This window comes from Tenrec ecaudatus, chromosome 9 (genome assembly GCF_050624435.1).
Source record: "Tenrec ecaudatus isolate mTenEca1 chromosome 9, mTenEca1.hap1, whole genome shotgun sequence".
Lineage (NCBI taxonomy): Eukaryota > Metazoa > Chordata > Mammalia > Afrosoricida > Tenrecidae > Tenrec > Tenrec ecaudatus.
Genome location: NC_134538.1, coordinates 151,631,506 through 152,035,547, shown reverse-complemented (window position 1 = coordinate 152,035,547; position 404,042 = coordinate 151,631,506). Strand labels below are relative to the sequence as shown.

Below are 404,042 nucleotides of genomic sequence, written 5' to 3'. Positions count from 1 at the left end.
TCAACAACAAAAAGCTAAACAACTCACTTTTTTAAATGGGCCAAACTCAGAGGACAGCACTGAAGCTACAGCTCAGGGAGAGGGACAGTTCTGACCAGAGCACATGGAATCTAATGAAAGGGGAGGAAGAGAGAATGGAGCACATCCTGGCCCACCATGCCTGGAGGATGATATCCCCACTCAGAACAGCCAGTGCACAGAGAAGACCATATGGCAGGCCCCTCTATGATACACAACATCACTCACTGACTCAGGGCCCTGCAGGGGACAACATTGGAGACACGTGTGGGAATTGCACCCAATCTGACCCCACCACACCGAGGCAAAACACTAAGGGCTTGCAACAGAACAGCAAGGGGAGCAGAGCAAGGAAGTCCCAAGGGAATGCCAAAAATAGACTTTGGGGCCAGGGTGTGGCCCCCCATCAGACTCCACCAGAAAACACTCCTAAAAGCCAGTAAACAAACCTTGAACTATAAAATAAATAATAATGTAAAATAAAAATTTAATGGGCCAAAGAATTGAATAGACTTTTTACACACACACACACACACACACACACACACACACACACACACAATCGACAGTTTCTGGATTCCCAAAGAGTTCCATTCCTGAGCCTGTCTTTAAATAAAATATCTATCAAAGTTGAACGAGTCCAATTCAGCTCATCTTTAACATTAAGCAAATGGTTGACTTAGCATATAGCATGTGGCGTACCTTTGTATGCATGGAAAACATTAAAGGAACTTGTCCAGATGTAAGAAAACTTCTTCAATGTAGCAATATATTAATGATAGTAATATAATAATGTTTTAAGGTGCACTACAAAGTGATGCCTATTTGTTATTAAGAACCATTGTATTTAGTTAAAAACTTTAGTGCTCTGGGATTTACAGGGGCGAGAGGGTTGGTTTGAAAGTACACTACTCAGTCCAGTCATCTGTAGCCCAGGAGTTGCCTCTATACCGTTGGTTAGGAAGCACATTTAAAAAGGAAATCACAGGGAGATCCCAGCTCTCTCTCCCAGAATAGCTGGTATTTGAAAAAAGAATCAAGAAACCAGGAACTGCTGACCAGGATAAGGGGAATCGGGGTCCTCACTCATCCTTTGCTGAGGAGACTGTAAAATGGTGTCGCCACCGGGGACAGACAATGCAAGGGTCCGTTACAAAGTGTTGCTACAAGGTCATGGAAACCTTTAGTAAACAAACAATAAATGAAAATTTAAAGCTAATGTTTTTCGATATTCCTCCATCCATGTCTGCACGCTTCTGAAGGGAGTGTTTCCATCTCCCCATCCCTTCCTGAAGGGAGAGCCTATGCTTTGGCTGTGTTCGCAAGGTCACCGGTTTGAAACCACCAGCAGCTTCTCGGGAGAAAAGGGGGGCTTTCTACACCTGGAACCTCTCAGGGGGCAGTTCTACCCCGTCCTACAAGGATGCTATGGGAGGGCAGTGAGAGGGCAGTGAGTTTGGGGGTTAGGATCCCTTTCTGAAGAATGTTGAACTCTACATCTCGCCAAAACATCGATTTTGTTCTCCTGGAGGCATTCAGTTCATGTTCCTCTTTGAGTCTGGGCATAATCGGAAACTGAAGGACTAGGAGGAGCTGATACCAAGGGCTCAAGTAGAAGGCAAATGTTTCAGAATGATGACGGCAACCAATGTGCAAATGCGCTGGACACAATGGATGTATGGAATGTTGTAAGACCTGTAAGAGCCCCCAATGAAATGAATTTTTTTAAAAGCATCTATGTAAAATGGAGTTCAAAGATCATACATTTCCCCCACCAACTCTTTAAAGTCCCCTCAAAGATATTGGGTTGGGGTCCAGACACATGCACACCCCCGCGCCCCCGAGCCATGAAGCAGGGCTCACCATAAAGAGCGGTGCAGGCTTTTGCTACTGTGGTTCCTTCCCGGTGTCCAAGTGGAGATGAAAGTTACTCTGATGATGGACTGCGGCCTAGGAAGTGTCTGATCACGTCAGCGAGCGGTCTGGACAATCGATCGCAGGAATGACCCAGCAGCGACAGACTGGGGTGAACGCGTGCTCCACAGCGCAGAGAGAGCTGCTGGACTCAAGGTGGACACAACCCTTCCACTTTCATAGAAGGCTGTTTCTGCAACGCGCAGCAAAGTGAAGTGTAATAAGATGAGTTAGTCTTGTGTGTGTGTGTGTGTGTATATAAAATGCATGTGTGTGTATAATGTGTGTGTGTGGGGGGGTGAGTATAAAATCCCCCACTAACACTGGGAAGTGTCACTCCCAGAGGAAAGTCACTAGAGGCGGACGTGTGCCTTTGGAGCCTAGCTGGCCTGGGACTTTGTAGGCACTTAAATGTTGCGGCTGTTTTTAGAAGCAACATTTCTGTAAGGACAGATCAAGAACTGAGCCATGCAACTGTTGTAGCATGCGTCTGAATGCGATTGCGTTGTGGAGAGAAGGCAAAAGAAAGCCCGGGCAGCGATTGGTCTTCCCAAAGAGAGTGCACTATTTGATCAGGAAACACCACCCGGGATTTCAAAGGACAAAAAGAAACGAAAGGATAAGGGGACTTAAAAAAAAAAAAACCGGACTTCTTGGAAAGCTATACTTAAAATAGCATGTGCGTATTCCAACTTTCAGCTGGCCAGCGTCGCAGTGCCTGTACATAGCGGTGTTAAGGTTGTTTCTGAACAGCTCCCTTAAAGCAGTGCTAAGTCCAAGCGACACCCACACGCCCCGGCTGGCTGCCTGTTGCTGAGCTACCCCTGCACCAGACACCAGAGCAGGAGGAGGTAACCCTGACCCAGGAGGGCGCTCTCTTACCTCAACGCCAGCGCCCTGCTGAGCTGCACAGGCGTACGCTTTGTTTGCATTTTCCGGAGGCTTGTATTGTTGTTTGGTGCTACCAAGTCGGTTCCGGCCCAGGAAGCACTGCCCGGTCCTGCGCCATCCTCACACCTGTCCCTGTCCTACATTCTAATTCCACTTCAAGAAGCATTCCTTTGCTGTTCAAACTCCATTTGGATCATTCCAGCTAGCAGGAGCAGAGAGCTCTGAACCAACTTCTTATGACTTTGCATCTCTGATTGTACCCTTCCTGCCCCACTCCAGGATCTTGGGATCCACACAGGTACAAGGACACAGGTACAAGGATCTTGGGATCCGCACAGGTACAAGGCTACCTGCCTGCCCCTTCTACAGTGGTGGCTCTTTGCTGGTGCACAGGTAGTGTTGGAAACGTCAGTGGGTCTTTGACTAGCACTGCTGGTTTTTCAAAGACCAGCACAGCTGCCCACCATGGATCGACCTTGGCAGAGCTTCGAGACTCAGCAGACTAGACCCGCCTGGGCATCTAGAGGTGGAAAATGGCCAGTGAGGACCTCCTGGCTCACCGTAAGAATGGCTCAGGATGGGGCAATACCTCCTTGCGTGATTCACAAGGTCACCATGAATTGGCACCTACTCAGCAGCTAATGTCAATAACAGCTCTGCCTCGAGTTACACATGGATGGCTCAAGGGATCCCTCCAGGGTCAAAGTCAAGCTAAGGTGCATCATGTCCTGTTCTGAGGTTACTGGTGCCCACATTTACATTACCGACGTCTGTCAAGACTGGCTGCAGACCACAGCTCTCCTCTTTCAAGGTCACCAACTCCCCGCGACCCAAGCCAGCTGCTTTTAAATCAAGCCCAGAACTGTCAAGGAGAGTTGTGAGAACTTGTCAGTTATTCTATACGACAATAGCCCCACATCTGGCTAAACAAGTAAGAGCGCACATCTATGGATAAGCCACAGCCATGGAACCACTTGTGACTCGCAGGGCTTCGGAGACTGCAGGTCTTTACGGGAGCGGGCAGCCGCAACTTTCTTCCTCGGAGCAGCTCGTGGTTTTAAGATGCCGACCTTGCAGTCAGTAACCCAACAAATGAGCACAGGGCACGGGGGCCCCTGGTGCTGTCGCTCGGTCCTCTCAAGTCAGTTCCCGCTCGTAGTGCCCCAGGGCAATAGAACAAGTCCAGTCCTCCGCCCACCCCCCATAGGTGTTGTTATGTCGGAACCCACTGTTCCAGCCACTGGGTAATCCATCTGGTCGGTTCATCCTCTTTTTTGCTGGCCTACATTCTGCAGGGACTGGTCTCTACTGATCATCTGTCCAAGTCTGTGAGATGAAGTCCTGCCATGCTCCTGTCTAAAGAGCAATCAAACGGTACTTCTTCCAAGACAGGCCTGCTTGTTCTTGTGGCGGCCTCTGGTACTTTCAACATTCCTCCCCAGCACCATAGTTCAAATGCATCGATTCTTCTCCGATCTTCCCGTTTCAATGTCTAATTTTCACATGCGTATGAGGTGATTGAAAACACCGTGGCCTGAGTCAGGAACACCAGGTGTTTAAAGTCTTCTCCTAGCTCATCAACACATTGAAAGGGTTTTGCGCAGCAGATTTGCCCAATGCAATGCATTGTTGGGGCTCCTAACTGCTACTTCCATGAATGTTGATTGTAGATTCAAACAAGATGAGACTTCGACAATTTCAGCCTTTTCTGTTTATCCGGATGCTACCTACGGGTCCAGGCGTGAGGATTCTGGTTTTCTTTACATCACGCTGTAATCAGTACTGGAGCCTGCAATCCCTGATCTTCATCGGCCAGGGCTGCAAGTCCTGCTGATTTTCAACAAGCAAGGGAGTGTCATTTACATTTCAGAAGTTTTATTAATAAGCCTTCCTCCAATCCTGATGTCACATTCTCCTTCATATTTGCTCAGTATACAGATTGAATAAGTATGGTGAAATATGCATCCTGTCTCTGAGTTTAAATCATGCAGTATTGCCTTATTCTTTCAAATGACTGCTTCTTGATCTGTGTACAGGTTCCACAAGAGAACAATGAGGTGTTCTAGATTTCCCATTCTTCTCACTGCTTTCCAAAATTGGTTATGATCCATACAGATGAATACCTTTACACAGTTCATAAAACACAAGTAAAGTTTTTCCTAGTACTCTCTGCTTTGAGCCGAGATCTATCTGACATCAGCCATGATAGTTCTTGTTCACTTTCCTCTTCTGAGTCTGGCCTGAACCTCTGGCAGCTCCCTGACAATGTACTACTGCAACCATTGTTGGATGATCTTCAGCAACATTTTACTTGCATGTGATATTAATAATATTATTCAATAATTCTCACATGTATTGAGTCACCTTTCTTGGAAATGGGTACGAGTGTAGATCAGTTGGCCAGGCAGTTGTCCTGCACATTTCTTGGCATAGCTGAGTGAGGGGTACTGGTACTCATCAGCTGGTTGAAGCATTTCAATGGCCATTCCATCAAGTCCTGGAGCCTCATTTTTTGCTAACACCCCAGTGAAGTTTGAGCATCTTCTTTCAGGACCATTAGTTCTTGATCATATGCTCTCTCTTGAAATGGTCGAACGTTGACTAGTCCTTTCTGGAAGAGTGACTCTCCGTATTCTTACCATCTTCTTTTGATACCTCCTGAATCACTCCATATTTTGTCCATAGAATCTTTCAATATTGCAACTCGAGGCTTGAGTTTCTTGTGTTTTTCCCTTGAGCTCTTTCCACTTGAGATACGCAGGACATGTCCTTCCTTTTTTGGCTTTGTAACTCCAGGGTTCCTGGTGGCATTGTTTAAAAGCTTTGTCCTTTGAAAACAATTTAAAGCATTAAAAAAGGCTTCCTCCTCACATTCAAAAGAAAGTAGTATCATTTGGGGTACCATTTTCATAGGGATCTCAGGAGGCTACTGTACTGCTTAGAATTGGTATAGTCAATAATCTTTAGAACTGATCACAAGTATGGTGGTGCCGGGATGGAAACAACCCGGCCTGCCACTCATGAGCACGGGCAGGAAGGTCTGAGGAGAGCCTCTCTGCGGCCATTCTTCCCTCCGACATCCGGACAGGGGCCGGAGGCCCAGCCTCAGGCCAGGGAGGTTGCTGTCCCTTCACCTGGAAGCTGGGAGAGGGACCCTTTCACTCATGCCTTGGCTTGTTTGGGATTTTTCAGAAATGATAAATCATGCAGATTCACATTAGTTAAAAAAAAAAACGCATGCCTTGTAGAGGAAAAAAATTGAATGAAAGTCCCCCATTCTTCACCGCCTATCTTATTTCTCTTGAAAAGAACCAACAGACTCATTCTACTTTCACACAGTTTGTTCCCCGGCACAATTGCCTGTGTGGCAGCATCTCAGAAGTCATCCCGTGTCGCCTGCTGCCTCCGTGAAGTTATCACAAAGTCCCAGTCAGGTTCAAATGCTGTTGCCGTTGAATCGATCCCACCTCATGGCCACCCCACAGGACTGAATGGGACTACCTCCCAGGGTTCCCGGGCGGTACGTCTTTACGGGATGGGATAGCCACATATTTCTCCCGTGGAGCCGCTGGCAGGTCCCAAATGTCAACCTGCCAGTTAGCAGCTGTGTTAGTCTCAGTACTTTAGAGAAACAATCCACAGAAACTCATATATAAAAGAGTTTTATATAAAGGTTAAGTATACTTCAAGAAAACATCCCAACCCAGTGCTGCCCAAGCCCACCAGTCCAACATTAACCCATATGTCTGACACCAATCCACAAAGTCCTCCTCTATCTCACAAAACACACACAATGATGGCAACTGCAGGAGGAAAGCCAAATCAGTGAGCGTGTAAGCATCTCAGGGCTGGCAGGGGTCTCCACACGGTTGCTCCAGCACCCAGGGCTGCATCGGGGGAGGTCCATGTGCCTTCCCCTGAGGGGTGTCTTGCAAGAAATGAGCCTTGCCAGCTGAAGCAGGCAACTGGCTAAGGCAGCTGCACCCTGGTCCAACCATCAGAAAGCAAGAGACTGAGAACTAGAAAGGTGAGGCTCACTGAGCCATTGATCCCTCCTCCGCCCTTCAATTAACCCCACTTGTGTTTATCGGCCGGGTGGCACAATAAGCTAACGGCCTCAGCAGCCAAATGCTTAGCCACGATATCATCAAGGCTCCTTAACCAGGTTTCAGAGGCACCGGAAACAGAAGCCTCCACTTCCTTCTAGGGAGTGGTGCAGTTTGGGGAAAGCACCAGGTCTGGAAATAGTGTGTGGTCATCTCGCCACTGTCGTAGTAAAAAATCAGGACTGTGGCACTTGGTATCATTTCTCTCCCAATCAAGTGGACTCTCGTTCTGGAGCCCACTGGAACCTAGGAGTGAGGGGGACAAAAACCCGAAAATCCTCACTGCCTTCAAGTCAACTCCAGTTCATAGCGACCCTATAAGTCAGGGTAGAACTGCCCAGGTGAATTTCTGAGACTGAAATTCTTTATGGGAGTAGAAAGTCTCATGTTTCTCCTGAGAAGTGGCTGGTGGTTTTGAACTGCTGACCTTGCAGCCCAATGAGTAACCACTACACCACCAGAGAGAAGGACCTTTAATTCTTGTGGAATTCAGATTTCTGGGGTCTGTGGAGGTAGAGTCATCCATCTAGACATTTGTCCTGAGATGTCCTTTTGAACCTTAAGTATTGGGGGGCAGGGGGAGGGGCTTCCTAAAGTCACCATTGAGTAAAGCGGTGATGGAGAGAGATTAGTAAAGACCATTTTGCCTTGGGCTCTTTGGAAAAGTACTTGTGGGCGGTCAGTTTCCGGGATCTCTGTTGGTGCCGTGGCTGAACGCCAGGCAGGTAACACACTAGCTGCTCTGTTGGAGAAGGATGTGACAGTCTGCGTCCGTAAAGATGACAGCCGTGCAAACAACACGGGCAGTTCTGCTATTTCCCATAATGTCTCCAGGAGATGAAGCGACTGGATGGGAATGAGAAGAGTTGTCAGAGTCTCCGAAGCTATGTTTAGGGAGGCGGTTCTCAACCTGGGGGTCGTGACCCCTTTGAGGGGTGTCGAATAACCCTTTCAGAGGAGTCACCTGATTCATAACAGCAGCAAAATGACAGTTATGAAGTAGCAATGAAAATTTTATTGTTGGTGGGGGGGGTCACACAACATGAGGAATTGTATTAATTGTATTTAGGGTCACGGCATGAGGACGGTTGAGAACCGCCGCTTTAGGGTAAATGAGTAATTATGTCCATTGTTCTTTAAGACAATACTAGAAGAAATTTTTCCTGACCACATTTTTAATTTTAATCAGTTCTGGCCTGGCCCCTTTCTGGATAGATTGATTTATAAGAATCTTTGGGAAATCCTTTTTCTAATAGTGTAACTGGCATCTCACTCACATATCGTTCCATTCAATAGTTGAATCATATTCCAAAGAGTTGTACAATGGAAATCCTTTACTCTTGGAAATATGTTCTAGTTGAAATGTTACCCTAATTTGCAAATCACCCGTCAATGACTTCCAGCCCTATAAATTGACGGCCTGGCTTAGCATGATTTTTGCTTGTGCAGAAGGGACCGTGACCAGAGAAGGAATGGGGAGTGGGGGAGGGGGGAAGGATGTCATCCCTTTTCAGACTCCGCCTTTGAGAGGCTGCGGAGCGCAGAGCCCAGGACGTGAAGTGAGGGGGCCGCACCCCCACAGGACACCTCTCAATTCTGATGGGAGAGGCTGCCATTGGCTGCTGCAGGATCTCTGCTTACACTTGACCCCCTCTGCCCAGACCCACAGGCAGCCCCGTCAGAGAGATGGTGCCAATGGCTAGATTGATATGAAACCTCTTCGCTCAAAATGAACTATAAATTCCTCGTGTGTTCAGTCACACACATCTCCACTTCCCAGCAGCCCAAGACGAGCGAAGCGGAGATGCTGCCCACGTGAAATGAGCCATCGCCTTCACGGACTCACCTTGGGTTTTGTAGCCTGACCTGAGGACCTGTAGCCCTCGCCGGAGGTTAACTGATGGTGTGTGTCTTTCAGGGATCGTTAAAAGTGATTTGTGGCCCACAAGGCTTGTGTTTTGCATGCTCACGATTCAGTTACAGCCTGTCGCTCAGGAAGGGATGTGTGGCAGAGTGTTTCCAGTTCCAGGACGTCTTCTAGCCAGGGAACTCAAAGAGGGCTTCAACCGGCCACTGGCAATCGCTGATGCGAGGCCTGAGTAGAGGGGGTGGCTTCCCGGGAATCGGGGTGAGGACACAGGAGGCTGCTGGCTGACCCCTTCTGTCAGGCTGAGCCAGTGAAGAGGATGTGGGGAACACGTACTGCTGAGTGGGCTGTATTCGTGGGCCCCAGAGACGTCAGCTAATGGTGCGTGCGGGCAACTTCGGCCACCAATGATGACCACAGCTGCACCCAAAGAAAGCATTTTGCACAATTCCTTGTTCTTCTCTGACTCCCATCCGCTTGCTTCCCCGTGTCTCCGCTGACCCCCCTCCCCTCTTAGGAGGGGCTTCTATTTACAAATGAGTAGGACGCTTAGATTTGGCTGCTGGATGGATTTAAAAAATTACTAGGAGTTGTGTCATGGATGAAATCACATCGCCTCAGAATGTGTACTGTAAATCCTAAACCCATACCCCATGGTTATAATCCCATTTGCAGTGGGGTTTGTTATGTTTCTAGGGCCACATGAGTATGACCTGTGGTTTAAGTCCATCTCTTTGGAGAAACCAAAATTGCCTATTGGATAAGTCACCAAGCAAGTAAGTGGAGTGGGGAGGGATTGATTTAATCTACAGTGAGTCTCCAAGGAGTCGAGAACCGGAGCTGAAAATAGACAAGAACCTCCGGAGGGGAGGGCCTTCCCATGGAGCTGGTCCCCTGAACTCAGACTGTGGGTAATACTTCTGGTGGTTACAGCCACCACTTAGGAATGCAGATGGAATTGGGTTAAAATTTAACACCTTATTTGGTTTTCCCTTTTGACCCATTTAAAATTTGTTTTAGTTTTTTATTATTTTCTCCTTTCTTTGGAATTGAGGGTTTTCTGTTTTGCTTCATTGTGATTGGGGTTGTTTTGTTCTATTTTGATATGATTTTCGTTATATGAAATCCTGGATGGGTAAATCTGTTTTTAGAAACAGTATCTAGATGAATAGTGTTTTTGGGGTCATCACAGGGGAGGTTGTAGGGAAATGGGGAGCTAATAAAATAATAGTGAGTACAAGAATGAAGAAAGTGTTCTTAAATGGGCGGTGCAATGATTACACAACTCATTTTAATATATTTAAACCACTGAATTGTACCATATATGAATTATACATCCCAAAACTGTTAACATTAAAAATAAATAAAGTCACCCTCTTGTGACAATTTTGTTGTAGCAGCAGGAGATAAGGAAGACAGAGAGGCCTTATACAAGCAAAAAACTAACCAATGAAAGAAGACGGGAAAAGATACATTTTAATTGTGAGATGGTAACGCATAAGGAAGCCCAGAGGAATGGACAAATCAGATGGTTCCTTAGAGGAAAGGAACTTTGTCTTCTTTATTCTGGACACGTTCTCAGGAAAGACCAATAGCCAGGAAACAAAGACAAACAACACAATTGGTAAAGGGTCAGAGAAAATGAGGGACGTCCCCCATAAGTTGGAACGACTTGATGTGACAGGTTTATCATGCCAACTAGGCTCCCAAAGGAACATGTGGGCGGAGTTTCATCAGGCTGCAGCTTGATTGGAGGGCAACCGAGATAGATGGCTTTTCAAGGCTGGCCCCTTCCTTCTTTCTCTCTGGTGATCAGACCAGTGCTCTGCTACTTGAGCTAGTCCTTTGCCTCAACTGTGTGCTGCACTACTGTGGGCCGAGCCAACTCATGAATTGTGTCACCTTGCGGTGCATCAGAAGAGCTTGAGGTTCCATCGAGACCTGCTTCACCAAGTTGCTTGAGCATCTTCACTAAGCTCCCGAGCTCCTGGCCTCTGCTGTGCCTCAACTTCTCATCTTCCTGCTGTTACAGCCCTGCCCCACCATGTTCTCTTCTATTATGTAAAGGTCCCAGTGACTTGGCGATGATGCAACAGCAACAACATGAATGGAAATGGGCATAGCCAGTATCCAGGTGCTATCTCCACAAAAACGTCCCTCTCTTGGAACAGCTGTCTGTCCTGGGATGTACACATTCAGCTTGCCCAACCTCGGAGGCATGACCCCTTTCCAAGGAGTCTGTCCAAGGGCCAACCCAACTGCCCATCTGCCCCGCTACTTTCTCTTCCTTCTCTCACCTACAAGTACACTTAGCAAAAAGTCTTGGTATGGCACCTCCTTTGTCCACTCATTGGCCTTGGTGTCTATGTTTGTATGTGTGGGGCTATATATGTTTGTTAACAGGAATTAATCACATTGCTGTATGCTCCAGTCTCAGAGCAGGGTCTCACAGAGAGAAGCAGTCTAGGAACCACAATCCCAAGCAGGTCCGGTCTATTCTGATATGGTGGCCAGTACGATGGGTCAACTAGGCTATGCTGCCATGCCCAGTTATTCAACCAGACACCAATACAGGGAGGAGCTTTGGGGGGTGTTGTTAACTTCCACTATCAATTGACTTTCAGTCATGGAAACTACTCTCCACCAGTGGATATAGGCTTCAACCAATCAGCTGAAAGATCTTAAAAGCCAACTAAGGTTTTGGAGGAGCAGCAGGAGCAGGAAGGAAAAATCCTGCCTCAAGACTGCATGGTCAGATCCTATTTGGGACACTCCAGCCTGCCATTCTACCCTACAGTTTGTGGACTTGCCACCCCCTAAAGTTTCATAAATAACCTGAGGATCCAAGCAATGCCTAGAACCACTGATGAGGAAGGACCCTCCCCCCCCCCCAGAGGACGCCCTGACTCGAGCTTCTAGCCTCCCAAAGTGGGGGGACAAGAAAGGTTGTTCTTGAAAGCCAACCACGTGTAGCGTTTATGTCACAGCCACGCTGGGTGCCTGAGACAAATGTGGGCAGGAAATCAAGGATTAGAAAAATTAAAAGAGATTCGAGTTCTGTTTTAAACCGATGTCGTCAAGTCAATCCTGACCTGTAGCAACCTTGTAGGATGGAGCAGAACTGCCCTTAAAGGGTTTCCAAGACTGCCATCTGTCCCCGAGTCCCTCTCTACCCCACAGAGCAGCCAGTGGGGCCAAGCCCCGTACCTGTCAGCTAGCAGTGGAGTGTTTTAGCCCCCAGGTCCCCAGGGCTCGGGAAGTTCTTCGCAGGTCCCACATTTTCTAAGAATGAAGGTGGAGGTGGGAGCTAAATTTTCAGACATGACTGCAGGAAACTGGCTCTTTATAAAAGAAGACACCCTTGGTTCACATTGATGGATTCATTTCAGTGGCCAATATGGACTGAATGGAAATGTGAGGAAGCCAGACCTCGCATTCAAGGAGCTCAGGGTACTAAGCAAGGAGTGTGGGTGCTCTGCAGGAGTGTGATGTCCTCTGGTTCCTCACCATGGTCGGGAGAGAGGCAATTTGTGGGGGGCCCTTTCCAGAGTATGATCGGTTGCCTGCCTCTCCCTCCCTCTTGATGCGGAGTCTTGGCAGCGCTTCCCCCCAGTGCACGGGCTGTCTGTGTCCGGGTGCCATCTACTTGCTCAGACACGATTCTCCATGACAGGCGAGGGTTAGAGCCGGTGAAGGTAATGCAGTTCCTTCATAAACGCAAGAAACAGCCACTGGTCAGCGGGAGGGCGGCTCTGTGAGTCTCCCAGGAGATGGAGAACAAGTCTCAGAGAGGAAGTGAGTTACGTACTTAGCCGGGCAGTGAATTACATTGCTTGGGCCTTCTAAGCGTTGCCTTTGTCATTCCCACCAGAAAATCGGGCAAAGTGATGGAAGGTGCGTGTAGAACACCCAGGGGATCGGGTAGCTTGCTAAGAATGTAAATAGGTACATGGCTCCCCTTTGGGGTGGGACCATGCTAATAAGCTGTATGAAACTTTAACAAGGAGATAGGTTCGTCATCCCAGAAGTAGAAAGGGAGATCTCACCACCATCAAGGTAAAAAGAGCTGGAAGTGGAATGTAGTCTTTGGACTCAGGGTCCCTGTACTGAGCCTCCTCACTTTAGGAGACAGAGAGATGTGAAACTGGCGACAGTGAGAGAAGGTGGGAAGTCTTGACAGACAGACCAGGAGACCGACAGGCCAGGGTGCTGGGACCTTCTTGGTCCGTGGAGCGAGAAGATGAGTACCTTTGGGAGAACACTCACTAGTGGAGTCAGACAGCTCCTTGGTGAGCTAGCTGAGCGTCTCAGGCAGAGGCTTCCTGCAGGGTGGGTGCCCCTGAGCGCTGATCGGCAGAGCTAAATGAGTTTGTAACACTTGCCAGCAAAGCCCGACCAAGGGGTTAAAGAGCATTGAGAAACATGTCTGCCGACACCGTCTTGATTGGAGAACTGTGTCCTGAGTGTAGCTGAACCTGATTTATAACCCTCCCTAGTAGACGCCATTGACTGTGAGCATTGCCTGTGAGTTCTGCGTGGCCTTGCAACGCAGTATGGAACGCACCAGTGAAGCGGGGAGTGCCATGGGAGGGACAGTGGGCATCAGACTTGGTAAAAAGGCTGGAGGGTGTGGGCACGTCTGACTTCCACCTCCTAGAAATCAGCCTTGGGATCCTGGTGCTGGTGATAGTGATCCCCCACCCCCTCTTTCTCAGCCCCATCCTCTCGTGAAGGTGGAGAAAGTCAGACGCCCCTTACCCCCCATGACATTTCTACTGAAAGATCAGAAGAGTGAGCTCATGGGCTGCCGGGAAAGCAGCTTCCAATGCACTGAGAGTCCTGGATTCTCCGTCGGTCTCTCCCCGACTATTGATCGTCTCACACTTCTTCCTATGACTTTTGAAATATTTCACTTATTTTGGGCTTTTTAGACATATTCCCTAGTTCCCAGGTTTCTACATGGGCAATCCAGTGATGTTCGTTCCTCCTTTTGCTTTTCAAATCTTGAAGACCATCACTGAAAGCAGAGAAAATGATTTTCAAGAGAAATAAGGAGGGGCTAAACAGGAGGATTGTATAAGACTATGGAATGGTTGCAACAAAGATTTTTAAAGCCTCAAATTAGTGAACACAATCACTTTAAACAAGAAGAACAAACTTAAAAGAGTACCAATCAAAAAATAGGTACAAAATGGTATAAGGCAAAAAAAAAAGGATGCTTAATTGTATAAAACAAAATGATAATGTTCCAATTATACAATTAGGTCTAATTTTGAAAAATGGATCATTTAAAAGTAGAGTCAACTAATATCAAGTAACTATTTGTAACTGATTCAAGCAATCATTTAGAAGATGTGTGTGTGGGGTTGGGGAGATAAGCACCTAGCCACAGAAATGGACAAAGGACACAGATTCATATAGGAAGAAATACAAGTGGTCATATGTCCTGGGAAAATCCCAATGTCTTTTCATTCCATTTTTGCATGAACGTTTGGAAGCCCCATGGTATGCGGAGTCGGCTCAATCTCCCCAGTAATAAAAGAAATGCAAATTAAAACTCCCAACTATTGCTTTTCACCCATCCCAAAGTTAGCAATGTTTTGAAAAATGATGATATTCAGTGTAGTCAAGGATACAGGAAACAACCGCCTTTTGTCCCATGGGTAGAACTGAAAATTCTTTCAGCAGACAGAGGTTGGGAGGTACGTGAAGTTCTCGACGATGTACACAATCGTCAGCTTGATTTTAATGAGATGAACACAATATGTACAACGGTTGACCTACAAGAATCTACATCACAACATTTTAAAAAATCACTTAATATTAGAAAACATTTCTAAACCCATAATATAAAAATATGAAAAATAAACTAGATATGTTATGTCTTCGATCAGATATATGAATGTATCTGTTGTTCTTCTCTCTGGGTCAGGCGGTTTTCTCTTGGGATTAAAAAAGCTCCATGCTTCTTCCCATGCAGTGAGTCTATTCTCGTGGCTGACTTTCGAATCAGGGCCTTTAACCATTATCAAGAGAAAACAATCTCTCCTAGAAGCGCCTGTAAAGTGACCTTGGCTGCGCTACAGAAAACAAGTGTGGTGTATTCTGACTCATTTTTTTGTTCACATTTTATTAGGGACTCATACAACTCTTTCGATTCTGACTCATGTGTCAGAGAAAAACTGTGTTCCAAAGGGTTTGATGTTCCTCCTCCCCACTCCACCCATTTCCCCCCTCCCCACCGCCCCCCCCCCACACACACATAGGTAGCTCACCAGGCCTTTCTTCTGAGATGGCTCTGGGTTGACTTGGATGATCGATGTTTCAGTTAGCAGATCAGCAGTTTAACCCTTGGCACCACCCAGGGATCCCCTGGGTCTACTACCAGCCTGAAGCCACTCTGGAACCTCTCTGTCACCTCTTCCAGGATGGGGACAATCTCATTTGAATCTGGGAGTGGAGAATGAGAGCAGTAAACTCTTGAATGTCGGAAGGGAGAGAAGCCGAGTTAGGGGACAACACAGCAAGCATCCCCCTCAATGATGCCATCTGCCTTAGGAAGCTGGAGAAGGTGTTGTTGTAAAGGTGGTGTTGAGCTGGGGCATTAAGGAAGGCTTCCTAGGTAGAGGTGAGACCAAAGGCCAGACTAGAAACCATCCAGTCCATTCCAACGATCCTGTGTGCTTCCAATGGTCCTGTTGCTTCAGAGTAGACCTCTGCCCCTTGGAGTTCTCAGGTGATTCTCAGGAAATAGTTTCTCAGGTCTCCCCCCCCCCAAGTTGGCTCTGCATGGACCCGAACCACCAACCCTTAAGTTAATTGCCCAGCACTTAACTATTTGTACCAGCCAGGGACTTCTAGATGGGAGAAGCGGTGCATTAAATAGCTCAGAGCTGTGAAATATATTGGACTATTGACAAATGGCGAAGAGATCATTGAAATGATCATTGCAGGCACGTGGGAGGAAGAACTTGGCTGGGACCAGATCCTCCTGGTGAGTAACCAAACAACAGATATATTTCATCTGCACATACTCTCAGAAGACAGGAGAAGAATTGATTATTGGAATTATGGTGTTGACGAAGACTCTTGAACGTACCATGGACTGTCAGGAGGACAAACAAATGTCTTAGAAGTACACCCAGAATGCTCCTTATCAGCATCATCGGATGGGCTTTGGACTCATCAATAGGGACCCGTCCCTGGAAAAGGACAGCATACTTGGTGGAGGGTCATTGAGAAAGAGGAAGGTCTTCGTTGAGAAGGATTGATACAGTGGCTGCAATGATGGCCTCTGACATGGGCACTGGTGTGAGGATGGCACAGAGCCAGGCAGTGTTCTGTTCGGCTATACACAGCGTCGCTAGGAATCAGCCCCGACTCAGCGGCAACATAACAACAACAACAAAACTCTCAGACACTTGTCCCTGGAGTCCTGATGGAGCACACCAACCCAGGTTGACACCGTTTAAATTCAGCGATGTGCTGGCAAAGGTTCAACAAGAAGCTGACGGGGGCGGGGGGGGGGCAGGAGGTCATGGTTAGCAACGGTTGCCTTCCGTGATGGCGTGGTTTCAAGCCATCAACTTGATGCCACTGTGTGTAGCACTGAGGCGTCACCTAATGTGAACTGGCATGGCTCTGACTGCCACACACCCCACTACCTCCTATGGTGTCTTCCTGAATTTGAGACTGCTGCCTTGGACATATCTGTCTCACTGCCTCCCCTGCTTTCCATCTTTTTATTTTTCTCAGCTCCTTGCTATTCAGAGAAGTCTGAATAGACTCGGAATACTCTCTCGTTCATTATCAAGTATCCTGGATCCCAGCTTTCCAGCAGTGTAATCACGTCTCCCTGAAGACTGATTCAATCAAGCAAATGAATCTCTCTTTCCCTCTCTCTCTCTCTCTTTCGCTCACTCGCTTGTTGAGGTTTTATTTACTGTTTGCATACAGTTCAAGTACACACAGCTTGGCGAGCTTTTACAAACGCCTGTGCATTTGTATAATCCGGTGGGTGATACCGACGACATGCACTGAGTTGGGCAGACATTCTCATCTTCCTTTTCTGCTTCCTTCCTCCCCAAGACCATAAAGCCACTGCCCCCTAAGCTTCCTAGCTGATTGTCCCAGTGGCCGCTGTGACTTTGACCCTGGATAGATAGTGCTTACAAGAGCAGAATGGTCAAGGTGGATGTATTTCACTAGTTACACCCTGTCTTTAAGGAGACTTCAAGGGATCGGGTTCGTAACCACCCATCCATCACCTACCCACTGCCACCCAACTGAATCCAACTCACAGTGACCTGACACAATGGGGTAGAACTGCTCCTCAGATTCGAGGAGACTACATCTTTATGGGAGGAGACAGCCTCCTCTTTCTCCCTTGTTACAAGTAACTGATGGACTTGGCCCCGTGACCTTGAGGTTCGCAGCTCGGTGCTTAGCCCACTGTGCCACCAGGTCTGCCTTTTGCATCGGCACCGGTCCGGTATGTATCGCTGTGGATTTGCTTCATCTCTTCTTGAGCATCATGCGAATGGACCCATGCCGTCTCTGCTCTCGTGGGCCCGCCTTCGTGGCTCATCCAGCATCACGCCTGCTCCATTCACGCCACTGCGTAAACCAGTAGCCTATCCTTCCTGCTGTCCTGTCGCGGCGGCTCGTGTGCACATACCGCAATGGATGGGTTCCTTTGAAAACCTGCAGACATCTGGGTTGTTTCCCATTAGGGCCGTTGGGGCCCAATGCTGCAATGAACTTTGCTGTGCTCCCCTTTCGGTGGACATCAGGAGCCGCGTCTCCTGCATTGATCCCAAGTAGTGGAGCTTTGCTGGGTCCCTAGCCACAACAACAACAAAACCCAACTCACTGCCATCGAGTCAGTGCTGACTCACAGCCACACCCTTGTGGGCTTCTGAGACTAGAATTATTTCCAGGAGTAGAAAACCCTTTTTTTTTTCTCCCATAGAGCTGCTGGTGGTTTCAAACTGTCGACCTTTCAGATCTCAGCCCACAGAGGCACCCCGAGGACTCCTTGGGTCATTAGCTAAGGCGTGATTCACTAATTAAATGACGCCTCCAAGGTTCCCCTGGGGGAGGTCTATACACTCACAGCAGGCTTGTGTCACCTCCGTGCCTGAGGCCTGCATCTCACCTCAGAGCTGTGTCCTGTCCATCCTGAGGTCTCTTAACAACCACGTTTGCCGTGGCACCAGCGGCAGCTCCTGGGTCTTGTGTCTGGGCCCTGCTCCTGGGTCTTGTGTCGGAGCCCTGAGCCCTGGAGCGCTCGCACGTGAGTAAAGTCTCCCAGGAGAGAGGGCCGTGACGTGGTAGCAAAAGTCCTGGGCTGAACATCAGGCGGTGTGGATTCTTGTTGGACTCTGCTGTAAGCAGGCTGTGCGGCCTTGGGTGAGCCCCTCCACCTCTCTGAGGTTCAGCTCCTTCCATCTGAGATGAAGAGGAAGAGCAGGTGGCTGTCAAGGTGGCTTGACTCCCGAAGAAAGCCTTGCCTTGTGTGCATTGTCCAGACTCTTGGTCCAGGCCGAGGGTTGGAAGCCGCTGTGCTTTGGAATAGGTGAGTGAAGAGCAGGCACTCGCTGGGGCTGAGATGGCCACGGAGGAGGCCTCCGTGGTGGGTGCCCCTCTCCATCAGGACAGATGCGGAACCCAATGGGGCAGCAGGCTTGGGGGAGGACCCGGCGCGTAGACGCGGACACGATGAGCATCCATCACCAGGCCTTGCTCTTCCTGTCCAGCGCCTCGGCAGGCGAGCTCCTGCAACCTTGACGCATTTCAAGCTTTTCGTATTTGGAAGTTAAGAGGCGAACCGCCTGCGTCTCAGAAATCGTTCAAACTCTTTGACAGGTAGAGATTGTTCAAGGGTTAGGAGCAGGACCCTCCACTCTCAAATAAAAATGGCTCGGAAATTCATCAAGGACACAGGAGCCATTCAGAGACGGTGACAGATGGGACGTTGGCGCCTGTTTAAGGGACGGAGATGAGAAACGAGCCTCTTCTGGCTTGGGCTTTGTTCAGGTGGATGGGGGTGGGGGGGGAGAGCTTGACAATCCCAACACGGAGGCCTTGCGAGCCTTACGAGGCTGGAGTCTGGATGAGAGAGGCACTGGATTGGGGTTCTCTCTTACCCTCTGGGGGCCACGCCTGCTCCCACATCTTCCTCAACCCCTTTTTTGATGAACATGGGACGAGGGGGAAAGACATGAGGTGTCAGGGGGAGCAAACTCATACAAATGGGGGGAAACGTCAAAAACGAAAACTCTCCTGGAAATGGCTGCGAGCAGCCTTTTAGAAATCATCTATAAATCTGCGTTGGTAAAAATGCACAGCCTCGGACGTCCTCCGGGGCGGCCCCACTCTGCTTCTAGTTGGCATCGACTCCAAGGCAACGGATTTTGCAGCTGCTCTAGGGTCATCCTTAGGAAGGAGGTACCAGGAACTCTTCTTGGTGCGCTGCCAAGTTACAAGGCGAGCGTAGCGTCTATATGAGCGCTACAGGTCTAAGTGATCTTTGTCAGGCAGAGTGATCGCTGCCCAGCCCGACCTTCCCCGGCCCCCACCATGACACACAGCAGCAGATTCGATATGAGCAACAGAACCCTCAACAAGGGTCAGCCAGAGCTGAAAAGAGATGGTGTGAGGAATTGAATTATGCTCCCTTCCCCCCACAAAAAAAGCCGCGTTGAAGTCTTAACCCTCGTATCTGTGAACGAGTTCGCTAGAGAAACAAATTCAGAGACGCTCATATGTGTGTAAAAGAGAGCTCTATGTCCAAGTACAATTGAATATGGAGAAAACAGGCTAACCCAGTTCATAGCAAGTCCATAAGTCTGATATTAGCCCATATGCCTGATACCAGTCCATAAATTTCTCTTGAGACTCACGCACCACATGCAATGATGCTTAATGCAGGAAGGTAACAGGTTGGTGAGTGAAAAGTCTTGTGGATCCAGTGCTGGTGGAAGCATCTCCAGGGCTCTGGCTGCCATCAGCATGGCTCCACGTGGTTTGTCAATAGGAGGGTAAAACAGAGAGAGAGAGAGAGAGAGAGAGAGAGAGAGAGAGAGAGAGAGAGAGAGAGAGAGAGAGAAAGAGAGAGAATGGCCCATCTCCAGGGAGAAAGAGAGGAAGTTCCCAGAATCCTCATGAGAAGGTCACGCCCACAAGGAGGCCTCATCAGGCCTGTGTGACAGGCTAGACTCCACTGCTTCACTCTTAATATCATCCGGTTGACACTCGATTATGTAATTCCCACACTGACTGCTGGGAAATAAGGTTTTTGAAGATGTGATCAGTAATCATGAGAGTCTAATGATGGGTCCTAATCCAAATGGTCTGTCTTAGAACAAACAGATCTGTTCTGTAGCAGTACAGCCAGCATGCTCCTTAGAAGCCAGGGGGACGAGGTTTGATCTCATGTGCTTAGACACATTATCAGCAGAGACTAGTCCCTGGAGAAGGACATCATGCTTGGTGAGGTAGAGGGGCTGTGAGAAAGAGGAAGGCCTTTCACAAGAAGGATCGACACAGTGGCTGCAACAGCGGGCTCAAACATAGCAGTGGGGAGGGAGGCTGGCGCAGGACCGGGCAGTGTTTTGTTCTGTTGTACATTGGGTCACTAAGAGTCAGAACTCACTCGATGGCACCTAAGAACAACAGGAACCTGGACAGAGGCATGGCACTCATGACGCTACTGGTCTGTCCCTGATATGCTGGGAGGAGGGGTATAAAGAGCGGTGGATGAGAGGAGGGGACAACAGAGCGGACATGACACGAAGGAGGAGCTGTCAGGGAGCAGACAGGGAAGGGGATCCTGCAAAGACAGACAGAGACTGAAGAAGGCAGAGCTCCAAGTGAAGGACCACTGACCGGCTGTTGGAGTAGCTAGGACCGGGGCACGTGAGATCCTGCTTCCTCAGAACCCCCTGAATTACTCAACCTGGCCGATCCCTCGCATTCCAGGTGGGTGAGACGTGAAATTCTGTTCTTGGCAGTCACCCACTTTGTGGTGCTTTAGGATGGCAGGCCCAGGACCTTGATGCAGAGGGTAGGGTTGCTGGGAGCAGGTCTGCTTGGTCATGGTGGGTGAGCAGGCAGCGATTGCTGATGGGGAGGCCAGGGTGCCTCCTGCCACTCGTGTGGGTGTTTATACAGGCGCTATGAATATCCCATTTACATACAGCTCATGATTATGAAGCAGCCCCCTAAAGCCATAAAGCCTCCTACAATAAAGTGTCGATGTACCTGCGATGATTCTTAATAATCAGCAGGTGCTCCTTCGCAACGTGCATCAAAATATTAATGATTATTACATTAGAGATGTCTGAGTGTCTCTGGAAGTGGTTCTTTAATGCTTATTTTTATTTCTGGGCTAATATTTATTCAGTCATAATATTTTATCGTGAACACGGACAACTTTTAAAGGGCCTAGACATAGCAGCACATAGCTACTTGTTTCATGGTAGGTTTTAGGGTTTTTTGTTGCTGTTTTTAATTTTAAATAATTTTATTGACTTCCATAATTCACCTACCATATGATTCCACGGCGTGAACATATTTATGAGTTGTGCAATCATCACGACATTCCGTCTTTAATGCTTGTTACGCAGGGAAACATACACTGCATAGTGCTAAGGCCAACACTTGAGCTAGAGTTGGAGCATAACTAATTGTCACCATTTACAGACAAATTCGACATGAAAACATGTAGAAGCGGCTTGAGCATAATTCAAGGACTGCCTGGACGGTGGCTGGGATCGCCTTGTAATTACTGCTGACTGGTAACATGGTAGGATCCCTGGTGGTATAGTGGTTACACATTGGGCTGCGATCTGCATGGTTGGAAGTTTGGAACCACCAGCAGCTGTGAGGGAGAAAGACTGGGCTTTCTGCTCCCATAACCATTTTCAGTCTTGGAAACCCACAGGTGGTCTCTATGAGTCAGCAGTGAAGCCAGCAGTTCAAAACCACTAGCTGCTTCCTGGGAAAAGACAAGGCTTTCTATTCCTATAAAGAGTTACAGCCTTGGCAACGCACAGAACTTCAGCTCTGTCCGTTGGAAACACTATGTGTTGGAATTGACTTGATGGCAGTGAGTTTGTTTTTCCATCCTTGCTATTTTGAGTCTGTTAATCTCTCCAAATGTGCTGCCCCAAGCCCTTGTGTTCAGAACGTGTCACGCAAGTGGGCACTCCCACGTGTCCAACCACACTGAGAATGAGCCCTGAAGTAGTTACATAATTTCATGTCAACTTGATAAATAAAACGTAGCTGTGGAGTCGAGTCTGCCGATCAGGTCACAGCCTGATGGTGCCTTCTCATGGGCATGACCTTCTCATAAGGAGGGTCTTGGGAACCTCCCCTCTCTCTGCCTTCACCTTCCTGTTGTGGAGTCACTTGGAGACCTGCATGAACTCTGCGATGCGGCCACCGCCACTGGATCCACACAACGCTGCACCCATCGGCCTGTGGTCTTCCTGCCTTCTGCATGCTGCCTTCCGTGACGGTGTGAGTCTGAAGAGGGACTTACGGACTAGGATGGTACTTATGAACTTGAGTTGGACAGGGCTGGGATGTTTTCCTGATATATGATGACTTCTTGATAGAAAGCTCTCTTACACATATGAGTGTCATGGGATTTGTTTCTCTAGTCAACCTGGTCTAACACAAACCCTTCAGGTCTCTGTTGTTTGCTTTAAAAGTCATGGGCCATCACCGTGTCAGACGTTGGTCGGAAGACCCACCTTGTGCAAGGGCTGTGGAGTAAGCCTCTGTCTTTTCAGCGTCTCTTTCGACTGCTGCTCCACCCTCCCATTGAAGTGCTTTTTGGTGGTTTTCATTGGCTTGCTATAACTATGGCAACTATATGTCCTGGATTTTTCTAGGATAACCCTGATTTCAAGGTCTGGCTCAATTGGCATCATTAGCACACAAATAATAGTTGGAGCAGGTGCCCCAGTTTTTGTTCAGAAAACATGATCACTGTATCGATATTCTATCTCAGCCAAGGACCCAAATGCTCTTAGTTGGGCAGTGCTGCCTAAGAGAAATCCACAAGCGATTGGCTTCAACAGACACGATTTTCACACAGCTCAGGAGGCTAGGAGAGCACCCTAGTGGTGCAGAGGATAAAACACTGGGCTACTAACAGCAAAACCAGTGGTTCAAACCCACCAGCTGCTCCAAGGGAGAAAGATAGGGCTGCCTGCTCCTGGGAAGATCGGTGGTGGTTGTGGGAGGTTGCCGATGCAGCGGTTCTGACCCATGATGAACAGAATACTTCTCGGTCCTGCGCCGGCCCGGCCAAATGGTTATGCCTGAGCCCTTTGTTGCGGCCACTGTGCCAGTCCGTTTCCACAGAGATCTTCCTCTGTTTTGCTCACCAAGCATGAGGTCCTTTCCAGGGACTGGTCTCTCCGATACCTCGAAGTTCATGAGACAAAGCTTTGGAAAGACCATGCTCAACTCACTGCCATTAAGTCAGTCCTGACTCACAGGGACCCTGCTAGACCAGGGGGGAACTGCTTCTGTAGGTTTCCAGGCCCCATCTTTCTCCCAAGGAGTGACTGGTAGTTTTGAACTGCTGACTTTGTGGCTAGCAGCCCAACTCGTAACCTCTATGCCATTAGGTCTCCTGTGGAAACACTATAGAGTATTTGTACTCTGTCCTGTACGGCTCTGAGAATGGACTTGGTGGCAGTGGGTTTAGCTTTGGTTTGGTAGGGCTCTGGAAGTCTACCTTCAGGGTGCTCACTCTCCCTTGTCGCTCTTCCTTTTGCATCCTTGTTCCTTGGGGGTCTCCATGTGCCTTGGCATCCAACCCCAAACCAAACTCCCTGCCACCAAGTCGCGGCTGACTCAGAGCCACCCTCTTGCGAGTGTCCGAGACTGTAACTGTTTCTGGGCGTAGAACGCGCCATCTTGTCCCCAAGGAGCTCCTGGTGACTTAGAACTGTTGACTTTGTGGATCACAGCACAACGTGTAACCATTACGTCAGTCTCCTCCCACCCACCCATCCCAGTCTCTGCTTCTTTCTTTGCTTCTTTCTTTTTCACGAAAGAAAAGCTTGTAGTTAGTTCAAGGATCGTTTTTTGGCCTTTAGGAGTGTTTTCCAGTCCAGTATGTGGGGGCACCACGCGCTGGCCCCAAAGTCCACTTTCAGCATTCCCTGGGGACCTTGCCGCTCCATTCCCTTGCTGTTCCGCTGCACTCCCCCAGTGCTTGGCCTCGGTGTGGTGGGATCAGGTCAGGTGCAATTCCCACACTGTGTCTCCGGTGCTGTCCCCTGTATCGCCCTTAGCCACTGAGGGGCATCATGTCTCATAGTGGAGCCAGCCATGTTGTTCTCTCTGTGGACTAGCTGCTCTACTCAGGAACATCATCCTTACGGCCTGGTGGGCCAGGCTGTGCTCCACTCTCTCCTCCTGCCCCTTCATCTGCTCCTGTGTGCTCTGATCAGATATGTTCATCTCCCGGAGCTGAGAATCAATGTCGTCCTTTGGAACAAATTCTTCTCGGGGGAGGGGCAGGAATCCACTTAATTTATGGTGCTGGGGCCAGCCTCCCAGACCTCTCCACTGGTTCCCTACTCCACGCCGGGATATTGCATTCACACCTCGCGGCACTGGGTTGAAGTTTGGTCCCTCTTTCCCTGTGGAGATATAAACAATACCCTCCCCTTGGGTGGGTTAGTGCCCCATGCCCCCACTACCCTTTTCTTCCTTATAGTCATCCTTTTGTTTTCCTTTGCCCACCTCTTCCCCAGTTGTCTACCATGTGCATCCCTGGTTTTGATCTGGTCTCTGCCATACTATACAGTCTTCACCCCAAAAATGTTCGTAAACAGTAGAAATTCTTTTCTATCTCACAAGAGATTAAGTTACGGCCCACCCTCCACACCTCTTGTCTCATCAGCAGAACAGGGACAACTCTGTTCCCAGAGGGTTAATAACCACAGGTAAGAGTTGAGAACCCAAACCAAACCCCTGCCCATGAAATCACACCTCAATCGCCGGGGCTGCTCGGCAGGCTTATGCCCAGAAATAAACTCAGGAGCCTGACTCACAGAGACTGTGAGTAAAACTGTCCCTCTGGGTATCTGAGATTGTCGCTCTTTGTGGAAGTACAAAGCCCGCTCTTCTCCCACGAGTGGCTGGTGGTTACAGCTGCTGACCTTTCAGAGCGTCAGTAGGCATAGCGGTGAGGATTTGCAATGCTTATTGAGAGACATGATTCCACCCGGGACATCATGCCTATACCCCTCTTTCTCTTCGTCTCTTCCTACACTCTCCCCAGTATCCCAGGGACAGCCCAGGGGGGTGTGAAGAAGCGGGGGAGCGGGGGGGACACCCCTAGGGTTTTGTGTTGTGCCACCGTTTTAAGTCAGAAGATTCCACCTGGAGACTTCCAGAATTTGGGTTCGAAGCGATTAAAGGTTGTGAACAACAAAGGTGTTACTTTGAGGACTAGAATGTGCCTGACACGCGTCATGGTTTTTCAGCATCAAAAGTTCCATGGACTGCCTAGAGGACCGACAAATCTGTCTGGGAAGAGGTACAGCCAAAACACGCTCCTCAGAAGCGAGGAAGAGGTGAGTTGGACTAGTCCCCTGGAGAAGGACGTCTTTATTGACAAGAGTGGAGGGGCAAGGAAGAGAGGAAGACCCTGCACCAGGTGGATTGACACAGTGGCTGCAGTGAGGGGCTCAGACATAAGCACGGCTGTGAGGACTGGGTAGTGTGTCTTTCTGTTGTGCGTGGGATCGCTATGGGTCAGAACTGACGAGATGGCACCTAACAACGACAACAACAACACAACAGTAATTCATGAAACAGACGTTGACATCCTAACCTTTGTGGCCACGAAAGGGATCCTGTTTGGAAATGACGTTTTCCTTTTGTTGTGCTCATAAGGCCATGTGGAGTAGGGTGGGTCTTGCTCCTAATCCCTTTGGTAGTTGCTTTAAAAGTTGTTTTGTAGATAAAGGAAACTTGGGGGCAGGTTCATGTGCAAGTTCCCAAACACCAAGGATTGTAGGCAGATACCAGAAGCTGAAAGAAATGAAGGAGTTGGAACTTCTAGACTCAATGCTATGAGGAAATAAAATTTCTGCTCTTTAAATTCACTCACATTGTGGAATTGTGTCATGACGACCTTCACTCACAGATATCGTTGATCCCGAATGACAGCAACTCTACAGGACAGAGTAGAACTGCCCCTGTGGGTTTCTGAGTCTGTAGAAAGCCCCGCCTTTCTCCTAATTAGCTGCTTGTGGTTTTGAACTGCTGACCTTATGGTTAGAAGTTCCACATGTAATCCAACCCTAGGAAACTAAAATTGAAGTCTATTTTTTGTTGTTAATTTGTTTTGTTTCTTTGGTAGGTATAAACGTTAGGACTAATTGAAATGTTGACAACAAAAACAAATATTTAGTTGCAGTCTTAAGTCCAAAAGTTTAATATATGGAAAATCAAGGTATCGAACAAGATAAAGGGTGCTGGCAGCTAATTCTTGCTTAATGGCAAAACTAAGATTTCAGAAGAAACTAATTGCTATTCAGTTAGCTTTCTACTCTCTATCAAAAGAAAACGTTGACACCCAATATTTTTATTCAGAAGGCTTTTTTGCTCAGGTCGATGCTGGAGGGAATATCATGCTGAGAGATTGTAGCTACCTGAGTAGGTCTCATTTGATTAAGAAGATTCATTAGTAAGACTCTATGTCCTAGAAAAATGGGACATCTGGGCTGTTTCTTGAGAGAGCTGGCTGCTCTGAAGGCTACAGGAAAAAGGTATTTCCGAATTCTAGGCTACTTTAGAAACTTCTGGAATCAGAACTTTATTATTTGCGGAAGTAAGCTGATTTTGAGGGTCTGCTTTATTCTGTTAGATGCTACCAAGTTGTCTCTCACTGGAATAATGAGCTGATGCACACAGAAGAGAGCACTACACAGTCCTGTACCATCCTCACAATTGTTGTTCAGTTTGAGCCCACGGTGTAGCCATGGTGCCCCTGTCTTGGTGATGGTCTTCCTCTTTTCCACTGCCCTGGTACTTTTACAGGCACGACGCCGTTTTTCAGGGATGGGTCTCTCTGATACCATGTTCAGAAAAAGTGAGATGAAATCTCTCCCTCCTTACTTCCAGTGAGCACGCTGGCTGTGCTTCCAAGGCAGTGTTGTCCGTTTGTCAGTTGTTTACTAACATCATAATTCAAATGCACCAATTTCTCCCTGTCTTCCTCATTCATCACCCAACTCTCACATGCAGATGAGTTGACTGAAATATCAGGGCTTGAGGGATGCTCACCTTGGTTCTCAAAGTGAGACCTTTGTTCTTTTAACTATTTAAAGAGGTCTTAGGCAACAGATTTTCCCAATGGAACATGTTTGATTGTGGATCAAGTCAAACAGGTATTTAATAACTTCACCCCCTCACCCCCGCTAGATGGTCGATGGGTCCAGTTGGGAGCATTTTTGGTTCCTTTACATACAGTTACCGTCACACTGAAGGCTTTAGTCTTTACTCTTCCTCACTAAGCACTTCAAGTCCCCATCCTTTCTTCGAGCAATGTTGCGTCATCTACACATCTTACGTTGTTGATGAGTTGTGATAGGTAGGGTTATTGTGACAACCTGGTCAATAGGAACATGTGGGATTAATCAGGTCGAAGTCTGATTGAAGGGCAAAGAGATAAATGGCTTGGCCTCCCCATTCTCTCTTGCTCTGTTGATTGGACCAGTTTGCAGCTGCTTTAGCTAGTTCTCTGCCTCAGCTTGTGAGCTACACTACCTGTGGGATGGCCAACCCGTGGATCTTGTTGCTAGAGATTGAGGTTCCTTTGAGCCCTGCTTTGCCACGCTGCTGGTATATACATCACTTGAGCTTGAGGCTTGTGAATCCTGTTGTCTTGCATTGCTTGAGTTTGATATCTCATCCAGGCCTGCTTCGTTAAACTCCTGAGCTGTTGTTGGTGACACACCCTGCTGTTTGCTGGCGGTGGCCAGACTGCCTGCATTGACCTAGAGAAGACTCAGCTGTCTGCTTCCTTGACCTTGGACCCGCAGTCCTCTTGAGTTGAAGGATTTCTAGTATATTCATTGTTCCACGTAAGTTGAACTGAGCCCTCTATACTGCTGTGTGGACTAATTAGCTGTTATATTCCTCCGTGCTCTATCTATCTATCTATCTAATCATAAGTGTCCTGGTTTTATTTCTCTAGAGAACTCTAACACATACATCTTCCCCCAATTCTGATGTCATGTTCTCATTCATACAGTTTTGCTTCTCTGATTACCTGTTCAACATACATATTAAATACACATGGCGACACAGTACAGACCTGACAGCTTTCCTGATTTTAAACCAGCCAGCATTCCCTTATTTTGTTTCAATAACTATGTACAGCTTCCAGAATTCATTTGCATAGTCAATAAAACACAAGGAAACATCATTCTGGTGTTCTCTGCTCTCAGGCACCATCCATCTGACTTAAGCAATGATAACCCTCGCCTTATAGCCTCTTCTGAAATTGGTTAGAATGTCCAGCAGCTCCTGATCACTGTAGTACTGCAAGGTTTAATTATCTTCACCAAAATTTTATTAATATCTGATATTAATGATATTATTAGATAATTTCCAGTCTGCTGGGTCACCTTTCTTTGGAAGGGGCACAAATATGAATGTCTTTAATTGGTTAGGCAGGTAGTTGTCTTCCAACTTTCTTGGCATAGACCAGTGGGTGCTTCCAGCACTTCAGCCACTCGTTGAAACTGATACAATTGGTAGTATTTTAATTCCTGGATCCTCATTTTTAACTATTGCTTTCGGTGCAGTTGGACTTCTTTTATACCATTGGTTCTTGATCACATGCTGCCATTGAAATGGTTGAATGTGGCTGAATTGTTTTTGGTATAGTGACTGTGCATTTCTTCCAACATTTGTTTTTCTTCCATCATTTTTGGGTGCTTCCTGCATCATTCAATATTTGGCCCCTAGAATCCTTCAGTATTACAACTCGAGACTTGAATTTTTCTTTTATGTTTTTCTTGAACGTTTCTTCTCTTGGCTTGAAATATACCAAGTATGTTCTTCCTTTTCAGTTAGTTTTCTAACTCTTGGTCTTTGCATATTTCATGATCATATTATTTATGCTAGGTTCCTTTTTAATTAGCTTATTTTCACTATATTTTCCAGCTATTGTTCCTTCCTCTTTGTTTCAACTTTTGCATTCTAATGGCCAATAATTACCAATGCATCTTGAGCACACGTTTTATAAATTGCAGATGGAAAAACACTAGTGAAATCCTTAAATATATTCATCACTAGGGCTTTTGGTTGGTGCATAAAGTTGAATAGTAGTTGTATTGATTGGATTTCCTTGCACGGGGAGAGACATTATCCTGTCATAGACAGCGTTGTACTTCTAGATAGATCTAGAAACATCCCCTTGATAATATTTTGGTATTGTTTTTGATGGTGTCACTCCTGGCATTGTAAACCATGTGATTTTCTGATTCACAATGGCCAAGACCAGTCCATTTCAGTGCACTAATGCCTAGAATATTGATTTTTACATGTTCCATTTTATTTTTAATGACTTCTAACTTTCGTAGGCTCATACTCCATACTTCTTCATTCTGATATTTAATCAATATTGGCAGCTGTTTCTTCTCATTTTCAGTCATGTCCTGTGTTAATCTGGGTTGGCTAGAGCAACAAATCCATTCATATATGTGTAAGAGAGAACTTTATAGCAGTGAGTAATTTTATATTAAGAAAACATTCCAGCCCAGTCCAGATCAAGTCCATAAGTCTGATATTAGCCCATATGTCTGATATCAGTCTATATAAATTCCTCCTGTGACTCATGCAACACATGCAATGATGCCAAATGCAGGAAGATCACAGGCCCATGGGTGGAAAGTCTTATGAATCCAGTGGTGGTGGAAGCATCTCAATGCTGGTGTGGGGCTCCATGTGGCTCCTCCATCTCTAAGGCTCTGGCTGCCATCAGCATAGCTCCATCTGGCTTGTCAATAGAAATGTGAAGCAGAAAGTGTGTGCCGAATTTCTAGGGAGGGAGACAGGAGGTCACAGAATCCTGAGGAGACCATGCCCACACAAAGGCATTATTGGCTATGACCTGATTGACAGGCTACACTTCACCTATTCACTCAAGTTGACAGGAGATTATGTAACTGCCACATGCCCCATAAGTAAATGAAGGTTCTTAGGGCTTCATTCATTATGCTTGAGTACTTTGAGAAGGCAGCTCTTCCTCAGTCATGTGTTGAGTGCCTTCCAAGTATTCACCATCCGGCACTTCTTTTGGTGACAATGTTCTGCTCCTGTTCCTTGGGCTTTTCAGCATCTGACAATGTTTTGAAACTCTGAATAAGGTTTTCAGCGACTAATGCATTGGAAATTGTGTTAGTCTGGGTAGACTAGAGAAACAAATCCATGGACACACCTATGTGTATAAGAAAGAGATTTATATACACGAGCAACCGAATATTGAGAAAACATCCCATCCCAGTCCAGATCATGTCCATAAGTCTGATATTAGGCCATATGTCTGATACCAATCTATAAAGACCTCTTCAGACTCACGAAACACATGCAATGAAGCCACATGAAGGACAATCACAAGCCAGTGGGTAGAAAGTCTTTGGGTCCTGTGGCGCTGTCAACTTCTCAGTGCTGGCAGGGGTCTCTCTGTGGTTTCTATGGCTTCCAAGGTCTGGCTGCGTCCATGTGGCATGCCTTCTGCAATGTCTCCCAGGGAGTAGCAGAGAGAGAGAGAGAGAGAGAGAGAGAGAGAGAGAGAGAGAGAGAGAGAGAGAGAGAGAGAGAGATATGTCTTCTGCCTCCAAGGAGGAAACACCAGAATTCTCAGGAGAAGGCCATGCCCACCCAGAAGTCTCATTGGCTATTTCCAGATTGATAGCCTAGACTCCACCTCTATACTCTTAATCCTTAAATTGACACCAGATTAGGTGACTACCACAGAAGTGAACAGCTTATTCCTCCTTCATAATCTGGTTTTAGTCTGGAAGCTCTGCTGAGACCTGTCCAGTTTGGGTGACCCTGCTGGCATTGACATACCAGTGACATAGCTTCCAGCATCACAGCAACACACAAGCTACCACAGTACGACAAACTGACGACAAATGGTGACATGAATCAGGAATTCTAAATATTTTCAGATGGTTGAAAATTCATTAGACTTTTCTGTTTTAGAAAAAGCGAAAGTACCATACTTCGTACTGCTTTCCGATCTTTGTGATCTTTAGTAGTTTCGGTTGAGAGAGCTCATTTAATATTCTAAGACTATGACAATCTTCAAAACAATAAACGATTCATTCCTTAATCTCTCCCAAGAAACACTTCGTTTGTCATTGGTTATTTCGGTGAGCACATGGGATCTGTTTGATGATGAACTTTCAATGTGTTGCCTCCATTCCGGTAATAAATGAGGGTGTGTAGATGGAGGGGCGGGCCCCAATGGAAGGAAAGAGATCGTTCCTAGGCCTTTCAATTACCTGTAGAGGAAATGTTGAAACATTTTACTCTTTGAGAATGAACTACAAAGTAACAAGCAGTCTCAAGTTCGAAAGTAACAGTATAATTTGGAGGACAACACAGTGAGATGCAATCAACTCAACATGTTTCTGACAAGTGATAACCACGGTCATTGAGTTGATTCTGATGCCTAGCAGCCCCGATAGGATCGATCATGCTGCCCATTGGATTTCCAAGTTTATAATCTCTACAGAAGTAGATTGCCACCTTTTCCTCCCGTGACATGGTGAGTGGACCACTGACTACTTAACTACTGTGCCACGAAGGCTCTGAACAAGGACACAAAGATTGAAAAATGCACACTCTCCCCCTAAAACTTCTTATAGAAATAGGTATATAAGCATAGAATCGAAGCTCACAAATGTTTCTGAGCTTCTTCAGGCACCTTTGGCATAAGAATACCGTCACAGTGTGTGTCCCGCTGCGTTTAATGTTGGCAAGCAGCTGACCCAAGCACCATCATTAACCTGACTCCTAAGGAGGATCCATTTGCCCCTGAAAGACTCTGGACACCTGCCTAAACTGATGCATCACATAGTGCTTGGCATAATATCAACTGTAAATATGGATAACTAAAAAATCCCGGAAAAACCACATACACCAAACCTCTCTCGCCCCTGCCAAAACACAAAATGACTTACTGGTTTTCTAGAGCTAGAATACTGACTTGGAAACTTTCAAAAATAGATGGTCTCCATTTTGTCAGAGGTAATTTTAATCTCTCCAGTCAATTACACAACAGGCTCACCCATGCCACCAATTGTGAGGATAGCACAGGACTGGGGAGTGTTTTATCCCGTTGGACTTAGACTAGATGGCTGCGAGTCTAAACTGACCGGATGGCACCTAACAACAACAACAACAACAAGAACAGTTTTGGTCACCATTGGTGAGCATTATTTAAAGTTTCTCTGCCTGGCTGCAGCAGGGCCTAACTGACTAGCTTAGGCAACTGAAGTGGAAGGAGACCTAAGGGTGAGAAATAAATGATTGGAATGCTTGGCGCAAATCATTTCTTTCTCTGTCTTCTCATATACAGAGTTAGATGCTATCTGTTTGGGCCAGGTCTGGTCCCTGCAGCACCTTCCCTCAGCTCTCTGGGAAGATAGCCTGCCAGACTGTGGGGCCCCTCCCCCGCCTCCCAAGGTCAGAGCTGGACTGGGCAGCCTCTTGTCCCATATTCCAAGAAGCTGGGCTGTCAAAGACTCAAGACTCTGCAGTTGCAGCACCAGGAAGCCTCCCTTCTCTTTATCAGCTCAAGCACCATCAGCTTTCTTCACCTCATTTGCATATTTCCCTGACCCAAATCCTATGAATATCCCCCCACCCCGCTGACAGGCAAGATTTCCCTGACTTAACTGGTTGGGTTGGGGAACCCGCCAGGGAGCTCAAGATGTTCTTGTCCCTTTCTCTACACTCCCTTCCCTCCTGGGAGCTCTTTCCCTACCCTAATAAAGTTACTCTTAACCTCATCTTCCTTGTCTTAATTCTACCTTCGTTCTGTGTCTCAGTTTTTACCTCTTACTATCGTGTTTTAATTTCCTTTTAATAAAAATAAGACGTACATAGTTTATGCGACAAGGTCCTTGGCTAAATACAGCCCATTTATTTTACTTCTTTTTAAAAGTCATTATATTGAGGGCTCTTACAGCTCTTATCACAATCCATCCATCCATCCATTGTGTCAAGCACATTTGTAGATATGTTGCCATCATCATTTTCAAAACACTTTCTTTCTACTTGAGCCCCTGGTATCAGCTCCCATCCCCCCCCCCACACACACACTATTTAATTCTTATATTGGAGACTAGAAGGAAATGTTAAGTTTTGCCTGGGGGATTTACTCACAGCAACCCAAGAATAGTTCCTTTAAGAGAATGTATTTACTACACTAAACAGTGCATTGCTTGCTGTAGGACAGAAATTGTCTTTTAACTCCCACCCATAAGTTTCTAGAATTTCTGACAGACAGCTGCAGCTGGCTTTTGAATCAAGTCTGCATATGAGCATCTTCAATTCATTGACGGTTCCAAAGACTACAAGTCCCAGCATACCATACCATTTGCGATGTAAGCGGTAAGGCGAGAAAGTCCCAGTGCCCAACGCGTTAGAGCAAGACTACAATTCCCATTATGCTCTGCGGCCCCCGGAAGCCTTGCTAAACACTACCTGTTGCCATAGCATCCGGGTTCGGGCTAACCAACCCGGGAGACTGAGCAGAGTGGAGGTGGGCCTTTCACAGTTCTGACCAACCGGAGGCAGCTCAGTCGTGGCACGTGCCCGGAAGGGGCGGGAGCGCGTGGCCGGCGCCTTCTCCTTGCTCCTAGGGGTCGTGGCCTTGCTCCCGCCGTGCACGGGGAACGTCCGGTCCCCTGTACACGCGTGTGCACACGCGGGCCGAGCAGTGCTCGCGAGTCCACGCCAGGCCGCCGCGGGAGCAGACGCGGGAGCCATGGGGGGCACGGCCAGCACCCGGCGGGTCACCTTCGAGGCGGACGAGAATGAGAACATCACGGTGGTGAAGGGCATCCGGGTGAGTGAGCCGGCCGGGCGGAGCGCCAGCACTCGGTCGGTGACCCCCAAACCCAAACTTCCCGGGGCCCGCAGCCTGTGTCCATGCCCAGCACCCCGAGCTGCCCAGGAGGAAGAGCTGAGCCCCACGACCTGGGACCAGCGTGGGCATGATAGGTTCTGGGTGCAGGCAGTGCTGGGCGCCGTGCTGGCCGGCATGGGGCCGCACAGTCTCGGCCTGAGCGGACTGCTCACTAGTTGTGGGACTTTGCGTGCCAGCCCAGCCTCACTGGACCCAGCTGTGAAATGGGTCTTTTCTTACGTTTTACAGGTCTCAGGACCCAGACCCTACCTTGCTGGCGCCCATCGCCGCTGTCAGGTCGAATTGGTGTTTTAAGGAGCCGTCTGTGCGCCCTTTATAATGTAGGGGTGTTCTCCAGGACAGATCTCTCTCCTTCCCTTTCACCCGCTGTCTACCTTTCCCAGGCGCCCTCACCCAGTGACCTGCTGCGCCCGAGGCTTGGCTTAGGGCCCAGGGCTTCAGCACTAGGGACTGCCAGCCTGGCTCGCTGGCTGGCGGTGGAGGTAGATTTGTAGCGTTCCAGACCAGGTCTAGACGGAGACAGTGGACCTCGTGTTGTTCGTTCTTATGTTCTATGCCTCCTGAACGTGCTTGACTCTTAAAACTTCCAACTTGCTTTTCCTCTAGGGTGTCAGTGCCCCCCAGCACTAACTGCGCTTAACACTCTGCTCGCTGCACCTGCCTCTGGGACGTCACAGGTTGGGAAGTCTGATGCCTGAACCTAGTCAATAAAGCCACATTCTGACCCCAGGAGGTTTTTTTCTTCTTCTTCTTTAAAAAAAAAAAATATTTTCACCGCCTCTTGCTCTCTGTTTACACAGCCAGCCTCAGTGAATGTGCACGTTATTTTCGGCAGTTGCTATTAGGAAGTTAAAAGCCGACTAGGTGTTTAAAGTGCTTCGGAACTCTCTCCTCCGAAAAGGTGAACCCGGAAAAGGATTTATTAAAGCGTGCTTCATAGACTCAAGACTGTTGACCTCTGCTTGGGGCCTGTTGTAGACACCTGACGGCAGTACCACGTTCCGTAATAAACGGTCTGGAGCTGTGCCTTCACGTCAGTGTGGTGGCCCTGCTCTTTGGAGTCCAATAAAAACGACTGTAAACCCCACGTTTATGTAGAGTTTGTTTCATCTTATCGTCCACTCTGGTGTGGAAAAGGAAAGTATGGGGTGGGGAAAGGGGAACAGAAATAACAACAAAGTAACCCCAGTAAGTTTGGGTAACAAGACATCGATTTAGACAGATCTGTAAATCCCTCATGTTCTCGGGCCATGCACAGACAGTCCTGTGAAATATTAGATAAAGCTGACCAGGACACATCTGACCAGAGGGATATGCATGTATTAGATAAAAATAGGAAGACTTTAAAACATTAAAAATAAATTTTTTTCAATTTAAAAAGCTATGCCTTTGGACTCCCACACTGACAGCTCAACAGCCTTTGTTGTCTGCCTCATGACGTTCCGGGGTCTGCAGTGAAGCAGCACAGACCCCTTACATTTTGACCTCTGCTAACTCTCAGGCCCCCCCTTTCCCCAAATGCCCTTGCACTGCTCTCTGCTGCCTTCACACCTCTTTTTAGTTACTTGCAGCCTCAGCCTCTGTGTTCTTGCCCACTCTCTCATCTTCTCTGCTTGTGACTGCGAGTCTAGGTGCGCTGGGATTTCCAGCAGCTGTGCCCAACCCATCGCTGTGCCCCTGAGGCTGCCAGGCTGGTGAACTAACCGAGTACTCCAAGGCCATTCTGCCCTCCTGAAGGTCATCGTAAGAAGAACATGACCGTGGAGTTAAGCAAACCTGGTGTAATCTCAGATGAGGCATGTACTAGCCTGGCAGCTGCCTCTGCTCATATTTCCTTATCTATGAGAGGAAGACACCCCCCACCTCCGCCACTTACCCTGATAACAGGTCAAGACCAGAGGGATCAGTGAAAGCACACAGCACATGATAGATAGACAGCCAATCAGAAACCAGCTGAGATGGCTTCCCTCCCACATCTGAAGTTGTAAGGCCCCTCTGGGGAGGGCAGTGAAGTACAGTGGTATAGTGTGGTGGAACTAACTGGGTGCTGGGGTCTGGCAGACCAGATGAGGGTCCTAGCTCTGTTTCTCTCACCGTTGGCTCTGGACAGGTCACTTCAGTCCGCATGTCTGTAGCCAGTGCTAGTGAGGGCAGTCTCCCTGCCAGCATTCACACCCTGCAGGTAAGCAGTGAGTACAATGCCTTCTCTGTGAGCAGTGCCGGTTGTGTCTACGCATCTGACCTTGTAGTGAAGTGAAGAGCATGTTGTGCCCCTCAAGGGGCGTGGCCTGAAAGATGGGAGCCCTGGGTGAGTTTCGCCCAGGTCTTGTAGACTTTCAGCTGTTCATGTTCTTCCAGGCCCGAAACAAGTCCCTTTGTTTCTTTTGTTTTTTTAAAGCAGGCTTCCAAGGCCTGCAGGAGCGTCAGGAACCATGTTCTCAGGATGGTGGGTTGGACGTACTTGGTTAAGACATGGTGCCGATGAAGCCCAAACTTTAGTTTCTGAGCCACAGGTGGATGAGGTCAGTTTGGGCCCCTGGTGGCTCAGTGGCTAAGCGGCCATGGGTTCAAACTCTCCACTTGGCACGAGGAGGCTGTGCCATCTGCTTCTGCCTGGGTGGCATCCTCGGAACCTGTGTGGGGCAGTCCCTCTGCCCTGTCCTCTGCTGCCTGTCCTGCTCTGCCCTGTCCTGTAGAGTCGCTTGGAGTGGAAATTGCCTTGATAGCCATGGGCTTGGGCTTGGCACACCAGCTTGGCTGGAGGAGACTTTCCTACTTGGCTTCATGGGAAGGAGCCCGGCTGGCACTGGTGGGGGCCAGTTGTTGGGTTGCTCAGTACAGCGGCTGGTGGTTCCTGCTCACCGGCTGCTCCTAGGGAGGAAGGCAAGGCTCTCCGCTTCCATGAAGATTTTCAGGCCCGGAAACCCTGTACAGGGCTGCTGTGAGATGGAATCGACTCACAGCAACTGTTGTTAGGTCGCCTAATTTAGGGCTGAAGGAGCCCTCGTGGTGGTGGGGCTGCGCATTGGGCTGCCATCCCCATGGTCCGCAGTTCCAAACCACCAGCCGCTCTGCGAGAGACCGGGCCATGCTCTGTAAACAGTCTCGGAAACCTGCAGGGCGGTTGCTGTGAGTCAGCATGGACTCGAGGGCAGTGAGTTTGGTTTGGAATTGAGAGCCGAGACGAGGCTGTTGTGGAACAAGAGCCCACCAGTGATTCAGCAGAGCCAGTGTTGGCCGGAGACCAGCGTGCGGCCGGCTCTGTGGACGAGGGGAGTCGGTTCGTCCTCATTGAGGTGAATCAAGTTCGTTGAAGAACATAAGCAGCGAGGCTGTGCTTGTTCACAAATCCCTTGCCTCCGGATTTTCCTTGCTCAAAAGCTGCAGTGGAGAGGAGGACCCATTTAATGTCACACTCGCACAGAGCACGTGTAATTTTTCACACCAGCTGTGGGGCCTTCCTCGCCCCTCCCATTATTCTTAGCAGCTGGGGGAGAGATGAGGTTTCCACTCCCGTGAAGAGTTGCCGTCTTAACTTTCACAGGGGCAGCCTTACCCTCTCCTACAGGATCACTGTGAGTTGGCATCAACTCGGCAGTTTGGTGAGACTCTTAGCAATGTATAATCCCCTTCTCTGCCTTATATAAGATAACCTGGGTTCTTAAACCTGATTTAAGTTCAATGTCTTATGGGCATGATCTATACATTTGAACCGACACGTATGGGTGGGAGGGAAAGTCATCCCGTTGCCTTGTCTTCCCATACTCTAAAATACGTCCATAGTGCAAGAGTCCCCTGGTGGTGCAGTGGTTCCTCATCGGATTGCCAACCACATGGCCAGCGGTTCTGAACCGCCAGCCGCTCTGGCAGAGAAAGATGAGGTTTTCTGCTCATATTTGAAAACCCGCAAGGGAAGTTCTGAGTCAGAACCAACTCGGCGGCTGTGAGTTCAGTGAGCTGCTTAGTAATGCACTGCCCCTCCATCCAGTTCCGCAGTACACTGTGCATTCTTAAATCGGTTTGCATTGAGAATTGGAACCCATGAGCGCAGGTTGGAAGGGAGATCATTCCTTTGCCTTGTTGTGTCCCCTTACTCTAAAATCCCTGATACCAGAGTTCCCGGGCCCCTTCCGTGCTCGCTCCATGTGCTTAGGAGCGTGATGAGTGCCTGCTGGGCCCGTGTTGCGAGTCCTGCCTACGACATGCTATCTTCACCAGTCACCGAGGGTTGGGGTTTCCCCTGTGCAGGTGAATACAGCTTAAAATGGGAATTGAAAAGCAGACCAGTACCCTTGCAGGCCCTGCCCTGTGCTGCGGGGGCAGGTGGGAGGTGTGGGAGACCTAGAGAAAAGTGGGTTCGTTTCCTGAAATCACTCTGATCAAACCCTCTGGAAAGGTGGGGGGGAGGGGTGTGTGTGTGTTTACCTGGTACCTAAAGAGGGCAATTTTAAAAGGAACCCCACTGCTGTGTCCCCAGAAGTAGAAGCCTTGTCCATCTTCCCCAGGCTCCTCCTCTGAGAACATTCCAGGTCTGGATTGGTGGGTGGTGTGTCTGGGTTCACTGGGTGGGAAGAGTAAGGCAGATGCCCTGCGCTGCCCCTCGAATGCTTGTTGGCATGCCGGGTAACACAACCTGTGCTTATGGGCTGCTGATAGCAAGGTCAGCAGTTCAAGGCCCCAGCTGCTCCTCGGGAGAGAAGAAGCTTCTACTCCTGTAAAGCGTTACTCTGGGAAACCCACAGGGGCAGGTCTGCCTGGGCTGGATCCACTCCGGGGCAGCCGTTCGCTCTGCTCGCTCAAGGAGGGATGCCTTGCAGAGAGCTGGGGGAGCTTGGGGACTTTTTTTGGTATTACTGTGAAAGCACAAGGGGGCTTCACAAATTCTGTGGGAAAGTTCCATTTCTCTTTGAATTCCATTTTTCCCAGGAACTTTTTGAATCTCCCTGGTACTGTAGACAATGGGAAAGTGTGAATTCTGACAGGAAGTAGATGAAGTGGTATTTAGAAGAAAGGGTGACTCTGCCCTGCCGGCTGAAGATTGATCGCCAAGACGGAACTTTAGCGGGCACTTGCTTTTTGATTTGTTAGACTGTATTTGCAGTGTAGTTGCCCTTTTAGTTTGGCCGGGAATTTAGAATAAAATTAAAATAATTGTATATAAATAGCATGAATTAACTTCATACTTATAAATGGTAGTGATACATACATAGTATGTAGGCTATGCCACATAATCACAAAGAGTCTATAATAGTATAAAATGTATAATCAAGCCAAACAACCCATGCTCACTGCCATCGAGTGTACTCCATCTCTTCGAGACCCTGTGAGACAGAGGCGAGCTGCCCCTGTGGGTTTTGGAGACTGTAAATCTCTAGGGTCATAGAAAACCTCATCTTTGTCCTGAAGAGCAGCTGGTGGTTTCAAACCTCCGATCTTCTGGTTAGCAGCCTACTACATTACCAGGGTTCTGTATGTATGTAAGCATCATCATAAACTCCATGTTGACTCATGACCCTAAAGGACAGACAGGGTAGAACTGCCCCTGTGATTTTCCTAGACTCTAGAAGTAGAAAGGCCCCATCTTCCTCTGGGGAGCGGCTGGCGGTGTCGAACTGCTGGCCTTGCAGTCAGCAGCCCAACGCGTAACCACGACACCACCAGACCTTCTTGCGTATGTAACAGGATAGCACTTACATTATAACCTGCTATACTGAATAGCCGATTGCCCATAGGAATCCTGGTGTCGGTGATTCAGGGATTGGCTGCTAACCAAAAGGTTGGTGGTTTGACTACCAGCCACTCCGCAGGGCAGCATTCCACTCCCACACACGGGGTCAGAGCCTACTTCACGGCAGGCAGCAGCATGTTCTGTATAAATTGCACAAACTGTATTTAGATGATATATATCAATTGAAGTAGCTAAATATTCTAAGTATTAATAAGGCCCATGTATCGCCTCGAGAGGACGTGCTGTGTTTTTGTTTTATTGCACGGGGTTGGAGGAGATTGGGGATTACTGGAGTTGATGCTGCTGATAATTGGATGTCCTCCCAGGCCTCCAAGGTCTGCAGTTTGAAACCACCAGCCACGTCTCGGGAGGAAAAGGACTTTCCACTCCCGTGATGAGTTCCAGACGAGGTTTCTGGGAGGGAGGTGCTGGTGACCGTCGGTGCTGCTGTGCGAGCTGCCGGCGGGCCAGTGTGGACACATGGATGCAGCGAGCCTGTGTACAGCCGAACGGCGCACTGCTGCCATTCCCATCTCGTGTCCACTCGCCGGGCGCCCTTCTCTGGACTCTACGAAGCCAGCTTCAAAGCTCAGGACGCCTCTGCTCACCGGCGTGCCCACACACTCCGCCGCGACCTGAAGGGAAATAAGCGTGTGCCCCTGTGTTAGGCGGCTCAGCATTCGCAAGCGGTGGGAGTGACGAGCCATGTCCAGACGAGTGACTGGGCACTTACAGCACAGGCTCCGGAATGGATGTGGCCCACCAGCAGCCCCGTGGGAGAACGTCGGGACAGTCTACTCCCGTAGCGTCCCTGTCTCGGAAACCCACGGGCAGCGCTCTCCTGGCTTGAAGGGGGCTGTGAGTTGGAACAGGCTCAGTGGCAGTGGGGTTGGCTTGCTGTTCCCCTCCTCCCGCTGCCCCTGGGTGCTGTGCTCTCCCTGTAGCGCCTGGAGAGGCACTCACGTGCTGACCCAGCTCGGTGCTCTTCTGTAGGTGGGGCTCATCTGTGGAGTCCTGAGCTCTCGGCTCAACCCCACCAGTTGCTCCGTGGGACAAAGGCATGGCAGTTGGCTTCTGGGAAGCGCAGAGGCTGCCTGGTTCCTGACTTGTAGGTCTGACTCGGGGAGCCCTTAGCTGTACGCCAGAGGAAGTGCAGGCCCACCTCCATTTGACTCGCTCCTAGCTGTTTCGGGAGCTCCGGCGGAGTGGTTGCACGTTGGGCTGTCATCCACAAGGTCGGCAGTTCAGAACCAGCAGCCTCTCCGAGGGAGACAGACGGCCTCAGAAACTCTCAGGGGAAGTGCTGCCCTGCCCTCCACCGTCGCTGTCGTCGGAGCCTGCTGGCTGGCAGTGAGTTTGCGGTTAGCGTGGTGGCTAGCAGGCTCTGCCTCAGTGCCCTAGGCCATCCGTGGTGCATCCTGGTACCGTGACAGAGTTCCCTGCGTGTGATCGACAGGTTTCTATTTATTTCTCCCTGCTCCTGGTCATTGGTTTCCTTCTGCTGTTGCTCTTTCAGCTCTCGGAGAACGTGATCGATCGCATGAAGGAATCCTCCGGCAGCGGGTCCAAGTCTCCGCGCCACCCTGGTGCTTACGGCGCCTCCGGTAAGTCACAGTCTCAGGCTTTGGGGGGCGGGCTAGCAGGAAATGACCCGCCGTAAGAGCCCCCTCGTTTGTCAGGTTTTGCTGCAGACTCAGCCTTTGTGACTGGGATGTTGGGCTCTTCCTGGGGCTGCTGGTAAAAGAAAGAAAGAGGGCCCTCCCGGAGATGGACGGACACAGCGGTTGCAACAATGGGCACCACCAGCAGCACTGGTGCGGGCGGTGCAGGACGGGGCAGGCCCAGCTGGCACCACCTCCTCCACACATAGCAACAATGCTTGCAAACGGTCTCTTTGAGATTTGCTTTTCGGGCTCTTGAATCCTGCAGCGGGCTGTGGTGGGCGCTTACGTCACCTCTGCCTGTGTGCAGGGGATTGCTGATAGGCATGCTGTACCTGCAGGAGCAAATATTGACTGAAAAAACCCCATTGAACTTAGGAAGTATTGATCGACTACTTCCGAATTGCGAAATATCTCTGGTGATTTTATTTTCTAATTGATTTCCTGTAAACCTAGACAAGATTTTTTTTTTACCCCCTTACAGTCAGTCTTAATTATTGACAGAAATCGGGCTAAATGAAACTTCCAGAGAAAAGGCCACTTTTATCTGTAGATACTGCTGGTTAAGAGCTAAGAGAGCAAGTACCCTTCCCTCTCCCCATCTCGTCCCGTCTGTCCGTCCGTCTATCCATCTGTCCGTCCATCCATCCATCCCTTCACCAAATATCTATTGAGCACCTGTTCTGTGCCAAGCACGGAGCTTATTCTCACTCGTGAAATGGCAGGGGGAAAATAATCTGCAGGATTAATCTGGGTCTAATAAAGCTTCTTGTCACTTTATTAGAAGGAAGTATCGGGCGGGAAAGCTGGCCACAGTCCCTGGGAAACATTGCAAGCGAGGAGACGCTGCCCAGCGCCCTTCTCTGGGGGTAGCCGTGACCTCTTACTCATTGCTAAGCAGGCATCATGAGTTGAGTAGAGAGCAACTTTGTTCCATTATATCTTCTGGTTCCGTGGAGAGTCCGGAATGGCGCACGGCTAGTGGACACTCGATGGGGAGGGCAGCCCTTCATTCGGCTGTACACAGGCTCATTGTCAACAAGCGTCAGAACTGGCCCGATGTCACCAAGTGCAGCAGGAACAGACCAGTACCTCCTTCTCAGAAACACTGCCCCCTCCCCCTCCTTTTTTTCCTTGCTTCAAATCCAGTCTGCCTTGCTGATGATCCTCAGGAAGTGATCTCTTCCATTCGCATGGCTTCTCCCTAATTATCTATGGGCCTCTGACTCCACCACGTTGTACCTCCAGCCTTGACTTCATCCTGAAACTCCAGATTCTAATAGACAATGGTCTCCATGAACTCCATTTAGAGATCTCAGCCATATCATGCCCAAAACATGGAAAAAAAATCCCCACACCGGCTTGGTCCTACCCATCTTTCCCAGGAACTGTCAGCTGGTCAAGCCCCACCCCTGGTCTCCAGCCTTGTTTTTCGTCCCTCTGCCCCCCACCACTTCCACAAGTGGCTTTGTCAAGTCCATCTGTAAACGATGCCACCTTGGCTCCTTTTGGGTCCATCTCTGCTGCCACAGCTCCAGTCCAGGTCTTAGCTACCGCAGAAGGCTCTTCACGGACTATCTGCGCCCACTCCTGCCCCCTCAAGTCCCTCCATATCACATCCCACTGGTGGCTCTCCAGGGAATGTCCAATGGAATGTCATCTGAACTGCTTCCTTTGGTGACCAAGCCTCCGTGTGACGGGCCCCTCTTGACCTTTGCAACTCCATGTCCTCATGCTCTGCCTTCCACCATCCTGCCACCTGGTCCCCCTGGAGGATAAGCTCCGGGGACTTGCCCTGCTCGTTCACAGCCGAGTCTCTGACTCCGAGGCCAGTGCCCGGTTCCCAGTGAGTCCTCCCTGAGCATCTGTCGAGCAGCTTACCATTAGACTCCATTACCCATTTTAAAGTAGCCTTGAGCATTTGGAATATAATTTATAAATATAATTCCAGTAACATTATGAAATGTCTATTTTGTGCAGGTGATTAGGTATTTTAGAGGAGGGCACAAGTATCGGGGGGAAAAAAAAACCTTTCAGAGCATTCAGAATTTTCTGGTAGACAAAACTCAGGAGTGTATTTTTCCTCCTATAATGCACCCATACAGATAACACGTGGCATAGCACGCATAGAAAACTAAAGGGGCAGGGGAGGGCTTCCGGTTTGCTCACCCCCAAAATCCTCCCACTTATAAAGTGCACATTGTGTGCATAGAAGTGCTACCAGCCTGTAAGAGGCAGAAACCCAGAATAGTTTGAAGTGAGATAAGTCATTTGGCTTTGATGAGTAGATTTAAAAAAATGAAAATTAGGATTTGGTCCAACATGGCGTTGGTTTGGTGTGGGTGTAGCTGGTCATGCGACAGTGACCATGAGCACTCACACAGCGTGTGTTGTGCCCCTTGCCCTCTGCCATTTAATCCCGACGGCCCTCTGAAGAAGACACCGTTTTTGTAACCTGCTGTACACAGCAGCAGACGGAGGCTGCAGGGGACACTTGCTTCACCTGCTTCAGGAGCTGCTTGGAGGGGAAGAGCTGCCTTCCAGGGGTGGCTGCCTCGGGCCTGTGCTCGGAGAGAGGCTGCCTCTTCCAGCTTTGTCTCTTGTTGCCGCTCTCTTACTAGTGAGGCCGGAGGAGAAGCTGGGAGCCTCCCGGGCTGGGTTCTTCCACTGATGCCTCTGAGAGAGAGTGGTGGGACAGGGCTCTCGGGCAGCATTCACGGCGTGGGCTGCCGTAAGCACTCAGCTGCGGTTCAAACTCTGCAGCTGCACCATGGGAGACAGGTGAGGCTGCCAGCTTAGAGAGCTGACCGACATGACACCTGAGGGGCAGTTCTGCTCCGTCCTGTGTGTTTGCTCTGAGGCAGAATTGACACGTGGGCAGCGTTTTGTTTCAAGCTGCGGACACCTTCCTTCCCCATTTTCAGTCTGACATGGCAGTCGAACTCTGACCAGGCCCAGCAAGGGCACTGCCAACGCCTAGGGAGCTGCTTTGTGTGACGCCGTCCAGCCAGGACCAGGCTCTCCAAAGCAGTAGCCACTAGCCACAAGTGACGATTTAAAGGTAAACTTAATGAAATTCCAATGAGATAGAAAATTCAGTCCTGTAATTGGTGACATGTGGTCATTGTCCACCACCTCGGGCAGCATGTGTCGAACATTTCCCTCATTGCCTACGTCCCTCTTGGATGGATAGTCCTGGTCTGGATTGTTCCAGTGCAGGCTACCAGTGGGTTTGGTGATCTCATGGTGGAGATCTCTGCGTGTTGTTGGTTCCCGGCCCTTTCAACAGCCCTCCTCTCCCAGGACCCCTGGTACCTGGAAAGTTCCGGAACTGTCCTCTGGGATCCACCGACTTCACCTCAGCTTCTCTACCTGTGTCTTTGGGTTGTGCTAACGACGCGGAGCCCCTCAGACTTGGGGGGGGGGGGTCATCTCCAGAACCCTGTGTGTCTTACAGACAGAGGTGAGGGTCTTGCAGAAGTTTGTCAGAAAATGTGTACGTTTTGAAGCCCCCTCAGACCATGTTGTGAAAAAGCCCCTTGAGGCCCTGCGGGGGGCTCCCAGCCTAGGCGGGTCCTCTCCCAGTCCCACTGGGCCGAGCCCAGAACAGCCATGGCTGCGCGCGCATCCCGACACCCCTCTGCCTGCCGGCTTCGAATGCTGTGAGTCTCTGCCGGGCCAGCCAGCCAAGACACACCACACTCTTCGTAGACGTTAACAACCTGCTTTCAAAAGTAGAGGACCTCCCAGTTGTGCTGTCTTCTTGCGTTGTTTTCGTGTGGAGGTTTGGGTAAGTATGCGGGCATAGATTGTTTGGGTTTTATAATTTAGGTGTGTTAGGAACTAATTTCTCAAGCCTTTGGAGCAATATTGATAAAAATGTCACCAGCTTTTTCTCCACATTTTTCAGTCAAGTAAATTATGTATTAAATGTGAGCGGAATGTTTAATATTTATTGAAATGCTTTCTTCCTCAGAGGACTCTGACTCCTTGGATCCTTAGGCGATTCACCTGTGTGAATAGAGGACAGCGCTGGGGTGTGATGGGCTGAGAGCGAGCCCTGGGGAACATGGGAACTAAGTTTTGTCATATATGTATGTATATATATATCTAATATCATAATTTATACTGTAAGAAAGTGACTTTTTCTGAAGTCTTTGCTGAAAAACTTTTCTTCCCCCCAAACCTTGAACCGGATCAATGACTCGTTGCAATAAGTATTTGCATGTAGAGCTGTTCAGGCAAAATAATATCCTGTATGACACCGAGCAGATTGTAATGCCGTTGTAATAAATGAATGTGCTCTAAGGAACTTAACCGTGTCCTTCCCGCCCGGAGCCCTGCTGCCTCCCCCCTCCGTTGCATTGCTTTATACTAGAGTGAGGTTTCGTTTGTTAGAGTGGGGTTTCGTTTGTTAGAGTGGGGTTTCGTTTGTTAGAGTGGGGTTTCGTTTGTTAGAGTGGGGTTTCGTTTGTTAGAGTGGGGTTTCGTTTGTTAGAGTGGGGTTTCGTTTGTTTCTTTTCTTTCTTTCTCCAAGACGGACACAAGGAGATAGCATTGTGCACGCGGCTAGAAACTTAGCTATTCATTCCCACCTTGGGTCTTCGATTTAAGAGGAAATAGTCTAGGGTATTGACATTTCTCCGATCTTCTCAGTTGTCCTGCCTCCCAGTGCGGTCAGGCTTCTCACGTGGGCTCCTTCCCGGCACTGAGGAAGTTCTGTCCCCCGGTCAATACGGAAAACCAGGCAGGCAGATGTCAGGGGCTTCGTCCTGGGTTTGGTAAGCTGCCAACAACCAGATGAGACCGATGAAGCTGGGGGAGGGGTAGAAAAGACAAATGAGCTCACTTTTATTATTATCCCCACTGTGCAAATTTCTCTGTAAATTTCTCATCATTGTGAAAAATAAGAAAGATTTGCCAGTTTGCTGTAAGTATATCACTGAGATCACTAAGCATTTGGCAACCTTAACAAATTGCGGGAAACCAATTTGAGCAGGAAATAGTACAGCCCCAACTGAACAGCCAATTTAGGGAGACAGATTCAGCTATATGTTCTCCCGTGTTTTTCTCCCAGAATCTGGTCTTCCTTGTTATTTCTAAATAGCTCTTTACGGCTCGTTTAGCCGTAGCACTGTCGGGAGAGGTCAAGGCAAACAAGCTCTGCTCCGTGTTGGGCTGGTGCTGCAGGATTCGCAGGGAGGTGCAGTGCCGAGGGCCCCAACTTCTTCCCGCCTGGAACTTGGCTGCGGCCCGTTTCAACGCTGCTGCACACAGGCGTGTTTTTTTTTCTTCCTGTATGTGCTGTTATGGATAATTTGTCCGGCATGTCCTAAAAGCCCGAGATGTCTGCACTGTGAATTTAAAGGGATCAGATTCTCTAGTCACCACCCTCTCGACTTAAAAAAAAAAATCCGCAACCAGTCTCTGAACGAAGTTGGGGTGGGCGATGGTGGAAGCACTCATCCTGTGGGCTCCTTCAGTCAGCAGCAGGGCAGTGATCGTTCATGATGGGGACCTTAGGCCCAGCCGTTTAGGAGCAAGCCTCGTTAACGTTGTAGGTTTGTAGATAAGTGCTTGTTCAGGGCCCTTTAAGGAGCCCTGGTGGCGCAGTGGTTCAGCGCACAGCTGTGAGCTGAAAAGTCAGTATTTCAAACCCACCAGCTTCCCTGAGGGAGAGGAGTGGCAGTCGGTGTCCCTGAAGATGACAACCTGAGGAATCCTAGTGGGCAGCAATCTGTCCTTTAGGATCCCCACGGATGGGGATGGGGGTGAGTTTGCTGTAGAACTGCTTCCGGAATTGTTTGGAGTAAGTGGATGGATGTGTAAATAGGGTAGACTATACCAGACGGAGTGGAACTTGCCCTTGGACCTGAGAGTGGGAGGGTCTGCAGGTTGGGTCGCAGGGTCAGTGGGATGGGCTGGATGCAAGCCTGAGAAGAAAGGAGCGGGTAGAGGATGTGTGTGCCATTGCCCAGGCCAGCCTCGTTCACACACAGGGTCCCTGGTGGCGTCCAGTGGGTGGGAAGGCTGGGGAGCGGAGTTTATTACTCGTGTCTTACAGGGCCCAGGCCGCTGCCGAGCAGCTCCTGTTACTTTGGGTATGCAAGATCAGCAAGTTGTGATATTTGCTACTGTTCACATATACCCCGATGATTGAAAATAATATTCACATATACCCCGATGATAATAATGTTCACATGTACCCCGATGATGATAATGTTCACACGTACCCCGATGATGATAATGTTCACATGTACCCCGATGATAATAATACTTTTGTGGCTGAAGAATCAGTGTTGATCTTCACATTGGTAGTCTTGTATTTAACACACAAGTCTAAATAGTAAGATTATCTATTTCCTGCCATACTACTAAATAAGGCCATTTTCATTTTTAATGAAAAAAAATGCAACCCACATTGATTGGCCCGACTGCCAAGAAAAAACAATAATGAAAAAATTGCTCTCAGCTGCTCGTGGCAGCACAGGGGCTGATGGAAGGTTACAACGGGTTCTTGGAAGATGGTGGATGGATTGAAGGCTGGGGAGGGGGACAAACAGCTGCTGCGAGGTCTGGTGGGGGTGGTAGGGAAAGACGGAGGGGCTTGGTGACTGGTGATGAGGCTGTGTCCGGGTAGCCCTGGACTATCTCTCTCGCCCTCTCCTTCCAGCCAGGGCACTGCCCTTGCTGGTCATTCTTCACTCTTGGGAATGTTTTCATGTTTGAGAAACCAACAAAAATGGACACAAATTTGACTTCAAAACTGAGACAGGGCACCGGAAACAAATGACCAACAAATGACTGATAGTAGACCTTGAGCCTCAGGATATATTTGGGGGTTAGAGGAAAGGAGGCCTGATGGTGTGTTATGGTTTGCCTCGGTCTTTGGTCTGCATGGGGTCTGCAGTTGGAGGCAGCCAGCAACTCCTTGGGAGAAAGACTGGGCGGTCTTCCTTCTCCCGGGAGCAGTCAGTTACAGTTACAGACCCAGACCCACATCGGTCCCCCTGGAGCCAGCCTTGGCTCCGTGGCAGGGAGTTTGGTGTTGGAGTGAGTGGAAAGGGAGTCACTCAGAAAAGAAAGGGCTACAGGATCTCTGTTTTGGGACCCACTTCATAGCAGTGGGCTATTATTATTATTACTTCATTATTTAAAATAATAGTTTTATTTGTAGCCCAGGTCCAGAGGAGACTCAAAGAAGAAAAATGTAACTAGACAGATACAGAAATACAGATAATAATAAGCATATCATGGAATGCTCTCCTAAGAGTTATATGTATATGCTTTTGAGCATTTTATTGTGTGTTAAGTGAAAGTTGATATAGTAAATTCATTTTCCAGCAAGTAATTCCTAAAGACATTGTTCCAGATGATTCTGAAACATTAGTTGCTGTCCCTGCAGTGCAGTCCCTGTTTGGTTTCCTGCTTTTGGGACAATGCTGTCCTTTGTTCTGTGTCCATCTATTATCTGTTTGAGAGGTAAGCTTTAGGGGTTTAAGATAGAAGGCTGAGGCAATCAATAGTTTAGAGGACTCCTCCGGTCTCAGATCAGTAAATCTGTCCCCCCCCCTTTAATTAGAATTTTGTTGTACAATTTTACTCATTCAAACTGGGACCTTCTGTTGTGTTACCCTGGTACCTGGGTACCACTGAGCTCTTCTGGTCTCAGGCCAGAGGAGACTATGGCTCTGTTAGCCCTTTGGCCTGATTGCTTCCTTGCGTCTTTGTTTCTCATTGTTGTTTGCTGCAAGCAGGAAGAGACCAGGGTTGCTTCTAGGATGGCTGTTCATTAGTTTTAAGACCCCAGATGCTAGGTACCAGACTAGGAGGTAGAACATCATCTTCCTGAAGCATGTTTTGCCAGTTGACTTAGTCATTGCTGGAGGCAATGAGCCTTCAGGTCCCAGTTTATGTACGTGTATGCCTGCAACATTTACAATATGCATGTAGGTAGAAATACCCACGGACGTTCCTGTGTATATACACGGGTGTGACACCTCTCACCTACTTAGCATGCATATTTACCTGCGTATCTACCCGCAGGTTATTGCTTGCCTTGTTGTGGCTGCACGATTGCTTTGATAGAGCTTTTGCCGTAGTGGCCCTTCTGTCTTGTGTGCCTCTCAGTGTCGTCCTGGTCACATTGTGCCGTCGTTCCCCATAGCCGGTATTGCCTTGCTCTCCATAATGAACTCGGCGCACTGTCTGAGTGGTTCTCACCCTCTCCCTTGCCGACCCTTCCCAGGTAACCATCAAGGAGCATTTCTTGGCTTTTCATAATAGTAGTCTCATATAACATTTATCCATTTGTGATTGATTCATTTCACTCAGCATACTACCTTCCATAGTCCATGTTGTGAGGTATCCCACGGATTCATCATTATTCCTTGTCATTGTGTGGTTTTCCATTGTGCGTTTGTCTACTGGTGGACATTGAGGTTGTCTGCACCTTTTAAACTGTGCATAATGCTGCAGTCAACGGGAGTGTGCTTGCATCTCTGTACCCCAGCTCCTGCTTCTCTGGGACCCACAGCTAGGAGTGGCATTGCTGGATGGGATGGTTTTTCTGTTTTTAACTGTTAAAGAAAACGCTGTGCCGTTTTCTGAAATGGCCCCAGTTTGTAGGCCTGCCAGCAGTGAATAAGAATTCCAGTCTCTCCACAGTCTCTTCAGCATTTGTTGTTTTCTGATCATTGGATGTTATTGTACTCTTGATGTCCTTCTCCCTAATGGCTTGATTGTGATCTCTTCCTGTGTTTGTTAGCTATTGGAAGGTCTTTGATACAGTCTATTTATGTTTTTTTTGCCCAATTTTTAATAAGATTGCCTACTTGTTGAGGTGTTGAAGTCTTCTATACCATTTGGAAATGAGACTGTCAGACAGGCCGTTGCCGAACATCTCCCCAGCTATCGGCTCTCTTTCTAGCTTGGTGAGGTCTCTGGATGGCATCAGTATTTAATGTTTAGCAGTGTAGGTTAAGTGTGCATTCTGGTGTTAGTGACTATCTGGATGCATTCCATCGTATATTTCTTCCATAAACAGGGCCCTGTGTTCTCACATGCCATGCATTTGTTTTTTATTTTAGGCTTATCAGCGAGCTTTGATCCACTTTGAGTTCGTTTTGGGTATGGTGGGAAGAGTGGTTCTTATTTCATGTCTTCTTCAAATGTCATCCAGCTCTGCCAGCAGCACTTACTGAAGACACGACGTCATCCCTATTGAATGAGCTTTGACCGCTTGCCGAAGATCAGCTGTCCCCTGGGAGATGCTTTTACTTCTGGGGTTTCGATTTCATCCCTTGGGTCTTTGTGTGTGTTGCGGCGTGCAGGAGCAGGGGATGTCTGAGTGTGGCTCTTCTTCTAGCCAAAGGCGCTGCAACCTGCAAACCCCCCCCCCCCAAATGACCTTTCCCTGCCCGGGTCTGGAGAAGAAGTTGGGGAAGACACCGACGGCACTCACCTGCGAGTCACTCTTAACAGGACTCCTTCGAGCCACATTCTGCGTGGTATAAAGGAGCCCTCTGAGGAGCAGGAGGGAGGGACTCAGGAGCCTCGAGAGCCAGGAGTGGAGCTCTTCTCTGGATTCGAGCTTCCCTGTGCAGTGATCGCCCTCGATCCAGAAGACGGCCGTGACATCAGAAGAGCAGCAGCAGCCGAGCCAGGAGCGAGAGCATGAGACAGTGGTGGACTCCCCAGCCCAAGGAGCAAGTGAGCAAGCCGGGTGCTTTTGGGCAGGAGGCTGGCTTGTGGAATGAGGGGTCTTTGTGCACTTAATTGAGGGAACTGGACTTGCTGACCCATGGAAGTGGAGCTCAGTGCTTTTGGGTTGTGACTTACTGGAGTCGGGGGGCCTCTGGACACTTAATTTGGGTAGTTGGGTTCACTCACCCTACGGTGCTTGAGCTGCATGTTCCGGTTTGAAACTTACAGGGGAGTGGCATGCCCTTTGGGCACTTACTAGCATCCCTGAGAGAACTTGGTCACATGTCCTGATTGGACATCTGGACCCTGAGCATCTCTCACCTGCATTGCAACCTGCTAACTTCCTCAATAAACCCTATAATCCTAAACCTTTTTTTTTTTTTTTTGGTGTGTGTGTGAACTCTGTGTGGCTATTGCGATGACTCTTAGAACTCGCCGTAAAAGATAGAGACTGCTGTTAGGGATAGAACACAAGGCGCCAGTACCAGGCTGTTTCTACCGCTGGGTCGGTCTAAGGTTCTGAGACGAAGTGTGAGAGCTCCCACTTTGCTTCTCCCGTCTCTTTCCTTGCCATATAAACTTGGTGATTAATTTTTCCATTTCATTATGTAATATAGTTGGAATTTGGATCAGGATTACGATATATATATAAAATTCACTTTGGGCAGTACTGGCATTTTCAGTGTTAAGTCTATTGATGAGCATGGTATGTGTTTCCATTATACATGAGTCTTTCTTGGTTTCTTGCTAGTGTTTTGTAGCGGTCTTTGTATGAGTTCTTTTATGCCTCTAGTTAAACTTTGTTTCTAACCATTTTATCTTATTTAGAGTGTTTGTAACTTGTTATTGTTCCTAGATTTCTCTGTCAGACCTCTTATCTGTAGTATACAGAAATCGGATTGATTTTTCAACATTGATCTTGCACCCTCCCATGTCACCACACTTTTAATTAGTTCCAACACTTTTTTCTTTTTTTGCCAAGTCTTTGGGGGTTTCTGCGTTTGGAATCTGTAAATAGAAGTTTTCCTCGTTGTCAGTTGGGATGTCTTTGATTTCTTAGTTGTGTCTTCTGCTCTGGCAAAGAAGTCGAACCCAGCACTGAATAAGATTGGCTGCCAAGGGCCCCTTGTCTGGCTCCCGCTAGCGGGGGTGGGGAGTTGGTGGGGGGGGCTTTCCCTCTCCCTGTTGAGTGAGATGTTGGCCCTTGGTGTGGTGTAGATGACCTTCATCGGCTTGAGGAATGTCCCTTCTGTTCTCGTTTTGTTGCGTGCTTTTTATGAGAAATGGGTGTCGGAGTTTGCCTAATACTGATTCTACATAATGGATGTAATCAGGTGATTCTTTTCCTTTGAATTACCTTGATTGTTCTTCCAATATAGAACCATCCTTGAATAGCTGGTGCGATGTATTATTTTTTGATGTTATTGAATCCTATAGGCTAAAATTTTTGTTGGATTTTCTTTACATCTAAATTTATGAGAGGTAATTATCTATAATTTTCTTTTCTTTTTTGTTATTTACTGTCCCTCCACTTCTACCCAGAGTAGCCATCTAAGAATATTTCTACTACTGTGAAAACCGCACTTTCCTTTTCTGGTCTTATCTGTGCCCAGCTGGTACCAGGGTGATGCTGGCATCCTAGAATATGCTTGGGAGGATTCCATCCATTTCTGTACCGTTCTTCAGACCCGAGATGCAGGTCTGTGCTTTGGAATAGGTTCAGCAGAATTGGTATGAGCTCTTCTCTGAGGGTCTGGTAGAATTCTCCAGCCCAGGAGCTGTCTGGTGGGGCTGCTCTCTACTGGGAGAGCTTTGCTGATGAGCTCTGCAATTTCTTCTTTCATTAGAGGGCTATTCCAATGTCCTGTCCCCGCTTGGGCTCGTTTGGATGGTCATTTGACAGCAGCTTATTTCTGTGGAGGAGGCTCCTGGAGAGGGTCCTGAAGTGTGAGTGAGGCAGCCCTTCCAGCTACTGTATCTAGCACTTCTTTTTGCGTTTCCTCTCACCAGACTGCTCGCTCGCCTCAGCTGTGGCAGCATTGGCCTCAGGCGCTGCTGCCCTGGCCACTTGGTAGGACGAGGGATGGTTGACTCTGACGTAGTGCTTCTAGGTGGTATGGGATCACGTGGTCTCCCTGGACCCTGAGCCCCTAGAAAGGGCCAGGTGTTGTGGCCTGCATTGCATACTACACACCTGAGATGCCATGCTGCCCGAGCTTAGTGGTGCCCGCGAGCTTCGAGGAAGCAGCTCCCACGATCCTCTTGTATTTCAGAAAAACTGCCGCAGTTTTGGATACTGACTTCAAAGTGACTAGCGGGTCCGTGGATTGCCCTCTCCCAAAACCAGCGTTCTCGTGCATCCCAGTCAACTAAGACAGAGCCGTCGTAGACCTGGCAGCTTGAACTCTCCCAGCGACCTGCAGGAGAAAGTGCTGGCGGTCTCCTTCCGGAAGGATCACAGCCATGACAAGCCCAGGGGCCGGGCTGTTCTGCCCTGTCACACACAGGGACAGCATGGACGTAGTAACATACCTCTGTAGTTGTGCTCTCAGTTTACACCAGGAAGTGTCACACAGTGGTGATAGGGGACCTGTTCCCAGAGAGATTCCCATTGCTGTCAACAGGAATTGCTTTGGACTCCTAGCAACGCTGTAGCAAGCATAGAACCTGCCACACAGGGTGTCCTGCACTTTTTTTTTTTTAAATGGAAGCCCCCTGTCAAATAGCTTTCTTCCAGGGAGCATCTGGTGACTTTGAAATGCTACCCTCTTGGTCTTGGTCTTGGTCTGTGAGCACCTAACTACACTGCCACTGGGGGTCTTTGAGTAAAGATTAAGCCAGAAAACCCAAACTCACTGCCACTGAATTGATTCTGACTCATAGCCATCCCGTAGGACAAGGCAGAACTTAACCTGTGTGTTTCTGACACTGTGTCTCCTTAGGAATAGAAAGCCCGTCTTTCTCCTAGGGATTGGCTGGTGGTTTCAAATCGCCGACCTTGGACTTAGCAGCCCAACGCGTTTGCCCTGCGCCCCCCTCCAGGTCTTCTTCAGTGAGGACGGCAGCCTAGGAAAGCCTCTGGAGCAAGTCTGCTCCGTTACCTCAGGTCACTACCAGTCAGGATTGACTCCAGGACAAACAGCAATTAGACAACGCATTGTAAAGCACAGAACTTGCCGTACATAAAGTTGTTTTTTTTAAAAAAAATCTAGACTTAATCTGCCAGTCTAAAATAAACATTTAATTATTTTTTGTCTGTCTTGGAATTGGAAAGGCTTTGAGGACACTATCGGATGGCCCAGATCTTAAGACTAAACGGCCCCAGGGAGTTTCAGGTGCACGTTTTCTTACTGTTGGCAGAGGTGTTCAAAATGAATCCATTAACCTTCCAGCTGTCCAGCAAATAGTAGGTTATTGTTGATGATGAAGTTTTCCCTTGCAGAGAAGCATTTAAAAAAGGAAGGTCTGACCCAGCATTTCTTTTCTTCGCCCTGCCCAGGCCTGCCTCCCTGGTTTATTTTGAGTTACAAGTACAGTGTTGTAAGATTTCACTGCCACCGAGTCTGTAGGACAGGGGAGAACTACCTTTCTGGGTTTCCGAGACTAACTCTTCACGAGAGTAGAAGGCAGCATCCTTTCTTGGGGAGTAACTGGTGGGTTTGATGGCTGACCTTCAGGTTAGCGGCTCAGTGTGAAGCCCACTACCCCACCCGGTCCCTGAGCTGTGTCTTAGGGCCCTGTCAATGTGGCCTGGAACAGGAAGTGCCTTTAAGCCCACCTTTTACCTGTTCTGGCCCCAGGGTGACCGGACACTGGGCTCACAGCGCTCAGGGTACTGGAGGTTTTCCTGGGGAGCCCATGGAGATCGTCATGGCGGACTTTCTGGTGAAGGTCTCCAGAACTTCTGCTGCAGACTTCTGGCTCTGCGTGCCGTGGTCCCTTTGTCTGGGTTAATTGGAATAAGGATTTGAAGGAGCAACATTGATAATAGTTAGAAGTTGAAAAACTTCCCTTACTGAAAAGACGTAAGATGGTTAAGCTCTCTCTTACTTTTCTAGTCCTGCTGTGACAGAGATACCACAGGTGGATGACTTTAGCAAACACGTTTATTTGCTGACCGTCTAGGAGCCTGAAAGTCCACATTCTGGGCACCAGCTCTGGAGGAAGGCTTTCTGTCTCTGTTGGCTTTGGGGGAAGGTACTCGGTGAAAGGCATTTGTGGCCCTGGCGTTTCTTGGCTAGTCTGGTGTGTCTTGGCTAGTCTGGCGTTTCTTAGCTAGTCTGGCATTTCTTGGCTTCAATCTTCCCCTGGGTCTGGAAGGCTCCCAGCGCGGGGAACCCTGCGTCCAAAGGATGCGCTCCACTCCTGTCTCTTCTTTCTTGGTAGTAGCTCCCTCTCTGCTGAGTTGTGTATCTCAAAGGAGATTGACTTCATGTACAACCAAGTCCTGTAGATTCATTCTGCCTCATTAACATAATTGCCACGAATCCTGCCTCAGTTAACATCATAGAAGTTAGAATTTATAACACCCAGGCCAATTACATCAGATCACAATATGGTGGGTAATTACATCATACCGAGACTCATGGCCTGGCCAAGTTGACACATGTTTTTGGGAAACACTGTTCAAACCGTAGCAATCTCCTTATGTCAAGTGTTAAAGTGTTAGAACGCTTGACTGTGTGGTCCCTTTCTGTCTGAATACTGGTTCTCCAAATGTTATCCCAGCTCCACCCCACCTCCTACCTGTTTCCTGCTGCCTAACTCCTGTTCATTGTTCATCTCTCTGCCTCTGGAAACCACTCACTCTTGGAAGCTCTTCCAGTTGCCAGGCCTGGATTAGACACACTGCGGGTGGACCACAGCACCGTCTGTGCGTTTCCCCAGAAGAGCACGGAGGACTTGAATCGCCTGTCTCCTCGCGCCGCTCTGTCGGGCGCCACAGCTTGTGCTTACCTGTTACCTCAGGGTCTGCTCTGATGGTGCTTCCTTGGACACTCTCTTTGCCTGGGTGTTGAGAGGTGAAAAGGCACAGTGACTCTTGGTTTACTCTAGGCCAGATTCTCAACCTGTGGGTCGTGACCCCTTTGGGGGGCGGGTGTCGCACGAGCCTTTCACAAGGGTCACCCGATTCATAATAGAAGCAAAATTACAGTTATGGAGCAGCAACAAAAACAATTTTATGGTGGGGGTGGGGTTACCACAACATGAGGTTTTAAAGGGTCTGGCATCAGGAAGGTTGAGAGCCACTGCTCTAGGTCAACACTGATGTATAGAGGCAAGATGTCTCAGCCACGTGGGAGAGCCAGAAGGAAGTCTTCGAGGACCCCTGGATAGTAGCAGAGCGCGACACATTGGGGTGCGTGCCACAGACAAGTCCAAGAGGGTTGAGGTGGCGTCTCTCCCCTCGAGAGCCGTTTCACCATCTTCTCCTTGAAGCCTCCCCCCACAAAGCGTCTTTTGGAAGGGTCCCTTCTCTTTGTCGAAGCCTCTCCTCTCTGATTCCGTCCTGCTCTTTCTTACAGCGTGTGTGCCAGTGTATTATGCTGACAGGTTTGCTTTCCACGAGATTATAGTCTTCGAGGACAAGGAATGTGTGTTAAGTCTGGGGAAACCAGGGAAACAAATCCACAGACACTCATGTGTAAGAGACGGTTTTATATAAAGGGTAAGTGTACATTAAAAAAGCATCCCAACCCAGTACCGCCCAAGCCCATGAATCCAGCATTAGTTCATATGTCCGACACCGATCTAGAGTCCTCCTCCAGCTCACAAAAGATACACAATGACTCCGACTGCAGGAGGAAAGCCGAATCAGTGAGGGTGTAAGCATCTGAGCGCTGGCAGGGGTCTCCACACGGCTGCTCCAGCACCCAGGGCTGCATCGGGGTAGGTCCATGGGGCTTCTCGGGGATGTCTTGCAGGAAGTGAGCCTTGCCAGCTGAAGCAGGGAACTGGTTAAGACAGCTGCACCCTGGTCTGACCATCAGACCCAAGCAAGAGACCCGAGAACTAGAAAGGCGAGGCTCATTTATCTCTCCCCCCCTTCAGTTAACCTCACATGTGGGTGTGTTTGCAAAGCGGCTGTGGTCTCCTCCTTGCCACGCCCCTCAGTAGCCACCGGGCAGCTGCAAGGGGATTAGATTGGCCAGTGATCCGCAGTTTTTCACATGGCATGTCTGTGATAGTTGGCTGCTGACATAATGGACATCTCAGGACTTTAAAAACCAGGGTAGAATATTGATTGCTGCAAGTAAGTTTGAGAGAAGACCTGAGGGATGATATGAAAATCAATTATTATAGTCAGGATGGATTTGGTTAAATCAAGACTGTGATAATCAAGCAGTATTTAAGATCAACAGCTCTCAGACAATATTTTATGCTGATGTTCACTGCAGCCAGCCAGGTGAAGGATTCTGAATACCATCCTTCTCTGTCACTGTTACAGTATTATTATAGTAATTTAAACAAAACACCCTGCAGAGCTTCAACGTGCCACTCTTTTAAAAACTGTGCATTTAGTTTGTTGACATTGCTTTAATTCTGTGTATGAATGCTTGCAGCTGTCACGAGGCTGACCAGTGCTGTCTTGTTTTTCTCTAGTAGGAAAAAGGAGACTAGCTACGTGGCTTTTGCCGAATTTGGGGGGTCAGCAGAGATACCTGTTGGGCCGAGCGCTGTCCTTTAATTTTTCTGTTTTATTGGAAGTTCATCTGATGGGGGACTCTTACAACTCTTGTCACAATCCACACGTCGCTTGCATTAAGCGAATTTGTACGGACGTCGCCTTCATTCTTTACTAGACACTTACTTTCTATTGAGCCCTTGGGATCGGCTCCCCATAACCCCTTGATAGAGTGCACATTGTTATTTCATATCTCACACCGACCTCCCCCCATGTTTTCCGTCCTTCTCCCTGGAGAGAGGGGTCCATGGTTATGTGCCGATCATTGCGATCCTTGCCCCCCTTTCTCCCTTCCGCCTACCCCTCTGGCATCACCCTCCCCACCCCCGTTCCTGGACTCCGTGTGTCGTGGGCCCGTCTCTTATCTGTACTGGCTTGTTGCCTTGTAGCATCCCATGGGATGGAGCCCATAACTGCCTTTGCGACCCTTGTCGCAGGACTTCCCTGAAAGTTGCTTTGTATTCCATTGCAGACTTTGTAGAATGATTATTGCAAGGGCATAGAAATTATTATAACCCTCTTTTCCTGAGTGTTTGTTGATCATTGGTAGAGTTCTGTATATTTAAACACAGAAGCTGAAAACAGCGTGCCCTGTGTAATTAGAAATGCATTGTTTCAAGCTTGGTGCACACAGACACATGGTAAATTACTTCCCCTGGTTGTTTTTCCTGGTCCTGTTAAACGTCATACTTCTTCGGAAGAGCCGTTCTCTCCTAACCTTCGGTTCTCTCGGAAAGGGTTGCAAAAACGACACTGTCAAAGTTTAAAGGCATTGATGTGTCTTTTATTGAGCCTGGTGGCATAGTGAGTTACAGTGGGCTAGCGTTGGTCTGCTCACTGCAAGGTCAGCAGTTCGAAACCACCAACCGCTCCTTGGGAGAAAGATAGGACTTTCTGCTTCTTCTGTAATGAGTTACAGAAACCCTCTGTACCCTCTCTGAAACCCACCAGGGCAATGCTACCCTGCCCTGTAGGATCGCTCTGAGTCAGAATCCACTTGCTGACAAGGAGCTTGTTGTTTTTTTAATGAGTCAAAATTGACTTGATGGCAGTGGGTTTAGTTTTGTTGTTGTTGTGTAGGGCTTGGGGGTGGGTTTGGGAATTAGTGGTGGCAAGAATACCAAGTGATTGTTTACTGATGTTTCCCAACACTGCAAGAATTCCCAAAACACCGGCATTGTATACTTTAGATTTGTGAATTTTATGGTGTGTATATTTTATCTCAGTAAAGCTGTTAAATTGTGCCCCGTTTTAAAGAACTATCTTCCAATGCATATCTTTTACTGTCCTTGTGCTTCGGGTCTGTGTGGAGGGACTCAGATGATGGCATGCCTTGCCGGGTTTAGAAGCGCTGACTCGGGCTGGGCAGGGTGATGGTGGAGAACTGCTGGGGACTGGGAGGGGCGCACTCTGCCAGGCCTGGGCGGTGACCTCCTTCTCTGTCCAAGGGGAGTGCGGAGGAAGTTATTTCAGTCTCAGCAGAATGGTGCTGCTGCGGCATTTACTTAAGAAGCATATTTTTGTTTTCGCGGCTTTTGCAGAGGACTCCTGTCTGTAGGGAGCCCTGGGTTGCCCTGTCTTCATGAAATGAAACCTGAGACAGGCAGGAGTCGAAGGGACGGTACTGTTTTCCATCACCTTCAGAACACGTGGTGGACAGTTTGTTCCTTTCTTCAGTCGGTGGCTCTTGTATTCCTCAGGAGCAGGCACTTGATTTTTCAAAGTCTATTTCATACCAAAGCGTTTCCGAAGCCCTACATAATTAATAAAACATGTGCCCGTAGAGAAATCATTTAATGTGGTTTTCTTCTCTCCCCAATCCCAGAGTGTGCGGTGTCTGTGCTGGGGAAGCAGCAGGGAGCCCCCATTCTGGTGGGCTCGTTATTGAAAAATGGAGCCCCTCTTGACAAATGAACACAGATCAGAGCCCCCAGGTGTCCATCATGCTCTCGACCCACAAGAAAGCTGCGTGAGCTCGTCATCCAGTCATTCAAACAAACGACGATTTCCTGACACTGTCACCAGATTGAATCCTTTACTGCACTTTCCATGATAATGTGTGTGGTCGTCTTTTCCCTTTATTATCAACAACATGAAACACCACTGCCAAAGGGGTGGGCTGCTTCTGCTGAATGTTTTGGGGAGGACGATAAGACCAAGTTGACCCTCATGGGGCGGGAACCACGCCGGGTGGGGCCTCACCACCGATGAGGCTGTCCTCGTTCTGGTCCCCTGAACGCCTGCTACAGCGGAAGTGCTGTGTGTGATTTCTGCAACGTGTAGGACTTTCACCCGGTGCTTCAGCCCGGAGCCGGAGCAGTAGATCTTCCAGGTGTTCAGGGAAAGGCTTACTACTGTGGTTCTCAATCTTCCTAATGCCTTGACCCTTTGATATACTTCCTCATGTGGTAGTGACCCCCAGCCATAAAATTCTTTTCGTTGCTACTTCATAACTGTAATTTTGCTACTCTTATGAATCGGGCAACCCTTGTGAAAGGGTCGTTCAACTCCAAAGGGGTCATGACTGCGACCCACAGGTTGAGAACCGCTGGCTTACTACATCAGGATTTGGTGGACAGTAGTTTGGCTGTCTTCGGTTTTGGGCCCCTTCCTACACAATCCCAGAGGCTGCTTGGGGACACCTATTAAGTACCCAGCAGTAGGGTTTGGTAGAAGGAACATGGTCCAGACAGGATGGAGGCCGGACCACAGGTCTTGTACCCTCTCTGAACCTAATTCGTGGTGCTCAAAACTGCCATTCTCTCTCTTGGTCAGTCGTCACTGTACAGAGCCTGAGGCGACATTTATTTTCCTTCTAGGCTGGGTGTAGCCGAAATACTGTTCTTACAAACAACTCTTCTGCTGCCTCGCGAGGGTGGAGTTAGAGGTGCAAAACCCCTTTCATTTTCTAATACTGAGTTATTACACATGAGCGTTGGTCTCAGCGAAGTGTTGGCTCCTTCTCGTTAGTCACAGCCAGCCTTGGTTCCGCTCTTCCTGAAAGGGCTGGGCTTCCTAACTGGGATTCCAGCCTTCCGGCTCAGACATTGTCTCCAGGTATTTTGGGTGGAAACACACAAAGAGACCTGCATACACATGTGTAGACAGGTGCCTGCGTATCCATCACCAGAAAGCAGCAGGTATACCAGGCATGTACGCGGGAGCTTCAGAAAGGGCATGGAAATACTGTATTATTATCTTTTAGTTCCATTTTTTACCAGATTTTTGAAACCCCTTGGAATTAGTTGGTTTGGGTTCCCAGCAACTTGGGCTAAAGTTAGAGGCCCCCTGGTTGATGTGTGCCCAGGACTGGGTGGGGCAGTGAGCAAAAACCAGGATCACTGCCTCTTAGTCAAGTCTGACTCAGGGATCTTATGAGACAGTGTAGAACTGATCCTGTGGGCATCTGAGACTGTGACTCTGTGTCGGGGTAGAAAGCCTCATCTTTCTCCCTCAGAGTAGTTATTGGGCTTGAACTTCTGACCTGTGGTTAGCAGCCCAGTGCACAGCCCACCATGCCACCAGGGCTCAGGGAGTATAATAGTGTGCTTTGGTCCTTTCTTATCTCACCTTTGGCTTTTATTTATCCTAGGAGACCTGGTGGTGTCGTGGTTCAGCGCTCTGCTGCTTACCAGTAGGTCAGCGGTTCTAACCCGCTGGTTTTTCCATGGGAGGAAAATGGAATGGCTGTGTCTGTAGAGAGATACAGCCTTGGAAATCCACTCTGTCCTATTAGGGCCACTATGAGGCCGGATTGACCAGTGCACTTGTTTCTGGATTTTTGTGTATCCAATTTTCCAAGTGTGATAGTGGTTTCTTGTTCTGTTTTTAATTCTCCCCCCTCCCCACTTTATTTTAAGATTGCTTACTATTGCATTCCGCTACTCCCCTCATTGAACTTGTTAAGTAGGAGGGAAGATCTGGCACCTGGATATGAGCCGATTTCTAGTGGTGGGAGGTTGCTTTTCAGGAGGTGTCAGGGGCTGTGACTGGCTCTTGTTACCCAGCTGGTGGTCCAGGGCAGGGAGGAGAGCTTGACCCCGAGTCACCCTCGCCCAGTCACACCTGCCTCTGGGTTCTTAGCCTCTTCTGTACGATTAGGTAACGGTGACTTCAGGGCTGACCTAGTGCCGACAACCCAAACCAGATCCAACCCAGTGCTCCGGAGCTGATCCTGACTCATGGCACCCCTGCAGGACAGAGCAGCCTTGCTCCCTGAGTTTCCAAGGCTTCGTCTTGATGGAAGCAGATAGCCTCATTTTTCTCCTTGGGAGTGGCTGGTGATTCAGAAACCCCTGGCTTTCCAGTTAGCAGGTGAGTGCTTTCACCCATTGCACCAGGGCTTTTCTCTAAAGATTGACCACCACTGAGCGACCCAGTAGGACAGAGCAGAAACCCATAGGGTTTTCAAATGGAACAGTCAGCCTCATCTTTCATCCGCACTAAACAGATGCTATGCAAATTACTGAGCTGTAGGACCGCTGGTTGTACACAAGAAGGTCCGACTGCATCGCAGAGTATTACTAACTAGCTGTCGCTGTGGATAAGTTTCTTCATTTCCCTGGACCTCAGGGTTCTTGCTGGCCAAATAGTGGGATGGACTTTGAACTAAGTTTCCTTCAGTTCAGAAATGTTGTTTCTATGGGCCGTCATGAAGCCCTGATGGCACAGTGGCTGGGTGCTTGCTGCCAACCCTGTGAGGTCATTAGTTCGAAAGCAGCTGCTCCAAGGGAAAAAGAAGGGGCTTTTTACTCCCTTAAAGAGCTACGGTCTCACACTTACAGAGGTGGCCCTACCCTGTCCTGTAGGGTTGCAGTGAGTTGGAATCGATTTGATGGCGATGAACTTGGTTTTGGTTTTAGATGGACCATCGTAGGGCTCCCCGGTAGTTTAGTGGGTTCCGCAGTGGGCTGCATTGGCTTGAACTCACCATCCTCCTGCTCCTAGAAAGAGATACGGTTCTGGAAACCCACAGCAGCGGTCCCGCCCTGCCCTGGAGGGTGGCTGGGAGTTGGAATCAACTTATGCAGTTAATTTGGTTGTTGAATTTATAGGCCATCCTAGGCTGTAAGCTTTTTACACAACACCATTGTCATTCATCTGTCTCCCAGCACTGCTGTCAGGCAGAACATCTTTTGAACCATAGCTCAGCTTGGAGCTCAGCTATGGATAGGTTCCGCCTAAATATCCGCAGAGTCACATATAGTTATATGGTAGATAGGAGTTTGTTTCTGTATGTCTTTGAGCATTTATGAGTAGGTGTAAACACCTCCTTCCCTTTTGGCATTTGCCCCCAGTCTGCAGTAGACCTTTGTCTGTAAAGTATCCATTCTTATGTATCCATACGTGCATGTCTGTATCTAAGGTGCTCGGTTTAAAAATTACTTTAAGAAAGACCAGGATGTAAGAGTGTGCATTTTAAAAGATCTGTTGCTTTAAGATTAACATTTGCTTAATTATTCGGGTAGGATGCCTAGAATTCCGTGCCAAACAGAAGAACGCTGTTGGTGGTTAAAGAAATTGCTGCGAAGAGTTGGGGAGGAGGGACCGTAATTAAAAGCGCACTGTCCAGGCTGGTGGGTCTGACTTGACCCCCAGCCCCCCGCTGTGTTTCCGTGTGCCGGGTGTGTGTCATGCCCCCTTCCCTCACCGTTTGTCCGCCTGCTTCTTTCCAGCCAGCTGAGGGTGGCTTGTAGATAGATGGAGAAGCTGCCTCTGACTGCAGCCCCCAGAGGTGGAGGCTGGAACGCCTGGCGGGCCCTGCTGGCTGGCGAGAGCCCTCTAAGTGCTGGAGACAGCTAAAGTGGGCAGGTGCAGTGCCGTTAGGCGTTCTAGCAGGGCACCAGACCCCTTTGAGCTGGCTCAGCCAAGCTCAACTTCGTAAAATTGGAACAGACCTGAATTTTTGTCAAATGTGGGTGAAGCAGAACAACTGGAATGGGGAAAATGATGGATTGGAGTCCTGGAATGGGAGACGCCACAGAAGCAGAGCAAGCCATTTTGGGGGCTGGATGCAGGGAGAGAAAGAGAAAGAGCGAGAGAGAGAGACATTCAAGGCGGCATGGGAGCTGCCACCTTGGAGCTGGACTTGGAGTTGTTTCGGAGTCTGGTGGTCAGGAGACTTGGCTGTTCTGTATGCGCTGCTTGGTCTCTCCCAGGGAGATGAGGTCTCCAGCAGGGCGTGGGCCATGATTTTTATTTCTTGTTCCCTCCACTCACATTTTCCAAATCCAGGGCCTGTGTGGTGTCACTTGGTCAGCCATGATGAAACCAGGAAGTGGTTTGAAGCTCCACTTTTTCCCGTCCGTGGCCACAGTCTGCTTCTCAGGGGACGCCTCCAGAACGCAGCCCAGCTCTCCCTGTGCTGGGGATGGCGTGTTTACAACGTCGGAGTGCCAGCAGTGAGAACGCGTGCCCCACCAAGAGGAGCCTCGACAGTTCCATTATGGGGTCATCCTTTCTGTCCCTCGGCATGTTCATTTCAGACAGTTATAAGTATGAGGACATAGAGGAAAAGGAAAATTTAAATGAAATGCGTCAGTGGCGATGCTTTTGAAACTCATTCACATTCAGAGCCCTGGTCTTCTGAGCCACTTTTGACTCCTAGCTGCCATGCCTGGCTTCCCATGGAGCAGCGGTTCTCAGCCTGTGGGTTGGGACCTCTTTGGGGGGGGGGGTCAAATGACTCTTTCACAGGGTTGCCTGATTCATAACAGTAGCAAAATGACAGTGATGAAGTAGCAATGAACAGAATGTTCTGGTTGGAGGTCACCACAGCATGAGGACCTGTATTAGAGGGTCATGGCATGAGGAGGTTGAGAACCACTGCCATAGAATATCACCCTCTATGGAGCCCTTATGGGTTGGCATAGACTTGGTGGCAGAGAGTTCGGTTCTCGGTTTTTATGACATAGGGTAGTGCATACAATTAAGTGCACAACTCCAAATCCAAAGATTTGCAGGGCTGCGGTGACCCATTGACCTTGGAAGCCAAGCCAGGCGATGATCACAACCTAGTGATCACAGCCCATGAAAACAACTGGTCCTGAAGGGGACATCTGTCCTGGATTCCCTGTTTCTAGTTCCTATCTGGACCAGTGTACATCCTCTGGTCTAGCCAGATTTGTAGAGTAGAATTGGGATCATGATAATGGGGGAGGGGTGGAGGAAGCATTTAAGACTAGAGCAAAGTTGTATGTTTCATCATTGCTACTCTGCACCCCTGACTGCCTCATCTCCTCCCCGCAACCCTTCTGTAAGGGGGTGTCCAGTTGCCTACAGATGGGCTTTGAGTCTCCACTGTGCACTCACCTTCATTTACAATGATAGGATTTTTTGTTCTTTGATGCCTGATACCTGATCTCTTCGACACATTGTGGTCACACAGGCTGGTGTGCTTCTTCCATGTGGGCTTTGTTGCTTCTGAGCTAGATGGCCACTTGTTTACCTTCAAGCTTTTAAGACCCTAGATGCTATATCTTTTGATAGCTGGGCACCATCAGCTTTCTTCACCACATTTGCTTATGTTCACATATGTCTTCAGTGATCATATTGGGAAGTTGGGTACCCACTTATATGATTTTTTGTTCTTTGATGTCTTATACCTGATTCCTTCTGTACCTCGTGGTCACATAGGCTGGTGTGCTTCTTCCATGTGGGTTTTGATGCTTCTGAGCTAGATCGCTATGCCTTGTTTTTTGGTGCATATTATCTCTACAGGTCTCTCTACATACAATAGGTTGGATGAACAGTCTGGAGGAGAAAACCAACAGGACACATGGTTCCGGGGGGACATGGGAGAGGGCGAGGCGGGGGTGAGGAGGTGGTGTTGGCCAACCCAGGGACAGGGGAGCAACAAGTGAGAGACCCTGTAGGGATTCAGCAAGGGCAATGTAATGGAGAGAAATTACTGAAACCCCAATGAAGGCTGAGCGTGATAGTGGGACAAGAGGAAAGTAAAAGGAAATAGAGGAAAGAACTAGGAGACAAAGGGCATTTATAGAGGCTAAAATACAGGCATGTACATATGTGAATATATTTATATAGGATGGTGGGGAAATAGATCTATATACATATATTTATAGGGTTAGTATGAAGACATTGAACCTCCATTCAAGCACTAACTCAATGCAAGAACACTTTGTTCTATTAAACTAGCATTCCATGCTGCTCACCTTCCCGACATGATCGCTGAAGACTAATGGGTGCATAAGCAAATGTGGTGAATAAGCTGATGGTACCCGGCTATCAAAAGATACAGCATCTAGGGTCTTAAAGGCTTGCAGATAAACAAAGATGAAGAAAATTTTAGCCTAGTAGTACTTCTTCATCAGACCTAGTATTGGATGTAGTAAGTCCTGTCTCTTAAACATTACAATGCATGCGAATATTTCGAAACCTCTGCAACAGCTGTGGTGTGTTCTGAGAGGATCTGATTTCTGTCAGTGACAGAACCACAGCGACTCAAAGGCTCCGCTTTGGGGTAGTGTGTTTACTTGGCGAGTGCTGTTCAGTTTCGGCCATCAGAACTGAAGGACACTCCCATTTTTGTTTAGAAGTTAGGGAAATCAAGGTGCCCTGCTTCCTTCCGGAAGTCCCAGGTTATGCACTCCTGGCTTGATGAGCTCCATTTATACCACAGCCTGGCCTTGGCACATGCTAGGCACCTTAAGAAGATTGAGTCAGCAGGTTGCAAAGCCCAAATTACATCAAGGCCGAATGGACTCAACAAGAGAGAGGGATGAAGACATGGACAGGGGACTCACAGGGTGAAAATTAAAGTTCACTTTTTAAAAAATGACTAGAACTGGTAGTTTTAAATTATTTGTGTTTCTTAGGATCTTGGCAAATTCTCTGCTCTTCTTTCTCCTGACGGTAAAAACGATTAAATTGGAGTTTGGTATTTTCTTCATTAAAAAGGCTTAGCTTTGTGTCTTTCAGCTCCTTATGGGCAATTTGTTTTAATGAGGTTGACGGACTGTCATAGAGAATTTTGCTCTTCCACCATTGATGGGCTGGGAGAGAGGCACAGATGGAGCCTGTGGTGTGATGTTATATAGCTTTGGGGGGTTAAGGGTGGGGTGGGGTGGGGAAGGGGGGGGCTGGCCCTGTGCAGTGTGGGAGTCTGAAAAGATGTGCTTTATTGCCGTGCGATGGGTAACTCTGTATCTCTTCATCATTTTTTAGACCTGACAGCTGAAGTGTTTGTAGTTGTTTCTGCCCTTACCTAAAGTCTACTTTGACTCCTTCTTTGGTTGGTTAAGTAAGAAGTAACCACTTAGACATATTTTATTTCCTTAGAAAAGTAGAATGTTTCCTTTAAGCTGCTGACACCCCCCACCCCCCTTCAGCCATTGGTCTGGAGATGTAAATAACCGGGGTACATGTGACAGGAAAAGCCTGAGGTGGAGGGGTTAAAACCACTTAGCACATTGACACCCAAGTATGGGAGTCTGTGATGGGGCAAAGGTTTGAGTGCCTGACGTCCAGCAGATAGGTCACTGGTTCGAGGTACCCCAGATGGTGGGGCTGGTCTCCTGCTTCCGGCAGGTGCAGCCTTGGCAACCCCGTGGCACACTTGTACTCGGCTCACAATCGAGTCCTTGGTAACTGACAGGGCCAGGAATTGCCCCGCTCCCTTCCAAGCCTAGAGGCCACTCATGGTTCTGTGGTCGAGATTTTGCCTTTTGTTTGGGAGGCTCTGGTTCAGTTCCCAGGCAGTGCCTCTCCTGCGCAGGCACCAACCACCCAGCCGCTCGAGGAGGCTCGCGTGTCGCTGCTGTGCTTTGTGGGGTGTCCAGCCTGCGATGAGCTAGGACAAAAGTGAATTGCAGCGGCTCGATGCTGTTGGCTATGGATGGGGTCATTGAGGTGGGGTGGACTGATGGTAGCCAACCACCACAACACCCAAGCATACAAGAAGTTTGTGGCTTTGCCTTTACCTGGCTGGCTTTCATGGGGAGGAGCATGGGGGAGGACCGCCCATCTGCTCCTGCCGAGCTGGGCTAAGCCTCGTCCTCAGCTTTGCAAACCATTGACTGCACCCCTTTCCAGCCCCGACGTGGTCAACTTTTTTGACCCATCAGTTTTACCACCGGCTTTCTGTTTTTGGTAGAAGTAACTTGCAAAAGTCTTTGGCCGAAATACTCATCCAAATGTGAATATCATCACAACTTTTTACTTTCTTCCTTTCAGTGAGAATACCAGAGCGGAACAGCCCTCCTACTTCCTGATTATCTGGAAGCAAATATATTTTAAATTTGGCGTGTAGATTGGCTTGTACTCTGCATTGCCTCTTTTCAGTACCGCATCTTTTATAATAATCTTTGATAACTCCCCTCCTTACCCCTTCCCAAGGTCAGTTTTATTTGGCGGGCACCCATTAGCCAACTTTTGAGCCTGAGAAACGCGATCGTTCCCACGGCTGCGGGAGATGTTTGAAAGCCTGTCTGCCCAGGTTGGTCTTTTGCACCATACACAGTAGTGTTTTCCAGCCGGGGCCTTAAATGGCTGTTTGCCAGAGCACATGCCATGAAAAGCCCCAACGGAGGATATTTTAATGCCTGTGAACAAATCAACCAATAAAAGAGTTATTTAATATATATATTTTTATGGCATTTTTAGTGAGTGTTGTGATTTTTTGTGGGGGTCAGTCTGTCGGTGTGTCGAGCGGCTTATTGCACAGGGGAATGCCGCTACCCTGCACTGGCAATGTGCCCTTTCTTTAGCATTGTTCTGAGTCCTCTAGGGTTCCCCTGTGTCTGCGACGTGTTCCCGGTTAAAGCCCAGAAGCACAGGGACACTGGCGATGGAAAGCAGGTTAAAGGAGCACCATCAAAATGGTGTCCTTCTGGAAGCTGTGTGCCTGCGATGAGAATTCCCCTCCAGTACGTTGATGCGCCCCCGATGCTTAATGCTTAAAGGAAGAAAAAAAAATCTGCTGATTGTTATATTGTTGGCTTTTCCACTTCTTGGGAAAAATGATCTTGCTCCAAATGTATTTGAATTTTCAAACAGCACCCTGAAATGGCTTCTCTCATCCTGCCGTTTAGAAAGAAGGCACACAAGTTCTAAAAATAAACTGGCTCATTTACTTACGTACGAACATGGATGAATTCTGAACTTCAGGTCATGAAAGTGACCTTGTCCTTTTTTTGTTTTGTTTTTGTGAGCGAGGGGGATACCTTGAGAGTAAATCTCAACCAACACTCTCCAAAGCAAACATAGTATGATGCCATTTTGAATTTTTGCATCATTAAATTCTGGTCCTGAGTAACAACAACAAAAGCAGTTTATCTTAGTCAATGAGGCATGCCTACCCTGAGCATTGTGCCCAGGTAAGGACTTACCTATGTGAGCTCAAACTGACCACACTAACTTGAAAGGGTCCACGAGAAGCCGGCAGTGGGTCCAAGCCCGCAGTAGTGGAGCAGGTCTCAGAAAGGTGGGGGTGTTTCCCCAACGGAATGGCATAGATTCCAGATCAGTGAGCTGTACACGCAGTTAGTGTTGAGCTGCTATGATGGTATATTGCCACCTCCCACACAAAACACCACACCGCAGTACATCACCCCTCCTCCACACACAGTAGGACTACGTTGAATTTCACCTTGATACCTTGCAGTTGTTGTAAAAGAATTAGCACACGCAACGTTGTCCTGATCTTAATAATAGCAATTGTAAAAGCCTTATAAGTTATAGGACGCAGACGGGCTTGTGTGATGGCGAGAAGGCTTAAATTCTGAGGGTTCACACCTGCACCTGTCTTTTGGTCCCTGTGGTGGGGATACGAGTGGCAGGGAGGAAATGACACCTCTTCCAGGCTTGTGGACAAGCTGATGACTGCCTGGAAATGTGTGCCTCTCGGCAGAGTCCCAAGCCCGCTCTAAAAGTTCTCAACAGCTGGCTGTTCTGTTTAGCCCTCTGGGTTCTTAGAGTAGGTTGTAACAGCGAGTATCACCAACAGAGACCCCAGCAGCCCTTCTCTCCTCAGGTGGGGCGGCTGTAAGGCAGAGAGGAGGCGATTGTTTGGCCCTGGTTGTCGGTTGGTCAGGTGCAACGTGCAGTATGACCTTCTCCTAGAATTCCCCTGGTGGGAAGTCTTTCGGAGGTCTGGCCTGTTGGGACAGGAAGGCTTACAGCCACAGTAATTTTGGGCAACAATAGCGAAACCTAAGTTTGAAAGAATCTTAAGGCAACGAGGAAATTTTACCACCATGTGATTGAAGGGACCATTGTCAAGATTGTAAAAGGACAAGCATTACTCACTTAAAAAATGTGTTTCAGTCCAGTTTGCTGTTAAGCTAATATGCTTAAGTGGATTATAGTTCTCCACTTCGGTTTTATAAAATTGGATCTGCTCTATTTGAAAAGAAGGGCCTCTGGATAAAATTTTCATTAAAAAAAAATGCAGCGACTCTGCCACTGCATGCTTCAAACCCTGGTTTTCTTACGGTTGTCATCGGGCGGTAGGTCTAAAAACATAACCAGCAGCTCTGACGCACTGCTGAAAAGGAATCTCATTACCTTAATAGTGACCATGCATGTGGACCTTGCCAGAAGGAACACCTGGAAATCAAGTGGACAACATCTGCGGGAAGAGTCGATGGAGATGTTCCATGTCATAGGTCACAGTAAGGTCAGGGGAAGATGGCAAATTCAAGGCGAAGCTGAAGAAAGCGAGAAAACAAGTCAAGGAAGCCGAAGTATGACCTTGAGTACCTCCCACCCGAGTTTAGAGACCATCTCAAGAGCAGATGGGATGCACTGACCACTAATCACTCAAGCCCCAATGAGCTGTGGGATGCATTAAGGACATCATACAATGAAGAAAGCGAGATGTCATTCAGAAGATAAAAATGGATAAAATTGCTCCGGAACCTGTGGTACAGCCAAGATGAATGAAAGAAGTGATATGAAAGAGCGGCAGGGTGATTTTAAGAAGACAAAGCAAAATACAATAGAATGTACACAGACCTGTGTAAGATTTGGCAAAATATTAATCATTTGTAAATTATCAAGGGCTCATGAGGGAGCGGGGAGGGAGAGGGAGTGGGGAGGGAGAGGAGCTGATACCAAGGGCTCAAGCAGAAAGCAAATGTTTTGAGAGTGATGATGGCAACAAATGTACTTGACATAATGGTTGGATGTATGGATTGTAATAAGAGTTGTACGAGCCCCCAATAAAATGATTAAACAACACAAAAGGGAAGGACACCCTCCATGTATCTCAAGCTAAACAAACTGAAGAAGAAAATCCAAGCTTCAACCTGCGCTATTGAAGGATTCTATGGACAGGATGTAGATCGTTTGATAGAAGGCCGTGACAGTGGACTCCCACAGCAAGCGATGGTGAGGTTGGTGCAGGACCCTGAGTGTCTCACTCTGTTGTCCCTAGGGCCCCGTCAGGCAAAACCGACTCCACCGCGCCAAGCAACAGCCCCAAGGCAGGAAGATGGAAGCCATAGTGTCTGCACTCTAAAAAGCACTTCCTGATGCTCAGCTCAAACCAGCGGTGCTGGAGGAAGACATAAGGCATCAGTCAAAAACAAAGCTGCAGAAAGTAATGAGATGCCAGTGAAGGTGTTTCAACAAATGGGTACAGTACTGGAAGGGCTCACTCTTCTATGCCCCAAAGTTGGGAGTTAGCGGCCTGGCCGACCAACTGGAACAGAGCCATCATTGTGCCCATGCCAAAGAAAGATGATCCCACAATGCAGAAATCAGCAAATGATGTTTTTATGGCCACATACAAGTACAATTTTGCTGAAGAGGGTGCGCTGTCGTCGCAGTGCACTGACAGGGAACGGCCAGAAAACCAAGCGGATCTAGAAGAAGACGTGGAACGAGAGATGTGCTTGCTGATGTCAGATGGATTTGGACGGAAAGGAGAGTGAGTATGCCATAAGGATGTTAAACCTGGATTTTGTGCCTGCAAAGGCATTCAATTGTAGATTATAACAAACTATGGATAACACTTAGGAAATTGGGAATGCCCAAACACGTAATTGTGCTCATACAGAGTCTGTGCATAGACCAAGAGGCGGTCGGGGTTACTAGTTCATTTAAAATCTGGAAAGTTATATATCAGGGTTGTATCATCGCACCCTACCTGCTCGGTCTGTATGCCCAGCAAATTATCCGAAGAGCTGGCTGTATGAAGAGCACACGTCAGCACTGAGGAAGGCCTCCTGTTCACAGTCTGCAATATGCACATGATGCAACGCGGGGTGGTGAAAGCAAAGAGGACGTGAAGCACTTATTTGCTGATGAAGATCAAAGACTGCAGTCTTCAGTGTGGATTACTAGGTGGAAAGAGAACAGAACTCACAACTCGACCACTGGATAACATCCCGATAAATCGAGGAAAGATTGAAGTTGTTAAGGGTTTCACTGCCCTTGGATCCACAGTCAACATCCATGGAAGCAGCCGTCAAGAAATCAAATGACATGTTGCACTGCATCTTTCGTGTTACAAGAAAGCTCTTTGAAGTCTTAAAAGCTCTTTAAAGTCTTTGAGGACAAAGGTGGGCCCGACCCAAGCACATTTCCCATGACCTCATACACACACATGCAAAAACTGGGCAGTGGATCGGGAAGACCTGAGCAGAATGGATGCCTTTGAACCATGGTGTTGGTGAAGAATTAAAAAAAAAAAAATAGCATCGACTGACAAAACCGCCTTAGAAGAATTACAGCTGGATAGCCAGAGTTCCCCTTAGCAGTGAGGATGGTGAAACTGGGTCTTTACTTTGGTCATGTTATTGGGAGAGAACAGGGCATGTTATTAGCTGGTCAGTGAGACCCAGGAAGAGCTCTCTGTGTTGTCAGGCAGCTGCCACACTTTGCAGAACCCTATCAAGGCTGGGGCAGGACAGGGCAGTGTTTTCTTCTGTTGTACTCGGGTTCCTATGTGTCGGAAGCGACTTGTTGTCAGTGACAACGATGACATGTTACAGTGACAGGGACATGTCCAAGCCCACTGCTTTAGACCGTAGCTGATGTTTACTTCCTAGCAGATAGTTGAAGTCCTCCTAGGCATGCTTAGCAGGTTGAGGACCCTAAGACGTTCTGAAATGGTGGCAGGAGAACCTCATAGTGGCCCTGGTATATATAACCAGGGCCGCGTGGTTCTAAACCACCTTCTAGGCTTGTTTGTGTGAAGGGAGAAGAATGTAGTTGTGGTACAACCAGTCCTTTCACAGTTATTAGAGAATTTGCAGTGCAAGAGAACCTGTAAACAGAAAGGCGCAGGCCGATGTGTTTGGGAAAGTTGTTGATAGTGTATGGAAACCCCCGAGCATTGCCCAAGCTGGCTAGGTGTTCAGCTAACTGGGGGGCAGTGGAAACCTCTCAGCTCCACCAGATGATGGCGCCTGAATAGATGCCAGGAGACACGATAATGTGCGATTTGTACCTTATTGGTGATTGGAAATGCGAAGATCACCTGCAGAGGGTTTTAGGTGGCGCCTGGGAGCCAGAAGGCCATCTGATTAGAAAGTAGTCTCTATCGGCGCCTGATACAATTCTCACCACGCTCCTATGATACATATTGACTATACTCATCTCACAGGTGAGGAGACTGTCGCAGGGGTGCTAGGGAACCTGTCCAAAGATGCGTACAGCCAGCCAATGGCAAGTGGAATATTGGATCCAGGCCGTCTAATTTCCAGGGTCAGCATGCTTGGTGCCGCTGCTGGGCTGTCCTGGGTCTCAGTTTCAGAAGTATTTGAACTGGAAGAGATGTTGGAGGTGATCCAGTTCGTGTCTCTTGTAGGAAAAAGAAACAGATGCTCTAATGTAGAGATTGGATCCCAAATCGAACCAAACTCAACAACCAAGGCGATGCTATAATAGCTGCCCTTTAGGACAGGATAGAACAGCCCCTCTGGGTGCCTGAGTCCGGGACTCTTTACAGGAGTAGGAAGCCTCATCTTTCTCCCAAGGAGAGGCTAGTTGCTTTGAACTGCTGACCTTTTGATTAGCAGCCCAGTGTGTAAACAGCCGCTCTGGCAGGGTTAAATGGCGTACTTTCCCCAGTGTCGACGAGGCATCTTGGCCTTGCCCTGTGTCCTCTCGCTCTGTGAGCCTGGGTCGAGTGATGACAGACTTGCGGGGGCGGCGGGGTCTCTGCCCTCCCTGCAAACTCTTCCAGCTCTTTCAAGCACTCTTCATCTTCAGAAGCCTGGGAGCTTTTGAGGCTGTCTTTGAGTCTGAGAAAAGGTCGATTCCAGGCTCAAACCCATGGCCATCAGGTCCTTTCTGACCCTTACCCTATAGGACAGAGTAGACACTTTCCCTTTTGTGCATCTCCACGGTCGCCGACAGCCTCCTCTCTCTCCCCTGGAGGGCTTGGACTGCTGGTGTTGCAGTGGGCGGCCCTGCCACCCCTCCTACCCGAGTAGATCAGGGTCCCTGGAGGTGGAATAGGACTTGGGACTTGGGCCATGTTTTATCAAGTTGTGTTGGATTCGGCCTTTCTAAAGGAGAGGCTAAGTGACAGTGGGTGGAAAAGTTAGAATTTTTCTTTTTCTCCCTTGTAACATTTTACCTCCCCCCTTTTCTTCCAAGAGTTCTATTTGCATACAACTCTCATATCATATCAAGATCCCTTGTAATACTTAGTTGTGAAACTGGTCATCGTCGGCGTGGGAGTCCTGGTTCCTCTGGGTCCACGGCTCTTCTCCTCGGGGGTTCTCATCCGGATAGCCCCACAGGACGCGCAGCCAGACCCGAGGCTGTGCTGAGGGAGTGACTTGGAAGCTGGACTCCCCGTTTCCTCTCAGATCTTATTAGTCACAGCCGCACCTCAAGAAAGGCGGGGAGAGGTCTTTATTCTGATCTGTCATTTGACACAGTAAAAATGGTTGTTGGTCAGCTCCAACTCCGGCCAACTCCATGCGCAGCTGCGAGAAACGTTGCCTGGTCCAGCGCCATCTTCATTGGTAGGTTACCCTCCTCTGTTGCAGACACGAGAACTTTGAATGCCTTCCGGCCTAGGAGGCTCACCTTCCAGCCCCGTGCCGGACAGCATGGTTTCCTTGGCTGATGTTCAGAAGTACATTGCCAGGCCTACCTTGCTAATTTGTCTGCATCTGGAAGCTCTGTGGAAATCTGCCCTCCGTGGGTGGCTCTCCTGGTATTTCAGCGCCGATGGCGTGGCCTCCAGCTTCGGAGCAACATGCAAGCCCCACAGTCTGGCGTTGTAACTGACTGGGGTAGAACCAAGAGTTACAGTTCTGTCACCAGACAGAAGTGAGAGTGGAGATGGAGCCAGCTAGTTGACGAGCTTGGGCTGCGTTCTGGACATTCGTCATTTTCTTTGGGCACCAGGATGAGCGTGGAAACTGCTTTGTCAGTGCTGAAAAGGGCCCCCCTGAGAGCCGTGTTCTTACCCCAGAGGAATTCCCAGGCTCACGGGTCTGTATTCCCCATTGGATCGGAGTTATTCCCGAGCTACCAGCACCCACGGACCCTGGAAAGACTCAGTACTCTTCATCTATATCCAGTCCATCGAAACAGGATCTGAGGATTCCTCTGCTCCTGGACGAGGTGACCAATTTAGTTAGAGTTTTCTCTCTCTCTCTCTTTTTTTTTTGGTTTAATGTATTTTTAAAAATCATTTTATTGAGGGCTCATACAACTCTTATCACAATGCATACATACATCAATTGTGTCAAGCACATTTGTACATTTGTTGTTCTCTCTCTTTCTTTTCTTCCCGAGTTCTCTTTAAATCCAAATAAATACGTGAAGATTGAACTTGAGATGAAACCGTAGCCCTTTCTTGTTGTGGTCTGTCATTCTTCCCACTGCCCTGTCTTGAAAGCTTTGTGAAAGGGGTGGTTCTGATATTTGTCACTGAGCTGCAGCGCCCACACGTAGGTGAGTACAAACGTTTTGTCTTAGCCAGTGGTGGCGGCGGCGTGTGCATGTAGGAAGCCCCGACAAAGCTGAGAATTCGGCCTGTTGGGTAATGGCTTTCACAAGAGCTGCTTCAGGCCACGAAAACCCCGGTGAGCAGTTGTCAGATTCCATTGTAAGGAAGCAAAGCTAAATTTTGATATGTATTTCCTACCAAGTGTACATCAAATCAGCAGGCAAAGAGCATTAAGTGGTTTATTTTGCTAGTGGCAGCAAAGCCTATAATGATGGCTGTATTATAGTTTAAATTTACAGTTGAAGTTATGATTTCTTTTGGGCGGTGCCTGTAAGGAATAGAATCAGTAGGTCTCCATGTGTATTTCACAGCCCAAACAGACAATTTGTACAGAATGTAGTGGCGCTGCATTATGGCAACTGCTTGCTGTAGGGTCAGCCTCCCATCAAGTGATGCTGTCGTTACGTTGGGGAGGGTGGTTCTGGCACGCAGGGAACGTGACCAGTGGTGATCGTTCATTCAGCTGATGACCGAAGTCAGTGTCACAGAATTTTTCACCAGCTTTGTTTGATGACATCGCTGTTTAGCATACCAGGGAACCCTGGGTGTCAGCAGTGGAAAACTCAAAATGGAATGCCAAAAAATTAGATGCCTCATGAAAAACTGGGGTGAAAAGAGAATGTTTTTTCCCTACAGGATCTCCCCCACCCCCATTTCCCACTGGGATTCAATAAGCCCATTGGCTCTGCCTTTGAAGATTGGGTCTCCTCAAGCTCCAGGATGGGATTTTGATGGAGAGTGCAGCCAGCTGGTCCCGTGGGATGGGTATGCCTCCAGGTAGCATAAACCCGAAACTGCCCATTCAGACAGTAAATTCTGTAACACCCCGCCCCCCAGACCCAGCTTGCTTCCATCATGTCGATTCTGACGCACAGTGACCTCATAGGACAGAGTAGAACTGCCCCCGTGGGTTTCTGAGGTTATAACTCTTCATGGGAGTAGAAAGCCTCATCTTTTCCCCATGAAAAGGGCTGTTGATTTTGAATTGCTGACCTTGCTGTTAGCAACCCAGCTTGTACCCCACTACACCACCAGGGCTCCTCCCCTGCATGTGATTATCAGAAGAGGCTGTGATTGTACTTTGAGTCATTTACCTCTGGAAGACACCATCCTAGGTGTGCGTGGGCTGGCTGTGGGGTAAAAGGAGAAAAAAACACCCATAAAATGAACAGTTTCCCTATATCCACTGATGCCGTCTTTGAGATGCTTTGATCGCAGCTATCTTGTCTTTTGGTTGGCGTAAGAGGAGGTTTGGGCCCTGCTAACTGGAAAGGATGTAATTTAGGCGTGTGGTAGTCATGGTTGATAAAGTAAGATTCATTCAAAACAGATTCATGGCAGTTTTATTTATGTCTGGTTTTATTTTTTATTTTTAAGCAAAAGGGAAGAAATTTATTGGCGCCCATATGGGAAACCCTAGGGGGGCCCAGCATACTCTACTGTGTAGGCATGCCCAGCAAAGAGTCATACCATTCACTGTACCCCCATGTCCCAGAGGGACTCCCCTTGAGCCAAGCCCCAAAACCCCAGGACTGGCTTGGGGTGGGGACGTCATGTCTGGTTTTGAAAAGAACTTTTTAATAATTATGAAGGCAAATGATGTTTTTATTTTAAAAAGAAAAACAAACTGGCCTTAAGCATAGAGAATGAAAAATGATCTATTCTTCCCAAATGCAAAGATCATTCTGGAATAAAAAAAATTAATTTTGTTGGGGCTCATGCAATTCTTAATACAATCCATACATATACATCAATTGTGTCAAGCACATTTGTACATTCGTTGCCCTCATCATTCTCAAAATTTTTGCTTTCCACTTAAGCCCTTGGTATCAGCTCTTCATTTACCCCTTCCCTCTCCCCTCCCCCTCCCTCATTAACCCTTGATGATTTATGAATTATTATTATTCTGTCATGTCTTACACTGTCTGACATCTCCCTTTACTCACTTTTCTGTTGTTTGTCCCCCAGAGAGGAGGTTATATGTACATCCTTATAATCGGTTCCCCCTTTCTACTCTACCTTCCCTCCACTCTCTGGTATGGCTACTCTCAGCACTGGTCCTGAAAGGATCATCTATCCTGGATTCCGTGTTTCTGGTTCCTATCTGTACCAGTGTACAGCTGGATTTGTAAGGTAGAATTGGGAAAGTTGTATGTTTCATTCTTGCTACACTGCACACTGACTGGCTGGTCTCTTCCACGCGACCCTTCTGTAAGGGGGTGTCCCGTTACCTATCAATGGGCTTTGGGTCATCACTCTGCACTCCCCCTCATTTACAATGATATGATTTTTTTTGTTCTTTGATACCTGATACCTGAACCTCCTGGTCACACAAGTTGGTGTGCTTCTTCCATGTGGGCTTTGTTGCTTTTCAGTTAGATGGATGCTTGTTTATCTTCAAGCCTTTAAGACCCCAGATGCTATATCTTTTGATAGCCAGGCACCATCAGCTTTCTTCACCACATTTACTTATGCACACATTTGTCTTTAGCAGTCGATTGTGCGGAGAAGGTATGCATCATGGAATGCCAGTTTAATAGAACAAAGTGTTCTTGCATTGAGGGAGTACTTGAGTGGAGGCTCAATGTCCATCTGCTGCCTTAATACTAAACCTGTAACTATATGCACATAGATCTATTTCCCCATCATCCTTTATAAATCTATTTGCATATGTACATGCCTGTATTTAGACCTCTATAAATGCCCTTTGTCTCCTAGTTCTTTCCTCTATTTCCTTTGACTTTCCTGTTGCTCCACTATCATGCTCAGCCTTCATTTGGGTTTGAGTAATTCCTCTTGGAATTACATTGCCCTTGATCAAGCCCTACCAGGCCTCTCACACCCTCCTTGCCACTAATTTCGCATCACTTGTTGTTCCCTTGTTCTTGGGTTGGTCAATACCACCTCCTTTCCCCCACTTCCCCTCTCCCATGTCCCCCCGGAATCATCTATCTAATTAGACCTGCAGAGATAATAATTTGCACAAAAAAACAAGGCATATTAAGACAAAGTGAAAAAAGAGAATGACAACAACAACGAAAACCAATCACCAAAAATTAAAAAGAAATTACTTTAAAAAAATTAAAGAAGAAAAAAAAGGAAACACCTGTAAATATTTCAAGGTCTGTTTGCTGACCTCTAGAGGAGTGTCCTCCAGTCGAGTCGGATGGGGTGCCATGCTCTGGCCCCAAAGTCTATCCTTGGCACTCCCTCGAGACCTCCCTGCTCTGCTCTCCCTGTTGCTCTGCCTCACGCCCTTAGAGTTTTATCTCCGTGTGGTGGGTCAGACCGGGCCAATCCCTTCACTGAGTCTCCAGCGTTGTTCCCCACAGGGCCCTGGGTCAGTGAGGGATGTTGTGTATCATAGAGGGGCCTGCCATATGGTCTCTGTGCACTGGCTGTTCTGAGTGGGGATATCGTCCTCCAGGCATGGTGGGCCAGGATGTGCTCCACTCTCTCTTCCTCCCCCTTCATTAGCTCCCATGTGCTCTGATTAGACATGTCCCTCTCCCCAGTTTTTTATTCCAGGTCACATATATACAAGGGGGTTTCAAGAAGTTCATGAAAACACGGAATGAAAAGACAATGGACTTTTCTCATGAACGTCTTGAAGCTCCCTCGTATTTATTGTCCGTATGCAGGGTCTCTGTGCTGGGCGGATAGTGCGCGCGCATGCGTGAGGTCTTGCAGCTTGCTTCCTTGAATGCCTGTCTTTTTCAACGACCCTGAGACCGGTCTCATGGCATGGCTGCTGTTTTAGGTGCACTTCTCCCATGGGGTAATGTTTCACTCTGGCTGCTTATTTTCACACTTGACCAAATCACTCCCTGTTAGATCTTCAATTTGCGTCGGCCTCATCACTGTTTATGTTATAAAATATGTCTAGCGCCCCTCCTTGTCTAGGTCTTTCTCTTTGCCACTGGCCTTCATTTTTCTAGAGGAAGATTTAATAGTCATTTAAACTGGCCACAAAAGTGAATTTCCAGACACCCCCTGAGCTGCATCCTTTTTGCTTTGCTCCTTGGTTTCCTCGTCATTCATCATAGGCTATGATTTGAGCAGTGTTCAGAGACAGTGAAAGATTCAGATGAATTCTTGTTACTCTCCCATCAAATGCATGGACAATAAATACGTGAACCTTGGAGATCGGAAGCTAAACTCCTCTTGTTTTTGGACCTGCACCTCCAGCCAGTACCTATACCCTCATGTAAGATACTTTGCCATTTTGAGGGTGTTGGAGGGGGAGGGGTTGGGAAGAGGAAAGGGCTAGTTATGTAATCTGGCAAATATTCTAGCATGTGACATTCTGTAGAATGTGTAGTTTTAAAACAATTGCTTGCAAAATATCACACCGCCTCAGTGAAATTGTTGCCAGTACTAGGACTCTCGCTAAGGACTCCGACAGCTTTTCAGTTGCTCAGTATATTCTGTATGTGTCCTGGCCTTTGTACTCATCCTGAAAACCCCGCCTCTGTCCACTTCCTCTTTCAGAGAAACCCCAGCTGAGCTATTTGTAAATCCTCTTATTGGAAGTAACAGAGACCACAGGGCTCTTTACATCAGAATCTGCTATTAAAATAACCATGTCCTGTCTGTCTTGGGAAACGTACCGCCAGAATGCTCTGTAGAAGGGAGGATGGAAGGACTTCATTTCAACTCCTTTGGATTTAGGAGCAGGAGAGAATAATCCTGGAGAAGCCCATCATGCTTGGTACAGAGTCGACAAGACGGATTGACACCGTGGCTGCAACTGTGGGCTCAGGCCTGACAACCATTGTGAGGCTGGTGCAGGACCGGCGGTGTTGGGTTCTATTGTACAAAGATAGCTGCTGCTTGTTTCCAACTCAGCTACCGAACACCACCACCGCCGCTGCCACACCACCACTACCACACCACCACAACACCGTACTACCACCACCACCACACCACAATACCATACCACCACCACACCACCAACGCTGCCACACCACCACCACAACACCATATTACCACCACAACGCCACAACACCATACTACCACCACACCACCACCACTGCTGCCACACCACCACCACCACACCACCACAATACCATACTACCACCACCACAACACCATACTACCACCACCACCACACCACCACACCATACTACCACCACCATACCACAATACCATACCACCACCATACCACCACCGCCACTGCCACACCACCACTACCACACCACCACAACACCATACTACCACCACCACCACACCACAATACCATACCACCACCACACCACCACCAACGCTGCCACACCACCACCACCACACCACCGCAACACCATACGACCACCACCACACCATAATACCATACCACCACCACACCACCACCACTGCTGCCACACCACCACCACAATACCACAACACCATCCTACCACCACCACACCACAATACCATACCACCACCACACCACCACCACTGCTGCCACACCACCACCACCACAATACCACAACACCATCCTACCACCACCACACCACAATATCATACCACCACCACACCACCACCACTGCTGCCACACCACCACCACACCACCACAACACCATCCTACCACCACCACACCACAATTCCATACCACCACCACACCACCACACCACCACAACACTATACTACCACCACCACCACACCACAATACCATACCACCACCACACCACCACCACTGCTGCCACACCACCACCACACCACCACCACACCATCCCACCACCACCACACCATCCTACCACCACCACACCACAATACCATACCACCACCGCACCACCACCACACCACCACCCCCACACCACCACAACACTATACTACCACCACCACTGCCACACCACCACCACCCCTGCCACTACCACCATCATACCACCACCACACCACCACCACACCACCACACCCCACCACCACCACCACACCACCACACCCCACCACCACCACCACACCACCACACCCCACCACCACCACCACACCACCACACCCCACCACCACCACCACACCACCACACCCCACCACCACCACCACACCACCACACCCCACCACCACCACCACACCACCACACCCCACCACCACCACCATACCACCACACCACCACCACACCACCACCACACCACCACACCACTACCACACCACCACACCACCACTCTGGTCCTCAACCCCCAAGCCCCCAGCATCACACCATTGCTCGTCGCAGAGCCCTCCTCTGTTCGTTGAAGAAAAGGCAAACTTGCAGGCACGCAAAGAGACCGTGATTGTGACTATAAAGTGGAAGCATTTCTGGGTGGCCCTTCGCATCTCCAGGCACGCGTCAGATTAGAACTAGAATATGCGGTGCTTTCTCGCCTGTTCACTTGCAGGGGGGTTGTAGTATGTTTGTCACGCTCCCTGTAGTGACCTGAGAGAGCAACTATGTTAAAATTATTTACATGTGTTCAACATGCAGTTCGAACATTATTAATTTGGCCTCAATTATTTTCCACTGTTCCAGGAAATTGGAGAAGCTTTGCACTTCCTGGTAACTCTGGGCTAGAGGGGGTGATGGTGCTGTGGGGGTCTTGGGAGAGTGTGACAGGATATTCCTGGAGAGGAAATTTCAGATTACTTAGCACATTACTTTATGGCCTCATTATGCATGTTGCAAGTTACAGTTTTCCAAAAATAAGTTGGAGTTCTAATTATTAATTTCATTAAAGCAATTCCCCTAAGGCACTTGGCTTGACAGTCCTTTTGTTAGACTGGATCCAATTGCTGACGGTACTTGAAAACAGTACAGTGGCATTTCTGTTTAAGTACCATACAGCCTTCAAGCACACATCCTTGCGGCCTTCCTACCATGTATTCTGGAGACTCACAGTGAAGGCTCATTTATGGTATTAGGAGGGAAATAATTCCTATTTAAGCCCTTTCCTTAATTTTGGAAATGAATCTGAATTAAGGCAAGCTAATTTAGAGTGGGGAACTCTACATTCTTTGCTAATTTTTCTTATCAAAATGGTGCGCCCCCCTCCTCCCCTCCGAAAAATGGCATGGCCATTGTGAACCGTTTGTTCAGTGAGAGGTCAGTATTCGGTGTACCTTTGAGGCATTTACGAAATTGGTGGGGGAATAGGCATCGAAAGAATTTCCCCATGAACTTTTTGAAGCCCTCTTGTCATTTAATTGGCCCAAGCACTATCTCATTAAGATTCTTTTGATGACAAATATGTTGGCATAAAATAAATTCAGATTGGAGAAATTGTTCTCTTAAAGGCACTAACATGTAACTGCATAGGAATGTGCTTAATAGTGGAAAGGTTGGAATTGTGTGTAGGTAAAGATTCTTTAGTCTCTGTCTCTCTGTGCTTATCAAGGAGTGTGTGTGTGTGTGTGTGTGTGTGTGTGTGAGACTACATTTCCACCCTCAACCCTGTTTCCTCTCCGTTGGGTTATTGATGAGTATATTTCTGCAAGGGTACGCACTGAAGCACCAGGAAAACAAAACAAAAGACAATTTGATGCTTGGCAGAGAGTGGTTGTGGGTGCCCTAAGGAGATTCATCACTACTGGTTTGCCTTTGGTTGGGCTGTGGTTGACTTTTGTGTTGCCACGAAGCTGGAAGTTTTCCCACCAGGATTTGAAATAAACCAGCAGAGTACGGCAAGGTGGACAGGTTTCAGCGATCCTCTTCTGAAAACCCAGCAATGAAGCGATATTGTCCGGCCTCATGCCCAGAGGTAAATCCAAGTCCAGTGTCTGCACCAGTGGGCGGGAGCATGCACAATGGAGTGGGGTGGGGTCACCAGGAATTGGCTAACTCAAGGCAATGGGCAGCAGTGCCCTGGAGAAGCAGGACCATCCAAAGACGGAATGCACCCCCAACTTGTTCCATTGGTCTTCAGGAGACTTGGGGAACATTAGGAATGCAATTAATATCACTGGTTTTATAGTTCTTGCTGGCCAACCGAGTCTTAGTGTGGGTGACTTACTTTATTTATTTAAAATCACTTTATTAGGGGCTCGTACAACTCTTATCACAATCCATCCATCCATCCATCCATCCATTGTGTCAAGCACATTTGTACATTTGTTACCATCATCGTTCTTAAAACCTTTCTTTCTGCTTGAGCCCTTGGTATCAGCTCCTCATTTTTTCTCCTTCCCTCTGACTCTCCCTCCCTCCCGAACCCTTGATAATTTATAAATTATTATTTTTTTCATGTCTTACACTGTCCGATGTCTCCCTTCACCCACTTTCCTGTTGTCCATTCTTCAGGGTGTGGGTTCTATTGTAGATCACTGTGATTGGTTCCCCCTTTCTCCCCCATCTTCCCCTTCTCCTCCTGGTATTGCTACTCTCATTGGTCCTGAGGGGTTTATCTGTCCTGGATTCCCTGTGTTTCCAGGTCTTTCTGTACCAGGGTAAATGAACGACTTATTTTACTTTCAGAAAATGGGGAAGCACATTCTCGACTTTACACGAGCGAGTGGAGGAAGCTTTTGGCCGGGAGATCGTTGTGTGGGGCCTCCTCGTGCGTTCAGGACCAGCGGTTGACGCGCTCTGCTTCCCCCGGACCCCACAGAGCATTGTTTTTGCCTTATTAGAGGTCACAGCCGCTTGTGAATTCACTGAAGTGGTGTTCTTTGAACAATAAGTAGAGATTTGTTACTTTAGATGAAGGAGAAGTAACAGGGCGCTGGGTATTACCACCGGACTTGGAAATCGGCTGATCTAATTATCACCAAGTGAATTAAAACAAACAAACAAAAAAACCCCCATGTGAAGCCCAGGATCTTGCGCCACTGCGGCATGAAAACCATCATATCAATATGTATTTTGTGGTCTCTCAGTTTCAATGTGTTTGAGCTACCATAAATAAAATATGAACTGAGCGTGGGAGTGAAATCTGAATTGCGTTATTTAAAACTGCCCAGGAGAGGCCATTGCTCTGCCAGGGTTAGCTTCCGTGTTAAACAGGCCCCCGCTGGCGGCTCACCCTTCATGGGCTGTGAGATCTGCCTGCTTGGGATCTCACCTCTGTCTCTAAAACCCCACTGCCACCCAGTTGACTCCTGGCTCCTGGCCCCCCTGCAGTACAGAGTAGAACTACTGTTTCCTAAGGTTTCGGGGCATAAGTCTTCCCGAGAGCAGGCTGGTGGGTTTGAACAGCCAGTCTTGTAGTTGGCAGCCAGTGCCTCGCCCACAGAGCCTCCAGGGCTCCTTCACTCTCGTGGTGTTGGGCCAGCTTGGAGGAAGAGGGCTCCAGTTTGCTCCCTCCTGCGTGGAGCTGCTCTCCCGGCTCCCAGGTTTTGCCTTCCTCCGAAAGACGGAACAGCTCGAAAGGGGGCTTTCGTGGCTTTCTCCAGGGTTGAGCACCGTTCGATGGGTTACAGGAGCTACATGCTTCCTTCTCAGACCCTTGAGTCGTGGTCTGTCTCCGGACTTTGCCTACCATGCAAAGATAATGTGAAGACCCCCCTGGGAAACGGGGCTGTTGAGGACTGAAAGCACCGTCGTAGTTGAGGACTGAAAGCACCTGTTAGTCCTGATTAAGGTTTGGACAAGGTGCCGCTCACTTCACTGAGAGCACGCCTGCTTTCCTAACAGTAGGAAGAGGGAGACGTTGGCGGAATCTATTGATTAGGATGGGATTTGGCTGCCTGTTTACCAAAGCAGATTATTGGGACAGGGCAGTGTTGGCTGGGCATTGGGCTGGTTACCACCACCCGCTCCGAGATACAAGAGATGAGGCTGCCGGCTCCCTACGGAGATGGACAGTTTCAGAAATCCTAATAGAGTTGCTGACTGAGTCAGAAGCCTCAGCGGCAGTGGATGTTCTTCTTACTTCCGGAGCCTTGTTGGTACGGTCAAGGAGCAGCCTGACTGCTAACCAGAAGGTCAGTGGCTTGAACTCACCAGTCACTCGGCGGGAGTCGGCTTCTGTAAGGGTTTCTCAACTGAAAACCCTCTGGGGCAGTTCCACTGGCTGTGACTCAGAACCATAGCCTTGAGCTTTGTTTGGGTGGGTGGATGGTCCTAAAGATTTTTTAGCGCATGACAGTTGACTTGTCTGCTCCTTTTCACTGTTATGAAATACACTTAAAACTCTGTGCTATGAAGCCTGCATCAGAGCGGTTATTTGGAAAATGGATCAGAGGATACGTGTGAATTGGCCTACTGCGCCCGTACACTCGGTGGCTGGATCTTTATGAGGAATGTTTATGTTGTACTAGCTTCTCTGAGTTCATGTTGAGATATAACTTATGCTTGTCAGTTTACATTCTCATTTGTTGTTGTTGTTAGGTGCCATTGAGTTGGTTTTGATTCATGGTGATCCTACGTACAACAGAACAAGCCACTGCCCGTCACTCACAATTCTTGTTATGGTTGAGCCCATTGTTGCAGCCACTGTGTCAGCCCGTCTTGTCAAGAGTGTTCCTCTCTTTCACTGCCCTTCTACTCTGCCATGTAAGCTGCCCTGCACGGGAGATGAAAGTCATCCTCCTCGATTCCTAAAGAGCATTCTGGCTGTGCTTCTTCCGAGGCAGATTGGCCTGTTCTTTGGCAGGCTCTGGTACTTTGAGTAGTCTTCGCCAACCCCATCATTCAACTGCAGCAGTTCTTCTTTGGTCTTTCTTCTTTGTTGTCCAACTTCCGCATGCATATGAGGTGATTGGAAATGCCCTGGCTTGGCCCAGGCACACGTTAATCTTCACAGTGAACTTTTCCATAATTTGCCCAAACACATTATGTTGTTTGGTTTCTTGACTGCTGCTGCTTCTGGAAGTGTTGATTATAGATGCAAGTAACGCGAAATCCTTGGCAACGTCAGTTTTTATCACGTTGTTGTCTGTTGGTCCAGTTGTGAGTTTTCGTTTGCTGCGCACTGAGTTGCAGTCCGCACTGGAGACGGTGGTCTTGGAGCTGCATCAAGTGCCTCTAGTTTTCTTGGCTTTTACTGAGACAGGCCGTGTCGTCGTCATATCACAGGTGGTTAATGAGCCTTCCCCGGAGCCTGATGCTTCGTTCTTCTTCATAAAGTCTAGCTTCTCAGATGATTTGCTCAGTATTTTACTTTATCTGTGAATTATTGATGGCGAGGACCCTTTAATCAAGATCAGACTTCCACTATTAGAGAAGATAATCTCAGCCATAACTTGCTGCCTCTCTCCTTCTTGTTTTATCTGTAAACTTGTTGAAGAGAGTCAGTAATTGCTGCCTTCTGTTTCTCGCCTCCCTCTGCTCTTCACATGCTCCAAGGTTACTCCAGGGACCTTCATGGGCATTGTTTCTCCGGCACCTGGGTCCACCTTGAACTTCCTCCTCTTTCCTCTCTCAGGGCCACTTTTGCTCATGGAAGACCTTTCTGGTAGGTTGTATCTTCACGTCACCGTCTCTGCTTAGGGTCTTAGCATCCAGATTGCGGGCCCTGAGACTCTTTCTAAGAAGGGATGTTCTTCCTTAGAGCGCCACACTGAGAACTGCCCTTCAAGTTCTGTCTGCACACTTTTGCCATTTGACGATTTCTCTGTCACCCTGTTGTCATTGCCGGGTTGCGTTGTTTTCCAGTGGATCTTGCTGCCCTTTTCTTAGCATCCCTCACCCACACCCCTCCCGCGTTTTCAGGGCTCCCCTCATTTGAGCGTCATTTGCACATCTATTTTTGCCTTTGGTGGTGCCTCCACAAAGTCAGTGGTTCAAACCCAGCAGCTGCGCTGAGGGAGGAGGATGCACCCGTGTCCTTCTGCAAAGATCTACAGCCTCGGAAGCCCGTGGGGCAGTTCTGCCCCGGACTAGACGCTCACTGTGAGTTGGAAGTACCTCATTGGCAGTCGGGTTGCTTTGCGTGTGACCCTCACCTCTTACAAAGCAGCTTTGGCCAGATGCAGTTTCTTTAAGCTCACCAGAAATCTGCTGCTGACGCTTCTTTTCTTTCTCAGATGAACTCCGGTTGATGTCCTTTTAATGTGTTTACTGTAGAAGACCGGTGCTCAAGCCCCACCTTCATGGAAGACCCCCGTGACAGCTTGCTAACCTCATCGTGAGGGGATGCCAAGTTGGTAGGGTCCGACTCAGAGCACCCTCGTGCCCACAGCACCGAACACTGCTCGATCCTGCCCCGCTCTCAGTGACGTTTGAGCCCACTGTTGCAGCCACTGGGTCAGTCCATGTCATCAGGGCCCTGCTTTCTTTCTGACCCACCACTTGACCAAGCATGACGACCTTGTTAAGTTTCCCTCCTTGACACCGAGCTCTGTGCCCTCTTGTACTGACTTGGACCACGATCCCCTCTCTGGTGGGGACCTGTCTGTGAGACTTTGGCTCCGAGGGTCTGCTCCCATGGCACCCAGTCCTGTGGATGCACTTCCTAGTCACTCAGATGGCTTCCTTTGTTTAGGAAAAGGAAGAATTAACAAGTACATACAAATAGCTTCACAAATAAATGGACCTGAATCTTTATGTTAGCCACCCAGCTAGCTACCGTGCGCACCACACCCCGGCCCATCAAAGCAGCCACCCAAGCTCCCTGCCCTTGAATATACTCCCGCTCCGCGTTACCTGATTCCAGCTCCTGGGATCTGAACTGGAATCCTGTGGATTCCCTCCAGCAATACGAAGCTCCGACTGTCCCGCACGGTGAGGCTGGTTGGTGTTTTTGTGTGGTTAGCAGCTCGACTCCGAACCACCGATGTTCATGCCTGAAACCTGGCCTTGGCCTTGAAGTCCTCCTGCTCACAGCGTCCCAGGAGGCCGGACACCTTGAAGCTGAAATTGAACAGGCAGCACAATCAGTTTGTGACACACACCCCTTCTTCCCTCTTTGTAAACAAAGCAGGGCGGGGGGGGGGGAGGTGCTGGAGGTAGGAGCTCCACTTGGAGCTCTTTCTTGAGGAGCAAGTGCACTTTGTTTACTTAGCTTGTGTGTGATTTTCTCCCATGGGGATGTTCCCGCCATCTCCCAGCTAGCTCAGGCTTTCCTGGACCCGAGACTGCATGCACAAACATCTCAGCTGGTTTTTATTGGAAATGCTCCCCTCTGATTCACAAAGCCTGCACCTTATCGTGCCGCTCCCCGCCCCCCCCGCCCCTCCCCCGGTCAGACCCATTTGAATGGAATGGAAACAGATTTGGGCCCCTTTTTGCTTTTGTTTTTCCTCTCCATGCACGTCGGGCTGGATGCTTAATGTGGCTTAATGTGTGCCCCTCTGCCCCGTGAACAAAACATGGACGCTCTGGAAACAAAGAAACAAAAATTAGACGATGCATCAAAAAGCAATCTCCAGCGGTAATTATTATTTTTTAATTTAAATTATAGATCTTCTTTTCCTGGAGGCTCTCTGAGGGTCTGGCCACTATTACTCAGGACGCGCGACACTGTCTAGATCAGCCTCTGCGTCCCGCTGTTAGGAACCGTCTGCGCAAAGCCGGGAGCCCGCCCGCCCGCCGGGTGTCCATGTCTTGCGGCCCCGCCCCGGTGCTTATTTGGACACGGGCTGGCTTAGGCAGACAAGTGCCGTAACACAGACGGTAAACCGGGCTTTACTTGCGGCTGAGGCTGCTCTGATGAAAACTTGGCGGCGCTAGCGCAAGCCCGACGGCGCAGTCATGGCACAGAGTGAGCCATCAGCGGGTGCTCTGTTTCTGTTGTGGGCAAACCCTCCGTGACACCGAATGCTCTGTGGAAGATCCTGAGTGTGCAGTCACGGGTCTCTGTTGGAGCATCGACGCCAACCTGTCAGGTAAACTGACAGATGCTATAGCTTTGAAGGGATCCCTGAAGGAAATGATCCTTGGGAGAGAGTGAGCGTTTCTGCCAGCCGCACACCCCCGCCCCTGTGTGTGTGCGTGCAATGTCTCAGGCAGGCGTAGCTACGTGCCCCACGTAGGTAACTGCCGTTTCTTCCTCACCCCTGAGTCCTCTTGACTCTTTCCCTGCCCCAGCCTGTAGCTCTCCTAAGGGAGCGGCAGGGGACAGGCTTCGTCCTGCCACCCCGGCACGGGCTGCGCGTCATTTAGCTCGAGTGGAAATGTACCGTGTGGTTCTTTCATTGCATGGATGATGCCATTATTATTTTTGAACAGCAAGTGCGCTTTCGTGTTAATGAATTTATTGAAATGCTAAGATGAATGGCTATTTCTATGGAGCTGAAAATTTAATTTGGCTCTAGCTGATGGTATACATTTTTGCTTCGCTGTTTCAATCCTGAGCCAGGCAGCATCTGTATTTTTCACCTGCTGCAGGGATGATGCAGCTACACACCTGTATTTCTTCCATGGCAGGTCTTCATAGCCTCTCCTCGGTGCCTTTGGACGTACTGCTAGGTGGTGTCGAGCTGGTCCCAGCTGCTGGAGACCAGTGTACAACAGCGTGAAACACCACCCTTACTTACCCGTGTCCTTCTGTTGCAGCCGCCGTGTCAGTCCATCTTGCCGAGGGTCTTCCTCTTTTCCGCGGCCCCATCTACTTCATATCAAGCATGAAGTCTTTTTTCCAGAGACTGGTCTCTGGACAACATGCCCAAAGTATGTGAGACCAAGCCTTAGAGAAGGAGCATGCTGGCTTTTTGTCTTCCAAGACAGATCTCTGCTCTTTTGGCAGTCCACGGAACTTTCCATGTTCTGCACCAGTACCACGAGTCAAACACATCCATTCTTTTTGCTGTCTTCTGTATTCAGTGCCCAGCTTTCACATGCATTTGAGGCAAATGACAATCCCATGGCTTGGGCCGGGATTTTAAACTAGCCTGTGAAGATCGTGCTGCTGCTGCTGCGGTGTGTTGTGTTGTGTTGTGTAGGCCTGGAGCTTCCTGGAAGCACAGGACAGAGTAGAACCTCTCCACAGGGTCCACGAGCCCTTAAGCTTCATGGGAGCACAATGCTCCTCTCCCAGAAACAGAAGCTCACCGCCCCCTAGAGTACCTGTTGCTCCCCCCGCCCCTCCCAGTTGCTGTTGATAATTTGCAGGCCGTGGGGTCTTTTCCCTTGTGGAGCTGCTGGGCAGATTTGATCTGCTGACCTTTCGCTGAGCAGCCAAGTGCTTAACTATATTACACTACCACAGCTCCTTATGAATATCACAGGCTGTACAAAGTTGAACTTGACATGACATCTATCAGTGAAACAAGAAAGAGAAGTGGAATGGGGGTGGGGTGGGCAGTGGGGAGAGGAATCCTGAAGGCACTGGCATTTCCCTAAGAGACAAGCTGTAATTTTTGTGATTAAAAACGGACTGAGATTATTTCAGAAGTACTGTGATGGGACTGGGGCTTGGAGCCAAAGGAGTAGGTGAGGAATAGGAAGGGGAGGGAGCTGTCAGCCGGAAGCTGGCTGTGTTTCTTGGAGTCCGTGGGAACCGGAAGTCTCGTGGTGATTGCATTTCTAGTCTTTCTGTGTTTTCGTGAGAGTAGGGGGAGGGGTCTGCTAATTCATCCTGTCCATCAGTCATTTCTACCCAAAGATTGACGTTTCAGTGTATTCTAGCACCTCCCTCCCATCCCTCCTTAGTTTAAGCGGTGCTTGAAAACAGAAAGTTGAAGATACATTTTCCAGTGTACAAGCCAGGTGAGGTGGGGGGCCTTTACGCTGTGCTTTCTCTTGAGGATTAAGACCTAAGCCGACCCGCTGATGCTGAATTGGTGTGGACTCGTGCTCAGAGAGAGTGGAACTGCTCCTTGCGGTCCCCGAGACTTGGGTCTTTATGAGAGCGGAAGCCTGCTCTTTCCCCAGCGGCATGGCTGCTGAGTTTGAACTGCTGACCTTGCAGTTAGCAGCCAACACTTATCCTTCTGTGCCACGAGGGCTCCTTTCTGAGAAGTTAGACCGTGGAATTCACCGTTCCTAAGCCAATGCTTTCATTCAGTGGAAACCGTCAGCAATCATGTCCTCGATTGCAGCTGCCAGGAAATCCTGTGACGTCTTTAGTGGGAAAACGAGCGGCTAGAGACCCCTGTAAAGGTTGTTAAAGGAAAGGTGTTCCTTTGACTAGGGTCTAGTCGGCCCCAGGCCATGGCCTTTTCAGATTGGCTCCAATGCCTGGGGAAGTTATAGAAACATAAAACGAAAGTAATTTGGATGCATTTGTACCGAGGCGTTGGCAACGAACCCGGAATATTCCGCACACGGCCAGAAAGAACCCCGTAGTCTTGAAAGAGACTCACACCCTGTTTCTTTGAAGCTGCGGCTTTGCCTCACTTTGGGCACTTCTTGGAGCGAGGCCTCATCGCTGGACCAGTGCGTCGCGTCTGGTCCAGCGACACCGGGTGAAAAGGAGACACGTCCTTTTAGGTGAGATGGTGTGACACACAGTGACAACAGTGGGTCCATGCATGCCACCTCCCACCACGATGGAGCAGGGCAGCACCACCGAGAGCCCCACGAGCTGGGCGGACTTCTGCCGCCGTAGTCCACGTAGGAGTCCTGGAGTTACTCCTTTCATCCTGAATTCAGCTTGTTAGCTGTAGACATTTAGAGGTTGTGTGTGTGTGTGGGGGGGGGGGTGTTGGGGAGCGCTAAGGCAATCAGATGATTCCCGGGGCATCAGAAAAGTCATCTTTGGACTAGACACAGTATCTGTTTAGACGATTGTTTATTTGAAACCAAGAGAGGAGGGAGGAAGGGGGCTCATGGTGATGAGTTTCAGAACAAAGAAAAGTTTCCAGCTGGATTGTGGTGGTGGTCGCACAACTAACCCCCTTGATGTGGTGAAACCACTGAAGTCGACAGTATGGGAATGCTACGTCAGCAACACCGAACGGCAGGCAAGCAAACGCAAACAGAACCAATCACGAGCTTCTGTCAAGCAGAGGCGTTTGCTATTCTTTATCATAGTGTGGATAAAGGTTCACACCTGCCGTCACCCGGCAATGGCGATGCCTGCCTTTTCTCCTGGGGCAGATGGGCATCGCAGTGTCAGCTGTACGTCTTTGACAGCGTGCGTGCGTGCATTGAGAGATGTTTGTCATCGAGAAAGAAAATACTTTCTGCGAGACTTGGTTTAAAGCACAGGACCAAGTATGTGAAGAAAGCATCCTTTCTGGTCTTACAAACATTTGAAAAGAAATGGCGTGCCCGTGCTGGAAAGCCACGGAGCCATTCTTCCTGGGCTTGACGGAGAGGGCTTGCACGCACACCGCTTTCTCGCTTTCCCATGTCACAGACGCCACCCGCCTCCGAAGATCTGCTGGCCAACGCCCCGGGCTAGCGGGCACCGCTGGCCTTTGCTGTACCGCGCTCTGGGTAGCCCGTCCTGAAACACTGACCTTTTAGTTTAATCTCAGTTTTATTTGAGAGAACGTTCTGCTCGTGAGAGCCGCAAAGAGTGTTTTCCGAAAGGCCATTTTACACCGCCATCTCCACATGGTGTGCCTGTCCTCTCTGCTTCGGAGCAGGTCTATCGGAAGAAACGTATTGTTGCTTTCATGTATTCTATTGATTGAAAAACAAATAACAGGAAGCTTACATTTGCTCAGAGCCCATTACCACCCTGGTTTATTTTCCTGCCTACGCGGTGATTTGCTCTTTGGGATTTTTTTAAAGCCCTTCGTGCTTGGTCATGTTTTATCTTTTGTTGTTTTAAATTCTCCTTTGCAGCTAAGGTAATTACTTTCTCATCTGTGACCTTGGACTTAAGAGACCCGAGAGTTCAGATGTTTTTTCCTCCCCCCTCCTACTTTTTCTGGAAATTGTTGAGACATTAGAAAGTCAGCCTGGCTCTGGTCCCTCGGACTGGTATATAGGTCGTGGTGAGGGTCGCCTGCTTGACCTGCCAGCCGGTGGGCACAGATAGGTTCTAGGAGCTGTTGGAAGTATACCTGCTCTGTCCATTCCTAGTGCCTTCTTCCTGCCCTCGCTCAGCACCTGTCATGGCTCATCAGAGTGGTACCCAGTTCTCTGCATCACCTCATCCTAGCAGGTTTCCCCCTGAGCCGGAGCCCTCGATGGGTTGTGAAGGTGCCGGTTGCTTCATCAGCTGGCTCCGTGCTTCCCACCTAGACCCGCTGCAGGAGCCCAGCACCAAGATAACCAAGGCCAGTGCCATCAAACGATGCCGGCTCCTGTTGACTCACTCCCGCGTTCGACAGAGTGGAAGTGCCCCTTGGGGCTCGCTCTCTTGGCTGTCATCTTCACGAAGTACATCACCAGGCCTTTTTGCTGGGTGGGTGTGAACTGGCAACCTCTCAAGTACAAGCCATTTACAGCACCAGGGGCTTCTGAGTTTCCAGATAGGGCTGGGTTTTTTTTGTCTGAGTGAGTTTGCTGTGTTGGTTGGAAACCATCTAGGGCAGTGGTTCTCAACCTTCCTAACTCCGCGACCCTTAACACAGTTCATGTTATGGTGACCCCTAACCATAAAATTATTTTCGTTGCTACTTCATAACTGTCATTTTGCTACTGTGATGAATGGGGCGACCCCTTTGAAAAGGTTGTTGGACCCCCAAAGGGATCACGGCCCACAGGTTGAGAACCACTCATATAGAGGACTCCGTGTGGTTCTAGTTATGCGATTGACCGTGTGTCTGTTCAGCGGTTAAAGCTGTGATGCCACGCTCACTTCAGTTGGGGTGTTCGTCTAGACTTTGCCGCCTAAGGAGCTGCAGGCTGCATGCCACTTAAAGACACGGATTGCCGCCTGGGCTCTCTTAACCTGCGAGGCGGTAGAGGGAGACTTGACGCTGGCCATCTCCTTGGTGCTCACCGGCCAGCCTGTCACCCTCTGCAGAAATGCCAGCTCACGTCTCCTGGCCACTGTTCAGTTGTGTCATTGCCTTCTGTGGTTGAGTTGTGAAAGTTCTTTACAAGTCCCCTGTTCATCCAAGGGACTATACGCTTGACTTAATATTTATTTTGTCACAGTTTTTGAATGAGGGAGCCACAGCTTGGGCGGTGAATGGATGTAGGGGAAGTCTGTGCAGCCTGCAGCTGTGAGCCATTCACTCTTTTCAAGCTTGATCCATGCTATGCCATGAATCCGCTTCGTGTGTGTGTGCGTGTGTGTGTGAGTGAGAGAGAGAGAGAGAGAGAGAGAGAGAGAGAGAGAGAGAGAGAGAGAGAGAGAAAGGAGAGAGAAGAGAGGAGAGCGAAGGGTGGGAGGAGATTGGGAAACAATACTCCATGGTCGGACTGCATCATATTTTGTTCATTCTTTCATCCATCAGTTGGACATTGAACTTGTCTTCACTTGTAGGATATTATGAGCAGTGCTGATATCAACGTTCTGGTACAGGTTCTTCTAGAGGGAGAGGTTTCAGGCTCCTGAGTGCCTCTATCTCCTGTACCCAGGCGTGACAATGCTGCACCAGATGCTAACTATGTTTAGGATCCAAGTAACTGCCAAGCCATTTTATAGTGTCAACAACGACTCACGTATCCCTCTTGTAGTGCGTGGGAAGTGGCCCCTTACCATGGCTTGACTTTGCCTTTCCCCAATGACTAGTGATGGTGAGCAACTTCTCTTGTACTTAATGCCATTCCCAGGCCAATTCCGCCCTTGTTTAATTGTTGGCATTTGCCTTTTTATTGTTATAAGAGTTCGTTACAAACCTGGATCCAAGTCCCCTGGGAACCATAAGAGATTCGATGGTGGGCTTCGTAAAGTTCATGGAAAAACTCCAGTATCTTTTAATTCCATCCCCCCCGCCCCTTCCCCTCTCCTGCCCCACGTTTTGCAGTTCCTTCATATGCCGTGCTACGTAGGCGTCCTCCTACTCTCCTCTTTCAACAGTTGCATTGGCATGGCGTTCGTGTAGCATACAATTCATTAGTTCAATCACATTAAGAAGAGTTGTATAACCATCATTACAGTCAGTTTTAGAGCATTTTCTTCCATCTTATCCTTATGATTATGAGCTCCCCATTTCCCCTCAACCTCCTCTGCACAACCCCCAAGGAGCCATGGATCCAGTGACTGTCTCTCTGGTTACCTATCCTGGATTTCATGCGCAGAAAAATATGAAAAGAAGATAACCAGCAACAAAAACTAACACGAATAAAAAGGAAAACAGATAAAAACCTCAATGGACAAGAAATCAGAGAGTGTTAAAAACTAGAACAAAGTTAAAGGGGTCACAAAGGAGCTAAGATGACTGAATACCAACCCCCCCCCCCCTTCTTGGATTGCCTTTTCTGTGGGTTGATGACATCTGTCTGCGGCTATCTGTGGAGATGCCCATAAGGCACGCCCCCTCAAAACCTCTCATTTATCTCCCTTGCCGTTGCCCACTGGCTGCTAAATATTTAAAGAGGTTTCTGTACTCGGCATGGGAGTCTTCCTGAAGCAAGGTGCTTAAAATTGGGGGGGGGGGTGTGTGTCATTCAGTAACGTGTTCCCAGGCAGAGAGCGCCATGTAATCTCAACCAGGTGAAAGAGCAGCGAGGGACCAGAGATTCTGGGGCTGTCTTTGCCCTTGCCCTCTTGGGCATTAAAGAGGAAATCTTGTCTGCTTGTTTCTCATGGAGATCTTCAGGAAGTCTATGAAACGTGTCTGTTTTGCCACACTGTATCCGTAAGGCTGTTTACACACCATACCACACGGAATCTTCCCATCGGAAACACCAGATGCTTCCAATCAAAGTCCCCGGTAACTTACTACCGTCCAGTTTGCCCTCAGCTCTGGTCTGGGTCTCTCTGTAGTTACGGACACTGGAGTCTGAATTACAGGTATCCATCCCCTACCCCTTACCCCCCAAACTTAAAGTTTTGAAATTACTGCCTTCTCTTTTCTCATAAGTTATGGGCAATACAGATGGGTCTCTCTGGGTGCCTATTGAATGCTTAGCTATCAAAGTGGTAAGAGTCGGGCATCATTTTCCCTCCTCAAGTCCCTCCCTTTATTAAAGCCTCTCCTGCCCTTCCTGGCCCTTGTCACATACTAACGATGGGACATCATTTTAAAGGATCTGGACCGAATGACTGACTCAGTCCCCACCAGGCAGTAAGCAGCTTCCTGAGTTTATGATACATTTTGGCAGGTGTAGAAATTTCTAGGTCACCAGGGAGCTCTTGATTAAATTATTCTTGAAGGACACTAATTGGCCTTTGCCACAGTGCTTAGGTAGGTCCCAGGAGCCCTGGTGGCACAGTGGCTAAGCAGGCAGCGGCTAACTGAAAAGCCAGCGCTTCCAGGCGGCCCACCAACAGCTGCTCTGTGGGAGGAAGGGGTGGCAGTCTGTTTCTGGCAAGATGGCTCGCCTGAGAAGCCCTCTTGGAGGGCAGGTCTGCCCTGTCCTGCGCACTGGGATGGGTCGGAATTGGTTCTTGGCAGGTCCTACCTCGGAAAGACTGTCTACTACGATCAAGCCTTGGGTTCACTTTCTGATTCTTTGGTTTGTTAGCTTTTGGAAGACACCTCATTCTCTCCCCTCTCCCTCTTTGTTAATCCTAGTTTCTGAAGAAGACTTGAAAAGAAGAGTGGCCGAGGAGCTGGCACTGGAGCAAGCGAGGAAAGAATCGGAAAGGCAAAAGCGGTGAGCTTTGTGGTTCCTCCGGGCATGTTGGCGGACCTGCCAGTTACCACATCTCTGTAGGGAAGAACGGTGCTAATCAGAATCATGATTTGTCTGTGGCTGAACTTTGGGCTGCCTTAAATACAAGTGGATAGCCTGGCTGTTTTACGGTTTGTATTATACTAGTAAAGCCGCTAAGGAACCTTGGTTGGTGGTGCAGTGGTTATGCATTGGGCTGTTAACTGCAAGATCAGTAGTTTGAAACCACCAGCCACTCTGTGGGAGAAAGAGGAGGCTTTCAGCTCCTGTAAAGAGTTTGTTTCAAAGACCCACAGGGGCAGGTCTACCCTGTCCCATAGGGTCCTTAGGCATTCAGAATCAACTTGATAGTGGTGAGCTTTTTGTTTTGTTTTTTGTTTGTAAAGGCCCCATGTTGCCCTCTTCCTATAGTGGAACTTAGTTGACCAGGCAGACCTTGGGTTGGCTTCCAGACTACCACAATAGGAGCCAGTATTGTGTTTTGGGTTTCCCAGTCCATATAGAATTTATGTCAGCTTTGTACTCTAGGCCCTTAAGTGCACAGTAGCACACTGGAAGAGTTGGAAACACTGGGAGAATGACCACATGGGACACAGAGGTGTGCAGTGAGTGCCTGCCATTTCACAGAGATGTGAACAATGGCCCCGGTAGGTTGTCCCAGACCTTGAACTTGCACGGCGTCTGTGCAGAGCACTGGAGGGGAGCGCCGTAAAATGAGGCCTGCCCGACTGTCCTGTCTGTAGGTCTCAGTAGTGTAACTATACAGTGGGCGACAGGTGGGCTGCTCACCACAAGGTCAGCAGTTCAAACCTGCAGGAGAAAGGTCAGCTTTCTACATCGTGAAGATTTACAGCCGTGAAAACCCCAAGGGACAGCTCCACTCTGCCCTGTAGGAGAGCTCTGAGTCATCGTTGGGAGGGTGGCAGTGAGTTTGGTTTTGGAGTGTGGTTTTCTCGACAGGTGATAAGGAGCTCTTTGAGGGACCTCTAAGCCATAGGTTCTCACACTTAGGTTGCCTACTGCCCCCTTTTGAAAAAAATGAAAAAAATACATAGCATTCCCTTGGCAATGGAATCGTACTGTAGCCCTCAATCCTGGGTCGGTTGTAGGTCTCTGATTCTGCGGCAGCCCTGTCCCCCTCCGCCATTTCCTCCATGCCCCACCAGCAGTATTGGGCCTACATTGGGCCAAAAGGCTCTAGGCATTTCTCAGGGTCCTTCCTGTAAATGAGTGTTTATGATGGAAACGGGGCAGTCTGGTAAACAATATTGTAATTAATGATGAATGTCCTGCCGCATACAATGCCTGGATTAACAAATAGCAGTCATTAATAAAATCTACTTACTTAAGAAAATTGGCCTGACAGAGTGTCTAACGTCAAATCAAAGCCCTCTATAATATCTTTCGGAAGAATCCCCCTTTAAACAAAAACAGCCGGCCCAGCACCAGACCCACCGCCATGGAGGCGATTCTGAGCTGACCCTGTCCTGCGGAGCAGAACTCTGCGAGGGCAGCGGAGGCGGACACTCTTCGTGGGAGCGGAGAGTCTTGCCTTCCTCTCCAGCGGCTGGCAGGTGTGAGCCTCCCGTGCTGCAGTCAGCAGCCTACCTCTCCCCCTCCCTCGACGCCTGCGGAGACACTTGTGTGGACTGCCGCGTTTCGGCTTCCCTCTTCCACTCTGCCCGGGGAAGGCCCCGGGTGTATGTGTGTGTGTGTGTGTGCAGGCGTGGGAGACTGGGCGCATTCAAACGACCTCCGCGGGGCCCGGAGGAGTCTACTGTGGCAACCGCTTATCTTGGCATGCTCGGCAGGCACGCGCATCCTTATGTGCTGGCGTACAAAGTCCACTTGTAAAAAAAGTTTTTGTTTTTTTAAATGGGAGAGAGGTGAAAAGTCGGACTTTTTAAAGGGTTTTCCAGTCTATACTTATTCATAAAAGTATGTATGTATTGTTCCAACGCGTCCCATCTGTGCTTTTTCTGAAGTGTGCTTCTAACACAGCGCATTCCAGTGCCACCAGTGTATGCGGATCATTTCTGCTCTGCATGGCACATACGCGCCCACTGCCCAGGAGGAGAGGCTCTAGCCGTGCCCATGTGGATCCTGGGTTGCCTCACTCTTGCCAGCGAATGCTGTGTGAACCAGGTGTACACCTCGCCTCTCAACCTCCTGGTCCCAGGGCTGTGAGCATAAACGGAACCTTCTTGGGCCTTATATTGTACATCTCTTGAATGGAAGCCTTTGTTGGAACAGTATTCTGCTTAGACAAATGCCCCAGTGGGTTGGTTACATGATGAGCTGTTAGCTGAAAGGCCAGCTGTTCGAACCCACCAGCCGCTCTGTGGAAGAAAGATGAGGCCATGTTGGAAAGTCAGGGGGTGGGGGTGGGGAGTTCTATTCTGTCCCACAGGGTGGTTATAGTGGGGGTGGATTCGATGGTAGAGGGTAAGATTATGTCGATTTGCATGAAACCTGTGGGACAGAACATGAAATTCAGGATGGGACATGGGATTCTTGGGGACACTCTGTGTGTGTGTGTGTGTGTGTGTGTGTCTGTCTGTCCGTCCTGAGGTTTGAAAGTCAAAATGTGATTAGTGCAGGGAAAGATGTCTCAGTGCAATTTCAGTGGTTTCCCATGCAATCCTGTACAGTTGTTTAGGCGGGAGAGGTTGGGGGATCGTATACTTAGATAGTGACCTTTAACTCTCCCCCACCCCGAAGAAATTCAAATTACCACTTTGATTACCAAGCAATCAGAAGCCATGCATTCTGGCAGAATTAAAAAATATCATTTTATTGGGGGCTCGTACAATTCTTTTCACAATCCATAATACATCCATTGTGTCAAGAACAAAGGTACATTTGTTGCCATCATCAGATTTTTTTGTGTGTTTGAGATTTTATTATTACTTCTGTGTGGTTTTATTTTAATCAAGGCTTTTGGGTGGTTCTTGCAGATTGATTGGGCTTATTACGTATCACACAGGAATAATATGTTTTCCTTTTCGATTTTGGTCATCCTTTCTTCCCAAATGATGCAGTGTGTTCCACAAGAACTTTTGCCGCCCCCCCCTTTTGTTATTCAACTGCAGTTTGCTCTGTGTCCATCTCTAGAAGGTAAAGGACAGGTGAGGTGAAGAGAAGGTGCGAGTGAGAGCCACCTTCCTGTCTCCGGGGACTTGGGGCTGGCAGCCTCACTGTGATGAGACAAATGTGTATCGTTAAAGGATTTGTTGTCTGTCACCTTGAAGGAGGGCAGAGGCAGGTGGTGGGCAGCCTTTTTATTATCCCCCCCGCCCCCCCCCCCAAAAAAAAGGCTTCAAGCCTTCCTTATGAAAACTTCCCGTTGTCAGATCCCGGTAAGAAAGCGTGTGTTCATCTATATCATAGTTCTTAAAACGAATCAATAGCTATCTTTTTTTCTCTACCAGAAAAGAAGCCTGCAGGAAAAGCCTTGGGGACATTGTATGTGCATTTGAAGCACCTCTTTGAGAATCACGGAGCCCATGGTGCTGGGCTGTAGCTGTTGAGTGAATGAGAGAAAGCCTCGTCAGCAGTTTAGAGAAGTGGTTTTGGTACTTGTAGGGGTGTGCTTACCAGATCACCTGGTCTCCCCTCGGAGGCTCCTGTGCCGGCACGCAGCTCTGAGCATCCCAGACTGGGCTCCTGTAGGTGGAAGGAACCCACCTGTTCATAAAGAACTTTGGACATACGCTTGATTTGATAATTTTCAAATGTTTTTCAAGTATAGTCATTTTATCATATAATCTTTATTATTCTCTCACTACTATTGACTCAATTCTGACTTACAGTGATGTGTGTGTGTGTGTGTGTGTGTGTGTGTGTGTGCAAGCGCGCACAAATCCTTACTTGAGCAGATAGCCTCGTTTTCTCCAATAGAGCTGCCGGTGGGTTTGAACCACTGACCCTACAGTTAGTCCAACGCCTGCCTGGCAGCACCATGATTTTTATTATAAGCCCATTGGATTTCCAGGGCTGTACATCTCTACAGAAGCTGACTGCCACAGAGCAGCTGGGGGTTTGAAACCACTAACCTCTAAGTTGTTAGCCAGGCTTTCACCCCTTGTTCCACCCGGGCTCTGTTTACAAAGTCTCACATAGAACAGTAGCGATTTGACGGGCAGCCCTGTGTAAACGTGTGCCACAGCCTGTGGCTTCATTGGGGGCAGTGAGCAGCTTGTTGGCAAAGCAAAACTCTAATCTCATTGTCATCCAGTTCATTTGACTGATAGCGACCCTATAGGACAGAGCAGAAATGGCCCTGTAGGTAGGTTTCTAAGAGTGTTAATCCTTACAAGAATCGGAAGCCTCTTCTTTCTCCTGCTGGTAGTTTTGAACTGCTGACCTTGAGATTAGCCACCCAAGGAGTAACCCACTATGCCACCAGCATGATCTGCAAATTATTAAGAGAGTCTTCCTCAGTATAGACACCCAGGTATTTGTTTCCTATTAACCCCATTTCCTCCCTGCCTTTCCCCCTTGCCCTTGCTTTACGCTCAGGACTGCGTTCCTGACCGCATCTGGTGCTCTTCAGTCAGCAGTTCCACGTCCACTTCATTTTGCTGTCGTTCAAGCCGGCCTTATCCATTTCACGGGGCAGCTCCTTCCTGTGACTGACCATTAGAGCGGGTTGGATCGTCCAGTCACATCTTCTCACTTGTTGGTTTTCCTCTAACTCAGTTTCCTCTCTGTTTGGTTCCATGGCACTGCATTGGCTCCCTACCCCTGATTGTGTCTGATAAGCTGACTGGAAGAAAACCCAGCAACAGCTATGTCTGCCGGGGAAATAGGGCACAGTGGCTACACACTGGCCTGCTAACTGCAAGGTCAGCAGTTCGAAACCACCAGCTACTGTGCAGGAGCAGTCAGAGGCAGTCTCAGAAACCCAAGGGGCAGTTCTACCTGACTACAGGGTTGTTTTGAGTCGGAATTGACCCGATGCCAGTGAGTGAGTGTGAGAGAGTCAGAGACCATGGAGATGCCCAGGGGCTTAGTCAGGCGCTCTTCCTGACGGCATGGCCGTAGCTGCTCTCCCAGGGCGCAGGGCTGGAGTCCTTGGGACTGGTTTCTGAGCTCTTGGGTAGTGGTGGAGAGTCCTTATTGACACTTTCCCCCTCAGAACAATCCAGCCTTTTCGGGTGTGTGTGTGTGTATGTGTGTGTGTGTGTCCTCCACAAGTTGCTAAGTAACTTTTCCACAGACTGTTATTGCCAGTCACCTGCTTTGTCTACCCATTCCTGTTGAGTGTAGGTCAGTGACTGAGAAAGGGGCCCTGGGAAAGCTTGAGTGGGTAGCACAACCAGGAGCCGACAAGGGTCTCCCCCGCAGAGCCCCGCCCAGCCATGCCGCTCATGGTCCTGCAAAGAGGCCTGCCGCTCTCAGGCTTAGCTGAGCTCCCTTCTGCCTGTTGCAAGGGCTGGGCACCCTGAGCCGTCGGCCTTTGATTTTGTCTCTGTTCTATGGGCTGGGAGCCAGCCCTGCAGCCCTTGTGCGAGTGTAGGAAACCTTTGAGCATCCTTCCCACGCATGAGCCTCTGGACGAGAGCCTCCGCTTCTCCATTTGTTGCGTAGACTTTGTTCTGTGTCTGCGACGGAAGGTAGGTAGCCAGTGGCCTAAGGGTCAGTGCCTGAGTTCCGATGTCCAGATTTAAAGGCAGTGGCTGTGAGGGTGGCTCTCGGCCTGGCAGACTCCTTAGCCCTGGGCCTACTGGCAGCCATCTGTTCAGTGGGGTGCCCACGCAGGGAGCCCAGCACACCCTCCCTACCTTCCCAGTGTTGCCCAGAGAGCCCTCAACTGAAAGGCGCGTAGGCACCATGGGTCCTAGGGAGATGTCCGTTTGCTCCCAGGATGAAGATGTGGCATTCTGCTTGCGTAAACATGTCCCTTTGGAAACTCAGTGGGGCAGTTCTGCTCCATCCTCTAGGCTTGCTAGGCGCCGGGATTGACTGGGTGGCAGTAGCTTTATTGTTACTACGTATCTTTTGTATCATGGTCGAAGTGTGTTTATAAACCATCACAATCAGGCCACACAATTCAATGTTTCGAATTGATTAAGAAACGTGAGCCGCTGGGACTTCTGCCCTTGGCACTGGCCCTGGGATTCCTGCACCGGGCCGATAGGACAAGCGGAGAGCGTTTTCGTAGCCCCGCTGCCGCGCTGTTTCCAGCTCCGTCCCTTCGCCTGCACCGTCTACCTTCTCCAGACGAAAACCGCTTCGTTAGGAACATTTTTCCTGCTGCCCCATTACAATTTTTCATGTGATCTTTGTGTCAGGATGAAGCATAACAATAGAGGGTAACTATTCCAAATGTTTCCATTAATGCTGTGAGAAACAAGCGGCTTCACACCTTCTCGGATCAGCTCATCTTCCTACCTTACCTCCCTGATTCGATTAGAACCAAAATCTTTGAACAATCGTAAATCCCAGTTGCCTTTTGCTTTCCTGATGGGTTGATGGATTAAAACCAAACCAAGTCAAAACAAAACCAGAAGAGTCAATTGCAGTCACTAATTGAACGTGGAAAATGTCTGTTCATTAAAAAGCCATTATGCAACAGTTTTCTGGAAATCTTCTATTATTCCTGCTGCGCCAGGTCGGTTTACTTAGACAGGTCATTCCTCAAGCTACAGCGATAGGGAGAGTGCTGGGTTGTTTAAAACGAAGGGGATGTGGTTGGGTCCTGTCGAGTCTGTTCTGATTGCCGCTGACACAGGAGCAAGAGGAGGTGTCCGTCCTGTGGTTGCAGCCACGCTCTCTTGTGGAGGGTCTCTCGCCCTCTTTACTCCGAGTCTCGCTGCTTGACCTTCCCCAGGGACCGGTCCTTCTTGGTATCATGTCCAAAGTCAGCCTAGCGAAGACCTTGCGATTACACAGAAGCATAAACAAAACACATCCTCTCCCACTCCTTTCCCCTCTAAGAGCCAATCACACCTTCACCGCCCAAACAGAGCCCTGTCCACTGCCTCGGGGTTGGCTTTTGACCAGGACGGGATGGACAGCACAGGCGAGGTTTCCCCTAGGGTTTCCGTGGCTGTATGTCTTTACAGAAGCAGACGGCTCGTCTTTGTCCGGAGGGGTGAGTGGTGAGTTCAGCCCTCCAGCCTTGTGTGAGCGGGTGAACACAGCCACCGATTCACCCTGTGGAAGCATGTTCGTAGCGTTGCGTATCATTTTTTTAATGACAGTATCAACGACGATGAACACGCAGTTACACTCGATGCCCCTTTTTTTTCCCAGTCAGTGTTTATAGGTCTCAGATAGGCCCTTGAGTAGACTTTACCCAAGACAAGGAACACAAGGGGACTCCTCGTAGTCGGAGCCAACAGTTGTTAACCCCCTGCTTTGTCCCCAGGCCTGGTTCAAGCACTTTGCACATACTGTTGAAACTCCGGTTGGCTGAGCCCTGCTGGTGCCCGCCTGTCGTAGCTGAGGGGCAGAGGGCAGCTGCTCCGGTCACAGAGCCAGAAAGTGGAAGCGTTAGGGCTGGAGCCCAGGCAGAAAGACACGCTCACCATCACTGGACGAGGCCACAAAACAAGACACCCAAACCCGCTGCCCTCGAGCCCATTCTGTCCGACTCACGGTGAACTGAGTTAGGATTTCAGAGGCTGTAGATCTTTATAGGAGCAGTAGCCTCATCTGTCTCCCTTGGAGCGGCTGGTGGGTTAGAACTGTTGACCTTGTGGTTAACGATCTACCACTCACCGGACAGCACCACCAGGAATCCCTGTATGAGGCTGCCACTCTGGCTCTGGAACTCTGCGTCTTAATGGAGATGCTGCCTAGCCTCTGCCTGTCTGCATGTCCCAGTGAAACGGTTTCCAGGGGCCATTGAAAGCTGGTGTGGTCTGGATTCTTGCAAAGTCAGCCTGGTCCCGGGAGTGGAACTCATTAAACCAGAAGTTTAGTTTTACAAAGAATTTGCAAATCCAAGGCCTCTCTTTCGGTGTTTAAAATTTTTAAAAAGTTTTAATTCACTTGATGATATTTTTGAAATAAAACTGTCATAATACTGTCAAATAGTGGGTGAAGATACTATCTCTGTAGACATTGTGTACTTCTTTATGAGTACATCTGCCCACTCTGCCACTGAAGTTTTATAGAGCGACCGAAACGGAAAAAAAAACCTTTAGCCACCTTTCGGTCACCTTTATCATGTGCCCAGTTCAGGTTGGTAGGACTTAAAACTTACCTCAAACGACCAAAAGAGAAGGTCGCAGGAGGTTGGCTTTGTGAAAGCCGAGAGTACCTCAGAAGTTTGATCCCGGGGCATCCTCTCTCTCGTCCCTCCCGTTAACTCACACTGGTGGCACAGCAGTTAAAGCATTCAATTGCCAACCCAAAGGTTAGTGGTTCGAACCCACCGCCTTTTCTATGGGAAAAAGAAGTGTTCTTCCACGAAGGTGACAGCTTTGGGGACCCTGTGGGGCGGCGCTGCTCTGTCTTCCAGGTTCTCTGTGAGTTGGATCGGACTCAGCAGCAGTGGGTGGGGCTCCGGTGCCTCTGCTTGCATCTTCTATTACAACTCCAGGCCTGTAGCTCAGCATCTTCACCCATATCCAGGCTCAGCTAGGAGCGATGTTCACCCCGCAGAACAGTGTCTGAAGACGTTTTGAGGGGAGGGGTCCACAAGTTGGGGATCCTGTTGCCATCTTGGGTGTGGAGGTCAGGATGCTGTGCACTCATCACCCCCCACCGAGAATCCTCCTCTCCAACGGGTCAGTAGCACTGGGCTTGAGAGAGCAGCCTCAGACGTTACCAACTCTCCCCTTGTACAGAGCCCCTGCAGGGAGGTCCCCTTGGTGCCTCCGGCCCTCAGCGTCTCAAGGCAGTGTGACTGTGTGTTGACGAGTGTGCGCTGTGGTGACCTTCCACTCTCACCCCCCATCTCTTGACACACCTGCACAGAACATCCCGGTCCTTGGGCTGTCTGACCCGTTGGCACCCAGTGCTCTTTGCTGACAGCCCTTGTACCCAGGTCGTGTGTGACCAGCTCCCTCTCACCATTCCCCGGCTGCTCGAGTAGCCCCCTCGTGAGGCTGTCTCCCAGACCGCTGGTACAGACCAGCAAGCCTCTGCTCACCTCCAAGCACCCCGTCAGAGGGCTTAGGGCTTTTCCTGTGGGTTGTTGGTGCGTTGGGTTCAAGAGGTGCCCTGAGCAGCGTGCATTTATGGTCCTGGACACGTGTGGGTCCTGCACCCGTAAGATCATCTCTTTCCCTCGAGCAGTCTGGGCCCACTGTGGCCCCAGCGGTGGCCAAGCCCAGCTCATGCCCCCCCTGGTGCCACCTGTGCCACGTTCCAGGGGGCTCCTGCAGATTTATTGAGCTAAAGATTGTCTTGTACGTAGTGCCCTCTTGTATCTGTCTTCCCACTACCTTGAAACATGTTTTTTTTCAAGCGCTGTGCACGCCTGTCTTTTCCCCATTTCCCAGCCGTGTGAGCAGAAATGACACGTACTCAGTAAACCCCACTCCGTGCTCTGCAGACACGAACAATGCAGCTACCAGCCAGGGAGCAAAGTGAGAGAGAAATGAAGACCAATATTAGAAAAAGAACCCTTTGGGAAGCCGTGCACAGCAACACGTTATATTAAAATCGATGCTGGGGCTCGACCCTCTGTGCTCCTGTATATTTTAGAGTTGGCTATCGATTCTCCTTCAATAACATGTTTATTCTAGCTTACTGACATCAGCCTAGGGAGGCTAGAAAAAGCAAAGCTCAGGCCATTTGAATGTGTCCACAGTGTGTCTGATGGCCCACTGGTCGTGTGTGTGTGTGTGTGTGTGTGTGTGTGTGTGTGTGTAGCAGGCATCGTCCTCAATCAACTTCAGGCTCGGAGAGGTGACGCAGGCAGCAAAGTGAGTTTCATGTGCTTCCCCCTTTTATTGACACTATTTCTGGTTTGAGTGTCCTCCGGCTCCCTATATGTGCAGGAGACCGAAAAGCCTCAATTTGATTGATTCCCCGCCCCACCCCTCCCCAGCCCCTTCCAGTTCTGTAACCCACCAGGGACATTTGATGACATTTCTATGCATGAAGACAGGTGTCTTTTACTGTTGAACTTAATGGAAACATGTAGATGAATCAAAAATCCCCTTCCCTGCGGGGTAGCCCCCCTCCCCATTCCTCCTTCTGTCACCTCAGAGACTGGTAGTCATTGCTTGTCATCGCCTGGAGCCAGGTGAGCATCATTGGGGGGCTCGGGCCTCCAGGAATCTCCTGCCCTGTGCACTCCTCGCTTCCAGAATTTTCCATTAGGGAAACGCAGGGTTCATTTCCTCATCTCATTCAGACGATTTCCCCGACAGCACAGATACTAAGAGGTTTCTGGAGCCACAGGAAGAGCTTGGGTGGTACACCTGGAAAGGTTAGGCTGCAAATGGCAAATTAAATGAGATCCAACCTGTAGAACATCAAGCTAATAGGCTGGGAGAGATATGGGATGCTTGCTTCTAATTCAGTTTTAATATTGTTTGTGGGACATCTGATATCGAGTGTTGAGAAGCCAGACAGCAATTCCAGGAAGGCTGTAATGAATTAGAGGACATTTTTGAAAGGGTGAGTAAATTAATCAAGAAGCTAAAAGAATCTAGAAGATTGGGAGACCTGCATTGTAGCAACGGGGGTCCGGGTGGAAGCCACTCAGTGAAGACAGCCTGGGCTCCCCAAGGAGGCCCACAAATTAAAGCTGCTCCCAGTCCCTGGCGTCTTTCAGTGTTGGCGAGGCGCTATATTGCTGGTTTTATTTAAAAATTAAAACGAAGAGAAGAGGTCATAGCTTTGTCCTTCAAGCCTTCTCCATTCTCCCTCTGAGTCACGGTCCATTGCCATGGCTACAGAGTCCCATTGCTTACCCCACCTCCTCCCCATGTTTCCTTCCCAACCTCTGAATTTTGTCTCGGGACCACTGTTGCTCTTCTGATCGTAAGTGGTTGATTAATGTTGGGTGAGCTCACTTCTAGACACAAAGGGTTAGGGGCGTAGTTTTGAAGGCCCCCCACCAGTCTTTATCCTACCAGTAAATTTAGCAACTTAGGGTTTGGTGTTCTCGTCTACCGGGAGTGGTAGCCGACCACTGTCTAGCCTTCTGGCCTTAGGACTGTGCAGACGGGTCCTCTCACGGTCCTTGAGTTTGAGGGACTCGTTGTTTCCATGTGCCTTTCGATTGTGTGTGTGCACATGCCTTTTAGATGGCCCCTCACGGTTTCATGATGCAGCTGCCGTTTCTGCCTACATCCGGTGACCATCAGTTCCTAGACAGTCTGTAGTCACTTCTTGGTGGGCCCTGGTCTGCTTTCCTTAGCTCGCCCATTGAATCTTCCCCGTCCCTAGGAACACCCCAAGATAAAAGCCAAACCTTTAAGGAGTGTTCCCAGAACACGGAGTAGTTTCTTTTTGAAGCCCCAAGGAACAGAAGTGATACTGCTATGTCCTTAGTGTCTTCTGATGAGCTCCTCGATTTCTGCTCTTAAGGTGGATGGTGAACATACTTTACCACGAGCGAGGCCTCTCCTTGGCGCTTCTCGATCACATATTTGCGCTTCCACAGAAATGGTTCGGGATCTTTCTCTGCTGTGAGCTCCCTCCATTGTGGAATCGCCACGTATCTGGATTAATACGACGGGGTGACTTCTAAGAAGCAGCATCTGGTGCCCAGAGGTTAAACAAAATGCTACAGCTGCCGATTACCGTCGACAAACCAAGCCGGTTAGCTGAGCGCCGCCGTGAGCCCCTATCTTTCTCTCCTCCCCCTCCAGGACCATGGCTGTCTCATATCTGCTCATCGTGGCTGGTAGTTCCATTTGTCTCGGATGGGTGGTTGGTGCGGATGGGTTGTTCTCGTCTCTGAACAAACAGCACCAAGGGTGAGACGCCTAGGACGTTCTTGCCGGGACATTTGTCTTCTTTAGGAAGTCAGCATTGCTAAAAGGAAAATGGCATCTCCGCTGCCGCAGTCCAGAGTCACAGGCGCTCTGCCGAGACCTGCCCACGGCCGCAGAGGTGCAGTGTGATCGTTGCCTGTTTCTGGAATTCTCACGATGGCTCTCTGCTCCAGGCAATCCGTTACTGAATTGCCACAATTCTGTATTGTGTCGGAAGTGCAGCGTTTGTCCTTAAAAGAAGGTAAACCATTTCCAGATATTTCCAGCCTTGAGGCCAACCAAGGCCGGCCAGGTTGCTCATACTACTTAAGTGTGTCCATAGTAGTATCAGGCCACTCATCCACCTCTGTAAAGATAGTATGACTTGCCTTAAGTCTGCTACGCCCACTCTCCCCCCTCACCCCCCCCCCCCAAAAAAAAAAGGGAGAAAAAGGATAGAGGTTGAGGTGACAGATCTTTTTTTGAAACATTTTATTAGGGGCTCATACAACTCTTATCACAAGCCATGCATATACATACATCAATTGTATAAAGCACATCTGTACATTCTTTGCCCTAATCATTTTCTTTCTTTTTTTATATTTTATTAGGGGCTCATACAAATCTTATCACAATCCACACATATACATACATCAATTGTATAAAGGACATCCGTACATTCTTTGCCCTAATCACTCTCAAAGCATTTGCTCTCCACTTAAGCCCTCTGCATCAGGTCCTCTTTTTTTCCCCCTCCCTCCCTGCTCCCCAGTCCCTCATGAGCCCCTGATAATCCACAGATTGTTATTTTATCATATCTTGCCCTATCCGGAGTCTCCCTTCCCCCCCTTCTCTGCCGTCCGTCTCCCAGGGAGGAGGTCTCATGTGGATCCTTGTAATCAGTTCCCCCTTTCCAACCCACTCACCCTCCACTCTCCCAGCCTCGCCCCTCACACCCCTGGTCATGAAGGTATCGTCCCCCCTGGATTCTCTGTGCCTCCAGCTCCCATATGCACCAGTGTACAACCTCTGCCCTATCCAGTCCTGCAAGGTAGAATTCGGATCATGGTAGTTGGGGGAAGGAAGCATCTATGATCTGGGGGAAAGCTGTGTTCTTCGTCGGTACTACATCGCACCCTGACTGACCCATCTCCTCTCCTAAACCCCTCTATGAGGGGATCTCCAGCGGTCGACACTTGGGCCTCGGGTGAGATGACAGATCTTTTGCAAAGTGAAATGGGTGGCTGAACTCGGGACTGAAAAATATTCCACTGCAGACACTTTCTTAAACCTGTGTTTTATTTGTTTCTTTGCACTCTGTACGTATCTAATTTTGACAGTTCTTTTTATTATTAACAGGAAGCTTGGTGGTGAAGTGATAATGCATTGGGTTGCTAACCATAAGGTCAGCAGTTCAACACCACCAACCGCTTAGTGGGAAAAAGACGAGGCTTTCTGCTCCCATAAAGAGAGCAGAATCCACAGGGGCCGTTCTGCCCTGTCCCGTAGGGTCCTATGAATGGGAATCGACTTGATGACAGTGATTTTTTGGTTTGTAATTAACACCCTCATTGCTTGTACTGTTAGGGTTGGCTTTTCCCCTTGTTTATTCCGCACTGGTGGGAACTTGGTGTTTGTGGCAGCTAGCAGATGCTCAGGTCCAGTTTAGTGCAGGGGCTCACCCTTGAGTGAACATGGTCATGTCTAGGGTGAGTGTGTGCATGTCACCCTCAAGCTGAGCGATGCATTGCGCAGCGATGGCATTGAGAAATGCAAGTTTCAGTTTGGTTATGCATTGGGCCATTAACTGCAAGGTCAGCAGTTCGAAACCCCAGCCAGGTCCTCTGGAGAAAGACGAGGCTTTCTCCTTTTGTTACGAGTTAACCTTGGAAACCAACGGGAGCAGTTCTATCCTGGATTTCTGTAATAATAAAGCTTTAACTATATTTTCCACGCCCACTTCTTCTCAACATGCAGACTGAATAAGGACGGTGAAAGAATGTAGCTCTGCCACTGCCGTCCCTGATTTCAGGTAACATGGTGGACACTCGCTCTGTTTGGACAGCCTCTGTATCTATGTATAGGTTTTGCATGTGCACAAGTACGTGTTCTGGCATTTTCATTCTTCACAGTGTTAGCCATAGTTTGTGTTGATTCACTCGGTTGAATGCCTGTGCCTCATGAGTCAAGCACAGGTGAACATTTTCCAGGTATTCTCTGATTTCAGCCAAGATCCATGGGGGTGTCAGCAATGGTAACCCTTGATCTTAACATTCTTTTTTGAGTCTGGCTTGAGTTTCCAGCAATATCCTGTCAATTTATTGCTGGCACTGGTTTTTGAATGATTTTCAGCAAAATTTTATTTGTGATCTGACCGATACTTTAAAAAAAAAATTTCCGCATTCTGTTAGGTCACCATTCTTTGAAATGATCACAGATAGGGATCTCTGCCAGGCAGTTGGCCAACTAGCTGTCTTCCAAATGTCTTGACATAAATAAGTGAGTACGTCATCAGTATGTTGAAACATTTTAATCGTTACTATCAATTCCTGGAGCCTCGATTTTTGGCTAATGCCTTCACTGCGTCCTGGACTTCCTCATCACACGCTACCTCCTGAAATGGGCCCATGTTCACCAGCTCTTTTGGTCCAGTGACTGTGTGTTCCTTCCACCTTCATTTGATGTGTGCTCTTGTCATTCAGTCTGTTGCCGCCGAATCTGTCAGTCAGACAGCTCAAAGCTTATTTGTTTGACTTGCACTTCTTCCAGCTTGAGAAATTCCCAACCCGTTTCTCCCTTTTGGTTTTCTGACTCCTCATCTCCGCCCGCTTTGTTGTAATTGTGATCGATGATGTTGTTAATAAGTGCCGTCCAGGCCTTAAAGTGATCCTGTGTACCACAGACTAAAACTGCTGGCTGCTGTGCCAGTCTCCAAGTTGGCACGGCTTGGGTCAGGTGCTCCCTAGTCTTCATTCAGATGGATGGATGGATTGTGTGTGTGTGTGCATATATAAATGAATATGAGTTTGTTTTGCTTTTATTTAGTAGCAAATTCTCATACTAATTTTAAAGGCAACTTTCAGATCTAAAACTCTTCTAATGAAAGTCATTTTCGTTAGGATTAGCCAAAGATGATAAAGGGTCTCCGTGTGTGGGAATTGACTTGATGGCGATGGTCTTTGCCTGTGCTTTATCCTGTGGGTTTGGAGTTTCAAAGGGTTCGAAGTTAAATGGCTTTGTTGAGAGCAAGTCTTAGGTCCCCATCTCATCGGTCTTTAAGCAGTAATGTGTGAGCTTCAGGTTCAGGGGTGGGAGGCATCAGGTAATGGTCAGGTTGCAAGTTCCCGAGTGGAAGGCCCGTGTCTCCAGAAGTGTGAACCAGAATAAACGTGACCCTGACCGCTGTGAGCTGGCATTGGAATGCATCCTCTCTGCGAGGAGCGAGGTAAAATTGGAGTCTGCAGCAGCCCCGTGGTACTGTTCCAGCGTCACTTGGGAAGTACAGTGCTGGAATCATCATTCTGTCCATTTTGGCCAGCGTGTCGCTCACAGATGAACACAAAAGCGCAATGTGGTTGGTGCTCGCTATTGTTGACTTTGCTTTCAAGAAACAGTGGTGTCTGCCCTGTCTTCCTGCGGGACAGGCCCAAACCCAGAGAGGTTCATTTACCATCCGTAGCCCATTTGAAAAGCAAACAGGCCCCTCCCTGAAGGGCATGTTTGCCAATTCCTTACTTTTCAGCCTTGTAAATACGAGCCCCGGGGGGATCTGTAAGACTGTGATAGGCGCCTTCACGGTCCACCAGCCGTCTTCTGCAGGCCGTGGCACACATTGTCGTGGACCCACTGGTCTTGCCCGGACAGCGGCTCCTGAGGTTCATCTTGATTAGTTCCATCATGTAATACTCCTTTCATGTTTCTCAGGTTGGTTTTGTTTTATAAACTGATGTGTATCGGTGCCACATGTTGCCTGCCATCTCTGCGCACCTTGTGTCTGTGCCTCCCGACACATGCTTGGGGATCAGGTCCGGGCTGCATTTCCCCCGAGGCCCTGGCATTGCGTTTCACCCGGAAGAGGAAATGAAAGTGTAGTAACAGCGTCCCATTTCCTTTCCCATTCTTTGCTCAGTCGCTCTTGGCAAGTTAATGTCACGGCAGCATTTCCCACCCGTGCGAGCCTCTCGCATACGCAGCTTTCGGGAGGCAGTCCTTAGTCTGTGACAGTAAATGGAAGAGCAATTTTAGTTATGGTTCTATAGGTATTTGAAAAGAAAAAGAATTTGTGAATGTGTCGTTCCTATTTAAATAGTACTCCTATTCTGAGCTAATTCTATTAAGGCAAGCTAAATATGAGTTAGAAATTGAAGCAAGTGTCGTGGCTTCTAATAGACGCATGAATGGTGTTTAATTCCCCCCCACCCCCATTCGCCTGCCCAGTGCGGCTCCAGACTACCTCCGTATGAAGAATGCTCTTTGTGAAATACTGTGTACTACAAATAGTTTTTTTCCCTCCTGTTTTGATTGTTGATAGGAGGAAACCCAAATTGTAGATTTCTCTTCCTGTGGGCAGGAGCCCCAGTGGTGCAGCTTGTCAAGCTCTCGGCAGCCGAGAGGAAGGACCGGCAGTCTGCTTCCACGCAGGTGGAAAGCCCTGGAGACCCTCTGGAGCAGTCCTGCAGGGCTGCTGGGATTTGGAATTGAGTCGATGGCAACAAATGTCATTAGAGTTGGTTCCGATTCTACTCTGGGACAGAGTAGAATTTACTGCCCCTTTGGGTTTATGAGGTTGTAAATCTTTATCGGAGTGGAACACCTTGTCTTTCTCCTAAGAAGCGATGGGTGGGCTTGAACTGCTGACCTTGGGGTTAACAGACCAATGCGTAACCCACATGCCAACTATAGTCAGATCACATCCATTTACATCAGCAAAGGGAGAAGCAGGGGTGGCCAAAAAAGATTAGGTAGAGCTGACTTGAATTTCAACTTTGTGTTTTTGTGATTTGTGGCCTTGAACAATCATCATCGAGCCTCCGTTTCCTCAACTACAAATTGGGTTAGTAATACTTCTACTTGGCAAGTTTGTTTTCAAATGGAGATGAGATAAGGTAATGCGAAGTATCAGGCTCATATTAAAGTTTCAGCCCAAAACATGTGTGCTTTCAGAGAACCCTTTTCTACCCTTGGTCCGAAGAGGCCATGGAAGTGATGGTTAAGAATTTGCCTCAGCTTCCCTGGGATTGAATTCCTGGGTTACTAGCTCTAAGACGGAGTCCTGGTGGCCTAGTGGTTTGTGTGTTGGTCCGAAAAATCCAAGGCGAGCAGTTGAAAGCCACTCGTAGCCAGCTCCATGGGAGAAAGAGCAAGCTTTCTGCTCCTGCAGTGAGTTACTGTGTCAGTTGGACACTGCCCTATGGCGTCACTGCTATTTATAACCGACTCCTTGCGGGGAGTTTATTTGGAGTCTGAGGCACAGAACCTTGGTGGGTTGTGGGTTAAGCATTGAGCTGATACCGCAAGTCAGAGGTTCAAACACACCTGTTGCTCCTCAGGAGAAGGACGAGTGTCTTTGAGCCTGAAGATTTAAGGTCTTGCTTACCCCAAGGGGCGTCTCTGCTCTGTCATGAAGAGTGGCTTGGAGTGAGGCGTGACTGGTGGCAGTGATTTAGTCCTGAGCCCATAGAACAAATGAATGTCGGGGGGCGGGGGCAGTGTCCCCGTCTGTCAGGCAGAGCCCAGCAGTAACGTTTTCCTGGGTTGTGGACACAGACTTGCCTGGTGCATTCTCGAGCCCCACTGTGGGACTCACCCGGAATCTGGCAAGCGCCCTGAAAAGGTGGCTATCCACCCACCTTCCCCAGCAGCCCACCCAGCCATTGCCAGCAGGTCATTTTGCCTGATTGTACGGGCTGACCCTTCTGCAGGCTGCCTCTTCTCGTTTCGTTTCCACGTTCTCGCTCATAGGAGGGGAGCCCACTCTCCGGGGGTGGGACTGTAGGGAGGCGGAGAAGCCCCATTCCAGGTGACCAGTCGAGCTCAGGAGTGATGGACGAACTGGCCTGGGCGTCACTGATTGCCTCTCTCCACGGGCCTGTCTGTGTCGCCTTCCATAAGCACCGTGTGAAAGAATGGAGATTTATATTTTTCCTTATCAGAGAAACAGGCAAATGTTGTTTTTAATTCCAGGGCTGGCCCAGGCTTACCAATGAGGCTTTTGTTCAGACTCTTAAGTCCACTTTGTATGTAAGGTGTAACCATTGGATACGGTTCACATTTCAGGTCAGCTCAGCTGTTAGTGCCTTTCTTCATATGTGGTGTATCGTGTAGCTCGTGCGTAAAGCACAGAAAGAGACACTGCCAATACGAGGGAGGACGTGGTGGGAGTGGAGACCTGAAGCCCATCTGTAGACAGTTGGACATCCTCTCACAGAAGGGTCACAAGGAAGGGACAGCCAGGGTGCAGTGTAGCACGGATGGAACAACATTCCTCTAGTTCTTTAATGCTTCCTCCTCCCTCCTATCATGACCCCAGTTCTGCCTTACAAATCTGGCTGGACCAGAGCATGTACACGGGTACAGATAAGAGCTCTTGACACACAGAATCCAGGATAGAAAAGCCCTCAGGACCAATAATGAGAGCGGCGATTCCATGAGGGTTGGAGGAAGGTGGGGGGAGAGAGGAGAATCTGATCGCAATAATTGTGGTTTAAGTTCCCCTCCTTATTCCCAGGGGGGCAAACACAGAAAAGTGGATGAAGGGAGACAGCGGATGGTGTAAAATATGGAAAAATAATTTATAAGTTACCAAGGGTTCATGAGGGTGGGAGGGCAGGGGTGGGAAAGAGGAGCTGATAACAAGGGCTCAAGCAGAAAGAAAATGTTTTGGAAGTGATGATGGCAACATATGTACAAATATGCTTGGTACAATGGATGCATGGGTTGTTATAAGAGCAGTAAGAGCCCCCAATAAAATGATTTATTGAAAACAAAAATATTGCCAGATATTCAAAAGAACATAATAACAGGGTAATCCTAATGCTGGGCACCCGGTTGTGGATCGGGCTGCCGTGTGAAGCCACCAGCCGCTCTGAGGCGGTCTCCTCCAATAGAGTTGAGGTCCAGCTCCACCCTGTCCTACTGAGTCACTGTGAGTTTTGGAAATTGTAGTTTGTGTCTGTTTAATTCCCAGTATCATAGGCTTTCCTGGGGGTGCTTGTAGCTGGGTGGCAGACGCTTGTTACCTGAGAATCGCCAGTATGTATAAACTTGACTTCTAGCTCGTACAATGTTTCTCTTTGTTAATACAAGTTTTAAAACGGATGTTGATGCTAAGTGGTCGGTTCCTGTGGAGCGGAGCCCCCAGCCCCCTTCTTTCTTTGCTCACTGATAAAATCAGTTTTCAGGGCCAAGAGGCTCATTGTCAAGTCCCAGAGTCTCTGCTGCTGGCTCCTCTGCTGGCATACTGCACCGTGACAGCGAGGTGGCGATTGAATTAATAAAGAACAGGATGAAGTTGCATTTAGCTCTTTCTCAAAAAGCTGTTCTGAAAGCAAGCTCCAGATGCTCCGTGGAAGCCCGCTCTGCTCCTGTGGTCCAAGTTCTGAAAGGAAGCCGTGGCCCCCGCCCACGGAGTGACGAAGAGCATCCGTTTCAAGAACTCCCCTTTCCTTCCACCAGAAGATACCGCACTTGCAAAGATGAAGGCGGCCAACAGCAGGCCAAATGCAGTCCCTCGCTGCGGGCAGGCTAGTCAGTCTTTGGTGAGAAAGATGCCATCTGACGCTAAACCGAGATTGCTAGAGAACTTAGCCGGAGATCAACACTGAGGCGTGGCAGCAGGCCAGGCTCGGAGAACCAACGCAAGGGGGCTTTTACTGAGCACGCTTCACTGTCTTGAAATTCAAGCACCAATGGCGCTCCCACCTCCCCCAAACAAACCCAAACCGGACTAGCTGATGCCCAGCTAGACCTGGGAGACTTCGCCTGACCCGGTGCTGGACTTGAAGGAAAACGTGGTGGACTTGAAGATGCACATGTCCTCCAGGTCTTGGACACACAGATTTCAGAGCCTCACTATGAACAAAAAAAGAGAAGGCACCGCAGTCAAAATTTGCATTGGGTTTTATTTTGATTGCATGTTGAAGCGATAATACTTTGGATACAGTGGGCCCAGTAAAAATACGTGGTAGAAATGAATTTAATCATCCACCCAATTCTTATTGCTTTGGCTTGTAGAAAATTTCAAATTACCTATGTAGTTTGCCTTATATTTCTCTTAGTGCTGCACCAACATTTTTTCCCCCTTGAACTTAGACAGTCACGTACAAATGGAAGCGTCATGGGAGAGACACTGGAGAGAGAGCTCGGTGTCAACCTGGCTCCCGAGTCGTGACCTTTGCTAACACTGCCTTGCGTATCTTGCAGGCATCTCTGTAAGCATGTCGGTCTCAGAGCATTGTAAGTTAGCAGAGGGCCAGAGCAATGACTGTGGCACACATTGACGTTTGGGTTTGCAGTCTCATTGCAGAGTGTGCACCCCCATCCCTAAAGGGGAGCCCTGTGACCTCGTGGGTGCAACAGGCCTGGTGCTTGGGAGAAACAATCCGGGTTTCATTGCAATGGTTTTAATAGAACAAGTTGCCCTTCCCAGACCATAGCGGAATGGAGCTTATGACCCATGACTGGCCAACTTCCCTAGTTTTTTGTAGTAAAATGTTTTACACAGTTTTCTTCGTCTGTGATAACTGTCCCTAGCATTCCTTACCTAGTAAATGTTGGGTAGCATGACCTCAATAGCTTTGTGTAAATATCATGATACAAAGCGTGGTTCTCAACCTTTCTAATGCTGCGACCATTTAATACAGTTCCTCGTGTGGTAGTGACCCCAAGCCATAACGTTGTTTTTGTTGCTACTTCATAACTGTACTTGTGCTACTGTTATGAATCGGGCGGCCCGGTGAAAGGGTTGACCCGTTCAACCCCCAAAGGGGTTGTGACCAGCTGATATAAAGGAAGGACTTGGTACACTCAGTCAGATCTGTTTTTAAACATCATGTTTGTGCACTGTTCTAATCACATGGTACATCCTCAAGCAAGTACTTCAAAGATTAAAAAGACATTACACCAAATTGAGTAGTTCAGCATGGAGTATTGAGGGATTTTTTTCCAAATTAAAAAGATACTTTGTAAGCGTTCAGATCATGATGGCAGGGAGTTTTGAAGAGGGGAATGGCCCCACCATCTTGTGCTCAGTGGTGCCTGACAGGTAGGTAGGCACTCACTCTGTGTCAGCCATCCACAGGAGATCAGCGGGCAGTGTTGGCCCCAGTGATACGGCTGGGGCGGCTGCTGCTGCTGCTCTGGCTGGGGGTCCAGAAGCAGGAGGAAGGGGTGCATGGAAATGGGGGAGAGAGGCGGGGCAAGAGGGTTACATGGTAGGAACCGCATCAACGTCACGAATAAGGTGTGTTTGAGTGGTTCAAGGGAAAACCCAATTGCTCTGTAAACTTTGACCCAAATCATAACGAAAAGTTACAGGAAAATAAAAAGAAGAAAATACTTCGCTCCCATCTGGCCATTGTGCGCAGCTTCCTGGGACAGCATTTTAGCGCTCCCTCCCCCACCTTCACGTTACAGCAGCCACAGTGATAACGCAGACAAAGGGTTATGGCAGAGCCTTTTTGGGCCCGGTTGGTGCTCATTAAACTTGAAATCGTGTTTTGTTTACTCCCCCTGTTAGAGTGCTTTGTTTCCACCCTTTCTTGTGGAACATTCCTTACTTTGAATTCGAAATCCTGTGCTGTAGCAGGATCCCACTGCCATCCTCGCACTCGTGGGAGGAAACCACAGACACGGAGAAGGTACAGACTGATAAATCCAGTGGGCGGCACACCGAGCTGGTGTTTGTGGACTCTGCATGCAGACGAATACTGGCCCTTGTTCCCAACCCTGGGCAGAGTGGTCTCGTTCTGCCTTACAGACCTTTCTCCCGAGCTCTGTGGCTTGGGGTATTGCTTCATCCTACTCCGGTACCCATTCCTGAGCTTACCTGTAAGACGTAAGATCGTTGACATCGAAGGCAAATGCAACCACAGGCGCAGATCGCCTGCTCTGTGGGTTGAACCGCAATGTTTCACTCCCCACAGCGGCAACGGGGAAGAAGACCCATGTGCACGCGGGCCACGCGGTTCAAACCCGCTCTGTAAGTCAGGCGTGGATTTCTGACTCTGGGACAGGCCGGTGCCCCTAACCCCACGTTGCTTAAAGGTCCCGCCCCAAGCCCTCATTAGAAGATGTGGAAACAAGTCATTATTCGACTTGAACTTGCCGTTTCATAAGCTCCATACTTTCTTTAAAAGAGGAAACTGCATTTCGATGCAAATTGGCAAGTTGATGAAACTGGCGACTTGATTCCTAATGCCTTACAGTGTAAACTTCCCGACCTTATATTTTGTGCTAACCGTCTTCCTCTTCCTCTCTCCACCCCAGCTCCTTCCTTCATCCCCTGGCGCAGACATCCGAGCCCCTGTCACTTAAAAATTCTGATGAGCGCCACTTGATAAAATGACGAGTGAGCCAGTGAATACAGACGAGATTAGAAGTTTTCTTGCCCGGAACTCAATTTCACACCTGAGACCCCAGCTCAGAGTTTGGGTTCAAGGTGTGTCTGGAGCCATGGTCTTTTTCCCAGGTTCTTCAGGAGTGCGGCGACCCCCCCAGGCCTGCCTGCCTTCACCATCAAATCCAGGCAGCAGTCAAGATCATGAAATATTAAACCTGCTATTCAGGAGCATTATTCACTCATTAATATTGCATCGCAGCCTAAACTGCGTTGTTCAGAACATTTGAGGATGTTATGCAAGTCTGTCAAAATAAATTAACAAAGTTGGCTGGGTTGAACTGAGCGAACCAGAACGTACCGCATCAACAAACATGTTGCCGTTGGGTTTTGTGTGTGGGGTGTGTGTGTGTGTGTGGCGGGGGTTGTTTACTATCAGCATTTGAAGCGGGCTATTTGGAAATCACGGTTGAGATAAAATGGACTGTCATGGAAGGCAGATGGAATGAGTGTTCTCCACCTAACATCTGCCATACATCTTAATGAACGTGACAGCCATCCCTGGAACTTTTCTTCCTGGACGCTATTTATTTACATTTGAGCAGTTCTTTCCGTCCAGTGTCAGGTGCGAGTTCATGTCGTGGGAGTGGCTGGGCGGCCTGCCCGTCCCTAACTGGGACCAGCTTTCCATCCTCCATGGCCAGCGGCCTTCTCCATGAAACAGAGGCAGGCCTGTCCTCCTGAGAACTCCTCGCTCCTGGGAAGCGTCAGATTGCCCTGCAGCCTGTGGGAGGGCGAGGGGGTCCAGCCTCAGTCTCAGGGACCAAAGTGCTTCCAAGACGGCTGCCACGTGCTGCTTTCCGCACCCCCTTGGCCGTTCCCCCCACAAAGTTCTTCGTGTGATGGAAAACAATAGGCCCATTTTTTTGCGCCAGAAAGTACTCCTTCTTGTCCAAAAGAACATGCTTTCTTTCCCTTTACTCTGGGGCAAGGAGGGATATTCAAATCGCAGCTAGCTTGCAAATGTACCCTCAGTAAGGACAGGCGGCTCAGGAGTCGGTCAGGGTGTGGTGATTTCCAGCATGCCTGACTCTGGATTGTTTGGGGGGAGGGGGAGGCGGATGGAGGCCTGACCCTGTCTCCTGTGATGTGCTGGTAGCCGTGGGCTCCTCCTGGTAAGGGAGGCCTGTGGCGTCTTGGTTCTTGAAGGTGGTGTCATGCCTTCCCGCCGGCTGGGCGGTAAATTATTCATGGTGTGAGTTTAGCTAACATGGCTCGTGCTGTGTGGGATTTGAGCGTTATGTCAGTGACTAATATTGCATAATTAAAAAGCCTCGGGTTCTCAGGCCCAGAATGTAGTTGGAATTTCGCGATGGTTGGTAACATGGTGGAAATGCAGTTGTTGTTGGTTGTTTTCTCTTTTCATTTTGATGTAAGCGGGTGCTGCTTTCCCTCGTCCGGTTGAAGTTCTTAGGCCGTTCGACGTTTGCACCACTCATGGGCCGTGTGCCCGGGGGTCTTAACTGTGGTTCATCTCCCACATTGAGCACCTAGAGGTGCTCACCACTCTGGTGGGGCTCTTCCTGAGGGGATGCTCCCCATGCCCTGCGCACCCCACGCCCGTGCTGCTGGTGACAGAGGGCCGGTGTAAGCCCCACCTCCTGTCCCAAGACGCGTCCCTGCAGCATAAGGCATTGGAGCCTCAACTCAGCGTGTTCTTTTCCGTTCAGCGCACTGCCCTCAAGTCCATCCTGACTCGGCAGACCCGATAGGACAGGGGAGAACTGCCCCTGTGGGTTTCCAAGACTGGAACTCTTCCCAGGAGTAGAAGGCCTCCTCTTTCTCCCGAGCAGCAGCTGGTGGCTTTGACCATGAAGTTAGCAGCCCAACGTGCCACCCTGCCCCACTATCTTGTTAACCCCGAAGGGCAGAGGTCCTCCCTGTACTGTTTGGCAGGCACAGTGGTGCCCTGACCTATGTGACCAATGCATTAGGCTTGTTCGCGTTATATCCGCCTGAGAGTGGCCTTTATGCCTCTTAGATGAGCTCTGTAGCAGCATTTTCAACCCCAGGGGGCTGTGGGCACAACCAAGAAAGAATGGAAGGAAGCCCCCCGTGGGCCGCCCGCAGCCACTTGCTGCCTTGAGCCACCAGTAGCTGTGTTGGCTCTTGTGGTTTACATTGGTGCCAAGTGAGCGGGCCTGTTTGCCCAGCAGTGCCCTGCACCAGTGATGGCCGAGTGGGGTCGTTTATCAGTGTTTGAACACAGCGTTTTGCTCTAGCTGTCTGTAAGCATGTGTTGCTGGCTCTGAGCATCTCAGGTGCTCCCAGATTTGGGATCTTTGGCCGTCACAAAGGCTCTGTGGGACGTTTTTGAGGATTAAATAAAATAATGCACGTGAAACACCGGACACGGAGGGTGGGGTGGAGGGGATGCCCGGTAGGAGGAGCCACTCCATACATGGACGCTATGATGATGAGTGGTAGTAGAATAGTACGTGGGTACCTTATCATCTGAGTGACACAAGTCGTAGGGTACAGCCTTGTATTGTACAAATAATGAAATAAATGGGTCGGAACGTGAAGGGACCACATGGGGCTGGAACCTGCTCTTGGGATGGGCTGTGCTGGTGGTCAGGGGAGCCCCGCCAGGACGCGGCCTAGATGCTGTGCCTCTATGTGGTGTGTGGGCCCACTCCTTGTCTTCGTCGTGTGGTCCCCGTCTTAGATGGGCAGAAAGCACACACACTTCGGTGTCAGTGACCTTATTGGCTTGCTTTGTGCTTTGTCTTTGCTGTGCTTCCCGAGCGGCAGTTTTTCGTTCCTGAAGTGGGTCGGTCACTTCACTTTGTTCATGAGGGTTTTCCATTGAGGTCTTTGGGCCCATCTTGGATTTTGTTTTTGCACACGGTGTGAGCCATGAGCCCTGTTTAATTCCCCTGCAAATGGAAATCCAGTTTTGCCAGCGCCACTTGTTAAAGAAACGATTCCTTCCTTAGTGAATTAGTTCCGACTCTTGGTCCAAGACAAGCTGCCCATAGGTGGAAATCCACAGGCGGTTCATCTTTTCTTGGAATGGCCTTCAAATTGTTTTACAAGGAAAGAAGAATTTGTGGCATGTACTCTTTTATTTGGGGGGTGGCAGGGAAGGCGGGGTGCGCTGCGCTTCTGTTTTTACATACCATATATACTCAAGTACAAGACAAGTTTCTCAGCACATTTTCCATGCAGTTTTTGTGGTAAACTTTGGTGCCTCGGCTGATATTGGGTCAGCTTATACTCGAGTATGTACGGTAGATCTTCTTGAGGCTCTCTGGCTTTCCAGGGAGGATGCCGGCTTCCTGACCTTTGTAGGAGTTGGGTACGAACTGCCTGTGCTGGAGAGGCGGTGCTTGCAGTGGGGTTGGATCGGATCACAGACCCCCTGCTGTGCAATCCAGGCAGAGTTCTGCATGTTGAATGCTCTCTCAGTTCCCCGAGTCCCTAAGGCCTGTCCTTCAATTACGCCCGATTATCATCAGCGAGCTGCAAAATTGGACCACATTGTTTCATCCCCGTGTAAACTTGCTCAGGTGTTCTTATGTTTTCATTCTTACGCAAGGACTCCATGCTGCTTGTGGTAGGGGGTAGCTGTGCTTACAGTGAAAAGGCTATAGGCCCCCCAGAACCATTGCCATCAAGTGGAGTCCCACTCAGCTAGGGACTCGGAGGGTTTCCAAAGCCACACAGATGAAGCAAGGGACACAGCAGAAGAGACCCCAGGAACGGGCTCCTCGCCGGAACTGCTGGATGATTTCATCGGGGCCTCTGATGTCGGCAGCATGGGCCACTTTTGTCACTTGTAATCAACTCCATTTTTAAGATTCATTTTAATATTTCACAGACATTGAAGTGTGTGTGTGTGTGTGTGTGTGTGTGTGTGTGAGAGAGAGAGAGAGAGAGAGAGAGAGAGAGAGAGACAGACAGACAGACACCCAGGTACATTTTATTTCATCAATAGACAAAATTTGTGTACATACACACATGCATGTGAAAAGAAACAGAGGAGGCAATAATTAATGATAGAAACACATCTCACTGAACTGGAAGCTGCAAGTCAGAAGGATTCTCTTTATCCTAGGCTTGATTGGTGAGAAAGGTTAGTTCTGACCTCTTAGGTATCGTGAGAGCACCCCAAAAAGTTCTAGACAGACAGAACAATACTGAAAAAGGACATGGGGTCAGATTCGATTCCCTCAGCCACACTGGCATGCAATCCATAGCTGACCGAGAAGATAGGACACCCAAGTCCTGGATTGAGCTCTCCATTGACCTGTGTGTGAGTTAGGTTTTGTGTCATCTTAGCTGGGCCAGGATTCTCCCGTGATACAATCTAACAGTGAAACTAGTTCCTTGATGATGGGGTCTTCTGTGAGCAGGCAAACATTTTTGGGGAGGAAGAGGATGGAGTTTCACCTTCTTCATCTGGTCACAGCTTTGATAATAATCTAAAGGACGTTTCATGGGAGGTGTGACATGCTCTTGTAGAAGCTTGCTCACTGCTTCTTGTCACTCTGGCCCCTGCCTCTGCTTCCACCAGCCTGCTTGCGCTTTGTCAGCCCGGCAGTTAGGAGAGTCAGGAAACATCTTCCTGCCCCAAACCCCGAGCTTCAACATCTGACCCATGGTCTTGAACCGATCTATACGTCACTGCTTCTACAGCTGTGTGAGCCCCTTCATTCTCTAGGGAACCCAGCCCAGCCCATGTCAGTAGAAACAAGAGCGAGAGACTGCAGCTATGTGAGGATTTAGAAAACTAGCCCGTTAAGGAGACACAACCCACACAGTTATTTTAATGGAGAGAATTTAGTGTAAGAATCCAAGAACTGAAAGGCAAGCAGATGATAACTGTTCATTGGAAATATAATGTCAACTATCTGTGGCATTTACAGACCTTCACCAGCTATGCCAAAAAGAAATGGGTGGAAATGATGTCAGCATAGTTTCTGTTTCCTAATATGGAGTCATTATTCGATACACCAGGACAGGCTGCCAGGACTCCCGTTGACGCTGGCAAATGTGTGATGGACCAGTGGAGGCGGCAGACACGTTCTCTCAGGGATGCCCTTGCCTTAGCTCCTTGGGGCTCCTTTAAAAGCACGTGGCTTCCCCGGCAATCTACTGGGTCAGTTATACTCAAGGCAGAGAGGTCAGCTCATGATGTGTTGTGACTTTAAAATTAAAAAAAAAAAAAGAGTTTTCTTGAAGGACACAGACAATCGCAGGGGCTTCTTAGGAAGAAACTAAAAAAATTTTTTTATTCAAAGATAATTGTATTGGAGGCTCTTAGAACTCTTGTTACAATCCATGCATCAATTGCATCAGGCATGTTTGTACAGATGTTGCCATCATTCTTTTTTTTTGAGTCCTTGGTATCACCCCCCCACCCCCCCACACACACGGCCTCTTGATAGATTATAAATTATTATTATTTTCATATCTCACACCGACTGCTGTCTCCCTTCCCCTGTTTTCTGTTGTTCACCCTGGAGGGAGTGTCGGTTATGTGTCCATCATTGTGATTGGTTCCCCCTTTCTCCCAGCCTCTCCCTCCCTTCCCCCTATCCTCTCCCCACTTCCTCCTACCCTTCTGGTATCACTATTCCCACGCCTGTTCCTGGATTCCGTGTGTTGTGCACCCCCATCTCCTATCTGTACATCTGTGTACATGCTCCGTCTAGTCTGCATTGAGAAGCAATGCTGGGGTCATGAGAGTGGGGGTGAGGAAGCCTCAAGGAACCAGAGGAGTAGTGTGTGTTTCATCGATGCTTTACTGCACCCAGATTGACTCATCCCTTCCCTGTGGCCCCTCTGTGGGGGAGTGTTCTGTTGTCTACACATGGGCTTTGGGTCTCTGCTCCGACCCCCTCATTCTCAATGATATGTTTTTGTTTACTTGTTTGCTATGTGTCTTCTGATGCCTGGTACCCAGTCCTGATGGCTCCTCATGATCGCACAGGCTGGTGTGCTTCTTCCAAGTGGGCTTTGTTGCTTCTGAGCTAGATGGCCGCTTGTTTACCTTCAAGCCTTTGAGACCCCTGACGCTATATCTTTTAACAGCCGGGCACCATCCGCCTCATAGGAAGAAATGTTAAGAAAATGGTACTAGTGAGAACAAGGCTGGGAGAGCGGCCTGGAGGGAATTCTCCCCATCACAGTAATACCTGATTCTTCTCCAAGGATAGCAAGCATGTCCTCTGACGGTTGTCTTTGGGAACCTTATCCCATTTGCCCCCCACCCTGATCTTATGCCTTCTCGCTTTTTGTTCCCCAAACTCAGAGAGCACGGTCAAGGATGGCAACTTGGGTCCCTTGGGGATGCCTAAGCTGCGGCTTTGAGGCGGCGTAAGTGAAAGAGCTTCATTTCTAGTCCATTCCAGCACGGCGACCCCATAGGACGGAGTGGGTGTTCAGAAGCTGTCGGTGTTCCTGGAAGCAGGATGGGCTCATCTTTCTCCCATGGAGTGGCTGATGGGTTTGAACTGCCGACCATTTGAGTAGCAGCTTAGCCCACTGTGCCACCGGAGCTCCCGGGGAAGGGGTAGAGAGGTGGAAACACCGTTTCCAGAACTGGAGGGACTATGTTGAGAAGCAGTAGCTTCACGTGGAGAGTTTGTTTTAATGAAGTCTCTCGTTTTGTAGCAACGCCCTTTGAGTTACCCTCATGGTGCCCTTGGAACACACCGTTCTCACACGTTTTGTTAGTGAGCTCCCTTCGCCTTCATCGCAGTCCCGCTTGTTTCATAGCAGGGCATTGCCTCAGTCCCCCCTCGCCGTGTTCTGTGGACTCACATGCTCCCGGTAGCTGGTGGGCACTCCAGTGGACAGGAGAGGCGCTACACTGACCTTAACATTCACTACACGTGAGCATGAGGACGCTGGGATAGAGGTAGGTAGGTAGGTGTTGAAACGCCACTGCTTAGCGGGAGGACCCGTTGGACTGCAAACCTGCCCTCTGAGCAGAGGCCCTCCCCCGGCTGATGTTGGTGTCCCTGAGCTGGCAGTCCCCTGGGTCTGGGACTCAGGGTTTTGAGGAAGGTGCTGGTGGGAAGGGCTGGTCGGTCCAGCACTGGGGGCAGTGGGGTGGGTATTGCAAAAAGTCTGGACATGCCCCAACTGATGTGAAGCTCTGAGGCCAAGGTGATGCCCACAGGAATGGGAAGCCATCGGATGGAGTTCCTGTTCTTCCTCCTGGATTGCAGTCACCTGCTGATACCACTTGTTGACAAAGGCTGGCAGGGACCCAGCTGCAGAGCAAGAAGTGTCTCAGCCACAATGTGGATAAATGGAGAGTGTAACAGGGTTACAAATTAAGTAGGGGGGGGGTCCTCGATATGGGCAACCTTGCAGAGAGAGGAGGGGCAGCCTGTGAGCGTCAATAACCTGCGTGGAGGAGGATAGCTGGGACTCGTGAGCGTGAGTGCCCATAAGATCCCAGGGATGGCAGAGACAGCCTGGAGGAGACACCCGGAGACATCCAGGCGTTTCAAAGCACACGACTCCTAGCTCTTGCTAGAGCTGGGCTGGGAGAAAGCCAAACCATTTAAACTCTTTCATCTTACTGGGTTTGCAGGGTCGTTGAGGAAAAGTACAGGTGAGTGCTGAGAAAAGGAGCGACACCTGTGGGCTGAACAAACACCTTGGGCCTCGTCAATAATATCACAGCATAGACTACCTGACAGCCAGGACAACAGGTACCAACAAAGTGGAACCAGTAAACACCATGAAATGTGGGACAAGTGAGATCCAGTGCATTTGTTGTTAACTCAGCACCATCAAGTCGATTCCGACTCATAGTGACCCTCTGGGACCAGTTGAACTGCCCCCGTGGCTTTCCAAGACCATCACTCGTCCCGGGAGTAGAAAGCCTCTGTTTCTCCCTTGAGGACGCTGGTGGTTTCGAACTGAGGCCCAGCAGGTAACCACTGAGCCCCCAGGGCTATCTGCCTGTCATTCTCCTGTTAATAATTGTGAGTGGGCAGAACTACCCGTTTAATGATCAGGGCTGTCAGATGTTGATAACACACACCCACAAACACACAAAGGGCCATATCTTATTTTTGTGAAAAACACTGAAAACAACATAATTTACTTTACCCTTCATAGAAAGGTTACAAAGCAATGGACCGGCAAAGCTGTACAAAAATATAAAATAAATTTCAGGAAAGGTGCAATATAAGATTCTATGTACTGAGGAGAATAAAGCAGCACCATTATCTAATGAGACACACAGTTTGTGATGACAGCAGTCATTAACCTTTCTGCATCAATCAAATTAGCAGCTCAACATATGAATCCCAAAGAAGTGAAATTCCAAGAGTATCTGGTTGGAGGAAGAAAGGCGGGTGGTGGGATCACCCTGTCGCTCAGCGTGTGCCTCCTGGCCTGCCGGGGAGGAACCCACTGGGCTAGAATGGGAATGCATTGCACCCCCCGGGAGGAGGGGAGGCACGAGTTAGGTGTGTGTGTGTGCGCGTGTGCGTGCGCGAGTGTCTGCGGGGCACACACTGGCCACCCACACCCCTTCTGTCAGCCTCACGGACGTCTGAGCGACTAAACGCAGATGGGTGGCAGTTTGGTCCAAACCTGAAGGTCCCTCTTGGGAAAGTAAGTGTTGATGTCTTTCTTCCTGTCACACGTCTTAGCCCGGAAGGAGAAGGAATGTCTGTGATCTCTCTGGCCAGAGTCTTTCAAGGACTCCTTGTCCCCTTTTAGGAAAACCAAACAAAAACGAGTGTCTGTCCCAATGTCAAGAGCAAGCCCACATGCTGTGTGCCGTACGGACACAGCTTCGAGTCCTCCCGGGAGAACTCCCGTTTCCCTCAGGTTGCGGGGCCAGGAGCATTTCCTCAGCTTCCTGTCTGCCTGTAGGAAAGCCTTTTGTTACGATGGAGTGAAGTGAGTCCTCCCTCAGCCATGTTGTGGCCCCTTCCCTACCTCTGGCTGTGGCCCCACGTGGGGACAGGTCTGATGCGTCGTGTCCGTGGCCAGTGTTGGTATGGTTGTGCTCAGAGGGCTTCTCTGGAGAGGGAAGGGAGCAGATGAAAGAAGGAAGTGAAGAGGCATCGCTGGGCGGAGGTCGATGCCATGCCACTTGAAGAACCCAGCGATAGATGCTGCAGACAGGCCCACGGACTTTCTGTCAGAGTGGACAAAGGGAGCCAGAGCCAGAGCCACCACCCTGCATGTGAACGAACGCCTGGCCTCCTCCTCGGGGAGAAAATGAACGTGTGTTTGTCAAGGCTGTGGAGGGCCCCGCCTCACCTCACCCCTGTGCAGGGCTCACGCCGCCCCTGCACGTGCCGGAAGGGCTTCTGGTTTCCTCAGTGGGCCCTTGAGAGGGACTTGCCGCGAGAAGCCTGCCTTTGACCGGCAGTGCTATCGGCCTCCGACACCTTCATGGTGGACCCCCCTCGGCGTTTTTACAGTCTCGCCTTCGGCCCCCAGGCTGGGCATGCCCGCAAGTAGAGGAGGGTGGGTGGCCCTTTCCCTTCCACTACCTCCAGGACTCGGTTCATTGCTGCCACCCTCTTCAGCTCCAGCTCCCCGCCCCCACTATTCAGCGGTGTTGGGGCGTCTTCCCAGTGCTCAGGTCAAGCTAGATACAGCAGCAGGCGAGTGGAGTGGAGCAGACTCCCTCGGGCTATGGGGCCCCTTCCCAGGGAGTTTCCTTCTCAGCTCTGAAGGGTGCCAGGCCAAGACTGTGATGATGGCATTCACCCGGGGAAAAGACTCTTTTAGGATAAATTAACGTTTTTCAGTACAGAAACCAAAAACCTGAACTCGCTGCCGTGAAGCTGAATCCGAGTCATGGTGGCCTCCTGCGGCTAGAGTCGAACTAACTGCCCCCGGGTTTCTGCACCTGCAAATCCCGAGGGGCAGAAAGCCTCCTCCTCTCCCGTGGAGTGACCCGTGGTTTCCAGCCGCGGATCTTTGGTTGCCGCCCCGCTCGGCCCCCACTTTGCCTCCAGGGCTCGTTTTCAATTGAGCAGGAAGCAATACTTGATGGAATGATTTCAGGAAATCTAGGCCTGGCCGGGCTCTTTGTCAGAGGGGAGCTGATACTGTCAGGGGTCATCCAGTTGGTTCCAACTCATAGCAGCCCTGTGCAAAAGGTCACTTTGAGTCCGCATTGACTGGATGGCAGTGAGTTTGGTTTGCGATGGCCCATAATGCTTATGAAGATGTGCTCATGCGGTGCGTGTCTTCTTGTAAAAACACCCACGTTCTTGCCCCCTTGGATCTTCTCTTCCCGTGGCGTTCTTGTGTAGCTGTGCTTCAGCTTCACTGGCTTTGCCACCTCCAGCGGATCACTGATGGCTTCTCCAGGTGTTGGCTTGCTTTCGACTCCCTTAGAGCACTGTCCCTTTCAGCACGGGAAGCCTGGGTCTGGTTCCCAGACAGTTTGCTGCACACGCAGCCACTCCTTAGTGCTGCGATGTTGAACGTGTACGTTTCAGCAGGCTTCCAAGCACAGGCTCGGAAGAAAGTCCTGGCAGTGCTCTTCTGAAAGGCAGCCTGTGGACACTCCAAGCATCACGAGGGTCTGATCGGTGGTCTACTGGGGATGGCACAGAACTGGGCAGTGTTTTGTTCCACGGCGCCAGGGTTCATGGGTGCCCGACCCCATGGCACCAAACAACAAGAGCTGAACTTGCTTTTGCTGTGCCTCCCTCCACTCCCTCCCCTGAAGTGAGTTCCTGTCCGACCCTTGCTCAGGGCGGTGCCGACCAGCCAGCATTAGTAGTTGACCTCTCTGTTGCACATGCAGGTCGTGTATTTGAATAAGGTGTGGCCACTGAATGAATTGATGCTCATGTGTTTATTTTGGACTCTCAAATCCTGTACATTTTCTTCCAGCCTTTGAAAAGAAGTTAATTATTCATTTTATTGGGGGGTTCTTACAGCTCTTTCCACAATCCATCCATCCACTGTGTCAAGCACATTTGTACATATGTTGCCATCATCATTTTCAAAACATTTTCTTTCTACTTGAGCCCCTGGTATCAGTTCATTTCCTCCCTCCCTCATGAACCCTTGATAATTTATAAATTATTATTTTTTCATGTCTTGCACCATCCACTGTCTCCTTTCACCCACTTTTTCTGTTGTTCATCCCCCTGGGAGGGGGTTATATGTAGATCATTGTGATTGGTTCTCTCTCTCACCACCCCCTCCGTACCTTCCCCTTTCCCTCCTGGTGTCACTACTCTCATTATTGGTCCTGAGGGGGTTATCTCTACTGGATGCCCTCCCTGTGTTGTGAGCTCTTATGTGTACTAGTGTACATGCTCAGGTCTAGTCAGATTTGTAAGGTAGAATTGGGGTCATGCTAGTGGAAGGGGTTGGGGGGCATTAAAGAACTAGAGGGCAACTGTATGTTTAGTCAGTGCTATTCTGCACCCTGACTGGCTCATCTCTTCCTTGTGACCTTTATGTACAGGGAAGTCCCATTGTCTACAGATAGGTTTTGGGTCTCCACTCTACCCTCCCCCTCATTCACCTTGATAGGATTTTTTGTTCTGGGTCTTTGATGCCTAATCTCTGATCCCATTGACACCTCATGAGCACACAGGCTGGTGTGCTTCTTCCATGTGGGTTTTGTTGCTTCTCAGCTAGATGGCCCCTTGTTTATCTTCAGGCCTTTAAGACCCTATATCTTTTGATAAAAACGCCCACCTTCAGCTTTCTTCACATTTGCTTATGCACCTATTTTGTCTTCAGCAATCATGTTGGGAAGGTGAGCATCACAGAATGCCAGGTTATTAGAACAAAGAGTTCTTGGGTTGAAGGAGTACTTGAGTAGAGGCCCAGTGTCCGTCTGCTACTATAATACTAAACCTATAAAAATATGTACATAGACCTATTTCCCTATTGTTATATATAAACATATTTACACATGTACCTGTCTGTCTTTAGACCTCTATACATGCAATTGCTTCCTAGTTCTTCCCTCCATTTCCTTGGAAAGAAATTTGAACTTCAGAAGTGTTCAGCTTGCTTTGATTTTTTAAAAATATCTTTATCAATAGAAAGGCCCGCACTTCTTCTGTCATTATTTTTATTAGCCAACTAATTAGTTGAATTACCCAGCTCAGCCTTTTGTTGTTGCTGAGAAATGACTAGTCAACAATATTTTGAGTACTAGTTCAGCATGTTTTGACAAAGGACGGCGCATTAAAATGAAATCCATCATTAGCATTAAGGCTGACTGGCCCCCTGGGGTCGCCGTCCCTCCCTTGTCTTTTCCGCCGTGCCAGTCGGGCCTCTCTGATTCCCGTGCATTGCCGTAGTTGGCAGATCATGTGTGTGTTCAGCGGTCATAGTTCAATTTTAGATAAATCATGCTGTCCAGTCGCTTAATCTTGAACAATCGTCGTTCCCCATTTATTCTTCCCCATTATCTGAGTTTCTTATCAACTTTCCCTTCAAGGCTGTAATAGCCTTATATATTAAATTATAAAGTGATTTTCCAAGCCAGAATTGTATAGAATTACCTGCATGTCAGCCTACATGAAGATAAATCTGAATGTTTGTGAATGGCCAAATGAGCAGTAACCCAAGTTCAGAGCAATGTTTAGGGCCACGAGAAGCAAAGCACCCTGGGCAAGAGCTCGCAGTGATTGAGACTGCGGTGAGCTTTGACTCCAGGTGGTGAGAACCAGAAAGAGCCCCGCTCATTTGAACATGATTGTGAATAATGGAGGATTTACAAGCGACCGTTTTCTGACCATAAAGGTGATTCATGTAATGGAAGTGAATTCCCATAGGCAGGCTGGCTGTCTAGGCAGTTTCGGGAACTTACTTTTCAGAAATCAGTCTCGGGTGTTCCCTGTCTTGGCCTTACTTCTCCACATCTCGGGTTTTCTCCTCTAATAAAAGACTAACAGAAATAGGAGTCCTTCCCTCCTGGAGGATAACTCACTCACCCACTGCCATCGAGCTGATCCCGACGGCCCTCTACAGTGACCCTCTGCAGCAGGGACGCAACTGCCCCCACGGGTGCCCGAGACCGTAACTCTTCATGGGAGGATAATAAGATTGAGTCGATAAACGACGCCTCGCTAAAGGTGCCTGTAAAATGCCCCTCTCAATCCTGTAAAACCATTTGGAGTCAGATAATATTGACTGGTGCTCGCAGGGGACGGCAGTAGGAGATTTTTATATGAGTAGTTGGTGTTTTTCCCCTTTAAAAGGACATGTTGTAATAATAGCCGTTATAGGAGATTTGCCTGGTTTCCCCAAACGGATTGTACTGGTCTGCCTTAAGTCTCTCATCTGACTGAGCCTGTGCTGCGGCAAAAGAGCCAAGTTGCTCGGGCGCGAGGTGTAAGGGCAGAGCTGGCTGGCATTTGTTTCATTAAGCTTAGGCAAGCTATCCAATTACTTAATGCAAATAAGAAAAGTTTACACTAAACTCCCCCTTCTTTGCTTAAAACTCTAGAGAATTTAAATGAGGAAAGATATGTATTTAAAAGAAGGAAATTTAAATGAAACTTAAATCAAGGGCTTAATGTGGAATAATATTAGACCAGGAGGTTTGGAATTATAAGTGGGAAATGCCACTAAATGAAGAAGGGACTGCCGTCTTTCAGTTACTTGGTGCATTTCACTTTGTTGTCGGGTGGGATGTGATTCTCAAGTCGTTGGGGACCCGAGTTCATTATAAAAGATGTATTTATCGTATACCTCTGGCAGTGGTGTGGGTTATACATTGAACTGCTAACCACAAGGTTAGAGGTTTGAACCCACCAGCTGCTCTGCGGGAGAAAGATGAGGCTGTCTGTGACTGTGAAGGCTTAGTCTAGGAAAACCCACAGGCGTGCTCTTCCCATAAGGGCCCATGAGTTGGAATCGGCTCGATGGCAGTGAGTTGTTTTTTTCTTCTCCCAAGTGTTACCTTTAGTCCTTTTCAAGGATCTTCTGCAAGTGAAATGTGGTCAGTGAGAGTGAGGTGAATTTGGTGCACATTGTTCATGGCTGTAAAGCAGCTCTTACTCGGAATCTTACTTCTCTTTTACCCCTCCCATTGAAAGCCTCACTCCTACTTCTAGGGGGCATCTGGTACTGTGTGGAGGGGTTCTTCTCTCAAAGCAGGAGAGGCCATCAGAAGATCTCTGTCCACGAGTTTGGACAAGAGTGCACCCCAAAGGCTGTCTCTGCCTGGCACAATGGTCACATTGGGACCCTCCCTAGTTTCCCTCCATCATGCACAGTGAGGAGGAGCTTGAATGGGTTTAACTAGAGGACCGAATTCTGCGATGGGCTTACTGATCAACCTAATGCCGTTTTAGGCTTTATTAAGATGCTGATTCAAGTGTTTGCTGCTGTGGGCGGTAACGTTCTGGGTCTTCCTCTTAGGCCACGCCTGGGGCCTTGTTTCCGTTGTGGGGTCTCTGGAGTTGCTCTAGAAGGGAGGGGCCATGCTGCTGGAAGGTCCGTCCGTTTTTGCATAAGAGGGGTATTGGCAATGGGAACAAGATGTCTTAATCGTGTAATTAATTCTTTGCCTTCATGTAAGGCCTGAGAGGTCGGGAGCCCACCAATCTTTTCACCACAAGCCTGGTGTGTGCTCCATAAATATTTGGGTTGAGTCCATTTTGCCAGGAAGATGATGGTGACCAGCAAATACCTGTCGGGCAGATGGCTTGTTAATTAGAGTTGTTCCTTGTCTCTCAGGGGGCTGGCCCGAGTCCCAGGGAGAACCTTGTTAGGTGGCTGCGTTTCAGCTCCACTGAAGAACTTTTGTACCAGTTAGATGTGCTTAGCAGGCAGGTCGTCGAGTTTCTTGGAGGTTTCATTCTGTTCTTGCACATCCTTGGGGAGAGGCTGCGGGTGGAATGACGCTGTGGGCGATTAGCCCTCACCGCCAGGTCTGCGTGTCATCTGGCCGGAACATTCCGCTCCCCAAGCCTCCTCTCTGAACGAGACCTTGCTTGTCTTTGCAGATTGAAGCACAGCAAGGAGCTGGACCGGGAGCAGGCCAACGAGCAGCTGACCCGGGCGATTCTCCGAGAGAGGGTCAGCAGCGAGGAGGAGAGGTCCAAGGCGAAGCACCTGGTGAGTGTGAGTGTGAGTGCGCGGCCAGCGGCTCGCCGGCTGGGGAGAGCGCATGCTCCCTGCACCCATGGCTCGTCTGCACCCAGGTTTTCTTGCTCTTGCTTTTCATACGTTGCTGGCAATCCGTTAAGATGAACCAACCAGGAGCTTGAGCGGGATTGATGGCAAGCTCCGCACGGAGATGCCACCTGCATCTTGCCGGCAGGGGTGCCTGTGTGTACAAACCACCCCTTACGCTCATTTCCTGTCTCTGAAACCCTGGGGCCAGTAGACTAGCCAAGCCTAGCCAGATGTTAGTGTGGGAAGATTCCAGCCAAGACGGTGAAATTGGAGCCACCATTTTCAGGGCTCCAGAAATGGGGTCGGGGGAGTTGAGAAGCAGCTTTGAGAAATAATCCCACCCCCGCTTCTCACATCTTTTATATTTTTAAAATTTATTGATTTTATTTATTGCAGAATTCGTGTTTTTAAAAAAATTGGTTTTGGGTGAATAGGTAAAGGGTTCCCAAGGTCACTTTCCCACTCAACAGTCCGCACACCTCTTGTTCCCGGTCCCTGAGTTCAACCCCCACAAGGTGCCATTGCGTATCCCACTCTCCCGTGGTTCCCTGCTGCCCCTTCTTTGCTGGCCCTGGGCAAACGCTGCCCTGTTGATCTCAGATGCTGGCCGTGCCGTATCACCAGTTGGCCTGCAGGGCTCCTGAGGCAAAGGCTGTGAGTGTATAATGGAGCCATGTCTTCGGTGACTTGTCGGGACTCAGGTCGGGTGGGGAAGACGGTGCCTGGGCTGAGGGGATCAAGGCGCCTAGTGTGAAGGCCCGAAAGGGGAGTGATGTATTCAGAATTAAGGGCATTGAGCAATTCAAACAGTTACTTCAGCTCTGCGCCTCAGCTGAAGGGAGTTTTTGATGAAGAGGGTGAATTGGGCGGGAGGTTAGTCTCAGTTTTAGTACTGGTCTGTGTGTGTGGTGGTGGTAGGGGGTGTTTGTGGGCAGTCTAGTCTCAGCGTCCGGGGACAGAAGAATCCTTGGGGACTTTGTCCAAAGACCACAAGCTTTCTTCCTACAGCTGCTTGTCCTCAGAGCACTCTTCCCTCAACCTCACTTAATTGTCCGTATAGCCTGGTCTCCATAGTCATGGGGATGACCCAGACTGCAGTGGAAACGCCCCAAACAGGCAACCGCTGACGCACGGACACCCGACGAGGCATTGCAGGAAGAGAGGCCAGTGTGGAAGAAGTCCAGGTGTCAGCAGACTTCCCGCCTGGTTTTCGGTCAGCAGGTTGGGCATAAGAAACCGGCTTCATACATACCAGCCCTAGAATTGGATGGTGGCAGCGGCAGCCCTCTGCCCTGAGTGTAGCCTCTCTGAATAGTGTGCTCCCAGAGTAGGTAAGTGTGCAAATGGATTTGGCCGGCTGCCCCTTCCCAGAATAAAAGGACTCAGCAGCCCAAGGAAAGGGAGAACCTTCGTGCTCTAGATGGAGGAAAGATCGTCTAGACACCCCCACCCCGCCCCAACCGCCCCGGGGAAGATGTGAGGTCCATCACCCACTCACCTTGGGAGACACTGACTTTAGCCCAGCCGTAGACTTGGGTGCCTGCAGGTGCTTTGTCCCTGGAGGGCAAAGTGGAAGTGTTCCCCTGGTCTCCAAGGCAGCCAGTCTGTATGAAGGCCTCTCTTTTTCTGAGGAGTGGCCGGTAGGCGTAAATTGCCCGGCACTTCACCCATGGTGCCACTTGGGCTCCTTCAAATCATCACTGCCCAGAGATGGTAGAATCCTGGCTTCTTCACTTTCCAAGGAAGTCTGCTGTCACATGCCCACCCCCCTCCCCAAGAAAACAGAAAACAAACCCACTGCTATGGATCCATTCTCACTCCCAGTGCCCCTGTAGGGCAGGCTAGAACTGCCCCGGTGGGTTCCGGAGACTATCTTTTTTGTTTGTTTTCTTTCAATCTTTTTATAGGCAGCTCATATAACTCTTATCACAATCCATCCATCCATCCATCCATCCATCCATCCATCCATCCATCCATCCATCCATCCATCGATCCATTGTGTCAAGCACATTTATACATTTGTTGCCCTCATTGTTCTCAAAACATTTGCTTTCTACTTGAGCCCTTGGTATCAGCTCCTGATTTCCCCCCCTCCCTCACAAACCCATGATAATTTATAAATTATTTTTTCATGTCTGACACCGTCCGATGTTTCCCTTCACCAACTTTTCTGTTGTCCGTCGCCCAGGGAGGGGGTTCTATGCAGATCACTGTGATTGGTTCCCCCTTTCTCCCCGTCCCCCCCCCCCCCAACCCTTCCCCTCCTGGTCCTGAGACTATCTTTACAGAAACAAAGCGTCAGCTCTCTTCCAAGGAGCTGCTGGTGGGTTTTCACCATAGACCCTGCCTTTAGCAGCCGCATGGGGACCGGCTCCACCACCTGGGCTCCTGGGAAGTCTGTGTGCCACGTCTTTATACATGTAAATATATTCCTCCAAACACGAGTAGTAGTAAGCAGACACTTGTCTCACTCTTAAAACCATCTTCACATGAAAATGGTCTTCTATACCAATACGTATTTATTTGCATAATCATTTATTCAATGTGGAATACAGTTCAGGGAATTTCCCCCTAATTATCAGAACAGTATGTGGCTATTAGAGAAAATCTGGAAAGTCAACAATTACTAAGAAAGTAAGCATCGTTAGAGTTCATTTAGGGACATATTGTTCTCGTACTTCATATATGTATTCCACGGAGCCTTTTGTGTTTACATTTCCCACTCCCCTGTAAGACAGTTGTGTCTGCAAGCTGGCTGTCGGACTGTTGAAGCCCCCCGGAAGGTTTGGGCCTCCCCAGAACCCGTGATCATGGGTCAGCCACCCCAAGGAGGTAGCGCTGTGCTGTGGGCACTGGGCCCCCACGGTTGTCACTCAGAGCCTCGATCTGTGGGACGCTGAGTGACAGCCCGGCATCGATTGGCTCCTTTCTGTTGAGAACCCAAACGTGGCAGCCAGCAAGTTCGTCGGGGTGGGGCTCCACTCTACGAGTAATTGGAAAGCTGTCTTTCTTTCGAGAAGCGGGGACGGAAAAAGCCGATGCGGCGCTGGCACTGTGGAACAGGCCTCCCGCCCACGGCCAGCTGACATTTCGAGCGCTGCCTCCGCAGACGGCCCCCAGCCCCGGGGCCCCAGCTGGAGGCGCCAGCCGGAGGGCACGGTTGCTCTGCAGAGTTGCTGCAGTCCTCTTGCAGTTTTAAAATAGGATCTCATCGGAATGGTCCACGCTGCACGGGTCCCTCAGCAGGGGGAGGCGGCTAACTTCTCTGGGTTCCAGAATCCCTCGCCCTGCCCTGGCGGTTCAGCCCGCGGCCTTTATCCAGGGGGCCTGGCCCAGTGGCGCCCTCACATCTCCCCCTCACTACATGTCCAGGGAAAACGCAAGAATGAAGCTTTCAAAAGCGGATCACCTCCAGGGACCGGTGATGTCAGTGTGCCTGGAGACTGTGTCTCTAAATTAATCTAGTGTCAGAGTTGTTCTCAGTTGTCAAGTTGATTCCCGACTCCTAGGACCTAGCACCTCCCATGCGACAGAGGAGCCCTCCCCTACCTCCCACAGAGTTTTCTTAGCTGCCTTCTTCCCCAGCGCCCACTGCCTGCTCTTTGTCCCAAGAAGCCGCCGGCTGGAGTTGAACCGCCAACCTTCCCGGTCTTGAGCAGGACACCCACCAGGAGGAGAGTTGTAAATTTCATTTTCTCCTGGCAATTTCTGTGTTCTTGTCTTAGTATACCAATTAAAACTTGGATGCATTTCTGTCTTTTCCCTGCCTCATTAGCTCATGCTCGTTCCCATTAGTCATTTCCTGTTATCATCTCAGAACTGTAGCCTTCCCGCCTCCCATCTCAACTGATAAACGAGAGACCTCTGCCTGGAGAGACAGGCCGTATGTAGAAGCTCAGGGGTAGATTAGGTCGAGAGGGCTTCAAAAAGTTTGCAAGAAAATTCCCTTATCGTTTCTTGCCCCCTCCCTAACTTCTTAAAGCCCGCGGAGCATCTACAGGTAAACAGTGGGATTGTTTTCCTCCACATCTGGGCAGCTGGTCTATGGAGGGCTTGCTGGGGAGCCGTGGTGGCGCGGAGGCCTGCGCATTGGGCGGAACTGTCAGGTCCTCACTTGGAAGGCCCCAGTTGCTCTGTGGGAGAGAGATGAGGCTTTCTGCTCTTGTGAAGAGTCGCAAGCCCAGAACCCCACCAGCTGGTCCTGCTTTGCCCTCTGGGGTTGCGAGGAGCCAGAATTGACTCGGTGGTGGCAGTGAGTAAGGTTGGTGTTTTGCTGTAGGACAGTCATTTTGCCAGCTAGTGGGGTCACGTAAATGCACACGAGGCTGTCTTGTCGTTACAGTGTCCCCAGTATTCTTAGGGTGGGGAGACAGATGCGTTCGAAGTAACAGTTAAGAGTCCTGGGTCAGATAGAGAGCCAGCTGCTGTATTCTTGTGTGAACTCCCGCTCTGTAGGCTTGCCTTTGCTTTTCCCCACTGCCACGCCAGCACTCGTGCCCTTGGCACCATCAGTGCCAATAAGTCCTTGCTGACTGAGTGAATAAACCAGTGAATCTGCCAGGCTCTGGAGCTGGGGAGGAATTAGCCTGCAAGGTTAGAAGAATTCCCCCTGACCTCCAGCCTCGGAGGTTTCAGACAGAGACAAAGCAGTGTGAGGACGTTGTGGGGAACTGTCGGGAGTGGCTCAGTGGGAAGGACAGGGCAGAGCATTGCTGGGGGCTAAGGGCCATGTGTGTCACAGAAAGACCCCCTGACTGTACCCAGGGCTGGGTATTGGGGAAAGGGCCTTTTGCTAGCTCTCCTCCACCAGGTGTGAAAGCTGGAATCGCAGAGCAAGTCAATGGAAGCAGTGACCAGCTAGGAAGTTTGGCAGTAACACAGCTGAGAACAGGCTAGTCCTGAAGCAGGCCATTGATGGCAAGGGAGGAAGGAGTCCTGGTGGCGTCGTTGTTAAGCACTTGACTGCTGGCTAGAAGGTTGGAGTTTCGGACCCACCATCTATCTGCTCCTCCGTGGAAAGATGTGGTCATGCGTTTCCATAAAGCTTATTGCCTTGAAAATATGAGGCAATCCAAGTTCTATATTCAGGGCCTCTCTGAATCGGAATCGACTCGATGGCAACAGGTTTCAGCTGTCACCAAAAGTTAGGTTAGACTTTCAAGTCCGCTCAACGGCAGCTGCGAAGAAAGGCCTGTTGATCTCTTTTCTGAAGACCAGGGAGCACAATTCTCTGGCGCTCTGGACGCTCTAGTCCGGGCAGTGACTGCCCTGCATCTGTTTTTGTTTGGGTGGCTGGGAACTTAGGTTTGGGGGAAGGGGTGGGGGCATCATTTTAAATGGAACAGGTGGCACCTGTGCCTGGGTCCAGGGTACATTGTGAAGCAGGGTTCATCACTGAGATACTAGGGAAGGCCTTGTCATGGACTTGGTGACAATTATCCTATAATTAGGCATTTTGGCTTCTGTCCACACTCCTGACCCTGAACATTTTTTTAAGACACCTTGCTGTGGGCTGCAAGGAGCCCTACTGGGGCAGGATGGTGCTCTGCGGGGAAAGGTGTGGCAGCCTCGGAAACCCTGACCGCACCGCAGTTGGTGTTCTGGCTGACCCTCGGGAGACATACCTGGTTGCGCGGGGAGGAGAGCTGACCAGGATCTGGTTACTTTGTCTGATTGTTGAACAAGTGGGGGACATGGGGCTGCCCATCCTTCCCTTGGATTTCTCCCCCCACCTTGGCTTTCCTCTCCCGCCCTCATTGTCCGAGAGGGCCACTGGAGCTGTCCGGAGAATTGATGGGCTTTGTGCTGTGTGCTGTGTGCTGTGTGCTGTGTGCTGTGTGGGGTCGGTTGTGCTTCCAATGGCTCCCGCAGGCATTTTGCAGAGAAAGGGCAAAGGGCTTTAAACACTGGGAACGGAGGGAACGGACTAAATGAAGGGAACTTTGCTGCCTGAACACCAGCGAGGTTCTGCCCCAGATCAGTGCAGGCCCAGAGTAAAGCTCTGTGATCCCCTTTCCTACACCCAGCACAGCCAGGTGCATGAGGTGGCACCGACCACAGCTGTTACCCTGGGTTCTGCGATTGGGCATGTCAAGATAACTGTTATTCAACGTTGCATTTTCCTGTGTAGCTAGCTGACTTCCTGGATTTTAGCCTCTATTAAGGCCCTCCCTCTGGTGACATGGGCCATGTGGTTTTTGTTTTGGCCTTTGACCCCAGGCTCCACTTCTTGGATATGCACAGAGCACCGTTTTGCTTTGCCTGCCCAAAATGAGTGTCATGGTTTTGAACTCGCCCTTTCTGATGACAATAGTCAAATTGAACTTAGCAATCTTAAAGTGATCTAGGAGGAAGGTATTCTCTTGAATATTACTGGGGAGCCTGGAGCCCGGTATCCACATGTATGTCTCGGCTCCTCCCTGAACTCTTGTTGCATTAAAGACACACCAGGAAACAGAGAGGGAAGCATTCCCAGGACCAGAGCACAAACACTAGGGGCACCCTGCTGTGCCTGCACCCCTGGTGACGGCAGGTTGTCGTGGTGCCCAGGGCCCAGCCTGCCTGTCTCACTTTCTCCCTCTGCGCTCCTTGTCACCACAGGCGGGCCCCACGTCTGTGTGTGTTGGGGCAGCAACATCGCTGTCAGCTGGAATGCATACAGCCCTTGAAGAGACAGCTCATTAAATACAGCACCCAGTGGCCGGCGGCCTCAGGGGCGTGTATTTTGCATCTGCTGCAGGGAAGGAGAAATAGGTTTTATTTCTCTCCACCAGCCTGGGCTTTGTGGCTTTAACTGTGCCTTCAGAGCATCTGCCCGCACTTGGAAAGCCTCTCCAGATGCTGGACGTTTCCAAACGGTCCTTGTTGCACCCAGTGGCCTTCGAGAAGCATGATGTCCTAGTGGCCAGGTGTGGAGGGAGCCGGAGGAGCAAGGTGGAGCACTCTGGAAGCTTTGGACTGCTAACTGCAGGATTGGTGGTTCAAACCCAACAGCCGCTCCTCAGGAGAAAGATTACAAAGCCTCTGAAACTCTATACAGGGCCACTGTGTATCAGAAACACTTTGATGCCCATTGGTTTGGAATTCCTGTGATGTTGTTGAGATTGATGAGTTTGGCCAGTGGATACTACACAAAGGCGGCTGCCGTTCTCTCACGTTGTCTTTCTGCAAGGAACCCGGCCAGACCCTGATGGGGTTTGGGGGTGGGGGGGGGCGTGGCGAGAGGGCTTGCTGACACAGGAGTCCGAAAAGACACCACCATATAGTTGAAACTATTGCCATCGATGTTTCTAGGACAATTTGGTTTTTTTTTTTTTAGAGACAGGTGTGAGGAGGGAGTCTACCTAACAGTTGTCATACTTCCTTTCCAGAAAGCCCTTAAAAAAAATTCATCCAGTTGCTTGCAGACCAGTTGGCTCAGGCCAACTCTTGTTGAGTGTTGTCCTCTGCGGTAGCCTGGCCACAAATAGCTTATTGACATCTCATCACTCGGGTCATTATGAGTGTCAAGGTGAGCGTTGGGGAGCACCCGGTGAAAGAGTCCATAGAAAACGAGGGCGCAGAGGGCTGGCTCTATTCCGTCTCTGGATAATGACCTGACATTTATTGTTCACACGTGTGCTTCTCTACCTGGGCCACAATGAGCTGTTGTCAAGGCCTTGAAGTTTTATTGAGCTCACATCATCTAGTTTCCTCCTGGAGAGGCAGAGAAATACAGCTTTGTGGGTCTGCTCTCTCCCAGGCCAGCCAGGTCCCCAAGCAGGGGTCGCACATCCCTCTGGAATGAGTCTGTTTGACAGGACAGCTTCCTGTTGTTTCTGTCCGCTTTTCCCCGATCGTCTTCTCAGTGAGACTCACCTGTTGGTTGTGCTAAAGCCTCCGCTGACGACTTTCCACTTCTGGTGGGTGGCCCGACGGCTCCGAGAGCCCAGTGGTGAATTGAATCCTCCCAGTGTTTACTCTGTGACGTCCCGCAGCGTGAGATGAGATGGGCTTCCCTTCTGTCATGCAGCTGGCATGGGCTCCTTCTGTGTTTCTTGGCATTCTGAGCTGTGCTCTGCCTGTGGATGGCTGGTTAGCCTCCTGTACCCTGGGGTTATCCCCTGAGCCATCCAGCCTGGCGCCATTTTGGTCTCTTTGTTCACTCACACTGTGTTTCAGGAATGACTTCTGAACACACCAAGGGACAGCACTGCCAAACGAAGTCAGGCCTCCATTCTGTTTATAAACCTGCAGTATGCATTACACCCCTCATTTAGCCCATTCATCATTTTAATAGAAAAATGAGCCCTTTTCCCATGATTCTGAAATAACTCGAGGTGTAAGCTACGTAGCCCCAGGCAGAGTGTGCTGTACTCAGACAGCCCCGAGTTCTTCACCTGCCCCCCCACCCCCAACATAATAGAGCGATCAGCACCAATAATTTCTGATTACTTGTGGCAAGCTTCTCAGATGTCTTCATTGCCACAGACATTTGTTGATTAGATTCAACGTGTGAAAGAACATTCTCGGTGTGCCATCCCCATCGCCCATCGTCAGTGACAAATAGCTCAGTGCTGTTATCTAGTCTTGCATCTCAGTGTCCCCTGCCTGTTTCAAACACCGGCTGTCAGTGCGATTCCAGACGTGGGTTTCATAGTCTCTGGATAAGATCTAGCCCCACTCAGTGGCACGTGCCAGTGGTACCTGGCATTCTGAGACCAACTTGCGTACATTTTTCTGTTGAGAAATCACATCTCCATCACTTCACAGTTCTCTTAGAGTGATGTGCCTGTTTTAAATTCCACATTACGTACACAGGCTTCTCACATCCAACTCTTGGAGGCCACCCCCCCCCCCCCGCCCCCCGGCCTCCAAACACCATAGAAATACTACCTGGTGGCCTTGAACCGTCCACTTTGCAGTTGACAGCCCCGAGCTTAAGCCACCACACTACCAGGGCTCCCTAGGGTTTCTCAGCAGAACTGTGAAGCTCCAGGTTCACCGCAGAAGCACGTGGTAGTGGTTGTCGCTTAGGAGTTGACCGGTCCTGTCTCTCGTCTGCAGCTGATCAAGGCTCACTGTGGATAGATGTTCCCTGTGTGTTTTCTGACAAGTGTCCAGCGATTGTGAATTTAAAGGCTGTTTGGTGTGCATGCGGGGCCGTAATTTGACTCTCTGTTGCCTATGCAACCTTGCTTTGGGATGCAAGTTAGCACATTTAGTTGTTTCCTTTTTTCACCTTTCATTTGAAAAAGGAGGCCTGGAGGCCTATAGTGGTTACCCGTTGGGCCACTTGCAGCAAGGTTGGCCGTGCGAAAGTACCAGTTGCTCTGCAGTCTCAGGCAGGGCTTTCTACTCCCGTGAAGCGTAGCTGTCGCAGAAAGTCACGGGGCAGCTCTAACCTGTGCTTTAGGGTCGCTGTCCGTGAGTGCACGTAGCGTGTTCCTTTGAAACCTGGGGTGGCATGGAGCCCTCGTCTTCGGAAGGGTCTGAAGAACTGTTGGGGTTGGCACCCGACAAAGCAGAACTGTCTGCAAACGTGAGCAGGCCCTGAAACGAAAGCCGTCTAGCTTATGGGGTGTCCGCAGCGTTGGGCCTGGCAGCTCTCAGGAGCTCGCTGGCTGGCTCTGAGGGCTACCAGGGAAGTGAGGGATGCATCCACCAGCCTAGCTCCGTCCCGAGTTATGAAAAGCTCATGCGTCTATATTAGAACTGCAGCCCCCCCCCCCAGGAATTTAAAAGTGCCGGGCGCACCCCCTGCTGTAGATTCAACATCTCTTCAGCATCTCCAACCATTCACTCTGAGCCGCCCTCTGCCCGCCATCGCGAAGCGTATTGGCAAATGGCTCAGTGCTGTACACGCCCATAACGCCAGCTGCAGGAGCGCTCCCATCAAAGGGAATGATCGTTCTGGCTGGCCGTGCTTTGGAAGAGGTAGTTGATACCAGTCAAAGGCAATTGCCACCCCGCCCTCCGCAGAACCCTGTGCAGGAGGAGTTTGCGAGAGGGATCCACTGTTTTTTTCCACTTGTGGTAATAAAGATGCCTGTGTCCGGCAGGGTGCTCAGTTGAGAAGAATGGGACTCAATTTGCTTCAGTAGATTATTTTTTAAGGGTAAATGTAATAGATGTCAGCCGAGCCCACTTGAATCTCATAGGAGATTCAGTTTTGCACATTGCATTTTCATTGAGTTTTACGAGAAATTTAAAGAGAAGCTACTCCACCGATCTGTCTTGAGGAGTCAAAGCTCTAAATAGAGTTTGGAAAATGACCTCACCGGCCACTTGGGTGTGTGTTAACAAGAACAGACGTGGAACAGAACTTCCAGGACGTTGTTGCTGTTGATTGCTGTCTGTCTGGTCGATTCCGACGGGCAACCCCAACGGTGCGGAGTCAAACCGAGTCCTGTGGGGCTATGGGGTGCCGTAGTTACAATGGTTGATGCATTTATCCCTGCCCACTCTGATCTTAAGCATCATCCTTATCGACAGCAGGCTCATTAACATATTAGATAATTTGTCTGTTTCCCCAAAGCATGCTGCTCTTGTAGAGTTCAGGTAGAATGGTTGGCAGGAGCCGGAGGTTGGGGTGGGGTGATTTTTACTGTAAGTCCACCACCGCAATAAAATGAGAGGCTGAGGAGGTGGCGTAGTGGGTTATGCAGCAGGCTGCCAATCTAAAAGGTGAGCAGTTCAGTCCCACCAGTGGATCTCAGGGAGGAAAATGAGGCTGTCTCCTCCCGAAAAGATTCCCAGCCTCATCCCCTCTGAGGGCCGTTCTGCCCTGTCCTGCGGGTTGCTGAGTGGGCTTGGACTTGGTGGCACGTGGCTGGCCTGTGTAGAATTGTCGCACCATGTGGTGAAGTCACGCTTTACAGAACACACCCAAACTGTCAGAAACTAGGCTTCTAAATCGATCTAAGTGTTTTTATTTGGAAATGATTTCCCATCTCTAAAGCTGTAAGTGTGGCAGATAATATCGTAAAAGCCAAACTCATGCTGTACTTTCTCTGTTTGCTTGCCACGCCCATACTAAATGCTAGGCTTTTAATTGTTGACATCTCTGACATTTGCGCGTGGGCTGCATGAGTTGTGCCCATGCACGTACCCCGTACGACTGTCCCTCTCAAGAGTCCGTGTGTCTTTCTTACATAACGACCTTACTGTTGTAAAAAATCAGGAGATTTAACGTGGATTCAGTACTTTCATCCTCAGCCCTCCTCACTCCCTGCTTCCATCGGGTTGATTCCAAAGCATTGCCAGCAGTCCTGCAGGAGAGAGTGCAGCTGCCTTTGTGGGTTTCCGAGACGAAATCTTTCCGGGCACCGGCAGCCTCCTCTTTGCCCTGTGATGGGGTGGGGTGGGGGGGTTCAAGCCAGTGACCGTGTGGTTAGCAGCTTGATGTGTTGCCATATCAGGGCCCTTATCTTCAGTTCAGATCCCACTGTTGTCAGTTGCCCCAACAGTGTGTGTTTCTTTATTTGTATGTTCTCACGCAGCAGGATCTTATCTTAGAGCCACTTCTGTTCTTGAGCCCCTGCTGCCCCTGCTAGGGGTGAAGAACGTGGAATGGAGAACGTGGATCTGACAAAAGTGAGGAGCGGTGCGATAGATTCTCTTCCTGCTTATAGAGTGATAGTTGGTATTGTGGGTGAGGTAATGAAAAAGGGCTTCTATTTTTTTTAATCCTTTTATTAGGGGCTCATACAAATCTTATCATACCCCATACATCCATCAATTGTGTAAAGCACATTTGTACATTCATTGCCTTCATCATTCTCAAAATGTTTGGTCTCCACTTAAGCCCCTGGCATCAGATCCTCATTTTCCCTCTCCCTCCCCACTCCCTCCTCATGAACCCTAGATAACTTATAAATTATTGTTTTGTCATATCGTGCACTGAAGGACTTCTTTTGGAACTGCCTTTCCATTACAACCAGAACTAAAGTAACAGGAACACATCTGTGTAAACCCCAGGCCTCTGAAATACCGCAGGCCATCCCAGTTGCAGCCTAAGAAAATGACAGGGAGTCAACTTTCTTCTGTCTTATTACAGAGTTTTTTTGAACAATGGCCTCATCCAAAATGGCCTTCTTCTCATCCCCGCCCCTCCAGGTACTGCTCCATAATTGTAAGCAAATGGCTTGTTTTTCTTCATGCCCTTTGTTTCCATCAAAACGAGGACAAGGCCGTCAGTGCCCTTGTCTTTCTCAAGTCCTTGATGAACAAATATGTAAACACAGGCATTTGTAGAGAATGATAAGTTCTATATGTTTATAAATTGACTTTTCTTAGAGTAATTTTGTTTATGAGCAGGCGACCAGTTCCCAGAGTTGCATTTCTTTTCTTTTTGGTTATTAGAGAAAACATTAAGAAATACTTAAAGTTAAAGGGCTCTATTTTCTGGGTTAAATTGGATTTTTGTTATTGAAAACATATTTTGACTACTGGAAACCTTTCGTCACAGCTGAGCTGGGGTTAAAGGGTCAAATGAGCTGAGTCTTGTTTCGGAGAGAGAGATAGGAGGGTAGCATTTTCCTGCTTTCGAAGGTGAGTGGTTCAAACCTACCAGCCCCACAAGGAAGAAAGGAGGCTTCGTGCCCTCGTAAAGATTTACTGTCTTGAACCCAACCCCCCCCCCCATGTAGGGTCTTGGAATTGACTTGTTGGCCATGGGTTTTGGTGTTGGCTGGAATGTGCTTGTTGGCTTAGAACAAGAACTTTTGAGTATGAATAGCAAAATAAACTTGATTCTGTTGCATCTAACGCTACCCACAATGAAATTGAGAACCACAACTTCCATCTGTTTTAGATCTCGCCAAATCGCTTTCCCACGTGGTGGTGTGCTTCTTCTAGAAGACCACCAGCAGTGCATGAGAGTTCCCATTTCACCACACCCCCCCAACATTTGTTGCTTTCTGATTTCTTGAATTGGGCTATCGTTGAGGGTGTCAGGTGGTGTCTCACAGTCGTTTTAATTTGCATTTCCCAGATGGCTAATGGTTGGGAACATTTTCTCATATGTTCATTTCCCATTCGGGTCTCCTCCCTCGTGCATCTTCTGTTCAAGTCTATTTGCCCACCCTCGGGGGCCAGTTCCTTGTTTTCCTCGTCGTGAGCTTGCAGAATTCTCTAGATATTAGTAATAAGCTCTTTGTCTGATATGCCATTGCTAAATATCTCTTCCCGGTCTTATTACGCTCTTGATGCAATCTTTTGATGTACACAAGTTTTATCCTTAGTGTGTCCCATCGTCCATTTTAACTTCCTCTGAGTGTGTATCCATCCATCCATCCATCCATCCATCCATCCATCCATCCATCCATCCATCCATCCATCCATCCCTTCTTCCTTATTTCTGATAGCCTGTATATTCCCTGCACTAAGGTTCTTAGATTTGTCCCAATTCTCTCATCAGTGAGCCTGATTGTTTGGGGTTTTACCTTGAATGCGGTGAAGAAAGCTGATAGTGCCTGGCTATTTCAAAGATATAGCGGCTGGGGTCTTAAAGGCTTGAAATTAAACAAGCAACCACCTATCAGGGAAGCAACAAAGCCCACATGGAAGAAGCGAAGCGCACTAGCCTATGTGATCATGAGGTGTCCACAGGAGCAGGTATCAAAAGTTCAAACACAAATGAGGAGCTGATGCCAGGGGCTTAAGTGGAGAGCAAATGTTTTGAGAATGATGAGGGCAATGAATGTACAAATGTGCTTCACACAATTGATGTATGGATTGTGATAAGAATTGTATGAGCCCCTAATAAAATGATTAAAAATAAAAAATTTTTAAAAGTTCAAAAACAAAACACGAAAATTGATGTAGGAGCGCGGACACAGTGGAGACCCAAAACCCACCTGTAAGATAATTGGACAGTCCCTCGCAGAAGGGCCCCAGCAGGGTATGGAATAGCACCGATGAAATACTTAACCATCCTCTAGTTCCTCAATATTTCCTCCCCTTACCATTACAATCTTTGGTTTACCTCATTAATCTTGTTATATATATGTGGGTCCATTTGCACAGTTAAGATCGTTTTATGAATGAAAGCCAGCATACTCCTTCAGAAACAGTAATGAGAGCAATGATTCCCTGAGGGCCCGAGAAGAGGGGGGCGGGGCGGGGCGGAGCTGATAGCAATGATGACTCTTTAACCCCACTTGAGGGCAGCGAACAACAGTTGCAGATGAATGTGGATACAGTGGAGATGTAAGATACAGCAAAAAATAAAAATAATATATAATAATAATGCTTACTGGAGTATAGGGGGTAGGAGGGAGGGGGTAAAGAGGAGCTGATATCAAGGAGTTCAAGAAGCAAGAAAATGTTTTGAAATTTGATGGTGGTAGCAATTGCACAATTATGCTTGATCTAACTGGATTGTGAATTGTAATATCTGAGCCCCTAATAAAATTAATAGAAAAAGAAAGATAGAAATTGAAAAACTGCAATATTCTGCTAATTCGCATCTTTAAGAATGGACTCAAACACGCCTACACTGGTCCTGGCGGTGAGGTCCTGTTGTTTGAGGTCACCGTGGGTGCTGTCTCCAGCGCTGGAGTCCTGTCAGCAGCGAGGAGCAGCACAGCCGTGGAACGTGGCCCTCAAGCGTAGCGCCCAGGATCTTGGCCTCCGTGTGGATTCGGCTCTTTGGCAACCTCTTCACTCCCCGTGGAGACCTGCCCTTCTGAATGTCGGACCTTCTTTTCCATGGGTCTTTTCCGCTCCGCGAGCCTCGCTCACTCAGTTTGAATGTGACCATGGCGGCTCTACCTTGCCCCCTTCTGACATAGTTTCTCCTTTTTCCCCCTCCCCTCTCAACCCCACCCCTCCCATGTCATGTGTGCAGCGTCACCTGTCAGGCACTGCTGTGGGGAGAATACGGTGGTGTGTCACACTTAGGAACTCAAACCTATGAGCAAGCCATCCAGAAGAGCAAGTGTCGACCACACCCCCCTGAAGGGGCAGTGCACTCCGCTGTACATCTGTCTGCTCCCCGTAGCTCCTCATTGCACTGCACAGCCGTAGCAGGACATGGGTTCCCTGCATGCCGCTGCCTCCTCTCCCCACCCTCCCCAGAGAGTTCCAGGAGCTCTGGGAGCAAGGGCGCCCCTTGTGCAGGGTGACACACAGCCAAGGCCGACTCTTGATGTCCTCAGGCGTTGTCCTTGTACCTGCCATGTAATAAATGTATCCAGTGGATGAAAACATGGCCATGCTGACAGAAATCTCCTTGAAGTGACAGCGCCACCCCCCGCGGGGTCCAACCGTCACCAAGGGAGCGCTCCTGCGCGTGAGGGCCCTCCCTCGCCGAGACGGCGGCGTCCCAGCAATTGAGAGTCGATTGCGTTCTTGTCTTGCTGGCCTGTGCTTCCAGCATGCATCGGTTTCCGTGCGTCTTTGGCTTTCCCCCAAGACTTATGTAAGGCAGGTGTGCCCAAGTGTTTTGACTGGTGAGCAGCAAAGCCAGTCTGGGTTTCCTGGTCGATAATTGCCAAATCGCTGGAAATCGGACCCCTGGCAGCAGTAAACCCACCGCTGCATTTCCCTCCTCGGAGCTGTGCCGAGGACAGTGCTGGCCTGGCGTGACTGGGGGCAGGCCCAGGGACAGGGGTGCGGTGTCCGTCCCGGTGCTCGTGGTGTGCCGTGAGGTGTGCGTGCTGTCTCGCGGGCAGCGGGCACGGGCTAGTGCTCCGCATCGGTGGCGTCAGGACGAAGCTGCTGCTCCTGCTCAGTGAGTCTCCCCGCGGATACACTTTCCCTCACTTGGCACGGGCTCACCCTCTTCCCTGTTTGGCCTGCAGTTGTCCTTCTTTCCATCTCCCTCAAGATAGAACACTGGGGGAAGAGCTCCGGGGTGTTTGCTTTGGCCGGTGTTGTGCACATATGCTGCCTGGGAAAGGAGGATGCTCGTTGATATTTGAGCAAGAGGAGGACGCCGCTGCCTCTTCCAATTGTCACAGCACGCCATTCGTTTGTTACGTTGGCACCCTGCCCCTGCAGAGACTCCGTGCAGCCCGAAGGAGCGAACCACACAGGGAAGCTTCGTTTTGAGAGGTTGTAACTGTGCTTGGAGGAGCCCTGGTCGTGTTGTGGGTAAGGTATTGGGCTGCTAACCGCAAGGTCAGCAGTTCGAACACTCCAGCCGCTCTGCAGGAGAAAAGTGAGGCGTCCTGCTTCTGGAAAGATTCGCAGCCCCGGAAACCCACGGGCGAGTTCTCCTTTGTCCTGCAGGGTCGAGATGAGTTGAAATCGACTAGATGGCAGTGGGTGGTCTGTTTTGACTGTGCTTGGGGTCCTTGGGTGGCGCAGCCAGGGAAACCGCTAATAACCCAAGTCTTCGAGGTGGGAGCCCACCCAGAGGTGCCTTGACAGAAAGGCCTGGCTATCTCCTGGATTCACATGGGGCATCTGTGCCCAAAGGCACAGTCAGATGTCTGGTCCACAAGGGACAAAGGGGGCAGTAGCTGTCTCAGGATAAAACTGAATCTCCGTGTCGGAAGCTTCTTGTAAGCCGACCGTCACAAGTTTCTTTTGAGAAGCAGCTGGTGGTTTTGAACCACCGACGTTCCGGCAACCAAGTGCTCAACCACTGTGCCACCAGAGGTCCTGCCTGGAAAGACTCTAAAACCCAGATCATTTCCTCCTCTGCCATGGAGACCGTCCTAGCTCAAAAGGACTCTGCCCCGCTCCACGAAGTCCTGTGGGGCGGTTCCAGTCTCTCAGGGCGCGTTGGCATGAGTTTAGAATGGATTTATTGGCACCTAACAATAACATCATGCCTATTTACTTCCTTGTAACCTGGGAGAGAGAGGAAGAGGAGCCTCAGAGAGGCGAGTGATGGCATGGTGGGCCATTCCCGCACTGGCCAAGGCCTGACCTGGAGCCTGGCGGGTGGCTGCCTCAGCGGAGAGGATCGGGACGAGCTGTCTTGGCCCCCTGCCATCAGACTTCCAATCGTCCTGTGCCCCCAGCAGCCCTCTGGGTGTGATCTGAGCCTGCAGCAGCAACAGCAGCAGCAGCAGCAGCATCTTTTGGCTGCAGGTCCTCCGTGCCTGTCGTTCTGGGCAGATGCCCTTGATGTTTCGAAGCGGTCATTTGACCTTTTAGTTGAACCGTGTGCTGCCTCGAGTCTCCTCGAACTTCCAACACTGTTGACAAGCCAGGCTTCTAAATGTGCCACACCAAAGCTGGCCAAAGCCACCAGTCTCCCCCTGGGGCCTTGTGGCAGCTGTTGCCAGTAACAAAACAGCCCCCCTGTCCCATCCCAAACACACATCATTGTCTCAATTCCGAGTCTTTGCGACCATATAGGATAGAGTAGACCTATGCCCTGGGGTTTCCGAGACTCCATTTTGGGGGAAATGGGCTATCTCGTCGTTTTCCCAAGTAGTTGCTGGTGGACCTGAACAACTGACCTTGCAGTTGGTAAGCTTAACCCTGGTACCATCAGGACTCTTCATCAACCCTTTGTGCTGGGTGCCACATGGGCCTACATTAGAGGGCAGGCCCAGGGGTGCTTCATATACCGTCCAGAATCCACTGTTTTGGGGGTATCAGCTCCTTCCCCCAGTTTCTTGGACGCCCACCAGTCGTGGAGTGGGTAGAGCAAAATCATCTTGCATGATGTGTTCTTTTTTACCAAAGAGACTGTAGACACCACCCGTTCTAACCTCATTTTACTTGTGAAGAAATGGGCCCCAGTTTCTAGGGGTGGGGTGGAGTGGGGGGGTGGAGGGAGTGATGCAGCAGGACCTGCACCCAGAACGTGAGTCTTCTCCATGTCCTTTCCTGACAGGCTGCTTGGCTACAGGCATCGTACTACGCAGGGGATGGAGACATATGCTCTGCAGTGACCGCTGCTACCCTGCGCTCCCCTCAGCAGGGCTGTGCAGGGTGTGAGTGCCTGTGCCTATGAGCACTTGGACCCACAGCCAAACCTCCGCTTGGCCTTTTTTATTGACATGCTGCAGGTAGCACCGGGGAGTGTCACTTGCTCTCATCTCTTTGTCTTTGGGTGGTTGTCCCAGCGTAACCTCTTTCCCAGCTCCCTGCTACTGTTCCTCCTCCATGTGGGGCCACCAGCATGCTCATGATGACTGTATCCCACCCTCACCCCCAGTAAAGAGCAGAACTGTGGAGTGGGACTCGGCAGACATGGTGCGGCCCGACCCTGCATCACTGGCTTCAAGCTTGGAGCACCTCCTGTGGGCCCCGTGCGGTGGAGCTAGATCCTCCCGACTGTTCTGGAGAAGCCTGGAGTCTCTACCACATGCCACCACTGTGTCAGGAAGAAGGCAGCCTGGGCAGGAAGTCCAGACCACCATCAGGCCGCCCCTTCCCGGCCTCCTCATGCTGGCCCCTCTGCTGGAATGGCCTCATCTCTCTGCCCCCCACTCCCCAGCCCCTGATTTAAAACAATCTTTCTTTCAAAGTCCTGCAGACATGCCTCCTCCTTTGTAAAGCCTTCCCGATTCCCTACTTCAGGAATGATCACAGTCTTCCCTCATCTCCTAAGTCATCTGAGTCACAGCTTTTATGACACGGGCGACCCGATGGTTTGTCACCCAAACGAGGCTTGATTAATGAAGGCCATTCGCGCAACACATGAACTGCACTGCCCAGGCCGACCACAGCATATGGCCACCCTCATTCTGGCTTGCTCACATGCCTGGTAGCCGCTCAAGTATGCACTCAACTCCAGCGAGGCTGTGCATTCCGTTGAGCCACGAGAGCAAGCCGAAAAGGACCTGCGTGCTTATGCAAGACAGGGGCCCACCGCTGTTGGCTGGCTGGGATTCATGCTCCCCGACTGACATCCTGGGCTGAGCAGTTCTAGATCCCGAGGGTTGGAAAGTGGGCAGAGAGAAGCGCAGCCTGCAGGGCCAGAGCTGGGACCCGGGGGCCTCAGGGATACAGGGGTAGTGTGGCCCTGTTCTGGGCTGCTGTGGCCAGCCACAGGTTGGGCCCGGTGTGGGAGATGAAGTCAGTAAGATGTGGGACCTGTGGCTCTTGTGCACTCTGTCCATGGACACCGGAGCCCAGGAGGGACTGGGATGTAGCCTCGTCAGAAGGGGCTGTCGCCTCCTCCATCAGAGGCAGGCCAGAGATGGCCAGTGACGGCATCCTGCTTCCACCTGTTCCCTGTGCTAGCTTCAGCTTCCGGCCTGAACACCTGGGGCAAGAGGCTAAAGACGCACTTTAAGGCTCTTTAATAGACCAGGGTCACTGAGGAATTTTCTCGATGGAGAGTTTAGATGGCGTTAGTTCCTGGGCTGTGCCATGTAAATGAAGCACTTGCCATTTGCCTGACCTTCTCACTGCCTGGCGTGCTCAGCCACTGGCCTAATGCAGAGCGGTACTGGAGATGATATTGGTCTTTGGTTACATGGCAGCTCTAAGGACAGTCAGTAATGGGCACTGACTTGGACTTTTACCGAGGCTGTGAGAGACTCTTCACAGGTCTCCGGGATGTGCAGGCTGCTACTGCCACTCTGCCACTGCTGCCATTAGTGGCCGGTGCCCAGGAGCCAAGTTCCCCCGCAGAGACAGAGGAGAGGTGGGTCTTCCCATGTGTGGGGGAGAAGCAGCCGCATTTGGCTGTACTGCAGCCACTGCTTGGGCTTGGCCTGGCAATGGTGAGTACAAACCCCGGAGCCCCGAGGAGCCTACAGCGGCGCGTTCTGTCGCAGACCCACTCTGCCAGCTCTGCGTGCCAGAGGTGCACGTGCCACGGCGCTCTGGAAGTGAACATCGTCTCCAGCGTTCCAAGCCCCACAGCGTGATGCTCGTGCAACCGCTGCTCGTCCAGCCAGCGCTGACCCCGAGCCACCTTGCGCACAGCGGGATGAAGCAGGGCCGGCCTACCGCCAGCCTCGCAGCCCTTGCATGCGGGAGCTCCCTGTGTGGTCACTGTGTCTGTTTACTGTCTCATCGAGGGTCTTCCTCTCTTTTGCTGGTCCTCTTCTGTCCAGCGCATGCTGTCCTTCTCCAGGGGCTGGTCCCCTCTATTCAGATGTCCAGACTAGTGGAGGCAAGTCTGCCATCCTTGCAACCAAGGTGCCCCCCCTCCAAATTGGACAGCTCCCCATTTCCTGACGAGCAGGGCTGATTGGGCTGGGAATTCTGCATCAGCCACTGTGGGCACAGGTGCAAAAGGGAGCGCTGCGTCTCCAGCCGGAGGTTCCGAGTCTGGCTGGGCGCTCCTCGGCTGCTGTGAGGTGCCGTCCAGTCGGTTCCAACTCACAGCGACCCGATGTACACCAGGGAAAAGCACTGCCCACTCTGTGCCAACCTCACAGTTGTTCTTCCCTGTGAGCCCCACAGTACAGCCACTGTGTCCAAGTACCTTCTTCACCACCCTCCACTTTGACCAAGCCTCATGTCCCCCGCAGGGGCTGGTCTCCTGACAACACGTCCGAAGTCCATCAGAAGAAGTCTCCGTATCCTAGCCTCCCAGGAGCATCCTGGCTGTACGCCCCATCCTCCCAGTTGGATTTGCCTGTTCTTCTGGCACTCCGTGATGCTTCCGGTCATTCAAATTAGGTGCTAATCAAACCCCCCTGGCCAGGTGTGCTTTTGAAACACCCGGTTTTCTTCTTCGACCCTTGTTGAGAACAAGCGAGCCTGAGCAAGGGCTGCAGAGAGGCCAGACATCACACTCGTCTCTCTGCTGCTCGGAGCCCAGCCGTCCACACAGCTCGGAGCTCCGTGTGACCACTTGCTGGCCCGCCAAGGCTTGGAGGCCCCGATTATACTCTCAGGCCACCTCCCTACAGGCACGCTTCTCGCCCCTTCTAGAATGTGGTCGGAGAGGAAAGCGTTGGCCCTGGAGAGAGAAGGCCTGACTCCTGGGCTCTTTGGCGCATTAGCCTTCTCACCCCTTCAGTCACTTCCCTTGGCCAAGCTTCGGGTTCGCCAAGGAGAAACTGTCCTGAGAACTTTGGGTCCCGTGGACTCACGGGCAGGCAAACAAACACTCTGTGCAAGTGTCTGCTGTTGAGGCCTGAGAGCCCCTGGGTGGGACAGGTGCTTACTGTGACCATCTGCTAGCAGAAGGTTGGAAGTTGTGTCCCCCACCCCACCCCCAAGAGAAGGCCTGGCGACAGACTCCCCGCACCAGTCCTTGTCAGCTCCTGGCCTGGAAGGAGGCGATGACTCACTGGGGACTGCTGTGTGCCCATAGAAGCAGCACTGGGTCTATAATCCTGTGGCTACCAGCTCCCTGTTCTTCATGAGACTCCGTGAGTGCTGTAGGAAGGAAGAGGCTCCCCACTCCCTCATTCCAAATTCCCCCCCCCTGCCCCCCCGCATAGACCCCCGGGGAGCTAGGGACGGTGCCTTGGTTCATTCTCAGGAAACTTGCCCTCTTGGTCTGGTGAGCCTGGGAGCTTCCTCCTTGCCCCTATCAACAATATCATTCCAACCATGTCATTAAAACCATATTTCATGACTTCTGATTCCCCTAATTACCATGCAGATAAACAGTGGGGATCATGGCATTAGAATAAGTGAATGGCTTAGAATTTTTGCCTGGGAAAGCGAAAAACTTGCTGTTCCATACCCCCCCCCACCCCCCCGGCACCACTGCAGTAATAAATGAGCAAGTCCGGAGCACTTTATGATAGATGGTTAATGTGCTGTGCCTCCGCCAACAGGCCTGTTTCCACTGCATCTGTCACAATTCAGAGTCATTAGCATACCTTTAATGGTTTCTTTTCAAAATAATTTCTACGGGGGCATTTAGAATGCATCAAGGAAAAATATTGAGTTGTAGAGATGAGGAGTTTTAAATGTAGACAAATGCTTTCCATCCCCTCAGATGTAATCTTGATAAAGTTGAGAAGCCACATAGCAGTGCTCTAGAGAGAGTAGTGCCTCACGTGGCGGCATCTCACGGGCCATCTGGGCAGCTCTCTCTCAGTCCTTCTAAGAAAAGAAAAAAGGAAGCAAACAGGACATTTAATTTTTTATCATAAAATTTAATTTATAAAATGGGGGATAAACCCAACACCCAAAATGACACGCGCGCCCCATTCCCGTGGCCACCCCACAGCCTTCCATGTGCTGGCGGGCATTTGGGCTGCCATTGACCGCCCTCCCCATTCTGTGTGTGGTCACTCGGGGGACCAAGGTCATTCTCTTCTCACCGGGCAGAACCTCTTGGGTAGAACACACACCATTTGTATGTAATACCAGTGAGGGTGTGGCCCACCCTGGGTTGGGAGCAGAGGGACTCTCCGGGGAAGAAAGGCAACCAAGGGCAGGGGGAGAAGATCTTCCCTAGACCTTGAAGGACAGACACCTTCACCACGACATCTCTCTGAAAGACAGAAGGCTTCCTCTCCTCTTTGAAAACCCAGGGCCCGTGTGTACCTTGGGCACGTGTGTGCAGCAACTTCAGCAGTGTTTCCTTCTGTTTGTGAAAGATGGTCTTGGTACCTGCCATCCCTCTGTGAGGTAGGCGGAGCTCCTGGGTGAGGGTCCTGCACCCCTGCTACTCACCAAGGGGTGGGTGATGGGGACCTGTCTGTAGAGGGAAAAAACAAACAAACAGTGAGATGGGTCGGCCCCAGGTCACTGTGATGTGCGGACGGAGTTGAGAACGGTTTTGTCTGTCTCACCATTTTTAAGACTGTCAACTTGAGGAGCTCCTCCCGGAAGCAAGCTGACTAGCTCAAGTGTCTATCCATCTGTAGCTGGCAGGGCCCGGGCTTCTCATTCCTGTTTGTGTTCTGAATCCCTTCTATCAAGTACTGTTTTCAGCAAGAATATACCCATCCAGAATGCCTTTAAAAAAAATCGTGGTGACGTAGACACAATGTTATAACCATTTTCAGCAGCACAATCCAGCAGCCATCACTATTTTTGTTGTGAACAGTTTGTTCGACACCTTACAGGAGGCAAGCTGTAGCTCTGAATGACAACCCCCCCCCCCGGCCCCCCATTAATCCCTGTCACTAACGATCACACTAGCCTTTCTCTCGTGCAGTTGTCTGTCTGGGGGATTTCCTATAAGTGGGGTCATACAATGTTTGTCTTTTTGTGTCTGGCTTATGGTACGTAGTGTCATCCCTGCAGGTTCGTCCTTGCACGTGGGAGCACACACAGGAACAGCATCATTCCCTCTTTATGGCTGCATAGTATTCCACCCAGCCTGCACACCACAGTTTGTTGGTCGATTTTCTGTTGGTGCACACTTGGCTTCTTTTCACCTGGAATGAGTTTTATTACCTCATCAGTGTGGCTCCACACTATGCATAGCACCTTTCTGGAGAGAATATATTTTTTCATATGCTTGGGGCTAGGGAGGCAAGGCAGACAATTTTTCAAAGGTCATAAGATGTGTTTGATTAGCTCTAGGATTGGAATATTGCACTTTCTCATTCTTTTGAAAAGTGGACACTGAATGAGGTCACTTATTCTTTGATGTCTGCCTTTGCTTTTCTTTGAAGTGGTGTAGTACCGTTTAGAATCAGTCCATTTCCTGGGGGAAATGAAAAGCATTTCACCCACCTACTGGTTAAAATCTTGTTATTGTTGCCTTCCGGAATAGTTACTGCGATATTCCGCACGTAAGTAAATCCGGCATCCTTAGAAGATGGACCTTGAGCCTGCGATGGTGGCCTGCCCTGCTCCCCAGGGTACAAGAAGGCTCAGTATTTCTGTCTGTGTTCAGACCCCAACATGGGGTAGGAGGGGAAAAGAGCATAGGGGAGTGGCCTTTAGGACAAGTCCTGATGTGTGCACACACCACGTTTTCTGACGTCCTCTCTCTGGCCACAGCTTGCCTACCTGCTCACATATAATAGCAAAGGATGCCAGGGAAATTCATTTCTTTCTTTTCCCCAAGGACGGTTATTGGCATAACTGAGTGGCTCAAATGGATAAACTCTCAACTACCAGCTGAAAAGTTGATTTGTTCAAATCCACCAAGAAGTCCCAGACTTGAAGACTCTGCAGAGCATGTCTTCTTTACATACCTGGAGTCACCATTAGTGGGAATCAACTCAGTGGTCACCAGCAGGAATTAGGTGGTCATGACCTGTGCTAAGTCAGTCCCTATGATAGCTTAGATGACAGGAGCCACAGTGGTGCAGTGAGTAAGCTTCCTGCTGCTACCAGTGGCTGGAACACACTAGCCATTTCACAGAGGAAGTCGATGGCAATCTTTCTGTAAACTGCTTTGCCCGTTGGCATAACCAAGCCCACAAAGATAATGTTCTAGCGCCCACCTTGGTGAACTGCAACTGGGCTCTTAAAAGTTCATGAGTGGCCACCTAAGGTACGATGGTTAACTTCTCTCTGTCCAAAAGAAAAAAAATAGTAATGAAAATTGAAAGACACATGGAAGCAAGTAGTCCAGTGGACTTTTTGGACCACACAGCATCAGTCCCCACGGCAGTGAGACCAGCAGAACTAGATGCTGCCCAATGACTACACCAACTATTCTGAAAGAAGCAGATCAGATTGGTTCTGTATTGAATGGGAGAAAAGTCTTGAACAGAACTCACAACCACGAAGGAGACCAGGCTTTATTGGGCAAGTAAAGCTGGCGGAATCCCTTCAGGGCTGGACCTGAACCCACCTCCTGGCTCTCTTTATTTTCCCAGTCAAATAACAGACACACCAGGAAGGGGACATCACACTAATGAGAGACACACACTTAGTGTCAACACCTCCTGGGGACTGCAATCAGTGATATGAAACAAGATGCGTATGAGTTGTTGAGTGGGAACCCGTCCTGCTCTGTACACTTTCACCCAAGTGACAGCAAACAGTTTAACAACAACAAAGTCCTGTGCAGACCCTTTTCCATCTATGCTTGGGGGAAGAACGAAGCTAGCGGCCTTGGGAACCCTTGGGGCAGGTCTCCTCTGGCTCAGTAGGTCTCGGAATCGGACGGACTTGATGGCAGTGAGTGAGGTTTGTGTAGATGAAGGAAGGATGGGGATCAGGCAGGATGGGGATCGGGAGCCAACAGTGAACATACTTCTCGGTCTTCAAAACTGCTATTTGACCTTTCTGATGCAAAGCCAATTTTGAGAAGTGTTTGGGCATTTAACATTTCCTGACAATTCCTTTGCGATGATAAGTCATATTGACTTTTTGATTATATTTATTCACTTGAAAACACCAAATACTATTATTTTCATAGAGAGTGTGGTACTAAAAAGTTGTGAGTAAGGCGTAGAATCTTTAAATCACTTTTGAAAAGGGATGATGGACCAAATGGAGTTCTGATTACTTGACTTCCACATGTTTCTCTTTCATTGGAATCTTTCAAGAGAAAAGTGTAAAGCAATAATATCGTTGAGAAATTCTTTCTCTGCATCTCAGCAGCCGTTTTTAATTACCGAAAACGTCTTTAAAAGTCTGCCATTTGAAAGTTTTGGCTGTGAGAAAGCCAATTGTTCGTTGAGCACTAGAGAAAGAAATTTTCAACTGGAACCAAAAAGTGCCATTTGTGTATTGTGCTGAGTTCGACACGTGTTACATCAACGCGGAGTGGCTGCTTTTCTGTAGAACAGTTCCCTCCTCGCATTGGGCTTTCAGACAGGCACAAAAGAGACTCCTGTCACCCAGGTCTTGCCCAGAGAAGCAGAGTGGTCTCAGATAGACAACCGAACACATTTTGTGTTCTTCCTGCCGAGGGAGGCTTGGGGGCAGCTGTGAGAATTCTCTCTCTGAAGGAGCGAGCACAGAGGCCTGGCTGTTGAGTAAGCTCCGGACTGTGCCGACCACGTGGGTCAGGGTAGAGCTGTGCGCGCTGATCTTCATTGGCTGTGTTCTCAGAACCATGTCGCTGGACCTTTTCCCCAGGGGAGCCCACCACCCCCTTTAGGCTAGCAGGCAAGTGCTGCTTATCCAAGGAGAGCTGGTGGTGCTCAAGGCACCCTGCCTGCCCACCTGCCCTCCTGCCTGCCTGCCTGCTCTTCTGGCTTTTCAAGAGAGCACCTTCTTTTGAATATCCCCAGAGGTGATTAAACTCCATCTGCTGAGAATAGATTCCATTTGGGGGAGCAGCCAGAAGTCATGTGGTGTTGAGCCTGGCAGGAGATGCAGCTGCAGCACCATTTTTAGGTAGATTTGAGGAGGAGACTGCAAAGTCAGGAGACCGGTTTTCCTGAGTTCTTGGAAGGCTGACTCAGAAGGAAACCAAAACAGAAACGCACAGAAAACTAGTTCAATTGTTTGGTGAGGTCATGATAAGTTCAGTTTATTATTTATTCACTTGTTTTTGTGTTTGTACCTGCCTCTTTCTACTACTCAGTGACTGTGCATTTACCACTCCCGTAAAGAGTTACAGTCCCGGAAACCCACAGGCGCAGAGGTCCCCAGCCCTTAGGGCCCCTGTGAGTTGGACTTGAGTTGACAGTGACAGCTGTAAGTCATGTTTGAAATACACTAATTAGGGTGACAGGATACAGAAGAAATCAGATTGCACTCTGTCTGATTATATAAATTGGCTATCTGATAACTTGTGGGTTTTGTTTTCCCTTTCAGAGTTAGTTTAACATTTGAAAATTGGCCGCATGGTTTTAAATGCTTAAACATTTGTCATGTAGATCCAGATTAGCCCCGCAGCGATATTACTATAGCACCGTCACATAAGTGCCACCGTCCCTCATTGCTTCAGAAGGACAGCTTTCACACATGCTGAGATGGTCCTCAATTGGAGGAAACATTCGAGTTTTTCTCGCTGTTTGATGTACAGCTTCATGATTTTCATTGAAGGAGAATTTGAATCTGCGGGCTGTCTCTCGCTCATATTTCTTTAGAACTTGAGTGGCATCTCCTTTTGTTTATGGTTATAGTTGAGTAACAGAAAAATTAGCGAGATACAACTTTATTGCTGGCCAAGATAGTGGATCTCTGTGGTGGAATAATGTAAACTTTTAATATTGCATTCTCACATAGACATACAGTTCTGAAGGCGTGAATGCTAACAGGCGTTATATTCTGAGTGTTCATGGCAGTACCTATTTAGTGCCATTACCCAACTGGCTTTCTTGGTGAGAAGCCAGATCAGTACTGTGACACACATCCTATTGTTGGCCACGTTCATACCGTCTTTCTCTGGAACCAGAGAAGCTCAGGTTTAACAGAGAAGGAGCTGAGTACATGAGAACGCTTGCTTTCAGCTTCATCTCCCATTTCGGATAAGAACGCAGTGGCCTTCACTGTTGTTAGGTGTCCTTGAGTCGGTTCTGACCCGCAGCCCCACTGCACAAGGACCGCAGCACTGCTGTTCCCGCACCGTACTTACGACCCTCACTGTGTCCGAGCCCGTTGTTGCAGCCGCTCGGTCAGCCCATCACGGCGAGTCTTCCTCGACCAGGCATGATGCCCTTCCCCACGGACTGGTCCTGCTTGATGCCATTCCCGAAGGGCATGAGGTGAAGTCGTGCACCCTCGAATCCAAGGAGCATTCTGGTTTCTGACTCTAACGGCATTTCTTCCAGGACATATTTGTTTGCTTTTCTGGCAGTCCGTGGTGTACTCGTTATTCTGAACAGCATAATTCAAATGCATTAGGTTTTCTTAGGGTTACTGTATTCTTTACCCGGCCTTTGCATGCATCTGAGGCCCTTGGACATGCCATGGGTCCGGCCAAGCCGGTCTTCAGTTCCTCAAAGTGAAACCTCTGATTTTTGAACCCTTTAGACAGAGTTCTTTTACGACAGAGTTTCTTGATGCGACCTGTCGTTTAATTTCGTCTTTCTCGCTCTGGTTTTGCATTTGTGAATTCAGCGAGGGTTTTCAGGAAGCATCAATTGTTCATTGAAGTCATGCACATTTTATCTCATCGATTGCAATCCCCCCGTGTTTCCCTTTCCACCGTGCATTCTTTCCTAGCACGCGGAATTCTATCGTTGGGTAAGTACTGCTCTTCTGACCATAAATGGCTGCTTAGTTTAGTGCCGGTGTACCTCGTTAACATTGTCTCCCTTACTCGTGTCTGTTATTTAGCCAAAAGTGGACTTGCCAGGAAGAGGGTTCACTTGCAGACCTGAAGGATGACGAAAGGCCATTGTAGTCTCTGGGGTTCTGACCAGTAATCCTGGTCTCTTCCATGATTTTGACTGTAGTTCCCCAATTTTCATTCACTCCAGCGAGGACCTCCTAATGGAGTTCCTTTCAGAGGAATGGACGAGGGTAGCGGGCACCATCCCGTTCTCCTGGTCCTCAGACCAGGTAGAGACCGGTGTTTCCGTGGTCTGTTGCCCCTTGGACTGGTTGTTTCCACACGTCGATTGAATTTCATCCCCTTTCTTTACCTGGACTGGAGAGAGACCAGTAGCTGCACCGTGGTTGGACGCTCGTGAGTTCTTAAGACCCCAGTCACTAGTCAGCAAAGCTGGCTCTAGAACATCGTCTTTGTGGACTAGGTTATGCTACTTGACGGCAGTGTCCATCACGGTCACGGTCAAGTTAGACACTTTTAATTTTGGATGTTCACTGGTCATCCAGGTCCCTCCCAAACCCCAATGTGTGTGTAGTTTCTCAATAAGGATGCTGTCCGATTTGCCTTGGAAAGGAGGCCAGAGGAAGGTTAGGGAAGAGAGCTTGCGAATTAGGTACCAAAGCCAAATAAGTTTTACTTGTATTTAGTTCCTCATTGGGAGCCCTGCTGACATAGTAGTTACACTTTGGGCTGCTAACCACAGGGTTAGCAGCTCGATACCACCCACTACGTGGGGGAAAAAATGAAGATAAAGAGTTACAGTCTTGGAGGCGTACAGGGGCAGTTCTACCCTGTCATTGTGAGTCGGAATCAACTCAATGGCAGTGAGGTTTGAGCGTATTTTCAGAGAGCCTGTGATAAAGTACTTGTTTTCCCTTAATCGTGCCGGCTTATTTCTCTTAGATTTTTATCAGCCACAGTTTGTCTTCAATTACAACAGTACATAAGTTTAAAATATGGATAATAGCAATCAGTTACACATGTAGGAAAATTGTTCAGTTAAGATTTCCTTTTGTCTACTTGCGTTCAAAAGGCATATTTTATTTTGTATCAAACACAGCCGGCTTCCTTCGATTGGCTAGCCCTTGAACAGAAGTGTGTCTTATAAATAAACGCTCGTTAGTTCAGGTCTCAAGGATGAGCGATTTCTGCTTGTCTGGTAAAGAAGAGACTGCCAATTCATGCAGTGTTCGGCACGTACACTGACTGATACGACAGACAACAGGGAAACTCGATGGCCTGGTGCGCTTTTCAGGATGGTCAAAAATTGCTGTGAATTTGAACATTAAAAACACGAAAAATGCAATGACATGTCTTCCTTATTAAAAACATGGGCATATTATAGTGTTAATTAAAAAAAATTATTCCTCAATTCATTTGCTGAAATCCTGGAGATGAAGGGGCTTCACAAAGTTTGTGGAAATTTTCCGTGATCTTTTCATGGGATTTTTCCTGTGGTCTACATTTCACTTGTCATATAAATATACATCTCTTACCCTGAACTCACAGCATCTCGCAGGCTGTAAGTTCAGGCTTAGAGCTGTGAATTTGTAGGAAAAGCGGCTCCTGCCCTTTGGAGCTCCATGTGATCTTTACTCATTTCCACTGGCCTCTTTCGAAGATTGGAATACGAGGCTCTTTGGTGTGGGAAGACGTCAGACATGTAACAATAAAAGTTGCTGTTTTGCCATGAAGCACACATCACCTGGGAGTCCAGTTTTGACTCAGCCAATCAGCCAGATGGAGCAGGGGACCCAAGAATGAGATCTAAACCCACCCATTTTTATGCAGCAACCATCTATTGAGTGCCTACTCTCTGCCCGTCACTATAATGTCATTATTTTCACCAAACCCGACATGCTCCAAATGCGCTGAATTGCATTTGAATTTCTCATGGTTTTCTTAAAATAAAACAAACAAAAAAAAACACCCCAAACTCAAACACTTTTTTTTTTAAAACGGATGACCAACTAAACTTGTTACAAGGAATGCGTCCCAATGGTTAACTGAGCATATCTGATCAAGAGCCACATGATGTGTGTTTTAATTCTTGAGTGTCCTAAGAAGGTGCTTAATTAGTTTTATCCAGTTTGCAATGATCAGATGGTCATTTGGATAGTGCATGCATCCAGACGGCAATGCATATCATTGCAGGAAAACATGTTTGCATGACCCTTCCTTTGCGGGTCTGCCTTCCGAAGGTTGTGCCCCACTGACTCTGCAGGGGGCTTCTTTGTGTGGATTGTGCCGAGCCATCTCAGGAGAAGATAAAATGAGGCTACCCTTTTGTTTTTGTTTTGCTTCAATTCATAGGATCTCCTGACCTCACCTCTGGCCTGCACTGTGCCCTTTTTACATTTTCCTTGGCCTTCAGCCTGTAGCTCAGTGGCTTAGTTTCTTCCTTGAAAGAATTCTTTTAATGTGTATCCAGTTTGTCATCATTAAATCTCGCTTGGACACAGTGTATGCAGGCAGACTGGTTTCTCACCTTCAGGAAACATTAAGAGAAGTGAAATTGGATAACTGCTAGCAGAGACTTATTAATGAGCGGTGGGCTGTAAGTGCTGCTGCTTCCCGTTCAGGTCACCTTTCCAAGGGCCTCCTGTGTGGGTTGCCTGGAACCTCTGGGTCTTGGCGAACGTGCATCACTAATTAGGGGAGGTTTGCAGTTAGTCACATGCAAGGTCTCTCAACTTTTCATAGAGAGTAGAACGTCATTTTGCAGCTTGCCACCCCGCCCCCACCTTCCCCCCCCCCCCCGTATTAAAAGGAAGGCTTCCAGGAGCCCTGGTGACACATTGGTTAAGCGCTCTGCTGCTATTCAGGATGTGTCCAAGCTGGCACCCACGCGCCAGTCTGGGGAAGATTGATGTGGCAGACGATGTGCCAGACAGCTTTGGAGACCCAGTGGGGTGCTGTGTGTCTCTGTCTAGGGTCGCGGTTTGCCTGACACCAGGGTTTCTCAACCTTCCCCAGGCCGCGACCCTTTAGTACAGTTCCTCATGTTGTCATGACCCCCCAACCATAAAATTACTTTCGCTACTTCATCACTGTCATTTTGCTACTGTTATGAGTCATCATGTAAATAGCTGATATGCAGGATGTATTTTCATTGTTACAAATTGAATATGATTAAAGCATAGTGATGAATCACAACAATATGTCATTATATATTGTGAAGTATTTATTTCTAATGACAAATAGATGATAACATGTTGTCTTGAAGCATGGTGTAGCATGGGTAACAGTCTTCACGCCGGGTACTCATCGGTGGGCGTATCTGCATGTGGGCGGACCCGCCTAGAGACAGATAGAGGAGCGGTGTCTCGGGGAAATATGTGTTTTCCGATGGTCTTAGGTGACCCCTGTGAAAGGGTCCTCCCCCCACAGGTTGAGAACTCATGTGTCACACTCATTTTTCACAAGCAGCAGAGTTCTGCAGGCCCGGGCTTATTTGAAAAGTATTATTTTAGAACGTTTTTACATTCTTTGCACACATTTAATTAATCTTCGTGGTTTCAGGTGCTGTCTTCAGAGAGGAGACTTTTGAAAGTTGACTCTTTTTAGTCAGTTTAAACCCAGAAACCTCCCTGCTACGTCATGGCCGTTTAAAGAAGTGTTCCCAGGGACAAGCCCAGGGACAAGCCCAGGGCCTGCGTCTCGGTTTGCATCGCCGGAGAGGTCCTTGCCGATGCAGTAGCTCAAAGAAAACCAGGGTAGCAGGGAAAGGGAAATTCCCAGTCATCCCAGATGATAGGATGATGTGCCTGGAAAGCGAAGAAAATCCACGGGCAAACTCGGAGCTCTGAGTTCTGTAGCGAGGTGTGCAGCCAGAGTGCAGAAGCTCTGCGTGGCTGATCACGGACGAGGGCAGCTAAGAATGTGTAGGGTAGACTTTCATTTTGAAGTCAACAATTATATAGACACACATTAAGATAAAAGCAAATGGTTAGATTAGAAAAAAATTTAAGAGTAGATTTGAAGTAACTGAGCATCCATCCTACCCCTTTGTACTGACAGTGCATTTTATTCTGAGTTCTGCGTTTTGCACACAAAGACAGGCTTTCGGGTCTGCACCAGTAGGGTGGGGAGAGTATCACTTGGGGCTAATAGTACTGTTACTTCTCCATCTCTGTAACTCAACAATTTATTAAAACAGTGCCCCCATTGTTAACGTTCTTCTGTAGCCTTTCTGTGGCTGTGTAGTTTGGATATTTGACATTTCACTGGTTTGGGATGTTTGTGCTCTTCCCCATTTTTCAACATTTTAAACAAGGCAAAGGGCATCCTCTTGGTTAACTTATATTCTCTGTTTTTAGATAGAAGTCTGAAGCAACTGCATTATTGAAAGGTTATGCATATAAAATGATTATCTTTTATTTAAATAATGTGCTTGTGATACAAACACATACATAGATTCCGTTTTCTCCCACCAATATTATATTAGCATGCACAGTGTTTTCCTCACTTTTTACGGTTGAACATTCTAATTGTCTTTGATTATTTATCAGTTTGATTTTTGTGTTGGAGAGTGAGAGATTGGCAATCTGAATTACTCATTCACACTCTTTCTCATTTCAGTATTGCTTTTTAAATACTTAAAAGAGCGGCCCATGTTTTATTATATTTTTACGTTTTAATTTGATGAATAATGAAATCTACCAGTCATTGACTTTTATAATAATTGTCTGTGTAGAAAATGGTATTCCTCCCTGTAGAATTTACTCCAGGAGCCCTCATGGTGTGGTGAGCGTGCCTTGGCTGCTAGCCGAGAGACGAGCAGCAGTTCAAAACCGCCAGTGGCTCTGTGGGAGAAAGCCGAGGCTCTCAGCCCCTGTGAAGAGTTACGGCCTCGGACGCCCACAGGATCAGGGCTGCCTGTCCTGTAGGGTCCCTGTGAGTATGAAACAACTCGGTGGCGGGGAGCTATAGAGGATTTTATTTAAACAGGCAGAGTGGCAGTTTTACTCCCGTGCTTTCACATCTTTTTCACAATCAATTTTTTCTCCAATATTGTCTGGGTTTTTTTTGACATATGGTGTCTCAATGGGTATTTCTAGACAGTTTTCCAGTATCGTTGTTCTTTTTAAGAAATAATGGATCCGTTCTCCACACAAGTGTCATTTTTATTGGCTGTCACCTTCCAAAGCAGAATTAAATGGTTCCTGGTCTTTGAATTCTGTCCACTTGCTATACTTATGAATTCCTGAAGCAGCCTAAAACTTTTAATAATCGTCAGTTTACAGTTTTAAAAATAATCTGTTAGGGGAATTTCCCATTAGTGAGTGACCTTTATGAAAATTCTTCACTCAAAATTTCTCTGCTAGTATGGCTTATTTCTTCTCCAAGATGAACAATTGTCGTTTTTTCCCTTTAATGATTGTAATATTCAAGTTCTCATCTAAATTCTTTATTTTTGTGGTGTAGGTGGTTGGTGGGGGTGGGGTATGTGGGTGACTCACTCGGTGCTCTGGGATCAGGTCCTGTTCGGAGCAAACCTGTGGACAATAGAAGGAGTTACTACCTGGTCCTGCTCCTTTTTAAAAAATACAATTACTGCTGTGCTTGAGCCCATTATTGCAGCCACCGTGCATGTCCATTTAATTGAGGGTCTTCCTCTTTTTCATTCACCCTCTTCTTTTCCTCCAAAGCCTTATTTATTGTGAATTAGGTGAAGGTTTTCAGAGCATGTCATCATTTTTTTTACATTCAAAAATCCACACACATATATTTCCATCCATTCCAGTCCCTTCGGTGTGTCATCCCTTATCCCACTTCCTCTCTGTAGTTTCCATTTTTATTCTTTTTTTTCCTAACCCTCTTGACTTTGTCCTTAGATCAGCACCACCCCTTTGATGTTAAATGGTCGGTTATTCTAAAGCGGCGGTGGGTGGTGGGTTCAGTTCCAAACCAGAAGGGTCACTGAGGACGGACAATAGCCTGGGAGGCTCTACCAGTCTCTCTCCAGCAGGAAGCCTGGTTTCCGGTTACACCCCCCCCCCACACACACACACACACACTCCATCCAGGACCTTCTAATGCGATGCTTTTACCAAACATGGTGTCCTTCTCCAGGGATCGCGCCCTCCTGGCCCCATGTCCAAGGTCCTTGAGATGAAGTCTCACCACCCCCCTTCAGAGGAGCACTCTGGCGTTTGCTCTTCCGGCACTCCGTGGAACGCTCACTGTGCTTCGGCAGTAGGGCCGTCGTCCAAATGCATCCTTTCTGCAGTCCGGTTTTCTCCCTAGTCTTCACAGTGACACTTCTGCTGTTGAATGTTTAGAGAGGTCTTTTACAGCAGATTTTCCCAGTGAAATACGCCCTTGCGTTCTTGACTGCTTCTTCCATAGTGGTTGATTGTGCATCTAGGGTCAGATGAAATCCTTGGTGCTGCCAAGCTCTCTGTTCACTATGATGATGCTTATTGCTCCGATGGTGAATGTTTTTGTTTCCTTCATGTTAAGATGTAACCTGTACTGAAAACTACAGTCTTTGATCTTCATGAGTAAGTGCTTCACGCCTTCTTTCCTTTCCCCAAGTAACATTTCGTCATCTGCATAGTTTAGGTTGTTTCTGGGGCATCCTTCCGTCTAGGTGCTAGACTCTTCTTTCTAGTTCAACTCTTCAGATTCTGTGTTCACACATACTGAAGACTGATGGTAGAAAGAGACCACCCCGATGCACATCTGGCAGGCATTTAAACCACACCATATTCCCTTGTTTTGTTCAAACAACCCACCGCCTTCTTGGTCTTTCATGAACTGAGACACCTCTCTGTAGTATCCAAAACTTAATCATGTCTAGGTAAATGCAGATTCTTTTATTTGTATAATTGCCTTAGCTGCCCCATGTCATTTATTCCATGTAGTAACGGATCCTCTCATGCCGCAGTGACCTTTTCTCTTCTGCCCTTGTTCTGCTTGACCCCCGTTCTCTCTGTTTAGTTCTGCACCCCTTGAGTCCACATGCATGGTTGCATGCTTTGGAATCAGTAGCGACCCAGGCAACTAAGCACATGACTAGTGCTAGAGAGCTCATCGTGTGGCGTGGCTTTTTCTTTTAGTAAATAACATCGGTTTGTTCACCTGTGATCCTCCATTAATTAGCCAACTCTTCTTGTCCTTTTGATGAACAATGGAGATGACGCATCCATTTCTCCAGACCACTTTGACGTCCTCCATTCTTCTCTCTCCGTGGTTTACGCTCTTGCCCCGACCGCGTTCTCACATCTGGAACAGGCCCGCCTGGAGCCCCTCCCAGCTTCTCCAGCTCCACCACGTATTCCATCTGTGCACCGTCCTGCACGATGACACCACGCAGCCAAGCCTGTCACACGGCTCTGATGTCAAGCCAACGCCGAGTCAACACGGCGCAGTGACAGTGGGTTCTTTCGTTATCTTCAGAGAATTGCAATGATTAATTCTGGGAGTAATTTTCTCTCTTTCCTAACTGGTAGTTGTTAGAGAACAATTTAGAAAATTGATGCTTCTGTCAAAAGTCTGGGTGGGCAGGGTACACGCTCAGTTGGAAAATGACAACGTAAAGAACCCCACAACTTTTACTAAATGTGAAAAAGGGAATCTATTTTATACTCCATTAAACAGTCACACATCATACATAATTTATGTCAACCTTTGTTCTTGTCTGTATCAAGGATGATAAACCAGTCTCTTTAAAGTTTTTAAAAAATTTAAATGAATGTAATAGTATCTCTCCCCTACCCCCTTCCTGCCTTGTGTTACTTTCTCCTCCCCACCCTCCAATCTCTGTGGAGCATCAGAGAGAGGGGGATCAGTCTCCCAGATGCCCAAAGATTGGCTTAGGATTGTCCAGGACTCAGGCAGGGCAGCTCAGTGCGTCTGATGACCTGGGCGCTTTGCTCGGGCCGGTGCTGCTCAGTAAATGTCTGTATCACTTGTGGCCTTGTGTCTTCATCTTTCAAACGAGCACACCTTGGTTTGACGTGTCCACAGAACTATGTATGTGAAACGTGCTTTATAAACTGACCGCAGTGCCACCACTCGCCATCATGCCGTTTCTGACACCCCATTCTTCCCATCACTGCCAATGGCAAACTCTGTGGAAGTAAATTGCAGACCTTTCTTCCAAAGTACCTCTGGCGGACTTGAACCTCTGGTCTTTCAGTGAGCCGCAGAGCCCATTAACCGCACCACTCGCGAACTCACGGTTTGATGTGGGAAGGCAACAGTTGTGAGCAGGTCACTGGACCTTTTTAGAAAGGGCCCCATCGGTGCCTCTGACTACATTGCTGCTCTCACTCGGCGACCACATGCATGTCGCTTACCCGCTTGCTTGGAGGAGGGGCTGCTGGAGAAGGGGGGACGATGGCGTCAGAAAGGACCATAGCAGACTCCTAGTTTGTGGGTAAGGAGCTCCGGTGGCCTAGTGGGCTTCACAGTGAGCTGCTAGCCCCAAGATTGGTGAAACCACCAGCCCTCCACCCTGAGAGAGCCAGACAGGGCTCTCTATTCCCATAAAGAGTGACAGTCCAGTTCTACCCTGTCCTATAGCTTCAGCGTGCATCGAATTTGACTCGATGGTAGTGAGTTTGACTGAAAGGGGCTGATCTAAGTGGGATGTCCCTAATCCTAGGACCCGCTGATGCCCGGACGATAGAGAGGCAGGGGCATCCAAACATGGCAAAACTTCAAGGTCATTAAATTTCATTTCTCCGTGAACATTTTGAAAAGCGCCCCTTGTCTATGTCTTAACCAGGTTGACTATCTCTCTTTCCCCCACCCAGTTTTGGGGAGATGTTACAGCCTCTTAGAGCAGTGGAGTTTGACTAGTAGGAGACAACGATACAGGCATTTTAGGGGGGGGGGTCTGTGTGGGCAGGAGAGACATGATGTAGCAGGAACACAGGGACTGCAGCAACGTACCGTGGTGTTGCATCTGCCGGTGATGGCCTTGGCTTGTCCTGAAAGCCCCAGAGAGGGCCCGGACACACTTCTTCCCTGCTCTTATCCAGCTGCCTGGGAGGAGGATGCCCGCAAAGTGCTCCCTGGCACGTGGCTGTGCCCTGAACCACAGGGCCAGGGAGAGGACGGAGGGGGAAGTGGAAACTGAGCACTTGATTTCCCAGGGACGGCAGGTAATTGAGTTACACCTAAAACCCGAGCAGTCTGCCTCGCACACAGGCAAACACGTCTACCTTCCCTGCGCGGAGAGGTGCTAAATGGTTCGAACACTGTAATTAGCTGAAATTGTACTGCAAACCCACCATAAACGTTGCCTCATGTAGCATTTCCGTGTTAAGTGCTAGAATTTAATCTGAGTAGCTGTGACTAATCTAGTCTTTATTTGTAACACATTCAAATTAGGAGGTGTATGTTCTTGCTCATGTACTTTCTCATTAGCACTAATATTGCTAATGGGAGTGACAAATGTATGATGTTTTTTGCCTCCTATCACTCACACCTTCTAGATAGCGAGCGTCTTCATGGAGGTAATTTTCCACGTGATACGTTTCTGGAGCTGCGGGCCTGAGAGTTTCACTCCCCAGGAAATAGGCCCATAGGAACTGCTGATTGGTTGCTGGGCGCTAGGGAAAAGAAGTTTGGATTAATCCGTTTGAACCAAGGAAGATAGCGTGATGGCAATCACTGTAAACGGTGCCACCACGTCCTCCATTGTTCTCTGCATCTGTAAGGCTTTTGGGGGCCCTTCCCTCCCCCATTGATGATGCATATGCGATCGCAAGGTTCTTACCAGGCTCTTGACATTTGTGCCCAGTGCACCTTCTTGCTTCCTTTCTTCACGTCTACCTCTTTACAGGAGTCTTTAATAAGTAGGTGCCCTCAATAGCTCCTAGGACTGAAACAGTGCAAATTCACTGACTGCTTGGCCTTTGAGCCAGTGAAGGGCCAGGCTGTTGGGTTTTCTCTCCCTCCTTCTCTCTCTCTCTCTCTCTCTCTCTCTCTCTCTCTCTCTCTCTCTCTCTCTCTCTCTCTCTCTCTCTCTCTCTCTCTCTTTCACACAGTTACACATTTGCACGTAGTCACATATAATGATGCTCACAATCACCTGCCTACTTCCACACACATATACATATTCTCACACACATGGTCACTCTCATGTACGCATACTCACAGAATCACTTACCTGTATACTCTCAGATACCTGCAGTCACTCACACTCACAAAATCACTTCCCTCACACAAAACAGATGTGTGCACACACAATCACTTACACTTGTGCATGCATGCATGCATGCATTCACTCACACACACATGTGCTTATTCACTCTCATGTCCCCTCACTCTCTCACTTAAACACATGCTCAGGCACTCTGTGCACGCACACCATACACTCCCAGCCCCAGTCTCGGGCTCACAGGCACACAGGGTGCATACACACCGTCCTCTCCTCTGAGCCCAGTGCGGCTCCCCCCTCCCTGCCCCCCACGTTGTCCTGAGGTCTCACAGCTGCGACTCCTCATTGGGACATTCCTGCCGTCCTCTCTGCTAGGCTCTGATCGCACCCTCCTCCTCGGGCACGAGAGGACAGCGGGCGAGCGGCTCCCTTCCTGCTTCCATCCTATGTCATCACCCCCCTCCCCCGGGGAGCTCTCCCCTAAGAAATGACAGGACAGAGTTCACTGTGTCTCCATGAGATTGTCCGGATCTTACTCTGACCACGTTCAGCTGTCGTATGAATCGGCTAAGAACCTGTTGAGGTTGCCTGGGCGTGGAAGCCCCCTTCTATCAGAAAACACACAGACTCCCAGGACCCACATGACAAACTTCCTTCAGGAACAAAACCCACTTCCAGACTGGGCATGCTCACTTCCTGATGAGTTGCTTGGATTTTTTACCTGGGTTTGGAAACAGGTGAATCTTGCTTACCACCTATCAGAGAGGAAAGAATGCTGGCTTTAGAATCAAGCAACTCGGCGTGTATTCCTGTTCTCATGAGCTTTATGTCCTCGATAAGTCATGTGACATCCTTGACATAGTATCCTTCTGTGAAGTGGAGGTGATTGATACCTACTTCACAGAACGATCATGAACACCAACCATGGGAGCATGGGAGATGGCGTACACAAAAGTGCTTCTCAAGGACAAATGTTGTTTGAATCTAGCATTGTAAAAATAAAAGGAAAGGGCTGCACATGGGTAGAAAAGATGCTTTGATGATTACAAAGGCGTGAGTATGGAGCAGGGACAATCACTAGATAATAGACTTGAGTTCATAAAGCGTGGAGGCAACCAACGTTCTGTCGCCAAGGCAAAGGAAGACTCAGGTACGAACAGCAAGAGTCGTCCTATCGCATATCCTCCTGCGTTATCAGAAATAGAGACCAGTCTACAGGTGGAAATGTGGGCAAGCAGGTGTGAGGAGGCAAAGGGGGTAATGGTTTAGCAGCCAGTATTTCTATAAGCATGTGTGCCTGCTGCGAACAATCCCATGTGGATGATAAAGCAAACAGAGGCACAGGCAGGCAGAATTCTTAGCCATAACCAAACACCCCGTGGGAATGAGTTCCTGAGCCTGGAGGCTCTGGCCCATTGTCTGCTGGAGACATCTGGGCCACTTGACTCATAGTAGTTCACCCACGGCCGTGTTCTCTGTTCTACTTTTGGGAGTAGCGACTAGGATCTTAAAATCTTGCCTTCTAAGTTGCTACTTTTGGTCTCTCTCTGGAGTAAAAAAGAAAATTTTAAATGCACAGAAACCATTAGTTCCCAGGACTAATGGACTACCTGAACTTCAGGCTATAACCCCCTGAGACCAGCAGAACTTGATGGTGTCCAGTTACCGCTGCTGACTACTCAGAGAGGACTAGACGGTTATGGATGGAGTGAGAGAAAAACCCGGAATACAATGCAAACTAACAAAAAAACAAGCAATCAAACACACAGATCCTCGTAAGACTGGCCCTGGGTCACTCTGCAGGCCTGGAACTAAACATTTTCCCACTGGCTGAACTCTCAGCCAAACTGTAGACAGGCTGTTCTGTGAGCAGCAACACCAGAGAGCCACCTACTCCGCAGCACAACCAACTGAGGGAGATCAGAAAAGGGCAGCATTTGCCCGGGCCAAAAAAAGCTCAGAGCAGAGGGATGGACAGGAAAGAAGGACAAACGGAAAGCAGACAGGAAGTGGAAAGAGCGCTGTTCTTTGTGGTGCGTGCCATCCACGCTACAAAAAACGTGCAGAGACCCGTTGTCCAATGTGAAACCAGCCTGCTTGGGAAGCCTTCACGCACAGCACAACAACGTTGTTGTTTTCAGGGCCTTTTAAGTTGTCAGGAAGGATGCACATGAAAACGACAGCGAATTCTCGTGTGAGCATTGGAGAGACCAGTAACCATGCCCTGCATGTCTCCAAAGTATTGGCTCCCGTCCCCTCCCATCGCTGAAGGCATGTGCTGAGAATTTTGAGCCCGCCTTTTTATAGAAGGCCGGCCTGTGCCTTACTGTGAGGTCATAGAGATTTTTTTTATGAGCTGCCTTCTAAGTTTTGGTTTTGTTATTGTTGAGAACATACACAACAAACCATTTCACCTCTTCAGCTGTTCCTGCTTTTCCATATCTGATGAGATGCCCGGGATGGTGTTCTTTGAGATGTGTACCCATTGTCACCCTCCTTCCCGAGTTGTCCCGCCCCATGAACAGCACCGCACTGCCACTGAGTCGATGCTGACTCACAGTGACTGCCCAGGACAGGGTAGTAGACCTACCCTGAGTTTCTGAGACCGTAAACCCCTTTCGGGAATAGAAAGCCGCTGTGCAGCAGGTGGTTCCAAACCCCCGACTTTGCCGTTAGCAGCCCCGACTCGTACGCCTCAGCCGCCCCTCACGGTTCCTGTGACCTCTTTCCTCTGCTCTTGCCACTTTGATCCTGTGTAAAACACAGGATCTCTGTAAAACGCACAGTTCAGTACTGCTTTACGAGGGCCCCCCAGTAAGTTTGGGGGAGAAATGGAGCCAAACAATGGTAGAATTTCCCCCATGAACAATTTGAAGTCCCATTGGCTCACCTTTGTCAATCGCTTTTCCTGGGCGTGGCTCGTGGGAATTGTGTTCAGCGGACTTCAGCCTCTTGGGCGTGCCCTCTTCGTGTGTGTGCGCACACGTGTGTGCATGTGTGCGCGCCATTGTTTCGGGAGCAGCTCCCTTTGGGACACCACGAGGGCCCTCAGGCTCCTCTCCACTGCCCGACCGCAGTCCTCAGCCCAGCCATTCCTCCCACAAGCCTGGCTTCCTCCCTGCAGAATCCTAGTGGGACTTGGGTGCGGGCTTGCTCATCGGCACTGGTGTTGAGTGGATTTCTCTCCTGGTAATATATTCGGAAGTAAAACACCTTTGGGTCCGAAGATGCTCGGAGAGGCGGTGCCCTTTGACAAGCCAGAAATCATTCCGTCTGTTTTTGTCTCACAGGGTAGAAGTACCAGCCACCACATTAAATCTTAATCAGTAACAGTGTTTTACTAATTACATGAGTCGGTTTATAGCTCGGGTAAATGGCTGTTTGTGAATGCTGGCTTGTCTTAACTAACACAGCTAATTGCCAGCCGGGGCACCAGCACATGAGGTTTGCTAACAGGGGCGCTCGGTCGCTTCGAATAGGCACCGCTGCCTAATATTTCCGTCGGTGTGGAAAGAAAGGTAATGACATTATGAATACATTTATAATTCAGACCAATTTCTTCTAAAATGCATGTAAGTATTACTACTTTACCAGGAGTCTGTGAAATATGATTTATTTAATGCATTTCAGCCCCCATAATATTAAGATATAATTGAGATGCGAAGCACAAAGAAAAAATTGCATGCAGTCAGTATGGTACATGAATCATAGTCTAAATTGCTTGTAATTTTAAAGGCACTTAGGGGAATTGTGAAATTTATATAATGCATTCTTCGGTTTGGAAAAGGTTATAAGAACAATAGTCCGGTTATTTTAGTACTTCGGGCCTTAAAATGGGACATTTTGAGTTGTTATTAAACCAAAGATAGCCATGCACACGAGAGGACCCAGCCGCCCTAGGTCCACTTCTTGCCCCAGACTTTTCCAGGGCCCAGGTTTCTCCTCCAGACTTCTCTCGCGCGAAGCCGCCGAGCAGCATCTAATTTCTATAAAGGCCATAATCGAGTATTTTATAAACAGCACAACTGGATGAGCGACAACAACATCAACGTTGCCAGCGTGTTGAGAAGGAACGCGGTTAAATGGCACTTGGAATTCTGATGGTTGTTGCTGTGAAAAGCCTGGGAAAATCACAGGTCTTGGCTCCATCATTTAATTACTTGCTGTAACAATTGCTCGTGATTCACGAAATCACAAGGCTTCCAGACACACAGCGTCAGGAACTGCCGTCGTGCCTGAGCAACGGCAGTCTCCTTGGCAGTGGCGACCGAGCTGGAACTGGCCTACTGCGTACAGACCGTGCACTCAGCTGCGAAGCGGTCGGCGCTTCCAGTGGGCCATGGTCAAGGGCCCGGCACACTGCCCCTGCCCCAGCGGTGACACCCGTGTCAGGGTTGACTCCAGCCTGTTTACTCAGGGCCCCCGGAGAAGCAAACACAGTTTTTACCCACATCCCTCTGGACGTTGGATTTCATCATCGCAGGCGCTGCCCAGCTTTCCAAGGGTGTCCAGCTGGCAGCTCCTCGCAGCGTGATTGAGGCTGGGCATCAGGGCAGGTTTCAGGCCCTCCGTAGGTCAGTGGGTGTTGAAAGGATGGGCAGGTTGGCCCGTAGGGGAGAGGTGTGCCGCCATGACCGGCCAGTGGGCCGACCTCTCTGCCCCCACCTTGGCGTCACTTTGTGGCATTTCTCTTTCATCTCGTTCCTTTGCACCCCTCAACCCGCGACGTCTCGTGGAGTCTTCCAGAAAGAGATGAGGCTGTCTGCTTTGACTGCTCTAGCTGCCCTGGTTTTTTGCTCACCAGAGACTCGAGCTTTCTCTCCTTCAGTATTTTACCTCCAAAGTAGTGGGTGGTCAGCATGTCCGCCCCGCATGCGAAGAGGTGATGCCATGAATACCTGGTGCGTGCTGAGTGCTCACTTCATGCATGGCACCATGCCAAGAACCCCTGGTACGCATTGTCAAATTGTCCCCACGGGAGTGGCTTCCTTTTCCATTTATAACTTACTATTTGTTGTTAGTTATCAGTCTGGTAGGACTATCAGAAGTTTAGAGAGGTGAACTGATCCATCCAGGGTCACACAGGCACCGTGTCTGCGTTCCCATGCCATGTCACCTCCTCAGTATAACTGTTCTCCAAGCTTAGCTGTGAAGGTCACGTACCCAGGTATAGACCCTACCCGAAGGATGGATACGAACAGTTTGGCGGAGGGAAGACTCCCTAAAATTTTATTTCGTGTGTTTAGCTCTCTGGTGGCGGAAAGGGGTTTGATTTGCTTTGAGTTTAAAACTCCCCCCGTCCCTCCTCGCTCCAGCCACCAGTAATCCCTCACCTTCTGTTGTCACCCTAAGCTTGCTTCTTCCAGAGTTTTACACTATCTTCCCTTTTGTGCCCGGCTTCCTTCCGCTTGGCACCGTGCCTTCACGGCTTAGGCGCGGGCATGTGTGCAGCAGAGCCTCATCTTGTTCACCTGATCATCTCTTGATGAATACCTGGCTTGTCTCCCTCCCCAACATGCGTTTTTAAGTGACTTTCCGCTATAAGAAACAGACACTCGGATGCCATTGTAGGCCTATATGGTCATGGGAGTCTCTGCAGGTCACAGGGGGCCGTCTTGGTGACTCTGAGCTGGCGGGGGGGGAGGGGGGTGGCTCACACGCGGCTCCTTGAGACCCAGGTGCCACCACCTTTCCTCTGTTGCGGTCCCAGGAACGTGCATTTGTAATTGTGTTCCTTTTCTAATTTTGCGAGACCTTGGGGAGCTTTGCCAGCGGGCCTTGGCGAGTGATTGGGTTCTGAGGATGGGTTAGTACCTCGCCCAAGGCTGCTGGAGTTTCTCCTTCGCTGTTTCATCGAGGTCTTCTGGGGCCTGGCGGAGTTTCCATTGCACGGCCAGGCTCAGACTGGCTCTCCGGAGGTGACTCCTCCCTCTCTCTGAGGGGCTCCCACACCAGGAAGGTTCAGCATGGCACTTGAAGGAAGCAGAAAAATATTCTCTTTTCCATTGTGTGTGTGTGACACACACACACATACATATATGCACACGCACACATATATATTGTGGGCATAGTACACTAAATGTCTCAAATAAAATCGACAAGGTGCTGAGTATTGCCTGTTCTCTATCATCTTGGGCCCTTGGCAGGAATTCTAGGCTCCTCGCCTTTGTCTGGGAGGAGGCTCTGGCCTGGGACGGGCGGACCGGCACCCATTTTCCACGGCGCATGCTCTCCTTCCCTTAGTCCAGTGGTTCTCATCCTTCCCAATGCTGCGACACTTCCATACAGTGCCTCATGTTGTCGGCACCCCCAACCAGAACATTGTTTTCATTGCTACTTCATAACTGTCATTTTGCTGCTGTTATCGAGATGTAAATATCTGCTATGCAGGATGTATTTTCATTGTTACGAATGGAACCTAATTGCAACTTAGTGATTAATCACAAAACAATATGTAATTATATAATGTGAAATATTTATTTCTAATGACAAGTAAATTAAGTTTTTTCTTTTTTTCCCACCTGTTCCTAGTGTTTTATTGGTCACCTTAGGCCCGTACCCCGGTGGGGGGACATCAGGAAAGGGGGTGGGGTCACATTCATTAGCTCCCAGGGGCATGAGGAGACCTTATCCCAGTCCTCCAAGGTCCCAGATGAGGGAGTTTGTCAAGGGGGCAGGCTGGCCTTTCCTGGGAAGAGAAGACCCAAACTTGTCCAGTCGCGTCCGTAGGTCTAGTTGTGCCTGGAGAAGTATTCCTTGCTGTCATCCACATTGGGCTTGATTGTGTCTCTGCCTGGCTTCCAGCCGGCGGGACACACTTCCCCGTGCTCATCCGTGTACTGGAAAGCCTGGACCAGCCTCAGGGCCTCTCGTCCACGGAGCGCCCCACAGGCAAGTCATTGACCGTGATCTGACGAAGGACACCCTTGCCATCAATGATAAAGAGGCCCCTGTAAGCAATGCCTTCATCTTCCTTCAGCACACCATAGTCATGGGACAAACTTCTGGTCACATCAGCCAGCAGGAGGATGTTCAGGGGACCCCAGCCTCCCTCCTTCTGGGGAGTGTTGATCCAAGCCAGGTGGGTGAACTGAGAGTCCATGGAGACCCCCAGCACCTCGCAACTTTTGGAAGTCATCGGCGTGCTCGCTGAAAGCAGTGATCTCTGTGGGGCACATGAAGGTGAAGTCCAGAGGGTAGAAAAAGAGCTCCACGTGCTTCCCTCTGTAGTCCGAAAGCTTCACCTCCTTGAAGGCGTCGTCCACCACGGCCGTGGCCTGGAAGTTGGGGGCCGGCTTTCCGATGTGTGTGTTGCCAGAGGCCATCACAAAAAGCTGAGACACCCTGCGTGGGCTAGGGCCAGACTTACGGACAGGCAGAAGCGCAGACTCACGTTCTCTGCGCCCGAAGTTTTGTCTTAAAGCATAGTGTAGCATGGGTAACGGTCTTCACGCCCGGTACTCACATGTGGGCGTATCTGCACGTGGGTGGACCTGCCTGGACACGGATAGTGGAGCGGTGTCACGGTTCCTAAGACCATCGGGAATATGTGTTTTCTGATCACCGTAGGTGACCCCTGTGGAAGGGTCATTCGGCCCCCAAAGGGGTCGAGGTCACAGGCTGAGAACCATTGCTTTAGTCCTTCTTTGGGTCAGCGCTCCTCGTCCAGTGTCCACTCTGGCCAGGCCCTGTCTCAGGATCCAGGGTGACGATGGTGAGCATGACCCAGAGGCTGCCACTCTGACAGTGGGTGCTGCGGCTGCAGTGCGGCAGCCGGAGAATAAATAAGGCATCCAGAAGACCAGTAAGGAGCTCATTTAGTTTCAAGCAGTGGTCGCTCTCCCTGCAGACCAACATTGCTGGGGCTGTGATGGAGTTTGTAATCTGTGCCCCCAACCTATCATCACTCAAGAGGGCGTGGGTAGTGCCAAGGGCAGGGCCCAGTGTGGCTCTTACGGGAGCCCTGGTGGCACAGTGGCTTCCTGAAGTGCTGCTGCTAGCTGCATGTCCGTGGTTAGAAACCACCGTGAGAGAAAGACGGGGCTTTCTACCAGTATGAAAAGTTACTGTTAGATGCCCACAGGGCAGTTCGGACATGCCCTACAGGGCTGCTCTGAGTCAGAATCGACTGGTTGACAGGGAGATTTTTCTTGTTGTTGATCCCCAGCATTGGCATTATCAAAACACTTTGGAAAAGTGAAGACTCCTTAGCCTGCCCTTAATCGCTTGGAGCCGAATCTCTGTTTTCACCGGACCCTGTGTGTGGAAGTGTGGGAAGAAGGCTCCCCGGGCCTGGTGGCCATCGGCATGGCGGTCATAGAGTTGGGTACCACAAGTTACTACCTTCTAAGTGGCATTTGGCCAACGTGACACATGTCTGTTTGCCAGGTGGAAACTGCCACGAGCCTCACCTGGGGAAAGCAACTGCCCTCTCCCTGTGACACCCTCATTCTTGGCTCCCGCCTAAAGGAGCCCCACAGTGAGTCTACTCCCTGTTTTCCTCACAGATCCTGTGGGAGCACTCCAGTCCCGACTGTCCTCAGACCAGCTTCCCTCTGCCTGGACAGGAGAGCCCGTTAGCCATATATTGGCCTGGAGTCCTTCCATGCCACAAGATCTAAATGATAGCCACCCAAATTTATTTGGTCTACTCCCCCCTTTTCAGAAAAAATTATTACTCAGGGCTCACTCCCAGCCCCCAATAAAATTTTTTTTTGTACTGTAGCCCACCATCGTGGTTAAAGTGTAGGCATCTGCTGCATTGCTCCAGCACCCACCCACCCCCAAGGATGTGCCGCTTGCTTCAGGAACCACTGATACTAACACTCTTCAGAGGATGGGTCTGAGGGGTGAATGCAGGGCCCCGGGGCCTGAGCTCTTGTGAGGTTGGCTGAGTCAGGCTGCGGGCCCTGTTCTGGGGGAGGCGCTGTGAGAAAGTCACAAGGAGGTCCCTAAAATTGCACAGGCTGTACAGAAAGAGAAGGGTTGTGATGGAGAAGGTTTGCATGGCAACAGTGAGCCCAGTTTGGGAGACTATCCTCCTGGCACTTTGTCTCTGATGGGGGACCGCCTTTGCTGTGAAGGCCCCTATGACCAGATTAACGTCTATATCCCAACTAGAGGGGCGCAGCTGGGGCCCGCAGCAGCAGTGGTCCCGGGCAGCAGCGATTGGGCCCCGAGGTCTGTCAGCCCCCGAGCAGCTCCTGCCAGGGCAGAGTGGTGGGTAGTGCCTGGCTTTTAAAAGCCTGTCTTCATGCGTGTATGGCGCTGACAAGCCCACAGCACAGTGTGCCATTTGATTCCAGACTGCCAGGCCACTCTCCTGTGTCCCTCTTTCAATCTGTCTCTCTTTGGCTCACCCCTGCCTTGTCACAGGAGGTGTGTCACCTCTCCCTTCCGGCCCTCATTGGCCGCTCTCACCCAGGATGTGCTCTCATTGGCAAAGCTGTAGCCTGGGAGCAGCACTTGGCTCTTCATCGGTGTCAGAGTTGCTAGTGGCCCCCCATGTTGGAGGGACAGCTGGAACGGCCTCTGTGACTGGCTGGCAGCTCTGGTGACTTTAGAAACTCAAAATAAAAGTGTGAAGTCTTCCCCACAGTGTATCCAGTGGGCCTGATCCCGTTCCATGTGATCCAAAGGCCCTGGGCTTGCAGCTTAGACAGTTCTGTTTCTAGCTCCCAGCTGGCTGTTGTTCTGCCTTGCTCATGCAGTGCGAGGCAGCCTTCCACCCACTCCTCACTTACTGACATGGCTAGACTCCAAAGGCTAGTTCATGTGAAAAAGTGATGTTATGCTTGGAGGAGGAGGAAGAGGAAGAGGGATCCTAGGAGCTCCAACACTCAGCACTGCTGACCCCCTGGTTTCCAAGGCCCTACCATCGGGGCCGGCCCCTGAGTGAACCTGGAGCCCGGGGGCTGGACTAGAAGCAAGTGAGTGGCCCAGTGCTTGAGTAAGTGGCAGGGCCAGGTCAAGACAGTCCGTGAGGGTTTGCTGCCATGCTCGTACGCTCTTTAGCCACCTACTGCTGTCCTGTATGCTACTGCTGGTCTTGGAGAACTTGGCTGTACCTCAAGGGAGGAGGGCTGTCCAGCTTCTGCATCTCCCAGCCCCAAACTCCTTCCCCCGACAGCTTGTGGCCCACCAGGGGACCATCAGCAGCCACTTCCCCCACCCCAGCCTCTCTTGGATCCAGTCACTCCTGGGTCCTTCACAGAAGGGCTCCCTGAAAGCCCACCTCAGTCGCTGCAACCCGGGCCTTCTGAGGCGGCCCTGGGATCACCAAGAGCCTTCTGCAGAGTTGCTGCTTCATCAGCAGCCTGACAATGTGGCGGGTGCCTCAGCCTGGATCCGGATGCAGGGCGGAGACCCTGGTTAATGGCACAGAGCAATCAGTGGTTCTCAACCTTCTTCCTGCCGTACCCCTTTCATACAGTTCCTCATGCTGTGGTGACCCCCAACCATAAAATGATTTTCATTGCTACTTCATAACTGTAATTTTGCTACTGTTATAAATCGGGCGACCCCTATGAAAGGGTTGTTTGACGCACCCCCCCCCCCCCACAAGAGGTTGCGACCCACAGTTTGAGAACCACCATGATAGTCGATCTTTCATTATCGTGTTAGGGGACATGGTGGGTCATGGGGTAGCCATGAAGTAGGGAGTAGGTGTGTATCCCTTACTGCCTGCTGCTTTTCAGAAGTAATGCAGACACTGTGTGTGTGCATGTGTGTGTGTATGTACAAGACATGGTTCTTCATGACCTCGAAATTTGAAAGCTCATTCATAGTTGGGCAGTGGGAATGAATGTTACTGTGTTAGTGGCAAGTCACAAGAAAGATTGCATGTTCTACACCAGCTGTTTCATGTCATTGGCATGTGTGTGTAGTATAATGATCCGTTTATGCAAATTAGAGCCTGGCTTACACAAATTAGGGTCAGAGCAGAATGCAGTCAAGGCCTAGTTGTAGTCCTTTGGTCGGCACATCCTCCTCCCGCGTGCTGAAGCCATGGCGGGACCTAAAGAGATCAATTCTTGGGCTTTTGTCTTCAGGCGCCTGTAGCAAAGACCTCCTCCTTTACCAGCAGCCTTGCCTTTGTAGAAAGACGATCGGGGTTCCCCTTCCCCAATAAGCAGTGCACAAAGTATTCCAGTCATCGCGCTATTTTATGTGCTTGCAACTTGCAACTTCTCTAAAGCATTTTCCTACAGATTGCTTCTTAATAACCCAAATTTAAGAAGTCTGGTTTACATTTTTTTTGACTTGAGGGACCAGGAGCAAACAGGCAATCCGTCGAGATCATGACTGCCACGTGACTTCACACACAGCCATAAAGCAGCTCAGGTGACGCCAGGTCTTGAATTACCCACTCTGCTGCCCTAGCCTCCAGCGGCAGCGTGCTGCTCCAGTGCGCTGTGGGTTACAAGGGTGAGTGACACTCTCTTGGATCTTGAAATTCCCCCTAGAACAGCGGTTCTCAACCTGTGAGTCACGAATGACCTTTGAGGGTCGAACGAGCCTTTCACAGGGGGTCGCCCGTTTCATAACTGTAGCAAAATTACAGTTATGAAGTAGCAACGAAAATCATGTTATGATTGGGGGTGGGGGTCACCACAGCATGAGGAACTGTAGGAAAGGGTTGCAGCCTTAGGAAGGTGAGAGCCACCGCTCTAGAAGGTTGACACGTCTACAGATGGAAACCTGGTGCGAAGGTGTGCAGCTCTGGAGATGGGGCATGGCCTTCGGGGCAAATGAGAGGAAACCCAGCAAGATTTCTGAGCAGGAGGACGGTAGAGAGGTTCTGTGGTTTTCTTAAGAGTGTTCGGTGTCCAGACTGAGAATGACAGGGACCAGGAAGGCTGTGGAGCTGAGAGCAGGCTCTGCAGGGTGTAGAGTGAGGAGTTACAGCATCCTAGGTGCCCAGCTGAGGGAGGGCTTGGAGTGCTGGCTAGGCCTGGGAGGCAGCGTGCAGCCAGATGGCCTGCCTGGCCGGGGCGGAGCGTCGGGTGAAGGGTCAGTCTGAAGTGTAGGAGGCTGTTCACCGGGTCTCGTGAATGTTGGGCCTTGCCGAGATGAGAGGGAGACTGTCCGTGTCGTTCATAAAGCAGGCACGGACCAGGCCAGGCCAGGAGGGCTGATCCAGCTTTGAAGACTCCTAAGACTTACATTTCGGTTTCATGGGCTGCTACTGAGTCATCAAACAAGACTTCAGAGGATGTACATGAGCCCGGGATGCGGGGCTGGGTGTAACTTCCCCCCGCCTTAGCCACCGTAGCTCCCACAGCTGCCAGGTCCGAGGAGTCAGAACCGTGGGCCCGCTGGCTTACATGCCCTGCGCTGAGGACGGGCCTCCCAGCTCTCAAGCTCTGCCCTCTTCCCACGAGAAGAACCCCTTTCTGGGCCAGTGCTTGACTTTAGGGTAAATTATGATATTTCTTTCAAAACACGGGGCCCTGGAAAGAAAATTGGAGTGAAGTCTTAAAGTAGGTGACAGGTATGTTTTTTATCATACCTGTTTGTTTGTTTGTTTGTTTTCATGCAGAAACGCACTTCCGAGACCTCGAGTTTAGTTCTTTCAGGACTCCTGACATTGATTCTGGTTTCCTGACAGTAGACACGGACACCCCATTCCCAGAATAGCCTTAAATTAAAGAGTGTCCACGGGAAACAGTTTAATAGACACGTAAGTGCTTGTACAATTTTAGCAATTTATCTTTCAGTGTTTGAAAAATAGCCCTTGCTTTAGAAAGTCAAGCTATGCTCGGCCCGTTTGCGGCTCCCTTCCAGCTTAGACACAGCTGTTAGACAGCATTGCCCAGGTAGGGGGCAGAGTTGTTAACATGGAAGGTCCGAGGCCTGTTACATGTTTATCGAGACACCTGTCCAGATATGTGGAGATTGGATTCTTGTCTGCCCACGGGATGAGGCAAACGCCTTACTGATGTCTGTTGAGAACCGTTGGTGGGATGCTCAGCTTTCAGAGACTGGGATGCATCGTCTTCAGCCACTCTGATCTCGACAGGCCGCTGAGGATAGGACCAGAAGCGTCCTTTTTTTGGGTTTTTTTGCAGGAAATTGATGCTTCTCAGGAGACCCCCTTCTTACCCTTTGTTTTGGGGAGCGGGCCAACGTCTGTTTCACAGGCTTGGGTAAAGAAGGCTTTCACTGACTGCGGTTCTAGTTCAAGGGCATGGGCTGCACTGCATCTGTATTGTGAGGTGCCAGTGAGTCCGTTCCGATGCCCAACAGAGTGAGACGGTGCCTGGTCCTGTGCCACCTGCAGGGTCGTTGCTCTGGGAGCCCACGGTGTGGCCCCGTGTCATTGAGTGTCTTGCTCATTTCTGCTGACTTTGACTTACCAAGCGCCATGACGTCCTTCTTCTCCAGGACTGGCCTCTTCCTGAGGATGTGCCCAAAGAACGTGAGGCCCACTTTGGCCACAGTCCCTGCTAAGAAATATTCTGAATGTGCTTTTTCCAAGACAGATGTCTTTACCCTTCAGGCGGTCCACAATCTAGTCACTCACACTCAAACCACGGCACCACAGTTCCAGCCCATCCTTTCTTGTCCCACCTCCCTCCCTCTTTGTCCCGCTGTTTCGTGTAGATGCAGCGGTGGAAAATACCTTCACATGGCTCAAGCGCACCCCAGTCCTCCAAGTGCCATCTTTGCTTTTTAGTAATCTATGTGCAGACATGTTTTAATAACCTGTGTCCCCGAAAGCCCTAGTCATTGCGCCCACACCCGTTACCATATAGGCCTGCTCATAAGAAGATGAAGCCGGGAGATTCTCGATAAGCAGGGTAGGCAGGGATGTTTCATCAAAGCAAAATACAGTGCAGCCGAGGTCCAGCTTACAGAATGCATCCTCACGCATCATCTCCCTTCTGCACCCCCGTGAAATCGGCACCCCCCCCACTCCTCTTTCCGGGACCCTCCTTGTACCGTCTCGTCCGTGCTCTAGGCTTTGGCTGCCCGTCCGAAACTGACTCCACACGCTTAGTTCCTTATCGTTCACAGCAGGCCGAGGAGCAGCCTTCTCTTCCGCACCTGCCAGCCTCTGTCTACATGAGAAACCCGGCCCTTTCTTTGATGCCTACACACTGCTGATGGGCATCAGATGGCCTTCTGAACGTGTGGCCTGCACCACGCCAGATGTCTTTGCCCTGTGCCATGTGGGTTTGCTTACAGGGGACCTCGGCGAGCCACAGTCAGCCCGGGCATCCTACAGTGACTCGCTCGCCATCGCCTGCAGGAAGAGCCCCGATTTCAGGGGGCACACAAGGGCCACCTCCCTTGGCCTGCCCCCTGCTGGCCTTTGCCGCCTTACCTCTGGCCAGGTTTTGCAGGCAGCTCAGGTGCCTTTTGCCTGTGAACTCTTGCATCTTGCCCACCAGAACGTGGCTCCGCCCTTGCATTGAGACACTTTTGTTAACATTCGCTGCTCTACACGAAACCTGTAGCGTTTCCAATCCTGTAAGCAGTTACGGTCCTATGAGTCGGCATCAACCCCACGGCAGCGAGACGTGGTTATGATTGTTACTGCTTTTGTGTATGCACCCGTAATTGTTGTTGTTGTTAAAATTGCCGTTCAGTGGACCAAACCTTTGCTTTTACTGAGTTATTGTCCTTAGTCACACACACACACACACACACACACACACACACACACACACACACACACACACACACACACCTATCTCTCTCTCTCTCTTTTCTCTCTTTTAAGAGTCCCAGCTTAATAGGCCCGTGCTGGTAGGTTGCGTCACACGTGGAAAATATCAGCCACAAATCTAATAAAAATTCCTAGAAATCACATAAACTAAATGAGAACTTCACATTACTCTTCTGATGGTCTAAGTTGAGCCAGGTCCCCAGTGAATAATGCATTTAATTAAGTTCCATTTGAACGTTGAAAGGCAGCACATAGACACCTTTATGACTCCCAATATTTACGTCTTTGAAAGGAGGAAGGAAGTTGTTGCTTGAAAGCAGGCCTGAGATCCAGCCGGTGAGCTCCAGAGTCCCAGCTGGGCCTGCTGCATGCCTGGCGCCCTAGTGCTTTGGGCCACGAACCAGCATTGGAATAGGACCTCTTAGCATTTGTCTGATTTAAATGAGAAACCAGCTCCCTCTGAGCTTGTAGAAAATGAGAATCTTCTCCTTTTTCTACTTGCCTGTGAGGTTTTTACGCCCTCCTTTTCCTCTGATCCCTCCCACTGCCCCCGCCCCGCCCCCCTCCATCCCTGGTCCTACCATTACCTTGTAAAGGTGTTTGGGGATTTTGAGAGTATATTATTTTTTTCTCTCAGGACTTCCCCCCGACCCCCCTTCTCCTCTCCTCCCACTTCGACCCACCCCCTCCCCCATCCCAAGAGCTAGAATTCAAAGAGAGACTAGCCCTCCTGTCATCCATTAGAAATGATTTTTCATTTGAGCATGTCATTTCCCTTTTGTGTTCCGAGGGAGATCACAGGGATACCGGTTCACCACCCGCGCTTGGCAGGCCTTTTCAGCTCTGGACCTTAAAGAAACGGGATCTAGTTTAATTTGGGGCTGCCTTAGATCTCTCTCAAGGCATGTGGCACTCAGATGGCCGGGAACTTCGGGGCCCGGGCGTCATCGTGTGTGTGTGCGCGTGTGTGTGTGTGTGTGTGTGTGTGTGTTTTAAGAAAGCGAGAGCTGATAATTTGGTGTCTCGTATGTTTTGCGGTGCACAGTCCAAAGACACACATGTTGTGTTGCTTTCTCTTTTTCAGTGTGATGTGGGTGCAAGCTCACAGAGCAAACTCGCTCGGTTGGCGCTCGTTTCAAGACGACAGCTGCAAGCCCCTCACTGGAACGTTACTCTTTCCACTTCCTGCCTGACTTCTTCTCCACTGAGTCCCCTTCCTTCCCACCCCTTCTTTGGGGACAAATGCCGTGTCCTTGGGATCACGTGATTGCCTGCTCAGAGCACAGTCTTCAGTGTGCTGGGCCCCCCCTTACAGGCTTGTCCATTATTGGGCTGGACGGTGATCCCCATGGCCAGGCTCAGCTCCAGGGTGGAAGGGAGTCGAAGGGCCATGCTCTCCGGGGAAGACCAATGTCAGCGGAACATCTGTATGCCGAAGCACTTCTTGCGCCTGTTTAAACCCAGGGAAAGGTCCTCTCAAGAACTCTCATTTCAAATACCCACCAATGGGTTAGACAGTGGTTTTATAAGATTCTTGACTATATATTCCATGGATATTTTTTTAAGAGTTGGAAAGGTATGGGTGTGTATGTATGTACATATTTATACATGCGTGTACACATGTATCCTTTCACTTCTTAAAAAAATAAACAAAAACAAGTTAGTGTGTATACATGTGTATGTATACATATATTCATACATACATATGTGTTTGTGGGGTCAGCTTTGACTATAGTGGATACTTCACAAGCACAGAACAATTTTTCTTATGTATGTATGTACAAAACCAGAACCCCTAAGAATCTCTCAAATCATGAGCACTGCATGCTCATAGGTGGGAAGAGGTCACTCATTATCTAGATTTGAAACCCAAAACAAAGGGCTGCACTTCAATAAGTAAAACATTGACAGATTTAAACACACAAACAAGAAAAGTGTATTTTTACATGCTTTATGCCTGTGTTTCACCTGTCCATGTCGCATTAGGATTATGAGAACCTAACACCAAAACGTTCACCGTCTGACCATTCCTGGTCTTCAGATGTCCCATATGATGTAGTCCATATCCCATTGAAAATGGGCCTCGCTTGTGCCAGCCTCATCCCCCATCCTTGGCACCGAATCTCATGCTTGTCACCGAGCAAAAAGCCAAAGTTTCTTTCGCACATTTATTTTCAAACCAGATCAAATTCCCATGATTCTTCCCATTGCATTGGATGTCTCTGCCAAGATTTATAAGGTGAACACCGCTTATAGGCTTCTGATCAATCACACAGAATCAATCAACGCTCTTTACAAAGTTTGGGGTATCTTCAGAATTCTTTCGTTGTTTTTTGTTTTTTTTTAAGCAAAAGGGAAGAAATTTATTGTAGCCCACACGGGAAACCCTAGAGGAGCCCAGCTTACCCTACTGTGTAGGCATGCCCAGCAAAGGGTCACACCACTCACTGTACCCCCATGTCTCAGCGGGACTCCCCTTGAGCCAAGCCCCAAAGCCCCAGGACTGCCTGGGGGTGGGGATTCTTCAGAATTCTTGTATTCCTCCATTCTTGTATGAATTGCGCTAAAAATATTTAAACGTTTTACCTATGGATTAATATACACACACATGGTTTTGTTTAGCCTTCACTGCCCCTTCCTTAAATCAAATGGAACTCCCTCTGTTTCTGTTCCTTTTGTTTAACTTCTGGGTGCCAAAGTTCCCCAGGGGCTACAACGTCACATGCTTTCTGATTGTGGAGTGGATTCTGTCTTTGTTCTAGCTGCTATTGAGAAGACTTATTTCATTGAAAAAGTATGTTTATTGGTTGTGTGTTATTTTATGTATGTTTTCTGGGTGAGGATCCCAAGGTACCCCCAACCTCTCATGATAAACCTGATATACAGAGTCTGACACCTCTGTTTATAAGGAAGTTTTGTACATTGTTTTCAAAGTGAATACTTCATTCCAGCGGGTCCTGCTTACCAGAAATCTTACCACTGTAGAAATGGAATAATTTTCTGTTCCCCACACCCCCTCCAGTCTCTGGATATTTTCCATATTTATTTCTATCGATCTCTGTTTAATCTGATCTAGCTATCCTCTGTCCATATGGAAAAGGAGGAAGGGAAGTGTCCATTCACACCCAAATCTATCTATAAACCGATAGATGGAATCTGTCCATATGTTGAGACCATTCAGCATCTGAAACCCCGAAAATAACAACCCAGCGTTGAAGTAGAACGTGTGTGTGTGTGTGTGTGTGTGAGAGAGAGAGAGAGAGAGAGAGAGAGAGAGAGAGAGAGAGAGAGGAAGCCAAGAACTCACTCACTTAATAGACAGTACTTGTGGTGCATGTGAACCTTGATTGGATGCTTGTTGCGGTTTCTAAAGGCATATGTTTTGTTCCTATTTGCGCAAGACAACAATCTGATTATCTTGAGTTCCTGTTCTAAATAGCTCTTTAATTCTGCGCGCTCTCTCTCTCTGTCTCTGTGTGTATGTGTGTTCTGCTTGGCCGTTGTCAGACTCTGCCTGTGTGGGAGTCAATCGGTCTCACACGTGAATTCCACTCGGAGCTTCCCGTAGTCCCGTGTCTCCAGTAACACTCAGCTCCAGTTTGGATGGGAAGGGAGAGGAAGCAGTGCCATCGGAATGATGATGGATGATGCCTTGTAATTGGCCAAGGGAAATGATGGTTGGCTAAGTAAAGGCACTTGATTTGGTGGTAGATTGTGGCTGAAACCTTCAATGTGAAAAAAATGTCCTTATAAAGAGGGGTGGGGTGGGGTGTCAAGCTTTTTGGAATGTGACCTCAAAATCATCTGGAAATTTCCTTGCTCAGGTGGAAACTGGGATGCTTGTCTTTTCCAGCCATGCAAACATTTGGTCATCGTCCAGCTATATCTGAAATGAAAGCCCATTGCCCTTAGTGGCTTCCAGTTCGTAATGACCCAGTGTTTTGAACAGAGTGGAAATGCCCATTGATGGCCAAGGCTGCACTCCTCATGGAAACAAGAAGGCTTCTCTCTTTTCGGCCGTACCTCCACCTACCAAACATGCTGTCGTTCTCCATCCAGGGGCTGGTGTCTCCTGACAATATGTCCAAAGTATATAAGAGGGAGTTTTGACATCCTTGCCTCGAAGAAGCGCTCTGCCCTTACTTCCTCCAAAACAGGTCGGTTTGTCCTTTAGCAGTCCACGGTATTTTCAGTATACTTCTCCAGCACCACAATTCAAATGGATCGATTCTTCTACAGTCTTACGTATTCAGTGTCCAACTTCCATGTGCATGTAAGGAGGTGGAGAAGACCATGGCTTGGGTCAGGCGCCCCTACACCCTCAAAGTGGCGTCCCTGCTTTTCAGTCCTCTAAAGAGGTCTGTGCAGCCGGTTTACCTAACGCAGTGCATCTTTGGATCTCTTGATGGTTGCTTCCATGAGCATTGATTTTGGGTCCATGGAAGACAAAATGCACTGCTGCAGAATTTATCAGTTGTACCTAATAAGTTTGGCTTTTTTGTTGTTTACTATTGAAAGGAAGGCAAACAGTCACCACTGAAGCACAGTATAGGGACTTCCCTTAATAAGGCAGCAGAGCTTGGGAGGTGGGCCTGGCATGACTGAGCAGTGAGGTTGAAATGCCATTTTCTTTGGTGCCGGAGATAGTGAGCACTGACTACTGCTGATGAATGAACAGAGGCACTTGGGGGTGGTGACATTGGTAGTTTGGCGCGGGAGAAATTTGCCTGTAGACAGATTTTTGAGGTAAGTCAGGGGAGAGCTGGCCAATCCCCTCCCCTTTCTTAAGGATCCACTTGCCCACACCAGATCCCACTTTGATTGTAGTGGTTACTGTTGGTCAGGTCTTCACAGCTTAGGCAGAGCCATGAGATGCTCCCTTTGAACCTTTCTCCTTCCCCTCCTCCAGCTGACAGCGCTGGCTTCCTTTCCTCTGTGCAGCCCCTGTGGGCTTCCAGAACACCATGCCAGCCTAGCACAGTGCCTCTGCCCACGGAGAGGACGAGATGGGGCAGCGAGCGCCACGCTCATCCAGCCGTGGCTGTCAGTAGCCCTTTGTGCTCAGTGGCCCTCTGTTGCCTCTGCGAGCACAGCCTGCTCAGGGGGAGTCCCTGCGGGCTTTGCACGCTGCCTTCAGATGCTGTTTGTTTGCACTCCCCAGAGAAACAAAGCCAGTGACGCTCGCATGTGTTATATATATAGAAAGAGATTTACATGAAGAAATGGTTTATACAGTGGTAGAAACCGGTGTAAGTCCAGTCCGCCTTAAGTCAGGCTTCTGCTGACACCTGGAACTGATGAGCAGGAAGTAACAGGAAACTGAGGAACCAGACCAGGATAATAAAGCAGTCAGCAGGGGGCACAGGCTGGTGGATGCAGAGGTCCAAAGTCGGCCAAATGAATCCACCTTTAATAATCCACGGATGGCTCTTGAAAGAGCAGATGATGCCACAGGAAATGGAGGAAACATAAAATCCTGAGTCAGCAGAAGGTCAAGGTCCAAAGAGAATTCCCTCTCTTTGGTCTCTCTTGGTCTTACATTAAAGGTTTATGATAGCAAGGAGGTGTCATTAGGCTGCAACTTTGTTGCCAGGCCAGGAGTGAGTATTTAATCGAAATCATCCCTAACCATCACACTTGCTTTCCTCGTGGAAAACTACATTCAGGATATTAACCAACTGCCTTAGAGTACAGTCTTCAGTGAGATACCTTCTGTCAGTCTTTCTTGGTGCTGAGAGAAGCCTATCTGTTTTGTATTTAGTAACGATCTCAAACTCTTTGCTATTCCAGTTTATTTATGTAGCAGTTGAGATTTGGGGGCACTGTGGCCGAGGACCCCTAGTAACACTGTTGGGTAAGCGTTGGGTGACTAAGTGCAAGAGGAGAGGCTCGTTCCCAGCAACCGCTCTGAGGGAGAGACTATTGGGGCTACCTCCTCCCATTAAGATTTACAAGCTCCGAGACCCAAATAGGGTGACCGTGTCATTGACTTTGTGTCAGTGGGTTTCCTGTAGTTTTGGGTGGGTTGGGTGTTAGGCTGCTAACCACAAGGTCTGCGGTTTGAACCCAACAGCTGTTCTTTGGGGGAAAGATGGGACTGTCTTCTCCCGTACAGATTTACAGCCTTGGAACCCCAAAGGGGCAGTTCTACTCTGTCCTATAGGATTGCTTTGAGTCTGGATTTACTTGATGGGCTTGGGTTTGGTTTGGGTGGGTTTATTTAAAGTTTACTTTTCCAAGCAGCCTAATATGTACAGACTTGGTTTATTAATCTTAGTACTTTGGAAAAGGACAGTTTCAGGGGGTGTTGTGGGGGTACATACTGAGACCTGCCCTAGTAGTTGGGATTTACTTGCTCTTATTGCATTTCCTAAATGAAATTTCAGAGCCTGCAGGAAAGCAGTGGTGGAAGTATATTTCAGGAATATATAATTGGCCGAATCCTTTGGTAGAGAAGAATTTTATAAAATTAGACATCATTATGAGTGTAGTTTTGCCTTTTTACTTGTGCATCTACAGACCCTTGAATCTTTTTAAAATTGGAGTCATAATTCACTCAGATCTAATAACAATGCAGTCAAAATTGTGTTCCGTTTACATTTTACACATGTGACTGCCCCTCCTGTGCTTCTACGTTTCCTGGCATTGGGCGGAGGTGGTGTGGCGCAGGAGAGCTGGCCTGGGGGTGGGAAACACTGCCTGTTGCCATATTCTTCTGCAGTCAAATCAGCTCGGGCTCGGGCAGGAGGCAGAGCGGCAGCGATGTTGGGAATGGTCTGTCCTAAAAGCATTCCGCAGGGAGCCGGGCCATCTTCAGCCAGCTGCTTTGAAAGGCTGTTCTCATTATCAACCAAAATGACCTGCATTTTTTCAAAAGGTGATCTTTGCCGTTTGTTTCTCGACACCCCCCCCCCCAACCCAGAGTACGCTTTAAAAATTGCCGATGATTATAGACAATACTGCAATGAATTGAGTCCTGATTCGGATTATCTTCTCATTTTGGCGCATCTCAGGTCTGTGGTTCTGTAAAGGCCCAGCCAGCTGAACTGGTCTGCCAGGCCATTGGGAGCAGCGGTGTTGAACCCAGACAGCTGCCTCTGACTGTGCCCACCCATGCCCAGGAGCGCCCGGATGATTCCTGCTTCTCTTCTTTATGGCCACAAGCAAGATGGATTTGCATTGTGGTGCTGGCGAACATTGGCAGTACCGTGGACTGCTAGCAGGACATACTGATCCGTATGGGAAGAAGTAAGGCCAGAGCCCTCCATTGAGGCAAGGAGAGAAAGACTGCCTCTTACACATTTTGCAGCCGTCGGAATGATTGTGTGGACAGCCCAGGGTCGAGCAGTGCTTTGTTCTGTCGTGTGTGGGGTCACTATGTGTCAGAGCTGACTCGATGGCACCTAACAGCCCCACCACGCCGTAAACCTAAGTAAAGAAGTAAACAGAGGCCACTCAAGTGAGGCGCAGTTCTGGTAGGAGGGGAGTCTGCTGGTTGGTCCTCTCTCTGTAGAGAAGAGGTTTCCGTTGTGTTCAGATCCAGAACAATAAGCAGCCTTGACCCAGTGCAGAGTCCTCCGGCTGTATAGGGTGATTGGACCTAACTTCTAAGTTTTTGATGTGCTCGGAATGAGCTATGAACTTGGACGTTTTCGTGCATAACTTACCAGCAGCTGGTTCTCACTCTGGGGGAAAGAAAGAGTGGGGAGATGAAGCAGTGTCGGAAGGGGCTTCTTAATGAGGTTTCCTTTATATATCAGTTTCTGTACTTCCCTACTGAGTGATGTGGGGGGTATCATTTCTAATTCTCTCGAGGAGCTCCTTAATGGTGGATCCATACAACAGTAAACATGCGAAAATGAAAGGTGGAAAATAGAGCATAGAAGGAAAAGTTAGAAGTGAGAACTTAAAAAAAAATAGAGGTAATCAGGATTAAGAACTATATCTGTGGGAGGAGGGTTAGTAATTCACCCTACTCTCGTTTGTATATGTTAATTCTGTACTATGAGATCCCAGTAGTACATTGTTAAATTTTATTTACCATAGTCCAACATTTTACCTTTTTTGGGGGGGTGGGTGTGTTAGAGAATGATGTCTTCTTTTAAAGCACAATTTTACATGTACCAACTCTGACCATGTCTTTATTGTCTGTTGTCCTCTGAGCATATAGTATTAACAATTGGAGAAATAGCTTAGAGACTGACAAGGCAAAGATGAGAACAGTGAGGAATGCATTCGCTCATCTCTCTGCTAAAATGCTATTATTTACCTGAAAATGCAGGGTAAGGCTCTCTCTCTCTCTCTCTCTCTCTCTGAACTCTGGAAGAAGGCCATTTCCTTTTCCAGAGACTGGTCTCTTCTGAGAACATGTCCAAAGTATGTGAGGTGAAGCCTCACCATCCTCTCGTCCAAAGACCGTCTGACTGCATTTCTCTCAAGACAGTCCGTGCACTTTCACTGTTCTCCACCGAGACTCCTTGGGCAGTCCTCCTAACATTGTCCAGCTTACTCCCACCGATGAGGTGGTTGATTGCACGTGCTTTGGCTTGGATCAGGTGAACCTTAGCCCTTCACGGCGACCTCCTTGCTGTTCAGGTTTCCGAAGAGATCCTGTGCAGCAGATTTGCTTGCTGTGAGTCGGAGTTGGTTTGATGGCAGTAAGCTTGGCTTTGTCTTTGTGTTAGTTTGAGTAGACACGAGAAACAAATTCATAGACATATGTGTATAAGAAAGAGCTTATATAAAGAGTAATTGTACATTAAGAAAACATCCCATATATCTGATCCCAATCTATAAAGTCTTTTTCAGGCTCATGAAACACGTGCATTGACACGGAATGCAGGAAGATCACAGGCCAGTGGGTGGGAAGTCTTGTGGATCCAGTTGGAAAAGCCATAATTAATGGTGGATGGATTGAGACTAAATGTAAAGAAAACCAAAATCCTCACAACCCTGAAGGGTGCAATCCTTGATCTTCTTCATTAGCAATTGCTTTTGAGTTCTCCTTGCTTCAGCCTGCGAGTTGTGATATCTGCATATGGAGGGTTGGTAGTAAGCCTTCCACTCCTGACACGGCAGTCTTCTTTGTCATAGTCCAACGGTGTCCCAGATGATTTGCTCAGCATACAGATTGAACAAAGATGCTGGAAGATACAACCCCAGTGCACACCTTTTCCTGATTTAAATACGAGCCATTCCCCTGTGCTTTTCGTATGACTGCTTCTTAGCCTGTGCACGGGTTGTACATGGGCATGACGAAGTATTCTGGAATTCCCTTTCTTCAAAATACACACACTTCCCCCCCATAGTTTGTTAGGCTTCTGCTATTGGGGACCTTAATATTCTTCCAGCCTCTCACCTTGCTCGTCCTCACTGCCTCCACATTGCAGGTAACTGCGAGAGCATCCTTCTTTTCCTCCAGCAGTAGACTGCTGCTGCTGGGACAGCGATACCACTGAAGGGTGGCTGTAAGGGGCAGAATTTTATTTTCTCACAACTTAGGGGACTGGGAGTCAGGGTCTAGAGAATGGAAGGGCTTCCTTGGGGGACTCAGGAACTGGTCCCTCTCTCCCTTGACCTTCTGTCTTGGGTTGATCTCTGTGGCCCGGCACCTCCCTTCCCCACTTTTGCCTCTGGTCTACTTGTTTAACCTCTCTTCTGTTTCAAAGGACATGGGCTCAAGACCCATCCTACTCCTATCTTGTCTCATCAACAAATCAAAGATAACACATTCCCCAGTGGGATTAAACTCGTACTTTAGGGGGACATAGTTCAGCCCACAGCAACGTTTGCTCAGAAGCACCCAGTGGGCCTGCACTACTACTCCCCCCTAGGGACCTGACCCAGCATTGGCTATCCAGCAGGCCCCAGGGCATGCTGCCTGGCTCCCAGTCCTGGTCAGGCCATCTTCAAAGCTTTTTCTGTGGCCCTCTGCTCCTGGCCTTCCAGGACTCTGTCATGAGGCAGAGCCTGCTGTCCTTTGTCTTCACACTTGTCTCACATGAGATGAGGGCCACTAAAGCATTGCCTGAGTAACAACCCACCTCCCTGTTCAGGGACCTTGTGCATTTATTGCGTTTTCCCTCCCCAGCCCAGACAGTGTCAGTCAAACTGTTCAGGTTCTCATGCGTGTTGCCAGCCCCGGAACATGGCCTTGTCTGCTGTTAGGATTAAGTTCCCTAAGACTAGAAGACTCCGTCCCTGGCCAGGTTTATAACTCCTCTCTGTGCTGAGATGTCTGTTAATTTTCCTTTCTTCTGGACTCAATCTTCTTTCCGTCCGCACAGCGTCTGAGAGCCTGGATGGCACATTGCCTGCTGGCTCCACCCGATGGTCAGGGGAGTTGAGACTCAGTGGGTGCAGGCTGTGCTGGATCGGCTGCCTCCCTGGGGCCCTGTCTTGGAAGCCTATGATTGGTAGCCCTTTGCTGGCCCACAGCCCACACTTGTGCTCAGTGTGATAGAGAGAGAGCAGGAACTGACCTGCGGAAATGCATGGGTTTATGCCCAGAGGCAGACCGACGAAAGTGAACATTCCGATGCTGTTGTCTTGCATTTCTCTGTGTTCTAACAATTCTTCACATCCCAATAGTTAATAAGAATCAGAAAAACTAGCCATCTAACCAAGGAGTGAACTAAGTTCACACAGAAGAAGCCCACCAGCTTATGTGATCCAAAGATGGCAATAACACAATTCAAATATGATGGGGAAAGCATCGGCGCTAAAATATGAGCACCCAATTGGTCGAAACCTATGGGAGACACAGAGGGAGCCCCAAACCCGTCTGCAGAGGACCTATTTAGATTAAGTTGCTGGCAGACCCCACCAGCCTGGGGTCTTGAGCAGCCTGACTGCGCGACAGAGATGCTTGCGATCTTGATGGTGCTGGATCAAACCGGATACTTGGTTAGCTGATCTCCCGAATGACCCAACCTGAATGTGTTCTCGGTGCATGTGTATCTCTTGCGTGTTCCACGACCACAGTTTCTTCCCTGACTTTTTAAATATCGAGGGTGGTCTTTTCTTTCTCGCTCATTATTTGTATTTTTTTAAATCTTCATACTAGTATTTGTTATTCATACAATTTTATTTCAGTTTTGTTTTTTTATTGCTCCTGTTGGGTTTCCCATATTGTGGAGCACAGAAGGGGAGTGGATGCGTAGAGATCATAACCGATGTGAGGGTTTGTAGGGGTGGGGGGTGAGAGATAGGGAGGGTGAGGGGATTTCGGGTGTAAACAGGAGAAGGGAGGGAGCACTAGAAGTTATTGTGGTTACACAACTGGCTTTAAAGGTGATTGATTGTGGTAATGATTGTACATTTCTTCTTGATATGATTTAATGATTGAGCTATTGAATTGTATGATATGTGGGTTAGGTGCCAATAAAAATGTAAAGATTAAAGAATAGATCGTCAAGCCTGTCTTCTGAGGCCCCTGTGGGTGGATCCAAGCTCCCATTTTTTCAAGCATTTAACTGTTTGAGTCAATTGGGGTTGCCATGAACTGGAATCGTACCGAAGCTATGCCGAGAACTTCATATACGTTAGCTCATTTGATGCAGAAAGGACCATGTGGTGTCATGCCAGCTTAAGAGATTAACAGGTGTAAGTATCAGAGAGGATGTAAGTAGCAGAGCTAGAATTTGATGCGGAGTCTTCCACTGTGGGTCTGAGCCCTTAACCTGCATGTCGTCTCCTCTTTTCTTTAAAGCGAGCTTCTCAGATGACTGCAGTAGGGTTCACTGGGAAGCCTGTGGGAGATGTGGGCAAGGTGAAAAGAGAATCAGAAAGACGAGGTGTGGAGTGTATGCGCGGAGAGCGCCATCTCCCCATCATCCGTTGAGTGCGTCCACATCCTCGTGCACTTGCCAGGTACCGGGTCAGGCCTGGGTCTTGTGAGGTGTCCTCAGGCTGTCTCGGACGCACAGTGCCCTGTGTACAGCCTGGTCCTGGGCCACCCTCGCAGTTGTTACATTTGAGCCCATTGTTACGGCCGCTGTGTCCAGTCCATCACGTGTGACGGGTTTCCCTCGTTTTCATCGACCCTCTGCGTAACCCAGCGTGATGCTTTTTGCAGACTGATCTCTACTGAGAACATGTCCCAAGTCCAATGTACTTCACTAGATTGTTCCTCTGGGGGCTGGTGGTCGCCTCCCTCACTGTTCTTCCCCAGCACCACTGTCCACGTGCGTCAATGCTCTTGTTGTCCTCCGTATTGAGAGTCCAGCTTTCCTGGGCAGAGGTCGTTGTTCAGCTCCAGCCCCTAGTTTCCCCGTGGCCAGCAGAGCACAGCCGTGCACAGTCCTGTGCCGCTCTCGCAGGTGTTCCGTGCCCAAGGCCGTTGATGCAGCCACTGTGTGCCTCCACCTCATTGAGCGCTGCCTTCTTTTGGGCCGGCCCTCTACTGTACAGAGCGTGGGCTTTCCCTCCGGGGCCACGTGCTTGTGAAGCCACTGAAAATGCCGTGGCTTGGCACAGTTGCCCCTTGGTCTTCAAAATGACACCCTTGCTCTTGAACACTTTAAAGGGGTCCCACGCAGCAGCTTGGCCCAGTGCAAATATGCAAATCTTAAAACGGGCCTATTTGTAAAAGTGTGCCAATAGCTGCCGCTGTTTTCCTAAGGATGAGGGTCTCACAATGACCTTTGGGGTAGCATCAGGCAGAATCCCCTTTCAGACTGAGGGAAGTCTGGACTGTTGTGCCGGGCAGGTGGGCCTCGTGGTGACTACCTGTGTCGGGGCAAGCCCCCCTCTCCCCCCATTCCTGATCCCCGCGGGCTGGCAGCCTCCTCCTCTTCAACTCCAGATCTCCCACCCGTGGCAGTGGCGGCGGCCACGGTGTTGGCAGAGAACATTTTCTCCTTCCTATGACGTTGTGCCGTGTCCCTTCTCCTTCAGTTTTCCTCGTGTGTGGGTTTTACTTTAGAACAAGGTGTTTGGCGGTGCCATTCAGCCGTGTTTTCCCCCTGGGGACGTGGCGCGGCTCCTGGATGCACTGTGGGCCCTCTGGCACCTTTCCCCTGGGTGCTGGGGCTGAGTCTGTTTCTGGGTTTTTCAGCGCACCGCCCTCTCACTGGAATCCATGCACTTCCTGCAGGTGCTATTTGGGAAGCGTTAGTGGGGACGTCGCATGCAATTAGCACCTGTTCAAAACAAAGGAAAACATCAAACCAGACCCTCTACTGTTGAGTCACTGCCAACTCCCACCGTGCTGGCCTGGGTTCCCAGGGCTGCACGTCTTCACAGCAGCAGCTGCACACATCTCCCTCGGTGTGGCTGGTGCATCCGAACCTCTTACCTTTGGGTTACCAACCTAGTGTGTTAACCAGGCCCCTCAGCATATTATTTCGCACCTGAGTCCTTTTCCAGAACCCCTTTAATGGTTTCTCTTGTGACTTCCTTCCCTCTTTCTAATCCATCCCATGTCCCCAAATCCGGCTTTCCTGCTGCTCGGGAGCGTTAGAAGCCCTTCGAGGCTTACTGGGTCAAGCCCAGACCTGTTTTTGCCTGCAGGTGAGGGCTCTGCAGCCCAGTCCCTGTCCCTTCCAGTCCCTCTCCTGTGACTCTGTCTTAGGCTTCTCTTCTGTTCTCTTCTGGACTCCCCTCTTTTTCCCTGCCCTTGGTCTTTCTCTCTGTCCATCTAACTCCCAGTCATCCAACTTTTTTTTTTGTGAGTGAATGAGTGAGAGAGTGAGTGAGTGAATGAGTGAGTGAATGAGTGAGAGAGTGAGTGAGTGAGTGTGTGAGTGAGTGAGTGAGAGAGTGAGTAAGAGAGTGAGTGAGTGAGTGAGTAGTGAGTGAGTGAGTGAGTAGTGAGTGAGTAAGAGAGTGAGTGAGTGAGTGAGTAGTGAGTGAGTAGTGAGTGAGTGAGAGAGTGAGTGAGTGAGTAAGTAGTGAGTAGTGAGTGAGTGAGTGAGTGAGTAGTGAGTGAGTGAGTGAGAGTGAGTGAGTAGTGAGTGAGTATTGAGTGAGTGAGAGAGTGAGAGAGTGAGTGAGAGAGTGAGTCGTCATCCAACTTTTAAGTGCACCTCTAGACAGAGCTTATGAGCCTTGCATGAGTTGTGGTGGGGTGGCTATTTAGTGAGGTCCTAGGGTCTTGCACGGCATGAGTGGTCATTGCCATGGACCATGGCTGTAGTTCTGATTGTGTGCCCTCCAAGTCCATCCCAACTCATGGCCACTGCAGGGAACAGAGTCAGGCTGTCCCCTGGCATTTCCCAGGCCGCGATTGTTCCAGAAGCAGGTGGCCACGTCTTCCTCTTACAGAGTCACTGGTGGGTTTGAACCATCAAACGTTTGGTTAGCAGCCAAGCGCTCAACCATTGAGCTCAGTTGACAAAGAACATGAAAGCGACTACATATACTCGGTCCTTTAGATCGCTTCAGTTATTTTAGCTTAAATTAAAAAAAAATTGTGACAAATATGTACGTGTAACAAAACTGTGGACACCAGCAAGCTTCACTGTACAGTTCAGGGACATTGATTATGTGCATGCTCCTGTCCACCCATCACCCTTACCCAGCCCCATGTGGTAGCCCCGCCCCAACAGAAGCACCGAGGCAGCCGTCCTCCCACCCCCATTTTCATGTGTGAGTGTGTGCATGGGCCTCGTTGTTTCTGTGGGGCAGGAAGCACGCGTGGGGAACATCCCGGACTGCTTCCTGGGCTAGCGTGTCGAGCGTGCCGGCCTCTGAGATGAGGGCTGTGGGCTTCGTTCAGGCCACGGGAGTTGGTGGCCCTTGCATGCCACCAACCAAATTGGGCAAGCTCTGTATGGCAAGACAGGAGCCACTGGCAGGCTGGAGTAATGAATCGGGGTGGGGGTTGCTTCATTTCATCCCCGGGGGATGCAGGCTGCATCAGGTGACAGAGGGCTGTAGTCGGACAAAAGCGAGCATGTCGCTGAGACCGGCTCCAGCGAAGCTGCCCTTGATCATGCCATCATTACTGCGGCATTCATCTGACACCAGACACAAAGGCAAAGGAAGAAGACGCTGGCCGGGCGCGGACTCCTCCAGTGCTCCAGCCAGCCCGCTCCGCCACAGGAAGACGGCGTCCGGCGTGCTGTATGCCATGTGTTAGAATAAAGAATAAACCTGCGCTCTTTTTAAAAGTGGATTTAAAAAAACATTAAGAAACCCCTCTTTGCTCTCCTTTAAGGAACCACGTCGAGAAGGGCCTATCAATTTGGTAGACACACCACCCAGTTTGTTTTCAGATCCGGCTTCCCCGCAGGCGGTTACCGTTTCCCAAAGCCAACAGGCTATCTTTTTGGTGCCCCAAGAAAAAGCACCGAATCTTCACCGCGGCCTGGCTCACTTCTGTGCATGGGGCCACATGATGAGGATCAGACGCCGTTCGACCTTTTACAATAAGTAGCCGGCTAAGCCTTCTGCCCTGGCATTTATGTTGTCTCAGGGGCATCGCCGTTCCTTTCCGTGAGCCTGTACCCAGGCAGCTATTCCCATTCGTTGTCTGCAACACCGCAGCCCACTCACTTCTCAGGGCTGGTCTCAGAGTGCCCACCTCCGAGGGGGATGGCGCCAGGACGGTTTCTCATCTAAGAGGCGTGTCAGCCCATCAGCCAGTTTAACTGAGCCCCGAATCATTGGTGTTGTAAGCGCTGCCAGGTCCAGAAGAATACATTAACTTTATTCACAACAAAACAAAAACTTATTTTCAGATCCTTTACCTTATGGACAGGCAGGCTTTCGAGAATGCCTAAGATTGTTTAATATGCCCCCTTTAAAAAGCAAATCAGGATAGCCGGCGCTCTATTCTTAACTCAACAACGAACTCGCCGTAGTCGACCTGAGACTCTTTGCTCCTCAGGACTCTGGTTTCCAAGGTGTGGTCCTGCTCCAGATGTCTCTGACCCTCTTTCCTTTTGTCCGCGCTTTTCTGAGTCATCTGACAGGAGTCAGCTTCACTGTAGCACCATCACATCACGTGCCATAGACCTGACCTTGGCTTAAGAGACTTGAGAGGTAGGGCGATGTCCCCTAGACAACCATCTGCTCACTTACCGCCTTCATCTGCGCTTCCTCCATCCAGTCAAATGATGGGTGATACCATGCTCACAGACGCGTGGTTTGTAAGCCAGGACGACAGTGTGCAATTAAATTAGAATGAAAGCCAGAGCGCAGAGGGCTGCGCATGCCAGGTACATCTTTCTGTCCTCAGGCCCCGGCAGGGAGACGAGGTCGAGGTTTTTCCTGGGGCCCACACACCCTGGGAAGGGTCTGCCGCTGGGCTGCCCTGAGAAGAGCCCAGGGTCCTGGCCTCACCCAGCACACGGCCCAGACGAGGGCTTTTAACTTGTCTGTGAGAACAGTGCAAATGCGTACGGCGGGTGGAGAATTGTACTAATCCCACAGTGCCGGGTCATGCGGCTTTCCAATCGATCCTATGACTTTGAGTCTGCGAAGGCGATCAGGAATGTCCAAAGGTAGATAGATATTGGCATTTTAAGGCTACCCCTATTTCTGGGCTTCAGACTGCCCATGATAGCCCCTCTCTGTGCGCCTTGGCTGCCAGATTCTCTGCTTGGGGGCAGTTCCTCCACACCACGGCTGAGGACAAAGTGAAGTGTGAGCTAGCCAGAACCCCAGAATGAGTGTCAGGGGCCTTGCTCGTTTGAGCCTCTTATGAAGTGGCCCCTCCCCATAGGCTTCTCCATTAGATGGAGAACGGCAGTCTTCTTACCCAGCTTAGTCCAGCAACCAAGGTGGATGGATCTGAATCTTCTCTGCTCTTGGTTTCCATCCTGATGGTTCGATCCTGTTTGGGGTGCACCGTCACCTCTCCATCCCTCCCTCGGAAGACTTCTTTCCCTTCTTGCTAGGTTACTACCATTGGCGCCTGAGGTCACCACTTGGTGTTCCCACGCTCTCACCTCTTACTGTTCCTGATCAAGGCAAGCTGGAGGATTGGTGTGGAGGCTAAAGGTGTGCCAGTGTCTCCTCACCTGTGAGTTTGGAGAAAGATGGAATGCCGCCGGGAGTCCGGGGGGCTCTCCCTGATACTTTCCTTCCCCCAGGGCATTTTTGAAGATTTTTTTTTAAACAGACAGCTTATGCTTCAAAGACATTTGCAAATGAAGGGTTTTTAGGCTACAGCGGAGACATGTACTTCAGGGCTAAGTTTTACAGCCACCACGGCTGACAGACATTTCTTGTTACAAATTTAATACCGCGGGCTTTTCTAGCGCTCCAGGGTCAGGAGCTTGTTCCTGTTGACGCTGGATGAAGCACTGGCTTTCATGGAAGGGCTTGTGAATGGAAGGCTGCATCTCTGATCCCAAGAACCCATTCACCTTGAAGGACCATTCACTCTCTGAGACTTGCAGGGAACAAGATGTGGAGTAAAGCTGAATTCTCTCTCTCTCTCTCTCTCTCTCTCTCTCTCTCTCTCTCTCTCTCTCTCTCACATGCGCACACACACACATGCACGGACGCAGGTAGAATCCTGAGAGTCACTGGAATTCTGTTACGTACAGCCCCCAGGGTGATGGCGAGTCCAGTTCCAGGCCAGTGCAGTAACACAAACAGCCCAATAAAGTGAGCCGGGGGCAGGCTGGTGTTCCTCTGCAAGTAAAAGTTATGTGTCCCTTGTACTGTCCTCCCGGCAGGGAGCCCTGGCGGTGGAGCAGTTGGGCTGCTAACCAGCTGCTCCATGGGGGAAAGATAAAGCCTTCTGCTCCCGTACAGAGTTGGACTTGGGAACCTACAGGGTCACGCTGAGTCGGCATTGACTTGATGGCAGTGAGGTTTTGTTTTGTTTTGCTTTGTTGGTGTAGTGATTGGACCACTAACCCCAAGTTTAGCAGTTCCAAACGACCAGCCACCCTGAGGGAGGAAGATGAGGCTTTTTCTGTTCGCGTAGAGTGGAAGCTGCAGAAACCCCATCTGCGAGGGCGGCTGCGAGCTGGGGTCGAGGCCGTGGCCGTGAGTGTGGTCTTGGAATAGTCCAAATAAATGCACAGTCGCATCACGCACAGGTGAGAACCGTCCTGAGCGTGACTGAGATGTGACACGGAGACTCAGCGAGTGTGTGCTGTGGGAAAAATGGCGCCGACAGACTTGCTCAATGCAGGGCTGCCACAGACCGTGAGTGGGTCAACAACACAGTCTCAAGTACAGTCAAACACGGGATTGCCCCTGTTCCCTCTCCCGTGCAGACCTGTGTGAATGTGCAGACAGTGCACCTTGTGGCTGCCCTCGGCCAGTCTTAGGAGAGAACCTGAGTTCTTCTTCTGTTCCTACCGTTTTTACGTAGAAAACGGAAACTGGTGTGATTGGGTTAGCAGCCTTGAGTTCAGTGCCTTTTAGAAAAACAGGTCCTTCTAGCCTGATCCGACAGTTAGAGTGTGTCTGGATGTGTTTGCACACTTGCACATGCACACCACCCCTTCTTACTGAGATACGTGCACACCTGAAACCTTGTCATGCCTCAGGTCATTGCAACCCCACCACCACGGCCAGGTCAGACAGGGGAGCATCGCTGGCACCATGCAGAGTGTGGTGGCCCTGGCAGCCAGGTATCGCACACATGGCTGTTTCTGAACCTTGTTTCCTGGGCGCTTGTAGCATCCTAGCCATTGGGCAGCAGGACACACACCTTCTCTGCAATACTACGGGCCACGCTGTGGTGTGGATTCAAGATGAGGCATCATAGGGGGAAGGTTGGGAATTGCCACGCAGAAAGTGTGCACGTTGGAGGGGATCTTAGGTGTTACCCAGCCCACCCCCTAATTTTGCCACTCAAAAAACAGACCACCAAAATGGCCAGTAGCTTTGCCTTGATCCTTGGCTGATGGCCCTGCTGGAGCCCCAGCTTTAGATGTCTGTTTTGTAGAAATTCGCAATCCACCTGTCCCCCGCAGATCCAGCCATCCTGGGAACTGCTAGATACAAACAGATGGAGCCTCACTCTTGGCCTGCTGCTTTCTTCTCTCTCTCTCTCTGAGCTGAATGTTGCACTTCAAGGCCTGCTCATAGCTTGTTGGCATTGCTGCTTTGTCTTGTGGGAATTAGGAAATCAGCTGGCATGGCAGCCGTAGGAGTGTGCCCTTTTTCAACCAGGAAGGGTGCTGGTTGCTTAGAGCCTCAAGCTGCTGCATTGCTGGGATCTGTGCTGGGTTTACTCCAGGTGACCGTGAACGTGGAGGCACTAGGTTAGACCCAACCTAGGGCTCCTTCGGGCACCCTGGGCTCTGGGGCTGCCAGTAACCTGCTTCCTACTGCACCCCCATCACAGGTGTTAGACTGCAGCCCAGTCCTGGGCTCCTCGTGCTCCCCCTCTCCTTTGTCCGCCCCAGACTGTCCCCCAAAACATTTCCCTCACTTGTGGAAGACTGTCCAGCATCTGCTTCACGAAGGGCCACAACGAACATAGGTTATGTTGTCGTTTTCCAGATATCTTTAGACATCCTTCATTCACAATTGCAGAAAAGCTTGAACTCATTAAATGCAAAGATTTGATGTGTCCTTTTTATGTTGCCTTCCCTTAAGACCAAGCCAGAATAAAAAATAAACGGAAATCAGGGAGGACTGGATCTGCGGTCAAGAGGCAGCAGGGGTCCCTCTGCACACACCCCTTCCAGCTAACTTGGAGAGGTCCCTTAGCCAGTAGGGGGGTTGGTGCTTCAAAGGGAATGGGTGCCCTCTGGGTGCTTCTTCCCAGCCCTGCGGGCAGAGCTGATGGCGAGAGGAGAGGCAGGCTCTGGCCAGTGGGTGCTAAGCGTGTGAACATTCCATCTAAATTTAAATGGAGCAGACACGGGTTAACACAATGAACAGGAGTGTAGCCGTTGTTCGGTAATTTTCTCCGTGGGGTTGTCCAATTTATTCGTCAGATCAGTGACACCAGCTTCCTTGCTTGGCACAGGCAGCAGCGGTTAGCTCGCCTCTCCCTCCCTCTCTCTGCTGGAGTGCTCCTGCGATTTTTAACGTCCGTGGTGAAACAAGATTGCATGTAAGTGCCTGGAAATGGAAGCAGTGTTCCCCGCAATATGGAGGAAGGAGATACAGTTGCGTATAATTGCATCTAAGCCCTCCCCGCCTCAGAGCGCACACAGCCCACCTTGTGCACCACAGCGGGGGTGGTGTGCGCCGAGGCCCCCCTTCTTAGACAGCCGCTTACCATGCGGGTCTCCCCTGCAGCTGGGTTGACCAGGAAAAACCCCCCTGCTCTCACCCAACCCAGTTGGCTCTTACCGTCACAGATGGACCCACCCTTCACTTCTGCCTATCTGGGGTGAGTCTTGTCACCAAGGGTTCTTTGCTTACCAATGAGTCCGTGGCTCTTTAGCTCATGGCCCTAATTGTCTTCAACTTTGTTTCTGCTTTCTTTCTGTTCACTTGCAGAGTTTGGTTACACATAGATTTTTCACTGAGCCCCGGCACCTGCTGGCTTTGGCTTCCTGGCTCTCCAGAGCAGGATTGTAGACACGGGCAGTGTCGTGAGAGAAGACAGTGCTAACCGCTCATGGGAGAAATCCTACCAGGTCACGTGACTGCTTTTATCCTTTTGAAACAAAATCTATTTCACTTGCACATCAGCTTTTTCTTCCCGACTCTCTCTCATGTGCTGGGCAACGTGACGCAGGCTCTTGTGCTAAGTGTACTTGGAGAGAAGAGCATAGCAGCACTGTCCCTGCTGACATATGATGTTGTTCTCTACTGTAACCACTAAACAACACCTACACACACTGCCACCAGGTCAATTTGGATTCGTAGTGACCTTTATATGGGGTTTCTGACCCCGTCAGTCTTTACGGGAACAGACAGCCTCATCTTTTTCCCCCGGGAGCAGACAATGAGCTTGAACCACCAACCCAGTAGCCCAGTCCTACCTCCTGGAGCCACGAGGGCTCTTTACTCTGTAACACAGAACTTGTGAGTCATTCTGCGACATTTAGCACCATATGATGGAGTAGGTTGCTAACCACAAAGTCAGCAGTTTGAAACCACCAGTCACTTCGAGTGAGAACAGGGAGGCTTTCTACTCGTAAGGAGTTAGTCTTGGATACTCACAGGGGGCAGAGCTCTACTCTGCCCTATCGGGCGTGATGAGTCGGAATCGACGGGATGGCGGTGAATTAAGTGTATTAAGGCGATTTGGCAAAGCACCCTCTAGGAAGTGACATTCCAGAGGGCTTGGGGGATGCGGGCAGCGTGCTGGCCTAGGCAGCACTCGGTCACGGGGTGTTTGCCTAGCCCGGGATGGACACCAGTCTCTCCTCTCCACAGGGCGGACGTTCTTGGGTTGTGCTGGTGAATGAGGAAAGAGTAGTGCTGTGTTGTCAGATCTTTCCTCTGGAGCCCTCTAAGCCTGTGCATTCTGATGTCACCCAGCACGCACGTTGGCGGGGCTTTTGCTGATGTTCTTTATCCAGTCCGAGGAACTGCACGCACGTGACGTGAGCTCCTGGGAAAATGTAACGCCACGCATCACCAGGAGGATTTTGACGTTGGCTCCCAAGTACTGCGCTCCCTTCCCAGCAAGCTTTGCGTTTTCATCGCCCAGCCATGTATCTGTGAGCCTGCGTTCTCATTTCTAGACACTAAGCTCATGTGCCAGCAAGTGGAAGAGGGCACATCCGGGCTGTTTTCTGTGGGGTCTCCGCACGAAGAGGCTGAAGCGTAGACCGGGGGGCGTTCTCAAGACTGTTGGAGGGAAACAGACAAAACTCCCATTGCCTCCTTCCCGTCCGCGCAGGGTCTCAAGATGTGCGAATTATCTCCTCCCTCCTCTCTCGGGTCTCTGCTCCATCCCGTCGCACAGTGGTTGTGGTTGTGGTGCTGAACCCCACTGGGTTATCAGTTCCAGGCAGGCTGTGCTCACAGCTTGTGTTGGTAGCTGGTTGCTAATCGGCTGGGCATCACTGAAGTTTGGAAGGTGGCCTTCTGGGGTGCTTTGGAACACAGCGTTTTAAGAAGAGCCTCTTAATTAGTGCCACTTGGTAAAGGCTGAGTGAACCCGCGTGCTTTCTCGTTTATAACCACACTCGCCTCCTCGGCGGTTTTTAATTATTTTGTTACAGCTAATTGGTATTCGCAGTGATCACGTTCCAGCTTCTGAACGTAATGTTACATCACACATTCTGGTTCAGCCCCTTGGATAGTTCAGTTCTTTCTCTCTGTTTGACACCGAATATCATTTTATTTGCTTCCTGTACATTGCTTCTCTTAGATCCTTCTGAAACGCTTTTCTCACACACACACACACACACACACACACACACACACACACACACACACACACACACACCAGCTAAACCATCCAGCTGATTCCGACTCGGGTACTCTCTAGAACAAAATAGAATGGTTCACAGGATTCCCCAGGCTGTAATTTTTACTGGAATAGCAGAAAACCATCCTGCTGGTGGTTTGAACCAGCATCCTTTGAGTTGCAACCGAGCGCTTTATGCCCTGTTCCACCCGGGCTCCTCCCAGGTAGCCGGATCATACACATGCTGTGCCTGCCACCCTCTATCATGTGTGTCTCGGGTTGATTACACAACTGGGTGTGGAGGGAAGTGCAGCCATTGGCATTTCCTGTTTAACTTGTAGGTCATCGCTGGCTTCAGAGTTTCAGCCCCTGGAAAGCCCAGTGTGCACTTGCTTTGTTGCCCACCTCGAGCTGTGAAAATGGAGGGTGGATATCCCAAGGCACCATGTCACCTGAAATGGGGCACCCTTTCTCCTAGCACGGAAGCTTTGCTGACCAGGTCTCACACGCTCTGCATGCAGTAACAATGTGACCTATGAGCTAGCTACGTGACTGTGATGTCACTGGGTTCCCCTGCCTTAGCCCATCCCCAGGAGCCAGGAGGGCTCATAAAAGCCGAGCCACCATGCCGGGGACTCTGCACTATAGCGACCTCCCTAGAGCTGCAAGTGGGAAGGTAAAGTGCCTCTTAGTCTCTGGTGGGGCCTCTTGGTCCCCATTGTTGCCAGGGCCTTCAAGTGTTTTCTGGAAGGAGTCATGTTATTGAGAACATCAACACCGAGACCATTCTGTTAAAAAATATATATTTTCTTGTGAATTAGATGATGACTTAGAGAGCAGATCATCAAATATACGTTCAGCAGTTCATACATAGTTTTGTTTCATTGTATCCGTTGCTGGATTTGATTGATGGTGCCCGTGAGCGAGGAATAGCCAGAGCACCGTGGACGGCCAAAAGAACAAGCCAGTCTGTCTGAGAAGAAATCCAGCCAGAATGCTCCTTAGAGGCAAACAACGTGAGACCGTCTCAGGTCCTGTGGACCTGTCGGGAGAGACCAATCCCTGGAGGAGCCTGGGCAGCATGTGCGGCAAAATAGAGGGGCAGTGAAAAGAGGGAAGGTGAGATGGATCGACACGGCGGCAGTGACAGTGGCTCCCGCGTAAGGACAGTGGTGAGGATGGTGCAGGACCAGACAGTGCTTTGTTCTGTTGTACACACGGGTTGCTGAGTTGGATTTGATTTGATGGCACCTAACAACAACAGCGTCCACTGCAGTCCCCCACAGTGTCTATCACTTATCCTTCTGTTTCCGTCTCCATCCCCACTCCTCTCCATTCCCTGCCCGTTTGAACTCATGGTCCATTATTTTAACATGGGGATGAGTTTGGTCCCAGACCTGAAGGGTGACTAAGGACCATGGTCTTGGGGGGGGGGGGGGATTCTGTCCTACCTGCCTCTTTGTGACTGGTAAGCCTGGCCTCTTTTATAGTTCCTCCCCATTTCATTTTTTAATTCTAACTCGGACCACCCGGCGTGAGAGCATCGGTGTCTTTGTGTTGGATTCCTTCGAACTGGATCTCCCTCTTCTCTTCATTTCTCTTGCTCCTGAGATGCTCTAGCTCGCCACCTGTGGATCGTGACCCCTCGGGGGGGGGTCGAACGACCCTTTCACGGGGTTTGCCAGATTCAGAAGAGTAGCAATATGACAGTTATGAAGTAGCAACAAAAATAATTTTATGGTTGGGGGGGGGTCACCTCACGAGGAACTGTATCAAAGGTTTGTGGCACTAGAAACGTTGAGAAGCAATGATCTAGCTTTTCAGCGTGATCATGGAAACAAAAGATGTCGCATCTTCAAGCCCACTCGTGTGACTAAACCAACAGGCCCTAACAGCCAAGCAGTGCCTGCTTCAATAACCCTTGTGTTTCCCCTTTTCTGTCAACAAAGGTGTCACCTTTGTCCCGAGTCTCTTTGTTTGCACTTGTCCAGTTCCTGTGCTGCTTGGTCTGTTGGAGAAGCGCGGTCCAGCAAGTCTTGCTGCCTTACCCTTCATGTGCTGCCTCCTCTTCGGGGAGTGTGACTGTCCTCTAGCAGCGGCCATTAGCACAGGCAGGGTCTTCCAGGCCTATTTCAGGAGGGCCTTCGGGCTGTGTGCCTTTGCCGCCAAGCAGCCCATTAAGTGTTCCCAAACACTGTGCCTTCACAGTGGTGCGGCCCCGGGTCTTGCTTCAGTGACTTGCCGGTGGATCTGAAGTTATTGATTCTGGCCGCCGTCTGGGGAGAGATTGTGACGCCAGGCCTGCAGTGTGGTGTTAGCGGGTCCTTAGTCCCCCCCCACCCCCATCCCAAGGTCTGGACCTGTGCTCACTCTTGTGTTAGAATGATTGCTCAAGATCAGAAAGGCAGCATTGACCCAAAAGCAGAGGGTTGAGAAATGCGGCGGGCATGGATGGCGACGGGATGCACAGAGAGGAAGTTGGCTCAGAGATGTACATGGCCGTGGACCAGCTGGAACAGCACGTACATGCACTGATGGTGTGTGCACAACGGATGGTGTGTGCACAATGGATGGCCTGCTCTGTGGGCGTCACCTCCCTGGCTTCTCAGACTTGGTGGCCGCCTCTTTGGAATGGGGCTTGGAAAACTGTTTGCTCTTGAGTGCATGCTGTTGCTCGTTTCTTTGCTTCCATTGAAATCCACCGGTCCCAGTAAAGTGTGTGGGCTGGTGGAGCCTCACCAGACTCCAGGAAGATAACTGGCGGCGTTGACTTCTTGCACTTCAGGTTTCTAGGCAGCCATTGCATTTTCTCCTCGCACATTTTCATTTCACTGCGTAACACTGGGATAGAAGAAGCATTCCTTGGTGCCACTGTTTAAGGGCCACTGATGGGCAGAGGGAGCTGGACCATTGAGGCTTGAGTGGGCAACTGTGTAAGTTAAAGCCAAGTCTCTTGGGATTGCAGTAGAGTAAAGGGATAATCTGCTCCGGGTTTGATTCTGCCTCATGCCATAGTGAAGAATACTCAGCTATCCAAAGATATAGTGTCTGGGGTCTGAAAGATAAACAAATGGCCATGGAGCTGAGAAGCAATTAAGCCCGCATGGAAGAAGCACACCAGCCTGTGTGATCATGAGGTGTCGGTGGGAACAGGTGTCAGACATCAAAGACCCAGAGCAAAAAATCTTAATGTGAATGAGGTGGGGGAGTGCGGAGTGGAGGCCCAAAGCCAATCTGTAAGCAATTGGACATCCCCTTACAGAAGGGTCATGGGGAGAAGACGGGCTAGTCAGGGTGCAGTATTACACCAATGAAACATACAGCTTTCCTCTAGTTCTTTAATGCTCCCCCCCCCCCCCGCCCACTATCATGACCCTAACTCTACCTTTCAAATCTGACTAGACCAGAGCATGTACATGGGTACAGATAAGAGCTGGACACACAGAGCATACAGGACAGATAGACTCCTCAGGACCAACATTGAGAGTAGCTATACCAGGAGGGTAAGGACAAGGTGGGGGAGAAAGGGGGAACCGATCACAATGACCTATTATAACCCCCTCCCAGGGGAATAGACAACAGACAAGGGGGTAAAGGAAGACATCGGACACTGCAAGACATGAAATGATCATAACATAAATTGTCAAGGGTTTATGAGGGAGGGGAAGAGAAGGGAAAAAATGAGCTGATACCAAGGGCTCAAGTAGAAAAAAATGCTTTGAAAGTGATGATGGCAACAGTACAAATGTGCTTGAGACAATGGATAGATGTATGGATTGTGATGTGAGTTGTACAAGCCCCCAATAAAATGATTTAATAAAAACCAAATACTCATTTGATAATAAAAAAAGAATAAAAGATATGTAATACTAACATTTCTAAAAAAATTCTGATTATGAGAGTTTATTGCAAAAAGAAACAATAGAGGGAGCGGGCGCACAGTGGCTGGCCTGGCCGGCTGGCACAGTGGCTGGGGGCTCTGCAGCTAGGCACCACGCCTGCTGTGGTAGGGAGTCTCCAGCTGGAGACCTGGAAAGCTGTGGCCTGGGCTCCCAGCAGGACAGCCTGGGAAACCCTATTGGGCCCTTTCTCTCGGCCCCCAGGGGGCAGTGTTACCCACTTTGAGATCCAGTGCGGTAGAGGCACGATGGAACCACTGAAGGCTTTTTAAATTTCAATTAAAATATCATTTTATTGGGGGCTCCTACAACTCTTTTTGCAATCCGTGCATCCATTGTGTCAGGCATGTTTGTACATATGTTGCCATTCAGACAGTGACTCTGTTGAGCCCTTGGTATCAGCTTCTCCCCACTATGGCCACTTGTGACTTCCTACACAGCCACGCACCCAGCCATCCCTCCCTTCTCCCCTCCGCCTCCATTCCAAAGGAGCAGCGATTCAACGCGGTGCTATTTTTGAACTCCCCCCCACACACACACTGCTTATTTTAGTGTGTTCATATCATTAATTATTAATGCATCAATTTGTCTACGTAATTTTAAATGTTTTCAGTGAAGGTGTACATGATGGCCTCAGCACACTGTGTTCAGTGGCATTCATTCATTCTTCAAAGGTGGGGGGCGGGCGGGTTCCACATTTTCGTTTTGGTGATCTCAATCCCACTCTTCCAGTTTCTCCCCTGCCCTCCCCCTGTTCCCTTTCGGTTCTCATCATCTTTGTTCCAAAGTAACTATGGCCCACTCCGTCTCTTAGCCCTGTTTTTAAAAGAGCAGAGTGCTCACAGGTGGTCCTTGTGTTCTTCACAGTGCATTGCGTGAATAACTTATTTTTGTTGTATTTGAGGATCTGTGCGGGGGGGGGGGGATGCCCCCACTTCAGCAGTCACAGCGCCATGGCATTGATTCCGTTCTTCAGCCTTGCTCACCTTTCCTCAATGGCTTCTCCAGTAACGCAAACCTGCTGCCGTGGAAGGTTCCCGTTACTGTTGCATCTTTGATCCCCTCAATGTGATTTCTTGATCCTCCCTATTGTTACATTCCATGAGCACAGCACAATTGCTATTGTTGGGCCACACCTTATTCCCCAGCCCTCTCTGGTTTCTAGGTTTGTTGGTGTTGCTTTAAATAGCACTGTTTACATTGTTAGATCTAAGTCATTGTGCACACTTCTTAATAAATATGCTAGGATTAATTTAAACTCTTGGAAGTAAAATTAGTCCAAGTTATAATGAAATTAACGGATAGGTACACAACCCATCATTATGTTATTATATAATTATTTTCATAAATTTCAGAATGTTTACCTTGTATTCACTTCTGGAAGCCTATGTCCAGTTCAGTCCCCACTTTGCAGTGTGCCACTCTGTGAACCTAGACGGACAGTTGGAACTGTGTCAGCACCTTCACAACAGACAGACTGCTCTCCCACCCCCTCCCCACTTCCCTCTTTGCTCCTGCAACAAAGATGCCCACTGCCATGTAGGACCTCAGTCTTCTCTGGTAAATTTGCTGGTCATCCGTCTCTCACTGTTTCCCTGCTCTCCTCCCCACCCCCACCCCCAAAATAAGAAGCTATCATAATATTCTCTTTACTATTTATATTATACTGTTTTACCTAGTATATTTTGTTCCAGTCATAAGGACTGTTTTATTGCATATTCATCCAACCATTGGGCTGGGTTTTGTTTTTGCTTCTTGTAATTCCAAACAACCCTGTAGTAGACAGCTTTGCATATTTCCATAATTCTTTAGGGAAAGTTTCTGAATCTCAGAGCTTGTGCATCGTTTTAAGTCAGAGACCATTTTATTTAAGTGATTTACTAAATGTCTAATACGTATCAACCAGCGGTGTACAGAAGGACCTGTTTTCGTGTTATTCTTGCCAGTATGATACTCTAATTATATATGTTTGTCATAGATGAATTCTAGAATATTAAGATTTAATTGACACTTATATTTTCTTATGCATTTCCCCCATATGTTTGACCTCTTGTCAAAATTGTAATCCTTCTGGAGCCAGCGGCCACATCTTTGAGCAGCTGTTGCAGTCAGTGCTCCATCCAGGGCTCCTTTCCACTTATACAGCCGCCACCTGTTCTTCAGGTGTGTCTATCCTACACTTTGGCTTCTTTCATTTCCTCTTTCTTATTCCTCACAAATTAGTGAGGCTTTTACTGGATTTGACCCAGAAGCCATGCTTTTCAACTTGTGCATCCATATATTTCTTATCGGATCTGGACATTGAACTTGTTATGTGTTTGTGTGATTTCAAAGAGCCTGAAGTGTCTGTTGAAATCTTCTGTTTAAACAATAAGTAGCCTGGTGGCACTGTCATGTAAGCGTTAGACTGCGAGCCAACCCATGCTTGCCAGTTGGACAGTAACCAACCACAAGGTTGGCAGTTCAAACCCACCAGGCTCTCTTCAGCAGAAAAATGAGGCTGGCTGTTCCCCCAGAGATGTACAGTGGAGAAGTTCTCCTCTGCCTACACAGGGTTGCTGTGAGCCGAATCAGCTCCATGAGGGGGTGGCTTTGAGTTTGGGTTTATGCAAACGATAACAGCACAGTGGCTTTTCCGTGTGTCCCAGGCGAAGCAGCTCCTCTAGCTTTTGACCTATTGCCCTTTGGGGAGTGCATGTTAGAGGGGTGTTATCCGCATAGTTTCCCTGGAGCGTTTGGAAGAAGTGGTGGGTGTGTTGTTTCACTAACTGTGTATTTGCTTTTCAACATGCTGCAGGAGATCGAATCCAAAGTAAGTAGCATAACAGTCCCTTGCTAATAGAGTAGGGGGGCTGCTGAAGGGAATGAGGAGATGGCTGAGCATGCAGACCCCTGGCACAAGCGGAGCCAGGCAGGCCTGCATTGGGTTTCAGAGTGTGGTCCATGGCATAGGGTGGCAATAATTTCATGCTGGCTGTTTCCTTCCCGCTCCTAGGCTGGCGCGGGTTCACCACTCGCCAAACGAAAGTGACAAGGAGAAGGGCCTTTCTAACGGGGTGATAGGCGCCCCCTGCCCTCAGAGAGGAGGGCCACACGGACAGAATGCTGCAGAGGCAAACCCTAGCATGTGAAAGGCCTGGTTGTACTCAGCTTGAGGGGAATTCATAGATAACCATCAGTATTATATATTTAAAGAACCAGAATTGTTTATTAACTTGTTTTAAAATTGATTTAAAACATATTTAAAGCCTTGTAAATTACAAGTGGGATAACTAATTTTTAAAAAAATTCTTCACATTAAAATTTTATAGTGGTCTTTACACTCCTTTCCCTCTCCCAAGACAACTTCGTCTTCATTAAACAAGGACATTTTGCAATATGTGTCTTTGTAGGCAGGCTTGACTGGGTAATTCCAAGGTTCCCAAAGAATAAGGTTTATGTAGAAAATCTTACAGAGCCCATGCTTGTTCCAGAAGGGCGGTTGCTAATTGCGTGTTCTTGGGCATCAGCAAAGGTATGAAAGGCCAGTTTGTGCAAAAAATCTTCATCTTTTGGAATTACTCTTCGAAAGAGATGTTACATGAAGCCGTCTGTGGAGCGCTGCCTTCTGAAACTCCCAAGTATATTTAGACAAACTAGGACACAGCTGTTACAGTAATTTTGTGAGGGGAAAAATCCACACCAAAACAACAGAGACTCGGTTCTGTACCGTTGGCTACAGCAATCATCTTCTTATTAATGCATTTCTATGGCAGAGACCTAATAGCTGGTGAGAGCCGTGGGCTTGGTACTCCGCTTCCTGATGCACTGTGCACTTGACTTTGCTGCTGCTGCGTTTGCTCCATACAGTATTTGTGCCTTTCTTTTTTTAGGCCAAGCAGCTGGAAGAGAAAGATCGGGTGATCAAGAAGCAGGATGCCTTCTATAAAGAGCAGCTGGCTAGACTGGAGGAGAGGGTAAGGCTCTTTCTTGTAGTCGACTTCTTCCTGGGACCCAGCGTCTCAGTGCCCTGTCTACTTTTTTAGGGACCAGTCAGTTAGTTCGACCGTGGCCCACAAGTGAAGACGCCCAGCATGTCACTTGCCCCGCAGCAAGTGGGGTTCGGTTCGGTTGTGCCGTGGGTTCCCTCATTCATTTCTCAGCTTGGGAACTCGCCACCCAGTGTTTCCCGAGATGGTCTGATGCCGCTGCCTAGCGCGGGGGGGTAGGGTTGGGGGGGAACTTCAGGAGAGTGCTGACTTGACAGACCTTGGTTAGCCTGGAGTTTTGTGGGCGGGGACGGCCGGATGTTAGAGGACGCAGTGCTTTGTGGGAGCTCCAGCTCCCTGCATTTGTGGCTAGGAAAAGCCGGTCACTTTCAAGAGGGGTCGGCGTGGTCCAGGAATGGAGACAGTGAACGTGGGGATTTCCCGGCGTTTCTGGCTCGCATGCCTGGGTCACTGGGCAGACTGGACTGGATGATGGTGTGTGTAGAAGTCCATTAAAGATGGGAAACTGCTGAACCAACAGGAGCTGTTGCCTTCAAAGGCTATCTTCGTACCTTCCAGTCGCGCACAAGATAGTGAGGCTCCAAATGAGTCGACCTGGTAGCTTCTTTCATTCCCAGAGAGTTGCAGTCATTCCTGCCATTCCTCATGTGCCAGAATTTTGTCCGGTTGATGTTCATCCAGGAACTAATACTTGAATTATATTCATATGTCTAATGATAAAGCATTTTCAAAGCTTAATTAAAAAAAACGTGTAAAAGGCTTTTCCCTTGTATTGTGAAGGTAGCAAAACGTGTAATATCTAGCTGTTTCTCTTAGGAATTGTGCTCACACTTTGTATTAGACGATGTGGAAGTGTTGACACCAGTAATGTCTAATGTAAGAAAAAACAATGCCTATAAGGCAATATTATGATAACTTGAAGAATCACCTAGCATTCTGTGAAGTCTAGACGTCCTGTGATTTAAGTGGGGATACAAACACATCTCTCCCTCTGTTTCAACCAAAAGAAATGGAGGAACCATAATATGGTCACAGGTAGCTTGTCAGCCGTGGAGGTGGGGGGTGGGGGGGGGGATCAGCAAATCTTCTAGAATCGTTTCAAGAGTGCTGTGCTAGGCTGGATTCTCTAGAGAAGCAAAACCAGAGACGCGAATGTCTGTAAAGACAGACATTAAATGCAGGCAATGGCTTTCACAGTTGTAGAATGGGAGCGAATCCCATGGCCTGGCGGCTTAAGACGAGGAGGAACCCAAGGTCTGCAGGCCAGGCTTGCGACCGCAGAGACTGATGAAGCCAGGGTGGGCAGGTTAGCTGTCCGGCCAATGATGGCACCCAGGATTGGCAGGCAAGATGGCAGGCTGTAGGCCCAAGTCCAACCAGTTGCAGGATCCAGACCCAGTGAACTGCAAGCGAGCTTTTCCACGACATCCACAACCCCAAAGAAACTTTATTTTCTCTTCTCAATTTTATCCAAACTAGGCTCTGAATAGGGGAGCTGCATTCCACCCTAATGATTTTCCAACTGATTGGCTGTTCATGGCAGATCCAGCTATAGAGTTGATTACATTGTGTCAGGTCAGATCCCAGGAGATTAGTAGGCAATAACTGCCAAACCACTGAGAATCCTTGTCCAGCACCGTTGATACCACCCCTAACAATCACAGCCGTCTCTAAGAGACCTTACACCTGCCCCCCAACGAACTCATATACATGACTTGCTTTTCAATGGCTCCTAGTCTTACCCGGGCTGCTCATTTTCACGGGCTTGACGCACATCTCCTTGAGACCAGGAATCAAAGTCCACACATCATGTAAAGCACACTCAGTTCCCAAACACGGCTTGGTTTGCCTCTTGGATCCATGTCAAACCGCGCTTCCCCAGGGAGGTTATTCCAGCCCGTATGGCCTGGCCCACCAGCACCGGAGCTCATTTCTACTCTCGCTGACTGAGGAGGAGCAGCGAGCGCGATGTATCTGAGAACCATGATTCAGAAGTAGAAACTCTGTGCCATAGTTGGTCAGATGCTGCCATGCTAGCCTGTCAAACAACTGTGACCCAGAAGTGAAGGTCTCGCTTCCTAAGAACAGTCTGGGTGCCACATTGAGGTGCGTGGCCTAATGGAGAGCGCCTTGGGGAATCGCCAGCCTTACATGTGGGTGTGGTGAGACAGGCCAGGGCAGCTTGCAAAGAGAAGGTTCCAGAACGTCTTATAGGCTCCGCCTCATGCCCCCATAGGCACCTGCAGGGCGGCTTCGACCCTCCTTGCAATGCCCACGTGCATCCTGTGCTAAGCAGGAATGGTCATCCGCCTTCATCTAGTCACCTGCATGGAGACACGGGTCGCTCCTCTTATTCCCATGTCTGCCACGGCCCATCCAGAGTCGCCCCACTGCGGGCCAGGCACAGGTGGTCTGAACTGGCCCCATAATGCTGTCGGAACAACTCTTGCATACTTTTTAAACCTACACCGCACTCCTGAATCATTTCACCCTATCATGGATGGAGATGTGGCATTGATAATTTCAGAAGGTGGCACACTGCCTCGCCATGCTGCGTGGCTTCTCTCCCTTCCTCCCCACGCTAGCCCTCGGTGGAGCCTGTCCACTCCGTGGTCGGGTGGAGTCCACAGTCACTCAGCCAAGAGCCCAGGGAGCCAGGCACGAGCGGGTTAGGACTCTGAGCTTTCAGCCACCCCACGGGCTTTCATAAAGCTTGAGAGCCACCTTGGACTTGGCAGTGAGTTTGGTTGGAGTTTGGGTGCTTGGGACGCACAGTCCTGCTGGTCATCTGGACGGTTCTCTGGGGCGGTAAGTGAGCTCGTCCTGGCCCCTCATGTTGTAACCCTTCATGCCCTGGTGTGATCACTTGATTAAACCCAGACCCCAAACCCTTGCGAATTCAAGATGTATCATTTTCTCCCCGGGATTTGGCGCATCCTGGAATAATCCGACCAAAAGGAAATCAATAAGGTCTATTTCCTAGCAACTAGAGCATGACAACCCTACGAGTTCATTCGCTACCTCGCCAAGTACAAAGGCAATCTCGGGACGGTCCGGAGGTGTTCATCATTTACGCACGCTTCCTCTGGCTGCCACTGGGAGCCAGCTCATTCCTTCCACTAGAAAAAAGCCAATGGCCCGATGCATTTTTTAAATTTATTTATTTATTTATTTATTAAGCATTTTATTAGGGGCTCATACAACTCTTGTCACAATCCATACATATACATACATCAATTGTATAAAGCACATCTGTACATTCTTTGCCCTAATCATTTTCAAAGCATTTGCTCTCCACTTAAGCCCTTTGCATCAGGTCCTCTTTTTTTTTTCCCCTCCCTCCCCACTACCCCCTCCCTCATGAGCCCTTGATAATTTATAGATTGTTATTTTGTCATATCTTGCCCTATCCGGAGTCTCCCTTCCCCACCTTCTCTACCATCCATCTCCCAGGGAGGAGGTCACATGTGGATCCTTGTAATCAGTTCCCCCTTTCCAACCAACTCACCCTCTACTCTCCCAGTCTTGCCTCTCACACCCCTGGTCCTGAAGGTATCATCCACCCTGAATTCCCTGTGCCTCCAGCTCCTATATGTACCAGTATACAACCTCTGCCCTATACAGCCCTGCAAGGTAGAATTCGGATCATGGTAGCTGCGGGGAGGAAGCATCCAGGATCTGGGGGAAAGCTGTGTTCACCGGTACTATATCGCACCCTGACTGACCCATCTCCTCTCCTAAACCCCTCTATGAGGGGATCTCCAGGGGCCGACAAATGGGCTTTGGATCTTCACTCTGTACTTCCCCCTTCATTCACTATGGTATATATATATATATTTATTTTATTTTTTTGCATGATGCCTTATACCTGGTCCCTTTGGCATCTCGTGATCGAACAGACTGGTGTGCTTCTTCCATGTGGGCTTTATTGCTTCTGAGCTAGATGGCCGCTGTTCACCTTCAAGCCTTTAAGGTCTGTGTGAAGGCAGCACAGGGAAGGCCCGAGGCAGAGAATAAGAAGGCAGAGTCTGTCTTGCCCCGTGAATGCTCCAGGGTGGCGGCCACCTCCCCAGCACCTCTGGAAGTCTTGAGTTCTTCGATGCCTGTGGCTTGCACATGCGCCTTCTGAAGTGATTTGCTCGTCACAGATCCACCTGGCTCTTGGCTCTTCCCATGAATGGTGAGGCGTGGCACGGCACGAAGAGAGCTATTCAACCCTGGCGACTTGGGGAGGGTGGTTAGAGGGTGGTTAGAGCAGACTTGGGAAGGGTGGTTAGAGCAGTGGTTCTCAACCTGTGGGTCACGACCCCTTTGGGGATCTTTTATGACCCTTTCACAGCAGCCGCCCGATTCATCACAGTAGCAAAATTGCTGTGATAAAGTAGCAACGAAAATGATTTTATGGTTGGAGGGTCACCACCACATGAGGAACTGTATGAAAGGGTGGCGGCATGAGGACGGTTGAGAACCGCTGGGTTAGAGGATGCTGACCATCGGAGCAGTGGCTTTCTGCCCAGCCTCCCCTGGCTCCAGCAGCGACTTGCAGACGTGCCACAGCAAAGGCTGTCATTAAGACGCGCAGGAATTGCACAAGCTGAGCCAGAGAGAGCGGTGCCCCCAGAGCAGCAGCAAGGATGTTGTCATTAAGAAGAAAAGGACAGGACTTGCCCGTCACCTGTGGAGAGTGGCTAATTAAATTCTAAAGTCCTGCTTACCCCCAAGGAGCTGAGCCATTCTTGGGAGTTGCGGGTCTCTGGTGGGTGGCCCAGCCCCATTGCATCACCATAGCCGCCACCTCTGCGTGATTAATTGGCTTTCTGATGGCGCGACTTCTCCGTTGTCAATTAGCAGCTTCAGTTCTCGGTGCCTCCGTGCGAGGCTGGCAGGGGGCGAAAAAGGATGCGATCGCCGATGAGACAGAAAATGACAACAGGATAAATTGTTGTCCGCCCGCCTGTTCCTGATGGAAGGAAATGACTGTGCATTTCTGTCGCCGGATGGAGCCTGTCGTCGGACAAGCAGCTCAGCCACGAAGCGGGGCCAGCCTTCTTGGGGATGAGTCCAGGACGGAGTCGCAGGCCATGGACGTCTGAGATGCTAGAATACAAACAGCCCTCTTCCAGGGGAGGGAGATGACGTCATAGACGTGTAACTCTATGGATTCCGGCTCACAGCGGCCCCTCCTGGAGGACAGAGCAGAGCGGCTCCCATGGGTGACCAACATGGGGACTCTTTACTGGAGTGGACAGCCTCACCTTTCTTCCACGGATGGAGTGGCTGGTGGCTTTGAGCTACTGCTCTTGTGATTAGCCAACCATAACCAGCACCCCCCAAACTTTCAGGATGGAAAAAAGAAGAAGCGAATCTCTGTGGTGATTGCCCACAAACTGCTGGCTCAGTAGCTGCCAGAGTTGGTGGGCTCACACGGGGGCTCAGAGAGCCTAAAGTCTACTACGTTGGCTTTGGTCTCTGATAGCAAACCCAGCAATGGCTGTGAGCACGCCCGCCATGGCCCACCAGTTCCCCCATGCCACCCTAGAGATGCACTCTTCCAGTGACTCAGGGGAGTCTGAGAACTGGCTGCCTCTTTTGTGCCGAACCCAGGACAGGACAGACCGCCGTGGTTCATGGCCTGAGTGTGGCAGGCCGTGAGACAGTTCTCCGACCAGCAAGTTTGGACCCATTTGGCGCTCACTCTTCATTGTACTGTGACCCCCAGCCCCCACCAGGCTGTGGCAAGGCAGTTTGGGGCACGGTGCTTGAGTCACCCCTAGGTTATGTTCATTCAAATCAGTGCACTCAGATGTTCATTGTCGGGTAGAATCACCCGACCGAAAGGCCCAGTATCGCCATCACTCTTGTTGGCTGCGTAATTGACAGTTTATTCAGGTTTTAGGTTCAAAGGCTGGGACGGTTGGCACCTTGACCTGCCGTACTGTAAATATTCCAACAGGAGCAAGCCAAAAGGACTTTTCCCCTCTTCCTTTCTTTCTCACCTCCTCTACTCCATACTCTGAGGGAGAAACAATCATCCACCACAACAGTACCCCAGAGCGGATGTCGGCGGCGGCGTCTCTGACAATTCACCATTCAACAAGTCCCCCAAATGCACTGCCTTTTTGGGTAACCTCTGTGCGGTTTAGGGGACCTCGAAGTTCGTGATATTAAGACTTTAGGGATGTGTAAGACCTGTATTCCCTTCTCTACCCAGCACCCGCTGGGGGTGCGCTGTCCAAAAGCTGCATCCTGTTGAGTTGAGCCCCCTTCCTTGGGATTCCGGGCCTAAATTTGGAGGAAAGATTTGCAAAGCAGGGGCACAGCACTTAATTTGGGGCTCTTTCCCATGTAGGCTGTCAATACGCATTAACCTGGAGGTAGGACGAGACTGTGGAGCACCAAGCCAGGAGCTGACGGCTCACGGTACCCCAGGTATTAAATCGCATTACCCATCCAGCTTGCTCCAGTAAATAGGATTTCACTATTATGATGTGTCAGGGCTTTCAGCGAAATCAAATTTACAAGACACTAAACTGCCATCCTCTCTGCTGAGCAGCTTTCTTCTGGGGTCTGGCTTTCACATTAATCCTGTTGGTAGGAAATACTTGTACCGATTGTGCATGGAAATTATAATTTAATGATCTCTTCCTTTCCTCTATTCAGAGCTTCGAATGGACCACTGTGCTTACAGTGATAGCCCGGGGGCTCTCAGGGGGGTGGTGCACAGTTCAGCTCCCAAGCCGGGCATTGCCCTGCGGAGAGTGCACAGCGTGATCCCAAGTGCTGAGATGCCAACAATATGGCTGCACCCTGACGCAGCTCTCCTCCCTGCCTTTACTCTTTGAGAGAGACGGTTGCAATGAAATAATTAGATCTGCTTTGCCAGGGCAGTTTGGAAAAGAAAAAAAGAAAACCCAACCCTTGAATATACCAAGACGAGGTAAGGTGCACAAAATGAAATCCAGAGGCAAGGAATTCCACTGCAAGAAACGGTGGTCCCTTCCATTGAGGAAGCTCAGCCGGCCGTTTTATTTGAAAACCCCTTAATAGCCCCTCTCCTTTCCGTAAGGAGCCCTGGTGGAGCCTGTTTCCAAGTGCTGGGCCGGCCGCTCACGGAAGGTCGGTGGGCAGTTGGAAACCACCAGCCGCTGCTCCGGAGGAGCGTGCAGCCGTTCCCTGCCTGGAAGCTGACAACCTTGGAACCTCCCTGGGGAAGCTCGTCTATAGTGTCGCTACGCACGGGCCGTCCCTTGAGGGAAGTGGGTTTGTTTTCGGCTTCTTTGAGATCTTTTTTCGCTTTTGATTTGAATTCATATCCAGCAAGTCAGTCGGTGCCTCCTGTAGTTGAGATGGGACACGGAGTCAGTTCTTCCCAGCCCAGCAAACTTGCACAGACCGAAATCTCGGGCTACCGAAGGGCAACTGGATTGGGAAAAACCGGCGGTCGCTCTGCTAGAAGCTTGATTTCCTTCCTTGAATACAAAGGCAGTGAGAGAGACTGGGCGTTCTACTCCGGTAAACAGTGACACTCTCGGAAGCCCACAGGGGTCGCTGTGAGTCAGCACTGACCTATGGCACAGAGAGGGAGACGGTGTGTGCACTCGCGGGCGTACGGGTTGCATAGCAACCACATCTCCTGACTGACAGTCACCAACCCCAATGCCCAGCTCCAAGAGGATGGCCAGCAGCACACGTTATGTGGGAGTCTCCACAGTTCCACCGATAGCACACCCTCCTGTCTCAGGCTCCCGAGGGGCTCAGTACACCTCATCCAGGTCTCCCCCTCCAGGACCTCCACCCAGATTTTTCTCTGGTTCTGCTTACTGCCCCGCCCCATCTACTCTTCACATACCCAGCTCTGTTCCAATTGGACTGTTTCATCCAGAACCGAACCAGTTTGAACTGATTCAGAGCCTTGGTTTGAGACAGAAACAGGCTAAATACTTGACTCTTCTTTGCATCTACCTTTGAAATGAGTTACTGTTCCGCTTCTGGATAGCTAGTGTGGTATAAACCGCTGCTGCACTGCACTGAGGCACACTGGCCAGTGCTTACGATCCTTTTCAACTCTTCGGAAACCTAAAATACACAAATGTTGCCTTTTTTGTTAAAGGAATTTGCAGGGCTGGTGTTAGAAACGCTGTTGTAGCCCAATTTTAAGTTCAGACCACAGGCAGCTGTGCTTCTGTACGGGGTTACACGTCAACCGCAGTTAGAAAATTACCTTTGGTCATTAAAGCATCTTCAAATCAGAAGTCCCTGCCCCTGAACTTTGGTGCCCAGAGCAGCTCTGCACAGAGGGTGTGCATTAAATTCCAGGAGATGCAGGCGGGAGTTTGGCCTCGGTGGTGGTGGCTTACTGAATTGAGGGGCTGGAGGAAGCCCTTGGCAGTCCCCTTATGCTCAGAAGTGCCTTTCCTAAACTCCAACATTTGGGCAGTCCTGTCTGGGGCTGTGAAGGCTGGCCACCACCATCCGCTCTTGGTCATTGGCATCTGACACAAGCCCTGCACTCACCGAGGTGGGATCGTACAGGCTGGCACAGGCTTGTTAGGCATAGCTGCTACCCCCTCCTTCACAGATGCCGGGGTTTTGAGAGGAAGTTAGTGGGTTGATGAGTTCCATCCGATTGAACTCCAAAAGGCCCGATTTCCGTTGGTCTCAAACCACGCTCTGCAAATAAGACACCCAGTGTGTGAGCTCTGGGAAAACCAGCGCATCCCCGCCCTCGGGTGGCCGCTCCAGTGTCAGTACCAGGAGAGTGCTTGTCACGCAGTGGTGAATTGTTTTCAATCGATGTGTTTGTCCAGGGCAGGGATGATCGTGTGGCCTCATTCTGAGGACCGTGCGGTCTGATGTGGTTGCACAGGTTTCTTGGCTGCAGATTTCTCAGCGTGTGTGTGCTTGCCTCCCGAGCACCCCACATGAGTTTCCTGCAGCAGCAGCTTCTATCAGGCACGTCCCTCCACTCCGCCTGCGTGCCCGTACACCGGCTGCCCGGCCCTTGTTTGGATGTCACTGTGTCAAAGGTGGAGAATTTCACAGGTGGCGTTCTAAGACCCAAATCCAGCCTCTGGAATCAACTCTGTTGGCACCCATTAGCAACAGAGTAGAAAAGACTAGAACAGGTGCTCACTGAAGCATTCCCGAGCTTCTTTGAAGGTGGGGGGGAGGGGGATGTTCTCACCTTTCATTGTCTTCTTGCCCCATAGTCTCCCTGAAGGTCTGTGAAAATGGTTGCCCTAGTGGGTGCCCCGTTGTTGTATTTGTCTGCACAGTCTCAGCTCAAGCCTGCATCAGCCCCTAGGGCTGTCTAGTCCATGACAACTAATCGGGACCCGTAGGACAGGGTAGAACCAGTCCTGTGGGCTTCTGAGCCCACTCTTGATGGGAGTAGAAGGACTCCGCTTTCTTTGGAGAAGCAACTGGTGGTTTTGAACTGCTGACCTTGCCTTGGCAGCCCAGCACGTCACCCACACTGCCACACGTCACAGTACTCCTGCGTCAGCCTGGTCGCCCTCGCACTGGGAGTGATGAGTAGTGGGGTGTGCTGAGTTCTTTCCCCCCCTGGTCTTGGAATCACCCCCTTTAACCAGGAGTCGTCGATCTCTGTGTGAAGAAGCAGTCCTGGGCAGAAGTCATCAAGGTTACAGAGCCCCACGATGACTTCTCTTTCAGGAAGTACAAGTGAGGTGAAATGAGATGACCATTACTTGCCCCGGTGGGTCTTTCCAACTCTGTCTGCACGTGTTTGCCAAGACTGAGAGAGAGGCAGGGGAGCACGGTGGGTCTTTCCAACTCTGTCCCCACGTGTTTACCAAGACTGAGAGAGAGGCAGGGGAGCAAGCCGTAGCTGTGTCCGTGCCCTCCACACCTCAGTGCCCGTGTCTCCTGTGACAGATCCCTGTTGGGGAGCAAGCAGGGAGCCCACCAACTTCCAGCAGGAGAAGGACTCTCACCTGTCCGAAGCGCAGTGTGGAGGTGGAGAGAAGAACAGTGTCTCCTCCACTGGCTGTTTTCCCGGTGGCCTGAGCACCGGCACCCTGTCTGCTCACTGCTGCAGCCCCAGCAGCTGGAGCCGCATCAGAAACTGCTTGCATCTGGGGAATCAATGAGTGAATGCTTTTTCTGCAGGTGAAATACCGTAATTTCTCTCAAAAGCAGCCCCTGCCCTTTAGGTACGCCTCTTGCAGGTCCCAGGATGAACTCAGGCCCTGAGGCCCACCTAGCCCTGCAGAGCTTCTCTAGAGGGTGGGGTGGGGTGGGCTGGGGGGAGGGCCCTGCTCCCACAGAGCCAGCAGTGAGTGGTAAGTCATGCAACTGCATTTCCTAGTTAGTCAAAGTCAAGGGCACGCAGTTGAAATCAGTGAAACCCTGCTGCCTGATCGTTCTGGGAGCCCTGGTGGTGGAATGAGGGAGAAACACGAAGCTTTCGATGCCCCTAAAGAGTTAGTCTCCAAAACCCACGGGGGCGATTCTACCATGTCCTACAGGACTGCTGTGAGTCGGAATCAACCCGATGGCCATGGGTAAACGCTAAGTTGGCAGTTCGAAACTACCAGCTTCTCCGAGGGAGAACTATGAGACTTTCTGTTCCCATGAAGAGTTACAGTCTTGAGAAACCAATAGGAGCAGTTCTAACCTGCCCCATAAGGTCACTTACTATGAGTTGGGTGCCTCAATGGCAGTGAGTGTACTCTATAAATCTTCACTCTAGAACTCACTGCCATCAAGTCAATGCTGACTGATCGGCCAGGGTAAAACTGCCCCTCTGGGTTCTCAAGACTCTTAACATTTTCCCCGGAGTAGACAGCCCCCTCTTTCTCCGTGGGAGAGGCTGGTGGTCCAGAACTACTGGCCTCACCCACTACATAACTGCTGGTGTGCGACCACTGTGCCACCAGGGGTCCTCCTGGCTGATTGCCTGCGCTTAAAACGCACATTTCTAGAACTCAGTGTAACGTCACCACCGCCACCCCTTACCTGAGAAGACTGTTACATGAGATTTGGGCCTGATGCAGGAGCCAGGGAGTGGATGTCGATTCACAGCAGCCCCAGGTGACAAGGTGGCACTGTGGCAGGGGCTGTTCTAGGTAGTGGTCTTGACACAGCCGACTGCCGGTCTTTTCTGCAGGGCCACTAGGTGGGTTTCAGCCGCCGGATCTGCGGTTAAGCCGGGAGCTTCCCCGTGGGGGGAGTGGAAAGAGCAGCCAGGCATGATCGGTTGAGAGCTGCAGAAAAGAGCCTACGATGATAGCTTTGAGTAGACAGTCGTGCCGGGGGTGGGGGGTGGGGGGATGCCTCTATCTGAGCATCATTAAAATGAAAATGTAACTAGCACCACAACGAGTATTTCTGTGTTGCAAGGGAAATAATAATACATCATAAATTGTGAATTGTCCTCTCTCCTGGTGTGGTTGCTCTAAATTGTAGAAATTTGGCAGGCATCCCTAGGACAATTTGTTAAAATTCAATAGCATGTAATTAAAGACAAAGATTGCCATTTCTCTGTTGGGCACATTAAAAAATTATATTATATATCATTTCGATTTGACCCGGAACCCATTTCCCAAACGAATCGTGCCAGAAAGACAGAAGGGTAAGTGTTTTCCTCTAAATGGTGGAGCAAGTGGTATAAAGTGATATAAAGTAACTAAATTTAGGGAACTATCTGTTGTACTGTAGCCATTTAAGAGTAATTACGGGAAACATCATTTCTGAATGAATATTACTCTAGAAGTGGCCAAATGGAAACAGTGATTATGGCGAGGTTCTGTGGTTTCAAGCCTTTGCAGACAACAAAGCAAGATTGCTGATGTTTCTGGCTCTTGTTGACACATTTAAACCAACGTTGACCAACAACTAGATAACATGGTAATGAGGTGGAATCATTTTTAGGCACATGCAGATTTCCTGCTCCTTAGAGCATTCGCTTTCATCTAGTACTGACTTCCGTGTTTCAGATGGAGAAACAGACGCCTAGTAATTAGAGAATTGGCTTTGGGGAAAGGTGATGCTGGTTATTACCTAGTCGTTTGTGACTGTCAACTCCTGGCAAGGAACTCTGGCGGCATAATAGTTAGACTTTGGGCTGCTAACTGCAAAGTCCAGAGTTCGAAACCAACAGATGCTCCATGGAATAAAACGAGGCGTTTGAATCCATTAAAGAGTTAGGGTCTTGGAAACTCACAGGAGGGTGATTCTACTCTGTCCTGTAGCGTCTCTGAGTCGGCACCCACTCAGTGACATGGAGGTCTTTTGGTTTTTGTTGTTGTTGTTGTTGTCTCTTGGTGATCCCATGGACAGCAGGACAGTTTGCACTATCCTTAGTTACAGAATGTACTGTTGTGGGCCTTGGGGGCTGAGATGCACAAATAGATCGCCCTGCCCCTCACGTTGGCCCATCTTCATCCAAAAGCTCCATTGGAGCCCATTTGGCTTGAGGATGATGGTTCCATCTCCATTGCCTTGGTGAGGAATCAGCGCAGGTCTCCCCACCTGGAAGGTGGGCATTCTGCCTTGGAGCGCCCAGGGCCGCCTCATGGTGACCTCCTGCCGTTGAGTTTACTCTGACTCATAGCCCCATAGGACAGAGTAGAATAGCACCCATCCCGCACGCCAGGGTTTAGCCAGACATCATTTGAGTCTCATAAGACGTTCTTGGCGTTCCCATTTCTGTTCCTAGACCCTTGGGTTGGGGTGGTTGTCCCAGCTAATGCAGAGGTCGTTGAAGATTGATATTCAGGGTCCCACTCTTTAGATTACATGCAAGCGAATCCATCAAGCAGACCACAAAATCTCACCTCCTGTGTTGATGCCATGAAATGACGCTTACTCAGTAGATGATGCTTAGTCATTCGGTGATGGATCAAAGGCTGAGAGACCCACTAGATTAACAGTTTTATCAGCATTAAGCAAAATGTGATAGGATGAAACTATTAGACCTTCTCCTCACCAGCTATTTGTCCTTGGGATTGCACGGGGGCCGATCTCCCCTGCCCGTTAGAGTCCCTGTGAGTTGGAATTCGACTGAATGGCAGTGAGTTTGGAGGTTTTTTTTGAGTCACACACCTGTGTACCAGAAGCATTTTCATTCAAATTAAATGTCTAAATACTTCAATAAAAAAAAATTTTAAGGCCATGGTAAAATGGAATAAAAAGGTAATGGAATTATCCCACCAACTTTTTAAAAAGCCTCCTCGCACCTCTGTTTTGTGAACGTCTACCAATTTTATCATGCATGTTAAATTCATCTTTTGACATCTTCAACAACTTGCGGTCGTCGTCCTCCTGGTGTGGCATTGGGCATATTCTGACTCACAGCAGCCCCAGGTGAGGAGCAGAACTGCCCCACTGATGGAGCTTTGTAGGTTGGAGTCGCTGTCCTGATGGTTGCCTGCTAGGTTGGAACCATCGACCATGGGCTCACAAGGCCCAAGGCCTTAACCGTGGTTCCACCTTGTGCACCTTTCCAACTGTCTACGTCTGCCACCAAGACTGCTGGCCTTCACTTCTACTTACAGAAGAGGAGGAAAGTTAATCTGGTTTAGCCCCTAAAGTTATCCTCTACTGTACCTGCATATATATGCAAATACTATATTTTAAATTTCTGATTAAAAATACATACACATTGTAGACATTACGGCCTGAATTTCACCCAGGTTTTCCAACTGTGGAAAATTGTCTTTCTTCTTTGAATACGCTCCAGTTGAAAAATAAAGGCACAAGCCCTTGTTCAAAATTCTCTCTCTCTCTCTCTCTCTCTCTCTCTCTCTCTCTCTCTCTCTCTCTCTCTCTCTCTCTCTCGTCTGTCTCTCTCTGGTAGAAAATAGGGCAAAATGCCTGCCCACTCACCACCACCTTGAATACCTACACCACAGTAGGGAAAAAGTCCCGCATAGCCCATTTCATCTAATGGGCCTTTTGGGCTCTATCATTAGCCAAAGGAAGTCATTTTTCTTTTGAGAAAATCACTGCTCTTAAAGTTTATCCACATAGCAAAACAGGGTACCGGTAGGTATTCGTTTTGCTTTATAGTTCTCATCTTTCATTTATCCTAAAGTCTCTAATGGCAATAAAATGTCATGTGATCATGGCCAGTGTTTTAAAGAACTGGAATTTAATATCTTTCTCATAGTAATTTAAATCCACGGACATTTTAAAGGGAGTGAGAAGTGTTTGCTGGGTTCCGTTAACAAGTAAAATATAAATTATAAAATACAGACTCTCATCAAACCCTACCTTATAAGTTCCTTGGTTATTTTATTAAAGAGCGACAATTTTTTAAAAGAATTTTATTAAGTAATTCCCAGTTTCGTGGCTCCGTATGTGTGGTCCGGCGAGCTGTGAACAGTGAATGCCCTTCTAAGCGCAACCTGCATGGCTCCCGCCACATGACTGTGCGGTGCCCTGAAGATTGGGTCTGTCCCCAGTGTTCTGCAGGGCCTGGGAAGAGAAGGTGGGGCAGATGCCAGCAGGATCGTACTGTGCATTTGTGAGTAATTAGTTAACAGGTTCCATTGTGATTGTTAAAACTTGGAACTCTAACCTTAGCCTTGGTCAAGTCTTGACATCGAAACCGAAGAACTCGCCGCCATTGAGTGAGTGCTGACTAGCAGCCTGATAGAACAGGGTAGAACTGCCCCTGTGAGGCTTGGAGACGGTCACTCCTTATGGGAGATGGGAGCTCCCCCTTCCTCCCCCTGGAGCAACTGGTGGTTTTGAACTGCTGACCTTAAGGATAGTAGCCCAACAAGTAACCCACTATGCCACCAGGCCTCCGTTTTAGTGACACGGGGGTCATAAATACAAAACATTTCTAGAACGTTGGGAATTCCTTCCCTCTTTTCTTTCCTTTCGTGTATGCCCCTCCACGCCTCCCCCCAACTCCCAGTCCTGCTCCTCTCCTGTTCTTCGCCCCATCCTTCCTGTCCAGGAACAAGTGTCTATGAATCCTTGGTGCCAAGACTGTTGGGCATGTTTGGCCATTTTTCTTGAGGCTGGTGGGAACTGCCGATTTACAAACGCGGGATTATTTTACAGTTTGATAAATCCATAATGAAAGTTAACACCTACCATCTAGGCTGACATGACCCCATCCTGCCCATCCCACTGGACGCCGAGATTTCAGTTGAACTGCCGGGTGAGCCCACGAGGGGAGGGCGGCGCTTGCATTTCAGGATGGCTTGCAGGGAAGGGGTCCATGGATGAATTTTGTGCCATTTGAAAATGATAGGTCGTTCCCATTTTGGTGCCTGTAGATGACAAATGGAGAGGGCTGTCTGGAACCAGCTCACGGCCAGGCCCGTCCTGTTGGTGCCTCATGTGGACCACCTTTCACACCAACAACTGGCCTCAGCCAGCGAGCGGCCCACGGGGCTGAAAGCAGCCACCACCCAGACCTGGGAGGGAGAAAGCCGCCAGTCTCTGCCATGGACGGTACCTCCCTGCGGAAGTTGCGGAGGGCAGTTGGTGAATAAATACGTGCTGGGTTCTAGGTCTCCAGCCCAGGCCGCCAGTCAGCCAGAGAGAGCGAGGGGTGGCATGCTGCCTGCCCCCTTGGAGCTTCTGGTCCAGTGGGTGGGAGACAAGAAAACCGAACACCTGAGGCCAACATCTGTCGACTGTGAGGACTGCTAACAAGGAAACGAGTCTAGACCCAGAGAAGAGCTTGCTGGGGAGGGGCTCTTTCAGACCGGAGAGCATGAGGGGGCCACACTAGTGGAAGGACAGGTGTGGTCTGCTCAGAAGTCGGCTGGCGTAGGGGGGTGGTGACTGAGGCGGCCAAGGACTGGCAAATGCATCTGTCTGCTCTCTCACGTGCATACACACTCACTGCCAACGAGTTGATGCTGAGTCTTAGTGACCTTATATGACCAGGTAGACCTGCCCCGTGAGTTCTTGAGACTTTAACTCTTTATGGAACTAGGAAGTCTTTCTCACACACCACACACACTCTGAAGTCAGGCAGACAGGTGGGCCCAAATGCGTGTCTGTCTCTCTCTCTCTCACCCCCCCCCCCCCACACACACAGGTCCAGAGATGATCTGGCTACCACCCTTCCATATTTCCCCTTCACAGGAAAGAGGCCGTTATCTACTCACCTTAGAAAAGGGTACTGAGCTTGAGACCCCCGAACTTCCTCCACCTCCCCATCCAGTTCCCCAGGAAGCCCACTGACTTTCACCTCTGCTCCTGTTTCCACCACAGGCCAACTGTTAGCGAGACTCTCCCTAGCCCAAGGCTCCTGGATGTGCTCCTTGCCTCCAGTCTCCGCTCTCAGTCCTGCGATGGTGCTTGGAAGCCTCACAAGGTCCTGGTCAGTGCCCCAGCTTCTCAGGGCCTCTCTTGCCTCCCCTGCAAGAGGGGGCCATGGTTCTTATGGACAATGCTTTTGGCAGGTTCAGTGAGGTGATCCTGCCACAGGGCTCTGCCTCAGCAGGGGTGAGAGTCCTGGGGGCTAAAGCCCCTGGCAAAGCTGGCAGGAGGTGGGGTGAGGTGCTTGGTCCTAGGGTCGTGTGCTCTCCAGGCCTGCTGTGTGTATCATGAAACTGATGAAAGAACATGCCTTAACTGAGATAGGGCCCCTCCAGAACCACCTTGCCTAGGCTAAACTGATACAATGGAATCTATAGGAACGGTTAGCCTGTGGTGCACCCCTGAAGAATCCAAGCCTGCTTTCTGTGCCCACACGGCCATACCAGAGGGCCTGGGTCAGTGAGGCCCCAGCACGTAGGCTGTGATCCCACAGACGTACATGTCTAAACCACCCTCTCGCCGTGTGTTGGCACACTCAGGTTGGCAGCGAGAATGTGAATTCGTCTTTGGAAAGTCCTGTTGCGGGATGTCCCCAGCTGTGGTGGAGCATTCAAAGAAGTTCTCCAGTACCTTGCTGCATTGTCCCCTCCCTTTGAGGTTATGGACTCTATGTCCTTCATGTTCTTGATTAAAGAACCCATTGGCTGGGGGGGGGGGGGTCGTGGTGGGATGGACTGAGGTTCTAGGGTGAGCTGAACATCTCTGAAGAGAGCAGTGTGACCCCCCAAGCCGCTCTCCCATCAAATTTAGCAACTACCAGCAGCCCTGGAGCCGTAGTGGTTACTCATTGGGCTGCTAACAGCAAGGTCAGCAGTTTGAAACCACCAGCCACTGGTGACAGACTTTCTACTCCCATAAAGGGTTAGAGCCATGGAAACCCAGAGGGGCAGTTTTCTCCTGTCTTAGGGTTTCTATGAGTCAGCGTTGACTGAACCGCAGTGAGCTGGGTTTTTATGACAGGGCTCCAGAAGTTTGTAGGAAAATTCCATGACCCTTTAATTCCATTTCCCCCTCAAACTTTTGGAAGCCCCCTGGCCTTTGGGCAAAGGGTACATGTGGGCATGTGGCTAGAAGACAGCACCCCCTGCCTCGCTCGCAGTCCTCAGCATTATACTCCTCATCCCCATGATGAAGGGGCCACGGCCTGAGCAGCATGGGAAGTAGTATGTGTTGGTCCGGGTTGACCAGAGAAACAAATTCATAGACACTCATGTGTAAGAAAGGGCTTTCTAGCAGAGTGGTTGTATATGGAGAAACAGCCCAGCCCAGATCAAATCCATTAAGTCCAATATTAGCCCATATGTTCAATACTAGTCTTTACATTCATCTTCAGACTCAGCCATTCAATGACACGGAATGCAGGAAGATCACAGGCCAGTGGACGGGAAGTATTGTGGATTCAGTGGCGTTGTAAGCATCTCAGCGCTGGTGTGGGTCTCCACGTGGGTCCTCCAGCTCCAGGGCTCTGGCTCCATCAGCATGGCTCCTTGTGGCTTTCCAATGGGAATGCCTCGTAAAGAGTGTGCCCTACCTTCAGTGAGCTATTTATCTCTGTATTGCCTCCAATGAGGTCATCAAGCTGTGACCTGATTGACAGGTTAAACTCCACCCTTTCACTCTTAATAGTTTCAAGTTGACACCAGATTATGTAACTACCACACAGTAAGATGTCAGGAAGGACAGAGGCAAAAACTGGGTGGTTCTTTATATAATCTGGGACCGCACCGGACCTCTGGGCTCTGTGCTGGCTAATAGCAAGACCAGCCGCCCCCAGCTGCCCCCTGCTCTGCGGCCTCTGCTTTGCCTGCAGAGTGAAAGGAGTGTACAAAGGCTGGTTCATGGGTGAATGGGCGCAAAGAACAGAGGAGAGAGGGGTCACAGAAAGCCCTTGGGGTTCCTGACGAGCTCAGATATCCTGATTGGCACAGAACACTGTGGTCAGTCACCAGCTGCCTCTGCCCGGGATAGGTATTATCTCAGGCAGACATCGAGCCATCCTGGGGTCCTGTGGGCCAGCAGCCTGTTGGGTGGGTCAGGTTGTCGAGACCCCAGATGACTCTCCTCCCACATCTCTGAGTCTCCCAATTTGGGACACAAGGGTCCTGAGACCCCACCAGAAGTTACATGCTATCAGGTTACTGAGAGCAAGTTGGGGCACCTTTTTTTCTGCAAGGGCCATTGGGCCATTTATAACGGGCATTTATAACATCATGAACTAGAACTGAACCTTCTGTGTTTGGTCAGACCTGTGAGTCAGCATCAACTAGATGGGTGTGGGCGTGGTGTGGGTTTCCTCTGATGCCTGGACCTGCTTCTCTTGGGTGAGGCCCACAATGTTAGCAGGCACTGGAGTCTCTGTGGGCCACATTGCATGGCCTGTGAGGAGCCCTGAAAGCACAGCTAAGTGCAGGGTCAGCAGTTCGAAACCACCAGCTGCTCCATGGGAGAAAGATGAGTTGCTAGTAAAGAGTTACAGTTAATTCCATCCTTCCTCTAGGGTCACTATGAGTTGTCATTGACTCAGTGACAGGAAATTTGGCTCTGGGGTATATGACCCGTGGGCCTGACGTTTCTCCACAACTGGACTAGAGGAAATGGCCTTTTCCACCTAAGCTTGTCAGCTCCAGAGCAAGGCTGCCTTGTGAGGGACACAAGCGGCCGGCAGCACAGCACCCCAGGCAGCCCGAGGGTGCCCAGTCAGGTGCTGTGAAGAAGGCTCCCCTCGAAGGACTCCGCCTACAAGGATCCTCCCTGTTTCCGACTTTGGTTCCAGAGACTCCTTACTCCTAATGGAAACGGGTCTTCAGAAGCATTGAATCGGCTTTGTTGTTAGAGTTTAGCTTCTCCACCCCGGGCACTTTGCGGCTGGCCACGGGCATGCGTCCTTCACGTGCACTCTTGAGTTGGCCAGCTCGCTGGGCGCCATCTTCGTGAGTTGTGTCTGAAGTGGAGGGGGCAGAGCCTGCCACCAGACTCCCCATGGCACAGAGGCCCTCATTTCCCTGCTGTCAAGCTGACTGATATTTTAATTTTTCTGCCCTGTAGAGAACTTGAGTCTCTTATCCAGTAGATAAATGAGCGCGCCCCCAGGAAACGCAGCTGAGAGTTTCTGTTTGCCAGCGCAATAAATGCAGCCTCTAATAAATGCCCACTTCCATCGGGAGGAGGCGTGTAATGAGTAAATGATGAGAGTGGGCGTGCGGGGGACAAATGATCGCTCCAATCTAAGGCGACAAACCATTTCTTAAGAACCTGGCCCTGAGTTGCAGTGAGGGCCTGGGCCAGGCGGACAGAGCCTGTCGCCACTAAGCTCAGGGCCGGGCCACGGACCGCCAGCCGCTGATGGATGTGACCTGGGATCAGCTGGGTCACGCTGAGTAATAAGCCCAGTCGCCGCCACGGCTCTGTAACTCTGGAACTCGCGGGACTGGAAAGGATTCATTTCCATTATATAGCCCAGATTGCGCTTATGTTTCTGATTTGTCTTTTTAAATAAGGACTCTCTCCTCCCCTCCCCACCCCCAGGTAAGGTCTTAGTCTCTTTCCCTTGATGCCTTGATATTGCCCTAAGAACTTCGTCTTTCCTGCCGGAATTCCCCTGCTGTCTTGAAAGCCCCTTAGTACCCCTCAACTCCCCAAGCCCCTCTTGGGTCTGCCTTTGTGGGGCCCACCGTACTTTGTCTCCTGGATGGGTGCAGCCCTGTGTGGAGGGAGGGGTGGGAGTGAGAGGGCACGAGGAGACTGGGCTCCGACAGGGAGCTCTGCCGCTGCTGTCCATGGTGAAGAAGGGAGTGGGAGACTCCCATGGGCGCGGGGTGCAGGGGGGATCATTTGAATGAGGCGCCTTTTATTACAACCCAATTGTGGGGTCTTTCTAAAAACATTCTTGACAAAAGTCCTGTGATGGGGAGGGTTGCCTCACCAAATACCAGCAGTGTTCAGGGACAGATTTTCACGAATATTTCTGGAAGGAGATGGTCTAGCTTGCTGACTGAATCTTCCATAATGATCTTTTCCTCCCTCCCACCCCTGCCCCACGCTTTTTTTTTTTTAACAAATGAGACCTTTTGACGTGTCAATACCACATGAAAAAATTCCTTCCGGCCATCAAGGGGCAGCCCTCGTAGGTAGTAAGTAGTGGGAGCAGGAGGCCCAATGCCAGAAGAGGATGCTCACTGGCCACCAGAGGGATCAGGCAGGCTGCTGTCCAAGGCCAGGGTCTTTAGGGCACCAGGCTGGCCTGCATTTGAGATGCCAGCAAGGCCTGAGGTCTCCTGGTGTAGCTTTCTGATGGCAAGCCCTTCCTTATACCTGAAAGGGAAGGCTTTTCACTCTGCCTCTATTCAGGAGCTTGCTTCTTTGCCAACTCTTTCAGAGGGCCATTCCTTTGAAATTGGAAAAGATAAACAGGTCTTTGAAATGGATAGGTAATTCCCTTTGCCACTCTGGAAATCCCTGCTGGCTTCATAGCTATAGATTGCATTGGTTTGTGTTTGGGGGTGGGGGTCGTGGAGGTGGGCTGGAGTCAGCCAGGAAGCTGGGGTCCTTGAGGAGGAAGGAATTAAAACTGGTAATAGGGGGTTCTTCTGTATCCGGTCCTGTGTACCTTGTGTGTATTCTCTTGTGACCGTTAAAAACTAAATCTCTACTCTGGCCAGTGGAAAGCATGAATATATGTCCAGGACTTTATAGGCTGCCATACTGTTGCTTGGTATTAACCGAAACTAAACCAGAACCACTGCCATCTGGCTGATTCCAGCTCACAGCGGCCGAGTGAGGCAGAATAAGAAAGCCCCCGTGGGTCTCATCGGCTGTAAATCTTTATAGGAGTGAACAGCCTTGTCTTTCTCTAATCCACTAAGAGACCTCTTTGGGTCAAAGACCTCTACTCTGCTTGCCATGGAGTTGACTGAGACCCACAGTGACCCAGCAGGACAGGGTCGAACTGGCCCTGTGGGTTTCCCAGGTGGTAAAAGCTCACAGAAGCAGGCAGCCTCGGGTTCCTCTCCAAGGAACATCATTTTATCAGAGGAACCACCCCTCTTTCAGTGTCTAGACCTGGTGGAGAGAAAGGAAGGCCTCCTGTCTCCTGTTTCCTCACTGTCTGCTTGTCATCACCAGCGCAGATGACGAAAGCGAAACAGTGGGAGGGTGGTGGAGATTGCTAAGGTTTCTGATGTTTGAATCTACAATCCTGTGCTTGTTGTTGGCGGAGTCTAAATCCCACTACCTCCAGATACATTGAACTCTCCCGGATGTACTAAAGCTTCATTTCTGAGCACCTGGTGTGCATTACAGCAAGGGTTGTAGATCTGTTGTTGAGGCCTGACGCAAATCCCACCCCCAGTGAGTTCTTTCTGACCATTCACCCGCGCTGTTCTAGCTTGGCCTTCAGACAGAGTTGTGCGTGAAAGTGGATTGCGCTCACTCCCCTGGACAGCCCGGCGGGAGCAGGTCGTCCTTGGGGATTTGCCTGAAGTCTCCCTTAGTGGAATTTGGGGTACCAGGGCCGCGGTGTCATGAGTCCTACTCCAACTCAGATGGCAGGAGGGTCCCAGAACCAGCTTTTCTAACCCGTAGTCGTGCACGTGTCCAAGCCAGGCGCCCTCTCCCATGCAGCAGTCCCACCTGCATGGTGTTGAATGGATCTGCTGTCGGTCATGGTTCTGGAATGATTTCCATTGTTGTCCACGTGGCTGTGAGTCCTCCGACATCGGGATGGCTCCGCTGATGTCTCCCTCATCTGGGTGAGTCATCGCCTCTGTCCTGTCTTTGTCTGGTTTAAGACTCAACAAAGGGGTCGCTCTGACATATATTAAAATCAGGGGTCTTTGTTCCCCTAGAGCTCTGCTCAGGAATTGTGTTCCTTGTAGAGAGAAGCTCCCCAGCGTCTTCCCCTCTCCAGAGACTTCTCCTGTGAACATCGGGTCCCAGGAGGCTGTGGCCCTGAACGATGCAGCTATTTACTGGTGGCATCATGCTCCTGCTTGTGCTTTGCTTGGTAAGTCACAAACAGTGGCCCACTTTACAGCTTGCCAAATGGCAGAGTCCCCTGCCATGCAGCCAAGAGGAACGAGCACAGTTCGAGTTGTCTCTCTGGAAAAGGAATCTTTTTTGATCTGCCCTGGTCTGGAGTGTGAATGTGTTGCTATCATTGTAAATGCCAGGCTGGGCTTCCGTAGTTTGCAACTTGCCATAGAAACTGCTGGGTAGTTGCTCTTAGGCCCAGGTTGATTCACCAAAGTGCATAGACGTTGCCTCTCGCATGGTTCAACTTCAGGGCAAATACAGACCCACAAAGCCCTAAAGCCCACTGTTGCTTATGGTGACCCTTGCCCAGCCAACAGGTCTTCACTGCACACCTGTGCCAGACCTGGGCCCAGCTGGGCTCCAGGGACCTGGGACTGAAGAAGGCACACCTGTCCCATGACAACATGCAGTTTACAAGTGTGGCCAGCTAGCAAGTACTAGCATGTGGGCACCTTGTCTTGAGTGTCAATCAGTCCTGCAAGAAAAGTAGAAGGTGCTATTGATCGCGTTATTCATTTAGCCAATTATAGAATTTCAACTGCTGGGTAGAAGAGGAAAGTATATGTGTATAGGGCAGCCTCTGAGATCCAAAGACAGGTTTTTGTTAGTTTTATTGTGTTATTGTCCTTGGCTTTTGTTTTGCTCTGCTTTCCTTTGTGTTGTGTGTGTATGTGTTTTCCTTTCTATGACACATGGACTAGGTAGGTCTGGAGAGACAGTAACTGGGTTAATAATTTCTGGAGGAGGTCCGGCCGAGTGGGGAGCTAGTAATGAGGAGTACATGAAAGAAGAAGGACATGTTCTGAAATGGGTTGTGGCGATGCTTGCACAGCTCCTGTCCAATAGGTTTAAACCGTTGGATTACATGTCAGTAAACCTTAAATATTTCCAGAGTACAAGTTGCTAAGTGAGAGCTTGGGCATGCAGTTGGAAGCACAGTGCACAGGTGTGTGCACCGGAAGAGGAAATAGACGTGCACAGAGAAGATCAAAGTCCAGTCGCTGCGTGTGAGCTGTGGTGCTGGTGACGATGATGGAAAGGGGACCGCGAGAAGGACAAACGGATCTGACTTGGAAGAAGCACAGCCAGAGCGCTCCTCCGAGGCCAGCATGGTGACGTATGGTCTAACAGGCTGTGGACCTGTCATCAGGAGAGACCAGCCCCTGGAGAAGGCTTGGTAAAGCGGAGGGGCAGCGGAGGAGAGGAAGGCCCTCAGTGAGCTGGACTGCCCCAGGGGCTGCAGCAGTGGACTCGGGCACAGGGGCCTTGGGGAGGCTGGCGCGGGACCAGGCCGTGTCTCGTTCTGTGGTGCATGGGGTCGCCGTGGGTCAGAACCCACTCGGTGGCATCTAACCACAGCAGCAAAAACTTGTACGTGGAATTAAATGGAAATAGACGCTCGGAACTCAAAGCTTTGGAGCAAGGTAGTAGCACTTGAGTGCCTTTAATCAGTGCATCCACCCCCGCCCCCACCACTCTCTCGGTTTCCCTGGAAATTCACTGTCTGTCAAAACCCATGTTTCTGGTACCCGGAGATTCTCTGTGTGTCCGACTAGAACTGCACTCCATGGAGTCTCCAAGGCCTGATGTGTGTTGGAAGTCGACCACCAGGCCTCTCTTCCTAGGCACCTTTGAGCCAACCCAGACTTCGAGCTTTTTGGTCAGCACCCAACGATTCCATCACAGTTCTACAGCTGTTTCTTTTTCCCAATTCTTGCCCTTGAATTAGTCAAGTCTCAATAGGAAGTCCCCAGTCCGGGCCCCCCATGAATACCTACCAGCCCCCATAATAAAGCTTGTTTGTTTTAGGGGGAGTGGTCTGTGCATTTGCAGTTTTGTTTGGTTGGACGGACAAGGATCATGTGAGAGAGAACGCTCCAGGAGCGTGGCCACACTTCCCTGTCCGGGCTCGTTTCTCCTTGTGAGCACACCAGCAACGCAAGTGGTTTATCTCCATCCCACAAGGTGAAGGCCCAGAAATCTGAACCATGTTTCCGTGCCTTTGTTTTCAGCCTCTTTCCTTTGCATCTGTAAGTGCACCGTTGGGGGTCACACATTTGCTTTTATGTAGTGATACCTGCCCAGATAAGCCCTGTAACCTTACTGTAGCTGTATCGTGTGTGTGTGTGTGTGTGTGTGTGTGTGTGTGTGTGAAGCTAATAGCGCGGGGCGATGGCAATCATTGTGCTCCAGACCATGGTAAGCGCCTGCATGTCCTTCCGTCGTGCAGACGGTCCGTGGCCTCCTCGTCGCGCGGCTCTCTGTGACTGCATCCCCGTGCTGCTCCTTAGTTCTCTGATGCTCCATCTCTTTGCTCGACGTGTGTGCACAGCCGTGATGATTTAGTTCAGCTATTTCCAGAAGCGGAACTGGTGAGCCAAGGCGCATGCATGCGTCTCAGAGAGGCATGTGGAATGTGTAAGACCCACTTTTGCTCTCGGTACGGGGGACAAGGGAGCCCACTGCCCTGCCTTCTCAGCCAGTGCCAGATACATCGGAGCAAGAAGACACAACGATGAAACTGGACAAAGTAAACTCTGGAAGCACTAGGGCTCTGTGCGATGATTCCCGCAGGCTGTGTCTTCTGAGGTTCCTCTGGCTCTGGTTCCACCAGGGAAGAGGCTCCAGGTTCAGTTAGACGAGCGTTTTGCCGAGAAAATACGTTGCAGTTCTGTTTGCCTCTGGCCTTGGTTGTGGTGTACGTCGGTTCTGTTCTAAGAGGCCCTGGGTTGTGGATGGAGCTAGAAATGCCGCTGAGTGATCACTCCATGCCGGTCCCCTGTACCCGGGAGGCCTGGCTTCCACATTAGGCTTCCACCAGCCCACAGGAGAAAATCGAGGCTTTCTGCTCCCGTAAAGGTTTCTCACCCTGGAAACTCACAGGGATCGTGCTACTCCATCCAGTGGCCTCTCTGTGAGTCTGACTTCCTTCCATGGCGGTGGGTTTGACTTTTCCCTGGACCTCGTCCAAGATTCTCTGTAGAGAGCACCTGCGCTTGCAAATGGTGGCCTGGACCATCGTCTGCCCCTGGGTACCTTTGCCCTTCAGGCTAATTCTGCCCTCCTCATTCAGGAGCCCAGATCCCACTGGGGATCCCATCCCATCCCATCCCATCCCACCGGGGAGCCACCTTTCATGGGAGCTACTTGTTTTGTGAGACCTTGCAAAGGGTGATCTCTGGACAGATGAGTGTGGTCCAGTGTGGGCTTGCTGATGGGCTGTGACGGGAGCCGGGCAGGCACGCCCACGCCTGGGAGGGCCATCGGGCGTTTGCTCAGTTGTCTGCAGGGGTTTCCTCAGGCTCTCAGGACCGGAGTGAAGCTGCTGGTGCTGGCCTCCTGGGGAAGGCTGTGGTCTCATCCACCACATGAAGCCCTGGAGCAAAACCCAGGAAGGAGCCTGGGGACTTGGTTTCCATCTCTGATCCTCTCTGTGAGGATGTCTTTCTTCCCGAGCACCCCCCTGTCCACCCAGCACCCTCACCTTTCTCTTGTTCTCACCTGTGCCCCTACCAGTCCCTCGAGGAGATGAATAAGCTTGTCAGGCTCCGTTGCCAGTTAGTTGATTCTGACCTCTGGCTACTCCCACGTGTCTGCGTAGCCCTGTTCTCAGGGTTTTCAGTGGCAGAATTCTCAAACTTCGCTCACCAGGCCTTGCTTCCGAGAGACGTCTGATTGGACTCCAGCCACCAGCGTGTTGGTCAGCCGTTTGTGCCACCCAGGCCTTGTGAACTCTGTTAGTGTAATCACGTTTTTCTACAAATTGGGGTGGGTGGCCCTGCTGGCACAAGGTTTAAGCTCTCAGGTACTCACTGCAAGGTTTCAGGTTTGAGCCCACCACCCATTTCTCAAAAGGAAGAGGTGGCCATCTGCTTCCATTGAGATGACCTACAGGCTGGGAAGCCCTCTAGAGCAGTTCCACTCTGTCTTTTAGTGTCACCGTGAGTCGGAATTAAGGCGGCTGTAAGGGCGGGAGGGTAGCCTAGCTCACCACCGCACGACGGGTTTGTGGTGCACCACAAGCACAGGGCTCTCTGGAGCCTGAAAGGATCTACAGGCATGCTGTCTTTGTGTCCTGTGGCAGGTTAGTGGTTAGCATCTCTCCCCTAGCTGTCCTTTCACATCCTCTTCCCCCTTTCGTCCCTGTGGACCCGGCCCATTCTGATTCTTAAACAACACGATGTGCCTTCTGAGAGAATGCTAGAAGCGGTAGTAGTCAAGTATTTGCGTCAGCTTGACTGGGCTAGGGTTCTCAGTGTTAGGACCTAGCTGCTCCCTGTGTGGGGATCTACAACACTGTAGTCACCATACACAATGAGACCTGCCGTGAGCAGCCAATTAGTTGAAAAGACATGTCCCCAAGAGTGTGGCCTGCCTCCAATATACGCTGTGGAACAGCTGTGTTTTCTGCTGGGTCTGGGTTCAACATCTAGCTGGTCGACCTGCAGTTCTCTGAACTGGAGCCAACTGGCCTGCCATGCTGCCTGCAGATCCTGGGAGTCTGCAGCAGCCTTCCCTCTGGCTGCGGACCTTAGAGTCCAGCATGTCTACAGCTGCAGGTCAAGGATCTCCGTGCTAATCAGGAGAAGCCCCCAGTCTACTGTCTGACTCTCGCTCGCTTCTGTAACTGTTCTAGCCATCTTCTTGATATAAGACCACACACACACACACACACACACACACACACATACACACACACTCACAGAGAGAGAGGGGGAGAGAGAGTTCAGTGGTTTTGCTTCTCTCGGGGGCCCAGCCTTCAGACATGCAGCTTACCAGGATTAGAACATTCATGATCCGAATAAGCAAGTAAACACCCATGTGAGCATCTGTCAGCCTTTCAGGTTGTCAGGAAGTACAAATGAGGAAGAGGCGAGCAGGTGATGATAAAGGGACTGGTACGTCCCTGCTTGCTCTAGGACAGGGCTGGTTGTCCCCTGTTCTCAGGAGGACCCTGGGAAGAGGTGCCCATACATCAGTGCATAGCCTGTGCAGGCGGGGGAGCGTGGGTGTAGGAGATGGCTAGACCTCCTTTCCATGAGGGACGATGGGAGACATCCGGGGTGGAATGGCATGCCAAGTGCCGGTGGGTTGGCAATGCAGATCAGAAGTGTCTGTATGAAGCCGTTGGGGGTGGCGGGGTGGTGTGAGGTGCTCTTAAAAATGGGCGCATCACCTCATCAGGCACCCATGTAACCTGGAGAAGAGACCTGGCCACCTGCCTCTGCCCTCTAAAGAACAAGCGGCTGTCATGCAAGAGTCCCCTGCAGGTCTTGCGAGACACCATGGGGAGTCGCACGATGACCCTTCTGAGAGCTGTGAAATTGCTCTCTGTCAACGCTGTCAAGGCAGCAGTGAGACACCACCCGTCGGAGCGGAGTGGTCTCAGGTGTGTCGTTTGGGAGCTGCAGAGTGGTGTCACTGTTGGGCCAACAGTGGGCAGGGTTAACCCCTCTCGGGGACATCGCTGTGGACAGCAGCACCAGTGGGGAAATGTCAATGGTGTGCCCAGGGTAAGTGGGAGCTGGGCTGAAAGGAGGGGGCAGCATCTCTTCCAAGCGATAGATAGAACAGGCACCTGTATTGCGGGAGGCAGATTTAGGGGCAATGCCTGGTGGGAACAGGCATAATTAGGACTATCATAAATATGATGCAAGCCCGTGCTAACAACTTAAATCAATAGCATCCCAAAAAGCCACTGCCATTGAGCCACTTTTCTCTCTTTGTAGCCCCGATGAGTTTCCAAGGCTGTAAATCTGCGGGAGCAGAGAGCCTTGTCTTTCTACTGAGGAGGGGTTGGTGGGATTGAACCGCTGACCCTGCAGGGCTCTTGTAGTTATAATTGTGAGCCCGTGTATGTGTGTGTATAACTCAAACTCCAAACCAAACTCAGACTGCCATCAAGTCAATTCCAACGCACAGGGATCCTGTCGGACAGAGTAGAACGACCCTTGTGGGTGTCTAAGGCCATCAGTCTTCATAGGAATAGGAAGTCTCATTTTTCTCCCACAGAACAGTTGGTAGTTTTGAACTGTGGACCTTGGGGTTCACAGCCAAATGTGTAACCCACAATGCCACATACCAAAACCAAGCCAAACTCACTGCCATCGAGTCAGTGGTAACTCATAGCGAACCTTTGTGGGTTTCAGAGACTACAACTGTTTGTGAGAGTAGAAAGCCCCGCAGAGCTGCTGGGGAGTTTTGAACTGCTGACCCTGTGGATTGCAGCCCAGTGGGGAACCACTACACCCCTGGGCTCCTATGCCATATATCATCATGATAGAATACTGAGTCATAGTCGTTCGTATCCGTGGTGATGTCCATATGTATGGTCGTGATGTAAGGGATGTAATGAATCAGTGGCATTAGACAGTCGACTGCTGGGTTCGATCTGCTGACCTTGTCATTAGCAGTGCTTTGCCCAGCCTTTCTAGGGCTACTTTAACTAGATGCAGAAGGTTTTCAATGAAAGAAAAGTCTGTCTTCTGTGGAGGGGGACAGTTGTTCCCCGAAGAACCTTCTGGCTGTATGTGTGCACTTGTGTGCACGTATCAGTTTGTGAAAATCCACTGTTCACACTGCTTTGCAACATTCTCTCTTTCTTACTTCTTGGACCCCTTTGCCCATCGATGCAAGTAGATGCCCCTATTCCTAGGAAAGACAGGGGGGAGGTTTACTGAAGAAGCAAGGCTGGTGTGAAGCTTGAATAGTGGGACCAGAAAAGCTAGGCAAAGAACTTAGAAAATTTGAAAGCTGCCAACGTAAAAACTGGCTGTGGGGAGGTGGTGATTCTTCAGAGAACACGGGACTCTGGAGGCTTGTTAAAACAGCCACTTTGGGAAAATGGGGCTTTTTATAAAGGAACCCTGCAGTACTGGGTTTATTCCCTGGTTGTCTATCTGTCTCGTGGTTTCAAGTTTACTTCTGCCTCCCCTCCATGCACTGGTAACACTCCACCTAGGGTCACACACAACTATACTTAACACTGTGCGCCCGGCACATACCTTCAGGGTTTCCAAAATGAACGAGCGCGCAAATAAGTTTAGCATGCCCGTTGTCACAAGGGGTTAAACATCGGATGAATAACCACAAGGTCAGCGACTTAAACCATCAGCCATACCGCAGTAGAGGCACGAAGCTGCCTGCTCCTTATAGGATGATTTGCAGCCTCTGAAACCCCGCGGAGGAGGTCTACTTTTCCCTGTAGCGCCACTGTGAGTCAGAATGGAGCCAGTAGACAGTGGACAGTGGGTATGGAATGCCAAGTGCTCGGAGGGTACAGTTGGTCATAAACAACCCACGAGCACAGCCCTGGCCAGGACACTGGAGTGAACATGTCCGTGAGTAGTCAGAGGCCTAAGATGGGTCTAGGATTCCGATTCTAATTAGAAAACGGACTCGGGTGGGAAACACCACGTTGATAATTTCGAGTTCACCCGGGACAGACCAAGAACTGCCCGAGGAAGGACCGGGTCTGTATATGAAGAGGCGACATGAAAAGGGGAACCATATTCCTGGGAGGCAAGGGGTGTCCCTGCCGGGAGGCTTCCTAAATGGAATGTGATGCCGGAAGCCCACAGCTTCTGACCGCTTGGGTGGGCTTCCTCTTCCTAGAGGGCAGGGAGACAGCGGGAATCCAGACAGGTGGAAGGAGCAGGCGACAGCGGCACAGGGTCCATGCAGCTCTTGGAAAACCCCTGGGCTGGGGTTCAAAGAAAGCCTGGTCCTGACTGGCTTGCCCCGTGTGCAAAGAAGCTTCCGGAAACTTGTGCTGGAACTGCCCCCATTGACTCCTGATGCACTTGCCCCGGAACTTAAAAAATCTAAACAGTAACTCCAAGTCGCAAGAAGGCCTTTTGTTATTGCCCTCATTTAAGGGAACTCACGGGGTGGGTAATCCAAGGCTGGGGTGGGCCTTTGTGGTCCCATCAGGGACACAGTGTCCCTCTCTTTCCACATCTAGCGCTTGTGTTCCAAGGTAGCTGCAGGAACAGTGGCCATTCAGACCCCAGGGAGTCGGGCATGGTTGGAGGGGGTTGTGATGGAGAGCCCCTGCCTGCCACGAGAGAAGCGATTTCATTGTACACCTTCCCTGTGCCAGGCTCTGTGCCAAGCCCCGCACTCACGTTGTCCCTTGGGTCCTCACAATCGCCCCAAAAGATGGGTTGTTCTCCATCCTATCCTGCTCAATCAAGCAGGTGCCCCCCCCACCCCCTGTGCAGCCTCAGAAACCCAACCGTGGATCTGATCTATCACAGCACTGGACCAGGGTTGGCCAGTGCAAGCTATTTGCATGTTACATTTCCCTGCCCCTTGGGGCGGGTGGGGGCAGGGAAAGAGGAGCACAGCGGTCTGTATCCTTGGGCATGAGACTGTCCCTTCTGAGAGGGTCCTTTAAGATGGCAGCCATTCCCAGGCCCCCTTCTGCCAGTCCCTGCCTTCTGCCAACCTGCAGCCACACTAGCAGGTCCCAGAGCTGCAAGGAAGGCCAAACCCAGACCAGCCACTAAGGTTTCTGCTGGGAGGATTTTCAGCAGAAAGCCTGGCTCTGAGAAAAGGCACTGTGGAAGCACTGGCAATCATTGTTTAATTTAAAATCAACAGCTCTTAAGGTCACTGTGCTAAGGTGGCGGGTCCCAGAGGTGGGAGCCCTTGATGACCACCTGGGGCCCTAGGCCTGGCACTGTACCCAAGATGTTGTCATCAACATACTGAGTCTCCTAAAGCTGGGCTCTCATCTTAAGGCGAAGATGCTGCTTACCTGCATGTGGCTGGTTTGCTGCACACACATTTCCTGGGAGAAGGAGAGGCCAGAAACTAGTATGGGAGCTAGGAATGGATCACATTTCCCGGTGGTTGTGATGTACTAACTGGAGTGGACACACACACATACACACTGCCTTGAATGGGGGCCGGTGAGTGTGTGGTAGAATTCTTGCCTTCTATGTGGGTTTGGTTCTCAGCCCAGGCCCCCATGCTCGGCCACGACCCTTCCTCAGTGGAAGTATGCGTGGTGCTCTGATGCTGAAGGCGTGTCTGTCAAGCTTCCAGACTAAGACTAGGAAGAAAGGCCTGGCAACAATCCACCTGTGAAAACCTTACGGGTAACATTCTGCAAGTGAAGGCCCAGGCCACACCTGACTATGTTGCGCATGAGTTTGCATCAATGGGGAACCAGGTCAGCAGCAGAGGAGAATGACAAGTTTAGACCCTGAATAGGCCAGCCAGAGGAGTAGGGGGTGCTGGGTTCAGGTGGGTGGGCCTGGGAGAGGCACATGGAAGGGCTGCTCCTCTGGCCAGCTGCTGTCTGATGCCCATGGTCAGCCTCCGCTGCCCCCTCTCTGGCCAAACACCCGCTGTGTGGCCCAGGTCTGCCATGGACAATTGGTGGCTGACCAGACGTCCTGCTTTTGGCAGGACAGCCCTGATTTTTAACAATTTTTCCCTCATCCTGCGGCATTTTAAAAAGTCCCGATATTTGGAAAGAATGCACAACAAGCTAGGGTATACGGTTTTTGGCTGCCATGTGGCTATTTCACCAGGATATGAGTTTTATCAATGGTGTCCCGCTGGTGTCCCGCTTTACCAATGTTAAAATCTGGTCACTTTAGTAGCCCCGGATGGTAAGTGGAGCCTCCACTCAGCGTGTTATATAACCAAGCCCAGGTCTCCACAGGAAGCTGAAGCATTGACAAGCGCTGTTAACACCTTTTCCCTTCCACTTTCCTGATGTGTGCTCTTCTTACGTGTGACAAGGTGTGCTCAAAGAGTCCTCTGAGAACAGAAGTGGGACTCCATGTGTGAGAAAACATCAAAGACTACTGTGTGTGTGTGTGTGTGTGTGTGTGTGTGTGTGTGTGTAAGAGGTTGCTCTTCATCGACTTTAGAACCTAAAAGCAGACCTTTTCACACCAACCCCTGCGGAACATCTGTGCTGTGTGCACATGGGCCCGGGGAGGGTCTTGGGAGTGATGGATAGATAACCCACGCAGGCTGGCTTCCAGTCCCTCCCTCCATTGTCTAAGAACTCTGTCCTGGGGTGTCAGGACACCACACGGGCAAATCCTGCTGTAAGTGTGAGTGTGCGCACACATCTCCACAAACAACTGAACATTAGAGGGAGATGGGGAGGAAATGTTGGAATACATACATGCAGAATCAGTGATGCTGTTTGGTGCATGACCCCGTGTTCCCTCTGCTTTCTGTAGCAGATATGAGCATTGACTCAATAAACATCTACTGCAAACACCTCCCATTTGCCTTTCTCTGCACTGGAAGCAAGCAGACCCTATCAGTGCTAGCTAAAGATGTAATATTATTCTTTACCACCCAAGTGGCTGGGAACAAAGAAAGGACCTGGCTATTTGATGATGTCCTTGGGCAGCTCCTGAGGTTTCCTATACCCTGGTTCCTGTTCCATGGGAAAACATTTTTTAAAATTATTTTTGAAGGATTAGTATAAGGCTGGTCCTACTGAATTAGAGGTTATTGATGACCCAAAGGGCTCTCTTTCCAAAATGCTACGTGCACCACCACTCCATTATTCCTGGTATCGAGCACCACTCCTCCCCTTAGTGTGTTCCCTCGTGTCCCTGGGTTCTGACATTTGCTGCAACAATGCAAATCCATGAACCATTGAGGACTTGGTCCGTATGGCTGTAGAGGCAGCCAAGTTACAAATAAGTTCCATAGTTTGAACATCGGCCTGGAGGGTGTGGGCTGCGGACAGACTCACGTGGCTGCTGAAGCTGGGGAATCAGGTCAGATGATAGGCTGCTGGCTCGAGTCTCAAGAACTGGAAGTCAGATGCATGCCAGGTGCAATATCCAGGCCGGGAGAGCAACCGTGGCCCGAGTTGCTCGGGTTAGGTAGAGAACATGCTGGTCCCTCAGTGCATCTTGGCAGGGCCCTGTCTGGTCTCAGTCGGTTTGGTGACCTGACCTTCTGCTTTTTTCAATTAAGCAGGCACCTGGGCAGGTTGGCTATTAAGAGAACAGGTAGAACAGCTAAAAACGGGAAGTTTGTTCTTGTTTTAACACAGACTCTAGCTGAAAGGTCCATTTGAGTTGGAACTGACTTGTCTGGCAGTCACTAGGTTGGGTTTGGGTATAACCACAGGTGCTGGTATTCAGATTTCCATCATCACAAAGCAGAGGACACTGGTTAAGTAACTAACTACAGGGCACAGGAGAAAAGTAAACCCTCACTTGGTTATGCTACTGTTTGTAGCTTGTCTAAATATTGTACTGGTGTTGCACCATAACATACGTGACACCCATTTCCTTATTATGTGGAAGAGCTGACAAACACCCATTTATCGGCAATATAGAATAAACGTATCACGGTGTGTTCTCCATGTTGTAATGTTGTCTGATTACCTATTTCCTAGCAGGCAAATTGGGAATGTGGTTTTCAGAACTGTTGTTGTCGCTATTTGGGGTTTCAGTGTTTTGCCGAGTGCACCAAGGATGATGAATACCTCCCAGACGGGACACCTGCCTATGGGAAGCGTACAGAATCAACGAGGAGCCTGAACCTCAACACACGCTGTCAGTACAGTGTGGTTTATGGTGTGATGCGGACACGAGAAAGGACATCAGGAGTCAGTCAGCTTTTGCTGTGTATGAACTACCCCCGTGTGCAGTGGCTTCAGATACCCCACTGTCCATTCCTCTCGGAATTGTGCAAATCACCGTGTGGGCTGGTGTCCAACTTGTGGCCTTGGACCGGCTCCCACATGCTAATCTGGCCCAGTTGGGCCGCCTTGCTGTGGCTCCCTGGGCTGGCCTGTGGTCACTCCCCCTGCAGCAGGCTGCCCGGGGGATTGACATGGACACCATGCAGGGTTCCAGGAGAAATCAGAAGTGGTCCCCTGAGGCCCGGCGAAGGACTGGCACATGGCACGCTCACTTTTGTCACATTGTCACTTCTTGCTGCATCTCGTTGGCTGAACGGAGCAAGAAAGGCTCCCACTTAGGGGGGTGGGGGAAAGGGGGGCAAAGTAGGTGCCAGCCCTTCATGGTAAAAGAGGCCACACAGCCACTTTGCAAAGGGGCATGGATTCCGAGGAGAGTGAGACTGATGCCCTGATTGCCAGCCCCAGCGCCCAGCCCCCAGGGGAGCCAGGAGAGGGACCGCAGTGCTAAAGCTTGTAATGTGCGCATGCTCTTGTTCCTTCCTGGCCCATAACTCTTCCCAAGCCCTGACGCATGGTGGGCTCCTAGCCACAAGGCCGGCAGTTGGTGGGAGAAAGATGAGGCTTTCTACTCCCAGAAAGAGTGGACTCCATGGCAGGGAGTTGGGTTTGGGTTTGTTTGTTTTTTTGTTTTGGGGCTTAAATTATTTTTTTTCCAACTTTTCAAAACTGGAATAGTTTGACTGTGTCTGCTCTTTCCTTGTTTTTCTCACATTGTTGTGAAAACATTGGCTCGAGAAGAGAAGAACACAGAGGCCCAGAGGTGTGAGATTGTAGCTCAGCGGCAGTGGTGTTTCCCTGAACTCTGCATTTTGGGGAGTACCACTTCCTTCTCAGGATGATCCACCTCCTGTGGGTTCCGAGAACTATCCACGAGCCCTGCCGATGCATGAACTGGGCTAACTGCTGGGTGCTACAGAAAGGTCGGCTGTTCAGACCCACCAGCCACTCCGCGGAAGAAAGATGAGGCAATTTGTCTCCAGAAAGATTTGCCGCCCCTGTTGTTCTATAGGGTTGCTGTGAGTTGGAATTGACTACGTGGTTGTCAGTATGCTGGACTTGCTCATAATTTGTTTTTTTTAACTCACTGTCATCAAGTCAATTCAGACCCACAGTGACCCTCTAGGACAGAGTAGAAATGCCCTGTGGATTTCCTGACCTACACATTTTAAAGGGAATTGAAAGCCTCATCTTTGCAATGAGCAGCCCAGCGCATCAGCCACTACGCCACCAGTGCTCCAGCTTTGCTTACAGACGGAACCCTTTAAATCAGCGGTTCTCAACCTGTGAGTCGGGAACGACCTTTGGAGGTCGAATGACCCTTTCACGGGGGTCACCCGATTCATAACAGTAGCAAAATTACAGTGATGAAGTAGCAGCGAAAATAACTATATGGTTGGGGGGGGGTCACCACCACAAGCGGAACTGTATTAAAGGGTCGTGGCATCAGGAAGGTTGAGAACCACTGCTTTAAATGAAGAACGTCTTAAGGGAGGCGCCTTCTCTGAGATGCTGGGTCCAAGAAAGGTCCACCTGCAGTCAGAATAGAATCTCACTCCTTGGCTTTGAACTGTCTTCTTCCCCTTCTCCCCAGCGAAGAGCTGCCCAGTAGGTCCCCAGTGCTGTGGGCATCGTCACTTACTTTTCGATGGAAGATATTATAGCTGGCTCAGTGGAGAGCCATCAATCTCCTCAGCTCAGTTTCTTGCCTGTGGTTTTTGTAATCGGTCCCCGATGCCCTAGACCAGGAAGCTGCTCTCCTGTGGAGAAGGGAGCGTGTCGGATGCATCAGTGATGCGCGTCTGCTAATGTAGGTGACAGGAACATCTCCCAAGTAGAAAGGACTGCATCGCTATGCTGGAGATGGCTCAGACAAGACTGGGATCCGGGCTGCTATCTTTTAACGAATAAAAACAAGCCCTTTACCAGATTTTTGATACTGCCAAAGTATCTAAAAGATACCATCACAGACCTTTGAATTTCTAAAACGGATCCTCTTCACGGGAGCACATTGCACACTTACGTCAAGCAAGGAAAATTCATTTCTTCCAAAAGGAAGTGGGCAAAGCAGACACTTTAGTGCTGGTTTAGATCACACTTACCTGCCACAGAAACATACTGCCCGTGACCAATCCTGTCAAATGCTCTCCCTGCTCTTGGTGGCATAGGAAAGAGGAGGCTTTCTACTCCTGTAAAAGACCGACCGACCCTCTTGAAAAGCCACCAGCCGTGTGGTCTGCTTCCGAAAGACCATCACCTCTCAAAAGTCACTCCATTGAATCAGTTCTGACTCATAGCGACCCCAAAGGATGTCATGCCTGTGGCTTTTCAAGAGGGTCGGTCTTTTACAGGAGTAGAAAGCCTCCTCTTTCCTCCATGGAGTTGCTGGTGGTTTTGAACTGCTGACCTTGCAGTTAGCAACCTGATGCATGAGCCCCCAGGGCTCCTATTCAAACAGGAAAACAAACAAAACAATCCAATGGAGCACAGCTCTGCTTGGCCACAGGGGGTCGCCGTGGTTTAGAGTCCACGAGACGAATTACGGCAACAGTGCAAGGCCTTCCCGACACAGGCGCCTACAGTCTGTGACTCTAGAGGATCGTTGACATGAAGACAGATCACCAACGCATTTCACCTCTTGCTCTTTTTATTCTCTTTTTAAAGCCACTTGCCCAACAACTTGTCCATAGCCCATGCAGGACAGGGAGGGGAGTTGGTGTCTCAACAAAGTTGGAAGAGAATGCATGCGCACCTTCTTTGGAAATAGGCACGAGGTGGGACGTATTTACAGCACAGACTGTATAGACCTTCTGTGACAGTTCAAGTTTATTGTGCCAACCTGGACGATGAACACATGTGGAAGTCATTGAAGGGCAGAGAGATAAATAGTTCTGTGAGCCTCGCCTTTCTTGTCTCTTGTCCTCTGATGGTTGGACCAGTGTGTGGCTGCCTTAGCTAGTTCCCTGCTTCAGCTGGCAAGGCTCACTTCCTGTGAGACATCCCTAAGGAGAAGCCGCATGGACCTACCCTGATGTAGCCCTGGGTGCTGGAGAAGCCACATGGAGACCCCTGCCAGTGCTGAGATGCTTACACATGCACTGATTCGGCTTCCCTCCTGCAGTCGGCATCATTGCATGTGTTTTGAGAATTTGAGGAGGACTTTGTAGATCGGTGTCGGGCATATGGGTTAATGTTGGACTTACGGGCTTGGACTTTCTTTTGTGTGTGTGTGTGTGTGTGTGTGTGTGTGTGTGATTGTTTGAAGGGAACTTGTTTGTCCCAAGACTCCAAGTCCATTTCAGTTTCACTTTCCTCCTTTTTTCTTTAAGCCCCTCAGACCACTGTTTAGGTTTGAGGGCTAAGGAATCTGGAGGGGACATTTTCTTGATATAAAACTTTTCTTTATATAAAACTCTCTCTTCTACCTATCGGGGTTTCTGTGGATTTGTTTTCTCAGGCCTACCCAGACTAACACACCTTCAATTGGACTCCAGAGAAATTGACCAGGCAAAAATACAGTTGGTACAAGTGCTGGGTTACCTAAGTAACAAACTCAGTTATAATGGAAAGACTGGGCTTTCTACTCCCATAAATAGTTGCCCACGAGGTTCGCTGCGAGTCCGCATTGACTCGATGGTGAGTTGATCTGGTTTATAACATAACTCCCTGCCATGGCGTCGATGCCGACTCATAGCAACCCCACAGGACAGGGTAGACCTTCCCCTGTGAGCTGCCGAGACTGACTCTTCAGTGATGCATACCCCGTAAACAAGAAGAGCAGCCTGTAAAACAATGGCCACCTCCAAGCAGCACCGATCAACAGGCGGGCTTCCTGAAAACCAGTGTGTCAGCTTTTGGCAGGAGCTGGACCTCCTGGAGCACTCGGAGGTGGACCAGTGCGATGCAGGCCCTGCCGGCAGCCTCCCTGATTACCAACCCCTTTGTGAGGCTGAGGACACTAAGCAGAAGTGACAAATGCAGCGAGGGATCTGGCATTGTATCCTGGCACCGAAAACGTTGTTATGTCCTGTGCACTCCATTTCAACTCATGGACTCCATGTACAGCAGGTTCTGGACCCTCCTCACGGTCACTGCCATGCGTGAGCCCATTGCCGCAGCCGCTGTGTCAGTCCATCGCCTCACAGCCTTCTCTTTCACTCTGACCTTCCACTTTACCAAGCATCATGTTCGCATCCAGGAGCTGTTCTCTCCTAGTAGCACATCCAAAGTCCAGGAGAGAAGTCTTGCCATTCTTATCTCTGAGGCGCATTCTGGCTTCACTCATTTAAGCCAGATTTGTTTACTCTTCAATAGTCTTCACCAGCACCATAGGACAAGTGCACCGATTCTTCACTCGTCTGTATTCGGCGTCTAACTTCCATGTACAGATGAGGCAATTGAAAGCACCATGGCTTGGATCAGGCCCACCTTAGCCTTAAAGTGACACCCCTGCCCTTCAATGAGCTGGAGGAGCTTTGGGTAGCAGACTTAGCTAATGCAGTGTGTCCTTTGAGCTCCTGACTGCTGCTTCCATAGGGATTAATTGTGGATCTAAGCAAGAGAGAAGCCTTGACAACTTCAACCTTTTCTCCACATATCACGATGTTGCCTGTTGGTCCAATTGTGAGGATTTGGTAGTTTTACACTGAGTTGTGATCTGTACTGAAGGCTACATCCTTGATCTTCATCGGCAGGTGCTTCAAGTCCCCTTCACTCTCAGCAAGCAAAGCTGTGCCGTCTTCATATCGCAGGTTGTTAATAAGCCGTCCTCCAATTCTAATGCTGTAGTCTTTGCATAGTCCAGCTTCTTTTATTATGTTCTCGGCTTACAAATCGAAAGGATATAACCGTAATGTACACTCTTCTGATTTCCAATCATGCAGTCTTCCCTTGTCCTGTTCATACAACTACCTCATGGTCCGTGTCCAGGTCCCACGTGAACACAATGGGCGAGTATGCATCATAGCAAAGTGTCAGTAACAATCAACAGTTGCTGATGAAGATCAAGAATTGCAGCCCTCAGTATGGATTACAACTGAATGTAAAAATGCCAAAATCCTCACAACTGGACCGATAAGGTAGCAATGTTATCAATAGTGTTGTCATAATCCACATAGCCGAATGCCTTTGTATAGTCAATAAAACACAGGCAAACATCTTTTTTGTTTTTCTCTGCTTTTAGCCAATATCTAGCTGACATTAGCAATGTTGTCTTTTGTTTCAAGTCTTCTTTTGAGTCCAGCTTGAATTTCTGGCAGTACCCATTACTGATGGAATCATTGCTGAATGCTCTTCAGCAAAATTTTACTTAGATGTGGTGAATGACCTTGCGGGGTAACTTCCACATTCTGCTGGCTCGCCTCTCTTTGGAATGCCTCTGCGTATTCCTCCCATCTTGTTTTGGCGTTTCCTGCATCATTCAATATTTTGCCATCAAATCCTTCACTGTAGCAACCTTAGGCTTGAGTTTTAATTAAAACAAAAACTTTGTTCCCAGTTCTTTCCATTTGAGATCATGCTGATTGGTTTTTCTACTGCCAGGTCTTTGCACATTTCACATTTCAAATCGTCCCTTCAGCTCTCCCATGCCATCATTTCTTTCGGTCCCTTTAGCTGCATTCCGTTGAACGGCAAATTTCAGACTTCTTCTCTCCTCCATGTCAGTCCTTTACTTGGGTCCTTAGTGTTCCTTATGTCTCACCTGTTCTTGAGATGGTCTGTAGATTCCCAGTGGGATGTACCCAAGGTCCTGGTCTTCTTTGATTTGTCTTCATTTTAAGCTTCAACTTGAACGTGCATCTGAGCAATTGATGGTCTGTCCCACAGTTGGCTCCTGACCTTGTTGTGACCCTGCTGATTTCGAGCTTCTCCCTCGTCCCTTTCCACAGATGTTGGTTTGATTTCTATACATTCCGTCTGGCAAAGGCCACCTGTACGGTTGCTGCTTGTTTTCTCAAAGGATTTTTCTGTTAGGATAAGTACGGTAAAATATTAGTGCATTAGAGTTGCTGGTTAAGTTTTTGCCATTAGTGTTAAAAAAAAGATGATTATTTTAAGCATGCAGTGACAGATGAACTGCATTCTTAAGAGATGCAAATCTTATCCGGGGCCTCTTTGTTCCAGTAGGAGCATATCCAGCATTATAAAAGTTATAAATGGATAACTGTGATCCATTTAAGCATATTCACTTAGCAACAAACTTCATTGAAGCACATCAATTTATTTTTTTACTTTTAGGTGTGCAGATAGTATCCTGTCACAAACACCGTTGTACATCCAGATAGATCTTAAAGTATTCTTTTGATAGTGACAGCAACACCAGTCCCTGTTGTGAATTTGTCATTTCTGGCACGGTGAACCAAACCACGATGAACCGATTCAAAAATGGCCATTGCCGTTCCTTTCGGCTCACGTGTTCCACTTCATGTTCCACAGCTTCCAGTTTTCCTCGGATCATACATTAGACATGCATTCCACTTGCGATTGGTTAGGGATGCTTTCAGTGGTTTCTCCTTGTTCGGAGTGAAGCCCTATCAGCACATGAGGGTCCTGAGAGCTTTCTTCTATCATTAGGGTCCACTGGCCTGGGGGAGGGGGCGGCTCTTCCGTCGTATCTTGAGTGCCTTCCACCCTGAGCACCGCATCTTCCAACACACACTCTTTCCAGGCAGCGAGTGGGTGTCATTCGTTAAGTGCTCAGTGCACAGTCTCTCAGAAGCGGACAGTTTTGTCCATTTTCCGTCTGGAAGCTCCAATGCAAACCTGTTCACCTTGGGTCAGTCTACTGGTATTTGAGATACGAGTGATCCCTTTTTCCAGCGTCACAGCAAAACCCATGAGCCACAACAGTGCACCAGCTGGACAGAGAGTGGTGGGCACAGAAGGTAAAGGATGGGGACCCTGTGCCGGGAAGGGGACGTTGTGTCGTTCGGTTGACAGGATGGCTGCGCCCGTTGGCTTTCCTTAGTTGTGGCCCTGTGATGATCTCAGAGGCCCGCAGGAGGGAAAGCTGTGTGGCCGTGTTGGACTATTTTTGCCTCCTTTTTGCAAGTCCACAGCTATTTCCATATAAGAAGCTAACCGGAGTACCTTTTATTTAGAAAAATGTAAGCTCAGCAATGGCTGAGCCTTCAGGAACACTGAGCACCTTGACTGGGCCACCGGGCGCCCAGGGAGCCTCTCACACCTCCGCAAGCCACATTGTTATTTCCTGGCCACCGGGAAGCTGAGCGGGATAATGAAATGTTTATGTGTTTCGTGAAATGCTTGGACTTTGGTCACTGCCACCTCATTTTGAGGAATGAAAACATCACCAGTGCATTTGAAGCCCCCAGTGCTCCCTTCTGTCCTCCCCTCCTACCACTGCCATACAAAATGTTGCCACTGTGGTGCAGGCCTAGGGGCCCTGGTTGTGTAGTGCTTACACATGGGGCTGCGATCTGCATGGTTGGCAGTTCAAAACCACTAGCCGCTCCGAGGGAGAAAGACCGGGCCTTCTACTCTCCTAACCAGGTACAGTGTCGGAAACCCACAGGGAGTCTCTGAGTCAGCATTGACTCAGCGGCAGTGGATTTGGTTCTGTTTAAGGTGGCGTTGTAAGTTTTGCAATCAGCCGCCGACTGTGACAGGTGGGAAACCACCAGCCACAGATGAGGTCTCTGCTCCTGGTGAGAGAGTGTCTCAGAAACCTGCCTGGGCTTTTTTTACCTGTCCTGTAGAGTCACCATGACTTGGAATTAACTCAGTGAGTTGTTGAGTTGCTCATGCTTGGAATTGGGAGTTTGGAGTTCCTGGGTGTCTGCTACCCAAAACATAGCAGGTTCAAGTCTACCCAGAGATGCCTCAGGAAAAAGCCTGGCAATCTGCCACCAAAAACCCAACCGCAGCTGCTTCGTTCCCAGGCTTTCTTTTCCATGTTCTCAAACTCGAATTATGTGTTCCAGTCTCTCATATACAGCTTCTTTTTTTTCGATCCCACCCAAACAGAAAAGGGCAGACACCCCCACACCCCCGCTATCAAGTCAAGTCAGCCTCCTAGCCAACCTGTGGGGCAGAGTTCAAGGGCTGTCTATCCTCTTGGAGGCAGGCTGTGCCCTCGTTCCCTTAAAGTGCTACAGGTGGGTTTAAACTGCTTCCCTTTGAGCTAGTAGCCCAGCCCCCAACCACTGGGCCACAGGACACCTCTTCTCTCTGCTGTATGAACTTCTATTGTGTGTGTACCCAGTGATTATTCACTCACCCACCCCTAGGCATATTAAAATGTTGGTATTTTGCATTGAGTGGTTGCTTTTCATTTTTAAGACTCTCTGAGGTCATGCATGTCTCTACTCTCACTGGATACCTGTAACACTGTCACTCTTTTAACTGAACATCCATGGCCTTCCATTGCCCTAATTCTCCAAGTTCAGTGTCTATTGGGAGTGCCAAAACCACAAGCAAACAGAACCACACCCACTGCCATCTGTCAGTTCTGGCTCTCAGTGACCCCGGTGGAGAGAACATCCCCATTGGATTGCCAAGGCTAGAAGCCTCTTTATCATATGAATTTTGTTCTCTTGATTAAAGACGTGAATATGTAAATGAATTCACCACTGTCTCTAGGCAGGTCTTGGGGTGCAGTTGTTATCCCTCTCGCTGTTACAGACTGGCTGCCTCCTCAGGCCTTCTCTCCTTTAGGAAGATGGATGCAGTGTGAGGGTCTGCTCTCCGAAGTGGACGCAAGGAGCATCCACAAAACCGAGAGCTTTTGTTGGAGACAATGGTTTCCATCCCACAATGCATCTGCTCATGCTTCCAGAGTTTAAAGGGCTTGAGAATGGCTTTGGGAGCCCTCATCCCATCCACCCTCCAGCATTGCTCGCCCTTCAGACTTCTTTGTGGACCCAAGTCAGGAACATTGAGAAGGGCCACGCTCTGAGTCCCTCCCGGATGCCCCACGTGCCACTGGGCGGTGTCGTTGAAGGTCAGAGAGATGGAACACCACGCTCTGTACTCTGTAGACTTAGGTCAATGACCTGTCAGAAAGCAGCAGCTTCCCGTGTTGGTGTTTTTGTTTCATACAGACAGATTCCTAAGCTTTTATAGCAGTGCTTTTTCTCTCACCATCATATATCTCACTTGACTTGTACACAGCTCTGCCGGAGCTGAGCAGAGCTAGCGAGGGCTGTCGTCCCTACTTGACAGGGTAGGAAAGTAAGCTGGGCAGTGGGTTAGGGGCGCTGGCAGAGTCACGCGAGATCCCCAAACCTTTCCAGGCAGTCCTGTGCCTGCCCACACTCCACAAGGCCGGCGCTTACAGTGAACACAGGGAAATGTCGGACTGCAGGTGGGTAGTGGCCATCTGGCAGTTCATCATAATCATTCTGGGGGACTTTCATCAATGACCATGGGAGATGAGTAACTCCTATTGGCTGGCCCAGTTTGAAACCACCAGCTGCTTCACGGGAGAAAGACGTGGCTTTCTACTCCCATAAATAGTTACCGTCTCAGAAACTTACCAGGGAAAACTTGGACCCTGTCCCATAGGGTCGCTGAGTTGGCCTCGGCTCAGCGGCAGTGAGCGTAGTGAGATGTGCTGCCCTCCTGGTGAAAGGTGAAACCAAAGCTTGCTTGGGGTAGATGGTGGCTGGTGTGTGCTTTGAAGGGAAGGCAATTTCGACCTGGGGAGGTGCTGTAAGACAACCCGGCGTTAAACTAGCTGAGGAGACAGATGGCCCCTTGATAGAGCGTGAGACAGAGTGGTGCGGCAATCCCTCACAGGGCCAGAAGGAAGCCAAGACAGAAGGCAGAAACTTGTAGGCTTAGGATATTGTCTCCCCGTCACAAATGCACCTTCATGCTTGAAAATGATAAAAAATTACAATCGATCCCTACAACTGTTCTGTTCATCTTTATTGATCAGGTGCAAGAAAGATAAATCGCAGCCCAAATAAGATTATAGTAAATGTTAGCATCGGCTGGGACCTGGGCTTGATGGCAGGCCATCCATCATCTCCAGCGGCGACCTGTCCCGTCTCCCGCCACCCTGGGCCCGCTGTCTAATCACATACCTATCGATTTTATCTGCATCTCAGGAACCTGGATGTGACTGTCATGGGCCAGCACGGATTGTTAAAGGCAAAGGGGGTCATGAGGGTGAAGGGGATTTCATTTTCATTTTCTTACCCAGCAACAGTGATGTATTAAAAAATAAACAACCCCCAGTCACTTGAGTGACACCCTAGGGCTTGGGACATGTGTGTGTGTGGGGGGGGGGGGGGCTGTAGACCATTGTATTGTGGGATCTGCCTGTGTGCCTTTTGTTCTGCAGGATATTTCATTAGAATGTAAGGGATCATGGGATTGTTGAGGGTCTCAGCCCCTCAAGACCAGACTGGTTTTAAAGTAGCCAGCCAGAAGAGGTCATGTTTGCTGCTACTTGGTAGGCACTGCCTACGTGCACATTCACTTCGCTCTAGAAACGTATGTTAACACGTGCAAGCTGTTTTTAACTGTTTATTGTGCAGTAAGTGAGTGGGCCATCTTACATTTCACCCTTCATGTCCACACTCATCCAGCTCGCCCATTGCCCTCCCCTCCATCTCTTACTGCACCTCCTCCCAGGGCTGCCCGACTCCAGTCCCCTCCTCTGCTAACCCTTCTGACCCTGGTCCTCAGGCAAACACTGCCCTTTCGATCTCAGATGCCCAGTGAGTCTAATGTGGAGGGAGTTCAGTTCTAGAGCTGAAGGGTGAGGGCGGTAGTTTACTGTCCCACCAGGAAGCCTACTCTCTCTTCTTTATTCCTCTTCTGCGCTCTTCTCCCACTCTGTTAAAGACCTTCTAATGTGAGCAGTTGGTCGTTCTTCTGGTCTCAGGAGAGGACTGTTTAATTTGCTGACATTGGTGGATGCACGGTTATGTGGATGGCCACGGTTTGGTGGGTGGTAAATAGTGGGATAAATTCCACTCCATAAAAAAGATCCCAGGGGGAAGAGATAGGGAGCGGATATCAGGGGCTCAAGTGGGAAGAGAACGCTTTGAAAATGATGATGGCAGCTTATGTACAAAGGCACTTGACACATTGGAGGAATGTAAGGATTGTGATAAGAGAGGTAAGAGCCTCCAATAAAAGTATTTTAAAAGGAGCTAATACCAAGGGCTCAAACAGAAAGAAAATGTTTTTGCAAATGATGATGGCAACATACGTACAAATGTGCATGGGACAATTGTTGTGTATGGATTGTTATAGGAACTGTAAGAGCCTCCAATGAAATGATTTATATATAAAAAGTCCCTCTTGAGGGAAAAATAGCTTGTAGAAGTGCCCCCTTTGAGATGCAGTTAGTACCCTGGTGGAGCAGGAGGCCGATGTGAATGGGGGGCCAGTGTTCCCTGATTTCACTGTGGGTCAGCTAGATCCTTCCAGCAGGTGTGTCAGGATCTTTCCCGCACAATCAGACGGTGACGCAGTCAGACTCTGAATGTTCAGTTCGTTCCCACCTCTCTGCCAGCCACCGTGCTGTTATTGAAAGGAATTTTGTCCAGGCCTTTTCACAAGTGCCTCGGGGCCACTACTGCTTGAGTAGCCAAAAATGAGACTTTGTCTGTTGGGTGAAATGGTACGTTGTACGCACGACGCCATCTTTCTGGGTCCTGACTGCCCCTTCTCTCTCTCTGTCCACAGAGCTCCGAGTTCTACAAAGTCACCACAGAGCAGTATCAGAAAGCTGCCGAGGAAGTGGAAGGGAAATTCAAGTAAGTGTATCCCCGCAGCACTGTTGTGATGCTGTGTCTGGAGGGGCCAGTGTGGCCGGGTTGCTTTTGGATGGCCGCTGAATTGCCATGTCATTCTGTGGCATTCTGGGACATGGGCTTGGGTGCAAGAGGGCAGCCTTGTTCTTGGCTGTCGTGGAATTTAGATTCAAGGGGCGAGTCTTCCAGGAGCACTTGTTGCTGGACCACAGGGGAAACGGAAAGCAGTGGAGCGTGAGGTTGTCGTGGGGAACAGCCCACAAAGTTGGGTGCCCTTGCTGTTGAAGGGGAAGGGAAGGTGCAGCCTCCCCAAGTGGAAACACAGAGACTTGCTCTCCTCTGTAGCCTCAAATGATGGGCTTGTCCACATGTGGGGGTTTGCCCTTCCCCTGTTCTCAGCCGTTTCTGTATCTTCACCTGCACCCCAAATGCATTTCCATCGCAGGTTCTGCCTTGCCCTTGATTATGAAGGCGATGTTAAATCACCGCCTCTCCCAGTCCTTGGGATGGATGTTCAAACGAATGCTCCGTAATTGATGGATCAGAGTGTCTGCGACCCCCGGCCCGGGGCTTTCCCTCGCTGTCAGTCCTCGCCTTAGGGAGGAAGACATTGTCCAGAATGTTCCTGAGCGTGTAAGCGGCTCCATTGTGTCACCCCTGTGCGTAGCACACGTGCAAATTGCCGCAGCAGAGGAAGTGTTGTGACAGGTTTCGCTGAGAGATTGCATTGGGTTTTGACCTCCTCCTCGCGCGTGTTTATAAGCATTTGATAAAATGATTACACCCTGAGGCGGAGCCGTCACTTTCTGCTATCATGCAAGCTCTGTGGTAATAGATATTAATGGTATTTTAATGTTGATTTTAAAATGTGTGTGTGTGTGTGTGTGTGTGTCCAAGGATGGCTTGAGGTTTATTTGAAAACACAAAGATTCCAGTATTCCAATGTAAATTTTCTCCTCTTGGACAGGGGAGAGTCCCATCCCCGCCCCCCCAAGATTAATTTACATACAGTTGGACATACACTTGAGGGGTTTTTTTTTTGGGTGGTGGTGGTGTTTGTTTTTGTTGTTTTATTTATTATTCTATTAAAAGATCATTTTATTGGGGCTCTCACAGCTCATAACAATCCATGTATAAGTCGTATCAAGCACATTTGTACATAGGTTGCCATCACCATGTTCTAAACATTTACTTTTTATTTGAGCCCTTGCTATCCTCTTTTTCTCCCTCCTCCCCTTCCCCCTCTGATGACCCCTTGATAAGTTACAAATTATCATTGTTTACATAAGAGTTTGAAAGATGCACGGCATCCGCCCTCCCCCTCCATCCCCACTTCCCATCCTTCCTCCTTTCTTCTCCCTTTTCTTTTCTGAAGCAACATTTTTTAAACTTTTTTTTTAAAACTTGGTGTAATGAGAACCTTTGACTTGGCACCTGTGCATTTCTTGATTAGGAGGTAAAACTCAGCTCACCTCCATTGAGTTGGTGCCGACTCAGAGTAACCTGTAGGACAGCGTGGAACCACCCCTATGAGCTTCTGAGATGGGAAATATATGATTAAATAAACCTAAGGCAAATCACAGAGAAAGATGAATTCTGGCAAAAATGACCTGCGAGATCTTCCTAAAAAAGATGTTTTCTGTGAGGCCGGAAGAAGACCACCGGTGTTTAGGAGGTGGGGGCATTGGGAAGGCAGCCCTGGGTGAAATGTCAGCGGGTACTCAGGTTAGCTCCGGGGGTGGTTAAGGGAGAGTTGCATAGGGTAGAACAGGATGGTAAATAAGGTCAGTCGCCTCTGGGCTCATAAGTTGTTTTGTATCAGGTCTTTATTACTGCTTGGGTGGTGCCCCACCAAATGAGTGCCCAGGGTTCCGTGTTCCTGTAGAGCACTGGACACAGGCTGCTAGCTGCCGGGTCAGCAGTTGGGAACCACCAGATGCTTCATAGGAGAAAGATGAGTCGTTCTACTCCCATAAAGCGCTACAGCCTCTGAAACCCAAAGGGACCGTCACTGTCAGGAATGCCTGGATGGCCGTGAGTTTCATTTTGGCACTGTAGATTAGGCATTGGGCTGGTAACCACACGGTCAGTGGTTCAAACGCACCTGTTACTCCTTGGGAGAAAAATGAGACTATCTGCCCCCATAAAGATGTATGGTCCTGAAACCCTAGCTAGCATCGTCATGAATTGAAGTGGACTCCTGGCTGTGGGTTTGTCTTTGGTTTGGGTACTTTTTCTCCGACACAGCCAGCGTCTTGCTAGAAGTTGGAAAGTTTTGGCCTTGTGGGAGAGGGGTTTGCCACCTTCCCTGCCACTGACCCTGGGGAGTCCCCAGAGGACTGGAGTGTCTTCCTTGGTCCTGGTGGGCTCTGCAAACAGACCTGGTGGTTTACGCTAATAAGGGGACTGTCATTGTCATGTCCTTCTGGGGATGGAGACTGAGTTCACCCACTTGGGCGCATTCATCATGCCTGCATAAGGGAGCCCCAGTGAAAACTTGGGGCACTGAACTTCCCTGGCCCAAGTGTCACTCTGTGTTATGACTGGACGGGGATGGACAGACGTACACACACACACCTTGGTCACAAAGGATGACACCTCCTGAAGCCTTGCGTCCTGGCTCTGATGCGTGCATCGCTTCCTCTGGCTTGTGAGTCTGAGAGCTTTTACCAAGTTCTTTCCTTAAGTACTTCTAAGCCATCAAATCCAGGGGTGGCTTGGGAAATGCCCTGAACTTGGGAGTTGGTGTCAGAGGGAGGCTAGTCTTGGGGAGTGGGCCCTCATACCGGGCAGTTGTGCCGATTTCAGGTATAAACAAAAACTGAGGCCTTGCACACTGGGGAGAACTCTCACTTGAGGGCTAAGTGCTTGGAGAATGGCTTTCTTGTATCTTCTGCTCTGCCCTGTTTTGTGATGTTACCTGACAGACTCTTCCTGACATGTCGTATTATGGATTTCACTAGCTTCATACCCAAGAAGTGATGGTGAACTTGGCTATAGGTGATGGTATGATGCTGGGTGTTCTAGAGAAACAAAACTAGTAACATATATATGTAAGAAAGAACTTTATTTCAAGGAAGTGGCCCAGCCCAGGCCAGCTCAAGTCCATGGGTCAGATGCTTGCTGGAGACCCGTCTAGACTCACGCAGCTGCCAGATGAGGAGGCAGGAAGAGAAGGTCACAGGCCAGTGGGGACAGAGTCTTGTGGGTCCTAAACTGGCACAGGAACAGGGCAGCTCCCAGGGCCATCAGTTGGCTATATGGGCTGTGGGCCCCAGAAGCCAGGTGCAGGAGCCAAGCGAGCAGAAAGGAAAAGAGAAGCGAGCGAGAGAGGCCAGGTCTCCACAAACCAAACTCTGTGCCATCGGGTGGATTCCCACTCGAGGCAATCCTATAGGCCTGGGTAGAGCTGCCTCCGTGAGCTTCTGAGACTGTAGATATTTGGGGAGTAGAAAGCCTCCCCTCTCTCCAGGAGAGCGGCTGAAGGTTACAAAGGCCAAAATGTGTAACTACTAGGCGTTGGGGCTCCTCGGGTCTCCACTAGGTCTCTTACATAGAGACCACACCCCCAAGGAGACGTCACTGGGTAGTGTCCTGATTGAGAAGTTGGGCTCCACCCTTTCCTTCCCACCAGTGCATCCAGTTGTCACCAAACCTAGCCATCACAGAGATGCTCCCATCTTTGAGCACTGAGATGTCATAGTAGAAACCCGACTGCTCCTGAGGAACTCAGCAGTCTGCACTCACCATGACCCCCGGCCTCGTACAAAGCTGCCCCTGTGTTCTTGCACAGCAGCATGGCCGTGCGGGCCACACAGGTCCACTGGCTCCTGCCTGTGTGGCCAGTTAGGTCCTACAGGCCTTACCCTGAAGACTCTGAACTTGAACCCAGTAGCCTCCTCTTAGACAATGAGCTCCGGAGGATTTTGATGGCTCTTTGGTTCGTTTCCTTTGATGGAAGTGATACCCATCTCAACTACAGGGGGTGGGCACTCTTGAAGTTGCCATTCAGGGGCAGCGTTGTGCATGTGGTCAGGGTCATTGTACATGGAAAGCTAAGCGCAGCGCAGACTGCCTGGCCCACTGAAGCACTGTGATCAAGTGGATGCCGACTCAGTGCACCCCTATAGGACAGAGTAGAACTGCGCCTAGGCTGTCGCTCGGTACGGCAGTAGAGCCAGCGTTGCCCTCGGCGGGTTCAGTCACAGGTGGGTTCTGATTCATCGCCACCATACAGAACCGTGGGAGACTGCCCCGTAGAGCCGGCAAGGCTGCCGTCTTCATCCGTAGACTGAGGGGTGGGTTGGGTCAGCCGAGGGTACTTAACTGCTGCACCCCCAGGCCACCGAGCGTCGGGCTTGGAGTTCGTTGGAGAAGAGCCAGCAGGAAATAGAATGTTGAGACAATGAGTTTTTTAAAAACAACAAACTATAAAGTTGTACTGTGGTGCATGATAATTGCTTCCCTAATAAATATTTTAAAATAATATCACATACTGTTATTTCAATAGGAATTAAGGGAATCTGGATGGAGAATTTGTGGTGTTGTTTATGTCCCTGCAAGAACTTTCTTTCCTCACAATAGCTATAAAATGTTAGCTATATAACTTCAGTCACTAAGGAAGAAAAAAACAAAAACTAAATCACTCTGTGTAGGGAGGGGGGGCAGCATCTTTAGCATCTAGCTTTTATTCAAGAGAAATTGCTTTGCTTTTCCCAAGCCAACTGAAATCTCCATTATCAGCTCTCCCTGTCACTTCATCGCCCGTTGCTGTTACTTGTAAGGCAGAGCTGCAGCCTTTTGCTTACGACTGGTTAGTTCCCAGCTCTGCGGTGCCGGCTCCACATTCCATAGCTCAGCTTAATGGAAATCATGTTTCCTAACTAATCGTTCCCTTTCTAGTCTCCCCAGGGCTGCACACTTATCTTGTCACTGGCTCCTAGAAGGTGCTCTCTAAACCTTTGGAACTTCCTGCACGAGTAAAGTCTTTGTTATTGATAGAGGGGCTCTAAGCCATGCATACATGAGTGTTTATGTTCATGAGCAGACTCTTGTTGGTGGGAAACAGGCATGTCGGAGGGGCCCTGCAGGTGCTACTAGCGCTCCACAGAGGCCGACGGCTCAAGGTGTGGTTCACCGTACAGGCAGTGATTCAGCGACGGTGCCATGCCGATCGCCGGACACCGGAGCCCAGCTGAGCTTCCTGGTTGGTGAACGGCTTCTAGGCTCAGGAGGGTGGTAGCTTCTGGAGCTTGTGGGATGTGACCTGGCACTGATGGCTAGGATCAGAAAGAAGCACCACATTTGCAGAGGGAGTCAGAGAGGAGAATTAGCTAAGGCGAGGACACACAGGGACACAAGATGTACCTGCAGGCAATTCCTCCACAACAACAGAAAGTATGTCTGAAGGGTGTCACCCTGCATGTGCTGTTAGCACAGGCCTGACATCACATAAACACTCAATCAATGTTAGCTTTGATGCAAGCATTCAGTCCTGTTCCAGCTACAAAATAGTAGGTTTTTTCCCCAAACAAAATCAAGATGACGTCAGACCCTCACCTAGAACCAGTCTAGCTTGAGGAAGCAGGCCATAAAGCAGGGACCACAGGAGCATCTGAAAGGATGCAGCTGAGCAGGCCAGCCTGCCCACGGGTCCGCGTGCTTACCCTGCTCCTCCTCTCAACTCGTGGCTCTTTCCTCTGGATTGCAGTGAAAGCCCTTTAGCAGTGCAGGCTAACTGCTAACTGAAAAGGTGGGAATTCTAGCCTACTCAGAGGTGTCTGCTCAGGTTGATCTGCTGGGAAAATCAACCTTTGGAAACCCGGGTGCCCAGTTCTGACCCGATACACAGAGTCACCCATCTGCCAGAGTCAGCTCAAACACAACCTGAGAGAGGGTGCCCAGGGCTGTAGCTCTCAACCAGAGGTTCTTAATGGATGGGTTGCGACCCCTTTAGGGGTGGAGCGACCCTTTCCCAGGGGTCGCCTGGTACATAACCGTAGCAAAACTACAGTGATGAACTAGCAACGAAAATCATGTTAGGGTTGGGCTCACCACAACATGAGGAACTATATTAAAGGGTTGCGGCTTTAGGAAGGTTGAGCACCACTCGGGTTAAGACTTACCCAGAGCAGACTGCCTCGCCTTTCTCCCAAGGAGAGGCTGTGGGGTTTGAACCACCGACCTCGGCAGTCAGTAGTCCAACACAGTACAAAGAAATGTTCTGAGGAGGATTTATACACACATGAGCTGTCTCTTACAATATAAAACAAGACCAATACCAAGGAAATGGTGAGGCGAGTGTAAACAATAGAGAATGAAACGGCAAGCAAATTAGATGCATTTACAAGAAAGTGACATCTGCACCACAGTTGCCTTATCGATAATAATAAAGTGCCTCCTTTCTATCTCCTGTGGGGTGGATACATGTGTGTGCGTGCGTGTGTGTATGGGAAATGACACCTCTATTGGAGGTGACTATTTTTGGGAGTGGTTACGTTATAGGTGTGACTTTTCAGTGTTTCGCCATCCGTTTCTTTGAGCTCCAGGCACGTAGAAAGGAGGGGGCGTCTGTGAAACAGGCCTGAGCTGCAGTTCTCCTTTGTGTGCCTGATGCGAAGCCGGCTCTCCCTTTTATCCTCCAATGAAGTTGTTGAGACTGACTTAGGAAGTTAGGCTCCTGGAAGAAGCTTGGGGTGATCTTTCTAAGGTATTAAAAGATTAGTTGCCCTGTAGACGTGGTTTAGGTGATTTTTCGACAGTCTAAGGAATTCTATGCAAAACTCTGAGAGATAAAGTGGGTTTGGGTGAGCATTACTCTGGATTCAAAGGTTTTCTTGAACACAAAGCCCTCTAACTTTAAAATGTCCTTGGCTTTGTAGATTTCGTTTGGGCTTACCGCCTCGGTCAGTTTCTCTCCGTGGGGTGCGATTTTTATTTTATTATTTATTTATTGCCCCCACCCGTTTTGGTTGTGTGCGATTTTTAACAGCTGGGCTTTGTGGAGCTCTGGTGGCATAGTGGTTACACGCCTTGGACTCCTAACCTCAAGGTCAGTAGTTTAAAACCAACAGCTACTCCGCGGGAGAAGGACGAGGCTGTCAGTCTCAGAAACCCCGCAGGGCTGCCCGACCCTGTCCTGTAGGGTCGCTATGGGTCGGAAGTGACCGGATGGCAGTGAGTTGGGAGTGAATGCCCATCTTATCAGCAGTTGTTTCTCATGGTATAATTACAACGTGGTTCCTGGGCCGTTCTTCAGCCACCCTGTTTAAAGATCCTGCTTAATTGCCTGTAAAATAATTAAATAAGCTTTTGACTGGCAAATTTATAATTCTGTCGATGCACAAACCTGAATGTCAGTGTGGCTTTAATTTGGAAATCTTAGATGAATGGGACTTAACTGTGCTGCATGGACAGTGTTCAATCTGCTTCAGCCCCCTCTGGAAGTTGGGCCACTTAACCTTCCCTCAGTTGCTCCTAATGAAAACTTACTTGAGAAGTTTGCATTTTTCTCAGTATGTTTCATTGACTCCGCCTGCCTTATCAGGAGACTTAACACTCTCTCCTGTTGGCCGCGCATTTGTATCCGCACACCATCTCCAACACTTACTAATGTCTACTTAGAGCCTCCTCCAGTGCCGAATGCATCAGATAGAGCAAATGTGCATGATAAATGTTTTATCTCTGATTCTCATTGATCGATTTCTAACTGATCAAATGGTGTATCTCAGTAAGACACTAATTCACATTGATCACCGTCTAAATGACCGAGTTGACTTGATCTCTGCCGCACAGCAATTGCATTAAAACAGCATTACGTGAGCTGGCTGCCTCTCCTCACACCGGGGGTTCCTTTGCAGGAGTTACATTCCAACTAGAATTATTGCATTATGAAGCTATCGCCCTCATAATGAAAAGTTTACTCAAGAAGAAAAGAATGTGATATTACAGGAAGAGCAGGGTTTCTGGCAAGGATTTGGGCCTCTTCTAACTAATTAAATCCTGCATTTGCGTTAGGCCTTTCTGCCCCTTTTTTTAATTCAAAGGGCTGCGAGCAGGAACGCACCAGCTGCCGTGGTGACATTTTATTCCCCAGGGTCTTGGAGCCAAGTGACATCTTGATTATTCAGAAAGAGCCATAGGAACTGGAGAGGCAACGTGCTAGCTACAGTAACTCGTCTCCCAGCTTTTGTTGCATCTGCTTCTGGGGGTTACACTTGCCTTTTCACAAGTTCAAGGTGGTTGGTGGTGGGTTTGGGGTTGTTGTTTTTTAATAACATCACTTCCATTGTGTCCACTCTCCTTACACAGAGCCATAAATCATGATGCCACAGGTTCTCTGGAAGGCATGCCTGTGTTGCTGGAGGGCCTTCTCCATTAGGAGGAAGTGGTACTTGTGTTCAGGAGGAGGCTTTGTCTGTGACACTGGGGCACGCCCACTGGAGACACAGACCCCAGGCAGATCATTCTTCACATCTACTCCCACTTGCAGCTCCCATCTGTAAAATGTAACCACTACCACCCCCTGGAAGTTACTGTAGCTCAGAAAGTTTACAAGGTTAAAAGTTGTTGGTTTTGTTTGTTCAGTTGCTTGCTCCTTTTGTTTTTTATTTAAGTTTTTGCCATTTTAATTATTTATTTTAATAAATCATTTTGGGGTGTTCGTAACAATCCATACATCAATTGTACCAAGCACATATATTGCCAGCATCATTTCCAAAACATTTTCTCTCTACTTGAGCCCATCATATCAGCCCCTCTTGTTTCCCCTTCCTCTCCCACCCTGGTGAACCCTTGATAATTCATAAGTTATTTTTATTTTCATATTCTAGGCCATCTGCTGGCCCTTCATCCATGTTTATGTTGTTTGTCCCAATTTGAGGGGGGGTTGTACATTGATCATTGTGATCAGTTTCCCCTGTCTCCCCCTTCTCTGTCACCTCCCCCCTACTCGCGTGGTATCACTACTTTCATTGGTCCTGAGGGGTTCTCTGTCCTGGATTCTGTGTGTCAAGAGCTCTTATCTGTACCAGTGTACATGTTCTGGTCGAGCCAGATTTGTAAGGTAGAACTGGAGTCATGTTAGTGGCAGGGGAGGAAACATTAAAGAACTAGAGGAAAGTTGTGTTTCCTCAGTGTTATACTGCACCCAGGCTGGCTTGTCCCTTCCTTGTGATGCTTCTGTGAGGGGATGTCCAACTGTCTACAGATGGGCTTTGCGTCTCCATTCCAAACTCCCTCGTTTGCATTGAAATGGTATTTGTTTAGGGTCTTCTGATGCCTAATACCTGATCCCACTGACACCCCAAGATCAAACAGGTTGGTGTGCTTCTTCCATGTGGGCTTTGTTGCTTCCCTGCTCGATGGCCGCTTGTTTACTTTCAAGCTTTTAGACCCCAGACACACTATCTTTTAATACCTGGCACCATCAGCTTTCTTCACCACATGTGCTTATGCACCCATTTTGTCTTCAACGATTGTGTTGGGCAGGTGAGCATCACAGAATGCCAGTTTATTAGAACAACGTGTTCTTGTGTAGAGGGAGGACTTGAGGCCCAATGTACATCTGCTACCTTGATACTTAACCTATAAATATATGTACATAGACTTATATCCCTGTTATATAGTTACATATGTACATGCCTATGGAGATACCTCTATAAATGTCTTTTGCCTCCTAGTTCTTTCCTCTATTTGTTTTCACTTTCGTCTCCCACTATCAGGTTCGACCTTCATTCGCTCTCTGCGCTGCCTCTCAGCTATATTGCTCTTGATTGAACCCCACCAGGCATTCTATGCCCTCCTCGCCATTGATTTTAGATCTCTTGTTGCTCCCTTGTCCCTGGGTTTGGCTCGTTTGTTTTTTAATGTTGTTTACTGGAGGTTGGCATTGAGCCTGATCCAGGGGAAGAAAAGTGGTCTGAAGTTGCTGTTTTGCTCAGCTCTGAGAGACTGGCTGCCATTGGAGCTCTTTCTGTAGCTGAGGGCAGGCGCAAGGTGCGAGCAGCCCCAACTCTCCAAGGAGGAATATGATGGTTTCCAAGCAGGACAGGAGAGCTGAGGCTAGCCCGAGTCTTCAGCATTGTGTCTAGTGTGTCCTCAGGGTTGTTTGGCTTGAAAGGGAATCCTAGGTGATGAATGCTGCCCCCTCTTTCAGGGATACCCACGGCCTTCGAGTGGATTCCAACTCATAGTGCCCACATAGGGCAGGGTACGACTGCCCCCAGAGGGCTTTCCACTGCCACCTCTCCAGAAGCGGACCTCATCATCGCCACCGCCTTCTCCTAGAGGGTTCAAACCACTGACAGTGTGATTCACAGCGGAGCACTTTGACCACTGCGCCACCAGGGCAACATTGATATGACAGCCCTTCTAATGGATCCACCCACTTTGTTCTTTTAGTTCTTCTCAGAGGCAGTAGAGGGCAAGACCTGGCAGTGTTACTGCCACTTGGAGGTTAGACCTCTCTCCACATCCTGACTGACCCCTCCAGCAGAGGAGGGCCCTGCAGAAGCTGGCTGGAGTAGGCGACCACCCGGGACAAGTGTGGGGAGGTGGGTCCCAGACACAGCACATGCTGCAGCCGTCTCAGGGTTGAGAGGGCCCCCTGGCTGTGCTCACAGAACAATGTGAGCCCCAGAAGGCGAGCCTGGCCAACCCAGCTGTGTTCTAGATCCATGACCTGTAAGGCCCTGCTGTGTCCCCATGGTGGCAGCCAGGGCTCGCTTCCTGGGCTACTGGTGGTAGCCCGTCAACTGTCACTTTGTTCCGGCCCAGCCTCGTCCAGCCAGTGGCTCTGTGGCCAGGAGCTCACCAAGTGGGGGCTCCGTCTCGCATGAGATAACAAATCGTTCTGTTTTCCCCTCCAGGACCATCAGCATTGAACTTTCCTCCTTAATCAATACGATCCATTAAGGATCCAGCTCAGCCTACATGGTTATATGAAATATTAATTGCCCACCGTTAGTTAGATAAATGAAGATCCTGCTGGAATGATAGCTCTTTTTATTTTTTTCCCCTTCATATAGTAGTATTTCAAACAAGAACATTTTAAGTTCAAGGGTGCACCGTGTTTGGGATTTTGTTTATTGATCCTTGCTTATTTGAGTAATTAACTGCAGAGCTCAGAGTTCCTGCAAGATTTTTTTTTTTAACTGGGACTACTAAGTTTCCCCGCCTGTGCATTCCGACTAGAGTTCATTTACTTTTTAAAGCATCCGGTTGGAAACCGATTTCTTTGATTTGCCTTTGATGTTTCCAGAGATGAGACGAAATTACTTTGCTTGTTGAGTGCCACTCGCCTCCAGGTGGAAAGCCGGGAAGCTTGTAGGAGGGCCAATTAGAGGTAATTATTGTCTGGCTGACCTGCCACGGTTTGGGAAATGTCCAGGAGGAGTTCTAGGGTGGTGAGTTTTAATTCTGTCCTTCTGTTACATTGACAGAGCTGAGCCTCTTAATGACTCAAGCCCAGCTGAAATGACACCAGAGGCGCTCCCTGCCCCACATCTGGGAGCTCTCGCCATAGTCTCTGGGACCTTCAAAGTTCGAGTGGGGAGGGGCGTGGAATTCAATGGTGATGGAATTTTCTAGAAACTTTTTTTTCTTTTTTTTAAAAAAATTTTTAAAAACAATTTATTAGGGGCTCATACAACTCTTATCACAATCCATACATATACATACACCAATTGTATAAAGCACATCCATACATTCCCTGCCCCAATCATTCTCAAGGCATTTGCTCTCCACTTAAGCCCCTTGCATCAGGTCCTTTTTTTTTTTTCCCCTCCCTCCCCGCTGCCCCCTCCCTCATGTGCCCTTGGTAATTTATACATCGTTATTTTGTCATATCTTGTCCTATCTGGAGTCTCCCTTCCCCCCCTTCTCCACCGTCCCTCACCCAGGGAGGAGGTCACATGTGAATCCTTGTAATCAGTTCCCCCTTTCCAACCCACTCACCCTCCACTCTCCCAGCATCGCCCCTCACACCCTTGGTCCTGAAGGTATCATCCACCCTGGATTCCCTGTGCCTCCAGCCCTCATATGTACCAGTGTACAACCTCTGCCCTATCCAGCCCTGCAAGGTAGAATTCGGATCATGGTAGTTGGGGGGAGGAAGCATCCAGGATCTGGGGGAAAGCTGTGTTCTTCATCGGTACTACCTCGCACCCTGACTGACCCATCTCCTCTCCTAAACCCCTCTATGAGGGGATCTCCATTGGCCGACACTTGGGCCTTGGGTCTCCACTCTGTACTTCCCCCTTCATTCAATATGGTGTGTGTGTGTGTATATATACACACACACACACATATATATACATACATACACACACACAAATACATATATACACATTTATCTTTTTTTTTTTTTGCATGATGCCTTATACCTGGTCCCTTTGGCACCTCATGATCGCACTGGCCGGTGTGCTTCTTCCATGTGGGCTTTTTTGCTTCTGAACTAGATGGCCGCTTGTTCACCTTCAAGCCTTTAAGACCCCAGACACTATCTCTTTTGATAGCCGGGCACCATCAGCTTTCTTCACCACATTTGCTTATGCACCCATTTGTCTTCAGCGATCCTATCATGGAGGTGTGCAGTCAATGATAATGATTTTTTGTTCTTTGATGCCTGATAACTGATTCCTTTGGGACCACTCGATCACACAGGCTGGTGTGTTCTTCCATGTGGACTTTGTTGCTTCTGAGCTAGATGGCCGCTTGTTTATCTTCAAACCTTTAAGACCCCAGTCACTATCTCTTTTGATAGCCAGGCACCATCAGCTTTCTTCACCACATTTACTTGTTCACCCACTTTGGCTTCAGCAGTTGTGTCGGGAGAGTGAGCATCATAGAGTTCCAATTTAATAAAAGAAAGTATTCATGCATTGAGGGAGTGTTTGAGTAGAGGCCCAAGGTCCTTCTGCCACCTTAATACTTAACCTATAAATATAGACACATAGATCTAGTTCCCCATCCTCCTATATATATTTTCATGTACATGTCTTTGTCTAGACCTCCATAAATGCCCTTTGACTCCTAGCTCTTTCCTCCATCTTCCTTGCCTTTCCTCCTGCCCTACCACCATGCTCCGTCCCCACCTGGGCTAGAGTATACCTCTTCTCTAAGAAACCTTACTCTTGATCAATTCCCACCAGGCCTGCCATTCCCCCCTCTCTACCATTTTGGGTTCCATGTTGTTCCCTTGTCCCTGTGTTTGTTAACACCACTTCCTTACTCCCGCCACACCCCCACCCCAAGTCCCCCGGAACTGTCGGTCCCATTGTTTTTCCTCCAGATAGTTCATCCAGCCTGTCCTATTCAGACAGACTTGTGGAGACACTAACATGCACGAAAACAAGACAGAGGAAAACAAAGCAGTATACAACCAGACAACAAAACAACAAAAACAAACCACTGACAAAGAACAAAACAAAACACATCAAGAAAGAAAAGCTTGTAGTTAGTTCAGGGATCGTTTGCTGGCCCTTAGCAGCGTTTTCCAGTCCAGTCTGTTGGGGCACCACGCCCTGGCCCCAAAGTCCACATTCAGCATTCCCTGGGGACCTTGCCACTCCATTCCCTTGCTGTTCCGCTGCACTCCCCCAGTGCTTTGCCTTGGTGTGGTGGGATCAGATCAGGTGCAGTTCCCACACTGTGTCTCTGGTGCTGTCCCCTGTATCGCCCTTAGTCACTAATTCGCATCATTTTTCATAGTGGGGCCAGCCATGTTGTTCTCTCTGTGGACTGACTGCTCTACTCAGGAACATCATCTTCACGGCCTGGTGGGCCGGGCTGTGTTCCACTCTCTCCTCCTGCCCCTTCATCTGCTCCCGTGTGCTCTGATCAGATATGTCCATCTCCCAGAGCTGCAGAATCAGTGTCGTCCTTTGGAACAAATTCTTTTTGGGGGAGGGGCAGGAATCCACTTAATTTATGGTGCTGGGGCCAGCCTCCCAGACCTCTCCACTGGTTCCCTACTCCACACTGGGATATTTCATTCACACCTTGCGACACTGGGTTGAAGTCTCGTCCCACTTTCCCTGTGGAGATATAAACAATACCCTCCCCTTGGGTGGATTAGTGCCCCATGCCCCCACTCCCCTTTTCTTCCTTATAGTCATCCTTTTGTTTTCCTTCCCGCCCCCCCCTCCTCCACCATTGTCTACCATGTGCATCCCTGGTTTTGGTCTGGTCTCTGCCATAGAAACTTTTAAAAGCCTTCCCCTGTAAGTTCTGCTAGATTGCCTTCCCTGACCTTGTTTATGGCTCCAGGGGTTCAGGGAGCCAGACACCACACTGAGTCAGTCTTCTCCTCCATTCTACCAGGTATTTAACTTGGGCTGTGTGTGGCTCCCAGTCCTTCTGCTCAGGTGTGGAAGCTTAGGCCTAAAACTCAAACCCAAACCTTTGAATCGTTCATTGTATTTAAACATGTATTCTCTTGGCTACTTTGATGTTCTAATGACCAGATCCTCCCTCCTGGTTTCAGTCTACGGTGATTTCCTGTTTCTTAAGAAGCAAGCAAAGACAGCAGTGCAGAAATGGCTAAAGCGGGCCTTCCCTGCATGAATGGTTCCTCCTCAGACACTATTCACACAGTTATTTTCTCTTGAAGAGCTACCTCAGAAGAAGAAACAAGAATGGCCCAGTGTCACATGGAAGGGGCGTCTCCATTTCCGTTGCCAGAACTAAAACCACTGGCTGATGGAAAATTAAAATACACAACTCCCACTGCCCACAAGCTGGTTCTGACCCACGGAGACCCTAGTGGACAGACTCGAACTGCTTCCAAGGTGGTAAATCTTCACAGGAGCAGCATGTCTTTCTCCCTTGGGGTAGCTGGGGGGCTCTCTGCTGACCTTGGGGTGAGCAGCGCATCATAGACCCCACTCCGTCCCCAGCCCCTCTGATACAACCCAAGTTATAAAGCCAGCTCAGATCCTAGGTGAAGTTCCTAGTGCTGATGCCTAAGAAGGTCCCAATAGTATTCTTTAGATGCACCCTTGAAGTATTTTTTCCTCCACCCCATGAAATTTTGTGGTATTTGTGTCTCAGATACTCGTCCGGAGTCTTACAACAAGCCCACTGCTGTTGGGTCTGTTCTGACTCACATCCACCGTCTGAAGGGCTTCCGAGACTGTAAGCCTCTCCTGGAGCAGCCAGCCTCCTCTTTGTGTGGGTTTGAATTGCTGGACCAACGTCATAGGCTCCCCCCGGGCTTGCTCTTGGAGAGAGGAGAAGAATATAAAGATAGTTAGTGGTGCTGGTTGTTTGTCTTTCCGTTGTTTTGGTAAACAAAGCAAATACTCCTCCCCTTTCTTTGGGTTTTACACCTTAAAAGTACAAAATGTAAATTTGTGGTTTGTTTCCATTGTCCTGTATGGGCCTCCAGCCACAGAAACATATGGAAACATGGACAAGCACTTCAGTTTCATTTGTCTTGCAGACTAAGGCATGATGCGCACATAGCTCCGTAGTTCACATGTGTGATGTATGACCGCGCAGACAAGAAGGCTTCCGAACATCCGTGGAGAAATTCCTTTATTTTTGAATTCCATTTTTCAAAGAACCTTGTGGAGCCTGCTCCTAGTCTCTGTTCGGGAGTGGTGTAGGATCCCTGGCCGCGGATTGGCCCTGATCTTCCGGAGCCCTCACCTGTTGGGAAATCACTCAGGTGGTTTCAGATGAGGTGTTTTGATGTTGCTGGTTTTCGTCAGCACAAAACAGGCTGCAGTGAAACAATTTGCACATGAACTTCTAGGAATTGGGACTTTTATTTCCACAAAGTGGCCAGAGTTGGGGTTTTAGCCGATGCTAGCTGGGTGGCAGAGCCCAGGTTAGCTCGAGTTGCTAGGCCGAGGGTCATCGAGTCAAAGCCATCAGGGAGCAAGATGAAGCATCTTACTCTTGTAAAGAGTTCCCATCTCGGAGACCCACAGGGGCAGTTCCCCCCGTCCAGAACAGACTCGACAGCAGTGAGCTGTGTGGCGCATGTCACCTATCCATCCACCCTCCGGAGAGTATTTTTGCTACAAGTGCAGATGTAGAGATGAGGTGTCCAAAGGGGTAAGGAAATAAAGTGGGTCAGATTCCAGGCCCTCCCATTGGACACTCTGTTCTGGCAGGATCTGGTGGGGTTGGAGTGGGCAGCGGGACCCTGGGTGTGTTCCTTTCGGTTTTATTACTTTGTGAATCCCTGTGACCTCCCAAGTCATTTTTGTGTTGTTTTCTTTGTAAGAAAAAGCAGGGTTTGTGCAACTGTTTTAGCTTCTGCCCATCCACCTTCCCTGGTGTCGCTTTTAAAATACTACATTTTGGCCCAACCTTTGCGGGGTTGCTACCAGTGTGTAACTCCCTAGAGGCGAATGGAAAAGATTAGGGACAGAAATTTTTCTATTAACTCTGGGAGAAACAACCGAGCAAGGTGGGGGGAAAGTCCTTTCGCACAAATGTCAGTCCAGAGCCTCTCTGGGGCGATTGGAAAGTTAGGCCCCGAAAAGCTGATTTAATAGAAGTTTCAATACCCAGGCTGCCCACACAGCTTCACCTTTCTTAGATGGGTGACAAGCTGTAAGGAAAACACCCGGTGAGAAATAGCTGGTTGCCCCGGAGTGTGCACTGAGGCTGGGGGTCTGTAAGGCACGTCATGTCGGAGGTGAGGCTGGGGGTCTGTAAGGCACGTCATGTCGAAGGTGAGGCTGGGGGTCTGTAAGGCACGTCATGTCGGAGGTGAGGCTGGGGGTCTGTAAGGCATGTCATGTCGGAGGTGAGGCTGGGGGTCTGTAAGGCATGTCATGTCGGAGGTGAGGCTGGGGGTCTGTAAGGCACGTCATGTCGGAGGTGAGTCTGGGGGTCTGTATGACATGTCATGTCGGAGGTGAGGCTGGGGGTCTGTAAGGCATGTCATGTCGGAGATGAGGCTGGGGGTCTGTAAGGCATGTCATGTTGGAGGTGAAGCTGGGGGTCTGTAAGGCATGTCATGTCGGAGATGAGGCTGGGGGTCTGTAAGGCATGTCATGTCGGAGGTGAGGCTGGAGGTCTTTGTGGCATGTTGTGTCGGTGGTGAGGCTGGGGGTCTGTAAGGCATGTGATGTCAGAGGTGAGGATGGGGGTCTGTAAGACATGTGATGTCAGTTGAGGCTGGGGGTCTGTAAGACATGTGATGTCAGAGATGAGGCTGGGGTCTGTAAGACATGTGATGTTGGAGCTGAGGTTGGGGGTCTGTAAGACATGTGATGTCAGAGGTGAGGCTGGGGGTCTGTAAGGCATGTGATGTCAGGTGAGGCTGGGGGTCTGTAAGACATGTGATGTCAGAGATGAGGCTGGGGTCTGTAAGACATGTGATGTCAGAGGTGAGGCTGGGGGTCTGTAAGACATGTGATGTCAGAGATGAGGCTGGGGTCTGTAAGACATGTGATGTTGGAGCTGAGGTTGGGGGGTCTGTAAGACATGTCATGTCGGAGATGAGGCTGGGGGTCTGTATGACATGTGATGTTGGAGCTGAGGCTGGGGGTCTGTAAGGCATGTGATGTCAGAGGTGAGGCTGGGGGTCTGTAAGACATGTCATGCCGGAGGTGAGGCTGGGGGTCTGTAAGGCACGTCATGTCAGGTGAGGCTGGGGGTCTGTAAGACATGTCATGTCGGAGGTGAGGCTGGGGGTCTGTAAGACACGTCATGTCAGAGGGCCTAGCTTTTGTAACCACTCTCCTCCAATTTTATTAATGACACAGCTAGTTGTGCTTCGTGCCTTCAAATTCCCTCTTGTGTGATATCGTGCCAAGGAAGCAGATTTACGGTTGGGGCATGTTTTTAATAGACTGCCGGGTTTTGCTCTATACCAAAAAAACTCATTGTCCTCAATGAGTGCCCTTACAGGAAAGGGTAGAACTGTCCCCGTGGGTTTCTGAGACTGTAACTCTCTGCGAGAATAGAAAGCCTCATCCTTCTCCCGCTGAGCGGCTGGTGGTTTCAAACCACTGAGCTGATGGTTAGCAGCCCATGGTGTAGCCACTACACCACCAGGGCGCTCAGTCTTCCTAGTTTCTTCACGTAGGTGGATTTTGCATCATTCTTCCATTTTATACGAGTAAGCTATCGTGAAATGCACAATAAATACCCAGGTGAATAAAGTTTTCACCGGGTGTAATGTTTCTCAGTCTCATTTACATAATGCAGTAAGCTTGTCTTAGCAAGGCCCCCGATCCTCAGGAACATGGTGACGAAGATGATGACCGAGACCTTATACAGGAATGAAATGAGGCCAGTTCATGTTCTTGGCACGTCTTACAGAGTCAATAGCTAGCTAATTGCAATCATCATCAATAGCTCGCACTTCTGCTGAGTGAGTAGCACCCGTGTGTGTGTTTTAATTGACGTCGATTGTGTAATCCACTCTGCATTACCCTGGGGGGAAATCCCTGGACGGAATACAGTTGCAATGGGAAATATACTGTGTCTCCATAAACAAGAGTGGCCCGAGAAAAGTGTTTTCCATCATCAAATCATTGACCAACCGCAGCAACATTGCTCAAATAATGACTGTATTTTCACATGCAAAGCGAGTAGCATCTGCGGGGCTGGCTCAGACCCATGCAGCCATTGTGAGCTCCTAGGGCAGCTCCCTTCTGACGACGCTCTTAGTCACTGCCATCCGCGGATTCCAACTCATGCCCACCCGACAGGACAGGGCAGAGCTGTGCCCCTGTCCCCTGCGAGTGCTGAGACTGGAACTCGCAGCTTGTGGGTTTGAACTGCTGACCTTGAGAACCACAGCCCCACCTGTAACCACTGCCACCGGGGCTCCTCTAAGGACAGTTCTTTAGGAGAGTCTTATTGACTGGAAGCTGCAGGCACGATAGCTGCTCCGAGGGAGAAGCTCGGCGCTGTCTGCTCGCGTAAAGGTGTATAACCTTTCAAGCCCTGGAGAGCAGCTCTGGAGGGTCGCTGTGTGTTGCAGGAAAATGTTTGGCAGGGATTTCGGGGTGTTTTTAACCTCTAGAACCAAGAGCCTGGTGGTGCAGTAGTTAAGCAGATGGAGATGGGCTCGGGGAAACAAAACACGGGAGAGAAGTAGGATTTTCCAGAGGACTAGGTGGTATAGGTGACCATCCCTCTCTGGCCTCCATCCCTCCAGTGGCTTTCATTTTTAACAGTGGAAATTCATGTGGCCTCCCAACCCACGCACCCTGCGAAATGCTCTCTTCCTAACAGAATCCTGTAAGATACATTTGGCAATGGAAAGAAAGGCAAAGGTAGAAGACAGTCTCAAAGGTTTATTTCAGAGCTCCTGGGTAAGGTTCATATGTCCCTAACTGGGGCCACAAAAGTTGCACCACCCGGGCGGGAGGGGAGTGCAGAGAAATGGGCAGGAGCATCCTGGGCTCCTAGGCAAGGTTCACGGGTCCCTAGCTGGGGACCCAAGGAGTCACACTGTCTGGGCTGGCGAGACATGGAGAGTTGTGTAGCCCGGGTCTAGGGCAGGGCGTTGCTGAGGGATTTCTTGTCTGTAGATCCGGGGCTAAGCAGTGTTCAAAGTTATCTGTAACAGTCAGTCAGCCTTCTGCACCTGGGTCTGGAAGGCCACCGAGGGGTGGGGGAGGCGAGCCTGCCCTGTCGTAGAGTCCTGTCTTTGAAGTGTTTCACCAGCTCCGGGTATCCCTTCACTCGCCTGCCCTGCCAACTGCCACTTCGGCCGGACAAATCCATGCTCCGTTACCCCATTTGCTTAGTACACAGCCCAGCGTGGAGTCGTGGAAGACAGAGTTTACAAGCTCAGGGCTAGGCTGCTAGTACAGGGTCAAGACTCTCCCGGCCTGCAGTGGTCCGTGGTGACAGTCAGTGGTAAGGTGTTCTTTGTGTTGGGCATTTTGCTCGCCTTTCACCCTGCAGCCCTCAGATACCCATCCATCAGACTAATGCATGAGCCCGGACGTGAAAGTTGTTTCTGCTCCGAAGCAGAATGAGTGGCAGAATCTGATCATTCACAGCCCAGATGTTGGACAGACTCCCCCCAAGCAGACCATACTGAGCCACACTCGGAAGACAACCTTTGACCCCTGCCCTGCCTCATCTTTGTCCCCGCCCATTCCGCCCCTCATTGTTGAACTGGAGAAGTTGTATCCCCCTCTCAGGGCTGCCCTGCCTAAGTGTCACAAACTGGAGGACTTCAAATAACAGAAATGCAGTCTCTCCTGGAGGCATCGTAGTTACACGTGACACTAACCTCTAGGTCAGCAGTTCAAGACCACCAGCCACTCCTCAGATAAAGATGAGGCTTTCAACTCCCATTAAGAGTTACAGTCTTGGGGAATCCAGGACAGATGAACCCTTCAGGACCAGTGATGAGAGTGGCGATACCAGGAGGGTGGAGGGAAGGTGGGGTAGAATGGGGGAACTGATTACAAGGATCTACATATAACCCCCTCCCTGGGGAATAGTCAACAGAAAAATGGGTGAAGGGAGACATCAGTCAGTGTAAGACATGGAAAAATAATAATTTATAAATTATCAGGGGGGAGGGAGGGGAAAAAGTGAGAGCTGATACCGGGGGCTCAAGTCGAAAGCAAATGTTTTGAGAATGATGTTGGCAACAAATGTACAAATGTGCTTGACACAATGGATGGATGGACTGTGATAAGAGTTGTACAAGCCCCCAATAAAATGATTAATAAGAGTTAGAGTCCTGGAAACTCACAGGAGCCATTCTACCTTATTGCTACAGCATCACTGTGAGTCGGCATCGACTCCATGGCGGGGAGTTTGAATTTTTGAGATTGAGTGTCCGAGGCAGGAAGTCCAAGCTCAGTGTCTCCATAGGTCCCTCCTCTCTCTGAGGCTCTTGGGAAGAAGGTGGGCACTTGCTCCAGTCTCTGTCTCCATCATCGCGTAGCCTTCCCCCGTGTGTCTGTGTTAAGTGTCTAGGTTAGTCGTGGGATTTCACCCAGGATCCCGGGGTGGGGTGAGGTGGTGACCCGTCTGGCTGCTAATTGCAAGACCCCTGTAGGATCGCTGTGAGGTGGAGTCAACCCAAGGGCAGTGGGTTTGGTTTGAATCCCATGGGCATTCGCCTGGCCCCCTGTCAAGGTTGCTCTCACGTTCCAGCAGGTGGGCCTCGCTCCCAGTTGGATGGAAGCCCCTTGGAGGGCAGGAATCCTGGTCTATTCTGCTTCCTCGTCTCCCCCAGCATCTAGCGCCTGTATGGCGTTTAATAAAAGAGCGTGGAAATAAATTCATCCCACAATTAAGGGACTGTAGCTGTGTTGACATTGCCGTGTCTGGCCTAATGGTTTGATTTATCTCGCTGTTGATGGCCTTCATTACAGGCTGTTAACACAGGGCTGGTTTCTGTTGGACATCAGCTAATTGCTGGAGTTCTGCTCCTTTCCGGGCCAGATGGAGGCCAGGCATCCCTCCCACAGGAGTCTTAGGGGAATGGAAGCCATCTAGCCACATTCCAGCTCGGCAAGATCGAGGCTGCCATTCACCGGACACCCACCCCCCCAGTCTCTGGCTTCTGTGAGAGTGACTTTTAGCTACAGGAATATTATTGATAGTTGAAAACATTCTGACCTTCGCTATTTTGCAGTACAAATTTTACTTCTATTAACATAGCTTTATCCCCGGCCCCCTCCCCTTTCCAGATGAACTTGGGGAACATGACGACTTCAAGTCAGGTCTCTACCAAGAAATCCAATTAAATCCTTCATAACAAGTTATCTTCCTATGAAAGCCTACTTACTCGCTTGCCCCAGGGGGCCTGAATTGTCTGTTCCCCGAGTCTGCATTAAACCTGATTATAGGCATTTTCTGCACAGCCCCTGATGACACCGAGGCTTGGAGGAGAAAACTTCTCTGTGCATTCCAGGAAGGATAGCAGAGCCGTTCCCCTTTCCGGCTCAATTAAAACCGTGCCGATTGTCAAGTCCCATTAACCTGGCAGGTCACCACCTTGCACGCATTAGCAGCCGCCCCACTGTCACCGGCCGTCGCCGCATCACGGACGCAGTTTGTGAGGATGGATGGCAGCTGAGGGCCGCTGCTAACTTTCATCGTCAGGCCGGCAGGACGCGACTGTGCGGGGGTGGCGTGGCGCTCGCTTTGATTTATGGAAAGGTGGTCCCCATGAAGAAGGCATCTGGTCCAGCAGCTCCGCTGGCAGCCGAGCCTCTAGATGCAATTGTCGCTGCTTCGTTATCCTGCCTCGTTCCGCTCGGGACTTTTGATGGCTGCCGTGGCCCCCTCACAATGCAGACTCTTCCCAAAGCAGCAGCCTGCTTGCTTTTGCCTGGCTTAGCACGTTCCTCCAAAGGGTTCTCCTTGTCCGTAGCTAGCTGCCTGCTTGCTGGTGGTCCATCTAAGGGGCCACCATCAAATCACCTGGTAGGTGCCAGTTCAGTGACCGTAATTCTACCTATCGGCTTTACCTTGGGGTGCACCTGCAAACACAGCCTTCCCCACCCCACAAGGGAAAGGTGCCTACAGCCCCACCTGCTGATATGTCTGCCTTAGCTCATCTCCAAGTAGTAGCATGTGGAGCTCCTGGAGGGCACTTCCAACGTCCTGCTCAGGGGGACGTGCGGCCCCCGGGAGAATAATGCCACTCTGCCGTGTCAGCACCAAGGGTGGAGTGGGCCCTTCTTAGTCTGTAAAACCTTTCCCTCCCCGCCCTTTAAATCTCCCCAGTTTGTCACGCCTTCATCTGCAAGGCAGGCAGCTGTTCAGGGGCCCCCTGTCTATCCATCTATCCCCGGGATGGTACATGGTGGGGGAGTGGGGGAGAGTGATAACAGGTTTTCAACGACTTTGGAGAGTGCAGCTCTGGGTGTGAGGGGGAGCCCGGCCTGAGAGCAGCGTGTCCGCTTGGCTTTCGGGCAGCTACGCTGTCAGTGAGTCCTGTGCAGACCGGCCTGCCGTTGTGTGTTCTAAATGTAGCTTGAGGTGTGCATGCAACTGTTTTTCTAAGTGTTGGTGGTGGCTCAAAGCCAGCCAGCGGATCAAAGGCCTGGCGATCTGTTCCCGTAAAGGCGACCCCACCCCCACCCTGTCCACCCCACAGAGCCGGAGCTACTCGGCCACACACAGGGCTGTCCTGATTCAGAACCATCTGAACAGCAGGGGGTTCAGTTGGGGGGACAGACTGTCTGTACCACTAACTGAATCCAGGCCTTCCCAGCTTTTGCCGTTTTGTTCTTGGGGCCTCTGTGGGGTCCTTCCCTGGGGCAGGAGGACAGAGGACATGAAGCAGCCTCATTCTTGTGCCTCCGCGACTTCCTGGAGCCTGAAGCACAGCAGCTGGGAGAAGTGTATTTGTCTGGCCGCATGCTGAGATGGTCGAACTGCGGGCTTTCTGGGGAAGGCATGCAATTGCATTGGAAGCCGAATGAGTGAGAGCATTCATAGACGGGGAACCAAACTGGGAACCACTCACTGCCATCAAGTCGATGCCAACTGACATGGACCCTGTAGGACCCCTGTGGGTTTCTGAGATTAACTTGTAATGGGAGTAGAAAACCTCGTCTTTTGCTTATTAAATGGCTGGTGGTTTCAAACTGCTGACCTTGCTGTTAGCAGCCCAATGCATACCAATATGCCACCAGGGTTCCTTCATAGATGGGGGTGGTGCTCTCAAAAGGCCAGGCTCCCACTCCTGACTCTTCATTTCAGAAACCCACCCTCCTTATATCAGGGCAGCAGAGACAGGCCCCGTCTTTATCCCCAGGCCGGTGCTCCTTGGCCCTGCTTCCTCGGGGTGGGGTGGGGGGAGAGACACAGGTGGAGTCAAGGGGCCATTATCTCAACTCTGGCCACCTTTCAGAAACCGTGGGTTTGGTGGAGAGCAAAGTGCTCACCATCAGGGGGCCAGGCCTCGTCGTGAATCCCAGCATCACAAAATACCAGCCCATGGGAGAATACGGAGACGGGAGTGCTCGGCCACGTGCTACAGCTAGGACCCCGGGGGTGGCTTAGTAGGACGGGCAAAGGAATTTCATTTTGAGCACCAGCTAGCTCAGTGGTGACTCCTGCAGCGTCGGCTTAGCTGTGGCCACGCCATGATCAGGCAGTGTTCCGTTCTGTTGTGCTTTGGGTTGCTGGAAGTTGAAACTGATGCAACGGTGCCTAATAACAAACCATGAGCGATTGAGTGGTGTCTGCCAGGGATGAAAGAATGGAAAGAAGTGGGGCTTTCCCAGTATGCTTCCCAGCCAGCCCTGCTTTAGGAGTATATATGCAAGGAGCCAAGCCATTGATGGGGAAATTCCATTATCTTTCTATTCCACTTGACCATAACCTTTTTGAAGTCCCCTGGTATAAGGGTCTCTCTCCTTCTGAACTGATAGTGTGAAACCAACAGGGTAGGTGGAATGGAGAGGGGAGGGGAGGGGAAAAGAGCAAGAGCAAAAGTACTGTATAGTACAATTTGGATGTGTTTTCTTTGTTTCCACCATGCCTTCTCCATTACACCAGCATGTAGGGACTTCTGCGTGGCACCAACAATGCATGAACTGAAAGGTTGGTGGAAGAAAGGCCTGTTGGTCCGCCTGCGTAGAGTTAGAGCAGCAGCTGCACCCTGTAATGCGTGGAGTCACCTGGACAGCACAAGACTGCTGTGTTAGCCTGGCTTCTCTGGAAAAGCAGAACTAGTGAGAGAGAGGGAAACTTACATGAAGAAAATGGCTCACCTAGTTGTCTAAGCCGATAAGTCCAGTCTGGTGTTGAGTTCAGGGTCAGATGTTGAGCCGGAGGCTTCTCCTGCCCCATATAGCCTCGGGAGCTGATAATCCCAGGAGCAGCAGAAACACCTGGGGCTGCAGAGGAGTGGGAATCCAAGGTGGGCAGGTCACATGGCTCCCAGCATCAGCAGACCATAAGAACCCGAGGTCCGTCGACCAGATGCAGATTCCAGAGCCAGCAAAAAGCACACAAGCTTTGCCACAGAGAAATAGGGGGCACACACCACCACCACCCCACCCCTCGAGGAAACAGCCTTTCAGTGACCTGAGTCAGGGCTTTGCACCGCACCCTAAAGATGCCATTAGGGAAGTTGATCACATTGTCGTAGGTCACGTCACAGGGAGACTACTAGGCCCCAAAGCACAGAGGATCCTGACCCAGCCATGTTGACACAAAATCTGACGGCCACAGTGGGTCGGGTTGGGTTTTGCTTTTGTGTCCATTATTGCTTACTCCCAGGCACCGGGGTACCCCTGAGAAAACTGAGGCTGTCTGCACCCATCAAGATGTACCCTCCATAACCGTGGTTCTCAACCTTCCTAATGCTGAGACCCTTTCATACCAGTTCCTCGTGTTGTGGTGACCCCCCCCAACCATAACATTATTTTTGTTGATATTTCATAACTGTCATTTTGCTATGGTTATGAATCGGGTGACCTCTGTGAGCTGTTCGACCCCCAAAGGGGTCGTGATCCACAGGTTGAGAGCCACTGCTCTGTCGGGCCCCTGGAGTCAACTTGGACGTGATGGGAGTGGGTTGGGGTGGGAGGTGGGGGGCGCTCCTGTGGGCTGGTGACCGGCATTTAATAGGAACATACAAAGTCGGCAGGCCAGAAGCAACCATTGGTGACATTTCTTAATGTGCCATCCGATTTCATTTCCTCTGTAATGGGGAAAAGAGCACATTAGCAGCTCACTTTGCGTAGCATTTGTAACACACGCACAGGCATTAACCTTTGGGTGTCGCTGAAATCAAATCGCCTGGGCCAAGGCCTTAGCTCACTAGCAAGGAAGTGGGACCTCAGATGAACGGCCCCTCCCCTAAATACTGAAGCAATGTGAAGCCCCTGTCTGCAGAGCGAGTCTTCCTTCATCCCCATATTGACCCCTGTAGCTAATAACAGAGCTGGAATGGGTCAAATGTAATGGTATTTGGTAGAAAATTAATATTATAATTGATTAACCATCAGGTTGAAATTTCATTAAAAACCCTGGTTTCTTGATTTTATTATCTGCGGTCCTGATAAAAAAATTATCTCATTAATTTATCCAATCTCAATAACCACATCGGTGGTTCAGACCTCGGAGCTGAAGTTACAGCCCTAAACGCGGATTGAGAGCTTCGTTGGCCGGGGCTCTCAACTATAGCCCAGCCTGGCATGGCCGGCCCTCAGCAGTCAGTTGGGGTCATTGACATTGAGAATGTTAGGCAGAAAAGTTAAAGTGTCTGCATTCTGGGACGCCATTATGCATCTCTCTCCTGGACATGTTGTGTGGTATGCTGCTGGGTGCCCTCGACTTTCATATCTAGTTTCTTTGCAACGCACGTGAGAAATGCTAGGGGGAGAGTGCTTCCTTGGGGCACGTTCTTTCAGGGCTGCTGACTACTAAATGCCCGGGGGCATGCCGCTGCACCAGAAACCTCCACGCAGCAAGCCCAGCCCCCTGAATGAAGTGCCGGAGGCAGCCCACCGCAGTAAACCCGAAGGGGCCTCTGGCCCACAAGTGCTCTGCTTTTCTTGCTCTGTGGGCTGGGGTCCACCACTGTGGTCCGTTCTCCGGTTCCTGGTTCTGCTGCTGCTCCTCTGTTGTCAGAGCCGTCTCTCGGATCCAGGAGGGTCACCACCCAGGGAGTCTGGTTCTTGCTGGTAGTGCGACCCCTCAAAGGACTGGTTTTGTACCTAGCAGGATAGCATTCCCGTGCCTTGTGAATCCTGTCCCCAGGCAAGAGAGGGTTCATTTGGTGGGTGTTAGAGACAGTGTAGTCTGTGTGGACTAGAGAAACAAATTCTAAGATACCCATGTGTATAACAGAGCTTTATATAAAAGAGCAGTTGTACATTGAGAAAACATCCAAGCCCAGCCCAGATGTCCGATACCAGTCTATAAATTCCTCTTCAGACTCACGCAACACATGCAATGATGCCAAATGCAGGAAGATCACAGGCCAGTGGGTGGAAAGTCTTGTGGACCCAGTGGCAGTGGAAGCATGGGTCTCCACGTGGCTCCTCCAGCTCCACGGCTCTGGCTGCATCAGTATAACTCCATCAGGCTTGTCATCAGGAATGTCTAGCAGCAAGCGTGTGTCCCACTTCCAGGGAGGAAGACAGGGGGGTCCCAGAATCCTCAGGAGAAGGCCATGCTCACACAGAGGCCTCATTGGCTGTCACCTGATGGACAGGCTAGACTCTACCCCTTCCCACATTGACAGTTTATGTAACGGCCGCAGAGACTGTGGCTAGAAGAGCCATGGTCACACGTTCACTGTCCCGGCACATGTGTTGTGGTAGGATCTGACACAGCGAGACTCCAAAGAAGTCAGCCATGCCCAGGGCATTGCTGGTTGAGGTGTCCTTACACGTCCGGCCCCAGGCTCCCTCCTCAAGTGCACAGAGGGCAGCCTGGTCTCTTCGCTGGGGTTCTTCACGTGGAGCCCCAGGGCAAGACTCTTCCCCTCGTTCCTGTTGTGGACTGGGCAGCAGCCCCGCCATTGCCAGTTGGCATGGCCGTGGGCTGCCCACTCAAAACCTCTGCAAACAAAACCGCCATCCGCCCTCTCCCATGCCACCTCTTTCACCCTGTCTTTCCGGCACTGGCCTGGGGGTGTGGTGGGGGGTGGGGAAGGTTTTTGAGCTGGGGGGGGAAGGGGAGCAGTACCAGCCCCCACCCCACGCCCAGCGCTAATCAACTGGAATGTCACCGGGCATTTTCCATCAACACGGGCCCTCTGGGCCTCCCGCTGTGGCCGGCCAGCGTGACTTTTACCAAATGACATTTGTGAGAGGAAGGAACCAGAAACTCGCTGAAAAGAGGCTGGAACCCAGTTTCTGGGCTGTTTGAATAACAGTTTAATGGTAATGCAGCCTCAGCAGTGTGGTTGGTGTTTATTGTTCCTGAAATGTCCAACTTGTTGGAGACAGGTTTTTACTACAGTTGAAGCAAATTAAAGCCATTTGCCACCAATTCCTCTGCGCTCCCCCTCGCTGTCCTGGTCACAAGTAGCAGCCCGGCCACCAGCAGCGGCCACTCTGTGCCAGGGATAATTGCTACACACACAATTCCACTTATTCATAGGGCCGTGGCCCCCTGTGAGGACGTGGTGGAAGAAAGAAAAGCCACACAGGTTTATGTTAATGGTGTGCCCCATGCCGGAGGTTTTATTTGAGCCTGAGTGGAGCTTTTTAATCTCCTGATCAAAACCACGGGCAGCTAGCCCGTTCTTGCCAGCACCTGACGCCTTTGTGTGTACCTCTTAGGGGTGCAAACACTCGCCGACTTTCCAGTGGAGTGCATTCCCAAACTTTCCTGTCTGGAAGTGGAAGTACCTTTTTGTCTTGGGCTCACGAGACCTTCCAAGTTCTCGATGATTCACTGGAGCAATACGAGGGTGCTGCAGAAACACCAGCCCTGTCTCCTTAGAAGCCCCTCAGTGCCAGGCCCTGGTGGTGTAGCAGGTTATGCGTTGGACTGATAACCCCAATGTCAGTGGTTTGAAAGCACCAGCAAGCTCCACAGGAGAAAGATGAGGCTCCCTCTGCTCCCGAAGGAGTTCCAGTCTCGGAAACCCACCAGGCAGTTCTGCACTTTCTTGTAAGGTCGCTGGGTCAGAGTCAACCTGGTGGCCCTGAGTTTTGAGTGAGACGTGCCAGCAACTGCATTGACAATGTGAACATCACCTTGCTAGCCCTGACCTCCGTTAAACATCCGACCGTGCCTGCTGGTGACGATGTCACCCCTCAGAGGAGTCAAGCTCCTGGCCCAAGCTTACAGAGCAAAGGGGTGGAGCCATTTGGGGACATAAATCTTGATGCCACATCCAGTGATTTTTTTTTTAACCATCCACTAAACCGTGGAAGCTTCAGTAGTGCCTATAATCTGAAAATAACTGACTGTGGTCATGCGGTTTTATTGGAAAACTCATTCCTGTTTCCATTTGGGAGCTTAGAAATTCTTGTGTGTTCAGGCTGGCTGGGCCACTCTTCTGCAGGTCTACATCTGCCCACAAATGCACAGGCCAGTGGCAGTGAGAGGCTGCTCCCATGGCTCTACAAGAAGAGAGACCAGTGCCGTTGGCAGAGATTGGCCAGGCATTGGGATTCTGTGGTGCAGTAGACAGATGGGTCCCATGTCTTCTTGGAGCTTCTAGGCCACTGGGAGCAATGACCAACCAGCCAAAAACTCAACGGCTGTGCCTTGGGCAGTTTTGTCCAGTGCTGTGAGAGCAAGTAACAGGTGAGAGAGCTGGCTGCCAGGGCTTCAGGCGAAAGGGTAGCGTAATGGGATGAGTCGGGAAGGGCCCTGGGGCAGGTGCTTCAGTCCTTTGCGGTTCTGGGAGGAAGCACAGTGCAAGAATCTACCTAGTGGGAGGGACGAGGTGGAGGCGGAGGCAGGAGAACATTTGTAGGCCCAGTAGGAGCAGGTCATAATTAGTAGTCTGAGTTTCATTTCAAGAGTAGTTAAGGAGCCGGGCGTGGTAGCGCGTGCCTGTAGTCCCAGCTACTCGGGGGGCTGAGGCTGGAGGATCGCTTGAGTCCAGGAGTTCTGGGCTGCAGTGCGCTATGCCGATTGGGTGTCCGCACTAAGTTCAGCATCAATATGGTGACCTCCCGGGAGCGGGGGGGCGGGGGGGGAGGGCACCAGGTTGCCTAAGGAGGGGTGAACCGGCCCAGGTCGGAAACGGAGCAGGTCAAGAATAGTTAAGGCGCTCACCTGGTAGTTCCAAGATTGCCAGTTGACAAGAGGCTGGATGCTGTGTTTGAACAGGTGGAGGTGGAGTGGGCTCACGAAGACTAGACCTTATAAGGGGGACAACTGGAGACTACTGAAAGTTTGCTGACAAGTGGTTTTGGTGGCTTAGACTCAGATAATGACAGTGAAGATGGAGAGAATGAATGGCTTCAAGATCTATATTATTTATTTTACTTTTTGATATTAATGTTCCCTTTCTAGACCTAGCTATTGTTTGGCTGAGGATTGAGCCACAAGAGTTCTGTTCCAGACCTGAAGGTTCACTGTGAGCCATCGACTCCATCCGCCCCGTGAGCTTGGTCATTTTGATGACTTCTGCCCCACATTGCTGCACCCACTCTGTCCAGAACCTTGTGGTCTAGTCTCTTGCATGGTAGTTGGTAGTGTAACCAGTTACCTTCTAGTTCTTCTGGTCTCAGGTGCATGGACACTGAGGTTCAAGTCCATCAGCCCAGTGGACAGGTTGTTTGTATGCATCCTCTGTTTCCTTCACCTCAATCTATTTTAGAAGTGTAATTGACAAGACTTAGAAGATTGGATATTGAGAGGGAGAGCAAGGAAGTGTTGAGCGAGGGTAATTCCCTGATTATTGGGAGCTGGGGGGTCCATTTATTGAGACGGAGAAGAAAGAACAAATTAGGGGACAGTGGCGGGACTATTTAAAGTTTGAATGTGGATAATGAGCAAACCCACGGACTGAATTCGGACTCAGAACTGCCCTGTAGGCTAGAGTCGATCAGTTCCACAAAGTTTGCAGGCCCGTGGGTCTTGGTGCAAGCAGACAGCTTGTCTTTCTCCTGAAGGGCTGCAGCTGGGCTCAAACTCCTGACCTTGCAGCTAGCAACCCAAAGTGTAATCCACTGTGCCATAGGGCTCCTTTGAATATGAGGTGCCGTGCCTATAGGACCTTCCCTGAAAAGAACGGGTGGCATTTGCCTCTCAGCCAGCTGGACTCAAGATAGAAAGCTGGTAGCTGTCAGCACATGGATGGCATGCAAGACAAGAGAAGGGCCAGGGTGCCTGTAAAGAGGCTCTACAGAGAAGAACAGAGACCCCTCCCCGCCACCTCCATCGCCCCAGACCCCGTCCCCGAGGATCTCCAAAATTCAGAAATCAATGAGAAGAAAGAGAGGTAGGAGGAAGCCAAGACACTCTCCAGACAAGAGTTGTAGTTCACTCAAGTCTGGGCGGATGGACCACAGAAGATGTGGCCACCGAGAGGCCTCTGACTTCACTGAGCACTTTCCGTGACTGGCAGTGAACGCCGTCCTGCTGTGGATGGGAGAGAAGAGTGGAAGGGGGGGGGCGGGGATTGGGGGCACTGTTGCGGTATAGGGCTGGCTAGAGCTACACGTTGGGACTTGTCACACAGACTCCTGACCTGGAAGTTTATCAGAATTGATAGTAGTCACCCTTCCCAGGGCTCAGTAGCCACGGGTATCTCCATCATCGCAAAACGTTCGGGTCGACAATGCCACGGTCAATAATATTGGAATGCTCGCGATAATCATGGGAAAACAGGATGGAGGCAGGGAAGAATGGAATCCCTGGATGGGAGGACTTTTTTTTTCTCCAGGTGTTTCTTCTTCCACAGTAGCACTAGAAAAAGACGTCAGTGGGTAGAGGAATATTGGTTTGTTCTGTTTTGTTTTCTCAGTGAAGTATGAGACCAGGTCATTAGCCAGAGGTGGAAGGGAAGGGGAGGGTAAGAGGGATTTCAGGTGGCTGGACGTGACCTGAATGACGGTAGGGAAGAGGTGGGTAGTTTGCGACAGGTGTAATCGCAGTGTGAGTAGATCTTGGTGTCTACTTAAAACTTTATTGTGATCCCGGTTTCCCACGTTAGGTGATTTTTCCCCGGAAACATGCGAGCGGAGCTCTGTGTTCGGGGCGTTCGTGAGGCAGACCGCCGTAGATGGGCGTGTGTAGTGGCTTAGACGAACGTGGCTGCACTAGAGTCCTGCGGGAGACGTGAAGCTAATGGAGCCCATCCAGGACACGGATTGCGAAGGGCGTTGTTTGGTCCTCACGCTCGACACCATTATCCCTTTATAGAAGCATCATTGCGACCCCACCTCTGAAATCCTCATCGTAGTCATCAGAGGAGATTGTTTGTTTTCCAGACTTGGTGGTTGCTCTTGTTCATTTCCATCGCAGCAGCAGCAGCCTCGAACGTTAAGCCAATTTGCCGGATCGTGCCGTCCTCTGAAAAATGCTTAAATCCAATTTATATAACACAAGGGGATGAGATTAGACGATGTGTCGGAATTTAATGCTGCCTTCTTATGGCATCAGTACTGAATATTTTAGTTAGTCAGGACAAAAAAAGAAGCATGTTTGAATTTTCACTTCCAGGGTGATTGTGTGGGTGTTCCACAGACTCGCATGTCATTCAGTGTTCCCGTGTAAGCTTTTCATCGACAGTAGCCCTAAAGACCTGGAAAGTGTATTTTTGAATCGATGCCTACATATAGTTTATAGGGCTTGTCTTTGTTATCTAATGCTGCTGTAACGGAGATGCCCTGGTAGTGGGCTCAGTGTGTTTGTGTTGGGCTGCTAACCACAAGGTCAGCGGTTTGAAACCACCAGCTGCTCCCCGGGGGAAAGATGAGGCTGCCTGCTGACGAGACGGACAGTCTCAGAAACTCACAAGGGCAGCTCCACTGTGTTCCATTTGCAGCTATGAGTCAGAACCGACTCAGTGGCAGTGCGTTTGGCTTGGTGCTTTGAGCTGTCGCAGAAATACCACAAGTGGACCACTCTCACAAATACCGTACATACTCATGTACAAGCCGAGTTTTTCAGCACATTTTTAATGCAGTTTGTGTGGTAAAATTAGGTGCCTCGGCTGTCACTCGGCTTATACTTGAGTATATCGGTATATTTCCTCACAGTTTGGGAGGCTAGAGCCCAAATTCGGAGTACTGGCTGTAGAGCTCTCTATCCACTCGAAAGGAAGGTCCCCATCTCTTCTTCGCTTCTGCTGCTCGGTCATCTCCATGTGACTTGGCACCTCTTACCCATCACAACTTCTTAACTTACGCGTGATCTTACCTATTTTGATTTTTTAACAGCTTTTCTTTTTTTGACATGTAATTCACATACCATACTATTCAATGTGATCTCCTTTATATCCCCAAAGAGATTGGCTCCAGATGCAGGCTAATCCTGCCTCGGCTTGGTAACAAACATAACCTAATCCTGGTGATCATCGCCAGACCCAGCCTAATTTACATAAGAAACCCCCACTCACGAATGAGATGATAACCATAAACAGAGGTTATGACTTGTAACACATGACAGAGTGGAGGATGATGACATCAGGTCACTCCATACTGGAAAGCACAGCCTAGGCAAGTGGACATACTTGGGGTGGGGGTGGGGGGGCAACACACTTCAATCTTATTAAATAGTGAGTCTGAATTTATAGTCCACTTGTTCTCCAAAATTGGTAAATAGTGTTAGTAACTTGTTTAATTAGCTATTCTTAATGCTAGAGAAAAGATTACAGGTGTCAAGGATTTCATTTGGCCTGGATCCACAATCAATGTTCATGGAAGCAGCAGTTGAGAGATCAAAGGACGCCTTGCATTGGTCAGTGTGCTGCACAGGACGTCTGTGAAGTGTTGAAAAGCAAGGAGGTTACTTTGAGGACTCATGTGCACCTGACCCAAGCCAGGCTTTTTTCAGTGGCCTTATGTCCGTGTGAAGGTGGGCATTGAATAAGGAAGAACAAGGAAGAGCTGATGCATTTGAAATCTGGTGTGGGGGAGACTAAAGTACTATGGAGTGCCAAAGTAACAAACAAATCTGTCTTAGAAGTGTGTCCAGAATGCTCTTTAGAGGCAAGGATGGTGAGACTGTGTCTCATGTGCTTTGGATGTGTTGTCAGGAGAGACCAGTCCCTGGAGAAGGACATCATGCTTGGGAGCGTAGGGGGGCAGGGAAAAAGAGGAAGATCTTCGACAAGATGGATCGACCCAGGGACTATGTCAATAAGATCAGACCGTGTTCCGTGTACTTGCACCTAGCGTCGCTGAGTCAGCACCCTAACAACAGTGCTGGCCATGAGAGGAACGATCGTGCTCTCTTTGTCCCCAGCGTTACCTGAAACGTACTGGTGTCCCAAATTCAAACTCTCATTCCCAGGGGCTTTCAGGAAAGGACGCAAAGGTTAATGCTTGGGATGCTTCCTGAGCTTCGAGGTTACAGGGTAACGTTGTACCAGGTTGTTGATGTTGTTTGACCACTTTCTGTCTGTGGGGTGCGGGAGTGGGGGTGGCAGTCGTAAGCTTCTGTGTTCTACCCTTTTGAAACGAACGTAGTTCCTATGGAAACTTAGTACTGCTGGGATAGTGCCCTTCGCCGCTGGTGAAGAGTAAAATCCTTTCAGAGGGCGATTCTGTAATGTTCTGACCCAGAGCTGCGTGGGAAATGGACATGAGGAATGTGTGTGGGTGCACTCTGGCTGTTCTCCCGGCTCATATTAGATCATGTTGGGAATGACCTTGCAAATGTCACCAGCCTAAGACCAGACGAGGTAAGCAGTGGCGTCCTAACAGTTTCCGTGGGCACTCTTGTCTCCCAGCCCCACGCGTCATAGCTTGTGAGGAGGCAAACGAGATGAAAAGTATTTCTGCAAGTCCACTTAGCTCTGGGAGGAGGGGTGCAGGGGAGGGTGAAGGAAAGGATGGCATTTTGTCGGCTATCCGTTTCATGGAATTCTTGTTTGATGGAGCTGAGGGCGGTGAAACCCATTATGATTAGAGGCTATAGTAGTCTGTGCATGAAATGATGGCCTGGTGTAGGGAAGTGATGGGGAAACTGCCACGGATGGGTGTGGAGCCTACAGAAAGAGGAAGCATTTCAGGGGAAGACTTGCCCATCCCAATTCCTGAATATAAAGGAGGGCATAAAGAGCCCTGGTCAAAGGCATGATGAGGAGCTAATGACATTGCTAGGGGTGAAAAACGGAAGGGAATTCTTGGTCCATTAGGAGCATGGAAATCAAGTAAAGCAAACCTGTCCAGTTGATGTTGAGATCCAAGTTTTAGGATTCCAAGGAGTCTAAGGGGACAGTCAGAACTCGTCCCTGGGTTACTGCTCTGTGAAGTTTACGAGCGGCGAAGCCCAAAGAAACCTGTGGTCACTCACCTACGGACCGGGGAGGTGGCTGAGGAAACCCGTTGGTTGACACACACAGCAGTAGACGGAGCGCCACAGGAGGAAGAAGAAGTTGGTCAGAAGCTGTAGAAGAACATCCAGGACAGAAATCTGAGCTTTGGAAATGGCTCACCTTGAAAAGGTTGGGAGAGGGGAGGGGAACCCCAAAAGACAGCAAGAACTGAGCTTTTCCAGGATGGGGACATCGCCCATGCTTTTCAAACCCCGTGTTTCTGCCCACTAGCTATGGTGACGGAGCTTTCCTAGTATGACCTTTGACCCACGTCTGAAACTCTCACCAAATGATGGGGGAAGATTATGCAAATCGGGCATCTGTAGCACTCCTAGAGGGGATTAGTTAGTTGTCGTGCCACACCCTTGGCTATCAGGACAAGCCATAGGTGAAGGGAGAGGAGGAAAATTAAGTCCCAGGCCATCAATCAGGAGAAGAGCCACCGGTAGAACCCGTTTGGGATCTCCGTGTGAAGTGGCAGAGGCTGCAGCCGAGACCTTGGGGCCGAGCAAAGGAGCCAGGCTGAGACCAGAGGCTGCAGCAAGGAGCCCGTGAGGCAGAACAGCTGTGAGAGAGAGCCAGCAGGCTGTCTTCCTGACTCAGCGCAGCGAAGGCCACGGGACCACATGGCTGAGAGGCTGACGATCAGAGAGAGACGTGACTACTGACTGAGAAGAAGCGTTGCTGTGTCCAGTGACTGTCTCTGTGTTAGGCCAGGTTGCGGAGAGAGACACAACCCAGTGCCACTCAGATACATAACCTGAGAGAGAACTTTGTGTCAAGAGGACAGCCCAGCCAGGGCCTTGGTCAGACTCACACAGCTGCAGGCCAGTGGCCAGAAAGGTGAAGGGGGGGCGCATGGACAGGTCGGTGCAGAGTCCCGTGGATGCAAGGTCTTTGGGGAGAATGGCAGGGTGCCAACAGCTCCTTAGGGAACCACTCCTGGAGGCAGGCTCAGAATCCAAGCCAGGAAGAGGGAGAAGTTCTCACTGGCCCCCTTATGAAGTGGCCTCGCCCGCAGGGAGGCGTCACCAGGAGACCACCTGACTGGCAGACTGGACTCCACCCCTGCCTCCACGTAGGTACCATGGCGTTGGTAGGACTGACCAACCAGTATCCTTGTTCTTTACTGACCTGACTCATGGTCACCTGTTCCCCTCACACCGTGAGTATTGTCTTTGAGTCCTTTGTGGCCACTGCAGCGGATCGCCAAACCCAGCGTGCAAGTAGAGCGTGGCGGAGGACCAAGGGGTGTCACAATACCTAACGGAGGATGGAGGGCAGACGCGGGTCAGACCTCTGCCTCCCGGCAACCGGGAAGCCAGAGGAGGTCAGATGTCCTCGCTACTAGCGGTGGCCTGCCCCGGGAGCCGAAGCGGATGTGGTTTCCCTGTCTCGCTTCATAGAAGGTTGCCGAGATCAGAGATCAGAAGGGCGTGTGCTCCACCTGTACTGAAAGGCTGACCCCTTTGAAGGCACCTTGAATTATTTCCCAGTTTACCTTTTGTCTTTGCCTGTGGGATTTCCGATTGCTCTCCATCTCGGTATTGCCGTACATTTTCAGTCTGGCACCCCAGCATCCACAGAAGCGGCATTATCATTGAGAATTTTAATACGTGCGCACCTGCATGACAGGGCACTGAAGTGTTTCTTGCAGCGGTAGATACGAACTAGATCTGAGTATGCTGATGTTTTCAAAATAAATCATTTCTTGAATAAGCAATAGGTACACATGATTTTTAAAATGTTTTATATAGCATAGAAAAGTAAATCCCCTTCTTATCCTCATGAGAAGTAACTGCTGTTACAAACGTGTACAGGTTACGGGGCTTTGAAGTGAACTTAGGTGCCTCAGGAGTGTGTGCAGTATAGACATAGCTACACTTGACCATCATCTTTAAACTCCACTTTCCCTCATGAGCTCTATGCCCGGCTTTTCTCTGTTCACTTCAAAGCATACCTGTGCCCGGGAGCAAGAAGGGACTCGCGCAGAAAGTGCTGGGTGCTCAAGGTAAGTGCAGGGCAAAGTCCACAGTAAAGACAGAAAGACACCCCAGTTAACAAGTTGTCGCAAATTGGGATCAGAACACATGATGGGTACAGCCCGTTGCCTGCAGCGGTGCCTCCTCTCAGCCATGCCACGAGCCGGGTGGCCAGGACCCTCGGTCTCTCAGCACCGTGCAGTCGCTTGTCCCTGCCCTGCAGAGGCATGTGTTGCAAGGCTTTCTTAAGGCTGTACATGCCCCAAAATCACCCTAATCGGCCAGCCAGTCTCCTGCACAAAGACACGCAGCTGTGCGCTGAGAAGCCTGCTGCTCAGCCTCACGATCTCAGCGCTGCTCCTCTGCTCTGTCCCACGGGTCGCAGGCTGCGGTCTAGGGCACCGCTGGCGAGGATCTCACACGTGCTCTGTTGGTGGCTCTTCTTTCGTAAGGGTTCCGGCGCTTCCAGTTCCTGCTTCTGACGTTAAGTCACTCTTGTGCCCAGAGGAATGGCGAAAGGGACAAGCCATTGATGCTTTCTGGGCCTACCCCCCCCCCCCCGTCATCGTTGTGTAGGAGTTAAACAAACACTGTGGATAGGAGAGCCACGCCAAGTCACTTCCCGGCACACTAGCTTCTGGGCAGGCGGGCACTTGTTGAAAATGTACCAGCGGGACTCACTTTCCTGCCCCTGAGGTGATACGGTCTTTACCCGTGTGGGAGCCTCGTGCCAGCCCTGTGTCAAACGAGTCTGCTGGTGCCATTTTCCCGCCAGCATGAGCTCACTCCGTGTCTCTGGGTCACATGTTGGTCCTTCCCACGCTATTTCAGACGTTCTCATCACGTTCTTGCACCCTTTACACACGCACCCACTCCAGTGTCCAGAGGGGATGGAACAGACCAGGGTGTCACTCGGCCCCTTCTCCACCCATTGTCTCCCACTGGTCGGCTATAGCACCCTGACCCTTAAAGGGAGAATCCAAATGAATCATTGTCCTCACCTGTCACGTAAAGAAAGAGATTTGCAATCTCTCAGCAAGGGGAGCCCAGCGCCGTCCTTGCTCTGTGTGCCCTGTAGTTGGAGCAGGCTTTTAAAATGTGGTGGGGAGGGTCCCTAAAGAAAAGTAGCAGGCACTCTCACGACAGGCGGAAAATCTGGCCCTAACCTGGGTGGTGGTTCAGTGTAGTTTTTGCGGGGGTTGGGGATGGGGGGGGTGTCCTAGCCTTACATAGGCCTGTGACAGTTTGAAATTTTAAAATCAAGCTCTTCTTGATGTATCTTAGTACTGAAAGCACTCCCTCCAGTTTGGTCATCGTAGCAAAGAAGGAGGGTCACGGGGATGTATTATTGTCATGCTTGGGTGAGTCAAATGGAATTTCGCCAAACTTTCCACACCCCAAGTCATCCCTCCGCTGAGAAGGAACATTGAAAAGTAAACCCTCATCTCAAAGGGTGATTCTCCTAGGAAAGTACAAGCACCTAAACGTGGGAGCTTCCTGGGGATGTGTCTGCTGCACCCTCCTCTGCCCAGCCTGCTAGCACGCACGGCTCATCCAGAAGGGCTGGACGCTGTGGCGGGAGGACAGTTAGCGCTCTCTGGGTGTCCGTGATGAAAAGTATGGAGTAGGACTGATGAAGTAAATATTCCTCCAAATAAGAAAGGGGGAAAAAAGCAGTCGTGGGGAGGTGGTGTTAATTTGTACAGCTAGGTACCATCGAGTCAGGCCAGCGGTCTGCTCATAATCGCTGCTGGGACCAAGCCCCTGTTACAGCCCCCCGTGTCGGTCAGCCCATCCGACCGAGCCCCTGTACAGCCCCCGTGTCGGTCAGCCCATCGACCAAGCCCCTGTACAGCCCCCGTGTCAGTCAGCCCATCCTACCGAACCCCTGTACAGCCCCCGTGTCGGTTAGCTCATCCGACTGAGGCCGTCCTCGCTTTTCACTGGCCCTCTCTCCTTTGCCACGCACGGTGGCCTTTTCCAGGGACTGGTTTCCCCGGATGGCACATCTAAATCATGGGAGACACAGTCTCTCCAGCCTCACGTCCAAAGAACGTTCTGACTCTCCTTCGTCGAAGACACATCAGACTGTTCTTCTGGCAGCCCTTGGCACGTGTCCTTTCCCGGCGCCACATTTCAGCTGTGCCCGTTCTTCCTCCATCTTCCTTATTCATTGTCCACTGTCGACATGCATGTGAGGCCACTGAAAATGCTATGCATTAATCTAGTATCTCGCTGGAATTTCTTAGGTTTTAGGTTCATTCCAAGTATCCTCACTCAGAAAAATCTGTCCGATGGTCTGAACCAGTACCCTGTCCTCGACTTTACTGGGAACGCTCTCGTCAGCTCTGCCCAAGTCTCTCCCTCCAGAACTCGAGATTTTCTGCCACGAGAGAGGAGGGTCTGGGAACAATGCTGCTCCAAGAACTTGGAATTAATGGTGTCTTCGGAGAACAAGTCACCTGGTCTAGAACTTGCAGTCTCCTTGTCCCTTCTCTCCCTCCCCTTCCCTGTGGGCTGGTCCGGTACTCAGCTCTGCTTTGTCTGGATGTACCTGGCTCATCATACCTCCTTTCTTCGTAGCAGCCCTCGAATTCCCGCAGATTCCTCCGCTTCTGCTTCATATCTTGTCTCCTGTCTCGCACTTGCCCCCCATCCCCAATCTGGTGTTGATCCCGATCGGTATGTTACTTGGCTATGTGGTGGTGGTTAGGTGCTGTCGGGCTGGTTCCAGCCCGAGGGACCCCGTCTGTGTCCAGCAGAACGAGGCACTGCCTGGGTCTGCTCCATCCTCTCCCAACCGTATTTCCATTTGAGCTCGTTGACCCAGCCGCTGTGTCAATCCATCTTTCAAAGATCTTCCGCTGCCCTTGTACTTTACCGAGCATGATGTCTTTTTCCAGGACCTGGTCTCTCCTGGCGACGTGTCCAAAGTGTATCAGAGAAACTCTCACCATCCTTGCCTCTAAGGAGTACTCTGGCTGTACTTCTTCCAAGACAGAGTTGTTTGTCCTTTTGGCAGTCCATGTGCTCTCAGTGTTCCTCGCCAGCACCGTCACTCACAGGAATCAATTATTCTTTGTTTGCCCTTATTCAGCGTCCAACTTTCACATGCACAGGAGGCTATTGGAAATGCCATGGCCTCGTCATCAGAATAGCCTCCTTGCTTTTCCACAATTTAAAGAGGTTGTGTGCAGCAGGTGGCCCCAGTGCAGTGCATTGTTGGAGCATTTATTGTAAAGCCAGGCAAGATGACATCCTTGACAACTTCAAATAGTTGGCCACATCAAGTAAGGATGCAATCGGTGGGCTGGAGAAGGCATCCCTGGCAGGGGAAAATATTAAAGAGCAATGTTGACACCCAAGTGAAAGTTACCACCGGATGAGCTTAGCAGTTTAGCAACATTTGTTTACTGTTAAAGGTGTGAAACTTTGCCTCTAGCCTCTGGGATTTCTGTGGGGATTCTTTAGTTGGCTCCGAGATAAAGCTCTTCCTGCACACAGCTCCTCCCACCTCTTCAAACCTGGTGTGTTAGCAATCCTCATGAACACCAACAAGAAGCTTGTCTCCCTCCCGGGGAAAGCAGAGGAGTTTGGAAGGTTTGCCATTACCCACATAAGCCACATACTCATGTCCTCAAGGTCTCCCAGTCTGTCTCTATTATCTAGATTCACTGAGTGGATCTCTCCTTCTCTCTTAAGGAAGTTATTTCCAGAGACTTAAGGGCATTTCTTGCTTCCTATTCTTCAGAGCTGGTGTCTCGAGGCTGGAAGACTGGATTCTGTGTCGATCATACGTGCAGTCCATCTCTGTGTCTGCACAACGCTGTCGTTTTGACTTTATCCGCTCTTGACCTCGTTATAAGAACTTGCAGGGAAGGAAGGGAGGGGCCAAAAGGAAAACGAGCTGATTCCAGGAACCTAAGTGGAAGGCGAATTATGAGAATGACGAGGGCAACGAATGGACAAGGGTGCTTTACTCAATTGACGTATGTATGGTTTGTGATAAGAGTTGTATGAGCCCCAGTAAAATGATTTATTAAAAAAAAAAAAAAAAAGAACTTGCATACACTTCTCTCCCACCAGATGTGTCTTGACTCGGTGAAGCCCAGACTCTCACATTGGATGCCCTGAAATGGATTAGTTAATGTCTCTAGCTTCATGTGTGTTATGAGGATGGATGGATGGATGGATGGATGGATGGATGGATGGATGGATGGATGGATGGATGGACGGACGGACGGACGGACGGACGGGTCGACCAACCATCATGTCTTTCATCCTTAACTGGACAGGTCTGATTTTGTTGACCATGCCAGAGTTTCCGTAGACTGGGATGAGGAAATGACTCTCAGAGAAGAAGGGGAATAGCGTTCCTTTTGTGTGAGCTGGGCAACTTCATTTGTGTGACCATACATTCAGATCATCACATACTGTAGATGCATGCGTTTAAAGAAGAAGAGAGCCAGGCTGTGCTTGCTCATGATGACCGTTGTCTAACTTGATGGGTCACTTTATGAAGTTAGGTGGGAGGAAACACTATGTGTTGGAGGGTGGGGTTCTTTGTTTGTTTTTTTGGGAGAATTGGTACTAAATGGCCCTTGCGTTGCCTAGAATCCTCCCTGAGATATTCCAGATGGGAAGAACTTGGTGTGTGTCCCTATTACTTGGACTCATCCATGCCTTCTGGATTCAAAAGGAGGCTGCTTCACTCCTGCTGGGCGACGTCCAAGAACCACGACTGCGATCCTAGTACATGCATGGCGTGGGGGCCCCTTTCTGTACGGCCGCCTGTGTGAATGCTGCTCTCCCGGGGGCTCTGTTAACCCTACAAAAAGCTGCCTCAGGTCCCCCCAGTGCCCCATTTGTTACAGTGTCGTTATTTGACGTCTGTTAGGCAATCATGTTGTTCTGAGCGTGGAGAAGAAGGGGGGGAGAGAAAAGAATGATTTGTGTCCCAAGGTTGTCCGTCTAGATAAGAGAATGGGGTTGGTTGGTGTTTCTAAACAAGGCCTCTCCACCCAGAGTAGAGTGTCACGTGTCCACCTGGGAAGACGGTGGTGAGTGAGGACAATGGCCTGCCCTGCAGCCGGCCTGCGCCCGGGCTTGAGTGACTGCTGAGCTCCCTCACCCTTTGCGGCCCAGATTCCTGATTGGTGGCCTCTCACCATGAACACGTACCTTTCTTTGAGCTCATGTTATTTGCCGCCCATTTCTCTGAGCTGCCTCTCGGCCAGAGGATCTGAAGACAGGGTGTGCCTGGTGGTGCTGGTGGGCCTTGCCATCACTCGCCCCTGGCCTGCGGCGGCCTGGTGTGAGAGCGCCCCCCAGCCCCGCGCCTTTATGGCCCTCAGTGTCCTTGAGTCTGGTCTGTGTATGAGTCCCACCAAGGCCGCCATTTCAACTGGAGGTTCCCGGAAGTTTTCTCTGTAGACTCTGCCTGGTCTTCAGACTTTTAACCGGGGTCTTAAGACCCTGGGGAAATACTGAAAATGTTTTCCCTCCTTCTTTGTGGGTCACCCTCCTCCAGCAGGGTCCGCCCAAGCGCTGGGAAATGAACCCGGTTCCATTCCCAGAGTCAGCCAAAGCACGTGCAGCTGGAGGCTGCTTGCGTGCGGAGGGGAGCACCTAGTGAGTCTAACCCCCCAGTGGCCACTGTGGGTGGTGAGGGCTCTGTGGTGGTCAGCAGGTTTGGCTCATTGGACAGGTCAACACGTCCCCGGTCCCCTGTAGCGGTGTTCTGATGACTGACATCCTCACAGTTGCCAGGCATAATTTCAGCGATGGTTCTCGGGAAAGGAATTGTGGTCTTATTTTAGCTTAGTTTGTTTGTTTTGACTTGTTTTTAATACACAGCAAAGTCGGTGTCAGAGCAGTTTGAAACAAACCCACCAAAAAAGCCGGCAGCAACCATCTCACCCTGTTGTCGGTGCTTGATCTCCCAAGTCTGACTGTGGAAATCTGATGACAGCGCAAAAAGAAATGTCGTTAATGAAGCCAGAGGGCGGGCATGTGCCAGTGCAGAGAAGCCCAGGCGGGGCTCTTGTCCATTTCCTGCTCTCCTAGCCTGTTTGTAGTTCATTCCGGACATCCCCATTTGGATGTCATCATCGAAGGCAAGATGAAAATGGAAGTCATGTAACAGGAGGTAAAACATTTCAGACACTTTGGTCCGTCTTACTACATTCTCAGGTCACTTTCCTACAAATAATAAGAGACGCCGAGTGTCTGACTCACCGTGGCCCAGAGACCCGCCTGCCTGTGGGGTTTCCAAGGCTGTGAATCTTAACGGAAGCAGCCAGCCCATCTTCTCTCGCAGAGCAGATGGTGGGACGTCCTTTCCGTTCGCAGCTCAGTGGTTAACCGGCCTTGCCACCAGGGTTCCCAGACTAGAGGTATTCCAGGGTCTGCAGAATACTGCTCTCTCAGCACCACAGCTTCCCGGGCCCATGTTTTCACTTCGTTCTGACCAATTAACCCAGCCCACAGGAAGCTGTCCGGAGCTGGTACCAACAGTTCATGTCCGTCACCAGGGTATTTTCAGCAGCACGGATTAGAAGCCGCTCCTTAAATATGGATCTCCGTTTAGTTCTCTCTTTCCCAGTTTCGACAAGGTGTCCGTCGCTGTGATGAGACTGGGTGATCCCTTCCGAGATGTCTTTGAAATGATGCGTGGCATTGGGCATTGGCCACCACTGTGGGACTGGCCACAGCACGTTGAACCAAAGGGCTGTTTCTGACTGTCCTCTAGGCCCACCGCTGGGCCGTCCATTCTGCCTGGGTGTACAGTCGTCTAGGGCACCCTGCGGGGTGGGGTATAGCTGGGGTGGACTGCTGGTGCTTGTCAAAGTGAGGGGGGTTGGGACCAGAGGGAGAATGGTCACAGGACAGACACGGACAGCAGAGAGGGAGAGGTGTCCACCTGGGTAAGACTCATAAAAGACCGTCAGTAATTGATAGGGACATCTAAAGAGACAGTTACTGGAGTCATGATTTCTTAGGGGTGTGGTGGGGATGTTGGGGAGAAATGAGGAGCTACTAAGAGGAAGACAATAAAATGTTCGAAAATGGATTGTGGTGGTGATTGTGCAACTTTCTGATGTGATTAAACTGTTGAATTGTGTGATATGTAAATGAGGTGCCAATGAAACCATTTTGTAAAGGGTCACCAGTCCTTGCCAGGGCCCACCAGCTGGGCTTTCATTCCGCCGGTTCCCCTCGGGTGTTAGGTCTTCTCGGCCCTTCGTTACATTCCCAAGGCGTCCACTTGTGCGTTTCCTCTGTCCTTTGACGTTAGCCACCTGCCTTGTCTTCATCCGCGCTTTTCTCTTCTCCTCTCCAAAGGGCAGTCTACCATCAGGAGTCAGCTTCCGCCGTCGCTGGCCTGCAGCTCGCACGGCCCTCTGTCCTACTGCCTAATGGTGCCTTTTGCCCCCGAGTGGGGCCGAACACCGTCAATACAAATCCATGGCCCATAATACTTATTGGAGGATCGGAAGTGGCTCTAAAACCCTCTTCCTGAATGGAAGGGGCCTGGGCTTGGGTCTGATGGCCTGCTAATCTCATTTCGCATTTTCCCAACGTGAAAAGGCTGCATTAGGCTGCATAGCACGCGCCGCCAATCAATACAGAGGCTGCGCCTGCCCGCCTGCTGCTGCAGCAGGGACAGTTCTGTTGGTTTCCTACCCTCGCCCCCCCCACTACGTGCTGCCATGTGACCATCCATACAGTGTGTGTGTGTGTGTGTGACTACACACACACACACACACACACACACTGACTGAATGGCTGACAGAGAGGACAGACTGGCACGGGAAAGCAAGTGCTCTGGGAGTGAATCCTATTGATCTGCCGTGATAAAAGTCTATTTCGACATATTTCAAACCATAAATAACTCATGGACTTTAACTTGCCTGGCTAATAGCTCGCCACGAGGTAACTCTTTAGCGCCCCCTCAGATGCCCACTTCCTGAAGAGTCCTGAATGCTAGCTGAGTGATCACATTGAAAGACTTTTTCAAAGAACCAGTGGCCTTTCCGTTGTGGTGTGTCCTGTGGGAAGCTCAGTCCTCACTGGCCATCGCTGGCCATGAACAGGGTCGTGGTAGTCAGCATCTTCCCGCCAGCCTTCCGAGATCTTGAAAACTCCAGAGCAGAGGCGGGGTGGGGATGTGATCTTTCCCCCTCTCCCAGGAGAAAATGCTCCCTAGCTTTCCTGTGAACTATTCAGCAGCATCATTCTGAGATTTGCTGGATTTCCAAACCAAAAACCAAACTCAATGTAATTGAGATTCATAGTGACCCCATAGGACGGGGTAGAACTGCCTGTGACTTTCCGAGACTCACTTTTTATGGGACTAGAAAGCCCCGTTTTTCTCCCAAGGAGTGGCTAGTGGTTTCAAACTGCTGGCCTTTCAGACCACAGCCCAACACTTAACCACTACAACACAAAGCCTTCTGAGGCTTGATCGTATTTTCTCCAGCGTGTATCTGGATGTGGCTCTGTGGTCACCAGTCATGAAGCGGTGCCCTTGGAAACACCACCCGCCCCTTTTAAATAGTGGCCTCTGGGGTTCGGGACGTCCATTCCCAGCCATTCTAGCTGGAAAGGAATGGAAACACCTAGGATTGGCAGTGAATGAAACAAGGAGAGCAGTGTTATGTGAAGTTGGGAGGCATTGGCGGCAGTGCCCCCCCCTCTTTGGAGGGGGAAGCCACTCGGGCAAGAGCATGATTTGCGTCTCCGTTTCTACTCCAGCAAATATATATGATCTTAGCATGTGGGGGAAAGTAGTAAGACATCGTCACCCAGGGGTTTCCTGATTGACGAGAAGTTGTCCTCCTGTTTTCGCCCCGGGCGGGGGTCAAGGCAATTTAGAACCCATAACGTTTTTAAGTAATACCACTCCCAAGATTACCATGGAAATAGCAAACTTCAGTTTCAGAAAGAGAATTGATCGGATGGGCTCGAAGGTTTTTGTACTCATTTGAAGGAGGGAAAAAAGTGACTTCTCTAGATGTGTAAAGTGGTAATAGCCCGTATCTCCTGGGGGGGGGGGGCTGTATTCCATGGACTCCACATCTCCCTGCCCTCTTAACAGTACTCTTTGGTTTCCTTTATAAAGTACAATCCATTTGGTTTGCTTTTGTATTAGAGCTTAAATTCCGAGCACCTGGTTTGCAGGCAGCTATGATAGGAGTGAAATCCCAAAATCCATTTTCAAGTCCCCGTGGAAGGCGAGCCTCCTTAGAATTCCTTCTGACCGTGGTCCGGGGAGGTCAGCAGCCTTGCCCGCAGGCAGAGTGCTTTGGAAAGTGGGTTTCCTCCACACGCTAAAGCAGCTGAGGGCCGGAGGGAAGGCTCCCTCCTGGAGGGGCCTTGCCTGGTTGTCCTTGATGGGGACTGCCACACTGGGGTTACATCCCGTACATCATCATGAGTCATGCCCTGCCTGACATGGTCAGGAGGCCCTGGACCATTCTTGTAAACTCTTCTGTCTGATAGGATGTATAAGAGCCAACCGCTGATCCTGTTTCCACGTCTCTTGTCCCACCTGTAGCTGTTAGGTGGTGATCCACTGCCAAACATGCCGTTGTGACAGTTTCCTTTTTAAGGCCCAGAACCTCAGTAAACCCTTGGACGTGATTATGGCCTCATGCTAATGCTCACTCTCTCATCCAAATGCTAGGTCTTTGCCCTGCTTACTGAATTTTCCTCTTCCATAGTATTTGAGATCTGGGGTTTCTTTTGCACCCTAAAACAATCCTCAGAGCAATCTGACTAAAAGATGAGATTTGTAAGTTTTAATTCGTTAAAAAAAAACAACCTAACCCAAGGAAGTTAAGCCATTTTTTTTCCTTTTCATTTATTTACAGTCAACAAACTGTTAGTGTGTATCTGTCTCTGGGCATTGAGCTTACCAGGAAAGCCAGGCAGGATCCTCCCACCTTAGAATTCCCGACGCAGCACATGTGGTCTGGGAAATGGCCCTCTAGGTCAGTGACGTGTGCATGGTGAGGGACATTAATAGGGGGGTTAGTGGGCTCACCGGAAATAAACATGGTGCCTTCCACTGGCGAAGGAAGAGCTCACGGGAGCTGTATGGAGACGGTGGCACTTGAACTCAGTCTCAAATGGTGAGTCTGCGTTGTCCAGGCCCCTGAATGCAAAGACCCAACAAGAAGAAGTGTCGCAAGTAAGCCTGGCTGGCAGTGGCCTGGCCCGGCTGCTGGGTGGGCATTAGAGGCTCACCCATGGGCAACAGCAGGACTGATAAGAACCTTTGCGCTTTATGTGGGAAGCACTGGGGGGAGATACTCTCAAGATTTGGGGGTTGGAAGGACCCCTCCAGAAGACATGTCGAGGCTGGACTAGAGGGCCAGCGCTGATCAGCTGCGAGGCCGCTGCCCAGCACGGAGGTGTAGCTCATGGTGACCAAGTGTAGCTACGGAAGACCAAGTGGGTGTGGGAATCGGAAGAAGCCTTGACTCCGGGATTTCTGGTGTGGCCATCGGGCTCTACAGCATGAGCTCCTTCAGAGGGTTTCCCTGGGGCTCGGGTGGGACGTTTTCAGGGTCCAGAGTAGCCCATAGAGTGTCAACCAATGGAGTTCATTTCGTAGAAGTGAGCATTTTTATCAGTAGGAACCATGAGGATGTTGGTCTTTCTTCAGAGGCTGAAGAACTTCATTTCTTAAATCTCCTTCCACCTGTGTAGTGTTCATGTCTTACTGGATGTCTCACGTGTGCTCCCATCTCCACCCCTCTCCGGACCCTGCACCTCACGGTTCCCTGTCTCTGTTTTCAGGCGGTATGGCTGCCACCCAGTGTGTGCTGACCTGCAGGCCAGAATCCTCCAGTGTTACCGCCAGAACGCCCAGCAGACCCTCACCTGCTCTGCTCTGGCCGCCCAGTACATGCAGTGTGTCCACCAGGCCAAACAGGTGGGTGTGTGTGCCCCTGCGAAGCAGCCAGCAGGACAGGAGGAGGCCCTCCAGCAGGGCCCAGAGGTGAGAATCACGTGGGTGACTGTGGGAAAACTTCCTAACTAAACGGGTCATCGTGGAGAATAGGAGTCGGTGAGGGGTTAGGTCATAATCACATTCCATCCAGGTAGGCGAAGGAAGGGGTCTAATCTTGTGTTCAACTAACTTACTTGTCTCCCCTCGTTTACTAGTTTTGCTAGTGGCCCTGGCCTTTTGTCCTCTGTTGTGAGTGGTGCCGTCGAGTGGGTTCCGACGTGTGGTCACCCGCAGGGCGTGAGTGCAGAGGACCACTCCTTCATGGGGCTTTCCAGACCGGGGCCTTTGGAAGCTACAGCTCCCCTGGGTGGGTTTGAACTGCCAACCTTTGGTTGGTTGCCCAGAGCTTGACCTCCAAGGACTACCCTACACTGAGTTACAATATCATGGTGCCCTGGAAGCCAGTGTCCAGGTACTTGTAGGTTGGTGTTCAGAGACAACAGAGAGGACGGGTCCCCATTAAGGGGCCAACAGCCCTTGGCTCTCTAAGCAGCAGGGCCTGGTGAGAAAGCTCCATTCAGTCCTCTTCCCGCTCGATGGAGTCCACTCAGGGGGGGCCAGGAAGGGGACCCCAGAGAAGGAGCTGAGGGGAGAGTGGCCTGGCTTTCGTTCTCTGGAGCCATCTATTTCCTGGACCCATCGTCATGTGCTACCAGGACACGCACGTTCTCTAATGCATGAACTCAAAAAGCTAACGGCAAATCCCGGAGCAGAAGGTCAATTCCGGCGGGCCTGCGAGTTAACGGATTGAGCAGACAGATGGAGACAGGACTTATGGGAAACCCTGGTGGTTCCTGCTGACAGACTCCCTGCCGCTCACCTTCTCACCCCGCTCAAGCAGGAGCTGGGCTCTCGCAGCATGTCCTTCTGAGTCTAGTGTACAGGGGTCATCACGTGGCCTCGAGTCCACCTCTGCCCCTCTCTACAAACATCCAGCTAGGCAGGTGAGAGCGTCTTGGGGAGCCGGGAGAGAGCAAGTGTGGTTGGAAGGGGCACCCAGAGTGATTGAACTGCTAGCCAGGAGCTTGCGGTCCTTTTCTGTTTCGGGCCCGGAGTGGCACCTGTGTACCTCTTAGTCCCGCAGCGGCATTCTGCTCTGGAAAGGTCTCCGTTAGGGGTGACACTGCGAAGGTCAACTCCGTACCTTTAGATTGTGGGCTGGTGCCAAGATTTCCCCAAAGTAATGCTAGCATTGGACTGAGGGTGGGCCGGGCCTGGTGGGAGGAATGGCCGTGAGGATCCACGCTGTGGCCTGAGGGCCCTGCCAGCTTGCACGTGTGAGCGTGAGGCAGTTCCCAAGCGCTGCCAGAGCCATGGCCCCACCCTGCCAGTCCAGGTCGGGTTGCATTTCGCCTGCAGCATCCCTGGAGGCCAATGGCATGCATTTGTAAAATAAGCAAAAGCAACTTTCAGTAAAATCCAGGAAGGGGGGTGGGCTCGGGGGAGGGCATTAGCATCGGACGGGCCTAAGTTCTTATCCCTAGCCTGGGTCTTCAGGTTTAGGTGAGCTGGGGTCACGGTATCCCAGGCCAGGCTTGTGGTGATGATGATAGGTTGATGTAAACCAAAAGCCAAACCAAGCCCACTGCCACCGAGTGAGCCCCTTCAGACTCTAGGGGCCCAGTGGGACAGGAAAGCCCCTGGCGGCTTTAACTATGGAAACCGCCGCATTTTTCTTCCATAGAGACGCTGGTGGGTTAGCAGCCCAGCACTTAAATGCTGCGCCACTAGGACTCTTACTGTACAAAGCCTTTTTCCCTCCTTCCTTCCTTAGTTGTAGTGTTTCATGCTGGCTGTAACAGATCAGCCAGACGCATCGGATGATGGGCATTGCCTCCACAAGGGAGCCTCCTTTCCCGATGAGCTGCAGTCTAGTTGGATACTGTAATTTAATGTGATGTTTCAGCTAGGACGTTGGGAGTGCCTAGTTCTCGTGACTCTTGTATCAACTGTTGCCCACTGCTATCAGGTCGATTCCAACTCACGGTGACTGTGTATAGGGCTTCCAGGGCTGCAAATCTGCCCAAGCTCCATTAGCCTCCTCTGTCTCCCGAGGAGTGCCTGATGGGTTTGAACTGCTGACCTGTATGTTACCTGTCCAATGCTTACCCAGCAGAGCCACTAGGAAGAGCCCAGTTGTTGTTGCCTTGACTCATCCCTGTGACCCCGCCTGTGGCTGAGGCGACCCAGTCTCACGCACTTTTATTCCCAGCTGTTCGAGGTGGCACCCTCCTGCCTTCCTCCATGGTTGTTCATTGTCACAGACCTGCCCACCATGGGTGGGCGTTGCCGCCACTCCACACCATCTCCAGCACTGGTGGGTGGTGGTGGTCGTTGTTTTTCAGCGGCCTGTCCTTGTTAGTGTAAGGTGTTTTGATGTTGGACGGCGAATGGCAGTGGGCTTGTCAGCCATTTGGGTGCCCTTTCTGGTCATTTTCTGTGCATGTCCTTTGTCCACTTTTTAATCGAGGTGTGGTTTTCTTACTGAGGCACTGCAGATTTGGGACATTTGCTCCCTGTCTGTTACCTGGTTACTAAAGATTTCTCTTCCGTCTGCGGGTTCTCTTTCTGCTCTCTGAAGGAAGTCTTTGGAGGCTCACGAGTGACTGATTTGGGGGAGGTCCCAGTCCTCCGTTTTGTCTTCTGCTGTGTGTGCTTCTCTTGTGCTGTTGTTCATGTGTGTCTGCTCCGCTCAGGGCCCTTATATCCGTCCCTGTTTTCTCACTGCTCATGGGTTTGCATTCTGCTCTTTGAGTCCGTGGGGGAGGAAGGGGTCTTGTGTCATCTGCAGATGCAGCTCCAACGTTGCCAGCGCTGTTTGTTGGAGAGAGCATCTCTTTCCCCTTCCATGTTTTCTTTTGGCCCTTGGTGGGAGATGAGTGTCTGTAGGTGGATGAGTTTATTTCTGGATTTTCTATCTTGTTCCATTGGTCTGTGTACCTGTCATTGTACCAGGACCAGCCTCCTTTGACCACTGTGGCTCTCAAGTAGGGCTTGAGCTTAGACTTTTCAGTGGCTGGTTTGGGGGTAGCGAATTTGGTAGGTGCTTCTGGGTGAAGCAGAGGGTGCTGGATGTTGGCCCCACCCAGGGGTTTCCTATTCATAGAAGCTAAGGGCTAGAGAACAGCCAATCCTGCCCGACAGCAATTTAAAAATAATTCGAGAGCCATAAATACATTTTTACAAACAAAGGAAATCGCCATCATCTGAATCATAGGCTTTGAAAGTTCTCAATTTTACTTCAGAGCCACGTGCACATAGGAAAGCAACACCAGGGTCCCGCACAGTGCTGTCCGCTGTCCCGGCTCTAGAGGACTCGTGCCCACAAGACCACCGCATGCCACAGTGGGCACTCTGCCACCCTGTGCCCCTGCAGTACTTAGGCTGGCAAGGAGTCCTCATGGCGGTGTCGTGGTGACACATTGCGCTGCCAGTCTCCGCACGGTTGGCAGCTTCAAACCACCAGCTGCTCCGAGGGAGCTCTGGGCTTCCTTCTCCTGCGTCGGACCCCACAGTGGTCATGGCGAGTCAGCATTGGCTCAATGGCAGCGACTTTGGACTTTTGGTTTAAGCTTTCCAGGTGATCGCACAGCAGTTCCCCTGCAGAAACTTGGGGGATTTAATTATGAGATGCTTTGGCTTGCAAAATGATCACTGAAAATAAAGGGTGTGCTTTTTAAGCAGGCGGGCATGGGATGGGGGGAGAGCATCAGGGGGGGAGGGGCAGGGGGCTCTAAGGGGGTACCCAGTGCCAGGGCAGTTGGGTGGGAAAGCACGCCATCCCTGTGCCTCTGCACTGTGACCCTGGGGGAGGGGGTGGAGCTGCCTGTCCAGGCCCGGACATCTGGGGAGCAGCCTGCCCCATCTTTCTCCTGCAGTGTGGTGGAGTTGCGGTGACAAAGCAACAACCCTCCTCAGTGAGCAGCCAGGAGCTTACCTGCCGGGCCACCAGGGTTCCCCTGCCCCCAGTTATGATCTCACTGGAGGGCCCAGTGGCTGCTTGTCCTCTCATACCAGGCTTCCCTCTGCTCCTTGGGAAGCGCGCTTGTCCAAGGCCCCAACGCTGCCCCCCTGTCAGAAGAGACTTTGCCAGTACACATGGGTCCTGCATGCCCACAGGGGCAGCTCTTTCTCAAGTTTATGTCCACGGGGGCAGCTCTTTCCCGGGCTTCCCGTGAGGGCAGAAAGAGCCTCGGCCTTGGAAAACTCTCAGCGGCAGGCCCATTTCTGACAGTGCTGGCGTGTCCTCCCTGGGATAATAGCGGTAGGCAGCCCCTCTCCAGGTTCAGATGGCTCCTAAGATGGGCTTTCAGGGCTCCCCAGAGGCCTGGGTCTGTAGCATAATAGATTTTACTGACTGGAAAATTTCCGGATACGCCTAACTTGTGTGTTCTTCTCATCCACCCACTTAGTCGCGCCCGTCTTTCTTCATCCATTCTTAAACAGTTCCTTGTGGGTTGACCTGGAAGCTTTAGATTGTGGGTTCCAGTGTGCTCTCTGTTTTTCATGAGTGTAGAGACATTAGCATGTGTTAAAGTGCCATAATTGTTCTTTCTAGGACTTAAAAGCTAAAGGCTAGCCGTGTGAGCTGCAGGATTTAAAAATGGAGAATATTGATTGATACAGACCGGGGCCTTACTGTTCCGCCTGTCGGCCTCATCGCTCTCTGTGGGCTCCCCAAAACCTGGTTCACCCACTCTTGCCATTCAAACTTCATTCTCATTTGGTCGTTGTTTTATTGTTATTATTATTTGGTAAGTTGAGTGGGAGGTTGGCATTTCAGACCATCAGCCTTGCATTCAGCAGTTTAAACCACTCACCACCACCCCCACTGGGTCCCGCCCCTCCTCCCTCCTCCTTTACCCCAAGTCAACACCTGTCAGCCCTCTGCCCCCCTGCTCCGTCCTCCCCCCTCTTGAGCTCTCCCCCTTAGTAACCTGCAAAGTCAGTTCCCCTTGGTGTCCAAGTCCTGGCCTTGGCGTTTGTGTTCTGGTAGTGGTCTACCTCCGTGGTTGTCCTTTAGTGGCTGGCTACCATTGTTCAGCATAATGCATCTCGGGGGTCTGCCCGTGCTGTGAGTTGCTTCCTGGTTTCCGCATCGTTTTTCCGGCAGCGCATCGTGTCCGTTGTGTGAGTACCAGAGCTGCTTTATCCATCCTCCTCCTGACGGGCATGTGGGCTGTCCGGCTTCTTGTTGTTGGAAGCACTGCTGCAATGAACATATATGTGTGTGTGCTTACGGTATGGCTCTGACTGCTGTCCACAGTGGATGTATGTCCTTACAGACCCACGAGCAATGCGTGGGGGAGGGTCCCTGTCTCCACCCCCCTCGCCCAACCTTGGGGGTTCTTCATCCAGCCTTGCTGTACCCACCTTCAGGGGGCCGTGGGGGAGTGGGGGGGATGAGATGACCTACAGCCAGTCGCCTCTAGACCGACTCGTGGAAGTCTAAATTCCGGTGGGACCCAGGAATTTCTGGAGCCACAGCGGCGGAATGAACCCGAGGAATGACTGCGTTGAGACCACCTTTTAGAACCCTCGCGTCTGAGCGCCCAACAGCCGTGTCGTCTGACTAGTGATGCGTCTGTCCTGAGCTCTGTGCCCTGTTGTGACAGTCAGTGCAGGGTCCGACGGCAGCCCCCGCTGGAGAGGGGAGGTGGGTGGCTCAGTGGGCAGGGAGGGTACGGAAGGAGGAGGGGGAGCATCAAGGGAGGCGTGCAGGAATGCCCGCCCAGCCCGAACCATAGAGTCGGCGTCGCTGGGTTGCACGTGTAGACACCGGTGAATCAGCAGGTGTTCCATGTGTCTTCTGAACTACACGAGCAGGAAATGTGACAGCGGGCTCTGCTCCCCGCGACATACGTGCAGCCAGTCTGGGCACCCCAGCTCTTTCCCTCAAACTGCTGCTGCTGATAGGAAGGTAGAAAGCTAGTTGACTTCTTCTGGAACATTCTTTGTTCACTGAACGTTGGGATGTATGGGTCATATCCTGAACTGGCCTTGTGTGTCCTCAGTGGTGCCTGGACGATTGTCAAGCTGTGGGGAGCCGTCCCCGAGCAGGTGGCCTCTCAGCCAAGCCTGTGGCGGCCCCGGGTGCTCTGTGCCACGGCCCTGGGGACAGTAAGGTCCGTGAGTTCCAGAGCCTGGTAAATGCAGACAGACCCTAACCATCCTGAGGGTGAGGAAGAGCAGGAGACATCGTGGGGGTGTGGCTTTAGCACCCAGGTCGCATGAGACTCAGTGCCAGCCAGGCTGAGCTGCGGGTCTCCAGGGAGATCCCAGGCTTCCCCCAAGGGATGGCCCTGGGAAGTCATGTGACACAGCCCTGTGGCTTCCCTTGGAAAACTGGAGCCCAGGAAACTCTGACCTGCAGGTGGGGCAGTGTCCACATCACTGTCACCTGCTCCAGAGTCCACGTTCTGATTGGCAAGTCAGAGATGGGGCCTGGGCGTCTGGAACCAGAGCTTCCAGCTGCTCCGAGTTCCTGCTGGGCCTATAGGGACTAAGCTACCCAGAAAGACATCCTCAGCCTCAGGACCAGGGTGGGAGACAGACACCTTGCCAAGGGAGTGGGGCCCCTGGGAGAGAAGTCCTCCTCACCCTCACCCCTGTCGACAGTGAGGGTGCACCTGATGGGAAGCCACACCTGGTCTGTGGGAGGGAAGGAGCCCGGCCCCCAGCTCACTCCCAGTTGTGTTGACCCTGTGTGGCTTCCCAGCACCCTGGTCCTTTCCACTGACCTGCCCTGGTCCTCCCTCCTCCCTCTCCCTCAGATGGATCCTGGTGCCACCCCCAGAGACCACCACTCTGGATCAGTAAGGGTTGCCTCTCAGGAAGACCTGGCGGTCCTCACCTTACTGTGTGGGAAGGCTTCTGTATCACCGGCCCCTAGTGACAAGTTCCCATCCCCCAGCCTCAGGACACACAGCGTCGCCGGACAGAGCTCCCAGCCTTCAGCAGGGCGGCCCTGAGACTAGGGAATTGCATCAAGCAAACTGAATTCCCAGCTTTAAACTTGTTAGCCACCCTCTCCACCATCAGAATCCTTTCCTAACCCACTTGGCAGAGGGCACGCTCGCTTTATGACATTTTTTTAATATATATAATCTGAGTCTGATGGAAGACGTATTACCATGGTAATAGATTTTCACTTTTTCTTAGTGGGCTATCTTTTCCGGTGCTCATCCCTCACCAGTTCGGACTGCCTTATGTTGACACCCCAGCTGGTGACTGGATTGGATTCTGCACAGGAGATAGGAAGCAAGGCCCAGGTGTACAAACGTGGACTTGCGGTTCCTCCAAAGCAGGAAGAACCAAGAGCGGCTCTCACGGAGGCTCAGACCACACCCACTGCCATCGAGCCGATGCCGACTCAGCAACAGGGTAGAACTGCCCACCTGGGTTTCCAGAGCAGTAAGTCTCTGCGGCAGGAGAAAGCCCAGTCTTTCTCGCGAAGAACGGCTGGTTATTTCCAGATGCTGGCCTTGCGATCAGCTCCCAACACGTACTAGATCCCAGAAAACCAAGTATAACTGGCTGGTCCGCTTTCAGGGAGCCAAGAAGGCGGGGAGAGTGAGGTACCCAAGCAAAGCTCGCGGAGGTTTTTCATAACTGGAATGCCTCCATGCTTCTTCCCTCTTGTCCATGAGCTTGCTTTTGCTGCCCCTTAGCAGCAAGGATGACGAGACTTCATCTCATGGGCTTTGGACATGCTGTCAGGAGAGACTGGTCCCTGGAGGAGGACGTGCTCGGGAAAGCAGAGGGGCAGCAGAGAGATGGATGGACGCAGTGGCTGCAGCAGTGGGTTCGGGCACGGAGCCATGGTGAGGATGGTGTCCATCGGGTCACTGCTTCAGAAGCAACTCACCAACACCTGACAACAATGACATCTCACCTGTGGCTGGAGCCCGTGTCCTAGCCCTAGCCCTACGCCTTGGGCTGCTAACTGCAAAGCCAACAGTTCGAACCAGCAGCCAGCTCCACAGGAGAAAGATGAGGCTTTGGGTCCTGTAGAGATGTACAGCCTCAGAAACCCACGGGGGCAGTTCTCTGCCCAGGAGGAGCGCTGTGGATCGGAATTGAGCAGATGACAGTGGGTTTGGAGACCTCATCGGAATCTCAGGCTGCCCCTGGGAGCAGGGCGGGGGGAGTGCAGAAAGGTGAGTGCTTAGCTATTAACCCAAAGGTGGGAGGTTCAAAGCCACCCAGAAGCACCCAGAAGCAGCATCGGCTCCTGGATGTCACAGCCTCTCGACGCCCTGTGATGCCCATGGCTCCACAGCATCTGCCGCCCCAGCCCTCCACCACACCCCCCCTCCTCCCGCACCCCCGCTGGAAGAGCACAGCACTGCGCTGAGCCCCACCTAGGCTGTGTCCCACGTCCCCACATTAGGTCAGCCTTCCTGCTTCTCCGCCCACCTGCACAGGGCCTTTGGGAGCCCTGGGGCAACGTGAGGCGCTTTCTACCAGAACCATTTTACTCTCCTGGCAGTCCAGGCTGCCCTCATTTCTCTTAAAGACACAGGGACAGCCGAGAGCTGACTCGCTGCGATGGCAGTCGGACACTCCAAGAAGCTACTGCCCAGACGTCGGGACAGGATTCTCTGTGATGGAAATATTCGAGCAGGCGTCCGCCTGTGGCTGTAATCAATGAGCAAGACCCTCCTCCTCCTCCTCTTCCTCCTCCTCCTCCTTCTCGGCCTCGTGGGTCCCAATGTGACTAGCCGTGCAGGGGGCCCATTGGCCTCATTGTCTGGAGCCAGAAAGACTTGAAGGTCAAGCTGGCTGTCCCCGCAGTGACACACCCAGGTGCTCACCGCAGCCACTCTGAAGGATGAGCAGAAGCCATCCTGAAGTGCTGGCAGTTTCCTAAAGGAAGGCAGCGATTTTTTTATAACTTGGAGAGCTGCTTCTAGGAGGAATTTCCTATGTTAATTTATGCCGTGCTAAATTTAGGCAGCGCTGAAATTCAGCCCAACTGTAGCTCCCATGCAGGGTCCATGCAGAAAGGACACGGGACGTGACAAGTGGGCACTAGGCTCCCCCAGCCAGAGACCCGTCCAGTTTGCGCAGGCTTCCTCGCTGGCCTGTATAAAGACACCCTGAGTCATCCATGTGCACGTTCGCGAGCATGTATGTTACACACACACGATAATGTTGTCAGGGGCCATCAGTTGTTTCCAACCCAGTACAACCCAAAGACCAACGGAAGGAAACAGCGCCAGGCCCTGCGCCGTCCTCCCCGTCGTTCCTGTGGCTGAGCCCGTCATGGCAGCCTCTGTGTCCGTCCATCTCCTTGAAGGCCTTCCTCTCTCACTGCCCACCATGCTACCCAGTCTGGTCCCTCCCGACCACATGTGCGGCTTCTGTTTGTTGTGGTGGAGAATACAGACAGCAGAACCCGATCCAGCTTAGCAGGGTCTGCCTGTACGATGCACCGACGCGGCTGTTGTCAGTTCGATCCCGTGTCGATGAAACAAAGCACCTCCATCAAGTGCATTCCAGTCACGGAGCGGAACCGCCCCCGGGTGTTCAAGACTGTAACTCTTTACAGGACTAGAAAGCCATAGTGTCCTTAGATGATCTCTGATCCTTAAATCATGTCTCCAAACCAAGAAAGAACTTAGCTTACCTGTTAAAAGAATTAAACGCCTGGAGAATTAACGCTTCTTTACACGACCCAGCTTCTCTGATGATCTGCTCAGCTTGCAGGTTGAATAAGTATGGGGAGAGGGTCCCGCCCCGATGCACACCTTTGCTGGGTTTAAACCACACACTATCCCCTTGTTGTCTGTTTGCACAGCTGCCTCTTGATGCACGGACCGCTTCCGAAGGAGCACAAGGAAGACTTCTGGTTCCCATTCATAGTTGGGCACCATCCGCATAGTCAGATGCCTTGGCACAGTCAATAAAACACAAGCAAAGATCTTTCTGGTGTTCTCTGCTTTTCAGCCGAGAGCCACCAGTGATAGGCTTGGAACCTCTGGCAGCTGCCTGTCAGTGTACTGCTGCGACCGTTGTTGGATGCTCTTCAGCAAGATTCTACTGGCGTGTAAAGATGTTGTTCTTTAATTGAGCGTTCGGTTGGGTCACCTCTATTTGGAGTGGGTACAAAGAGGAGCCTCTTCCAGTCAGTTGTCTTCCAAATTCCCTGGCATTGAGGAGCACATGCTTCCAGTACTTCATCAGCTTGTAGGAACATTTCAATTGTCATTCTATCACTATCTGGAGCCTTGTTTCTGGCTCAGGCTCTTAGTGCAGCCTGAACTAATGCCTTCAGCACCACCGGTTCTTGCTCATATGCCACCTCCTGAGGCGGTTGACTGCAGACCAGTTCTTTCTGGTGCGGTGGCTCTCTGTGTCCTTGGTGCGTCCAGCATCGCTGAATATTTTGCCCATAGACTCTTTCAGTGTTGCAACGCAGACTTCAGTGTTTTTGCCTTAAGTTCTTTTCGTTTCAGGTTTACTGCGCGTGTTCTTCCTCTGTTGGTTCTAACTCTAGGCCTGTGCACATTTCCTCAAGAGGTTTGGCTGTCTTCTCAAGCTTGCCTTAGCTACTCCATGGTGGAGAGCGAAGGGGGTGTGGGCAGCCTTTACCTCTGTGGCCCGCCATGCACTTAATTTCGGTAGGAGGTGTCTACCAGTGCTTCCATGGCACCTGACTGGGTGCTCAGGCACCATGTGGGGGAGCCTGGGTGCCAGCTGACCAGGGCCACCTGGGACTGAGCTAGCCTCTGCATCCTGTGCCATCTCAGAATGAAGGAGAGAGTCACTCCTTGCTCCTGGCGTTCTGGTATGAGCTGACTATTCGGCCAGCTGGGTGATCCCATTCTGACCTGACCGTTGGCAATTCTTCCAGCCCTCCTCACCCCCAAAGTAAACACCTACGTGGAATGTGGGGCCACTACTGCAGTCGGGCTTTGCCCCCCGTGGGAGCACCTGAACAGGTGCCGTCTGGTGGGGGACTGGTGGGTAGGAGCGGACAGGCTTCCAGGTAGAACCTCCTGGGCTTTGAGAGGCTCTTTCTCCGGGCCTCTGACTTTGAGATGCCTCCACCCTCGGTCACCGTGGTTGCCAGAAAGGTCTCCACATACCTCTGAATGGCTCTGGTCATGAGATAGTGTGTGCACTCCCATGCCACCACTCACTCTCACTCTCTCTTTCTCTCTCTCTCTCACATACACACACACACACATCCGCAGTTGGGAGCCTGGCCTGGTGGTGGGGAGGCTGTTGGGGGCTGAGACTGGGACAGCAGTGGCGTCTTCCACTGGTGGTAATATTTTGAGACCAGGAAGCACATTACGGTGGATATTTGAAAAGCAGCCCAGACGGCACTAGACAGTGACTAGGTTCTTTTGTTTTGTCCCCTCTTCTGGTGGTAAAAGGAGCCCTCGTCCACTGGGTTTCCCTTTTGAATGCAAACCTCACGGTCAGCAGTTTGAGCTCACCAGCCTCCCTCTGGGGAGACAGACGAGGCTTTCTGCTTCCATAAGGAGCTACCAGCCCGGGAACCCCCCAGGCCCTCCCCTGTCCCGCCGGGTCGTGTGAGTCGCCGTGTGCAGCCAGTTCCGAGACTGAGCTTAACCCTTCCTGTTTGTCTTGCAGAGGAGCTTGCTGGAGAAGGGAGGCTAAAACCCACGGCGGAAGCCAGCGGAACTCCATCCACTCGGGTGCCAGAGGTGGCATTTCCCCCCCTCCCCCCCAAGCCCCCATGAGAAAACCACTTACCGAAACAGAACATGAAAGAAAGACACCAGAGGACGGCTTCGACAGATCCAGTCCCAGTCGGACCAGGCCCAGCTCAGGGACGGGCTGGCCCCTAGGACAGCTGCCGTGTTGGGAGTGCCCCTGGGTGGTGGTGAAGGAGGGCTTGTCTCCTTCAGGGTGCGGTCCCCAAGCCTCTCTCCCGCCGCAGTGGGGCAGCCAGGCAGCGGTCTGGGCTAATGGGATGGTCCCGGTTGTGGCCCAGTGGCTTTCTCTCCATTTCTCTCCTCCTGGACGGATTCTGTCTGAGCTCCGGCTCTAACTTGTCCTGGGGATCTCCCGAGGGAGGAGCGAGAAGGAGAGGAGCCTGTCCTTTCATGGGAATCATGCTGATGATTGCAAGTACACCGGGGCTCTCTCTGATTTAATCACTGTAAAGGCAGCCTTGGCTTCCACCACCCCCCTCGCCATCATGAATACCGACCTCTGGACTCCCGCTCGGCATCACTAATAAACGTATTTTGTGACAAAGGCCGGCGTGCTGTGGCCCCAGGCCTCACCTGTTTCTCTGGCCGGTTGGCAGCTTCACTTAGGGGACCGAGTCAATCCGTGTGCGCCGACGCCACGTCCTTTAAACGGCTCCGCTGCACCTGGCGCAAGCCAAATGGAACTTAGCCTGGGCCCCCTGGGAAGGAAGGTGCCAGAACGCTTCTTCACAGAGCCCATGGCCTCCCTTTTGGGGGGTGTTTCGCATCGTCCTGCCTGGGCCCTGGGCTGGCTCCCGGCAGCACCGGGGGTGGTTAAGCTACAGCCGTCCTCCCGCGGAGCTTTCCATCTTCCCGGTGCCCGCCCAGCGTCCTGGTGACCACTGTGGCTGCTGTGCCCGCCTGCTGGGCGTCCAGGCATCCACGTGGCTGTGGAAAGGTCTTCCTGGGAGACCGCGAAGTTTGTGGGCCTGCTCTGGGGTGCTGTCCAAAAAAAACCAGGTTTCGCTTCCCGAGGGAAGAATACCTGCCGGGGGAGCCTGGGGGCCGGGGACAAGTCAGGGCGTCACTCGTTGGGCAAAACATCTCCATCCCTTTTACTGTCGACAGGAGGGCAATGGCAGAGCCTACTGCTCGGCTTTCCTGTGCAGAAGCCACTGGGCCCGCTCATGCCGCTGTCCTCGGCTACGTCATCTCTCAGGAGCCAGAGTCCCTTCTGAGTCGCCTCACCCCTGCAGGACAGAAGCGCCGTGTGCTGTCATCTACTGGGACAGACCGTCACACCTTTCTCCCGTGGAACCTCCAGCCTTTCCCTCCGCGGCCATGTGCTTAACCGCCGCACCACCACTGGCTGTAACCCAGTATTTACTGGGACGTTCCCATCCCAGGCTGAGTTCACCCCAGCTTCCTCTCGACAGAAGGCGTGTGGGGATAGCGCCCACTCGCCCGCTGCCCCTAGTAAAAACCAACTGCCATCGAGTTGATGCCAACAGTTGGTTTTTGTTCGGAGCACTGGGCAAGTAGGGGGGTATCTCCACGGGCCTGATAACCTCTGTTGACAGGAAGTTGGGGCAAAGGCAGCCTGGAATGGGAACGTTCCGACCAAACCGTGCACGTGGCGCAGGTAATGTCGTATTTCCAGAGAGCCCTGCACTGGTTCCATTTGGATGGCAGCCTACAGCACCCCGAGGGGTGCACCTGTAGACCTGGCGCCGCGGCTCCCCTCTCTGAGTGAGGCGAGGCCCCATGAAGACTGGTGCTGCTGAGACAGGCCCCGGGCCAGGAGGAGCCGAACAGCAGCACGCCTGGCAGCTCACGATGGCCCCCAGGGAGCCACGTGGGAGCACAAGCAGGTACACAGCAAGCAGTGTTTGCTCAGTGGCTGGCTGGAGTGTTTGCAAATCAGCGCACTCACAAATTCACCCATCTAGACTTTGTTTTGCAATCGAGAGCCACGAGCTCGGCACATCCCGGGCTGCCAGGTTCATCTCTTGACGGAGAGATGCCACCTTGGAGAAGGGTGCATTCCCGGCGGAATCGGGACAGAGAGCCTGCTTTGGTCAGTGCCTGTCTCCCAGCACCTGGTGTTTAGTGCCATCATCCTGCTAACAGGACAAGGGGTAAGGGATAGGGTGGCACTTTGGGAGAAAAGGAAGACAGATCTCCCTGCCCACTGTCACCCCTCCGCCCAGGTGGTTGGCTCTCGCAGGGACACTCTTGTGACTGACAGGAGGCACACGAGAATGAGACACTCCAATCTGGGGGGGTGGGAGGGTGGACAAGGCATTAGCTACAGGGCTGAGATCTCCCAGAAATACCTTAAGTCCGCCACAAAGTTGATTTTGAGGCACACGTTCAGAAACCTTTTACAGTTCTTTGCCCGATGTTTTGAGATTGCACACTCCATGACTCCACCCCATGTGGCTGAGACCCACCTTTTCAGAAGCCAAGAAGAACCAAGTCCCCTGATCATATGGCCCCTCCCAGGAAAAGCGCACAGTGGGGTCAGCCAGCACCAGGGTCTCTCCGAAGTTCTTCCTTCTCACACACACACAAAAAAAAGCTTTTAAGAAATAGCAAATGCTAGGAATCCACAGACAGCAACTGTGGGTGACTAAAAGTCAAACACCAGCCTGCTGGTCAACCACCCAGTTTCCTCCCAACAGCCATTCTGAGTCGTTTTTTGCCTGGAAATGCACAAGGTGTCAGATGCCCTCGGGCCCGGGCCAGTGCAAGCCTCTGGACCTGAGCAAAATGTCGGCTAGCTCCTGGGTAGGTATGCCGGCACTTCTAGAAACCCACTTCTGGGATACGTGGGCTCTGGCCCTTTCGAGATGGGGAACGAGAGCTGTGGAAGAGCAGGGGCAGGCAGTGAGGATTCTGGGATTGAAACCAGCGGTCCTGAGTTGGGGGTGGTCTGTTTTGCACTCATCAACTGGGAAAACACTCGTGGCTCAGATTCTTCCTCTCACTGCATCCCATTTCCCCAAAGTTCTTGCTCCTTCAGTCTGCTCAACCTCCTCAGCCTGCCGGCGCCTCCTGAGAGCTGGTAGAGGAGCTGAATTGCCTGACCCCAAGTCCCCAGGGACCAGCTCGGGCTCCTTGGCCCCGATTCCTGATGTCCCCCTCCTTTCCTTCCCCAGCCTCCTAAATTGTTTTCTTCCTCATAGACTTGGGACTTCTTAGTTAATCATGTATTATGCTTGAAGTTCTTTTATGTTTAGGCCATTGTGTTAGACCAGGTTGGCTAGAGAAACAAATCCAGAGACAGAGGTGCGGAAGAGAGAGCTTCAGATCCGAGAGTAATTGTATATTAAGAAAACATCCCGGCCCAGTCCAGATCAAGTCCAGAAGTCTACATTAGCCCATGTGTCCTGTACCAGTTCTGCCCTGCCCCACAGGCTCACTATGAGTAGACATCGACTCAGTGGCAGTGAGTTTGGTTTGGTACTTTTGGAGAAGAGATAGATAGGACGAATAAAGCATTGTTACAGAAGCACCGATCCTCTAGTAAAACAGTGAATGTGAAGGGATTGCGTGAATATCTCCCACCTGCAAGTCTACTCACTAAAGAAGGCAGTGTTTCAGTCTTTCTCAGCCCCTCCCTGAAAAATCCTGCCCTTCAATGAACACCACATCCAGACAGCAGCTGGGACATCTCTCGGGGAGTCAAATTGTGCTCCTTCAAACCTGCCTTGAGTTTTAGAGACAAAAAGAAGGCTGCGGGGGCACAATCGAGACTATAAGACTATACGGTGGCTGGGGTAAGGTTTCCCAACAAAATCTCAATGCACTTGAAGAACCAACGGGTACATCCTGAGGGTTACAAAAACCCACAACTGCTTTCCGGTCCTTTTTCTCACCAACGGGCTCCCTGGCAACACGTGCGTCTAAAGCACTTGAGACGCAATCTTACCATCCCCCTTTGAAGGAGCACTCCAGGTTGCCTTTCCAAGACAGGATTGTTCTAGAAGCCTGTGGTATTTTCGACATTCTTCACCAGCCAATTCACCAGGTAGAGTGGCTGGAATTCACAGGCAAGCTGAGGATTCTCCCATGGACCCCCGGGGCCTCGCGCCTCCTTCTGAAGATAGCGGGTTGAGTTTCACAAATCAAACCAAACACTGCCATTGGCTTCATTCCGACTCTGAGGCCCTATGGGACAGGGTAGACCTGTACCCCATCCCACCCCACCCCCCGCGCCCCTCCTCCCAAGGTTCCCAGACTGCAGCTCTCACCGCCATTGAGGCCACGCTGACTCAGCGCCACCTCTGTGGGCTTCCCAGACTCTGACTGTTTCTAAAGCCCCGTTTTTGTCCCTCGGAGCTGCTTGTGGGTTCGAACTGCCGACCATGCACATCGCAGCCCAGGTTCCAGCAGCATGGGCTCCCTTGGAAGGCAACGAGGACTTGCTTGACAGGAGAGCCCCTTGCCCACCTAACACGGGCTTTTACACGAAGAATTGTGGCCGAGCCCCAGACAGCTTCGGGAGCTTCGAGTTCCATTAACTCCGGAGCCCCGTAGCGGGTAGATCCTAGCTATGGGAGAAAAATGGCCAACCGCCTAATTCACTCTCCTGCCTGCAGGCGGCTGGCTGAGTGAAGGCGGCGAAAGTTTGCACGTTCCCTGTGTGCCATCTCCCCAGGTGCCTCCAGCCTCAATATTGCTGCTTGGTCCGTGATAAAGAGTCACTTTTGTTCTGGGGTGGGGGTGGGGGGAAGCAAAGTCTTCATCTCAAGCTAAGGCTTCCTCTACTCGCCCATCAGTTATCTAGAACATTCCAAGCAGACCCCCCTCCCACCCTCCGCCCCCGGTCTGTTCCAGACAGTGTCCTGTGTTTTAGGGGACCGTCCGGTGCAAAATCCAATTTGTGCTCAGGAAATACAGTCACCCTAGGTGTGCCCTTCAATTTAGGAAGATGGAAACTGGAAATTGAAAGTATTAAGCTCAGTCCCGGAAACTCCCTGCCATCAAGCCCACTCGGGCTGGAAAAGCAGGTCCGGCTCCGTGTGATGAAGTGCTGGCAGCCCTTGAAGTGTGTTTGATGAGGCCAGGCCTCCAGACACTTCAAAGGGGTCCCACACAGCCAAGCACCACTGGGCACATCCCCGCCCCCACCGCCTGGCTGCCTGCCCTTGGAGGATCCTCACCAAGCTGTGGTCATTGTCACTGCAGAGAGGACAAGTAAATTGCATTTTTGCAAGGCTTTTAAATGCAAATGAGGAAGACCAAGTCGGTGGCATATTCCATTCGCAGGGGCCTTTCCTCCCTGGACTCAGTCTGTAGGCGCCCTTTCGGGTCCCCACTCCAGCCCTCCCCAGGCCGGGGCCTGGGCACCTGCTGAGGTGCTGCCCCTGAGACAGCTGTGGGCCACATCCCTCTCCCTCGGTCAGTATCAGACCACAGCGTTGCTCTGCACCTCTCAAAGGGACCCTGTGCCCAGTCTCGGATCCCAAAGATAGTGTCTGCCTGGGGCTGGAGGGACAGCATGCTCTTGCCTGCTCTGGAGGCCAACTGCAGCTGTAAGCTGGGGGTCCTGCCTGCAGAGGGGGCCCAGGACGGAGCGGTCCACTCCTCGTTCATTCAGAAGGTACCTTCACAACAGCCATATGTCACATGTGAGCCCCAAACCACATCCAGCCACGTGTCACGTGAGCCCCAGACGGCGCAGCCTCCCTCAGGTGCTGAGCGCCAAACCTGCAGCTCTCCGCAGTGACAGAGATAGGTGTCTTCCTCCCACCGGAAGTGAGTCTGTGCCAGAGGCTGGAAAGATGCCGTGGCAGAGAAGCCGGAGTGCAGCTGTGACTCACCAGTGAGGTGATGGCATTTCAGGAACATCAGAAGTTATGGCCCAGAGTCCTTGGGGCCACTTTCAATGTGCCTCTTAGTGGGGAAGGGACTTGTCAACTCAGACCATTAAAGCTCCTCTAGTCATCATGTTACAGCCACGGCCACTTGTCACACGGATATTGCACCTGATTCATGCACCAGTCACCAAATCAGCCAGCAGGTCTCTGCACCAGACAGGGTGCTGGATGCGAGGGGCTTGGTGATGGCCCCAGAGAGTTTACATTTGGGGAGGAGAGGGTTGAACAATCAGCAGAAGGTCAAGTATTATTAGAAAAGCCAAATCTCCAAGCTCACTGCCCTTCAGGACAGAGTATATCTGCCCATGTGGGTGTTGGAGACTGTCAGTCTTTAGGGGAGCAACCTTGCTGTCCGTGGAGCCAGCGGTTGGTGGGTTTGAACTACTGACCTTGCAGTTAGCAGCTTATCCAACAGCTCCACTAAGGCTCCTGAGATGGAAATAACCACACCTGGCAAATGAAGAGCACTCTGCGAGAAAGGGGCTTGGAGCTTGGGGTGTGTGCTGTTTTGGATAGGGTGGTGAGGAAAGAACCAATGAGATGATCGGAGTGCCATGAGAACCAGCCATAGGAAGATCTGGGCATGTGCTTTCCATGCTAAGGTTGCTGTCCATGCAAAGGTACTGGGGTAGGACCAAGCCTGGCATGTGGGGGAAGCAGAAAGGAGACCCAAGTGAAGAGAAGGCTCTTTGGGGTGTTGGGACATGAGTGCAGAGAGGTAGGCATAGCCCAGCCCAGTAGGGCCTGTAGCGCCTGGTCCGTCATTCAACTTCGAGGGGGTTGCCCCAGGGCATCAGCTGATCCGACTGACCTTTACTGAAGATCGGTCCAGCCACTGTGAAGAGTTCACGGAAACAGTGAGATAAGGTAGACACCGTGAGAAAAGCAGGAGGCTGTTGCACGAATCATAAGCAAAAGGTGGGGATGCTGGAATGTCACTAGACCTAGATGCATAGACAAAGGCCACATGGACAAAGCATGGCCCTGGGTGTGGCTTTAAGAGAGGAAGCAGGTGAAGAAATGCCAACCTGTGTCTGAGAAATGAGCTGAAAGGCGGCACCCCTCACTGTGGTGGAGATGCTTATACCAGCAAGATCTGCCGGTTAGTGTGGGCAAGCGTCAGGGCTCCTGTTTTGATCAAGCCAACGTTGATACATTATGATTCAAGTACAGATGCTGCGTTGGCCCTTAAATAGACAGCTATGAGGGGCGAGTGGGGTTCAGAGTGTTCATGGAAAAATATAGTGGAAAGCTCATGGAATTTGCCCATGAACATTTAGAAACCACCTTGTGTACATCTGGGCTGAAGAAGACTCTGAGTCACCCCTGGGGAGATGGGAGACACGATGGCACTGAGAGGGATGGAGAGTGAAGAACAAGAGGAGTTGGCCCTGGTGCTCTCCCGCATGGACAAATGGGAAGAGGAGGCAGTCACAGGGATAAGAAGGAATGTCCTTGGGGCAGGGGGGCGGGGCAGGCCAACCTGGGGAGAATGGAGGCCAAGGGAAGAAAGAGTTTCAAGAATCCAAGGGAGGGCTCAGCTGGGTTCCCTGCTGCCGGTAGAGTGAGTAAGATGAGCCAACAGCTGTGGCTGTATGAGGCCGCGTGAATGGTGAATGGTGAAGGGGAAAGGCTGGCTGGTCAGGACAGGCTTGAGAAAAGAAAGGGTGCGGGGAAGTGGCAGATGCACTGAGAGTGAAGTTGCTAGAGGTGACTTGGTTCTTGGGGAGAGGGTCCTAATAAGATCGGAGGTATCATGGGTGATAGACATGCCAGTAGAAATGACCAGAACAAGGGCCAGTTCCCTGCAAGGTGCTTGAGCTTGCTAAAGGCCAGGCCTGAGCCGGGCAGGGAAAGCTTGTTGGTCGTGGCTGGGAAAAGGGAGGGTTTGCGTGTAGAGGGGGGTTTGCTGGAACGATGAGATCACTGTCTGCCGAAGGCTTTTCTGATCAACTGGGTGGGGGGCAAGCTGGGGGGCGGGGATGGGGAAGTCCCAAGGAAATGTTCCCTACTCATTATTCAAGGTAGCTGAGCGCCTTCCTTGCTCCACGCCTCTTCCTCCTGAATAATTCAGTCCAGAAACCATTAGGTGGGGCCCAGCAGTGTAGGCATCGAAGCCGGAAGGAGGGGATGGGATCGGTGGTGGCCCAGAGGTAGCTGCGCCCACTCAGGGTGAGGAAGGTGCCTTTGGGGGGGAAAGGTGGTGATGTACGGTGGATGATAGCATCCGTGGGAGTCAGGGTCGAGGTCAGGGTGGGGAATAGAAGCCGTAGCAGTGGGAATGCCCGTCAAACCGAGGACACCGATCTAATACATACACGGGAGCCCGGTTCCTTCTGATGGGATGAAAGAGCACCTGGAAAGGAAGTGAATGAACATGCACCCTGTACTTAGAGTTTGGAATTGGAGAAATGGGGATGCGAACTCACCTTTTAATTATACCAGTGGCCATGGAGATGGCAGAGGACTGATCAACCTTTAGTTGGCTGGTGTATCAGGGCTCCATGATTCAAAGCCAACTCAACAGCAACTAGAGGTCCACATGCAGGTCTGCCTGGTGCTTACACCGAGGAGCATCTCAGGAGCGGTGAGCACTCCAGGGGTCCAGTCCTTAGTCTCTAACCACCACCCTCCACTGAAAGGAACTACTGGGAGCTACGGCTGATCTCAGGCTGCTGAGCGCTTTGCTTTGCTGATCGGCTCTGGGGCAGCTCAAATGCAAGATGACATCAAAACAGGAGAACCCACGGAGAGGCCATCACAGGCCCCAGCTGTGACACAGGCAATGTCAGCATCCTAATAAACAATTGATAACGGTTGATGAGCGGTGGTACTTTGAGAATCTCTGTTCACTACGTTTCTTTTCATTGCTGAATCATCTTTCAGCGTATGGGGGAACCACCGTCTCCCCCACTGTTTACCCAGAACTTAACTAGATCCAGTGGGAATGGAATCCATATTGTACTCCAAAACATCCAGGAGACAATGGGCAAAAGGTAGATGGGGTCTATAGGTGGTGGTTGTTTAATACTGTTGAGTCAGTCCGGACACAGTGACCGTGTGTGTGCACAAGGGAGCAAAACCCTACCCTGCCCGGTCCCAGCCTCCCAGTCACTGTAACCTTGGAACCCACTGTTGGCTGTGTCACTCCTCTTGTGCTCCGACCCTCTGTAGATTAGTTACTAAATTTCTTTTATGATCATACGGTTGTTACTGGTTGTTACTACGTAAGAGACTAGCTTTCTTTGGAGCTATTGCCTCCTCAAGTATTTGGCAACATAGTTGCCTCCTCAAGTTATGTTAGCAACATAGTCTCAAATGGCTGGTCTGGGCAGAGGGTGTGATTTGTACTATTCTTAAACCTTTTGTGTTTGAAATGATTTCAAAAGATTTTTTTGTTGTTGAGTAGCTGAGGGTAAAGGGAATTCACTTTGAGACTAAATGAAGGAAGAGTGAAGACACTTATGAAGGAGAACCCAGTGGTTCTTGTGCCGCTAGACTCATGAACAAGTTTCAATAAGAAAACGAATGTGACAGGGGCGAGACCCGTGGTACAGAGAGTCTGGAAAGACCCTTTCGTATGAGGATGGTTGGTTTATGACCAAGGTGACCTTGACAACCAAAGGAGAGGAGATCGTCTAAAAAAGTAATCAACAGAGGAAGGATGATCGGGTTTTTTGTTTGTTTGTTTTTTTAATGGAAATGAGCCTACCTCACTCCCCTCTTTAAAAATACCCAAACCAGTATCATTTCAACGACACAGTAAAGGGGGGAAACGTCTAGAATACAGTGTGGATGGATAGCTTCATGAACCCAGCATAAGGGAAGAATTCTTAAATATGGTACATAAACGCCCAAAGGAAATTGCCTGACTTTGAAATTACGAATTTCTGTTCACTAACACCGTAAAGAGAATGAGAGGACAAGACTTAAGAGCAAGAGAGATTTTTTTTTTATTCAACATGTAACTAAAAAAGGGATTGCATCCAGAAAACACAAAGAACTACAAGTCAGCACAGAACCGACAGCAAACGGGGTCAGGGCGTCAGTGAGTGCTCCGTGGAACGTGCAGGGCCCCGGGGGCAGTACTGTGGAACGTGCTTGGCTGCAGGTCTCAGCATGGAGACGCAGATGGACCACAACAGGAAGCCATCCTGTACCCACCACAGGGCCCTGTTTTGACTGGAAGTGGATTTGTGTGGCTGCTCACATAGCTCGTGTGGCCCCACACATTGCAAGCTGGTACCACCAGATTGGAAAGCCATGTGGCATTATCTCATGAGCCCCGGCTGTGCTATGAGGTGAGAATTGTGCTGCTCAAGTTCAAACCCCCAAGCTGCTGCTCGGCAGAGAGATGAGGCTGGCCACTCCCGTAAGCTTTCCAGTCTGGGAAGCCCCATCGAGGGCCGCTGCGACTCGGATTGTGTAGTTGGGATAAAGCTGAAGACTTCCCTGGGTGGCACAGACACTGATGAGTTGGACCCCTGGAACTGTATTTGAACTTCAATTCTGAGCACCCCAGCTTGCATAAGGCTCTGGATGCCAGGGACAGCCCCAAATCCTTTTGCAGGGTCCCCCAATAGATGAAGCTCCACTGAATCCTTTCTGATCATTAGCCAGGGGCATGGTCATCTTGTCCGCAGGCAGAGTGCCTCACAAAGATTGCCTCCCCCGGTCTCAAGCCAGCCCTGGGAGAAGCCGTCTCTTAGGAGCTGGACTGAGGGTGGCCCTGAGGGAGGTCACCATACTGGGCACAGTCGAGAGGGCTCTCAGTCATGGGTCATGCCCTATCAATCTTGTCCTCACTGTGCTGAGCCAACTCGGGGACCCTTGGGATCTAACAACGCGTGTGTCCTAGTCCTGGCCCTCTTCCTGCTCCTATAGGCCCCCTCTAACTGAGAGGCATTGATCTACCACCTGCTATGAATGTGTGGCTGTTTCCTTTGTCCTCTCGGGTCCTTTTTATTTATAAAATTATTTTATTGGGGACTCATACAGCTCTTATCACAATCCACCCATCCATCCATCCATATGTTGAGCACATTTGTGCATTTGTTGCCATCATCATTTTCAAAACATTTTCTTTCTACTTGAAACCTTGGTATCAGCTACTCATTTTTCCCCTCCCTCCCTCACAAACCCTTGATAATTTATAAATTGTCATTATTTTTTCATGTCTTACACTGACCAGTGTCTCCCTTCACCCACTTTTCTGTTGTCCACCCGGTGAGAGGGGGTTAGATATAGATCATTGTGATCGATTTCTCCTTTCTCCCCCCACCTTTCCCTTATCCTCCTGGTATGGATACTCTCATTATTGGTCCTGAGTGGTATATCTGTCCTGGATTCTCTATTTCCAGCTCTAACCTGTTGCAGTATACATCCTCTAGCCAGATTTGTAAGGTAGAATTGAGGTCATGGTAGTGGGGGAGACGAAGCATTAAAGAACTAAAGGAAAGGTGTATATTTCATTGGTGCTGTGTTGCTCCCTGACTGGCTCATCTCTTCCTTGTGACCCTTCAGTAAGGGGGTGTCCAACTCTCTACAGATGGGCTTTGCGTCTCCACTCCACACTCCCCCTCATTCACATTGGTAGGATTTTTTGTTCTGGGTCTTTGATCAGGCCTTTGTAAAGCTTCGTATTTCAACACACCCATGGCGCCATTTTGACCTCCTGCTAATGGCCTCCCTCATGGGATTATGCGTCTTTGTCTCTGTGATGATTTCATAAATGCCCATCTTACAAGATTGTGGTCCTCTGTGTCTGTGAAATGACAGCCTGGAGCTTCTATGGGGCAGCTCTCTTCTGGCCTGTAGGGTTACTCTGAACCAGAATGGGTTGAATGCAGTGGGTTGGGTTTGGGTTAAAAGCCAAACTCACTGCCATGGTGTCGATGCCAACTCATGGCAACCCTATAGGACAGGGTAGAACTGCCCCTGTGGGTTTCTGAAACAGTAACTGTTTACCAGAATAGAAAACCTCATCATTTTGCCCCTGGGTGACTGGTGGTTTCGAACTGTTGACCTTGCAGTTAGTAGCCCAACTGTTGACCCACTACACCACAGGGCTCCTTTGGTTTGGGTTACCAGAAATAATGAGCGACTGAAGTCTCAGCAGAGGGAAAACAAACTGGAGAGGCCTCTGCCCCAGTCTTTGGGGGTGGGGGTGAGGAGCGCTGATTCTAATTTTGCTCAGTAGGGTCTGTCTGACAATCCCCCTCCACTTCCTTCCTAGCTTTCCCTGGGCCCCAAGAGCCACTCCTCCCAACCCCCTCCAAACTCCCACCCAGGAAGCAGTGGATCAGCCCTGGCATCGCCTCTGAGGGGGTCCCAGGTGCCAACACCCGGTGGCCCCACGTGGATTGTGAGAGTGCAGGGCACAGAGCCCAGCGTTGCTAAATAAAGCTCCCGGCACTGTGTGCCTGGTGAGCTCCCAAGGTCCTCTGAGGCGAGCCGATTTGGGAAGGGAGTGTGGAGCTGGTGGGGACTGGCATCTGGCTGTGAGCCTGGAATTGCTGCATCCCGCAGGTACAGAGCGCCTGGGAGACACCTGGGATCTCATCGGCCGCGGCACGCAGCAGCCTCCCCCACGGCACCCAAAAAGGAGAAAGCCCTTTCTGAGAACTCTCCACATTTCATCTGGGACTGTGCTAGCGCACTATCTTCAATGGTCCCCCCCACCGCTGGTTATTTAACCCCCCACCCCCCTCTCAAACCACTCCCCCCTCTGACTTTAGTTCAGTAGCTACAATGCCCTCATCTTCGTGGGCCCCAGGAAACACTGGGGTCCAGGTGCTGCCGTCTCTGTCCTCACCCATGGGACCTGCCAGGCTTCCAGACCACTCCTTTGGACCTGAGCGTCACTTGAAGTGCCTGGCAGGTCTGTTTTGTAGACCAAGAACGTGAAGGCACACACATGCTGCCCTTGGTGGGAGGGTGACGACGCACTAACAGCATGGCTGCAGTACTGTCTCCGTATTCTTCAGGCGTGTCTTTAGTCAGCTGTACAGACGGTACAAAGGGGCTCGGGCATGCCAACAGAGCTTCCTAAACTGTACTCGGAGCATGCAGTTAGCAGCCAACCGCTTCCCCACGTGCCGTCAGGGCTCCTTCAGCGTGGACAGGATGATAGTCAACTCAGTCTCCCAAGCAGGTGCGTTGGAACAAACAATTGGAAGAGGCATTTCTGCCTAGAAGATGCACAAGTGGCCAGCGGCCACACGAAAAGATGCTCACCATCACCAGTCACCAGGGGAACACAAACCCAACCCCTCACCGTGCTGCGATGAGAAAGAAGAGCAGTCACAAGCCTTGGTGGAGGTGAGAAGTGACAACCTTCCGGCATTGCTGGTGGGCCTGCACAGGGGTACCCCTGCTTTTTAAAACAGCAGGGAGAAGCACTACCAGGGCCTGCTCCCTTCTGAGAGAGGCTGTTCTGCTGGGCATGAGGTGTCAGCCGCTGTGTCCATCCATCTCAGCGAGGGCCTCCCCCTTTTTCACGGCCCCTCCACTTTGCAGCCCGGTAGTTCCTCGGAAATAGCAAAACTGAGTCACCGCAGGTGGCATGTGCTAAGCATACACTCAAGGGAATCAGAGACAGAATGGTCACAGAAATAGTCCTTCTTAATAACCCAACAGTGGAGACCACCCAAGTGTCCTTCAACTGACGGAGGCATGCACCCCAGTGGGATGTCCATCCAGTTGAACAGTGTTCACCTGAAAACAGGAACGAGATCCCGATCCACGCGGCAGCACAAGCGAGCCTTGACAACGGGATGCCCCGGGAAAGACGCCTTCATGCATCATGCATGGTTCCGTGAACATCAAGTGTTCGGAATAGCCAAATCCATAGAGACAGAAATAGATCCAGGGTTGCCCAGGAATGGGGGGTGGGGCAGGAAATGGATGGGATTCTAATGGCTATAAGGTTTCATTCTGGAATTTAAAAAATCCAATAAAATTAGACTGTGGTGATTACACAGCTTTGAATGTGCTAAAAGCCACTGGATTGCACATTTTGAGTGAGTGGATTTTATGTGATGTGAATCAGAGCTGAGAAAACGATGCTTGAAGCAGAACGATGAGGAGAATTCCAAAAGTTTGTGGACAAATGGAATGGAGAGATAATGGAATTTTCCCATTAAAATTGCTTTTGCTTTCTTAGTTTGCAAGAATTTGTACCACTTGTTTGTTAAAAAGCAACAGAGTAGAAAAACAAAATGCCTGTGGAGAAATAGTTGGATCCACAGTCCACATTCTTGGGAGCATGAAGAAGTCAAGTGTGGACACGTTGCACTGGACACATCTGCTGCCACAACCTCTGCCAAGTGTTGAAGATCAAGGATGTCACATTGGGGACTAAAGTGAGCCTGACCGACCACCTTATCTTTCTCCTAAGGGGCGGCTAGTGGATTTGAACCGCTGAACATGGTACTTTCAGTCACTTCATATGCATATGATAATTTGACAATGAATAAGGAAGACAAGAGAAGAATCGATACTCTGAATCATGGTGTTGGTGAAAAATATTGGACGTACCAGAGATTCCCAGGAGTATCAGAAGCTACCTACTAAGCAGATCATCCGAGAAGCTGGATCATTTTGAAAAAGAATGTGCCATCAGGATTGGAGGAAGGCTTATTAAGAACCTTTGGTAGGCAGATGACATAATCTTTCTTGCTGAAAATGAGGAGGAATCGAAGTACTCGCTAATGAAGATCAAGGATTACAGCCTTCAGCGTGGATGGCAGATCGATGAAAGGCAGACCCAAATCCTCACAACTGGACCAATCGGGGACAGCTGCACAGACCTCTCTAGAAGTATCAAAGAGCAAAGGTGTTATTACTTTGAGGACTGAGTTGCACCTGACCCAAGCCATGGCATTCTCCACTGCCTCATAGCCACGTGAAAGCTGAACATCGAGTAAGAAAGACTATAGAAGAATGGATGCCCTTGAATGGTGGTGCTCAAGAAGAACATGGAAAGTCCCACGGACTACTAAAAGGACGACAAGTCTGTGTTGGAAGAAGTAAGGCCAGGTTGCTCCTTCGAGCCAAGGATGGCAAGATTCTGTCTCACACACTTTGGACATGTTGTCAGGAGAGACCAGGCCCCAGAAAAGGGCGCCATGTTTGGCCAAGTGGAAGGGCAGAGCAGAAAGAGGAAGGTTCTCAATGAGATGGGTGGACCCAGTGGCTGCCCCAGTGGGCTCAGGGATCGGAACAATCGTGAGGAGGACGCGGGACCGGGCCGTGTTTCATTCTGTTGTGTGTAGGATTGCTTTGGGTCTGAGCCGACGAACAGGCACCTAACGGCAGCCATAGGAAATATCAGTCCCCAGAAAGAACATCATCCTCGGTAAAGTAGAGGGTCATTGAGCAAGAAGACCCTCAATGAGGTGGGTTGACACGGCGGCTACAACAATGCGCTCAAGCACAGGAGCAATCGTAAGCCTGGTGCAGGGCCAGGCAGCGTGCCTTTCTGTTCTGCATCAGGTCACTGTGGGTTGGAACCAACTTCATAGCCCCTAGCAACAGCATGCATCCACACGTGAAGTCACCCAAGGAGCTGACATTACAATTCCCTGTGTCATTGGACCATCTGCGAGGAGGGCCTGGCGCCGGGCAGCCCTCTGAGACGAAGCCCACTCTGAAGTACATATTTCAGTGACAAAGCCAAAGGAAAAGTCATGCCTTCAAGTCTAATGATGTCCAATCGATGGCAGGGGTTTGCTTTCAGAAAACCTGTTGCCTGGCAAAAATGTCCCCACCGCCCAATGTACCGGGCCTGCATGGAGAGTGTAGAACCCAGCAGAGCTTATGTTGAGTCCAGCTCTGTCTCTCGACGGCTGTGTGAACTCCCCAGTTACAGAAGCTTCTTCGAGGACACAGCCCTGGGACTGGTGTAGTGACAAGACCTACGAATGAAGTGCCTGCCACAGAAGCAGCTTGCCACAGAATGCTTTTATCTGGGTGGCGCAAAACCAACCCACCACCACCAAGTCAATTTAGGCCTTAGGATCAACACTGCCTTTGAAGTTTGTTGCTTTAAGGGAATGCAGAAATCCTTTTCTGGAAATGAGTGGAGTATGCTGATGCTTTAGCTAGTTCTTTGCCTCAACCTGTCAGCTACCATTCCTGTGGCCTAAGCCAACCCGTGGATCGTGTCGCTAGAGCCTGAGGCTCCTTGGAGACCTGCTTCGCCATGCTGCTGGTGAGTACATCGCTTAAGCTTGAGGCTGGGGGATCCTGTCGCCTTACGTTGCTTGCATTCGAGATCCCACCCGGGCCTGCGTTGCTAAAGCTCCTGAGCTCCTGACTGTTGGTGACCCACCCTGCTGCTTGCTGCCTGTGGGCAGACTCTGCTTGCCTTGTCTCAGGGAGGACTCAGCTGTCTGCTTCCTTGACCTTGGACTAGGCAGCCCATGTGAGTTGAAGGCCTTCCAGTATACTAACTGGAAGTTGACCTGAGCCCTCTGTATGGCTCTGTGGACTAATGAGCTGTTAGATTCCTTCTCTCTGTATAAACCACACATTTTGTTTCTCACAGGAATGCTCCCTCACACGGTGGTGCCATGTGCCCTCGAGCCCATTTCCACTCAGCCTCCCTCGAGACAGAGCAGACGCGCCCCCTAGGGTGTCTTGCTTTGTCACCTTTATAGGAGCGGGTCACCTGGTCTTTTCTCCTGCAGACACCGGGGTTCGGACAAGGACTTGCTATTGTTAGCTGCTGCCCGGTCCATGTCGACTCCTAGCGATGGTCTGTGCCACAGAACAACAGAACGAAACACCGCCCCTGCGCCGTCCTCACAATGGTTGTTAGGTTGCAGCCACGGTGCCAATCTGTCTCAGCGTGGGGCGTCTTCCTCGTTTTCACTGACCAAGCACGCCCCTACTTTACCGACTGATGTCCTTCTCCAGGGACTGGGCTCTCTGGACAACATGCCCCAAAGGCAGGAGACACAATCTCACCAGACTCGCGTCTAGGGAGCTTTCTGCCTGTGTTTCCTCCACGGCGGATTTGCGTGTTCTTCTGGCAGCCCGCGGTACTCTCACTGTTCTTTGTAACCAGCAGAGTTGTGGGTTCACGCCCTGCTTTCTCCCTAGTCTCCTGCTGTCGTTGCAAGCAGGGCTTTGAACCGGTTTAACCCCCGGCTGAGAATCTGCCTTTCTACCCTAGACAGACCGAAACAGGGTCTACATTTTAATAAGACCTTGCTTATGCTTAAGAATCACCTAGGGATCTTGTTAAAATGTAGATTCTGATTCAGCCTATCTGGGTGGAGGGCACATTCTCAGCAAGGGGTGCAAATTGGAATGAACCAGTTGGAAGGCCTGCCTGGGAGCACGCCATCTGCCATGCAGATGCAGACACCTGGTCCTCCTCCTCCAGCCAGAGGCCATGCTTCAAGTGGTGCCCACCCTTCTGGCCACCTGGGAGTGTTCGTTCTGTTCCCAGCTACGGACCCCATCAGCATCTCCCCGTCTCATGGGCCTGTGGCTGTGGCTCATCTATGCTGTCTGCTGACCCAGCCTCGTTATGCAGAACCGTGCAATCAAGGCAGCCTTGGCAGAACCTCACATGGGTCCCAAGGACCCCCAGTAAGTGCCCCCCAGGAGAATGCTAGCAGGTGTGCAAATATCTTCAAAGGAGACAGTTTGGGTTCCCATCAGAGCAGGGCCAGGATCTTTGCTGGGACGGCTGGGACGTTCTTCGCCATGAGCACATCCCAGTCCAACTGGCTGTACATTCCCATCTTGGGTCGAGGTACCATAGGTACTTCCAGGGCTCCCAGGAATTGGCTCCTGCCCTTCTCGCTGTCTCAGTGCTCATTAGCACACATTGTTTTCCAACAAGCCTCCTTGGTTAGCACTTGCCTGGGTTGCTAACCTCTCCCCCACAGATGGTTCACTTTCTCTCTGAGCTGATGTTTCCAGCACCTTCCAAATGAGTATCATCTGTGAATTCTACCCGCTTCTCCCAGCTCATTAACGGGATGGAGGTGTGAGACATTCCCCCTCATGGCATTAAAGGGACAAGGAGGGCTCAGGAGGGGACCAGTCCCCGTTGTCATGGTCTTTGCTGAGATGGGGATGGCAGCTGATCTGGAAGAAAAGCTTTGAGGCAAGGTGGGGTGCCAGAGTGCCAATGGTGGGTGATGAGAGGAACTCCTTGGGCCTCAGGTGGTCTGGCTCTTCCTCCGGGGCTGAGGATCGGGGTGTTCCGAGGCAATGTAATATCCCCTGCTCTGTGGCTGGGCTGGGTGCCACATGCCTCGGCGGTCTCCTTGACCTAAAGGGTCTTTCCCAGCCAACAGCCTTTTTGACTCCTGGTTGTTGCAGCAGTAGACCCAAATCTGCTAGTAACCATGATGTTGACACCGGGCTTGGCAGTGCTTTGCCCTGAAACACATGGGGCCATTGTGACTCAGAGCTGACTAGATGCCAATGAGCAAGAACAGATGTCTTCATCACAGTCCCAGAGCTCTTGATTTAGCCAGTCAGTTGCATCTTAGCAATCCGCTTTCACACCGTTTCACGTCCCAGAGATCAGCACAAGGCCTGGCACACAGTCAACACTCTTCATGTTCACTATGAGACAATCATTTTTGCCAAACCGAGAAAGTGCAGACTAAAGCCAGAGTTGGCATCTGTGTTGGCTGGTTCCGTCTTGAATGGAATTGTTTTCGTTAGTATTTTTAAAACAGTTTTATTGAGCTATATTCCACCTAACACACAGTCCACCCCTTTAAAGTGGATCTTTCCATGTCTTTTAGTGCATGGTTAGGGGAGGGCTCCTTGCAAACTCATCTGCTTACTAACTTTGTGATCTTGGGTAAGTGATTTCACTTGTTCTGCTAACAGTTTGGCTTTCCCAACTACGTTGCTGTTAGTTGCTGTTCAGTGGATTTTGACTCAGTGACTTTATACATGAATGTATGTAAAGAGCCCTGGTGACATAGTAGGTGAGCGGTTGGCTGATACCTGCAAGGTTGGCAGTTTGAAACCACCAGCTGCTTCTCCAGAGAAAGATGAGTCTGTTGGCTCCTGCAAAGATGTATAGCCTCAAAAACCTACAGGGGAATTTGACCCTGTCCTACAGGGTCACTCTGAGTTGTAATTGGCTCCATGACCTTGAGTGTGTTAGTTTGTTTGTTCAGTGGCACAAATGGCTAAGCACTAGACTTCTAGTTGAAAGATTGGTGGTTTGAAGCCCCCCAGAGGTATTTCTGAAGACAACCCTTCTTCTGAAAGGTAACAACCTTGAAGATCCCGTAGAGCAGTTCTACTCTGCACACACGGATTCACGAAGAGTCAAGGTCAACTCAACAGCCTCTAAGAACAACGTGTCATGGGGTGGCATCAGAGCCCTGGTGGCATAGTGGGTTCTGTGTTAGGCGCTAACCACAAGGTCAGCTGTTCAAAACCACCAGCCAGTCCATGGGAGAAAGATGAGGCTTCCTAGTCCCTCAAATAATTACATTCTCAGAAAGCCACGGGGAAGTTCTACTCCGTCCTCTGGGGGCTCTGTGAGTTGGCGCGGATCCTACGGCAGTGTGTTTGGAGTTTCGTGGAATGGGTGTCATGGAGTTGAAATGACTGAATGAAGCTCTTAGATAAGGACCTCACACGTGGCAGGAAGCGAGCATGGGTCCCCATCCCGACTGCGTTCTTCCCCTGATGGTGCCACAGCCAGTCTGCTCTGGGGGTGTTTCATCCGGTGTTCCGTCTCCTGCTCCTCTTTGAGGATCCCGTTTCTCATGCCTGTGTCTCCCTCCAAACTCCCTGCTCTCTGTCCTTGTCCCTGGTGCTCGTCCCCAGTTCACGTGCAGATGGGGTAATTAGGTAGGACCTCTGCTTCGGGGCTTCTCTGGCCCAGAAGTCAGCATGCTCACAACAGCGTTTACCTACATGCACAGTCACTGCAAAACCCACTGCCATCGAGTTGATTCTGAGTCTCAGTGACCCACTCGGACGGAGTAGACCTTATGCTTTCCCAGACTGTGACTCCTTACGGGAACAGACAGCCTCCCCTTTCTCCCTCAGAGCAACCAGTCCCTTTGGACCACTGACTCGGCAGTTAGCAGCCCAACACGGAACCCGCGATGCCACCAGCGTTCCTGAATCACTCCTCAGCCCGTAGCTGTAAGAACGCTTGAGTGTGTTTTCATATATATGAGATGCGTGCTATGCATTAGGTGGAAGCGTTGCATTACTACTCGTGAGTTGTATATGTCAAGGTATTAGATGAAGAAGGGACTTCCAAAAAAGTTTGTGGGACTATCCCATTATCTTTTAATTCCATTTTTCCATGAACTTTTGAACCCCCAACCCTAGCATGTAAACTTTACCTTACATGCCATCTATATGAACTGCATTATGTTAGGTATTATATGTAAGCTTTATATGTTAGGTATTAAAGTTCACATTACATGCATTCAATGTGCATGGCATTTATGTGTGATAAGGGGCATGGGGACCATTTCTGGACCCCTCTGGCTTCTCTGTTCCCACAAGGCAGGGGTCAAACGTGCCTCCTTCGTCCTTCCTTGTTGACTGGCACCAACCACCCCTCCCACGCCATTCTACATCTATACTGGATTCAAGAATTTGTTGTCATGAGCACACAGAACACACAGGCCGTACTCATGTTTAAGGTTGTTTTTTTTTTTTTTTAGGGAAGTTAATAAGTTACCACACATCAGGATAAATCAATGGTAAAGATACAGTCTACCACTCCCAGAGTCTTGGAATACCCCATGGCTTGGGTGCTGTTCCACGTAATCTCCGTGCCTCCGTCTTTGGTGCATCTTGTCCTGGCAGCCGCCATGTCTTCCGTCGACGATACTGAATTGTGTTCTGCCCAAGGTCCTGTGATTTCGCTGTGTTCCGGACGTGGTATACACTGAGCAATGGCCTTGGTGGAGGTGTGGTTTTGTCCTTTAGCTGATCGTATCCCCCAAGGAAAAAAGAGGATGGTGTCTGAAGTCCCAGCCACTAGTGAAATAATCTTAAAGATGTCGCCAAGGAAACAAAGGGTGTGACTTGGTTCACACTGTCTACTTAGGCCAGGACTTACCCTGCTTTAACTCTATATCAGGGGTCTCCCTCTGTGGGAGTTACATAATTTCATGTCAACTTGATAACTGGGTCTAGGGGTGGCATCTGGCTTGTCACATAGTCTGATGATGCCTCTTGGTGGGCATGGCCTTCTCATGAGGATTCTGGGAACTTCCTCTCATCTTCCTTGGAGGCGGGGCACACTCTCTCTCTCCTTCACCTTCCTGTTGACAAACCACATGGAGCCACGCTGATGGCAGGCAGAGCCCTGGAGATGCTTCCACCACCACTGGATCCACAAGCCTTTCCACCCACAGGCCTGTGATCTTCCTGCATTCGACATCATTGCATGTGTTGCATGAGTCTGAAGAGGAATTTATAGATTGGTATGGTACATATGGGCTAATATTGGACCTATGGACTTGATCTGGGCTGGGCAAGGATGTTTTATTGATGCATAAAGACTTCTTGATGTATAGTTCTCTCTTACATACACGAGTATCGCTAGATTTGTTTCTTTAGTCAACCCGGTGTAATACACCCTCCAAAATGGGAGCCTAGGCACAGAGCACAGAATGCTAATATGCCACATAAGGAATTATGTCTAGAGGAGCCATATTAATTGAATACATCTCAATATGGTTAGTATTTTATGTAAAGTTACCATTATATCGTTCAATTTATCTTTGCTCGACCACACTGAGATTTTCCCAGTCTTTCTTCCGTCTCCATGAGGTTCCGTTTCAAACGATCTTTAGTTGGTGGGTAGCACAGGATTGTGAAAGATCTATCTACAAACAACATCTGCCTATAAATTTGGACAATATAGAAAATATGAGATACAATTTTAAATAACGAATGTTTTTGTTTTTTCCAATCCCACAAGCTAAAGTGCCTTTAATCATAAGCCACGATGCGCCTTAATCCTTTTGACGACATGCGAGTGGATTCTTTTTAATGGCAAGTGTTAAGAGAAGCGTTCAGTGGGACAAGCTGGCAGTGATTACAGTGTTTATCGTTGACTCAGGAACCTTTTATTCTTGGCACAGTGAACAAATGTCCATTGTCCGAATACTTGACATTTCTACATCCTGTCTCATCTTTTCCTCTGGGCCAAGATGGTGCGAGAAAGAAAAATAACTGCACTGTCAAATACGGAATGAACCAAATTCCCACCAGCTTCTTTATGGTGGCCATTGCCCAGAGTCTTTCACCGCTAACAGAATTCCATAAGGATGGGGAGGTTGCATGTATCTTGTCCAAACTTGACTGCAGATGCACACTGGTGTTGTTGGTTTTCGAAAGAACTTCATCTAGCATTTTAAGGAAAGGAACCTGCCAAGTGAATTTGGAGTCAGAGTGACCTCGTGTGCCAGCAGGGAACTCCCCATTGGGTCCTTTTCCAGGCTGGGGTATCTGCTGGAGCAGACCACCAGGAATTTTCCCAGTGGGGCTACTCTAGTACACGATGGAGCATGACCGTTATGCACTCAGCTGTGATGGCTCTGCTTTATGTCAACCGGGGTGGGCCGGGACCCTCCCACATGACCAGGGTGGCCCGGGATCCTCCCACATGACCAGGGTGGGCCGGGATCCTCCCACATGACCAGGGTGGGCCGGGATCCTCCCACATGACCGGGGTGGCCTGGGATCCTCCCACATGACCGGGGTGGGCTGGGACCCTCCCACATGACCAGGGTGGCCCGGGATCCTCCCACATGACCGGGGTGGGCCGGGATCCTCCCACATGATCTCACACAGTGTAGTCAGCTCCCTGATGGCATCTTTGGTGAAGAGGCCAAGCTTCACAGAGTAGGGTGGAGCGCCACTTCCTTCATCTGGTCACAATCCTGACACAATCGGAGTTTCCTTCAGGGTGCTGTCTTCTCTTCCAAGAGACTGATACCGTGAGGATGCTAACTCACTGCAACCCCGGGGGCTGGGGGGAGGGGGTGGACGGGCAGCGGGGAGGTCTGGATATTGTCTCTGATTCATCCACGTCCTGGTGATGCCGCCTGTGGATCCCAGGTGCCATCAGGGTCCTGCCGACCTTGGATTCATTCAGCTCTGTATCCACCAGCCTCTGGCCTTCCTGCTTCCTGTTGGTCACCCCCTGCTGTTACAGGAGTCTGGAGAAGCCTCCGCTTACATCTGAACCCCAGACTTGAACTAGACTTCTACAACTGGGAGAGCCATTTCTTGATAGAAATAGCTTTCTCCATGCAGACACATGCCATGTCACTAACACAGTTGCTAACAGATAGGTTTGTGGTTCAAACCCACCCAGGAGTCCCATGAGGGCGGGTGGCAGGTTCCAGCAAAGGTCACAGCCTAGCAACCCTAGGGGGTAGACTCTGTCACACGGGGTCAATGGGAGCTGAATTTGATCTGGCAGCACCCACCACCACCACCACCACCACCATCAGATATTCAGCCAGTTACACAGGGCCACGGGGTGACTGACTCTATCTGACGTCAGTATCAGAAACCCAGGCTGAAGCAGGACATGAACTGGAAGCTAGGGGTCACACAGCTTGGTGGTTCTGCTCTGCAGATAGCAGTGTGAACTTGGAAAATCAGAGCCCAGACTCCGCCCTGACCTATAAACCAGGGCTCAGATCTGCCAGCCAGGATTGTACAGTATGAATGGCATCCATACTGGTCTACTAACCACTACGTCAGCGATTTGAAACCACCAGCCGCTCCTTAGGAGAAAGATGAGGCTTTCTACTCCCTTAACGAGTGACAGTCCTGGAAAACCCACAGGGGCAATTCTACCCTGTCCTGTAGGGTCACTAAGAGTTGGCATGGACTCGATGGCAGTGACTGGGTATGTATGGAAGCAGTTGGTTAAATATAAATATTCGAGCCAAGTAATTTTAAGGTACTCATTAGTATAGGCACAAACCCCAAATTATAACCTTGTTGACCCTGTGTCTTAGCACTGTGATGCCAACCTGGGGCTCCTGGTCCCCCACACCTCTCTAACCTGTGAGCCACCTTGTTACTCTGGAGGGACAGAACACCTGCTCTGCTGTGTGCCGAGCACCACAGAAGACCAGCCCCCATCCACCTTGGAAGTCCTACTGTGTAAGGACACCCAGTAGGTGGCCCTTGAACCCTGCTGCTCTGCCTCCATTGGTCCCAGAAGACAAGAAGCAGTCAGGGGTACAATTGGGCTTCCAGCGCCCCACCCCACCCCTCCTCCACCACCACCAATGGGTCTTCAGAAAGTGCTGGCCGTGCCCCACTCCCAAAGACCAATGGCATGGCAGCAACACCCCGAGCTAGAGCGGGAGGCATTGCCTCCTGCCAAGGACCCTCGTCCTGAGTGTTGGGACTTGACATTCATTGCCAATGTGAGAGTGTCCATCTCTTCACCTAGTGAGATGTCCGACAGCGCTGACCTCATCAGTGCTTTTCTGATTACGTCAAGAAAAGCACCCCAAGTCGTTGCTCTTAAGGAACTTGACTTTTCCTGTGGGAGACGAGACATCCTCTAAAGCAGTGGCTCTCAACCTTCCTAAGGCAGCGATCCGATCAGACAGTTCCTCAGGTGGTGGTGACCCCCACAACCATAAAATTATTTTTGTTGCTACTTCATCACTGTCATTTTGCTACTGTGATGAATCCAGAGACCCTGTGAAAGGGTCGTTCGACCCCCAAAGGGGTCGTGACCCACAGGTTGAGAACCGCTGCTCTAAAGCCTAGTAAATGCCTTTCTGAGGATGGAGCTCCTGCCTTGGACCAGAGAACCTCACATTCACACAGTTGCAGGGTTGCCTCTGCTGACCATGGCTGGCGAACCTAGCTGTGGTACCAAGCCTGGGGGTGGTCGGGGTGGGACACTGCATTTTCAGGGCCCAGCTGGCTCACCTGGTTCTAGACACAGCCGGCATTCTATCCCTGTGAGGTTTGTTCACAGGGCAGGGGCTATGGGTCTGAGGAAGACCACTGTAAAGATGGTAGGGTGTTGGCCCATTAAATGGAGTCTAGTTGGGCCTGATTTTTAAGAAAATCCTGGGGCACTGCAACAGAGTACTGTACTCCCAAGTCCCACAGTCCAAGTTCATGTCTCTCTCAGGGATCGGCCTTTTTAATACACGTGATTTCAGCAACAGCCGTGCCCATGGAGAGTTCCTTAAGCTCCTTTGGAGCGATGTCATTCCTGGGTGCCAAGAGGGTGCCCCCCCCCCCTTAGTCTGGTTCAATGTGAGACGCTCCTCAGGCAGGGCGGGACCTGGGGACCAACCTCATCTCTTCCTGGCACTCTCCCTGGAGAAGCTTCTGGATCCTCCCGGGGAGAGCCTGGGGCTCCCGGAACATGAGTGGGCAACCACGCCCTTCAGTCCAGTGTCCTTCTTTTGAGACCAGAGAGCCAGGGGAAAGGACTTGTCCGCGGTCTCAACAGGAGGCCCAGTATGCTACATGGCAACTGGAAGCCTCATTCCTCCCGGCCCAGGAGCACCCCAACTCAGATCATGTGGGAGCCCCTCAGATAGATTCCCGCCCCCCTCAGGCTCCACCAACGAAGAACTGGATTCGGGCGCTGTGGAGTGGACCTGCTGGGGGTAATGGGTCACGTGGCTGTCCTCGCCAGAGTCGTGTACCAGTGCAGCACCTGTAGCGAGGGCAGAGGGGCAGCAGTGCCCAGGACGTCCCGTCCAAACTTCCGCTGGCTTCCCGTCTTCCTCTGACCCCCAAGCTCTAGTCTTGTCTCCACCGGAGACCCACCGAGCCATTCCCAGACCCGCGCCTTGGGTTTGCGCTCCTAGCCTCCCTCGCCAGACTCGCGGAGGATGTTCCAGCCCCGTTCCTTGAGGTGGAACACGCTTGTAAAGAATAACAGGTGCAGCCGGCAAGCCCACTAATTATCACCATCTGCATGAATAGACTTAAAAACAAACCCCGATGCGATGGGATCTCCCCCCTCTTTGTTTGCTTATACCGGGCGCCTTAAATATTGTGTTTGGTTTAAATACAGACACGATCCGACCACAAACAGTACGGGTGGAAAAGCCAAGTCGGCAGACTTGTGGAGAGACTGGGGCTTCCAGGTATGGAATAGAAGGAGCGCTAGCTGCGTCTCCAGGTGTCCCTGGCTCTTCCCTTCCTGTCTCCTCTCGGGTGTGTCTCTGGGAAGGTGGTCATGCACAGAGGAGCCATCGGTGCCCCTCCGAGCTGAAACCCAACTCCAGGCCATCGAGTCCGCGCCGACTCGTAGTGACCCTATAGGACAGGGTAGAACTGCCCCTGTGGGTTTCCAAGACTGGACCTCTTCGCGGGAGCGGGCTGGCTTCTGTAAGTCACCGCCTGGCAAAGTCCACGGGACAGATCTGTTCTGCACCCCAGGGGTCACCATCCGTCTAAATCAACCCAATGACCACGCTGCAGTGGAGAGGTGCAGCGGCCAAGGGGTGACGTGGGTGGAGAGGGGGACAAGCCAGCCTGGCTTAGCCATGCCTGAGTCTGGCCTGGGGCCTGGGTCCAGAAGGCTGGGCCCAGGGCCGGACTTGGCTCAAGGCTCCCCAGGTAAAGGGACTGGAACCGGGCCTGCAGGCACTGGGCTGGTCTCCATTATGAATTTGGAGAAGGCGCATCAGAAAGGTAATGGGCTGTGAAAAGTACGTCCCAATTCTGCACGGGTCCTCTTGCCCCAGGCTCTTGGGCAGCTGGGCTGTGGCGTCCAGCAGGTGGGTGCCCACCTGCCCTGGACCCCTGGGAAGAAGCATCCTCCCCTGAGCAGCTGGTCCACTTCAGCATTCAAATCTTCAGGGTTTATGTTTTTATTTGGGGAGCCAGCAGCCAGTGTTTTCCTAGGACTCCAACTCTGTTCCTACTCTGGAGGTGAGGGGCTGTGGGCCTGGGGGTTCAGGGCCTCCTGACCAGGAGAGCAACTCCATTTGAACCTGCTAAGCATTGTGGGAGTAGAGATGCAGGGAGGAGGTCCCTGGTCCTCCAGGCCAAGTGACACAGGCAGGGGACTGTGAGAATGCAGAGAAAGAAGAGAGACACAGCTGGGATGAGGCAGGAGAGTTCCCTCCCAGCTTCTAGAATCATTCAGGTCCTCAGGGGTAGAGTCAATTCCACCTGCTCTGACAAGCCCTTAGCCCTTCAGCTCTCCCATTCTGTGCCCTTCTCTTGCCTTCCTCTGCATGGAGGTCATCAATATTGAGGGGCCCAGGGGTATGGCAGTCTTCCCGAGGCTCCCCAGCTGTTTAAGGCAGCCTGGTGTCACTGGTAGCAGAGGAAGAAAGATTTGTGCTCAGGTACAAGTTATGGGTAGACAAGGGAGGGGAGGGCAGAGTAGGGGTCACCCAGACAGGGAGGTGGCTGAAGGAAAGGCAGAGGTTGCTGGAGCAGAGAGACAAGGAAGAGAGAAAAGAGAGATTTCATGAGGGAGAAAAGAGAAAGATGAGTGAGAGGTTGAGAGGCAAGTTGGGAAAGGGGAGAGAGAGAGAGAGAGAGAGAGAGAGAGAGAGAGAGAGAGAGAGAGAGAGAGAGAGAGAGAGAGAGAGACTGGAAGAGAAGACAGAATGTTGTGTGTGTTGAGAGAGAGAAAATAACAAGCCAGGAAATGACAGGCCAGATCCTGTTCAAAGGGTAGATAACAAAATCAGAGGCCGGGACACGTATAACTCAAATAGGGGGATCGCAGGTGTCAATAGGCTCCCTTTGCAGTAGGGGAGCCAGTCAGGGTTTCAGCTCTCAAGTGCCGGCCCCCCAGGGAGGACCGCTACCAAGGCCCCGGGTAGGTTGAGAACAGCAACGTGCTCCTGTGCTTTCTCCCCAGGTCCTCCAAGCCACCCCCTGTCACCCATGGGTCCCTGGGATGCTTTCTGGGGTGATTGCAGGAGTTGGTGCCAGCATCTGGAACCTAGCTCTGGATGGTTGAAAGGTTAATGGAACTTCCCAATAGATGGCCTCAACCACCCCTTACTGCTCATTGGCAAGCCCGTCCACTCTGAAAACACTCCTGTTCCTTTGGTGGCTCCTTCGTCGCTGGACTGTCTCAGTGAACAGCTGTCAACGTGAAGTGTTGTCTACTTGTGAGCTACCTGGAGCTGTGTGCGTGGCAGAGTTGCTGCCGGACTGAGCCCTGTATCCATCCTCTGTTCTCCCAGACGCCTGCTTTAGAAAGGTGTTCTGTTGAGAACCTTGATGTTTGATATGGAAACAAGAATCTGTGTAGCCTATGGAGTTGCACACAGGTGTTACACAGGAAGCACATGATGCATTATGAGTGTAAAACCTCTTGAAAGACCCGATCTGTCTATTGACAGCCATGTGTGTCTGTTTGCAGATGACCTGGAGGTCCTTGCTGTCATTGAGAGAATTCCTTAGGACCCTTCAAAATGAACTATATATATTGACTCATTCCAAAACAGGTTCATAAAAAAAGAAAATGTCAAGTTGCCCCCAAGTTGATCTAAGTAGGGCTTTAAACAGATAGACCTAATGGAAGGCGTGCATCATGTATGGGGTCCTATCATTTTACTCTTCGGGCCCAAAGCCTTCCTTGACTTCCTTTTGCTTATGAAGAAAATCCAGACTCTTTGACTTCCAGCCATTTGTGGCTGTGCACAGTCTGTACCTAGTAAGACTCAATCTTCATGACTGTGTCTTCCATTGTTCATGTTCTTGGCGATATCATGTTGACCATGTTTGTTTTTTAAAAAACCAGTTTTATTGGCACTTAATCCACATATCACACAAGTCAATCATTCAATCATATCAAGAAGAGTTGTACAATTGTTGCCACAATCAGCTTTAGAACATTTTCTCCAAACCCCATCCCCACTCCTCCAATCATGCTTTTTTTTTTGAAAAGAGAAAGTAGACCAATTTAATTGTGTAAAATAAAATTGTGTTTTTTTTCAAACAAATGAATAATATTTATTTAAAGTATGCCTTCAATAATGCAACTTGAGGCTGGAACGTCCCTCCAGTCCTTTTAGCTTGAAAACTGTTGCGTGTGACCATCTCTTTTTGTTCGCTAACTCCAGGTTCGTGCACATTTCGTTGTAATTCTTGATCTTCTCGAGCTGCCTTTTTTAAAAAAAATAGTTTTATTAGGGGCTCCAATCACGTATTTTAAAGTCAATTTTGGGACAAATATATGATTGACATACACATCCAATGTGCAGATGGTCCAGAGATGGAAGGGATCATGAATTTATTTGTTTGACTCTATGAAGAGCAGCTGGACTGGCCTGGGCATGGAGCTAGGCTGGCGGATGGTGCGTTGAATTTGCCCCTGGTGAGGCGGACAGACACTCGGCCTGTTGGGTGGGAATGAGTAGGTGCTGAGACGAGAGGCAAAGCCGTTGAGAACGGTGGTCTCGAGCAAGCGCAGCAACTGAGCAGCAAGGGGAACGGTGTGTCTGGGCAGTGGGCAGCGCAAAGACAGTGGCTCTGAGACAGGAGTGTGCTGGCGTGTTTTAGACCCGCAAGAAGGCAGTGATGGTGCGGGGACGAGGATGACAATAGGCGGGGATGAGGTTTAACATGCGACAGTCCTCTGATCACGTGGACCCTCGGTGACAAGGTGGGTTGTACTGAGGGACACTGGGAGCCACTGGAAAGACGAGACAGAGCTGACTTTGCTTTGGCTCCTCTGCCCTGGGAAGGTGCTCTTTCCCAAATGGCCAGAAGTGAAATCACAATTTTTTTTTTCTCTACACTGTATGGCTTTGCCTCTCAATGTAGTGAACACGCCTTAGCGAAGGAACAAGAAGTCATTCCTCAGTTGAAATATATAACCTAGATCCTTTCTCCTTGACACGGTGAAGGCCTCTCCTCTCCCTTAACCCCTCTAACCATAACGGAGAAGCCAGAGTCTTCTCATCAAACGAAAGGCTGATGAGACTGGGGCTGGAAAAATCACAAGAAACGGGAAACAGTACGAGAAGACGTTGAAGATGTCAACCGGTCATGAAAGACTTTGTGTGCAGAGGTGGATTTTTATTCTCAGATAAACAGGGAGCCATGGAAGCCTGTTAACAGGGGTGTGATGTGAACTGATTTTCTCTAAAAAGTAGAGACCTGAGGGGCAGGTGGTTGGACAGCAATAGTACAGGTAGGAGACCTCTTCGGGGGCTACGGCAGGGATCCAGAGATAGCTTGGGTTCCCATGGGGCCATGGCTGCAAAGATGTGGATGCACACAGCAGCTATCTATTGCTGCATGACAAATGACTCCCAAAGTGACACAGTGTAAAACTAGATGTTTCTCCCATCACCATTGCCGAGGTTCAGCGATCTAGCAGCAACTCACCGGGGCAGTTCTGACCCCATGTTTCCTTTGAGGCTAAAGGTACGCCAAAGCCCAACCAGACAGGAGACGCGCCTCCCAAGCTCACTTATGTGATGTTGGCAGGCAGGCTTCAGTCTCTTGTCGCCTGTTATTAAGAAGTCTCCATTCTGAACCCCATAAACTATTCACAACACGCTCACTGGTCTCCTGTTTTCCTCAGAGTGGGTGCTTTGTGAGAGGACACAGACGCTCCAATATTTTCATAACCCAAGATCTGAAGTGACAGAGATGATCAATTTTGCCACGTGTTCCTGGTTCACAAAAAAACAGCCCTGCTACAATATCAGAGGGAATGCCACAAGAGTGTGACCTCAGAATGTCAGTAGGGATCGTTGGGGGTCATCTTGGAGGGGACTTGCCAAATGAGACAGAGATCTATTTTGGTCAGAAAACCGAAATACTTGAATGGTGACTGTGATGAGCAAAAGACACCTACATGCGGCAGAGTGGTTTAAAAAGCGTTGGTAATTTAAACCCACCGTCTGCTCTTGGGGGCAAAGATGCGGTCCTTAAAGGGTTCCAGCCTTGGAAACGCCAACTGGCAGTTGTAATGCCTTCTAATGGCTCACTGATGAATGGGATTGACTCGGTATCAGTGAGTGGGTTTGAGTAGATGAACAAAAAGGAGATTAACGATGACGTCTAGACTTTTGTTGTGAATTCCTTAACATAAGATGAATGATTGGAAAAGAAACGTGTTGAAGATAGAGGAGGTACCAAAGTCTGTCTCCAACTGCTTACATTTGAAAAATCTTTTGATACACAAACTATATGGAAGTTACATAATCTCCTGTCAACTTGAAGGAAGGGGTAGAATGTAGCCTGTCTATCACGTCATAGCTAACGAGACCTCTGTGTGGGCATGGCCTTCTCCTGAGGATTCTGAGAACTCCTGTCTTTCCTCCCTGGAGGTGGGCATATATTCTCTCTCTCTGCTACACATTTCTGTTGACAAGTCACATGGAGCCACACTGATGGCAGCCAGAGCCCTGGAACTGGAGGAGCCATGTGGAGACCTATGCCAGCGCTGAGATGCTTCCACCGCCACTGGATCCACAAGACTTTCCACCCACTGGCTGCGATCTTCCTGCATTCGGCATCATTGCATGTGTTGTGTGAGTTTGAAGAGGAATTTATAGATTGGTATCAGACATATAGGCTAATATCGGACTTATGGACTTGAATTGGACTGGGATGTTTTCTTAATATACCATTACTCTTGGATATAAATCTCTTACACAGATATGAGTGTCTCTGGATTTGTTTCTCTAGTCAACCCAGACAAACACAAAGGGAAAGGTCAATTGTTGTAGTGTTGTTGTCAGGTGCCATCGAGTCAGCAACTCACAGCAAACATGCGACACTGCTCAGGTCTGCACCATCCTCACGCTGGCTCTTTTCTATGTCCAAGCCCATTTTTTGAGCAGCCACTGTGTCTACCCATCTCCTGAGGGTCTTCCTCTTGTCACTCACCCTCTTCTTAACCCTCATAGGGGACCAGTCTCCCGGATTGCATGTCCAAAGATATGAGACAAAGTTTTACCAACCTCACTTCTAAAGGGATTTTGGTTGTACTTCTTCCAAGACAGATGTGTTGATGTTTTTCTGGCAGTCCATGAAATATCCAATATCCTTCACCAGCACCAGCGTCCAAATGCATCAGTTCTTCAGTCTTCCTCGTTCCCTCCCCAGCTTCCACATGCAGATGACGAGATTGAAAACACCGTGGCTTGGGTCAGGCACATTTTATTCCTCAAAATAACCTCTTTGACTTTATAAAGCATATTTGCCCAATGACACACACCATTTGATATCTTGGCTGCTGCTTCCCGGATCATTGACTGTGGATCCAACAGGATGAAATACTAGACGGCGTTGATCTTTCCCATTGACCATGTTACCTCTTGGCCCAGCTGTCAGGGTTTTGCTCTCATACGTTGTAGTGGAACCTACATGGAAGACTGCAGTCTGATCTTCAGCAAGACGTACTTCAAGCCCTCTTGGCTTTCAGCAAGCGAGGTTGTGTCTTCGACATACAGCAGGTAGGTAACGAGTCTTTCTTCTTTATATACTATGGTTTACATACTGAACTCTCTATAGACCGAGCTCTTCGTTATAGATTATGGTTTCTCAGATTATTTGCTCAGCATCTAGACCAGTGGTGCTCAATCTGTGGGTCACAACCCCTTTGGGGGTCGAATGACCCTTTTCACAGGGGTCGCCCGATTCATAACAGTAGCAAAATGACAGGTATGGAGTAGCAAAGGAAATAATTTTATGGTTGGGGGTCACCACAACATGAGGAACTGTATTAAAGGGTCGCAGCATGAGGAAGGTTGAGAACCACTGATCTAGACTGAATGCGTATGGCGAAAGGATGCAACTCTGATGTCCATGTTTCTGATTTAAAACTACTCAGCATTCCCTTGATTTTTCAATCAACGATCTCCTCCTGGCACAGACACAGTTTCCATGGGAGTACATGGAAATGTGAGGGCTTCCCATTCTCCACGATGCTGTGATTGCTCCACCTTCCTCATGCTGTGATCCTTTCATACAGTTCCTCGTGTGATGGTGACCCCCCAACCATCAAATTATTTTTGTTGCTACTTCATAACTGTAATTTTCCTACTGTTATGAATCGAGTGACCCTGATGAAAGGGCTGTTTGACTCTCAAAGGGGTCATGACCCACAGGTTGAGAACCAATGCCTTACCAATTTATTATGATCCACACAGTCAAATAAAATACAGATAAACGTGCTTCTGGTGTTCTCTACTTTCAGCCAAGATCCATCTGACCTCAGAAACGATGTCCTAAAATTTTTTTTTAAAAAGAAAGAAACCGTGTCCTTTCTGCCACATCCTCTTCCGGATTTCGTTTGGCTTCCTGACAGTTCCCTGTCCATGCACTGTTACAATCATTTTTTGAATCATCTTGAATTAAAATGTACTTGTGTTTGAAGTTCGTCCTATTGTTCAATAATTCCTGCGCTGTTCTTGGCAATAGGCACAAATATGGATCTTTCCCATGCTGTATGGACGATAGGTGTCTTGCGAATTTCTTGACCTGCATGCGCGCGTGCTTCCAGCGGCGGGTCCCTTAGCTGGAGCGTTTCCACAGGAAGGTCCAGCACGTCGTGCAGCCTTGTTGTCTGCCCGGCGCCTTCTGTGGAGCTTGCTTGAACCCCTTCCTTCGCTACTATCAGTTCGTGGTCATCCGCCTCCTGAAGTCATTGGACAGTAACCAATTGTTTTGGGCTCAGGGACTCTGTGTGTTCCTTTTATCTTCTTTGAAGCTTCCTGTGTCTTTCAGCACTGTGCCCGTGGACTAATTCAACACTGCCTCTTGAGGGGTGAGCACGCTCTTCCGTTCATTAAGTGGAGAGATGCTGGGCACGTTCGTCCCTGTGGGCTTCCAGCTCCGGGGGGTTGCACATCTCATGATCAGACTATACTTTGTCCTCTCAAGGGGTCCTTTGAACTCTTCTGTTTGACTCGCTTACTCCATCCTTTCTGACATTCACTTTAACTGCTCTCCGTTCCAGAGTAGGTTCCGGAGACTCCTTTGACATCCATTTTGGTTTTTTCTTTCTAATGAAGTTTTGCTTCAAGTATGATGTCCTTGATGTCATTCCACAACGCATCTGGTCTTCCGCCACGAGTGTTTGATGCAGCAAATCTACGGCGGCCTCTACACTCGTCACGCAGGCTGTCCTCAAGGTCTTGCTTTTGCTCCGTGGACTTATTTCATTTTCTTTAGCATGAACCAGAGCCGGGCAGTTGACAGCTGGAGCCTGGCCTTGTTCAGACTGATAATGCTGAGTCTTTCCATAGCCTCTTCCCCCAGATGTAGTCAATTTAACTTCTGCACATTCCAGCTGGCATCTGGTGAGTCCATGTGTACAGTTGCCATGCGTGCTGCAGGCGTGAAAGGGGCAGGTATTTGGAGTCCGTGTGTACAGTGCCATGCATGCTGCAGGCGGGGGAGGGGCAGGTATTTGGAGTTATGTGTACAGTTGCCATGCATGCTGCAGGCGTGGGAGGGGCAGGTATTTGGAGTCCGTGTGTACAGTGCCATGCATGCTGCAGGCGTGGGAGGGGCAGGTATTTGGAGTCCGTGTGTACAGTGCCATGCATGCTGCAGGCGTGGGGGGGGGGGCAGGTATTTGTCACGGATAAGTTGTTGGTCTAGCAAAATTCTGTCATACAGTCTTCAGCATCATTTTTATCATCAAGGCCATGTTTTCCAGGTAGCGATCAATTAGGCACTTTAAATCAATGATTCGGGAGCTCAGGGGAGAGCTCTGAGCCGATGGAGGCAATGGAAAACCCAGGGACCGAAGGAGATGATTTAGTTGTAGTAATTTTCGACTTTAGTGACCCATAAGAATCACCCGGGAACCTTTAAACAGTTCAGACTACCAGGTAAGTCCCTACATCCATTAAATCATTATCTCTGGAGGTGGCCCTCGTCCATCAGGACTTTGAAACTACCCCAGTGATGCCAATGTACGACCAAGGTGAACGGTCAACAAGGGAGGAAATGGCAGTGGGAAGCCTGTGGAGGTGAGAGGGCAGCCTGGTGTTCCAGACAGAGGAAGTCGGGGCCCACGGGGCAGCAACTCCTGCAGTGCCCGAGGGTTGGTGAAGTTGGTGGTCAGTGTGCCACTGAACTGGCTATCGGCCAGCTGGTGGGAACAGTGTGTGCCCTCTGTGTGTGGAGGGATGGCCTCCAGGGAGATCACAGGCCCACTCTGGCATTTCCAGATGGAAAAAGTTAAGCTGGAGACAAAGAGGAAGACCCTGAGGGAGATGGATTGGCACGGTGGCGGCCACAATGGGGTGAAGCATGGCAACAGTTGTGAGATGGTGCAGACCCGGTGATGCTCTGTTGGACACGAGGTCGCCATGGGTCGGAACGTCTCACAAACCCCAAGACCACACAGTCCTGGCATGCAAACACATTTCGTGGGGGAATCTGTTGTGATGTGAGTGTTTGGAAGCATTTTCTGGTCGGTGGGCTTTGTGCCTGAGGAGACCCCTTCTTGAATAGGGAGGCCTCCAGGTTCACAGGTGGGTGAAGCTGAGAGAACCAAGGGGCCTGTGACTGGCAGCGATGCCCTCACCCTTGCTTCCATAGACCTTGAAACTGTGACCCCATGGACTCATTTTCCAGGACGCTTGCCCTCCTAATTTGGACAGGTCAATTTCACAGCTACAGAATCTTTGGCAACTCTGGGACATCGTTCTTTATTTCATCCTTGCCTCGGACCATGCACTTTCAAAAAGGAGCACTTAGTCTGTGTTTCCACCGATGACAGCAGGCTCATTAAACCCCACATGAAACTAGGTGTCATCAAGTCAACTCTGACTCGGGGCAAGCCCATGTGATTCCAAGGAGAACTGTGCGCCATTGTGCCAGGCATTTCTTTTGGGGACCTATGGGCGGCTTTGGACTGTCAACCTTTCTGTTTGTAGCCCAGTGTTGAACTGTGTACACCCCCTAGGGAGTCCGAAAGGGTCCTTAAAAAGAAAAACAAAACTCACTGCCATTGAGTCAATTCCAACTCTTATAGGACATTCCTATCTCCTACAATAGAGCTGAACTGCCCCGGTGGGTTGCCAAGACTAAATCTTACAGGAGTTGGAAGCCTCGTCTCTCTCTCCCTCAGAGCAGCAGATGGGTTTGAACTGCTGACCGTAGGTTAGCAGCCTATCATGGAGCCCACTCTGCTACTAGGGCCCTAGGGTCATTAGAAGAATCCACAAGAGCACTATGGCTGTAGCCCCAAGACCTCAGTTCAAGATTTCGTTCTGTCACTTAGAGCCTGTGGGCTCTAGAGCAAGTCACTTTATCCTCCTGAGCCCATTTCCCTTTTGATAAAATATAGGGGATCCCTGGCTCGTGCCTTTCCTTGGAGGGGGGCTGTCAATGTGGCATGGAGCCACTTGGTCTGAAGCGAGTAGAGCAATAGCTGAATATGAACAGCCATCCTCATGGGTGAGAGGGTTTTCTGCCACCTCACGCCCTCCATTCTGCTCTCTCTCTCTCTCTCTCTCTCTCTCTCTCTCTCTCTCTCTCTCTCTCTCTCTCACACACACACACACACACACACACACCATTTACCTGCCCTTGGAAAACCACTTCTCATCTTCTCACCATCAAGCCATTGCTCTCTTCCAAATCTGGCACAAATATCCCATTTCTACCCTGCAGATCCCTTGACCCTCGGATCGAAATATTGGTCAGAGCGGCTTAAAAAGAAGGAAAAGTAAAACTGAAGTGGACTCGGAGTCTTTCATAGCTTACAAGTTCATTTCAAACATAGGAAAAACACCCCATTTCTGAATATCGGATCCGAGCAGTCTACAAGAATATTAGATTGAAGACTCGCTGACCCGTCGCCATCGAGTCAACCCCGACTCAGAGTGAGCAGCCCTGTAAGACAACACCCCCATAGGCTGTCCTTGGCCTTGTCTCCCTGGAAGCAGACTGCGACATCGTTTCCCCAGGTAGCAGCATCTGCTGAGGTTGAACCGCCTCCCTCTTGCTTAGCAGCCACACGTTTAACCACTGGGCCACCAGGGCCCTTTTGGGGGGAAAGAGCTGGCAGTCCGTTCCCTGCTATGCAGCACTGACCAGCGTGACAATTCTATCCATCAACGGGGACGGCTACCTTCTTTTTACATCCCATTTGCAATTCTTACTGATCTCCACAAATCAGCACCAGTCAGAAAGCAATCAAGCTTGGGATGTTTGCAGATCTTTTTTCTGCATTTATAGCTCAGTCTGCCCCTGGTGAAAGCAATCCCTGGGCTTCCAGAGCTTTCTTGTCTTGAATTTATTGTGTTAAATATATATGTAACAAAAGCATCCGATAGCTCAACGTTCCTCACATGGAAAATTCAGACATTCATCACATTTGTCATGTTATGCAGAGTCATCCTGATTATTATTTTAAAAACTTTCCATCACCCCGAAGAACGTCTCCTGTGTGACCAGTCTCCCTTTCCCTTTCCTCCCACCCACCCCCGGTAACCCTGAACCAACTTTGGTCTCTGTGCACTGGACCATTCCAGAGACTTCAAACTGTTGACCCTTTGGTGTCTGATTTAGTTCACTCAGCGCCACGTATCAAGAACTCAGCCACGTTGCATCCCACACCAGTACTTCCTGGAGGTCTCTCTGGCTGAGTCATTCCCAGCCCTCCCTTATTGACGTGGTGGTTCCAAATGGGCATGGTGGGAAAATGGAGGGTGGCCACATGGGATGGCAAAGCGGAGGATGACCTCATCAACCGAGAACTTCCAAGTCACGTCACTGCACACCACCTGGAAAGCACATCATGACCCAATGGCCACATTCTAACCACAGATGACTGCCCAACCACTGAGGATTGCCGACCAGACCAGTGGACAGAAAACCTTACGCATCACAGCCCGCCTCCCTCTGGCCTCGGCGTTTCTTACTGCCAGGCATGTGCCGTTCATGTGCAAGAGAGCAGAGAGTGGATTTATTCTTTTATTTTCACTTTTGTCTTGAATGCGAAGTTCGGGATAACAAGATAACCAATCAGGAAGGAGAAGGTGTATTCCATTGTATGCCATGCGCCATAGTTGGTTTATTTGGTAGGCTGTTTCCACCCTCTGGCTGTCGTGCTAGTGTCTGGCTGGCAATGCGTACCAGCCAGTCAGGGAGAGAATAGTAGCATCTATTTCCTATTTCATGAGCCAAGACCCCGTTTCCATCAAAAGACACCACCGGGCTTTCAACATCACTCTCCCTCTTTCCTTTCTCCTCTTTCAAGTCGCCCTGAGCCCAGTGTCACTGGACAGAATGAGCCGCGGCTTAAAGTAGAGGCTGCCACAGCTGTGAGGAGAGCTGTTCGGGGCTGAGTGCTGCCCTACTCTGGATGCTGAGCGTGACCTCCGAGTGCGGATGGAGAATTCTGAAAATGACCCCCCGTGGGTACCACACACCATGAGCTGAACATTTTGCAGCCCCGCCCGGGGACACAGGAACCCAAGATGATGAGCATACATTATAGAGTTCCTGGGGCAGTAGAAAGAGCGCCGTCCTCACAGGCAGGAGGCCTAGGTTGAGGTTGTGTGACCTTGTCCGAGTCATGCTACCCTTCAGGCTCTTAGGCAGGAGGCTTTACCAGAATGCTCTGCGATCATGTTGTCCTGACCCACCAGCACTTGGAAATGTATTCCTGGTCTCCTAGTGTTTCTCCTTGTCTGGAAGAGGGGGAAAGGTGGGGGAGTGGGGCGGGAGCTAGGCCCAGGTTCACTTTCTAGATTCTAACAGACAAACACCTAACACGTGCTGAAAGGGCATCAGAAGATGGAACTTTGGAGGCTGGGGAAGAGAGAGGTGGATGTCCTTCCTTTGCATAGTCACCTTCCTAGTCTAATGACCTCTGGTCACTCCCAAGTGGACTGGGTGTCACTGATGTCCTTTAAGACACAAGGCGAGAGAACCTGTTTTAGCGCAGGTCAGGGCTGGAGCGATCCCTGCGTCGACTCAGTGCCTGGAACAAATGTGTCGGGGGAGCCTGTCTGCCCCGAGACACCCGGGTTCCGGGCCCTGGGCTGGAGCTGTGTTTTCTCGTTATGACCTGTCCAGCTGAGTGTTTCTTCAGCCGGTGGTGTGTTTCTTGTTTGGCAGGATGCTCCAGGAAGAGTGTCCTGTAATTAAACCAGTCTGGGAGATGACTGGTTGCAAGGGAATCCGATGTGTCCATGATAGGGATTTTCAGCAGCTTCTGTTGCTGAAAGGGTACTATGCGCAATCTCAGAGGCGAGCATGGGGTGCAACATTGCCCAGAGTCACCTGATCAGAACAGGCTTGGCCTCCCTCCCTTCCTCCCTCCCTCCCTCCCTCTCTCCTTTGCTTCTGCCCTTCTTCCTTTCTTTCTCCCCCCGTTTTTTTTCAGTCTCTCTTTACAGGACTTATGGTAAACTTCTGAGAAGCAATCCTTTGGGAAATACAGCTTTACGTTGCTAGCTCTCTAGGATCTTTCGCCTCAAGCCTCTGCCTTCGGGAGATCAGGCCTGATTAAGTCAGTGTGGATGAATAAGTAAGACTGACAGTGACACTCCTGGCCCCCCTCGTCTGTAATTAAAACCCAGAATCCAAGCAAAGAAACCAGGCAGCAACATTCAGCAAAGGCTGCAGGAGTCGACTGTTTGAGCGGGGATCCTACATCCAGACAGCATTTGATGCCCCAGGGGCCTTCACAGGAGTCCCAAATCGAATGCTACCCCCCTTAAAACACCCAAGTCCAATTTGAAATGCCAATCCTCCCAAGACATCTGGACCCCTGATGTCTGGGTGCTGCCAGTGGCTGGGAGCTCCCTAGAGCCCACTGCTTCCTGGTGCCACTCCAGAGAATGAGCCTTGTCATGGTGGGCTCTTCACTGTCCCGAGTGCAGCTTCCCTCAGAGGGACGCTCCTTTCCCCGCCCCTTACAACAGACGTTCCTGGAGCCTTGACAGTGGTAGGACAGACATCAAGATCAGAGAGCTGGAACCCTCTCTCTCTCCAAAGGATAGCAGAAGGTGGGTGCACATGTCACTATCAGGCTGGCGATGGCTCAGTGGACAAAGTGCTGGCGAGAGCAGAAGGTAGACCGGTCTCCACTGAGCTCATCAGGAGAGGCATCACGGGAAGCATGAAGAGAGAGGGGTGGTAGTCAGGGAGGCTATAAATGAGGAGGGTGACTAGGGAGAGAAAGGTGGGAGAGGGATGCAGACTCCCAGATGCGTACACATATCATTTGGGAGTTTGGGTGACAAGGAGCAGGTGCTGGATAGTGTAAATCCAAAGGTGTGTGTATGAGAGAAAGTGGGGTCCTGGACAGGAAAGCGTGGTGCAGGGGAGGGTGAGTGGCTTGTCGGCTTCCCCTCCTGGCTCCTCTGGGAGCCCTCTGCCCCTCAAGATCTCTGACCAGCGTTGGCATCCCTGGGAGAGACACTATGATTCGTTGAGCAGGCATCACGGTGCCATTGCTGGGCGCCACGTCTGGGATCTTAAAGGTTTGAAGATAAACAAGCGGCCATCTAGCTGAGAAGCAACAAAACCCACATGGAAGAAGCACACCAGTCTGTGTGATCATATGGTGTCGATAGGATCAGGTATCAGGAATCAAAGAACAAACAAATCATATCATTGTGAATGAAGGGGAGTGAGAAGTAGAGACCCAAAGCCCATCTGTAGGCAACTGGACATCCCCTTACAGAAGGGTCATGGGGAGGAGACGAGCCAGTCAAGGTTCAGTGTAGCACCGATGACACATACAATTTTCCTCTAGTTCTTTAATGCTCCCCCCCCCCATCATGATACTAACTCTACTTTATAAATCTGGCTAGACCAGAGCATGTACACTGGTACAGATAAGAGCTGGAAACACAGGGAATCCAGGACAGATAACCCCCTAAGGACCAATAATAAGATTAGTGATACCAGTAGGGTAAGGGTAAGGTGGGGGAAAAAGGGGGGAACTGATCACAAGGATCTACATATAACTCCCTCCCTGGGGGGGGGGGGACAGACAACAGGAAAGTGGGTGAAGGGAGACATCGGTCAGTGTAAGACATGAAAAAATAATAATAATTTATAAATTATCCAGAGTTCATGAGGGAGAGAGGGTGGGGGAGGGAGGGAAAAATGAGTTGATACCAAGGGCTCAAGTAGAAGGAAAATGTTTTGAGAATGATGATGGCAACAAATGTACAAATGTGCTTGACACAATGGATGGATGGATGGATAGATTGTGATAAGAGTTGTACGAGCCCCCAGTAAACTGATTTTTAAAAAAGAAAGAAGTGGAGGCAGAGATGAAAGCACCCTCCTCGTGGGGTTATCCTCAGACTCCACGTTAGCATCCGGAAGCTCATAGAGCAATGTCAAACACACAGTTGGCACAGTAGATTGTTTCAGATAATAAAATAGAAAGTACATCAATCACAGTCCTGCAGTGGTATAAATGGCCCATGAGCTTGGCTAAGAACCAAAAGGTTGGACAGTCATGTTCACCCAGAGTTGCCTGAGAAGAAAGATTTGAAGATCTACTTCCCCAAATTCTACCACTGAAATCCCTGTGGAGGGCAGTTCTGCTCGCCTACGACCATATAGCCATGAGTCCGAGAGGGGTTGAAGGCAATGGTAACGAGGAATGTGAATCACAATGGACACAGCGAGCACCCTCTTCCGGAAGAACATTCTGGAAGAAGCCTATGGGCTACATTTAAGGGCTTTCGGTGTTAGGTTTAGGGACATGGGAGGTTAAAGGAAAGGCTTACGAAGGCTTCAAACAGGAGGACCAATGACCAATGAAACACTAGCTGACGATGAATCTACTGGAATCCTGTGGAGGAGACTGATGGTCGAGATTTCGAGGGGACCTCTGTGGTCATCCTGGGGTAAGGACCGGTGAGGAGGTCATGAGTGCCTATAGGAATAGTGTGAGTGGACATGGAAGGCCAAGTACTCTAACTCCACATGGTTCTGTGTGAGTCCCCTCAGTGGATTGTCCTCTCTCTTGCTGCTTCCTCATTTCCATATCTAGCCACAAGGACTCTGGGGTCGTTACATAATCTGTTGTCACTTTGAGAGGATTGAAAGTGAAGGGGGGGAGTTTAGCCTGTCAATCAGGTCCGAGCTTGATGACCTCAGTTGGAGGCGCTAAGGAGATAAACAGCTTGCTGGAGGCGGGACGCAGGTTCACTCCCTGGGAGACATTGCAGCCGACAAGACACACGAGAGCCCTGGGTTCAATGTGGATTTGACAATATGTGCTTTGCCAATATCCAGCACTAGAGCCCTGGAGCTGAAGGACCCGCGTGGAGACCCCTGCCAGCGCTGAGATGCCTCTACTGCCACTGGATCCACAAGAATTTCCACCCACTGACCTGTGATCTTCCTGCATTCGGCGTCATTGCATGTGTTTCGTGAGTCTGAAGAGGAATTTATAGATTTATATCAGACATAGGGGCTAATATCTGCCTTATGGACTTGATCTGGACCGGATTGGGATGTTTTCTCAATATTCAACTGCTCTTGCATATAAACCTCTTTCTTTCGCAAATATGAGTGTCTGTGAGTTTGTTTCTAGTCCAGCCGGACCAGCACAGGCGCCGAGCTACCATGTTTGGTGGAGGTGGTGGTGCTGGTGAAGAAAAGTACTTCCAGCAAGACTAACTCGCTGCCATCGAGTCAGTACCGACTCAGAGACCCTGCAGGACAAAGTGGCTTTCTGAGGCTGTAAATCGTCACAGGAATAGAACAACCTCATCATTCCTTCTCAGAGCGACTGGTGGGTTTGCACCCCCAACCCTGTGGTTAGCAATCCGAGGTATAGCCCCTCTGGCATGTGCGCTCCTTAATCCCAAGCAAAGAAGTAGAAAATGTGGAGTTCCTGAGGGCAGACGGTCCACACACGGGTGTCTGGTAAGAACATTGGGATCAGGTTAGCGATTGTCCTTTCTTGTAAAGAGTGGGTCTCCGGTATCCTTGTGTTCCTGTAGATGTGTGAAATGCATTCTCTCTCTCTGCTGTCTTTAATCTTTTTGGAAGCAGACTGCCCCGTCTTTCTCCCACAGTGAGTGGTTTTAAACTGTTGACTTGGGGGTTATTAGCCAATCAATGACGATGCCATCCATCGAAGCCCCTAAAGTGCTCAAAGAAGTGAAACACTTCTGTCAGAAACCCGGGCTGATTTGTATGTAACTGTAGGTCACAGGAAAAGAAACACTAATGGCCAAGGACGTGCGAAGAACACTCAACTCTGCCAATAATTATATGTAAAACAATTGAATAATGAGATACCATCGCTTTTGTCTCTCGGATCGGCAAACCTTTTGTACATTTGATTCAAACCCAATGTGCTGGGGAGCGAATAGCAATGAGTGTGAGAAAGAAGAAAATGTTCTAGATTTGATTGTGGTAATGATGGTGCTCATCTGGATACGATTGAACTATTCAACCAGATGCTAGGTGGGCTATGTGCCAATAAAGCCGGTTCAAAAAACAAACAAACAAAAAAACCCGGATGCAACGGTTCTCAACCTGTGGGTCGCGACCCCTTTGGGGGGGGTCGAACGACCCTTTCACAGGGTCATCCGAGTCATAACAGTAGCAAAATGACGATTATGAAGTAGCAACAGAAATCATTTTATGGTTGGAGGTGGGGGGTGGTCACTGCAATGTGAGGAGCTGTATGAAAGGGTCCCAGCATGAGGAAGTTTTGGAACTAATGTCCTAGTGCGTAGCTAGTGGATGGAGAACCGTCACGTTCACACCCAGAGGACTGGCGCCCAATGGAGTGCAAGGTTCAGAAGGGAAACGTGTCGACATCTGCCTGATCAATATCCTCTCCAATTCAGCAGTTCTGCTCTCTGAGCCACCGCTCGTGACCCATCTCACCCCGCCATGCATGCCTTTGGTGACAGGAGGACAGGCCTGAGTGTCGCCCACTGCCCAAGGATGCTTTCCACGAGTGGAATCTGCTTATTCCCAAGCCTGTTTCTGTCTGCTGCCCTCCACGATCTTAAAGCTTCATGACAAATTCTGTGAGTCTTTGAAATACGAGTGAACCAGGGAAAGGCCTTTTGTGGTTGTTATGATAAACATGGAGTTGTCGAGTGACCAAAAAAAAAAAAAAGAAAACCTTGATGTTCAGTGATATGGGACTTGTTGAGGGGAGATGAAATATTGCGGTGCTAATGAGACCATATTGTCAAAGCACATTTACTAAGGAGAAAAAAGAATAGAGAAACGCCGTTGTGTTTCAGGATGATTGTAATTTTATAAAGACACCAGTTTGTCAGCAGTGATCGTTTCTGGGGGAGGTAGTAACAGGCCACTGCGTGTTGGCTATGAGGGCTGATTTTCTGCATTTCTGCATAATGGATATGCATGGCTTTCATCATCATAAGAGACATTAGAAGAACTCTTTTGCCAAATCCACATCGAATCATAATGAAAGATAGCACAATAATATTTAAGTGATATTTATCAAGAAAATGTTTCTACAATAACGATTAACTAGAACACACTATCATTTAAATACAATTGGGGGACAAAGCAGAATTTATAATATAGTATTAGAAACAATGACCATTAAGCATAGGACAATAATAATAAATATTATGTAATTATAAATATAAGGTGCCCTGGTGGCAAAACATTTAAGCTCTTGGCTGCTTGCTGAGAGGTGGAGGGCTCAATCCCTCCAGTGCTGGGCACCACCCCCTGCCACCGGCCTCTGACCCCCACCCCCACTTCTTGGCAGAAGTGTGATCTGCCTATTGGTCCCCATGAAGATTAGAACCAAGACAATCCTGGGGGGGAAGTTCTACTCTGTCACATAGACTTGCTCTAAGCTGGAAGCCTCTGACAACACCTGCGCACAGCAGCAAATCTAGTACCAATAACCATCATATGTTGGGACTATACAAGTGATAATCTTGTGGACTGCTAACCACAGGTCAGTGGTTCAAACCCATCAGTCACTCTGTGGGAGAAAAAAGAGGGTGTCTGCTCCTATAAAAACGTACAGCCCCAAACGGTATAAAGGGTTGCTATGTGAGTTGGAATTCAACTCAGTGACAGTGGGTTGGGTTGGGTTTGAGTTGGGGGGTGGGGGAACAGGGCTATGCAATGATAGCAAAGCACAATGAAAGCCCAAGGGGCTGCTAGACTCAAGCACTCTGTCTTTGGCTAGCCAGAATGCTTCTTGGAAGAGGGTATGTCTTGGTTTCACATACTTTGAACATGTTATCAGGAGAGACCCGTCCCTAGAGAACAGCTTGCTTAGTACAGCGGAGGGACAGCAACAAAGAGAAACACCTTCCAAGGGATGGACTGGCACAGTGGCAGCAGCCTTGGACGCGAACGTAGTGATAAAGATGGGCACAGTTTCATTCAGTGGTGCATAGGGTCGTTGTGAGCTGGAGTCTAGAAACAACAGCCCAGCTGGTGAACTGGCAGCCTGTCCCCCCCCCCCATACCCCAAGAAAAGTTGAGGACCTGCAGGGACATGTCCTCACAAGAGTCCTACCTTACTCTCAAGATCGGAGACCGGGAATGAGGAGGCCATGAGATTGATATGGGGGAGGCGAGATGTGTGTCTCCGACAGGGCCAGCTACAGAGCAGTAGGACCAGAACGACCTGGGACACAGCTGTCGGCATTTTATGATCCGAGCGCTCTTGGTCATAGAGTTGCTTTTCCTTGATGGCATCTATGTCATTTCCAATCCTTTCTCTATTGCAAGTGAAGCCCCGATAAAGCTTTGTATTCATTTCTCACCTGGACTTGCTGGGTGAAAGACTAGGTACATTTTCAGCTTTACTTGCTATCGACAACATGCTTGTGGCCGTTGTATAATCTTCTGTCAACTTGCCAATGGGCGGGGTCTAGCCTGTCAACCAGGCCATACCCAATGAGGCCTCCATGTGGGCATAGCCTTCTCCTGAGGATTCTAGGAACTCCTGTCTTCCTCCCTGGAGGCGAGAGACACTCTCTGCTTTGTCTGATGCAGCCAGAGCCCTGGAGCTGGAGGAGCCATGTGGAGACCCATGCCAGCGCTGAGATGCTTCTCACTACTGGAGTCACAAGACTTTCTACCCACTTGGCCTGTGATCTTCCTGCATTCTGTGTCATTGCATATGTTGCATAATTCTGAAGAGGAATTTATAGACTGGTATGGGACATATGGGCTAATACTAGACTTAAGGACTTGATCTGGACTGGGCTGGGATGTTTTCTTAATATACAATTACTCTTTCATATAAAGTTCTCTCTTATACACATATGAGGATCTATGAATTTGTTTCTCTCGTCCACCCAGACTAACACAGTGCTCTTAAAGGGGTTAGCTTTAGCCTCCTGGTGGCAAGGTAGGAAAGGTCCTATTATTCCCAGTCCTTGCCAGGAGCACGCTCCAGCCCTTTCAGCACTTGCCGGTCTGGGATACAGTGGGCACTGAGTCTGGTTCCTGATTGGAAAGCAAGGTTTTTAATGCTTCGGTGTTAAGTGAGACCCTTTCATGGAGGCTTCCTGGACGCTCTTCATTAGATCAGAGAAGTTACTGGTCCTACTTTGCTATGATCTCTGACAGCACAGGGTGTGGATTTCTACCAAATATTTTCTGTCCTGTGTAGTTAGAAGGGATCATCTAGCATCTTAAGTCACCTTGCTAATGACGCCACCAGAAGTAGCTAGCTCGATAGGGAATGGCGATGACGTGAAGAATTTTAGGAGGACCAATTTCTTAAAATTGCTCCAATCCCTGCTCTCCTCTTGGGGCTCTCCAAGGTCATCTCTCTCTCAGACTGGCAGGGGACGCAGGCCTTATCACGGACCCCCAACTAATCCGTCACCTGCAAATGGTGATAGGATAGGGTGGCGTTGTTACAAGGAGACACTATTACACAGAAGGCCTGAAGAATAGTGTGCTTGGGGCTGGGTTATTTAAACAATAGATGATGATGGGCCAGTGCCTGGAGCTGAGATACATTTTTGTTCAGGTGGGATTTTCTTTGTAATGGAATTGGTTCTAATGGGGTTTGGTCTCCATCCATCTCACTTACACATCCCCCCTCTGGCGGCTTGGATAGCCCTGCTCCCCGTGCCACAGCCAGCCCAGACACATCTAAAGACCCACACGCCCCTCAAATTTGAGACCAAACGGTCTCAGTGAGACTGCCCTGCTAATGCTCTATCTCCTGGATTTACCCGTGAGTCATCCATCCCTGGTGTCCTGACGCTACTTCCCCAAGGTGTGCACCTCCCATCCTGCCAGGAACATCTCACTCTGAAGGCATTGAGCCTGCTCGAACCCAGCTTGCCTTTATGGATGATGGATGCTTGTGCTCTGGAAGGTTCCATGTTCCACGCCCTGGCTGTGTGAATGTGTGTCTGCCTGGGTCAGGTAGCAGCTAGAGGAAGATGCTAACCTACTTCCCATCACAGGTTTGGAATAAAGGGATGTTGGCCATCCCCCTTGCAGAAGTCTGCTTGGCACCAAACAAATAAATTTGTTCTAGGAGGGAGATGTACAGATTACAACCCACCTGATGCTCATCCTGGCCTGTGTAATTTGAGGGCTGGTTTGGTTGGAAATCTATGTACAAATGAATGCGTTTCTTCCAGACTGCTATGCTAAATCAAACCCCAACCCACTGCCACCGAGTTGATTCCAATTCACCGTGACCCTCTCCAGGGTCTCAGAGCCTGTAAAGCTTGATGGGGCCAGATAGTCTCATCGGTGGCCATTGGGGGAGTTGTGGATTTGAACTGCTGACTTTATGGTTAGTAGTCTCACACTCACCCGGCAGTGCTATCAGGCCTCCTTGATTGCTATGCTAAGGACGAGCAACATGAATGAGATCTTTGCTGTATTTATCTCCGAAGTCCTGCACTAACCCAAAGGAGAGCCATTCGAACCCACTCAGATGTGCCTCCAAAGAAAGATAATCTGCTTCTTAAAGGTCCCAGCCGTGAACACTTAAGGGAACAGGCTCCTATTCGGAAACACAGGGTCTCTTCCTGAGTCCGAATCAACTTGGGGGCAGTGGGTTTGGCTGGTTAGCTTCTTATTTATCCTTCCATTGATTTTAAAGATGCGTGTGCAAGCCAATGCCCAGCCCACTTGCTAGTGACCACAAGTCACAGAGCGCTAGTCATGCCGTCGACTGCTTTTCAGTTGGCAATGCATCTTGGGGATCATTTCCCTTTGTGTTAGTCTGGGTGGACTAGAGAAACAAATTCATCGATGCTCATATGTGTATAAGAGAGAGCTTTATATGAAAGAGTAATTGTATATTAAGAAAACATCCCAGCCCTGTCCAGATCAAGTCCATAAATCCAATATTAGTCCATATAGTCCAAATTCTTCCTCGGATTCACGCAACACATGCAATGATGCTGAATTCAGGAAGATCGCAGGCCAGTGGGTGGAAAGTCTTGTGGATCCAGCGGTGGTGGAAGCATCTCAGTGCTGGTGAGGGTCTCCACATGGCTCCTTCAGCTCCAGGTCTCTGGCTGCCATCAACATAGCCCCATGTATCTTGTCAGCAGGAATGTCTCACCGGGAGCGTGCATGTGTCCCGCCTCCAGTGAGCTACTTATCTCCTTTGAACCTCCCAAGGTCATCAAGCTGTGACCTGATTGACAGGTTAGACTCCACCCCCTCACTCTTCCTGTTCTCAAGCTGACACAGCTTATGTAGCTACCACACCTGTGGATACATGAAGAGCAGCTTCCATCTTTTTATCACCACGGGGAATCCCACTGTGCGCTCCCTTGATACTGTCGCCGGCTCCCGTGTAGATGGCCATTTGGCTGTTTGCATTGTCTCGCTGTTGCCAACCAGGCTGAAACAGAGAAGGTTGTCTTTACGTCTTCTTGTATGTTGCCGTTTAGACCGTGGGAGGAGAGTTTGAAGCGAGGCTGCCGGGTCAGGGATCTACACAGTGGTAGTTTTGAAAGCTGTATTTCGAAATGTCCTCCTATCCTAACTTGAGGTCTCGCTCAGCCAGTAGTAAAGAAAGTGCCTTTTTCCTTAGAGCACGGGCAGCACTGGATCTTCAAACTTTGGCATTCCCCGCCACCGGCCCCCCACTCCAAACTTGATGAAGGAAATGGAATGTAATAATGTAAAAATGCAGAGTAATGATCTGCATGTCTTTTCATCAGAATAAGGTTGACTACCTTTCCCAGTTTGAAGGTAAGTGGAAAGGATCGCCACAGGGGTTCCAGGTCCAACACGCACAGGTTTATTCCACATAAAACATGTTGACACATGGTCATTGGATCAGTGGATGTCTGCAGACAAGTTCTCTCAGAAACACACTTGTCTTAGCCTTGTAGGTCACCTTCAAACACACACACACACAACAACAGCAACAAAAATCTAATCAAAACCGTGAGCTTGGTGGGCATCTCCTGAGCTAGTGAAATTCAAGGCAGAGAGGTCAGCTCCGAGGTGGTTGTGTTTGGGGGCCCGACGGGGTCATCTTGATAGACTTTTCTCAAAGGACACAGGATGGTCATGGGACTTTGTGTGAAGAAGTTTAAAGAAAATGGAAAGAGAAAGGTCAGGAAATCTGTACTGAAGGGTTTTTCTTTTCCCATCATGACAATGCTCCTACTCCTTGTTCAAGGCATCCAGGGCTGTCCTGTGAGATATCCCGGGGGAAATCTGACCTCATCTTCCCTGTGGTCTTCCTCCATCCCTTCAGGTGTTTTGCTTGTTTCCAAACCTCAAAAAACATTGCCAAGGAACGGGCTCTCAGTCCCTCTGGATGGCAAAGCTACCGTTTCAAGGTCACACCAAAAACAAATGAACCGACTGACCAACAAGCCAAACAAGTTCACTGTCGGCGAGTTGATTCCGACTCCAAGTGGCCCTTTAGGACAAAATAGAACTACCCCTTTGGGTTTCTGAGGTTGTGAATCTTTACAGGAGCAGAAAACCTCCTCTTTCTCCCAAGGAGTAGCTGGTGGTTTTGAACGACTGACCTGGTGGTTACCAGCCTAACCCCCCACACCACCAGCACTCCTTAGGAAGAGTTAGAGAGCATGCATGAGAGAAACCGCACCTTCAGAAGTGTGTAGACCTAGATAGAAGCTATGTTGCGAAACAGTAGCTTCATATTTTGATATTTTTGTTTAATAAATAAATTTTTTAAAAGAGTGTCAGGGGGGAAAAAGAGGAAGACCTTTGATGTGATGGACTGACACAGTGGCTGCAACAATGGGCTGACCCATGGCAGTAATCGTGAGGCTGGCACAGGACTGGGCAGTGCTGTACTATCTTGCACATGGGGTCGCGAGGAGTTGGGACAGACCGGGCGGCACTGACCACGGTTTTGAACCCCAATTTTTGGATGGGCCCTCATCTTGAGGAGTCATTTGTATTCTGAATGGTTGTATTCTCGATGGTTTGGAGAGAGGAGGGAAGAAAGACCTAGAAGTTAGTTCTCCGTAGAACGATGTGGAGGTCCTGTGGGCACAGGCAGGAGGAGCCCAGATGGTCAGCAGGGCACAGCTTTCTGTTAGTGCAATCCCGTCTCCCATGTCCCCATGCCCAGGTCCCCAGTGGCTCCCGAGAGGCTCCCTCATGTTCTTGATGTCCCAAGAGCCCCCTGGTGTCCTGGGGGCCTCTGGGGGTCTCTGGTGTGCTAAGTGACTGTCAGGCGAGCCTCTGGTCACTGGACTCTGACATCCTTTGCAGGGCTGGAATCCCAGGGTGGGGAGAGCAGGGGACCCAGCCTGCTCCCATCTCAGCCTCACTTGGATGCTGGAAGCGGGGCTGTTGGGTGGGCTGGGACCTTGTGCATTTGATGCTGCTTTGGTAGATGCTAGGCAAGGTGCACTGATATTTTGGGGGAGTCCATTGGATGGGTTGGGACATTGTGTGTCTGATACTCAGAGGGGGCTGCTGGGTGGGCTGGGACCTTGTGCACAGACATTGGGGGAAGGCTGTTGGGTGGACCAGGACTTTGTGCAGCACTGGGGAAAGAGAAGCTACCCAGATCGACTCCTCTCTGGGCAGGTGGCTAGACTGCCCTGGGAGTGAGAACAGCCTCCTCCGGCAGCTTCTAAGCCTGAGAGGTGCCACGGCCAAGGATACCAGGAGAGGCCAGTGGGCAGCCCTGCAGGTGTCCTCTCTAGGATATCCTCCCCCTGAGGAGGATCCTGGCCACCCAACCCAAGCTGTGGGAGCGCTGCTCCTAGAGTGCGGGGGGCTGGCTCCTGCTGGGATGTGAAGGAAGGGAGCCAGGCGTGCCCCCTTCCCCCTCTGGGAAAGACAGTGTGACCACTGGGGCTGATGTCTCAACTTTAAGCCAAACATCAGCACCCTCCCACTGCCAACGCGTTGATTCCAGCTCAGGACAGCCCGACAGGACGGGAGAGGACTGCTCCCAAGGTTTTCTGAAACCATTGCTCTTTCAAAAGCCGACAGCCTCGTCTTCATCCCGCAGAGCAGCTGGGTGCCCGAAAGCCTAACCCATGGGGCCTCCCAGGACCCTTTCACACACGTCACCACCACCTCTAGTCAGAAACACAGGGTCTATCTGGGAGCTTGGTTGTAGCCTGGGGTGCAGAGAGACGGGGTGCTGACAGTACAAGGAACTGAGCTGAAGACAGCGTTCTGGGAGCGCTGAAAGCAGTGGTCTCTCTCTGGCTTACCTTCCAAGGTCACAGAGATGGGGAAACTGAGGCCCAGAGAGAGCTAGATGGTACCAGGGTTAGGGCCAGAGCTCACAGGCAAGACTGCGTTTCTACATCCATGGAATGGGTACATGCTTTCTGTAAACTCCAGCTTCTGGGGGAGAGGGTGGGAGACGGCCCCAAGGACAGCGCTCAGGCCTCTGCAGAGAACCAGCCGATCCATGCGGTGCTGTTCCCCAGCGGCGTGTCTGCATCTGGACTGGGCCCACCTGCCCTGTGATGGATGGAGGTGCCCGGCCCACTGCTGGCAGCAGCCTGCCCAGAGCCTGATGAGCAGCTGGCCCCGAATGAAGATAAAGCACTGGCGAGCTTTGATGGACGACGGGCAAAGCTTCTCTTGAAATTGGTCCTCAAAACAATATACAAACGAATACACAAATCAATGCAAAGTGTTTCAACCACCGAGAAAACTCAGGCCATCCATCACACTTAGGGGAGGGGGGCGGTACTGTGATGGCGAATGCCCGAGTCCCCACGGCCCGGGCAGGGACAGCAGGGCCTGGGAGCTGGTGGCCTGATTCAGCATCTCGTTGCTGAGCCTGGAGCCAGGATGGCGGAGATGGGCACAAAGGGATTGATTCCTGCCCTGCCAAGGGTCAGGGCTCCAGAGAAGTGAGGTGGGGGCACTGGCCTGAGGGGGGGCAGTGGTGGTACAGATGAGCTAGCCTCTGCTCCTGATGGCTGAGACCCAGCAGGGAGACCCGAGGTCCCTTACCACCATCGAGCCCCCATGTGTCCACTCGTGCCATGTCCTCCTCCCGTCTGCCACTCCAGAGCCATTCCCACTGCCCTCTGCCCTTCCGGGCAGGCTCACTCCTCTTCGATTTTGGAAAATAATGACCACTCTGCCTATCTGTGACCAGTTCTGCCACGGGACTTCAGGTCCTAGGTCTTCACTATGTATTGACTCTCAGAACTTTTCCTGGCGGAGTGGTGGTGGAGGGGGGCACTGGTGCACCCCTGGGAAAACACCCACATCCCACTGGGAAGGCCAGTGCACCTCATGGGCAGCCACCCCTACCTGTCAGTGGAGGCCTGTATGCTGCTGAGACTAAATAAGTTCAGTGGGGTTACCAGACCAAGGAAGACCAGGAATGAATGTCACTCTGGGCACCTCAGTCTGCAGGGCAGAGGGGAGGCAGGGACTCCTGAAGCACAGCAGTGAGCACTAAGGTGTGTTCAGAAGGCCAGAGGGCCTGGTGGCGGATGGTGAAAGAGGCAGGGAGAGTCTGAGGGGGGGGCACCCCTGATTTCCCCACAGGATCCCTCTGTGGCTCTGCCGTGGGGTAGAAAGGAATTGTGAGGGTCGTGGCAGCTACTCTGCCCCTTCAGAGGTCCTGGTCATAGAGCAGAGGTGGGTGGGGCCATTGTTTCTGTAGCACCCACAGGGGTCCCCTCTTCATTGATGTGTCGTCTTGAGACCAGTCATCTGGCAAGAACCGAGACCTCCCACCTAGTGTCCTCTGAGCCTCCAGCTATTCCGGCCTCTGGACCAGGCTGCTGCTGGGAAGGGCAGTTCTCAGAGGCAGAGGGTTCCGGTTCTGTGAAAATGACTTTTCAGAAAAAAAAAAGCAACAAGGAAAAAACAAAACCCACCCATGGTCCTCCAGGCCATGCCGACTCCAAAGAGGTTTATCCGGCCAGCTCTGGGTTCTGTGACCAGGAATCAAATGCCCTCCCAACGCCGCATCGGTTTCAGAGAAGTGGGGCTGCAGTTTCCCCCAGGAAGGCCTCTGTGCTCGATGCTGCTGGGTGGTCACCTGGGCATGGGGTGCGGGGGCCACCCCCATCATGGACTGTGAAGTCGCTCCTGTAAGCAGAGAGGAAGCATGCTGGGTCCATGGCAGAGAGGAAGCGTGCGGGGTACAAAGTCCAACACCTGTTTCCTCATTAAGTCCCACCCTGCTACCGCTACCACCAGTTCTGATCATGGACCCTGGGGGGCGGGCGGGGGGAACAGTAGGCAACTCAAATTTCTCCGTTCCAGAGCCTTGGATGTAAGTGTGAAGCTATCCCCTAAATGCCCCACTCTCGCAACAAGAAGAGCGTTGAATAAAAGGTTTTGGTTACGGTTGTTCTTAGGGCTAATTGCCTCCCAGTTCTTATTCTTCTCGTAATGGAAACTTCCCAAGGCTCTCATTTTAATAGCACGTTGTTTCTAGTGTATCTCAGGATGCTCCAAGCTCCTTGAGATGACCTTGACGTCAGGGGAGGCCTCGGAGATTCTCCTCTGGTGGTAGTTGGGAGGAGTTAATGCCGTGGGCTCTAGCACATGCGTCCTCTCCGTCTGAAAACTGCCCCGCTCCCTCTCCCCCTCCCACCCAAGCCTTAGTTCTGGGGTTCGTACTGCTGGCTTGCTGGTGTCCTAAGGGATTGATCCCCAGCCGTGCTGCAGACATCCGGCTCCTCCGGAACGGCTACGGTGCGGGAGAAGACTCTGCCCCGCCAGAAGCAGCAGCAGACCTGTCTTGGAGGAAGTATGCGCCTTAGAAGCTAGAGTGGTGAGCGTCCCTGTCTTGTTCTTTGGACATGTGATCAGGGGAGACCAGGTCCCTGGGAAAGGACATTAGGCTTGGTCAAGTAGAGGGTCAAGGGGAGGGACTGAGGGACTGGAGCATAGGCCCACTCATGAGGATGGTGCAGGACCGGGCAGGGGTTCTGTCTGTTTGGCAGGGGTCGCTATTGTGAGCTGACTTCATAGCACCTAACAACAAGGCACACTGGCGAACTCTGGCCCCCTACCTCTCTGGTTTTGTAAATAAAGTTTTATTGGAACCAGCAAAACACACACACACACACACACACACACACACACACTCATTGCGGCTACTTTGGTCCTATCGTGGTACCTTTGAGTAGCTTGACCTCGATTAAGCAGGGACCCAAAGAGCCCAAACCATTTCTGGGGGCCCTTTTCCAGAGGAATTGGTCGGAGGGAAGCTGCAGCCAGCTCTGTGGGTGGCCAGGCCCTCAGATGGCCGCACTCTGTGGGGAGACCCAGGAGGAAGGGAAGCTGGTGGGCAGAAGCAGAGGGTCACTGAGCAGAGAGGAGGGGAGCTGAGAGTGTGGAAATGGAGGGGACTTTGATCCACTGGGCCTCAGGCCTGTCCCTCCTCGGCCTATCGGGCTTCCTTCTCTTTAGGATCCTCCCAGATCTTTTTATTTAATCATTTTATTGGGGGCTCATTCAACTCTTATCACAATCCATCCATCCATCCGTTGTGTCAGGCACAGTTGTACATTTGTTGCCATCATCATCCTCAAAATATTTTCTTAGAACTTGAGCCCTAGACATCAGCTGCTCATTTTTCCCTTCCCTCTCTCCCTCACGAACCCATGATAATTTATAAGTCATTATTATTTTTTCATATCTTATGATGTTTTCCTTCACCCACTTTTCTGTTGTCTGTCCCCCAGGGAGGGGGTTATATGTAGATCATTGTGATGGGTTCCCCCTTTCTCCCCCAATTTACCTTTATCCTCCTGGTATGGCTAATCTCATTATTGGTCCTGAGGGGTTTATAGGTCCTGGATTCCCTGTGTTGTGAGCTCTTATCTGTAGCAGTGTACATGCTCTGGTGAAGCCGGATTTGTAAGGTAGAATTGGGGTCACGATAGTGGTGTGGGGGTGGGGTGGATACATTAAAGAACCAGAGGAAAGTTGTATGTTCCATTGAGGCACTGATCCTCCCAGATCTTGTGATCACAGCAAATCGTGCGCGTGTTTCTGTGTGTGTGTGTGAAAGAGAGAGAGTGAGAGAGCTTATTATGATTGATGTTGTTAGGTGCCATTGAGCCAGTGCGGGCTCGCAGTGACCCTATGCTTGTGCGACAGAAGGAGGTGCTGCCCAGACCCACACCGTCCTCCCACGTGTTCGTGTGCTTGAGCCCGTCTGGTAATCTCCGTGTCAGTAGGCCATCTTGCATCTTGGAGAGGACCTTCCTCTTTGGGGCCGTCCCACTTTACCAAGCATGTCCTCCAGGGACTGGTCTCTCCTGCCAGCGTGTCCAGAGAGAGTGTGTGCGTGCTTAGAGTGCCTAACACTGCTGCCTGTGATTGGCCACTCGAGTCTGAATCCAGACTGTGCAGCTCCGGGCTTCATGCTTCCCCGGCAGCTCACAGATGCGCCAGCACCTCCACGCTCCCAGCCTTCCCCTCATCTTCTCACCTGAGCAGGTTGGTCTCTGCTGGCACTGCCAGGGGGAGTAGGGGAGCTCAGAGGTCAGCATTCGAGCTGACTCAGAGACAAGCTGCTGGGAGAAGTGGAGGCCGAGTGTGGCCGCTTTCTCTTGATGGACAGCCACTGCCCATCCCAGCAGGTGCTGAGGTAGCCTCCAGGCCTCTTGGGTGTGAGCAGCTGCAGGCCGGGAAGTGCCAGGAGCTGCCAACTTTGGCCTTTCTACCCTTGGAGCCTTTGATAACACATTTCTCTCCAGTCTGTCTCGAATGTCCTTTTGGAACTTTGAAAAAGAAGGTGGACTTTAGTCTCATCCTGGTGGCTTATTAAAGTCAAATCCACCGTGTTGCACACAGCAGAACGGTATCTGTAAGGAAAGCTTACGGTGCAAGATGGTCTGATTGGTGCTTGCACCCCTGTCGCCCATGAGATTCCACCGAACTCCAGTCAGAACAAAACTGTCCTTCAGGTCAAAGGGATGAGGAGAGGGGATCACCACGGGCAACAAAGTCCAACACCCGTTTCTCGAAGCAAGAATGAGCGCGTGGTGACACACCTGACAGTCAGCAGAAACCATAACCTGGAATATCAGGGAATTCCTGAGTGGTTCCTAGGTTGATGCAGTTGGCCACTGTGGCAGTTACATAATTTCATGTCAAGTTGATAAATAAGTGCAGGGGTGGAGTCTAGCCTGTCAATCAGGTCACAGCCTTATGATGCCTCCTTGCGGAACTTCCTCTCTTTCTCCTGGGGGGTGGGGGCTCCATCTCTCTCTCTCTCTCTCTCTCTCTCTCTCTCTCTCTCTCTCTCTCTCTCTCTCTCTCTGCTTCACCTTCCTGATGAGGAGACACCCACTTGGAGAGTAGGAGGAGCCAGGTGGAGACCCATGCCAGCGCTGAGATGCTTCTACCACCATTGAATCCTCAAGACTGTCCACCCACCGACCTGCCTGTGATTTTCCCTCATTCGGCATCATTGCATATGGCTGTGTGATTCTCAAGAGGGATTTATGGACTAGATTCGGACGTTTGGTCTAATATTGGACTGATGGACTTGATCTGGACTGGGCTGGGATGTTTTCTTGATATACAACTACTCTTTGATATAAAGCTCTTTCTTACACATATACGAGTGTCCCTGGACTTATTTCTCTAGTCTACCCGGGCAAACGCAGCTACTGAAGATTGGAAGCTAGACTCCACAGAAAAGCTCTTCAGAAGAAAGACCTGGTGATTCACTTCCGAGAAATTGGCCATGGAAAACCCAATGGGGACCTTTCCCACCACACACAGAACAGCTTTGATGGAAAATCAATAGAGCTCCTGGCTTTCTATACAGTGCCTGGTACCTTTAAATTACGGGAAGACAACCAGAAGTCAGGAATTTAAGAGCACTCAGAAGCAAGATGCACAGACTGAGTTCAACAGGGACCACCTGGTTCCAATGGACCACCATGAACATTCAGGGAGACATCCTTATCATTTCTTTCTTTTCTTTTTTTACATTTTATTAGGGGCTCATACAACTCTTATCACAATCCATACACATACATACATCAATTATATAAAGCACATCCACACATTCCCTGTCCCAATCATTCTCAAAGCATTTGCTCTCCATTATCATTTCTATATGCAGAATCGAGAGTCTGTTACATGCAATGAGAATAAGGTACAATGCAAAGAGAACAGAAGAGAGTAAGAGCTTTAGGGTTTAAAAAATTCAAAATTCAAAACAAGCTCTGGAGTTCAGTCAAGACAATCTCTTAGACTATAGAACAGAAATACGTAGAGATGAAGACCACCATAGAAAAGACAAAAGCCAGGCTTTCTGAGGTCAAATGTAGAATTAAGCAACATCTGAGGAAAAGAGTAAAGAAAAGAAACATTAGTCACGAACAGGGAGGAGGCAGAGGGGGAGGGTGAAGAGGAGGGGATAAGGGGAAACTATGACAATGGCAATCAGGGCTGCAGAAGGACCTCCTGCATCGCCCTAGATAAAGCGATACAGACCTCGTGTAAAGTGAGGCAGGCCTTAGATACGGTGATAAAGATCTCTGTAAAGCGATAGTCAAGTCTCACTTGGAGGACTAAGGTGCACCTGGTCCAAGCCATGCTGTTTCCCAGCTCCTCGTGTGCATGTGAAGTTTGGACAAGGAACAAGGAAGGCCACAGGAGGGCGAATGCATTTGCGTTACGGGGCGGGTGAGGAATATTGAAATACTGACAATATTGCCCAAGAACAAACAAACCCATCTTGGAGGGAGTACAGCCAGCGAGCGAGCTCCTTCGAAGGGAGGACAGCGAGACTTCTTCGCTCAAAGCGGACATGGACAGAGGGGCCCGGTAAAGTATAACGGAGAAGGGTCAGCAGCAAAGAGCAAGCCCGGGGTGAGGTGGACTATCCCCGTGGCTGCAGAAGCATCTTTAAGCGTGGGGATGGGGCAGGACTGGGCGGCGTCTCATTCTGGTCACCGTAGGGCTGCAGCGAGTGGAGTGGATCAATAGCAACCAACAGCAACATGGTTGAAGACAGTCAATGAAACACAGCCCCCCCCCCCCGCCCCGCCAACCAACACTTTCCAGTGAAACCCTAGAAAACCAAGAATAATCATGAAAAGCAAACACGTCACCCCTTCCAAAGCCACATCCATGGAGTCGATTCTGATGTACTGAAATGATTAATCTTACAGGAGCAGACAGACTGGTCTTTCTCCCAAGGAGTGACTGGTGGATTCGAACCCCTGACTTGGTGGTTAGCAGCCCAACTTAACTCACAAGGCCACCTGGTTAATTGGGAGTTCCTCCAATCGACCAGAGAGGTAAAATGGGTCACTTTAAGGGAACACAACCCAAATTGGCCACGAACTTTTCATCCGTAACCCACGGCGGTAGAAGACAGTACAATCACGCCCTCACAGTCTGGAGAGAAAAACACTTAGACTTTTTCGTTCTTTTAAAATGTACCCCAAATGTCAATCAAATGTCAGTGCAAATTGAGGACATTTCACTCTCATTTGTTGTCTTAGGCGTTTATTTGAGGACACATCCTGACAGCATGGGGAAGAATACAAAGGAAGAGGAAGACATGGGATACAACGTCCCCAGATAACAGGTTCATCCCCCAAATACAGCTAAACCCAAACCCTCGCCATCGAGCAGATGGACAGAAACCCTCTAGGGCAGAGTAGAGCAGCCTTACAGGTTTCCAAAAGCTATTCACCTTGATAGAAGTAGTCGACCTCAGCATTCTCCCTAAGAGCAGCTGGTGGGTTTGAACTGCCAACCTTGTGGTTAACAGCCCAACACTGAGTCCACTGCATGACCAGGGCTCCTTGGAGAACTCAAGGTAACCAGCAGGCTTCATGATAGGACCAGAGCGCTCTTTGAGGAGGAGGAGGGTCAGATGAAGGGAGAGACAGAGGGGAGGAGAGGGAGGGAAAGGGGGACTCCTTATGGTCGGTAATATCTTTGAGAATGGGGAATCCTGAGGACGGAAAGAACCCATTATTCAAGTGGGAAAAAGAGCATTTGGAACAAACCCTAGAGAAACACAAGAAGCTATACCAGAAGGTCATTAGCCTAATAGCAAGGAAAATGTACCACAGTCTTGAGCAATTGCAGGAACATAAGGCAAGGAACTCATTAGCTTTTTTTTCTCCCAACACTTTTATTGGCATATCCTTCACGTATCACACACTTCAATAGTTCAATCATACCAAGAAGACTTGTACAATCATCACCACGATCGGTTTGAGGACTGTTTCTTCATTCTTGTCCTCATGGTTATGAGCGCCACATCCCACCCCACCCCCAGCCTCCCCTGCCTTACCCCAAGGAACCGTGAATCCAATTATTGTCTCCGTAGATTGATCTAGCCCGGATCTCATTAACTTTTGTGCTGGGACAAGCCTTCTCAGAGTGGTCTAGAGATGGGAGCATCTGATTAGCAGTACAGGAAGAACTACCAGCCCTGCTTCTCTGGGCAGAGAGAAATATGTGTACAGTCATAACCAATTCTTAGAAACCCTATCCAGCAGAACCCCAGACCTCGATGCGAATCCAGTCTAGAAGGAGCATTGAATCAATTATCAATTTTTCCCATAAGAAGTAACTGAAAACCGATTAACCCGTTCTCAACCACCAAGTTTTTACCCTAACCTTGCCTTTTTATACAAAGCATGACACAGAAATTTCAAAGTGAATAAGTTCAGAGTTGAAGAATATAATTTAAATAAGAAACACAACATTAACAGAGTTGTTAACAACTACAGTATGGCCCATACCTTGAGACTGACGAGGATCTGGATCTATGGACACGGATGTGGAGAGGAAGGATGGAAAGAGAGTCATTGTTTGGAAGGGGAATCCCCTTCCAGAAAATCCACTGGTAGCTGCTTTTCAGGAGTTTTTCCCCTTCTTTGCCCTTTTTCACTAGGACCTGGGTTGGCTTTCCCTAAAAAAAAGAAAAAAAATCTGTCTAATGTGGTCTGCTGTTGGTATTTGCTTAACTGCTCTCTAAAAAGGTTTACTAAATTATCACTAACAGTATTGATAACACGGTTAACCAGTCCCATATCATGATGATTCTTTTTTTAAAAAAAACCTCTTTCTTAGGACCTATGTTTTTTATCTAAAATCAGGACAAAAAGCCACAAAAACTAAGAAAATTATAGCAAAATGCTTGAAACACAGACGCAAAAGGTTTAAACAATGCGTATGAACAACGCCAACTAACGCCGAGAGACCGAAACATGAACTGCTCTTGTTTACAAGAATCACGTGCGTTGGGTCAGATTTCGATGTTTTGTTTGAGCTCCGATGCAAACATTTCTCTGTATAGGATTTTCAAGACTGTTAATCTTCATGGGAACAGACAGCTTTAACGTTCTCCCATGGAGCGACTGGTGGGTTCGAACTTCTGACTTTGCAGTTAACAGTCCACCGCTTGCCCGCCGCTACCGCCAGGGCTCCTTGTGTATAGTCATCGTAATGTAAACTGCCAACACATATTAGTTCGATTAAATTACGGACAGCGTAGCAGGCTAGCTTGTGGGTGCGGCACATAAACATCGACCTGGACTATTGAAGCCGAAGTCTGGTCTGAGGACAGGTGGAAGGTGGCAGGGAGAAAGAAGTACAGGTGGATAAGCACCCCCAGCTCCCCTACGGGGGACAGTCAAGACGCTGGCTGGTGCTCAGGGAACGATAGATGGCAGGGCAGCTTCAGGATCCACAGCCATTAAACATGCCTACAAGCAAATAATAGGAAGCCACAAACACCCAGAGAGGTCTCAAAAGGGGCAGCCCGAGGGTAAGTGTAAACCTTTATCGTTTCCAGTGGGAAGTTAATGGGTATTGTTTAAAGCAGATACCCCGAGAAGTGAGGTTATACACACTACTTAGATGGCGGATGGAGACCCCGCTGAAGGAGCTACAAGGGGATCCCTCTTTAGACTTGTCTTTGGGAGTTTGCACATGGGGGCAGGGGGAGGGTCAGGAGGCTGTGGCAGTTTATAATGAGCGTGCACTTGAGGGCTGAAGTTCAATCCCTTGGGAGGAAAGGTCCCAGTCCTTTCCCCTGCGGTCCATGTCTTTGGGAATGAGAGGGCTTTGTGAGTACTGCTTCTTCAGTCATCTCTCTTTTCTGTCCACACACCTGCTGCAGCCGTTCATGTCTCCATGCCCCCTTGCCTTAGAGAACTCTCCGGCCAGCCTTGATACATTAGTTGATACATGCATTATTTTGGAAAACCCAAACTGTGAAACACTGTTCGCTGGGTTTAGGGATGTCAACAAAGGGCTGTGAGCGGCAGATAACATCATGGAGGATGTTGGCATCCTTGGGTAACTGCCAAATTATATAACGGCATAACTGCCAAGTTACTGAGGATCATAGTCCAGCCAAGCTGGACTGCTTATTGTTTGGGCGACTCAATTGGATCCATGGCACATGCTAAAGCAGGTGCCAGCACGTGGTGCACTAGTGAGCTGGCCTGGCAGTTATAGAGACGTGCGACACGTGGTCAGCTCCCTCTGTCTCTGGATGGCCAAATGCCAAGTGCTCCATATTTGGGACCCATCCCCATCATAAAGTGACATACTCCCTGCCCATGTTGTCCTGCTCTGGCACTGCCCACCAGGCTGCAGAGAGGCAGATGGTTGTTGAGTGCTGCCATTTGGGCTCATCATGACCCCATGTGACAGAGTAGAGCTGCCCCTCCCCCCCTGAAGGTTTTATGGGCTGCAATCTTCATAGAAGCAGATGCCTAGGTCTTTGTCCCATGGGTCAACTGGTGGATTCTCACCCCCCACCCCCCGACCTTTCGGCAAGCAACCAAGAGCTTAACCGTTGTGCCACCAGATCATGAGCTCGTGGTTAATCACAGGTGAAAAGGTATGTTGCTTTAGACCCGACCAGGCTGGAGGGAAAGACGTGTCCTCTTGGTCCTCTGTTTCCCCCACCTGTACCATGGGTGTGGCAGTTACATCATCTGGTGTCAATTTGAGAAGATTAAGAGTGAAGGGCTAGAGTCTAGTCTGTCAATCGGGTCATGGTTTGTGAGGCCTCTGTGTGGGCATGGCCTTCTCCTGAGGATTCTGGGAACTCCGGTATTTCCTCCTTGGAGACGGGAGACACTTCTCTCTTTCTGCTGACTTCCTGGGAGACATCTCTGAGGAAAAGCCACATGGATCGACCCTGATGCAGCCCGGGGAACTGGAGGAGCCATCTGAAGAGACCTATCAGCACTGAGATGCTTACAATACCACTGGATCCAAAGACTTTTTACCCACTGGCCTGTGATCCTCCTGTATTTGTTATTGCATGTGTTTCGTGAGTCTGAAGAGGACTTTATAGATTGGTGTCAGACACATGGACTGATATCGGACTGATGGGCTTGGACTGGACTGGGTTGACTTTATTAATGTACAGTTACCCTTTATATAAAACTCTTGTACACCTGAGTGTCCATGGATTTGTTTCTCTGGTCTACCCAGACGGACAAAATGGAGCTCTTAGTACTGCGTGCTGAGGAAGGCAGTGTCCCTGCAGGTACTAGCGTCTCTCATCCGACCTCTCCAACCACTTCCCACAGGAAAAGCACAAGAAGCCTTCTCTCTTGTCCCTGGAAGAGGTGGGGGTGCTTACTGCTGGGAAAAGAGTCCCCCCAGAGGAAGACTTTACAGACTCTGTGATGCTGTACAAGGAGAAGACACAGGAGCACTGGGCTTACGAGCCCATCCATTCGGCTTGACAGACAGACATGATGGGCCAGCCCCAGGCACTCCCCTCGTGGTCACCACCCAGTGGAGGGGGAAAGCTTTCATATTCTAAATGATCTATTGATCTAATAAAATGATGATGACATCACCCCAACTTACCATGGAAGAGCATTATGGAGAAAATGAACATCTTCTCTGGAGCGTGCGTGCGTGCGTGTGTGTGTGTGTGTGTGTGCGTGTGTGTGTGTGTGTGTAAAGATTTCTGTTGGGAGCTTCATTAATATTCCTTTTCTGCACCCCAGCCTGGGCTTGCTGAACCAGGCAGCCCTGACCGGCCCTCCCCAGGCTCTCACAGTCGAAATGAGATGCTTTGGGGACCAGCACAGGAAAGATGTCATAGAGCCAGGCCTCTGGGTTTCAGGAAGAAAACGAAGAGGGCCCTTGCCATTAGTACGTCTACTTGAAAGTGGGTGGTGGGGTGGGAGCACCTGGAAGACATTTTCTGGGGGGATGCCGGGGCAAGAGAAGGGGGCGAGGAAGGGGACGGTCCAGTGTAGAGTTCGAAGACTCTCTTAAAGCCCCAGCCCACACTTTATTGCAAACTTGAGGGAGCATCTTCCTCACTCAAGAATGAGGCTGTCTTCAACGATCATGGGCAGACAGACCGTCTTCTGCAGAGGTGAAGTATTAGTGGGTAAGTGGCCTTGAGTCAAGGTGAGTACATGGAACCAGGTTCACCTTCATTGACAGGCGACTGGGTGGAAGGGGTATGGTTGTGGGTAGGACCCTGAGGTTGGGCATGACTTTCACCCCATCAAAACACCACCCCCAACTTACTGCCATGGATTCTATTCTGATGCACAGTGATTCTGTACGACAGGGTGGAACAGTCCCGGTGGTTTCTCCTGCTGAGTGGCTGGTAGGTTCGAACAGCTGACCTACACCACCAGCACTCCTTGAGCCACCTTGTTGTTGCTGTTAGATCCCATTACGTCCATTCCAACCCATGGTGACCCTGTGCACAACAGAACGAAACACTGCCTGGTCCTGCACCATCCTCACCGTGTTCTGTTTGAGCCCATTGTTACAGCCTCTGTGGCAATCCACTCCTCGAGGGCCTTCCTCTCCCCTGCACCCCCGCTTTCCCAAGCCTGATGTCCTGCTCCAGGGACTGGCCTCTCCTGATAACATGTCCAAAGTATGTGAGACCAAGTCTCGCCATCCCTGCCTGTAAGGGACACTCCGGGCGAGCTTCCTCCAAGGCAGATCCGTTTGCTCCATTGGCGGGCTGTGCTGCTTCCAAATTCTTTGCCAGCACCCATTCAAATCTTCTCTTCTCCTTAGCTGGCACCCCACTTGCACCTGCATGGGAGGTGATTGAAAATGCCATGGCTTGGGCCCATCCTGCCTTAGTCTTCAGAGTAACAACCATGCCTTTCAAGACTCTGAAGGGGCCTCATGCGGAAGATGTACCCCTTGCAATCTGTAGCCCCCTAGCTCCTGCAAAATGGCTTTCCTCGTGTCTTGAGGTACTTCCCCGAGTCCCATGGGACGAAGGGTCTGCAACGAGGATTTCCCTGCATGTTAGCCGGAGGAAAGAGCTGTAACCAGGGAGATTTTTTTCCCTCCCTGAATGCACAGACTATTCCCCGAAGGGTCCTAGTATTGTCTATGAAACCTTGGCACACCTGGGAATCGAAAGTGCAGTTGAGCTCTCGACACTGGGAAAACAGCTTTCAGTGCTGGGGAGCCCAATAGGCAGAATAAGCTTCACACACATCCACCCACACGCCACACAGACATTCCCACCAGTAGTACTTAGGTACTATGAAGTCAAGGTCGACCTTGGAGAGAGACCACAGGCTTGGTTCTAGGCCACTGCAGACAAGTGAAGGTCAATAAAGCGAGCCACACCCATTCTTGGTCTCCCCAGCTCATCAAAATATCATCGTGCGTTGACAGTCTACAAAAATCTGAACTGTTGCCTGAGTCGCCTACTGTGACCCAGAGACAGGCAGTGCGCACCTGCGGTCAGAAAAGGGTACCTGCGGACTTGCTGGAGGCAGGGTTGCCACAAGCCTCCCATGTCTATGAAGCCCAGACAAAGGAGGTGTGCTTGCCGTCATCCCAGGACAAGCTCCTGGAGCGGGTTGCGCTTCTATCCCCTGCCGACTTAGTCCTATGTTTCTTTTGAATGACACAAGAGGGTGTTGTCATATTTTAATGGTGTTGACTCTGGGCATGTGGTACCCAGAGTTCCTTAAGTGGAGGCACTCATGAGACCTGGATGATCTTTTGGGGTCCAAAGGGTTGAATACATCCAGGTGAGTCATATAACTCAAGATGATGTTCCGAAGGACCCGCTTATATCCTACTTGACTATCCTTGAATTTAAGTTTATATGTTTGAATACAAATGAGTGGGGGGAAACCATACCCATACAGGTATAGATAATGGAAACCAACGAAGCTCTTCAAGTCCTGTCTGTGTCCATTATGATAATAATACTTCACCGGGGAGAAAGATGAGGCTTTCCACTCCCATAAAGAGTTACAATCTCTGAAACCAACAGGGGCCTCTGCCCTAATCTTATAGGGCTGCTGGGAGTCAGAGATGACTTGATGGCAGTGAGTTGGGTTTCTCAACAAGCTCATAGGGCTCTGCACCCTTGGGGCCCCGCACGGTGTCGGAGGAGCCTGTACGAGGAGAAGACGCCCATCGGGCCCTTTCCGCAGAGGAGCCCCATCTTTAAGGACGTTGCGCTGAGCTTTTTCCTCTGGGAGGGTGGTTGATGCAAACCCCTGGGGCAGCAGCTTTCCAAACGGGAGCCGAAGTTGGAAAAATACATAAAGGGGAGCCCTAGCATGTAGAGAGGGAACATCTCCATGTCTCCGCCAGAGGTTTCTACCAAATACATTCCTGCTGCATGGCACCTAACCACAACCTTTGTGCCTTTATCCGCCGCTCCAGAGGCAAAAGTAACTGCATCCGACAGCAGTTCGGCCGCTTGCCACCAGTCCCCTTCCCTCTCAGCCTCAGTTTATTACATGACAGACAATAATAGCACCTACCTCCTTGGTGGCAAACATTGCCTAGCCCGAACAGTTAAATGCTTGATCCGGGTCGGCTAATCCCAGTGGCAGTTGTATTATGATATTATCATCATCATGATTACATTAATTTTGGGTGGAAAACTGTCATGTTGCAGAGTGAATCTGAAGAACTTTGCTGGTTATTCTACAAAAGGCCATAAGTTCGAGAGGCAATTACAACTATGTACTAAAAGAAAACCAATTTGAGTCTGCCCAAAGCCAAACCCAACCCACTGCCATTGAATCGATTCCAACTCACAGTGACCCTATATGGGATTTCTAAGACTGTAAATCTCTGTGGGAACCAATAGCCTCATTTTCTCTGGAGAAGCAGCCGGCAGGTTGGACCCACCCACCTTGAGCTTGGCTGCTCGATGCCCAGTCCACAATTCTGCTAAGATTCTTTCGTTGAATATCCCAAATCAAAACCCAAACTGACTGGCGAGGGTCAAAGCTGACTCATAGTGACCCTAGAGGCTAGGGCGGAACTTCCCCTTTGAAGTTCCCATGACTGTAACTCTTTATGGGAGTAGAAGCCTCGTCTTTCTCTCTTGATGTGGCCGGTAGTTTTGAACTACTGACCTTGTGGTTAGCAGCCCAACGTGTAACCACTGTGCTACCAGGGACTCTTTTGAACATACAGGCAGACAAAAGCTCCTGCATTTTGAGAGTGTGCTTTTGCATTGGGCTGCTAACTACCAGATTAGCAGTTCGAAACCACCAGTTGCTTAGAGGGAGAAAGGAGGGTTTCTGCTCCCAAAAACTCAATAAAAGGAGCAGCTATACTTTGCCCTCTTGGGCTGCTATGACTCAGAATTGACCCCATGCCAGCGAGTGCGTTGGTCTGCTATCTCAGACGCAGTAGATAGACCAACACTGTACATCCCACCTGCCTACCTTATATTAGATTTCATCCATATTACTTTCAAAAACCCCAAACTGTTTCAAAATCATCTTTGCAGTCATCTGGGGACACTGTGATGCGGCTGACTAATAACAGGGTAATGGTCTTTTGGAGTTTGTATGCTCTTCTATGGGATGACCTTGAAAGCGTTTCCGTGGTGGTAGGGAAGGATGGGATGCTACGTGCAGGAAGGACACCCGAAGGGAATTGAGGGGCCTTGAGAGAAAGGCTCGGGAGACCCATTAAACAGGAGCAGTGCTCCAGTAGGCAAGACTTAGCGAGACCTATCCCCACCACAGCTAATTACGCTACAGCTAATTTGTGTGTTTCTAAGAGTTTAATGTGTAAAAGAAACTTCTGGAAGCTCTTGCTATGGGATATCACTGGGACAATCCCCCTCTCCTAGTGTCCTGGTGGTTGCTCTTGGCCCCAGAGTTTGTTTCAGGAAGGATCCACGACATCCAGTGGCATGGAGTCATCCACCCCTCTCCTTCCACAGGGCAGCCCCCCACCCCACCCCCAACACACCCCGGGCTCGTTTTTGACCACGTCTAGAAGAGTCTCTACATCCTTTCTGCCTGAATGCCAGGGCCCGTGTCTGTCCTTCCCTCTGCCCTTCTATCTCCCGGTGGACAGGCTAAAGACGGTGCGAAACAACTCTACCCAGGAGCAGCTGAGGATCAGTCCTGAAGCTTGTCCTCTCCCAATGAGCTCGTTTTGGCAGGGACACCGAATCGGTTCCGACCTTTAGTGGTCCCAAGTCTAACAGAAGGAACCACTACCTGACCCCACGCCACGTTCACACTTGCAGTTGTTATAGTTCGGCTCATCATTGCAGGCCCAGAGCCGATCCATCCGGTGGAGAGTCTTCCTCTGTTTTGCGAATCCACTACTTTCGCATGCACGATGTCCTTTTCCAAGGGCTGGTCACTCCTGCCTCTGGAACACCCACAGTCACCGCTCTTCCCTCGAGGCTCCCCCCTGGGGACGATGACAATCTCTGCTCACCTTGTCCCTGCCAGAGCTCTCGCTTCGCTGGACCTGGTATCTCCAAACTGTGTATCTCTGGAGTGCCATCTGTATATTCCTGTATCACACAGTCAGCTCTGATTTCCCCACTCAGAAGGCCTGTGCCCTGGGAAACAGCTCCCCTGTTTTCCAGTCCATCCCCAAAGACTCCACCGTTTGGGGATTTGTTGGATTACCTGTCATCGTAACTCACCATGGGCACACACGTTGAGCTTCCAATGGCGAGCGGTGTGAAGGGAGGTAGCAGGTGACACTGACTCAGCGTGGCATGACATCAGAGCCTCTGGAGTCCTGGTGGCAAGCTCCTGCATGGGCCCACATGGCGGCCCCAGTCCCAGCTACCGCATCCGCAGTCCAAACAGGAAGCAAAAGCTTTGCTTGAACACCCAGAGCAACGGGATATTGGCCAGACGGCGTCACGTGGCCATGCCTGGCCGCAGAGGAGCCTGGGAAAACAAACAGTTGGCTTTTCCCAGCTTCCCAAGTGGCATGCGGGACAGGTCCAGAGCTAGCAAACCAGCAGTCTCGGCCGCAGGGGTCAGTGGTGACAAACAGAAACACAGTGGACAGCATGTACCGTGCGCTCTCTCGGGAGCTGTCCCCCTCAGCGCCCCACGAGGCAGCAAGGACTGGTGTTGTTCTGAGGTGCCGGGGAGTCATTTCCGACTCACAGGACAGAAGGAAACACCGCCCGGTCCGGTGCCATCCTCACCATCATGCCTAGGCGTGCAATGCTTCAAAAGCGATGCCAATCCAGCTTGTCAAGGGCCTTCCTCCGTTCCCACTGCCCCTCTACTTTACCAAGCACGAAGTCCTTTTCCAGGGACCCATCTCCCCTGAGAGCATGGCCAACGTATGTGAGATGAAGTCTTGCCGTCCTTACCTCTCAGGCGCATTCTGGCTGGACTCCTTCCAGGACACCTAACCATAAACACTCACAGCGTAGACCCAAAGCGAGGTCTGAGGCCGGCTCTTGCAACGCACATGCCTTTTCTTTTTTCTACATCTCTGTGTCTGATTTGAAGAGAACGGTCTCCCCTCAAAAGATATAGGAAATCTCCCCAAAGCAATTACACTCACACTGAGACAAATCCTCTTGACAAATCCTTTCCTGCCTGGCCCGGGGACAACCGACAGCTTGCAAAGATTGACGGGAAATAGTTATTTTCATCCCACTCTGGCTTTTTGTCTCTCCTCCCGCAAACCACAACTTTGACACGCTTACAAGGAACTCTAGCTTACAACACTGTGGCGGCCAACTGAGCCGCGGTGGCGGCCACCGCGTGTCCATCCGTCTCATTGTCGCGGACCCTCTACCTTCCCAAGCCTGGTGTCCTTCTGCAAGGCGCCGTCTTCTCCTGACAACCTGTACAGAGCAAGCGACACGAAGCCTCACCGTCTTTACTAAGGTGCATCTGCTGTACTGCTTCCCAGCCAGGCTGATCCATTCTTCTGACTGTCCCGGGGCATCGTCAGGGGTTGTTGTCAACACCGTAAGTCAGAGCCACACGTTATTGGCCAGTTTTCCGTCCTCATGCATATGACATGGTGGCAAACCATGACGTGAGTCCTCCAAAGGACATCCGTGCTTTCTCACACTTTTAAGAGGTCCTGTGTAGCAGGGGGCCCAGTGCCACGCACCCTGTGATCTCTTGACTGCTGCTTCCATGAGCATCGACAGTGAATCCAAGCGAGATGAAACCCGTGACAACTTCAATTTCACTCTGATTATCAGGAGGCTGTCTGTTGGTTCACTGGTGAGGGTGCTTTTGTTGTTGTTGCTTGCTTTTTATTGAGCTGTAATCTATATCGAAGGCTCCCGATTGGGAGGGTCTCTTGAGTTGAGACAAGTGTTTAACCCCAACCAACCAGTCTTGAGTGGTGAATTGCAGGCATTAGGTGGATGTGCTGTCAGGGAAGAGGTTGAAGAATGGGTGATTCAGTGCAAGGTGTTTCTCAGAATCTCTTCAAATGATGCCATACGAGGGGCCCTTGACCTCACTAATGGTGTGAGAATATAGTAACAATTATTGTCTGCAGGAGCCCAGCCCCTGGAGGAAAAAGAGGTTTTGAAAATAGAGTGGAATCTTGTGGCTCTCCAATACTCTAGACTCTGGACATTCTTAAGAGATATGGCCTCAGTCCTTTGTGAATTACCAAGTTTGAGAATGACACAAGGTCATAATTTCTATCCCCATAAGATAATAAAGTATAATGGAACTATCTAGTGCTTCTTTCAGACTCACACTGAGTCTATCAGCACGGGACCGCAGGAATTTATGAAGCTGTTTCCTGGCCTAGAACACCACATTCCTCAGTCTCTTCTGCATCCCCCTTCTCACCCCTTCCCTCTCCCCGATCCAGCCCTGTGGCTGCTTTACCTTCAGCACAGACTCTCCTGCATATGGATGACAAGCTGAGAAGAACAAAGCCACCAGCCTAGCGCCCTGGCCACACCTGGCTCAGATTTGTGCCTCCACCCAAAGACAAATGGCCCCGCATCCGCTTAGTCAGTTCCAGGGTCACTCATGCATCTGGGGCCCTTGAAGGCCAGGGCCTCCTGGGTGGGGCTGATGGAGGTGCAGGTGGCTTTAGCACTCAAGCCTGAGCAATATGGCACGCCCCTGTGTTCGCCAGGTGGGTCCTCCCACCCAGGGGTGCTGTCCACAAGTTGTTTCCTGTTTGGGAGAGGTCCCTTCAGGGGCCAGAAGAGGGATAACCAGGTCTCATGTGTTCTTACTCACTGCACTGTGCATGCGCGTGCGTGCACACACCCTCGCAATGCATCCACATACCGCACACCCACATACCCATAACCACCCACATAAGAAATATACCCCATACCACACATGCTCACACACACATAAAATACATGACATGTACCACATCCACACATCATAACACACACACACATACCAAATACGCCCATATCCACATCACACACGCCACACACCAACACGCCACACACTAACATGCATTCCACATACATTCAAACACACATGCCACATACATTCACACACATCACTCATACCACACACCATACCACACACCACATACATCACACACATACTACACCCACATGCTCACAAACACACACCACATGCATTCACACACACACCTCACACATACCATAATGTATACACCAAATACATCCACATATACATCCACATGCCACACACCAACAAACCACACACCCACATGCCCACAAACACACACCGCATACATTCACACATATCACACATACAACACACCATTATACGCACACCAAATACATCCACATCTACGTCACACGTATATCGCACACTAACATACCGCACATCACATACATTCACGCACATACATCACACACATATCACACTATACCCCAAGACCACACCCACCACACTCCATCATTCGTACACATACACACACCATACACATTCACACACATATCACACACACACTACACATCTACCATGCACCTGACTGTCCTTAGAGAAGTATTTGTAGATTCTTGAGGCTCTGGGATTGACGCAGCCCCGTTACCTCTTCCAGAGGTAAAGGAAGCGCATCTCCTGAGTGAGTGAGGTGGTGGGGGTGGGGTGGGGTGGTGAGCCCTCAGGGAGGGTGAGCCCTGGGGGTGGGGCAGCAGGCCTGCATGGTGGGTCCTTGAGGGCTGTGGGCACAGCAGGGACTTGCCAATGAGACTCTCAAGGTCTAAGAATAGCACTTGGAGGGAAGCCCTAGGTCAGGCCCAGAACCCAGCAGGAAGCTGTGGGAGGAGGCTCTGCTGGGGGCAGCGGGCACAGGAAGCTAGGAAGTGCTGCCAAAGAGCCGTGCCAGGTGCCCTCAGGCCACGACTCCCTTGTGCGCCTGCCCTCACTGTGAAATGACCAGCCCTCCACAATTACAAGCAATTCTTCACCTCCGCTGCAGGTGCAGCCGCCACATCACAAAAGCCGCTTGGAGTCTTTCTTTTTTAAATTTTAATCATTTTATTGGGGGCTCGTACAACTCTTGTCACAATTCATACATCCATCCAGTGTGTCAAGCACTTTTGTACATTTGTTGACATGATCATTCTCAAAACATTTGCTTTCTACTTGAACTCCTCATTTCCCCCCTCCCTCCCTTCCCCACCCTCCCTCTCTCACGAACCCTTGATAATTTATAAATTATTATGATTTTTTCATGTCTTTTCTTGCACTGAGCCCCCAGCCGCCCCCTCACCCCCCCACCCAAACCTGCTGCCCTGGTGTCGGATCTGAGTCATGGTGGTGGTTGGAGTCATCGCGTGGATTCTGACCCACGGCCACCCCGTGCACCACGGAAGGAAACACCACCAGGGCCTGCTCCACCCGTGTCCGTTTGCCGGGTGTGCGTTCATAGTTGCAGCCCTGTGTCGTGCATCTCCTTGAGGGTCTTCCTCGCGCTTGCTGCCCCTCCACTCTCCCGAGCACGATGTCCTTCTCCAGGGACTGGTCTCCCCTGAGAGCACGTCCCAAGCACCTGAGACGAAGCCTCGCCGTCCTTGCTCCTAAGGAACCTTCTGGCTGGACTTCTCCCAGGACACGGACGTTGACTCTTGTCAGTGCACGCTACGTTCCATGTTCTTTAATGGCACCTTAATTCAAAACGCGTGGTTCTTCTTTGGTCTTCCTTGTCCCAGGTCCAACTTCCACACGTATGCGAAGCGATTAAAAATGCCACGGCTTGTACTTAAGTCCTCAAATTCTGATTGTTGACAATGAGTGTGGTTGGACCAGAGACCCCAAACCCTTCTGTAGACAGTGGGGCATCCCCTCACAGAAGGGTCACGAGGAAGGGATGCATCAACCAGGGTGCAGAATAGCACCAACAAAACACACAAGATTCCTCTGATTCTTTGAAACTTCCTCACCCCCCACTATCATGACCCCATTCCTGACTTTGACTTCAGGCTAGGCTGGAGCATGTAGACAGGTAGAGATAAGAGCTCAGGACACATGGAATCCAGGTCGGATAAACCCCTCAGGGAGAGGAGTGGGAGTAGCAATACCAGAGGGGTAGGGGGAAGGTGGGGAGAGGAGGGGGTACAGAAACAGCAGTTGGTATAAGATATGAAATTAATAATAATTTATAATTTATCAAGGGGTTACAAGGGTAGGAAGGGGAGGGAGGGTAAAAAGAGGATCTGATACCAAGGGCTCAAATAGAATGTAAATGTTTAGACAATCATGATGGCAACATATGTCCAAATATACTTGATACAATTGATGTAGAGATTGTTATAAGACAGTGGTTCTCAACCTTCCTCACGCCGCGACCCTTTAATAGAGTTCCTCATTTTGTGCTGAACCCCCAAACATAAAATTATGTTTGTTGCTACTTCCTAACTGTCATTTTGCTACTGTTATGAATCAGGTGACCCCTGTGAAAGGGTCATACGATCCCAAAGGGGTTGCGACCCACAGATTGAGAACCATGCTGTTATCAGAGCTGTCAGAGCCCCCAATAAAATGATCTTAGAAAACATTCTGAGTCATAAGGGCCCCTCTGTAGGGTTTCTGGGATTGTGCATCTTTATAGGAGCAGGGGACCCCACCTTTCTCCCGAGAAGCAGCTAGTGGACCTGAATCACCCACCCTGCGGTTCCATCCAACCCTCATCCGCCATTGCCACCAAGGCTCCCCGGCTAAGTAAGAGCCTCATGTACTTGTTCCTCTTTAACTATGAATTAACGTAAAGACCCACCAGGAGCCCTGGTGGCTTAGTGGTTACGAGTTGGCCTGCTAACCTCAAGGTGAGCAGTTTGAGTCCGCCAGCCACTCTGAGGAGATAAGTGAGGCTTTCTACTCTTGTAACGAGTTAGAGTCTCATTGAGCCCTTGGGAGAGTAAATGTGTAAAAAAGAACCATGAAATAGATATACGAATATGTCGGATACAATTGATGTATGGATTGTAACAAGAGTTGTAAGAGCCCCCAATAAAATGATTAAAAGAAAAAAAGAAAGAAACTTTCGATGCCCACTGGTAGAACTTATCAAAACTACCAAACAGGGCCATCGACATCATGAGTGACTAAGCACAGTTGGCAGACGCAGAGGGGACACCACGCCACTCTGAGCTCTCCACCGGTAAGGTAAACCACCTTTGATGTATTGCCTGATGTGTGACTGTGTGTGTCATGTTAGAATATATACTGACTATAAAATGTGCTATCCCTTTGATGAATAAACATGTAAATTCAGCATTAAAAAAAAGAAAAAGAAAAAAGGAGTTAGTCTCAGAAACCCACAGGGGCAGTTCTACCCTGCCCTACAGGGTCACAATAGTTGGAATCAAATGGATGGCAGTGAGTTTGGTTTAGGTTTGGGTCTGGATCATAAGCCTGAGGCTTCTGTGGGGAAGGGAAGCTGAGATTTTTGCCCGGCTCACCCCGGCCCTGGCTTGTGGGGGTGTGTCTGTCCTCTGCGAGAAGGAATCTGTTCGCCCCCACGGGAGCAGGGTGTTGGGCACAGTATCGTGGGAGGGGTCGACCAGTGAGTAATGGAAGCAAAGCCAGCAGGGTCTTTCCGTCATGAAGCGGAGGACCCCTCAGCCCACAGCCTCAGGCAGGAGCCCCTCACTGCGTGTGTGGGTGAGCTGCGGGTGGACAGCGTGTAGACATTGTCTGGAATGTGCCTTGTGGTCAGTGGATCCCAGCGGCTTGCTGTGTTAGTCCAGGTAGACTAGATACACAAATTCATAGACACTCATATGTGTATAAGAAAGAGCTTTATACACGAGAGCAATTGAATAATTGCAATTGATAATATCCTGGCCTAGTCCAGATCAAGTCCATAAGTCCAATATTAGCCCATATGTCTGAAACTTGTTCATAAATTCCTCTCCATAAATTCCTCTTTAGACTCACATAACACATGTAATGATGCCGAATGCAGGAAGATCACAGGCCAGTGGGTGAGAAGTCTTGTGAATCCAGTGGCGGTGGAAGCATCTCAGCGCTGGCGTGGTCTCCATGTGTCTCCTGCAGCTCCAGGTTTCTAGCATAGCTCCATGTGTCTTGTCCGCAAGGAATGTCAAGTACATAGTGTCTGTGTCTTGCCTCCAGCGAGCTACTTATCTCTGTGACGTCTCCAAATCAAGCTGCGACCTGATGGACAGGCTAGACTCCACCCCTTCACTCTTAATAGTCTCAAGTTGGCATCCGATGATGTAACTACCACTCTCGCCCTCGGCCTTCCCAGTTTCCTCCTGCCCATTCCTTGGCTTCCAATGAACCAAAAAAGCATCCAAACCTGAGGGGAGCTTCTTTGGCGACCGTGAAATTGTGATTCTTGTTCCTGGTAGACAAACAATGGCGTGCGTGCCCACTTTCAAGATTTTGGGGTCTGTAACTAGGAGCGGGTCTGTGTGGCAACCCTGTGTTTGTTTTTGGAAGAGCCAAATGGTAACGTTTAGGTGAAGGTGCTGGTTGAGTAGGAGGCCAGGAGGCTGGTAAGAAGTGACCTTGGGAATTCTGTGAATGAATGATTAGCCTTCTCCTCCCTCTGAGCCGCCAGCCCCAGATGGGAAGAGGTCATTTATTTCCTGGCCATCCCCAGGGGTCCACAGGCTGGGCAGCACCCACCCCTGCACCTGCGGAGCATCCTGGCTCCCGCTCTGTGGGCTGGTGCCCTCAGGATACGTGGGCCTGCCTGAGCAGGACAGACCTTGGCTCCCTGCTCCACTCTCCCCAAGTCCCAGGAGCTCACCTTCCAACCAGGCCACAGCTGGACAAACAGCTAGCCCGAGATCCGCTAGCTGTTGGCTCCAGGCACACCTTCCCAGCAAGCAGGTCTTTCCAGAAAGTCCAAGGGCAGCTTAGAAGCTTGTTTGATAGACACAGCTCCAGAGCCAGTGAAAGTGGAAATGCTGTTTTCTCCATGCTCATTGTCCCTGCAGTATTCCCCATGACTGGTCTCTGAACCGACCCCCTGCTTCTTTCCCTATCCCACGCTCAGCCTGCTCTTGGTCCTGGAAAGGGTCATCTCTGGGGTGGAGTGGGACATTCTGCAAGAGCATGGGCCTGAGGCTGTGGGACTTCATCCTGGCTGATCTGCACATCTGTCTCCTCATCTATAAAATGGGGACACAAACACATCCCACCTCCCAGTGGACCCCCGGGGATGGACAAGGGTGCGGAGATGAAGGGGAGCATGCTGTCTGGTGCAGGTTGAGTGGCCATAGATCCAGGTCCCTCCTGTCCCTTCCTGCCCGCTGGGAGGTGAGGCAGCATGGCTGGGCAGAGGCGGGCCAAGTGCCCTTTCTAGCCAGCTTTGCTGGCACTCCTGGCGTGAAGGAGGCTGTCAGACAGAGTGCATTGGTGGAAGTGCTTCTGAGGTACCTTACGGAGCCCTGGTGTCAGTGGTTCAAGACCATCAGTTGCCAGGCTGGAGGAAGATGCCCCTGTGTGCCCTGTAAAGACGGACAGCCTTGGAAACCTTGAAGGGCAGTTCGTCTCTGTCCCGTAGAGTTTCTGTGAGTTGGTTTGGTTCTATGGCAGTGGGCTTGGTGAGCGGGTGGGTTTGCAGGCACCTTGGAGGACAGTGGTGGTTCTGTGGTAGAATTCTCACCTTCCATGCAGGAGACGTGGGTTCGATCCCCAGCTGGTGTACTTCATGCTCGTCCACTGCTATCTTCCATGTCACTGTGATGCTAGGTGAGTTTTTTGGGGTTTTTAAAAATCGTTTCACTGGGGGCTCTTACTGCTCTTATCACAATCCATACATCCATCCATGTGTCAAGCACATTTGTACACTTGTTGCTGTCATCATTCTCAAGACATTTTCTTTCTATTTGAGCCCTTAGTATCACCTCCTCATTTTTTCCCTCCCTCCCTCTCCTGCCCTCCCACCCTCATGAGCCCTTGATAATGTATAAACTATTATTATTTTTTCATTTCTTATACTAGCCAATGTCTCCCTTCACCGTTTTCTGTTGTCTGTCCTCCTGGGAGGGAGTTATATATGTAGATCATTGGATCGGTTCCCCATTTCTCCCCACACCTTCATCTTACCCTCCTGGTATTGCTACTCTCAATTTGGGCCCTGAGGGGTTTATAGGTCCTGGATTCCCTGTGTTTCCAGTTCTTATCTGTAGCAGTGTACATGCTCTGGTTAAGCTGGATTTGTAAGGTAGAACTAGGGTCATGATAGGGGGCGGAGAGGAAGCATTAACCAACTAGAGGAAACTTGTGTGTTTCCTCAGTGCTATCCTGCACCCCGACTGGCTCGTCATCTCCCCGTGACCCTTCTGTAAGGGGATGTCCAATGTCTACAGATGGGCTTTGGGTTTCCACTCTGCACTCCCCTTCATCCACAATGATATGGTTTTGTTGTTGTTGTTCTGGGTCATTGAAACCTGGTATCTGATCCCATCGGCACCTCATGATTACACAGGCTGGTGTGCTTCTTCCATGTGGGTTTTGTTGTTTCTGAGCTAGATGGTCACTCGTTTATCCTCGAGTCTTTAAGACACTGTATATTTTGATAGCTGGGCACCATCAGCTTTCTTCGCCCCATTTGCTTATGCACCCATTTTGTCTTCAGTGACTGTGTCAGGAAGGTGAGCATCATGGAATGCCAGGTTGTTAGAACTAAGTGTTCTTGCATCCGTCTGCTACTTTAATACCAAGCCTATCAACATATATACATAGATGTATTACCCTATCATTATATATAAATATATTTTCATATGTCTATGCCTGTACTTAGACCTCTATAAATGCCCTTTGCCTCCTAGTTCTTTCCCCTATTTACTAGGCGAGTTTAATGGTGCTTCCAAATTAAGAGCGAATAGAGAGAATGGCCTGGTGATCTACTTCCAAAGATCAGCCCATGCAAACCCTACAGGCCATCATGGACCAGGCCAGTATGGATCATGGAGGAGGCACAACATTTCATTTCATTGTGCACATGGATTATCATGAGTCGGGAACTCCCTGGACGGCAGCTGCCAACCACAGCAGTGGGGACCGGGGGAGCACTGTGCGGGAGGCAGGTAGTTCCCCTCAGGACTTCACGCCCAGCTCTGCTGACATACCGAATGAGAGCCTGAAATAAAATCATAAAGCCTGAAGGAGGTGGCAGCAAGAATAGTCAGGGCCACAGAGATAATGGACGGCAAGCAGATGTGTGTGGGAGGGAGACGGGACCTCTCCTGCTTACCAGGGGTGCTGGCAGGAGGGGAGCCACCACCCATCTGCTGTTCAGGGGCCATGTGATGCCTGCATACCAGCTATCAGCCCAGGCTCACACGGGAACACCCTCCCAGCCTAGCCGGGTGGGTGCGTCCTGAATGTGGCACCGGAAGTGGAGGAGGCAGAGAGCCCCAGGTGGCACAGGGACACCTGGACTGCCCTTCCTCCCCCCTCCCTTGGGCTCTGGATCTCCTCTCTGTCCCCTTTGCCTGTCCAGTGGCAGTGTGGCCAGGGCATCTGCTCCAGCAACCTCAAGAGCTCTGGCACGGAGCTCTGGAGTGAATAGGCAGAGGAGCACAATGGACCCCTGGCTCATCCTCACCACCCACCACTGCCTTCTTTCACTGGCCCCCTTTACCCTGGAAACCAGACTCACTGCTATTGTGACTCAAAGGGACCCACTACACCACCAGGGCTCCTCCCCCATCCCCTGCCCACTGGGGAACACAAAGGAAAAGCTTTCCTTGAAAATAAAGCCCCAGAGAGGTAGTGCTTTGAAAGCTTGGAGGAAGACGAACTCAACCTCTTTGGCCACGTCCTCAGGACAGGCCAGTGGACAGAATGGAAGAGGACATTCCTTCTGTTGAAGTAGGGGGTCTGCAAAAATGAGAGGCCCCCTCCGTGAGATTGGCTCACACGACAGCAGCTGATGTTTCGGATATCACAAGGATGACTCAGGACCAGGCAGCATTTCGTTCACATCAGGCTATTGTGAGTCAGGAGCCATTTGACAGTGGTGCACACCCTCCCCCGAGAGGAAGCACCCCACTCAATTCGGAGCCTGGGACAGGGCTCATCATACCCCACCATTCCCTGTGCTGGGAACAGTGGGTGCCTGGGCGGGCATTTTCCTGGAGTGCCCTTCTTTCTCAGCCTGCTCCCAGGGCTCTGTGTGACACTCCACCCCACCTGCTGCAGGGACCCGACCTCCGGCTCCAGCGGGGACTCTGCTGGGCTCACAGCAAGTCACTTGCTGATGAGCTAGCTCAGAGGAAAGAATTTGGGCAAAAGAGAGCAGAATAGATGTAACTGCCAAGAATAAGATTCCATCTCGCTCGGAGCAGTATGATTCCAGAACAATGAGGCATGAAAAGAAACATTCAGCTGATTCCTGCCGGAAGGATACCGTGCAGACCCCACTGAGGGAGCAGGGACGGAGCTCATTTCACAGAGGGCGGGGCTGTGGGAGCCCAAGAAGCTGGTCCCCACCCCAACCCACCCCTGCCTTTTTTTTTTTTTCCTTCAGATGGACGAAACTTAGCTCCACTGGCTGGCTTGAGGCAACCCAGCCATTAGCCGTGTTGTCTTTTGTCTGGAAAAAGGAGCTTACCTTAGGAAAGCAAACAAGCATTCAACACAACCCTTTATCTTTCTAAATTGCCCTCTGTTATTTGTCAATAATTGCCCACCCTCTTGGATGGCTGTAATTGCTGTGTATAGAGCCTTTAATGCTGCCTTCCCCGTTGGCATGTCTTAGAATGCGAGTTTCTCACACGGGAGTGACATGGTGTAAGTCTTGTTGTTGTGGAGTGGCATGGAGGAGCTTCCAACTGGTCCCTGCCTTGTGTGCAAGGGGTGGAACGCCGCCGGGCCCAACATGCTCCCAGTGGGTGCTGTGTTGGAGCCCATGGTTGCGGCCACAGTGTTGATCAATCACCTTGTGGGGGGCCCTCTTCCACTTTTAGGTATTTAGGGAACTGCTCAGGTAGCTGGGCGATAGCCCATCCCACGTATCCCTTGTTTGGTTCTGTCATTCCGGTGGCTGTGCCTTGGGGCAGGCTCTGGTTGCTCACCATTATAAATAGAGCCCACGGCTCTGTCTTAGGATGGAGCGATGGTGCTGGCGAACTGAGATGTTGCTGACTTCATTTTTACTGGCACCAAATTTAGAGGGGGCTGAGCGATTGCTCTCTCCAGTGCGAGAGTAATTAAACAGCTGGCTTGAAGGATGACTGGATGATTTATAGGCAACAGGACGCCTTCAGTGGGTTTGTCAGTATCCTGCAGCACGAAGGATACGCTTGTTAATTATCTGTGGTTAATATGATAATTTAGGAAAAACAACACCTATTAAGAGTTCTTCATTAGGCAAAAGCCTTTTTGTTTTTTGAACAAACAAAGCCTCCCAAATTAATGATATTCACCTCTGCTCTGCGAGGGGACAGCAAGAGCCCCCAAAGGTCCATTCGTTTGTAAATTTCCCAGGGTGCCCTGGGTGAAAGGAGGCTCTTTCTTGGGGAACCCTTGCAGGCTGCCCTGCCCCTGCCTCTAAGCCACCTCTTACAGGGCCACCAAATTAACCATTGTGGGATCAATTAATTTTTTCCAGGTGTCTCAATAAACTTCTGCGCCATCAGCCAAATTGAGAAACGTATCTGCAACTCTCTGGAACTTTAATGAAGTGCGTGGTGGTGGGGTGGTGAGCCAGGCTGGGGCAGACAGGTATTCAGGTGCCACTAGTACCCTGCAAACACACACACACACACACACACACACACACACACGCTGTTGTTCGGGTCTGGCCAGCAGACCAGGAGGGAGAGCTATAGGGGATTCTTACTGTGGGGGAAACACCAAGGGAGAGGGCACGGTGACAGGGAACTGCATCATGTGACCCTGGGAGAATCTCTGGATGACCCGGGAGAAATAACTCCTCAGCTGTCTTTATGCTCCAATGCATATTGGCTGTAACTCATGGGCTGTGGTCAGTCACTGTGCTCCATGTCACCAGAGCCGCCCTCCAGTGCCCAATTTTCATATTTCACTTTTGTCTGGGCAGTGAAAACCCATGGAAACCATCATGAGTACTGTCTGTAGTGGGGACCTCTGCTGAGACAGCATCTTGTTGCCCAGGTACCCAATTAGCCTGGTTGGTGGAGGAACTGGATGGACAGGGGTCCCTGGGTGATGGAGCAGAGAGCTTCCCTCAGCCAGAGGCCTTGCTGAG

At 50.1% G+C, this 404,042-nt stretch overlaps 1 protein-coding gene and 1 pseudogene across 3 annotated transcripts; one reads left to right on the top strand and one right to left on the bottom strand.

The window, feature by feature from the left end:
• The first annotated feature begins 33,684 nt into the window (after nt 1-33,684).
• CHCHD3 (coiled-coil-helix-coiled-coil-helix domain containing 3) lies at nt 33,685-323,524 on the top strand. 3 transcript variants are annotated; one of them, XM_075558682.1, is made up of 8 exons: nt 33,687-33,931; nt 41,257-41,344; nt 97,081-97,162; nt 134,611-134,722; nt 217,528-217,611; nt 263,348-263,418; nt 311,074-311,275; nt 322,895-323,524. In XM_075558682.1, exons 1-8 carry the CDS (start codon nt 33,851-33,853, stop codon nt 322,919-322,921), a joined length of 747 nt encoding a protein of 248 aa, XP_075414797.1. In that variant the 5' UTR covers nt 33,687-33,850; the 3' UTR covers nt 322,922-323,524. The 3 variants fall into 3 exon arrangements, with proteins under 3 accessions (XP_075414799.1, XP_075414797.1, XP_075414798.1); XM_075558683.1 differs by having other exon boundaries at nt 33,688-33,931; nt 311,074-311,209; XM_075558684.1 differs by lacking the exon at nt 217,528-217,611 and having other exon boundaries at nt 33,685-33,931.
• LOC142456582 (peroxiredoxin-2 pseudogene) lies at nt 179,580-180,173 on the bottom strand (annotated as a pseudogene).
• Nucleotides 323,525-404,042: the final 80,518 nt, after the last annotated feature.

Coding starts and splice junctions, on each gene's coding strand:
- CHCHD3 (XM_075558682.1), top strand. CDS start 33,851: ATGGGGGGCACGGCCAGCACCCGGCGGGTCACCTTCGAGGCGGACGAG. Junction 97,163..134,610: donor GAATCGGAAAGGCAAAAGCG/GTGAGCTTTGTG, acceptor TTGTCTTTGCAG/ATTGAAGCACAGCAAGGAGC. Junction 217,612..263,347: donor TGGCTAGACTGGAGGAGAGG/GTAAGGCTCTTT, acceptor CTCTGTCCACAG/AGCTCCGAGTTCTACAAAGT.